This window comes from Pholcus phalangioides, unplaced genomic scaffold (genome assembly GCF_987345545.1).
Source record: "Pholcus phalangioides strain wild (caught in Gottingen) unplaced genomic scaffold, Ppha-v1.0 ptg000011l_1, whole genome shotgun sequence".
Lineage (NCBI taxonomy): Eukaryota > Metazoa > Arthropoda > Arachnida > Araneae > Pholcidae > Pholcus > Pholcus phalangioides.
This window is the reverse complement of record NW_028301604.1, coordinates 26,158,339-26,649,406: the sequence shown is the minus strand read 5'-3', so window position 1 is coordinate 26,649,406 and position 491,068 is coordinate 26,158,339. Positions and strand designations below refer to the sequence as shown.

Sequence of the window (491,068 nt, the reverse complement as noted above, 5' to 3'; positions counted from 1 at the left end):
TAAATTTTTAAATTTTAATTTCCACCGTATAAGCCGCATTTCCCACTTTTTGTCGGGATTTGAGTCCCTGAGTACGGGTTTGAGTCCCTTATAAACGGAATGAATGGTGGTTTTCAGCCCCCCCCCCTTTTCAATGTTTCCTTCATGTCGGCACCTTTGACTGGCCAAGGATGCCAGAAGTGTTTGAAACTTGTGGGTTCTTGTCTTGATCTTGAAGTAGGAAATTTTGGTTTCTGAATCATTTCTCTGGGTGCTCATACCCATTCCATAAAGTACCCTGGGCACCAACAGCATCTCTGTCTCTGACACCACTGCAAATGTCAATCGATTTTTGATATTTTTTTTTTTCAACTCTAAAGTAACAACTCTCGAGTGAAAAGAATGAAATCAGACTTTCAATTAGCCCATTGTATGTAACTTCGTGTACATGACACTCGAAATTAAAATTAATCGTTAAAGATAGGCTCACTGTAATTTGGGGAGTATCATACAAACCGAAATTTTTTCACATGATATTGAAATTTTATCACAGCAAAAATCAATTATTTAACATTTCAAATTTTTATAACCGAATTTTCAAATATAATTAAACTTTTATATGCAGTTAAATTTTTAAATGTAATTGATATTGTAATTTTAATTTCGATGACCTTTCTGCATTGACAAAAAATAATTATTTTCAGTTAACTGCGTGTACACTTTTGTTTTTATTTCACGTGTAAGACAAAAACCTACATAAAAGCTCGCGTGGAACATGTGCAGTGAAGAATCGACGGTTCGATGAATTGATTCTGCGCTGTAATATATAAATTGACGTCACGACGAATTGACACGGCGGCAAACTTGTACAGCTACGAATTGGAGCTGCGACAAATTTGTACCGCGACGAATTGACACTGCGACAAATTTGTACCGCGACGAATTGACACTGCGACAAACTTGTACCGCGACGAATTGGCACTGCGACGAATTTGTACCGCGACAAATTGAGGCGCGACGAGTTGAGCGCGACAAGTTGAGTGCGACAAATTGACCGGCTACGCAGCTCTGGACTATAGTATTGGGGAAAGAAATACAGAGAACTTGGATAATTCGAATTTTGGATAATTCCAACTTTTACGAACTACCCTTGAGTTTCTATCTAATTTAATTGTTAAAATTTCTTATTTAATTCGTTTTCTTTTTCAAATTTTTTGGATAATTCGAAGTTGGGGGAAAAATCATGATGTTTGTATGAGCAAATTCCGTTTGGGGAATTTCCACAAGAAGTCAGACTGATTTTATTGATCAAGTATTTGAACAACAAATTTCCATAAACGAAATAAGTTTGAAAATTCTGTTTGTCTCTACTTTTCTTCAATAATTTAATGCCCATTTCACCATTGTTCGACTGAAGTGCATCAAGTGATGAGAATGCGTAGAAGAGTGCTGGAGAATGCGCACTACTTAATCTAAATCTTTTGTCGTCATTAAAAATATGGAAGGTATCGGAAAGTTCAGATCGTAATACGTTAATGAAGTACATTTGCTTGATAGCATAAGGATGATAAGCAAACTTTGGAAAAAAAGTTTCGTAACGGATCATCACATGAACTGTTTTCGTAAATCAAGCTTTGAAGATGGTCAAGAAATCTTACAGTGATGCTGATTTCAGAACAGTGGGATAATGTATCAGCAAAAATCAATTATTGTACTTTGAAAATTATTAGAATTTGGGAAACAGTTGCGTAACTGACGATAAATATTTTAGTAATTGATAATTATTATCATATGTGAATGTTGAGGATGACATTGCAATTTGCAGTAATTTTCCTGATCCCGAATAGATTAATTGGATAATTCGAACTTTTTTTTTTTCGAGCTCGATTTCTTTTAATTCGGATTTTTTTCAAATTTTTTGGATAATCCGAAGGTGGGGGAAAAATTTTGATGTTTGTATGAGCAAATTATGTAAATATATTATCAAGCTTTGAAGATGGTTAAGAAATCTTAGTGATGCTGATTTCAGAACAGTGGGATAATGTATCAGCTAAAATCAATTATTGTACTTTGAAAATTATTAGAATTTGGGAAACAGTTGCGTATCTGACGATAAATATTTTAGTAATTGATAATTATTATCATATGTGAATGTTGAGGATGACATTGCAATTTTCAGTAATTTTCCTGATCCAGAATAGATTAATTGGTAATTCGAACTTTTTTTCCAGTGATTTTAGACTTCGAATTAACGAAGTTCGACTGTATTTTTAAAAGTACTTTTTTTTACGAGCCTGGACGAGCAATCAGAGCTCGATTTCTTTTAATTTACACTCAATTATTTTGCTTTTGCTAATTTGATAATTGCTTGTTACACCATGTTTCATTGAAAATTCAGTTGCAATTTAAAAATGTGACTCTAAAACAGAAGTAGAAGTTGAAAGAAAAAAGGTTTGAAGCATTTACTTCCAATTTTTCTTGCCGAAATCGACAATTAACGTTGACGGTACCTTTCAATTTATTGTTTGTTTGGGCTTATTGGTCTCTTTATCACTAGATTCATCTGGTAACCCCCTCCCCTGCTATCTCAACTGACTTTCTGGTGACGCCACCTCCGGTAGTTCTTAGCTCCATGGCTTTTACCGATGCGCACTTGATAATTTTGGCAATACTAGGATTATGAAAAATGTCAAAAAATTTCAATTTATTTTTAACATTTTTCATACTCCTTGTAAAATATTCACTGTAATTATTGTATTTCTGTAACTTAGTATATTTTTCTCATGTTTCTTTGAGATTATAATCTGAAGCTCTGTATATATTTTTTCTAATATTGCATTTTTAACATTCTTCATTGTCTTTTTTTCGTCCAACATGTTTTTGAAAAGACAGGCGTCGGGGAACAAGGGTTGGCATTTTTTAATGCAATTAGGCATAGCCACCCTTCAGAAACGCCTAGACTTTTCGAACCATGTATGGGGTTCCCCCTGATGACGACCCACTGCACAGGTTCTATTTCACTCTCATAAAATTCAATTTTTTTTTCTTTTTGTTAAAATAATTCTTTTTTTGTATACATATTTTTTTGAAAGAACAAGTGAGCAGCACTAGCGCTTTTGTCATTCAAAAGATACTTTTTCACTACCTCTTCATTTTTTATCTTTTCATTTCTCTTGTATTTTTATCCTACTATATATATATATATATATATATACATACAGAAAAATGTACAAAATGAACATTTCTTTTTGAAATTTTCATTGTTCTTATATATATATATATATATATACATACACACACACACACACACACACACACTGTCTGTTCACATTATAACTCATAAACAATATATAAAATTAGAAACGTTTTTCTCCCCAAAAGTTATTGTGTGTTTAATATTATTTATATTAAAGTGCCTTTTAGCGAGCTCCAATATCATCACTTTGTTGTGTTTATAAGGGGTGGTCAAGGCAGCCTTTAATTTCGAACACACTGTATGCGGGCGTCCTAATCATCAAGACATTTCTATTGGTACACACAAGAGAGTTCCAAATCGTTCACAATTTTCTCTGAAGATTTTTTTTTACTCACTTCTCGAATTACTGCTATTCTGTTCGGCTGATCTGTTAAAGAAGACAGCCTAATCGCACTTTTATTCTTGGAATAACATTCACTGTTCTTCAAGAAATTTTTAACCAGTGTCTTGGACATATTAATATTCTATCCTAATCTTCGAGAAATTAATCTACATTTTTTAAAAACGATGATTTTACCTTGTTCTATACGAGATAGCCTTTTGCCCCATCCCATCTTTATGAATCGAGCTCTGAAGAAAACAACCACGTCGAATTATTTGAGAAGATCCTAGAAATGATTTCTAGCCATGAAGTATATGCAAATAAGGAAAGTGTCGCGAGAAAAGAGAAGTGGCATTACTGCGTTGCACTTATAATGGAAGAAAAAATATTTACTGAAAAAGTATTGCTAAATTTTGAATGACTTTTTAAGATTTCCCACATCATATTCTTCGTCTCTAAGAAAAATTCTGACTGTTACTTTTCTTTAATCGCCTTCTTCTACCTGATCTTATAGTTTCTTTCCAACACTGTACTATACTAATGCTATTATTATACTTATGCAGTCATAATCGTTATCTCGGAGCTTTTGGCGGCTGTAGTTTCCGAGAAAATGTGCCAATAGAGGGTAGAGAAGCAGTTTCTTTAGGCAACCTCCGTTGTTTCGTCACCCAACAGTGCCAGTAATGATAATGTCTTTTCCTCTCCTGCACAGGGTACCGGAGCGCAGTGTGCTCAGTGCTATCCTCGTCACACGCAGGAGCCACGCGCCTACCGCTGCTCTCTATGCATGTCTTCCTTGCAACCGGCAAGTCGAAGCCGAACACCGGTGCCAGCTTATATCTTCTCATAGAGAAATCATAAAAAATTCAATCAATTCTAGATAAGTGCCCACGTGTCCTGGATATGATTTGAATGAGTCATCGTGAACAATGAATTGTTTTAAGGAGTTACTTAAAAGATATCGACCATGTACTTGAATAATTCGTTCAATAACGTCTTGATTTATTACAATGACGAGCAACGCTATTCGCAGCATCAGGCGCAAGAAATCTTCACTCTCCGAAGTCAAGATCGCTGTTCTTGGAGCTCCTGGAGTTGGCAAAAGCGGTAAGTGTTTGCTCTTCCCCCTTCGCATGCAAAAAATAACCGAATTCTCTTTTCCCCTCACCCATCAAGGGTTATTCAATATCATTTTCATGTTTATATTCTTCCTTAGCACAAGTATAACGTTTGTCCAAGTGAGGTTTTAGCCTCCTTTCTTGTATAGTATCTTAATTCGGCTACATTATACCGACACACTTTATCGTCGTATCTTCAAAGTATACTGTCGAATTCAATGGACAACCATCTAACATTAGGTTTGATTGAGGTATTTAATTGTAAAGTACTTTAACTTTACTTAATTACTCATTTATAAAGCTCATGTATGAAGCTTACCCTTTTATCGCGACATTGAAATACTTTGTTTTTTTTTCTGCTTTTCCATGATTTTCTATCCTGGACAGTTTTGGTTGAATGAGTTCTCTATATGATACTTCATGGTATGTTTGTATGAACTCTGACATAATGAAAATTTGGTTTTCTATGAAGTTCAATTCACCTGAACTGATAGAATCGACCTTATATTGAATCAATTTGTATGATACATGCAAAACTATTAAAAGATGGCTTTTGGAAAAATATATATAAAGGAGTACATTTCTGTATTTATATCTAACATAGTTGATTCGTCTAAAACACATAGAATCATGTACTTTCTATTCGTTTTAAATAAATATTCATTTGTTATTTTGAAATAATTCGTAACTAAGTGAGCCAGACTCATCAAATCATTCGACAGTTCTGATGTTTCAGAAACACGAGATACCTATGCAAATAAAGGCGACGAATTTCTGAAAAATGTTTACAATTGTTTAGCAGTTTTTAGGTTTAAAGCAGCGATTAGTAACAACAGAGACCTTGATAATTTTTTTAAACTGAAAATTAATTCCGATGTTTGAATTACACGAGTTTCTACCATAAGCGGAGATAGACTTGGAAGTCTAGGGGGCACGATGATGGTGTCAATTCATATGTACGTATAGACATTAGATCTGTCGACTCCACCTTTGACGCTGGGGAGGGGCAATGCCATTAAGCCCCCCCCCCCCCATATCACCGCCTATGGTTTCTACAGTATATCACCACCGATTACCAAGGCAATTACAATACCAATGCAATTACAAGAACAATTACGATACTTTTAACGTGATTAAGTTTTTTATGGGATTGTATACTACAGTGATCCCCAAGCATTTTAATCCATGAGTCACTAATGTTCACGGAGCACAATTTTACGACTTTAGATTATACTAAAGTTGTCCCCGATCCTCCTCGTTTCCAAGGAGCACAATTTGGGAACCACTGTTTTAATAATTGCAATTGAAAATGACTTTATTTTTTGACTTTTTCTTAAGTTTTCGTTTATTGTGGATCCTCGTTCAAACGCGCCTCTCTGGAATTATGCTATAAGGTAGTATCAAGCGTAAAAGTTTTTGAAAAGGAAAATGTTTCGAAAGAATGACTTCATGAAATTACGACCATAGGCGGCGGTAGACTTGAAAGTCTGAGGGGGGGGGGGCACGATGATGATGATGATGTCAGTTCATATATATACACATATACATTAGATCAGACGACTCCACCTTTGACGCTGGGAGAACAATGTCCCTTCATATCTCCGCCTATGATTACGACTCTATAAATTTACGATTCTTGACTATAATATTACGTACATACAGTATTAGCATAATTATGCTTGCGTATTATGTAAGACATCTTTCTTTCAAATAATTTGGTGAAATAGAATAATAAAAATCTTACAACCAATCCTTTTAATTTTCAACACAACATTTCACGAAATGCGCTATGATTATACTAACCAACTACAGAAATCCGAAGATGATATCACACTCTCCGCTACTGTTCAGCGCACACGGACTCTAAGGGAAGAGGATTCGTTGGCTTTGTAGTCTAGGACGCGCACCCGGCAAGTGAGAGGACGTGGGTTCGATTCCCCGTAAGGCCAGTTGAATTTTGTTTCCTGGATCTATCTCCGCATCAACCAGCTGTCGAAACCTTTGTAATTACAGAAATATTCATCTATTTAAAGATGTTAATTTTTTTTGTCGATGAGACTTGAAAAATACTCATTAGTTCTCGTTAATAATTGTTTTTTCGTGATTTTTCCCGAAAACTCTTAATTTGTGATTATATTCTGTCAAGTCCTGGAATGCTTTACCGGCTTCAGCTATGGTAAGGAACAGATCTGTAGTTATCGTTTTTCTCCCCCATCTTCCCATAGGCAGAGATACACTTGGAAGTCGGGGGGAGGGGGCGCGATGATGATGATGATGTGAATTCATATATGCATATATACATTAGATCAGTCAACTTCATCTTTGACGCTGGGGGGAAGGTAATGCCCCCCCCCGTATCTCCACCCATGCATCTTCCTTTGTCTCAACTTTACAATTACAGTACCACCGACAATCAACATTTGAAAAGAAGGAATGTCCAAATCCTATTTTTTCTCACCGTCGCTAGATTAGAACTTCCTCATGGTCTCACTGACGGCTAGGAGTACCTAGGAGGAGACGGCAGGAATATTTTTAACAACGTTGATGTGTGTACTATTCAAAATAAGTTTCAACGTTTAGTTTTATATACTACTGTTATTATTTTTATCTCCCTATCTTCACACGTATTACTGGCTTGAAATGCTTCGTTTGCCAGACAAATACACCCCCCACGGCGTACAAACCAGCTTTTCCGAAATAGTTTGCAATTGTGATGATACCATTTTACAGAGCCACCCTTAGGGGTGTGCGACAGGTGCGGCCCGCAGTTACGGTAATAATAATTTCTTTAAGAAATTCTGAATTTTCGTCCATTCGGGAATTCTGAGTTTTCATCACACACACACACATCTGGAAATATATATTTTTTTCTAGAAAGAAATAATTCTGTAATAGTTTTTTTAAAAATAAATTCCGAATTTTCATTAATTCTGTAATTATTTCTTCAATTTCTCCTGAATTCTCGTTAATATTCTGGAATTATTTCTTTCATTTATTCTGAATATTCATGAGTTAGAATTATTTCTGTCAATTATTTTTCTGATTTCCGGTTCATCGATTCTGAATTTTCATTTATTTTCAGACAATTTCTTTCATTAGGTCCTAATTTTAATTTGTTTTGGAATTGTTTCTTTCACCAATAAAAAATTTTCTTCAGTTAGATATTTTTCACTAATTTTTTTAAACTTACATTTAATTGTGTCTTTATTCTTTTAACATGGATAATTTTCAGCATTCCTGTATGTTTTGTAATAATGTATGAATTTTTGGATGCCGATTCTCTTCCATCCCATAGAATACATAATAGGGGCTAATGGGCTCTGAAATTATTAAGACCCCTCTGGCCCCACCATTATTTTCCCCACGTCTGGTAAGGGTGGCCCTGTCATTTTATGCAATGAAACGCATGGCATTTAATAAGTTGAGCGTAAGATTACGTGTGGTAAAATTAGAGCTTTATTATTTTTTTTACCTGACCATTGAATCAAATCTATAATGGTTGTTTCTGAGGTCGTGGTTAAAGGAAGCATTCATCAATTACTATAATTCACGAACATTTATTCGATCAAAAAAACACGTGTGTAACAGATCATCGTCACATCGTATGATCATGTGATCATTCCGTCTTCGAGAAAAGCAAGATATATATAAACAGAAAAATAATATAACGTCATCCATAGGCGTGTGCAGAATTTTCTCAGTACGCAGAAGGGGGGGGGGTTCAATTGTTTTTTTCTCAAGGGGGGGGGTTACGTTTTTTTCTGCAGAATAACACTATAATCTCGGCTTGGGGGTGGGGGTTAGAACCCCAAACCCCCCCCCCTTTTGCGTACGCCAATGACGTCATCTGACGAGTTCAAATTAGTTACATGCGCTTGTGCGCTCTCAATACCAACAGTTTCATCACCTCAACTCGTTCCATTGAATGAAACAGTAAAGTTGAGACAGATGATATCTCTCAAGGATGATCTACGCCAAACATCTTCAATCCGTTGCTCGCGAGCACCACGATGTTCTTCTGAAGCACTCTCAGTGCTCGAAGCTCGTGTCCGATTTCGTGCTCGCGAGCACTTGATCAACGTTCCAATTAAACACTGCACACGTTGCATTCAAGGATTGAAATCATCCTGATTTCATGCAATCATATGTCAAACTTGCCGTAAGGGTGCTCTTCTGATGATGAGTACAGGCAGTGCTCGTGACTAGAAAAAGGTTGAAGACCTCTGATCTACGCTCTTCGAATCAAGAATAGGGGAAGACCGCTGTACCTTCTCGGACAGTTGTACCTACGGAAATTTCATTTTAGAATTCGAAAACACGTGGGAATGTGGGGTGATGGTTCCTAGCTGATGTAAACTAATGATAGGCAGTTGCTCACGAAAAGATGGCTCGTGGAAGACTCGAGGTACGTAATAAATACGATATTTTTTTTTTTTTTTTGAAGGTCAAAGTAAAAAGAAATCATTCATCTTTATTTTTTTTTCTCTCCGTCTAATTTTTTTGATTATTTGTCACAGTCGTGGTTCATTATCGAGGTTTTGATGATTTATTTTTGATTTTAAAGTAATCGAAATGCTAGCGTGCCTCTGTTGCTATTTCCCTTTAGAGAACAAAATAGCTTACATTGTATCTTTGGACACCGGGAAACAAGCCATCGAACAAGCCTTTTTTGGATAAAATAGCTAAAACAGCTGAAAAGAGTCGCGTCGCTCAAAAGACAAGAACGTAGCAAAAAAGAAACAATCGGTGACAAAAAAGTCTCCTTAGTTCCTCGGGACACTCGGGACAACTCCGATGAAGTAATTTTGTCATCGGGATCCTCAGGTTACGATTTATTACGAATGGACGAGGAAATGGAGGAAGGAAGCTTGGAAAAACAGTTCATAGGCATATAAAATAAAATACAGTATAGTATAAAAACTTCACTTTTTATATCATATTCTCCCCGCAGGTAAATCCAGTTGTCTGTAAATTTCTTCTAACAATTTTGAATTTTTAAAAATGCAATATTTTAAATTTGAGAAAATATGACTTTATTCACAAAGGTTTGGTGCATTTTATAGGTGAAAATATTTTTCCCACACACAGCGGCTGAGAAAAATTGAAATGTGAATTTTGCCGGTAGGTACAACGGACTCCCCTACAATTATCCAGAAATAGTAAAACTTTTTGCTTATCTTTGGCCATTATTTTCTCGAACTCGCTATGCCTTTGATTGCGCGGGAGAGCTTTCCTATTTCTAAAGCGTTCAGTTTTTTTTTTCGATTTTTCTTAATAAATACTGTGTTGTAATATTTCTGTTAGATCCACGTTCGGTCCAATTTGAGCTGCCCGTGTTTGTTATGTTTCTTTGTTTTACTGTACACAGCGCATCATTTACGCTGCTAGACTCCCCACAAACATTTTTGTTAACTAACCCAGCCTATTTCTTCTGGAATGGTCGATCTATTCATTAGAAGGATTTAATTCACCATGCCTTTTCCCGAAAAACTATTCCAATGATATTGATGTTCGGGAGGTATGATTCCTTTTACAAATGTAGAATGGAAAAACAGAAATCAAAACGTTTGTGAAGGGAGCATATTTCGTCTTTTATGAAGAGATTTTCAAGCTATCAGTTGAAGTCTCAAAGTAGGATTAGTTTCTTTTATGGGTTAAGGCAACACTTCGGTGTATCTTTTATTCACACACACACGCGAATACACTTAACAAATTTTGACCACGTGTATGCTATATCAAAAACGAGAAACTTATAACAACTCATCGAATGGAATGAACGTGGACAACAAAAAACTTCTCAAAAAAATAATTAATCTATTTAATCTCAGTAACTATTTAAACAATGGCTTCAATAATAATATGTATTCCGTAACTGTTCCTAGATTTAAAAAGAGCATTTGACTTCGTTGATCTGGAAATATTAACAAGTAAGCTATTTTCAATAGGAGTCAGAGGAAACATGCTTAAATGGTTTGAGTCATTCTATAATAAAAGACAACAAGCAGTTGTGATTCAGAAAGAAATTAGTTCCTTTCGAGAGGTGAAGAAAGGAGTACCTCAAGGATCTGTACTGGGCCCAATACTATTTTTAATATATATAAATGATTTATGCAATCTGAAATTAAATGGAAAGTTGATAACCTTTGCCGATGACACAGTGCTTTACGTAGAAGATACAAATACATTAGATTTAATAAAAAAAGTAGAAGATGACCTAACGAATATTAACATGTGGCTAATAAAACATAACTAAAACTTAACATACAAAAAACAAAATACATCTATATGAAAACAAGAAACATGAATATCAATGAAAGCATACACCTAAAAATACATAATCATTGTCGCTGCCAAGATAATGGTGATTGCTATTGCCAAGAAATAGAAAAAGTTCATGAGTACAAGTATCTGGGTATAACAATACAACATGACCTTAAATGGAACTCGCACTGTGATTCTGTAATAAAAAAAATCATAAAATATGCAATAATCATATATAAAATGAAAAACTTAATCGATGAAAATTTTTTGAAAGACTTATTTTATGCATGGATTTATTCAATCATTAAATATGCAATTTGTGTTTGGGGGGGAGCATACTACGACAATATCCGGAAATTAGATAGCATGTATGATAGAATAAGATCGCAAATAATAACAGATATTACGAAAATACAGTGTCACACTATATCTCTAAGACAAAACTACATATATAGAATGATAAAATTTTCACAATTAATGAAAAATATTTAACAAAAAATCGAAATAGAACCACAGGTAGATACAATAGAGTATATCAGGTACAGAAACCCAATAAAAAACACTGTATAAAAAGAGCTTTTCCTACATAGCCCCTAAAGTTTTAAACTTATTTTATACTGAAAATCAAATTAGCAATAGAAAAACATAAATCATATAGTATTTGACTTCGTTAAAAATAATGATTATGAAATGATTTTGACAAATACGCTATAATCAGATATAAAAATAGTTTTGTGAGCTGCGTACGAAAAAAGAGAAAGAAATTGTAAAATGATGAACGGATGTATGTGATTGTTATTGCGCATATAAGTATATATAGATACATGTACAGGGTGATCAGCGAATAAGCCCTTATTTCAAAATTAAATATCTCTACAACAAAGATCAATAGAATTATGCGGTAAACGGTACGTTTATTAGCAAAACTGTAAGAATGTTGTACAGAAATTTCGAAAATTTAGTTTTTTTTAAAATTTTTTAAAATTTAAAAAGAAACAAAAAAAAAACTGGAGATTTTGGGATTCCGAAAATCCTCATTTGTGTGAAGAGAAACCACTGCATTCGCCTAAAGTTACTGCATGGGCTGCGGTATTTTAAAAATTTACGATTAAAAATTAATGACATCAATTTCTCAATGTGCAAACATAGGGAATATTAATTTTTATTAACTCAAGTCAAATACAAATACAACGCCACAACAGGCAAAATGCCCAACGAGGTGGCTGAGATATAAGTGCTGTTTTATCTGGTTAGTCTGTTGCCAAGTAATTATGCATTAATGAAAACTGGACGGATCGTATGATCCCTTGGGTAATATGTGTTTTGTTGATCATTTTTGATAATTTTTGTCGCACCACGGTCATTTTCTGCACGCGAGGGCTAATTAGACCGGGACCTACAATTTATTGCCGATTAACGGCAGGCTTGTTTTTTATACTCAACGAGAGGTTGGTGCGCTAACCCCTCGATGGGGGACTCCCTGCGGTAGCAGTGTTTTGTATTTGTCTTTTTGTGTTAATTAAATTTCAAAATTTAAGAATTTCTTATCGTCGTTTAGTTTGCTGATTGGTTTCTATATCTAATCAAAGCAGATAATGTATTGAGACTTCTAAGACTGTGAACCAGCAACTATTGAAAAGTAAAACTAGGAACTCTTTAAAGGTTTTTAACCGATATTGTGTGTATACGTTTCCTATTTATTAACATGGCCTGCAGCATCCCAAATTATTTCAATGCGCTTTTCCTACCTTACAAGAACAATGATCTGGGCATTAGAAAAAAAAATTCTAAAAAGCCATATAGCCAGATTTCAAGCAATTCAGATCCTTTTATTTGAGACTCGCACTTTTCTGCGAAATCAGCAGACCCAGCAACTCACGTAGGTGTTATCTTTAAAATGTTCATAACCGGCTCAATGCCTCTCTTCGTATCTGTCAACTTAAAGTTTATGGTTTTTGCTTCGATAATACGCATGAAAAACTAGTTCAGCGACGCGTTTTTACAATGTGCGAAAATTGCACGGATTTGATATTTGGAAATGATGTCCAAAGATTTGAGTCAAAGTAAACATGTCAAATCACTGAAATTGTGCTTAGCATAGATGAAGTATTTTAAAGTTGAAAATTATAGGGATGAATCATGACCGAAGTCAAACGTTTAATAAATGTCAAAGTCATGTAACTGAGAGACTTATAAATGGGGTCTTACTGAGTCGCGGATTGCGCACAAGTGGAACTTGAAAACATTTACGTACACAACGGAGCTCCTCTAGGCCTTTCTTCTTTTTTCCTCCCACCCTTTCTTTCTTTTATTTCTTTCCTACAGTTATAAAGCAAAAAGTTTTTTGGAGGTAGTTTGTCATCCAAGGAGATATCAGATTTTCATGATGAATGTAAATCTCACCGCATTGAAATTAATAATGCACTTTTTTCTCAACACAAAAAAATCAAGTGTCCTTAAAAAGCACCAGTGCAGTGGAACTTCGGTTAACGAGCAATTCGCACGAGCAAAAGTTTTGCGCTTTGTTTATTTATTGCCACGTTATCACAACTGAGCTGATGGTTTTTCGTTTTCGCCCACACACGTATTGTGGAATAGAGTAATATTCTCCCCTACAGTCTCCGGTCAGGGTGCCTCACTCGAAAAATGAACACCTGTACGAGCGTGACTGTTTACGATATGAAACTAGATGTCGCTTTGTAAGTTTTTTTTACAAATTCTGCTCGGCCAGGAGTTGACCGTAGCCGAACTAATGGACCCGACCTCCCCTCTCCCCCAGTGCATGCAACAGCAAGAGTTTATGAATTAGATCTCGTCTGAGGAAGAGGAGAGAGAGAGAGGTAAAAAGTCCCTCACTTCAATTGAGATTAGAGAGATGCATAAAATGTGTGTGTGGGAATCTGTACAAAATTTTGTAGAAAAGAACTAATCAAATAAAGCAATAGCAGTGTGCGAGCAATGAATCTTTCCAACGAAAATGCAATTTCTCCACTTACGAGAAATCCTAAAACGGAGACAAAAGCAATTGCCATTGGATAGGTTCCTTTTACAAAAACTTTGTTGAAAGAAAGTTAATTTGTAAACATTATCGTATTGCATGTGTTAATTTATGGCGTTATTAAATTATAAATATTTCATAGTGTTGTTTATTACATTATTAATGTGTTGTACTATTGAATGAATGTCGTTTTTGTTAGTCATTTTTATGTGAATGGATTATTATCAGTTTCCATTATTTCTGATGGGGAAGTTTGATTCGAATAGCAAGTGATTCGGATAACGATCACGTTAGCGGAACGAATTGAGCTCGTTAACCGAAGTTACACTGTAATCAAATAAAAATAAAATTTCAAGCATAAAAAAAATATTTTTTAAACTTAGAATAATGATACACTAGTGTAGAAAATACCAAAATAAAAACATTGGAAGAATTTTTTTCTTTAATTTTCAGATTTTTTTTTAGTTTTTAAATACCACTCACCTTCTTCTATCTTTTTTGGGTGAAAGTTACCCCTCCAACAATCTTTTACTTTTCTACAGCATGAAGTATGTCTGTGAGCAAAAAGAAGTGCATTCATTAAATAGGTGGTAAATATCATTATGGCTATTTAATTGGTTGTAAAACTTACAAGGTTTATCAGGGTAAAATTTATGCAATATGATTTTGTTCGAGTAGAGTATAAAAGGATAAAGAGGCGTCGCCTATATATATATAACCATATTCCTACGAACCGCCAGGGGGGATTTAAGAGAGGGTATGATTGCAAGAATAGTGCAAATATTCAAAATTATCGGCAAAGTGGAATGATGTTGAAGCGGACAGATGGGATCTGTCTTCTTGAAGAGAGATATCAATACAGGGTGATCTAAAATTCGACCAACAAGCTCAGAGGGTTTGTTGACCTCAGACAGACATCAAGAGGAACAAAAATTGCAATGAAACATGGTGTCGCAAACCACGTTGAGAGGGTGAAAATCGCGAAAAACGCATGCAGGTTCCGACGTCACGCTGGAACGACAAAAATACAATAATAACTACAAAAGATTTATTTGATTAATTATTACAAGAGTTGGTGGAAGTGGCAGTCGCTGACGTCATCGCACAGTCTACAACGACGTAAAAACGATTCCCGGACGCGCCGCTCGAAGATACCAGGTATGCTTTTATACAGACGATACTCCTGTAGCAGTTAGTTGTCTGTTTCAATGAGTATCGTGAGACTCACGATACATTCATTAAATACTTTAAATTTCAATTAAAAAATCAAATTACATTTTTAATTGAATTTAATTCTTTTTAAAACCCTTTTGAAAACCTGGATTTCAGGTTTTTTAAATAATCAGCAACGACATCGACTTGCAGAATTAGAAACCAGCGTGCACTACGTTCGTACCCTAATTCAGAAGGGTGGAAAAAGAAGAAAGTAATTGAACTGTCGGCAGTCCAGTTAACTCTAAAAAATGGTAAGACTACTCTATCCTAATAAAATGTATGAAGAAGAAACTTGAATCGCGATATATCACGAAGACAGAAATTGAAGTAAAAGCTACTACTGAAACACCGAAATATGAATTTTCTCTCATAGCGAACCAGCCTTTCATCGAACCCAAGTTGATTTCACCCCGGAAGGGTATATGTAACGCGAGTTAAATGAGTTTATTAGTTCTTAAAACGCGTTGATGATGAATTTCATAAAAAAATTATTTCAACTTTTTTTTCTGCAAAAAAGATATCATAATTAAGTTTAATGCTTCACTTTTCCACCTTACCGATGAAGATAATAACATAATATACACAGTTATATAAACTGTTATACACAATATAACAGTTTATTCTCATAAAAATAACGTCTGTTTTTGATTTTGTAGCATATAAAATGCTAAAAACATGCAGTTGGGTCGGCAGTATCGCAGGCTAGCTATTGTGACTAGTATCGATGACTAAATTCGAAAACGTTTATAATTTTTCTGGATTTTTATTCTGATCGAAAGAGAGATTTCACCTAATCGCTGGCCATATTGACGGGATACAAAAAACATCTTATATCTTCATCATCCTCGTGCGATAAAGACATCCTGTACTCGCTTACGTTCCTGGTTTTCACGTACTTCAGTTTTTGCGGAGGAGGAGACAACAGACTTTAGACATGCTTGCAAACGCAGTAATAATAATGATGATGACAGAAAGAGAAGGTCACATGGCATGGGAGTAAAAATAATAAAAGAAGAGTTTTTCTATTCTGGTTCCTCCTCGCTTTTGACGCTAGAGCTGTCATTCGTGGTTGCCTTACCAGACAACAACGTTTTCTACGACACCCAATTAACCTGTCCAGTGTTTCTAACGTAATATTACGTCGGGAGTTGAATGGAAGAACTAGAAACACCATTCCTTCGCTGCTATTGTTACGCCGCGTGTGTGCGCCTAAGTGCCCTTTCACACGGAGCGGATGCGGGTCCGGAAGAAGTTTTAACAATTGGTATATACGGAGCCTCTTTTAGACGATGCGGCATGCCCATAGACTTAAGATATAAATAGACCGCGCACGCTATTCATAAAACTTGTCGAACGTGAAGAAAAGATGAGCAGTATTGTCGGGGAAAGAACAGGTTCTGCGCTATTACATTTGGCGCGTTTTCGCAGAAGCTAGGATGTTGCTGTAACGAAATTTGACTCAATTCGATCAAGTTGATGAAAACTTTCCTTCATTTTTTCAATGAATTTCACTCATTTTTATGTGAAATATTTAGGGAGTATCAGATTTGAAAAAATAAATTCTATAAAATAAACAAATATTGGAAAACGGAATTTTTTTATTTTCCATTAAGGGATAATTCTTAATAATTTCTTAACACATGGGTTTTTAAATTTTAATTGAATATATAATATTTGAAGGAAGTGAATATAAACAGTATAAATTTCATGAAATAAATTTTTTTGGCACAGTTTTTAATAGCTTTCTAAATATCTATACACACACAGGAAACAAAATATTGTATACAACAAATATATAATGTTTATGTTACTGTAAATTTGATAAATCCGTAGTGCGCGTTATCTTCAGAAATTATGCATAATAGTTGGTAAATATATGCATAATTACCAATATTTTTAGTAAGTTTGATGAATTTCGTAGCATTTATCACTTTTTACGAATGAATCGAATAATTCTCAAAATGAAGTTAGTAAGTTTAATGAATATGGAAAAAATCCATGCTGAAATATCACTTTATTTCAACAACTTAGTTCTGTCCGTATGAGATGCGTGCACTACACATATTTCGCCATAAAAATTAAATTAATAATAAATGCGAAGATAGAGAGAGATTTTTTTTCATCGGCTTAGTTCATGTTGGCTTTTGCTGTATTTATCAGCATATGCAAACATAACCGTTACGAAGAGGGGTAAAAATACTATTATTTTTAGAGGTTGTTATGCATTTTTATGCAAAACTGCAATTGTCTAGAGGGGGGGGGGGAGTTTTCCTCACATTCTATTTAAATAGAATATTTTTCATAAATTTCTCCATCTGAAAAGCATATTTTCTTCCAAGTTGAGCAAAACTCGAATGAACTCACTAGCTCGCCAAATCTCGCCAAATCTTGCGGAGACGTATATTTCAGTTAAAACTTCATAAAACTCACAATTTCAATCATTTATTGCCAAAAATTCTATTAAAACATTTAATAATGATTCATGCCATTTGAATTTTACCAAAACTTGGAACTTTAATTGAATTAAATCCAAAATGGAGTCGTTAGAAACTGAGATTACGTCAGAAATCCATTGCATCGTCAATTTAATATTCCAATTTTTAATTTATAAGAAGGGGAATAAGCAAAAAAGTATTCCTTTGTGAAAGGATAATGTTCCTCCTTTCCTAAACCGTTCAGAACATCCGAAAGCTGCACACGTGGTGACCATTCTAATGAAAAATAAGACAGCACTTGGAGATCGTCATACGAACAGCCATAAGGAAAGCATTGCCAGCGAGATTCCCTGACCAGCCTTTCGACCGGAATCACGTGACTCCGGATCTTTGCTTCACATTGTAACCCCTCGCGCGCACTCTATAGTATTATTACTCTGTGGGCATGCCCCCGCACCTTCGAAGTGTTCATGCGGGTCCGGATGTCGTCCGCATGTGTCAAAACCCAAGTGCGGGCTCCGCATCCGCACATACAAGTTTTGTACATTAGGTTATACGGAGCTATTCACACGCAGCGGGTCCGGGTGGAATTCGCCCGCATCTTTGTCTACTTTTAAAAAGTGATTTTGCATGGAATTTTTTTAATTATACTGTATTTCCCGTAAATACCCTTAAAAACATCATATGAACGTCCCTGTTCATCAATATGATGTACCCACATACGTCTATCCTTCCGTTTCCTTCTGAGATAAAGGAGATATAGCAACTGTACATTTTGTCCATACTTTACAATTTTATACAATAAAACCTGCCAACAACGGCCACTGACACGGAAAATGTAGCCGATACATTTTCATGTAGCGGCTTTCACGTAACGGAATTTGGGAATGAAATTTTATTTCTGAAAGAAAAAAAAAACACTATAAAATTTGCGATCAATGTAACACAGCGGTTCTCAACCGGTGCTCCGTGGAGCCCTCGGGGCTCCGTATGCACTTCTCAGGGACTCCGCGGCCACTCGAGGGAAATAAAATAAATTAGCAAATATTTGATAAGTAAAGAAAAAAAAGAGGCTTACAGTGTTCCACCATAAAGACTATTCACAAACAGGGCTCCGCCATAGAAATTATAGACCGAAAAGGGCTCCGCGAGTCAAAAAAGGTTGAACCACTGATATAACACATAAAATGATAAGCCGTTCTGTAATTCATTACGATAATTATATAATTGACTAAATACTTTAATAACTTTGAAATACAATTTTAATTTTTTCCTTTTAAATTTTTAATACTTAAAACTATTTAAAAAATATAAATATATATTATTTTTTTAATTTTAACCCATTTTTGACTGACATAGCATTTGCGCAACGCTTTGTTTAAAATTTTTTTCAATTAAATTTTTATTCACATTTTTGTATAAAATTAACATTTTTGGAAATTGAAAGGTTCAATGAGTGCTATAGTATTTTTTAAATTTGTTTGCAAAAAAATTTAAAATTTTATGAATTTTTTCAAAAATAAAATTTTCGGAAATTTTACCCGAATTTTTGATCTGGAATTTTTTCTAACCAGGACCATTAACGGAAATAAATTTTTTAAAAATAGAAAAAATATTTTTTCTTAAATTTTTTTGTCACATGATACATCAGGTTTCCTAATACAATAACCGCTAGCTATTTTAATTAAATTAAGTTAATTTATATAAATTAAAAAGTTTATTAGTTGTAAATTTACATTAATTACAAAGAAAACCATGCTAAATTAACATACATTTTTTTTAAACTTCTCAAATATGTTATTTAAGTAACCAGTTATCATATATATAATAGAATTTTGCAATTTAGTCATGAATTTGAGGAGCGATACAAAAATGGGTAAATCTTAATTTTTTAACTTTTAAAATTAAATACTTTTATTAAACAGCATTATCCACTTACGGTGTTCACTGGATGAAAACAAAACCAGCCTTTAAGAATGCGGGCGAAACGCCCGCAAATATGTGATCGTGTGAAAGGGCATGCGGTTTTTAGACATGGTTTTTGACACATGGCAGTTTTTTTACGGTTTAAAGTTTAAACTGTCACGTCCAAAACCTCAAATATTGCTTTTCAATATAAAAATTCCCATTAGAAATGCACACGTTAATTGCATGTAATGTTTAAAAGTGACTGTTATGCAAAGAATAAATATTTAATATGATTCTAAAATAATTTTCTACTCTCTACAGAATTATTTTGGACAAAATATGTTTTTTTTCTTATAAAGTATACAATTTGAATAAAGCATAGCATAAACACTGAAGGGAAAACTATGGAATGATTTGACATTGTCTGATTCAAGATGGTTCTTGACCTTCCAAAATTTCTTCGACTGCTTATATATATGTGCTTTGATATAAAACACCTGCTGTACTCTCTTTACAACAGATATAAGTGTTTAAAAAAGTTTATTACATCATATATGTGTGTAATGTTTGTGTGATTTCTGTTTATTACTAAATTTTCTAGATAATCACTGAGATACTCTTATTGTGAATAACATTGAAATATATCTAGCAATCAAAATACTAAATTGTAGAACTAAAATGTCATTTAATTTGGCAATGCTAGCTTGTACATGAAGCTTAAGAAACTCCTGTAACTTATCCTTAGTCAAACTTAGATATTCTTACTTCTGCACTATGATATGGTGTGTTTACTAGCATTTATAATGCAATGGTTTTCCAATATTTTTTTTTTTTGAAGCTGTATTTAATTTTAAATGTGCAAAGCAAATGCTTTGGGTATCAAGTCCTGTCGGCTCTGCTTTGGTTGAAAATAATCTTTAAAACTCTGTGAATTTATACACCCTGAGCTATAAGAAATTTTTAGATGAAAATAAATGGTTAGTGTATTAACAGATTCTGTGTGAGAATTTTTACTGGAATAAAATTTTGGGCAGATCAGAAAATTTAAAATATCAAAATATTCTCAGTAATTATATAATTCTGAATGTAAAACCCTTTAATCTACATAAAAGTAAGTTTTTTTATTTAGCATATCTATCAGGTTAAAAAACTATTTGACAACATTGACAATAAGTTTTTTACTGTTTTAATACTGATTTAGTTTATGAAATCTAAAACCTAATTCTGTGATGCCCTTATCATACCTATTTTGAATAAGCAGCTCTATCCCACTTAGCGAATTGAACACAGGTAATCAGTAGCTTAGATAAAATGAACCACAAAATTATATTTTATATGTTCTAAAGTCTTATGTTGAAAAATTTAAAATTGCAAATTATAATTAATATTTTGTTTTAATTATTGCAATAAATTAATGTTCAAAAATAAAACATTGTAATATACAAAAGGTTTTTCATCATTTTATATACCTATTGTGTTCAAAACATTATCAAAAAGCATTCATTTAGGTTTTTGACAGTTTAAACCTGTTTTTGACACTTGTCATGTCAAAAACCCAACCCTGCTTGAAGCATCAAGAATAATCAATGCACATGTCCGATTGCATGCTCGCGAGCACTTGATCAACGTTTCGATTGAACACCCTGTAAAAATTGCATTCAATGATTATAATTAATGATTAGGTATATGTATGTCAAAGTTACCGTAATGTGTGCTCTTCGTTTGATGATGGGTATAGCCAGTGCTCGCCATTCGGAAAAGTTTGAAGACCCCCTGATCTATGACAATGATTATCCAAATAAATAGAGAGGCCTACGTTATACAAAAATACTCTCGCTAAAATACCCCTCCCACCTTGGCACTGAGAACTTTTATTCCATTACGGAGTGAAATACTATGCATTAGGGGCCGTTCAAGTATTACGTCATCATCGAGGGGGGGAGGGGTTTCCGATTTGCTGACTTTTGATGACAAGGGGGGAGGGGGGTTTGGATAATGCTTACGTCATCAACCACCCTTCATGTAAATATGAGTTAGGATTCAGAAGGGCAGAGCTGATGACGAAATTTTGCTAACAAAGGGGGGGAGGGGGTCAGCGTTTTGCTGACTTTTGCTGACAAGGGGGAGGAGGGGGTCAAAAATGGCTAAAAATTTGCTTACGTAATACTTGAACGGCCCCTTAAAGCTCTATTCCACGGTACCAAAAATAAAGTGCGAAAGCGGGGAATGATCGTTATGGGAAGTTTTTCCTTATAAGAAACTAGAGAAAACTTCGTATCGGTGAAAGGGGTCCCGCGTTCGATCTATGCCGCAACGCATAGCGCAAGAATTTGAAAGCTTTTATCAAAACTAATTGATCAAAATGAATCTACACTTTTCAATTAAAAAAATCGCTTAAATGGTACATAAATATTCAGCTTTCGAAGGTAAATACCAACATCAGGTCTTTATTACAAGTCCCTACTGAGAGCATATTATTCTTGTCTTTGATTTATGCGTACTTATAAAAAACTGATGTCTCATGCCACTTTCAAAGCTCGGCAGAAAACTATAAATTCACCAAATATTTACTCATAGACGTCCCCCAGTCTCCGTGTGCTGTATCTATACATCGTCTATTGTTGTGTTATCTTAAACCATCTATTGTTATTTATCTTCACACAAATAACATCATGAAACCCAGTTTGGAATCTGAGAAAGATTAACACATTACAATACCCTGCAACCTCGAATGGTTAATTGCACTTATTGCCGCAAATCCAACAGAAACATATTGTTCCGAATAATGTCCCTCACAAGCACTCGGGTTGGTAAAGCACCAAGCAATTCGAAGGACAACACAGATTTATTTTATAGAACAGCTATTTACCTATATCCACAAGCAGTGATTTGACGAAACACGATAAACAGAGAGCGACTCCGCTCTCATACAAGAGATCTCGTTTTCTCAAGAGAACTCATAGCTTTGTCCTGGCAGCGCCACTATGCAGGAAACTTCAAGAAAGTTATTACCTACCATATTCTCGTGAGATATTTGCACTTCTATCAGCGTTATGACATCGCCGAATCATCGGAGCTGTCTCCAGACTTGCCAAGTTTGTTGCTAATTTGGCGAGATTCACAGAGAAATTCAATAATGGCTGGTTACAAAAGAAAAATTACATAATAAATGATAAATATAAGGACTATTTAAATAATTTTCATAACATTTCCTCCTTCTTTAGAATTGTTCGTCCCGAGTAATTAAGTCCTCAAATCGGTGGGCCGCATTTGGCCACTCATTATGGTAAGCAGCTAGCTTGTTGAAGTGGACCACCTTGTACTTCAATGATGGTGTCCTTTGAATTCAAACTACGACATCATTTATTTTCTTCACAACTCGCTATGTTCCTTCCCATTACGTCTGGAGTTTCGGGCATGGTCCTTTCCGGCGCTTCGGGTTCCAGAGCCAGACGAGATCTTCTTCTTTGAAGTCGTGAGACGTGGTGATCGTAGTGTTCATCTTTTCGGAGCCGATGTTGATCCGGTCTCTGGAAATTCGATGCACATCCTCGAGGCTCTCCTGGAGTCCCTCGACGTATTCTTCCGGTGGAAAAGAAGTATCTGGTGGTCACCCGAACAGCAGGTCACCAAGCAGCCGAAGATCTCGTCCGATGAACATTTGTGCTAGTGAAAATCGGGTACTCTCGTGGGTGGTTCCCGGCAACGGTCCCAGCATGTCCAGGGTGATTCTCTCGAATAGCGCTCCAACGTTGTGGTGTTTAAAGCGGGCCCGGGTGCGCATCAGAGTTCTGTTGCGAGCGGCGCAGGCGTCGCAATTCTGGCACCACTCTTTCACATTGGTCCTGGACTTATCCCAATAGAATCGTTCACGGACGTTCTGAAGAGTCTTGGTTATGCTGAAATGTGTACCGGTCGCGCTTCCGTGCAATTCGTTCAAAACTTCTTTCACACGGCGTCTTGGTAGAATGAGTTGCTATCGCAACGTTTTTCCATCCTCCGACTCCCATTTGCGGTACAGCACGCCATCTCCCATCTCCAGGGAGTCCCATAGCACCCAGTATCTTTTGATCGTCGGACTGGAAGAGGTCTTGCCACGTTGGTTTATTTCCGGCGGATTCCTTCAAGTCATCGGTTGTATGTTAGAATCTTCTAGCTGTGCCTTTCGGGTGTTGTCGCTCCAAAAATCGTCGGCGCTTGAGATGTTATCTGTCCCACTATAGGGTTCACCGGTTCGTAATTCTCTTCTGCTTTGAGGCAGTGGCGACAGTTCTATGAACACGGTCTTCTCGTCAGGGCGTAGGAATTTCCACGCGCTGTTTCTACACGAGGCTGGATCTTCCTCTTCACGCCATCGAGGATGAACTCTTTCTTCGCTTCCGGAATGGTTTACGGAAAATTCACCGCCGGAAAATTCACCGACAACAATTCACCGCCATGCAATTCACCACTAGGAAAATTCACCGACCAACAATTCACCGCCATGCAATTCACCGCTAGGAAAATTCACCGACCAACAATTCACCGATATGCAATTCACCGACGACAGTTCGATGCGAGTCAGTTAGCGAGGGAATGAGTTACTGAGTGAGTGAGTGACCCAGTGAGTGACTGAGTGACCGAGTGAGTAAGTGATTCAGTGAGTAAGTCAGTCCGTGAGTGAGTGAGCGAGCTGCTAAGTGAGTGAGCGATCTAGTGAGTGAGTGATCTATTGAGTGAGTAAGTGCCATATCCTAAAGATATGGCGGAAAGTTCAAATAATGACTTTATTAGAAGAAATTCAGATGATACGGATTCGGGTTGCTGTATTTTTTAAATATATGACATCCATATTTATTGTGGGCATCTTTTTCTCAGCCACCTCGCTGGGCATTTTGCCTGTTGTGGCCTTGTATTTGTATAAATTACAAATTGCTGTTGCCCAATACAAGATAGTATATTCAACTGAATTCCATTAACTCTGTTTTACTCAGAAACTTCTAATGAAATGTGAAAAGGGATAATAACAGAATTAAAAGATAATAAAGTACGTGGATACGCGATAAATCAACCCCCTAAAAATCATCTCCTGTTATCACTTCGATGTTATAAAAAACATCGCTGATCATCAGTAACCAATGGATTTTTTTTATGCTGAACTAGCTGTTACCCGCGATTTCACGTGATGAACTTTCAGGAATCCCGCCTTAGTGCGTATCTAGTATATGTACTCTATATTTACTATATACGTATATATATACTTCCTATGCAACGGAAATTAGTGACGATTTTTTTATTACGGGAGTCGGTGACGTTTTTTGAGTGATGGAAATCTGTTACGTTTTTGTGTTACGGAAGTCGGTTACGATTTTGGGGTCAAGTTTTCATTTAACTCTTGCATATATCGGGACCCATTTGACACATCGGGACCAAGTAATGTGCATGTACCCCGAGTTTCCCACATCCTACAGCAGGTCCCCTAAGCTGAAATAGATGGCGGGCCCCCAAACCAGCTTTTTCACGGGCCCCTCTGTGCTTAATTTATAGTGTGAAAATATCAAAAAGCGATAAGAAACGTTCCGGCCCCTGTCAGCCCTGCCCTCGTGGGGGTCATGCCGAGAGGTATGTATACGTAAAATATACATATATCACCAGTGCTCCCAACATACAGGGTCGGGGTACCCGGGGGATTGCACATATACCTTCATGGGGAAGTTGAAAGTTTTCATTTCCAGGGGTCCTTGCGATAGTGGAAGCCCAAGGTATATCCAGTCTGGGACCCCATAAAATTTGCGAATTCGGTCAAGGGTAATTGCGTGAGGGGGGGGGGCTGGATTTTATTCGTTGGTAAAATGAATATTTGCAGTGGCCCTCACAGGGGGATGCCCGATTGGCTTCCGAGTCAGGGGTCACGTTTCATTTTGGGGGCACTGGATGACTCATTCTTTTCTGTCGTTTAACATTGTAGAATTTTCAACAGCGGAAGCCCGAGATAAATCCGGTGTCTGGGTGCCCCACTAAATATCTGCGTATTGGGTCCCCGTTACTGGATGTGGGCCCTGGATTTTATTCGTTTTAAAATTGATAAAAATTAAAAATTTTCGTGGCCACTCACACGGGGTATGTCCGACAAGCCTTCAGGTCGGGGCCCCTTGGGAAAAGTTGACAGGTTTCATTTCGGGTGTCCTTGGATGAATCTCATTGATTTTTGTTGTTTAACATTGTAAAATTTGCAACACATCGGTAGCCCGAGATAAACCCAGTCAGGGCCCCCACTACAAATCAACGAATTGGAGTTTGGGGACCCCCATGGGGAAGTTTTCTGGGGTACTTGATGAATCACATTTGTTTTTTGTTGCTTTATTATTATAAAATTCGCTTCTTCTGTAAGCTGGTGCTTTCACGTGTCCCTTTCCATAGCACGCTGATGAAGTGGAACGAAATAAACAAGATATGTTATGAAGAGAAAAGGGCGGGGGGGTTGGCCGCCAAAGGTGGTAGGGGGGCAGAGCCCCCTAGTACTGTATATACAATAACATGTCCTGACCGATTCATCATCACCGAGCCAAAACCGCTGAAGCTGTAAATATCAAATTTTGTGAATAGTTTTTTTTCACGACGTAAAGACTCACTACTCACTAAGAAATGGTTTTTCCATATTCGACAACCTAAGGGCGTCATAAGAGGGGAGGGGGGGGGGGGTCAACGTTGAAATCATGCCGAGCCGAAACAGCTGAAGCTATAAATATGATATTAGATCAATATTGTAATATAGACTCATTGAGAAGGGATTTTTCCAAATTCAACCCCCTAAGGGAGATTTCAAAAGTTATATGGAGCAATCAGCACTGAGCCGAAGTCGCTTAAGCCATAATTATGAAATTTAGTTAGTATTATATTTTATAATGTACATACACACTAAGACAGGATTTCTGAAAGTTCATCACCCATGGGGGTTATGAGGTGAGAGTAATTTTGAGATTGCAAAATCCACGCGAGCGAAGCCGCGGATAACAACTGGTAATAAAATATAATGCTTAGTAAATTTTATATTTATGGCTTCAGGGATTTCGGCTCAGTGATGATTACTCCATATAACCTTTGAACCACCCCCCCCTTTTATTAGGGGGGTTGAATTTTGACATTTGACTTACAGTCTTAGACTTAAAACGAACATTCGATTATGTTGATTTAAATATTCTAACAAATAAAAACACTTCTCAGCAGGCATATGAGGTAATGTACTATATTGGTTTAGAACATATTACTACAATAGGAAACAAGCTGCCATAATAAATGGTAAAATCAGCACATTTGAAATATAATGAAAGGAGTCCCACAAGGATCGGCCCTTGGGTCATAATTATTTATAGTTTATATTAATGATTTATGTAAAATTAAGTAGAACGGTAAAATAATTTCATTCGCAGATGACACAAGCCTATATGTTGAAGACGGGGGTGGATTTTGAGCTCGCTGTTGGTAGGGGTGATTTTACAAATCTTTAAAAGTCTAGTCTAAGCATCGGTGACCACATGTCCTGCATTTTGTCTCGTATTTTCCGTGACAGTCCGGTTTTTCTGTTTTTTCTTCTCCATCCAGACTTTTTGAAAAATGTCACGGTTTTACTCGTTTATAGTCGAAGTTTTCTTGAATTTGTTGTTTAATTTTTTGTTGCAATATTACCATATAGAAGTTCCGAAAATTTCATAAAATATCGCATTTCGTTTGAGAGGAAATCTAAGGAGGACATCTACATCCAGCAGTGGATTGAAATTGGTTGCTGATGATGCCACACCTATTAAAACCAGTATTTTAAATACAGTTAAACTCGGTTATAACGACATCGAAGATTTCGCGGGATTTCGGCGTTATAACCGAGTCTGGCTGTATTTCTTTCACTTTTAGAATATTGTTCTAGAGCTCTTTTAGTTATTTTCTAACATTTACCGGTGATTATGTACGATCCTCACCTCATATTAGTTCACTACGACGCAGTTCGTTTTGTAGAGGCCATATAATTATGTCCTACTACTGATGCTGGAAAACAAATTAATGAAATAAAGTGAATATAAAGATAAGTTTAATTTTCTCAATCAGCAAAACTGTTAAAAGAAAGCCATAGCCTCATATTGTTTAAAATTATATGCGTGAGTTCAAAAATCGTATGAAATTATCTCGTTTTAAACATCCAATTCTTGGACATAAAACCTCTTGGGTGACAAATAACATTTTCGAAAACTGAAACTCACGGAACCACAGCTTCAAAAAACGATATAAAAAATGGCATTCTTTTTGGGCAATGTTAGAGGAGTATTTTAGAAGGATAATTTTCACACAGTTTTCATTACATGCATATTTAATTGGTAATTTTCAATCAAAACCTACAACATTTAATTAGTAATATCTGACATAATTTTCATTCAAAACATACAGTATTTATTTAACAATTTTCGACATGATTTTCTTCCTTACATACACTGCTCAAAACAATTAGGGGAGCAAGCAAAAAAGTGAAGAAAACCGTGCGAGACAGCCACGTATTGGCATACAATGGATAGTACACGCGTATCAATGCGCAATACAGAAAAAAGACGTAAAAAAATTTGGAATTAAGCTTTAATTCTTTGAAAATATGGAAAAAACATGAAAAGATGATTTAGGGCAACAATTTGGTTACATGTAAACGATAAAAAAAAGTACTGTTTAGACATGATGCATGAGTTTTAATAGGGCGTGTGGTCTCCTCGAACAGCTAAGACTGCTGCACACCTTTTTGCCATGGATGCGATGAGGTATCGATCAGACTTTGGGGAATACTGTTCCACTCCTCAAGAAGTGCAATCTGCAGGTCTCGGACAATAACAGGCGGCCTTGGTCGCGCAGCAATGCGTCGTCCGAGCATGTCCCAAACATGCTCGATTGGATTCAGGTCAGGAGCGCACGCTGGCCATTCCATACGCTGTATTGTTTCAGCTTCAAGCATGTTCTCCACCAGACGAGCTCTATGCGGTCGGGCATTATCATCCTGGAAAACAAAGGAATCTCCAATAGCTCCAGCGTAAGGGATGTCATGAGGTCGCAGTATCTCGTCTGCATACCTTCGGGCCGTCAAAGTGCCATTCGGAATGATATGCAGGTCCGTACGTCCGCCTATGCTGATTCCACCCCATACCATCCAACCAGCTCGTCTGTATTGTGACCTTTCACGAACGAATGCGGGGTTATTTCGAGTGCCCCTGTCCCTCCATACCAGAACACGTCAGGTGTCACACTCCAGACTGAATCGGGACTCGTCTGTAAACAGCACTTGGCTCCAATCGTGTTGCTCCCAATCTCGATGTTCAGCAGCCCATCTTCTTCGGGCCGCACGGTGGCGTGGGGTCAATGGAATGCAGACCATTGGCCTACGTGCATAGAGCCCTTCCTCACGAAGCCGATTACGTACTGTTTGGCTGGACACCCTTCGTCCTGTTGCCAAGAGCAACCGTCTCTGCAGCTGCGTAGCATTCTCTGTTCTGTTTCGACGGGCTGTTAACTGTATATACCGGTCATGAGGCGCGTGGCCGACCTTGCCCTGGTCGACGTCTAACATTTCCTGTTTCTTGGAATCGATTCCACAGCCTTGCAACAACACTTCTGGCGACTCCAACAGCGTCCACGACACTACGTTGTGTTTGCCCGGATTCCAGTCTGCCTATAACACGCCATGCCATGGATTCCGGTGAATCACGTTGTTGAGACATCCTCAAGTCACCTTGTCTCAAAAAAAAAATACTGCGCAATCGAATTTCACAGTTACGGCAGTAAAACAGACGTTTCTGCAACATCCCGATTTCTGCCGTTATCTCCTTTTTCTGGTTTTTGACGTCATGAACTTTGATTTGCATATGAAGTTTTCTTCTTCCGTTTCCTGCTAGGCTTTAAATTTTGGATGATTCATTTTATGTTACTTATCGGTATACATCTTTGCGTAATTTTGTTAAAACCATGTGCTCCCCTAATTGTTTTGTGCAGTGTATTTATAGTTAAAGGGGTCCAATCTACTAATCTAGAAAAACAGATAACACGCAAATGTAAGAAAAAACGGGAGAAAAATATTCATTTCTCACAAATATTGATATCATAATTAAAATGATACATTATGAGCTATACCTCTCAAATAGTCTTTAATGTCACATCCTTGATGATACTTATCAACTAAATTCTTTAATTCTCTTCTGCGTAGAGTCCCGGTATTTCTTTCTCCTAATGTGATGGTTTTGTCCATTTACAATTTGCTCCATCCGAACTTCATTCAAACTCTGTTCTCTTTTTATGGCACCGATGAACTTCCGTATATCTGGGTGGTGAGCAGATAATTGCTGTTGGAACGCTCGATGCCACCCTTCTATAGAATTGTTGGTATTAGGGAAATCGTTACGCGTTCCTTGAAAGCAGTTCCGAATGTCGATGTCAAAGCGCGGCTGACGACAACCACCACGACGAAGAGGACGCCCGATCCAAGTGTCTTCAAATCTACACTTCATCATAAATACGTTTTCGGAACAATCGGATTTTTTACTCATTTGTGACACTACTAGGTTAAAAACTAACTAACTAACCAATTCACTCACTCCCTCACTCACTTACTGACCATTCACTCATTCCCTCACTCACTTACTGACCATTCACTCATTCTCTCACTAACCAATTCACTCACTCCCTCACTCACTAACCAATTTACTCGCTCGCTCAATCACTGACTCGATCAATCACTTACTCACTCGGTCACTCAGTCACTACTGGATCACTCACTCACCCGCTCAATCACTTACTCACTCGGTCACTCAGTCACTCACTCACTCACTCGGTCACTCAATCACTTACTTACTCGGTCACTCAGTCACTCAATCACTTACTTACTCGGTCACTCAGTCACTCACTGGGTCACTCACTCACTCGGTCACTCAATCACTGACTCGGTCACTGGATCAATCACTCGGTCACTCAGTCACTCACTGGGTCACTCACTCACTCGGTCACTCAATCACTGACTCGGTCACTGGATCAATCACTCGGTCACTCAATCACTTACTCACTCGGTCACTCAATCACTGACTCGGTCACTCAATCACTTACTTACTCGGTCACTCAGTCACTCACTGGGTCACTCAATCACTTACTTACTCGGTCACTGTGTCACTCACTGGGTCACTCGGTCACTCAATCACTTACTTACTCGGTCACTCAGTCATTCACTCACTCGGTCACTCAATCACTGACTCGGTCACTGGATCAATCACTCGGTCACTCAGTCACTCACTGGGTCACTCACTCACTCGGTCACTCAATCACTGACTCACTCGGTCACTCAGTCACTCACTGGGTCACTCACTCACTCACTCGGTCACTCAATCACTGACTCGGTCACTGGATCAATCACTCGGTCACTCAATCACTTACTCATTCAGTCACTCAATCACTTACTCACTCGGTCACTCAGTCACTCACTGGGTCACTCACTCACTCGCATTGAACTGTTGTCGGTGAATTGCTAGTCGGTGAATTTTCCTAGCGGTGAATTGCATGGCGGTGAATTGTCGGTCGGTGAATTTTCCTAGCGGTGAATTGCATGGCGGTGAATTGTCGGTCGGTGAATTTTCCTAGCGGTGAATTGCATGGCGGTGAATTGTTGGTCGGTGAATTTTCCGGCGGTGAATTGCTGGCGGTGAATTTTCCGGACACGTTCCGGAATAGCCTGCTAAATGCTAATGCTAAGTGGTGACGGTAGCGCAATTGCATCTGACTCCGTATGAATGAGACGTAGTTGTAGATACATTATCTTTAATTATGATGCTATATAGAAGATATTATTTACATGGTATATATATTAAGAGAGAGAAAGACGACGTTGGTGCATCTCGTATGAGAGCTGCAGCTGAACTGATGTTCTCACACGCATGGCCCTTCGGACCCTCCGAAGGGGCATCCGGTCACGTAATCATCTCATGTTTCAGTACAGAATGTACTGAGATTCTTTCACGTGACCAGAGCGTGCTTGTTAAGAGAGAGCCAATGTACAAAGTAAAGTAATAATAATAATACATATAAGAATATATATTGAGGCTCTACAGTACCCCCTCCCCAGTGTCAATGTTGGACACGATAAAAATCTGTGAACCGGACTCGACGTCCAGATCGTGTGGTCACTGGTGGTTTCGATTTCGTGGTCTGACGTAGAGTCGTTAGTTTGCGTTTTTGCCACCAGCGGCGTTGTATCTTCCGAGAGGGAGAATGCTGGTTTTAAGCGGTCGATGGAAACCGAAACTGTTTTGCCATTGATGTCAAGTTTGAACACTTTTTTTTCATTTTTGTGAATGACAAGAAAGGGACCATCATATGGTCTCTGGAGGGGTCGACGGACACTATCACGACGTAGTAATACGCGAGTAGCATTCATCAGTTCTGGATACACAAATGTAGCACGTTTTCCATCATGTTTTGTTAGCGTTGGACGGAGCTGCTGCATGTGGCCCCGTAACTTATTTACGTAGTCACAAGGGTCAATGTTGACATTCGTTGAGTCGAAAAATTGGCCGGGAAGACGCAAGGGTGCACCAAACACGAGTTCGGCTGGCGTACACTGCAGGTCGGCTTTTAGAGCGGCTCGGTAGCCCAGAAGTATAGTTAGTAATACTTCGGTCCAACGTTCGGTGTTATGGCATTTAATGGCCGTTTTTAGTGGTCGATGAAATTCCTCAATCAAACCATTCGCTTGAGGATGGAAAGCGGTAGTTCTAGCTCGTTCGGTGCCTAGAAGTTGTAGGAGAGAGTGGAAAAGGTGGGACTCAAATTGTCGACCTTGATCAGTTGTTATAACTGATGGAGCACCATAACGGGATACCCAACAGTTATAAAAGGCTTCCGCTACAGTTGGAGCTGTGATGTCTTTTATTGGTTGTGCGTCTGGCCAGCGGGAAAAACGATCGATTATGGTCAAACAGTAAGAATAACCATTTGATTAATTAACAAATTATTCTCCCACTTGTATAGTAATGTTTACGGTATTTAGAAAGCCGACAAGGGTCACCCCACTATAAAAAAAAGTAAATGAAAAATACCAGAAACACTCTTTCTCCCCCCTAAATTGGGTTCGTTGCTTGGGAGCCTTGTCCAGCTATGCAGATTTTCATCCCGTGCTGATGTTTATCTGCCTTGATAATTACTTAAAAAACAGGATGTTGTTATATCAGGACTATAAACTGAAGAGCCAAAAAAACTGGTACAGGCATGCGTATGCAAATAAAGAGATATAGAACCAACCAGAGTACGGCGCTGCGGTCGGCAACGCCTATATAACACAACAAGTGTCTGGCTAAGTTGTTAGATCGGTTACTGCTGCTACAATGGCAGGTTATCGTGATTTAAGTGAGTTTGAACGTGGTGTTATAGTCAGCGCACGAGAGATGGGACATAGCATCTCCGAGGTAGCGATGAAATAGAAATTTTCACGTACGACCATTTCACGAGTGTACCGTGAATATCGGGAATTCGGCAAAAAATTAAATCTACGACATCACTGCGGCCGGAAAAAGATCATGCAAGAACGGGACCAACGACGACTGACGAGAATCATTAAACGTGCAACCCTTCCGCAAGTTGCTGCAGATTTCAATGCTGGGCCATCAACAAGTGTCAGCGTGCGAACCATTCAACGAAACATCATCGATATGGGCTTTCGGAGCCGAAGGCCCACTAGTGTACCCTTGATGACTCATAACACCAAACATGGCCCCCGCTCTGTCCCTTGAGGGATATAAGCGGATTACCTTGTGGCTGGGCCATGCTGGAAGAATTCTCCTGACATCCGGGCCCGGCGAACATCCCTCGACTCGCAAGCCACCGGGTCCGTCCCGCCGGGACCCCACTCCATCCCAAGCAGCCACACTCCGGGAACCTCCCGGAAACCTCCGATGCTCAAGAAGGTCAAGCGCAGGTGGACCGCCCGCCAGATCTCCGAACCAGGAAAAACATTTCGACGGCCCTCGGCTCCACTAGTCCACGAAAGAACACCCCCGTCCGCCACTCATCGCCCAAAGGAGCAACAGAACGGAACCAAACGTCCGTCCCCCTCCATGTAGCCCGTGCCCATCCATGCCACCACCGCACTCCGTCCCCACCAATCCATCCGCAGATAGACCCGTGGGATCTCGGTTGCCAATCACTCGCTTCAGCTCCCTTGCCACCTGAAAGAAAACATACATACATGGCACATGCAAGCACTGAACAGAAATGACAGCAAGTGCTTAACATCAAGTGGAAATTGTCAGGAAAGCACATGACAAACATCGCAGTTCTGTTAAATGAGCGGGACAGAAGCAAAAAAAAAAAAAAAAAATTACAGTGATATGGTGAAAAATATTCTCATGAAACATCACAGTCCATCCGATGAATATCTAGGATTACAAAACAGTGGGAATTCGAGAGACTAGACACAAAATAGTCTCACAAAACATCACAGTCCAAAATGCATTCCAGAACAAAACCAGCGTTGTGGTAATTTATAGTTCACCACAGTAGATCGACACTTACAAATATATATATGGATACATGTGAGTAAATGCAAATACATAGAAAAGATTACAAAGATACATGAATATGTGAAAAAATATAAAAAAGGCAACGGAAATCTGAAGAACATCATTGTCCTAATTTCACTAAGAGTTGACAATGTGAATTCATGTGAAATCTCGTTGTTCGATGAAAGAATGAAAAGTTTATGGCTCGTAATCGGAGTCTGAGCAAGAATACCCTTGATGACTGCACGACACAAAGCTTTACGCCTCGCCTGGGCCCGACAACACCGACATTGGACTGTTGAGGACTGGAAACACGTTGCCTGGTCTGACGAGTCTCGGTTCCAATTGCTTCGAGCTGATGGACGTGTACGGGTATGGAGACAACCTCATGAATCCATGGACCCTACATGTCAACAGGGGACTTCAAGCTGGTGGAGGGTCTGTGATGGTATGGGGCGTGTGCAGTTGGCGTGATATGGGACCCCTGATACGTCTAGATACGACTCTGACAGGTGACAGGTACGTAAGCATCCTGTTTGATCACCTGCACCCATTCATGTCCATTGTGCATTCCGACGGACTTGGACAATTTCAGCAGGACAATGCGACACCCCACACGTCCAGAATTGCTACAAAGTGGCTCCAGGAACACTCTTCTGACTTTAGACACTTCCGCTGGCCACCTAAATCCCCAGACATGAACATTATTGAACATATCTGGGATGCCTTGCAACGTGCTGTTCAGAAGAGATCTCCACCCCCTCTTACTCCTACGGATTTATGGACAGCCCTGCAGGATTCATGGTGTCAATTACCTCCAGCACTACTTCAGACATTAGTCGAGTCCATGTCACGTCGTGTTGCGGTACTTCTGCGGTCTCGCGGGGGCCCTACACGATATTAGGCAGGTGTACAAGTTTTTTTGGCTCTTCAGTGTATAAGCCCCATTTACATGTGCAATAAAATATCCCGGGCAGTTACCCGTAACAGGGATTTTCGCTACAACCCGTTTACATGGCGTTTAGTTTATGCCGGTATTTCCCTTCTTCTTTCCGAAAGTCGTCACTGGTTACGTGGGTTGAACGGAAGTGGTTGGTTCAAGATGTCTGATGAAGGAGCTTACAGTAGTTTTCGCGGCACAAAGGATTATGGGAGAGGAAGTCGGAGTCACCCACCATTATTCCGCAATAAAGATGGGACTCTTTTGACGGATCTTCGTCCCTCCTTTTTTCCCCATGAGGAAAAAAAGTTGCCATGCAGGTAATAATTACCAAAGTGACCCCCCCCCCCAATCTTGCACATGTGAACGGGGCTTTACTGTATAGCCCTTGAGAATATTCCTGTTTTCTTCACATTTTTGGCCCCTACTTACAATTCGAAATATCCTGTCATTATGATACGGAAGGGAAAGTAAAATTAATCGAAGAAATCACAAAGGGCAGTAATCATAATCTGCTATGCTGCCTGCTTTTACAGTCGTATTAGTGAAATATGTTTATAGCGGTCAAAATGACAGCTACCTTCGTTCTGGGTAGAACTTCATTTTACCACTAAACTAAGAAACCTAGAATATTCATACTTTAGAAATTTAAGAGCATTAATAAGATGAAAAAAGTGATGAAGTTTCAAGTACCTGAGATAAACTGTTCGGATTAAAGTGCATGTCAAAGTAGATTTGCGGTCAAAATGACCGCTTCCGTCTGTGTATGGAAAATTCACCGACAGCAATTCACCGCTAGGAAAATTCACCACTAGGAAAATTCACCGCTAGGAAAATTCACCGCCACGAAAATTCACCGACAACAGTTCGATGCGAGTCAGTTATCGTAGTAGTGAACGATTGAGTTACTGAGTCAGTAAGAGAGGAGTGAGCGACTGACCTACTGAGTATGTGAGTAGGTGACCTAGTAATTGAATGAGTGAGTGAGTGAACTAATGAGTATGTGAGTAAGTGACCTAGTAATTGAATAAGTGAGTGAGTGACCTAGTGAGTGTGAGTGAGTGACCTAGTGAGTATGTGAGTGAGTGACCCAGTGAGTATGTGAGTGAGTGAGTGACCCAGTGAGTATGTGAGTGAGTGAGTGACCTAGTGAGTATGTGAGTGAGTGAGTGAGTGACCTAGTGAGTATGTGAGTGAGTGACCTAGTGAGTATGTGAGTGAGTGAGTGACCCAGTGAGTATGTGAGTGAGTGACCTAGTGAGTATGTGAGTGACCTAGTGAGTATGTGAGAGTATGTTGAGTGAGTGAGTGACCTAGTGAGTATGTGAGAGTATGTTGAGTGAGTGAGTGACCTAGTGAGTATGTTAGTGAGTGACCTAGTGAGTATGTGAGTGAGTGACCTAGTGAGTATGTGAGTGAGTGGCCTAGTGAGAGTATGTGAGTGACCCAGTGAATATGTGAATGAGTGACCTAGTGAGTATGTGAGTGAGTGGCCTAGTGTGAGTAGGTGAGTGAGTGACCTAGTGAGAGTATGTGAGTGACCCAGTGAATATGTGAATGAGTGAGTGACCTAGTGAGTATGTGAGTGACCTAGTGAGTATGTGAGTGAGTGACCTAGTGAGTATGTGAGTGAGTGACCTAGTGAGTATATGAGTGAGTGAGTGACCTAGTGAGAGTGTCCCAAATGATTAAAAAAATCTGATTGTTCTATGTTATATTTTATATATTACAATATCGACCTAATGACATATTTATAGCTTCAGCGGTTTCGACTCGACATGATTCCAACATATGACCCCCTCCAATATTAAACCCCCCTTAGGAGTCGAATATGGAAAAACCTTTCATTGTCAGTTCACGTCGTGAAGCAAAACTATTCACAAAATTTGATATCAGCGGTTTTGGCTGATATCAAATTTTTTAAAATATCTTTTACCAAACTTTTATAGAGTAATTCAGGCTTAAGGTCGCCATCAGGTTTTCATAAAAGTTTATTCATAAAACTTTAAAAATGCAACAAACAAGGTAATTGGTTGCATATGCTGGAATGTCACCAATAGACTTGTCGATTAAATTTTTCAAGTTTCTAAATTAACTATTATGAAACTTTTATAAAACTTCCAATGCAAGCAATAAGTGCATCGATTACATTCGAGCGAATGTAATTAAATAATAAATAAATGTATGTAGTAAAAAAATATTAATAACTATTCACGGCGCTTGGTATGAATGAGCACTTCGTATCAGGTGCCGCTGTGGTGGTCGAGTGGTTATAGTGACGGACTCGCGATGCGAGGATCCGGATTCGAACCCCACAGTGGTGATCGGCTGAAGTTGGTTTTCTGTGGTTCCCAACTTCAAGCTGCAAATGCGAGCCGATCTCCCCGTTAAAAGGTCTCGCCACAGACAGCAACAGTCCTACAACGATAAATCATTCAATCATAACACTTCACTCATAGTTAGAAAAACTAGTGGCAGATGGTAGCACTACACATAACAAGCATTACAGAGAAACAACAAAACTTCACGTCAGGTTTCACTACACGTACACGCACATTCCCGCATGTACCGATTCGTTGGGGGGTTCCGCGGGGGGGGGGGGGGTGGGCGGGGTGCATGTGTGGTGTAGCATTCATTCAAACCGAGCACAACTCCGGTCTATCGCCATAGGCAATTTACTACCGATTGAGTTGTGCCGGAAGTGCGTGGTGTAGCAGTAGTAGGTAGGGTCTCCAAAAAAATGGCTCGGAGATCCATGATGCTCTTAAGTCAGCCACCCGTTGGGCAATTTGCCTGTTGTGGCGTTGTATTTGTATTTGATTGAATAATTAGATTATTTATATTTACTAAAAATAGTTATGTTGAGAAGACATGGCAAAAGTAAGCGCGAATTTTTTTTTCTAAAACGTGGCTACGTTGCAAAATCTCTGTCAAGGTCACAGACAACGATATAAAACTACACTCAGTTGCAAGATAAGGTGCAAGATAAGTTGCTATTTCTAATCTTTTGCACTCCGAAAACATCAACTGGAATGCAATACTACTAAAGCTACTGTATTTCAAGTGTTTCAAAGTTTACTATGGTCAAGGTACAACAGTTTCCCCTATAGTGTAAAAAAGTAAAATCAAAATAACATGGGGTTCCAGCCGGGGGGGGATAGCGCCTACAGTGGTGCCTATTCTCCTAAATGACTTTTGATCTCCAAAAACATTTGATAAAAACATAAATCGATTTTTTAAATTTTTTTACTTTCATTGACTAAAATAATGAGCGAGAAAATCATCGCTTATATACGAGCCTTCTGTAGTTTCACAGTAATTGGGCTTGTACTACTCATTTGAGAGAATAAAAAGTGGAGGTTTTCATTATACAATTTTTGAAAATTGATCCCAAGCTCTTCATCTGAAAGCATGTTCAGAGCAGCCCCTGTTCCGCTCGTTCTGTTGTGAAGGGCCACCAAGAGATTAAGGCCCTGCACATAGTGTGGCGACCAACAGGTACGGGAGTGCATAAGAGAGACTAGCGAAGAAAAAACAATTGTACCGTTTTGTTCTACACCGCACATATTTGAGAAGCGAGACAAAGAAGAGGCTACTGAACGAAATGTGGAAGTTCAACAAACATTCTGCGGGGGAATCATCATCACACCCTTGCATTTCAGAACCCATCCAATCATTTTCTTTGTCCTCCCTCTCCTCCTCCTTTACTATGTGCGGACATCTCTTTCTCCACCCCTATACATTTTTTTCTTACTGGTTGCAATTCTTGAATCTCTTAGCCCTTCGCTCCACTATGAGCGCAGCCTAATAGTGCATGCACTCATAATGGAGCGAAGAGGTACGAGCTACAAAAATTGCAACCAGTAAGAAAAAAATGCGTGGCACGGAGGCGTAACCGGTTAATTTGTCGCACTCAACTCGTCGCGGTACAAGTTTGTCGCAGTGTCAATTCATTGCGGTACAAATTTGTCGCAGCTCCAATTCGTAGCTGTACAAGTTTGCCGACTTGTCAATTCGTCGTGACGTCAATTTATATATTACAGCGCAGAATCAATTCGTCGAACCGTCGATTCTTCACCGTACATGTTCCACGCGAGCTTGTATGTAGGTTTTTGTCTTACACGTAAAATAAAAAACATGAACAAAAGTGTACACGCAGTTAACGGAAAGGTCATCGAAATTAAAATCACAATATCAATTACATTTAAAAATTTAACTGCATATAAAAATTTAATTATATTTGAAAATTCAGTTTCTATAAAAATTTGAAATGTTAAATAATTGATTTTTGCTGCGATAAAATTTCAATATCATGTGGAAAAATTTCGGTTTGTATGATATTCCCCAAATTACAGTGAGCCTATCTTTAACGGTAAATTTCTGTCTGCCCCATGGGCTCGAGAGTTCCCCCCCCCTCCGAGAGTCACCAACATTTACCATTACAGTATCTCCATAAGGACTTGAAATATTTAATTAATTAATAATTCAATTAAATTAATATTTATTTTTCACCGTATAAGCCGCACTTCCCGCTTTTGTTGGGATTTATATTTTTCACAGCGAAGGTAGTTGGGAGCAGATCAAGGGTAGAAATGTACAGTGCTTATGAATGACGATTCGATGAAATTTCATATTGCCCACAGGATGAGCAGCGACAAAAAGACCATGTAATCACCAATAAGAAAGACGACTATGGGTCAGTCGCATAGATATAATATAACCACTGATCTTATGTTTATGGTCAGTCGCATATCTTTGGCTGGCTTGTTTGAATATTTTCACATAGTTTTCATTAGCGTCTAAGTTTTTGGTACAAGGTTGGTGTGCTTGGTCTACATTTTTCTGTTGGCAAAAACGTGCAATATTGCAAAACTGAACGTGGAAATGATATGTTGGTTTGTGTGTGTGTTTAAAAGTTTTCCTCCCATAATTCATGTTCCGAAATTAGAAAAACTTTTAATGCAATTGAATGAATTAGCCTATAACTAATTTTCTTTATTTGAGTTTTTGTTGTATGTTGTATAAAATAAAGATACAGATTATACGGATGACAAAAAATAATGTAGTACTTTTTAAATTAAATTGTTTGAATTCAATTTAAATTGCGATAAATTGAAATCTTGTCCTACGTATCGTTAAGAAAAGAAATTTATGGTAGTTTAAAATAGCATCACTCATTATTCTATTAATCATCATCAAGCTTTTTATTGTGATATTCAAGTGTTTAAATAAAATGTGTGTTACTCAAAGGCACTGAAAATAAATGTTTAAATATTGTGGAGTGTTTATATGTACGATATGAATTTTTTTAAAATTAAAATTATCCTGATAAATGTAGACTATAATCAGAGGCGGATTTATAGCTTTGCCACCTGTGGGCTATTCAAACCTTGCCTCCCTTCTCCCTTTCTAGTTCATGTTCTTAATCACCAATTACTCAATTTTGGTTACGCCTTTTCACTTGAACTTGTCATCTAGGGATAAAGCCCGCATACCCCCTCCCCACTCAGGAAATATACCTCTTTGAATGTAATCCTTTATTGTCTGTTAATGTTAATTCACTTGTGTTGTAAGAAGAAATTTTTACTGATCGTTGACTGGAGCCGTATGAGTGTCATGTACATGAAGTTACATACAATGGGCTAATGAAAAGTCTGATTTCGATTGGCATTTGCAGTGGTGTCAGAGACAGGGATGCTGTGGGTGCTCACGGTACTTTATGGAATGGGTATGAGCATCCAGAGAAATGTGTGATTCAGAAATAAAAATTTCCTACTTCAAGACAAGAACCCACAAGTTCCAAACACTTCCGGCATCCTTGGCCAGTCAAAGGTGCCGACATGAAGGAAACATTGAGGAAGGAGGGGGGGGCTGAAAATCGCCATTCATTCCATATACACTATGTCCATAAATTGAGGATAATGCCAGCTCCGGAAAATAAAGGTTCAGAAACAAAACAAACGTTACTCATTCATGAAGCCCATTTATTAAACAAAAGATAAAGAACAAAAACGATGGTGTATGTATGATACCATTCATAAAAACTATGATTTTTTCCCCCTGGAGCAATTGTAAAAAATATCTCCTTTACAAAAACTTACTATTACATGGTTGGTATGATGGTTAATACATTGTATGTCTCCCATGCGATGAAATACAGTCCGTACAACGCCTAGGCATGCTGAGTATCAAATTATCGATCTGATCTTGGGGAAGATCACTCCACTCAGCCAGGGCCATCTTAAGAATATCATGGGCCCCCGGGCCAAGTGGTTTTTCGGAGGCCCTATCTGGTAAATCCTAGAAAATTTCAACTGGACTGCATTTTTGTGAGGCCCCTCTTCTCTTGAGGCCCCCGGGCCGTGCCCGGGTGGGCCCATGCGTTAAGACGGCACTCCACTCAGCAAGCAATGCTCTCCGAAGTTCCGGTACACATGTAGGAGGTGATTGACGGGCTGCAACTCGTCGGCCAAGCATGTCCCACACATGCTCTATCGGATTCAAGTCAGGTGAGAATGCTGGCCATTCCATACGGGTTATATCCTCAGATTCAAGGCATTCGTTTACGATGTTTGCTCGGTGAGGACGGGCGTTGTCATCCATAAACACAAATTCTGCGCCCATGGCACCCCTAAACAAACGTACATGTTGTTCCAGAATGATGTCCCGATAAATTTGGGCTTTCATGGTTCCGGTTTGAACATGCAGATCTGTTCTGGAACCCAATATAATTCCACCCCAAACGAGCAATGCTGCACCACCGTAACGGTGTCGTTCAATGATGTTGTCTTGGTGGTAACGGGTACCTGGCGTTCTCCATATGAAAGTCCGACGTGAATCAGACTGCAAGCTAAACCTGGACTCGTCGGAAAACATCACGCAAGCCCACTGTGACGATGTCCACATTGCATGTTCTCTACTCCACGCTAATCGCTGCCGACAGTGAGTTGCCGTGAGTGGAACACATCTGACAGGCGTGCGAGCATATAGACCAATATCTCCCAAACGTCTGTACACGGTTTGCCTTGAAACTGTGGTACCCGTGGCTGCAGATAGCTGACGAGACAGGTCGGATGCTGTGCTCCGTCTGCTTCTTTTGGTAGTTACTGCCAATTACCGGTCTTCATTCGGCGTTGTAACTCGGAGGCGACCTGTGCTGTAACGTCTACTGATATATCCGTTATCTTGGAATCGTTGCCAAAGCCTAGAGATGACACTTTGGGAAATTCCAAGTTCCTCAGATACTTCCATTTGAGTACGCCCACATTCCAGGTGGCCGATAATTCTACCACGTAAAAAATGATCCATATGCGTCCCCTGTGTCATAACTATTCGCTTATGGCACTGAGCGCCTTACAGAACTCTTGTGAACAATTTTACTTCTTTGCCACCATTCCTTATATACCCCCCTCTTACACTCTCGTCATTGTGACGTACTATCGGCATCATCTGGTGGCTTCCTGAAATTAGCATATCATTCTTATAGATGTGTGTGATAATTCTACAGGTGAAATTTTTACTTTAGATTTCGATTTTAGTGCGATTCTGAATTATCCTTAATTTATGGACATGAGTGTGTATAAGTGACTCAAACCCGTACTTAGGAGGTGAAATGGCGCATTACATTGTATATTCATGAGTTATTGGAGGGGGGCTCAAATGGCAGCAGCCCCCAGTTTCTGGCGCTTATGATCAGAGTGTTTGAATATTATTTCGGCGTGATAATACAAAATGATTTGAAATGTACATTGCATTGCAAAAAAAAAAAAAAAAAATTTGAAAAAGAGACTTTTCGCAGCTGTTACACATAAAACTTAGATACATTGTCGAGAAAAATTTCCTTAAAGATATATTCTCTTCATAGATACATTTAATAGTGAATTACGGAAATCGTGCTGGGGAGGGGGCCACATTGATCGCAATTTATTGTTTTGATGTGCACCCCCAACGCCCCTCGCTGCAAGAAATGGAAATCCCTACACAAAGCGGGAAGCGCGGCCTATACGATGGAAACTAAATTTTCAAAATTTACTTGATCCCAATTTATTATCTTGGTGTGCTCCCCACCGCACCTCACTGCGAGAAATGAAAATCCCGGCAGAAATGCGGCTTATATTGTGAAAATTTAAATTTTAGAAATTTATTGGATCCCAATTTATTATCTTGGTGTACGTTCCAATGTCTCTCGATGACTTCAATGAATACTTTCCTTCATTTGTTAAAAATTAAAACAGAGATGGGAAGAAGGAACATTTCCAAATAAATGAGAAAAAAAATTAGTTCCATTTTTTACGAGTAAAGCAACTATCTTATTTATAAGATCACAACAAACATGAATTTTAAAGCAATTTAAATTTGTCGCGACGAAATGACTTTGCTACAACTTTGTACAGCGACGAAATGAGCCTGCGAAAAATTTGTACCGCTACGAAATGAGCGTGCGACAAATTTGTACCGCGACGAGTTTGTAGCACGACGAATTGACGCTGCGACAAATTGAACGCGACAAGTTGAGCGCGACGAATTTGCCTAGACCAGGGTGGAGGAAGAGATGTCCGCATATAGTAAAAGAGGAGGATAGGGAAAATGGCCGAAGGGGTTCTGAAATGTAAGGGTGTGGTGATGATCCCTCCGTAGAAGAGGTAAAGAAAAAAAAAGGGAGACCATTCAGCAGATAGCGAAAATCATCAGATCGAGGTGAAAACAAACATGTTTGTTCAACTCTCGTAACTTGTTGTGTGGTCTCTTTCCCTCCTTCGCCTCGCTTCTCGAGTATGTGCGGTGTAGAACAAAACAATTATTTTCGTCGCTAGTCTATAATGCACTCCCATACCCTTTGGCTGCCTCACTATGTACACATCCCAAGGCTCCTTCTGAAGAAATTAGGTGCTGGAAAACCTATTGTGGAAAGACCACTGAACCTGTGAAGTAATGGCTAGGATTCAAGCTCCAAGAGGTATCACCTTTTCTTTGGCGTTTTTGCTTTTGGGAGGGATGATTGCACCCCTTCTGGATCCGCGCATGAGCTGAGACAGACATCTTTAGCTGCGAATAAAGCCTAGGAAGATATCTCCAGCTACAAATGAAGCAAATGCGGACATCAGCAGTGAATGAAACAGAGGCAGAAATCTTCAGCCTAGGATGAAGTTGAGGCATATATCTCCAGCTGTGAATGAAATCGAGTAGATGTCTTCAGCTTCAAATGGAGCAGAGGCAGACAACGTTTGGTCCGTTGAATCGTCCCGTATTTTACGGTGCAGATAAATTTTTCCCTCATTTTTTGGCTCTTGGGAGAAGCGCCCATGCACCCTATGCCCTTCCCCTCCCCCGATACGCGTATGATGCAGAGCCGTCTGCATCAAAGGGTTTTTTCTGAGAATCTCCTCCACCTGTTTAGAAATGCTTGCCTAACTGTGTTTACTCTAGAAAATTTTAACAGGATCTCATCTTCATAAAGCCCCTTTTGCACTTGAGGCCCCCCCGGAACAGGCCTAGATGTGCCCATGAATCATATGGGAAGTTTAAAAGTAGCGGAAGATATGTACGTACATACTTGTAGAATAGAACGCACATTCATACATTCGATCCATTTACAACGCACATTCATACATTTGATCCATTTACAACGCACATTCATACATTAGATCCATTTACAACGCACATTCATACATTAGATCCATTTACATAAGCAGTAGGCAAAATGATTTATATTAATATACAAAGAATATACAAATTATATACACACACATATATATATATATACACACATATGCTCCGATTCTACCTTGGATCAGCGACTTACATTACACAAATCAAATCCCTCAGCGTTCAAATAAATTTCTAAATCTTACTACATCTGACAGGAAGAAAAAACATTTTTCATAATTAGTTTCGTATTGCTTAAGAAATTCTCATTGTTAGTGATAGGGCAGTCAAGTCAAAATATTTTAATCTGTAATAGTTGTAAGATCGACAATGAAGGAAGATATGTTCCCAAGTTTCTAGAGCATTTTCATTGCAAAATGTACAAGGCATTGATGGAAAAATAGCCAGTGTATTACACCGATGTAGATCCCGTCCAATCCCAGCCGTAACTGAGCATAAATTCTCTTATATTTTAAGTTTTTATTGGATAATAAATATTTATCAACACCGAAATCTTGTTTAAGGGATTTATACTGGGGAAAACTAGTTTGGTTCAAAATATATGAATAATCATGTTGCATACTTTGGTCGCAAGATATCTGAATTATTTGTGGGATATATTTTTGTCAAGTATAGAGGGGTTCTGGGTCTCCTTTATAAAATTCATTCCACATTCATAAAAAATGTTCCAGATTGATATTGTCCAATTACGTTTGTTATCATTGGATATTTTCGCCCGTTTAAGCAAATGTACTAGACATATTTTCGGTAGTCTGCCTGATGTCATTTTCAAAATTCGTATTAGGAAATGAAGTAAAAGGTTTTTTAAAAAGGACTATCATTCTTGGTAAACCAAGCTCTGATCGTAGAATGGACGGACTTAGAATCCCCTTTCCCTCGGGAGGTGTAAGAGTTTTCTTGTAAAAATATTTAAAATTACGTCAAAGTCGTTTTATATATTCAGTGGTCCAAATCGGAGTGCCATATGAAAGAGCAGAAGTCACAAGAGATGAAAATAACTTAAGAGCTACATTAATTGATGTACATTTAGTTTGAGTGAGAACTGGCCAAATCGCAGAAATAGCATTTTTAGCCTTTGAAATAAATATTTGTTTGGCCAATGAGAATTTTCCGAATTAAGAAAACGGTATTCCCAAATAAGTATAGGATGACACCACTTGGATGGGTGTTCCCGGAAGTTCCATTTTTCGGTTTTTAAGCTTTCCACCCCTTCGAAACACCATAACCTTCGTTTATTAATATTTACCTCTAACCTATATTTTGAACAAAATTGTTCAAGGATTTTAATTTTCTTTTGTAGGTCTAACACACTTTCGGATGCGATAACAGTATCATCTGCATAAAAGACACAGTGGACTGCTGTTTCTTGTCTGATGCATAGGGGTTAGGTATCGGATTTATTCAAGGACTCAATTAAGTCATTCAAATATAAACTGAATAAGTTAGGAGAAAGAATTTCACCCTGTAGAATTCCACGGGTTACTGGTATTTCATTAGTTAGGCCAAAATTTGATCTTACTTGCACTGTAGCTTTAGTATACATATTCTTAATAATCTTGATGAAGTGTTCACTGATGCCTAATCTTCTGAGAACAGTCCAAGGAATTGTGCGATCGATTGAGTCAAAGGCCGTCCTGAAGTCAATGAATAGTGTATATAAGCGGCTGGGTTTAGATAGTTTCTCTGAATTAAATTATTGAGAGTAAAAATATGATCGTCGCAACTGTATCCCGTTCGAAATCCTGCCTGTTCCTCAGGAATTGCAGTTCTGTCAATCAGCCAAGTATTTAATCTGGTATTTAAAATAGATGTGAAAAGTTTAAGGACTATAGAAGTCAAAGAGATTCTCTTTCTCTCAACGAAAATTCTCTTGCTTTGCAGGATCACCCTTCTTGTATATAGGGTATACAAAAATCACTTCCATCCATTTTTCGGGAACATCACCACAATGAAAAATATCATTGAAGATTTTCAGCAAGATCTCCCTTGGTTTCCGTGTCAGGTGCCGCAAAAATTCATTCAATACTAGGTCATTCCCATGAGCTTTCCCATTTTTTGTTTTATCTATTGCATTACATAATTCAATATAGAAATCAATTCAGGATTTAAATGAGATGAAATGTCAAGGTTTATATCCTGTTCATCATTGGAATTTTGCGAGAAAACGTTCGTAGTGCAATTGCCAGTTTTCTAATGAGACACTATTTAGAGTGAAACTACTTTTTTTGTTTCTAAATCTATTGACAACCTCCCAATAAACAACAGTGTTTTTTGTGTGGCAAAGAGTGGAGCTGACACTGTTCAAAGATTCCTGTTTTTTTTCTTCAAACATATTTTTTTATACCTATTTCGGTGCCTTCTGAAATTTTCCAAGTTGATTTCAATGAAATTTGTTCTAAGTATTTTCAAGTATACAAAGAATCCAGATCTAAGTGTCAAACACTCCCTGTCAAACCAATAATGAGAGGAGGATCTAGAGTTAGAGTTACGATTACCGTTCCCCAAACGTATAATCATCCCAGCTTTTTCTGCTGCGGTAATTAAGAGGTCTCCAAAACGGTTTGCATCAATATCAGAGAATCCTGTGATTCAAACAAAAAATTCAACTCGGACTGGAAAATTTCTCTCTTTACCTGATTCTTTCCACACACATTTTTTAAAGGGGGTATTTGGTTTAATCGATTTACTATATATATTTGCTGTATGAAATATGAATTTCGTTATTATCAGCATACGTACATACTTGTACTGCTTCAGAAAAAAAAAAGTGTCCACGAAATGTTGATTCTACTCTTTTTAGATATGATCGAAGTGTTCAAAATTTTCAATGGGATGGATAGGATGGACCATGAACTTTTAGTACACCGCCAATGGACTGCTTTTACAAGGGGACACCAGTATCGATTGGTGAGGGACAATGCAAGGCTATGGTGTCGCGGGGAATTTTTCTCTAATAGGGTTATTAATAAATGGAATAGCTTACCCCCGGAGGTAGTAAGTTGTAACACAATTGACACGTTTAAAAAGAAATACGATAAACATGTTGGGGTAAATCGAGAAGCTATCCATTCTTAGAATAAGACAACCATAAGTATTCTTTATGGGCGTTGTATAATATTTTATCATGCGTATATATTGTTTATAATTTGTGTTAATTGCATTTTTAATTGGGTTGCTATATTTTTGAAATACTGTATATGACATCCATATTTTTATGGGCATCTTTTTCTCAGCCACCTCGTTGGGCATTTTCTACAAGATCAGTGTTTTTCAATTAGCACTTATCCGAGAGCTTACGAAAAACCAAGAACTCCCTACCCCAGGGGTTCTCAAACTGTACACCGCCAACCTTTGTGGAGGGCACCACGGAGCGGGGACCCGAAAAAAGTTTTTCGAAGAGATTCTTTGTTAAACTGCCCTGGGGAGCCGCGGATAAGTATTGATTAGGGTAAGGGACGCCGCTGATGGAAAAAGTTTGAGAACCTCTGCCCTATTCTGTACCATTCATCGCCTGATATATTTTCATTCTTCTCCGATTTGTTATCAACACGCCCCATGAATTTATTTCATTAAAAATAAATATACGTATACTGTGCACAATGTGCCTGCCTAAGTTTTTCAGCTTCAAGCAGAGAGAGAACTCTCCTTCAAACAGTTTCTCCAAAGGAAGCCAGCAAGGTAGCCCAGCAAACATAAAAATTATTTCAATCGATTCATGCACCTGCTGCTTTCACTTCAATTCGGAAGATGGACAGTGTGGCATTTCAAACATGTAATATGCCTCAGACATACTTAAATACATTATGGACACATACGACAATTTCCGACTAACATCAATTCGTTTAAAATTCCTAAGCAATGGATCCCAAACATTTTAGGATTCATGGCACCCTTTGCTTGTGTGTCTGCAATCTAGTAGCATGTGATAGCCACTGTGCGATCGTGTAGGCATCATGATGTACTCATGACGCGATGATCCAGGTTTGAACCCTACCAGCGTCGCAGTGATGGTTGACTGCAGTGAGTTTTCATTCGGTTTTCCAACTTCAGGGTACGAATGCTAAAAATGGTCTTTCGTTTGAAAATTTTTCCCGCAGAGAGCAGGCAGGCTTTCAACGCGGAATTCACATAACACGAAACTTCTGGCATCTGCCAGTTTTACTTCTAATATGGAAAACAGGTGGCAAAACTTTTCTCTAACACAAAACATGCATAACTATGACATCATAGATACGTTAAGGTCACGCATAATGTAAGAAAGAGCTTTCCGGCTTGCACCAATTTGTTAGAAATTCTATAGAGAAATGTTTTGGAAGCACATGTGGGACTGAGTAGTAGTAGTGCATTTGTGATATGATGAAAGTGATTGGATGGAAGCATGAAGATTTTTATGTACTTTCATATCTTGGATTAATTTTGGAGAGAGAGAATATATTTTTTCTTTTTATTTTATTCTCCTATACCATTTTTAATATTTTTATCTAAATTTTTTCCATCACCTTTTTGGGAGATTTCCCAGCTGTGTTTTCGGTGTCTGTATTTGTATAAGTATACAAAACATAAAATACAATTTGCATTTTTTAATTTATTAAAAAATTAAAATAGATTAATCAATTGAAAAATAATTTAAGCTAAAAAATAACATCAACTGAAAACAAAAATAAATTTAATTTGTTTTTTTAAATTGAAAAATTTAAAGCTCTTTATACTAATGCATAATTTTAAGTTTGCGCCTAAAGGAGGAACAAAAAATGGCACCTTTCCGAATTTTGCTTCCCTACAGACCCAAACCTGGTTACGCCACTGGTTCCAGGGTGAAAACCTTGTCAGTTTCTACTCTGCCCTGTGGGAGTCATGACGTCAACCGATGGCCACTTGAGACAGTCATTGGTCAGCTATCCACATACAATGCAGTGCAATGAGGGAGAAAGATATATTATGTGAAGCAGGAGAACAAACTTGTGGTTTTCTGTTTTTCTCACGCATCGGTTGCGTTTGTCTGAAACAAAAGCATTCATGCCTAAGGGTGTGAACATAGTGCGTCCGTATTTCCATAACACCAAACATGGCCCCCGCTCTGTCCCTTGCGGGATATAAGCGGATTACCTTGCGGCTGGGCCATGCTGGAAGAACTGTCCTGACATCCGGGCCCGGCGAACATCCCCCGACTCGCAAGCCGCCGGGACCCCACTCCATCCCAAGCAGCCACACTCCGAGTACAGGTGGACCGCCCGCCAGATCTCCGACCCAGCAAAAACATTCCGAGGCACTCGGCTCCCCTAGTCCACGAGAGAACACCCCCGTCCGCCACTCATCGCTCAAAGGAGCAACAGAACGGAACCAAACGTCCGTCCCCCTCCGGCAGCCCGCGCCCGTCCATGCCAACACCGCACTCCGTCCCCACCAATCCATCCGCAGATGGACCCGTGGGATCTCGGTTGCCAATCACTCGCTTCAGCTCCCTTGCCACCTGAAAGAAAACATGCATACATGGCACATGGAAGCACTGAACAGAAATGACAGCAAGTGCTTAACATCAAGTGGAAATTGTCAGGAAAGAACATGACAAACATCGCAGTTCTGTTAAATGAGCGGGACAGAAGAGAAAAAAAAATAATATATATATATATATATATACAGTGATATGGTGAAAAATATTTCCATGAAACATCACAGTCCATCCGATGAATATCCAGGATTACAGAGCAGTGGGAATTCGAGAGACTAGACACGAAATAGTCTCACAAAACATCACAGTCCAAAATGCATTCCAGAACAAAACCAGCGTTGTGGTAATTCATGGTTCACTACAGTAGATCGTAGAGCTTACAAATATATATATGGATACATGTGAGTAAATGCAAATACATAGAAACGTCCGTATTTCCGATTATGTAAACCCGCGTCGTCTCCGATTGGTTAAAACCCCGAATTTCAACTTTTTTTTAGCCAGAAATTCGGGTTTTTAGCCAATCGGAGACGATGCGGGTTTCCAGAATCGAAAATACGGACGCACTATGTTCACACCATAACGCCATTCGGCCAAAGCAAAACGAATGCATGGCAAAAGTTTTCAATATCTCGGGCATTTACACCTATTAGTGTTTAAATGCTTTTGGAAGAGGGGGGGGGGGCTTTCTGATAATCATTGATAGTAAAAGAGTTGAAGGTTTAAAAAAAAAGGAATTTTTTTTGAAGTTCTGAATGTTTTCATCTCGAAGTTTTATATAATATTTCCTCTGAAATCCCCGGATAAACTTAAAACAATGTCGGAATAGGCATTTAAGGCAGGAAAATCCCTAAAAAGGCACTTTTACAACAAAAAAAAAAATCCCTAAAATAGGCAAGAAAGGAATTTATGGCATTTTGTCTGAATTTCAGAGGTCTAGTACGAACACAGTGCAGGTTGGTTTCCGATTCTGAAAGTCGGTGGCATTACGGATTGGTTAAAAAAACCGACACCATGGTTCAATCATTCTCACGCTAAAAATCAAGTTTTAAAAAAACACATAAGTGGCTACCAAAAATTCCACGGAGAATACTACTTTTTATGTATGAAATAATTTAATTTGATTACTAATAAAATCGCTGATACATTATGCGTTGAAAATCAACCTGTGAAGAAAGTTTTTGAAACTATTATTATAGAGGAATTGGGGGGGGATTATGAAATACCATTTTTTACTTTCTTTTTATTATTCCAATTTAAAAGATGATAGAAACCTGAAACTTGTATTTTTATAAAATTTGGCTTGTTGTCGTTGTATTGACAAATGTATGGTATTTAATAATAAATATCATATGTTCGAGGTAAAAAGATATTTATAAAAAATGATATTGGAGGGGAAAGGGATAATATATTGTGGGGGGGGGGGTTAAAATGAGGAAAAACAACTAAAATTCATCAAAAACAAGATTTAACAGCTAGAGCCACACTCCTGTCAAACCTGGCCTAATACTCCTTCCCAAATACTTGCTTTCAATGTTTGCTTTCCCTTGCTGCTATGAAGTACCAGCGTCATAGGCTGGCTACACACTTTAAGACCAGTCGAGGCCAAGGCTCTGTCCCTTAGGGGTTATAAGCCTTTTACCCCGAGGGGTAACCCCCTCGGACCATTGTGGCAACATACTGGTCCAACCTGGCCCAATCTTCCTTGGCGAATATTTGCTTCCAGAACAGTTCAATACGCCCATCACATGTTGTGATTATTGGCGTTCTTCTACCAATGTATGGCTAGACGGATTGGAAGATCGGAAAGGAAGGCGGCTCCTTTGACTTGGGGGGGGGGGGGGGGTTAAGGTCCTAGACCAGTGATTTCCTAACGTGGGCGTTAACACCCCATGGGGGGTGATGGAATGTTCCAGGGGGGGGGGCGGTAGAAGCTACAAGTATAACATAGGATTCTATGGGTTAGATTGCGTTGGGGGGCGATGGGACAAAAAAGGTTGGGAAACTATGTCCTAGACCAGTGGTTTTCAACCGGGGGCCCCCTAGGATATTCCAGGGGGCCACGGATGAAAATCTCGCAAAAGGGGAGCCACGGCTACTGATGCTGGGGCCACGAAGAAGTTTGTGAAATTAAATTTTTTTAGTCACTCTGACTAAAAAAATTTAATTTCAAACAAAATGTGCATAGAATATCTTTTTCGCAATTTTTCCTCTATTCAAGTAACATTAACATGAGGAAGGAAATAGAAAAAGTGGTTCATGTAATCTCGGTGGTTTTACGACTTGGGGGTGACAGTAGGCCCTGACACAAACTATAGAAGAGGTTTAAGCAAAATGGAGTAACTGTAAAGACAGCAAATTGTGTGTTCGAAGACTTTTCAAAGAGGGCTGCCATAAAGAAAGCAGACAAAGATTTGTTGACCATTCATTAACATTCTTTTGAGTACTGGTAGTAAATGTAATCCAAGAAGTAGATGGGTGAAAAATGAAAGCTTGTAAAAAAAGAAACCCCATCGTTTTCGTGCAATTACAGACGGATAGCCATCTAGTTTAGCACAAAGCCATCTTCAGTCGGCACTGAGTGGTCTGATGGGGAATACATATATATTCATAAAAATCGAATAAATAATGATTGTGTGTGCTCTGGGGTATTTTTTTATGAATTTTGAGGGGGGTGCCAATCCATTTCCTCTGCTGAATAAAATCGAATTCAGTTGTAACGAACTCCAAGAGACCAAATCATACATGAGGAAAAATACCCGCGAAATCTCATTTTTTAAAACTACATTGCTGTATAACTTAAGAAACTGTAATTGCATAAAATTACTGTTGTTTCAGCCGCAAGTGTTCAAATGCCATTTCATTCAATTTAACAGGAAAAACGTAATTTTAAACATATTTAAGACAGTCTTAACGTCATTTGTTTTGCTGATTGGTTTCTATAAGCAATCCAAGCAGATAATATATTGGGACTTCCTCTAAGATTGACACCACATCTTTAATGTTTTTTTAATCGATGCTGTAATGATTCCTATTAACTGCCCTACTAAAGCCTGCTGCTGACCTATACTACTGGCCGGCAACATCCCAAATAATTTCAATACAATTTTCCTATTCTGCAAGAACAATGTTGTGGACATAAGAAAAAAAATTCTAAAAGGGCGTATGGCCACATTTAAAGCAATTTAAATCCGTTTATTTGAGACTCACTGCGTCTGCTGATTTCTCAGAAAAGTGCAATAAATTCTCACGTAAGTCTTCACTTTGACATGTCCATAACCGGCTCAATGCGTCTCTTTGTATCTGTCAACCTAAAATTTATTATTTTTTAGTGTTGATAATACACATGCAAAACCAATTCAGCGACGCGTTTTCACAATCTGCAAAAACTGCGTGGATTTGACAATTGGAAATGATGTCTAAATGACAAAGATTTGGAGTTCTAATCAAATGATCTCGCACGTTGCTTCGTTCGCCTGGCATTATGACATTATGAACAAAAAAGCCACTTGAAGGTAGCTTGTCACATCCAACGAAATATCAGATTTTCACCGCATCGAAATTGAAGTCAACAAACTGATAATTTTCTTATTTGAAAACCTGATCATTTATATTTTCCGATGGGTTTGAAATCCTGATAACGAATCATTATTATGTTCACATGAACAGTTTTGTCACTGCGTACATAATTTCTCTGGAATGAATGGTTCAAGCAAAAATTAAAAAATTTTCACACGTATTTCAGTTCATTTTTTTAAATTCATAGTATGGCTACAACATGAACCTATATCCTTGATACATGTATTATTGTTGAAAACGATGTGAAAGGTTGAACTTTTCAATTGTGATTCATTTGTGAACCTATTCCCTCATTACTACTTTTATCCGCATGAAGAGAATACAATTAATAAAACTGCTTGCTACTACTTTTTGCGATTTTTATCATTATAAGAATGCGTATTTTGGAAGCTACAACTGACATTTCGCAATGAAATCATAATCATTTACACAAAAAAAAAAAAAAACCTAATTGGAAATAATACAAATTTCATCCAGTACAGTAACTTGATGACATTGTGCCGTCTTCAAGCGCAGAGTTTACATTGATTGAAAATAATTTATTCTATTTTTATATTGTATTCTATTATGTTTATTTTGCTTTTTCGTTATTTTCATAAACTAAAAATTAATCAAATTAAATTCAATCATATTTATACTTCAGACAATATTTGAATAACTATCTTCTAATGGGAAAACGGGGGGGGGGGGTAAAAATTATTCATGTTCGCAGGAGGGGGGCGGCACAGGAATGAGAAATGGTTGAAAGGGGGCCATGGACAAAAAAAGGTTGAGAATCACTGCCCTAGACGTTCTCTTCGATCAGTCTTCCAATACAGTACCTTCCAGCCCCCAACATTTAACGATCATTGTCTATGGTGGAGCAGCCACACTACTCGCCTATGACCAACCTTGGAAAGTATTGGGCTAGGCTGGACACGAGTTTGGCCTTAGCTTAAGACAACGAAAAATAAAAATTTCATTGTTTGTTTTAATAGCTAATGATCGGGGTTGTGTCATAGTCTATTTACAAGTCAGATGCAATCTGCATTCTCTGCTTTAGAGTAGTGAAGATGGGCCCACATAAAGAACGAGACAATCATTATTCCCGACTACTCTTCTTTTATTTCCCAAAACTTTCCGTCTGGAAGAGCTATTCTAGCCTTAGGCCGGTATTACACTATAAAACTTTTGTTAAGATTATTTTATAAAACTTGAAAAATGATTGGTTGCGTTCGAGCAAATGTCACCAATAAACTTATTGGTTGCATTTTTCAAGTTTTATAAAATAACTTTCTTAAAATTTTTACAGTGTAATTCCGGCCTTTTAGGCTGGGATAAGGCCGGTATTACACTGTAAAAGTTTGATAAAATCCCTTTTATAAAACTCAAAAAATCCAACCAATAAAGCCCATAGGTTACATTCGAGCAAATGCAACCGATGCCCTTATTGGTTGCATTTTTCAAGTTTTATCAATGAACTTTTATGAAACTTTTATAGTGTAATCCCAGCCTTACACTATGAAAGTCCTTTTATAAAACTTGAAAAATACAACCAATAAGCGCATCGGTTACGGAATGTAATGGATGCGTTTATTGGTTATTTGTTTCAAATCTTGTAAAAGTGCTTGTATAAAACTTGAGAAAAAACAGCAAATAAGCTGATCGGTTACATTTGAGCCAATGCAACCGATCAGTTTAGTGGTTGTATTTTTCAAGTTTTATAAAAGCACTTTTACAATGTAATCCCGGCCTAAATGGAAAGTATCGTCAGCTGGAAAATGAGCGCAGCACAGTAAAATACAACTTTTGTGATGTGTATATTGGGCTTAGTTTCAAATTATTAGGTAATTTTCCAATATGTAATAATCACTTTTGAAAACTGCACAAATTTCTGGAAGTAGAAAAACAAATCTTCTTCTGTAACAGACCTGATGCTGGTGACAACTGACGACACTGATTGTATACACTAGGCGGCTATACCTGAAGGCTGAAAAAAAACCGATATTCCATAATCCCACACTTGCTATATTCTAATTTCCACCTAAAATGTCGTTTCGTTTAGACATTTTTTGTATAAAAATTTTATTACATTTTATAAGTATTTTGGTAATTTTTTATTCCTTTTATATATAGCTCTTACCGTGCGCTTTCTAACAAAGCGGTACATTGGAGAATACGATCATCAAACAGGTGAGAATTTTTTTTTGTCTACTGACATTTTTTTTATTCCTGAATGTCATACTGCCTTAGGGCAGTATTTCTCAAACTTTTGCTTCTCTGATTTCATCGTCTTTTACCCGCGGCTTTTCAAAATAATCCAGAACAGAGGTTTTCAACGTTTTACTTCGAGTAGAACGCTTGATTACGAGACTGTTCCCACGGAACCAAAAAAATTGTGAATAGGTGTCATTCAAGTATTACGTCAGCATCGATGGGGGAGGGGGGGGTTTCGGATTTAATGACTTTTGATGACGGGAGGGGGGGGGGTTTGACTGATGCTTACGTCATCAACCAGAGTTTATAAAAGTCTATATATATAAAATCGATTTTCTGTCTCTGTGTTCTATACACGAATCTATAATTTTCGATCGTCGTCAAATTTTGCACATATACCAAATGGGACCCGACTTGAACGATAAGCTTCTTTAAAAGTTCATCAGAGCTGGACAAATGCTCCAAATAGGCAAAAAAACTGTCGGGCAACAATGGTTTCTAAGCCTCAACAATCACTTTCGGAATGTTTACTTTGGTTACCGTGGTTTTATATTGGGTGGTTGTATTTTGGTTATATATTTGACGTCCATGTTTTTTTATGGCATCCGTTTTCAGTCTTGGCAATTTGCCTGTTGTGGCCTTTGTATTTATAATCCGTTAAAATTTACGAGGGTGGGGGGGTTATTGATATATAATGTTTTAATATACATTTTTAGTTTTCTACATACTAAGACTGTTAATTAACACTGGTGAGTTTTCTACACAATTAAAATTTGTTAATTATTTTTGTATACAAGAAAAATATTTTTTTGGCTCAAATGAATTTTTTCCTATGTCTACACTTTTTCATTTATGATCATGATTTTGTGAATGATTCTAAAGCACGATCAGCCATAGGATCCACTTGCCCCACTGATCGTACCATGGCCAACTTAAAATAAATTAGGAAGTTTCGTTGACTTATCCAACGTAAATACTTAGTTGAATTTGCACTGAGGGAAAAAAGCGGTTCCACTCTAACCCTAGTATACCTTATTAGATTTTATCACAATAACGACATGGGGGGACGGATATTTGTGAAGCTCTACTATTCCCGTTTGCGGACAAAATTTTCAAGCTCGTGGGTATACCTTATCGAGAGGTCTGACGGTGGCCTGTATTGATTTTTGTAATGATTGTCATTGTTGGAGAGTCAACACTTTGTTTTAATAAAAAATATTTTTTCGGAGCCCGGTGCGGCTGCACATTCTGGCCACACATATCCGCACCGTGCCAGGACCATAGCTCGGGCGTCGGTTGGCCGTGACTCGGCTTGTCCAATAACGTCTAGAGCAGAAGCTCTAGAAGGTGTTGGCTCGTTCCCCTTCAGACCACGCCTTTTCGCGTCTTGCCCGTGTCGCTGCCGTATGCTGGCTGTTAGCTTAACGAAGCTGTGTCGTCTGCTTCAAGATTTTAACGCAGCCGCTTCGGTGTAATCAAAATTTTCAGTAAATTAGAAATTGCGATTCGGCTATAATAGCCCTAGAGTAAATTAATAATAATTAATAATTATTCTAAATATTTCTGTAAATAATCTATATATGTATAAATTTTTTGTCTGTGTATGCGCGGATATGTCTCAATAGAATATATATAGAATATTTCTCAATAGAAATTTTTATCTTGGATTGATCTGGCCAGATTTTTTTGTATGTGACAAACCTGCAAAAACGATAGGATCTTTAAATGCAGATGAAAATAAAAAGACGGCCATTTGCTCAGTTTGACTACACATATATTCTTATTTAAAATTTGGAGAGAGAAGATCACTTCCGGAGTGATAAAAGAGGAGAGGAAAAAAGTCAGAAATTGAAACAATCTGTTTGGGAGAGCGGTACTCTTTCTTACGTACCACTCGTTTTTATTCAGAGTCAACGGTCATCATAAATATAATCATCTGTCGGGGCAGATTGTGTCAAATTCCAATAACACCTCGGAGGCGTGTATCTCAGCCCAGTAGGAGCATACTGTATGAAACAGCACGCATATCTTACTGTATGTATGTGTGCGTGCGCGCGTGGAATCTTCTAAACCAAAAATTGGTTTCTCTGCAGATGGCAAATAGATATAAAATCAATAATAACTGTTGGTGTTTAGTCTGTCGGGGCTTGATTCAATGATAAAACCTCGCCAGTATTCTATAAAATTTGAAGCACTCATTGTCAAAGTCCCAGTCACTGAAACACGTATGTCGGATGTTTAGCACAAGGGTGTTCAACTTTTTGGGAAGTGCGGGCCACTTCATTGTTTCGGAAATATGTCGCGGACTTCTTGAGTTATCCGGAAATGTGCCTCGAGCCTACAAAATTATCTATAAAAATGCGACTGCCGCTTAAGTGATCTGCGAGCGTGCCGCGGGCCACTCGAGAGATCTGAAAATGTGCCGCCAACCACTCAATAGGCCTCGCTGCAAATGTACCACGATCTACTTCAGTGAACTGGAGGTGTGCCGCTAGTCGCTCAAGTGATTTCGAAATGTGCTTGAGACCACTTTACTGGTTTTTTTTGTCGTGGGCCACATTCGGCCCACAGTACATGGGTTGAGCATTTATGGCTCAACATGCTGCATGAGCTGATGTAAGTACCAACTGTAAAATGTCTCCTATATTTTCATATAAGAAAAAAATTTTTTGAACCATTCTCTATTTAGTATATGTTCAATGGCATTTTGCCTGTTGTGGCCTTGTATTTGTATGTGTTTGTATTTGTAAACCAAAATAATGATTCATTTGTAGAGCATTGGAAATTAAACACAATTAGTTTTCCAAGTTTACATTAGTATTTTAACAAAAATCTCCCCGGTAAAATTTTTTTATATGCTATGAAACATAATTTTAAACTTTCTTTTCCCATCAAAGTTGTGAAAATGTTCTTCCATATGTTTTCTTTATATTCTACCAGGGCCGCAGATGGGGCCAGGTACGTCTCAACCATTTCGGGGCACAAAAAATGTTTAGGACACCCCTCATATATTTTGTGGAGAAGGGGAATCCGCATACAGAATATACACGAGCGCTGAGAAATATCATACATAAAAAAAAATTAAACGCACAATTAAATGTTAATTAACACAAAAATTGATGGAGATAATTTCCAACTAATGTGAGAAACCGTCCCCGAACTAATGAAAAATTTCGAATCGATGGATTAAAAATAATTGGAAGAAATAATTCCAGTACCAATGAAAATTCAGAATTAAAGAAATAATTTCGGAATTGATTAAACTTTAGAATTAACGGAAGAAATAATTGCAGAATTATTGAAAATTCAAAATTAATACAAATACAAATACAATGCCACAACAGACGAAATGCCCAACGAGGTGGCTGAACTAAGCACAACCTCGTTGATCAAGAAATAAATGGAACTAATAATTTCGACACTAATGAGAATTGAGAAACGAAATAAAATATAAGTGAGCTTTTATAACAAATATATATACATTGGCTTACGCAAAGGGGGGGGGGAGGTTTGGGGTTCTAACCCCCACTCTAGCCGAGATTATAGTGTTATTTTGCAGGAAAAAATGTAACACAAAGGAACCACCCTTTGTGTGGTATCCAAGTGATTCGTTTTCTGTCTCTTCTTGTGATGCCTAACATACATCTTTCCATGCTCCTTTGCGTTGTCTGTAGCCTTTGTATCGTCTTGCTTATGAGTGTCCATGTTTCAGCTCCATAAGTCAGTGCTGGTAGCACACACTGGTTAAAACTTTTCTTTTCAGGCATAATGGCATGTGACTCTTCCGAATTACAGTTTTTGCCAAAAGTGCTCCATCCAATCCTGATCCTTCTGTTTATTTCATTAATGATTCCGTTGTCCATGGTAATTTCTTGTCTCAGGTATACATAGCGTTCTACTTCTTCTATCTCTGTGTTGTTGGGCAAGATTGTCCTCTTCACCGCAAAGGGGTTGAACATAACTTTAGACTTTTGCAGATTCATTTTCAGGCCCACCTGAATACTTGCCTTCGCCAATTCTTGTATCATTTCTTCTAGTTCGTCTGAGTTACTGCTGATAACAACAATGTCGTCTGCAAAACGCAAATGGTTGAGAAAGTCCCCATTTATTTTAATTCCTTTCTCTTATCCCAATACAGTTTTCTGAATACTTCTAAAACAGCGGTAAAGAGTTTTGGTGAGATAGTACCACCCTGTCTGACTCCTTTTCCGAGTTTAATCTTTGTTTTTCCTTTATCCAAACGAATCGTTGCAATTGCTTTGTCATATATTTTCTTGATATTGTGTGATTTAAGCCTTCTCTACCCCAATTACATCTAGAGCTTTAACAGCAGTTGTGAAGACAGAGTCAAACGCTTTCTCACAATCAATGAAGGCTATACACAATGATATAATTCGTACTCCTTGTGTCTCTATAAGTTCCCTGATTGTTTGGATGTGATCCATTGTACTGAATCCATTTCGGAATCTTGCTTGTTCTTCGTCCAGTTTAGATTCAAGCCTATATGTCAGCACTTTGTTGAATATATAATGTTATAAATTACTGATAGGAGACTGATTGGTGTCGATAGTTCTCGATATCCTCTTTTTCACCCTTTTTGTAAAGAAGAACCAGCATTGCGTTATTCCAATCTTCAGGCACATTCGATTTTATGAGATAATTTGTGAACAAGACAGCTAGCATACTGGCAAATTCTTCTCCTGCTTCTTTAATAATGTCTATTGAAATCCTATCTTCACCTGGGCATTTCCCTTTTTTCATACATCTTATAGCCTTGTAGACTTCCTCTTTCAGCACAGGTGCTACTTGTACAAATTTGGCTCCATTTTCTTTTCTTCCTGCTCCCTTTCCTTTGTTCCGATCCTGTTCTTCATGTTTGTATAGAGTATTATAAAATTCCTCAACAATACTAATGATTTCATTTTCATCTTTCCTTTTTAGTGCAAAAATTTCCTTTCTCCCAACACAGTTTTCGTTTTGCTGACTTTAAGCTCTTATTATCTTCCAATGCTTTCTTTACAATATTGCAATTAAACTTCCTGACATCTTCTGTAATCCGCTTTCGTACTGTCTTACAAAGTTCTGCATATTCCACTTTTGATTTAGGGCCATTCTTCTTAATCTGAAATTCTCTCCAGTCTTTCATAAGTTTCTTTGTTTCTTCTGGTTTTTTTTCACCGGTTTGATTTCTTTCTCTCCAGTGACTTCTTTTAGGATAGTGGTTAAAGTTTTGTTCAGCGTGGTGACATCTTGTTCATCCTCAGTGGTGTTATATAGCAAATCAAATCGGTTCTTTAACTCTAACTGGAATTTATATGGATGTTCTTGAAGCTTTACCATATTTTGATGACAGTTTTTCTATTTTTAAGTTTCGCTCTTCTCATTCTAGTGTTAAGCCTCATTCTACATCTAACTAGTCGATGAACACTTCCTGTATTGAATTCGTTAAGAACACTGCAGTCTTGGATCATATGCTTCTTGTTAGATAGGATGTAGTCGATCTCACTGGTTGTTCCAGTTGGGCTTCTCCAGGTCCACATTTTTGGGGGTTTCTTCTTAAAAAATGAATTCATGATGCATAACTGTTCGCTCTCTGCAAATTCGACGAGTCGGTTTCCTTTGTCATTTCGTTCACCGTAACCATGACTTCCACCTGAGCTTTCACCATTTCTTCTCTCTCCAATTCTGGCATTGAAGTCACCCATTACTATTTTGATATGGTGGTTTCCTTTACTATGCAGCTCGTCTAATTCTTCATAAAAGTCTTTTACTTCTTCCTCAGAATAGCTTGTTGTTGGTGCGTAGACTTGTATAATCTGTATCCGGTATCTGCTTGATATTTGCATAACCAGCTTTGCAACTCTATCAGATGTACAATCTAACTCAACGATGTGATTTTTCCAGTTTTTATGAATGAGAAATTCTACTCCACTGGTTCTTCCATTATCTGTTCCTCTGTAGTCCACTGCTATGTCCACTGACAAGTTCAATTTTCCCCTCTCCTTTTCTTCTTATTTCACAGATGCCTAAGATGTCCCAATTTATTCTTTCCAGTTCTTCTTCCAACTCCTGCAAACGATTTCTGAAGAAAGAGATCGTCCGTTATACGTGGCCAAGGTCATCTTATGGCAGCCTGGTCCAACCCAGAGATTCTTAGCACCCTGTCTTCATGTCTTGCTGGTTGCTGCTGTAACCAGGGACAATCAGACTGCTGGAGACTGAGGGCCTTAGTTTACTGACAGAGTTCATACTTCTTTTTAGAGGGTTTTTGGCCGTAATCTTCCACGCTAGTCAGTGCGGGTTGGAGGAAGCCCATCCGCGTCCGTTCACCACGTGTTAAACATGGCTACTTACAGGCTGCACCACGGGAAGGTGCGGATTGGACTTTAAGCCTCTACTCCTAGTCGATTTCTTCAAGTCCTCATAATGAAGCAATTAAAGGGTCTTCTTCTAGTTAACAAGTAAAGACTATTCAGCAGCCTACACATATGTATACATATAAATATATATATACACATATGTATACATATAAATATATATATACACATATGTATACATATAAATATATATATACACATATGTATAGATATAAATATATATATACACATATGTATAGATATAAATATATATATATACACGTAAATTAGATATTATGAAAAGGCGAAAATTGAAAAATTGGAAAAAGTAGGAAAAATTGAAAAAATTATGGATCAGTGAGGAGGTCGTTCTCAAGGGGGAACCCCCCCACATTGCTCCAAACTGCAAAAATGTTTCTAATGATGGTAAGCCTAAGAGGCATAAAATTACCATCAGTTCCCCCGACATTTTTGCGATAAACAAGCTTTGGAAGTCAAATATGAGAATATAGAATTATAACCAGAAAACATGAAAATCATATGAGTAGCACAATATAAAAAGATATTTACACAAAGTGTGTTTAAAAATTGAAAAATGAGAAAATATAATTGAAGAGTGAAGAAAACATACCAAGAGTTCCACATCTTAAAACATGCCGCCTGAATTAGCAATTAGGAAAACGTGGGAGAAGTTTAAAACCTATAAAAGAAGACGGAAAATCGTTGCCACTCAAGATATTTAAAAATTCAGAATATGCTTTTAAAAATTCTTAGCATTATTACAGGTTTTTTTTAATTCTTGAAAGTTGTCCAAAAAATATATTTTTCAAAATTCTAATACTAATATTAGAATTGAAATTTGACAGAAAATTAACTTTAAATTTAAATTCTTTTCTTTTATCAAAAATACCAATATAGGCTATGTTATTAGACAAGCAAATTTTAAGATCCAGGTTTATGTTTTCTTCACTCTTCAATTATATTTTCTCATTTTTCAATTTTTAAACACACTTTGTGTAAATATCTTTTTATATTGTGCTACTCATATGATTTTCATGTTTTCTGGTTATAATTCTATATTCTCATATTTGACTTCCAAAGCTTGTTTATCGCAAAAATGTCGGGGAAACTGATGGTAATTTTATGCCTATTAGACTTACCATCATTGAAATTTGCAGTTTTTTGCAGTTTGGAGCAATGTGGGGGGTTCCCCCTTGAGAACGACCTCCTCACTGATCCATAATTTTTTCAATTTTTCCTACTTTTTCCAATTTTTCAATTTTCGCCTTTTCATAATATCTAATTTATAATTTCGAGTTATGTGTATAAAGCAGCCTTTTTTGGCGCTATACTCTGACTTTTGAAGTTTTTGATTGAAATCTAGTTTTTGTCAGCTGCTCTTTTCATGCATGCTATATATACACATATGTATACATATAAATATATATATACACATATACAATACACACACACATACGCTCTCTCCCCCGAGACCGCACCGTCACCGTAAAAATATAAACTAAACTAATCGCTGACAGTGCGGACTCGTTGCGGTGACAGTTCGCGGCCATGGTGCGGAGATGTGTGAACGGCTGCATTGCTAAGTATTGTGCAATTCTTATACCGAGCGATGACCTACACTTGGATGACACACGTGTCAGGCACGGTGTGGATATGTGTCCAGACCTTAAGGGCTGCTCTGCTTCAGCTATCCAGAAATAAACTGGAACAATTTCTTGATCCTGACAGAGATGGGAAGGAGTATATTCATTCATTCAAACAGAGCACAACTCCGGTCTATCACCCTAGGCAATTTACTACCGATTGAGTTGTGATGGAAGTGTGAGTGTCCCCCCACTCCAAATATCCTGGGTACACCAGACCTCGAAAACTATTATATACAATATAACATCACACATAACACAGAAAGCTCCCTCTCAACATTTGGATAGCCTGGCCCAGTCGTCAAAGTTCAGCAGTCTCGCTAGCAGTTGCCTAATTGGCGATGTTATCAGTGCACTGTTTCCCATAAGGCGCGGCTTTTACCCTCCTTCGAGTTACGTTCGCAGCTCGTGTGGGCAGTTGAGTGGTAGGCTTCCAAGTGAGCCCCAGTGTTCGGTTGAGCCCTTGCTGTCTTGCCATTGTTGCCAGTCGGCGTTGAGGCCAGCCAATGGGTCTTTTGGGTGGTGGGAAGGAGTACACAGAGATGATGATTTTTGGAAGGAAAGATCAGGTGCTTCTACGGCATTGTTTCTCAAAGTGTGCATCGCTGCTCCTAGGGGCCTCGCCAACCCTTTTCAGGGGTGAAACGGTGAGTTGGAGATATTGACTTTTGTGCTTTGATGTGGTTCTTTTAAAAGTGAAAATATCTACTCAATTATTCTGGGAAGCTACAGATGAACCATGAATTTGGTAAGGGAGGCGTGGGTGACAAAATATTGAGAACCCGTACTCTACGGGTATATCATCTCTATATGTATTTTTGCCATATGGTGGCCAATGTTGTTCACGAGCTATCAACGTGTCAGACTGTTCATTACATGGTTCCGTTCAGCATAGATATGTTCGAAGGAAGGGCATTGATACTGCTTCCATAGCGTATTGATAAGTGCGCTCACCTGGATCGCGAGGGGATGGTGCACCGTCCACTACCACGTATCGAAAAATCGAGGGGGATGTGTATTTTTCTTTCTATAAAGATCAATATCTCAAATGAAAATATAAAGGCCACAACAGGTAAAATGTCCAATGAGGGGGCTGAGAAAAGATATATTTAACATCCATATATCTAAAACACTGCAACCCAATATAAACCTTTTTTTTTACAATGCACGTTTCATTTTTGAGGATAACGATATTTTTCAAAAATACGTATATTTTCAACAATTTGTATGGTCACTAATTAAGGTAGGAAGAGAGCATACTATGAGAGAGCATACATGAACAGGATTTAACTATTTTAATTTGCAATTTTTTTTACATATTTTTTTGTGACATTATAAAAATTAAATTATTGTGCGTGTATATGTGTGTAAATGATTACTTTATATGATAACAGAATGCTATGAAGGTTGCTTTGGCATAAATAGAAAATTAATATTATAAATTATTTTTGACCTTCTGGAAGGGCGAGCAGTCCCTTGAAAGTCACAAAGTAGGTGTATGTGCATGTCCATTTTTGTTTAGCTTTGTTTATTTTTTGGTCATTTTTGTCTTGTCATATGTCTTTCTTTTGTATTTTGTTACGTGTTCTGTCCAAAAAAAAAAAAAAAGAGCAATTATCACGAAAAAAAAACTAATAGTCATTAGTAAAATGCAATACTCATGGTAATATATACAATACCATGGTATAAAATACAGTAAAATACATACCAATACAGTATATAAAAAATACATATAGCCCCATATAAATAAAATTATGGTTGTCTTATCTAAGTATGGATAGCTTTCTCGATTCATCCCATTTTATAAGCATCGTATTTCTTTTTAACCCTTTGCGGTCCAGAAGTTTTTTTTGACACTTCATTGGTACAGTTCGTACTTTACAGTACCTCCCTCACAATGAGGAAGGTCCCTAAATGTTTGTCTTTTTTAGGTTTTTGTATAACCTATGAGTTCTGTTAAAAAGCTGAATTCACAGGAGCCTCCCTATTATCGTAAGAGGCCGTTGTCACAATAAAATACCGTGGCTTCTTGATGCGGTCCTATGTCGAGGTAGACAGCATAGGACCACAAAAGGTTAACTTTATACTGTATTCAGTTTCCTATATATTGTACGAGAGGGAGTTGATTAACTTTTTCCCGATAATTTCCTTTTTCAAGGAAATTTTATTCCTTGTTTCTCTCTGAATCTACAGGCTGTCCCCAATTTTTTTGCACAGCGGATTTCTCTGTAACCGTTGACTTTCGAAACATACTTTCAATTACAAAAAGTTTTCAAATGACGTGCAGTTACTTAAAATCTCAATTTGTTTGAGGGGTCACGTACATGAAAAAATAAAGAAATTAACTTTTTGTACAGTCCCCGTATGCCCCGAAACCCAGTTAGAAAGTTGTTGCCCTATCTATTCTGAGGCCAACAAAAAAAATGTCTACGTTTCTAAGTGCAATATTCACTGATATTAAAATTCGAAGAACTGGGTAAATTTGGGGGTAAAAGTGTTAAATGCTGGTAAAACGGGTTTTTCGCATTTAGAGCTTTTTTTTCCCCCCCCAAATTTCCTTAATTTTTCGAATTAAAATATCTCAGTGAATATTGCACTTGGAAACGTGGATTTTTTCTTTGTGTTGGCCTCAGAAGAGACAGGGCAACAACTTTCTAACTGGGTTTTGGGGCACACGAGGACTATAAAAAGTCAATTTCTTTATTTTTTCATGTATACGACCCCTCAAACAAATTTTGAGATTTTAAATAACTGTACGTCATTTGAAAACTTTTTGCAATTGAAAGTATGTTTCGAAAGCAAGGTTACAGAGATATCCACTGTGCAGAAAAATTGGGACAGCCTGTGTATGCGATCCACTGTACTATATCCACTTCGAAAACCTACTTGCTCTTTTGGTTGACTTGCGTCTACTTTTGAAAAGAACAACAGCTTTGCGATACTGCAGTCTTCTGGCACATCTGATTTTGTGAGACAATTTGCATACAAAGCACCTAGCACATTGGCACAACTTCTTTTTCCTTAAAAATTGCAATTAAATATCCATCTTCAACTGGATATTCCCTTTTTCATGCATTTTATAGCATCGTAAACTTATTTCAACATAGGAGCTATTTGCATAACTTCTGTTTCAGTATTCATTACAGAAGTCCGTCTCTTTTTCATCTCCTCCTCTGTTCGGACCCTTTTCTTGACGTTTGTACAGATTATTATAAAGTATTATTATATAAAATATAATACCAATAATTTCAATTTTGCCCACCACATCCACGTTTTATCGTCTTCCAGCTATTCAGTCATCACGAGATGATGGAAGCACATCGCCTGAAACGTAAAAATCTGCGCAGCTCCTGCCCACGCACCGGAAAATATGAATTAACATTCAACAGAAGTCTTTCCTTACTCGTTGGCAAATGAATGAATAAATTCATTGCGCAAAAATCTAAACCTTAAACGTGTGATGATTTCGCCAGGTCCTTGTTGATGAACACCATGGCTGAAATATGGTGGCTAAAAGGAACTGGACGCAGTTCGAACATCTTTTTGCAAAATCTCGGAACGAAATCTGATCGAGAGAATTTTGGCTAGTCTTTGAAGAAATCGCTGGAAAACGTAGAGTAGTACCATAGATAATCTCGGCTGGAGTGGAACTTATGTTCTCCTTGAAGCTGGAACTGATACCGAGCATTACCACTGGTAGGACGTCTATCCATCGTTCGATAGCATGGTACATTATGGCAGCTTTGAGTTGTTGATGGAATTTTTCAACAGCGCCGTTGGATGGTACACTGTCGGTTGAATGCGGTTAACACCAAGCAGTCGTGCTAGGGACGTGCAGAGTGCGGATTCGAACTGGGTTCCGCGGCCAGTGGTAAGCACTTCAGGAACACTAAAGCGTGTAATCCAGCTGGCGAAGAAGGCAGCAGCAACAGTCTCAGCGGTTTGGTCAGGAAATGGTATGGCTTCAGGCCAGCGAAAAAATCTGTCATAACGGTTGTCTTTTGATGGAGGAAGGGGGCCAACTATATCCAGATGGATATGTGAGAATCTGGCTGAAGGTAAACCAGACTCTCCTATGGGAGATCTAGTATGCCTTCTGACCTTAGAGCGTTGGCAATGAATATATGTCCTGTACCATTTTTTGAAGTCCTTGGCGAGAGACTTCCAAACGAATCGTTTTGATATAATTTCCACTGTTGCCTTGGCACCTGGATGGGATAAACTATGAAATAGAATCAAATACTTGTCTTTGAAATGTTTTAGGAACGTAGGGTCGCACATTTTCAGTCGACACGTCACAGTAGTTTGACATCGGAATTAGCGAAAGTCATCGGCCTAAGCTCGAGACCGGTACCGAATCGATAATCGATTCTAAATCGGTGTCCCCAGCCTGCGTGCGAGCCATCTCACTAAAATCAATTATAGTAGGAACTTCAATTTCGGCTATGTGCGAAAGAGCATCAGTGACCGAATTTTGTTCGCCTGACACGTGTTTTATATCAGTCGAAATTTAACTGATGTAATTGAGATGTTTTATTTGCGAGCATTTTTCGCGTACACACTGTACCTTTTCTCAGTTCTTGAGTTTACGTGAAAAAAAATCCAAGTGGTTGGACTTCTTTTTCACCATTTGATCAAAATCGCTCCCAAGGACGTATCCGATGCCCCAACTGTAAGCGTCAAGGGTGCATCTAATGCTGGGTGCGCCAAAAGGGCACAATAGGTTATCAATTTTTCGCACAAAGCAAATGAATTTTTTGTTTCCTCTGTCCAACTAATCGGTTTTAGATCTTTTTGTGTTTCCCTTTCACAAGTTCTTGTAAATTTGCCTGGGCACATGAGCAGCGCCTTTCAAAAATCTGTGGTAAAAATTTGTCAAAGCGAGAAATAATCTCTGCTCATTCACAGTTTGAGGCAAAGGATAATCAAGTAATACTTCAGCTGTATAGGGAATGGGGGAAATCCCTACACCAGTGCCAGTTACGCCCAAAAATTGATTTTATGTTCACCGAAAACACATTTTTCAGGATTAATGACTAAGTCATGATCGCTCAATCATTGAAAAAGTTAGATCACTTTTTTGTGACTTTCCTCGTCAGCGGATACGACAAGCAAATCGTCTAAGTACTCATGGACAAGATCTAAATCGGATAGAATGCTGTCGATAAATCGCTGGAATGTCTGAGCAGCATTTCGCAGCTCAAAGGGCATTCGAATGTACTCGAAAAGTCCGTGAGATGTGATCATTGCTGTTTTTGGAATATCTTTTGGTTCGACAAGAATTCGGTGATAGGCCTTTACGAGGTTTATCTTAGAAAGAATTAATTTTCGAGCAAGACCAAATGAGAAATCTTGAATATGCGGTAAGGGATAACGATCGGGTACAGTTATGGCATTCAACCTACGATAATCCCCACAAATCCGCCACTCACCATTCTTTTTGGGAACGAGATGAATTGGGCTCGCCCATGAACTTTTTGACTGACGAACGATGCCCTGCTTAATTTAGATGTCAAACTCCTTTTTCACCGCTAAAAGTTTTTCAGGCGAAAGTCGCCGAGCCTTAGCAAAAACGGGAGGACCACTCATCTTGATATGGTGAGTGACACAATGGGATTTGGGATCAAAATTGAGAATAGATGTTGTTAATTGGGGAAATTCTCCTAGCAGTTTGTGGTATGGCGATGTTCCGGAAATCATGGCGAGTCCTAAACTCGGTCCTGGATATTTTAGACCAGTGGTAATCAAGGTAGTTAATTTGTCAATAAGACATTTGATTTTGATGTCTACCAAAAGTCCAAATTTTTCCAGAAAATCCGCTCTCAATATAGGATGCGAGACATCTGCCACAATAAATGCAAATGAAAATTTGCTACGTAAGCCTAGATCTAACTCATTGTTTAATGCCGTAAGTGAGGATTTTTGATTTGTTGACGGCAAAAAGACACGATTGATGCGGCTCATTTAATTTTTGTGTAAGCCTTCGGATAGCAACTAATAGCTGCACCAGTTCGTTAGAAATTCCATAGAGGAATGTGTACGAGGTGTATGTACGGTGAAGTAGTAACTAATAGCTGCACCACTGTAAACGAGGAAACGTCAGCCAGAATTTTTGTCCCAAATAAAAAGGCGACTTTGCCCCTGAAATTGACCTGCCGTCGCCACTAACAGGGGGGTTAGTCAATTTTCCGAATATTGACATGGTTGTGCGCATTTATTGGCTTTCTGACAAAATTTTTTGTGGTACCAACATAAATATCCCTTTTTTAAACGATCGTTAAATTTTTTTTTGTTCTGTAAAGTTGATCGGTTGCGATCACTTCGATTATCTCAACTGTGAGAACGAGTTCGAGAGAGTCTTTCGACTTGTTTAGTCAAATTTTCGATTTGTCTCTGCAGTGATTCGAGAGTCGTGCTTGGTGGGCCTACACTGGATACAAATGAGTGTGAAGGAGAAGCCTCTACAGTTTTATCAGCTACAACAGCTAATGATTTTAGAGGGTCGTGGCGCACAGAGAAAATATGTTGTACATTTACCGATAGCCGTTGTTTCCAAAGTGTGGCGGAAAGCCTCATCGGAAACTTGATTCCCCGACAAATTTTGCATTTCGTTCGAGAGCTGAGGAATTTTATCACCGAGCTGTAGCTTTTGAAATAGCAATTTCAATCTCGCAGATTTAGATTGTGCGAAACTCAAAACTCGATCTTTAAGAGTCAAGTAACAATTTTTAGTGGGAAGAAAGCGAACGAGATTGCTCACGTATGAAAGTACTTTTGCATCTAAAACTGATACCACACAGTGAAATTTTGTCAGATCGGCAGTAATTCCTGCTGTGATAAATTGGCTTTCAAGTTGCAAAAACATAAGTCAGGATATGAATCCCAGAAAGGTAACGCGAAAAGCGACGCGAGCAATCCCGGGTTCTCCAACCGTGGTGTCTGAATTTTCTGGCATTTTTGCAAAATCAAGGTTGTTTTTTTTGAATTTACTAAAAATTTTGAATTCAGAATTTGCGATTGTATACAAGTTTAACTACGGTACATAATTTCAGTGAGACGACCAGTGAACAAGACCAAAAACCGCAATCCACAATGAACCAAGACCGGCACGTGTCTCGAGAAAAGACCAAAAACTTTTACCGACTAAAAGTGTCACTGTCCTTCTGCAACACTCAGCAACGTTGACGTCGGACACAAGCGCTTTAGAACTGGTTGACTTGGAGCAGCGATGAAAAGCAGTCGAACGGGCTTTCTGTAGTTACCATCACAATTTGCGAGTCCAGTTTGACCATTTGAAAGTCCGGTTAATCATTTGTGAGTTTGGGTCTACCATTTTGTACCACCATGGATTTGGCCTCAAGAAACTGTTATTCAGAATCGTATGTTGATAACAATTATTAATTTACTCATCTTTCTCCATAATTGCAACTAGTCCAGATCTCTTTTTATTAAAACGTAACTTCAAAACAAACTGGTTAACATGTTAAAAATTATATAACTTAAAACGGATAACGGGATACATAATGTACAAAGCTGAATACGAAGAGCGAGTCGTCAACCGCATCTTTATGCAATACTAGCGGTAACGTCATATTGGCGGCATAACATAACGTGCGATGAGTTAGAGCAACATAGAATTGTCACAGCGACACCTACAAATATATAAATTACCTAATTATTTGTTTTTCTTCTCTATTTCAGAAAACCGTTACAAAAACGAAGTTATGGTTGATAATGAACCGGTCATTTTTGAAATCATTGACACCTGCCCAAGAGTAAGTATGTCGAATAACAAGATTGAGCAGTATAAATAAACGCAGTAACATACTGTATAGAGCAATACAGTATGATTCAAATTGTTTGTGCATAGGACAATCCTTGCAACCGTTTGACTTTGAAAGTATACTTAAAAGAAACTCTAGAGAATACATTAAAAAGAAAAAAATAACAGTCCCCGTGTACCAAAACTTCCCATTAGTGAAATGTAGATCATGCTCCGAAAAGTCATTACCGAAAAATTCCATATTTTTAAATACAAGTTTTATGAAGATACTGTATTGGACTTGAATATTAAATATCTGCATTTTTTCAGCATTTATCGTCAATGATTGAGGGTGCAGTTCGCAAATTTACGAAAACTTAAATTGTACTCAAAGTGTAAATTATGTAAACAATTTAATTGTAATTGTGACTCTAGAAACGTGAAATAGTTTCTCTTCACTAATTTTAATAATAAATAATTTGGTGCACACGCAAATTTTCCAAAAAACACATTTTCCAATTTTTCAATTTACAAATACTTTGAATTTTTTTGCGTCTAACTGTTCAAGTTTTTGTTCTACCAGTACTAAAAATATTTTTTAAATATTTTAATATAAACTGCTGGCAAGCATTACACATGCTAATGTTTTTCACTAAAATTCGTTTCTCTCAAAACGAAAAAGTTTTTTTTAGATAAGGAACATTTTTTCGAACATCACTCATTCGAATGTGTTGAGACTTTGTGTCTCTCTCAACACTATGGTATTACATACTTTAATATGATTTTTATTAAAATTATTTTAAAAAATTTTATGGCACAAAATATGGGTAAATTTTGGTGATTTTTGAAAAATTTGCATGTTGTGGAGTTAAAATTCGATAAAAAAAAAAATAGCCAACAACTAAAATCCTAAAAGCTCATCTTAAAGTATATAACACCATAGCGTTGGGAGACAAAGGTTCAAGACATTTGAATGAGTGGTGTTCGAAAAAATGTTCCTTATCTAACAAAAAACTTAGTTTTGAGAAAAACGAATTTTAGTGAAAAACATTAGCATGTGTAATACCTGCCAGCAGTTTATATTAAAATATTTAAAAAATATTTTTAGTACAGGTAAAACAAAAACTTGGATGCAGTTATAGACGCAGAAAATTTCATAGCATTTAAAAAGTGAAAAATTGGAAAATGAGTTTTTTGGCTCTTTGAGAGGGGCGAGACAATTACAATACGTCGCGCGCACGTGTGTGTGTGCGTGTGTTTTTTTTATTTCATTTCTTGGTCCTGAAAAGGTTGAATAATTATTTTATTATAATTTTGTTTTTGTTCGAGAGGGATGAAAGTACCTGAAGCAGTAAGTGATGAAAAGCATTCATACACAATAAAATATGAATAAAATAACTAATAAGTTGATTTCATTCCATTTGTGTAGTCCCTAAAAATGAGTTTTTGAGCCAATGAAAACTCGCTAATACTGCGATAAGTTGCCGAAACATAGTAATTTTCCATCTTTAATATCTCAATAAATATTGCATTTAAAAATATGGAGATTTTTTGCCAATAACTTTTTGAAGCATGATTTCACTAATTGGAAGTTCTGGCACTCACGGACACAAAGTTTATTATTTTTACTTTTTTAATGTATTCACAACCCCTCAAAAAAATTACTACAGTTATGTCATTTTAAAACTTTTATAATTGAAATTATACTTCTAATATCAATGGTTGCAGAAATAGTCCTATGGACAAACAATTTAAATTACCCTGTATAATAACACTAAGCACTTCTACCGATTAATATAAAATTTAATACCAGCCAAGCTCTCGAAGTGAGTGAAGGTAATTACATTTATTGGTGTCTAGAAAAACTCTAAAGAATGGAATAATTCTTTTGATACCTTCGGTGATGGAAAAAAAGTGTAAGAATATGTCTTTCTGGGCATGTTAGTCTTTATATGCCATAGCTGAACATTTATATTTCTTTTCCCAATTTTCCAAAGTATTCATAACATGGCATTACTGTCAAAACTGGATTTACAGAGAATTCATTTAATTTAATAATATATAACATGTCTATATTTTTTTTGCTCGAGTTTACTTTTCCACAATACGAGGTTTGTTTCCAAAAAGTATCCGACCGTGCATGAACCAATAAAAATAGAGAGACGTGTTTGATGCACGCATGTAAGCAATTCTGGTGCCCATGATTAAATTTTTTTCCTGTCTGCAGAAGCGGCGACGAGTGAGGAAGTGCAAGTGCGCGCTATCGCATTTTCGTTTTTGGCAAAATAGCAGGAAAAACTTGAACAAGGCTACTACATTAAATTTTGTGTGAAGCTTAGTAATTCCCGAATGGAAACAATCCACAAGATTCAAAAGATCTTCGGAGATGAAGTAGGCGGGCGCGGTAGCCCGGTCGATAAGATGCTCGCCTAAAGTACCAAAAGATGTTTAGAGGTGTCGCGAGTTCGATACCCAGTTCGTCCTTGTCAGAAAACTTTCCTGACACAGGGGTACAACAAAAAACGGCAACTTGACCGCAGCAAAAATTGCTACCGCAGGGACTCCCCCATCGAGGGGTTAGCGCACCAACCTCTCGATGAGTATGAAAAACAAGCTTGCCGTTCGGAATCGGCAATAAATTGTAGGTCCCGGTCTGATTAGCCCTCGTGTGCAGAAAATGACCGTCGTGCGACAAAAATGATCAAGTGATGAAGTAGGCACCACAACGATAAAGGAGTGGCACAACCACGTCAAAGATTGCCTCACATCAATGGAGAGGAAAACACGTTCTGGTAGGCCTTCAGCATCCAGAAATGAGATCGTTGTCCAAGCGAGGACTGGTGATGCAGGATCATCGACATGGACGGAGATACGGGAGCTATGCCCCCCCAGCGTCAAAGGCGGAGTCGACTGATCTAATGTGTAAATGTATAAATGAATTAACGTCAACATCATCGTGCCCCCCCCCCCCAGCAATAGTGACCGTGCCCCCCCATACTTCCAAGTCTATGCCGCCTATGATCATTGAATCACGATCAAAGAACTTGCAGACGAGGTAAGTATTAGGCTTTTAAAGAGGCGAGATATCTCGTCAATGCCGCTCAAAAAGTTAACACGATTGAAGAGAAATCAGCATTGGATCCGTCATTCTATTTTGACTGACGATTTGGTCTTTAGGAGATGTAATGTGAAAGTCAAGCTGACCGTCTTCTTTGACTGCAGTTGCGTGGTTCATCACGAATACGCAACACACTGTACAACCATTATCCGGGAGTACTACCAAGAGATTCTGTGTCGCAATTAGCAACTCCATCAATCATAATTAATGCAATAGCGTTGTTCAAGTTTTTCGTACCATTTTGTTAAAAATGAAAAAGTTCGACGACGCTCACTTACACTTTCTCTTTCATCGGTGGTTTGCCGGCGACTGGCAGCTTCTACAGACGAAAAAAAATTCAAGTATGTGCACTAGGATTGGCCTTAGCTGAACTAAACTCGGGCATATAGAAATTTAACGGATGGTAGGATTGAGCCTTGGCTATGCACGTTGATTGTGCTGCTATGTTTAAAAAATATGTGATAATAAAAATAAGCACTAACAAAATCGAAATTATTTTACCTTCAAAACCCGGAATAATTTGAGACTGGAAGGATTTAACTTGACAAAGAGGAAAATATAAAATGTTTTCACCCGTGTACATGGTTGTGTGAATACTTTTTAGTGGTGTATCTGTTGAATCTTTAAATACTTCAAGAAACCTGTTGCAGTAATTCTGCGTTGACATTTCTTTCCAGTCTGAAAAAGATTTCCCAAAAGATGAAATTTTACAGTGGGCGGATGGATTCATGTTGGTTTATTCAATCATAGATCGAAATAGTTTCACTTACGTGAAAGAAGTTCGCAAGATGATTCAGAACTCAAGACCATCGTCTCCTGGGGGCGGTGGAACTCAAGGAGCTTCTCCTGCTCCTTGCCCTGTCGTCGTCGTCGCAAATAAAGCCGATCTTATACATTTACGTCAAGTCACCACAGAAGAAGGTAGGTAATTCTCGCTACAGCTGTATTGCATCGTACAAAATAGTAATTGTCACAAAATAGTCATGATTAAAGTGACTATTACGTACGCTCCAGAGAGTTTTCTACACAATATTTCCACTGGGTAAGATTAACCATTGGAATACAATTGCGCGAAATGTAATTAAGTAGTTCAAATTTCGAACACTGCTTGTGTGTCTAATTCTTTTAACATCCCTCCCTTCTCTTTCATTGAAAAATGATGAAAATTTTGAAAAACTATTGGTCGTCTCGAAAGTTCTGGGTGTCTTTCTTGTAAGTATGAGCGAAGGCGGGAAAAAAAGGTTCAAGACTACTTTTTGTTAGAGGAAAAGTGAATCATTAGTGAATCAAAAAAAAAAATAAATAAATAAAAATAAAAATCATTACTTTCTTTATTTTTCTTTCAACTTCAAGTGACTTTTCACGTATTTTGAAAAGTTTTTCCTTTTGTTTAATTTAGCTGGTTTGAAGGCAGAAAACTAATCCACTGTTTTTGACAGCAAACAACATAAACAATTTTCAATTTTAGGAAAAACTATTTTTGGAGAATTTTAGGTTTCCTGCGATATCCGCTTTTATGGCATCGTGATCTGCTGCAACAGGTCATTCACAGGACCGTCTTGGGAGCATCATGGGGTCCCCGGGCAATGTGTTTTTTCCGGGGGGCGCTCCACCTGGCTACAAATTTTTCCTTATCAATTTGCATGGCTTGAAACTCAACTTCCAATCAGCGATATTGATTGAGCATCCTGTTCAAATATTCAAAATGCACCGATTATGGTAACAGTGAGATTGTATTTTCTCAGTAGATTTCTAACTCCTCCTTCCCCCAAATTATCATGAAATGTTTAGTTTCATATTGCAAAAAAAGCAACTTCCACCTTTAACAAAAACACTCAAACATTTTCAGACGATTTAATAACATTTATTTGCCGATCAACCAAATAACTTAAGACCCATGATTCTCAACGTGGCGTCCACGTCTTACAGGATTGCTCCAAGGTGTTTTGATTTTTCCTTATATTTGCCTTTTTCGTTGGTGATATATTTTTCTGAGAAATTATTTTATATCTAGGCATTTATTTGTATGTTTTTCACACAATATCAGTTCAAATTATTATTTTCAACAGTGTCATAGCGTTATTCACAAGTGCATTGTGTGTTTCCGGTTCTGTAGCAAATCAACTTCTCTGCTAATGGACGATTTACCAGCTCATCGAGTCACCACATGAGCAGACCATTCACGAACTGTGGTGTAGATTTTGCTATCCCTATCGAATAAAGCTTCATAAAGGTCGAGGATCCAAATTTGCGAAGGGATACATTGCTCTCTTTTCATATGCTTGACAATTAAGGCTGTACACCTCGAATTTGTGAGTGATCTCTCATCGGATTCATTAATTGCAGCCTTGAAGAGATTAAATGCTCGACGTTGCTTGCCAATGAATATATACCGTGATAATGCAACAAACTTCGTTGGTGCACGGTTTAAGCTCGATGAGCTAACGTTGTTTGTGAATGAAATAGACAACAATCAAGAAATCTCATATTTCCTGAACCAATGTTCCATTCGGTGGCACGTGATACCACCTTCCTCTCCTCATTTTGGAGGGCATTGGGAGGTCGGAATTAAATCGGTTAAGTTTCATTTAAAAAGAGTTGTTGGAAATTCACGCTTGACATTTGAAGAGCTATCTACTCTAGTTTGTCAAATGGAAGGGATACTCAATTCTAGACCATTGGTGGCTCACAACGACGAAAACACAGACTCGGTGCAAGTATTGACACCTTCTGATTTTTTGACTGGCGATGTTCTGTGCTCAGTTCCAGAAAAAGTCGACGATGTCAAGCATCCGTCAACGAGATGGCAACTTGTCCGGAATCTGAAGAACAGTTCCTGGAAACGATGGCACATTGAATATCTCCATTCTCTGCAACAAAGGCATAAAATGAAAGAACACCTGTTACAACCTGTCTGTAGGTGATGTGGTACTTAAGGAGAGCAACCTTCTACCATCAACTTGGCCGATTGCTAAAATTGTGAGAACGCATCCCGGAACTGATGGACTTGTTTGTGTAGTCACGGTGAAGACTTATGAAGACTTGCAGGGGCCTTTACAAGCGGACTATCACCAAGATCATCAAGCTTCCCTTGTGACTCTAATGTATAGCAATCAATAGTAATTAATTAGGACAGGAGTATGTTTATAATTCGGTAACGCGCCACCAGATGGTGTTGTTCTTTATTAAAAATATTTCCCCTCATGCGGATGTATGGACCTCGGCCCTTTGTGTGTCCAAGATAGTGTTGAGGTTACCGCTGTCTCAAAGCATGACAGCTCAGTGTGTTCTGATTAATTCGGAGTTCATTAAAGTTTTGTTTTTCGTTTAAACCCGGAATTCTTTATTTTCGCAGACGCGAACAGAAGAACATCAGAACAACATTCGTTTCATTTTGTTTCTCCGGCTGCCTTGGCTCAACGCGGAGTGAAAAATTGCATCTCTGCCCCCCCCCCTACCGGGACTCGAACCCGGGTCCCTCGGATGATGACCGAGTGCTCTACCAGCAATTTCTTGGTGATCTTTTTTCTGAGTACTTCAACTGTCCTGTCGTTCTTTTACTTTTCTCTTTCATGGATATGCTCTTTGGAAGTTTTAGGCCATACATGATCAACCCGTGACCCGCGAGCCAAATGTGGCTCTTGAAAACATCTGATAGGTCAAATCGAACAATGTTATTTTAAGAAAAAATTATGGCGAGCCTCAGTGGCCGCAAAAGTCAACGAATGCGAATACAATTCGAGATATAGGTGTTTCTCAAAGTATGCGCTCTAGAATGGAGAGACAAAAACCTAGCTTCCGCGATTACTGTTAGTAATCGCGGTTTTTTCGAAGTTTCGAAAAATTCGAACAGCGATGCTCATTTTTTTATGCATTGTAAAGTGATCGACGCAGTAAAAAACTAAATGGCGTTGGAACCAGTGTTATTCGAAAAAATAATATTGAAGAGTGATTTCACTCTTCTCAAAAATTTTGAGGGGTATTTTCGTAAAAAAGAGGGGTATTTTTTTTTTTTTTTATGAGAAACAAAAATAACTCTACTTAAAAAAAAAATTACTCAAAATTTGAAGGAGTGTTTGCATTCCTCAATGGAATTTGTAAGAATAAAGTAGAATTTTGATGAGCATTGGCGAGCACTGGTTGGAACGATACCTGTAGCACCATGGCCGCAACTAGGATTTTGGCCAACCGGGGCAAACATGATTTTGCCGCACCCGCAACTTTAAAATTCGGTAATTTAATACCTGTGTTCTTTGTTCCCACCTAAAACTGCCGCCCTCTAACTCTAAATATTGCCACCCGGTGCAGCAGCACCTCCCCTGGCCCCTCTAGTTCCGGCTCTGTATAGCACCATAAACATGAACAATTTTACATGTAACACCATAAGCGCTTGATGCAGACAAAGAAACCTACCGAAGCGACCAATGCAGATCACATTTCTGCAGCTGGAAGCGCATCAAACCAGCAGCTCTTAGAGATAGGCCTCTGCACTGTGTGCCATAAACGTCATTCGGACTACCTAGAATGTTTGCCATATTTTGAAACACAGCATACTATTTCGTTTCTTATTTTGGCGTAGAATCTTCCTGATTAGCTCACAAATGCCGCATAGTGATTGGATGTGGGGGAATAGAAATCGCCAATTCTGAGCCCGATCATTTCTTTTCCTTACAATAATGATACTGGCACGAGCAGGGAATTTTTTCCCTGAATATTCTGATGGAAAATGGACTACTTACTGACGTCACAAGCAGAGTGCGGAGGCCTTCTATTTCTAGGAGGTGCTGATCAACCCCCTGACGAGATCTATATTGTGTATATCCTGCATCGGCATTTATGGGGTTACAAGTACCGTTCCAACGCTATTCCTTTTCCCTGCGCAGATCACTTAGCAATGCATGAAAATGAGTGTGTTGCTATTTGAATTTTTAGAAGTTTTGTTGCTGTAACAGAACCTCTAGGTTCGTTTTTCTCTACTCATTCTGAAGCGCCCAGAGGCGGATTTAATGGTTGACGCCCGGGCCTCGACTGCTAAAGGGCTCTGAAAAACCCAAAATTTTCACTTTTTTTCTAATTTAAAAGGGGGCTCAATATTTTCTCCTGCATCCGGGGCCTCAACTGAATTTAATCCTTCTCTGCAAGCACCACACCCTAAAAGCTTTTCCTGGAATTTCATTTGCATTCGTTCATTTTTACGGCTGCTAGGGGCTCGTATGTCTGAAAAATTATTTTATGACCACCCTGTATGTCTTGTCTATACTAAATATTTATTGTGGGACTGAATGAATGAACGCCAGAACTTTGCCACTGGACTTATCCCGTTGCCGAGATCTCTTCCAGCCCAGCTTCGTGGCAGAGTCTAGAACACTGTGTCAAAAAAAAACAACATACAAAAATTTTACAACATATTTTCCCCGGACAACTGGGTACTATCGCGATTAGCAAATTTTGTGGTGATTACAGACGAGATGCGATTGGGAGTTGGAGAAAAGTTTCGGGGTTTCGTTAAGATGGATGAATGTACACATATTAGGATGGAGGTATATTTTATAAAAGTAATTGAGCCCCCCCCCCCATGCCATCTCATCTGTTATCTTACACTTGCCATATTATGTACACAGGATACAAAAAGAAAAAGAAATGAGAATCTTATTGTGAAATAAAAAAAAAATATATATATATATCCATCGGAGCGAGTCTCCTCTCTCGCTTAACACCTTATTGGTGAGCAAATGGGTTTGATAACTTGCGGACTAGAAGCCAGCATCAGTTTTATTGGGTTGAGTTCACTCGCTCGGTGGATTTGATGAAAATATACAAAATAAAAGTACTGTGTGGGGGAATAATATACAATTAGGGATCACCCGTGCCATCTCGCTTAGCACCTTATTCGGTGAGCAACATGAATACGACAATATGAGTACGCACGTGTGTTGTGGACATGAAATGCATGAAGAACTTGAATAGAGGAAAGAGAAATACACATATACACACATTTATATACATATATAACTGCCAGGTCGAGTCGTCTCACCCTAACCCTATTTTGGTGAGCAATGTGGGCTTGGTTTAAATGGGGGATTGTCTGGAGAGAGCCTTAGCTAAGGATCGGCTTCGGTCTTGGTGTTTTGGTTGACTCACTCTGGCTGGTTATATTTATATATAAAAAAAAATGAATATATATATAAAATATAAACTACATGTAATGGGGGTTATTATGAAAACCATTCGTGTCCTCCCGCCTAGCACCCTAATTAGAATAGCGGAATGAAGGACACTTGTGGTTATCACATTTACATCATTGTAACGGGAATGTCATAAAAATTCTTGTTCGGGTCCCGTTAGTACATGTAATGGTTATGTATTAGTAGCGGCAGTCATGTGGATATGATATATATTTTTGTTGTTGTTTTTATCCATTTCTGTTCCCCCCCCCCTTATGTTTTCGTAACATTATTTTATAAATCTGGTGGACAGATTTTTTTGATTTTCGTTGGCGTGTATATATCTGACAAGGCTTGTAATCCTTGCTGCTGTGTTTTTGTTTTTGATAATTTGAGTGAACCATTGTTTTCTATTGTTTTTGATAATTTGAGTGAACCATTGTTTTGAGTGAACCAATACACGTACTATTGTGTTTCTATTTGTTGGATCTAGAAGTGCTTGAAGGGAGGAGCGGCTATCAGTTATTATTAAAACTCGTTCTTCTGCTTCCGTTGCGTATTGTGCAGCTGCTTCTATCGCTAACAATTCTGCTTGAAAGTTACTATTGTTTTTATCTAGAGCCGCTTGCCACGTTTGCTTTTCTGTATTGTTTGTGTATACAATTGTATATAAGCTGTTTGTTTATAGGCTGCCCCAACGCCTTCATCGGATTTGGAGCCATCTGTGTATATGTGGGTGTTTGCTAGTTTTATATCGTGGCCGTCAATCGAAATTTGATTGGGGATAGTTGAGCAGGAGGAGTGGTTATGCCAGCCATGCTCCCTTGCGTCAAAGTTATTGGGGTCAAAGTCTAGAAGTTCTGGTTGAATGTTTTCCTAAACCTAACTGCGTTTGTGTAGACTGCTTCCATGTGGGGCTTTAGGTGTGGGCAGTTGCCTGTGATCACCTGGAGTCCGAGCGTGGCTGTTGTGTCATAGGCTCCGGTTATTGTTAAAAGAAATTTCCTCTGTTTTATTGTGGGATTGGATGAAATGAGGTAAGCTTATTAGAAAACTCGATCCGCTCCGGAAGTTATACTACTTAATCCGATAATTGGGTGCAGCGAGGTAAACCTACTCAGCACCAGAGGATGCTAAAAGATGCAGCATGCATCATAACTCAAAATTAGTCACTAGACTAATTAAAGCTAAAGCTCAAAATTTGGGAACAAAAATGTCATTAAGACATGGGATTTATTACACCAATTGATCAATTAACAAAAATAGGCTTGTAATTCATTCACATGGCCTAAAAAACTTCAATTAACAATTAATTACAATTTATATTATACGATACATTTTTTTTAAAATTTAAGTTACAAATTTAAAATTATTTACAAATAAAAATGTACAATTATTTTCATATTATTTATTTACGTTGAAATACTTTCACCCCTAATTTAAACAATGCCCTTTTAGCGAGTACCTTCACAGAATACCTTAATTTGAAACTACAGTATATACACAATTCACAATCAGCTTTAAAAACATTAATCAAGCTACGTTAAATTATTTTGATATCTTAACCTAAGGGGATTTTAGGGTCAATATTCATAGTTTTATGCTTGACATTACTTTCCCACTTTCTTCTGCATCACCTTACAGTTATTATCTGTTTGCACAGGTGATTTTTTGCAGATTCAAGTTCTGTTGAGATGGTGACAGTGAAATGAGGTAAAAAAATGTCTTCCACCACTCAAATGGCAGTGAAATGAGGTGAAATTGTTCAGTTGTTCATCTAACAGTGATGAATACACGCTTCAGGTATAGAAGCGTGTCGGTCTGGTCTTCTTTCGCTAGCCCTGAAGCGTCGCAAAACCTATCGAAACGCTTCTTCCACTTCAGCATGGGCAGAGATAGACTTCAAAAATTGAAGGGAGGGCCATTATGAGGATGTCAAATTTATACACATTAGATCAGTTATTCCCTTCCCCCGTATCTCTGCTCTGCCCATCCGTTTCAGCCGGTTGGTGTTGCAAATGGAAAGGTCCTGGACACGGCACTCGGAATGTTAACGAAATTCGCTAAGCCCTAACCACGAACAGTCACACGACACTATGTAACAAAGTAAAAATCTAGTCCCAGTTCGTCGAACGAAAGAAACGAAGTCAAAACTTACGCGATGATGTTCGAAAACTGGATGGGTGGATTTTCTCGCATACCGCGCTGCTATCATGCTTCATTTGTTCTCTAACCATATCATATGTTGGCCTATAATATTTAAAGCCAACAAGAACTATAACAAATATTTTTATTAACATAAAACAACCCCCCTTCCCCCCCAGCGTTCGTCTCGCACTATTTTGTTCAAAAACCCAACGTTTTTGAACCTTCTCTGCTGCGGTTACCGTCTTGGCTGGCTGACTGAAAGATCAGAATTATTTCAAGGAGTGCCGAGTGTATTGGTCCCTTTCAGTCCCTGGATGAAGAGAGAAAATTGTGTGTCTATATAGAGGTGAATAGAGTGTGTGGGTGTAGGTGTGAGTATATGAGGAAAGAAAAAAAATTAACTGAAAAATGTATAGGATTTTCTGAATGTTATGCTGAAACGAATCTTTGAAAAGAAAAGCGACTTGTCAAAACCCACGTCCCCCTTGCATACCGGACAAGCGCACTAACCACTACACCAGAGGCACACTTTTAACATCCTTATAACACGCATGATTAGCTTGAAGCGCTGAGGGGAGACATTGCAGCCTCCCTCAACTACAACAATTTCCACCGAGCTGGCTATAGTATTAAGTATTAACATATTGCATGCGGGCTATTGGACTTCCGCGTGTAGTGGGCGTTTTTTCGTGAATTTCGCAGGAGTTTGGCCATTCAGTAAAATCGCAATAAATTGACAACTACTTCGTTTTTCTCAACGAAACTTTTTTTATTTTACACTTAAATATATGCTCTACGTACTTTTGCGGGATATTTTAAACTTGTCGATATTTTGATAATATCTGTTTGATTCCGTGACTAAATATGTAAAAAAAGTCGTCACCTATAAATAACTGCTGCATCAACTGTGGATTCAGGAACATTAGTCATATCAATTATCCCAGGACGACCCAAAAATTCTTCAAGGACTGGAGGATTGTCAATTGATGACCATTCATCTGCTTCTTCATCATAACTTGTTTCAGAACCGCTATAATAGTTCTCCGAGTGAACACTCGAGAACGTGGAATAATGTCATCATCGTCGCTTTCTTCGTTATCTTGACTTTCGGAATTACTATCATACGAAAAATCCGATAATGCATCAGCATATATTTCTTGATCACTATTTTCGTCACAATAGCTCATTTTATCATTGTTGTAATCAATAATAGAAAAAACAAGCTTCAAATTTACAAAACACGACTTGTACGTTCTGAAGCTGTTATACCAAGTAACTCGACAAACTAAACTTCTAGAAAGAAACAATGGAAATCGTTGCAACACAAACACCATACACACTTACAATGCCCATCGTATTTATACGATACCCGCTCTCCAGCACAAATCTACTAAATACGTACTTTGATGTGACCCGCGCTCTAGTGACAGACTGCTAAAAACGTAAAAGCACGTTTCCCGCATGCAATGTGTTAAGAGATGGGTTTCCCCCCCCCCCATCATCTCTTAAATGAAATTTAAGTTTATGAAAGAGAATTTTGTGTGTGGTAACAATGTACCTTTTCAAGTTAGTGCATTTATGCCTAAGTCGGCAATTCGGGACAAGAGAATCATAAGTAAACTAAAAGTTTACTTAATTCATCTACTGGGGGGGGAGGGGGGGTATTTCGAAACCTCGAAAGAGAATGCCGGGATGGAAATGTTTATTACGTGTTATAGTTTAGCGGTCAAGAAATAAATTTCAATTCCGAAAACTTGGAAATTTTCGTCATGTCCAGTTGACGTAACCCCATTAGCTGAGAGAGAGAGGTTCCATTTCAGCATTGGTTGAAACAGTGGTCAGGTCGTCCGGATGAAGAAATGCGGTTACCGTCTTATATCTCCATCCATTCGTCTATATATTCTATTCTGGTTCTGGTATATATTCTAGAAACCTTGTCTCCATCTACATTGCTAACAAATTCGGAGGTTCGCTGAACGTATTTGTGTCTTTCATTTACTGTCTTTTTGTGGTGAAACCCTAAATGGCATTGCCACTATCAAAATCGAAGAAATGTTGAAGAAAAACACAGAAATTTACCAAAAAAACTTTCAAAAAAGGTTTCAATGATTAGGAGCCATTTTTTTGTTTTGAGGTGCCATGGGAATGGTCTCCATTGGCCCGAATATTAAGACGCTAATGATCTTTATCATTATTTGACATTTACACTGTAGTATTAAATTGGAAAATTTACAATATTGTGTGAACACACACGCGCGAGTTACTTTGGCCGATTTTTATAAAACTTTGTTTAATCTTATGCTATGAAAATAACAAACATAATAAATACCGAGATTTAAGGTAATATTTAGATAGCCCTCAAACCTTTCTCTAAAGACTTAACAAATCCACTTTCTATAATATTTTTATGAAATTTATTTATTTTTATTTTGGGAAAAAGTAGCCCGTGTTTATGGTGCGCTTTCTTTGTGGCCCTGTTAACATTAGAAAAAATCCCCCATTGGCCCGAACATTGGAAAAAATCACTGAAGTGGCCCACGACCGGTTACAAATCCATTAAGAGTATACCGCAGGGCCGTCATTTCAACTTTTCCCGGGGGGGGGGGCAAAGAACATGTACTCAATGTATGTATATATATATATATATATTTGTATGTATATATATACAATTTTTTTAGTGTATTTTCAAAAGTCGGGGGGGGGGGGCAACGGCCCGAAAATGACGGACCTGGTGTACCGCACTCATCAAAATGTTCAGCATTCCTGCTTTAGACCAAATAAAGAGCTTTTTAGTCTTCCTCCACGCGAATAGGAGTTCAGTTTTTGAATAATAAGAATTATACAGGGTGGACGAGAAGTCCTGGACATATTTTAAAAATTAATAAGAAATCTACCAATTGCCATAAAATAAAGATGTGGTTTGCACTAAAATACTTTTATTTTAATTTATCAAAAAAAATGAAAAGTTCAAATTTCACTCCCGTGTCGCTGTGAAACGAAAAACTCGACGTAACACATGAAATGCAACAAAAACAGTGCATAATTAATGTTTATGACAATTTGCGCGTGACTTAAAACTATCACATTTCAATATGAGCGCCCTTCTTAGCTCGTTCTACATCTAAACGGGTGAAAGGGCGCTCATGTTGAGAAATATGGTAGTTATATCTAAACGCAAATTGTCATAAACATTAATCGTGCACTGTTTATGTTGCACTTTATGTGTTATGTCGAGTTTTTCGCTTTAGAGCGCCACCTGTAAGTGAAATTTGAGCTTTTTTTTTATTATAAAATAAGAAAGAAAACTAGAACGTGATAAGTGTTTTAGTGCAAACTGCACCTTTTTATGTCAATTGATTGATTTATTATTAATTTTTAAAAGTGTGTAAAGGACTTCTCCACCCTGTACGTCATAAGGGGGAGGGGAAATCAGGATTTTGCAGTTACATAAGTGAGGCCATGAAAAGGTTGGGAACCACTGCTTTAGATCCTTGTTATGAGGGACCCGGTCCGCGAGGTGACTCGACACAAAATTCTCACCTACGCGAGACATCTTTCGGCGCCCCTCCAGTGAATAAGCTGCATCAGAAAAATTATACAGAAAACTCAAAAGAGTTTTTGAGGTATCATATTTGTATGCGATGCCTCACTCAATACATAATACAGTGATACTAACGAAGAGATAATTCGTTCCCGAATCCCATTCGTTAGCCGAAACATGATTTTCCATAGGTTTCTATGAAAAATTGTTTAATTCATTCCAGTTATGGACTAAAATTTCAAAATAACTTTCATGAAGCATTAAGAAGCACTATTAAAAAATAGAATCTGACCGAAAGCTGGCAACTTCACAATTGGATGAAGGGAGAATTCAAAAGAAGATGACAACTAACAATTAACATCTTTTTATGTTGAACTATGTACGCTATGCTGTCGGGTTAGACTGCAAAAGTCAGCGAGTAGGTGTGCTATGTGATATAAGTCAACTCATTTCTCTCTCACACACACTTGCCAGATGGAAGAGATAATGAGTGACTGGAGACCGTTCAGTTTGGTATTAATAGTCTTAATATATGCACTGAAACCATTCGAGTCTTTTTTTTCCCAAGCATTTTCTCTTAGCTTAATCATTCATCTTACATGAAATGGCTCAAAACTTATCTGAAAGAGTAATTCGGAGGTGGAAATAAAAATTAATCTGGCTCTAGTGACAGTTACTCACTGGATTCATTTTGATTGGCACGAAAATTTAGCTCACGACGCGGCTGTTTTATGTTAGCGCATGCATCCTTATCAACTGAAATTTTCGTTAGCCGAAAGATGACATAGGCAATTTAATCGTTAAAGCTCTTACCCTGTGCTTATTCTCCCACTTCTTCATAAACCGTGATCTATTATTATCGTTATCTATTATTTGTGTAACTAGCAAGATGCAATATTTGACAATTGTCGATGGAGCCTGAGCCATGCACGGTTTGGAAAAAGAAAACAAAAAAAGAAAAAGCTGGATGGCAATGCTCCAAAAACGACAGTTTTCTCTGTAAATTATTCCATCCAGTACATTCATAGTTTAAATTTTACAGGCAAACATTTTTTCAATTATTTTCTCCTCTTATCCTTGATTAGGTACCCCTGCCTGTCCTCCGAGTGCATGCTTTGCTCCGGGCTCCTTCAAGTCTTATAGTCGCGGTCGGTACTCACAACAACTTTCAACCGATTTATTTCATTTATATATTTTTTTTATTCCGGTTCCAGGAACAACTCTTGCCAAAGATGGAGATGCTGCTTTTCTAGAAGTTACTGCATCTGAACACGTAAGCCAAGTTGCCGAGGCATTCCACGAACTTTGCCGTGAAGTGCATGCATTTAGACGACGCTCCAAACAGTCTCTATTGGATCGCATGTTGGGGGGGAGTAGCAAGAGTGGCAACAAGACTGAAACTAATAAAAAATGATAACTTGAAAGCTCATGTTGTGTAAACTGATGATGTCTGTGACAAAACACCCTTGATCATACTCACCAGTTGCTCGCGATGAACGTTGTTTTTTCATGTGTCGTGTCGTTAAAGATGACGGATGTTGATATATCTACTGACATTTTTTCCAACTTATTGGCATCTTTAAACCTCATTGTTTACTTTAAAATTTGGATAAATAAGATTTTATGAGGGTTAACACTTAAAAAAACGAATTTTGCCGCCTTGAAGATTCTTCTGGTTCGTGCCAATTTCAGTTTTCACAATCAACGTTAAATATTTGTACTGAAACGAATTGGGAACGCACATGAATCATATTTTTACCTGAACAATTTTTTTTGTATAGTTGAACCTACAGCAATATAAAGTTTCAAATACTTTTCATGCAAATATTGAATTAAATGAAAAAATTAACGAAAACTTGTGTGAAGTAAAATTATACGAAAAGGAAAACAAAATAACGAGCAAAAACTAATTTTCTAAATATAAAAATAGAATATTCGATGTGAAAGTTCTCCCTGCATCGATATATTTTTCAACACTCGCTTTATACTGATCATTTGTACTCACACGAGAATGAGCTAGAAGAATGAAAAAATTTCAACGGCATAAGTTACGTTCAGAAGGAGGCCTATATACACGTGTCAAAAATTACGGTTTGAAAGGCAAATTTAAACGAAGAAAATGCACCGAATAAAAATTACCAGCTGGAAGCGTATACAGTTGCACAATGATGGAAAGAATTGATACCGAACGAATTTAGTGAAAATTCTCATATTTCGTACAAACATGAAGCAAACAATTATAACATTACAGAAAAATTTGAAAATGAGGAAAAAAAATATATTTAATATCAAGTGCACAAGTACTCTTCTCATTTAATTGAGAAGTGTTGAACACACTAGTACTCGTGAAGCATTGTTAGGATGATTGCTTTTCCCTCATGAATTACTTCTGAGATTCAAGCAAGGAGATATATCTGGTAAGTGTATGCATGTGCTCTGTTTGAATAATTTCAGTTTTAAGAAATATTTTGACTAGCGCAGTTGAACATTGTCTTTGAGAAAGGTTATTTAATAACCAATTAAATTAAAGTTGCCTTTTGCCGTTTGAACAACATTGGAAAGTTCGGCTTTCGACTTGTCAGAAGTCTCGTTCACTTGCTGTTACAGACGAGACACTACTCTAAGGTGAATGTGCGAACCCTCTTCAAGAATACATCTTTTGAGCTTCAAAACAACGTATAGCTCTTCCGCATATTAAACCAGTATCACATGCATGTGAAAAGCAGAACGTTAGTTACAAATCCCAAAAGCTTCTTGCATTCACTGATAACAAAAACGACCAGATTGCGTTTGGCTAGATTATCAAGGTAAGGCGAGCACAAGACGGAAAAATCAGGGTAGTTAAAGGACTGCCATTACCGTACTAATTAAAATCAAGGCAAATGACAGAACAAAGATAGATCCTTTGATGCATTTTTTGAAGGCCCGTTGATCGATCTGTATGTTTGGAGAATAAGTTTTGTGGGTGTCAAAAATCTCATGTACATTTTAAATTATGAGATTTTTTTCAAATAAATAATAATTTGAACATACTGAGTAGCACGTTTTTTTATTGGTTTAGGGAAAACAATTAGCATTCAATTCTGTGGTGGAAAGATTTCGGGCAGTTTGGCCTTCATGAATGAGCGATAAGACTGGACGTTTTGCTCGCCCGAGCATGGCCAACGAGTATCTTCGGGAGAGATAGCGATCAAATGATACCACACGGGATGTAGCAATTTTTGTACTTCTATTAGAGCTGGAAACGAACGCCGTTGACTGAAAAAATGTGCATCATTATGAAAATCTCAATTCTCTCTGAATATTAGAGAGAGAAAAATGTATTCGTGAACAAAATCTGTTTATCGCTGAATAAAAATCTTTATGGCCGTAGACGAATGTATGTTCTGCCATGGTTGATTTTTCTGTCCTCCCCAGTCTACAGCTTCTCTTATGTGTTCTCAAATTCCAGCCGCCAAGCGATTTTTCCGTGATTCTGATGTATACCTGTTCGTACGTACGGTGTACACTGTAACCACCGGCTGTCTCCCCAGTCCTTGGTCGATCTGAAACAATCACCTATTTTCTTAGTCGGCTGTAAATTGTTTTTATTAAAAATTTCTTGATCTTGTTCGTAACATCCAAAACATGCAAGGCCATAGCGAGGGAAGAGGGACCTCACGTCCAGTTTTCTCTCCTCATCCTTAAAAATGTGATGAAATTAACTTGGAAAACTATTGTTCTGTCACTTCAGTCGTTGTCATCCCCGAAATAGCAGTTGCCTTTCCCGAAAAAATATTTTGGTTACTGCCTTGATCTTACATTATGTAATACTTCGAACGATTGTGTTACAATGTTCTCTGTAAGAATGGCCAAGAGAAAAACTTTTATATCGAGAGTTCCACTTTATTATATCTATTCGATATACGAAATGAAACTTTATGCGTTTAATGTATTATCTATACGCAGCACGTTATCAGGATTTTCTCAAAAAAAGGGAGATTCATCTTTTTTTTTCTTCCCAAGACGGGTTCTCCTTTCGTGCATACGCCAGCGCATATAAGGTGCTAAACAAAAGTTTAAGAACAACCGAAAAATTACCATATCTCAAAAACCTGTTGATAAATACATGAACATTTTAGAGTGATAACTACAACTAAAATTAAAAATTTTCCAGTGAAAATAATTTTGAGTGCTGCACTGCTCCAGAAAAAAAAGTGTTTAAATTATAGAAAAGGTCAAAACCTGAAAAAACGTAAAAGGACACGCATGCGTGTTTTCTGACGTCGGGGAAAGAAATTTACGTATTAGGCCAGATTACACAGTAAAAGTTTTCTAAAAGTTCTTTTATAAAATTTAAAAAATTCAAGCAGTAAGATTATCGGTTGCATTTTTTCGAATGTAACCTATGATCTTTACTGGCTGGATTTTTCAAGTTTTATAAAAGGGATTTAATCAAACTTTTATAGTGTAATCCCGTCCTCAGGCTTTCTGGATCACGTGATATTTCCCTCTTTCTCTGAAGGGTTTGAGGCACATACAAACCGTATCCAAGGTAACCAACATGGTGACTTCCTCACCCTCTCATGAAAAAAAAAAAAAATCTAAATTAAAGAAATGTAGAAATGAATTGATTTTTTTTCTTTGTGATGGGCACTGAACCTTTCCAAAATTTTTCTTTGAAGTTAAAGGTTATCGATCTGTCTGTTGTTTTGCTTTAAAAAATGTTTCAATTAAATCTACGAAATTTCTTCAATGTAATTTATGAGCCATTATTATTTTTTTAAAATCTTGAAATATATGAATTGAGACAGTTGAATATTAAAAGACAATACGGAGATGTTGATTTTCGCTTTCATATTGAAGAAAATATAAATAAAAAATTGAAATCGATGTGTTATTGCATAAATATTCAACTCAAAAGTAGGTCCGGCTAATTATTTTATATTTAATTTTCTAAACTTTATATATCTATGCGAATGAAATCGGGTCTGTCTTGAAAGTGTGAAGATGTCAAAGGCCCCCAAAGCAGAATGTTTTGCATTGTTCTGCAACGAGTCCTCAGCTGACTGAAATTGTTCTGTGGTAGAAATTCGTTTAGAGCGTTTTCCATGCAAAAAAAAACAAAGTTCTTTCCTAAAATTCTTTCTGAAATTGGAAATTGTTCTGCAGTAGCACTGATTGTTTTGCGACGTACGTCGCAGATTTCGGCATATTCTACTTCGGGGTCAAAGGCAATACATCTATTAGAAATTGAAAGGGGAGAAATCCTTGCTCTCAGAGAAAATGGAATGTCTGGTCACATGAAATGGCGAAAAGAATCAAAAGATTGAAGACTGTTGGTTACAGTTTCATAAATTGGCCCGAGAAATATGGACCGAAAGCTTGCATTTCAGAAGAAATACAACTTGCCTTGTACAAGTCGAACAGTGCATGATGTGTTAAAAAACAATCCGGATGTCCAGTATGCAAAAATGAAGTGCAAACCTCTTCTTATAAAACAGCATAGACAAGAGTGAGTTCAATTCACCAAAAAGCATGTATCTTTTGGTGCCAAGTGAAATGTTGTTTTCTGTGATTCAATTTAGATCAATTTGTTTCAACAGGAAAATGCTTCTGCGCATGTTTCAAAGTCACAGTCTTCGTTTGAAGTCAATTCGGTGGAACTCGTTGCTGGCCAGCCAGAAGTTCTGATTTGAATCCTGTAGAGAAGCTGTGGGACATTGTGGCATGACAGAAGTATATAGAAATGGTACGTAGTACGAAAATAAACATGACTTTATGGCAGCAATCAAATAGGCTTGGAAAAAGGTTCCACAGCAAGTTATGACTTATCTCGATCAAGGAGAGAGAGAGACATCCAAAATAATAAAGATTAGTACGAACAAGGGAGATTTTCGTGGTTATTAAAATGGTTTTGTGCGTAGTTTTCCAGTGTCCTTATACTTTTTCCAGGTTTTGACCTTTACTATAAATTCAACAATTTTTTTCTGGTACTTGTAATAATCACTGAAATTTTTGTGTATTTACATCAATAGGTTTTCGAGATAGGGTCATTTTTCGGTTGTTCTTAAAGTTTTTTCCAGCACCTTACGTCTAACAAATCATTGTGAAAATTGTACGGAATTATGATCACAGTTTCATTTCCCCGAAAAAGGTAACAGTGCTCGCTTTTCTTGAGAAGAAAATATCCCTTTTTCATATATAAAATTGTATCAAAAATTATAAAATTAAATATAAAATTTTCAAAACATTATTTCAGTGGTCATTGGATAGGAATTGCTTCGATTTGGAAGGAAATGTATTGTGATCGTAAAAAAAAAAAATGCATAGATCGTTGCCATAGTAACCTTCCCTACATTGTGCACCTGTATTATACAAATGAACAAAAACTTTTGGTTCATTAAATTATTCAAGTTCACCCCAAGAAAAAAAAAACCAATTATAATATATATATATATAATACACACACACACAGGGTGTCCTGTAAGGGCTATAATACGGCCTTTGTCTCATCAACCGTCCGTGGTAGAAGTATGATTCCAATATAAAAAATGCTCAACAGGCGTTCAAAAATTTTCCTGTACCAGTTTTGAGAATGAAAATAGTGTGTAAATTTTCATACGGCTTGCCTGTGCTGTAACTTCTAATTAGGAAGTTGTTGCCCTGTCTCTCCTGATGCCAACAAAAAAACATTCCATGTTTCCCAGTGCAATATTCAGAGATATTCGAATTTGAAAAACGGAGGAAATTCGGGGAAGAACAGCGTTAAATGCGGTTAATGGCGTAAAAACCGTTTTACCCGCATTTTAATGCTGTTTTTTCCCAAATTTCCTTCGTTTTTGAAATCGAATGTCTCTGTGAATATTACACTTGGAAACATACAATTTTTTGTTGGCATCAGAAGAGACAGGGCAACAACTTTCCAATTCGGTTTTTGAGCGCACGGGGACCGTATGAAAATTTAGATTTTTTTATTATTTTGTTACACACTATATCTTCACTCTCAAAACTGGTACAGAGTAATTTTTGAACGGCTGTTGGCCATTTTTAAGACTGGAATCATACCTCTGCAACGGACGGTTGATGAGATAAAGGCCGTGCTAGTACTTACAGGTCATCTGTACATTGTTGAAAAATTAAAAATGTGGATGAATTAAATATGGAGTTCACGCTTGTCACTAATATTCATTTAAAAAAATAGGTCAAAAACAAATTAACACGATGCTAGGTGGGTGAGATGAAACTTTAGCAAGCGTTTCGATTTGTCAATAAATTAATAAATATAATTTATACTTGCCAAATGACTTGTCATATAATCTCATTTTTTTTCATTTATGAAGTTACTAGATATAGAAGAATCGAATCTTGACATATCTGTATAAGCAAAAGATGATAAAAAATGTGCTTATATCATAATTATATCAGGGGTGGAATTTTATAAGGCCGATTAATAAATGCTTGTAAGATAAATCGGTGTTTGTACCGAGTCTGAATTGTTTAAAGCATTTTTTCCATATTTTATGGTTTTTTTTATAAAATTTTTCTAAAAAATCATTACGAAACGTTATTACTGACATTTATCCCGGATGACGAAAAACCACTATTTCTATAAATGATTTATAAAATTTGATGTAGAGAAAAGTGCGCCTGAGAACACTCGCACACTAATCAAAAATCTATCTACAGTAAAACTTCGATTAACCGTCACCGTCCGGACCAGGGCAGTGACGGATAACAGACATATCTTGATACATATGTGTACAGTAACGTGATTTCACTGAGGACTTGGAACGATAATGAAAATAAAATCCTTTAAAAGTGAATAATACTTACATATTGTATTTAATTTTATACACACGCACAAAACGATCAATATAAACAGTGGCGACATTGAAAATAGCGTCCTTTATGTTGTATCTTTTCCAAAATTCTTTGACAGTCATGGCATCATCAGATGAAAGCAAGCCTTCAATAAAATCTTTTCTGGAGCGTTGCTTCATATTTTCAATTATGTTCTGGTCCATAGGCTGTATAAGTGGAGCTGTATTCGCTGGGAGAAAGAGGCATGATGATGGTGATCATCACTTTTGAGTTCACAGAGGGGTATGTCGGGGCATTGTTCATTAACAGCAGTGCTTCCTGCGGCAACTTCTTTTTGGCAATATGAGCTCTAACTTGAGGCACGAAAACTTTGTGGAATCATTCTGAAATTGTTTGGTCCATCCAAGCATTTTTTTGGGCATAATAGTTCGTAGGCAATGCGTTCATGTTTAAATATTTGATAGGACGTGGTTTTTTGATTTACCAATTACAAGCAGGGGTAACCTATGATTGTCTGTGGCATTAGACCATAGCAGTGATCCCATCTTTTTGGACTTTAAAATCTTGGGTTGTTTTTTCCGTATTTTTTTAGACGATGACGGATAACAAACTGACGGTTGAACGAGTGACGGTTAATCGAAGTTTTACTGCATTTCTGTCTTTGATTTCTTCAATGAAGCATATGTTACAAAACTTCAACATCGCAATGTCTACATGAATCATACGACTTAACTTTATACGATTTTGTTCTCTGTTCGGCCTGGAATTCACATGCTACTAAGTATCACGAAAGCACGCTTTTTTCCGACAAATCTCACCTAGTGGCATAGTATTAGTTAGAACATGTATAAGCCTACGAAAAGAGCTAGTTTTGCGGGTGTTGTTTCTTTTTTCTTTTTTAAGCACGTAGGCTATAAGTTGAGTGACAATGGCTCGAATGTCGACTGTACATAAAAATTGCTTCAATGATTTTGTTCATTGTTTTTTGTTTTTTTTTTGGAGAAACCTAGTATGTACCAATACTTTTGTGCTGGGCTACTTTTCTCCTTTTGAATCACGGTCCATGGCTGGATGGACAAGATCTAAAAATATGATTTTCCTCATTTGTTCAAAAGAAATTTGAGGTCCAAACAGTCTCCCCCCCCCCGAAAACCATCCAGAATTTTATGTCACACATCAAGTATGGAGTGTGGCACATACACAAAACATAAGTATGTTCATAACAAGTACGCTTCAGGCTGAGCTAGGGCTTAGCAAAAGCATGCGGAAAATAGCACGCTACCTAGCAGCATCTAAACATGCTTTTTTTTCATAGCATGTGTATTCCAGTCCGTTTTTCATAAAGCCGAGGCCACACTCGTGTCCAGCCTGGCCCAATACATTCCAAGGTTTGTCATGATTAGTATGACCGCTTCGCAACTGGCAATTACCGTCAAATGTTGGAGGCCGGAAGGTATTGGAAAACTGGTTGGAGAGAACGACCAGAACCTTCCAGCGGCTGGAATCCAGCCCTCCCCACACCCCGAGTCGAAGGAGCCGCCTTCTTTCCCGATCTTCCAATCCGTCTGACCACACATTGGTCGAAGAACGCCAACAGTCACAACATGCGTTGGCGTTCTGGAAGCAAATATTGGTTGGCTAAGGAACATTGGGTCAGGCTGTAGCCTGCCTGGTCCAATCTTCCGTTGATGAATATTTGCTTCCAGAATACTTTCCCAGGCCAACGCGTGTTGTGACTGTTGGCATTCTTCGACCAATGTGCGGCCAGACGGATTGGAAGATCGGGAAGGAAGGTGTCTCCTGTGGAACAGGGCTGCAACTAGGGGGAAGCAGACGGGTCTGGTGCCCTGGGTGGCGGACCAGAGAGGGCTCAAATTTTACCCGTCAGCCGCTCCTTCAACATTACAAGGGGTCACCAAATTGTGTGCTTGTTCCGGCTGACCAAGCATCTATATAGCGGCCCTGGGCTGGAAGGTCCTGGTCGTTGTCTTCGATTTTTTTAATACCTTCCAACCTCCAACATTTGACGAACATTGCCAATGGTGGAGCGGCCACACTACCTGCTCATGACCAACCTTAGAACGTATTGGGCCAAGCTGAACGCGAGTGTAACGTTGGTTGTAGTGAGCAAGTTTTTTTTTGCTCTTCCAACACCTATGATGGTTGAAGTTATCGTGTAAGAGAAGTGTGTGTGTACATATTTATATAGTATACAACCTTTTTCTGTGTCGTTGCCTTTTATGTTGTGTTTGTTTTAAGAAGAATACAATTGACATGATTGCATATTATAAGATTCCATTATCATCTTCGTTTAAGTACCCTCGATATTATCAATTAAGTATCCTCGTGTTTTTTCTGCAATATTATTTAGATTATATGTCAGGGCTGATCCGATTAATCTAGCAATATTTTTAATCGTGGTTGAAAATTTTAGTTGAGTCAATCAACTCGATAAATCCGATTAGTTGGATTATGTTTTTTCATTAAAAACTTGCAAATTAACTTGGTTTATTTCACAAAACCGATTAGATTTTTTTTTAATTATGCTCCTATACACAAAAAATGAAATAAACATGCCCCCCAAGGGTGGGGCTGACAGGTCTTCAGTTCGAAGACCCGGGACAATTCCGGGTTCAATCATTTTTTGTTTTCCCACAATATAAATTCACTATAGATGGACCCACCAAAGATCTCAGCATAGGGGTCGTGCTACCGGAGGGGGGGGGAAGCATGGAAGTAAGTGATTGTAGTCTTAAAGAAGCGGAACATTATGCATTCGCAAAATTAATGTTAAAATAACGAAATCTCGATTTAAAAGCTATATTAAAGTTCGATTTTTTTTCCAAGAAACTCTTGACAAAATGAGCATTTCCATTGAAATGGCCGAGTAACGTGAGAAAAATAATTTGTCCTGTAAAGAATAGGAAAAAATTGTGATAATATTTTTTAGAATAAAATCAGTCTGAAAAATAAACTGATTATATATACACTGAAGAGCCAAAAAAACTGGTACACCTGCCTAATATCGTGTAGGGCCCCCGTGAGCACGCAGAAGTGCCGCAACACGACATGGCATGGACTCGAAATATCTGAAGTAGTGCTGGAGGTAATTGACACCATGAATCCTGCGGGGCTGTCCATAAATCCGTAGGAGTAAGAGGGGGTGGAGATCTCTTCTGAACAGCACGTTGCAAGGCATCCCAGATATGTTCAATAATGTTTATGTCTGGGGATTTAGGTGGCCAGTGGAAGTGCCTAAAGTCAGAAGAGTGTTCCTGGAGCCACTTTGTAGCAATTCTGGACGTGTGGGATGCCGCATTGTCCCACTGAAATTGTCCAAGTCCGTCGGAATGCACAATGGACATGAATGGGTGCAGGTGATCAGACAGGATGCTTACGTACCTGTCAGAGTCGTATATAGACATATCAGGGGTCCCATATCACGCCAACTACACACGCCCCATACCATCACAGAGCCTCCAGCTTGAACGGTCCCCTGTTTACATGTAGGGTCCATGGATTCATGAGGTGGTCTCCATACCAGTACTCGTCCATCAGCTCGAATCAATTGGAACCGAGACTCGCCAGACCAGGCAACGTGTTACCAGTCCTCAACAGTCCAATGTCGGTGTTGTCGGGCCCACGCGAGGCGTAAAGCTTTGTGTCGTGCAGTCATCAAGGGTACACGAGTGGGCCTTCGGCTCCGAAAGCCCATATCGATGATGTTTTGTTGAATGGTTCGCATGCTGACACTTGTTGATGGCCCAGCATTGAAATCTGCAGCAATTTGCGGAAGGGTTGCACGTCTGTCACGTTTAATGATTCTCGTCAGTCGTCGTTGGTCCCGTTCTTGCATGATCTTTTTCCGGCCGCAGCGATGTCGTAGATTTAATTTTTTACCGGATTCCCGATATTCACGGTACACTCGTGAAATGGTCGTACGTGAAAATCCAAATTTCATCGCTACCTCAGAGATGCTATGTCCCATCTCTCGTGCGCCGACTATAACACCACGTTCAAACTCACTTAAATCTCGATAACCTGCCATTGTAGCAGCAGTAACCGATCTAACATCTATGCCAGACACTTGTTGTGTTATATAGGCGTTGCCGACCGCAGCGCCGTACTCTGATTGGTTCCATATCTCTTTATTTGCATACGCATTCCTGTACCAGTTTTTTTGGCTCTTCAGTTTATATGAAGCATTTAACGTTTGGCTGAAAAAAGGCAAAATATGCACGAAACAATGAAAACACTTGATGCTTTTCCCATGCACTAGTATATTCTCCCCCAGTTCTCCCGAGTTGAGATTATGGTGTTTTTCACTCCCCTCGAGAAGAAATATCAAACCACACTTGAGAAAATTCTGCTTACGCTCCTATTTCCTTGTATCAACTACTCTACTTCCACACAGATAATAAATTCAACAATGAGAAACCATAATTTTTATCATAATTACTGGTTTTTATTGCTCTTATTGGGTTGCTGTATTTTTGATATAGTTTAGATATGTATTCGACATCCATATTTTTTATGGGAATCTTTTTTAGCCACCTCGTTGGGCAATTTGTCTGTTGTGGCCTTTGTATTTGTATAAATAATTAGTGATGAGTCAGCGAATAGGGTCAGGGAGCAATTTCAGCAAAGATGACGCTTTAACAAGTGCATGTGATTAGAGTATCTGCACCCCTTTTTATTTTATTAGTCAGCAAAATCAGAGCGGCCAATCAAATTCTCACGTTTATACGTATCTTTCAATTCTATTGTTAGTCTTGTTATGAATATATTTGTACTCTTCGATGAGAGTTTTGGAATACAATATTGTTTCATTGTTCCCACTGTGCAATTGATCAGCAATGATGCTAAGCACTTAATGGTTGGTCTACGCGAATTGAAGGGCAAACGAAACTTTCAAAGAAAATACCTTGAAACATCACCTTCTACAGCTTGCATAGTTACCACTGCTCAGGTCTAAAGCATTTTATCATACTGCTGTCACCATTCTGGTCTTTCTATCAACTGTCAAAAACTGGAAATGAGATTCATCCAACTGAGCTACTCTCGATCAATCGTCGTCTATGCCATAGACCACATGGTACAATGTTGGTGATAAAAAAAACCTGATCGTTTTTAGCAGTTACGGATAGTATTCGAAGGAGCTTGTTCTGAGGCAACCTTGAAATCCCTAGCGGAGCATAGACGCCAGAATAGAGGTACTGAGGCTACTTGAGCTTCCTCCCCAATGAACTCTGGGGGGGGGGGCAAATCTTCCCCCATAATTATTGAGTATACAATGCAACTCACCCCTCCTGCGTACGGGGTTGAGTCCCGTATATATGGGACGAGTGGCAACTTTCAGTCCCCCCTCAATGTTCTCTTAATGCCGGCGCCTTTGTAGTAGACACATTGTCCTTCATTAATGTACAATCCGGGTTGCCGCTCCTAATAATATAATAATAACAAATCAAATGAAAATTACTCTAGAAAAATATAAAATAATAAATCAAAGACTTTTTTAAAGAAATAATTATCGTGGGCCGTGTCGCGAACATATTAAATTTACATTAGATCATGCTCATTGAATTTATTCTGATTCTTGCGTTCTGCCGCATTTAAATTTTAAATGTTTATTCGCTTCAAAAATATTTCAAAAACATTAATTAATTTCTATCGAATCATTTTAAACAATGTATTTCATATTAAAAGAAATTATACTCTTAAGCCACTCTATATGAAATTATAGTAAAAGTTCACAAACACATGACCAAAAGATATTGCCAAAAGCCACTCAAATTGAAAAAAAAACAAAAACGCAACACTCGCCCACCATCATCCTTTGCTCTTGGAGCAACCCGTGGCAGAAAAAATTGGCGTGTATATGCTACATTATATTAATTTTTAAACTAAATTTCAAAGATTCAGTCCGGCTGAGGAGAGAGCCGGATCTCCCTACCTACCCTAAAAGTTCCCGCCATGAAGTGTGTGACAAACCTAGAAAACGAGCACTTTGATAGAGATGCGATTTTCTAACTGATCAATAGAGATTATTTGTTACTTCTGGAATTTAATCAAAACGTGGGACAGAAAATAGAACGGTTATAATGTGACTCAGGCCTACTGAAAAATACGGTATATGAACTTCGAAAGGCTTTCGCTGAAGATCAGAAGTAAAGGCAGGCCTCTCAGCCAAAAGAGGGTGAAGAAAAAAGAAATGTTCAATTCTACGATTGACTAGCTGTTACCCACGACTTCGCTAGCTTGGATTTGGTAATGAGAAAATCCGCGATGATTTTCCCATGTAACATTTGAACGTTTCATGACCCCTCTTGGGGGTTGATTTTTCAGAAATCCTGTCTTAGTAGGTATCTAAATTATAAAATATAATACCGATCAAGTTTCATATTTATAGCTTCAGCGGTTTCGGCTCGGCCTTGATTTTGCCCCATATAACCTTTGAACCGCCTTATAACCCCCTTGAAGGTTGGAATTTTCGAATAGTTCCTTTTTAGTGAGTCTGTATATCATAAAATGAAACTACTGACCAAATTTCATATTTGTAGCTCCAGTGGTTTCGGCTCAGGGGGATTTCTCTATGTAACTTTGAACCCCCCCCCCCCCCACTCCCTTATGCTCCTCTTAGAAGAGGAATTTCAAATAACCCCTTCTTTGTTAGTCTTTATGTCAGGAAATAAAACTACTTCCCAAATTTCATATTTATAACGTCAGCGGTTTCAGCTAGGCGTGATTTCTTTATGTAACCTTTAAACTTCCTTAAGGATCGAAATTTCGGAAACCCCCTTGTTAGTGAGTCATTATATGTAATAAAATAAAACTACTGACCTAATTTCACATTTATAGTTTTAGCAGTTTCGGCTCGGCGATGATGAATCAGTCAGTCAGTCAGGACATGTAATTTCATACACAAGGCGTTCATAATTAAAAGCCCCTATTTTAAAGTAGCCTACTGGCGAACCCAGTCATCAAAAAATTGTGAAATTTTGTGGAGGACTTCATGAAGTGATGGAAATTTGTTTCTAGGGAATAAGTTGCACATGTCTCCACCAGAGAGCGTTTTATTAAGAAAGGACACATTTAGGCAAACCTTTACAATTTTACCAATTGTTCAACACTTTTACAATTGTTATTGCAACAAAACATGTTCCACGTGATGGCCATCATTTTCAGATACCACGTGAAATCGCAAGATGGCATGTTCCACACCTGACCGAAGTGTATGCGGGGAAATGTTCAGCACGTGGCGTGAAATGCTGCCTTTAAGGTCAGGTAAAGTTCTTGGATTGTCATGACTTACCAGATGTTTCAAATGCCCCAAAGCCGAAAATCGTATGGATTAAGGTCCGGGGAGGCCATAGATTAGGGAAGTGCCGGCTGATGACACGTTCTTCGTGTTTTGAGAACATTTTTAACACACACTGCAATGTGTGGAGGAGCTCCGTCTTGCATAAAGATCGTGTCTGCAAGGCAGTGACGTGCTTGCAGAGCCGGAGCAATTTCGTTCTGTAACAAAAATGCATATCGCTTCCCAGTGATCGAACATGCCACTGGACCCGTAGAACGCAACTCCTCGTAGAAGTAGGAACCGAGAATAAATGATGCAGTAAATCCACATCATACCGTCACTTTTGGTGAATGCAACGGAACCTCTAAGATAGCATGCGGATTTTCTGGTTCTCAAATTCGGCAGTTGTGAGTACTGAATGCACCATCCAAGTGAAAATGCACTTCGTCTGTCCAGAGGATATTCCAAGGCCATTCTGAATCGACCTCAACGCGAGCTAGAAACTGCAGTGAGAACTGGAGCCGAGAGTCATAATCATGTGGAAGCAATCGCTGCACAAGTGAAAGTTTGTACGGATAATATCGGAGGATATTCCGCATGATCTTATGGACAGTTGAACGTGTCCTATCCAACGCCTGTGCTACCACGAGAATTTGAAGCTCTGTCCTCTTCTACCTGAAACGAAACCTCCTGTACTGCGTCTATAGAAACGGGTTTTTTTCCTCTTCCAGGACGAACAGCCAACGATCCTGTGGTTTCAAATTTCATTATCATACTCCGAAGTTTTTTAACATTCATTGGACCTTTCCGAATCCTCTTCCAAGTCCGATATTTCCGTAGAGCAGTTACTGCGGAATTGCTGTTTTGGTAAAACAATTTGACCAAGAAAACGCGATCTTGTAAACTTATCGTCATTGTGAGCAGCAAACACATTGAGAGATAAGATCTCCGCGAATGTTTCTGGGTTTTATAACATCTGCTGCGTGGCATTACATAAATTTACATTTTTACTGCAGTTATTCAAAGTGAAACGCCCTCTGGTGGTGACATGTGCAACTAATTTTTTTCCCCCGAAACAAATTTCCATCACTTCACGAAGTCCTCCACAAAATTTCTGATGACTGAATGAATGAACGCCAGGGTCTCTGCCACCGGACTTATCCCGTTGCCGAGATCTCTTCCAGCCCAGCTTCGTGGCAGAGTCTGGAACAAAGTGAGTGCACCCACCTAACAGTCTGAGTGTGTAGCTAGTGTTGTGTATGATATTTCAGTGCTGCCATCTATACTTCAAATTGTGAGTGAAGTGTAAAATTTCTGATGACTGGTTTCGCCTGTAGGCTACTTTAAAATAGTGTCTTTTTAATTATGGACGCCCTGTACATAGATTAAAAGATTAAGAGTCCTTTTGGAAAATGCTATCACGACATTTGGTTCAGAATAGCTTAGAATGTACAATAACAGTGAATGCGGGGAAAGCGATGATACTGACGTCACACTTTGTACACTATTGGCCGATGATAGGTCTACCTGGGATTTCCAGCGACTGTATATAAGCTGTTCCCTTTCATCCAAGTACTGTATTGCGTAAGCATCAAAGGTGGGGAGGGTGGTTTTTTCTTTGCTCATTTTTGGTGACGGCTAGGAGTTTGAATGTTGATAACGTTATATATATATACACAAAACACACACATACATATATAAACATTACATAAATAACAAATATAACATAAATAACAAATATATATATATATATATATATATATATATTACAAGAATTATATAAAATAATAAATATTCTTTTATCCTTACATTTTCCAACACAACAAAAGAAAGTTCATTTCAGTCATATAGCACGGTAATTTTTTGCAAAAAACTGACCGGAAGTGGCCCTTTACTATAGAGTATAGACAAATTAAAATTGCTGTACGTCAAAAAGTAGTTGTTCGGAGCATTTTATTTAATTCTGCTGACAAGGGAAAGAGGTAAAAAAATGTGTAAAATTTTGTTCACGTATAATACTTAAATGGTCTTTTCGCTGTTAAATCCCATTCATGGCATGGCATAATAGATTTTGTCAGCAAAAATCGTTAGTTAATTTTGTCAGTTAACCGTTTTGGAAATACTAGCAGTTATGCTGGCAACCCCTGTATTTATTTTTCTATCAAAATCACGCATCTTTCTCATTTTACCAGCTAATCGCAATTCCAAAAAAAACACACCTTTCACAAGCATTATATTCAGTTTATTCATATCTCAAATTTCTTACGTCAATGAAATTTACGTAATGATTATGTAGCTGATTAGGGTCTATTCAAGTATTACGTCAGCGTCGATGTGGGGGGGGGTTCGGGTTTGCTGAATTCTGATGACATATGGGGGAGTTTGAATGATGCTTACGTTATCAACTACCCTTTATAAAAATATGAAGTATTCTTAATAGCATCTTACTCGGTGTGCCAAAAACGAGGAAAAAGCTTTCCCTATTTTGTGGGCACCTGAACTAACATTCTCTTTATTCATAAGTCCTCTATAGAGCCACTTTGGTAATCTCTAAATGTTCCGCGGATTCTTCAAGTGATCTGTAAATGTGTCCGGGACGCTCAAATGCTCTAGAAATGTGTCGTGACTTGAGTGCTCTAGAAATGTGTCGTGACTTGAGTGCTCTTGAACCGTGCTCGGGCAATTTAAATGCTCTGAGACTGTGCCACGCATCACTCAAGTTATCCGTAATTATGCCGCGGATCACCTAAGTAATCTGGGAATGTGCAGCGGGTAACCTGAGTGATGTGCAGAATTGCACTGGGGCAGCTTGAGGGCTCTAAAACTGGATCACATGCCACTTAAGGAATCTTCAAATGTGCCACGGTTCGCTTGAGTGTTATGTAACTGTGTCGCGGGCCACTCAAGTGATCTGTTAATGAGCTCTGGGTGACTTGAGTGATCTGTGAACGTTCCACCGGCCTACTTGAGTGATCTGAAAATGTGTCACGGGTCGCTTTAATGCTTCGGATGTGCCGCTTAGTTCATTTCTACTAAATTAACTTTGAGGTGGCAGGTCACATCCGATAACCTCACGGGGCATATTTAGCCCGCGGTAATGGGTTTAGCATATATGGCTTAGAGGGTTGGTCGCAATAAATTTCTTAAAGAGACATTTTGAGTCCTTAGCCTTGAAATTGACGTATAAAGCCGGGTTTTCCTAGGAGTCGAATTTATGCGCCATGTGTATGCGTGAAAACGCTGATTGGTTAAAAACCTGAAATTCAAGTTTTTTGACCAATCAGCGTTTTAACGTTGCTTATGGCGCAGAAACTACTCCTAGGAAAACCCGGCTTAAGAAATTTGTCATAAAGGTATTTTCTTACAAAATTTAAATTTTTAAAAAAATATTTTTTGCATCAAAAAGTGAATTTTTGATCATCTGAGAGGGGGAATTCCACCCCCCCCCCCCCATCGCTTACGTATGATCCCAATATGCGTTAGGAGGTGGAGGTCAGAGTTTTGCTGAGAAGTTGGGGAGGGGCTAAATGGGGGTTCGAAAATGGCTAAAAATCTGCTGACGTAATACTTGAACGGCCCCTTACGTTCAGTTAGCTTTATTCAATTTTTTATGGGAATTCCTTATAATTTTCATGTTGAGATTATATTATATATATATATCGGTAGTGAAAATATATGTTGTGTAAAATACGAATGTTCGAAGAAAAAAATAGAAGTACTATGCACACTTATGCAAAAACTGAAAAATTGAGAAGGTTCTCTTCCGACTTTAATTTCAAACACGCAAGCAGTTTATAAGACAATCAATATAAAATTTTATGGTTAATCTCTCGTGATGGGAACAATTTCTAAGAAAATTGAGTCATTATTTCAAAGCATTTTTTTTATTTAACTCATAAACTTTTTTTTTCATTCGGAAGAGCATCTCATTTGCAGAAAGTAAATAAAAAATATATAATGAAAGTTTTTCACAAGGCATTGTGAGAAAAAAATGAAATGTCACAGTTTGAATTTTTCTTACCATGTTGTACATTGATTAATTTCAGTGATTATACGGGTGAAGAGCTTCAGGATGATCGGTGTGAACCGACAAATGATTTCTTGTATACTACTTTTCAGTGCCAAAAATCTTCTAAAAAAACTTTGTGGTCTTTATACACGTGCGTAAATGTTTGATTATATGTGCATCTCGCAAAAAATTGTTGCAAGATATAATAAATAATTATTGTCAGTGCCATACATGTTGAACTGGTTCGACTGAATTTTTGTTTCTGCCCATGCATGCTCGAGTGTGACTCGGAAAGTTTTAAAAGCGTTTTCCTACTGTGTTCAGGAACTAAAAAATGCAAATTTTTTTCTAAAACTATTGTTTGTGAACTTGACATTTTGTGTGGGTATATATTACTAGCATTTCACTTAGTTTCTTATAAATAGTTGTGAAAAAAAGAAGTTTTTTTTTTTCTGTGAGGGAGAAGCTCCGTACGAGAAAAAAAAGCAAGCATTAAGACGTAAATAGGATATGTAGTTATAAAAGAGAGAAATCTTGTCCTCTACCTTTAAAATTTTCTTACTCATATCTACTTTCTCATCGTTTCGGAGATTTATTTGTTCAATTAGATTCAGTTGTTTCTAACCGATACTGCAGTATATAAAACTTACTACTCTGATTTCACAGTAGTGCAGTAGGAAATAAACAGTGTTTGATTTAAGCGATGTTTCAGTCTCTGAAACGTTACGGTTAACAAATTACTTTGAGCATTAGACTTTGTGACTTACCTTTATACTAATTTTATGAAAGTGTTATATATATAGTTTAGACTGGCATTGCACTATAACAGTTTGATAAAAGTTCTGCATAAAACTTTAAAAAAAAACAATCAATAAGCATATCGTGTAACCAATAGGCCTATTGGTTGTTCTTTTCAAGATTTGTAAAAAGATCTTTTATCAAATTTAGCATAAGAGGGTTGTCATATCGGGGAATTTAAGCGCGGTAGCCCAGATTGTTAAGATGCTCGCCTAAGGTACCAAAGGATGTTTAGAGGTGTCGCGAGTTCGATACCCGGTTCGTCCTTGTCAAAACTTTCCTTGACACAGGGGTACAACAAAAACGGCGACATGACCGCAGAAAAAATTGCTACCGTAGGGAGTCAGTCCCGCATCGAGGGTAGCGCACCAACCTCTCGATGAATATAAAAAAAACAAGCCTGCCATTCGGAATCGGCAATAAATTGTTGGTCCCGGTCTAATTAGCCCTCGTGTGCAGAAAATGACCGTGGTGCGACAAAAAAAAAAATGATCAAAATATCAGAGGATTTCAGTTACCCGGGTATCGATTGGGAAAACCTATCGGCTAGAGGTAAATATGAAAAAGACTTTCTTAAGTTGGTGCTTGATAATTTTTTGTATCAGCAGGTATCAAAAGCCACTAGGAGTGTACTTCAATTTTGGATTTAGTTCTCACTATTTCCGAGGATCTTGAACATGTTTCGGTGGGGGATGAGTTTTTTACTATAGTCTGTTTCAGGTTAACTTTGCAGTGAAGAGAAAGGTAGAGAGTGTATTTTCCTTCGCCGCAAAATATGGTTCTCATATATCGGAGGTTTACGATGATCCTTTATACAGAATATTTCAATTTTTTTCTATGATTTTGAAAAAAAATACTGAAAAAATATCGTTTTGAACCGATGTTTATTTGTTTGAAATTTTTAAATTATAAAAAATATTGGTTACCATTATCAAGCATCCATAGCAACGGCAACAACATTCTCTGGCGAGATATCCTAGAAATTTTCCTCGCCAATATCATTGTCGTGTTTTTTTTGTTACACAATTATATACTGTATATATATTTTCATATCGTTATTCGGTTGAATTTTCCATAACGATACAATTTTTAATTCAGTTTTACATGAGGTTATAGGCTTACATAAACACGAATATTCAATCAGTTTTATTTTCTCCCGAAAATAGACTTCAGTGAGTTTAGATAGATTACAGGAAGTGTTTCCTCTTCCACGAGAATGCCGATACTATTGTGAGAGGCTGTTTATGGGTGCAGACGTTTTGGTTTTAGGTCCTCCTTTTCCTTAATTATTTATTTTTTGCCATGTTTATGGGATAGTTTTAGTTTCCGATGTCGTATCTTCCACTCACACAAACGGACGCCATCTTCCACCCACCTGTTTCTCCAGATGCCCCTTGCCTTTAGTGTCTCTTCAGATAAAATAAGTGGGAAGGGGGTCCACAGAGAGTAGTTTAAGCTTTCATCTTTTATGTGACAGTTGTATCTTTATTTTCACCAGAGATAGCCACGCTAAAGTTCTCTGCTCTTCCATTCCTGAATACTACATTTTTGGTTTTTGAATACTCGCTGTAAACAAAACTCGATAAGAATCATCCGTAATAACCACGAGCAGCACATCAACCAAAGCGTATTAAAGAGCGTATCAAAGCGTATTATTGATACGCTTTGACATCAACCGTAACAAAAGACTAAAACTGTCGTGAAAGCGAGTGTCATCGACGTATACCGTTCGGGGGAAGGGGGATGAGCGATGGAAATTTCGGCAAGAAAAGTGAGTAAAAAAATTCTAAACTTTTCCGTATCATTATTATTATTTGGTGTTATTCCTGCATTTACACGTGAAAACAGAGTTAAGCTGCTTCTTCTTAATTTTTTTTTAATTGGCTTCAAAAATTTTATTTAACATTAATTTTTTCCATATAAATTGAAGAAAAAATTAAAAATCCCCAAGTTTTTGAGAGCTATGGTTAATATACAGTATTTTAAAATTATATGTTGCTTTCATATTATTTTGTTCGGAATTTTTTTTATAAATTAATTTCAGCTGAGAGGGAAGGGAAATATTGCAGAAAAATATTACTATGTTTTTTGAAATTTTTAGTGTTACTTACGGCACATCAATGAAGAGTAATAGTGGCACGCTGTGTGGATATAAGATAATTATTTTTTCTAAATTTTAAAACACTTTTCAATCAAAAAACAAACGATTTCAAAAACCTCACTTTAATTTCTGAAAGTATGGCAGTGGTTTTGTTTAATTCTATAATTATTACTAATTTAACTGTGCAATTACGTTACACGTAAAAAAAGATTTTTCTCAGTGAGATTGGCGAGAATCGGCCATACCTTACCGAGGCCGCGCATCGATACATTGGTTAAGAGGCTTCGTTCCCATAGCAACGAGTGATGCGGTTCCCTCGTAGCTCCCTCTTCACTGCAAAGTTAACCCGAACAAAGTTAACCCTGAAACGAACTATAGTGATCGTTGTATCGTTAGTTTTCTCAGTAACTTTTCTTCGGGTAAAGCTGGTAACAGAAGAATAGTTCCGTGTTTTCGAAGACATAACTTTGATCTTTTAAGAGACGGGAAAGACCGGTTGCAATAAGTTGATGTGGTAAGTCAATGGAAAGAATTTAAGGCAAAACCATCCTATGTGTTTTGCATGATGTCATACCCTTTGTTCGTAAAAAGCGCGTTTTTTCTCGCCCCCTTTTCTGGAGTAGTTTCTCCCTACAGCACAATGCATGAACGAGGTTGCTTTAAAATTGGCGCTTAGCATTCGCGAAAGACGATATGTTGGTTGGCGCCAACATATTACCTGGCTACGTTTAACAATATATTTTTTACTTTTACTTCGATTTCACGATCGCAGTTGGTGTAGTGGTTAACGTAAGTGACTCTAGCATCGAAAGTTGTGGGTTTAATTCCTACTCAGATCATCTGCCACCTTTTTTTTTCCTCCCTTCCACCTTCATTTCTTGATCTCTAATTTTTATAGCATGAAAAATAAAAAAAATGGAACCCGGGCCCTGTCAGCCCTGCCCAAGTGGGAGCCATGGTTTCTAGTTGTGGTGAAAACAGAGTTGATATCTTCTGTCCGGGAGCAGGGCCCCCTTTAACGGCCAGAGGAGCGAAGCGACGTCCGAGCGCAGCCGTTTGCGGTCCGTAGTAAGCCGCCTACAGGCGTATTTACTAATAAAGTAATCGGAAACGTTTTTTTGCGTTGCGGTATTATATCATTATTATGATCATTATGTTATATTACTATTAAATTATACATTATAGTAATATTGTCGCGTGAGCAGACTAAATACACGCATGTCCATAAATTGAGGATAATGCCAGCTCCGGCAAATAAAGGTTCAGAAAAAAAAACAAATGTTACTTATCCATAAAGCCCATTTATTAAACCAAAGATAAAGAACAAAAACGATGGTGTATGTATGATACCATTCATAAAAACTACGATTTTTGCTCCCTGGAGCAATTGTAAAAAATATCTCCTTTACAAAAACTTACTATTACATGGTTGGTATGATGGTTAATACATTGTATGTCTCCCATACGATGAAATACAGTCCGTGCAACGCCTAGCCATGCTGAGTATCAAATTATCGATCTGATCTTGGGGAAGATCACTCCACTCAACCAGGGCCGTCTTAAGAATATCATGGGCCCCGGGCCAAGTGGTTTTTCGGAGGCCCTATCTGGTAAATCCTAGAAAATTTCAACTGGATTGCATTTTTGTGAGGCCCCTCTTCTCTTGAGGCCCCCGGGCCATGCCCGGGTGGGCCCATGCGTTAAGACGGCACTCCACTCAGCAAGCAATGCTCTCCGAAGTTCCGGTACACATGTAGGAGGTGGTTGACGGGCTGCAACTCGTCGGCCAAGCATGTCCCACACATGCTCTATCGGATTCAAGTCAGATGAGAATGCTGGCCATTCCATACGGGTTATATCCTCAGATTCAAGGCATTCGTTTACGATGTTTGCTCGGTGAGGACGGGCGTTGTCATCCATAAACACAAATTCTGCGCCCATGGCACCCCTAAACAAACGTACATGTTGTTCCAGAATGATGTCCCGATAAATTTGGGCTTTCATGGTTCCGGTTTGAACATGCAGATCTGTTCTGGAACCCAATATAATTCCACCCCAAACGAGCAATGCTGCACCACCTTAACGGTGTCGTTCAATGATGTTGTCTTGGTGGTAACGGGTACCTGGCGTTCTCCATATGAAAGTCCGACGTGAATCAGACTGCAAGCTAAACCTGGACTCGTCGGAAAACATCACGCAAGCCCACTGTGACGATGTCCACATTGCATGTTCTCTACTCCAAGCTAATCGCTGCCGACAGTGAGTTGCCGTGAGTGGAACACATCTGACAGGCCAGCGAGCATATAGACCAATATCTCCCAAACGTCTGTACACGGTTTGCCTGAAACTGTGGTACCCGTGGCTGCAGATAGCTGACGAGACAGGTCGGATGCTGTGCTCCGTCTGCTTCTTTTGGCAGTTACTGCCAATTACCGGTCTTCATTCGGCGTTGTAACTCGGGGGCGACCTGTGCTGTAACGTCTACTGATTTATCCGTTATCTTGGAATCGTTGCCAAAGCCTAGAGATGACACTTTGGGAAATTCCAAGTTCCTCAGATACTTCCATTTGAGTGCGCCCACATTCCAGGCGGCTGATAATTCTACCACGTAAAAAATGATCCATATGCGTCCCCTGTGTCATAACTATTCGCTTATGGCACTGAGCGTCTTACAGAACTCTTGTGAACAATTTTACTTCTTTGCCACCATTCCTTATATACCCCCCTCTTACACTCTCGTCATTGTGACGTACTATCGGCATCATCTGGTGGCTTCCTGAAATTTGCATATCATTCTTGTAGATGTGTGTGATAATTCTACAGGTGAAATTTTTACTTTAGATTTCGATTTCCGTGTGATTCCGAATTATCCTTAATTTATAGACATGAGTGTAAAAGCGAAATCGTTAATTGGTCATATCATTTTACCTATCTAATTTTATTTTAAGGGATGACAGCATAATGCCATCTGGGCGACAAACCTTCAAGCGATAAGCTAGTTATTGAGGTAACCTTTGCTGAACATAATGCAAAGGATTCTAGGACTTTTTTCATTGAGAACAATAAGCATTGCGCTGTGGGGAGATTTTAGTCTGGTTCATGGAAAAATTGCGTAGCATTTAAAGAGCATAAAAATGGAGTGATATACATATATACGGGGTGATTATAAAAAAACTATCCCGACATATGGGCCCCTAACTATCATACCATTCACAGAAACTGAATGAAATTTTGGCATAAGGTATTTTGAGGTATGCGCTCAAGAATGATATGGAAAACAACAGTGTCACTCTAACAGGTACGGTTACAGTGAGAAAATTTGGAAAATATCAAATAGCAACACCAAGTTTTTTGTATTGGAATGCGATCTCCATACTGAAAAACACTAAATAGCGTTGGAATGGCACCTGTAGCACGAAAATCCCCGGAGCTAGGCAAGGAAAAAGTAAAAAGGACTTTGCCGTGCACCAGAGCATTAATGTTCGTTTCATTCGTCGCACCGTTTCTTCGGCTGAGATCCCAGCCTGATTAGTCCTCCACAAGGAAAATTTGTGAAACACAATAAAATGCTTTATTTTATGCTGCTTCTCTGTCCTTATTGGTTGTCCTCACTTTTAGCCTATCTACCGCCGGTGATTTTCATGCTACAGTTGCCGTTCGAACGCTATTTAGGGTTTTTCACAATGGAGATCACATTCCAATACAAAAAACTTGGTGTTGCCATTTGATATTTTCGAAATTTTCTCACTGTAACCGTAACTGTTAGAGTGACACTGTTGTTTTCCATATCATTCTTGAGCGCATACATAAAAATACCTTATTCCAAAATTTCATTCAGTTTCTGTGAATGGTATGATAGTTAGGGGCCCATATGTCGGGATAGTTTTTTTATAATCACCCTGTATATATAATCACCTTCTTCTCAATGCCCTTCTTTTTTTCAGTAAATGCCTGGTCACCTGTTTCATTTTTATACTCTTTAAATGCTACGCAATTTTTCCATGAACCATATATCTACTCTATAATATAAAATCACAAACTCGAAAAGGGCCTGTTGCTAAGCAACCGAGTGACGGAAGTGGGTGAAGTTTTTGAGTGACGGTAATCTGTTACGTTTTTGTGTTACGGAAGTCGGTTACGATTTTGGGTCAAGTATTCATTTAACTCTAGCACATATTGGGACCCATTTGACCCATCGGGACCATGTTATGTGCATGTACCGAGAGGCACCCATATCCTACAGCAGGGCCCTTAGGCTGGAATTTAGATGGCGAGCCCCCAAACCAGCTTTTCAGGGCCCCTTTGTAGTTAATTTATAGTGTGAAAAATCAAAAAGTGATAAGAATCGTTCTGGTCCTGTCAGCCCTGCCCTTGTTGCCCTTGGGGGGGGGGGTCATGCCGAGAGGTATGTATATGTATAATATACATATGACAACAGTGCTCCCAACACACAGGGTCGGGGTACCCGGGGGGGATTGTACGTATACCTTCATGGGAAAGTTAAAAGTTTTCATTTCCAGGGGCCCTTGATGGATCTCATTGTTTTCTTGCTGCTTTAACGTTGAAAAATTTGCGATAGCGGAAGCACAAGATATATCCAGTCTGGGGGCTCCAAAAAAATTTGCGAATTCGGTCACGGGTAGTTGCGTGGGTGGTCCTGGATTTTATTCGTTGGTAAAACGAATACAAATGAAAATTTTTCATGCCATTCGCACCGGGGGATAACCGATAAGCTTCCAAGTCTGGGCTCCATGTTTACAGGTTTCATTTTGGGGGCCCTGGATGGATCTCATTCTTTTCTGTTGTAGAATTTGCAACAGCGGATGCCCGAGATAAAGCCAGTCTGGGGCCCCACTAAAAGTATGCGAATACAACGGACAACTGATTGGGGGCCCTAGCTTTTATTCATTGGTAAAACGAATACAAATGAAAATTTTTCATGGCACTCGCAGTGGGGGATGACCGACAAGCTTCCAAGTCGGGGGCCCTATGTTTACAGGTTTCATTTTGGGGCTCTGGAGGAATCTGATTCTTTTTGTTTTTTAACATTATACAATTTGCAACAGCGGAAGACCGAGATAAATCCAGTCTGGATTTCCCACTAAAAATCTGCGTATTGTGTTCCCGCTACTAGATGTGGGGCCCTAGATTTTATTCGTTGCAAAATTGAAAAAAATGAAAAATTTTCGTGGCCCCTTACAGAGGTGTGTCCGACAAGCTTCCGGGTCAGTGCTCCATGGGAATGTTGATAGGTTCTAATTCGGGGCCCCTGGATGTATCTCATTGATTTTTGTTGTTTAACATTGTAAAATTTGTAACACATCGGTAGCCCGAGATATATCCAGTGTGGGCCCCACTAAAATTCAGCGAATTGAATCTGGGGCCCCAGCCAGTTTCTGGGGGTGCTTGATGATTCTCATTTGTTTTTTGTTGCTTTATCATTATTTTTATTAAAATTCGCTTCTTCAGTAAGCTGGTGCTTTCACACGTCTCTTTCCATAGCACGCTGATGAAGTGGTACGAAATAAACAAGATATGTTGTGAAGAGAAGTGGGGGGGGGGGGGTTGGCCGCCAAAGGCGGCAGGTTGGCAGAGCCCCCCCTCCTAGTATATATATATATAGCAAGAATTATAAAAGAGCAACTGACAGAAACCAGATTTATTTGAAAAATTTCAAAAGTTAGAGTACAGCGCCAAAAAGGCAGCTTTATACACATAACTCGAAATTATAAGATTAGAGCTAAAATGAGGAGACATAAAATAAAAATAAATTAGAAGAGATTGAAAAATTGGAAAAATATGGATCAATGAGGAGGTCGTTCTCAAGGGGGAACTCCCCAACATTGCTCCAAACTGATGGAGGAACTGATGGTAAACTTTTGCCTATTAGGCCTACCATCATTAGAAACATTTTTGCAGTTTGGAGCAATGTGGGGGGGTGGGGTTACCCCTTGAGAACAACCTCCTTATTGATCCATATTTTTCCATATATATATACACACACACAGATAGATAGATAGATAGATAGAGAGAGAGTGTAAGAAGAAAGTTGAATCAAAACGTTGGCAGATAATATTGGTGCTGACCCAAAATTATTTTTCAAGCAAGTCAACAATGGATGTAAGGGGACAGTTCGCCACTCTCGATAAAAGGATCTAGGGGTAGAGTGCCATGTAGACATATATGGTGCTTTCGATGACTTTTTCGCGTCGGTTTTTAATAGGGAAGATGATATCCAAAGTATGGGTGTGTCATGGGGTGATAAAATCCTCAACGATATTCAAGTGGAAGATGTGAAGTCATAAAACTTCTAAAGAAATGTATGTGCAAGCCAAGCACCACAGGACCAGATGATATTTTTTGCAGGGAATGTGCTAATGAATTGTTGTGAAATGCAATCGTTTCAAGAAAGATGAATAAAATCCGAGGTTCCCTCTATTTGAATGGCTAGAATTTAATCCTTTAAGCGACACAGTAGAAACCACTAAACCTCCTTCAAAATGACATATCTTTTTTAAGTAGGATTCCTTCTCCGATTTTCAGCAGGTGCAAACAAAGGGTACAGGGAAAAGTGTTCCATTGAGAAATCAACTTTACAAAAATTTGTGTTTGCCAATGCTGCAATAAGAGATCTTTAATTAGGCGAAATATCTCATTAATGCCGCTTGAAAAATAATAATAATAACAACCCCAATACGCGTTCGTATTAACTCTTTGGGGCTAGGTGGGTTATAAAAACTGTCCCACCTTTTGCTTAGTTTTTTATGCATGATGGGATATATTTTAACCCACCTCGAAAAGTTACTCATAGTCATACAGTTTAATATTTTATTAAGGTTTTTCATTCAGTTGGCAATACTATGCTGTAAAAAAGGAAGTTTGAAATGTTATTTTTTTCCTTATTTTGAGTAATGTTTTATGTTAAATAATCGAAATGAATGTTTTTTTCCATTTTTTTATAATAAAAAGTTTTTTGTGCAACTAGAGTTTTTTTTTTAAATCGTGTGCCTCAAAGAGTTAATGTATGTCATTTGAAAAAAAAAAAATTGCGTATGGCGACCTCTGTTTTCAATGAAAAAAAAAACGAAAATTACAACAGATAAACAATGTAATTTCATAGTCGAGTCGTTTGCTTCATTTAACAATCCAATCAGCATCAAGGAATTCTGTCACCTACCGCCGCCAAGCGAACATCGCCAGCTGAACTACGGATCGCTTAATCCACGGACGGTGATCGAGAGAGAATACCAAACTTCGTTTGAACCCCAACTAGGGTTTAGAGTAGACGATCCATGGTTTGATCCACTGCACTGTGAATACCGCCCTTAAAGAGCTAACTTGGATTACTCGTTGCGTTTCATATGTAAATTTAGGCATAAAGCTGTAATAGTTGTAACTCATATATAATTCATATACGGGGTGGTAACTATCGACCGCCCAATACGTGATTCTAATAATAAAAATGCATTGAAGTAATTTTACTTTCTGTGAAAAACAAATATGGAAAAGTGCTTTAAGTTTTGTGATTTGACCCATAATTAATGAGTTATAGCTCTTTAAAAATAGATGCCTAAGGCTGGTATTACACTATAAAACTTTGATAAAAATTCTTGTATAAAACTTGAAAAATGTAACCAATAAACACATCTGTTACATTCGAGCGAACTTAACTGATCCGCCTATTGGTTGCATTTTTCAAGTTTTATAAACGAACTTTTATAAAACTTTTATAGTGTAATCCCGGCCTAAGGCCGGAATTATACCGTAAAAGTGCTTTTATAAAACTTGAAAATACAACTAATAAGCTGATCGATTACATTCGAGAAAATTCGACCGATCAGTTTATTGGTTGTATTTTTCAAGTTGTACAAAAGCACTTTCACAAAACTTTTATAATGTAATCCCGGCCTTAGGCCGGTATTACACTATAAAAGTTTGATAAAATCCCTTTTATAAAACTTGAAAAATCAAACCAATAAGGTTATTGGTTACATTCTAGAAAATTCAACCGGTGACCTTATTGGCTGCATTTTTCAAGTTTTGTAAAATGACTTTTACCAAACTTTTATGTGTGTAATCCCGGTTTAACACTGTAAAATTTTGATAAAAGTTCTTTTATCAAACTCGAAAAATGCAACCAATAAGAGCATCGGTTACATTCGAGCAAATGCAACCGGTGATCTCACTGGTGTAATTTTTCAAATTTTATAAAAGATATTTTATCAATTTTTTATAGTGTTAGGCCGGTATTACACTATAAAAGTTTTCTAAAAGTCCTTTTATGATACTTGAAAAATTCAATCAATAAGATTATCGGTTGCATTTGCTCGAATGCAACCTATGAGCTAAAGGTCAGGTTTTTTACTCCCAGACCACGTAGTGGGGAATGCCGGTTAGTTAATGATAATCACAACAGTATTGACGGGGAATTACCCACCTCTGACTTGGATGGCTTCTCGATTGACACTAAATTACCAGGCAAATTAAAATGTGTGTTAATAAATGCCAGGAGCTTGGGTAATAAAAAAGATTTTTTAGAAACTATGATAGTTGTGGAGGGCTTGGATCTTATAGCCATTACAGAATCTTGGGCAAACGATGGGGATGAATCTTTCTTACACATCTCAGGATACGATACTTTTTTGAGAAATAGATCTGATAGGAAAGGGGGTGGAGTGTTAATATACGTGAAATCCTGTTTGAAGGCTAGAGAGTGTAACGTGCAGAGAAGTGATATTGAAACTATATATGGGTTGAGCTTGAAAACGAAAGGCGTCATAAACTTATTGTTGGGGTTTGTTACAATCCACCGAATAAGGATCAAAACTACATCGCCAAATTGCATGATGAAATTTCCTACATGTGTAAGCGAAAGAGGGTTCTCATACTAGGGGATTTCAATTACCCAGGTATTGATTGGGAGAACCTTTCATCTGGAAATCAGTATGAAAGAGACTTTCTAAAGTTGGTGCTCGAAAATTTTTTGTATCAGCATGTATCAGAAGCCACTAGGGGTACTGCTATTTTGGATTGATTTAGTTCTTACTAGTTCTGAGGATCTAGTTGAACATGTTTCGGTGGGGGAAGAGTTTTCTTCCAGTGATCATCGTATCGTCAGATTTCACTGTAACTTTTCTATGATTGACCGGAAAGGCACCGGAAGAAGTTTTAACAATTGGAATATACTGCGCCTTTCAGACGAGCCGAAAAATCTCCGCACCTAGGAAATTTTCACGCGGGTCCGGACGTCGTCCGCATATGTCAAAACCTAATTGCGGGCTCCGCATCCGCACATAGAAGTTTTGACAATAGGTTTATTCGGAGCTATTCAGACGATGCGGATGCGGAGCGAATTCGTCCGCATCTTTGGCTACTTTTTGAAGGTGATTTTTCACGGAATTTTTTTAATTATTTATATAAATAAATAAATACCCTTAAAAACACCATATGACGGTCCCTGTTCATCAAATATGATGTACCCACATACGTCTATCCCTCCGTTTCCTTCTGAGATGGAGATATAGCAACTTCAACTGCCTTTTGTCCATATTTCACAATTTTATACAATAAAACCTGCCAACAACGGCCACTGACGGGACCAAAATTATAAACCGTTCTGTTCATTACGAATATTTAATTGACTACATACTTTAATAACTTTTAAATTTAATTTAAAATTTCTAATTTTTTTCTTTTTTAATTTTTTAAATTATTTAAAAATATAAATATCTGAAATATTATTTTAAATATTTGTTATTTTTTTAAATTTTTTAACTGTTAATTTTTTTAAACTTTAAAAAAAATGTTTTTATTAAACAACGTTATCCACGTACGGTGTTCACTCAGGGCCGGATTAAGACGTTTGAAGACCCTAGCACTTGAATATTTTTGGTGGTTCCCCCGATACCTACAAGTTTATTTTACTCGATATTCAGTCTATAAACTGAAAAAATGAAATTTTATATTTCAGAAGTGAGACTAATCTAAGGATGGGATTTCACTCTAAAAGGTTTATGAAAGTTATTTTATAAAACTTGAAAAATGTAACCAATAAACACATCTGTTACATTCGAGAGAACTTAACTGATCCGCCTATTGGTTGCATTTTTCAAGTTTTATAAACGAACTTTTATAGTGTAATCCCGGCCTAAGACAGAATTGTGATGTGAATATTTCTAAGCACGGACATTTTGAAAGTCTCTACCCCTCCCCTTTTTTACTACTTGCAAATTATTTGATATCTCCTGAATTTTTTTTTCTTTTTTTTGGAACATCGAAAGTTTAGGATGTTTTTGGATTTGATTTTTCGAACATTGGATGTTTTTGGAATTTTTCTTCCATATTTTTCCGAAAAGACGAATTTTTTTTTTCAAAATATTTTGAAAATATTTGAAGACATTTTCTCCCATCGACTACTTGTGAGGATCGGAATGAAGACATCTTTATTCCCATATTCTATGTGGCTCTAGATTAAACCACCAAACAATGCCTCTAGGCTACCTATGGCCACTGAATCAGGGGTGAAGGAGAAAAATAATTACAAAAATCGCGAAAAAACAGTTTATATGCACGAATTTCGAACTAAAATGCGGGCGATTCGTCCGCATCTTCAGCGCTCGTTTGAAAGGGTATGCGGACCCGCGTCCGCATCCGCTCCGTGTGAAAGGGGCCTAACGAGAAAAATTTCTTGTGTTTTCGATTCCGGTAATCGGTGACGATCGGACCAATTGGAATGGAAGAACGCTCCGTTCATTTCGATAGCATGTTACCGCTTTACGCAAACCGGATGTGAAAAGATTCCGCGCATGTCGAACTAGTATTGGAACCAGATTGTGAGCGATAGAAGATACTGATTTATTGATTAAAAATAAAATTATATTTGTCAATTCTTTCTTTTGAAAACTCAAACTTGGTATTCGCGTAAATTCTAAAATATTGAGAGAATCGTTCACATCAGTTAGCAGTTGCGAGGAAAGATGACGATATTCACCACATGGGTTTTTTTGGTTAAGGAGAACTTAAAATATTTTTTATAGTAAAATAATTACACTAGGCCTATATATTTGGTTTTTCCAAAGGCGGTACAATACCAACCCTACAGTTGACATGCATCAATTGTGATTTAAAGGGATTTTCAATCCTCCAAATCCAACAGATTGATTATTAATTATAAATATTATTAACTAGCTGTTACCAGTGGCTTCGCTCGCGTGGATTTGGATATCAGAAAATTGTTCGACGATGATTCCCACCAATAACATTTGAATCCCTCATGACCCCCTTAGGGGTTGCATTTCCAGAAATCCCGTCTTGGCGAGTCTCTATATTACAAATAAAAATACAACGCCACAACAGGCAAAATGCCCAACGAGGTGACTGAGAAAAAGATGCCTATAAAAATAATAATAATATAATGCAGAACGAATTTCATGTTTATAGCTTCAACGATTTCGGCTCAGCGATGATTTAACTTTTGAGCCCCTGTGACCATTTTAGGGGCCGAAATCCGAGAACCCCCTTCTTAGTCTTTCCGTCATGAAATAAAACTACTGACCAAAAATTTCATAAATACTCCAGCATACTTTCATAAATTTCTTTAGCCGTTTTGGCTCGGCGATGATGAATCAGTCAGTGAGTCAATTAGTCAAAAGGACATGTTATTATATATACATATATTAATGAATAAAAAAAAGTGATTATATTAACTTTATTATTATTTATTTAACTGAACCCCTTCCCGAGGCGAGTTTACTGGGCCCCAGAGTAGATGGGAGGAAATAATAAATTCGAGATCTCTCTCCCCCTCCCTCCTTCATACTTTATGACACAAGTGGCCAAGAACTGAACCGCGTGCCCCCGACAAGGTAAAATTATCAAATTAAAATTAATGATTTACAAGGTGTTAAATCAAATTTGTAATCATTATTCGAGCTATTCTCGTCAGCGGAAAACTACTTATATTCATTATTGTTAGCGACGAAAATAAATGATATAAAATTGGAAAAAAATTCCATCAAAATAAGTAAAACAAAGTTCTTTTGAAAAACTGAGTATGTTCGAAGTCGAAAGAAAAAGTTTTTTCAGCATCATTAATCATACGTAAATTGTTTTTTCAAGTTTTTTTCTTCTCTCTCGTTTAGATTTAATCAAAAATAACAATTTTTCTAATAAACGAGTTATAATTCATGAATCGGTTAGGAACACTGGCGTTATGGCCCCCACAAGGGTGGGACTGACAGTGCTCCGACTTGGGGGCCCGAGACGATTCGAGGGCCGTGTTGCTAGATGTGGGGACCATGACTGTCCTACTGAGGGAGAGGGAATAGGGTTTTCTTCCGGTAAAAAAACGAAAAATGAATCACCCCGAGAAAAGCCTGTGTATGCATGACTATGTTTAGGAAGTCAAAAAGCAGAAAAGTGAAAGGGTATCGTCAAAATGCCCAAAATCCGAAAACTAAAGAAAGTCCTAACAGTAAAAAGCAGAAAAATGCAAATGTCATGAACACCCGGATCCTGGTTATCACCATACTCATTTTCAAACACACAAATTGCCCATTAAACTTGACACGGGCAATTTGCTTTCCTATTTTTTCTGCCACCTTGTTTGGCAAATTGCCTATTTTGCGAAAATAATTGAAAAAAAATTGGAACAAATGCTTCATTTGTGAGAGAAATTCAAACTATGAATAGATTTGGAGGAATAATTTGCTGAAGAAACTAATTTTTGATGCATTACATGTAGCTAGCAACAACCAAATAAACAATGAAGGTCTGGACACACATATCCGCACCGTGCCAGGACCGTAGCTCGGGCGTCAGTTGGCCGTGGCTCGGCTCCTCACCGAGCCGACCACACCTTTCCGTGTGTTGCCCGTGTCGCTGCCGTATGCTGACTACGAAGCTGTGTCGATTGCTTCAAGTCTTTAACGCAGCCGGTTCGGTGTAATCAAAATGTTCAGTAAATTAATTAACAAGAGTGATTTGGATATAATAACCCTAGCGTAAATTAACAATAATTAATTGTTCTAAACATTTCTGTAAATAATCTACACATGTATATAAATTTTTTATCTGTCTGTTTATGTGTGTGTGCATGTGTTTTTATAGAAATTTTAATTTTGTTTTTATATTGGATTGATCTCCGATAGATTTTTTGTATGTGACAAACCCGCAAAAAAAGGACAGGATCTTTAAATGCAGCTGAAAATAAAAAGACGGCCATTTGCTTAGTTTGACTATATGCATTCTTTTTTATAGTTTGGAGAGAGGAGTTTATTTACGGAGTGATAAAAGGGGAGAGAGAAAAAAAAAGTCATATAGAAATTAAAACAATCTGTGGGGGAGAGGGGTACTCTCTTCCTCACCTACACACTCGTTTTTTTTTTATTTTGGAGGCAACGGCCATCATAAATATAATCATCTGTAGGGGCAGGTGTTGTCAAATTTCGATAACACCTCGGAGAAGTGTATCTCAGCTCAGTAGGAGCATGTTGTACGAAAGAGCGAGCATATCTTTTACTCTGTGTGTGTGTGTGTTCGCTGAATCTTCTAAACTGAAAATTGGCTCCTCTGCAGATGGCAAATGGATATTAAAATCAATAACAATTGGGGTGTTTAGTTTGCCGGGGCTTGATTCAATGATAAAGCATCACCAGTATTCGATAGTAATTTAAAGCACTCATTGCCAATGTCTCAGTCGCTGAAACACCTTTGTCAGATATTTAGCACAAAGGTGCTCGACTTTTTGGAAGGTGTGGGCCACTTCATTGTTTTGAAATATTTCGCGGGCTTCTTAAGTTATCCAGAAATGAGTCTCGATCCTCCAAAATTATCTAAAAAGAAGTGGCACGTGCCGCTTAAGTGATCTGTAAGCGTGCCGCGGACCACTCGAGAGATCTGGAAATGTGCCACTAACCACTCAAATAGGATAATCTGCAAATGTATCACGATCCACTTAAGTGAACTGGAGGTGTGCCGCTAGTCGCTCAAGTGATTTTGAAATGTGCTTGAGACCACTTGGGAGCCTTGTTTTGTTTTTTGTTGTCACGGGCCACATCAAATGCTTCCGAGGGCCGCATTTGGAGCACAGGACATGGGTTAAGCATTTATGGCTTAACATTGAGTACCAAATTTAAAATGTCTCCTATATTTTCCCATAAGAAAAAACCCAAATATTTTCGAACCGTTTTCTATTTATATATATAATTTATGTTAAAGCCAAAACAATGATTCATTTATAGAGCATCGGAAATTAAACCCAGTTAGTTTTTCAAGTTTACATTATTATTTTAACAAAAATCTCCCCGGCAAAATTTCGTTATATGCTATGTGAAACATAATTTTAAACTTTGTTTTCCCATCAAAGTTGTGAAAATGTTTATCCATATGTTTTCTACATATTACGCTAGTACCACAGAAGCGGGGCCAGGTGCGTCTAAACAATTTCGGGGCACGAAAAATGTTTAGGACACCCCCCCCCCCTCTCTTTAACAAGATTTCATATATTTTGTGGGAAGAGGGAATCGGCATACTGAATATACACGAACGCTAAGAAATACCCCCATACAAAAAAAAATAATAACTACACAAATGTGAATTAACACAAAAATTAATGGAGCTAATTTTAAACTAATGTGAGAAACCGTTTCCGAAATTAAGGAAAACTTCGATGGAAGTTTCGAACTTCGAAATTAAGGAAAATCGATGGATTAAAAATAATTGAAAGAAATTATTTCAGTACCAATGAAAATTCAGAATTAATAAAAGAAATAATTTCGGAATAGATTAAAATTTAGAATTAACGGAAGAAATAATTTCGGAATAGATTAAAATTTAGAATTAACGGAAGAAATAATTTCGGAATAGATTAAAATTTAGAATTAACGGAAGAAATAATTTCGGAATAGATTAAAATTTAGAATTAACGGAAGAAATAATTCCAGAACTATTGAAAATTCATAATTAATAAAAGTAATAATGCAGAAATTGATTAAAATCAAGAAATAAATGGAATTAATAATTCAGCAATTGATGAAAATTGAGAAGCGACATAAAATAAATGAGCTCTCTCCTCTTTTATAAAAAAAATCTGCGCTCTCTCTCTCTCCCGAGACCGCACCGTCACCGTAAAAATATAAAATAAACTAGTTGGTGACGGTGCGGACGCGGTGCGGTGACGGTGCTCGGCTACGGTGCGGATATGTGTGAACGGCTGCATTGCTTAGCAAAGAATTATTCTTTGACCGTGTGATGACCTACACTCGGCCGACGCACGTGTCGGGCACGGTGCGGATATGTGTGTCCAGACCTGAATATGTTTTTAAAGATGAAACGGAATAACAATACCCGCAGTGTAAAAGCAAAATCGAAACTTTTTTTTTCCTTTACATCAGCTTTTTTCCCTCCCGCCTGTTTGACGAGTAAAAAAAATATATACAGTATAAAGTGCAGCAGCGGAAAACCGGCTCGCACTATGAGCACCCTCCCGGCACGAGTAAACTACGCCCACTACCTGGATCGGAAACACGGACGTAGTATGTTCACACCCTTACGTGTGTGTTGCACGTTCAAATTTAAGCGATTGTTCTTACGATATTTTCAGATTGCAGTTCTTTAGTTCATCCGTGAGGATTAAAAAACTACTGCCCCAAAGCTCTGAAATTTTGCAGAACTGTTCACTTGTCATGCGTATTAGTAAAATCAACCTTAGATTTAGAAGTTAACCCATGGGAAGTATTTTTTTAAGAAAACGCTGTGTGTGTGTGAATTCAGATTTTTGAAATTTAAACAAATTCTAACAAATGATCAGATATCGAAGTTCCACGTGTTAGTAAACACGTCGTATAAATATTCCCACAAAATTTCAATTTTTTTTCCAAAAAGAAATTTATTCACTTTCACTTATACAAGATGAGAAAAATATATATATGCACAACATATTACAGACTGAAGTAATTTTTGATACACTGAGTTACATATAAGTTAAGACAAAGAGTTATAGACAAAGGGTAACTTGTTTACCTGTACTGACAACATACAATGAAGCTGAAACTAAAAGTCACTAGTGAAATTAGTATTGCTATGTTGAATGCGAAAAAAAAGAAAGAAAAAGACATGTATGAAAAAAATATACATATATGTGAACGGCAAATCAAGAAAATACATGTACTGAGTATAAAAAATAGAGGTGGCGGACAGATATTTATTTGTAAAAAGAAATTAAGCAAATCGCTGCGGTGAAACACAATCAAAATGTATAAATTCATGCTTGGGTATTAAAATAAGTTTCAATATTTGATATGTTAGAGCAATGTATTGTTGAAGTCGTCGTTTAAAAGCAAGAAACGGTGTTATATTTTGCAGTTCAATAGGTAAAGTGTTATAAATTTTAGGAGCAATGCAAAAAAAATGTTTGCAAAAAATATTTTTTCTATGCGAGGGAATCTCAAAGACCACATGAGGTCGTCTCAAGGAAACATTCATTTTGGGTGGGCAAAGATTTTTGTTTTTGTGCAGAAAAATTATTGCTTTATAGAAGACAAGTTATCGTAGGTTTAGAGAATATATTTATTATATAAAGAAATGTCATTTGAAGTTGAGTACCCCAAAAACTTGAGACATTTGAATTGAATATAGTTATAATTGGTAATAATTAGTATTATAATCGCAGCCCATGTAAGTAGACCACATTGTAATGATGAATGAACCCAGGCATAATAAACAGAGCGCAAGAAAGTGTGATGAATAATTCTTCGCAAATGATAAAACTTATACAAGGAAAAGAAAATTTCGAGAGAATTCAACATGAGAGAGAGAGAGAGAGAGATATATTTCCATTTCAAATTAGAATCAACGTAGATATCGAGGTGAGATATTTACATGAGACCTCTCCTAGACATTGACAATTACAAGCGTGAAGTAAACAACCTGTTGCATGAGATTTGAGAACAAGATTTGAGTTGGGACTTTCCCTGAGGCAAAAGTGCATAAATTTCGTTTTGCCGAGGTTTTACCTCATATCGTTCTGAGCAAACCCATCGTTAATAATTAGAAGATCTTGCTCAATTTGAGATATCAATGTAAATTGAACGTCACATGAATAAAGAATTACAGAGTCATCGGCGTATGTGATAATTTTACCGAAAAGTTTTAAATTCTTTTGGTGGAGTAGTTTTTTTTTCAATCTTTCAATCGTGGTGTGACAAAAATGATCAAATGATCAATCTTCACTGATGAGATCAAAAACTGTAATTTGATAAAATCGCGTTCAAGGTTTTTTCTTGTTTATGTTTTATTTACATTTTATAATTCATTAATTTTTTTTTTTTTTATTTTGAAAAAAAAATTAATCCCCGATTGACTCGAAATTTTTTGTATTTGATTTTCAATTGCATGAAATATTTAGATCAGGTTTGAAAAATCCACTTCAGGGATCGTGACATCCCTTGAATGAATAAATTATCACAAACAATTTTGAGATGAGATTTTTTTTTCTCCCAGTTCCAGTTCAGAAGTTTTGGAAGATTTACACACATGTTGCATCAATTTTTTACAGTAATTCTGCAACACAATTAACTTGATTAACACAATAACCTTGCTGAATGAAATCGATCACAGTTACAGATTGTCATGATGAACTTTAACAAATGCAGTTCAAAATTTTTACGGCATATTCTTTATGTTATGGGTTGTGTGTATGAAAAACCATATTTAAAAAAGCAAACAGTAAAGAGGTGGTTTTCATTTTGAAAATTGAGAGCTGAGGGGGAAAGGGCATGATTTTTCGGAAAAAAAAATTAGAAACGAAGTATAAGAGCATCTCACAAACACACACAAAGGGGCAGCAAAATACGCAGTGCCTAGAGCGGCGAGAGCCTGAAGTTCATCTCTGCTAAAATATGCCCGGGGCAACAGCCCATTATAAATACGCCTCAAAATGAAAATTTACCTGAAAAAATGACGAAAATCTGCGCGAATCATGCAGGCTGGAATAAATTTCGAAGACGTTCCAAAATATTATAATAAGCTTAAGTAAATTTATTAATATTCCAGCGCGATCAAAATCAATTGCAGTCCCAAGAAAATTTAAAACTCTTCGCTGCTACATTTATAAATCGGTATGAAAATGTGACTCGATGAATAATCAATAAAAAAAATCTGAAACCACTATATGTCAATTTATAAAATAATTAGTTCGATTAAAAATTTCTGACTGTGTGTGTGTGAGAACCGTTGTTATTATTTTACTGTTTCTACTTGTCACCACGTCAATTTCTCATTTATACATCCTTCATTGAAGCTCTTTACGCGCAACGGTTGCGATGAAATTTGAAAAATTGATTAAAAAAGATTACATGTTGATCAATGAAACACGGTAATCCGATTAAAACGACAGCGTAAAGAAGCAATCGTGCAGTAAATACGTATGCACTGTATGCACCTTCCTTCAAAAAATTTGACTTAACCCGTCGTGTGTCACAAATCCTATCAATTTTTTAAACGAAATGCATTTGAGGTTTCTCTGAACAGAAAGTAGCCAAAAAAGGAAGATACGATTACATTAATGCGCGGTAATAAGGAAGGGAAAAGAGATGTCTAAAAAAAATAGATTTTTTTTCGTGTGTATGGATTCAAAACCGGTGTGTAAAGGTAAATACGTATATAACAACAGCAGGATTAAGATGACACAACAATAGACGATGTATAGATATAGTACACGGAGACTGGGGGATGTGTAAATATTTGTTGAATGTATAATTTCCTGCAGAGCTTGAAAGTGGCATGAAACATCAGTTTTTTGTAAGCACGCATAAATAAAAGATAAGAATAATAATATTGTATTATATAATATATATAATATTATAATAAAGAGAGAGATATAAGAATAAATAAGCAAGTTTTTTTTCACACAACAACAACCCTGGAAAGCTCACTGGACTGCACCGAAACGTGTTCTTCGATACATCAAGTCGACTGTTTCCATGAAAATGATGTATGAAGCTGATCACTCTGAGCTTTCTGCATATGCTGATGCAGATTGGGGAAATTGTTTGGACACCAGAAGGTCCATATCTGGATATGCATTCATGATGTCAGGAGGAGCTGTCACCTGGATGTCAAAACAGCAACACTCCGTAGCTCTCAGTTCGACCGAAGCTGAATATATGTCTCCAAGTTCAGCAGCTCAGGAATGTGCCTGGTTGAGAGGAATAATGTGCGAGCTGAAATTGAAAGGACATCAGAAATCCACTGTGATTTATTGTGACAATCAATCTGCAATAAAATCTGCCGAGAACCCAAAATTCCGTGCTCGCACTAGACACATTGATGTAAGGTAGTGGTTCTCAACCTTTTTTGACTCGCGTAGCCCTTTTGAGTAAAAAAATTCTATGGCGGAGCCCCGTAGGCCAATTTTTTAATTATTCATCAAAGTTACTGATTCATTTTTCCTATTTCCATATATTTATAATTATTTTTTAAATTTTACTGTTTTTTTCTATTTTCCTCGAGCGGCTGCGGAGCCCCTCGAGAGTGCATAAGGAGCCCCAAGGGTTCCGCGGAGCACCGGTTGAGAACCGCTGATGTAAGGCATCATCATATTAGATCCAAGATCAGAGAAGGGGACATACTACTTGAATATGTCCAGAGCATGGGCGGAGATACGGGGATACTTATTGACCCCCCCCACCCAGAGTCAAACGTGGAGTCGACTGATCTAATGTATATATATATAGATGAATTGACATCATCATCATCGTGCCCCCCCCAGCAATAATGACCTTGCTTCCCCCCCCCCCAGACTTCCAAACCTCCAAGTCAATCTCCGCCTATGGTCCAGAGTCAAGATATGATTCCAGACACTTATGAAAGGACTGCCAAGACCAGCTCATCAAAAGCTTTGCTTTTGGGACTTGTCACCTGTGATTTCCACTAAGATAATTCAGACAGACTGAAAATTAAAGGGGGGTGTTAGCGTAAATAACAATAGTGAAATATGTTAGTGTACATAATGTCTGATAGATGGCAGCACTTGTAACGCATGTTATTATACCCTGATCGGTGTACTGTTTTTGTTTATGCCATGGAGGCAGTGATGCTAACTCGTGGGAAAAATTGGCCAAAATTTGCTCAAGTGGAAAATTTCTTATTATTTGTGGGAAATTTTGAGAGTTCCTCAAACAAAAGAATTTTTGCAAAAAATAAAGAAATTAATGCAGTACAATAAACTTTCCTATTGTAAAATACTTGATTACGTATTTTCCCCGCTAGGTGGCAGCACATTTTCCTGAATGCGTGGGAAAAATTTAGTCAAAAGGGAAATTTTTGAGGGGAATTTCGCTGGAAGAGGTTACCTCAGTGGGTATTATCTAGTGGAGATGGCAACGCGGCAAAGATCAAATGATTCCGGGTTGCCTTTTCCTGGCATTTATCGCGTTTTCCATTCAGCACAAACATTGCAAGTGCCTCAAAGCCGCTTGTAAGTTAATGCTGTAATTAAGTAACTCTTAATGCAGCTTTGCAAGTGCCTAATGCTTTTCTATGAGAATTTTCTGAACTTCGGTGGCATCTCTTAAATTTCGAATTGATTTTAAATGCCAAGTAATGTTGCAGACAGACTATATTATCAAGAAGATCTGATTTGAAAATTTTTAGTATCTAATGCAATTTAGCGGGAGAAAAAACGATTTCCTCGAAGCGCTATATGTGTGTATAAGAATGGATAATATTGTGGTTTCTTCTCCATTTCTATGAATATTTCATGCTTTGGAATCGTATTATACTCAACTACAGATAGGACAGTATGCACAGCATCATGTGGCCCCCGCAAATTTGTTCTGAGGCCAGGGCCTGACATATAGGCCCCCCAGGAAAATCTAAATTTTTGGGACTCCTGTGATTAAGGTCTAATATGTATCGTCAGTCAATGAATAGATGCTGTTCACATTTTGGGGCCCAAAAAACATGGGGTCCCATGACCTGCACAAGGGTAGGGCTCCAGCTTTGGGACGATTCTCATTTTTTTTTTCTCCTCGATATAAATTCACTAATAAGAGGGGGTCTGTGAAAAGGTTGGTCTGGGGGCCCCTGCTCTAGGATGTGGGAGGTCATGGGGCCCACACCTGAGTAGAAGTACCAGCTCTTACCAATTTACATACTTCTGAAAATCACAATACTATATCTTATTAGCAGAGGTGCTATATCAGGGCCATCATATTAACAGCTATTAGAAGCATCTTGGGGTCACTCCATGAAAGTGATTTTTCTGGAGACCCACCTCGCTGTAACTAACTTTTTTTAAATTTATCATATTACTTGCACTCGAAAAATACAACCAAGTCTCATTATCACAGGAGCAGGGCCGCCTTTACTACACGCGGGGCCCAGTGCAAAAAAAAAAATTTTGGAGCTAAGTGCATCTCAACAATTTTGGGGCATCAAACATGTTTAAGACGCCCTTTGCCCCAATTTTATATATTTTGTGGGGATAATTTTTCCAATGCCAATGAAAATTCAGAATAAACGAAAGAAATAATTCCAAGATTTATTAAAGAAATACTTCCAGAATTGATAAAAATTTAGAGTTAATGGAAGAAAAAAAATCTAGAATTGATAAAAATTCCAAATTAATGGAAGGAATAATACCAGAATTAACGAAAATTCAAAACCAATGGGAAAAATACTTCCAAAAGTGATGAAAGAAACAATTCCAGAATTGATAAAAAATTCAGTACTACTGGGGGAGGAATTCCTTAATTCAAGAAAATTAAGAATTAACGGAATTGATACTTCCGCAATTGATGAAAATTAAGAATTAATGCAAGAAATAATTTAAGACTTGGTGAAAGCCCCCAATAATTTACCGTAAGTGTGGGGCCCAGTGCAACCGCACCTGTCGCACACCTCTAAGGGCGGATCTGCATAGAAGACCTTCTTTGCACTTGAGGCTCCGAACTATGCTTTAAAATGGCCATCAGCATGGCTCCCACTTTCTGCAGCAGCCCCCCCCCCCAGGCTTGAGTCTTTGGTGGTCCACAGGCCAAACCTTTCACTGGCCTCTCTGTAGTAAATTTATAGCATGAAAAATAATCGTTCCGGGGCCCCTGGGCTGGAGCCTTCAGCTCTGCCCTTGTGGGGGCCATGACCCTCATTCCTGTACATCCGAGACCGTAGGGGCATCGGACCAGAGGGGCGCAAATTTTCTTTTTAAAATCTTTTTCAACACATTACAAAGAGTTGTGCCGAAATGCTTCCTTGCTCCGATTGACCAAGCATCTAGTTTCGGTCCCGGAAATAGGCATTGCTCTGTCTGGCCTATTCGTGAAAGAAAGCCCTAACTACATTCATAATGCTTACATGTGCTTTACAAGGGGAAGGCCGATATTGCCACATCCCTGAGAACCCCCCTGATGAATCTATAAATTTTTAAACAATTATAATCATTATTATAATTAAATGATTATCATGAATTCTCCTAATTATCATTATTTTCATCATTTATGAATAATTCATGCATTTTATAAATCAGTGCATTATTCATAAGTAATGAAAATTCATTTTTATGAAGATTTAATTGCTGAAAGAAATTGATCAGAACTGAAAGAAATAAAATATATAAAAGAGAAATAAAAAATATTATATATACAATATATACAGTCAAACCTCGTTAATGAGTCACTCTTGGGAGAGCAAAAATATGATTATTTATTATATATTGATTTACAAATACAAATACAACGCCACAACAGGCAAACTGCCCAATGAGGTGGCTGACTTAAGAACATCATGGATCCCCGAGCCATTTTTTGGAGGCCCTACCTACTACTGCTACACCACACATACACCCCCCCCCCTCCGCGGAACCCCCAACGAATAGGTACATGCGGGAATGTGCGTGTAGTGAAACCTGACGTGAAGTTTTTTGTTTCTCTGTAATGCTTGTTATGTGTAGCGCTGCCATCTGCCACCAGTTTTTCTAACTATGAGTGAAGTGTTATGATTGAATGATTTATCGTTGTAGGACTGTTGCTCTCTGTGGCGAGACTTTTTAACGGGGAGATCGGCTCGCATTTGCGCCTTGAAGTTGGGAACCACAGGAAACCAACTTCGGCCGACCACCACTGTGGGGTTCGAACCCGGATCCTCGCATCGCGAGTCCGTCACTATAACCACTCGACCACCACAGCGGCATTGGTTATGCAATGCGATTTCATAACAGACTCTCCCATTTCAAATGACATCTGACTCAAATTTGATTTCACCTTTGTTCAAATAGTACGGACAACTTCACTGGTCTGATTCCAGTATAATAGCAAAAGATGCTTAAAAAAATAATAATCATACATCCATTGGCATTTTTGTGCGAAAAATTCATGTTGTATTCAAGCCTTGGTTCATAATTGCTCATTGTGGTATTTTCTGCGGAGTGTTTGGCGATTGCCAAAGCTGCGTCTAAATTTATTTCCAAAAAAACTGATTATGTGATCCTGACAGATAGTAATTCTCCCATCTCAGCACTGTCTACAATTAATCTTAAATCTCACTGCCATTTTAACCAGTTTTTGTGCATTGGCACATGTCTCTTATAAAGCCAAGTCTATATCAATTTTCTGGTCACCAGGGCACAAAAACATTTTATACAATGAAATCGCTAATCAACTAGTATGTTCAGCAGCTAATAACCCTGTCACTTCTACAGAATATGAATATGTGGAAGATGTTCTGAATTTGCTCCAAATCAAATGAAAACTTCATTTTCACCAGTTCATTAGGGATCAATTAAATTATACCTTCAGGCTGATTGTTTCTTCAAATCGATTGAAAAGTTTTCGCATCATTTTTCAAGACGCAAATATGAGACATTATTCTACCGGTTGTTAGCTAACAGAGCCCCAACCAAAAGTTATCTATTCAGAATAAACCAGGAACATTCGGCTAATTGTGATTTTTGCAGTTCTGCAGATACAAATGATCACTTCATGTTTGTATGTTGCAAGTGGGACATTCAGAGAAAGTGATTATTTAAAAATATTGGTATCTCAAATATTCAAGATTATAACTGGATCTCTATCTTGAAAATTTTGCCAAAATTATTAATTGATGAATTTGAATTATATCTGTCAGCTTGTAATAGATTTTGAATTCCTATTTTTCATTGTTGTGTTTTATTTATTTATTTATTTTTGCTTAATATCTGATGCAGAAATTTTGTGAGAATTTTTATAGTATATTTATATGCATATTATCCTGTTCAAATTATTACATGATTTTTATTTTTGGATACTAGTTGTATAAATTTTTATTTAATTTTGTTAAAACTGTTTTTTTTTTTGCCTTTTCATGTTCGCTTAGATTTTGTAACATAATTTTTTATTTTCGTTTTCATAATATCTATTATTGTTTTCCTTCCTTTTTTCTTTGTATGATTTTTTTTTATTTATTCAAGTTCTTTGCATTGTGCTTTATTATAAAATGCCTGTGATTTATCAATTGTCCTAAAGCCCTCAGCAGGTATAGAGGACATTAATCATTCAAGTCAAGTCAATAACAATTTGGATGGATCATTTGAATGAGTTCATGAACAGACGTATTGTTATTTGCTCTCCGTGATTGGATTCATTTTGTTTTGTGAATTAATATTTTGGTTCTAACAATTGTGAAGTTGAATAATATAGATTAAGGACAAGCCTAGTGTAGTGTGACTAACATTAGTGTTACCTGAGTTTGGCGAGTTTTCATTGAGCAACGTCGGAAGGGGTTTCCCGTGGCCATGTTTTTTTAACATCATACTGCTATTGTATATTTGACTTCAAGTCTTCTTTATTTAATTATATGGTGACTTAAATTGAAACCACCATATCTTTGACGATAATGGTGGTAAGTTTAATGAATACTCAAGACGAAAAGGGTGATACAAGCCAAGGCAATAATATTCCTATATGGTCATCTAATTATCCGTATCAGGAAATAATAGATTTTTTAACCGACATCAACACTAAGAGCATCATGGGGGCCCCTGGGCCAAGTGATTTTTCTCAGGCTCTACCTGGCAAATTTTTGAAAAATTCAAGTACTTCTCATTTTTCTGAGGCCCCGGGCCGTGCCAGGTGGGCCCATGCATTAAGAGAGCACTGGCTTCACCGTCAAATATCATGGAATTAGCAAAATCCCAACATCAAGACCTAATGATCTTAGAAGGAACTTTTCTAATGTGATTAACAATGCAAACCTCTTATTATTTTGGATCTGTTGATATATCCTTATTACTAATTATGTGTGTAAGTGTAAGTAATTATAACCAGAATATTCAATTGAAGACAGAGACACATATTTAATAGAGATGTAAACACTTAAAGGAAGAGACAACATCTGTTGCTGTTCAAACTTGAGCAGCCATGTTTTCTGTTCTGTTGCCAAAACTCTGAAACTAAATACTTGACTAATAATGAGTTGCCAGATACCAAAAACAGAAATAAATAAATTGTTTGTCCATCAACATAATATTCTAACACTTTCCCTTGTTAATAAAACAAACAACTCCGTTGCAATACAAGTCCTATTTTAGCGGATAGTGTCACTAATCTTGGCTTGTGCAATGGCTTTGTCATCATATCGGCCAACTGATACTCTGTAGAGATCTTTTGTACTCCAATCTCTCCTTCCATCACTTTTTCACGAATGAAGAAATGTTTAATGCTTGGCGCTTCACAATATGCACCTGCTGATTTCTTTGGGGCTTGCTTCGCAGTCGCTTGTTCGGAATTATGAGACGACATTTAGAATTAGATTTAATTTCTTCAAGTATAAAGCATGCGAGCTACATACATGTGCGACTTGTTACCATGATGTTTTTGAACGTAACTGTTGCCATCTTACAAAACAGTAATAATGAGAATAAACGATAAAAAGGAAGAAAACAAAAATAAAACGATCCCCGATCGTCCATACTCCCGCCCCAGAAAGGTGACAGTCAATAATCGACTGGCAAACGACATAGATGATTCACGGAACGTTTGTATAAACCATTCACAGTCTTGATTTCCACAACTCTGACCTTTCCGTCGTCACCTGGAAAGACTTGGGTCACTCGAGCCAAGTGCCACTTGAGGGGAGGTGTGTCTTCCTTCAAGATAACGAGATCGCCGACTGCTATATTTGACGTTTCATGTTTCCACTTCATCCTTGGTTGAAGACTGGTCAAATATTCCCTGGACCATCGATTCCAGAAATCCTTTTGCAATTTTTGTATCTTGGCCCATTTGGCTTGTAGACTTCCCGATGCTTCACCATCACCTTCGGGTACAGCAGTCATTGGAGTACCGATGAGAAAATGTCCAGGAGTCAAAGCTTGCAGCTCGTTTGGATCTTGGCCGAGTTGAGTTAGGGGTCTTGAATTCATGCAAGCTTCAATCTGGACAGTCAGAGTAGTTAATTGCTCATAAGTGAGAGCAGTTCCCTTGCACGTTTTCAACAGATGACGCTTTAAACATTTGATGTTGGATTCCCACAGTCCACCAAAGTGAGGTGATAACGGAGGAATGAAGTGCCAATTGATTTTTTCTTCAGAGATAACTTTCTGTACATCTTGAGATTTACAGAAATCGAACTGCACCTTTAAATAATTGGCAGCACCCTTGAAGTTGGTTGCATTGTCCGAATACATATCTGTGGGTTTCCCTCTTCTGGATATGAATCTTCTAAATGCTGCAAGGAAAGCTGCAGTACTTAGCTCTGACACTATTTCAATGTGAATTGCCTTTGTTGTGAAGCATACAAACAACGCTAAGTATGACTTGAGTCGAACCTTCGACCAGGGCCGTCTTAAGAGCATCACGGGCCCCCGGGCCAAGTGATTTTTCTGAGGCCCTACCTGGCAAATTCTCGAAAAATTCAACTACTTCTCATTTTTCTGAGGCCCCTATTCTCTTGAGGCCCCCGGGCCGTGCCCGGGTGGGCCCATGCGTTAAGACGGCACTGCCTTCGACCTCTTCAATATCGGCTTCGTTGTAATCGGTCCGGCAAAGTCTACACCAGTTCTTTGGAACGGTCTGCAGGGCAAGACTCTGTGTGCAGGTAAATTACCCAACATTGACGTCTCAGGTCGTGCCTTGAATCTGTAACAGGTTACGCACCTGTTGAGTATTTTTCTTACAGTGCTTCTACCCGACGTAATCCAGAATTGCTGTCGAATCATTGAGAGAACCAGTTCAGCTCCAGCATGAAGGTATTTGAGATGGAAATGTTCCACTATCAGGGATGTCAGATGATGATTTTTAGGCAGGAGCAATGGATGCTAGGCACTTGTACTAAGATCTGAATGTTTCAATCTACCACCCACTCGTATCAAACCCCTTGAATCGATGAATGGACTTAGTGACAAGAATTTGTTTGTGGGTGGAAGGGGATTTCTCTTATCAAGAAAACTGTGTTCGTCCTTGAACTCTGAGTTCTGCACGATCCGAACTAATGCTAGAGTAGCATCATTTAATTCAGCAGCACTTAGTGTACCAACGATTTTGTTCTTGGATTTACAGTTGTGGATGAATCGAAGACTCCAAGCAGCAACACGTTGAAGTTTAACAAACGATGAATACTTGCTGATCAAACTCCATTCTTCCACGATTTCGTGAGATTGGGTTGCATTCACCGACTTCTTTAATTCCGATTCATCCTCCATCAACTGGTCTGAAGGGTCGGAATTGGATGGTATCACCAAGCCACTTTCACTTAACCAATCTGGCCCTCTCCACCACAAGAAATTTTCTCTCAGCTGTGACGGTGGTAACCCCCTGGAGGCACAATCAGCTGGGTTCTCCTTGTCGGGAACGTGATGCCATTGATTTGGATCACTTGATACGTGAATCTGTTTCACTCGGTTTGCGACGAATGCCCTCCACCTAGTGGGATCGGATTTTATCCAATGAAGTACAACCTTCGAGTCAGCCCACAGAATTATGTTGTTGATTTTCAAATTCAAAGCTCCATTCACTCGTTCGGATAGTTTAGCCAGCAACACTGCTCCACACAGTTCCAGACGTGGTATGGTTGTAGATTTCAATGGGGCAACCTTTGTCTTTGCACATATCAAGGCTACATTCACTGCATCATCTGTAAACTCAGTGCGAAGGTAACAAACTGCAGAATATGCCTTACATGATGCATCACAAAATCCATGAATATCCATACTCCTGACAGTCCTTGTACTCCCCATAAGAAATCTGGGAACAGAAATGTCCTTCAGGAGAGAAAACTCCTTACTAATTTTTCTCCATCCGACAAGACATGAGGCGTCAAAGGGTTCATCCCAACCCCTATGATCCTTCCACAGACCTTGCATCAGAATTTTTAGGATCACGGTGGTCGGACTCAAAAAACCCAGAGGATCATAAACCTTAGCAATCTGGGATAGGAGCCGTCTTTTTGTCTGGATTTCTGTGGAAGTTTCATCAACCTGAACACTGAAGGTATCCACACATGTATTCCATAGAATTCCCAGAATTTTTGTGAACGGAGTTTTTCCGAATTGAACCAGATTTGTAGAACCTTGAAGTTCCGGGGGAAGGTCATTCATAACCGCCTTGATGTTAGAGTTCCACTTCCTCAATTGGAAGCCTCCCCTTTGCATGAGTTTTATCATTTTGTTCATCAACATCCTTGCTTCACTGATGGTTGCAGCACCGGTCAGCAAATCGTCGACGTAGAAATCCTTCGATGCAATCCTTGAAACATCTGGGAATTGTTGCTCTTCATCTTGAATCAGCTGCTGAATTGTTCGAATGGCCAAGAACGGAGCACAGGTTGTACCATAAGTAATTGTAGTCAGTCTATAGTCCTTCAACTCCTCACTTGGATCGTTTCTCCACACTATGCGTTGAAACTCGGAGTGATTCCTCTGAACGAGAATCTGTCGAAACATCTTTTCTATGTCGGCGGTGAGTGCAACAGCATGCGATCTGAATCGTATAAGAACATCAAAGATATCTTCCTGGAGTCTCGGACCAGAATGCAGAATTTGATTTAGTGAGATACCTGATGACGTCTTGTACAAGGCATCGTACACCACCCTCAGTTTAGTCGTGCTGCTCTGCTCTCTCAGGACACCATGATGCGGCATATAGAAATGCTCAGTGCAATGAGTACTCACGCTTGATTCTGGAATGAGCTCCATATGACCCAGTTCTTGGTACTCGTTCATGAAGTCCACGTATTTCTTTTTGAGTTCGGGTTGGCTTGACAAACGTCTCTCCAGTGTCTTGAATCGTTTGACTGCTATGGATCTAGATTCTCCCAACTCAGCAGTTGTAGATTTGAATGGCAGACTCACTACATACCATCCCGAATCACTTCTCTTGACATCTGTAGAGTAAATTTCCTGGCACATCATTTCATCGGACAATTCTTCTCTTTCGGCGGGAATCGCTTCCAGTTCCCAGAACCGGTTGAGAATCTCGTCCACACTGGCACTACAACACTGAGTCTGAGTGCAGCTAATTTCGAGTCCTTGCCGTGTCCCCTTAGCTGGCACCCTTCCAGTCAGTATCCATCCCAGTTTTGTCCTCACTGCAAGTGGAGCTCCAGGCATTGAGAGTCGTTCTGGCTCCAGAATATCGAAGAAAACATCTGCACCTAGAATTATATCGATCGGCCTCGACTTGTAGAATTCAGGATCGGCTAGTTGAATGTCACTGAATATTCCCTCAGGAACGGATATCTCGAAGTTGGGGATTTTTGAAGACAGTTTTTCGACAACTAATGCTCTTGTTGTATGGATTTGACCCTTGCCGCAACTTGCGATGAACTTCAGATTCACTTGTGCTGTTGAAACGTCACATATTTCATCACTGACCCCTAGAATCGAATGCTTAGATTTTTTGAGTATCATTCCTACTTTCTTGCAACAGTCCTTGGTTATGAGAGATGTTTGGGAACCACTATCCAGGAGTGCTCAACATTTTACATAATCACCCCGGCACCCGTGAACATTTATGAGTGCTGTAGACAACAGTACTTGACTTGATTTTGCTTTGGAAACATTGAAAGTGCTCGACACGGCTGCTTCTTCACTCGTAGGTGTTACGACAGGAGGCTGTACCTTGAATTCATGCAAGAGAGTATGGTGCTTTCCTTTACAACACTGGCAGCGGGTTGTAAACAAACATTTTGCAGCTGAGTGATTATTCCTCAAGCAATTGAAGCATAGCTTACTTGACTTCACGAAAATCCACCTGTCGTTGAATGCAGGGGCGTAGCCAGAAATTTCGTTCGGGGGGGGGGGGACCAAAGTGACAGAACAATGGATTTGGCCATCTTTTTCCCTTTTTTCGGTCATTTTCTCACATTTCGGGGGGGGGGGACCAGACCCCCAAGTCCCCCCCCCCCCGGCTACGCCCTTGGTTGAATGTCATGGATTTAAATTTGCTACAATCACTGAGATTATGATCTTGTTTACACACTATACACAACACATTAGCTTGTTTACGAGTAGTACAGGAAAAAGCAAGTCTAGAATTGCCTTTCGACTCTTCCCTTGGTCTGGGACCATCTTGGACAGACTTTAGACACCTGGCCTGTTTTTCAAGGAAAGCTATGAATTCATCATACTCGGGATAATCTTGACCTTGACTTAGTTCCCACTGCTTGATTAGATTATCATCCAATTTTTGTTTTAGAAAGTACACCAACAGTACATTAGAGAGACCACTTACTTCAAGTCCCAAGCACTGTAGATTTCGTATTGCCTCGTTCGCCGTGTCCAGCAGTTCCAAGATGTTTCTTGAATTCACGATTTTCACTTGTTTCAGCTGGAAGATCTTGGCGCACTGTGCATACGCGAGTTCACGCTTGTTGTCATATCTCGACTTCAAAGAATTCCACGCTTGAGAATAACTCGCACTCGTAATCGCAAATCCTGACACTAATCTCGCCGCTTCACCTTTCAGGGCCGCCTTCAGATACTGGAACTTCTGGACATCTGATAAATTCGGGTTGTTGCCTATAGAACCCTCGAAGATTTCCTTGAAGCTCAGCCAACCTCCGAACTCGCCCTTGAACTCCAGTAACTCGAACGTTGGCAGCTTGAGATTATTGTCCTTCGACTGAGATTTTTCACTGGGCTGGCTGAAACTATCTTCAGCCATAGACACCGAACTTGTCATCTCGCGAATTTTTCGTCTCAGCTCTACGTAGCCGTCATACTCCACTTCACCGAGTGATTCATTCGATATCGCGGTAGCACCTCTCTAGATTCTGATTCAAGTTTTTTAGCTCGCGCTTGAATTCCCGTAACAAATACACGTCATTGGATTCTAAAATGGCTGACACCTCTTCCTCCGCCGTTCGAATTTCCTTCGTCCAGAGCTTGAATTCTGAGAGCATATCACTAGATTTTGATTTCGGTATATTGGAGAACGATTTAATTCGAACAGAAACGCCACGGAAAAGATTTGAGTTCACTCACCGATAACACTCGCTTATTTTGGTTGACTAAGTTTCCTTTCCTATCACCCAGCTGTCCGGCTTCCAAATCAAAACAAGTACACACGAAGAGCCTCCGGCTTCTCGACGGACCATTTTTCATGGCGCTTCACAATATGCACCTGCTGATTTCTTCGGGGCTTGCTTCGCAGTCGCTTGTTCGGAATTATGAGACGACATTTAGAATTAGATTTAATTTCTTCAAATATAAAGCATGCGAGCTACATACATGTGCGACTTGTTACCACGATGTTTTTGAACGTAACTGTTGCCATCTTACAAAACAGTAATAATGAGAATAAACGATAAAAAGGAAGAAAACAAAAATAAAACTATCCCTGATCGTCCAATGCTAATGTGCTTTGTGTGGCGATGGAATTCTGGATTTTGTGAGAGTCTTATAGCTGCGTTATTATCAATTTGGATCACTGGAACTTTTTTTAAGTTGTACAACTGCTTTGTACATCCTTTGCAACCAAATTGCTTCTTCACAGCATTCATTTGCTGCAACAATTTCTGCTTCAGTGGTTGATGTTGCTACCATAGATTGTCGTTGACTTAGCCATGAGATAGCTCCACTAGCATACAAGATCACCACTCCTGTAGTTGAGCGACCAGTCTTTTCACATCCTCCAAAGTCAGCATCACTATAACATTCCAACACTCTAGGATTGCAGTTATATCTGTAGATAATGCCTTTACTTGCGGAACTTGCAATGTATCTGAGAACATGTTTGGCTTTCACCCAATCTTCTTTTGAAGGATTCTCTAGCTTGCGTGATAAAACTCCTACACTGTGTGCTAGGTCAGGTCTGGTGCCTACCATAAGATACATGATAGCTCAGACTACTTCTCTGTGAGGAAACGATTCATTTGCTTGTGATTCAAGACCATTTTCCTCTGACGGCACTATCAAAATAGGTGTATGAGCTGGTCTACAATTTTCCATACCAAATTTCTTCAGCACTTTCTTTGCATATGCTTGTTGGCTAATTTTGATGTTTCCATTGGAAAACTTTTCAATTTCCAATCCTAAGAAGTATGTTGCTGGTTTACTGGCAACTTTAAATTTTATTTTCAACTGTTTAATGAAATCTTCCACTTCTTGCTGATCAGTTGCTGCGACTAGGCCCTAATCAACATATAACGCTACGAGTAATTTTCTGTTGTTATAATCTCTGATGTACAAACAAAGATCAGCTTCACTTGCTTTGAATCCTAGTTTCAACAAAAAATCTCCAAAACAGTTGTTCCAGCAGCGAGGAGCTTGCTTAAGACCGTGAAAACTGCGCTTGAGTCTACACACATTACTTGTCCCATCATTATAACCTTCAGGTTGTTGCATATAGATAGTTTCTTCTAGATCACCATATAAAAATGCTGTTGAGACATCAAATTGAGTCAAATGCAATTTCTCAATTGCTGCAATGCTGATTATCGAGCGTATTGTTCCTAACTTGGATACCGGACTGAAGGTTTGATTGTAATCAATACCATGACGTTGGCTGAATCCTTGTAATCAAAGTCTCGCTTTATACTTGTCAATACTACCATCTGGATTCTTCTTGATACGATACACCCACTTACAAGGTATAGCTTTTGATCCTTTAGGTAATGGCTGTAGAATCCATGTACAATTTTCTCTTAAGGAATTCATTTCAGAGTCCATGGCTTTCTTTCAAAATGTACTGTCTGTACAATTGACTGCATCTTGATAAGTTTCTGGTTCATCAGCCATGAAGACATCTCCCAACATAATGTAGTCTTCAAACCTTTCAGGCTTTTTCAACTCATTTCTGTTCCTGAGCTGTCTGATGTTTGTTTCAGCCTCTTCATTTTCATCTTCTGAGCTACAGCTATCTTTCTCTGATTCATCATCATGGGTATACTTTCCCTCATTTGAAAGTTCTTCATTTTGATCATTTCTTTCAATTGGAAGTGTCACTGTATTTTCAATCTGTAAGGGCTTCTCTTGAAATAACACATCACGACAGCAAATTACTGTCTGCCTTTCTTTGATATAGATGCGATACCTTTCATCTCCATCGTATCCGATAAGATAACCCTTTGTTACTTTCTTATCCATCTTCTTTCTCCTTTGATTTGGGATATGAGCATAACAGACTGACCCAATGATACGCATATGCCTTATTCGAGGCTTCTTTTTCATCCATAGCTCAAACGGACTTACATTGTGAACCGAAGATTTTCCAGTCCTGTTCAGAATATAAGCTGAAGTATTGATAAACTCGGCCCATAGGAAAGCCAGGAAGCTCATTTCTTTGTTGGAGTACTTGAGAGTTCTTGCCATCTCAACAGGAGTTCTGTTCTCTTGTTCGCTACTTCCATTTTATTCAGGAGTATATGGTGCAGTCAATCTGTGAATAATTCCATTTTTCTTGAGAATTCTTTGGACTACTTGGTTGTCGAACTCTCCACCATTGTCACTCAATACTTGTTCAACTTTATGCCCCAAGTTTTTTGGCACGAGCTAAAAAGTCTTCTAGTGTACTTACAGCTTCTGATTTCTGCTTTAAGAAGGAAACATAGTGGAACTTGGTATACTGGTCCTTGAAAACAGCAAAGTATCGATACTTTCTACAAGATACATCAAATGGTCCACATATATCTGTAGAGATAAGTTTTCCTGGTTTTGTGGCTTTCTCTCTAGTGCCGAACTTCAAACAATGAGCCTTGCCATAGATACAAGCTTCACATTACTGTTTATCAATGTTGACCTTGATATTGAGTTTTTTTTCCATTAATGGCTTCACATGCTGTTTATCTTGATGTCCCCATCTTTCATGGTAAAACTGAAGAAGAGAATCATACTTGCTCACCATATTTACTTCGACTGGGGTTTCTGGTAGCAGCACTTTAATTTCAGCTCTGAAAAGACCACCACTGATATCTCGTGATCCACTAAGGACTGCTTTGCCATTAATTTTCAGATAACATTTTCTAGATGTTGATTCAAATACACTGTTCTGGTTTCTGTCTTGTGTTGCTAATACTGAAAACATATTCTTGCTAATATCAGGAACGTACCAGACATCTTGTAAATTTTTAAATTGTTTTCTACCATTTACTATGGCCATTATTTTTATTGTACCTTTCCTTACAGCTGGTAGTACTTTTCCATTTGCTACAGTTATACCCATACGGATATTCGAATTTTTCAAAGTCTACAAAGAAATTACTACTCTTGGTAACATGTTTAGATGCACCATTATCTATATACCAATCATCACAATTCACTTCTGCAGCGAAAACATCTTCATCTACAGCCAAAAGAGTCGTACTGACAGCAGCAGCAGTACCACCACCCTTACTCTGATATCTTGTGGAACGACTTGAACTGGGTTTTGGTGGTTTACCATCAGCAATCCATTTACAGCAGTTCTTAACCCAATGTCCTTTCAGATGACAGTAATTACACATACTATTTTTCTTACTTGAAGATGTGCTTTCTTCTCTTTTCTGATGATTCTGGGTATTCTGTTTGAAACTTGCAACTAGTGCTTCGTGACCTAATTCACTTTCATTGATGTCTGTCCTTAATTCCCGCTCATGAGAACATAGCTGTGTCGTTAAATCATCAACAGTTCTTTTTTCTTCACTTAGTAACAACCAACTTGATTTAAAGGCACGATAGCTTTGAGGAAGAGCATCGAGTATCTTGCATATCAGCAGCATATGGGAAAGCTTGGTTTCTTGTTTACTTTCTAAACCTTTGTTAAGCTCATTCCTCAGATTCTTCAATTTGGATAAGTTTGCTGCCATATCCTCAGTTGATGACCACTTAAACCGGAAGAATTCTAAACAAATGTTGTACAGTTGATTTTCAGATGTGGCTTCAAATAGCTTGTGTAGCTATAGCCATACATCTCTAGCACAGTCAAATCTCATTACTTTCTGTAATGTGTCCTCTGTCATTGAATTTGTTAAAACAATCATAGCACAGTTATTTGCTTTATTATAACTCCTTCAAGTCAATCTTGTATTGACTTACAATAGTTTCTGATGATCCATCCAATGGCTTCTCTGGCAGTTGCATTTTCCCATTCACTATATCTAAGGCCTCATCATAGAAACTAAATGCAAATTTTATCCTATATTTCCACAGTGTCCAGTCTCCTTTGCCACTCAATGGCTTGACTTGAATCTTGCCAGCTTCCATCCTTAGGAATTTCACTTGTAGGCTTCTTGACTGGAGTTAGGCTTAGGAACCCATTGTTTACTCACACACACAGCAGAGTCAGCATGAAGAGACTCCATAACCTCTTGTTATTTTGGATCTGTTGATATATCCTTATTACTAATGATGTGTGTGAGTGTAAGTAATTATAACCAGAATATTCAATTGAAGACAGAGACACATATTTAATAGAGATTTAAACACTTAAAGGGAGAGACAACATCTGTTGCTGTTCAAACTTGAGCAGCCATGTTTTCTGTTCTGTTGCCAAAACTCTGAAACTAAATATTTGACTAATAATGAGTTGCCAGATACCAAAAACAGAAATAAATAAATAAATTGTTTGTCCATTAACATAATATTCTAACAAAACCAAATTACAGGAACCAGGGTGGCAAAAAGCGGTGATCTTTTTGTCACATCTAATTCTGCAATAGTGACCAAGGATCTCCTTAACATCAAAAGTATCCTCAACATTCCAGTTGAAAATTCACTTTTAACTGATACAGTCTTCTCAAAATATATTGTGAGGAATATTCCAGTTGAAATTCCATTAAATGAAATTGCTAATGAGTTGATTCTAAATGGTTTTACCCTTTGAATATCCGCCGCATTCTGCAAACTTAAACTTTGTGGCCTATAGATCTGATACCAAAGATTTGTAGCTTCCTAATAACTTCCATATGTAACAAATGTTCCAGCTTCTTTCACAAATCAAAATTCTGCCCGGTTAAGTCTCAAGTCTGCTTATTTTGTGGTGACAACCATATTGCCAAAGACAATGATAATCAAAAGAAGTGCATAAATTGTTCATCACCAGACCATCTTCCAACTGATAGAAATTGTCCGAAATACATCCAAGAACAAAAAATTCTCAATTACAAATCTGAACATAATGCACCTATTCATGTAGGGAGGAGGCTCTGTAAGCCAAATGAGATGTCATATGCAACTAAAGTACAAGCTTCGTCTCAAAACATAGATCTATCCAATATCAAAAAGATATCCAATTTCTTGTTTCAAAAGAACTAGCAGAAATAACAGATTCAATAATGCTAGAAATTAAACAACCTGTTGCTAAAATAATTACACAATCATTGAAAGAAATTGTACCAGAAATCATTTCCTACATATCTAATCAGCTTCAGCCCATGTTGAGAGATCTTATTAATTCCTGAAGAAAAAGACCAGCTTCATTGGATGATCAACTGAGAGAAGCAATTTGCTTCAATAGGAGAATTTCTGGAGATGCTAAAGAAAAAGACTCAACCTTTTGCCTTCTGGTATATTTGATTTTATGCCACATTTATTCATTATCAAACAAATTTACAAATACACTCACTTATAAGATTTACCTAAATATTTGATTTGAATAATGACCAACATCCATCAAATACTTAAATGGAATTGCAGAAGCATCAAAAACAAGAAATACCACATTTTTCGTTTCATCAATGTTTTTGATATCATGTTTCCAAGAAACCTTTTTATCTGATGAAGAATTATATTATTTACCTACTTTTCAAGTATATATAATATATATACAGATGTGATAGACTCTATAGTGGTAGAGGAGGTGTGTTAAATGGCTATCATCAGAAATATGTTTCCATCAAACATCCTGTTCAAATATAACATCTGGTGTTGAAGCTCTTATTATCAAAATTTATTTGCAGAATTTTCATTTCACCATTGTAAACTTATATATAGCAGCAAGGCCATAGCGGGAGAGGGGGGCGAAATGTGAGAAAATGACCAAAAAAAGAGAAAAAGGTGGCCAAATCTACTGTTCTATCACTTTGTTTCTTCCCCGCTGAACGAAATTTTTGGCTACAGGACTTTATAGCAGATACTTCAAGTATTATTAACGTCATGAATGTGCTTTTTGATCAAATATCTCTATTTTTTGTTATTTTGGGTGATTTTAATAGCTCACATCCTGCATGGGGCTCATCCAGAACTGATAATGCTGGTCGTCAGCTTTGTAATTAGTATCTTCTATTGGGCTAATTCAACCACTTGCTCCAGCTCATTACTCTTCACAATCTTCTAACTCAATTGATTTAAGTTTTTGTAGCACTGATTTAATTGGAAATATTACTTGGTCATTTGGCAACTCTGTATGACAGTGACCATATTCCAATAACATTAGAATTAAAAACTCAAGCAAGATCTACATCCAGTGGCGTCGGAGCCGGGGGTGCTGTGGGTGCTCGAGCACCCACGAAAATTTGTAAAACAGGTCCGAGCACCCACAGAATTGATTCAGAAATCGAAATTTCCTATATGGAACTCAAGACGAGCACCCACAGGTTCGAAACACTTCCGACGCCCCTGTCTACATCCCGTATTCATAAATATACTAATTGGAGAACATTTAATGACAGTTTGAATAACTGATGAAAATATTCCTTACTTTAACTTTGTTCAAAATAAACACATGGAAGCTCAGAGATCTTCAAATCGTCATTATTTCAAATACAATGACCACTTTGATTCTAATCTACATATGCTTCCAATAGCACAGAAAAGATCATTTCAAAAATATGGCGATGTCCATGTCAAGTATGCTGGATTAATTATAAGAAAAACTCAGCTATTTTTAAAAAAAAACTGAACAATCAAAGAAATAAATCATTTGAAGATCAACTCTCTAAACATGCTACCTATCCGAAAATTTGTACTATTTTAAGAAGACAAAGTTATTCACTCCAAAGTATATGAAGATGATAATTTGTTATTCAATCATAACAATACAATCATCAGTGATCCTCTTAGAAAAAAATTGAACTCTTAAAGCAAACCCTTATCAAACCTTATATCCATAAAGACTTTGATTTTTTTTGTGGTCCTTGTCAAAACTTTGCCATAGATATGAATTTTCCAATACAAATTTCTGAATTGAAGACAGCAATTATTAAATCGCCACATACAACTCCTGGTCCTGATTCAATTAACAGCAAGGCCTATTCATTAATTTCAGATGGTCATCTAAAATTCCTCAATTCTGAACTTATGTGATTTGGTCATCGGGCACCATTCCTTTGGATTGAAAGAAGGGAAAGATCATCTTTCTTCTAAAGCCCAACAAGACACCTACCTGCCCTTCATCATATCGACCACTTGCTTTCACAAACACAATTATGAAGATTTTTGAACACATCATTTTATCACGATTGAACTGGATATCATTGAAGTATAAGCTGTTTCTTTCAAATAAATATGCTTTTAATTCTAAATCTGGGACACAAAATTTATTAAATGATTTAAAAAGTGCAATATCGTCAATACTTTCAAATCTAAAGAGATTGAAATTTTAGTTTCTCTAGACATAAAGAGTGCATACGATTCTTTAATACATTCTGCTCTTATCTACTAAACTTCAATCCACAGGTTTTGGTGGTGAATTTATTGCTTAGTTGAAAATTTTCTTATCTGAAAGGGAATGATATATTAGTTGGAGAGATCACAAATCAAATCTAATAAATTTTGACAGGGCCTTCCTCAAGGATCAGTTTTATCACCATGGCCTCCACATCCTGAAGCGGGACCCCAGGCTTTGATCTTTTGCGGGCCCCGGTTAGACTTTCCACGGGCCCTTTCTGTAGTTAATTTAGAGCATGAAAAAGCAAAAAATGATGAGAACTGTCCCGGGCCCCAGGACTAGAGCCCTGTCAGCCCCCCCCCCCCTTGTGGGGGCCATGACCATGGCTTTTAAATTTATATATGAATGATATGTTTGTTCAACTACCAAGTTTTATCCATCTGTTTGTTTATGCAGATGACATACAATTATGGTGTATGGTGTAGTAATAAAGACATTCAAATCTTAGAAAATAATATCAACAATGCATTGTTGAAGATTACTAATTGGTTACGAAAATGGAGCTTTACTGTGTCAGTTGAAAAATGTTCATGTAGTATATTTACAAAGAAAAATGTTATTGGTACTTGTAATCTATCCATTAATAGGAACCCTCTGTCATTAGTACAAAACATCAAGATTTTAGGTGTTATCTTTGACTAGAAATATGGAATCCTCAGGTTGATCACATTCTAAAAAAGGGCATGAAAACATTAAACATAATTCGAATCATTGCTGGTTGTCTTAGAGGAGTCCTAGGTAGTAAACTCCTTGCTAGTGCATCAAATATCATTTGCAGTTTTTTCAATTATAGTGCTTTACTTTGGCACAACTGTTCACAATGAAATTTAAACAGATGTGCAGTATTGTATTGTCTAGTTCTCAGAATTGCATCCGGATTACCCATTTCAACTCCAATCCCATTATTATTAAGTATTTGTGGCAAACCTCCTTTTGAATTAATGATTATGAAATCTGTATCAAGACAAATTATTAAAGCCAGAGCATCAATGTACAACACCAGCGTCAAATTCATTAGTGCTAACTCAAATGAATAATATAGCTGTAACTTCTTCTCTACCCATGTTTAGTTCTTCAGTCATAAATTTCATCCAGGACAATCATCTGCTAATACCAGTTCAACCTATTAGTTTTTGCTAATCCACCCTGAATCATCTCCAAGATATCCTGTACAACTGATGAACTGCCATTCTAGGTTACGACAAATCCAAACTTGGTCAATCCTTTATTTCAACAATACGAACAATTACATAGGTCTAACTCAATTATTTCTACTGATACATCCAAATCAATTCATACAACAATAGGAGTTTTTGTAATAAAAATATGAAAACTTTCCAGGCTACAGTACATGACTCTTCTTCTGTTTTTACAGCTAAGTGTCTTGCTATTGCTATTTCAAAATTTATATCTGAAAAACATCACTATGTAATATTATCAGACAGCAAATCAGCAATCTCTGCATTAGCCTCTGTAAATCCAAAATCACATTTGGTTATTTTTACTATATATCTCTCTTTAATAGATGCTTCTAGTTGGGCAGAATTTATTTCAGTTGTCTGGTCACAAGAATATTTCCTATAATGAAATTGCAGATAAATTGGCTCGACTTGCTATTAATAATGCAAACCCTACTTTCCCTGATTTTTCATATATTGAAGATGTGCTGAATTTACTGAAGAAGTCTTGGACATCCACATTGATCGATATTTCAAATATCAGTTTCTGCATCCACTTACATCGCGTTTTTTAAATACTATGAATAAATATTCACCTTACTTTACAAAGGGAAAACGTGAAACATTATTTTATAGATTATTGTCAAACAAAGCCCCAACTAATGGTTATCTGTGCAGAGTAAAGACTCTGCTAAATGTGACTACTGTGATGATCAAGAATCTAATGATCACTTCTTTTTTATATGCAAACATTGGAATAAATTTTGCATTACTTTTTTCCAAAATATTGGTATAAGAAATAATCAGAATTGTAATTGGAGATCTATGTGTTTATTGTTCCTCTTTATCTACTCATATCTTGCAAACATTTTTGAAATTCTTGTATATATTTGTATATAATACATTTGTCTTTTGGAATTATTTTTTCCTGCATATATTGTGATTTTTGTTACATGGATAATTCGGTTCAATCATGCAAGTATAAATGTTTTTCTGGTATGTAGCTGTTTGTCTTGTTACATATTTGTTTTGATTCGAGAAAATTTCTTGTGCTGTATATACTGTGAATATGACTTAATATTTGTACAATTTTTTAAAAGTCTTTGCCCCTGTGTGGGTTTAGTGTGTGTGGTACTATATGAATGTGTATAGTTATATACATATATGATAGTAAATATCTTACTCATATACATTTTTATATCTTCCAATTGTATGGTATTTTTTTATATATTCTGATGCATCAAATTCTATCTTATTCTAAAAAACTAACAATCTAACTGTGTATGTCCCCCCCCCCCTCATCCTAAATCCCTATGTTGGTACAAAACTATGTAAAACAAGTCAAGTCAAATAATAATGTTACACCTTGTCCTCGGAACTAGTGAGAACTAAATCTAAAATAGCAGTACCCCTAGTAGCTTCTGCTAAAAATATCTGCCTACCAATTCGCATGCTAACTTTCGCAAACTGTGAACACATCTAATTGTTATGAAGTCCTCGTTCTGTGTCCGGTCGAGACCCCATGCATCAAGAGTATAAGTCAAGTTCTACAGAATAAGGACATGAAGTTAAAAATGTACAAACCTTTATGAGTAATTAGCAGATCAACTGCATGGCTTCGGAGTATAGTTATGAGAGCTGACTTTAAGGTATAACTATAATATTCGAAACAGTAGATTATATAAGCAACATAATTATTTATTTACAATATTAACAAGGGTAAAATGAAACAGGATTTGGACGAGAGCAGGGACGGATGCAAAGATGCGACCGGCAAATGTAAACAGCAAAAACTCTCTAGCCAGATGGTGATTTTGGAATTTTGTGATGTTGCCACAAAGAGAAAATTATAATTTTATAAGTGCTGGGAAGACCCCACATTACTCCCCCTCTAGTGAATATGAGAGAGAGAGATACGTAATGAGAAGGTGGTTTGATGGGTCTTCCTGAACGAGTCTGTCATCGTTAAAGTTTCAATTTATCAGTCTCGCCCAAAGTCTTCACTGTCGTGTTAAAATAAACCTTTTTTTTTAATATGAAGAGGTTGTGAAGGCTCCGGATGAAATGCTTGATTGTCATTATGATTTCTAATGACTTGAGATAAGTTGAGGTTCTTGGTGAAGCAGGGTTTCAACCGGTTTGTGGAGATGTTTCCACGAAGGGAAAATTACAATTTTATAAGTGCTGAAAAGACACCACAAGAAAAGATACAATGAATGGGGAGTGAATGAGCAATGATGAATTAAGGTTCATCATCTCATCGTTAATTTGTATGGGGTAGTTTCGATGCCCCTCTTGCGTATAAGCAGCACCAGTAAAATAATCCCAAAAACTTGCAGCTGTGTTCCCAGCCTGATGAAATACATAAAAAAATCACTGTTTTCTCTGGGAATCATTCGATACAGTGTACTCGTATAGTTTAAAATTTTGCATAACTTTTTTTAAAATAATTTTTTACAATGTTTTATTTTTATTTTTCTCTTTTACCCCTGATTCAGAGTGCTCCATGCGTCTGCATAGGTTACACAGCCTAGAGCCACCTTTTTGTGGTTTGACCTAGATCCTCTAGATTCTAGGTACTGAATGGCTGTGGTTCACCAACAATAACCCGTGAGTACTGTAATATTGGACATATTATGATTCAGTGGTGGCTTTTGAAGGTTGTTTATGAAATCCTAACAAGCAGTCGATGGGAGAAAATATCTTGAAATGTTTTCAAAAGATTAAAAAAAAAATTCTTAGGTCTGTCTTTTTGAAAAATATGAAAGAAAAATTCTAAAGATGCTCAAACAAAAAAAAAAAACTCCACAGGAGATATTATCAATGACTTTGCAAGTAGAAAAAAAGGGGGCAGGGAAAGGATTTCAATGCCCATGCTTAAAAATATTCACATCATAATTCTGTCTTAGATTAATGAAATTTTAATTTATAGGTTCAATCAGGGCCATTATTTCAACTTTTTCCAGGGGGGAGGGACCACATGTACTCACAGTGTATATATGTAAATATATATATATATACCATTTTTAGGGTATTTTCAAAAGCCGGGGGGGGGGGGGCAACGGCCCCGCCTAAATGACGGGCCTGGGTTCAATATCGAGTAAAATATACTTGTAGGGGGGGGGCACCAAAACCATTCAAGTGCTTAGGGCCTTCAAACGTCTTAATCTGGCCCTGATTCAGTGAATTATAACAAACCCCTACAAAAAGTCTATGATGCCTTTTGTTTTCAAGCTCAACTCTCATATAGTTTCAATATCACTTCTCTGCACATTACACTCTCTAGCTTCCAAACAAGATTCCACGTATATCAAGATCCCACCTCCTTTCCTATCAGATTTATTTCTTAAAAACATATTATATCCTGAGATGTGTAAGAAAGATTCATCCCCATCATTTACCCAAGTTTCTGTAATGACCATAAGATCCAGGCCCTCCACAGCTATCATAGTTTCTAAAAAATCTTTCTTATTACCTAAGCTCCTGGCATTTATTAGCACACATTTTAATTTGCCCTGTAATTTAGTGTCAATCGAGAAGCCATCCAAGTGAGAGGTAGGTAATGCCCCGTTTGGAGCAACTCCCTATTGCTTTGATTCCCAACTACCCCACATTAGCATTACATCATCTGTGAATTCACTAACAATCCAATTGGTACCATGATCAAGTTTATTGATAAAAAGTTATCAGCTTGATCACCCTCTTTAAATAATGGAATTACTTTTGCGATTTTTAGTTGATCTGGAAAATTTCCACTTTCAATGATCAAATTTATTAGATACAAAAGAAAAATTTGATATTTTCTCTCACAATATGTTCAGCAATCCTATTTAAGTTGGTCTGGAACATTGCCACCATGATTCAAAGCTGTAGCGCTCGCTTGTGACGTAACTGTCAGGGGGCGATTGAATTGATGGTGCGAAGTGAAAACATTTTTTCCCTATTTGTTATTTAAAAGATCTTGGACCATTCTGAAATTTTGGCTGGTATGAATTCGCTAATTTTTGAACCATCACTTTTAATCAGGTTTTCCCTCCATTCGCTTGATCTTCACGCAAAATAACAGCAGGAAATATACAGCAAATCATCATAAATTATCCCAAAAGTAATTTTTCAACCTAAGGCATTGAAAAAAAATCCAGCTCAAATGCACTATATTTCAAGATTTTAATTCTTTTGAAGCAATAAATAAAAGAAGGATTTGTTTTTCTATTAATCAAATGATTGATTTTTTTCTAAAATAATTAATTTAAATGAAGGAATTTTGCAAAAAAAAGTGATTCAAAAGAATGATTAAAAATAGATCTAATGATTTGTATGGATGTTTTTTCCCCCCCAAAAAAACAAGTGATTTGAATGAATGATTTCTTCAGGAAAAAAAACTGATTTATACAAAGGAATTAAAAGAATATAATAAAACAAGCAAATCAAATGAATGTTCACTTCTAAAAAAATGTATAAGGGTTTAAATGAAGGAATTCAGAAAAAAAATCAAGCAATTTAAATTGACTTACCATGTTTTTCAAAACCATTATTAATCTTTCAGTTTCATTATTTCAATGATGGAACATGACAATAAGTGATATGAGTTACTTAACCCGGCCTGGTCTATATTTTGCCATACAGGGTTTTATAAGTGATATATATCTCTATTAAATTATCTCATAAACTTGTATGCAATGCATTTTTTCAATTTAATCTCACTTTTCTCTTCCACATTACTCTTTAATTGATCAAAAATATTATTTCTGAAATGGAGAAGAAAAAATTAATTGCATCATTAAAATGCAACCATTATAATTCATTTTTTTCTCTATATTTAAAAACTACAAGGAAAAAGTCAAAATGGACAAAATTTTATCAGAAAAAATCTTGTATTCATACAGGTTATCATTGGATTGAGACTATCAAACACAAAATTTACCTGAAACTATCAGGAAATAGAAAAATAATTTGGTAGCAGGCTTAATTTCCGATATTTTCAAAATGTGTATGGATTCTGATACGCAGAATTTTCTCGGGAGGGGGGGGGGGGGGTTCAGATTTTTTTCTCTTCTGAGGGGGTACTTTTTTTCCTGCAAAATAACACTATAATCTTGGCTCAAGAGGGGGGGGGGGTAGAACCCCAAAACTCCCCCTTTGTGTATGCCAATGCTCAGAGCAAATATATAGGTTACATGAAAAGAAAAACCTAAATGCAAAATATACTATACAAATATGTGAAACAAAGAATCCAGCTAATACAAGGAAAATAAACTTTTCTAAAGCTTGATCAATTTTCTTTTTTGTGGCTTCAAAAATTGCAAGAAGACAAAACAACAAGTGACAATTTAGAATACATAAATCGAATCACACTTTCACATAGGAAATAATATAAACTCTGTTATTCGCTCAACAATTATTCATTCACATACAAATTATCAATAATACAGCACAAATTAATACAATAATACCATAATAAATAATTAACATCATAAATAAAACATGCGCATAATAAAGAAACACAGATGGGGGTGAAAACATCAATTTTTTCTATAATGTACTTAATTTTCTTTTGTTTTGGAATCATGGAATGGAATCATTTTTGTTCTTACAGTAATTCTTCATCAAAACATTTGTTGATGCTCTGATTATCAGGGTCATAATTTTCTAAGACGAGTGATTTTCGTAGGTGTCTACAAAACATCTTTTCCCTCAAGAACCCTCAAAGTAAGTTGAGTGGCTGTTTGTCTCTGGTTTTTCTCTCCCAAAAAATACTCTTCAAAGTCAGAAACTAATTTTTTGATGATGATATAATTGTGGATAATTGTTTCTATCATATCTATTGTAGGGTATTTCAGGCCACTCCTGTCAAAATCACTAATCAGCTTGAATCTCTCATCAATGGCCAGCTGCCTATCAACTGTTAAGTTGCTTCTACAAAAACTTCACACTTTAGTTTTTGTGAAGCACAGAGTGGACACAATAACCTGCAAGAAATGTTATGATGGGCAAGTCATCTTCAGCTTTCTTAACATCTATGTCTGTGACCACAAGCTCTGAGAAATTTTGATTGAGAACAACATTTTCATCATCTTCCAATATGTCACTGCTTAGTTCGTTAACCAAGAAATCTCCTTTAGATTTTGATGAAATTTTAAATTTAAGAACACATTGCAGGTTCTAAATTTTTTTCTACTTTAAGAACTTGCCTAATAGATATGTGATAATGACTGCCAGCCATTCGCCTATACAAGCTGAATCTGTACTCTAATTTGTCAGTTTGTATTTTTCCTGGCAATAGGTATGCCATTCCAAGTTCAGATATGGCATATCTTGTATCTTGTCAACTCTATGATGCAGTTAGTGAAAATAAAGAGAGCTGAATGTGTTTCTCTCGTTAGCCTACCAGTATCAATATCTATGTTTTTCCATTTGTTCAACCAATTGATGAAATTGCAGAGAAATATTAGCTTATCATTTTCATCAATTGTGAGAGGATGGCAAAAGTAATCTCTCAACAGCAGCCCCTTTCCAGGAGATTTCAAATTCATTATGGAAAACCAAATATTCTGATGTTCCAAAATAGTTTAAAATATTGTTTTCTTCACCTAGACTAAATAGGCTCTTACTCACAGATGTGTTAAACAGTTGCAGTGCAAGCCTAACATTTTGTTTTTCAAGGCCATAAGCCTTCTGTGTTAGCGTATAGCCATGCTTAACAAGTTTCCCAGACTCAACTTCATATAACTTTTTAGTTGATTGCAAAGAAGCTGTTAAAATAGAATCAGAAGATAAATCAAAACTTGGGAAATACATCCCTTGCTCACCATTTGTTTGACTAACCGAATTATTTCTGACACTTTTAATTGAATTAAGTGTCAAAACAGTAAAACGAGGGTCTGTTCTAATCACAGGGATGAGGATATACATAATCTGCTAGAGGATTATTAAAACCTTTGACAGTTTTGATTGATACTATTGTTGTCACTGACGATTACGACAACTTTATAGTTCCATTCTTCCAATTTTACAATAATTTTCTTCACAATTTGAAACATGAAGTCAGATGTAATTTTCTTCAATGGTAATATATAAACAACATCTTTGAATTTCGAAAACAAACTTTGTAACATGAATATGTGAGCACTGTTAGCGAAATCTTGGTTATTGTGCGCAAAACCAACAATATTTCCACCTTTTAAATTGTAACAAATACAACAAAATACAAATACAACGCCACAACAGGCAAATTGCCCAACGAGGTGGCTGACTTAAGAACATCATGGATCCCCGAGCCATTTTTTGGAGGCCCTACCTACTACTGCTACACCACACATGCACCCCCACCACTCGGAACCCCCAACGAATCGGTACATGCGGGAATGTGCGTGTACGTGTAGTGAAACCTGACGTGAAGTTTTTTTTTGTTTCTCTGTAATGCTTGTTATGTGTAGTGCTGCCATCTGCCACTAGTTTTCAAACTATGAGTGAAGTGTTATGATTAAATGATTTATCGTTGTAGGACTGTTACTCTCTGTGGCGAGACTTCCTCATTCCTCCATTCATTTCAAAGGTTCAGAACAAATTTTTAGTCTTGCACATCATCAAATGTACTTCCTCATTCATGTCTGAATGGAATTCTTCATGATAGTTGTCCCCAGAAGTATGTGTAATTGTTATACTTTGCTATTTATTTGTAAAAAGTTATCACAGTTTGTCATATTAACATTTAATGTTTAGAAAAAGGTTTTTGAAAAAAGTTATATAAAAAATGAAATCATAAAAAAATCTTTTGAAAATAAAAAAATATACTGCTTTGAAATGTTTACCTGATGTGTCACAAAGAGATATTTAAAGAAATAAAAATTCTATCCGTTAGTCTAAAATTTATTGATTTGTACCATTGCTCTAAATCTAATACTCACTCTATAAGCTCTTAAGGCTTAACTCACGGGTCGATCATGTCAGCATTTATTGATAGCAAAACTGTTTGTGGCATATCAGTACTGTATCAACTTTGGTAGCATTTGTGAAGAAAAGGGTAAAACAGCAGTATTTTAATTAGCTGCTTACAGTCCCATTATAACCTCCAAGATTATTTGTCTTTACCTCTAAAAACAATCACAAATTTTTTTCTCATTTGATGCAAAGTGACCATTGGTGTGAACTGACAATTTCACTTTCAGTGGTCAGGTGCAGTCACCATATTGCAGACTATTTTGTGCTTGGTGATCAAGGACAACTAAAATTTGCATTATATTCCACTTGTGGATGCAAATGGGTTAAAGTCAGAAAAAAATCTGGAAAAAGAGGAAAATTTAGCTGTGATAGTGGCACCTTCCAAAATTTATAAGGAACATAAAAATCAATATTTTAAGATTTTCAATCAAACAATGTCAGTAAAATTTGTGCCTCCTCCATTGTATCAAAACAAACTTATAACTATAAACCCCCCATAACATTTGAATAAAAATTTGCTTAGATATCTGTGATTGGATATCATAGATAAATCTGAATGTCCTTTAGGTTTTAGGACATTTTTTTTGGTATTTTAGAATATTTTTTCACTTTTGGAATTTTTTCAAAATAAAAAATAAGCTAGAATTTAAAAAAAATCCTTTATAGATGACAAACAAAGTTTAGAATCAATTCCAGGTAAATTTTATTTTTGCTACAATTTATGTACTAAAACTGAGTTTTTAAAATTTTTGTTCTTATCAAATCAACTTAAGCCAACTTATGGGATCCTATTTTATATCCAGGCTTCTACCGCCTCCCTGGACCATTCCATTGTCTCTAGGGGATGATATTGCCCAGTTTCCTATGCTAAAATAACCAAGTTAATCCATAGAATCCATAGAATTTTAATTTTTTTAGACACTCTTTGTATAACACCCTGCAGAGCTCAATACACACACAAAAAAATATTTATTTAAGATTTTTTTTCAATTAACTTTTGATCAAAATCAATTCTTTGAATCCTGATAAACTTCCTGTTAAAATGTTTGAATCATTAGATAGCTTTTGGTATAAAATGAGAGAGAGAAAAAATTATAACAATTTTATGTACGTGTGGGAGAGAATGGAAAAGTATTGCTGGTAACTAACATAATAGAGAGAAACAAGACTTTTGTGATATGATGATTGTAACACCGCCAATGCTCATTATAACGACCCTCATTTTCCCACAAAATATGGACATTATATTGGGAGGTCATTATATTAAAAGTTTGAAATGAAAAATTAGCTTCTTAAAAGAATTCCACATTTTATTTGGACTTAAAATGTTATTCATTTTGTTATAATAATAATAATTTATTTGCTTATGGGGCCAGACCCATGCAAGGATGGCATACAAAAAATAAAATATACAAGTAATAAATTACAAATCATTAGAATACCAGTCGTAGAACATAGAACATGCACACACATACACTTCAATTTAAAAAATTCAGGAACTTCACAATATCATTAAAAAAAAACAAACAGTTTTTCAATTTGATATTCAGAGAGGTGTGAAATTTTAAAAATTAGGTTTTGTCTGGTTGGATTGCGAAAAATACACGATTTTAACAAGACAGCTCTCTGCAAATTAAACAATGGGCATTCAAAAATAATATGAAATACGTCAAAGGAATGACTAAAGTTATAGTTACAGTTAGGGCAATTCTTGCCAGGACTAAGTATGACAAATCCACTTGGAACACATAAAAAACCGCTATCTGTCCTAATTTGAAAAATCAAGCATTTCCAGGATATGGGGATATTAAAAAATAGATAATTTTCTGGTGTAATACTGAAAAATGTTTCATTGTAGTGAGCGTATCTAGTTGATCTCGAAATTGATGAAAGATCGTTTTGAATTGTTAGGTCTATGTATCTTGTAATAATGGTAGGAAAATATTTCCTGAGCGCCGCAGGTGCGACCTGCAGATCCCAAACGAATGGAAGTCCAATTGTATATAACAAATTCAAAATATCAAAAGCCCAGTTGCGGCCATTATGCAGTGGAGGGCGTTTTAAAAGGGCATTGTAACAGATCTTGGGGAGTCGGTTATCTGGGAGCATTAAAATTTTGTACCAGAAAAAGAGGGTATTTTTTAGAAGAGAAATTTATATTTTGGACGTCTGGTTGATTCAAGTCTGAGAATATAGCCGGGACAATATCTGGACGTTGCGAATAATTTACGGAGAAACAAATCTTGCACTTTTTCAATGTATGACCAGTGATCCAGTGACCAGATTGGCGCAGCATAATTTATAACAGACCTTGACAAAGAATCAAATAGTCTTAATGCCACAGGAACAGATGAGTTGTGTGACTTGCCGAGTATCTGAATAACTCCACCTGCAGCCACCTTAGCTTTGGCCACAACGCGATTAGTATTTCTCCGGAAAGAACCCGAGCATGAAAAAATAACACCTAAATAGTTATATTCGTTCACAATTTCTAAATTTTCACCTTCCCACATAAAATGGTCTCCACCAGCCAGTTTGCCGCCCTTTCTAAAAATCATTATTTTAGTTTTGTTCAAATTCGCTCGTAACTTTAGTTTCCCAAAGTACCGAGCAAGTAAGTTAATTTTTTTCTGAAGAGATGCAGCATTTTTTGCCAATAATACAATATCATCCGCGTAAAGTAGGCTGTGTAGTTCATTCTTATGGTCAATTGAAAGACCTGAAACTTCGGAACTAAAGATATTATCAAGGTCTGCTATGTATAAGGCAAAAATGAGTGGGGAGCACGGATCCCCCTGCAAAACACCGTTAGTTATGGCTATTGAGCTTGTAAGACCTTTACTTGATCTTATCTTAGCTTTAGCATTGCCAATGAGACCGCAGAAGATGGTCAAAAAGTTGGAGCTCACACCAAGTGAATAGAGTTTACTCCACAATAATGAGCGGTCCAAGGAGTCGAATGCCTGAGATAGATCAACAAAACATGCGTAGAGTTTACCCTTTTTCTGACGTGTGTGCAACTGGATAAGGGAGTTTAAAGTGAAGACATGGTCAAGGCACCCCCTGCCCCTCCGAAATGCACATTGGTTTTCCGGCAAAACACTGCTGCGATCGGACCAAAGCTCCAGTCTCTTGGCCAATATCGACGAGAAAATATGTTCCATAGAGTTTAAAAGAGAGACAGGTCTGTAGTTATGGGGGAGGTTTCTATCACCTTTTTTGAAAATGGGACTTACAATTACCTCGCTCCATACTGTCGGACATACACCAGTAGACACAATATTATTAAAAAGACATACGATTTTTTCTAAAATAATTTCCGGAGAATTTATGATGAATTCATTGAGTATTCCGTCACTTCCAGGCGACTTCTTTAATTTTAAATAGCCCACTACTAATTTCATCTCTACGATTGATATATCTGAGTCTAGAAATGGATCATTTCGGTTCATTGAGAGTGAGAGTCGAGTGATTGAGGTTGTTTCTTTTGAAAAAACTGATTCAAAGTGGTTGAACCATTTATCTACCGTGATATCGGCACCAGGGGCTCTTTTTTTCCGAAAGACATTTATAGAATCCCAAAAGTCCTTGACATTAGAGAAAGATATTTTATCCCTCAAGTTTTGGAAAAAAGCGGTTTTCTTAAGTTTACAAATATTGTTATAGTATTTTTTAGCCCTAGAAAGAGCCTGAAAGTTCTGGCTCTGGCGGAAATTGTGAGTTTCTTTCCGAAGTGCATACTTAGCAGGACACAATCTTTATGAAACCACTTTGCTCTCCGGAAATTGAGCGATCGACTCTTTTTGACAATTAAATCACACTTCAATGCAACGTCATTGAAAATTTTTACCAGATTATTGTACAAGTGATTACCCGAGCTATCAAGTTGAGACAGGTTAATCCAGTCCGAGCTCAGATAAGATTTGAATTGAGGTGCCCTCTCAGGGGCCCAACGATATTTTTTGGATTTTGTTATAATGTTGCAATGAAAATGTATTAGAAAATAATAATGAAATTTTAATAATCATTGCCTGGATGTTGATGACATTCATGTTATTATTATTATTTTTTTTTTTTGCATTTATCAATACTTTTTCACTTTTAAGGCATTTTTCCAGGTTTTAGGACATTTTTTGGTATTTTAGGATATTTTTTCACTTTTGAAATTTTTTTCAAATTAAAAGCTAGGCTAGAATTTTTTTTAAACAAAAAAAAAATATTTTATAGATGACAAACGTTTAGAATCAATTCCAGGTAAATTTAATGTATAGTGAAAATTCCAAGAGCTGGCCTTACTTAACCAAACGATAAATGAAAGTAAATTCAAGAAATTCTGATCCTATATGGGATGTCGAGAGTGAGGAATTTTCATTATATAAATACCATCTTAACGCATGGGCCCACCAGGGCACAGCCCTGGGGCTTCAAGAGAAGAGAGGCCTCCAAAAAACGAGAAGTAGTTGAATTTTTTGAGAATTTTACAGGTAGGGCCTCAGAAAAATCACTTGGCCTGGGGGCCCATGATGTTCTTAAGATGACTGTGGGTATAGTGAGTGCATGTACTACAGAGCTACAGAGAGATCTTTAAAATATTGAAATTCATGTTGAATGATTTTGATCCATAAAAATGCTGCATGTAGTAAGATTTCATAAGTTTTATTTTGCCTTTTATTGAAGAACTAATGACGTACATGAGATAAATCTTCAGCATCCTGGTTTCCACCATTCAGTCCATGCAGAAAAGTATGGAGCTTATTGATACTATCAATAAAGTCAATGTGCTAAAAGGGGGTAGGCCAATTACCTATCATAAAATTCGAAATAATGGGGGAAAAGCAGACATTACCTGCAGAATTTTTTTTGGATGAAAATTTTTGACAGGAACATCTAAAACTTTTGAAATTGAAGAAAAATTAATACTGTGAGTAGAGTGTTATGTATGTATGTATGTGTGTGTGTGTGTGTGTATATATATATATATTTATACAAATAAACTTCTCTCAACATCAACAGATGCTATTGGCTATACAACATTTATTATATATATATATCATCTGTTGATGTTGAGAGAAGTTTTCAGTGCCAAAGCCCAACTTCATTGTCTGTATATTATTTCTTTATTTGAAGAAAAGTGATTGATTATGAATACATATTGCAGAGCTGGAACTAGAGGAAGGGTGAGGGGGTTGTTGTCCAGTCAACCATTATAAAATCAGTGAATTTTGTTTGGGGGGGGGGGCCTGCCTATTGGATGACATGCCCTTATGTCACAGCCTGAAACTTTCATACTCTTCAATCTGGATTCAGAGAAATCCAGATCTAGAGAAATGGGAAGATCAGTCATGCAAAAGTGACACACAGGTTTTTATTAGGCATTCCATTGAGTTTCTTGCCATAATACAAAGAAAAATTCTTCGGTAGATCAAGTAGATTATACTAAATTCTCCATGCCAAAGGTTAATTTCAAGCACACTTTAGGATGGATTTTACTAATTCCTGTGCAAAAAAAAAAAATAAGGGTGGGCATCGCTGAATTTGGATGTTGTAGTGAATTGAACCTTGTATTTTGATTGAACTTTGTTGATCGTTATATTGCATAAAATGCATAAAAAATAACATGGGGTGAGATGAATAGGAGAACATTTGGAACCTACTTTGCCAGTCATTATAATGGAACTGTGACAATAACACATGGTCGTTATAGGATGCGGTTGTTGTTATTATTTTTATTTTTGGGTCACACAACACTCTGCTGCTTTCTTTATTTTTCTAAATAGTGTGTTTAATTATTCTCTTTAGTTTGATTTTGTAACCAGATTTTTAGAAGAACTGCCATTGTTGGTTTTGCGAGATAAAGTGTTTTTTATTGTTCTCAATTTTTTTTAATTTTCATTGTGTATTTTCAATCAACTTAAACTTTTATCTCTCTCTCATTTCATTTTCATTGTACTTTTGCCAGGTTTGTGATCATTGTTTCTTTGTCTGTAATCAATTTCTTCACCTACATGCTCGTATGGGAGGGAATATCTGGCTCTTTGTTTACTGGCCATTTTGGTGTTTTCCTGCTTCTTTGATATGATTTCGTGGGTTTTTTGGGCATAAGTGTTAGCAAACAGTGTATACTTTTTCCGGGTATTCTCATTAATTTTTGTTTTAGTCTTAGTGAATAGATAGTTAGCGAATACTAATAAGTATAAATTGTATTTGGTATCTTAATACTTTTTAGGGGTGTGTTGTGTTGTTTATATATATACATATGCACAATTTTCTCAGGGGGGGGGGGGTTTCAATTTTTTTTTCTTTTCGGGGGGTTTACATTTTTTCTTGCAAAATAACACTTTAATCTTGGCTTGAGGGTGGTTAGAACCCCAACCCCTCCCTTTGCATACGCCAATGAATATATATATTTCTTCTTCACGAGTTAGCGTTGCGCATTTTATTTTACTTAATTTTTTCGTACAATCTTTTATGTGTATTTTGCATTGCAATGTATTTTACATTATTTTAATTTCCTGCCAACATTTCTTATTCTATTTTTTGTGTTAGTATCTAGTTTTCTGCAATAGTGTTAGTATGCCTCAACCTCGATTAGTGTTGTGTAGAGCTTGTGATGGAAGGTTTCCCTGATCTGGGGGGGGGGGGGTAGTAGCAGATAGTTTCAAATGTAAGTTGTGTTTGGATAGAGCAAGGTTGAAACTCATGAGGTCCAAGCATTATGGGAGAGAGTTAGGGTTTGAGAGGGCTCAGTTATGACAGAGCCACCTGGGAATGAAGAAGCAATCTACACGAACAACGACAGTTTAGAGGGTGAGTAGGTGGACTTGGATGAGGTTGGGGATAGTGATAGGGGTTTAATCGTCTGTGATTCTATGGTTAGGAAACAGGGTGTGTACGGATTTTGGGGTTTTGAGCGCCGTTGTCTTCCTGGGCAGAGGCGTAGCCAGGTTTTTGTCAGTAGGGGAGCAAAATTGTGAAAGGCGCCATTTTTTGTTTGTGCTTAAGGCGCAAACTTAAAATTATGCATTAGTGGAAAGAACTTTGAATTTCCCAATTTATAAAAATCAAATTTATTTTGTTTTCAGTTGATGTTATTTTTCAAATTAAATTAATTATCTTTCAATTGATTAATGTATTTTAATTTTTTAATTAATTTAAAAAAATGTGAATTCTATTTTATGTTTTGTGTATTTATACAAATGCAAACACAAAAAACAACTGGGAAGTCACCCTAACAGGTAGTTGGAAAAAAATTTATATTAAAATATAAAAACACACCAGCCATAACTTTTTCCAGGGAATAATTTCTCCGATTCGGCACACAGCTGTATATGCATAATTATGAAACAAACAGTGATTCATAGAAAAGGGAAACTACACCATGAAAAAAAAGACAATGTTTCTGAAAAAGTCACATTTTAACATAAAACTATGCACTATCACCGTATAATATAGTACAATATATTGCCGTACAAATATAGAAGACTAACTTCCTCTCCCATTTTCTACATATCAGAGTGCTATTCACCCAAGAGTATATATTTTTTATTTACCCAACTTTAAGAAAAACTCTTCCAGAACCCCCTTTTGCGCCCCAAAATCTTGGGTTTTTTACGGCTCAAAAGCTCATATCTGTTTTCCAACTTTTTTCTTAGTCTTTGACACTGCCCTATACACAAGCTAGTAGCTCTTGCCAAGGCACCTGCAGATAACGTGGCATTTCTAGGCATTATGAATATGAATCTAGCCAAGTCCCCCCCCCCATACATAAAGTGGGCGGAGATACGGGGGGCAACCCCCCTCCCCCCAGCGTCAAAGGTGGAGTCATCAGTCGACGCACTAATGTATATATTACAAGAGGAATTGACATCATCATCGTGCTTCCCTCCCCCCACTTCCAAGTCTATCTCCGCTATGCCTCAAGCTCTACATAAGGAGCCCAAAGAGAAGGCGATACTTCTTGGAGCTTGAATCCTAGCCATTACTTCATAGGTTCAGTGGTCTGTCCACAATAGGTTCCCGTGCTTAATTTCTTCAAAAAGCGCCTTAGTCAAAGCTCTTGGTGGCCCTTCAGAATAGAATGAACATTTCGTGCACGCCATATCCTCATACCTATGAAAGGTATTTCAAGGAGCTCTACCGAGAACGACCAATAGCAATAGAAAAAGTTAGAGCTAGAAGCGGGCAAGATTCTGCCCTTTAATAAAGGTGGGGGAACTGAGGCTGATCTGAACATGCTTGCAGATGAAGAGCTTGAGAGCAATTGTCAAAAATGGTAATGAAAACCTGCCCTTTCTTTTTTTCCTTCTTCTCTTAAGGGTTAGTACAAACCCAATCACTGTGAAACTGTAAGTGGCGCAAATATAAATGTAGATTTTATTCCTTACTCATCACATTATAGTCAATGAAGGTAGAAAATGAAAAAAATCAATATTTTTCAAGTTTTTCTAAAGATCAAAAGTCATTTAGAGAAATAGGCGCCAATGTAGGCAAAATTTCGATTGGGGGAGCAATCGCTCCCTCTCCCCCTGGCTACACCACTGTTCCTCGGGAAGATTAGCAAAGGTTGAGACGATTTTCATCATCGACAGTTCCATGGGAGGGTAATCCAGTGGGTGGGAATGAATCAGGTAGGAGCGAATATTAGTGAGTCTCTGTAAGAGTTATTATTATCCACATGGGGGTTCAGATGAGATGTGGCAGTGATTCCAGTACTACTAAGGGTATAGGAATAGGATCCACCAATTCAATTTAAGCCTAAAGGACATTTGCTCCTCACTTGGTGTGTCACATTCTTGGAGCTTCCCACATTTACCGACAGGTGGCTTGGTTGGGATGGGATTCATCTGAATAGGAGGGGGTCTGGGAGGTTTACGATAGGCTTAGGTCAGGTTTTTTACTCCCAGACCATGTAGACGGGAATACATGTTAGTTATTGTTAATACTAACATTATGGAGACAGGAATTACAGATGGCTTCTCAATTGACACTATCACAGGGCAAATTGAAATGTGTGTTAGTAAATGCCAGGAACTAGGGTAATAAGAAAGATTTTTTAGAAACTATGATAGCTGTGGAGGGCCTGGATCTTATAGCCATTACAGAATCTTGATCATTTGATCATTTTTGTCACACCACAGTCATTTTCTGCACACGAGGGCTAATTAGACCGGGACCTACAATTTATTGCCGATTCCGAACGGCAGGCTTGTTTTTTATACTCGTCGAGGGGTTGGTGCGCTAACCCCTCGATGGGGGACTCCCTGCGGTAGCAATTTTTGCTGCGGTCAAGTCGCCGTTTTTTGTTGTACCCCTGTGTCAGGAAAGTTTTCTGACAAGGACGAACTGGGTATCGAACTCGCGACACCTCTAAACATCCTTTGGTACTTTAGGCGAGCATCTTATCGACCGGGCTACCGCGCCCTTACAGAATCTTGGAGAAACGATGGGGATGAATCTCTTTCTTACACATCTCAGGATATGATGCTTCTTAAAGAAATAGCAGGGGCGGCTTGTGAAGGAAGCGCATAGGCACGCCCCCCTGAAAATTATGTCACTAATTTAATTCTTTAAATGTGTGTGTGTGGATTTGATACCAACTTAATACCATAAAAGTTCTTTTTTTTTTAATTTTTAAATGAATTTAGTAAATTAGAAAAGAAAAATTTTCGGAAGCATTGATAAAAAAGTTCCTTAAAATACAGGTCATATGATCAAGGTTTGGGAGCACTTTCCATGGAGAGAGCTCTGTATACTTCTTTCCTCTTTGGCAGCTTTCCATCACACTGTATGAGATACCCTTTGGTAGTATAAAAACCAGAGGAGGAAGAAAGGGGGATGGTTAGTACAGGTTATTATGCTCATTTTAATATATTTGAATTTAAAAAATTTAATTTATAATTTAATAAATTAAATAAATTTTAAAATTTTATAATTTATATTTTATAACTTTATCATGAGAGGCTTCTGTCCATACCTTTTTTGTAGGATCCAGTTTTTGTGAAAATTTCTCTTATTTTTGTGAAAAAGATCATTAATTTTGTGAAAAATAAGTAATTTTGCAGGAAGCGAAGCAATTTAGTTAATCTACACAAAAGAAATGAAACTCTAAATTTAAGATTTTATTAATTTTTATTTTGTGAGGTACATTTTTCAGGTCCAGAATTTTATGAAGGGTCCGTTTTTTCGATCCGGAATTTTGTGAAGGCTTCCGTAAATAAGCCCAAATTTTGGCTGGGTGCAAACCTCTGATATTGGAAGAAGTGTATGAATTTTCACAATTTGCAAAAACCATTGCAAGTGGCAACTGATAAACTTAAATGATGATTTTCAATGTTGTTAAAGATATTGCTCAAGCTCACTGCGCAAACTATTTATGTAAATGTTGCGTTGATAGAGCATTTTTATTTTTCCACTGCATAGATATGCAGATAATATAAAAAATAATTTGATAAACAAAAATAAAAGTTTTCAATGCAGTGCAATACTTTACTAATTGTAAATAGTACATGTACTCAGGGCCGGAACTAGAGGGTGGCAGAGAGGGCAATTGCCCTGGGCAGAAAAATTTAGGGGGGGACGGCAAGCAGCAGCATCTTAAGGCATGGCCCCACCCGGGCACCTCAAGTGAAGAGGGGCCTTACAAGAACTCTTGAGGCATTTACATGAGAATGGGATTGGGGGCAACTTGCTTAATTGGATAGAATCATGGTTAAGAGATGGGTCACATCGAGTTATGATGAAAAGGAATTCTGTGTTTTGACAGGCGTCACAAGTGGAGTCCCTCAAGGAAGTGTCCTTGGTCCCACACTTTTTCACGTTTTATATGAACTCAATCAGGGTATCGATGGGATTGCTAGCAAATTCATAAATGATGTGAAGTTAACGAGAGTAGTAAGGAATCAAAGCAATAGGGAGGTTGCTCCAGACCAACTTAAACAGGATTGGAGCATGGGCAAATGAATTGAGCATGACATTTAGCATTGACAAGTGCATGGTCACTCATTTTGATTGAAACAACCCATGTTTCTCTTATGAGTTGAATGGTGTCACTATTCCAGATGCAACTAGGATCACCGATTTGGGAATTCTCATTGATGAGAGGCAAAGGGTTTCTGAACATTGTTCAGCGGTGGTCAAAAAGCGAATAGAATGCTCAATTTTATTTTCAAAAAGGTCTCTTTACATTCTTCTAAAGTCATTCTTCCATTTTTTCGAGGTTTAATTTGTCCTGGACTGGAGTATGCTATAACAGTTTGGAGACCATACCTGCAGAGGGACATAGACTTGGTTGAAGGGGTGCAGAGAAGAGCTATGCATAATCTTATTGGCACACAGGGCTTGAGTTATGAAGAGAGACTTCATTTTTTGATTATGTTTACATTGGATCAACACAGGTGTCAGGGAGGTATGATTGAAGTGTTCAGAATTTTCAATGGAATGGATAGGATGGACCATGAATTATTACTGCACTTTCAATCTACTGCTTTTACAAGGAGACACCAGTATCGATTGGTAAGGGGCAATTGGATGCCTTCTATATAAAAGGAACCAAGCGCCATTAAATCAAAACTGAGAAAAAGCTATTTAAAGTTATCTTTGATTCAGTTCTCTTCAGTTTGGTAGTTGGTTCAAGTGCACATGGATGGCATCACAGCCTATATGTTCCTTGGCTCTATTTAGATAAAAAATTCTACCTCTTTCAATAGTTCAGATGTCGGTGTGTCTGAAATGTTAAAAATAGCACTTGGTTCCTTTTATATAAAAGCCGTCCAATTCTAGGTTATGGTGTCGCAGGGTGTTTTTCTCTAATTGTTAATAAATGGAATAGCTTACCTCCGGGGGTAGCAAATTCTGACACAATTAAAAAGAAATACGATAAACTTGTTGGGGTAAATCGAGAAGCTATCCATACATAGAACAAGACAACCATAAGTATTTTTTATGGGCATTGTATAATATTTTATCATGCATATATATATTGTTTTTAGTTTTTGTAATTGCATTTTTGAAACATGACAACCATATTTGTTATGAGCATATTTTTCTCAGCCACCTCAATGGGCATTTTGCCTATGTAAACGAGCACCTTTGTTGAATGGGTGCAAATAAAGGAAAAGCCTCACCATCCAAAGAAATACCATTATTTTCTGTTGTACAGAGTGTAAACAAGACAAATAATATACACAAAAAATTATTTTCTGATAAAAATTTCTGTTGTAGTGTTAAAAGTTAACTCTCCTACTGCATCTCTATATCCACCTGTTGATAATAATTTTGTACAGCTATGTGCTGGTCAAACAACTCTTTGTGGGACTATAGAAGTTCAACCTGATCAAAAAGGAGTTGTTAGATTACATATAGAAAGTCCAGATAATTCTAATCAAGGTTCTGACCTGTCATCAGTATCTGACATTGCACAAACACTAGAATGCGCATCCAAAAACAATATAAAAACAAATGCTTAGTGTAGGATGCCTTGAATAAAGCATATGCCTATCATTGGGTCAGTCTGTTATGCTCATATCCCAACTCAAAGAAGGAAGATGGATAAGAAAGGAGATGAAAGATATTGCATCTACATCAAAGAAAGGCAGACAGTAATTTGCTGTCGAGATGTGGTCAGGGCCGTCTTAAGAACATCATAGCCCCCCCCTCTTCTCTCGAGGCTCCCAGGCCATTCCTGGGTGGGCCCATGCGTTAAGACGGCACTGGATGTGGTATTTCAAAAGAAGCCCTTACAGACTGAAAATACAATCACACTACCAATTGAAAGAAATGATTGATATGAAGAACTTTCAAATGATGGAAAATATATCCATGGTGAAGAATAGGGAAAATAGCTGTAGCTCAGTAAAGATGGAAATAAAGATGAGGAGGCTGAAACAAATGGCAGACAGCTCAGAAACAGAAACAAGTTGAAAAAAGCCTGAAAGGTTTGAAGACTACATTATGTTGGCAGATGTCTTCATGGCTGATGCAAATGAACCAGAAACTTACCAAGATGAAATCAATTGTGCAGACAGTATATTTTGGAAGAAAGCCATGGACTATCTGAAATGAATTCCTTAAGAGAAAATCATACATGGATTCTACAGCCATTACCTAAAAGATCGAAAGCTATACCTTGTAAGTGGGTGTATCATGTCAAGAAGAATCCAGATGGTAGTATTGACAAGTGTGAAGCAAGACTTGTAATCAAAGGATTCAGTCAATATCAAACCTTCAGTCCAATAACCAAGATAGGAGGGTGTATGCAACACTGATTATTGAGCAATACGCTCAATAATCAGTGTTGCAGCAAGTGAGAAATTGCATTTGATTCAATTTGATGTCTCTACAGCATTTTTATATTGTGATCTAGAAGAAACCATCTATATGCAACAACCTGAAGGTTATAATGATGGGACAAAAAAAAAAAAACAGTGTGTGTAGACTTGAACAGCCTTTATGTTCTTAAGCAAGCTCCTTGCTGGTGGAACAAGTGCTTTGGAGACTTTTTGTTGAAACTAGGATTCAAAGAAAGTGAAGCTGATCCTTGTTTGTACATCAGAGATCATAACAGAAAATTACTCTTAGCGTTATATGTTGATTAGGGCCTAGTCACAGCAACTGATCAGCAAGAAGTCTGTCTTAAAAAGTTTAAATTATGGAAACATCATAATAATAGGTGTTATGAATATAGATTTACTGACAAATAATCCCGATGTACTTGATTATCAAAACAATCTATTTCAGGTTGGATTTCAATCCTTAATAAATGAACCAACCAGAGTTAAAGATACCTCGACTTGTATCGATCATATTTTTATAAAAAATCAAAATCATAGAATATCATTTTCCTCTGGAATATATATCAACGATTTAACCGATCACTATCCCGTTCTTTTAAAATTATATTATGACAGAATTCCAATTTCCAAATCTAATGAAAATCCCCCTCTAAAATTATTAGATAATAAAAAACTTTCAACTTATTTTAACAATTATAAATACCTCTGGTTGAATAATATCGACTTAAATTTACAATATCAGTATTTTACATCCACTCTGAACTCTATTAACAATAACTTTAAGTTTGTAACATATCGAAACAACAAATTAAAAAAAAATTGGATGACGTCTGAAATCTATGCCCTGATCAAGAGAAAAGAAAAATTATATATCAGATTAAGGAAACATCCTCATGATTTATTATTTAAAACTGCTTATAATTGTGTAGCTAGGGAACTGAAATTGAAAATCATAAACACTAAAAATGAATATTATAGAAAACAATTTATTAAATGTAATTCAAACCATCAGAAATGGAAATTCATTAATAATACCATCAATCATAAAAACCAAAATACAATTTTTCCAATTTTTTCTAACAGCTTGGAACTTGCAAATCAATTCAACGCCCATTTTAAAGATATCAATAATGGTAATCTAGCTTTTAACAACACTAATAAATTCAAAAATTATTTATATCCAACTGTAAGTTCTTTTGTTTTGTTTGATGTAGATAATACTGAGTCCTAAATAATCTAAACAGCTTCTACAAGAATTTTACACCAGACTACGATGGTAACAGTATATATCTTATTAAAGAATTTGCACGAAATAATGTCGAATTTCTAACAAAATTTATTAATACTTCTTTTTATTCAGCCACATTTCCTGATTCCTTAAAACGAGCAACCATCACTCCGATCTATAAATCTGGAGAGAAAAATTTCCTTTTTAATTACAGACCTATATCGATTCTCCCAATTTTTTCTAGAGTTATAGAAAAAATTTTATCATCTAGAATTTATAAATTCCTTAACCTAACAAATTTCTTTGCTGTAAATCAATATGGTTACATAAAAGGACGTGGTACCGAAAACGCTCTATTAAACTTCTCTAAATTTGTTTATAACAGTATTGACAGCTGTAAATTTACCCTGGCCATATTTTTAGACATCTCAAAAGCTTATGACAATATAAATCACTCAATTCTCATTGAGAAACTCAGTTCTGCTGGAATCAGAGGTAATACATTGAACTGGTTCACTTCATATCTAACCAATCGTAAACAAAGAGTTAAAATTAAAAACACACTAAGTGACTATATCACTATACAGAGAGGAGTCCCCCAAGGATCAAATTTAGCCCCCTTACTTTTTATAATATTCATAAACGACTTATGTAAACTAAATATTCATGGTACTATGATTACTTACGCCGATGATTCAGTTCTTTTATATTCTTCCAACGATCTTAATACACTAACAACTAAAATAAATCAAGACCTGTGCTTAATCAGAAAGTGGTTCCTAGCCAATGATTTAACCTTAAATCTTTCAAAGACTAAAGTCATTCATTTCAACTTAATTTACTCTGAAATTGATTTTAATCTAAAATTCCATAGCCCAATATGTTTGATGAACCTCGACTGCTCCTGCCAAAAAATTCAGCAGGTACAAAATATCAAATATCTAGGACTTAATATTAATAGCAATTTAAAATGGAAACTTCATGCACTAGAAATAGCGAAAAAACTACGTTTTATTGTATATAAATTCTATTATCTGAAACAAAAGGTAACAGCAGAATTTCTGAAAGAAATTTACTATGCCTGGTTTTATTCAATTGTCAATTATGGTATCATCATCTGGGGTGGCGATTACAAGACAAATCTGCTGCCTATTTGTTCTATTCAAAACATGTTTTAAAACTATTTACAGTGCTCGTTCTCAAATCTCAATTTATAGAAATTTAAATCTACTCCCCATAAGACATAACGCCATCTACCGAATCATACTCTACATATATCGTAATAAATCAATATGCACTCAAAGAGAGTCCATATCATTGAGAAGACCAAACGAAATTTATCGCATACCCTCATTTAGAAAAGAAATATTTCGCAAACATTTTTACTACCTTGCTCCTAAACTATTTAATGCTTTACCGTTGGTAATGCAGAATATATCTAGGTTTGCATCATTTAAAAAATCACTTTTTGAATTTCTAATAGCAATAGACGATATAGATGTATATTTTCAATTCTAGAAGCGAATTATATTATTATCTATACGCCTGTAGTTGCCTCATATCAATTGTTGTTATATCAAATGTGAACTTGTATATCAGCATAATTATTACAAAAATTTATTTGAAAATTCATTTCATTATTTAACTATTTTTTTTTATTTTTTTTATTATAAGTTTTGTGTTATTTTTTTGTTTCTTTCGTCTTTATCTTTAATTAGTTGCTCTGTACAGGCTCAGGCCTCTTGACAACAAATATTGAGATTTCACTGTTTCATGTATTATTTAACTTTGGAAACAAATAAAAAAATATTTGGAGAAGTTGAAGATTTCATTAAACAGTTGAAAATGAAATTTAAAGTTGCTAGTAAATCAACAACATACTTCTTAGGATTGGAAGGTGATGGAAGGAGAGATTGCAGTACAAAAGTTCCCTACAGAGAATCAGTCAGTTGGCTAATATGATGATGAAGCCATTGAACAAGCCAAGATTAGTGACACTGTCCGCTAAAATAGGAGCTGTATTGTAATGAAATTGTTTGTTTTATTAACAAGGGAAAGTGTTATAAAATTATATCAATGGACAAACAATTGATTTATTTATTTCTGTTTTTGGTATCTGGCAACAGATTATTAGTCAAGTATTTAGATTTGGAGTTATGGCAACAGTAGAAAAAACATGGCTGCTTAAGTCTGAACAACAACAGATGTTGTCTCCCATTTTTAATGTTTAAATCTGTGTCTTGGTTTAATTGAATATTCTGGATATAATCATTTACACTCACACACATCATTAATAGGAAGGATATGTCAACAGATCCAAAATAACAAGATAAAACAGTCAAACCCTGCTATATTGAACCTGGTTCATATCAAATAGCATTTTTGGTCCTGTTCCATAAAATGTTCTCTTATTAGATCACATATAGCAAACCCCTGTCTCTTGAACAAGACTGTACTTTTAGTAGTCATTTAGTAGTCTGGTGCGAGAACAGTTTTGTGGCCCTCTTAAATATTATGAGATGTAATGAGGGTTAATTAGGCCCAGAGATGAACTCGTTTTTGTTCTTATACAGTGAAACCTGCACAAAACGGAATGACAATGGAACTAAACCGAAATAATATTCTGTTTTGTAGAAGAAAAATTTCCATTTTATAAAGGTGCAAATCAAAGCACTAATCATTGAACAGGCTATATTTTGATTCAGTTTAAAACAGGTTTCTATCTCACGCAGTGCCAGTCTTAGACAGATTTCACTGTGCATCCACTGAAATTCAATTTAGGGGGGGGGGGGTATGCTAAAAGTCCTGGAATTCGGATCCCCCCCCCCAGTTACGGCCATTCAAGTCTTATAGGGTGATGGGTTCAAAGAGACTCTTTTACCAAAGACTCAAAGCACTGGTAAGACTATGAACACCTTCATGGTAAAGGCTGACAGGGCTCTGGATACCTTAGGTATTATTCTTATATTTATCTAACATGTAAAACTATAAATTTGAAAAACATGAAAATCAATATAAGGATCCAGCTAAAAATCTTAGTGTAAGGGTCCTGTACAAAACCAAGTCTCATTCAAGGATGTGGGGGTGGGGGCGAAGATTCACTGCCATATGTGTGTCTGTTAATAAATCAACATATTTTTCATCAGTAGAATTTCAAGTTCCAGCTTTTTAAAGTAGTTATCATAAAATATTATATATAATAAATGCAATAAAATCCGGTTTTATGGTCCCTAATATTTTATGGCCTGGTGCGATTGCATCCTTTGCACCTGCCCAAGTTTGGTGTTGCCCTTAAAGTTTTTTTTTAACCCTTAGAGCTGCAATCCCGAGATATCTTGTCAAACTTCATCTGCTTTATTTCGGTCACTCTAAAATATCTTGAGTTCTTAACATGTTTTTATTTCCAATGTGGCAGTTATAGTGTGAATCAGGAAAATTTTAGAAAAACACTTAAAGGGTTAATGGAGTTTGACAGCAAATAACTGTGAGCATGAATAAAATATTATGAGTAAAACAGAATAAAAATATTACAAATTTGAGGGAAAAAAATACCTGCAATATCAACATTTTTTTTAGTACTGCACAGACTTACAGGACTTTGTCAATTATCCCTTAATCTTGCACCCCAGTAGGCCTATAGTAGGGGATGCACCAGATAACTACAAATCTACTGTATACTGATTGAAATAAACACACTTCATTTTGATTCTTTAATAATAAACTTAAAAAAAAAAAAGAGTTTTTTTTAAAAACATTGAATGCTCTTATTTATTCCTTTTTTTTTCATTTTATAACACATCTTGTTAATGATTTCTAATTTCTATTTTTTCCCCCATAACCTCTTTTCACTGCAGAGGTATACATATGTGAATCTCATTTTTAAGGGTTTTAATGATTCTTTTTTCAAGTTAAAATCTGTGGTACACGTATTTGTACTTAACTAAAATGGTCCTAATAAAAATATCAACCCAAATTTATTATAATTAATTCGGGTTGATATCTTTACTAGGACCATTTGAAATTAATTTTTTTTAATGGCATTAAGTTAGAGGTAACAGTGGTGTTGTTCTTGAATGTGGCTGGTGAGAAGGCTGTGGAGGTATTCAACAGGTTTGATCTGTTGGACAAGGAATTGTTGGACTGCGTTACGGAAAAGTTATTGGCCAGTTTGAAATTTTCACCACACTGAAGAAAAATGTGGTCATGGAAAGATTGTTTTAACAGACGCATCCAAGAAGAGGGTGAAGCATTTGATATGTTCATCACTGACTTAAAATGTTAGTTAAATTGTGTGAATTTCGTGATCAGTCTGATTCCATTGTAAGAGATCGTATTGTGCTGAGAACATCAGACAGGGGGGTTACATGCTGCAAGAGAATAACCCAGACTTGGGTCAAGCCATCGAATTGGGCAAAGCAGCTGAGCTTAGCAAACTGAGAACCCAAACTGTACAAGGCCATAACAATGGCATCAACATAATGCAGTGCAAAAAGGGTTAAAGCCAACATTGTCACTCCGTCTGCCAACTGTGATAAATGTAGATGGAAGAAGAGACCAGCTGAAGAGTGCTGAGGTATCTGATAATGAAGTTTATTTGTGTCAAAATTGTAACCCATGACATAAGAGCAAACAATGTCCAGTGTATGGGAAGAATGCTTCAGATGCAAGAACTTCAATCATTTCTCAAATGCATGCAAGTTCAGACAAGTCTAAGATGTAGCACTTAATGGAGATCTATCTGCAAACAAAGGGTTTGAAAATGATTTTTTTGTGAATTCCCTTACCTTAAAAAAAACTGTCAAGCATATTGACTCAGCTACTAATTTGGAAGAATGTTCAAAAACACTCATTCAATAGTTAAAGGTACTGTAGTGATGCTCAAAATCGATACTGGTTCTGAAGTGAAAATTCTCCCACTTTAGTGTCTTTAAATCATTTTGTAACGAATATATTTTTCCAGTATGGACATTTTTACTAACTCTCTGTAGTCTTATATCCCATAATGTCTTTTGTTTGTTTATACGTTGTTAAAAGAAGGTGAGAAGAGAAAATCTATCTTTTCCAAGAGAGGAGTGTGTGAGTTGGAATGTGACTTCCGTTCTGGAAGGTTGTGTGTTTTGAGTGTGCTTTGAAATAAAGGTTTCTTCTTAAGTTCTGTAGTTTCACACATTTATTGGAAACCCCTCCAATATCAAGTGTCTAGGAATATTCAGTCAACTCACGGAAAAGAGACGCACCTCAGACACGACATCCCTTATAAAACTGGCGCCCAACATCATGGCTCGAACTCAAGGCAGTACGAACAACACCCCCTATACATAAGAAAGCCTCCACACTGTTGACGTCACAACTAGTGACGTGGCCAGGTGGAGGCTGAAGAAAGACAAAGCAGTGAACGATCAACCATGTTTGCACGTGTTTTTTATTCGTTATCGTCTGTGTTTTTAAGTTTGTTAGACAACGTTTTAAAATTTATTTTTGTGTTATATTCTGTTTTAATTTTTATTAATCATGCTTTGTGGATGCCAAGAGACAGAGAGGCTTCTCTTATTTTAATGTACTGAAGAATAAGATCGATCATCAAAGGCTTTCTTCTAGAATCAAGAAAGGACATCAGTGCCGAAAGTTTTCGAGTAAGTATCTTTATTGAATTTATTTTTATCATTAGCAGTGAAAATTATGACATTATTTACAATGAATAAAATAAAAGAATTTATATCTATGTTTTAAGTAGTTGAAATATTGTGGGATTTTATATAATTTTCGGAATAGGACTATACAGTATATTTGTGTGTAAATTTTGCTTAAATCTATACGGGCAAAAGTACATTCACATGTGGCATAAAATAATTATTTGTTTTAAAATACAGTGAGACCTTGATATAACGATAATCTGTGAACCATATTATCAACACACAAAAATGTTGACGATATTTGAAAGCTAACTTAATGTTGAGTGTTTTTGTCATTCAAAACTGGGTAAGTTTTCATTTCAAGTCAGTAATATAAATTATCTCAATTATTTTAAAATGTATGGTAAATGTAGAAGAATCTACACAGAGAAAAATTTCTATCACCTGTTTGCAAACTGTTATCAAATAAATAAGAAAATAATTTACACTATCAAATAATAGGACAAGGCTGGGCAAATTTCAAAAAAAAGCTAGACACCCCCAACAATTATTTAGTTGCTAAAAAAAATTTTACCCGAAGAATAAGGTCCAAAATATTTTTATTTTTATTTTTTCAGGACATAGTTACCTTCTTTCATGTTGGCAGGTATACTGCTATAGATTCCAAAATTTTATGCTGCACTCAACCTGCAATTCAGTAACTACACAAAAAAGTTTAGGTGCCAATACCAATTTTTTAGTTACAATGATGACCTGGTGCCTGGGATTTGTCCAGCCCTGTAATAGAATATCATAGACTGTTTGGTACACTCTTATTTCTAGTCTGTTTTTATCTAAATAAAATTGATGGCATTTCATGATTAATGTGAAAAATATATACAAATATAAAAACCTTAATGAAATGCTTTCATGAGAATATCAAACTAAAAAAACTAGGCAAGTTTACATTCCCATTTTTCATTCACATACATGATCTCGAAGGTAATTTGAAATGCGCTTTAAATGTAAAAGAATCTGATAGTGACAGTCTTAATCACTTATTCAATGTATGTGAGGATATTTCGAATGAATTGCTAGTTTATGTTGAAGACAAACAAAAACAATAGCTTTTGTAAAAGAGCAAATCCATTTGATTAAATATACTTGAACTCTATGTAGCTGTTCTACATATTTTATAATTTTGTGTGTGTTCACTTCTCTTCACTCAATATGTTCCTATGCATACAGATATTTATTAGTAGTTAACTTGCAATTCCTCATGCACAAATTATTCGAACAATAATTTAGTGATAATATCGTCAATCCTAGTGCAGAGCAATCTGATGACCAATCACTACTGTATGTAGAAGTTTATTACTTGAATGAATCAGACAAAAAGTGAAGCTTCTAATGAGTGAAATTAATCTCAAACCATTCCTTGATTTTAAATGGGGGGGGGGGGGTGCTACGAGAGTATCACATATTTTGAACTGTGTCTGAAATAACTGAATTAACCAGAAAAATTGCACAATTGCTTTATACAAATACAACGCCACAACAGGCAAATTGCCCAACGAGGTGGCTGACTTAAGAACATCATGGATCCCCGAGCCCTACCTACTACTGCTACACCACACATACACCCCACCCATTATATTATACATATTTTGAGTAGGGGGCATTGAAGAATCCCAAATGTGTGAAGTACAAAAGCCTGGATAACCATTTCTCTCTAAATCTCAATGTGTTTCAGTTGTAACATTGAGAAAATTGTATGATGAATCAAGCAACACAATTAAATATTGCCATACACTAACTTCCATACATTAAATGGGAATTTTTATAAGTTTTATTACTTTCTGTGCGAAAATTATTCCTAATGTGATGTTTGTGGCAATTCTCTACAAATTTTATCAATTTTTTTGAATAAATATAAAAATTTTCATAATTTGAAGTTGTGTGTTGTTGTTTTCTTTGCTTCCTTGTTTTATTTTGAAGTTATCTTAAACTGTAAGAGCTGTAGAAAAAGTGATGTTTATATTTCATCTTATACTGATTTATATTAATTTTTGTCTTGCTCTGCAAATAATTATTTTTAATTTATTTTTAAATATTTTTCTGAACAGAATATATAAGAAGAGGGTAAGATATATTGCAAAATTTTTTCATGATTAAGGATTAATAAGGTAGTAAGTTGGAATTAAGAGCAAATACTTTTTTAATTAAAAAAAAAATTGGTGCAAGCAATCGATTTCATAGTTTGTTTATATAATGAACTTCAGAAATCTGTAAAAGAAAATTTATTCAGTTGGCTTGAAAGGCAAGATATTATGAAGGAAGAAAAACGATCGTCCCCGCGATCAGCCTCCACTCCGTGACGTCACGACTCCTGTGTGGGCTTTCTTATCTATAGGGGGTGTTAGTACGAAGCGGACATTCGATCTCAACTTTGAGGTTCCTGATAGTGTCTAGAATCGAAATGGCGTACCTGGCCAAAGGTAAGAAACGTGATTTGATCCTACTCGCTCTAGAACTAGGAGAGGAAGTTCCGAATGATTCACGTGTAGTAGATCTGAGCATATAATAACAAAGTCCTCCGGTTATGAGGAAGAATTCGTGAAAGCCCTGCTGGCTACTATTATCGGAGAAAGAGAGGGAGAAGAAGAACGAGCTAGAATAGCTGAAAAAAGAGAAAGAGGAAAATCGCTCTATATAATCGCCGAAGAGAAAGAACGAGCTAGAACCGACGAAGAGAAAGAATGAATCGCCCTAGAACGTTCTTTTGAACTTGAAAAAATGCGGTTGCAGCTTGAGTTTCAACGAATCTCGCAACCGGCATCCGTCGCTCTCATCGATCAGCTCAAGTTCGACGTGAAGAGGTTGATCCCGAATTTCAATCCGAGTGAAGATGATATGTCGTTATTCCTAAAGTTGTTTGAAAGACAGCTAAAATTCTTGAAAGTAGAGGTGAACTGCGTTGCGTATCTGCTGGAAGTTTTGCCGAATGAAGTCGCACTAAACTCATTGCTCGAGAACTTAAAGATAAGGCCCATGATTACGACCACATCCGGGAGGTTCTCTTACGCCGTTTCAAGCTGAGTGCGGAAAGGTTCTGGCAGCTCTTCTCTACTCACAGAAAAGCACCTGGAAGGATTATTACTTTGAGATCCAAAGTTACTTCGAAATCTGGCTGCCCGAACTGAACATTGGAAACTTTGACGAGTTGAAAGATCTGATGATTTCGTATCAGATGAAGAAGAGGATCCCACCTGAAGTCAAAGAATATTTTCTGGATGTTTGGAGTGAGTGGATTACCCCTGAAGATATCGTCGAGAAGCTTGATGCTTATGATAATCTTCGAAACAAAAAGAGCGAGATCCAATGTGAGAGGAAGAAGTTGCAGTCCAAGCAACATGAAATCTCTGGGTCTCCAGTGTGACGAAGAGACGCATTCTAATCAACATGTGAATCCGGAATCGGAAGACGCAGGACGTCATCCTGTTTTAAGATACTATGATTGTCGGGAACCTGGTGTTACCAAGTCCCGATGCCGAACGTGTAATCCTCCTATGGACGGACCCAGTGTCAACGCTTTGGACTTATACAGTTTATCAACCCATCCTAATACGGAATCGGAAGATGCTAGAAGCAGTCATGTCCTAAGATGTTACGGGTGCGGAGAACCTGGTGTCGTCAAGTTCCAATGTCGAATATGCAATCCTGCCATGAATACTCCAGAAGTTAGTGTCGACGCCTTAGACTTTTACAGTTTCTCAACCGAGAGACGTCAAAGAAATGCTATCGAAATCATGATCTGTCATAAGCGTGGAGCAGTGTGCTGACACAGGTGCCACACATCCGGTGGCAGGGGAGAAACTGTACCATCTCCTACCAGTACATGGTTTGCCCTTTTCCCGCAAGACTATTGTTATGAGACTAGCCGATATATATGCTCGTAGAGCCGAAGTCCTAACTACGACGGTAGACATCACCGTGCAAGCTAAAGTGGTTCCCGCCGAGTTGATGGTGCTTCCACACGCCAGAGAAGACCAAACCCTTCTCGGTACCGAGTTTCTCAGAGATGCTGGAATCGTCCTGGATGCACAGCAAGGAAAGTGGAACTTCTCTGAAGCTCCTGAGAAGTGGCATCCGTTAGTCGAAAGCCCATCTGAAACTATCTAAAATCTCCTGACACTACCTGCTGAGTCATCATCGTGCCGAATTCGTGAAGATGAAGGTATACCTACCTTACTTCTCAGCAAAGAGAACTTGATTCCTTCCCGGCTTAGTTCAAGGGATGTTTCAAGCCGGGGGAGGCTCGTCACCTTTCATCGAGCAGCGAGAATTTTATTGCTTCTCAGAAGAATCCCATAGATGCTCCAACTCAGGGGGAGGAAGACCTTTCCTCGAGCACCAGATCAACATGAGTGGTGATGACAGGGTATACCGCTGTAGAGGTGGCCCTGGAGAAGGCTACGAAAAGTGTCGTGTATCAAATTCTCGCTCGACCTTGTGAGGAAGGCATGCTTGCTATAACTGCGGTCAACGTGGACATATTGCCCGACGATGTATGGATCAGATAGTGTGTTACCAGTGTAGAAATGGCGGTCATATTGCCTGTAACTGTCCCAGCAGCCACGCTGATAAGCTATCCCGCTCGATTCGTAAAGGAGCGAAGCGGTGTGAGCTGTTGAACTTCATCGTAGTGGAGAAGAATTTACGGACTTTCTGAGAGTCCCAACGTGGGAATGATGTTTTAGATAAGATCATCGAAAATGTTGAATCTACTCAGGAAACTGAAGATTACGCAAACGGGAGAAAACAAGAATTTGTTTTGGATCCAGTGGAGCAATGCCGATTCAAAAGGGAGTTAACTCCATTACGAGATGCTGAGACCACAACCGTAGTTACCCGGATCCCAAAAGAGCGGTGTTCTACAAAAGTGCTTCCGAACCCTAGTGGGAGTCCTGAGAACCGGTGTGATTCAAGGACTGAACTTCGACCTGACAAGAGTGTCGACAGTTGCCCGGAGCTTCCCGTTGTGTCCGTCAGGAACTATCCCCTAAAGGAAAGATGGCTCTTACCGGCTCCTCACCGAGACGTCGTCGGAGCCAGAGGGGAAGATTATAACGAATCTATTTTTCCAGTATAGACATTTTAACTCTGTGGCTTATATCACGTAATGTGTTTTTTGTTTGTTTATACGTTGTTAAAAGAAGGCTAGAAGAGAAAATCTATCTTCCAAGAGAGGACAGCGAGAGTTGGAATGTGACTTCCATTCTGGAAGGTTGTGTGTTTCGACTGTAGTTTGAAATAAAGGCTTCTTTAAGTTCCGTAGATTCGCGCATTTATTGGAAACCCCTCCAATATCAAGTGTCTATAGTTCGTTTCAGGTTAACTTTGCAGTGGAGAGAAAGGTAGAGAGTGTACTCCTTCGCCGCAAAATAAAGTTCCCATAAATCGGAGTTTTATGATGATCATTTATACAGAATATTTCAATTTTTTTAATGATTTTGTGAAAAAAAAAAGGAAAAATATCGTTTTGAACCGATGTTTCCTCGTTTGAAATTTTTAAATGAGAAAAAATATTGGTTACCATTATCCAAAAATCTATAGCAACCACAACGACATTTTCGCGGTATCCTAGAAATCGTCCATACCTTATAGAGGCCGCGCATCGATACATTGGTTAAGAGGCTTTTGTTGCCATAGCAACGAGTGATGAGGTTCCCTCGTAGCTTCCTCTTCACTGCAAAGTTAACCTGAAACGGACTATAGGAATATTCCGTCACCTCACGGGAAAGAGACTTTCCTCCGACACGACGTCCCTTATAATTTCATATTAGTTCAGATAAAAAATTGTAACATTATTTTGGAAGCTTTTGGGTGATTGAAGTTTAAGCCTTTAGGCTCTATTGCTTTGAGTTGCATATACAGGGTGTTCTGTTAATGGACGGACAAACTCAAAGGGTTGTTAGTAGCCATCAAGAGAAACAAAATTTGCAATGAAACATGGTGTCGCAAACCACATTGAGAGGGTGAAAATCGCGAAAAACGAATGCGGGTTTCGACGTCACGCTGGAACAACAAAAAGTACAATAATGACTACAAAAAGATTTATTCGATTAATTATTGCAAGAGTTGTTGGAAGTGGCGGCTGCTGACGTCATTGCACAGTCTACACGAAGTAAAAACGATTCCCGGATGCGCTCGAAGATACCAGGTATGCTTTTGATGTCTGCCGCAGCGACGACAATCCGCCCTGTGAGATCCTCCGTAGGCGTCGCATAAACGAGTGATTTAAGGTGACCCCATAGGAAAAAGTCACACAGATTGAGATCCGGTGAAGTGGAGGCCGAGCAACGGGTCCCACGCGTTTAGTCTAACTACTACACGTGCTTACTACCACAATAGTGCTAATTTACGTCATCCGCAGCTCGTGATCCTACTACAGCGCATGCGGTTCACGATGCTGCTTACGTCAGATATGTTAAGTCAGCGGTTCTCAACCTTTTTGAACTCGCGGAGCCCTGTTTTACTCGAAGAGCCATTTTTTGCATATAATTTTTATGGTGGAACCTTGTAGGCCTCTTTTTTTTTTATTTATCTGCCAAAGTTACTGATTTGTTTTATTTTCCTCTAGTCACCGCGGAGCCCCTGGGAAGTGTAGACGGAGCACCGGTTGAGAAACGCTGTGTTAAGTAAACCCACGAACGCATTCAGCGATCAACTGACATCCACCTTTCGTCTCCTCTGGACTCAGAGCCTGCATGTGTTTTTCGCGATTCTCACCCTTTCAACGTGGTTTGCGGCCCATTGCAATTTTTGTTCCTCTTAATATCTACTAACAACCCTCTGAGTTTGTCGGTCCAATTATCAGAGCACCCTGTATAGTGGTAAGCCTTACAAAATTGAATTTCTGATTGTGTCAAATGAGCGTGCACGACGGCCAGAGAAGATCGCCATTTGTCGCTTATAGCGAGGCGTAACAGGAGTGCTACAGCTTCTCAGCTCTCTCGTGACTTGTATGCAGCCACAGGAACCCGTGTATCAAGGGTGGTTGTTTCCAAAAGACTTCATGAGAGAGGGTTGTTTGCAAGAAGACCTGCTGTTTGCGTCCCGCTCACTTCTACGGACAGGAGAATCCGTTTATTATGGTGCAGAGAGCATAGAGATTGGAGTATGGATCAATGGGCGACCGTTCTCTTCACAGATGAGTCCCGGTTCAGCCTAAGCACCGATTCTCGCCGTACGTTCATATGGAGAGAACCAGGGACCCGCTACCTACCCTCCAATGTCCGCGAAATCGACCATTATGGCGGAGGATGTTTAATGGTGTGGGCAGGTATCATGTTGGATGGCTGCACACCTCTCCATGTCTTTGAAAGAGGCACCGTGACTGGTGTGAGGAATATGGATGAGGTGTTGGAGCCCTATGTTCGCCTTTTCAGGGGTGCAGTTGGCCCTGAGTTAATTTTAATGGACGATAACGCGAGGCCACATAGAGCTCTTCTGCTCGACGATTTTCTAGAGAGTGAGGATATTCGCCGGATGGATTGGCCAGCCAGATCTCCAGACCTTAACCCTATAGAGCAACCTATAGACGCTCTGGGTAGGGCAATTGCAACTCGCAACCCCCCTCCGGGAACCATCCAGGGAATGAAAACAGCGTTGTTGAACGAGTGGGACCAATTGCCACAGGAAATGATAAACTGCCTTATTTCAAGTATGAAATCAGGCTGCGAGACCTGTATATCTGTAAGAGGGAACCATACCCCCTATTAACCCATTTTTTTGTTTATTCTGCAACCGCTGTTTCATACCTTCTGACTCCAACGAGTGTTACGCACGATCATGCGTGTGTATTACAATTATTGAATGGTTATTTGTTTTATATTGTATCAATGTATGTACATATCAAATTTCATTAAAATCGGTAGAGTAGTTCTAGAGATAATCGACCAAGTCTGCTAATTCTCTTAATTTCTTACACCAGTGTATTACGATTTGAGGCACAGTGGAAAACATTTGAATACACCAGCGGTTCTCAACCTTTTTTGATTCGCGGAGCCCTTTTTGGTATATAATTTCTAAGGGGCGGATCCCGTGGGCCTATTTTTTATTTATTCATCAAAGTTACCGATTTATTTTTATTATTCAAAAATATTTATAATTTTTTTTTCAAATTTACCAGGTTTTTTATGTTCTTCGAGTGGCCGTGGAGCCCTTGGAAGTTTGCACGGAGCCCAAAGGGATCCGCGGAGCACCGGTTGAGAACCACTGGGAATCACAAAGGGCACTACGAACCTAAAAAAAAGTTCGGGAACTAGTGATTTTATGACCATGTTTTAGGAAAGGGAAAGATAACATCTGAAAAAGAAATGCGAGATTTTCCAAGCGCAGATTGCGTGGTCTTTTGTTGCCATTAAAAGGAGATGTAGAACAATTGGAAGTTACGATTAGCTGAGCTTTTCATGACGATAGATCGAACTCCCTTTTCAGAACAGTTTGCTCTGTACAAGTGGAGAAATCGAAAAAAAAGAAGGAGTTTTGTTTCTTTCAAAAGTGGAGGAGGTTGATAATCATCGATTTAGAACAAATACTATTGGAAGGTGGACACAGCTATGTCTGTTGAGTCAGAAGATAGGAATGAAAACGATTGTTATTTCCCCGTTTTTTATGAGTTTTCAAGTGGGGTTGGACCATTGATTGCTGTTCAAATCTAAAAAAATAATAGTGTATATATACGTATTGCGAGAGACCGTTGACACTTCAAATTCGTAAATGGGGGATGGGAGAGGGTTGATAGCACTTTCGGGGGATATTTTGGTGACAGCCCTGCTTTGGAGTGGTCGGTCAGTCAATGAAAGATGCAGGAAGGCCGTAATCACAAATGAGTGTCTAGATTGCTTGACAAGATATGCCAACCGACTTTCAAGAAGGGCCAAAAACCTCAATAGATTCGATCGAAATGAAAATCTGGTGATCCTAGTGAAATTTTTGATTTTAATTTTTGTTGTATTAGTTTTCTATAAGTTGTAAGAATTTTAATCATCGTTAAAGAAAGTCATTTTGAAAAAAAAAAAGGTTAGCCATTTCTTTCTGTTTTTCTCTGTCCTCAGTGTGAATCTTGAATAAGAATTGAAGAAAACCTACCGAATTTTCCTGTTCATAATCCACAGATGCAAACTTCGCTAGTTTGAGAAAAAAGGCAGTTGTTTAACAGTTTTCTGGAGAAAATGCCAATTTCTGTACTGGTATCCAGTGTTATCCAACAATATAATTTTGAAGGACAATTTCATTCCTCTTCAAAATTTCAAGGGGTATTTTTTTTATCAGTGAGAAATAACTTCTGCAAATTTTAGGTACTAATTTTTTTTAATGGAGTATTTTCACTCCTTAACGAAATTTGAAGGAGTAAAATTCAATTTTGATGCATGAAGCATGCATCTAGATGGGTATTGGCGAACACTGCTGGCATCTATCCCATCTATAAATATTTAAAAAATATATGTTTTTGTGAATAAATTTTTAACATAATTATAACTAATCTCAAACCTGTCTCAGAAAAAAAAGCTGTAGATAAGACGTGGTGGTTTATCCACACTCTCTCTCTCTAAAGCCGCTTCAAAGTTAAAACTCTTCATGCAGTCCTCTCTCATTTCCGAGGTTTTGTTTTTATTTTTCAACGTGATTTTTTTAAACGTATAATCCAATGATTATACGCAGCAGAATAGGTAGGTTGATTGGGACTTCCACCGAAATAAGTAAATAAAGTAGTACCTCACATATATCCAAAACAAAGGGGAGTGGGGAGTAGGCTAATCCATTCCGAATAAGAGAATTTCAGATATGTAACTTCGCATATTTGAAATGAGGTTTTTTGAAGCTGATGAAATATAGAATTAAATGTATGTTATGGTAAATGTGTTGAGTCGGTAAAGCTTATTGGTAAACCACCAATCGTCTCGATAAGTTTGATAAATTTCGCAACACACATTTATTACTTTTTCCAGCGATTGTGCAGAATACTTTTAGACCCTGTATGCACAAACGTGCAGTTTCCTTTTTTTCACTGTAGATATTTTTTTTAACCTCGGGAAGTTCAACCCAAACTTCAAGAATCGTACGTTATCGTTGAAATTAAAGCCGAATTCTCTGAGGTTAAAAAAATAATCAACAGAGGGAAAAAAACAACCCCTTCCCCAAGGCCTTAGAGTGCTTTTTTGGGGCAGACTTTCCTTGAAATGGTTATGCTCATAAACAGGAGGAGTTATAAATGCCCCCCATTCGGCTCGAGGCCCGGGCTGACAAGGCTCCAGCCCTGGAGCCCGGGACAAATACCATTATTTTTTTGTTTTTTCATGCTATAAATTTACCATAGAAGGGCCCATGAAAAGCCTGGCTTGGGAGCCCGCCAAAGATCCCAGCCTAGGGGTCTTGCCCCAGGATGTGGGGTCATCGTCCGGGGCACCTCCCAAATTGTCCCAGCCTAGTTATGGGCCTGCCACTTTCGGTTCTTAGTATTGGGTCTGAAAGGGAAAATTTCAAATGAAGTTCATAAGTTTTGTAAATATGAAAGAGAAATCATACTGAAATATCACTTTAATTTAACCACTTTTATTATTATCAGTTTAGTCTGTACTGATGCGTGCACTACACGTATTTTACCATAAAAATTCAATTAAAGTAAGTGTGAAGAAGATAGATCTTTTTGTAATGGGTACCTTGCGTAAATGTGATGTTTTTAGTTTTTTAAAAAAATGTTAAATCTCTTAATTAAATCAAACAAGTTGGTTTTTATGCTTATTTACAAGTTAAATAGCAGTAATCCCATTCTAGGAAAAAGCTTTTCCGACTTCGTCCCTTTATATCCAACCAGGAGGGCGGGGAGGCCGATCACCCTACCAATAACCTGATAATATGAGAGAACGAATCTGTATTTTACGGGATAGTAATGACTAGTAAGAATCGCCTCCTCCGACACATCATGCTTGATCCGCACCTGGGGGAGGGGCACCGACTACTGTTTTTGCACAGGGTGTCACTAGATCTAAGACCGCCCCTGGTTGTAAAAGATGCTACTCCATTCGTTAGACCGCCACATAGAATACCATTAAGTTTAAGACCTAAACTGGGATCTAAATTAAATTAATTGGCAAACCAAGGTATTATTGCTAAAGTGAATCACCCTTCTGATTGAGTTAGCAATATTGTCATAGTATTGCCAATGGGTCAATAAGAAGAATCTGTCTTGATCCTCAGGATCTGAACGCAGCAATCAAAAGGGAACATGGATTAATTCCTACCATTGAAGAGCTTTTACCACAGCTGTGTAATGCGTCAGTTTTTTCGGTATTAGATCTAACATATGTGTTTTTCCAAATATCACTAGATGAGGATAGCAGTGACCCCTGTACTTTCAACACACCAATGAGATGTTACAAATTTCTACGACTTCCTGTGGGAATTTCATGTGCTCCTGAAACTTTTCAAAAACGTAATCAAGAAAATTTTGGGGATGTAAACCAGGTGTTATATTATATTTTGATGATCTCCTTATAGCAGCAAATTCTTTGAAAGAACATGAAATCCTAGTAAGGTAATCGGAAGAGCTAAAACTCTTAACATCAAGTTCAATAAGCATACAATTCAATAGAATTTCCGAGGTTAGGCACTTGGGTGATTTATTCAGTGCTTCAGGCATGCAACCTGACCCTGATAGAGTTAAAGCTATAAATGAGCTAAAAGAACCTAAAAACAAACTGGAATTGCAACGTGTTTTGGAATATTGAAGAAGAATGTTTGAGAAGGTTTGTTCCCAATTTTTCAAATAAAGCTACAATTTTGAGACAACTATTGAAGCAAAGTATAGAATGGCAACGGTTAGAGGTGCACTCTAAAACATTTAAGGAATTAAAAGATCTCATTTCTAATGCTCTTGTGTTGGGAATATTTGACAGTACTAAGCCTATCGCTATAGAAGAAGATAGTTCTAAAGATGTGTTAGGTTGTTGCTTGTTACAAAATGGGCAACCAATAGCTTTCTTGTTTCGGAGTCTAACAAATACTGAAAACAAATTATGCTCGGAAATCAAAAATTTTCATGCCGATTCAAGAGCTTTAGGTGACTCACTGACAGCATTTATTGCATCATCTGCTGTCAGCTGTTGTCTAGAGAAATTTTTAGGTTATATTGTGATTTATACGAAATTTTTCAAGTGCGTGTAAACCTCTCCTGGTGCAGACAGTGTGTGTTTCGTGGACACTAGGTAATTTAATATTTCTATGTAGAAGTTTCTTAAATAAGATAAGAAATGCCTACTTGAATTGTAAAAATACTGCATTTTGGCAGAAATATGACGCATAAACAAAGAAATGGAAATTCAGGTGGTGACTTTGTGCTACCTGTTTATTCAGGGTTTTTGTCTTTTTTTCACTAGTTTATTATTGTCCCAGAAATGGTTCGCAAGTATATGTGGAAGCTGGGTAGTCGACCCTACCACAATTGCTCAAATGACACTTGAAGAGGCTCTTAGTGTGATAAGAAACAAATAGATCCTCACCATTTTTTATCATATTGGGGAGGTGTGTATAAGGGCCATGAAGGAAGTTGGCAAATTTTACTCATGGTCTGACGCAGCTGACGAAACTTGGTATCTGAGGTGCCGAATCATAATGAAAGTCAAGAAATCTTGACTTATCAGCAGGGACAGCAAGTGGATTCGAAGAAACGAATGTTATATTTATTGTGTTATTTTTAAGAGCCTTATATTTTCGAGTTTTAAGTCTTCTTTATTTTTGTTAATGTTTCAGGGAATTAAAATTTTCCGAAAAAAGTAAAAATAAATGCTTTCTTTACTTAAAAATGTCAATAAACTGATTTTTTAGGTTTCAGAGATTATTTTATTTAAACATTCAAAAATGACCTAATTTTGGGCAGAAATAATTTTTCCAAAGAGTTCTAAGTAAAGTTAACAACCGGAATTCAATAAAAATTGGTAACAGGCGAGAAAAAGTGATGGCACATAGTCGCCAAGGCCGTCTTCAGAGCATTATGGGTCACCGGGCCTAGGGATTTTTCTGAGGCCCTACCTGGCATTTTTTCGATAATTTCAATCAGATCTCATTTTTGTGAGGCCTCTTCTCTTGAGGCCCCCGGACGTGCCTGGGTCGACCCATGCGTTAAGACGGCACTGATAGTCGCCATCCCCCATGTGCCACGCGGAAAAAATTCCCTGTAATCATAATTTTTTTTAAAACCAGAAATCGAAAGCTGAGATGTAAGGATACCTTTAGTAAAATCCCCCGCAGTCTAGGCAAAGCATAAGGGAAGAAGATACCAAGGAAAAACCTCAAAAAGTGGCACAAAGTCACTGCAGTTTACGGTACTTTAACACGAGCTTTTCGGATTTTAATTGATGGTTATTTTTTTATTGAATTTTAACTTTAAAAACATGCAACTTTTTCAAAAATCACCAAAATTTACCCATATTTTGTGCTATAAGGTTTTTAAAATTATTTTAATAAAAAAAATCCTCGTGTTAAAGTATGTAACACGTAGGCAGTTAAAGTTGCTATATCTCCTTTATCTCAGAAGGAAACGGATGAATATGCGGGTGCATCCTTTTGATGAACAGGGACCTTCATATGGTGTTTTTAAAGGTATTTATGGCAAATATATAAACAAAAAAAGTTCATGCAAAATCATCTTTAAAAGTAGCCAAAGATGCGGGAGAGTTCGACCCGGTCCCGCGTCGTGTGAATAGCTCCATATAACCTAATGTACAAAACCTGTATGTGCGGATGCGGACCCGCACGAACACTTCCAAGTTGCGGGTGCATTCTGCATCGTCTGAAAGGCTCTGTTTATGCACCAATAGTTAAAACTTCTTCCGGACCATCATGCGCATTCACTCCGTGTGAAAGGGCCCTAAGGCCTTCTTTCCGTAACCTCACTATGAGAAGTTTAGTAGAAATCGGAACGTCTTTCTTTGTGTCCATTTTCAACTTATAACTAACCAAAACCTGCTTGCTAGCAGGTATTTATAGTAGTAGCACATGCGCAATAGAAAATTTTATGTTAATTTTGCCCCCAGCGTCAACCAATAAGAAATATCCACAAATATTCATATATTTTGAAAGTTGTTTTAGCCTCTCCAGATTATTCTAATTTTGAGAATGATTATAACATTTTTTTAAATATCCTATATTGGTTTTGAGTAAAAGTGTGAATAATATATGATATTTCCAAGTCTTCAGAGCACGGCTATTTTTTTTTTTCATTCATTTACACTTTATTTTGCAAGATGTCATTTATTTTAAAACATGAAACATACATTTTTCACTATATTCTAATTTTTTGAATTGGAGTTGTACTTGTATGTGATAGCGGGCCGGTCTTAGACCACGTGACACCCTATACAAAACCAGCAGTCAGTGCTCGGTTCAAGTTGTGGATCCAGGCTGATGTGTAGGAGGGGGTGATTTATTGTTTATTGCTAGTCACTAACTGTCTCGTAAAATGCAGGACAAATTCATTCTCCTGTATTATTGGCCCTTGGGGGGAGCGGTCTTGTTTAGCTAGGAGCTGATTGATCAGTGGCTAAATTCCCAAAAGGGAAATTTTTCGGCCTGTCCATCGTCACGTGACCTTAACACATAGTTTCCAAAACTTCTTGTTACATCGTCCCCTTCTTCAGAAATTTTTCCTCTCTCATCGCCCCCCTACTCAAGCCAACCCATAGAATCCTATGTTATACCTGTAATTTCCATCGCCCTCAAGGGAGCGATATTTCCCACTTTGGGAAACACCACCCTAACAATTGCCTTTTAACAATCGCATCGTGGTTGCATTCGGAGCTCGATTCTTAAGGCGCTTATGAATCGATTCTTACGTATGGATGATTGGTTATTAAGAATTAGAAGGTGGTAAACCCCCATGAGTGGTAAACGAAAAAAAATAAAAAGAGTTCAAGCGTGTGTTCAACTTTTCAAACTTGTTTCTGTGCCTCCTATTATTTGGCACCCGGTGCAATTGCACAGGTCACACTGCCCTAAGACCACCACTGCGTGATAGAATGAATGTGAAAGTAAAAACTAAACCTAGAAGGTTTTTCGAACCCCGTTTTGTAACCTAAATATTATCCATAGTCATCCAGCCATTTAACTATCTTCACTAATTTGATTTCAAAAGTTAAAGAACGTTCTCGTTTGAAACTCTTACCATTTTAAGCAAAACGCGTTTAAAAGGAAAGCGCGCTGTCCATGCGAGAAGTATTTCGAGAATGACTTCTCTTTCAAAAAAGAAAAATATTTTTTCTCCTCTTGCTCGTTTCCTCTTTTTTGTTCTAAAATAATAACGATTGCGTTCTCTAAAGAAAGTCTGTCGGAGATGAAAAAGAGAATGTATCGTAAGTCTAGGATATTCATCGCAAGTGAGCTCATACATATGTTGGCGTATTGTTAATCGGTAACCACGGTAACAGTCGGTTTGTTTACGTCCGAAGTTCGGCTAAACGTTAACGTGTAATAAGAGGCTCGTTTTGTTGGCAAATGTCTCAAGTGTCATGATGGTGGAAGGACGAGAAGACGGTTCGCGTTGGTCTCGAGCTTTATGCGGGTAAGTCAGCACAAATTTTTCATTAAACTTCGTGAAGGCGAATCAAGTTTATTTTCATGCTAGTAATGAAACACTTTTTAGAAAACATTTTATCTTACATCAAAGATTTTGCATCGCTATGTCTTTCTGTGAGGGAAGAGTGTAAAAACTACTAATAAATTTTAATTGCTGTACATTTATCCATCGTTAATGCCGGTTACATAGATTCATTAATAATTCATTAATTGATAATGTTTTGTCGATATTTTAACCAAATCTTCATTATGCCACCTTATTTCATACCATTTCGCACGTGTTTTTATTGAACAAATGAGCACCATAGTTCAGATTTATACAATGACGTAAGTTTGTGCTCCGACCTATAAGATATATATTATGGTAAATGTGGTGAATCCAGGTTATTCATAATTACCGACAATTTTGGTAAGGTTGATAAATATTGCGAATTTTTTTTTTAATCACATTTTATCTGAGTTCTACACGTTATTTGGATACTTTTTATAATTGCAAGTATGCCTCTAAGATGAACGGTTCGCCAGTAAAATGTAGAGTGTGCTGTTAGGTACGCACCCTGTGCACTGTGACTCGAACTTTTTTGTTGTTGCCTTGTTCAATTCACTAAATACAAACATAGTAAACATGGAGTAACTCGTACCGACTTAAAATATTCAATATTAAATGTAGTTGATAATGTATAAAAACAGTTTGAAATTGAAATGTGGAGTTTTAAGCGGTGATAATTTTTTTGACTAGCAAAAGTGTGATGAATTTTTTATTCACGCAATGATTTTAACCAATGACGAAGTTCATTTTATCTCACTCTGGTCATCCGGACGACTAAGCTGGTCGTCCACTGGAAGCTACTGCGAGTGATAATAGTAAGTCGAGTGTTGGATAGAGAGAATGGCAGGAGGGGTTCTGAAATGTAAGGGTGTGATGGGACATATCAGCAGATAGCGAAAATCAGCAGGTGAAAACAAACCGGATTGTTCAAGTCGCGCACCTCGTTGAGTGGCCTCTTTGGCCGAACGCATATTGAGGCGACCACAAGGTACGGAAGTGCATAATAGACTAACGAAGAAAAAAAAAACAATTGTATTGTTTTGTTCTACACCTCACATACTCCAGCAGCGAGACAAAGAACAGAAAGAGGCCACTCAACGAGATGCGTGACTTGAACAATCCGGTTTGTTTTCACCTGCTGATTGGTCCGTTTCTCCCTTTTTCCCTTTCCCTCTTTTGTGGAGGGATAATCATCATCACACCCTTGCATTTCAGAAACCCTCTGGCCATTTTCTCTATCCTCCTCCTTTTGTACTATGTGTGGACATCTCTTCCTCCACCCCATGCATTTTTTTCTTCCTAGTCGCTATTCTTGGAATTCGTATCTCTTCACTTCACTATAACCGCAGCTTTTCTCTTCTTTGTCTCGCTCCCCGAGTATGTGCGGCAATACAATTGTTTACGTCGCTAGTCCGTACTATGCATTTTGTACCTCGTGGTGACCTCTCTATGTGTTGGGCCTAAGACTACTAGAGCGGTCTTGTGCGTATACAAGACTTGTTTTTTCTCAGTACCTTCCAGTGGACGACCGGTCTCATCTACTTACATAGGTGACTACAATTAGGATCTGTTCCGAAAGTAAGGACAAATAAAATTATTTCAAATTGGGATTTTTTAATCAACACACTGGTTGAAATGGAAACTGATGTGATAAGAACTGAATATAGAAGAACTGAATGAACTGAACTGAATGAACTGAACTGAATGAACTGAACTGAATGAACTGAACTGAATGAACTGAACTGAATGAACTGAACTGAACTGAATGAACTGAACTGAATGAACTGAACTGAATGAACTGAACTGAATAGCGATTGATTCGCCGGTTCCGCAGCACTTATTTTTAGGCCGTTCTACCGGTCTTATTAGCTGGCTACCTATAGAGGTGGCCCATGGAGTTATAATAGTATATCTTTAGTCTATGAGGTGGCCTATGGTGTGTGGGGCAGTGTGTGTGATGTGTACATAATGTATGTGTAAAGAAAAACGTCAAATCCGGGAAAAATAAGAGACATGTTTAGGCAGGGCCGTCTTAAGAGCATCATGGGCCCCCGGGCCAAGTGGTTTTTCTGAGGCCCTACCTGATAAATTATAGAAAATTTCAACAGAATCTCATTTTTGTGAGGCCCCTCTTCTCTTGAGGCCCGAGTGGGTCTATGCGTTAAGATGGCACTGTGTTTAGGGAGTTTGCATACATGAGAACATTCAAAAATTAAAGCACTAGGGTGAAATTTTTCAAGTCTAATGGAATAGTTCTTACATTGTGATTTTCTGTATGAAGAAAAAGCACTGCTCGATCTTTTAAGGCCGTACCAATATAACAATATTAAAAAAATGCATTGTAACTTATCTGGAATATGAAGTTAAGCGTTTTCTCTCAGATTAATAACTTATGCAGCTATAAATCAAGCGAGCGTTTAGCATCAGCTGTGAAATGCTGTATATAATATTATAGAAAACATTATTTGATGAGAATAACACTATGCAAAGACAGATTTTACATAATTCTCACTTATGATCACTAAAAATCATCACTCAGTGAATTGAAAGCAAGTTCAGTGAATTGAAAAACGACAACAATGAGTCGTTTTAACGGAAACCCATGGCACGCTAATTCTGAGTAATTTAATCAATTTATTCAAATTTTTCAAATATGCACGAATTATTATTTCATAATACCAAATTTATTTAATTTCAACATGGTAATTTACGTCTTTTTCTACCATGTTTTAATTCAAAATTTATCACTCGTTCCTATGGACTAGAACACAAGAAAATAATTTGATTTTTCCTATTGTTTATTAAGCGGAATAATTGATTATCGATTGATTGTAGTTTATCAGTCATATGGTGCATTGAAGGATTAAAAAAAACTCAAAATTATTAATAATTTTAAACTTTTGAAAAGGGGAATATTTTATTTGTCAGTTGAACGTTTTTCGTAATGGAATATTTAAAAATGTTACAAATTTCATCACAAGGTTTGTAGATGTACATTATGTTCCAAGGAGTTTTCGAGGCAAAAGAGAAAGCGTGATAAAGATAGAGATACAGACGGCATAACCATGCTCTCTCAGTAACAGAGAAAAATTACAATTCTGAACCGATCAGTCACCCATGAGATATGATGTCATGAACCTTCGGGCACTAAAACGTAAAATGTTGCATATGTGTATTAATAAAAATTCTCAATAATTTGGAGGCTCTTATTCCACTTCACACGGTACGAGACCCGTTGTACCCTTCTCCGTACTTTTTGTTACGATGCCACTGTCTACAAGTGGCAACCCTTGTCACAATAGCCGAAATTACTGTTCAAAAGCGGCCATAAGTAAAATTCAAACAAATTGCATTATCAACATTCGTAATTTTCCAGTGTAACAAGCAAAAGAAGAGGGATACATAAAGATATCTATATAAACCTAAGTAATCAATTATTTCAGCTTTTTTTTCCACTTTGATGGGCAGATTGACAATAAAATAGGATTAAACAAGAGAATTCATGATAAATTTTATAAAGCTTATTTAGTTCTACCATTTTCAATATTTTATAATGAGTGAATACCTAAGTAATGTTGTGTGACAACGTACCCCATGGTCTGTGACAACTTGTCCCGTATATGGGGTTGGATTGGACAAGAAATTTTTAAAAAATTATACTTCATAGAAAGAGCGATTTTTTTGTATCCGCAAAAGCTCTAGTACACGCCGAATGTTCAAACTTGATGTAGATGCATTAAATATTTGGATTGGTTTGAATTACATACCGAAATTAACTGAAATGTAAAAAGTGTGACAACCTTCCTCCCGCAATCTCCCCTACGTATTTTGCATAGCTGAGCATTTCGTGTATAATAAGTATAGAGATAAATAGTTGTCTCCGAATTATTGTCAAGCTCTACATTCTACACTACCTTGTTCAGGCTCTGAACAAACCAAGTGCTAATTTATCAATACAATTAAAAAAAAACAAAGCTTGCAACTTTATTAAAATTTTTTCCAATAGTAACTAAATACGTTTTCGACTTATTTCTGTTAAAGTCCTTATTTGATATTTTAAATTAAAATTAAGAAAAAAGCAATACAAAAAAAGTCTTGCCTTCTTTTAGATTGCAAAAAATAATGTCAGATTTAATAAAGTGACACTGTATATACAGGATGCATAGGCAACAGGGCATATGATATTTTACTGATGAATCGTTGATTCTAGAGGCATACTTCCAATTATAAAAGGTATCCAAACAACGTGAACAATTCAGATACGTCATTCACGTTGCAAGTTGTCTTGTATAGTTGTTAAAATATAGATGTGAACATTTTATACAGACGCCCTGTGATCAAAAACTCAATTAGAAAGTTGTTGCCTTGTCTCTCCTGATGACAACTAAAAAATTTTCGTGCTTCTAATCAGCGTTAAATGCAGGCTAAATGGTTTATCCGTATTTTTAAAGCTGTTTTCTCCCAACTTTCTTTCATTTTTTGAATTCGAATATTTCATTGCACTTAGAAGCATGGAAATTTTTTAGTTGGCATCGGTGGAGAGAGGGCGACAACTTGGTAATTAGATTTTTGAGCACAGGGTGTTCATATAAAAAGTTAACATACTTATTTTAATAACTATAAAACAACTTGCAATATGAATGACATATCTGAGTACTTCACGTTATTTGGATACTTTTTCTCATCTATGCCTCTAGGACCAACGGTTCGCTAGTAAAATATCATACGCCCGTAACCTATGCACCCTGTATATACATATGTTTTGAAAGCTTATAATGATGCAATACACCACACAGGGCCGTCATTTCAACTTTTTCCGGGAGGGGGGGGGGTGGCAAAGCACATGTACTCAATGCGTATATATATATATATATACCATTTTTAGTGTATTTTCAAAAGCCAGGGGGGCAACAGCACCCCCTAAATGACGGGCCTGGCAACACAAGCTTATGACAAATTGGATAAACATACAAAAAAATAATTACACGCTTGTTTTCGTGAAACTTAAAATTTCTGACACTTCAAAAGTGCTAAATTTCATCTTTTAACTACTCAGATACTATGGTAGGCGTTGAAATATCCTGCTAACCACACTCAAAGGTCTAAATTAATTCTTTTTTTGGTTGATTTGTATTGATGACGCTGCTTAAGGCCCATATTGGTTGGTCTTAGCATGAAGTTGGGGGTGGGAGGGAGTCACAAATATTCCTAAAAAACAGGTAGTGATAATCAGCATAAAATTATTTCTTTTCAGCAGAGACAGTGGAATGGCACATTTTCTCGGTCGTTTAACATTATGGGGGGGGCGGGTTTTAATCTATATATATAAAATAACATGTCCTGACTAATTCATCATCGCCGAGCAGAAACCGCTGAAGGTATGTATATGAAATTTGGTCAGTATTTTTATTTTATGACGTAAAGACTAACTAAGACGGGGTTTTTCGAAATTCGACCCATAAGGGGGTTCGAAGGTTACATAGAGAAATCATTTTTATCCGAAACAACTGAAGCTACAAACATGAAATTTAGTTAGAAGTTTTATTTTATGATATAAAGACTAACTAAGGAGGGACTTTTCAAATTTCAACCTCTAAGGGGATTATAAGGTGGTTCAAAGCGCAATCATGGTCGAGCCAAAACCACTGAATCAATAAATATGAAATTTGGTCACTATTACATTTGATAATGTAGATACCCACTAAGACGGAATTTCTGAAAATTCAATTATGAGACGTTCAAATTTTATATGGAGGAATCATCGCCGAGTAATTTTCAGATTACTATATACACGTGAGCAAAGTCGTGGGTAACAGCTAGTTTAGAATATTTGTGGTCCATATATTGTTTGTAATTACATTTTTAGTTGGGTTGCTGTATTTTTGAAATATATGACATCCATATTTATTATGGGTATCTTTTTCTCAGCCACCTCGTTGGGCATTTTGCCTGTTGTGGCCTTGTATTTGTATCTGTTGTCCTGTCTTTTTGCAATATATATATGCCCAGCCCATTTCCATTTCAAACGTTTAATTCTTTCCATGATATCATACACGGTTGTTTGGCTTCTCATCCAAAGCTTTCTGTCTCTATTTGTGATGTTTGACATACATCTTTCTATGCCTCTGAAACTGAAAATATATTCGTATAAATAGGGTGTCATTGGATATGTCAGAATATAAGTTCGTAAGAGCACGTACTCTAGTGAATTTTGGATTATAAAAATCAAACTTGAAGAGATGACGTGCCGAAAATTTCACGAAGCATAAGCTTATTAAATCAGAAATAAAGGTATGAGAAAGTAAAAAGGTAACTATATACAGGGTGATTATAAAAAAACTATCCCGACATATGGGCCCCTAACTATCATACCATTCACAGAAACTGAATGAAATTTTGGCATAAGGTATTGTGATGTATGCGCTCAAGAATGATATGGAAAACAACAGTGTCACTCTAACAGTTACGGTTACAGTGAGAACATTTCGAAAATATCAAATGGCAACACCAAGTTTTTTGTATTGGAATGTGATCTCCATTGTGAAAAACCCTAAATAGCGTTCGAACGGCAACTGTAGCATGAAAATCACCGGCGGTAGATAGGCTAAAAGTGAGGACAACCAATAAGGACAGAGAAGCAGCATAAAATAAAGCATTTTATTGTGTTTCACAAATTTTCCACATGACCTTGTGGAGGACTAATCAGGCTGGGATGTCAGCCGAAGAAACGGTGTGACGAATGAAACGAACATTAATGCTCTGGTGCACGGCAAAGTCCTTTTTACTTTTTCCTTGCCTAGCTCCGGGGATTTTCGTACTACAGGTGCCATTCCAACGCTATTTAGTGCTTTTCAGTATGGAGATCGCATTAAATACAAAAAACTTGGTGTTGCCATTTGATATTTTCGAAATTTTCTCACTGTAACCGTAACTGTTAGAGTGACACTGTTGTTTTCCATATCATTCTTGAGCGCATACATCAAAATACCTTATGCCAAAATTTCATTCAGTTTCTGTGAATGGTATGATAGTTAGGGGCCCATATGTCGGGATAGTTTTTTATAATCACCCCGTATATATATATAAAAACACATGATTTTCAAATTTTCTAAAAAACAAAAATGGCGAATATGTATTTTCCCCGTCTGCCGGGTAAGAGTACTACGCAACCGAAGATTTCAAAGTAGTCGCAAACGAATGTTTTCGTAACTTCGGAACTAAAGCATTTTATGCCACCATTTCTTACATTTTCCACACTGAATCCAATCTTCATCGTAGGGTTGTTCACAGGCCAGGCTGGTGGATTTATCATTGCATGTCAAACTTGTTGAAAGAATTGGGTTTTCGATGGAGTTCTGAAAGTTTTTTCTTGTGATTTCAGGGCTTTTTTAATGCAACTACTAGAATTTTCTTCATACAGTCGACGTTCGTTACAACGAACTCCATCGTCCCGTCGAAACGGGATAATAGTAATATTCATATCGGAAGGAAAATTTACAGGGTGCATAGGAAAGTCCCTTTATTCTAGAACAACGTTTCTCAATCTAAGATCCACGACGATGGTATGAGTGGTTCGACTCGATAATTTAATTCTCACTAAATGAAAAATTATTTAACCATTGTAATTGATATTAGTAATATTCATATGGGTTCAATTAAAATATACCTTCACACTTAGGTTCACTATACATCATCGAGAAAAATGCAGGAACTTGCAATCGTAAATATAGGATATCACTAAATTTTATCATGCTATTTATTTATAGAGAGAGAAACGATGCCACTCTCCGCTTTTCATACGAAGTACGAAAGCCTGGATAACCAAGCGGAGATCGAGATGTTGTTCGGAAAGAAAATTCACATTCCTCTGTGGGGAATCGAACCACCAATCTCTCACTAGAGATCCACCAATCTCTCAGTGAGAGATTGGTGGTTCGATTCCCCACAGAAGAATGTGAATTTTTTTCCGAACAACATCTCAATCTCCGCTTGGTTATCCAGGCTTTCGTACTTCGTATGCTATTTATTGCCTTAAATGCAATTTTATAATTACTTCTAAAATCACTGAAGGGTGTGTAAATAAAGGGCAGAGTAAACAAATGTGTTTAGAGAAGAAAATATTCAAATGATCAGATTACTGTATGTGTGTGTGTGTGTGTGTGTGTGTATATCTATATATATTTCATTGAAAAAATACGGTAAACTAGGATCTTATATAAGTTAATATACGGAACATAACCAATTGTCATTAAAAAATGTTGCCAGAAGTAGGGAAAATCACTAATTTTTATTAAAATTTCTGAAAAACTGCAGAAAAAGTGGTGAACCTGACAAATATGTGAAATGAATATTTATATTTTTCGATATAATTATCATAATAAACTGGAGAGCCAAAAAAACTGGTACAGGCATGCGTATGCAAATAAAGAGATATGGAACCAGTCAGAGTACGGCGCTGCGGTCGGCAACGCCTATATAACACAACAAGTGTCTGGCATAGTTTTTAGATCGGTTACTGCTGCTACAATGGCAGGTTATCGAGATTTAAGTGAGTTTGAACGTGGTGTTATAGTCGGCGCACGAGTGATGGGACATAGCATCTCCGAGGTAGCGATGAAATTTGGATTTTCACGTACGACCATTTCACGAGTGTACCGTGAATATCGGGAATCCGGTAAAAAATTAAATCTACGACATCGCTGCGGCCGGAAAAAGATCATGCAAGAACGGGACTGACGAGAATCATTAAACGTGACAGACGTGCATTCCTTCCGCAAATTGCTGCAGATTTCAATGCTGGACCATCAACAAGTGTCAGCGTGCGAACCATTCAACGAAACATCATCGATATGGACTTTCGGAGTCGAAGGCCCACTCGTGTACCCTTGATGACTGCACGACACAAAGCTCCCATGCTCCATATCTCCGCCCATGAAAACCGCCTAAAAAACGCCGGATTATCGAGAGTCTACCGTATTATGAAAACGCTGCGTATTCACGACTTTAGTAAATGTTACGAATTCAAAAAAAAGTATCGTTGAGAAAACGAGACATGTATAAAAAAAATTGGAACAAAAAATTACAGGAATGTCAAGTAATAAGGGACCCAAGTGGTCCGTAAACTAGTTTCAGACATTTTACTGTTCCTTGGGTTCCGAAAGGTAAAGAAACGCTGTCGTAGAATAACTCGTGAACCGTTGATTCTAGAAGCATACTTCCAGTTGCGAAAAGTATTCAAATAACGGGTAAACCTCAGATACGTCATTTATATTGTAAGGGGTTGTACAGTTATTAAAACAAAAAATTTAACCTTTTATTTGGTCACCCTGTCCTAAAAACCCAATTAGAGAGTTGAGATTATATGTTTTAAGTGCAATATTTTTTCGGTTAGATATTTGAATTTGAATATCGCTGTAAATGAAGGAATGAACCGCATAAACTAATGAACAAGATAATTGTACGCTTCATATGCTGTGCTTTCTCTTATATTTTCAGCGATTTGGAATTCAAATATCTCAACGGATATTGCACTTGGAATATTTTTTGTTGGTCTCAGGAGAAACAGGGCAACAACTTTGTAACTGGGGTTTTTAGAACAGAGTGACCAAATATCAAAAGTTAATTTTTTTATTTTAATTTCTTCACACCTGGCCCAAAACTGTCAATTTTTTTTTTGATTCATTTGTGTTTATTGTATGCCAAAATGATCTTTAAAAAGAAAAAATAATTAATCATTTAATTAATTTGGGTTGATATCTTTACTTGTACCATTTGAGTCAGGTAGTAACTTGGTAAAAGAATAATTAAAAATAGGGCTGGTCCAATTAATAGTGAGATTGTTAATCTCAGTTAAAAATTTCAGTCGAGTTAATTAACTAGATCAATTAAATTAAAATTTGATTAAAAGTTTTATTTAAAGTTCATTATTTATTTTGATTTACAATACAATACAAATACAACGCCACAACAGGCAAATTGCCCAACGAGGTGGCTGACTTAAGAACATCATGGATCCCCGAACCCTTTTTTACCCTACCTACGAGCCCTACCTACTACTGCTACACCACACATGCACCCCGCCCACAACCCCCGCGGAACCCCCAACGAATCGGTACGCGCGGGAATGTGCGTGTACGTGTAGTGAAACCTGACGCGAAGTTTTTTTTTGTTTCTCTGTAATGCTTGTTATGTGTAGTGCTGCCATCTGCCACCAGTTTTTCAAACTATGAGTGAAGTATTATGATTGAATGATTTTTCGTTGTAGGACTGTTGCTCTCTGTGGCGAGACTTTTTAACGGGGAGATCGGCTCGCATTCGCGCCTTGAAGTTGGGAACCACAGAAAACCAACTTCAGCCGACCACCACTGTGGGGTTCGAACCCGGATCCTCGCATCGCGAGTCCGTCACTATAACCACTCGACCACCACAGCGGCGCCACATTTGTTTGGTGAAACCGATTATACGTCTTAAAATAATATTTCAAGATGCTGTATTATATTATTTTTCAATTATAAACAGTGACAAATTGTATTCTATTTCAGATAAGTGACCACATTTAAAAACATTTTCATCAATATTTTGATCAAAGTTTTCGACATGGTCATTGATCATTTTTGTCACACCACGGTCATTTTCTACACACGAGGGTAAATTAGACCGGATCCTACAATTTATTGCCGATTCCGAACGGCAGCTTTCGACATTTGTTTTTTGATATACTCACCGAGAGGTTAGTGCGTTAATTACTCGGTGAGGCAGTCCTTGAGGCAGCAATCTTTTTCTGTGGTCATGTTGAAATTCGACATGGGGAACATCCCAGTCGATGAAACGAAACCTGGTGATTATTTCAGTTTAAATTGGGTTTGATGGAAGTTTAAGAGAACAAAACCAAAATTTGTTGTTTCCTCTGAGAACAGCAGTTTACCTATTCGAGAAAAATCCTCCCCCTCCCCCCCCTGCTCAGCATCATTTGGGAGCAGTTTCATTGGGAGCAAAAGTAACAGCAGTATAATGATCAAAAGTAGCTATAAAATTAGAGACTGACCTAAAATTCCTGAAATGACTGATTTTATAGAAAAAACGACGTGAACTTAGGCCAGGATTATACTGTAAAAGTACTTTTATAAAACTTGAAAAAATGCCACCAATAAGATTATTGGTTACATTCTAGAAAATGAAACCGATGATATTATTCGTAGCATTTTTCAAGTTTTATAAAATGACTTTTATCAAACTTTTAAAGTGTAATCCCAGCCTAAGTGAAGAAATCCTAGGAACTGTGTGTGTGTGTGTATGTGTGACAAAAATGTTTAACGTTAATTCAAGCGTGCAGCCTCAATTTCTTAATTTATTCCCGTATGTGTTTATATCTAGGTGAATAGGTGAGTGAAATGAATCAAATATATTTTTGTAGCACCAATTAATAAAAAAGTTATCTAATAAGTTTGTTTTAAAGTAATATCATTTGAAAATATTCGACTAAAATTCGATTAATCGATTCAAATTTTTTTTGATTAACCAGTTCAAAATTACAATCGATTCCCAGCCCTAATTAAACACCATTTAAAATCATGTTAAAAATGAGGTACATATATGTGTACTTTTGGAGCGAAGAGGTTAATAACTATACAACTACTTCTTGGAATATGAATGACATATCTGAGGTCTATATATATACACAGGGTGATTCAGAGAAAATGTGGTAAAAACTTTAACAGGTGATAGTACACACCAATACAAACAATTGTTATCAAAGAATGCATGATCTAACACAGGGCCATCTTAAGAATATCATGGGCCCCCGGGTCAAGTGATTTTTCTACTTACCCTGTTGTAACAGCAAAAATATTGCGTGCATACTCTTACCCACCTCTCCCCCTACATGTAAGAAATAACTGACTTTTATCCGCATATTTTACTTCTAGAGTTTTTCGTCGTAAAATGATTTCACTACGCTCAGAGCCAGGAGTGTGCGATAGGTTCGGTAGCACGGGCCCCGCATTTAGGGTAATAATAATTTCTTTCATAGATTTTGGATGTTCATCTATTCTGGAATTATGCATTTTCATCTAGAAAAAAATAATTCTGGAATTGTTTCTCTAATAAATTCTGAAATTTCATCAGTCCTGGAATTATTTCTTTCATATATTCTGAATTTTAATGGGTGCTGGGGAATCATCTCTGCCAATTGTTTTTCTTATTTTCGATTCATCGATTTTGAATGTTGATTAGTTCTTGGACAATTTCTTTCAACAGATCATAATGTAATTGGTTTTGGAATTATTTCTTTCATCAATTTAAAATTTTCCTCAGCTCAAAACTTTAATTTTTTGTTAATATAAATTTAATTGGGTTTAATTTTTTTTGATTTTTATAGGAAAATTTCTACATTCCTGTACATTTTGTAATAATGTAAGTGACTTTTCGTACGCCGATTCTTCTCTCCTACAGAACACAGTATATAAAATCGGGCATAAGGGGCCCCAAAATTATTAAGATCCGCCTTTGGACCCGCTATTATTTACGCACTGGGACCTGCGTCTGCTAATACTGGCCCTGGTTACGCTACAGTGTCGACGGTATGGTATCCGAACCTGAAGACATATAAACACCAGTTAGACATATGCCAGATGTATCCGTGCTATAATTTTTTACTTCTTGAAATACATAGTGTAAAAGGGTTTTACAGTATTACAAAAGCGTCGCAGAGGTTTTGTAAAAAAAAAGCTTAAAACTTACTAATATCAGTAAAGTATCATTGAGTTTGTTTCAACGAAATATTTTCATAGACATAAAAAAATTCTGCAATTTTTCACACATTTCTTGAGATAAGAAAACAACCCAAATTCTCATAACACCAACTATTCGGAAATGCAGCAGGTTCGGTCAAATTTACAAGACGTATTCACGTAAAAATAAATCCGCTATCGATTGGAGATAATACGAGTTTCCCGAATTTTTTAAAATTGATTTTATGTTAATCAGCTACACAAAGTAGACGATCAATTTCAAAACACCATCGTAGGTAAATCTAATCAATTTAGGTAAATCTGAAATGATCAATTAAAGAACGAAGTATATATACTCTTCGACTAGATATTATGAAAATATGAATTTGGTTTCCAAAAAAATTATTTTCAGAAACTTCTATAATAGTTTATTTTTCCGTATTGAACTTATGAATCATCGTTTCCCAAGAGATATTTGGATCACTATTTCTCAAAATCGGCTGTGTTTTTCTTATGATCGAGAGAAGAAAAAGAACGCGGAGAGTAGTCAGGAAAATATAGCTACACGTAGACCCCATATTCTAAAATAAGATTCTTCCTTTGAAATGGTTCCAACTCCCAATGACATAAACAATTTGAGGGTCGTCGCCGAAGAAATACTCAGAAAATACTTAAGATGATAGATTTTTTTGATGAACAGATTAGAGCTAACTTGTGTATTTTATTTATTTATTTTTCATGTGAATACGTCTTTTAAATCGGTTACCTGACCAAACCGGCTGCGTTCCTGAAAAATTGGAGTAGAAAGAGACGAACAGGTTATTTTCTATTCAAATCAACGAATATTCCGGTTACATGCTAAGCATCTGCAAAGCCTGCTTTGCAAAAATTAATTTGTTTTATGTCCAGTTCCCCAATAGATCTCGATCCCCATATTAGTCCGGCAGCAAAATAGGGATTTTTCGTCGAATCCTGTTTTGAACTAATAAGTTTTTTTTATTGTTGGTATTTGATGTTTAGGGTATCTAGATTCATAAAATAGCGAGTGTATATTCTTGGACAACTCTCAGAATTCAAGATGGTGGCCATCGCTAAATTAAATATTTAGGTTCTATGAAAGTTTGCATTTATCTTTTCATAAGCATGTTTTCCTCTTATATTTATTGCTAATTTTAGTTGAAATTATCCGAACAGATCTGAAAGTAAATATTTTTGTACGTAAAAAAATTTAACTTAGTGAAGGTGATCATTTTGAATGTATATTTTTACTAAATTTTAAGAAATTTTGTTATTTTTATATCTCGTAACAGATAAATTTGTTTAATTATTTTTTAAACGTACATTAACACAAGTATTCGATTTAATAAAATATATAATTAGTAGTATCACATAAAAGGTACATTCACAAGTAAAGTAAGGTAGTTTAGTTACATTTTCAATGATATGTCACTAAATGAAGACGAACGTTTGTTAATCGAAACCTAAATCAATTCCATTTGCTCATCTTGTAGTTGGTTATTTTTTATTTAAACAGCCGTTATGCGCACAAATGCAAAACACTAGACAGGATAAGTCTGTGTTCAAGCAACCACATCTTTTGTACTACATAGTATGGATTGGATTTTTGATTTTTTTTTGGCGCAAGGACCATCTAGGTCAAGCTGCGCCAGACCTACTACATAGTGCTTTTGTTTCACTATCACAGGAGCATTTAATTAACCTCAAGACATCACTTGGACAAATTCAGAAACACTGTTGTTTTGGTAGTAGCCAAATTGTTTAAAATCTATGGCGGGAAGTGTATCCAAAACATTTTTCCAGATGATGGTTTGAAGGTGTTCTCTTTTTAAATTCTACAGAAAAGCTTCATTAGTGGGTGGCAGACACAGAATCTTGGAAGTTGCGAAGAGCTATTTCTTCCCATTTTAGTGGAAAAAGCTCTAACTAGTGTTTCTGAAAGTGTCAAACATTTCGGATGACTGCAGTAGATGGTAATAAAAATTAATGATTGCTTGTTCACATCTATAGTGCTTGCTTTTTCATCGTCCACCAATGAAAGGCAACGACTCATTTTCAATACTTTTACTCTTTTGCCTTTCCCTTCTGTACCAAAAAAGCAAGCTGTGGTATCACATCCACTCAGAGCATGTCCGGCCAAGATATCTTGTATGATGTCAGTGTGTTTTTGGACAAAGAATTTAATGTCAATCAACGACCTTTCCTCGGATAGGCGATTCCATGTACATCGGGATGGTTATACCTTCCTTTAAATAATGTTAGAGAAGCAACAAAAAACATCAGTGTCTGATGCAGGTCGTACAAGGACTGCCAGAACAGCAGGTGTGGAAGACGAGATTTTGGAGATGGTGGCAGATCAGCCAACTACAAGCGCACGATCTGTGGGCCGTAGCCTTGGCGTGCCACAATCCATGACATAGCGGGTGTTGAAGGGTGAGAGGTTGCACCCATATAATTTTCAACGAGTGCAAGCATTGAATGAAGAAGATTATGCTCGTCATATAGACTTCGCCCGCTGGCTCCTACAGTAGAGTGCAGCACGCCCAGATTTTGCGGTAACTGTTCTTTTCTCCGATGAATGCACTTTCGCACGAGATGGTGCATTTAATACCCGCAATAAACATGTCTGGGCGTCTGTAAATCCACATGCGCATCAGCGACGCTTCTCCATCAATGTTTGGGCAGCAATCATCGGCGACGCTCTAATAGGACCGCATCTTCTGCCGGAATGCCTTGACGAGGGCAAATACCGGACGTTTCTGCAAGAGTGGTTCCAGCACGATGAAGCCCCAGCCCATTTTGGGCGAGAGGTTCGACACTATCTGAACATCACTTTTCCAAACCGATGGATCGGGCGAGGTAGCCCTGTAGCTTGGCCACCACGATCGCCCGATCTGTCGTGTCTAGATTTCTTTTTGTGGGGACAGCTGAAGAGTCTGGTGAATGAGACTCCTCTTGACTGTGAAGAGGACCTAATCGCAACACTTTCGGCTGCTGCTGGGGAGAGGTTCGCGATATGCCTGGAATATTCCAGAACGTTCGTCAATCCCTCCTTCGCCGCTGTTCTTCTTGCATCACCGTTGTCGGTCACTCTTTTGAGAAATTATTGTAAATTATTCATTAAAATTGCTTTTTTAACGTATATGTTATTCTTGTGTTTTCTCCTCGTATCCTCGGTTTTACTATGGTGCGCCTTGTAGCACGCTTGTATTTCATTTTAGACCATGCATTCATTTTTTGATGAAAATTGTTTGCTTTTGTTTGTACTAGCACCTCTTAAAGTTTTTCCGATCTTTTCTGAATCACTCTGTATTTGTAAGTTGTAATAAGTGGAACTCAGGTTTCAGTGGATCTATGTAATTTTGAAGCTGATGTTAAAAACTGATGACAAAGTCCTTCTCGGTCTTTGTTATCTGTTGCAATTCGTGTTTTCGTCTCTTCTTTGTGCTTGTGTTGTTCACCTTTCTGCTGGCATTCCTCTTCACTAATGTTCACAAGATATTTTTCCAGCCAAGTGTAAATATGTAAGCTTAATGCCCATGTCTTCAGAGTTTCTGTCTTCAAAATTATTCTGATAATACCTTTAAGACCATGGCCAAAGCGCCTAAATAGAGTTTCAATCCACATGTCACTCCGGATTCCATTCCAGAAGCCAGGTATTTGTCCATAACGTGATCACCACTCAGAAAGTTTATCACACTGACAGGAATTTTTGCTATTGCGCTTAAATAAAACAGACCATATCGTGCATAGTTTTGATGACTGATTACTTGCTGCAAAAAAGTAGGGCAACACTTTACGAACAACTTGGGGCTAATTTCTTTCTCATTCTGCTTTTACGTATAACATCATGAGGAAGACAGGTTTTAATAGACAATCAACCCACAGCTTGCATGTTTTGTTCTTTGTGGCTATAGTTTCTAGAAGCGATATAGGATCATTGCTATTGTTTGGCTGGTGAACATCAGATACACTCCGCAAGACTTCTGCAACCATCCTTAAAGCTCTCATATTTTGAGGAAACTCTTTCCGCCTCTCAGCATCTTCGGGACTCCAGGAAACACCCCAGACATCAATTCTAATAAGCCACTGTCAGCCATTAAAAAACCAACAGTACCAATGAATCCAGAGCCGGGCTTTGGAATTTCGCGGCCCGGTGCAAAAACATTTTTGCGGCCCCTCCAAAAAAAACTTTATGCAGTCACTCTCCAGCTTATAAGTTTTTCGACTTCCGAACATAAATCTTGAAGGGAAAAAATTGTTCAGAAAGAACTCATTTTTCATTATTTCAGGAATGCGTTGATAGTTGAGATCGAATCAAACACGATGTATTGAGATGGAGTTGCATTTAAATTAATTTGATAACATTTATAAATGGTTAATAGTAATTGGCGTGGTCCACACCTGCTTAACACTTCATGGTGGCTCGAATCATATTGAACAGACATACATTTCTGATATACTTATATAATGTTTCATCATCTTTATCAAATACAGGGTGATCAGCGAATAAGCCCTTATTTCAAAATTAAATATCTCTACAACAAAGATCAATAGAATTATGCGGTAAACGGTACGTTTATTAGCAAAACTGTAAGAATGTTGTACAGAAATTTCGAAAATTTAGTTTTTTTTAATTTTTTAAAATTAAAAAAAAAAAAAACTGGAGATTTTGGGGTTCCGAAAATCCTCATTTATGTGAAGAGAAACCACTGCATTCGCCTAAAGTTACTGCATGGGCTGCGGTATGCGCCATGTGTGCTGACAAATTGTTCCAAAATTGTAACGTAACGTTCAGTAGTAATCGTTTCTCGCACGAAGAAGGGGCCGATAATGCCTCTGGCGCATACCGCAGCCCATGCAGTAACTTTAGGCGAATGCAGTGGTTTCTCTTCACACAAATGAGGATTTTCGGAACCCCAAAATCTCCAGTTTTGTTTCTTTTTTTTAAATTTTAAAAAATTAAAAAAAAACTAAATTTTCGAAATTTCTGTACAACATTCTTACAGTTTTGCTAATAAACGTACCGTTTGCCGCATAATTCTATTGATCTTTGTTGTAGAGATATTTAATTTTGAAATAAGGGCTTATTCGCTGATCACCCTGTATCTGTTGCAATTCGATAACTTTGATCATTTTTCGAATCTTTTATTGCTGTTTTTGTTTAATTAATGTAAATAATAGAAGTAAAGGAATCAAATACTGGATTCCCAAAAATAAAAAAACATTCTGAAACATGTTAGAACTGCATTTGAAAATGTAGATTAATTTAAAATTACTACAGTATATTCCGCTTATAACGTTCCCACTTAGAAAGTTTTCTCGCTTAGTACGGCTTGTTTTCGTAATCCTAACTTTTACTGACACCTATCGAAACTTCCCGTTTAAAGCGTTTTCCCGCCTACGACGCTTTTCATGACGAGTTTTTGGAAAACTCTATTAGTGGGATTCACTATGTATGAACTTTCCAATGTTATTACTTGTTTAAAACAAAGAGTTTCTTGCCAGAAATAAAATCCAAGATTGTAATTTCAATATTTGAATATTCAAAAAGACGCCCTGGTATAGGTTGTCGAATATTAGCAACACTAGGTGCATTCAGCCTAAACCTCAGATATAATTTATTTAATACACAGTTTTCAAACACATTTTCTTATCAGAGAATGAACTGCCCGTGCTGCAAGCAACGTAGCCTACATCCTAAATTTTTGGACCTTTGTGCTCTTAAATGTTTTTATGCCTGATGTCATATGTCATGAAACAGAATATCTCTAATGTCGGTACTGTACTAAATGGGTAATTAGATTGAGAAAAAAAGTCGGAAAGAGATGTCTCACCTTTTTTTTTTCAGAAGTTCAGTAGTAAAAATTGTCAAAATTTAGAATTCATGCATTGTATATCCGTCTTCTGGAATTTCGAAGAAGTGGTCAAGCCTCCCAGGGAAACATCATGACAGTTCAGAGGTTCCCAGGAAGGCATGCAATTAACACTCCGAAGGACAGTCGAAGTTACTTCGCTCCGGGACAGTCGTCATCTAGAGATGTCCATGCCACAGGCTACTAGGGCTAGTGGAAGCACCGCGGGATGAAACTATAAACATTAACTTGTGCGAGAAAAAATTACTAGATTTCTTTAAAGGTGTTCCTTTTCATTTGATGCCCTAAGTATGTTTTTTTTTTCTTGGTTAATGTAGGCCTGTTATTTCTTTAATGGCAGAAAGAAAGGCTGACTTTTTTCAGAGGTAAAGAATGTGACCACCTGCACACACTCTTTTCCTGTTTGAAATAAGCTAATGCTATACCTAATAACACTAAAAATGATATTATAGGGGCTTCAAACCGAAAGCCTCCTTTCACAATCAATAATAGTTTAATGAGAGAAAAATTAAATTTCAATCGAAAATTTCAAAACATCTGCTGAGAAAGAAAAGGGTTTCTTTTGGAAGAATTGCGGCCCCTGAAATTTTGCGGCCCGGTGCGACCGCACCTTTCGCACCCCCCCCCCCCAAGTCCGGCCCTGAATGAATCTCATCAACAAGTGCATACCTCCAAGACGTAAGACAATGTTGGCAAACTTTTCCGGGAATGCCCAAGTGATAAGGAATGCAACTCTATAAAACTGTTGGTCGCATGTAAATATGGGAAAAATCCTGATCTGCTAGCTCAGTAAGTCGTTCAGCTTCTACTAATGATGTCATCATTGTATCTAGATGAGAAGGAATCATGTCGATCGGAGTTTGATATTTTGCAGAGTTTGCTGGTTTCATCTCAAATTCTTTTTTTCAACATGTAGGGGAACCCGGGGCAGAACGGGGTACCGGGGCGGAATGAAGTTCCACGTTTTTCGGTGGCAAGGGGGTGCTACCAGTGAGTGGCAATAGGTAGATCTAGACCCACATGTTACTGCGCAACTACGGCAGCCATGTTAGTTTGATTTTCTTGAGCGTTGGTACGTGAGGTTTCCGTTGTGTGATTTATCGCTCCTGTATTGTAACTTCTGATGATTTTGTAACCAAGGTAAGGTATACATACTTGATTACATTATAAATGTAGTTAGTACATGCTTGAAGTACGTTTAATTGTCTTTAGTTTCGTGTAGTTAAACGTTTGTTTACGTATCTTTCACGAGTGACCTTACCTCCCTAACCTGAATCGTGTCCCTGAGGCGGAATGGGGAAGTACCCATTCCAGCAAACTGTAACCTGTCTTCCACCACATGGTGGTCAAATGCACACACTCTGTTGCTATGTCTGTTCCCCAGTGTTGCTATGTCTACCAGCACATTGCTCTCACAGACTTCAGTCACTTGATGTTTCTTTTATGAAGCCTTTAAGTCTTCATTACAGAGATGCGCTTCAAAAATTGCTGCGAAGCAACACAGGGGAAGTCGCAACTCTCTTTCAAATTTCAACGCTCTTCGGATCAGCTTTTATCCAAAGCGCAACAATGAAAATTACTATTAATGGTTTTCAAGCTACAGGACTATTGACAACTGACCAATCCATATTCACCGACACCAATTTTCTCCCAGCAGACACAACTGACATCGGATTTGGTAGGCCTTCAAGTGAAGAGGTGATCATATCTGGAGCTGAACAATTGGAATTGCCTTCGTCTAGCACACCAGTTAAAAAAGATATGCCTTTGAGGTTGGATGATAAAGCTGACGAGGTTTCAGACAACTCTAATGATGACACGCCAGCGAAAAAGGTCCGATTTAATGAGGCTAGTTGTGCCACTCCTGGGTGCTGTTGGATGACAACTGATAACAGGGTCTCTTCATTTCATGTTTCACCTGAAATTCTAATGCTTATTCCAAAAGTTAAAGAGAGCGCGAAAAGGACGCATCGGAAGAGGGGGAAGATCGCTGTCTTAACAGATTCCCCCATGCAGAAAAGGGTTTTAGAAGCCGCTATTAAGGAAAAAGAGGAAAAAAAAACTTTGCCAAACAAGAAAGAGCAAGGATAAAACTATTTAAGAAAGAGAATAAAATTGAGAATTGAAAAAACAAAGGAAATTGCCTAAAGATAGGAAAAAATAATGGAAAAAACCGAAAACTAGCGAGAGTGATTCTGAGGATTGTTCTGACTGTGAATGTTTATATTACGGTGAATTTCACTCAAAGTCAGTTGAAGGTTGAGTCACTTGTTCCATGTGCAAAAAACGGGCACACAATTCCTGTGCGGGAATAGACAGTGAAGATGATGAGGCTGTCGTGGTGTGTGCATTTTGCGAATAGGCTTAAGAAACGGACACAATCAATGAAAACTGTAGTTAAACCTTTATAGTCAGTTAAAAATAATTTTCTTGCATTTCCACTAGTTTTATATATTTTTATAATTACTTGTCCTTACCACCCCGTTCTGCCCCGGGCATGGGGCAAATGACACAACTTTCTATTTTTGAAAAAAAATATATTGTTCTTTTGTTTTCTTACAATATCATTGCATTTTTGCGATTATTAAATTATAATGTATCCATAGAAAAATTTGCAGCTCTCTTGATTAACCTTTTCGTATTTTTAAACCATATTTTCAACTTGGTACCCCGGGTTCCCCTAAGTGTATTATATCCATTATACTCTGGGCATTGTATACATAGAAAAACAAGATTTATGGCAGGCCATGTTAAGGTCTTTATTTGGCGTCGATCTTCGAAGTTCTTCGTATTTTCTGTCGTCATATATCTATCTCATTGCATGAAATAATATTTTGAATTCGCTGTTCACCTTGCTTCGATAAGTTTTCCAGTTTTTCCCTACAATGATATTTCCATTTAAAAAAAACAGTCTGATTTCTCCATACTTCTTATTTTTTGCTATTACAATATTCGAAACTGTAAAGATTATGAAAATAATTTAAAGTCAAAGACATTGATTGGGGCAGGGAATTCGGCAATATGAATCTAATTGTACAGAAAGACATACCAAAACATCCTTACAGCATGGCTGCACAGACAATACTGGAAGTTGACATTCATATGGAAAGTAAATAGTAGAAAATAACCAGTAAAATGTTGTTGCAAGTCTGTAATTCAGTTGAATATATAATATATAAACTTAAACAAAAAACACGCTACAACAGGCAAAAAAAAAAATTCTGGCTGATAAGATCACGAACTTAACACTTATGATATTTAACACTTACTAGTTCCAATATGGCGGAATACGCCATCTTGAATATTTCGAGTTGCCCAAGGGTACCAAAGAGGTACCCGACATTTCCCGATTCCTTATACCTAGAACAAGCAATTTCAATAATAAAAAACTTCCAAAAACAAAACCAGGTTTTGCTCGTCAGCAATAGTAATTTCCTGGGCATTCTGCTGATGGTAACGAGTTTCCTGCTCTCTCTACAGTAGCTGGTGTGCAGAAGCACTGTTGACGCTGAAGCGCAATTCATCAGAGAACATGACTCTGAACCATTGTTGCTGATCATAACGAATACAATCATTATACCAACGTAATTTTTCTCGATGATGAAAGGTTCTCGTAGCGGAATGAATTTTACTGGCTTCCGTGTGCATATAAGCCAATATTATTTAATTGCCTATTTAATTGAAGAGAAATGGTTCTCATACATACACGAGTGCCAGTAGCGTTAGCAAAGTCTGCGGATACCTGGCCAAGAGTAGAATTTCTATTTCTTTTCACCACTAGGCTCACATATCTATCCTATTGAGCTGTGGTGATCCTGCCAAGGCATCTCTCTAGAATGCTTTCGTAGCACTTCTACCTTCAGTTTTCTTTTCGGAACTCGAAATGGAGTTGAAAGGCAAATGAAAATTTTTACGGCATCTTATTTATGGTGTGAGTGTGTATGAAACAATACTCAAAACCATATTTAGAGAACATGCAGTAAAGAGGTGGCAACCACCCCCTTATAAATATGCAGCCGAATGATTGAATTTTCATTCGGCTGCATTTCTTCATTTCTGCATTCTTGTAATTCTTCATTTTTTTCAAATGAAGTTCTGCGCGAATCATGTAGACTGAAATAAATTTTGAAGTCGTTAAAAAATCTTTCTTGTAAAAAGGTAAAAAATAAAAGTTTATTAACATTTTAGCGAGCGAAAATCAATTTCAGTCGAAAGGAAATGAAAAATCTTTATTGAAACATGTAAAATTTGGTATGAAAATGTGAGTCGATGACAGCTAAGAAAAAATCAGTAGAAAAAATCCGTAACTATTAATTTGATAAAAGTATCTGATTGAATAGTTTTTGCTATCATTTTACTGTTCCAACCAGCCACCTTCATATATAAAGGTACCATTTTTACATTCTTTATTGAGGCTTATCACGCGTAACAGTTTCGATGAAATTTTAGAATAACTCAAAAAATATTGCCTTGTTTTATTGATCAACTTTAATCTGCTTAAAACGACAGCGTAAAAAAACGATCGCGCAGTAAACACTGTGCAGTGTATGCACATTCCCTCAAAAAAAAAAAAAAAAAAAAAATGACTTGACAGTGAAGGAGAACATTGCCACATTTTGGCAAAACAATAATGATTTTGGGAAAACAATTTTTCCAATAGATCTCGTTTGGTTAACGCATTACAAATCTGGTGATAAATTTGCCAGTATGGCGGGGCGAATGTAACACGCAGTAACAAGGTTAACATCTCTCTACAGGAAGAGGAAAAACTGCCAATCATGAAAAAAAAATAACTGTCTTATCTTCAAACAGGATTGGATATATATTTCAGTCAATTTTCAAAAATACTGCTACCCTCTGCAGAGGAAAAATTTTACTTTTGTTGGTTGTTTGACACATAACTGACCGTTAGAAAAATGACACGTCACCAAGGCCGGTTCTAGACATTTTTCACGTGTAAGCGAATATTATTTTGGTGATAAAAAAAATCACCCCTGCCCTTCAGTTGGCGCCATCTGCGACCGAGTAGTTCACAGGATTCAAGATCCGGCCCTACACACAAAATTTCAAAACGTTATAACTCATTAAATATTCGCCTGATCCTAAAACGAAAAACACTTATTATTTTCACAAGGAATCACGTGTGTAATTATTGGGCTTTCGATAGTCGAGAATAGGTAACAAGACGTAGGCCTATGGCATTTTACTAGTGAATCATTGATCCTATAGAGGTGTATTTCCAATTAAAAACGTAAATAACGTGTAGATGTACTCAGATATGCCATTCATGTTGCAAGGGGTTGTATAGTTATTAAAATGAAAAAAATTAACTTTGTATACGAATACCCCGTCCTAAAAATTCCAATTAGAAAGTTGTTGCTCGGTCTCCTGAGGCCAACAAAAAAAAATTCCCCATTTCTTCACTGAGATATCAGAATTCGAAAAACGAAATAAAATTGGGGAAAAAACAACATTAAATGCGAAAAAAACGTTTTGCCCGCATTTAATGCTGTTTTTTCCCAACTTTCCTCCATTTTTCGAATTCGAATATCTCAGTGAATATGGGCATGCTCACTATGCCCCTCTCCCGTATCCCCGTCCATGTGTACCGTAGAACCTGGTAAATTGACCACCTGTACAATCTGGCCACCTGGATAAACTGCCCACCTAGTTTTGATAAATACAATTTAAGACTTCAATATGTGCATTCTGTATATTTCCTGTCAAGTGACCAGAAAATTTTTTGAGGGTCAATTTAGACAGATTCTTCTGTATATATCGAAGTTTCTGTTATTTCAGTTATTTTATTGTGTCCTAAGACGCGTTGCTAGGTCATTTGAGCGATGGATGAAAAATTACTTGAATGGCCCATGCTCATTAGAAGGTTGAGCATCCCTGAGTTACATAGTTTCGCCTGTTTACATTTTTTTTCTTTTTGCGAAATCTTGTAAAATTTGCGTTGGGTAAGCTTAGTTCTATCAAAGATTCTCCATTTGACTATGGAACCTCGTTGTAATAAGTCTCGATACATTGTGGAATTGGATATTAAATGGGTACCATCTAGAACACCATTATTTTATGTGAAGTCCATTTTTTTTACAAAACATTTCCCCCAACACCCGCAGTATAACGGGGCTCCACTGTATTTGTTTCTATAGTAGAGAAGAGAAAGAGATCTCAATTCTTTCATCACTATTTTTTCTAATTTTGCCCAAATTAGACTAGGCTAATTATATTTATAGTATTGTATTTCGCTTATTGCATTCTTTTGTTTCAGATCAGAATGGACGGGCCCACCTGGTATGGTGGCCGAAGAATCAGTAAAAGTGAATTCAGATATGCGCCAAAAAAGGCTGGACAGACAGGTTTGTAGGGGAAAAAATGCAGTTAATTAAAAAATCTGCTCATTGAATGTACTGTTCATTAATTACTACATAGGAAATACGTGAAAACACTTGGAAGCAATCATCAAGTGGAGGAATTCAATATTACCCTTATTACTTTATAAAGGGCTAAAAAAATCTCTTGAATAAAGTTTTAGCTTAATATAAAAAAAAAACTGATGCCAAATTTTTTTTTATTAAATTATAAATGTGAAAATTCACTAAAATTCATCCTTGTGGTTAGAACGAAAAATGGTTGGTTGTAGATACTAAATAACTATAATAAGAGTGCATACTCTCATTAAGGATATCAAGATTTTGAAGTTTTATATATATAAAGTCGGGCAATATTCTGTCTTTTCCGGAAAAACAAGAAGTGCCCAAGAAGAAAGAAATAATTTTTATTCCGGTGAGAAACAATTTTCTGGTGTTAAGTACCTCATTTTGGGTCAGAGTTTTTTTTAATAATATCCAATATGAATAGGGTTTATTATGCATGAAATGTTCGGTGTATGCTGTTCTTTTATATCTCTAGAGAACTCAATATTTCTCTTTATGAATATTTCATTATGTGACAATACTCATAAATGCGATTACACAGCGATGATAATCGAAACGTTTCTTAAGCCTAAGTACGGAATGTTTCACGAAGAGTGGACGAATGGAATACGAAGTCTACGGTGGATTCTAAAATTAGAGAAAAACATGAGGAAATAACAGCAAAAAAGGGAAATGTCAACTTTGATACAATAGTTTCACTCCTGTAAAATAATTAATACATGAATTATGAAAATTAAAATTTTTATACTGCTCAAATAAAAAACAAACTCACAAAAAAAAAGTTGGCACCATTTTCCATCGTACCAAAAAACATACTGTGATATTTAAATGAAAATTCTTCGAGACATCGATGACTTCAATTCTCAATTTTTGATGTTTTTTACGAGCTAAAATGACCAAGCATCAAAAATAATATAGAGATAGTCGCAAAAAAAATGACGAAAACAAAGGATTTCAACTTTCGATATATCGTGAATTTTCTTTCGAATATTATGGGGTAAATTTTTTTCAGTATACAAATACAAGGTCACAACAGGCAAAATGCCCAACGAGGTGGCTGAGAAAAAGATGCCCATAACAAGTATATTTTATCATGTATATATACAGGGTGATTATAAAAAAACTATCCCGACATATGGGCCCCTAACTATCATACCATTCACAGAAACTGAATGAAATTTTGGCATAAGGTATTTTGATGCATGCGCTCAAGAATGATATGGAAAACAACAGTGTCACTCTAACAGTTACGGTTACAGTGAGAAAATTTCGAAAATATCAAATGGCAACACCAAGTTTTTTGTATTGGAATGTGATCTCCATTGTGAAAAACCCTAAATAGCGTTCGAACAGCAACTGTAGCATGAAAATTGTAATAAATATACTTAGCCATTTAAAAAGGCTAAAACCTAAAGATGTTATTTTGCTATCATATAGTGGCAACGGTGCTTTTGTAAACACAGTACAACGTTTTTGTGTCTCCAGCAAGTAAGCTATTCCTGCATTTTCACGCCAGTGCTTAGGTTATGTATCTCCACATTTAAAGTAATAAATAATCAGTTATATTAATGTTAAACCAGTTCTGGAAACATTATTTATAATAATGGCGACGAGGAAGTGTTCCTGTAAAGGTAAATAAATCGAACCTTGTACGCGCTGAAAAAGAAACTGATTGCGCTACAATGTCGAAAGTAGGCTTAGTTGGTCAGTTGTCGATTTACGATGATGCCAATGAAGATTTTGACTTGTACATCGAACGGCTCGAGCAGTATTTGCTAGCTAATGAAGTGGAAGATGAAAAACGCGTGCCAGTGTTGATCTCCGTGCTCGGTGCAAAAACATATAAATTGCTTCGTAACTTGCTAACACCGCGTCTACCCAAGGACTGTGAGTATGAAGAGCTGGTCAAATTGCTTCAAGAACATTTTCGTCCTGCACCCATTACCATCGCTGAAAGATTCAAGTTTCACCTACGAAATCAAAAGGAGGGTGAAAGCATCACCGAGTATTTGGTGGAATTAAAACGGCTTGCATCAACGTGCGTTTTTGGCGATTTTTTGAACGAGGCTTTTCGGGATAGATTCGTTTGCGGTATTCGCTGCGAGGCAACTCAAAAACGTCTACTGGCAAGAAAAAATTTGAAACTTGCAGATGCCATTGACATAGCTGTAGCAATGGAACTCGCTGAAGAAGGCTCTAGTAATATCAAGGTTACAGCGGCTGGACTCTCATCGAATGTAAACAAAGTGGGAAAATCGACTTTTCATCAAAATAAGCCAAGATGGAGTAAAGGTATTCACGAAAACAAATCAAGTTCTCAGAAATGCTATCGATGTGGTGCGTAACACACACTGCCGAAAAGTGTAAATACAAAAATGCTAGGTGCCACGCCTGCAATAAAATTGGACATATTTCTCCAGTATGCAAGTCAAAGCAGAAAAATTTCTCTGCTAAAATGGTATCTACTGCAGATAAATTGGACACTGAAGAGTATAATTTATTTTCAGTGAATTCAATTAATAAATTGAATAAAGAATCCCGTTTCTTGGTTAACGTACAGATCTGTGGTAAACAATTGGAAATGGAGTTAGATACTGCGGCAGATGTAGCCATTATTTCCGAGTGTTGGCTGAAGAAACATTTACCTCATATTGTTCGCAAGTTTACGAATGTATTTCTTAAAGATTACAATCAAAATCCTATCGATGTTTCCGGGGAGGTGATTGTAGATGTCACTTATGAAAACCAGACCTCCAAGTCCCGTGCTGTAATTGTTAAAGGCGATCGACCAGCATTGTTTGGAAGAGACTGGATAAAATGTTTCAAGTTGAATTGGCCTAAAATATTTTCTATATACAAGGTAAATGAATCTGGTGATCCTGCCAAGAGACTGACTGATAAATATTACAAGCTTTTCGAGGAAAGTTGTGAACCAATTAGACGTATCAAGGCAACATTGAAAATCAGGGAGGATGTTCAACCAGTTTTTTGCAAATCACGTCCTGTGCCTTATTCGTTGAAGGTGAAAGTTGCCGAAGAAATTCACAAATCCGTACAACGTGGAGTTTGGAAATTTGTGGAGCATTCCAGAGTTGGGCAACATCTCTTGTGATCGTGCCGAAAAAGAATGGTGATGTTCGACTCTGTGGTGATTTCAAGGTCACTGTGAACAAGTATCTTGATCAAAATCAGTATCCACTGCCTACACAGCAGGATTTGTTTTCGATTCTCAACGGTGGAAAGTATTTTGCAAAGTCGGATTTGAGTCATGCTTATCAACAAATCGAACTTGATCAACGCTCTCAAGAATGTCTTACTCTAAACACTCACTTAGGTTTAGTACGTCCATCGCGATTGTTGTATGGCATAAATAGTGCGTCGGCAATTTTTCAATCATCAATTGAAAAGATCCTTCAGGGTTTGCAATCAGTGATATGTTTTCAAGATGATATTTTGATTTCTGGTGATACAATTGATGCACATTTGAAAACATTAGAGAAGGTATTTCAACGATTTTCTGATTATAATGTCAAACATAATTTGTCAAAATGTAGTGTTTTGCAAGAAAGTGTAGAATTTCTTGGCCATATAATTGACAGTCAAGGTATTCATCCTACTGATGAAAAGATTAGATGCATTAAGCAAATGAAAGCTCCCACTAATGTCACTGAACTCAAGTCATTTTTAGGTCTTTTGAACTATTATTCAAAGTTCATTAAAAATTCTGCTATGCTATTGGGTCCTCTATATGAATTGCTTCATAAGGACACACCATGGAAATGGTCGTCTCAATGTGAAGAAACTTTTCAAAAATGTAAAAACATTCTATCATCAGATGCAGTACTTGTCCATTATGATGAAACATTGCCATTACGAGTATCTTGTGATGCTTCTCCATTTGGTTTAGAAGCTGTTTTATCACATGTCATATATAATAAGGAACGTCCCATAGCGTATGCCTCTAGAACGTTAACTAAAGCTGAACAAAATTATTCTCAAATTGAAAAAGAGGCAGGAGCAATCATTTTTGCTATAAAAAAATTTCAGCAGTATTTGTTTGGTAAACCTTTTGTATTGGTAACTTACCATCGCCCTTTAATAAGCATTTTTGCACCAGACAAAGGTATCCCTGTAATTGCGGCAGCTAAGCTGCAGAGGTGGGCTTTGTTGTTATCTTCATTCAAGTATTCTATTGAGTACAAAAAGAGTTCTGATCATGCTAATGCTGATGGATTAACTCGTGCTCCAGTAGAATCTGAGACGGATGCACAATCTGATGTATTTAAGATTTCATATTGTGAGGATTTGCCGATAACTAGTTCAGATATTGCCAAGGCAACTCGCAATGACCCACTTTTGGGAATGGCCTTGAAGTATGTTCAGAATGGTTGGCCTGAAAGACTCGATAATGAGGCTTTAAAACCATTTTTCATTCGAAGGGATCAGTTGTCCGTGGACTGTGGTTGTCTTCTATGGGGAATGCGTGTGATTATTCCACGAAAATTTAGAACACGTTTATTAGATTTACTGCATGATACACATTCTGGAATTTCCAAGATGAAAGCTATTGCGAGAAGTCATATTTGGTGGCCACAATTGGACAAACAAATCGAAAATCTTGTTCTGCATGTCCGAAAGTAAACAAAGCTTTGCCAGGAACCCCCACTTCAACCGTGGGTATGGTCCAAATTTTCATGGGATAGAGTGCATATTGACTTTGCTCAAAAAGATCAAAAGAATTATCTTTTGGTTGTTGATAGCCACTCTAAATGGTTGGAGGTGATACAAATGCCTTCTATTACTTCTTTCAGTACCATTGATGCTTTGCAACAGTTATTTTCTCGATACGGTTTACCGTCAGAGTTGGTTTCTGACAATGGTCCTCAATTGGTTTTAGAGGAATTCAGATCCTTTTTAAAATCTAATGCAGTTATTCATACTCTGATACCAACATATCATCCTCAATCTAATGGACTCGCAGAAAGGTCAGTACAGACTTTCAAGCATGCATTGTCAAAAATGCAAAATGATCCAAGTGATCATAGATCATTGAGTAAGAAAATTTCTCAATTCCTGATGACATATCGTTCTATACCTCATTATACAACTGGTGTATCACCCGCTGAATTGTTTTTGTCTAGACAACTCAGAACACCATTATCTCTTGTACATCCCAGTGTTCAAGCAAGAGTAAAAAAACAACAAGATTCACAGAAAATGTATTATGACCGTAGTCATAATGCAAAAAGGTATTTTCACCCTGGTCAGAAAGTTTTTGTTCGATCCAGTAAGAATCATCAGTGGAGTCGGGGAACTTTGGTGGAACCCAAGGCAAGCAAGACATGGATTGTTAACATCGCTAGTGAGAAATATCTTGCTCACATTGATCAGTTACGCCCTGATCATGCTTATTTCACAAATTTTCCTTGTGGAGGACTAATCAGGCTGGGATCTCAGCCGAAGAAACGGTGCGACGAATGAAACGAACATTAATGCTCTGGTGCACGGCAAAGTCCTTTTTACTTTTTCCTTGCCTAGCTCCGGGGATTTTCGTGCTACAGGTGCCATTCCAACGCTATTTAGTGTTTTTCAGTATGGAGATCGCATTCCCATACAAAAAACCTGGTGTTGCCATTTGATATTTTCGAAATTTTCTCACTGTAACCGTAACTGTTAGAGTGACACTGTTGTTTTCCATATCATTCTTGAGCGCATACCTCAAAATACCTTATGCCAAAATTTCATTCAGTTTCTGTGAATGGTATGATAGTTAGGGGCCCATATGTCGGGATAGTTTTTTTATAATCACCCCGTATATATATATATATGCATGATAAAATATTATACAATGCCCATAAAATGTATTTATGGTTGTCTTATTCTAAGTATGGATAGCTTCTCGATTTACCCCAACATGTTTATCGTATTTCTTTTTAAACGTGTCAATTGTGTTAGAATTTATTACGCCCGGGGGTAAGCTATTCCATTTATTAACAACCCTAGTAGAGAAAAATTCCCTGCGACACCATAACCTAGAATTATTCCTTACCAATCGATACTGGTGTTCCCTTGTAAAGAGAGTCGATTGACGGTGTAGTAATAATTCATGGTCCATCTTATCCATCCCGGTGAAAATTTTCAGCACTTCGATCATATCTCCCCGACACCTGCGTTCATCGAATGTAAACATATTCAGAAAAGTTCCACTTCATAACTCAAACCCCGTGTGCCAATAAGGACACGCGTAACTCTTCTCTGCACCTTTTCAACCAAGTCTATGTCCCTCTGTAGGTATGGTATCCAAAACCTTGCAGCATACTCCAGTCCAGCACAAACCAAGTCTCGGAAAAACGGAAAAATTACTTTCGAAGAACGCGAAGAGACGTTTTTGAAAATGAAATCGAGCATTCTGTTCGCTTTTTTGACCACCGCTGAACAATATTCAGAAAACCTAAACCGCTTGTCAATGAGAATTCCCAAATCGATCACCCTAGTTGCATCCGGGATAGTGACACCATTGTACTCGTAAGAGAATCGTGGATTGTTCGAACCATAAAGAGCGACCATCCACTCGTCAACGCTAAACTTCATGCTCCATTCATTTGGCCATGTTCCAATCCTGTTTAAGTGGATATGGAGCAACTCCCTATCGCTTTGATTTCCGACTACTCCCATCAGCTTCCCGTCAGCTGTGAATTTGCTAATAATTCCATCGATACCCTGATCAAGTTTATCGATTAAAAGTGAAAAAGTATGGGGTCCAGGACACTTCCAGGAACTCCGCTAGTGCCGCTTGTCCAATCAGAGAATTCCCCGTTCACCATAACCCGTTGCAATCTATCTCTCAACCACGATTCAATCTAATTCAGCAGCTGCCCCCAATCCCAATCTCGTGTAAACGCTGCAAGAGTTCACCATGTTGAATCCGATCGAATACCTTCTAGAAATCAAGGTAAACAACATCTACATTCTTGCTATTATCCAAAGTCTTCGTCACGTGGTCATAGAAGCAAAGGAGGTTAGTTACACATGTTTTCCCCTTCCTGAACCCATGCTGATTATCCGACAATACACTATTCTCGTCTAGCCACACCACCAATTGCTTTTTGATAATAATTTTATCGCGCACCTTGTCACCACCTGCATTCTGGAACAATCCTCGAAACCAGATCTCTCCATAACTGCCATAAGCAGCTCTTACTCTCTCAAGCTCTTGTCTACGTTGTAGACTCTAAGCTGGAGGTCAAACTTCTTCACTTCCTCCACCGTGAATATGTCTTTCAACTATTCATCTTCGCGGAAGTCGGTCAGTAACTTTCTGGCCCCCTCCCTACTAATAGTGTCAACGATAAACGCACCTCGCTTGGTCTGCCAATGGTCTTTAACTCGTATTTTGGCTTTCGCTGGGTCAAAGTTTGACCACTTCCAAAGGAAAAATGCAGGTTAATTTATTTTAAATTATTGTATTTTTACTTATTTTATATTGGTTCAATTATTTCCAAAATTACACAGCAGGGATTCCCTTTCAAATCTCTGCTTGCATTAACAAACAAAAAAAGAGGGTGAAACAGTCTTTCATGGATTTATGCTATAAATGCCACTCCCGTAGTCAGTGAAATCTTAACGAATGGCCCAAATCAAACAAGCCCTTCATTAATAAATATGCAATAAATTATATTTTCCTCGCGATTTTGTCTTTCATTAAAATAATAAAAAGGAGACCCAAAAAATGCTCGAGAACGAGAATGTAAAAAAAGGCCTGGGAGACTGAGTTCGAGTGTGATCACTCGAAATATATGAAGTTGCATGCAGTCAGATCATCATCCAAATCAGCTTATAATTGCGTTCGAAGAGAGGTACAGTAATTCCATGTAGAAATTGACGCTTGCGGTGTAGTTTATCGGTCGTATAAATCGTCAGAGGGAAAATGGCAGTCATATTCACGGTATGGGGAGCGGTAGCCCAGCTCGATAAGGTACTCGCCTAAAGTACCAAAAGGATGTTTTGAGGTGTCGCGAGTTCGATACCCGGTTCATCCTTGTCAGAAAACTTTCCCTACACGGGTACAACAGAAACGGCAACATGACCGCAGAAAAAATTGCTACCGCAGGGAGTCCCCCATCGAGAGGTTGCTCGATGAGTATAAAAATAAGCCTGCCGTTCGGAATCGGCAATAAATTGCAGGTCCCGGTCTAATTAGCCCTCGTGCGCAGAAAATGACCGTGGTGCAACAAAAATGATCAAATATTCACGGTATGAGCCAGCCAAAAATTATTATATCGATCAGTGGGATATATATAAGTGTTTCAGAAGAGTACGAAAGTAAATTTCATTGAAGACATAACGTAAATTAATTTTTCTATGGACATTGTAAAAATAAAGTACAGGAAGATAAAGTAGAAGGAACGTAAATTCCCTAGTCGATCTTTGATGGGTGATAAAGTAATTTAGTGGTTTGACAGTTCAGTTTGGTTGCTGACTTACAAACTTGACTCCGGACTAAAGAACCGTGGTCTTCTAGAAGAGCTATTATTATACGACTTTATTAACATCGGGGCCATAACTAGGCTGGGGCAACAGGGGCCCCGAGCCATATGGGAGCCTCACAAAATATGTACACTTATTTTGCATAAGATTTCTCTTATTTAATTGCCCCCCAAGAAAATGTCTTCCCTGGGGCCCTATTAACATCGGCTATTGTTTATAACAACCAATAACCAACCTGCTGTCTTCGTATGAACATAAACTTCACAACATAATGAAATGGGAATTCAGAATTTTTTTTTGTATAGAAAGTATTTTTGTTGAGAAACAACGAAATTTTCAATGAACGGAAATATCAGTGTTCTAATAAAGTTTTCGTTATGTAGTGTCGCTATTGTAGATAATATTAGGTCAAAACTTTTCTTTATTATATTAGACACGTTGTTTCTCTGAAAATAAATGCGTTTAAACGTAACTCTGTAACTGAGGTAGTAATACCAAGATCACTTTCATTCATAATATAGCAGGACAACCTTTAGCGAATCAAATGGCTCCGGCAGAATCCTTTAGAACACGAACGAGGCGTAGTCAAGGGAAGCGGGAGGAAATTATTGAACGTGTATCTCACCAGCAATCTGCCACTACTGAATAATAAAGTTACACCACTACCATATCAATCAGTTTTCAGATTACAGATAGTAACATACTTTTATGCTATTTTGAACATCGAGTTCGTCGTGGCAAAGACAATTCAAGGACATTATTTGATAGGCTCAAAAACAGGTTGATTTTATTTTACTACTTCACAAAATTAAAATGAGGTATTATAATTGTGAAATCAATAGTATATAAATAATTACATATGTACTGTACATTTGTATTTGTATAGAACACATGAAATATGTCATATCATTGTGTTTCGTAACATAAAACATAAAGCAATGATTTAGTTTTATAATTAGAATTTTTTTTTTGAAAATGAGTATCACAGGGATCACATTTTTCACATGATAATAAACTGAGCAATGAACGCACTATATTTTTAGCTTGTGTTCTAAGTTTTGAGCATTAATTAATGGAGTGGAATGAAAGTTATCGCTGTATGAGGGGATTTTTTTTGCTCGAAATTAACATATATATAGACCGTTATTCCATCTGGAAAGGTAATTGAAAAAACAATGAACACATTAGCAATATAATTGTTGTTCCAATTATAGAACTCAAGATTGAGGCTTTTTAATTTTTTTTTAAAATCCGTTCAAATTTATGGGACAGCTTTCATGTTTGATATCAAGTTACGTAATGATTAACACCTTTGCTTTTTTTTCCGCCAAGAGAAAAAAGTTTTCCCTCATTTAATATATATATCCTTTCCTGAGTGTGTGAACTATTTTTCTCTGAATCGAATTGGATGTACCGTATATATTAATAAATTGGGAAAATAGATAATGCGTGTATAGGCGTTATTTTTCACTGATGGTAGGTAGAAAGAAATGCTGTTGGGGAGATTTATTACCGATAGATGGAGCAGGGGACAAACATTCTTTTTAATAAAATTTATGATATCCTATATTTCATAATTTATGACTCAAAGCAATACCTGATTAAATGATTCAATACTTTATTAATTTTTTCTTATTAATTTACTGCGGCCAGATTATTTATATATGTATTTCTTTTTTAGGGATCTCTTTTGTACCATATACTACAAAAACTTACTCTCTACGCTTATAAATTTTTAAATCTCTCATCGAATCTTCTTAGAAAAAAGTTACTTTTCTAAAAAACCACCGTTGTTTAGCGGGACAAGTTTTTAGTTTGACTACCACATGTCACTCCCACAACTGTGCACGATTGCCACTTAATCACAATGATGGTGATTTTACCCTTTATTAGATCATATCGGAATAGGTTGTACTTGGAAATACATGTTTGGTATTACACGCATGTGTTTTCTTTAGCATTAATCAAGTTAATCAATCAATCAAGCGTGTAATCCAGCTACGTAACGTTGAAATGGATGGATTTATAAAATTTGTAAAACATTATTTGTAAAACCCATGGCTGGGACGAGTCTTTATCTAGGGAAATAAACTTTTGATCTTGCATCTTCCATCATGGAATTCACCTTATCAGGAGGGGATCCCTACCAAGTTTACTTGCATTCAAAAATGAATCTCTTGAGGTCAGTAGGTTTTTCTCCGAGAGGCTATTTTAAGACGCCAAATTCTGAATTAAATCTACCATTCATAGTTTAAGTATGTTGGTATCCTCCAACACACCTCTCAGGAACAAACGAAAACATCCTCATACAAGGTGATTCAAAACTCTTGGTATATAAATTTTAAGGGGGAGATGGAACACACCCGAACAAACATGTTTCACCATGGGGGTTGAATGAGAACAGTTGATGTGCAAATAGTATAATAAGACACATTAGTGACACATCAACAACGCAAATTAAGACGATGAGAAGAAGTCAAAAGAAGAGATAACGTGGTCGGTGGAAAACCATACAATGGGCCCACCGTGTCCAATCCATGGGAGCAAAAATGTAGTTTTTATATCATACTAGCCAAAATACCCAGCGCTTCCCGACTTTTCTTCAATTGCTGGGAGGATTGAAAAAGTAACTAACCATTATAAAGAAATAAACTGTTACACTGGCAGCATAAAAAAGAGCCAAACCTTGTAAAGGCATGTGTATGTCAGGAACGCATTGTTTGGGTACCACGGTAACCAAAGTAAACATTCCGAAAGTGACTGTTGGGGCCCAGGAACCATTATTGCCCTACGGTTTTTCGCCCATTTCGGGCATTTGTCCAGCTCTGACGAACTTTTAAAGTAACCTACGGTTCAATCCCGGTCCTGTTTGGTATATATATGCAAAATTTGGCAACGATCGGTCTAAAATTGTAGATTTGTATAAAGGACAAACATACGTACATACTTTCACATTTATATATAAGAATCTCATGATGGTGAAAACGACTCTGCTTCATTATGTTGGAACATCGTGTGCCCTAAGATGGTTGAAGCAAATATTGAAGCAAATGAATCGAGAAAAATATGGTACTTGCTTGCGGTGAAGTGAACACAAGCGTCCTCTACCGCCTCTGCTGTTCTGGTTCGACTAGACATTCTCTCAAAGTAGTAGTTTCTTTAACATCTTAAAGCTTGAATCAAGAGTTTTGAATTACCCTTTATTATACGGTATACGGCATTCTTTCAAATAATCAGTCAGCAAAAGAAAATGAAACCTTGAAAATACTTTTATAACACTTTGGTATTGTGTTATCACTATAAAACTGTGAACTGATTAAGTAATGCATTAAATTTAGTGATTAAAAGAAATTCTTTCGATGTAGCAATAAGAACTTTGTATGAGTAAACAAAAAAGTAAAAGCTTGCCATTTTAATTGAATTAGGAACAAAAATATTGTAAGGTTTCATAAATTTAAAACATGCATCGATTAATCTGTCATAAAATTAAATATTATAATCAGGGGAAATTGTTTCCAAAAATCGGCCTATCCTCGATGAAACGGTTAACTTATTCAACTTCGTGGAATTTTCGTCTCCCGTCTTTGGCTGTTTCTCGGAACGTCACGTGATGTTTCCAATTTTCTCCTTTGGTCTTGGCTTTAGCCTCTGATGATCAGTTGTTCTCGGCGTTCCGAACGACGATCAACCTCATCCGGGTTTCTCCTTTTCCCGAGAATTATAGACCAGAGAGAAGAAGTTGCTTTTGAAATACCACGTGCAATCATCGCTTTCGAAGGTTGGGGAAAAATTCTTCTCAGATCCGGAATTTTTCTAATTTGCTAATGTGACTATGATGCCGTTAATGCTGATTTTGATGGTAAGTCAAATCAATGTAATTTTTGTTTTTATTTGTCTCTACTTTGGTATTACAATTTTTCTGGTTTAGCGAATAAAACAATGGACAAAAAATAAGAGAGTTTGTTTTCTCCATTTTCAAAAGTAGAATTATGATTCAATAAACTTGGCGGACGTGAAGTTAAGGATACGGACAGCTAATCTTTAGCCAAAAGAATCAGTTGTGGAACATGAAAGGAGAATGGCTTTTTTTGTATAAGATATACAGTGTATATAAAAGTGACTTGCTTTCAAATTTCGGCTAATAATGAAGAGGATCAATTCTAAAGCGTGTCGATCACCCCGTAAAATAGATGCTTAAAGATTGTAAATAATGAAAAATATTTAAAAAAAAAAAAAGCATCTTCCTCAAAGATTCTGTTGGTTCTGGAATTTTTCAAAATCATTGATAAATAATGAAAGGAAATTAGTAGCATATCATTATACAAAGGGAAACAGAATACAAAATACTTAATAAAAAGATAACAGTGACGAATTAAACTGGTTGTTTGTAGTGGTAAAAACGGAAATATCTATTTGTGATTGTCTCCCATGAGCGCTGTGGGGTAGAGTTAACTCTAATAACTTCATAAGTTTCATGTTATTCAATTTCTGATAATTGATAACTGAAAAATTGATATATAATTGATATTGACATATATAATTGATATTGACATATAATTGATATTGACATATATAATTGATATTGAAAAATTTTATTTGATGTACTCTATGTTCCTATATGAACAATGCTTAACTTTGGTAAATGAAAGTTATTTTTTTAACCGAAAGGAATGGAGTAAATTTTTGAATCCATTCTTGTGTCTATATTGCAGGGAATATATCACGATAAATTAAGCAATACTTCGGATCATCGCTTTTGGTCAATAATATTGAGGATCATGACAATCTAATACGAGTGAGCGAATGGAAAAAAAAAATTGAATTTTTCACTTGAGCTCCGGATATTCGAACTCTAATCTAAATATAATTTCTAGGCTTAATAATTGGTTTTGCTTCTCGTTCATAGTTCAGATAAGGAAAATAAAAATGAAGATAGCTCCAATTGGAAATAAAATATTTATTCCCTAAATTATGTCAACTCATATAACTCGAATCCTTCCAAAAAAATATTGTTGTGCTGTGCATTTTTAAAGGGTAACGTTCTATAATATGTTATACTATAATACAAAATATGTTAATTGAGAAGGCTGGGCATGATTTTTAATTTAAAAAAAAACAATCCAAAAATATAATAATTTGCTGGATGCATCTAGCTTTTATAGTGAAATGAATTTGTAAACACTTCTGCTAGTAAAGACAAGTGATGTGACAAATAAAGTCACTCGAATGTGTGTGCTGCTTTAGAAATTCGTAAGGAAAGTTAAAGGTCAATAGCTTCAAGGAGACTTTTATATATCCCTTAAATATTATCATTAGCTTAGAAGTGGTGACAGTTATAAGTAGAGCCCGGATTATATGCTCTGCAAATATGCACTTAAAATGCCAAAATATACACTTAAAAATGCCAAAATATACACTTAAAAATGTCTAAATAGGTATTAAACCCAAAATAAGCACTAAAACATCATGAAAAAGTTGAAAATTATCAAAAATGAGAAAATATGCATTTCAAAAATCATCAGGCAAAAAAAGCAGATATTCTTTAAAATTAATATTTTCTATTTCTTAGTGCATATTCATTTACATAAAATATCCCCACACACATATACCCGCATAAGCAAAAAACTTCTACATATTTTTTATTTAGGCATTTTTAATTTCTAGTTTGTTGTAGCTGCTCAGTAACGGAATACCAGTCACAAAAGAATTTCAACACTATTTCTAAAAAATTGAACGCTTTTGACATACAGTATTTCTAGAAATAGCCTTAAAAATAGAACACTTGATATTTGGAAAGTATACGAACACCTCTATTAATTCACTAAATTCCACCTGCGGCAGAAAAACCGATGTTATGAAAATACAGCGAAACCCTCCCCGATCTTAACGGAGACCCCCCTCAAATGCTGTCACCCTTCTTTTACGGCCAAATAATATTTTCCCTTTTGTATATATAATAGAAGTATTCATTTCAAATCCCTGATCAACGGCCACCCTTGTTTTACGAACGAATTTTTTTATCCCGCCGGTGAACGCAAAAGAGAGGTTTTATTAGCAATATTTATTTGTTAGATCATAAAAAAGTGTGTGTGATTACGCTTAAATAAACTTTCAAAAATATGCACTTATTCTGAAAATTATTCGATTTTATGCATTTATGTGCACTAATGCTAGAAAAGGCCAAAATATGCCAATGCATATGCACATATGCATATAATCCGGGCTTTAGTTATAAGAAAGCAAGCTATCAAACAGACGATTTGATTTTTTGAACGATAGTCTTACTTACACATACCTAGGTGTAGCTCACTTTTCACTTAAGTTAAAAAATGATTATTTTAATTGAATCTGGAAATTTTTCATGCACATTTAAAGTTGCAAAAATGAAGAATTTCAACTGTGATATCTCGAGTGACGCAGTTGGTGGTCGGCTAAAGTTGGTTTTGTTTTCTGTCGTTCCCAACTTCGAGGTGCGAATGCGAGCCGATCTCTTCGTATAAAAGTCTCGCTACAGAAAACAACATGCTTAAAACGGTGCATATATTCAACCATCAGACTTCACTCACAATTCGAAGTAGGTACGACAGTACTAAAACTCACTCACTTTACTAGATACATGTTCAAACTGTTAGGTACACATGCATACACTTCCGGCATAACTCAACCGGTAGTAAATTGCCCATGACGAAAGACCGGAGTTGTGCTGAGTTTGAATGAATGCTGATATCTCCACGAATTTTTCTTCAAATGTTACGAGGCGAATTTCTTTCTGGTACAATGAAAAACAGTTCAAATTACAGAAACTGACGTTTTTCGATTGGAGAACGTATAAAAATTAGATAATACATTTTTATATAATTTGAGAGAGCAAATTCAACTGCCCTCGCGGGGAATTGAACCCACGTATTCTCACTTGACGGGTGAACGCCCTAGATCACTAGACTACAAAGCCAACGAATATCTACTGATAAGTCACCATCAAGTGGCAGTGTCAGAACTGTGAGCTTTGGCCTGAGTTAGGTCCGACGGTTCCAGTACGGTCCGGTTCAGTGCACACGAGCTCCAAGGAAAGATTGATATTCGTTGCCTCTGTAGGCTAGGGCATAGGGCACTCACCCGGCAAGTGAGATGACGTGGGTTCGATTCCCCGCAAGGGCCGTTGACTTTGCTCTCTATCCCAAAAATTCATCTTCGCATCAGCCAGCTGTTATAAACCTTACTATGGAAAGTGTTTTGAAACCGGAGAGTGGTATTGTTATTTGGGTGATTATCAGATGGTGTGAGTATATAGAGCAGTGTTATCCGAAAATATAATTTTGAAGAGTAATTTCACTCCTCACCAAAATTTCTAGGGGTATTTTTTTGTCAGTGAGTCTAAATACCCATTGGAAAAAAAATTACCCAAAACTTCAAGGAGTATTTTCATTCCTCAATGAAACTTGGGGGAGGGGAGTAAAATTTAATTTCTATGCGTGAATCATGCATCTAGATACATATTGGCGAACACTGATATAGAGGGTCTTTTTATACAAAATTTTCACTGTCTTTATTGTCAGTGTTATTCAAATTATCATTTTACTATCATAACTCAATTTCCGTCTTTCTGCTGATCATGTTGTATATTTTACTTTTAATTTTTAAATCAATCGTACAATTTTTACTTCTTTTGGACACTCTTCGTGAAATACCCCTACAGAATATATTAAGACGAACCGTTTTGATGTACATATAATCGAAGTAGAAGTAATATTTTCGTATTTTCAACATGATATACGTTTCATTACTAGTGCATTTCGGCATTCATTCCTTCAAGGCTTCTGAAACCTGATGTGTTTTGGAAAATACTTCCAAATTCTTCTTCCGGGAGTCTAGCTGAATTCTAATGAAAGAGTTTTACGATGGGAAAGCTTCTGTTCATTGGGGAGGTTGCTATGGCCACGGAAAAATACCACCAAAAATACATTTAGTCGTAGAAAAAAAAAACGAAAGAGAATGAGACAGGATATTATATAAAAAGTTTTGGCTCACAGTTGGCAATGCTTGTTTATTCAAGCTAATCTTTGAAACCAACAAAATCAACGGAAGAATTAAAAAAAAAAAAGATTTAATTACTAAAACTGTTTTATTCACCATGAATTATAACCACAACATTGATTCGTTCGCTTTCTTGTCTGAGAGGGGAAAAAATTGGAACCGATATCGAGAGAGAGAGAGAGAAGCCACTTCATTTCTTATTGTGTTTCGATCTAAATTATGTATTGTGACTTGGGGAATACAGTTTTTATCAAATTTAGATTCTGATTCTTGATTTATTTCACTACCGCTATACATAATTCCTAGACTCTATGGTACTGTGGGCCAGAGCCATATTAAGAGAATCCTGGTCTACCGGGCAAAGTAAGTTTCCTGAGGTCCCTACCTGGCGAGACATGTTTTCTATCGGAAATTTTAACCAGATCTCATTTTCATGAGGCCCCCTGGCCGTGTCCGGGTGGGCCCATGCGTTAAGACGGCATTGCTGTGGGCATTTGCAACTCTTGCTATTAATATTGTTTAAACTAGTTCGCACTCGATATTTCGAAATATTGTGTGCCTTCACAATGTGAATTTTTTGAATGTTATTCAAACAAAATATAGTGGAACTTCAGTTTACGAGTGATTCGCAAGACGAGTGAAAATTTTTAACAAATTTTGACTCTATGAACGAGCGATGATTCACATTACGAGCACAAATTTTACGCTTTGTTTAGATAATTAGTTTGGTGTGATCCCAACTGAACCGATGGGTGTCTACTTTGGCCCACACACGTACTGAGAAAATAGTGGGTAATGGTAATCTTATATGACGTAGGCCTATCTTATACCCGTATGACAAACGGATGAAAGTCTAGTCTTCGAGAGTTTTGGAAAAACAATTTCCACATCGTGCACTGCCTCGAGATCATCAATAAAGCATGGGATGAGGGGTCGCTAAGGGAACTCTCAATTTTGCTTGGAGTAAACTGTGCGCTGATTGCACTATTCAACTAGACTTTCAGGGCGTTAGCTCATGAAGAGAGGCCACTAGTTGTCAAAGAGATTGTGTTTTTGAGAAAGACCGTGGGAATGGAGGTGAATAGCGACAAGATTCAAGAGTTACTTGAGGAACATGGCCAGGAGTTGACTACAGAAGAACTGATGGATGTCAATTGCGTGCGATAGAAAGAATTTATGGACGGAATCTGGTCTGAGGAGGAGAAAGAGAGGAAATTAGGAGAGGAATCACTCACTTCAAATGAGATTAGAAAGATATATATAAAAAATATGGAAAGCCATGCAAATGTTCTAGAAAACATCACCCAAATAAAGTTGAAAGACGACGAATCTGTCCAACGACAATGCAGTTTCCCATTTCTACGAAATCGTCAATGAATGAATGAACATGAGGACTCTGCCACCAGACTTATCCCGTTGCCGAGAACCCTTCCAGACCAGATTTGTGGCAGAGTCTGGAACAAAGTATGTGTACCTAACAGTCTGAGTGCGTATATAGTGTTGTGTCTAATTTTTCAGTGCTGCCATTTGTATTTCAAATTGTGAGTGAAATGTAATAATTGAATATTTGTACCATTGTAGGCCTGTTGCAGTCTATGGCGTGACATTTCAATTGGGAGATCGGCTTGCATTCGCGCCTTGAAGTTGGAAACCACCGAAAATCAACTTTAGCTGATCACCTCGCAATCCCCAAAAGGAGGAGGCAAAACAAATGTCGTTACATAGGTTCCTTTTTTAAAGTTAAGATTGCTGTGAGCTAGCAGGTAACAGTGAGTCCGCGAGTCGTGCTAAAGAATAGCCCGCCTCTCTCTTGTGTTTTAGAGAAAGTTAATTTGTCAACATTATTGTTAGAGACCGGAAGTTCAGACAAAATGCCATAAATGCCCTTTTTTAATTTCGATGTTTTTTGTAAAAATAGATAACTGATCGGTGACTGTCCCAAGAGTTGTCCCAGTGTCCATCAGTTGACGTCATAGCTCCGACAGGGTGGGGTAGTATCTGACAGAGTTTTAGCCATGGGACACCAATGTTATTTTTCTTTTTTACACTACGAATTTGTATATTTTATTTGCACAGCAAATAACCTGGCCAGATATTTTAGATATGTAAAAACCATTCCGGCAAAATTGGGGAGTTTTTTTAACTCGATACAGCCTCACTGAATATCAAGATTAATATTTGAGAATTTTCAGGAAAAATATTATTTTTCTCAAAATTCATAATAACGACATAATATGTTGTCATATATGTGTTTTTTAATTACATAATAATATACACATATAAGTGTTTTTTAAATAATTCCACATGGAAAGGTTATAATTTTCATATAATTATCTTGCAATTTCAGCTAGCATTTATATTTTGCAGATAATTTCATATTAAGTATTCGATTAAATCGAACTCCGACCTAAGAAAGCACTCGAGTGCTTCTCAAGTTATTAGCCCAAAATGCTCTCAGAAACGTTCTGTTTTAGCCAGTGTCGGAGTGTTCCCCCGATGATAGACATTGATCAAGCCCTGACATTGGCTTTGATAATTTGAATTTTCATATTCTGCAAAAAATTCATTGCTTCAAAATTTTGCTTTCAAATTTTATATCTTGTCATCATGATATAGAATTTGCTTTCAGCTTTTTCATATTTGCCATCATTTTTAATTTATAATTTTTATTTCAACTCCCTTAAAATAAATATTTAATACAATGTTATATACTACGCTATATATTTCAGCTTCCTATGGCACTGATATTGGTAAGTTTCGACAACAAAAGTAATTTTGCAACCTTTTGGTAAATTTTCTCTCCCCCCCCCCTCTCTCTCACACACACGCACACAATGTATGTTTCAAAAAATTAATTAATTTTTATCGAAACTCACCAATACCAGCGCCATAGGCAGCTGCAATATACAGTGTAGTGTATAAACATTGTAAAAATTCGTTGTTTATACATGAAAAATTTAAAATAAGATTGATGATGAGAAAAACTGGAATTTGAAAGCATTTATATGAAAATTGAGAAAACATTATATATATGATTTAAAAATTCAAAAATATGAAGTTATTCGAAAATTTCAAAAATGAAGTTAATCGAAAATTTCGAAAATGAAATGAATCGAAGCCAATGTCTCGGGCTGTCATCGGGGGCAACACCCTGACATTGGCTTAAAACAGAACGTTTCTGAGATCATCTTGAACCTCGAAAAGCCTAAATAGATGCTCGATCCCCCGACGTTCTCTGCTATTGTACCATTGAATTCAATAATTATAGAAAAATCCAAAGAAAAAAATATAGCCAAAAATTCTTGTCCAGACAAATATTACAAGCAATGGTTGCAGTCTAAAAAAAGAAATACAAAAATCCAAATAAAAGTAGATGCAGAAGGTGAAATTACATACCATGTGATTATTCCTAGTTGTGGTGGTCAGATTTGAAGTGAACAGTTATTGGTGTGAGAGGGAAGTAAGACCAAGGTGTATGGAGGAAAATTGTTGCCCATTAAGATTTTTTGGAGATCAATTAATGCATTTTGAAAGTCCTCGGCATTATTACAGATATGTTTGATGCGAGATAGTTGAGAAAATACAATATTTTTGCTGATATTAGAATTGTGATTAGTTAAAAAATTGACTTTGAAATTACTCTCTTTTTTTTTTTGTAGTGGATACCAGTTGAAAATAAACATTGCTAACAATTGGTCTTAAGTCAAGGAAATCAGCTTGATTACTATCGTGATTAGTTTTTTTAAGATATAATGTGCTAGGATAAACTTGTTGACTGATTTCGTAAAAGTTGTTGTAGTTGAAGATTATTAAATTGTCAATGTATCTAAAACCTGTAATATTAAGAGAAATTAAATTTTTATTTTCAAAGTAATGTAAGAAAATATTTGCAAAAGCACTTGAAAAGCTAGAACCCATAGGAATCCCTGTGTGGTTTGTTTATATAAACTAATACCATTAAATAAACAGTTTTCAAATATACAGAATTTTGCAAGATTCATCCATTCGTTTTTTTACATTTTTATGCATTGTTTATAGTTATTGTAGAGAAAAAAGCAGGTGATTATAATCTCATTATGTGGAATGTTAGTGAATAGATTTTTCTAAAGTCTCAATGGATTTAATATTATCGGTTTTGTGTGAGAAGTTCCAAAACTTTGACAGTATTATTAATGATGAAGATAGATTTGCTGTTGTCAATTCCTTTGAGAATTCAATGTAGCAAATTGAAGAACTTTAAACCAATTTTATGATTGTAGCTATTTGTATTGCATGTCACAAATCTGAATTTAATTGGATTTTCGTGAAATTTGGCAGGCAAATAGATATGGAAATTAAAGATTATGATTTGCAACTTTTAAATTTTTTATATTTGACAAGTTTTTTTCATAGATTTCTTTGATAGGTCTGTCAATTTTAATATTGGTGTTGTTAAGAGAACACTCGTTGATTAGTTAGTTACTCTTTATAAAACACTTCGCAAATAACAGAAAAATTATTTGCAGCTTTATCCACAACCGAAATTATAAACTTTTTTCTTTGAGTTTCTTATCCTCAATGAAATTATTATATGAAATTTTGGGATTCTCTTGAAAAATATCTTTATATCTTTGAGTATGTGAAATTTCCATTCATGAAGTCTTCCATAGGCCGTACATATTTTCGGGATATTTTGGAGATGAATTGATTAATTTCATTAGAGATTGTATTGTAAATTCGAATTTTCGAAATTTTGTTAATCTGAATTTTGTTGTCAAGACTCGTGATGTTACGAAGATAATCAGATTCAACGATAGATTTGAACTCCTGTAATAATATGTTTATATTCTTTGACAATTATTACTTCGTTACAAAAACGATGTTTTTTTCTATCTCATTAAGATTTTTACTGAAGAAGTTATAATTGCAAACTGTACTTTTAATAGGTTTTGTGAATTTATATGTTATTTTAGGTGTGCATGTTTTATTCAGAGGAAAAATATCTTTATGTTTATGTAAAAAGGAAGGCAATTTCAATTTGTCAAAATTTTATCGAGGGAAGAAACAACACAGTATTCAGTATCCTGTTTAATTGGAGTATTAAACAGTTTATCAAAATTATCACTTTTCAGTTTGTATTTGATCAAGTCATGTATGATTAATTTATTCAATTCATTATTGAATTTGTATTATTATAACTTATTCTTAACAAACCAAATTATTTGTTTATATTTCAGAAAAAAGATTTTTTTACGAATGACATTGATGAAATCAAGATTATAGGTGTTGTAATTTATCTCGTCAAACATGGTTTCAATATTGATTTTATGTTGTTTTCTTTATCCTTTTGCCTCTACATCCTCTTTTAATGCATACGCTAATTAGAGTATTGTAGGTTTTGTAGACACAGGTTTTCCCAAGATCTGGAAAATTCTGTCCATTGATTTTACGAATGTTTTATGTTCACATATATGAAGATTTTCTTTATCTAGTATACAGTTATCATTTTTTTCTGGCTTTTTTTCTTTTGAGTTTTCTATAATTATTGAATTCAATGGTACAATAGCAGAACGACTGGGGATCGAGCATCTATTTAGGCTTTTCGGGGCTCAAGATACTCTCAGAAACATTCTGTTTTAAGCCAATGTCGGGGTTCTGCCTCCCCCCCCCCCCCCCGATGAGAGCCCGAGACATTGGCCTCGATTCATTTCATTTTTGAATTTTCCAATCTTCATATTTGATGCTTTCAATTTTCATATTATGCTTTCAAATTTCAGGTTTTCTCATCATCAATCTTATTTTCAACTTTTCATACATAAACAAAGTGCTGTTAATTGTTAATACCTGCAGTAGCCCTATTCATACTTTCTCTGTAAAATGTAAAAAGTACAGTTTTGTATGTGTTTGAAACACATACAAAAGGTACAATGAAAAGAAATGAAAATCATTCTCGATTAATTTATAACTTTATATAATATATATATAATACACTGAAGAGCCAAAAAAACTGGTACACCTGCCTAATATCGTGTAGGGCCCCCGCGAGCCCGCAGAAGTGCCGCAACACGACGTGGCATGGACTCGTCTGAAGTAGTGCTGGAGGTAATTGACACCATGAATCCTGCGGGGCTGTCCATAAATCCGTAGGAGTAAGAGGGGGTGGAGATCTCTTCTGAACAGCACGTTGCAAGGCATCCCAGATATGTTCAATAATGTTCATGTCTGGGGATTTAGGTGGCCAGCGGAAGTGTCTAAAGTCAGAAGAGTGTTCCTGGAGCCACTTTCTGGACGTGTGGGGTGTCGCATTGTCCTGCTGAAATTGTCCGTCGGAATGCACAATGGACATGAATGGGTGCAGGTGATCAGACAGGATGCTTACGTACCTGTCACCTGTCAGAGTCGTATCTAGACGTATCAGGGGTCCCATATCACGCCAACTGCACACGCCCCATACCATCACAGAGCCTCCATCAGCTTGAACAGTCCCCCGTTGACATGTAGGGTCCATGGATTCATGAGGTTGTCTCCATACCCGTACACGTCCATCAGCTCGAAGTAATTGGAACCGATACTCGTCAGACCAGGCAACGTGTTTCTAGTCCTCAACAGTCCAATGTCGGTGTTGTCGGGCCCAGGCGAGGCGTAAAGCTTTGTGTCGTGCAGTCATCAAGGGTACACGAGTGGGCCTTCGGCTCCGAAAGTCCATATCGATGATGTTTCGTTGAATGGTTCGCACGCTGATATTTGTTGATGGCCCAGCATTGAAATCTGCAGCAATTTGCGGAAGGAATGCACGTCTGTCACGTTTAATGATTCTCGTCAGTCCCGTTCTTGCATGATCTTTTTCCGGCCGCAGCGATGTCGTAGATTTAATTTTTTACCGGATTCCCGATATTCACGGTACACTCGTGAAATGGTCGTACGTGAAAATCCAAATTTCATCGCTACCTCGGAGATGCTATGTCCCATCTCTCGGGTACCGACTATAACACCATGTTCAAACTCACTTAAATCTCGATAACCTGCCATTGTAGCAGCAGTAACCGATCTAACAACTATGCCAGGCACTTGTTGTGTTATATAGGCGTTGCCGACCGCAGCGCCGTACTCTGACTGGTTCCATATCTCTTTATTTGCATACGCATGCCTGTACCAGTTTTTTTGGCTCTTCTGTTTATAACTATAACTTTATAACTAACTCATACATTATATAACTTTATCATATGTTAACTTTCAAGCCACAAAACAAGCAAATAATAAAGGAAATAATAATAAAAGCTCAGCTGAACGACGTGTTTGTAAGGAGTGGCTCGAGTAATTTCTCGGGAATTTTAAGGATATGAAGATAAAGGAACGATTTCAGGAAATAAATTCTTTTATTCGACCGCGGCCTAAATGCGTCTTCGAAAAAAGTCGGCAACACCCAAATAAATCGATTTCAGCCAGTTTTGTCGTAGGGAGAATGGATCTCTCTATGCTGGGAACTACTCCAATGGCACACTTTTTTATACAGTGTCTGTTGCTTCGTTAATTAATGATGACCTGCTGTGATTTCGAGCAGACAGAGGAAGGTAGAAGGGCAACAATTTTCAATCAATTTCGGAGCAACACGTCTCTGAGGTGAATCATTTTGTTTAAAAACGGAACAAGAAAAACCAGCAATGAAAGAGCAAAAGATTTTTTCCCATCTGCAAATTCTTCCCTATTTTACGTCATTTTATATAAGCACTCGTTGGAACTTGACTGGAGAGAGTAAAAGTATTTTTTGTATCCAATTCCATTGTGCCGTATTCATTCGATCATTATAATTGAGCCGACATTTGAATAAATAATTTTCTTTGGTGAGTAGTTCTTATCTGGATCAAGACCAAATATTTTTCAGGTTTTAAGGAATAATTATTATATGAAGAGCTTTATATATTTTAAGTTAAAAAATACAGTATCTTTATCAAATCAAAAATTATACTTGGATCTTTTTAAACTTGACCATACCGACACATTGTAACCAAATGGCATATTTGAAACCACACGTCGAAAACCAGTTTCTAGACAATTGTTATTGGAGCATGCACAAAATTTCAAAATTGTGTAAATCAGTTTCGAATAAGAAAAGTACTTCTAATATGAAGTGTGATTAACATTATAGCAACAGTACTTTATATGTACAATTATTATAAAATTAGGACTGAATATAAAGAGCAAGTATTCTAAAAAAGAGGCGCTTCGGCACCTTAGAGTGCACGACACCCCTTGTTAGAGGAGTCACAAGATATTTCAGGGTAAAATAATTATATCAAGGGTATGTAGTAACAGTAGAAGTGGCGTCGGAGTGATAAAACTAATAAGTTATTAAGATTGATCTTATTTACTTAAGCTCTAAGTGAAATCTCTTTAAAAGGCCACAGAGAGAGTTCAGTGAAGTCGTGGCCGTCTGCAGAGGCAACCGCCGTAGATCCGTTGACTGAATTCACCATGATTAGGATAAGACAGGAAAAATTGAGCATTTTGAACAGGGCAGACATGAAAAAAACCGGATTTACGTTTTACGTTGTTTCTGTAACAGCTGGTCTCTTAATGTAGCAAGGGCGATGAAAATAATAGCATTCAAAATCAAATAGCTCGGCTAATAATTTTATTTAAAAGCATGAAACTTTTTCTGCTAGTCGTTATTAGCAGAGCGAAAAAGTTTTAAATGAAAGTTTCAGTGTAGGAAGAGCATATGAAAAATTAAATTTCGTACGTTAATATCTATACAGCACTTTGATAAATAACTGACATATTTGAAACCGACACACACGTCATTTGTATACCTTTATCATAATTGAAAGTGCGTCTCTAAAATTATTAGTTCAAAACTTGAAGGGGTATATAAGGACTACAATCTACTTTACTTTTTTGCTTGAAATCCGAGCCCCGAAAGTTCAAGTTTTCGGATAATCCAAGGCAGTGAAAATTTTCGAATTTCCTTCTTGAGACCCTCTTTCTCTTCCTCTCCAAAAACCCAACTCTTCTTTATCTTTTTTCCAAAAATACTAATACGTACGTATTTTCTTTTTTTTATTCGCGACCTTTTCACATTCTTCTTTTTTTTTAAATTTATTTTAATTTTAAACTTCTCGTATGGTATCGTAAGATCTAACTACTCTGTATTGTTTGTAATCGCCGTGAGGTACTACGTCCACTTATAGATACCGCAAATGTGATCCAAATAACAAGCGCTCTTCATGACGGTGCAAAGGCGCACAACACACTGAAAATTTAAAAAAAAAAACCCACTAATGCTTTGAATGGGAGCAGCAATTTTTTTACTGACAATTAAACGAATACTAATCACATTTACAAATCCTTTATTTACTTATACTGTACAACTATTTATTGGATGGAATCTTTAGTATTGTGGTATTACTATGCTTGGTTGTTACATACACGTACCATACGCTACTTTTTCCCTTACTCAATTAAAATATGTGTAGCCGATCTCTCTATAATTATTCCATCAAACCTCATTACAATATTCTCAATCAAAACGGAATCAATAAAACTGAAACAAAGTGATGTCGGAATTCAACTTCAGCCCCATCAAGAGGGATTTGGAGCCAGAGTCGTCCTAACAGCATCATTACCTAACCCAACCCCCGCAACGTGATGATCTGAGGCCACTTACCTAGTTGGAAATACCAGCCTACCAATTTACATTACATAATTTTCGAAATAATAGTATCAGATCTCATTATCGTGGAGGCCTTTATGTAAGGCTGTCTTAACAGCATCAGAACCCCTCGGACAAAGTGATTTTTCTGGGCTAAAAATGCCTGCTACCCACTTAACATATTAACTGTCGAAAATTTGACCAGATCTCATGTTCATGAGTGACTTTTCTGCACTTGGGGGCCCCCCAGGCCATATCCGGGTGGTCCCATGCATTAAAACGGCACTGTCTCTATGTAGCTGAGACCCCTGGGTCGTGCCCGGGTTTTCCCACTCGTCAAGACGACTCTTTTTATAGTAATAGGCAACTTACAAAAATTATATCATCATATGAAACATGTTTCTTACACAAAAAAAAAAAAAAAGTTTCGTACGTTACGTTATAGATAACTGTGACTGGTCATATTCATGGCACAAAATATAGCTCATCCATGAAAAAGATTTTTCTTTTCTAACAATGTGCCATTTTTTTTGTCTTGTATATTGTATTTTTTATTATTAAAGGGGAAAAAATTCAATTTTGAATCTAGAGATTAGAAACATACCAATCGTGATGACTCATGTTATTCTTTGTTGGCGTTCTACCAAAAATTGTTTCGAGAAATGTATCGATGCCAGCAAAAGGTGCTAAAATAAGCGTGGTGAAAAATGATCATTTCTCCTTACGACAACTCATTCCGAAAACTCATAAACGGCTAATGATTGGTTTCATACGGCCGATCATTGTTTAATTTTGTGTTTCAATAAGTAGTTTTCAATTTGTTTCATTAAACCCCCCCCCCCCATCACAGTTACAATAATTCAACTGAGCTCATTACATAAGTATGAGTATGTTCCTGTTTGACTTAATTTAAATTGTTATAAAAGCTCACATTAAGTAATCCTCCTCGCAATCAGTTTACAGCATTATTGATACTCCTGCAAATTTGTTTCCAATCTCATAATATGAAATTTTATTCATTCTATTTTCCAAAAACGTAACTTTTCTCGAGCATTGAAAGTTTTTCTCTTCTCATTAACAACAAAGACATTGTATAAAAAACACCATTAAAATTAATTAATGTTTTAGCCAACACATATAAGTTTCTGAGTAACAACTTCTTAAACTCGAAGAACTTCTTTTTACACTCCGAAGAAAGTTTAATGAAAAAGTAAAACTTCTTTGAGGAGCACGAAGAAATAATAATATTAAAAAAAAAATGCCGCCATATTCTTTTTTGCACAATTGCTTCAACAGAAAAACCTAAAATTTCCTAATCTGGAAAAAAGGAAGAAAACCCTCAATGAAACGAATGACAACGTTGAAAAAAAAAAAGTTATAAATAGGAAGGCATTGTTTAAAAATTGGCTTTTCAAATTGATTTTATTTTTTTTCTACTTCGAAAGTTACATCCATTAAAAGTTCGGCTCTTGATATTTGTTGTTGCGTCCTCGCGGTGATTATGTTAAAATTTCCTTTAATTTATTCAGGAAACGGCATCTCCTTAGCCTTAAAATCTGCATCTGGAACATCTTTGTGTTGCTGAAGGAATTTATTTACGAGTAATCGATCTGACATGTTGAAGAAAAATGCTTCTAGAAAAAATTTAATACATGTAAATGATTTATTTCATGTTATGAATTCTCTCAGGTGCCAGGGTGGGCCCATACGTTAAGACGGCACTGGTGCGAAGGATAAAGCTTTGTTGGTGAAGTTGTTTTACGTGAACCAGGAATCAGCGCTTTGCGTGAATTCCGAGTTCAGAAGAATGTGAGGACTGGAAAAGAGCCTTTAACAGCGACAGGCCTCATGAAGCTTATTCAGCGGTTTGAGGAAACTGGAACGCTGGAGGAACGTGTAAGAGAGAGCTGGACAACCATGTTTAAGGAAGGCACGTTCACCGCGTGTTGCAGCCGAAATGGAAGCGTTAGCATCATAATCAGATGCAGGGACCAGCAGTGCTCGTGAAGCTGCCAGACGCTTGGGCTTACCACCATACTCGATACGCAATATTCTTCACGGAATCCTTGATCTGTACCCATACAGATTGCAGTCGTGCCATGAACTTTTACCAGTGGATACCGTACAGAGGTAAGCATTTGCGAGGTTGGCTTTCTCCGAAATCGAACAGAATCCCACCTGGTTCTTTAACATCTTGTGGGCAGATGAAGCTCATTTTTCGCTTCAATGGCGACGCTAATACCCATAACTGTCACATCTGGGCGACGTCTAATCCACGTGAGTACACGCAGAAACCATTGCATTCTCCAAAAGTGACAGTGTGATGTGGGTTCACAGGTTCATTCATCATAGGACCCTTTTTCTTTGAAACGCAGTGCCCAGTAAATGGGTGAAAAACGGCTACGGTGAATGTGCAGCGTTATTTAACGCTTCTGCACGAGAAGGTCGTGCCATGTTTGCGTACAAGAGATGCGCTTTCTACCGTCACGTTTATGCAAGATGGAGCAACTAGTCACACTGCTACTCCGGTCAAGGCATTTCTGATACAGACGTTCGGGACAAAATAATTAGCAGGCATTGCAGGTTCCTATGGCCTCCTCGGTTTCCAGATTTGACACCGCAGACTGGTTATGGGGATATTTGAAATTGCGGGTGTATCGATCCTGTCCATCCAATCTATCGGAACTGAAAGATGCGATCCGCCGAGAGGTGTCATGTATACATCCGGACCTGCTGCACTCTGCCGTTGCTGGATTTGTGACTCGCCTGCAATGTGTTATCCCCTGTGGTCGTGGTCATGTGGAACACATATTGCTGTAATAAACAATTTGGAGGCATTCTGTTCGTTATTTGTGTATCTTTTCTTCGACTTGTGTACGTCAGCGCCACCTATCAGCTGTTTTTGAGTTTTTTCCTGCCTTAAAAAATTCTCGTGCCCTAGCGATGCTAACCCTGCAAACTGTTTTTTATTTGTTATTTTTCCGGTTTTTATGAATTTTTAAAGTTTCTACGGACTTTTTGCGCATCCTGTATATGCTCACATAGTTCTTGTCCTGGTCGGCACATTAAACATATCATTAGTGTCATCATCAAATCATTAAAAAATACATTGCAAAGTTTCGAATTAAAGTTTATTTACATCTAATTTATGCATTTCGAAACATGCGTAAGAAAACTAATGGTGAAAATTCCAATTTCAACATTATGTAATTTATAACTATGCATAGGCCATTCAAAATATTTTATTGGTGGAGCCGATTGAAAATTTAAAGCGTCCTTTGTATTTTGAGAATATAACCTCACAATCTAGCCTACACCAAGAGTACCAAGCTTTTTTCTCCCCGCAATATTTTTAAGACCACAAATGCATGGGCCACTTTCTAAATTTTAGTTTGTACATTAGATCCCATGTTAAAAAACACAAATACATTGAATGAAAAATATATTTCTTTTCGCATTTTAATATGGTACTGCTATGATTTCACTTTTCTGAATGAGTTAAAAAAATAATATCTATTAACGAGAGATGCTTCATTATAATTTGAGAGTCCGAGAATATAGAGTTGAATGAGTTGAATAACTTGGAATTATGAAGTTATTACTAGATAGTAACTAGAGTATCTCTAGTTATTACTAGAACCAGTAAGTTCAGGCAAAATGCCATAAATGCTTTTTTTTGCCTATTTTCTTTTTTTTGGTAAAAATGCCTTTTTTGAAATTTTTGTGCCATATAAATGCCATATAAAAACATAGTTTTAAGTTTATTAGTGAATCTCAGAGGTCATAATCTGTAAAACTTGGATTTTTTTTGGCATCGAGAACTTCAAAAGAATTGATGTTTTTAAAATTTTCCAACACTCATTATTAATTATCATCAGAAAGCACCCCCTTCCAGCCCCATTTAGACGCAACCAAGTGATGTGAGAAATTGGTGTTGGCATGCATTAACTTTCCTTTGACCGGATGGTGTTAGACGTGAATGATTTTGATTCAGATGAACGCAGCACGTGTGAGAAAAGCAGAGGAAAATTAGAAATTTGTATCTCCAGAGACTTCACATACTATATCTCGCTCAGACATTGGACTACGTTGTATGTGTATAGCGAACCGATGATTGTCCCAAGAAATCTTGAATTGACGTCATGGCTTACACAAGGTGGGGTAAGAGCAGACAGGGCTCGGGGGCCCATGTTGTTTTGAATTTCATTTTTGCACCATAAATGCACTGCAAACAACCATGGGTATTTAATAAACATATATATTTAGTATTCGATTAAATTGACAAGAGTCACCCTCGAGGGTGCGTGACAGATGCGGCCACACAGGGTCCCGCGCTTGAAGGAATCCTGCATACCTGGCAATATAAAAAACATTTTTTTTCTTTTTACAAAAATAGAACAAGATAGCCATATTTCAACTATAGAAATGATACTGATTATTCCAAATAAAACAATAGACGGATTAAGTGCAACTGATTTTTCAGCTACTTTTCGGAACAGAAGTCAAGGCGAGTGAGCCCATGATGACGCAACCTAAGGCTGCGCTCATAGTGGAGCGAAGACGTGCCAGTTACAAGAATTGTGACTAGGAAGGAAAAAATGCATAGGGATGGAGAGATGTGTGTCCGCACATAGTAAAAGAGGAGGAGAGTAGAGAAAATGGCCGGAGGTGTTCTGAAATGGGGGGGGGGGGTGATGATGATCCCTCCGCAGAAGAGAGAAAGGAAAAAACGGAGAAACGACCAGTCAGTAGATAGCGAAAATCAGCAGATCGAGGTGAAAACAAACATGTTTGTTCAAATCGCGCATCTCGTTGAGTTGATGAGTCCCAGCCAGAGTTGATGAGTCCCGGGACGTCGTTGACGTGTCTCTGTCGTCTGTGACGAACTCACTTCATACGAGAAGAAGGTACATGAAGGAATTCCGGTCTGGCTGCGAGGCGGCAACCAGGAGGAGTGGTGCCGAGGCACACTACTGAATCTTCAGTACATTGTGACGGTAGAGATATGGTCCGGCATAACAACCCTAAGGGACGGAACGTCTCCCGAACCGGCACCAATTAGAACAAATATGTTGAATAAATGTGATGACTTCCAGCACACTGCGGTATTTGAAGGGAATCTTTCCCAACCATCCATCGTCACAACGGCAAATCATGATGTGGGATCGGCAGCTCTGAAAAATTTGCATATTTTTATGATAGACACTACTTATTTGCATAACCATACAGAATAAAATATTATTGCACAATGAGATATGGAATCTGGCAACAACACAAAACGTAAACATTGGAGACCTGGCCAGGGTCTACAATATTGGGGGGCCTATTACCTATACAATGAAAAATCTCATGACGTTATTGACCGTAAAAGTGGTCCATGGCCCACCAACGGCGCGGAGGTAAATATTGCACTCATGTAGTATATAATTACATTTACAAACATTTTTTTTAAATTAAATTTATATTGCACAATTATATTATCACATTTTATCTGAGGTCGACGCCGACTCTCCGCGGGACCCCCTTATTATATTATCAGTGATTTGCGAGCCCCTTATGTTACATGTGCACGGCCTAATAGTTTCAATTATTTTAGGGAAAAATCTTCAAGTATGGGCTCATACTTGCTCATGCTTGGCTAAAAAAGATGAAAGAGTTGAAATAGCAGTGGATACATTAATTTTTTAACTAAAAATATTTTCACGCTCGTCGTCAATTGATAGTTTCTCGGAGGGTTCTGAAAATAAACGATGACACTTTGCCGCATGAAACACGCTTTTATCAAATTTACCATTTGTTATTTTACACTACATTTTTTCAAATGCTGATAATGTTCAGATCACGTATCCATTTCACTTCGTGAGAAGAAAGCATGCGCTTGTTGGAAAGCCCATAATATTTTCGCGATACCGTGTTCCTCAAATACTGGAAAAGAGTGGTTTATCTAGAATCACTCTACCTAATCCACACATTCTATCAAAACTGCACATGCACCTCGTCTATATTCCTCTACGGAATTTCTAACGAATTGGCATGTGTCGGAATGTGCGTGTATGTGTTGTAAACCTAACGTGAAGTTTGTTTCTATGGAATGCTTGTTATGTGTTTCTTACCAAGTGCTGCCATCTGTCTTTGGAAACAGACAAATCGGCTGGTTGTTTTTTGTTTGCGTTATACTTTAATTTTTTTTTCACAAATGTTGTTATCGAGGATCACTGAAAACATTCAAATGATCGATATCAAGTGATATTTAGTAAGAGAAAGTTTGCAAGTAAAAACGAAATAATGCTTACATTAAATTTTTCCCCGAGATTTGATGAAAATAATAAAAATTGAACATTTACAAAATTGCTTTTATTCACTTAAAATCATGGTATTATGAAATACTCAATGTAAAATAATTTAATGTTCCCTGCTTTGGTTTCTCCGCTTAAATTTTCAACGTAGTTAACGTCTCGGTTATCTTCTACCATTCTGTCTTTCACGAGAATCTTACACTAGATCAGCAGAAGCTTTCTCCGAAGCTGCTTTTGAGCTGGTATTATTAGTTATGGAAGATCGACGCTATCCAGACATTGCGAAGTCATATCACTCATGCGCTCCAGACATTATCACATTTGCTACCTATTCTCTCCATAACTGTTCCATTTCATATTTGTTTCAAGGGTTTTCGAAATTTCAACTGCTCTTAGTTTTATTTGAAAAAATTATGCACTTAAAATGCTTTACACTTTAGGATGCTTCACACGAGGTTTTGTAGAATATGCTGTCGTTCATGTTTTCAACATCATATTCTGTGTGCAATTCTTTACCTCTCACGCTGCTCAAAGCTCGTCCACACAACGGTTACTTTGGTTCTTCGGGGAACAATAAATAAATACACCTGGCGTTTGCCTTTCTTCGCTTTTCTTTCCTGCCCATACACAAACTGGCTGTGACAACATCGTCGTAGCCTTTCACCATACAAGACCTCAGAAGCGTAACGGGAGTCTCTTTTATGTACCGACCGCGTTTGGATTTTTATAAGTAGTCGTTAAGTTGCTTGCCTGGTAACCTGCCATTCTCTTTACATTTTACGGAAGCTAAAAGAAGCTGTAAGAAAAGCAAACATGAAGCTCAAGCTATCTGAACGTAGTTTATAAAACAGAAAGAACCCTAGGACGTAGAAGATAAACAGCGTTCGAACCAGCCAATTAAATCCATTCTCAGAGTTTCTAGCTAGATTATAGTTCCCAAACATTTTTTCAACGCCCCCTTTTCTTCAGAAATTTTTTTCTCTAATCACCCCCAACTGAAACGAAACCATAGGATCCTATGTTATACCCGTAGCTTCTATCGCCCCTCGGGGCTAGGGCGATATTGCCCACTTTGGGAAACACTGAGCTTTTTACGTTTAGGAATAACTCGGATTGTGTAACGCTCATTTCCCGACATGCCAAAAAATACGAGTTTTTCCGGCATAATCTACCTCGTTTATGTGGGAAATAAATATAGTGTTTTACTCTGCTGACGACTTGATAATATTTGACGTTCCTTTCCCTTAGAAAGCCATCGTACCTTACAGTGTAAAGATGATAATTTCACTTCACTATTATTACCGGTCTCATTCTGAATGAGTTACGGAATTATCAATGAATCAGTGGGCCTGACTTTATTAATTTAGTGCACCATCGGATCAAAAACGCAAGATATGTTAAAAAAAAACTTCAGTTAACAAAGAGTTTATTAATAAATGCAATGTAGTGTATTTGAGAAAAAAATTACCTTTCCAAACAATATTCAAATGGAACCATCCTTTAGTTTCGTCAATGATAGACAGCAAAGCGAATATGTTTCTGTTGCTCAAAGGCATTATTTTATTGTGTTGTGTATTTCTTCTTTAGTTAACTCATTCATGCGCAGGCTCAATATATAATTTTACCACCATTTTTAAATTTCATATTTTTGGTGAACAAACGAATGTATGAATGATTGCTCTTTCCCCCCCCCCACTTTCTAAATGACTGAAACACCCATACTGGGTGTAATTTTTAATATACTTAAATAATCAATAATAATGTGTGTGCTTGAGAGAGAGAGAGAGAGAGAGAGAGAGAGAGAGAGAGAGAGAGTGTTTAGACATCAGTAAATATCTCCAAATATTAGCAAACTAAATATAAAATGTGATACTGTAATAAACTGAAAATAAAAGAAAATATAAAAATCCAATATTAGCAAAAACACCTTTTTATCAAAAATAATCAGTCTACTATTCGATAAGGAGAAGGTGTGCATACAGGGTGTTTTGTTAATAGACCGATAAACTCAGAGGGTTGTTAGTCAAGAGGAAAAAAAATTGCAATGGGGCATGGTGTCGCAAACCACGTTGAGAGGGTGAAAATCGCGATAAACGCATGCAGGTTTCGACGTCACGCTGAAACGACCAAAAGTACAATAATAACTACCAAAAGATTTATTTGATTAATTATTACAAGAGTTGTTGGAAGTAGCCACCGCTGACGTCATTGCACAGTCTACAACGACGTAAAAACGATTCCCGGACGCGCTCGAAGATACCAGGTATGCTTTTGATGTCTGCCGCAGCGACGATAATCCACGCTATGAGATCCTCCGGTCTGTTCACAGGCGTCGCATAAATGAGTGATTTAAGGTGACCTCATAGGAAAAGGTCACGCGGATTGAGATCCGGTGAACGTGGAGGCCATGCAACGAGTCCCGCGCGTCCAATACACCTGCTTGTGTACGTAACATCGCGCACCTCACGGGAAAAATGTGCAGGGGCACCATCATGCATGAACCACATGCCTCGCTGTATTGAGGCCGGCACACTTTGCAGCAATTCCGGGAGGACGTGTTACAGAAAAACAATGTACGTTGCTCCATTCAGGCTTTCGTGCAGCAAGTATGGCCCCAAGAGATAATTACCGTGGATTTCTGCCCACACGCTGACACTAAACCTCTGTTGAGATTAGATTACCTCGACACACTGGTATGGGGTTTATCCATCGCCCACATGTGTGCATTATGTGTGTTGACAATGCCTTCTCTCGTAAAGCTGGCTTCATCAGTAAATAAAACAGTGGCGGGAAATTGAGGATTAGAATGTGTGGTGACGTCAAGCATCCAGCGCTATCGGGGATAGTCGTACTGTTCACGACGGGTATAGTTGTCTTCGGTTAGGAATTGTACCTTCTGGATGTGGAAGGGATAGGCCTACATCTTTTCACTATGCAGGACATTCCAGACCGCCGTGTGCTGAACATCGAGTCCAGCTGCAACTGCTCATGTACTTGTCAACGGGGAATCGGCAAACCGTTGCAGCACGGTTTCTTCCATTTGATGAATGCGTACATTGCGCGGTCTCCCTGCATTACGCCGTGCTGGGTGGAAGGTCCCCGTCTCCCGTAGTAGTCGATCGATCGTGGAGAAGGTAGTATGGTGCGGACAACGCCTCATCGGATATTGCTGTTGGTACATCCGCTGTGCTAAGCGGCCATTGCCATCTGCTCTACCGTAAATCAGATGCATATCAGCGTATTCCTCGATCGAGTGGTCAGCTATCACGATACTCATTGAAACAGACAACTAACTAACTGCTACACGTGCTTACTACCGCAATAGCGCTAATTTACGTCGCCCGCAGCGCGTGATTCTACCCCAGCGCATGCGTTTCGCGACGCTTCTTACGTCAGATATGGTGAGTGAACCCCCGTACGCATTCAACGATCAACTGACATCATCCTTTCGTCTCCCCTGGACTCAGAGCCTGCATGCGTTTTCACGATTTTCACCCTCTCAACGTAGTTTGCGACACCATGTTCCATTGCAATTTTTGTTCCTCTTGATGCCTACTAACCCTCTAAGTTTGTCGGTCCATTAACAGACACCCCGTATAACGTGTTAAGAAGCTCGAGTCAGTTCAATCAAGTCTATAAATGTGTTATTCTCACATTTCAGAGGCAACTAGTAGAACAGAAACAGAAGCAAAAACGTCAAATTCCAGGAATGGTCCATGCATCAGACAACCGGCCTCACAGTTCAAAAGCTTGGAGGAAAGAAGAATCAAAACCACTCATGACTGGAATCAATATACAGAAGAATAACCAAAGCGTAGTTTTGTGTAAGTTATTCATAATATTCAAATTTATGAAGATGAACAAAAAATAACTCCTTGCATATCACTCTAAATAGAATGTTCATATGTCGTTTGTGAGACATGAACAGTGCACCGCAAAAGTTTAGACACTAATGAAATTCGCTCTTAAATTAAAAAAAAAAACATTTCACTGAATAGAATAATAAAGACTCAGATATTCTCTCTCTGAAAATATTATTCTGACATTTGAATGTCAAAAATACCGCTGTAATTCATAAGAAAAATAAGTTTTTGTGAAGAGAGTAAAATTCATGTTTGCAAAAGTTTAGACACATTAAATAATTCACGTAATTGGTCACCGAAATATGCAAACTCGCCACTAATAATGTCACCGCTGTTCCACGCTATAGCATCAGTTATTTGAGATGCCGCGAGCTATAGCGAGCAGTTCTGAAAAAGTAAACACAATATGGAAGTTGAAATCTTAAGGGTAGACAGTTCTTTTACAACGTTCTAAAATGTCTATCTACCGAGTATTGTGTAGAGGTTGTAACTATCGACCGCCAAATAATTACATACGTGATTCCTTGTGAAAAACTAATAAAAAAAGTGTTTTTTCCCGTTCCGGCGAATATTAAGGGAGTTATAACTTTCTAAATTAATTGTGTTGTGACGTATCATTTTTCTACGGCTAAGAACATAGTGGGGCAGCGAGCAAAGCAACTAATGAAAAGGAAGAGAAGCTAGATGAGAATATAGCCATGAGCAAGGAACGTGGCACACATAGTGGGGCAGTTTGATACAGCAGAGATTATCGAGCAAAACCTCTCAAATGGCTTGGTATTTTTAATTAAAGAATGCTCCACATCTTTAAAATTTGCGAAAATTTCATAATTATAGAAAGCAATGCTCAGACACCAATTTAGAAAAATAATGTGGTGAATATCACTATTTTTAAGGCTAACTATACGGAAATACTCCACTCAAATTTTGGTCGCTTTAACCCCTACATCTTTTTTCCCGCGGCATTTCTTGCAAAAACAATTATATTTGCTACTAAATTTATGTGTAAAAAATTGAGCAAAATACCAAGTTTATCAAAGCCTCCCGCCGTTTAAATTTGTATTACCACCATAGCGCATGGGTGGAGGTGGAAAATCCGCTCCCCCTTCCCGTTCAAATAGCTTTTGTTTTTGTATGAATATTCTTCGGTTTCATTTTTTTACACAAGAAACGTAATTATTGACACACAAAAATCCAGCATAACAAACATTCGGTTCACTTCCAGTGTGAAAATATTAACCGTACACAGAAAATTAATAAACAAATAAAGGTTGCTAATTTTTCCACAGAAGCAAACATACATGATGCTTTTTTCAATTAACTATTCAAATGCATTTTCCCACACACGATGCGTGATAAATTAGCGTAAAACTCAAAATATAAATCATTTTCTGTTTTGTTAAGCACGTGCGCATGAAGTACGTCGATATCTTAACATCTACGATTTTGGTGGTACTTTTGGTCTCACTACGGTTTTTTATAGCGAAAACAAGTCCTCCGACGGCCATCTTAAAACCACAAACAAGCGAGCAGAGTCATTACCTCCTAGAGATACATCTCTTGGAGGTAATGACAGAGCAGCGAAATCAAAATATCTTGATTCCGTTGTTTTTGTCGTTTGTCGCGAAGCTCCCACCCTGCTGCGGTGAGCACCATAATACGCAGTCGCATTGGAATCCATGTGTTTCATTTTGCTGCTCCGATCTCCTCCCCTCGTTGCTTTGCTCGCCTCTTTACTATGTTTTCAGCCTAATGGTAAGTTACGCGCCAAACACCCAACGAAAGCTAATTTTTCCACCAGCAGCGGGTTGCCACTTTTTGAAAATGAACAGAAATATTCAATCCCGATGGAAGCCAAGTTCGGTCGTTTTCTTTCGCGATTGGTGATTTTTCCCTCAATGTAGTGTGATATTATAACCTTGTTATTACGTGTAGCTTACGTGTTAGCTTCGTCCTCTATATTGGCAAATTTATCACCTGATTTGTAAAGCGTTAGACAAATGACATCTTGAATTTTTTTTTAAACAAAATCAATACTTTTTGCCAAAATGTGGTAATTTGCTCTCCTTAACTGTTTAGTGAAAACTTCGGAGGGTAGGTGCATACAGTGCATAGTGTTTACTGCGTGATCATTTTTTATGCTGTCGTTTTGATCAGATTACATGCTGGTCAATAAACCAGGGCAATATTTTTTTTGAGTTATTTTAAAATTTCATCGAAACTATTAAGCGTAAAAAGCTTCAATGAAGGATTTAAAAATGGTAGCTTGACGATAGTCTGCATGATTCGCGCAGACCTTAGTAATTTTTTCGGATCAAGTTTTATTTTGGGGCGTATTTATAAGGAGGTGGTTGCCCCGGACCCCTCTTAACAGAGACAAAATTCAAGCTGTCGTCGCCCTAGATACTACGAATTTTGCCGCCCCTTTGAGAGAGATGCTCTCATATTTCATTTAATGTTTTCCGAAAAATCATGCCTCCTCTCCACACCACATTTCAATTTTCAAAAAAACAAACGAAAAAAAAAAAAATGAAAGCCATCTCTTTATTGTTTGTTCTTCTAAATATGGTTTTGAGTAGTGACCTACTGTTTCATACGCACAATTCATAACATAAATGAGATGCCGTAAAAATTTTGAACTCTAATTGTTAGACTTCGTGACAATTTGTAAATGATCGATTTTATTCACAACATGGTCATTGTGTTAATCAAGTGAATTGTGTTGCAGAATTATAATCAAAAGCTGCGATGCAACATTTAAATTTTACAAGATAGAAATATAGAAAAAATATATTTGAATTGGAACTGGAAAAAAACATCTTCTCACAAAAAATTGTTAGTGATACTTTATTCATTCAAGGGGTGTCACGAACCCTGGAGTCGATTTTTCAAACATGACATTAAAAAAAGTATTTCATTCAATTGAAAATAAAATGCAAAAACTTTTGTGTCAAAATCGTTTTTGAAAAAATAAAATTAAAAATTAATGAATTACAATGCAAACGTGAACAAGAAAAAACACATTGAATGCTAATTTCTCAAATTGCAGTTTTTGAGCCATCCGTAAGATTAAAAAAAAACTACTACAAAAAATTCTAAAATTTTATAGAAATATTTATACGTCATGTGTTCGTAAAACCTCGAACTTCAATGTCTGATCATTCGTCAGAATTTTATGAATGTTAACGTTTGAAATAGTTTTTTTTAATGTCACGGATGAACTCAGAAATTGCAATTTTAGAAAATCGCAATAATCAACAACCGCGTAAAAATTTAAAAAGTGCGCACACACACGATAAGAGAAGGGGAAAAACTGGTTTGCTTTCTCGATTTTTTAGGGTTTCATCATTGTTCAGTTTAAAAAAACGCAAGTTGTACGTTTGGTGAATTTGACAGGATTTTGAAGTGACGTCATCAATTTTTAAAGCGTTATAATTCATTAACATGGGTCAAATCAAAAAACTGAAAACACTTCTTATCAGTTTTTCACAAGAAATCACGTGTTTAATTATTGGGCGGTCGATTGTTACTACCCTGTACAATGCCCAACACCGATCAGGAAGGCCACGCGTTGCGGATAAAAGAAATGACATACGAATCCAAAGACTGGCATCTACACGAAGGATGACTACTGCGCGGCAATAGTGCGTTTGCACTCTCAGTGAGAATGCATACAATTTCGAAAAATTATTTAAAAAAACCAGCGATATCATTTACTGATTCAATAAAAAATGCTTTCATTGTTCGTTGATGAACTTTTAAATTCAGTTTCGCCCAAAACTCCGCCTTTCGTGACGTCTTGCTAGCTTATTTGCTCGCAGTAACCAGTCACCGGCGTGCTAATGCTTCCTGTGTTACTAGTAGGGATTATACTAAGAGAGTAGGGATTGTAATTACGCCTCCCGGTCCAGTGTGCCAAACAAGCAGCAGCTATAGTGAATATGAACAAAAACTATTTATTCTTACGCTTCTCCAGAGTAAAACAAGACGAGCTGAGGCGCTTCAAACAAATAAGAACACAGCGAAAACTACAGCCAAATCGCTTGATCACTTCTGTTCCAGTGAAAGAGAGCACAAACCGATATCGTGGTATCAGAGGAGCGAAAAATTCCAACTTGAGCAAAAACATGAAAGTGAAAGGTCGGTCAGTTTTTAGCAATTGACCATGTAGGTTTTTATTCCCGGAACATGCTAAATGTTTACTTGTCATGTGATGTTACATGACCATTTTTTTTGTTGCACCACGGTCATTTTCTGCACACGAGGGCTAATTAGACCGGGACCTACAATTTATTGCCGATTCCAAACGGCAGGCTTGTTATGTCACCGTTTTTGTTGTACCCCCTGTGTCAGGAAAGTTTTCTGACAAGGACGAATCGGGTATCGAACTCGCGCCTTTGGTACTTTAGGCGAGTATCTTATCGACCTGGGCTACCACGCCCCCAATGTTACATGACCAGCACTGATTGAACATTCAGAGCAATTGCGTTACTGGGGATCTTAAAATTTTCGTTGAACTCACCCACATATAATGGTGGTCACTCGTGGGAAATTTCCCTTGCGCTTTTCTTTCCACGTTAAACAAAAGAATAATTGGAAGAAAAAAAATGCAGTTCAATGTCAATGCCTTTCTCGAGATCTTCTTTCGAGAAGGATCGGCAAAGATGTTCCCCTTCATGTGATTCAAATCACCAGAGTCCCTCTCAGACGTGGTCGGAAGCAAAAAAGGTGACAACAGGACATTAAATAAGGTGCAAAAACTTCAATTACTTGATGTTTTCACTCCAACTCCAATAGTTTGTAAAATGATCATTTCTATACATTGAATCGATGTAATTATTGTGGATTACAAAAATGCGTCGCTATAATTGTTTTTCATTGCATATTGTCACCTCAAAAGCTCTAAAGTTTGTTGACAGAGATGCGATATCAGGCCGCAACCAGATGTTTGGTCAGACGGGGCAGGCTCGTATTTAGGCGTCCCTTCTAAGGAGGGAGCAGTAAAAGTGGGAAATTTGCGCCCCCTCTTGTCCGGCACCCGAGTCACCTGAACTCCCGGGTTCTTCCCTAGTTGCGGCCCTGCCTAGAATAGTTTAAAAGAAACACTGATTTCGGTTTTTTTCTGTTATAGACAACTTCTAAAGAGCCGGACTTGATGCGATTTGGAAAACAAAAAAAAAAAAACCTTTTTCAAAAAGCGAAAAGTCTGGATTTAAGCAACGGTAATGTGATGCGAATAAATATAATTTATAATATATGATTTTGAAAAATTTAATGTTGTGGGTACTTTTTCTCAAAAGAATTATTATTATACAACAAACAATTTTGTGACATTTTTTTTTGAGGTCTATGGAGAGGAGTGGGGTCATTTTCAAAGAAGTTTTAATTTTCACGATTTTCACCGTTATACGACGTTTTGACGTGGCCACTTGAACGTCGTGTAAACGAGGTTCTATTTGTGGTAACGAATCCGTAGAATGGGAGACATATAACCTCAAGCAAGTTAGCTTTTCCTTTTTCTCTGCAATCTTAAGATTGCTATTTAGGATTTGCTATTCAGAAAAGCGATAAGAATCCGACACGATGAAGCTCAATTGGTGCTCCCAAGGAACCGAATCTTTGAAGGAAGACCCTCATAAAATCCGCATGTATGTCTTTTTTCCGGGAATACCAATTCTCAGGAAGTCTTCTTGACTTGTCTGAAGGACTTATGTGTGAGAATAGGAAGAAAGAAAGGTGCCAACATGAATATTGTTTGTGTCCTACTGGTCGATTATCCTAATATGTTTTCTGAATTTTTTTAGAGTACACATTCTCAACAAAAATAAAAATAAAAAATTACTTCAGGTGAAACAGTAACAAGAAAATTTTTGAAGCTACCAGGGTTCCGGGATTTTTGGGGTTCCGTCCCTTTTGATTCCGTGCAACCCCCAAAAAGCTCTCACGGAATTCCGTGGAACACCGGTTGGAAAACCCTGGCATATAGGATACTGCTTACTGTTCCAGTAACAGTGGAACTGCGGAAAGAAGCTTTTCACGCTTAAAATTAATAAAATCTTATTTAAGATCTGCAATTAGTCAAGAAAAACTGCCATCTGCCATATTTAGCGACATTATCAGTCGAAACAGCCATAGCGGATAAAATAAATGTTGACGATGTAATAGAGGACTTCGCTGGTTTGAAAGCAAGAAAAATCCATTTTTTATAAGGTGAGTCGATTCTGACAATTACGCTGTGAAGTTTTGTTGAAAATAAGCATAATATTAGTTCGTAAATTATTTTAATTAAAATTAAAAAATTAAAAATATATTTAATTTTTTTTTTCTTCGCTGCTTTTTACATACTCATGTATGAACATTTTTACATAAATTTTCTAATACTGAATAAGATATTGTTCTTTGGAGGGGGGAACTCACAACATCTAATTTTTCTCTGTAGGCTCGATTGACAAAAAAATTTTGTGGTGCTCGCAGGGCCCCGTGATTATTTTTGCACCGGGCCCCGCATCTGGTAAGGGCGGCCGTGGGCATAGGGACGGATTTTTCTTCTTGATTTTGGAAACCCAACGTGATGACGTTCTGTAATGATGTTTGGGGCTTCATGAACGCTTTGAAGTTGAAATACGAGCCACAGGAATAAAGACTTTTCATAAATGCCTAAACATATAGTATTGGTAACGTAATGCCTTCTGTCCCAGTTGCCTATGCGAATATGACTGAAGAGCCATACGATATTTTGAGGCATATGCTTGAATTAGTGAAATACCATAAGCGAAAATGGAAAATATGCGGTGATTTGAAAGCAGTTTTCATGATATTGGGTATGCAGCAAGACTACACCAAATATGGATTTTTTTTGAGTAGGTGGGATAGCTGCTACATAAATTCCTATTCAAAAAGAAAGATTTAATTTCGACGTGAATAGGAAGTGGGAGAAAAAAATATACACCATGAAAAATTGGTAGCCAGAGAGTGATGATATCCTGCTGCCCCCCCCCCCTTCACATCAAGCTAGGTATTATAAAACAGTTTTTCAAGACCATGAATCCACATCTGGAAAGGGGTTTATATACCTTTAAAAACGTTTTCACGTCTTTCGGCAGCAAAAGTAAAGGAAGGAGTGTTTATGGGTCTTTAAATTAAATAACTTTAGAAAGACACAGATTTTTTAAACAATGCAAAAAGAGAAAAATGCATAGATTTTTTTCAAGAATTAAACAAAACTTTCTAGGAAAGAAAAGAGCTAACAACCGTGAAGTATTGGTTCAGCAGCTGATAAATGTGTATAAGGATTTAGGTTGTAACATGCCCCTAAAAGTGCATTTCCTAGATTTACATCTGCATTATTTTCTCGAGAACTGCAGTGGTGTTGCAGTAAAAAATGAGCATTTGAACTCTTGGGAAAAACATAAATTTGTTGATATTTTCTGTCAGTAAAAATAAGTTTTTTTGACATGAATACGTCTTTTAAATCATCTGACGATACTGGGTGCATTCGCAGAAAGTTGCGTGACGAAATTCTTTGAAGGTTCATTATCTCAGGAAGTATTCAGAATACATCAGTGTTTTTGATGTCTACTGGTAGGTCTTCTTAAGACAAATCTAATGAGATATCACTCTAGTTTTAATACCTCTTCCGAACTGGGCACCAGACCCGTGGCCCGCTTTCGTAAGTAAATTTATTTACGCTATAACTCGGGAGGTTCGCAACGCAAATAGAAGCCAAAAGTGTCGTCTGATATACATTTTTGAGGACACATCCAATATGGTACCACTCTTTTAAATATATTTTCCGGTCTCGGCACCAGGCACGCAGCTCACATTCTTAAGGAAATTGTTTTACACAATAACTCGGGAAATTTGCAATGCAAATAGACGACAATGGCACCGTCTGTTAGCTATTCCAAAGATATATCTGATGATGCCCATTTCTTTAAGTCAGTACCTTCCACGCAATTCACTGCACGAAGAATGTATTCACGTCAAAACTTGAGGCCGTGTCTATGACACAGCCTACCCCAATTTTTTTTCCCCATAAAATATATAATATAATTTCATAGTTCAATATTTGCTTTTTGTTTTACTTTATTTGGAATGTTCCGATACAATTTTAAAAGTGATTAAAATAGTGATTATTGCATATTTTGTTTATATAAATACATATAGTGCGGAAAAAAAGCAAAAAAAAAATCCGAAATTGCCTATCACTTGAAAGCTATGCCCGACAGAAAAAAAAATTAGATTTGAATTCAGGAAGCAGATTTCCATAAGAATCACGACTGTTACTTTTGGAAAAACAAATTTCATTTTTATTTGTAGAACAGTGTTATTTGTCTGTTCGGGTTGATTTGATTCCTTTAGAATCGTTGCACTAAATATGATGAAATACGTAATTTTTCCATTTTTTCAATAAATTTTATGTTAGGTTACGATGGACCTTTGCAATATTCTATGGTATCTAGTGGCCCCGATGCGATGCCAGCAATCGAGGTGAAACCGAGTGTTACCCAAGTTAGTGAAGGTGGTCAAATCGAATCTCTTGAATCTCCTTTATCCGGAGGTAAGAAAAAAAAGAAAGGGTACAATTTTTCGAATTCATTTTTGCATCTTTAAAAACATTAGAATGAAAGGATTAGAAATGAATCGTTTACACCAGGCATCTTCAACCCGTTGCTCGCGAGCACCACGGTGCTCCCTGAGGCATCCAGAGTGCTCGATACTTGTGTTCGATTTCGTGCTCGCGAGCACTTGGTCAACGTTGCAATTAAATACCTTGTACAAATTGCATTCAAGGATTTAAAATCCATCGTGATTTCATGCATTCGTATGTCAACCTTGCCATAAGGGTGCTCTTCTTTTGATGATGGGTACAAGCAGTGCTCGCGACTTGAAACAGGTTTAAGACCTCTTACACACTAAAACATGGATTTAAAAAAAGGCAACTCTGAATTTCATTCAGGTCATTTTTATGTTTCTACACACTTGATCAGTCAAATGTTCTCACAGTTGTTTGATTTTCTTCGTAAAAGCGTCAAAAATGCAACCGATACCGTTTCGCTATAAGAAGAAAATATGCAAGTGAATTTATAGTCACGCTTTTAAGTCTCTTGATGCGTAACCATTTTCTTTCCACCATAAAATATATGCTTAATTGAAGTAAATGCAGTCTTGCTAGAGCCTACGCATTAGAAGTGGGAGTGGCGATGACAAAGAAATCGTAGAGATTTACCCATGCCGGGTCTTAAAGGCCAGAAATCTATTTCTTTTTTAAATTAATTTATAAATGAGTTCCGAGATAAATACGAATGTTAGATTCTTGTATCAAATGATTTGTTCGGAATTAAATGAAGAAAGTGTGAAGCAGTGAATTGAAAATAATATTTTTTGAGATACTCAAGTTTTTTTGGTTTTAAAAAAGAAGTTGCTAAAAGAATGGACACCTATTCGATATACTTTGTAGACTTCTCTTGACTGAAACGGCTGCTTTCGGTCCCAAAGAGCAGATAAAGCACTTGAATTTCATTTGTATGAATAACCTTTGAACATACAATGATGAAGTTTGGTAAACAAATTATCTGGTTCTCAAATAAACGTATGCCAAGGTCCATGAGGACCTTGATTACTGCATATTTATAGCCTGGGCGATGGAGTTTCGTGTAGGTAGCAATTCGTATAATTAGGTTACACGTCCATTTTTTGGGTAGGAGGATCCGCGCTTCACCTCTCAAATGTTTTTGACAATAGTATGTAATTTTTTCGGAAGTTAGGTTTAAAAAATATACGAAACATAATTTATTCAAAGCTATTTTTATGTCGAGTGTGTGTGCCGATTTCGGATCACAACGCAACCCTTAAAATCTTTTGTAGGAGTGGATAAAAACACGGCTTTTACTCAAAATTGTTTTTCCTCTGCTCGTCTTTTTATGGAATTTAATTTAATATAAAATTAAATTCTTAGAGGAAGGACGACAACTTGCCATGATAATGAATTATTTTTACTGCTGATTTCCTAATTTTCTTTTGCTATCCACGGCTCCCTTGTCTCAGATGACATTCTGACCGCTGCTCCCCAGAATATAACACGGTAGATCTTGGTTGATTGGAACTTCGTTAATTCGAATTTTGGATAATTCGAGCTCTTACGAACTCCCCTTGAGTTTCATATCAAATTTAATGTTAAAATTTCTTCTTTAATTCGAACATTTTGTCGAAAATTCGAAGTTGGAGGAAAAAAATTATGATCATTTTTGTTGCACCACGGCCATTTTCTGCACACGAGAGCGAATTAGACCGGGACTTACAATTTACTGCCAATTCCGAACGGCAGCCTATATTATACTCACCGAGAGGATGGTGCGCTAACCCCTCGGTGTGGGACTCCCTGCTGTAATAATCTTTTTCTGTGGTCATGTCGCCGTTTCTGTTGTACCCCTGTGTCAGGAAACTTTCTGACAAGGACGAATCGGGTATCAAACTCGCGACACCTCCTTTGGTACTTCAGGCGAGTATCTTATCAACCAGAGCTACCGCCCCGAAAAAAATTATGATTTTGGTGTGAGCAAATTTAGTTTGGAAAAGCTCTACAAGCCAGACTGCTCTTCTCGATCAAGAGTTGTCAAACAACAAATTTTTGAAGACTAATAAAAGTGCAAATTCTGGTTTTCCTCTACTCTTTTTTTTTGATAATTTAATGCCCATTTCAGCTGGAGTGCTTCGAGACTGTGTGGCACTTAATACCAATTATGCTTTTTAATCTATAGATTAAGGTGTAGCATTCAATACCTGAATTTTTTTATCATTCTCAAGAGTATGGAAAGTACCGGAAAGTTCGGTAGTATTGAAAAGTATTGTAGTGAGTAAATGTATAAAGTGAGTAGTATAGTAAAAATATATTTACTTGATAGGATAAGAACGATGAGCATAATTTAGGAAAGAGTGTCATAATGGATTTGATCATGAACTGTTTTTGTAAATCAGGCTTTAAACATGGTCAAGAAATTCTGCAGTGATGCTGATTTCAGAACAGTGGAATAATGTAGCACAGCAAAGATAAAAAATTATTACTATTATAAATTATTACAATTTTGGAACCAATGTTTCGTAACCAATGATAAAATTTTAATAATTGATAATTATTATACCCTATATGAATGTTGATGATTAAGTTCTATTTGTAGTAATTTTACAGATCCAGGATAGATTAATTAGAATTAAATAATTCGAACTTTTTTCCAGTGACTGGACTTCGAATTAACAAAGTTCGACTGTTTGCACCCTATATATAGTACTATATATACACCCTATATATAGTACCCTAATAAAACCCTAATAGCACCCTATATATAGTACTATATACCAGTGTGTGTATATACAGGGTGGTAACTATCGGTCGCCCAATAATTACACACGTGATTCCTTGTAAAAAAACTAGTATAGAAAAAGGTTTTCCGTTTTAGGATCCGACAAATATTTAATGAGTTATGATGCTTTGTATTTTTGTGACGTGTTATTTCTAACGGTCACTTACGTGCCAAACAACCAACGAAAGTAAATTTTTTCGCCAGAAGCTGGTTGCCACTTCTTGAAAATGAACTGAAATATTCATTCTCATTAGAAGCCAAGTTTGACCTTCTTTCACGATTGGCGCTTTTTCTCTCCATGTAGTGTGATAGTATAACCTTGTCAACAGTGTAATTATGTGTTAGTTTCATCCACTATATTGACAAATTTATCATCTGATTTGTAAAGTGTTAGACAAATGAGATCTACTTGAAACTTTTTTTTAACCAAATCAACACTTTTTTGCCAAAATGAGGCAATTTGTTCTCTCACTAGCGAGTCAAATTTTTGAGGGAAAGTGCATACAGTGCGTTGTGTTTACTACGCGATCGTTTTTATACACTCTTGTTTTAATCAGATTACATCAATGAAACAGGTACTTGTGAACTGGGAAACTTAGGAAACTGAAACAGGTTTTTGGGTTATTCTAAAATTTCATCGAAACAGTCACGTGTAAAAAACTTTAACGAAGATTGTAAAAATGGTAGCGTGATGAAGGTGACTTGAAAAAACAGTAAAATAATAACAACGAAGGTTTTTAACAACTGGCTATTGCGAAAAGATGAATTTTGGAAAGAAAAAATTCAACTGCCTTTGAGGGGAATCGAACCCACGTCAATTCACTTTCCGGGTGAACGCACTAGACTACAAAGGCAACGAATCTCTCAATCTTTCCTTGGAGCTCGTGTACATTGAACGGACCGTACATGGCCACCGGACCAGACTCAGGCCAGGCTCTCAACTACTGACGCTGTCACCAGATGGCGAGTTACGCACGATTCGATCAGAAACTTTCGAACTAGTCATTTTATGAATTCACATATTCAAAATAATTAGTGGTTTCGGATATTTTCTATTGATTATTCATCGAGTCTCATTTTCATACCGTTTCAGCATGTTACAATGAAGATTTTTCATTTCCTTTTGACTGCAATTGATTTTTATCGTGCTAAAATATTAATAAATTTTGACTGTACCTTTTTACAAGAAAGATGTGGACTACTTTGAAATTTATTCCAGCATGCATGGTTCGCGCAGAATTTGGTCATTTTTTCAGATGAAGGTATATTTTGGAGCGTATTTATTGGATTGGATTTTGATTTTTGAGGCACAAGGACCAACTAGGACAAACTGCGCCAAAACAAATGACCCATTAAAAATAATTGTTCTTGTCATGTAGGAAAGGAGGTGTATTTAACAGAGACCGACTTCAGGATGTCACCGCCTTATAGGCACTACTAATTTTGTAGCTCCTTTACTTTTCAATGAATTTCGTTTCTTAATTTTTTCCCGCAAATCATGCTTACCACCCCCTCCAGCTCCAATTTTCGAAATGAAAGCCATATCTTTACTGATTGTTGTTCCAAATATTGTTTTGGGTATAGGGTCCTGCTATTTCATACATACTTTCCTAAGATGAATGAGATGCCTTAAAAATTTCACACTGTAATTGTTAAACTTGTGAGAATTTGTAACTGTGATCGAGCGCGATTTCATTCATTATGCTTGTTGTGTCACTCAGTTAATTGTGTTGCAAAATTACAATCAACAGCTGTGATGCAACATGTAAATCTTCCAAAACTTCTGAATCGGAACTGGAAAAAAAATCTCATCTCAAAATTGTTGGAGACAATTTAGTCATTTAAAGGATGTCCCTGAAGTCGATATTTCAAACATGACTAAAAAATATCTCATTCGAATAGTGAAAATCAAATGCAAAAAATTCGTGTTAATCGGGTTGATTTGTTTTTTTCCCGCAAATAAAAATTAAAATTTATGAATTATAGTGTAAACGTGAACAAGAAAAAACGCTTTGAACGCGATTTTCATAAATTGCAGGTTTTTTCTAGCTCATCCGTTTAAGATATGAAAAAACCTATTACACCAAAAATTTTGAAATTTTGTGGAAATATTTATACGGCATGTTTTAGTAAAATTAACGTCGAATTTCGATATCTGATCATCCGTTAGAATTTTATGAATTTTCAAGTTTGAAAAAATGTATAAATTTAAAAAATCTGAGAATTCAATATTTGTTTTAAAAAATACTTGGGTTGGTTAACTTCTAAATCTGAGGTTCATTTTACTAACACATGGGGAGTAACACATTTAAGCAAAATTTCAGAATTTTTTTGGGCGGCAGTAGTTTTTCTTTTTAATTTACGGATGAACTCAAAAACTCTGCAATCTTTAAAATCGTAATCTAACCGCGTAAAAATTTGAAAAATGCACACACACACACATACACCAAAAGAAGGGAAAAAAAACTGGTTTACTTTCTCAATTCTTAGGGTTATATTATTGTTCAGTTTAAAAAAAAATGCGAAGTTACACGTTTGGTGTACGTTTGGTGAATTTGGTAGGATTCTGAAGTGACGTCATCAATTTTTAAAGCGTTATAACTCATTAATTATGGGTCAAATCAAAAAACTGAAACACTTTCCCGTATCAGTTTTTCACAAACAATTGGGCGGTCGATAGTTACCACCCTCCTAACAACAAACTACATCAAAGCATTGAATAGGCACGCATCAAACAGCTCGACACTACGCCCTCGTCATAGGTTGGCGACGCACACTTGTGACCACCGCTGAACAATGTTCAGAAAACCTAAGATGCTCGTTAATGAGAATTCACAAATCGGTGACCCTAGTTGCATCCGGGATAGGGACACCATTCAGCTCGTAAGAGAACCGTGGGTTGTTCGAACGAAAATGAGCGACCATGCACTTATCAACGCTAAACGTCATGCTCCATTCATTTGCCCATGCTGCAATCCTGTTTAGGTTGGTCTGGAGCGACTCCCTGTCGCTTTGATTCCCGATTACCGCCATTACTTCACATCATCTGCGAATTTGCTAGCAATCCTATCGATACCCTGATCGAGTTTATTGATAAAAAGTGAAAAAAGTATGGTGCCAAGGACACTTCCTTGAGGAACTCTACTTGTGACGGCCGTCCAACCAGAGAATTCCCCGTTCACTATAACTCGTTGCGACCTATCACTTAACCACGATTCTATCCAATTCAGCAAGTTGCCCCCAATTCCAATCTCGTGTAAACGCTTCAAGAGTTTACCACGTTGGACTCGATCGAATGCCTTCTAGAAATCAAGGTAAACAACATCTACATTTTTTCTCTTGCTCAAAGCCTTAGTGACGTGATCATAGAAGCAAAGGAGGTTAGTTACACATGACTTCCCCTACCTGAACCCATGCTGATTATCCGACAATACATTGTTCTCGTCTATCCACTTCACCAATTTTGATAATTTCCAAAATTTTCGAGAGGGAGCTCGTCAAACTCACTGGACCATAATTGGACACAGCTTCTTTACTACCCTTTTAAATATCAGAACAACATTAGCAAGCTTCCAATCACTTGGGACGATACCCTCAACAACATTACTCCTGCAAATCTGCGCAACTGGTCCCAACTTTTCATTAGCACATTCCCTGAGGACCCTAGGATAGATATCATCTGGTCCTGGTGCTTTGCTCGCACATACATTTTTTAGAAGATTTAGGACCTCCACAACTTCCACTTAAATATCGTTGAGGATTTTATTACTCCGTACATTTAATATAGTATTCTCTATTAAAAACAGACGCGAAAAAGTCATTGAAAGCACTACATATACCTACATTGCTCTCTACCCTAGACCCTCCTATCGAGAGGGGGCCAACTGTCCCCTTACATCCATTATTGACGAATCTAAAAAATGATTTTGGGTCAGAGCCAATGTTATCTGCTAGTCTAGATTCAACTTCCTTTTTATTATCCCTTATCAATTTCTTCAATGCCCTTCTTTTTTTTTTATCAGCAAACAATAGCAGGTCACCTCGTCCACTTTTATACTCTCTGAATGCTCTTTTCTTTTCAAGATAAAGGTTACGCACGCTATCCGTGAACCATAGGAGGCACGATGTACAAACACGCTTTTTTCGAACAAAGGGTATGACGTCGTGCAAAACAGAGGACAGCTTCGTACTAAATTCTTCCTATTGACATACTACCCGACTGATTTCAACCGGTCTCTTTGGGAACTTCCGCTGACCTTTCTCTCAAAACATCAAAGTTAGTTCTTCGAAAGCACAAGGAACCAGTGTTTCGTTACCAACCTTACCCGAAGAAAAGATACATCGAAAACTGACGACACGATGATCACTGGAATAAAACTCGTCCCTTAGCGAAACATGTGCAACAAGATCCTCGGAACTAGTGAGAACTAAATCCAAAATAGCAGTACCCCTAGTGGCTTCCGATACATGCCGATACAAAATTTATCGAGCACCAACTTAAGAGTCTCTTTCATATTGATCTCTAGCTGAAAGGTTATCCCAATCGATACCCGGTAATTGAAATCCCCTAATATAACAACCCTTTCATGCTTACATATGTAGGAAATTCCATCATGAAGTTTGGCGATGTAGTTAGGATCCCTTTTTGGTGGTTTGTAACAAACCGCTACAATAAGTTTATGACGCCTTTCGTTTTCAAGCTCAACCCATATATAGTTTCAATATCACTTCTCTGCACGTTACATTCTCTAGCCTTCAAACATGATTTCACGCATATCAACACTCCACCCCCTTTCCTATCCGATCTATTTCTCAAAAGAATTGTCGTATCCTTAGATATGTAAGAAAGATTCATCCCCAAAGTTTGCCCAAAAATATGTAATGGTTACAATATCCAGGCCCTCCACAGCTATCAGTTTCTAAAAAAATCTTTCTTATTGCCCAAGCTTCTGGTATTTATTAGCACACATTTTAATTTTCCCTGTGATTTAGTGTCAATCGAGAAGACATCCAAGTCAGAGGTGGGTAATTCCCCGTCTATACTACTATTACTAGCATTAACTAACTCGCATTACCGTCTACGTGGTATGGGAGTAAAAAACCTGACCTAAGCCTATGACTACAGCCTTATGCCTATGCATAAGATAATTCATTCAGGGATCTATTTCATGTTACCCATATTATCACGATGTTGTTCATGCTGTAAAACTATGTATGTTGCCTGGTATTACGGTATCTATAGAATGTGCCATCAGAAACTCTGGAAAGTTCAAAATAAATGAACCAATATACAGCGTATATTTAATATTTTTCCGAATATATTCCGAGTGTTTTTCTCACATATAATTTTTTACAGACATAGGGACGAAGCTTGAAAAGCTGAATATTTCTTCAAATGTCAACTTCGACGACAGTGATGAAGAGGTCATAGATGTTTCTCCAGCAAATTCTTTTTCATCTTCAGAAGGAGCAGTTCCAATTCAAAATGGACTAAATCACCATAAACGATCTGACTCCAATAATACAAACGGCGGTGATATCGAAATAATTTCGGAAAACCAAGAAGTAATTCAATCAAAAAACAACGGGCCTCTACCGGTAAGACAAAAACGTGTTGCCTACGAATTATTTGACTTGGTCAACTGTTTTTTTATTCTTATTCGTCGAGTTAACAAGTTTGTCAAACAAGAAAGTTCTGTTTCTGAATAAAGCGCCCCCCCCCCCATATCTACAGAAACCGATCTTTAAAAAAGTAAGAAAATTATGTCAAGAAAGAAAAATAAAACACACACACACGCACTTTTAGAGTTTTAGTTCTTTAATTCTTTTTTCTTTTTGGTTTCCTCTCCGTAATATCTAATCTCTGTGTATGTGCGTGTGTGTAGCATTAATTCAAATAAAATATTTTTTTAATTATTTCAGAAACCATGTTATACACTATACAATAGCACTTTTGTTAGCTAAGGGCTATTCAAGTATTACGTAAGCACCAATGGGGGAAGGGGGAGTTTCGCCTTTGCTTACTTCTGATAATAAGGGGTGGGAGAGGGTTTTGAATGTTGATTATGTAACCATTTTTGTGTGTGAAAATATGAAATATTTTATTCTAATCAGAAAATAAATTTATCATCAGCGGCTGAAGACACATCTTCCTTCATTTCCAAGAACATTTAAGACAACTGATTACGTACGTGGCACTTTTTTTTAAACACTGATTTTCACAAAACAAGAAGGGTTTGAATCAAAATACTGTATGAAATAAGGAAATCCAGTAAAATTTCTAAAATATCTCTAAAACTTTTTGAGATATTTTAAATTATGTCCAATTTCGAATTGTCTCATTTTCAGTACTTACGCCAGACATTATACATTGAAAACTACATAATTTATTTGAAGTTTTGATACTGTATGTTTCTAACTGTTATCTGTGCAATGAATTAAAAGTTTTAAGATACATAAAATATTTTCTGAGATATGGCAGTTTTCGTGAAACAATACGTGAATTTTCACAAAAAATGCATTTTTTTAAATTCAAACAGCTGTAAAAGATTAAATTCTGGACATATCCTAGTCAGTCAAGATCCTAGTTCATTGAACAGCTAATGCTATTTGAAAGGCTGTCGCAAAATTTCATGAGAATATCTTTCATAGTTTTGAAAAATTTGGTTTCGCGTGAAATAAAGTAATGAAAAAATGAATCTTCAAGAAACGCGTTTGAAAATTCTTGCAGATGACTTAAATCAGCCGTAACTGTTGTTACTTATTGCATACACAAGAATAAAATAGTTTTGGATTCTGCGTAAAACATTCTTCCAAATGCATTTATAAAACCATTTTCGACAGTTTTCGAAAAAATCGTCATTTGAACGTAGTCAGTTGCCTTAATACCCCATAGAACCAAAGACATGCAGAATTTAGGGTTTCCAAATTCCCGACATTTTGAAGCCTTCGGGAATCGGAAAGGCGAAATCGTATTTCCCGCGAGAATTCTCTCTCAGAAGTTCTCGAATTCACTTATTTGCAGTGAAACCCCGTTTGCACGATTCTCTCCATTTATACGACCTTTTCTTTCTTCCTCGATTAAATTAAATTTACTCAGCATGTGGAATTTTATTTTCTAATTTTTAGACAGCTATCAAATGACGCACATTTAACCCCCCTTTTCAGTTTTATTTTAAGCCTTACAGCGGCAATCCCGATATATCTCGTCAAACTTGATCAGCTTTATTTCGGTCACCCCGAAATATCTCGGGTTCTTTACACGCTTTTATTTCCAACGTGGCAGTTATAATGTGGATCAGGAAAATTTTAAAAACCACTGAAAGGATTAATCATCCCCAATTCAGACTGAGAAAAGGAAAAGTCTTACCTTTTTTTTGTACAGTTTGAATTCTAATTTGCTTATGCAGTACTATGATAGCTTCATTACAATTATGTTAATCAAATGCTTAGACATCCCTATTCATCACTACTGATAAAAATAATAATTCACATCCACTAACACAGAACAAACATTCGAAAATTTCTGTAGATTTCGTTTTAGAATCTTCAAGCGCCAATTTTCATCTTCCATCATATTCACTCTTGGGCCACTTAGCTTCTCCTCAAAGGCATTGGCTTGTCGTTGGTGATGTCCCGATTCGTCCTTTCCCAATTCATCCTTAGGTCAAAATAGTCCCATTTCATCCAACCTCTTCTTTCCTCCCCCTTCCCTGGATTAACTGTCAATCAAAATAAAACCCCCGTGGTTTTACACTGAAAAAAAGGCGAGTGATTTATGTACCAGCAAAATGTCTGAAACAATTCATATTTTACCATATTACACAGGAAAATGTCCCGTATTTTTAATGATATCCCCGTGTTTTTTGGTCGTTCTCACTTTTTTGTACGCTTTTCCAGGTTTTTTTTTTTTTTGTCAACGAAGCATATTCGAATTGGCAATCTACTGAAATTACAAATGAAGATAATTTTCATCATTTGTAAATTATATTATGATAATTACGTATAGATATTCATTTAAACATTTGTCATGTTCTAAGTTTTTTTCCCTGAACTACATTACGATTTCCAATAAATTCTTCATTACCCTCTAATTGGTAATTTATGAGCAATAACTGGTGATTTTGCCGTCTTATGACCACGTTTTTTGTGAAAATATTGCCGATATTCCGCTATATTTAAGCTCCAAATTTCCCGTATTTTTCTGAATGAAATATGCTTTATATGGTGAAATAAATTCTACTGAAATATATCTATTAAATTTTCTTCTTACTGCAATTTGTAGCATTTTTTACTTGTCTGTCCTTCAGGTATTTCAGCAATAATTAGCGAATTCGTCGTAAATTGCAGTTTTTGCTACAATTATGTCGCGTATTACGGATCGCAATTTCGCGTATTTTTGTCGTTGAGAAATAGCTTACCCTTTGAACGAAAAGGTGTAATTTTCTATTTTAAATTATAAGGGGTATTACTGTACTTATATCAATTACAAAAATTCAGTCATTTTTCGTTCCGTTACAGTTAAATTATCACATCTGCCTTCGGATCAGCAGTGCCATAGGTTGAGAAACGCTGCACTCTTTGTATAGAAACGAATTCTATTGTAGTGAAAATAACATTGACACCATTAGAATAAAACCATTTTTTGTTTCGGGCTTCTTAAAAAAAACTTAAAATTTGTGGGATGGAAAAAATATATATCTAAATGTGTCACGGTTGGTTGAGTTCTTTCGTATCCAAATACAGTCACTGCTTTTGTTTTATATAAAGCTTGCTTTTATTTTTATTCCTTTTTTTTTGTAAAAATGCTTGAAAACGAGTGGCAAACGTACGTCGATGCGCATCGCATAACATAATTAACCCTCTATGATGGTCCCGTGTACATTTGAATATACATGGCAGATATATAATCAAAAAACACATTATATACTAAATGAATTACAAAATAAACATCTTTTTTTTCAATCAAAACTTATTTAACTCTCTATGATTCACCCGATGAAAACGTATTGAAAAACTTTTGTTACAAAAACGGATGTAAAATGGTGCTATTAGCATACTTTTCATCAAAATACTGCACCAACATCAGGGCCTGACAAATCGGGGAAAAAAAAGTTCAGGCGTCAGACTAATTCCTCTTCGCACAGGGTTAATTAAGAGAAAACTATACAGTTTGCATTAATTTCAAACCTATGACACAGTGGTCCGCAGGCATGTATGGTAATTCAACTCTAACGGACCGAAAAATTACTGAATTGTTGTAATTGATATGTATAAGTACAGTAATAGCATTATGATTTTAAAATAGAAAATTGGACATTTCCGTTCTAAGGGTAAGCATATCTCAACAAGAAAAATACGGGAAATTGTCATCCGTAATACGATACATAATTGTAGTAAAAACTGCAATTTGCTAATTATTGCTGAAATACCTGAAGGACAGACAAGTAAAAAATGCTGCAAATTGCAGTAAGAAGAAAATTTAATAGATATATTTCAATAGAATTTATTTCACCATATAAAACAGGGTGTATATTTTATTGTACACCCAACATATTTCATTCAGAAAAATACGGGAAATTCGGAGCTTAAATATAGTAGAATACGGAATGTCGGCAATATTTTCACAAAAAGCGTGGTCATAAGACGGCAAAATCACCAGTTATTGCTCATAAACTATCAATTAGAAGGTAATGAAGAATTTATTGGAAATCGTAATGTAGTTCAGGGAAAAAAACTTAGAACATGAAAAATGTTTAAATGAATATCTATACGTAATTATCATAATATAATTTACAAATGATGAAAATTATCTTCATTTGTAATTTCAGTAGATTGCCAATTCGAATATGCTTCGTTGACAAAAAAAAACCTGGAAAAGCGTATAAAAAAGTGAGAACGACCAAAAAACACGGGGATATCACTAAAAATACGGGACATTCCCCTGTGTAATATGGTAAAATATGAAATTTTTCAGGCATTTTGCTGGTGAAATTCACTCGCCTTTCTTTTCAGTGTGATTCGGGTGTTCAATGCCACGGGATGTTTTATCTTGATTGACAGTAATAAAGGTGAGGGAGAGGGGAAAGAGATTGGATGAAAGGGGACTATTTTGGCCTAAGGATGAATCGATAAAGGAAGAAACGGTACCTAGACCTTGTCTTTTCTGGCAATCCAAAGTCTTGATAAATAATGGCAATTTCGTGATTTGCGACCATTAAATACCATTGCCTAACTTCGTTAAAATGTGTGGCCGTCACCAAAATAGCCCGCTCAAAGACAAACACCTTCTCCCTTCCCCTTCTCTTTACAAACGTTTGAGATTTGTAGCTTCTCTCAACTGCACAAAGTAATTTTATTTTTCTTCCACTTGTATATCGCATTTTTTTTGCACTTGAAGTCATTCAGATTGAAACGCTGATCGTGATCACCCCACTTATATGTAAAAATAAAGCAACCCCCCCCCCCGCACCGTGTTCGGACCGGATACGAAAGAGCGTCCATCTTTGGATATTTCATCCTGTTCCAATCTTTGTCTATGACATCTTAAAAAATAGTGGGTGGGTTGTAAACTACTACTACTAAACCACACATGCACCTCGTCTATATTCCTCTGCGGAACCTCTAACGAATTGGTACATGCGGGAATGTGCGTGTAGTGAAACCTGAAGCGTGAAATTTGTTTCTGTGTAATGCTTGTTATGTGTAGTGCTGCCATCTGCCATCAGTTTTCCCAACTATGAGTGAAGTGTAATGATTGAATAATTTATCGTTGTAGGCCTGTTGCTCTCTGTGGCGAGACTTTTTAATGGGGAGATCGGCTCGCATTTGCGCCTCGAAGTGGGTCGTAAACGACAAAAAGGAAAGAGATCCACATGCACAAATTTGGCAACAAAAAGCCATAAAAGCCCATGTATAGGATAAAGCCAAGCCCCCAACCCGATGTTTTTCCTCCTTTATTTCTTTCTCAAGCAATGCTATGCTAATATAGGACATTGATTAAATTTCAACAAATATTCCCATAGATTGGAATGTGGGTGGCCGCTGTGGTGGTCGAGTGGTTATAGTGCGGACTCGTGATGCGAGGATCCGGGTTCGAACCCCACAGTGGTGGTCGGCTGAAGTTGGTTTTCTGTGGTTCCCAACTTCAAGGCGCAAATGCGAGCCGATCTCCCGTTAAAAAGTCTCGCCACAGAGAGCAACAGTCCTACAACGGTAAATCATTCAACCATAACACTTCACTCATAGTTAGAAAAACTGGGGGCAGATGACAGCACTACACATAACAAGCATTACACAGAAACAAACACTTTACGTCAGGTTGCACTACACGCACACGCACATTCCCGCATGTACCGATTCGTTGGGGGGTTCCGCGGGGGGGGGTGCATTTGGGGTGTAGCAGTAGTAGGTAGGGCCTCCAAAAAATGGCTCGGGGATCCATGATGTTCTTAAGTCAGCCACCTCGTTGGGCAATTTGCCTGTTGTGGCGTCGTATTTGTATTTGTATATTAATTTTTAATTTTTTTTTATACTTCATTTTAGGTGTTACTGTGTCAGAATAGTAATTTTTCGGATTTCTCGGGATTTCGGTAACAGGAAATCGCAAAAAATTACCAAGTACGGGAATTCCTTTCCGCCCAGAAACCCTAATGTAGATTATCAATAATTTTCTTTTAACTGTTTAACTGAGCTCACTCGTACTCAGATCAATTTTTAACCATATTGATACGCTTCTTAAAACATCATCAGTACCTTACTTACTTAAGATATGAAGCATCAATATTCTTGGACCAGAGGAAGTGTTTATGATCTCCGGATCAAATGCCTTCAACCTTAGACACAGCCGGGCCACATTTAACATTTTAATGGAGTCCACAAGCCAATATGCTATACTAAACATAAGTTTTCAAAGTGCTCGGCAGGACACGTAAAGACCTTTGTTCTACATCAAGGGGATTTTGAAAGCACTATAGCGGCTCTTCTGAGCGTTCAAAATGTATTATCAATGAGGAATCGGAAAAATTAAAGTGAGTGGTAATGCGAGAAAAATGTCTGCATGTAATTAATAACTTCCTCGTGCATGTACGGAGATGCAGTGCAGTGAACCAGACTTGCCAGGTCTATTCCCCTAGAGGTGACCTAGGGTGCTTCTAATCAGCGGGAGAACGAACGAGGGCCCAGGGTCTTAGTAGGCAGGACCTACCTTTGTGGGGCACAGGGTAAATCTTCCAAATAAACTCTTGAGTTACTAGCTTTTGAAAACATTTTTGATTTACATAAAGTAATTAAAACAACATTTAAAAAGGCATTTTTTCTTCAAAATTTAATCTTTATCATGCGGCACGGGGACCCCATGTTATCCTGCGTACTCCTCTGGGGAGCAGCCGAAGCATCCTTCGTCGAGACCAGTATCAGCTGAGCGTTTGGCCCAGCTTACTTAGTTTTGCTGAAAATTGGGGGGGGGGGGGTCGGAGGAGGAGGAGTTTCGGGGCTTCATCTACTTTTGCTGGCAATGGGGAAGGGGGTCAATAGCCAAAATTCTGCTTACGTAATGCTTGAGCGGCTCCTTTCGATAGTTCTATGTAATATTGTAATTGTAACAGTATCATTTAATTTATCAATCAGAGAATTTTTGATATTCTGATGTGTGTGTGTGTATGATTTACAGTTGCAACAGAAAAATGCATTTTGATTTGTGTGTTTCAATAATGATAAAATATGTAATTATAGCGTCGACAAGAACTGCCTGATGAACCATCATTAGACACACCACAGATGGGTAGCCTTGAACTCGACGACAGCCTTGGTAAACTGGAAACTTACATAGAAGACTTGGCATCTTTTGCAACTGAGCCTTGTCCTCAAAGCATAACCGTTCGTTGCAGAATAACGCGAGACAGAAAAGGAGTAGACAGAGGAATGTTTCCAACTTACTTCCTGCACCTAGAAAAGCAAGACGGAAGAAAGGTGCATTGTATGATATTTTGACTGAACGAAACCTTTTTGTCTGGTTTGGCCATCGTGTTGATAAATTTTAGTTTAGTGAACGGATACTCTTTCACACGATACCGAAAAACGTCACACGCACGAAAAGGTTTTGTCTTTCAAATGTGATGGTTCCAAAAACTTTGTGTTTCATTCACATAACATTGATTTAAATCAAATCTTAAAAATGAAAATTTCATCGATTGATTAACACAAATAGAAACTCTCCACAAAATGCATGCATGAAAAAAAAATAACGCGCATAATGCTATTGCTCTAAAGCAGTGTTTCCCAAAGTGGGCAATATCGCCCCCTGGTGGGCGATGGAATGGTCCAATGGGGCGATAGAACCTACTGATTTAACATAGGATCCTATGGGTTTACGTGAGTCGGGGGGCGATGAGGGGAAAAATTTCTGATGAAGGGGGCGATGGGACAAAAGGTTTGGGAGACTATGCTCTAAAGCAAGGTTTCTCAACCACCGTCCCACGACCCAGTACCGACCCTGACATCAGTCAAACCGGATCACGAGTCGTTCATTGTTTCATTTTTACCCATTTATTTTCTATTACTCGCATGTATGGCCATGTATTCCAATCACGGAAAAGAGATTAACCGCTCCGCGGGCGTACAAACGTTGAGAACCACTGCTCTAAAGCAGTGTTTCCTAAACTTTTTTTTGCCCGTGGCCCCCTTGAATCACATTTTTTCTCGTGGGCCCTTGTCTTACCCAGGGCTCCCCCCCCCCCTCAAGGTATGAACCCCTTTCACATATCGAATTGATTTTTGAGCAAATTGATGTTGAAGAAAAATTTCATGAGTAAGGTTGACCCCTGATTCAGTGAGGGTTTTCGTGGGGAGGGGTTCTATGCAATACCGTCTCACCATGGGCCTTCGGGCAAAAAAAGATGTTTGGAGCCCCTTACTGTAGCTGGAAACAACAGCTTACGTATTCACTTCCTCTCGCAAATCATGGTACCAGATCTCATCATACAGGACCCACTATTAACATCCGGCTCAGGACCATGCCTGGATGGGCCATGTGTTAAGATGACCTTGGTTCTATACCCCTTTCATTTCAGACCCTGGAGCCACAAATGTGTGGGCTGCCTTTAATTTTTCTCTGTAGAATTTTTTCTTTTTACATCAGTGAGTCAAGTCCTGACTTAAAAAGGGGGGGGGGCTCTCGAGCCCATGGGGCCCCACTGTAATTTGGGGAATATACTAACCGACATTTTTCCACATGATATTGAAATTTTATCACAGCAAAAATCAATTATTTAGCATTTCAAATTTTTATAACTGAATTTTCAAACATAATTAAATTTTTATATGCAGTTAAATTTTTAAGTGTAATTGATATGGTAATTACAATAATGAAATATTAATATATCAATTGAAATTGTAATTTCGATGACCTTTCCGCAATGACAAAACATTATTATTTTCAGTAAACTGCGTTTACACTTTTGTTCACGTTTCTTATTTCACGTATAAGACAAAAACCTACATACAAGCTCGCGTGCAACATGTACAGTGAAGAATCGACGGTTTGATGTTGTGATAAATTGACGTCACAACGAATTGACACGGCGACAAACTTGTATCGCGACAAGTTGAGTGCGACCGGCAACGTTCCTGAATGTTCTGAATTCCATACGCTAGAGATTTGAGGCCTGCATTACAGCTCGTGAAAGGCACTTGAAACACCTTCTTTCACCTGGCACTTTTGTTTGATGTACATTTATTATTAAAATGCATATTCACTTACGTGGTGGCCTTTCATTTCTGGTGTGTGCTACTGCGTCAGGAAAGCATTCCCGTCTTTGCATTGCTATGTAATTCAGATTTGTCTTCAAGTCCCCTACTCCTCCCAGAAGTATGTACACGCGGTAGTGAATTACCCTGTAGGCCTATGCATTCCAATGAATCGTGCAATTGAATGAAAAGAAAATTATGAATGAGAAATATTACACGTGTTATGATATGAAAAGTTCAAAATATATTTCGTCAGGTTTTAGACTTCACACATCACCTTTTATCTAAAATCGATTTTTTTTTTCATCCTTTAAAAAAACTTGTACTTTTCAACACGGCTTCTCATCTGCTTCAATCTGTTGTCCGACTTCCTTTTTAATAACTGATCCTCTTATTAACACGTAGGACACATTAGGTACTACATTAGGTAGACTCAATTTCTGAAGCATCAAGTGTAGGAGACAGCATGCTTACGAGTATTTTAGCAAATAAGAAAATATATTTTGCTGAGAGCACCAGATGGCGTATTTCCATCACTTAATTAAACGCAGAACATCATGTAACGATCTGGTAGTTTCCACCGAACCGTATGATTCGATAATGAAATTTTCTAGCCCCGGAAGCATCCACCACGAAACTATTCTGCGGGAAAGATTGATTTCATCAAAATTTGTTAACCCTTGCTCTGAACAAATACAAAGTGTGTTTATGGTTGTTTTTATTTTATTTTTGACGAAGGTATAAAACAATTTTTTATAAAATAATCTATGAAAGCTTCTCAAATTATTTTTGTATTTTGTAAAAAGAGAAAAAATAGTTGATAAGGTTTTCGCGGTCATAAACAATTTTCATCAAGAGAAAAAATGTAATACAGAGCAAGTGCGTATCTATTTTGTTCAAGGTTTTCCGCTTTTTCAAAAAAAGCTTGTCTCCATACCTGTTTCCAATCTCCGTAGCTAAAAAACAATAATTGTTAAGATTGGAATTTTGCAATAATTCGAGAGAGAGAGAGAGAAGTGGTATTTAATAACCATAAAAATTTATGCGGTGCAATCTTCAAGTCCTTTGATCATTGACAAAAACATACAATTTTTATCTTAATATTCCGCCGATAAAATAAAAGGAACTGTAAATATTTTATGGAAGTTAATAAAAGATTACTTTCTTACATTCAGAGGCGCCGACATGAAAATAGCGTTTGGGAGCGGGGGTGAACGTTGCCAGTCATCCTGTATTGCACACGGGACTTAAGTACGTACGCAGGAAGAGGAGGTTGTTGCATTGCATATTTATTAATTTCGGGGAAGCTCTGCTACACCCCAGAAAAATTTATTGGGGGGTAGCTCTAATAGTCGTGTCCCCAGGTACTGGTACCTATGCTTACATATAAGTTTATCTTTTTCAATTATAACCCAACCCATTTCACCCAACGTACCACCTAATCATTTTCCTTTACACATTTCTAAGCCGAAAAATGTTCAGTGGTCATTCGAACTGTATTCAAGTGACAGTGAAATTACGGCATTCATTCGAATCGATTTACCGTTCACTTTATTCTTCAGATGTGAAAATGCGTATTGTTGCTTAATATTTTCACTGCTTTTAATGGGCATCGGCATAAACGTCCGATTTTTAAGGGAAACAAATGCAACTTAGATTCGATTGAATACGGTATTTACGTTACAGTATAATTACTACGTAGTTTATTTACCGATTTTACAGACAGTACGACCAAGGACGCTAGTAGTTTCAATCTCAAAGGAAGATAAAAAACACACACCCTCCACATTTCACGTCTAGTTAGCTTTTTAGAGGGCATTCATATAAGTACTTGGTTCTCGTTCAAATAAGTTATTGAAATATTATTGGATGTGACTTTTCGGGGGGAACAGAACTCTTTCCCTAATTGTTTGCATTTGATGTACCGTTGCCATTTCTCTCCCGTCGAAGATATTCAAATTAAACAATTATCAAAATAAAAAAATCGCGAATATTTAACGTCTTTTTTTTATTCCAGCTTTGACTTTTCTTTTTGGTTTCAGATTTTTCTGCTGGCAGCTCGCAAACGAAAAAAGAGCGCAACCTCAAATTACTTGGTTTCCATTGATCCAACAGATCTTTCAAGAACAGGTGATGCTTTTGTTGGAAAACTAAGGTGAATAGTCTTTATTTATTTTCGAGTAATAACGTATTTTACATAAAAAAGAATTATAGCTCTATTTTTATTGAAATTGATTTAAGGTCTAATCTCCTTGGTACGGCATTTACCGTATATGATTCTGGATGCAATCCAAGAAAGAAAAGTGGAGTATCCCAAAAAGAGTCCGTTTCTACCAGATCCGAGATAGCTGCAGTTATATACGTGAGTATTTTTAGTTTGAATTCGAGCAGAGAGGGGGAAATTATTTCAGAAAAATAACTCCAAGTACTTGCGTTTACAAATAGCACAAAAATATATTAATTATAATTCTCATTCTTTTAAAAGAAAAGGTGGAAAATCAATACACAACCGAAATGATCTTAGCCTATGTTAAAAATTATGCTTTGTGAAGCCAGCAATATGATGAGGCTCAAATAACTTGCACAATAAACCGTCGTATGCTCATTCAATTTATGCCAGATAGCAAGATAAATCGTATATAAATAATGGAGCTTGCTTCTGTTTTCAGTGTCTTATTATGAGTCTTTTCGTGCGCAGTTTCTGAAATACGAACACTATAGTTGAGTCATTTTGTGATTTTTCTTCAACTTTCCCAAATATTTCTGCAAAACTATTGTTGATTACAATTACCTCAAACTAAAAACATAAAAATTCTAAAATTCGAAAAATATCACTTATACTGACACGCTGGATTGAACATTTTTCAATGATAATGAAGTAATTGTATTCATATGTACAAAGAAAATCATTAACGTAAAACTAAGAAAAAAGAACGGCGTCGGGAATTTAAAAAAATTTTCTCTCGAGTACATTTGTCATTTATTTCACAATGTTTCGGAAGCTTACATTTTACTTTGAAGTGCGATCTAGTCAAATTCATTCTGTCGCATACGGTGTACATTTATGCCAATGTAAATACGTATGCTCTAATTGTCGATTTTGTATTGATGACTTGTAGTTTCTCACCTAAATGTTAGATGCCACACAATCTAATCAAATTTATTACCAAATCTCGTATCCCTTCTCTGTGTGTGTGTGTGAGAAGCAAAAAAAAAAAAAATCTTTTTACTTTTTTTGTATTGGTACTGTTTTTTTCACGAATATTTTTTTCAAATTGTGCATTTTTCATGAATGCCTAGGAAACTACGTTCAACCTTTATGTCGCCAGACAGACCTTTTTCTCGCGTGTCGTATCTTCTTTTCTCTTTATGTGCCACAAATTTCCTGCAGATGTAAATATCGTTCGCACTGATTTTGCATTTCGATTTTGACAACGTTTTCTTCTCGTGTTAATGCACACTTGTCAAGATCGTGTATTTCGTATAAACGTCTTGCATTTCTCTATTGTGTCGCAATATTTCCCTGCGTGTTATTTTGTTTCTCTTTTCTGAGTCTACTTATACCACATTCTGAATTCACGATTGGATATTTTTACCGCTGCCTATCTTTCGTCGAGGAACATTTGCCTGGCATTTTAGAAGGTTACCGATACCCACATATTCCGATTTTATTCGCTTACAACCTTCGGTATTTTCACCAATAAGTCATTTTTATCTTACTCTCTGATATCGGGTCTTTTTTTCCCCTTCCTTAAAGCTCGTGTGATGTTTTTTCGTTTGCATTGCTCACTGGTATTTTTTTCTTGTTGTTCCTTTAGGAAACGAATGTTCTCGGGTTCAAAGGCCCACGTAAGATGACTGTTATTCTTCCAGCTTTGGATACCGACAACAAAAGAGTGCCAATCAAAACAGAAGCAGTGAGTTATAAAAATTACTTTTTTTTTGTTCAGTCAACCACATTCTGATTGTAATATTTAATTTTGGGCAATATATGATGACAAACCCAAAAAGAGGCCAAAGATGCAATAATGAGGACTCGGTTACCCTTTTTTTTGTACATAAAGTGTTATTTTGATAATAATCGTATGATACTGTATTAGGAAATATCGCAACTTGAAATGATATATAGCAATTGAAAAATAATCCAAAATAAGAACTCAAACCACGAATACTATGATCTATGAAAATAGCAGCCATTTTTATATAACACTTGCCCGATTTACATAATTTTTGTCTAGCGAATCACAACTGACACAGCTCTTGTGTATTATCACTTTTTCACATAACTTCACTCACTGAAATTTACAAGTATCCTTACTATTTGTGAATTAAAATGCCGTGCTAAACTTTTGGAAAGCAGCGTATATCCCAGATCAATTTTATTAGAGAAATAATAAAAGAACCCTTTTTTGACGATTTTTTACGTAAGTAACTGATTTAATTTTGTGTTATATAATTTGCTATTATATTTATATTGTTGGTTTCAAATAGCTAGTATTTGAGCCTTATAGAGGAGTCACATGCAATTCATGAAACATCTCTTTAAACTCTTGGCATTGCTTTTAATAATGGTGATACTGACTGAAATATTTGCTGTGTAACAACCAAGTATGCAAATTGTAACAAAACTTTCTTATGTTCAAAACGGCAGGATCAAGAAGGACTTCTTAACAAATGGAAAACTAAAACGATGGATAATATCGTGGAACTTCACAATAAAACGCCAATATGGAATGATGGTAATTATTTTCCTCAAAGACGCCACAATTACTTGTGATGCAAAGTAAAGTGTTTATAACTACACCCTTTTTTATGGCAAAAACAAAAGTTCCCCGACTAAAAATCTTGGGTCCAGTTCCAATGAAAAGGACTTGCTTAACTGACGTAAACCAATGACCAAGCCACTTCGGTGTAGAAATTCGGAAATTGGTAATTTTAACTTATCCACGAAGCAAGATAGATGAACAATATTAATAACAAAGTTTTTTTTACAATGACTAACAAGTTGCTACGTTGCAATTAAGGAAGCAGAAATTTTTGACTATAAATTTAGATAATTGAAGCAATCGAATCACTCGCACACTGATTAAATGCATCCTATTCTCACGACTCCAACTGTTCCTTATTGTGTTGTTCCACATCCTGCCATGAAGCTGGACTGGAAGAGATCTCGGCAACCGGATAAGTCTGGTGGCAGAGTTCTGGCGTTCATTCATTCATTGTCGTTTGTTCATTTCTTGGTGTCAATTTCTCGTAATTTTATAATGTTGTACAACTTCGTAATTGATGTTTTATTCTATCTTGCTCCGTTGCTATGTTAGATTTACTATATCTTAAATTTTGCCACTTGGATAGCTGCAGTTGTCTTCAGTTTGTCGAATATGTCCACTTTACTGGAGATAGGCCCAACGTATTTAGTTAGAGTATCTTTATTCAGCAAAAAAGGAATGTACGAGTGTATAGACATCATTTTACACCCTGTTTAGTAGTAACTCTCAAACCAAAACTATGAATCTTGGATAGGGTGGCCAGGTTTCCAGGAAAATCAGGATAGTCTCGGCATTTTGCAAATGAATGCACTGTCTCGAAAAAGGGCTTTCGGGAAGCCTCTTTGTCTTGGTTTAAAATTCAGGTATTGACGAAATCGAATTATTTTTCAATTTTTTAACTGGCAGAACTGTTTTATCATGAAATTTCACGCACGCACTACTGAACTTATATTTTTTCGCTTTATTTGATCATTTTGATCATTTTTGTCGCACCACGGTCATTTTCTGCACACGAGGGCTAATTAGACCGGGACCTACAATTTATTGCCGATTCCGAACGGCAGGCTTGTTTTTTATACTCGTCGAGAGGTTGGTGCGCTAACCCCTCGATGGGGGAACTCCCTGCGGTAGCAATTTTTTGCTGCGGTCAAGTCGCCGTTTTTTTGTTGTACCCCTGTGTCAGGAAAGTTTTCTGGCTAGGACGAACCGGGTATCGAACTCGCGACACCTCTAAACATCCTTTGGTACTTTAGGCGAGTATCTTATCGACCTGGGCTACCGCGCCCTTTTTCGCTTTAAATTCAGTGGACCTTTTCACCAACATAGCCGCAAGTTTGGATGAAATGCGTATAAAGACTGGCCAACCTCGTACCCAAACTTAGGGCCAGAGGAGGATTTGTGGCTTTACTGCCTGCGGGCTATTCAAATTAGAACGGGTGAAAGGCGGTACAATTTGCAGATCCGGAAATTTCACCCCCGATGTTTAATCCCGACATTTCACCTGCTCCGAATGTGTAAGTGACCGAGCCGAGTGAGTGACTGTGCGAATGACCAAGTGATTGGGTGAGTGGACATATGGATAGGTGAGTGACCGTATGAGTGAGTGGGTGAGTAACTGTATGAGTGACCGTATGAATAAGTGAGTGTGAGTAACTGTATGGGTAAGCGAATAATCATATGAGTGATCAAGTGAGCAGCTGAGTGTGTGAGTAACCGTATGAGTAGCCAAGTGGGTGACTGTATGAGTACGGGTGAGTGACTGTATCAGTGAGTGACCATACGAGTTACTGTATTTAGTGGCCAAGTGCCTGACCATATTAGTCTGGAATGCATTTTGGACTGTGATGTTTGTGAGACTATTTTGTGTCTAGTCTCTCGAATTCCCACTGCTCTGTAATCCTGGATATTCATCGGATGGACTGTGATGTTTCATGGGAATATTTTTCACCATATCACTGTATATATTTTTTTTTTTCTCTTCTGTCCCGCTCATTTAACAGAACTGCGATGTTTGTCATGTTCTTTCCTGACAATTTCCACTTGATGTTAAGCACTTGCTGTCATTTCTGTTCAGTGCTTCCATGTGCCAATATATGCATGTTTTCTTTCAGGTGGCAAAGGAGCTGAAGCGAGTGATTGGCAACCGAGATCCCACGGGTCCATCTGCGGATGGATTGGTAGGGATGGAGTGCGGTGTTGGCATGGACGGGCACGGGCTGCCGGAGGGGACGGACGTTTGGTTCCGTTCTGTTGCTTCTTTGAGCGATGAGTGGCGGACGGGGGTGTTATCTCCTGGACTAGGGGAGCCGAGTGCCTCGGAATGTTTTTGCTGGGTCGGAGATCTGGCGGGCGGTCCACCTGTACTCCTTCTTGACCATCGGAGGTTTCCGGGAGCTTCCCGGAGTGTGGCTGCTTGGAATGGAGAGTTCTTCCAGCATGGCCCAGCCGCAAGGTAATCCGCTTATATCCCGCAAGGGACAAAGCGGGGGCCATGTTTGGTGTTATGACCATATTAGTGATCAAGTTAGTGACCATACGAGTTACTGTGTTTAGTGACCAAGTGCCTGACCATATTAGTGATCAAGTTAGTGACCATACGAATTACTGTGTTTAGTGACCAAGTGCCTGACCATATGAGTGAACAAGACCGTGATCAAGGGAGTGACCATATCACTGATCAAATTGGTGACCGTACGAGTGACCACACTCAATTGGTCTCTCATACGGTCACCCACCCACTCACTTATTCGCTCATAAAGTCACTCACCCGTCCACTCATTCGATCTCTTACTCATTCACTTGGTCACTTATATGGCCACTCAGCCACTCACTTGGTCACTTATATGGTCACTCAGCCACTCACTTGGTCACTCATACAGTCACTTACTTGGTACAACTCAACCACTCACTTCGTCACTCACACGGCAGGCGAAACGACGGGGTCGAAATGCCTGAGGCGAAATGTCCCGGGGACGAAACGGGCCAGGGCGAAATGTCAGGCGAAATTTCCGTAAATCTCTAATTTAATATTCTTGACCACCAATTACCAAAATTTGCAACCCTTCTGAACTTGCCATTCTGGGTTTCCTGCTTAGCCCTCTCCCCCTGTAAATACGCCTCTGCTCAGGGCTGTAACCAGATGCTGGGAAGTGTGAAAATAATCTCAGGTTTCGGACGGACAATTTTAGTTATTGTATTTATTCAAAATATTCAAAACTTCATGCCATTCACGTAATTGCTGTAATATTTCTATTGAATTGCAATTTCACTGAACTGAACGAACAGTACAAAGCTAACACCTCCTATAGATCAGGTCTTATTTATAGTGGATACTGCTAACAGGAAATTTTAGTCATTGCCGTGCTCACTGTAATGCCCTTTAACCCTTTAAGTGGTTTTTAAATTTTTTTCTGATCCACATTATAACTGACACATTGGAAATCACTAAACCTTCTATAAATTGTTACTTATTTTCAAGAAGAGTTTTTTTTCCGATTGTGTGCTGATAAATGCTCCCCCTCCAATACAAAATGATAATAATAAAAAGGGAAGAGGAAAAAAAGACCTATCGTTTTTTTTGTTATTTTATGCTGTACATCTGCGCCATAAGTGGCACGTCACGGAATTAGGAGTGGCACGCGAACGCTTTTCAAAAATTAATGAAATTCTGTTCCATTTTTCAATAGAAGAAATTCTCTCCAACTTTTAAGCAATCCTTTTCTTATGAATGATAGTCTTATCGGCTCTTGAAATAATAATCATGTGATGAGATGAGCGCGTTCCTGTTCGGTTTCTCATCTTCGGGCATAGTTGGTGGACGTCCCATGTGTACGAGATGCAGGAACGTCAGCATGGGGGAGACATGCATTGCATAATAGAATTACATATTAATGTATCCATGAATTATTGCGCGGGGGGGGGGGGGTCGCTAAGCACTCTTACAAAGTTTATTGAGGAGGGAGCACAAGCACCCTGAGTCCTCAGATTCCGGTGCCTATGCCCAACGTGATGCAGGTGAGATGAACTACCAAATCTGCAATGCAATAATTGAATTTATGACTCAAAAATAAAAACAATTTAAAACTCAAAAGAGTGAGGAACCCAAAACAGCCAAATAATATTTTGCAGGAACGGAGAGAATGGCAGTGTCCCGTGAAAACAGGACGCATGGGCTGCGCAATAAAATTCGTAGAGTAGCACGTGCATCGAAAATGAAAATAATCTTTATTGTGACATGGTTTGAAGAAAGGTTAGCCACCCTTGCTGTACCAACACATTCTATAGCAGAAAGCCTCCGCGCGAAGCTAGTGACGTCACTGAAGTCGTACATTTCCTCTATAGTCATTGGATGTACTGCAAAAATAGGTAAAGATTTCGCATACGTCGGACTGCTATATCCAATGGCTACAGGTGAAATGGATGACTTCATGACGACTTCGCGCGGAGGCTTTCTGGTATAGAAGGCATTGGCTGCACCATTCTACCTCGATAGGAAAATAAAAACATCGTCTCTTTTCCCTTCTGTTATCAGACTTTGAACAAAAGCTGACTTCACTTCACATAGCTGACGGGGGGTGAAAGCAAAACAGTTATCGTGAGAAAAACCATACAACGGTATTACGATTTTGGTTCGAGTTTTCATTCAACTCCTGATTATTGTCAGGGAACCGTTTGACCCATCGGGACCAAGTTATGTGTATGTACCAAAACCATATACAGGGTGGAGGGGGCGGGGGAGGGGGGGACTGCCCCGGGTGGCCAAATTTAGGGGAGGCAATTTTAGGTGGAAACAAAGAAAACTATAATAAAATGGTCGAATTTTAAAGTTGTGGGGGTGGAAAAAATCCTAGTTACGGTCCTGCAGGGTGGATACTATCGACCACCCAATACAAATACCACAGCAAGAAAAATGCCCAACGAAATTACGCCAATAAAAAATATGGATATCAAACATAACGAAAATACAGCAATTCAATATAAAATCATATACAATATGCAAAAATATACACAAAAGCATATATAATATGCTGCTCATAAAAAAAAAATCTTGATATAAAAATAGAAAATAAACATAAAAAAAGTATGGATAGCTTCTCGATTTATCCCACTATAGCTATCAAACGTATTTTCAAACATATTGTGTTAGAATTCACGACCCCCGGAGGTAAGCTATTCCATTTGTTAAAGAAAAATTCCCTGCAACACCACAATCTAGAATTGTCCCTTACCAATCGATACTGGTGCTTCCTTGTAAAAGCAGTTTATTGACGGCATATTAATAATTAATGGTCCATCCTATCCATTCCGTTGAAAATTTTGAACACTTCGACCATATCTCCCCAACACCCGCGTTCATCCAATGTTAACATATTCAAAAAATGAAGTCTTTCTTCAGAATCGAAGACAACCGAAAGGTTAATAGTTTGAATTCCGCCCGTAACGCTATTTTTCTTCCCTCTTTCTTACATCTTCAGTTTTTTGAATGATTATTGATTGATTTATTTTTTTTTCCACTCAAAGCTGTTGAATGTCCTGACATCCCCAGAGAGGGGTGCGGGGTCATGATGCGCTTGCTGCGGAGGGGATAGCGGATCACAGCTAGCCGCCTCACACGTTTTACTACTTTTCGCATAATAAAATGAAAGTATTTGATATTTTGTGGAATTACTGGAATTATTTTTCAAACACAAACAAAAAGGGGGAACGGTGGACCAGGTCGATAAGATACTCGCCTAAAGTACCAAAGGATGTTTATAGGTGTCGCGAGTTCGATACCCAGTTCGTCCTTGCCAGAAAACTTTTCTGACGCGGGGGTACAACAGAAACGACGACATGACCACAGGAAAAGATTGTTACCTACCGCAAGGAGTCCCACATCGATGGGTTAGCGCATCAACCTCTCGGTGAGTAAAACAACAAGTCTGCCGTTCAGAATTGGCAATAAATTGTAGGTCCCGGTCTAATAAGCCCTCATGTGCAGAAAATGACCGTGGTGCGACAAAAATGATCAAATGATCGCAAATAAAAAAGAATTTTTCACAAACGCAACGCCATTGCGAGCATAAAATATCATAATCCGAATCTGTCCGTGGTTCCCTCCACTCCTTGAATAAGCATCGTTTTCTTTCCGTGTGTACGGAGGAAAATGCAAAGAATCATCGGAAGTTGTGAAGAGAGGGCAAAAATAGCGCTACGGGTGGATTTGGACCATGAATCTTTCGGTTGCCTTCCATTCAGCGTCCTACCAACTGCTCTAACAGTTAAACACGCTAACGTAAGTAAGAATAAAAATCAGATGTTGATAAAAATCTTGTCATTCTTTTTCCTTTTGCTTCACCAGAATGATCAAACCGAGGCAGGAAAAAAAATCACCCATCCTAAATTAAACGATTTTGTGTTCATTCATAAATACATTGGACATTCTTTCACACATGTTCGAGATGATCTTATTTTGTATTTTCCAAGAAATTTTTGTCCACAAAAATTATTGTCATGTGTTTACTATTCATTTTACAGAAACGCAATCATACGTACTGAATTTTCACGGAAGAGTTACTCAAGCATCCGTTAAGAATTTTCAAATAGTGCACACGAATGATGGCAAGTAGATTCTGTTTTATAATACAATAAAGTAATTACTTTCTCATGTGCAATTGAAATTGATCATGAAATTTTTTTGTTTTTATTGCATAATGCAACAAGATGATAATAAAATTGTCGCGCCGTGATAAACGCGATCATATTAAATTTAAATATATCGACATTGCTCAAAAACGTACTCAAAATAATAGTTGTGCAACATAAAGTTTATTCTTAAATTTTCATATTATATATTTTTATGTGTCAACATCATTATCTCGCTCACCCTCAAAGACAATATATAAAAAGAAAATATTAATCACTCACCAGACACCACCTGGAGCGATGACCTTTTACGCCATTTACCGAGGCATCCCTCTTGACGGCACCTCACATTTATTTCCCTCATGATCTCACTCCACGCACTAAGCGCATTTTAGCGCTTTGAGAAATTAAAAGCGCATCATCAGACCAGACCAGACTCAAAATTTTACGATGGTGACTGGCCCTTAAAGCGGGCCATTAGCCAACAAACAGGCTGGGGCCCCTTGGGGACCCCCGGTGAAGAGAAGGACAAGTGATTAATGTATGTGAAGTTGTGTAAGTGCATGTATGAGGAAGGAAGGTTTGGGAATGAATCCTCTTTTTCAAAAATCAATGGTCAATGAAATGGTCTGGCGATTAATTAAAGTTTAACGACGGTAAATTAGCTTCGCTTGTGAAGAAGCCCGGTCGGGCAACGCTTTGATGTTGACCTCGGCGTCTCTCATTAGTTGAGACGCTTACTCGATTCCCTATTGGCTGGAACCTGCAAATACATTTTTTATACACAAAAAATATATTAGTGGCAAGAGAGTGGGAAAAAAAGAGATAGTGTTAATACGATTATTTTTCAAAGTCGAGAAAAGATAGGATAATCGATGAAGAGGGAGTTTAAACACACGATTTCTTTTTTCTTTTTTTTTTTGACACAAAATGTTTTCTAAGTTTTTTTGAAGAATGGTGTTTTTTTTTTTTTTTTTGACAGAAAGAAAGATGGGGAAAGGAAAAAGAAAAAGAGAGTATACTTTCCGATTAATATGAAAAATTTTTCGAAATAATTTCCGAAAAATAAAGGGGTTTCAGAGAAATTCGACTTGGAGGCCTAGTCTTTTTCAAGAATATTTCCTGCTTCGGCAATAAACTTTTCGAAGACAGCTTGCCTCTCTTTTTTGGTTTTTACTTTGAGAATGTCCTCGAAGCACAGTTTCGCATACTCGAAAACATAGTAAGTCGAGTTTGGGCAGTTATCTATCTCGGAGTCAGAGGAAAAATCCGATGGTTCAGCTCGGCTGATGGTGCCGTCGGTGGTTCGGCATGTTTCGTCTGCTTAACGGCGACTGGGCTGCTCCCGGTAACTGGCTTCTGGATTTTTTCAAAGTTTTTGCGGAAGTCCGTAGAACGATTTAGCGATTTGAAGTCCGTAGATTGGGTATTCGTTGCGCGATTGGACGTTTGTGTCTCGCTGGACTTTTGGCGACTGTTTGGGAAATTTCTGTGGGAGATGTGCAAATTTTTTGCCGTGGTGCCGAATTTTGAGGATGGGAGCACGAGAATTTGTTCAGGTTAAGTTGAACACTTCTCGACATCATGGTGATGGCACCGTTCCCGTTTTTTTCCATCCGTGTTTTCGGGCTGGCTACGAAATTGTTTTTCGGTTAGTTCGGTGGGATTTTTTCGGCTTTCATCTTTTTTAGCTCGTCTGTGTAGGCACTGCACTTTTTGTAGCTGGCTGGGTGACCGCTAGATTTGCAGTTGACACAGGACGGTGTATCGATTCCAAAGACTTTTAAGCACGGCTGTCCCGTATGCTTTTCAGTGCATTTAATGCATCTTTCCTCGAAAGTGAAGAGAGCCGATCGGTGAGACCAACGTTGGCATCGGGTGCAACGGACCGGCGAAGGGCGACTGGGAAACCGACGGAATGGTAAGAAATTCACTGAAATGAATTTGAGAGAGGAGATATCGGAAATTCGGCGGGACGGTTGGTCACGCGGAAGTGTGATTTTCCAGAGTGGAAGTTTCCTCCGTCGAGCCGATCTTTTTTCAGAAGACATCTGGGACATGCTTAGGACGTTGAAACCAAGTTTTTTAAGTTCAGCCTCGATGTCTGAAGTGGGCGTTTTGCTGCCAAGGCCTTTTAGCACAACACTAAAGGTGTCTCGGCTGCCACTTGAGATGCGGGAAATTTCGATGTTTTGGTTGCGAAGAAAGTTTAGTGCACTGTTAAGATCCGTCTTGCTCTGGAATAAAATTTTGCAAAGTTCACTTTCAAGCTTGACTTGAAAATTATTGGTGCAGATTTCTCGCAGGGGGTCAGCGATTTCGAACCAGCGGTCATCCGACGAGATGTAGACGTCAAGGCTAGTCGTGTTTTCCTCCGGCGGCTTGGATCTGTCAATCATCACTGTGGGCGTGATGTCTTTAGCGGGGACGCATTTTGATTGGTCCTCAGTGGCCGTCTTTTCGGATGGGGCCTGGCTTGCCGCTTGGGATTGTGGGATAGCTTGTGCTGTCGAATTAACGGTCGACGAAGGTGACCGTTAGAATAAATTCTGGTTCTCCGGAAATGTCACTGGAAACGAGATTTTTCCGGGACACGTTCGATTTTCCTGGAACGGTACTTGGTTGTGGGACTTCGGTTGTAGTTTCGAAGTCTGCGCAAGTGCTTTTCGGTTTTAGGCTTGCTTCAGCTGGTGTGAAGTCTAGCTTGTTGATACCAAGTTTTTCCAGGTTTTTCCGGATTTCTAGCTTTTTCATTTTCGCGAGTCCAGGGTACTCGTCATAGAAGCATGGGCTGGGGAAGTTGATCAAATATTTGATGCCACCTTCTGTGAGAAATTGAAGTCGTTTAATTTCCTTGGGTTCCGATGCTTCTGTGATTTTCCCGAAGTCCAGGAAGGCATTTTGGAAGGTGAGACCTTTGTTCCACGCTTTGAAAGATGTGCTGTCTGCTTGCAAGAGGCAGTTGAAGTCGTCTTTAATGCCCTCGAAGAAATCTTTCATGGACTGTACATGTTCCGCTGTGGTCTTTTGGATACGAAAATTCTCGGTGAGTCGGTGCCGGCCGGAGTTGTTCGGTTTTGCTATCACATTGTGAAAAACGCACACAGGGATATTTTCAATATCGTTTGAGAGAGCCATATCGGTGTTGAGTTAAGCTAGAAGGGGGAGAAATTAAATGCTATTGAGGCCCGGCTGAGTACGGGCTGTGAGCTAAGGGGTGATTTAGCTTGTAGAGCAAAAAATTGCATGACCGTCACCTTCGGTGGCCGTGACGATTGATGAGCAAAAAGCGCATCGTAGAACGTAGAACGTGGGGATTTATGGCAGTACCTGTTTTTTTAAACACTAGCTGCCCTCATTACAGGCTCGCTTTCAACATCAACAGGCACAAATCAGAGAATTGCTTTAGTTTCAGTTTTCTTTGTTCGGATGAACAACTAATTTGATTGGCTAATAAGGTGCTTTTGCACTCATCCCATATTAAGAAACCAAAGAATGGAAAGGAAAAGGTGTTTTGGATTCCAACTGGTAAAATCCAGATTGTGGCGATAGCAATGATTCATTAAATGAAACGTCGCATCTTTTCTAATGCCAGAGATATTTGGAAAAACAAGTATGTTATGGCATGACGACTTCTATGTCATGATTATGCTTTCATATATTGGCGTCAATGTTGTTGATGGATCCCAGCAAGTTATATCTAATATAAATTAAATGAATGCGCTGCGATTCTCAGCGTGGGAAAGAATGTAGGAGGATGTTAACTTTTTAAATTAATATTTGAAATGGGATTTTAGATTTTCAGAATGAATACTTTAAGGGGGAAATTGCGATCATGACAATATACATCAATCCCGCTTATAACATTTTCCCGCTAAGTACGACTTATTTTCGTGGTCTCAACTCAAATTATATACTTTATAATTCTCATTAAGATTCCCCGTTTAAAGCGTTTTTCCGCTTACAATATTTTTTTATAACGGTTTATGAAAAACGTTATAAGCGGGATCCATTGTAATAATGTATGAAAGTATGTAAACAGAATAGAACTTTAAATCCTTTTTTTTGTTAATATCAGTGAGTTTCCATTAACTGAATTAGAAATTACGTTGAAATTCAGAGGTGCTCATAACTTATTTTTTGATTTTTACTTACATATTCTTATGGCACATCATATAAAGACTTGACAAATATAGAAGTTTTGAATTTAAAAAGAATCAGCATTATTTAAATTTTAATCATAAAATACACTGAAGAGGCCGTGCAAAACTGATACGACAATCTCATGCAATTTGAACGTCACCTTTGTCAATGGTTGCATCTGGCAGTGCATTGTAGAATTGATATTCATCTGGTAATACTAGTAAAGGTTTCGTGTTGATAATATTTCGATAATAGTGATGAAAAATAGTTTTACGCAGTATTGTAAAGTTCTTAAAAATTGTTAAATTTCGTGTATCACATTGAAACTTATTTTTGCATCAAATAACTTATTTTAACTAAAATTTAATAGAATATGTATTCAAATTAGGATAACAAAACTTTACTGTTACCGAGATAAAAAGAAATATGTTTTAATCAGTCGATTAACGTTAATTGTTTTGCACTGACAGCGGGAAAGTTACCGTAGAAGAGTTTTTTACATGGAGAAATTCGTTTTTCGCATATTAAATTCGTATAGCATTGGGAACTTTCATGTTTTATGCAATTTAATTTTTGTCATGCGTTGTCCTACTATAGCGGCTTTTTTAATTGGGTTATAGAAACCTTTTTAATTATTAGTTTAAATAAAATCATTCCAATTAGCTTTAGTAAATATCTATGACCGGAAAGTTTATACATTTATATCCATCACTGAAAAAAATTCCTGAGTAGAGTTTCACAGTCGTTAAATGGTGGTAGGATGTATTTACGTTGCCATGTATATGCTATATGTATATCAAGCTTAATAAGTAATTAAATTTGATTTCATTTCAGCGGAATACGTAGTCATGCAGTTTGGTCGTGTATCGGATGATGTGTTTACTATGGACTACAGTTACCCTATGTGTGCCCTCCAAGCTTTTGCTATTGCTCTCTCGAGTCTTGATAGTAAACTAGCTTGTGAGTGAAGAATGTGTCTAGTCAAAAAAGTTTATGTATAATACAAAATATAATGGAGTGAAGAAATCCGAGACTAAAATGAGAGAAGAAACAGTGTTCATATGTCCATATGATTATACATATGACTACCCAGAAAAATGACAAAGATGCTATTAGTTTCATTGGTCATTCCAATTTGAAGACGGTGTAAAGAGTAGCACAATATGGTGGAGAGAAACATTCCAATTGTGTAACATTGTAATGAGTTGTTAGCATCTTGATGTAAACTAGAATGAGTCTGAATGATATATATATATATATATACATCTCTTTTTCCCCTAGTGATGATAATGTTTGTGTTATAGAAAAATATTGTAACAGATCAATTATAAAATCTATTGATGTGTATAAGTTTTCTGCTATATTTTTTCGTATTTTTAAATATGTGTTAATCCTTTATGCGGTTTTTAAAGTTTCACTGATTTGCATTATAACTGCCACAGTGGAAATCACTAAACCCTCTGTAAAATGGCATACATATTTTTCCGATTTTGTTCAGGTGATAATGCTTTCCTCTCCGAATCCGAGAGTAATAAACCGCGGAAGAGAAATACTCTAGATTTTTATTATTATTTATACTATACGCATATTCCTATACTATCCCGAAGAGAAAAAAAACAGAATATTTCGAACACCTTCTCTATTTTTATATTATCAAAATAAGAACAAAATCTGATTCCACTATCTGGCAGTTTGATTTGACAGGCTGTGAGGGGAAGGGGTAGATAACATCTTTAAAAGTTAAAAAAGAACGCAGTATCTGGGCTCGTCTTTGCCGAAATAAGAGGGTTTTAAGGAGGCACGATATCTCATAATTTCGGAAATACAAAGCTTCAAGTTAGGCGAGGTATCTCGTCAGTGCCGCTGAGAGGGTTGAAGGTGATGTGATCAAATTACCCAAAAGCATCTATATTGGAAACTATAGGGACACAAATACACGGTATGTCTTTCTGATTCTATGTGAAATTATGTGTGAGTGACACACGTATGAATAGTAAAAAAAACGTAAGCATGAATTCTCATACATTTAACCCTGGAATATTATCCATCCTATAGACGTACATTTAAACTATATGCTTAATGGAAAGTTCATGCTTTAGGGATGACATTTATACGGCATATTATTAAAATAACATCTATAAGGACCGGTAATATAAGAGCGTCTATGTGTCGTTGTTACGATAAAAGCCCGAAAAACGCTTGTAAACGTATACATTTCGGACTTTTAACAAGCACTTCGCGGTAAAAGCTGACATTTAACAACTTTCATGAAAATAAGTAAAAAATGCGAATTTTCTCATTTTCATAAATTTGAAAGCTTGTTATTTCCGTATTTTCACGTAATTTTGGCTTTGCCGACTTTTTCATAAAAATGTGAAAATACGGGAATGTCCCAGGAAATACCGGACGTATGGTCGCCCTACTCATGCCTTCCAGAGTTCCGCTGCAAAAATCTCCCAAACAAAACTCAAGTCTATCCATTGAAGATTGACACATTCCAGGAGGGAAAGAAATTAAAAAAGCAGCATCTAGCTGAGCGTGTGTAGGGGGCCTTAACAGTGCCGGATTCAGATTTTTGGAGGCTCTGAGCACTTGAATGGTTTTGGTGTCCCCTCCCCTGGTCCTTACAAGTATATTTTACTCGATATTGAACCTATAAATAAATATAAATAAATGAAATTTTATATTTCCGAAGTAGTTAATCTAAGGAAGAATTATAGTGTGAATATTTCTAAGCATGGTATTGAAAAGAGGACTTCCCCCCCCCCCCTGAAAGAAAATTCAAGTTCCCTTGCGGGGACCCACGTCCTCTCACTTGCCGATCGAGCGTACTACACCACAAAGCGAACGAACCCTCTTTGCTTAGAGCTTGTGTGTGCTGAATGGGGCCGTACATGGACAGCCAGACCTACCTCAGGCTAAAGCTCACTATTTCTGACATTGCCACCAGATGGCAATTTATCCAAAAATGATGTCACTTTCTGCTACGAAAATTTTGACAGCGGTCCATGTTAGGTCTGGTTGTCATGTATGGCCCCGTTCAGCGCACACGAGCTGCGAGGAAAGAGGATTCGTTGGCTTTGTAGTCTAGTGTGCTCACCCGGCAAGTGAGAGGAAGTGGGTTCAATGCCCCACAAGGCCAGGGCCGCAACTAGATACTTTGTCATCCGGGGCAAGCCGGCATTTCGGCACCCCTTGTAATGTAGAAGCAGCAGTTAAAGGGTGAATTCGGCACCCCTTTCTTGTTCAGCGCCTGAGGCACCAGATCCGCCTGCTTCCCCCCCCCCTCCCAGTTGTGGCCTTGCGCAAGGCCAGTTGAATTTTCTTTCCTGGATTTATCTTCGCATCAGCCAGCTGTCGAAACCATCGTAATCTTCGATAATAACTCTTCGATTTTCTTTGGAATATCTTTGGAAGTTTCTGGAATGTTTCTTTCATATTTTCCAAAAAGACATACCTCAGATTAAAATTTTTTTTAAAGATATTTTATAAGCACCAACTTCTTGTTTGGATTTCATGAACGGCTTCTAAAGCAACCACTGAATTTTAGCATGGCCCATATTACTCAGATGTACCTTATACTTGGTGAACCACGGTCATTTGGGTACCTTTTATTTGATACATTTTTGAGTTGCAATATACATTTATTAGAATTTCTTTTACTTCTACAGTGAATGAAACTAAGGCTACGTTTCCGCCCTGGACCGGTTCGCTCCTCCTTAGAGATCGACCTGGAGGCCACGGGTTCCCCCGAAGCCACCATATCGACATCGGGCTTAGTGCGGACGCCCGATCTACATAGCACTACTGGGGTTAGAACTCCCAACTCTTCAAGCCATCCGCCAGGTCAGGCTCCCAAAGTAGCTGGGTTACACGAACACGCCACGGTTCGCAGCGGATAAAATTAGGGCTGGGATCATACTATAAAAGTTTTTGTTTAAATATTTTTTTCAAAACGGAAAAAAAAAACCAATAACCCCGATACGCTACTAGTTTTAAGAACTTTTCAAAAACGTAATAGTGTCATTCCGGCCTATGGCCTCTTTACACCTATATTCTAGGAGTGCTAGATCAAACTAAAAAGGGTATAGGCTGCGTAGCCTATGCAATTTAGGAAAAAAAAAGGTTCTATGCAAAATTTCAAACTATGAGCGTACTGGACTGAATGAGTCTCAGAGAACACCATAATTTTTGACGCATTTCTTTGGGCTGGGAACACGGCAGCGAGTTTTCGGGGTTAGTTTACTGGTGTGGGTTATATACCAGAGGAGCGCTGAAACACAGTCTCGCACGAGTAATAATAATTAAAGATAAGATAACGCTCTTGAATTCATCATCATCCATTCATTCATTGCATCACCCCTGAAACCATGTAACTGATAATTCCCCATTCACAAAGATTTACAGTTCCCGTCGTCATCTATTGCTCTTAATGCGTGCGTCTCTTGGACACAGTCCGCAGCAATTAAGCGCTCTCAACCACGACCACCTAGATAACCTAGGTTATCTAGGTGGTCGTGTCTCAACACGGCCCTCATGGCAATTAGATCTATTTACAATTTGTGACAGTATGCAAATCGGTAGGCAGGTATTTTTATCTAGGGGGGGGGGGGGCTCAGAAAAATCAGTTTACCCAAGGGCCTTATGATGCTGTTAAGAGAGCCCAAGCTTACTTCATGAAAATGGCACGAATTCTGATTTCAAAAAACTCAGCATTAACGGGAACTCTAGTTTGTAATATTAATTTTTCTGCATTAGTGCGATAATTTTAATGACGATCTTCAGCTATACAATCAATCGAAAATTCTATGATTTTTTGCCGTCTGCTGGAAAACAATTGTACAAAAAAAAACCCTATTTTATTAACTTTTTGTGGTGCCCCTTTTTTCCTGATGCCCTAAGCACGTGCTTATTTCGCTCAATGGTTAATACGACCCTGGGCCTTTAGCTGCAAAATAACACTTTTTAAATGCTACATCATGGAAGATGTGGGGGACAAAAGAATTAGTTTGTCTCCAGCTTCTCGAAACTGCACAAGAATTGTAAGGTTCACCACAATCGTTTGAGCTGAAAGAGAGGAGGGGGCAGGAGCGGTTTAAGTGAGGGTGCAAGAGGTGCTGTGCACCCGGGCGGTAGGTTGTAAGGGACGGCCGCTCAGACACAAAAAACTTCAAAAATTTCCAACAGTAAAAATTCACGTGACATCACGCTTTTGAGGCATACGCTGACAACAGAGTTGTTGAGCAAGCTCGTGGAAAAAGACGGCCTGGGACGGTATACACTATCTACCAATAAGTATTTGGACACCTATGCAAATGACGATATCTGCGGTCCTGAGATATGTCACGCCCTCCGCCGGTATATATCGTGTAGGAAACAACATCGGCATTAGTCGCATGCAAGATGCCGCGCAGTTCGGAGCTCTCTGATTTCGAGAAAGGTATAATTATCGGGTATCACAAAAATGACCGATCCTTAAGGGACATATCTAGCGAGATGAAGTACCCAAAATCGACAGTGGCCTATGTGATTAAGAAGTGAAAGGTGAGCTGTGATTGTCGGAATTTGCCCCGAGTCGGCAAACCAACGAAACTGGGAGATAGAGACCGACGGGTGCTGTCCAGAGAAATTCGGAAGAACCGCACCCAACCGATGGCCCTCATCCGCGAGCAGTTTCAACAGGCATCCGGGAGTATTGTTTCAATGAATACCATCCGTAAGGAAGCACATTTGATTGGTTTTCATGGACGTGCTGCTGCCCATAAGCCTTTGATCACAAAGTCCAACCGCGTTGCTCGGTTAATGTGGTGCAAAGCACATCAAAATTGGACCGTAGATCAGTGGAAACGGGTTCTTTGGAGCGACGAATCAAGGTTCACCCTCTACCGTTCGGATGGCAGGGTCTGGGTCTGGCGTCTGCCTGGAGAACGTTTCCTGCCAGAATGCATTGTGCCAACAGTCAAGTTCGGCGGAGGTGGAATTATGGTCTGGGGGTGTTTCTCCTGGTATGGACTGGGACCCTTGGTCCCCATTCATGGTGAGCTCAACGCCGATGCCTACTGCACTATTTTGGATGACAATGTGCTTCCTACCTTGTGGCAGTTTTACGGGGTGGACCCCTGTTACTTCCAGGACGACAATGTCAGCTGTCATACTGCGAGGTTAACCAAGGCTTGGTATGGTGCCAATGGGGTTCATCGAATGGACTGGCCTGCCCAGAGCCCAGACCTGAACCCTATCGAGAACCTCTGGGACGAGTTGGATCGCCGAATTAAGGGGTGCCCTACCTGTCCAAAATCGGTGAAGGAACTGACATGTCTTCTCCAAGCCGAGTGGAAGAAAATACCATTATCCGTCACACAAGGACTTGTGGAAAGTATGCCCCGGAGGGTTCACGCTGTAATTGCCTCTCGTGGAGGTTCTACCAACTATTGATTTTGAATAAAGTTAGTTTTTCTTTTCTATCACAGGTGTCCAAATACTTATTGGTAGATAGTGTATACATTTATACGTATATATATAATATCAGAAACAAAAATATAATTTATCACAAGAGCAAGGGTGCATTTTGGTGCTCATATATATATAAGATCTTTGGCGATTTCGAAAAACATTAGCTAGCAAAATTACTATAAATTGAATTCAATGAATTTTCCAAGACAATCGTAATCAATCAGAATTTGTAAATTACAGTTATTACGATTGATATCATATATAACTGCATAATAACATATTTTTTCCCAAATTTGTAAACGAGTTCATGATTTTAGGTAATTCATGAACAATTAAAAATGATTAATTAATTAACTAATTAATTATTAAAATTAATAATTAAAATTAATAATTAAAATTAATAATTAATTATTGAAATTAATAATTAATTAGTTAATTGATTATTATCTTCATTACCATCAGAATAGTTGTGATTAATAAATGACAAACTTTTTCAAATTTATAAAAATTTGAAAATTCTCAATTTTACTAATTTTAACGAATTTGAGACTAATTAGTTAATCAATTATGATCTTAATTAACATCAGGATATTTGCGATTAATAAATGACAAGCTTTCGAATTTATAAAAAATAGAAAAATCGAAATTTTAGTAATTTTCACGAATTTGAATTAATCAATTGCGCTTTAATTAACATCAGTGTCGTTGCGATTAATAAATGACAAGCTTTTAAATTTATGAAAATGAAAAAATTTGCATTTTACTCATTTTCATGAAAGTTGGTAAATGCCAGCGTTTACCGAAGTGCTTGGTAAAAGTCCGAAATGTATACGTTTATAAGCGTTTTTCGTCGGGTTTTTACCAACTCGACTTCGTAAAACCCAGGTTTTACCAACCTTCGGGCTTTTACCGTAACATATATACCCAAGAATATTGTTTTGAATTTGTGTTTGTGATTGAAAAAGCTTTTTGCATTTGCTTACAAGGGCTTTAGGACCGCTTCAAAATAAAATTGACGCAATATATGTGAATACATGTAAATGCTAAATTTTTACATTATGGTAGAAATTACGCAAACAATTATATGATCGGGATAGGGAAAGAAAAAAAGTGAAATTCTAAATAAAATAGAAAACAAAATATGAATTTTCAAAAAAACAAGAATTACAAATCACTTTGTCCATACAAATTCATCTCACATTTGAAAGGGAAAAGGTTTAAATACGATGTACATTAAGAGAAAGAGATTTTATCGGCATTTTCATCTTGTGCTTAAACTTTTGAGACGGACTATACTGACCAAAATAATAATTGAAAAAAATCGAAAATGCAGAAGTGGAAATTTTAACTGTCTCTACATTTTAAACAGTCTGTTTATTTTGGGAACAATTTTTTTAATCGATTGTAAGAAATGAAGATAATTGCGCTCGCGCGCTTTTTCATTTGTAGGTGGCAGCACTGAACTCAAACAAGTTCAAATAAATTTCAATAAATTCGTAATTTCGTTCGTAATTTTTTCTATTATCATCACAGAGACAAAGAGATTTTTTTTAAAAATCGTATTCGGATGTTACGGCATTTTTACTAGAACTGGAACTAAACGCTTTCTTATCATTCATACTCGCTAGAACTAGAGTAAATTTAGGGGGGGGGGCGGGAAAAACTAATTTTCATGAGCTACGTGTGTGTGAATTATGTTATATAATTCATGTAGTTTAAATCATTATAGCCTAAATCATTACAATTTATGAAAAATTTAAATCAAACAATAAATAGTCATACGAAGTTTATTTTAGAGTTACTGGACGTCATAGGCGGAGATAGACTTGGAAGTCTGGTGGTTCACGGTCATTATTCCTGGTGGGGGGGGGCACGATGATGATGATGTCAATTCAAATATACATATATACATTAGATTAGTCGACTTCACCTTTGACCCTGGGAGGCAATACCCCCACACCCTCCCCGTATCTCCGCCCATGCCGGACGTACTCCTTTAGAAGGACATGTCCTCATTTCAAGTATCCTCACGTTTTAGAAAATTCACCCTTTTTTCAAACGCTCAAATACGATTCATCACATCTCTCTAACATATTTTGATAACAATGACAATGCTATCAGAATTTTAATCAAAGAAAAAGATCCTAATGTGACACTAGAATTGTCGTATTTGCGAGGGATGTTCAGAATTCTCTGGCAATCTCTCGCTAGTGAAGTTTTCATAGAGACGAAGTATGCAAATTGTCATCTGAATCTCTATACTGTTTCATTAAAAATAGATTTCTACCCCTATCATATCACTCTTCAGGAAAGAAGACATCCGCACTAACTAGAATTAATCAGAAGCACATGGGCGGAGATTGAAGTCAGCGTCAAAGTTGAAGCCGACTGATCTAATGTATTTACGTACATATGAATTGCCATCATCATCATTCCCCCACCAATCATTGTGCCCCTCCAGATTATCAAGTCCATCTCCGCCTATGCAGAAGCACCTACTGAAAAGATCGAAGTAAAAAGTATTAATTAAATTCATTCATTTAGCTTAAATTTACGAGATTGAATTAAAAAATTAAAATAAACAAATAAATAAAAGAAGTTGGAATTCAATTCATTCAAAAAATTATTTTTCTCCTGAAAAAAAAAATAGGTTTATTTATTTCTACCTTTTTGAAGAAAATCCCCACAACTAAGGGGGAGCAGGTGGGTTTGGTGCCGGACCAGAGAGAGCGCGAATTTCAACCTTTAACCTCTCTTTCAACATTACAAGGGGCACCAAAATGCGTGCTCGTCCCGGCTGACCAAGCATCTAGTTGCAGCCCTGCCTAATTTACCCATGTCAAATTCAACTCACCATAAGTATTTATAATATGGCTAAACGTGAGCAATTTAGTTGCTAAACTTTTACACTGTGCACTGTATTCCCTTTCATCTTCAAAACAATATTCATTGTTTATTTGATTGCGTTCCCAGCCACATGTAATGAACCAAAAATTAGTTTCTTCTGCAAATTATTTCATCAAATCTATTCATAGTTTAAATTCTCTCACAAATGAAACATTTGTTCCACCCTTTTTTCAATTATTATTTTGGCAAAATAGGCAATTTGTCAAACAGGTGGCAGAAAAAATAGGAAAACAAATTGCCCATGTGTCAAATTTTATGAGTAATTTGTGTGTTTGAAAATGAGTATGGTGATGACCAGGAGAGATCCGGGTGTTGATGGAATTTGCATTTATACGCTTGTTTTCACTGCAAGGGCGTTTTTTTAGTTTTTGAGCATTTTTTTGGCATTTTCACGATATTTTTTCACTTTTCAAATTTTTTGACAATGGAAAAGATTGAGAAAATTATATTGCTAAATTTAATGCTAGGTGGTGACGGTAGCGCAATTGACTCCGTATGAATGAGACGTAGTTGTAGATACATTATCTTTAATTATGATGCTATATAGAAGATATTATTTACAGGTTACATATATTAAGAGAAAGAAAGACGACGTTGGTGCATCTCGTGTGAGAGCTGGAGCTGAACTGATGTTCTCACACACATGGCCCTTCGGACCCTCCGAAGGGGCATCCGGTCACGTGATCATCTCGTGTTTCAGTACAGAATGTACTGAGATTCTTTCACGTGACCAGAGCATGCTTGTTAAGAGAGAGCCAATGTACAAAGTAATAATAATAATACATATAAGAATATATATTGAGGCTCTACAGTACCCCCTCCCCAGTGTCAATGTTGGACACGATAGGGCGCGGTAGCCCGGTCGATAAGATGCTCGCCTAAAGTACCAAAGGATGTTTAGAGGTGTCGCGAGTTCGATACCCGGTTCGTCCTTGTCAGAAAACTTTCCTGACAGGGGTACAACAAAAACGGCGACTTGACCGCAGCAAAAAATTGCTACCGCAGGGGGGCCCCCATCGAGGGGTTAGCGTACCAACCTCTCGATGAGTATAAGAAACAAGCCTGCCGTTCGGAATCGGCAATAAATTGTAGGTCCCGGTCTAATTAGCCCTCGTGTGCAGAAAATGACCGTGGTGCGACAAAAATGATCAATGATCAAATGATTGGACACGATAAAAATCCGTGAACCGGACTCGACGTCTAGATCGTGTGGTCACTGGTGGCTTCGATTTCGTGGTCGAGTTCTCTGACGTAGAGTCGTTAGTTTGCGTTTTCGCCACCAGTGGCGTTGTATCTTCCAAGAAGTAGAATGCTGTTTTTAAGCGGTCGATGGAAACCGAAACTGTTTTGCCATTGATGTCAAGTTTGAACACTTTTTCATTTTTGTCAATGACAATAAAGGGACCATCATATGGTCTCTGGAGGGGACGACGGACACTATCACGACGTAGTAATACGCGAGTAGCATTCATCAGTTCTGGATACACAAATGTAGCACGTTTTCCATGATGTTTTGTTATCGTTGGACGGAGCTGCTGCATGTGGCCCCGTAACTTATTTACGTAGTCACAAGGGTCAATGTTGACATTCGTTGAGTCGAAAAATTGGCCGGGAAGACGCAAGGGTGCACCAAACACGAGTTAGGCTGGCGTACACTGCAGGTCGGCTTTTAGAGCGGCTCGGTAGCCCAGAAGTATAGTTGGTAATACTTCGGTCCAACGTTCGGTGTTATGGCATTTAATGGCCGTTTTTAGTGGTCGATGAAATTCCTCAATCAAACCATTCGCTTGAGGATGGAAAGCGGTAGTTCTAGCTCGTTCGGTGCCTAGAAGTTGTAGGAGAGAGCGGAAAAGGTGGGACTCAAATTGTCGACCTTGATCAGTTGTTATAACTGATGGAGCACCATAACGGGATACCCAACAGTTATAAAAGGCTTCCGCTACAGTTGGAGCTGTGATGTCTTTTATCGGTTGTGCTTCTGGCCAGCGGGAAAAACGATCGATCATGGTCAAACAGTAAGAATAACCATTTGATGGAGTTAATGGACCCACTATGTCCAGAAGAATGTGGTCAAATCTTGCAGATGGCATAGGAAATTCTTTCAAAGGAGATTTGACATGTCTGTGAATTTTACTTTTTTGACAAGCCATGCAAATTTTTGCCCATTTTGTTATTTCCTTATTGATACCAGGCCAAACAAAGCGAGAACGGATTTGGTGGATCGTTCTTCTGATGCCTGGGTGCGCTAAGTTATGAACATGATCAAACACCGTTTTCCTATACTGCACAGGAATGTAAGGATGCGCACTTCCAGTGGAGATATCACAAATTAAATCTATGTCAGATTCGGGAAGTTTCATTTTTTTCAATTGTAAGCCAAAATTTGAATCACCCATCAATTTTGATAATTCATCATCTGTTGCTTGAGCTTCAGCGATTTCATTGTAATTAATTGGGCTTGGCATTGAAATAGCACATATGCGGGACATTATATCGGCTGCTATGTTTTCTGAGCCAGGAATATGACAAATATCACTCGTGAATTGGGAAATGAAATCCAAATGTCTGGTTTGGCGACGCGAGCATTTGTCATGCTTCTGCCGAAAAGCATAGACCAAAGGTTTTTGATCTGTAAATAGAGTGAACTGACGTGCTTCGAGCATGTGTCGAAAATATTTGATAGAAGAATATGCAGCCAATAGTTCTCTGTCATATGCGCTATAGCGTGTTTCCGCTGGAGTGAGTCTGCGAGAGAAAAATCCTAGCGGTTGCAAAGAATTGTCCACTACCTGGTGTAATGCACCACCAATTGAAAAATCAGATGCATCAACATGAAGTGCAAGTTTTGCAGATGTGGAAGGATGAGCTAATAGAGTGACATTAGCTAGTTGCTCTTTGCATTGATTGAATGCTGCGAGTGCAGAATCGGTCCATTCAATTTTACGATTATCTTTTTTACGGCGTGAGCCCTTTAGAAAATCGTGTAAGAGTATTTGCGACTCAGCAGCGTGTTTTATGAACCTTCTATAAAAATTTATTAGACCAAGAAATTTTCTCAACTGAGAAATTGTGTCAGGTCTCTTGAAATCTAATATTGCTTGCACTTTGCTAGGTAATGGTTTAATGCCAAGAGGAGTGATTAAATGACCTAAAAATTCCAAATTATCTACACCTAATACACATTTAGAAATATTAAGTTTCAAGCCATACTTGTGTAAACGCTCAAATATTTGCCTCAGGTGATTTTCGTGCTCTTCAACAGATGATGAATATACGAGGATATCATCTAAATATGCATAACAGAAAGATAAACCTCTTAACACCTCGTGCATAAAACGCATAAATGTTTGAGGCGCATTTACTAAACCAAAACAAAGCCTAGTATATTCGAACAGACCCCATGGTGTTGTCACCGCTGTTTTAGGAATATCAGGTTCAAAAATAGGGATCTGATGATACGCTTTGAAAATATCTAATTTTGAAAAAATTGACTTACCATGAAGTGCATTACTGAAATCACTTAGGTATGGGATGGGATAGGAATCGAATTCTGTGACAGAATTTAATTTTCGATAATCTCTCACTGGTCGTACAGATGTTTCCGACTTCGGAACAATATGCAATGGTGAAGACCATGAACTTTTTGAAGGACGAATTATTCCTTGTTGTAACAAAAAATCGAATTCCGTCTTCACCTTCTCAAAGTGTTGAGGGTGAAGCCGTCTCGGTCGAGAACATATTGGAGGACCTTTAGTCACTATGTGGTGAACTGTGTCGTGTGATGCAGGTTCGCCTATTAAGCACGGATTTGTGATGTCTGGGAATTCAGAAAGAATTTTCTCGTACTGAGATGGGCCCACTGTGGAAATTGAGAGATGAGCCGTTTGATGCACTGATCCCAGTGAATGAAGTGATGTGCTAGAGCTAATGAGACGACGCTTTTTCAAATCTACCATGAGATTGAAATTGCGCAGAAAATCTGCTCCGATGATAGGGCACGAAACCTTGGCGACGACGAATGTCCATGGAAAATTTTGTCGCAAACCCAGATCTAGAACAATATTTTTGGTACCGTAGGCCGGTATTGACGTCTGGTTTGCTGCGTAGAGACGAAATGTAGAGCAGGGAGTTGTGGAAGCAATCGCTGACGGCGGAACGACACTAATTTCACTGCCCGTGTCAACGAGATATTTTATTCCCGTTTTACGATCATGGATGAACAACCTGCTGGTCTCTGAGCTCATGTTCGCCATGCCAGCTATGACGGAGCTCCTTCGTTTTTTGGTGCGCTGAAGTTCATGGCCCCCACATGCTAGTGCCGGGCCCGCAGGCCAGGATTTTTCGCGGGCCCCCTACCCCCCCCCCCCGAAAAATTTTGTGTACCTCCCTTGAGAAAAGATTATGATGTATTTTTTCAGTAAAAAAAAAAAAAAAAAAAAAACCCTTTCGGGAAGAAAAAAATGTTGAATGCCCTTCCCCCCCCCCCCATGAGAAAATCCTGCGTACGATACGGCATTTGTATATACAGCAAAACATCGCTACAACGATAATCGATAATAAATACATCTACAATGATATTTTTTTTAAATCTTGTTTGGAATTGCCTGGCTTAATGTTAAACTCTCAGTACAACGACATCATCTACTATGATAAACGCCTCTATAACCCGATATTTTTAGGAGAATTTTGAAATCGCTACAACAATATTTTTTATATTTTGTTCAAAATCGTTTCGAATTTAATTTTAACTTCACCACTTGTTCCCTTTCTTTTGAAGACGTCTGATGACATCAATATTTTGCACTAAATGATCACCGAAAGCTAACGTTATTTGTATTCCTGCACTATGTGAACGACACAAAAGCATATGCGGTAAACTTCTGTACAGGGACATCTAAGTGAATTTTATAAATAAACTAATCAATTACAATTTTTTGCAACGAATAAATACATAAAAGCGTATTTTCCGATAATATTAACAATGCCGATATAGAAAAAATTACAATAGCATAAATTTGATCACACGTGAGGATAATGTTACCTCTTCAATCCCTCTACCACAATAATTTTTTTTTGGTCCGTAGAATACTGTTATATCGAGGTTTCACTGTATATTTAAACTAAATAATAAAATATAATTGTGTGTGTGATAAATATTATCACATTTCGAGATATGATTATGGGATTTGTATATAATTTTACGCAATACAATAGAGCTCCCCTATGAGCCAGTTAAAAGAACGAATTGGTTAGGCGATATGGTTTTCCCATAGAAACTTGTGATTGCCATTTTCACGAGGGTGGGGGGTTACGTTCTTTTTTCCTGCAATAATTTTATAATAATTTTCCCTATAATCTCGGCTCGGGGGGGGGGGAAGGTTAGAATCCTAAACCCCCCTTTGCATACGCTAATGGTGATCGTGATCCATGGTCGGCAGGGACGCAACTGGGGGGGGGGGACAAGAAGGTATCTTGCCCAGGACAGAAGAGTGAGTAAAATTCACCTTTTATAGCCTCTTCTTTAAAATTACGGGGGGGGGGGATGTCAAAATATGTGCTTACCTCAGCTGATCAAGCATTTAGTTGCGGCCCTGATATCTAGTGTTCAATGTCAGTCTCTCGATTAACGATAATACCTCTATTATGGTATTTTTCTTCGTCCGCAGAATATCGTTATATCGAGATATCACTGCAGTTTTATCATGCATAATACTAGCTACAATACCCGGCGCTGCCCGTGTTTTCTTCATTTATTGGGAGGATTGGAAAAGTGACAAACCATTACAAAGGAATAAATACATAATACTGGCAGGATTAAAGAAGTGACAAGCCATTGTAAAGGCACGTGTAAAACGCATTACTAGGGAACCACGGTAACCAAAGTAAACATTCCGAAAGTGATTGTTGAGGCCCAGAAACCATTGTTGCCCGACGATTTTTCGTCCATTTCGGGTATCTGCCCTTCTCTGACGAACTTTTAAAGTAGCCTATAGTTCAATCCGGGCCCTGTTTGGTATATATCCAAATTTTGGCGACGATCGATCTAAAATTGTGGATTTGTATTGAGAACATACACACAGACAGAAAATCAATTATATATAGCACAGTATCAAATTTATCTTTAGTTTCTCTCAGATAAGATATCCACCATATCTCTATAGTTTCGTTGTTCACCAAGCAAGCAAGTATACTCATACTACACCAAATGAAACTACTGTAGAATCTCTACACATGACGAACCAGTTTGAAACGTGTTTTACACAAAACAAAATTTCTATCCAAACGTTTAACTTCAATTTAGAACATCAAAGATTATTCCTATAACGCACGGGTTCTCAAACTGTGCGCCTCCAACCTTTGTCATCGTGTGAGGTTTTCGAAAATATTCTTTGTTAAACAGCTCTGGAGAGCCGGTGGAGCTCGCAGATAAGCATTGAATAGGGGAAAAGGGCGCCTTGCTCTAACATGAAGTTATTCCATGCGATGATTTTTTTGATAAAACGAAGCGATTCCGTTATGCCAGGCGATTCACTACAGGCGTGCAAAAAGAATAAATAAATTTAGTGAATTAAAGAGTTAAAGTAATAATACTGAAAACTGTTTTCATTGGCCTTGGTTGAAGCACCGGTCTGAAAAATTGTGTGTGAGAACTGAAATAAATCAAATATTTATGTTCACTTCATCTATTCAACTAAGCAACTTTACAATTCTGTTAGAGTCGTTTATACGACGTTCAAGAGGCCGAGTCAAAATGTTTCATAAAACGTTTTATGTATAAATACAAATACAACGCCACAACAGGCAAATTGCCCAACGAGGTGGCTGACTTAAGAACATCATGGATCCCCGAGAAATTTTTTGGAGGCCCTACCTACTACTACTACACCATACATGCACCCCGCCCACACCCCTCCCCCCGCGGAACCCCCCCAACGAATCGGTACATGCGGGAATGTGCGTGTACGTGTAGTGAAACCTGACGTGAAGTTTTGTTGTTTCTCTGTAATGCTTGTTATGTGTAGTGCTGCCATCTGCCACTAGTTTTTCTGACTATGAGTGAAGTGTTATGATTGAATGATTTATCGTTGTAGGACTGTTGCTCTCTGTGGCGAGACTTTTTAACGGGGAGATCGGCTCGCATTTGCGCCTTGAAGTTGGGAACCACAGAAAACCAACTTCAGCCGACCACCACTGTGGGGTTCGAACCCGGATCCTCGCATCGCGAGTCCGTCACTATAACCACTCGACCACCACAGCGGCCATAAGTCGAAGTGAATATAACAGCCTTTTTAAAAAATTATCCCCCCCCCCATACATATAAAATGTTATAAAATTTTATGCGTTTAGTTGAATTCCAATTCTGTTCTAAAAAAATATTTCATACTTGAGAGGAAATTAAATCACATTTCAAATCATTTAAAGAAATAAAATTTGGCACAACATCACCTTTGGGACACGACATTGAGTACAAAATTGCAACAAAATCTTCTCGACCTGCTAAAATTTCCCCATCTTGGACTTTTTTTTTGGCAGTAGATGATTTTCAATCAGGAGCTTGCTCTTTGGTTGTTTCTCTACTTTATAATCGTTTCAAAAAGTTGAAACGAACATATTCAACTGGTTTGCAACTTTTTCCGGGGGGGGGCAAAATTCTTCCAGGGGGGAAAACACGTGTACTCAATGTATGTATATATATATTTGTATATATATACCATTTTTAGCGTATTTTCAAAAGCCGGGGAGGGGGCCGTTGCCCCCCCCCAAACGACAGACCTGTTTGCAAGATGAACTTTCGTTATCAATTTAAAATTCTTGTTGAATTCTTCCAGTTTTTTAGAGAGAGCGTTTTTTGTTTTTCCGACATTACGAACGACGAATTTGACACAGTCAGCAAGCAGTGCCGTCTGAAGGGCCGCATGGACCCACCCGAGCACGGCCCGGGGGCCTCAAAATAAGAGGGGGCGGGGCCTCAAAAAAATGGGAAGTAATTGAAATTTTCGAGAATTCTCGAGGTTGGGCCTCAGAAAAATCAATTGGCCCGGAGACCCATGATGGTCTTAAGACGGCCCTGTCAGCAAGCAAAGCACCACATCGAAAGAAAGTTCTACAGGAAATGATCGAAAGAACTTGCTGTGCATGTGTACCTATTTTCGGCAGACCTGTACCCCCCATACGCTTACAGTAGACTTTCTCACCCTGTCGGGATAACGTTGAAAACATAGGGAGAGAAAAAATTCTGAAAGGTCATATGGCCGTCAAAACAATTGAAACCCATTTCTTCGGGACTCTCCACATCTGCGTATTCTCAGAAAGAGGCAATAAATAAATCACCTAAGTGTCCACTCTAAATGGTCATCAGCCATCTCACTGGCAATTTTCGTATACGTCAGCAATCACCCTAAAATTTATGTCTTTTGCGGTGACAATATGCTAGAACTGTTGCAGCAACGCTTTTTCACTGCATACAAAAATTTTGTGCGCATTTGATGGATATAAATTACGTTTTTCTTTTTTCAAAAGTTCCCGAGTTTTAGTCGAAGTGAAAACGTCGAATAATTGAGGTTTTACGTTAAATAAATGAATGAAATATTTTAACATTAAAACGTATTTGTTGTATTGTTGTTTAAAATGTATTGTTACCAATTGCTACCCAAGTTAAACGTGGTATAAACATGAAAGTTGTATAACTGAGTGACGTATGAACGAGGTTACTCTGTAATTTGAGATATGCCCTATTAAAAATAATCGTTTTTAAACTTTATGAAACACAATTCAACAAACATCGCAACTGGCCTCGATGCAGGGCCAAACTCTTCGGACATAGATTTATTATAGTTAACTGTTGATGCTCAAAATAAAAATTTAACAAAAATTCAAATTTTTAGCTTTGCTTACCGTTCTTTTGGGCTAGAACCGTAGGATTCATCCACGTGGGAAAAAAACCAATCCTTTATGTACGCAAACTCGTTCAACTATTTTACTAAAAGATTTCGAACAACTGTATTTTTGCAGACGCGAACCGTAAATATTTTTCTGTGTCACAATATGTCTGTGAATAGAAGTTTTGAGGGGAGATGTGTCCTCAAGACAGTACAGCGAATAAAAAAGGCCGATGCGGAATGTAGCCTTTTTTTTCAGAAGCAAGGAAAAAACCCCTTGATTTGTTCGGACTGGGAGAGGGAGGGGGTTACTAGAGGGACCGTGAGCGAATTCACGTGATTCAGTACTCACGTCATTACAGCCATTTCGTACAATACTTTTTGCGGGAAAACGCTTCAAACGAGAAATCTCGATGAGTATCAGTAATGGCAGTTGGCACCGGAGAGTCGCAAAATAAGTCGCACTAAGGAGGAAAACGTTATATGCGGGATCCACTGTATTTTGTACAAAAGCTTGCAACAAAGCTGTCTCACTATCATAACCCGCCCACGAGAGTGGGATTGGCGGAGCTTCAGGCCTGGGGCCTGGACCATTCTTGTCATTTTTGTCTTTTTTCCCCACTATTAGTTCACTTTATAGAGGGGGTCCGCTGAAGAGCGCAGCCTACGGGGCCCCCTGTTCCAGGATGTTGGGGGAGGGGAGGTTCATGTGCTTTATCGGCACCTAGAGGCAATTTCACTGTGGAATACGACGTCTGTTTACTCCAATTTTCATTCTATCGAGACATTATGGCCTTCTACGAACTGAAACAGCAGGGGTCGCGCGGTAGCCCTGTAGGTCCCTACACACGCTGGACGACTAGATAAGGATTATTCTAGTGGCTATAGCCAATACCTTCTAGAGCAGAAGGTATCTCTCTGTAGAAGGTATTGCTATAGCCCTGAGGACACACAAAATGCTGGTGTCCTTGACGTCTCAGTAGCCATGACCATCACAATGTCTTTTCTTCCTTCCTAGGAGAAGGACTGCCATGAGAGCCGGGGGGGGGGGCCTTGTAGAATGTTCTTTTTTTCGTTTCCGGGTTTTTTTTTCTTTTTTTTTCGTTTACTTGTACATGTGTATAGTTTAAAAAAATTTCAATGAGATCTAAGGTACGTAGTTCAAGATATCCGTTCATACGAGTACAAATTGATATGATTGATATTAAAGAGTCCTGTCTATTTTCCTATGGGATATATCTGAAAGAAATAAAATCAAAAAGATCTTTCCACGGGCCCCCCTGATTCCCGGGCCCCAGGGCTGGAGCCCTGTCAGCCCCCCCCCCCCCCCCCATGCTGAAGTTGCACAGTGTAGTACAGCGCCGAGCATTTTTACCGAAACGATGATGGTAGTAGCACATTCCGGAGGAATTTTTCCTGTTTCTGGAACTCGAATGCCTCTTGAAGAAGTTGTTTCGCCCGTGATGTGGTGAACGTCCACGTTGTTGAGAGGAAAGTTCATTCAGTTTTTTGGTGAGCATTGCGATTTGTGCACGCAAGTCATCTTGATCCGGCGGTGGAGAAACAGCACAAACGGATGTATTTTGGCTTATTTCCGCGATTTTGTCAGCCAGTTCCGCGAGTTTATCCAGTCCATCACTCGATATTGAGAGGACAGTTTGGATTTGAGTGGGAAGACGTTGCAGCCACAATGTCTTTAAGAAATAATCGGTTAGTCGAGATCCCGAGAGTTGGCGCATTTTTCGTAGCAGCTGTGATGGTTTATCATCTCCGAGTTGAATTTCTGTGAGCAACTTCTTGATTTTGGCAGATTCATTTTCGGCAAACTCCTGTATCAGCCGGTCCGAAAGAGCCTGGAATTTCCCGGTCTCAGGAGGATTGACGACAATATCGACAACCGCATGTAATGTTTCTGAGTCGATATTAGCGACGAGAGCGGCGAATTTGGTATCATCACTTGTAATGCGGCTGAGGAGGAAAGCTTGCTCGCATTGCCTCACCCAGAGAGAAACGTTTGTCTTCCAAAATGGGGGAAGGCGGAGAGCGACAATGGAAACTTGGGGAACGGTATTGTCCCCTTCTGCTGCCATAATCCTGTTGCTTGAGAGAGAAGAGAACCAAGAGGTCAAGCGGAAGTGACCTTATGAGGGAGGATGCTCCGTGGTCCACTGTTGCTAGGAGAAAAATCCTCGGCTGCTGCTCTCACCGTAATGGCGTCTTTTGAAGAATATTCAGAAGGCATCATTATTTGCGTTTAAACGTCTGTGGTCACCAATGCTGAATTTAATGCTAAGTGGTGACGGTAGAGCAATTGCATCTGACTCCATATGAATGAGACGTAGTTGTAGATACATTATCTTCAATTATGATGCTATATAGAAGATATTATTTACATGGTATGTATATTAAGAGAGAGAAAGACGACGTTGGTTATATATTCTAGAAACCTTGGTTGGTGCATCTCGTGTGAGAGCTGGAGCTGAACTGATGTTCTCACACACATGGCCCTTCGGACCCTCCGAAGGGGCATCCGGTCACGTGATCATCTCGTGTTTCAGTACAGAATGTACTGAGATTCTTTCACGTGACCAGAGCGTGCTTGTTAAGAGAGAGCCAATGTGCAAAGTATAATAATAATAATAATACATATAAGAATATATATTGAGGCTCTACAATATGAATACTGATTGTGTGTGTGTGTGCATTGAGCACTAATTAAAAAATGCTTGAATTTCTTGGAAAATAAAATAAAAGATGCTTTTTGGCTGTTCCTAACTGTAGGTATGCATACACAGGATTTCCTCGGGGGGGGGGGGGTTCGTTTTTTATTGAAAAAAATCATATTCCCTCTCCCCCACTGTGCCAATCATGGCCCCACATCTAGCAACAGGGTCCTCCGATCAGATTCTTTCGTGGGGGGTCTCAATACTGAATTTATTATCAAAAAACTAAAAATGATAAGAGTAGTCTCAGGCCCCAAGTCGGAGCACTGTCAGCTCCAACCTTGTGGGGGGGGGGGGCATAACGCCACTGTTTCTTAACCGATTCAAGAATTATAACTCATTTATTAGAAAAATTGTTATTTTTTATGAAATCTAAACGAGGAAAAAAAAACTTGAGAAAAAATTTACATATGATTTTGTGTGTGTGTGTGATGCTGTCTAAACTTTTCCTTCCAACATTTGAACATAACCGGTTTCTCAAGAGAATTTTTTTTTTTTTCTCCAATTTTTAGGGCATATTTTTAATCAGTTTTCAAGATATCCAGGCCTTAGTAATAACATAGTAAATTATTTTCGTCACAAACTTTACAATAATTAATGTAAGTGGTTTTCCGCTGTTGGAACGAGACTAGCTCGAATAATGATCACAAATTACATTTAACACCTTGTAACAAACAAAATTAAGATTTTTTCTATAAGCAAATTCTTTTATTTAAAATTCAAAGTAAATAATAATTTTTTACTAAAACTGTACAATGCCTGGATTCAATCTCAAATAAATTATGGCCTCATAGCATGGGGAGGAGACTATCACCAACATTAATGAAGTTTTACGAATGCAAAATAAATTTATCAAAATGCTATCTAATTTTAATATAAGTATAACTTTGACTAACTACACTAACCTTTAATATCTTATCCATCAGACATTTGTATTTCTATGAAATCTGCATTGCCGTTCATAGAAATCGATTTCGGTGCAATAGACGTAATGTTATCAATCCCAGAAGACCAAATCAAATTTTAGTAATTCCTAAACCGAATATTTTATGCATACGTCAATTTTATGCAACCGTTATATTTTATGCAAAAACTTCATTTACTTAACTCCGAAACAATACAATAGACCAGCGTTTCTTAACCTTTTCTTCCCCATGGCCCCTTTGAAGCATATTTTTTTCTCGTGGCTCCCCGTCTTACCCAGAGTCTTCGACCGTCATCTAGAAGCAAGATCCTTTACACGTATTGAATTGATTTTTTCAGTGAATTTATACTGAACGAAAATTTTGCAAATAAGATTGGCCTCCAGACCACTGGCCTAGAATTTATTGGGCTCCCCACTAATCCGAGTTCTATTCAGGACAGTCTCAACATCATGGGCCCCCTAGGCAAAGCGATGCTTAGCCGGAAAGAAACAACCTACATATTTCCTACTTATTTTCAAAATTTATTCTACTATACAAAATATCATAAGGTGGGGTCACTTATGGACATGAGATCTGCGGGCATGACCCCTCACAAGAGTGGTACTGACAGAGCTGCAGCCCGGGCCTGATATGGTTTTCATAATTTTTTGTTTTTCGCACTATAATTTAATATAGAGGAGGGGGGTGTGAAAAATATAGCCGGGAGCCTGCGAAAATCCCATCCTCTAGGGACCCTGCTACAAAATGTAGGCGGTGAAGTCCGGGTGGGTCCATGCCCTAAGACGGCCCTGGTTTTGTTGGATTCTGTAAGTGCATAGTCACACTAATATAAAAACATTATTTCTTCACACCTTAATTTTTCTTCTCAGCTCTCTGCAGCCCTCCAAACCACCTGTTATGGCCCCCTTGAAGTATCCCAGTACTACACTAGGGGCCATATGGCTCCCGGTTGAGAACCACTGCAATAGTTGGGCATTTTGCCTGTTGTGGCATTGTATTTGTATTTGTATTATAACTAATTAGAAGTGAGATAAATGCATCAATACGTGCGTACGGCTAAACAACATGCTGATGTATGATATTTTTATTTGTATTTGTGTGTGTATGCTTTATTTTTGATTTTTAAATGACATTGAAAATGTTTATATCGCAAAACTGATTTTCGACTGGAATATATAGTGTGATGTATTATAATAAAGATGGGGGAAAAAAATATACATGTACAGTCGAACCCCGTGGTAACGTCACCATCTGTCCTAAAGAATTTTGGTAGTATAACGAGTTTGTGTGTGTGTGTGGTGTTATATCAAGCTTGACGTTATATCGGATCATGGTCGGAATAATGTTTCGCAGAGGCTTCATTACATCAATTCACACGTTTATTATGAACTACTGTATCTCAGTGTCTTATTAACGATACTCCAAAAAGAAAACCTATTTTATACGCATTCAGAGAAATTGAATTTTCTGGGTGTTATATGCCGAAACTAATATTTGGAAAGAAAAGTGATTTGTCTCCTTGCACACCGGGCAAGTGCACTAACCAATATACCAGAGACAAACTTTTCAATTCCTTATAACACGCATTAGTAGCGTGAAGCGCTGAGTGAAGACAGCAGCATCCCTTAACTACAGAAATTTTCGTCCCAGTTGGCATTTTTGTATTAAGAGATGTTATTTTTTCGGCCCGAAATATATACCATCTGTTATACGCATTCAATTTTAAGATGAGAAAATTCGTAAAATTTTAAAAACTACATTTCTTGATATACAACTTGAGAGATACATGCACACTTACCTCTGAAATTATTTTAATTCTGCATAAGTTTAGCAATGCATTTAAGTACAAAAAAAAAAACTAAGGAAAACAATGGCGGAATTTTTTTAAGTTCGTATTGGTAACACAAATTTCCCGTTTCTCAGATATTGCAAGAACACCTTTCGACATAATTTGAATGGAGCAAATCAAGGGAGTCGATTGTATTCGAAATGTAATAACCAGCGAATAAAAACATGCACTGTTGAAAAACTTTTGGCAACCTTGAAAAAACTTGTGTAATATGCTAATTTTTAGTACACTTTCCCCTATCGATAAATCTGTTTCGTTGAATACGTTGGTTGTTTTGGTTCCTACACGCATTCAGGTATTGAATGTGCGAAGAACCCCTGACTACAGCATTCTTTATTCTTCAAGTCATTTTCTCTTGCTCTAAACTATTGTTATGTTGACTGATAATAACAGTGGAATGAAAAAACGATTTAATCCTCAACACTTTTCAGAAAAAAAAAAATGATGGGAGAAAAAAAATGTGTGTGTGTGTGGAAATTCTCTTGGAAAAATGACACATACACTTTGTATACATCCAAACAACAGTTGGCGGTATAACGGATTGGCACTATATAATGGGTTTTTACATTATAATCCCTATATGTGGAAGATTTGTTCAATGAAAATTTGTGGCGGTAAGCGGGGTTGGCGCTACAACGGGAGCGATATAACGGAGTTCGATTGTATATATACTTAAAAAGTAATTATTTGAAGAAAAAATGAATACAAAAAAAGATGGAATTTTTAACCGTTTAAGTAAATATTTTTGAATGAACAAGTGAGCACAGCACTAGTGCTTTTGTCATTTGAAAAGCTATTTTTGCTATTTCTTCATTTTATATATCTTCGTATCTCTTGGTTTTTTTGTGTTCCTCTCTCTTTATATATATATACATATATATAATTAAAATTTAGCAAATTATACCAATTTTAAATTTACCAGAGTACCAAATTTGAGTTTTCAAAAGGAAATTGACAAATATCAATCTATGTTAATCACTAAATCAGTATCTGCAATCGCTCACAATCTACATAATTCAAGTAGTTATCTCTCTCTGCAGTTATAAAATCATTAAACTAGTTTGACACGCGCGGAACCTATAACACAAGCTATGCAAATGAACGGAGCGTTTCTTCATTCCGATTGGTACCGATTGTCGGAATCGGAAACCACAAGAAACTTTTTCCGTTAATCACCCGAAACCTATAAGGTAAAAAAAAAAGTTGAAATTCGGGCTTTTAACCAATCGGAAACTACGCGGGTTTTCCTAGAACCGGAAACACGCGTGCACTTTGCGCATACCCTAAAGCCGGGTTTTTCTAGGAGTAGAATTTCTTCACCGTGTGCAACGTGAAAATGCCTATTGGTTTTTTTAACCAATCAAAGTTTTCACGCTGCTAATGCTGTAGAAACATGCTCCTAGGAAACCTCGGCTTTAGGGTACAAAGAGCACGCGTGTTTCCGATTCTGGAAATAAGCGTCGTCTCTGATTGATTAAAAACCTGAATTTCGACTTTTTTATGTTTCAGGGCTTGGAAGATTAACAGGAAAAAAATTTCTTCGGGTTTTCGATTTCGGCAATCGGACTAATCCAAATGGGAAAACGCTCCGTTCATTTGCATAGGGTGTCGTTGCTTTGCATGAGCCGGCTGTGAGACACTCTTTTCAGACGTTACGGATTCGTCCGTACGGAGACATTCCATCAGTGGCGTGAGCAATTTGGTGGTAGCTTTCATATGATAAAACGGACGAGTGATTGTACGGTGAAGTCGCCATGGTACTGCCGTCCGCTGCCACTACAACACACGGCTGCAGTGCCGTTTCCAAGAACACAGTGGCCTACGTGAATGAATGCATGCTTTCGCACGCTACGGATATTCAGCCGTACGAAGCTTCCCTCAGGGGTTTTTTTATGAAAAGTTTTCCTACATTTTTTTTTACTTTATTACATTGAGTTCGTAGTTCAATTTGTTTTCTCTCTATATTTTACTTTTAAAATTAGCAAGAATGGTTATTGATAGTGAAATTCTTATTACATTAAAAAAAGTATACAGTCGGCCCCCCGTATTCGCGGTTTCCGTATTCGCGTTTTTTTTCTTTTATTGGAATTTTTCTTTAAAATACTCAGCAATCGTCGTTCACGTGTTTTGTTTACAAAATTTGAGTTATGCTTGTTTAGGATGGCTCATTCTTCTAGTGCTACTGATAATGCTTTGAAAAGGTGAATAAAAGTGAAAACTTGACAGGAAAAATTTGATATATTGACTGCTTGGCGAAGTCAATACCTTCTGTGGTCCGCCATTACGGAATCAACGAATGTTCGGTGAGATATATCAAGAAAATGGAATCTGAAATTCGTTCCGACGTAGCTGTAGCTGCACCTGTGGCACTCAAAACTTTGCAGCGCCTATGGGATCCATGTGTTTCACGTACAGAAATGCTGTTTTTTGTGGGTACAAGACTGACACAAAAAGGTATTTCAATTGATTGCAATATTATAACAGAAAATGCGAAAAATTTTACTCTTCCATAAGAAAAGGGCTGGTGAAACGTCTATTTCATCAGAATCTTATGCAAGTAAAGGTTGCTTCATAGGTTTAAGAAACGATTCGGATTGCGCAATGTAAAAAGCACTGGCGATCAAACCTCTGCCGACCAGGAGGCAGCTAGAAAATTTCGAAAGACTTTGTAGAAAATTATTGAAGGGAAATGTTATGCACCTCACCTGGTGTTTAACGCTGACGAAACTACACTATTTTGGAAGAAAATGCCGCAAAAACGTTGAGCAAGAGGAAGAAAGCGAGCTCCTGGTTTTAAGGTTGGAAATCAGCAATAGATTATTTTCATAACATAAATCCCTCTATTTTACGTTCTTCACGTGTAGAAAAATTAGTAGAGGAAGCCTTGTCAACATACCCCAACATACTTAATGATATGAAGAAGACACGGCAAACAGAAAAGTCTCAACATTCTTTCAGAAAACATCGCCAACAATCGCTGCACCCTCTTTTACATTCCCTTCTACCTCTGCGTCACCCTCTTTTACATTCCCTTCTACCTCTGCGTCACCCTGCTCTTTCTCATGATATTCAATAAACGAGATATACAATAAAACCTATAAACCTATGGTTTCTGTTATTCGCGGATTTCCGTATTCGCAGTCACTCCCGGAACGTAACCCCCGCGAATACGGGGGGCCGACTGTATATACATATACAATACAATAATACAAATACATATATATATATTAAGTATATATATGTATATATAAAAATTTAGTTTACTAACTTTGTTACAAATATATATAACTATTTGTAAACAAAGTTAATAAACTAACTTTGTGAACATACATATATATATATGTATGTTCACAAATAATAAACAAATAACCATTCAATAATTGTAATACACACGCATGATCGTGCGTAACACTCGTTGGAGTCGGAAGGTGTGAAACAGCGGTTGCAGAATAAACAAAAAAATGGGTTAATAGGGGGTATGGTCCACTCTTACAGATATACAGGTCTCACAGCGTGATTTCATACTTGAAATAAGGCAGTTTATCATTTCCTGTGGCAATTGGTCCCACCCATTCAGCAACGCTGTTTTCATTCCCTGGATGGTTTTCGGGGGGGGGGGGTTGCGAGTTGCAATTGCCCTTCCCAGAGCGTCCCAGACATGCTCTATAGGGTTAAGGTCTGGAGATCTGGCTGGCCAATCCATCCGGCGAATATCCTCACTCTCTAGAAAATCGTCGAGCAGAAGAGCTCTATGTGGCCTCGCGTTATCGTCCATTAAAATGAACTCAGGGCCAACTGCACCCCTGAAAAGGCGAACATAGGGCTCCAAGACCTCATCCCTATACCTCACACCAGTCACAGTGCCTCTTTCAAGGACATGGAGAGGTGTGCGGCCTTCCAACATGATGCCTGCCCACACCATTAAACCTCCTCCGCCATAACGGTCGATTTCGCGGACATTGGAGGGTAGGTAGCGGGTCCCTGGTTCTCTCCATATGAACGTACGGCGAGAATCGGTGCTTAGGCTGAACCGGGACTCATCAGTGAAGAGAACAGTCGCCCATTGAACCATACTCCAATCTCTATGCTCTCTGCACCATGATAAACGGATTCTCCTGTCCGTAGAAGTGAGCGGGACGCAAACAGCAGGTCTTCTTGCAAACAACCCTCTCTCATGAAGTCTTTCGGAAACAGTCACCCTTGATATACGGGTTCCTGTGGCTGCATACAAGTCACGAGAGAGCTGAGAAGCTGTAGCACTCCTGTTACGCCTCGCTATAATCGACAAATGGCGATCTTCTCTGGCCGTCGTGGCTCTTGGACGACCTTGCCCAGGCTTTCTCTCGATGGATCCGGTATCCTGGAACTGTTTCCATAAGTTCCACACGACGCTGGGCGTTAAATTGAACTCTCTACAAATCTGGACTTAAGATTGGCCTGCTTCTAGCCTCCCCACAATTCGCCACCTCATTCCATCATCTAAACGTTGGTGGTTACTCATTTTTACTGTTACAATTTGAAATTAACCGATTGCTGCAAAATAACACCAAGAAATTCGCCGAGGTGTGCTAGCGAACGAAATGAGTCTTAACTTACGCGCGCTTATAAAGCCTGTTTCTCTACTGGCTCCGCCTACACACACGTGTACGCTCACGTATTTGGCGTACAAGATTTGCATTTTTGTCTAGAAGCATTGGTTTTACATTCAGTTCAGTTATTTTCATGAAATTCGATAAAATATGCAAATTCTCTTAATTTATTTCACCAGTGTATATAGTGATCTATTGATTAACATAAAATGATATTTATAAATTTCCTTTTGAATTTCAAATTTGATAATTTAGTGAATTTGAAATTGGTAATTTGGTAAATTTGAAAATATTGAAAGAATCCTTCAACATCAGTTAGCAGTTATGAGAAAAGACGACGATATTAACCACAAGTTTATTGGTTAAGGAGAACTTAATCAAAATACTGTGATATAATTATAAACACTTATAAAATCATTATACTATATTTGGTACTTCCAAAAGGCAGTAAAAACCCATCAGAGGTAAATACCATACCAACCCTACAGTTTACATGCATCCATTTTATGATCTGAAGGATTTTCAATATTCCAGATCCATCCAACAGGTTGATAAAAATATTACTAACAACAAATGCGCGAACGACGCAATTTTTGTGACTTCACAGCGGCAGCTTCTAATTGGCTGCGCTGTTATAACGCAATTTCTTTTGTTTTGAATAAATTTTTATTCAATTACATTGATGTCGGGTTATTTTATCATGCGTGCAAGCTGTTTTTAATGCATTTTAAATTATTTGACATAATTTATATTATATTGGCATATTTATAATTTTTATTATTATAAATTTTCGAAAATTCGTGAATCTAGGTATGTCAAACCTAGAAGTTTCACTTCTATCACGCGAGATTCTCACGCAGATTTTTTTTCTAATTTTTGATCGGCTTGGGGGGGGGGGGCACGGGCACCTTGTGCCCCCCCCCTTCCGCGTTAGCCTCCGCTTTCATTATTGTTGGTGACGAAAATAATTTGCTGTGTTATCACCATGCTACCTTTCCAAACACACAAATTGCTCATAAAGCTGGGCGCATGGGCAATGTTTGTTAATATTTTTTCTGCCACCTCGTTTGACAAATTGCCAATTTTTCCAAAATAATAATCGAAGAAAAATTGGAAGATGTCATTTGTGAAATTCAAACTATGAATAGATTTGATGGAATTAATTAGCAAACACAAATTAAACTTCTAAACTAATTTTTGATATATTACATCTGGCTGGGAACGCAACCAGATAAATAATGAATATGTTTATGAAGGATGAAAATGCCCACTGTGTAAAATTCAATTCTTTTCGATGTTATATTTTTTCTTTCGATATAATTCTTTGTCATAGCTCTGACATACACTGCATTGCAATACTCATAAATTTCTAAGCAACAGTACCAGATTGTTGCAAAGTATTTTCACTCCTCCAGGAGATCCTATACGCTAAAAATAGAAGCGATCACTCTTGTGTTTGAGTTAGAGCAGAATCTTAACAAGTGGGCGTCGTCGACTACAGACGGAAATCTCTTGTGCATCGTCAAGGATAACACCATAGCAATCGCCTTAAGAAGAGAACAAAATTGTTCGGCAGAATGTTGTTAAGCGTCGAGGATTGAATAAGGTATACACGATGAATAATAAATTCATAGAGATTCAGATATCTGTGGTAGAATTTTTATTTTGTTTTGGGAGATTATTTTATGCGAAAGTATATGACGAAATTTCTCATGTATACATACTTACTGAATACATTTCTAAAAATTAATATTTATTGTTCATGTTCGAAATGCTTATTTTCTGAGCAATTTCTTGAAATTGGAGAAAGAGAAGTACTGTACTCTTTTTCTCTCAGCGCGGGAGTAAGAATGCTGGTGCTTTTCTGTCATGTTTGTGGCTGCATTCTTAACAAGATCTCACCAGTATGCATACCAAAAGAATTTCAAATATTCAAAATAATCAAATCGAACAGATGTCAACTAATCATAATTTACTTAATGTTAATTTAATTTATAATTTCAATTATATACATTTAAGCTTTTTTAGGTTTTATTAAAATTTAGTTTACTTTTATTTTATTTTTAAAACATTTCACGGTTCACAAAAAACCTTTCACGGGCCGAATTAATACTTGAATGAATTTTCTTAATTTTTTTCTGTTATTTCCCCTTTTGATCCTTTAGTTTAGAGATATCAACCGTAAAATTCATGAAAGAAAAATTCCTGTATGTTTTGTGGACTTGCCCATTCCCATAGAAACAACATTAAAATTAAAAACAAAAAATTAAATTATTTTCTTCTTTAAAAATAGGTGATTTAAAAAAATCTAAATTTATGGCATGTAAGCGCTGAAATGAATGAAATTTTTGTTTGTAAATTAAGTTTGAAGTCTCACACGTTCAAGATAAAAAAATCAAGTACTTTCATGTAAGAAAAATAATTTTTTTCTAATTAATAAAATCGATGTCCCCAATATAGAATATTGACTATTGATTTCAGATTGCGAAATTCGTGCATCAAGAATAAAATGTCGGAAGTGATAAAATTTCATAAAATGGTTTAAATCTATGTTTATGAACAGTGAAGTTTAGCGAAAAAGAAATAAAAAATATTTTTGAATAAGTATTAGGCCGGAAGCCGGGATTACACTAGAAAAAGTTGATAAAAGATCTTTTGCAAAACTTGAAAAAAACAACCAATAAGCGCATCGGTTACATTCGCTCAAACGTAACCAATGCTTTTATTGGTTACATTTTTAAAGTTTTATAAAAGAACTTTTATCAAACTTTTATATTGTAATACTGGTCTTGTGCAAGGTGCGTTAGAAATTAAACCGGTGTTACACTATAAAAGTTTGATAAAAGATATTTTACAAAAATGCAACCAATAAGCCTATTGGTTGAAGCCTATTGAGTTCAATGTTAAAATTTCTACCAGTTCAAGACACTTTCTCGATATGTGTTTTCACAAACCTTTTAAAACTGAAACACAATATGTAGATGCAATACGCGTCCGGATCTAGCACCATGTGATTTCTGGCTGTTTCCGATGTTGAAGGAGACTGTTTTTCTCCGTGAATTAGTTATTTCAGCTTGTGGAGGGTTGACTGAGATAGCTTCCAGAAAAAACTTTCTCTACGTGCTTTGAAAAGTGTATTGAACAATAGGACGATTGCATATCATCTGAGAGAAGATACTTTGAAAAATAATAAATTATTTTTTGCTGTACCAATATTTTTTGACTTTTTATGATTTTACACTTATAAAAAAGCACCTGTCATAAATGTTTAAATGTTTTATAATAATTTAACAGTAGAAATGAAGCAAAATATTAGTTTATTATATTGGTTAATACTTTGTTTGTTATCCGGAAGAAAATTGTTTGCACTTCATAATTTTTATATATATATATCAATGTATTATGAATTAGTTCGTCAATAACAACAAATTTTGAGCAAACATATTTCGTAGACAAAATATTTGTCATTTTGGAATAGACAAAATGGTGCAGTTTAAAAACTATTTACTTTTGTCAAATGATTTTCTTGTCATCTTTATGCTTAGATTAGCATGTAGAAATTAACACGACCGACACTCATTTCATCAGATTATAGCCGCCAAACTAAACACAAAAGCTTGAGAGGCTATTTCAAAAACTAAAGCTGATGAGGAGAATGAAGATACGTGTTCGAACTTTTGAAGAGCAATTTCGTAGATTATGTGACATATAGTGGTATACATAATATTTGCAGCGTCCAGGAAGTTGGAATATAAAAAGTGAGAAAATGAGATTAACGTTATAACAGAGATTTTAGTGAACTTTTAGGGTGTTATACATTCTTTATAAACAATGAAATATCCATGGCCCCAGCCTTGGGGGCCCGGGACGATTTTTACCTTTTTTGTTTTTTCACGCTGTAAATTCATCATAAAGGGGGCCCGTGAAAATCTGATCGGGGGCCCGCATAAAATCCTGGCCTGGGGGCCCAGCTCCAGGATGTGGGGGCGATGGAAATATCTATTACGGTCGTGTCTTTATGCACATTCAATAAGTTGATGAGATTGGGGAAATTCAGAGTACAAAGAAAGGGTAGGCGAAAGGTTCAATATCGTTCAAGACAACAGGACCAAGCTTTACAAGTGTGTTATTGCTACAGTGTTTGGTGTTACATCTTAGTGACTCAAGGAAAAAAAATTGAACGAAATGAACCCTTATCATTTGAATCTGAGGTTCATTGATATAGATACTGTAGATGGATACGAACCGACATTGCTCTTGATCTTTATCTGAAAAGATGCAGCCCATTACAGATGATGCCAGAAAAAACCTAAACAAGTCTCAGAATCTCCAGAGAGCAGTGACCGACACTGAATCCAGAGACCTGTTCAGCCTACGTATAATATTGATGATAATATATGGGAAGTGCGTGGATTGTGGAATAGTCGGGTAATATGTAATACTGTGTTTTCTCCGCATTCAGGTATGACCACTAAATGAAACAGTGATAAACAACTTCAAAATTCCCCCGTGATACTACAGAGTCGGCGTCTTTCGGTTGTCACCGTCATCACGGCTTCTATGAGAGAAGATTTGTTTCAACTTCCAGAAATGCACTCAGGCAAGTTTTCTAAAGTGTTTATTATTTGCTGGAAATGTACTAAATAATTTGAAACTAACCACAAAAATGCACATTCATCACAAGTGTTGTATTGTATTTTGCTGTGCTCATGTTTTAGCTAGCGATTTTTTCCGCTCAGATGAAAAGTTATGTTTTCATAGATGGTGTATCGGGTAATATGGAATACTATAAGTATTATCTGAGTTGGGCTAGAATATCTCTTCCAAACAGAAAGTTTTGGAAGATAGAAGAGTTCTAGGAATCATTGTATGCCTTGCGTGTGTGTGTGTTCTCTGTGGGCCCTCTTGAATGTTTTGAAATCTCTGACTTTTGTAAACAGACTGTGACACCACTACATCTTCACCTCAAAAAAAAAGATGAAATTTTCATTTTTTTACTGTCCTATATATATATATATATATATATATATATATATATATATAAATCTGGTTTTGGTCAATATTAGTTATTTTTCTTCATTTTGAACCCCTATTTCATATTACCCTCCAGATATCAGTTTTTATAAACACCATTTATCTCGGATATGGTATTTATTTTCGAATACCATACATTTATCATGTAACGACAAGAACCCAAATTTTATGAAAATATGACATTCAAGATTTTCCACGTGACATTTCCTAACATGACATTCAAGATTTTTCACATGGCATTTCCTAACATGACACTCAAGATTTTTCACATGACATTTCCTAACATGACACATGACACTCAAGATTTTTCACATGACATTTCCTCACATGACATATGACACTCAAGATTTTTCACATGACATTTCCTAACATGACACTCAAGATTTTTCACATGACATTTCCTAACATGACACATGACACTCAAGATTTTTCACATGACATTTCCTCACATGACACATGACACTCAAGATTTTTCACATGACATTTCCTAACATGACACTCAAGATTTTTCACATGGCATTTACTAACATGACACTCAAGATTTTTCACATGACATTTCCTAACATGGCACATGACACTCAAGATTTTTCACATGACATTTCCTCACATGACACATGACACTCAAGATTTTTCACATGACATTTCCTAACATGACACTCAAGATTTTTCACATGGCATTTCCTAACATGACACTCAAGATTTTTCACATGACATTTCCTCACATGACACATGACACTCAAGATTTTTCACATGACATTTCCTCACATGACACATGACACTCAAGATTTTTCACATGACATTTCCTCACATGACACATGACACTCAAGATTTTTCACATGACATTTCCTAACATGACACTCAAGATTTTTCACATGACATTTCCTAACATGACACTCAAGATTTTTCACATGACATTTCCTAACATGACACTCAAGATTTTTCACATGACATTTCCTAACATGACACATGACACTCAAGATTTTTCACATGACATTTCCTCACATGACACATGACACTCAAGATTTTTCACATGACATTTCCTAACATGACACTCAAGATTTTTCACATGGCATTTACTAACATGACACTCAAGATTTTTCACATGACATTTCCTAACATGGCACATGACACTCAAGATTTTTCACATGACATTTCCTCACATGACACATGACACTCAAGATTTTTCACATGACATTTCCTCACATGACACATGACACTCAAGATTTTTCACATGACATTTCCTAACATGACACTCAAGATTTTTCACATGACATTTCCTAACATGACACATGACACTCAAGATTTTTCACATGACATTTCCTCACATGACACATGACACTCAAGATTTTTCACATGACATTTCCTAACATGACACTCAAGATTTTTCACATGGCATTTACTAACATGACACTCAAGATTTTTCACATGACATTTCCTAACATGGCACATGACACTCAAGATTTTTCACATGACATTTCCTCACATGACACATGACACTCAAGATTTTTCACATGACATTTCCTCACATGACACATGACACTCAAGATTTTTCACATGACATTTCCTAACATGACACTCAAGATTTTTCACATGGCATTTACTAACATGACACTCAAGATTTTTCACATGACATTTCCTCACATGACACATGACACTCAAGATTTTTCACATGACATTTCCTCACATGACACATGACACTCAAGATTTTTCACATGGCATTTCCTAACATGACACTCAAGATTTTTCACATGACATTTCCTCACATGACACATGACACTCAAGATTTTTCACATGACATTTCCTAACATGACACTCAAGATTTTTCACATGGCATTTACTAACATGACACTCAAGATTTTTCACATGACATTTCCTAACATGGCACATGACACTCAAGATTTTTCACATGACATTTCCTCACATGACACATGACACTCAAGATTTTTCACATGACATTTCCTAACATGACACTCAAGATTTTTCACATGGCATTTCCTAACATGACACTCAAGATTTTTCACATGACATTTCCTCACATGACACATGACACTCAAGATTTTTCACATGACATTTCCTCACATGACACATGACACTCAAGATTTTTCACATGACATTTCCTCACATGACACATGACACTCAAGATTTTTCACATGACATTTCCTCACATGACACATGACACTCAAGATTTTTCACATGACATTTCCTCACATGACACATGACACTCAAGATTTTTCACATGACATTTCCTCACATGACACATGACACTCAAGATTTTTCACATGACATTTCCTCACATGACACATGACACTCAAGATTTTTCACATGACATTTCCTCACATGACACATGACACTCAAGATTTTTCACATGACATTTCCTCACATGACACATGACACTCAAGATTTTTCACATGACATTTCCTCACATGACACATGACACTCAAGATTTTTCACATGACATTTCCTAACATGACACTCAAGATTTTTCACATGACATTTCCTAACATGACACATGACACTCAAGATTTTTCACATGACATTTCCTCACATGACACATGACACTCAAGATTTTTCACATGACATTTCCTAACATGACACTCAAGATTTTTCACATGGCATTTACTAACATGACACTCAAGATTTTTCACATGACATTTCCTAACATGGCACATGACACTCAAGATTTTTCACATGACATTTCCTCACATGACACATGACACTCAAGATTTTTCACATGACATTTCCTCACATGACACATGACACTCAAGATTTTTCACATGACATTTCCTAACATGACACTCAAGATTTTTCACATGGCATTTACTAACATGACACTCAAGATTTTTCACATGACATTTCCTCACATGACACATGACACTCAAGATTTTTCACATGACATTTCCTCACATGACACATGACACTCAAGATTTTTCACATGACATTTCCTCACATGACACATGACACTCAAGATTTTTCACATGACATTTCCTCACATGACACATGACACTCAAGATTTTTCACATGACATTTCCTCACATGACACATGACACTCAAGATTTTTCACATGACATTTCCTCACATGACACATGACACTCAAGATTTTTCACATGACATTTCCTCACATGACACATGACACTCAAGATTTTTCACATGACATTTCCTAACATGACACTCAAGATTTTTCACATGACATTTCCTAACATGACACTCAAGATTTTTCACATGACATTTCGTAACATGACACTCAAGATTTTTCACATGACATTTCCTAACATGACACATGACACTCAAGATTTTTCACATGACATTTCCTCACATGACACATGACACTCAAGATTTTTCACATGACATTTCCTAACATGACACTCAAGATTTTTCACATGGCATTTACTAACATGACACTCAAGATTTTTCACATGACATTTCCTAACATGGCACATGACACTCAAGATTTTTCACATGGCATTTCCTCACATGACACATGACACTCAAGATTTTTCACATGACATTTCCTAACATGACACTCAAGATTTTTCACATGGCATTTACTAACATGACACTCAAGATTTTTCACATGACATTTCCTCACATGACTCATGACACTCAAGATTTTTCACATGACATTTCCTCACATGACACATGACACTCAAGATTTTTCACATGGCATTTCCTAACATGACACTCAAGATTTTTCACATGACATTTCCTAACATGACACATGACACTCAAGATTTTTCACATGACATTTCCTCACATGACACATGACACTCAAGATTTTTCACATGACATTTCCTCACATGACACATGACACTCAAGATTTTTCACATGACATTTCCTAACATGACACTCAAGATTTTTCACATGGCATTTACTAACATGACACTCAAGATTTTTCACATGACATTTCCTAACATGGCACATGACACTCAAGATTTTTCACATGACATTTCCTCACATGACACATGACACTCAAGATTTTTCACATGACATTTCCTAACATGACACTCAAGATTTTTCACATGGCATTTCCTAACATGACACTCAAGATTTTTCACATGACATTTCCTCACATGACACATGACACTCAAGATTTTTCACATGACATTTCCTCACATGACACATGACACTCAAGATTTTTCACATGACATTTCCTCACATGACACATGACACTCAAGATTTTTCACATGACATTTCCTCACATGACACATGACACTCAAGATTTTTCACATGACATTTCCTCACATGACACATGACACTCAAGATTTTTCACATGACATTTCCTCACATGACACATGACACTCAAGATTTTTCACATGACATTTCCTAACATGACATTCAAGATTTTCTACGAGACATTCAAAAAATCAGCAGGAAAGTATTGAAATGAATATACCAGGTGGGCATAAAATAACATGGTGTGCAGAGCACGTGAATAATAGATGAAACGTACAAAAAAAAAAAAAAAAAAAAAATGGCTGACGTACACAGTGGAACATGCGGTTCTCATTTCTAAACAAATTACTACCAATAGTTACCAACAGGAGAAATTGAGGACAAACAAGGCTGCCCTTATACAAAACAGAAGACAATAAAATTTATCGTCAATGCCCGGGTCAAAACTTTTTATGGTGTTCATTGCATTAAAAAAATATAACGATGTTCATTTAGAGCTTCCGGTATAGAACCCTCTCAGCCTCTCCATGTAAGAGCATGGCGGGCGACAAGGTCAGGAATTTAAAAGTGATTCCCCCCCCCCATATTAAATTTCTAGATTTCTATAGTGTTTTAGAGAAAACTAAATATAACACAATTCTTTCCAGACCTCTAGGCCAAACAAATGAACACAAATACAATACTTGCGTACGAACCTGATTCGTTGCGGTGATGGTACTCGGCCGTAATACGGGGATGTTGGAGCAGTCGTAATCACTTTTTATTTTATTATTCACTCATCGAGTGATGACTATATAGGTCTCGGATTTTTATGACAAAAAAATCTTGAAAATATGCAAGCATTTATGACATAAAAACATAAAAATACGACCTTATAATTTTCCCATTATTTCATCTTTTCTTTTAAGTTGTTGCTTCTTATCTCATCAAGTTAAATTACAAACAACAAAAAAATCATCAATTTACCTTTTTTAATTACAGTTTTCTCACCAAATTCAAATGATAAACATGCCTACCTTATGCACAATAACTGTTCTTTAGTAAGTTCTAGAATTGAACTGAATTTTATGAGATGCAGTTTCAGTCTAAAAAAACTGATAATTTTTAGTTTCTTATTAGAATTATTTGTGGAAACTACTTTTTAAAGGTTTTTTAAAAATTCGAAAAAATTTACCAGATTGAGCAATATTTTAAGAAAGCTTGACATAAAGCAGAGGCGTCTAGTTTCTGCAATCTCGTTGATTGTTTCTCAAGCTGAATTGCAACGTTGCTATACATTAAATCGGTTTTGTGCTGGAACTTTTTACATATTTTTTTAACAAAATACAGTAAAACCCCTCTTTTGCGGACATACGTAGGACAAAAAAAAATTGTCCGCAAAAGAGGGGTGACTGTATCAGAGGGGGGTTCTTAAATTGCATTATACAGTATTAACAATGACCGAAATGGTTATTTAGTTGAATATAAATGAAATTCTGACAATATGAGATGCGTTTAAAGTCATGAAAATACATAATTATCACATAGATACGTGATTGAAATTACAAAAGAAATATTATACAAAGTTTGCATACTGAATTTACATCTTTTGGAAAAACTGTTCAATCGATTTCTGGCGTGTTTTGCTGAATAGTCTAACTATAATTCCGAATGCGTATTTTAATATATTGGTATTGTTTGCGAGACTAAATCCATTGACTCTCCGTCATTTGTGTTTATAGTATTTAATCAATGAATTGAATTCATTTGCAAGATCATGAACTCCAATTTTACGTTTTTCACTTTATTCTAGACATCAAATTTTTCTCTTAATGATGGAGGGCGACGATTATACTAGAGATGGTCATATTACACAGCGTGGAATAATGTAAAATATATGAGCACAACACGTGATTTGAGATTCTAAACGAACATCAGTTGCCAAACTTTAAGCCGAAATTTCATTCAATTTCCGAGTACAACTCCTGTCTAACGTCATTGGTCAATTTACTATCGTTTTACCAGCTTTCAGAAGTAAGTGAGTTGTGCGTAGGGGTGTGTGTGCCACACCCGAGTGATACACCTAACCGTCTGGGTACGCATCTAGTGTTGTACGTGAAGTTAGTGCTGCCATCTGTATTTCGAATTCTGAATGAAGCGTAACGCTTGAATATTTTTACAGTTGCAGGCAGGGCCGCAACTGAGAGAGGGCGGGGTGTCGGTACACCGGATGCTGAATCAGGAAGGACACCAAGTTTGCTGTTTGTTCCTTTGAAATTATGAGGAGGGGCCCTAAAATGGGTACACGCTTCTGGTGACAGTGCCAATTTTTGTATTATTGGTTGCGACCCTGGGGGTGAACTATCTCTGCAGTCCTTAGTAACTACTAGTCCTAATGAACTACCGGTCGGAGGACTGAAGCTAAGGACCGCTTCAACTACTAGTAGTTAAGAGGTACTATGTACTACCAGTCCTTAAGGTCACGTGACGTGAAACAGTAGTTAGAGGGGGAGAAAATTTTTGGTTTCGAGAGTAACAGATCTCTAACCAATCGGGATGCCGTTTGAAGCCTACAACTACTACTAATTATTTAACAATCGTTTTTCCGCAGTGGGTTGTGGCAGCGATTTCATGTTTACAAGCAAACGTTGTAAACAAACTTTTTTTTCCGAGGGACTCGCCATACATTTTTTTGTCACCCGTGTTTTGCAATTTTTTTCACTCTAATATCGCTGGCTAGTTTAATTATTTTGTAAACGTATGAGGACGTACCATTTTTCATCTTGCGACTTTTTTTTAGAATAAGATTCAGTATATAATAATAGTCAAAGTATTTTTCTTGTCTGAGCTCATGGACCCCACTTTTGGATGCTTGAAGAAGCGAGTATATCGGACCCCAGCTGCATATAAGTGGGTCGCATACTGATGAAATCAAAATTTGAAAAAAAAAAATTCTTACAACAAAATATAAGATTTTAAATTAAGGTTACCGGCACTAGTTGAGCCTATGGCCGTAATGTGCCTTTTCGGGGCAGACTTTCCCTTTTTTTTTTGGGGGGGGGGCCCTCTTCTTGAAAGGGTTATTATGAAAAATAATTATAGATTTTTGGGCCCCCCCCCCCCCTATTCACCTCGGGAGCCCTACTTGAGGCCCCAGCTGAATACTGTTTTTAATATTGAGTGCCACTTTTTTTTAAAGACCAATTTGTTAAATGATTTTTTATTATCCATTTTTATTCCTTTTAAATTCATTGGAACAACGAATTGCAAATTCTTTCTGGAGCAACTAAAATAATAAATTATTGATAATTTATAATTAAAAGAATTAACTGCCTTGCTGCGTATTGTAGTTCTGTATTTTAAACTATGGGTTTCTCCTCAGTATTAAAAAATATTATCAGAACATGATTTTCTATGAATGAGCACTTACCTGTTAATGCAAGTGAATACTTCAATATTTAAAAGATATATACTTCTATATTAAAGATCTTTCATCAATTTATCCGTTTCATATTTAGCTTCCAACAAATAACTTCACCTGCTGATAACTTTCATTTGATCGTATATTTCATTTCAGTTGATTAGAAGATGAATGATTGATTGAAGTTAATTAATAGAAACATGAATTAAATAACAACTTGCACACATGATTTGTCATACAAAAACATTTTATTTCGAACATATGTTCATAGAAAGTTATCATAATCACAATTTATTTGCTGTACTTTTCTTAGAAATCGCACCTTTCAAGAATATAATTTTTTAAGATTCATAAATTTTCATCTGCATCTTCAAATGTTGATTTACCTGAAATTAGAAAGAGGAAGAAAAAAACACTTTTATTATGCTTATCAATCTTTAAATGTACTGTATATTTGATTTCAAATTATAAGTCTTTAGTTGCATAAGTAGAGGTAATTCGTGCACAATAGCACTTTGTCGACTCGCCACCATTTTATCACAGTAGGATCCAAAATGCATCAACTGTGTTTTACAAGGGAGGCCTGGCATTGCACACAGATGCACTTGTTCATGTCTAGATGTATTTACCTAGGGCTTCACAAATCTTAGGAGCCAACATTGCAAAAAAGAAAATCATACTGACACCTAAAATTTTTCTATGCAGATCACAAAATATTTGGAGTTTATGTCTGCATCTTCCAATATGTGAAGATCATCACTAAGTGCTGAAAAAGTTGAATATAATTTTTTTTTACTTTGGATTATTTCTCCTAAAAATATGCTCGGCTGCCAATAAATTTGGCCGGCGCCTAAAATGTTTTTCAATTTTTCGAGCCATGTTTCTACCCTAAAATTTTGGTCAGACAGATGAAGTGAAAAAACCTATTGGCACGCAGCTTACCTAATATTTTCACTTTACTTTCAGCTTCGCTCTAAAACACATCCTTAGCAACCTCTTGTGCATCGGGGAACCCTATTTAAATTAACATAGAAATTTTGCAGTGTTGTATGGTGTCGCTAGTTAAAAAGTATGATATTATTTGTCAATTATATTAATTGTTTTAATATTTCCATTCACAAAATTTGCTAATCAGTAAATATGATAACAACATTTTCAAAGAATTAATATTGCTTTTCAGTTAGCAAAGCTTCTAAAGGTTTTTTTTAATGTCCTCCCTCTCATTTATATTAGCCAAGACATGTTTTTCAACAGTATAAATGTTTTTACTTGCACTGGTCAAATTTTGAGTGGTACAGGTAGCCATTAAGAAATCTATCTTAATTTGCTCAATTCAATTATGTCAAAAAGAGTTGTTCTTTCAATAGTATCTGAAAAAATTATGATTATAAAGAAAATTACTCATAGCAAGATATTTCTCGAGAAAAACCAATATGGTATGGACTAAAAACAATGCCACCTTCCCCCCCCCCCTTGCTTATTTTGTTTTTGCACATATAAAATGTGTTGCTGAAATTACAATAATTTCAGACGGAAGTATGTTTCTGTTAAGTTTGATATTGAGAAATATTCAAGTGATTTTACAGTTTACAATTTTTATGAATTTTCTCAACTTAAAATTGAATGTATAAAATAGGTTATTTTATTCATCATGCAACGTAAATGAGACACTGAAATACATTTCTTAATAAACATGTGAATTTATGTAATACAGCCTCTCCGAAACGCTATTATGTCTGCGATCTGATATAACGCCAAAATTCTTTGGGTGGGATGGTGGCATTAAATCGGGGTTCGACTGTATTTGTTCCACTAGGGTTGTTGATACAAATGAAATCAGTGAAAATGATGCGACATAATATTAAAATTTATGTCATTAAATCATGCATGGAAATATTTTATTTTACATGAAAATAATAATGGGAACTGTTGCTCAAAGTCAAATACAAAGAATTAAAATTACCTTTGTTTGCTCTGGTAGAATTGTTTGGTAACCTTGAAAACCTTCACATAACTTCGTAGCTACTTACAGCCAAGTTCCTGGGAAACAAAATTTTTCAAGAGTTAGAAAAGTCTCACAAAAGTATATACAATATATATATATCAGCTGTTTACTAACAACATCGTTAAAAAATAAATGCTTAAAAAATAAGTTTAAATGTTAAAAGTTTCAGTTCCATAACATCTCAAAATGTTATATTTTAAAGTTCTTAAGTATTCGACATGGAAATTTTTTTTTTGTCTTTACCCATACACACAAAATCAAAAACAATTTTTGGCAAAAAATTAAATTTGAACACACAAACAGCAAGGCCATGACCCAAATACTGAAGTAGTAATATGTTTCAAACACTAATCTGCTTCCTTTCATTATAATGTATATACCTCAACACTAAAAACTGTGCCTGAAATTAAAACTTTGTTTTTTAGTCCCATTGTACGAATTTCATTTTTTATATCAACAAAGCAATATAATGATTCCTTATTAAATATTCTTCATCTCAGAGCGAGTTACAGAGTGCAATTTTTAAAGTAGTAGCACATGATTTTTTTCTGAAAATTTAACTTTCACCAAGTATTACAATATTGTTCATTTGAACAGTTCAAAATATCAAATCTATATTTTAATCCTTTACACTGAATTTAGTGCATGAGTTTTACAAAATTTAATATTTAATATTACTGCCAATTTTTACCATGCTTTATTTTCAATTTCACCATTACTCATCACAAAAAAATAATTACAATTTTTGTCATTTAGGTGCTATAATTTATTATCAATGAATTGTAGCTTATTAGTTACTTTGTGCATTGAAGGAGGTTGATCTAAAACACAAATTTTCAATTTCCTTATTTATAAGCGATTATTTATAGCATAGTCATCCAAGCACAATTTTTATTGTGCCAACAATATTCAAATTATTTATTTACACATGTGCTCAATTTATTTAGACATAATTTTTCATTAAAAAAAATTAATGTAGCAAAAAACATAGAATGTAAAATTTCAATCTGATATTATCGTAATTGAAGATTCGTGTTTCATTCGCCATGTAAATATTTTCAATACAACCCAAAATATACATGGGCTATTTGATATTTTTCAGCATTACCAAGTGGGATCCACTGCCCTATTGATTGCGTGACATTATGTCCATTTATATTTTTAAATAACGCATTTACCGAGCAAAAAAATATTAATAATATCTCCAACACTTCTCTTATATAGTTCGATAGCAATAAAATAATTCTTACCTCAGTAATGAACATGCTAGCACTTCGTCGTGGCTTCGATCGCCGATGTCAACATACACGCATACTACAGCAGGTTTTTGAGGATATAACGATGAATCACTTCAACTTTGATGACACCGAAGATATAATCCAAGTTTTATCTGTCATTATTATCGTAAAAAATTTTTTAATTCGAAAAAAAAGCCAGCATATTTCATCGCTAAATATCACAGCAAGAGCTCGCGGCCAGAGGCGAAATTTCCTCTTTTCCAAGATGGCAGCCGTGAACTACTTTTCTTGCTGCTTTAGGACTGGTGCTAGGCAGTCCTTAGCAGCGGTCCTAAGTAACTACTAAAAAAAAGTCCTTAGCTTAGAGATAGTACCGAAAAGTCGAACTACTGGCCAGCTAAGGACAAATCGGCGCTTAACTACTTTTTTTCGGCTAAGGACCACAGAGATAGTTCACTCCCTGGGGCTGTACTATCTCTTCATGCTTATCGGGAATCCGATCCGTATCCCCGCCGATTATGACAATATAAGCATGAAAGGGAAATTTCCGTACTAGCGGCATTCTCCCTCCGAAAACAAGCATCGTATTTCTCCGAATATTCGGATGACGATAAGGATAGGGGAGGCCCACTTCTTAAGCATCGGATGATCGTATTTTCTACTCGCGATGGCAAGTAGAAAATACGAAAAATTAAAAATTTATTTCTTGGACTTGGAAATTTATTACGATGACTTAAGTGGTGTTTTTCCTTGAAAGAAAACTATGCAATTTCGTCGGCTTTTTGCAATTGATTGGATGGATTCAATTAGAAATCCTAGTGTAGTATACAGTGGAACCTCGCTACAACGATGCTCGATATAACTATAATTCCCTCTACAGCTATATTTTTTCGAGATTTTTTTTTCACGGTATATTTCTCGATTATAATTATATTATCCTAAAATTATATACATATATATATATAATAAATGAAGCAAAGTGTAATAATCACCCACGTCCATCAAAATAGGCAATGGAAGACAATACATTATTATCCCAATGTGATTTCGGTAGTTCCTTATGAAGTACGGCTTAAAAAGAGCTTCAATAAATTAATTAGAATGCTGAAATATCTTTCTGAATAATATTTACACGCTGAAAAATATATTTTAATTATAGAAATAACTCTTCATATACTCTTATTTTCCATTCTCCCCCATTTGAAAAAAAATAAAAAAAAATATCTAGCTGATAGCCCCGCTAACACCTTCCGTTTTTAACGTTAAAGAATGTGAAAAAAAAAACAACAACAAATGTTCTGCACGTGCATTACATGGAGGAAAGAATTAGTAAAACTGAATTGCGTTGCCACCGTCGTTGAACAAAAAATTCAGTAAATGTATAGTAGTAGTTGTATACCCCAAGCTTAATTTTGATTGGTCAGTAATCGATCGGCCAAAGGGAAAAATCGCTTTTCCCTGTGTAGAAAGCGATTTCTTTGATTTTCCCTCTTTCACGTCGCGTGACGTTAAAGAGTGAGCCTACGAATAATTCCTTGGTATCGTTTTTCGGATTATTCTTAACGTCATGCTTATGAACCGATGCTTATAATTCGGATCGGATGAGAATAAGTATGAGCAGGTAGTACAGCCCCTGGTTGTAGGATCTGTTGTGAGACTTTGACGAGAAGATCGATTCACATTTGCGTCTGAAGCTAGAAAACGATATAAAACCAACTTTGGCCAACCATTATTGCCTCACTGATCGGTTCTCGGGATGCGAATTCCTCACGAGGACCTCAGAGTTTCCCTTCAGAAACATAGCAAGAGAATAAAGAAGTGGCTACTGCTACTAGGAATGCTATTTTTTTTCCAAAAATAACCAATAAGTCTATTGGTTACATTCGCTCGAATGTAACCGATACGCTTATGGATTGCATTTTTCAAGTTTCATAAAAGAACTTTTCTAAAACTTTTATAGCATAATGCCAGTTTAAGGCCGGGGGACTACACTATAAAAGTTTTATAAAAGGTCTTTAATAAAACTTGAAAAATGCAACCGATAAGCTTGTCGGTTGCATTTGCTTGAATGTAATTTTACTTTGTGAACAATTGTAAGGACTTGGCTTTTGCGCTTTCAAAAAAGAGACAGACTTGAATATTTTACCCCAAACGCAGATATCTTCCGATATTTTGGAAATAACTTGGTCGTTAGAGAGACTCTATCGTAAAAAAGATTCCCCGTTGCCATTTGAAATACCCTTTCTCCGTGTCAAGAATGCTAAGTAGGTTTAGGTTTCCTCTCGATACCTGCATTCTATTTCCGTAAATCACTTTTAAACGACATGAAAATCGCAAAACTTGGGAAAGTGGATCCTTTGGGATAACTTGATTCCAACTAGAATCATTCCTACAAATTTTATTATTTCAAAATATGGATTTCTTTTTATTATATGTCAGCCCACTCGTAGCCGTGAAACAATTGTGAAAGAAAAGAAATAGTAAGAAATTTACGTATTGGTTCATATTTGGTTGTAGTAATCGATGATTGTTAGCTGTAGTACGTCTCTTAGAATATTTACAAAAGATATATTGCAGTAGTGATTGCATTGTCAATTGATTATACGTAGTGTGAACCAGTAAATTTCTGGACTTTGTGGAGATTCAAGGCGCGAATCCGATCTCCCCGTTAAAAAGTCTCGCCACAAAGAGAGCAACAGGTCTATATAACGCCACAAATATTCAGTCATTGCACTTACTTCACTCATAGTTCGAAATATAGATAGCCGATGGCTGCACTATAAAAAACATTACACAAAAACAAAAAAAGACTTCACGCTAGGTTCACACCACAGCTTTTAAAAACAAAACAGCACTTTTCAAAAACTAAAGAAATTCTATTCCATTTTTGAATCAAAGAAATTCTAAAAGAAATTCTCTCCAACTTTTAAACAATCCTTTTCTTATGAATGATGGTCTCGTAGGCTGCCAAACCTATATTTAGTAAGGTAGGCACTCACTCTTAAGCCGGGTTTTCCTAGGAGCAGGTTTTTCTGCGCCGCGTGAACCGAGTAGGACCATTTCGCGTCGGCAGAAACGCGCAACCTAATCACGTTACGCGTTTGTGTTTTTCTAGCGTGGCGCATCAGCTCAGGGCGTCTATATACATGTAGTATATGGTCCTGGCATCAGCTATTCTATTATTTGCATGCTCCGGTTTGAAGGGAAGGGAAAGAAAACACAACAAAAATGACAGGAAGAGCAGTTAGCCAATTATGCCCGAAGTAAAGCGTTGGCTCGAGGCGTATTGCGGTCTGTAGGAGAACAGTCATACTACTTTTCTTATTGGTGAGTGGACGGTGTGTCACGCTGGGTGATTCACGTTGCACAAGGCGTTAAAAATCTGCTGCTCCTCGGAAAACTCAGCTTTAAGATAATAATTATGAGATGACTTTTTGTATCCAATGCGTTTCTGTTCGGTTTTTCATCTTTGGGCATAGTTGTTAAATGTCCAATGTGTACTAGATTCAGGATCCTCCACATGGGGGACATACATTTTATAATACAATTTACATTGTGTATCCATGAATTCTTCGGTGGGGAGCGAAGCACTATCATCACATTTATTGGGGAGGGAGTGGGGGTCCAAGCATCCTCAGTACTCAGATTCCAGTGTCTATGGTGTAGGTAAAGTGAACATCTACCAATATACGTACATATTCAATCTGCATTACGATAACGGAATTTATGACTCAAAAGAAAAAAACCATTTAGAATGTTCGTGTCCCGTAAAAACGGGATGCATAGTCTACGGGTTAAAATACGTATACTAGCACGCGCATCGAAAATAATCTTTATTATAGCCCGGCTTAGAGAAAGGTTAGGCCACCTTGCTCTATAGCGCCATGCAGATATTTTGAAAAGAGTAGTTTATCACTATTCCACTTGGTAGCTATACCTGGAGACGGAGAAAACCCGGTATTCCGTATTACTCGACCACTCCATAATCTCCGTATTTCCTATGGCCCTCCTCACACGGGGAAACTAAAGTTCGGCAACTGATAAGAGAAACCGTCTCCCGAAGACCAGTACGTATATCGCTCTAGACGCCCTCACACGAGGAAATTAGCGTCTTGGCGACGAAATATCGAACGCGACTCGGTCACTTGGCGACTGACATGCTAGTCGCCGCCAACTTTTGTTGAAGAAACTAGAGAAACTGCCTTGGCATTCCTTCATATTTTCGTCATGCGAGTTTGGACTCATATTGAAAAACAATCCAGAGTATATATATAATAAATTATCAGTTGAAAGGATATAATGAAATTTCTTCAGAATTTCAGTTCACAGGTAAATACACGATTTCTTTATTTAAATTGATATTATTTTGAAATTTAATGAAATCAGGGGCGTCGGAATTGTTTCGAAACTGGGTGTGTGTGCTCGTCTTTAGTTTTATATCGGAAAGTTTAATTTCTTAATCAATTCTGGGGTGCTCGGATCCATGCCACAAATTACCGTGGGTGCTTGAGCTTGCACCCCTGGCTCTGACGCCACTGAATGAAATGGTAAACCAGGACTGTCATTTCAACTTTTTTCGGGGGGGGGGGCAAAGAACATATACTCACTGTATGTACGCATATATACTATTTATAGTGTATTTTTGAAAGCCGGGGGGCAATAGCCCCCGATCCCCTAGATGACGGGTCCGTGGTAAACACATGGGCCCACCCGGGCACTCCCCCGCGAGGGCGATTTCAAAAGAAGATGAAGCATCACAAAAATTATATCTGGTAAAAAATTTCAGGAATAACCAAATGAATTTGCCAAGTAGGATCTCAGAAAAAAAAATACATGGCTGGGAGCCCCCATGTTGCTCTTAAGACGGCCCTGGATAAGAACCTGCAGAAAATTTCAAAATACTGTCTACTTTTACATGTACCTAAACAAGCACGTGTTCCATAGGGATGGTCCCTGATTTTCCCCCTTGCTTGGAATGTCTGTAATCTAGGTCACGTACGTGCACATCTGTGTGTGGGAGTATTCGGGGATAATCATTCCCTGAAACATAAACAACAATTCATGTGTTTTTTGTCTCTAGTTTTGCCTATAGTTTATTTTTTGCCTCTGGGAACCAGTTTTCGTCGTTTCATCTCATCAAACTACTTCAAATTCTGCGTGACAATATTTTAACTAATAAACAATAAAAATATATTAAATCCAACATATATAGGTACTGAAAGGCACATTTATAGAGGGAAAAACAGACGATTTTTTTTCCAAATGAAATGAAATTATACTAAAAAATTATCTAATTTTTACCATTTTATTGTCATTTCAAAATGATATCAATTTAAATAATGAAATTTTGTATTTACCTGTGAGCTGAAATTCTGTAGTAATTTAACTTTTATAATATATAGAAACTATTTTACTTATTTATTTGTTTCGATTTTTCCTAACCCGGTTAACAAGATAGTACCGGAAGATAAGAAGGAAAACTAATAGACTGTGCTGTTTTTACTCAGTTTCCCGGGCTTTGAATATTTTTTTAGTAGCGCCGTGTGAGGGAGAACGGGCAACTCGACTCGTTCTAGTCAACTCAACTCTCAAGTTGAAGCAACTCGAGCTCGATTTTAGTTTCCCCGTGTGAGGAGGGCCTATACGTATAAGGCGCTCGATTGTACTTCATTCAAATTGAAAAAATTCTAACTGAAAAATGTGAATTAACAAAATTTGTCTTTATTCGTGTAACTCTATTCTAATCGGTAGAGATCCTACCTTTAAAACATTAAAGTTACGAGTAAAATTTGAGTATAACAATAGACCAATGACCGCATGTATAAAATGTAGCAATAATAATTGTATTATTAGTCTTTGAGTAAGACGGAAAAACAGATGTAACAGACTACAACAGACAAAAGGCAATACCTTCTAGAGCAGAAAGCCTTCGCCCGCGATATTTTCGATGCTGTGACGTCATCACGTTCCGGCCTGTTTTTCCCCCTTCGGTAGCTGTTTGTCACTGATCGCCATATTGACAGCCGTTAGCACGCACGTGCGCGCAGTTTTTTAATGATAAATTTATATATAATGATAAAGTCCTTTAAAAAGAATAGTTAAAAAAAACAATAGCTAATCCGGCCACCAGCGAGTTTCGGTGAAGGAAATGAAGGCCTATATCTGTGCAGCTGCATATAAAATCACACAGGTGAGTTCATTTATTATGATTTTTTATATGATTTTATTTATTCATTTTTTATTACTATTACATGAAATGTATTGATGAATATTCTGTAATATTATTATAACAAACATGGTTAATCTCTCATAATCCCAATTTTCAAAAACTCAGTGCTATACATTGGGATAGGGCTTTATTAAGTTAATTAATAATATTGGTGCTGTGCTATTTGAATCATTTTTTAATGTTATCCTTCAACGTAAGAAATTTTTAATTAATAAACAGTTGGAGGGAATTTAGAATAATTACAGAAAATATATTGCGCAGTGTGCCCTTATTGGCACACAGGGCTTGAGTTATGAAGAAAGACTTCATTTTTTGAATATGTTTACATTGGATGAACGCAGGTGTCGAGGAGATATGATCGAAGTGTTCAAAATTTTCAATGGGATGGATAGGATGGACCATGAACTTTTAGTACACCGCCAATCGACTGCTTTTACAAGGGGACACCAGTATCGATTGGTGAGGGACAATGCAAGGTTATGGTGTCGCAGGGAATTTTTCTATTGTTAATAAATGGAATAGCTTACCCCCGGAGGTAGTAAATTGTAACACAATTGACACGTTTAAAAAGAAATACGATAAACATGTTGGGGTAAATCGAGAAGCTATCCATTCTTAGAATAAGACAACCATAAGTAATCTTTATGGGCATCGTATAATATTTTATCATGTGTATATATTGTTTGTAATTTGTGTTAATTGCATTTTTAATTGGGTTGCTGTATTTTTGAAACATATGACAACCATATTTTTATGGGCATCTTTTTATCAGCCACCTCGTTGGGCATTTTGCCTGTTGTGGCGTTGTATTTGTATATTTGTATATTTGTATATTTGTATATTTCATGCCCCCCTCTCCCCTCACAGCCTGGAGCCGGGCTTCTATGATATAATTTTTAGTGGATCCCACTCTAATTTCTCATTGTAGCCTTCGATGGAATTTCAAATAATTAAATGAAAGGAAATATTTTATTTCATGCCCCTTCCTGAAACTTGGTAAGACCTGCTAGGGTCAAAGTAATGAAAATCCCAATTTTTTTTAATGTTATAATTTCAACTCAATACATTCACAAATTTTGAAAACTTCAAAAGTCTAATGATGCTTTTATTTCTTGTCAATAGGTGTGTATGACTTGGACAGTATCATGGGATCATGTGAATTTGCTGAACACCCAAGAAGAGCGAGAACTGGAGCTTGCATTGATTATAACTACCAACCAAACAACCGTCTTGAATGATGTCTTCCATGGGACTTGCCTCGTGCCATATTGCGCCCAACCAAGTCAAGATGTGTGTGTGTGTGTGTAGGGGCATAAACAGTGCATGTTTTTTGTGAAACTTTTTGATTAGATATAATTAACAATATAAAGTATCACGCGTTGAAATACAGTGAGCTGAAGAGTGTTTCGCCGCATCCAAATATCTAATGAGAGCTTTTTGGTAGACTATTTGTGCTTATAAAATTTGTCACTACAGGTGCATTCTTATCCCCAAATATGAATGACCTCAATGTTCCTGCATATTTTGAAAGTGCAGTTGAACCCCGTTATAGTGCCAACCCCGCTTGCCGCCAGAAATTTTCTGTGAGCACATCTTCTATATTGGGATTATAATGTAAAAAACGTGGAGGGATTATAATGTTATGTAGAACTAAAATAGTTTCAAAGGTAAGTGTAAAATATGTGTCTCTTAAGTTTTATATCAAGAAATATTCAAGTAATATTGTATAGTTTTTAAAATTTCATGAATTTTCTCTTCTTAAAATTGAATGAGTGTTGAAATATTTATAGAATAACACTAATAAGGTAAAGATACAGTGTTTCATTATAAACGTGTGAATTTATGTAATGAAGCCCCTCTGAAACACTATTCCAACCATTAACCGATATAACGCCAAAATTCTTTGGGACTGGTGGTGGCGTTATAACTGGGCTCGACTGTATTATATTAAAGAAATGTCAATTTATTTTTCCATATAAATTAACAAATTTCTCAGACTATTAGAAACACCAAAAGGCAATATTTCAACTATACATAAATTCTTCACATAAAACAACTTAAAATATTCAAGTGATTATTATATTGCTGATACCAACGTGGGAGTAGTGTATAATCATAGAGTATTAAATAGAATTTTTCCCCATGTCTATAAATTTGGTCAGATACATATTTTGCCTGTCTTGAACATATATGGCTCGTTGCTCTTTATAATGTAATTCTCAAAATTGATCTACGTTTGGATGTTATTGGCTTTTTTGTTGTAGCCATCGCAACTGATAATTGCATTAATAACAAAATAGTGGGTTTGTCCATTAGTCCCCTTATAAATTTCCATATTCATCCTCGCCCTTCAACATACATGCCAGACCATTTTTTTCCCCTGATAGTGCATCTGATTAAAAATATCAGAAAAGCTGGCTGTGTTAAAAAAATGGTGTTTTTTCCCCAAATAAAAAGAATTTCGTCCCGCCTATAAATTTCTTGAGGTTCATGTTTTGCCTTTCTTGAACATCGTTGCTTCATAATATAATTCTCAAAATTAATCTACATTTATCAATGATTGCTACAGGTGGTGATTTTTTCAAAATAGACTCGCAATGCGTTATGACAAACAACTTTGGGTTCTTTAGAAATTACAAAATACTATGTTGATGAATTTGGTTTTCCATGTTTTAACTGGAAAATATATACAAATACTTATTCAAAAGCCAGGTTTGGGAAATATAGACAGGTACTAACAATATTTCTTTGATGTAAGTTTTAGAATGTGGGAGGAGGTAATTCTGTGGATTTTTTCTAACGTATTTCTAAAGAACCTTCGCATAAAAATGCACTTTTAAAGAAAAATTATAGTAAAAAAATGTTATGGAAAAAGGAAGCTGGTGACATTTTAAAAAAAAACATTATTTTTGAAATAGATTTTTACTACTTGAATCACATCTTAGCATAGAATTCGTGCATCTGTGTATGAATGAGAATCGTGCAATCATCCATATCCAATCCATAGTGGAGGAGCAAAGCATCGTATATTTATTTCATGAAAAGTTAGTTCCTTTTACATATTTTTTTATAAATGACTGAAAATACAGGGTGATTATACAAAAACTATCCCGACATATGGGCCCCTAACTATCATACCATTCACAGAAACTGAATGAAATTTTGGCGTAAGGTATTTTGAGGTATGCGCTCAAGAATGATATGGAAAACAACAGTGTCACTCTAACAGTTACGGTTACAGTGAGAAAATTTCGAAAATATCAAATGGCAACACCAAGTTTTTTGTATTGGAATGTGATCTCCATTGTGAAAAACCCTAAATAGCGTTCGAACGGCAACTGTAGCATGAAAATCACCGGCGGTAGATAGGCTAAAAGTGAGGACAACCAATAAGGACAGAGAAGCAGCATAAAATAAAGCATTTTATTGTGTTTCACAAATTTTCCTTGTGGAGGACTAATCAGGCTGGGATCTCAGCCGAAGAAACGGTGTGACGAATGAAACGAACATTAATGCTCTGGTGCACGGCAAAGTCCTTTTTACTTTTTCCTTGCCTAGCTCCGGGGATTTTCGTACTACAGGTGCCATTCCAACGCTATTTAGTGTTTTTCAGTATGGAGATCGCATTAAATACAAAAAACTTGGTGTTGCCATTTGATATTTTCGAAATTTTCTCACTGTAACCGTAACTGTTAGAGTGACACTGTTGTTTTCCATATTCTTGAGCGCATACCTCAAAATACCTTATGCCAAAATTTCATTCAGTTTCTGTGAATGGTGTGATAGTTAGGGGCCCATATGTCGGGATAGTTTTTTATAATCACCCCGTATATATTGCATGTGTGATGAAAAATAAAGGATATTATATAGTTGGATTGATCTCAATTTTCTTTTGGTTATTCAATGGATATTTTTTTGGTTAAAATCAACAGAAATGAAGTTCTGAAAAATTAATGCTCTTGGGGAAGTTTTGAGGTCAAAGGGTAATTTTTCAAATATTGTCAAGTTTTTATTGAAACTCTGGCCCTAATTGATACTTGAAAATAATGAGTTATAACTATTAACTTGTCTATTCGAGTGCTCAAGTCTACTAATTTGGCCTCTTTTTCTATAACATTGAGAAACAATATAGCAACGTGGGTCAAATATATAAACACATCGGCGTTAGTGTGTGGTGCTGCTGGAAAACTATCTTGCAGGGAAAATTGGTTTCGTAGGACGGATCTCGATGACGTCACGAATCTCGGGGTCAGGCTTTCTGCTCTAGAAGGTATTGCAAAAGGTCAGCCAAGTGACGGAATAACATTGAAACAAAAATAAATCATCCGTGATAAATATGGTTGCTATATTTCATCCTTTCATCAAGAAACCTGGGGCCGTGATACGTAATTAGGAAGTAGAATCAAACGTAAAAAACGTTGCAAAATTGGTTTTGTTTCTATTGCTTTCAGAAACGCTTTTGCATTCAATCTGATAATTCTATATTTTTGCAAGGATTCATTCATTTAGGGTGGTTAATACATACTTTATTTAATAATAACAAATACGCAAAAAATTTGCAATGTAGGAGTAAAAGTTAATTTTGTAGTCAAAGAAATTACGCTTTGATTTTCTTTCCGTAACCAAATATATATCGATTGTTTCGAAGGAAAATATGATTTAAATTATTGTTTATTGTTTAGCTGTCGTTTAGGTAAACACACATCGTAAACACCCCAGTCAGCTTGTTTAACTTCTGAAAAATTAAGTAAAGAACCTTTTCAAAAGCTAATTTTCTAGAAATCATCTTTCCCTGGTGTATTAAGAAATGACGTCTTTCCGAAATTAACTTTAAACAGTGATACACACTTCGACGGGAAAATACTGTACACAGATTTTTCTCATTAGCAATTTTACACATGCTTCGAAAGTCATTTGAAGTTATGACAAGCCCGATGAGTGATAATTGACAGAATTATTTTAAAAACGCAGAAACATTCTGTATGAAAACGTCTATTTTTAAATTATACGTTACAGAAATTTGAGTCATTAAAAAATTATACATCGAAGAATATTGTGAAGTTGGTATCTAATTTCATTTGTAAACATTTCTAATACAGTCGAGCTGGATATAACGAGCACAAAAACGTGAAAAATATTCGCTATACCAGATATTCGTAATAACGGATACACGAAAATACTGTATTTTGATGAGAGGAATCCACTCGAATATACGTTTTTTAACTCATGGTCCGTAAAGAGTGGACAGGAGGTCTGCTGATGGACTTGAAAATTTAATTAAAAATGAAAATTATGTGTATTCAATTATGTCACAAATAATAACGATATTCACATAGGTTTGAAAATTTTAGACCCATATACTGCAAGTCAGTGGTTCTCGAGGTATGTGTTGCGGCTCATAAGGACTTTGCCAACCCTTGTTAGAGGTGATCTATCAATATTGATTATGTGCCATAAAACAGTAATATTTATTTATTCACAAAAACCTCTCATAACAGACCATTAAGAACAATACCAAACACCATCTAAGTGTCCCAAACGACACCTCGCGGCAATTTCTCGATCTAACCTCAAAATGTTAACAGCAATCAAACCTTCTTCCTACTTAATAAATAGCTGAAGAAACGCAGAAACTATTAATGCCAGGCTCACTACTCTGAACGGCTGAACGTAAACGTATTTTACGTACCTGTTATCCAAATCAGTACCAATTTACTAACAAAAGTTCCGAAAAAAACTGATTTTCACACACTACTCTCACAGTAACACAGCCAGAGAAAGGCGCTCGCCCGCTCAATGAGTTTACGGCGGACGCCACAGACTAAACACTAATCAGACCGCTCTAGATTTAAACAGTGACCGAGAACAACGGTGTTCGGAATTCCCCGATGTTCGGTATAACTCCGCTCTTCCCTAATAACTAATGAAATTTTGTATCGATTTCATTGAATGGCATAACATAATGAGTTGTTGTGGTGCTCCTAATGAATAAGTTCATCATAATTATTCGTCTCTGAAAAACGTTTACACATATATGATCCACATTTCTCAGTAACTCTCATTCTGTAACACATTTTCAGTAATCATAATTCTCAGTTCTTCAAGTTATGGTGGAATCGAAAACCAACGTGTGACGCCAAGGTTGTGTATGGTGATGGGGGATTGTCTATATTCGGCCTACCCCCAATGTCAATGGTATGGCCATAAATTTTCGTGAATGGTGGATCACGACCATCTACCCCCTTTACCCTCTATGCTCCTGTATGACGTGGTGTGGAAAAGAAGCTGCGATGATTTACGAGACAAGAAAAGAGAAACTACTACTCCTTAAAATAACTTTCTTGTATAATTGGAGAGCTGTGGTCGCAACTGATTTGTGCGTAGATAGGATATCAAAAAAGCAAAAATTGTTTATTTATTTACTATTCCTCTAAAATACTTGAAAACACGCGTTGTGGGCCCACCTTGCACTCGGAAACAAAATTGGTAATCATTGGCTAGTCAAGACCAGACACATCCGCAATAATTCCATCGCTCGCATCAATAGCTAAATAAGAAAGAATTACAGTATTACAAATTATATTCAAATGGTTGTTTTTAAGCAAACTATTTTGTCACTGATTAACATTTCTGGAATTCAGAAACCATGATGAGGAAGACGAGAGCTGAGTACTCGGTAGTTCGCACCAACTAGCAACAGAAATAGATATACCACTCCATTAATTAATGCTTAATCCATTAATTAATACACTTAAAACACAAGCTAAAAACATAGTGTGTTCAGTCTATACAGGATGTCCTGTAAGTGCTAATGTGACCTTTATCTCCTCAAAGGTCCATCGTTGAGGTATAGTTTCAATTAAAAAATGCTCAAAAGGCGTTCAAAAATTACCCTGTATCAGTTTTGAGAATGAAAATACATTGTGTAACAAAATAAAAAAATATATTTTTTACGGTCCTCTGTCTTCTAATTTCCAATTGCCCTGTCTCTCCTGAGGCTAACAAAAAAAATTCAAAGTTTCTAAATTTGCTGAGAGATTCGAATTCAAAAATCGGAGAAAAGTTGGAGGAAAAACAGCATAAATGAGAGAAAGGAGCGTTGTCCATTAACTTTTGGTGTTCTTTCATAACTTTTCTCCAATTCTTGAATTCAATTTTTTTGTTCGCCTCAGGAGATACAGGGTAACAACTTTCTAATTGGAAGTTAGTGTACGGGGGACGGTATAGAAATTTTTATTTCTTATTTTGCAACACACTATGCTTTCACTCTCAAAACTGGTACAGGGTAATTTTTGAACGCCTTTTGAGCATTTTTTAAATTGGAATCATACCTTTACGACAGACGGTGACAAAGGTGACATTAGCACTTACAGGACACCCGTGCATTCATAGCTAAGTTCACTACTGCAATGTCAGACGGTGGTCGTCAGACTCATTATGTATGTTATCGAAGGGCAATCCCAATTAGGAGCACACGCAGTATAGATCTTTGGAGGGAGCACAAAAAACTTCAAATAGCATTAAAATCAACAGGTTAATAAACAGGAAATCGATTATAATAACATATAAAGGTGTTTTACGAAATTGTAATTTTTTTTGCAAAAATAAATTTTTGATCATCTCGATGGGGATGAGGGGGCACAGGAGGCTCGCTCCTCGCGACGTACACCTCTGCTTCCAATATGCGTTAAGGGGTCCGAACCACAAGGGGAGAGGGGGTCAGTGTTTTGCTGACAAGGGGGGGGGGTCAAAAATGACTAAAAAAACTGCTGACGTAATACTTGAATAGCTTCTTATAAGGAAAGAGTCCCAAGGTGTCATCCTTGGAAAATTCTGAAAAAAATTAAGTACATTTCATCTCACCCAGAAACACAAAAATTAGCGGCGGAATGCAATAATTACAAGTAGAAATTATTAGTACGCAAAAATTATTAAAAGTGGCAACAATTGGCTAATCATCGCTTCTCGCACTTCTTGGTGATATCCATTAAAAAAAATTTCTTTTCTCACTTTCTTTGCACCCCTTTTCTCTCTCTCTCTCTCTCTCTCTAGCTGTCCTTTTTTCCTTCCCCATGTTTTTTCTTTATGTTTCTGTGCTGTACCCGATCAATACCATCTGTAGCAGAAGGCTTCTGCGCGAAGCTCGTGACGTCACTGAAGAAGGTCATCTCACCTACAGCCATTGGGCATAGCAGGCCGACGCATGCGCCATCTTTATCTTTTTTTTGTAGTATATCCAATAGCTATATGTGTGACGTCACGAGCTTCGCGTGCAGGTCTTCCGCTATAGATGGTGTTGACCTGATAATGTGTTGTTTGAATGACATCACTCTAGGGGGTTGTGGGATTTTTAAATTCATTCTTGGCCTCTATTGGCGGTAAAAATATTAATATATTTATACCTTTTTTTTGAGGGACTCATAATAATTCCGCCGGTTTTTTTTATATTTTTGTGCACATTTAAATGAATAGAATCAGTGGTTATTTTTTAAAAAGTTTTTGAAGCCGTCGTCTTGGGACCCTTTCCTTCTTAGCAGAGATGCTCTGGCGCTGGACCACAGGGGGCGTAAGTTTCCCTTTAACCTCCCCCCTTCAACTTCAACATTAAAGGGGGCGTCAAATTGAGTGCTCGCATCAACCGACCAAGCATTTAGTTGCGGCCTTGGCCATAGGCACTACTAATTTTACCGCTCTTTGAGATGCTCTTATATTTCGTTTCTTCATTTTTCTACCGAAAAATCATGCCGTACCCCCCCCCCACCCCCCTCAGTTCTCAATTTTCAGAATGAAAGTTATTTCTTTACTGCTTGTCTTTTTAAATATGGTTTTGAGTATTGTTCCATACACACAGTGTTATAACATAAATGAGATGCCGTAAAAAATTTAAAGTGTAATTGTTCGACTTCATCATGGAAATTTGTAACTGTGATCGATTTCGTTCAACAAGCTTATTCTGTTAATCAAGCTAATTGTGTTGCAGAATTGCAGTCAAAAGCTGTGACGCAACATGTAAATCTTCCAGAACTTCTGAATTGGAACTGGAAAAAAAAAATCTCATCTCAAAATTGTTGGAGATACTTTATGCATTTAAAGGGTGTCACGACCCCTGAAGTCAAACATGACTTTAAAAAATATTTCATTCAATTGAAAATGAAATTGAAAAATTTCGTGTCAATCGGGTAAATTCTTTTTTTTTAAAATAAAATGAAGTATTAATGAATTATAGCGTAAATGTGAACCAGATTATTCTTGTTATGTTATGTAATATCATATTATATAATATTCTTATCTGTTAATTATTCTTTTTCAAGATTGATTATTATCTGCTTTAGTACAGATCGGACGCACTTTTTTGTGCTCCGAGTACGATCTCTTCGTCCCATTGTTCGAGGATTAGCTGCTGTGCTTCCGGGGAGATGGGATCTGGTACCGGCACGTGTGTTTGACAGAAAAGTTAAGTGGTCTTATATTTTTTCTCTATTTCACTTTTTTTTTTGTATTTCATTTATGGGTTTTTTAACAAACGCAGCATTTAATTTTTAGAGCTTTTGTTTCTGCGGTTTATTATAATTAGCGTTTATTAAGGGTTAATTTGTGAGTTTAGTGTTTGCATTTCTTACTTTTTAATTATTTGCGTATTTTCTTTGTAATTTTGCTATGTTTTTTTCCGTCGTTTCTTGGTGTATATTCAAATTTTTTGGCACGAGTTCGTACAGTAGGGAATATTGGTTCTTTGTTTTCGGCTATTTTGGTGTTTTTTCCACTTTTTTGATACACATTGATTGGGTGTTTTGAGCGTTAGTGTTAGCACATGGAGTAGAATTTTTTTAATTTTTTCCGGGTATTTTAAGCAATTTTTGTTGTTATTCTTAGGGTCTAATTTTTGTAGTGTTATTAATAAGATAGCTAGTTAAGTTATCTAGTTGGCTGATACTACATAATAACTATAGTTGTATTTTGTATTTTAATAGGCATTTTGTATTTTAATTTTTGGGCGTCTGTTCTTATTTTATATATATATTTCATCTTCGTAAACCAGTGTTGAGCATTTTATTTTTCTTCATTTTCTCATATAATCTGTTACGTGCATTTTGTATTGCAATGGCTTTTAGGTTATTGGGATTTTCTGTTTGAGTTTCTGATTATCCTATTTTTAAGTGTAGTTGTTTATTATCCAGTTTTTAGCACTAGTGTTGGTAGCCTCGACCTCGATTAGTGTTGTGTAGGGCTTGCGATGGGAGGTTTCCCTAGTATAGGGGGATAGTAGCTGATAATTTTAAGTGTAAGGATTGTTTGAAGAAAACGAAGTTGTAACTCGAGGTCAAAGCATTACAAGAGAGAGTTAAGGTTTTGCAGGGCCCTGGTATAACAGAGCCACCTGTCGTCGAAGAAGCAATCTCCAAGAACAATGCAGTCAACTGAACAATGAGGTAGAGGATTATAGTGATAGGGGTTTAGTTATCTGGGATTCTATGGTTCAGGAACAAGGTGTGTAGGGATTTTCGGGGTTTCAAGTGCTGTCGTCTTCCTGGGGAGGGGGGGGGGAAGAGATTATCTACGTTTGAGACGTTTTTCTTAGACGAAAGCTTCCTGGACGGTTAATCATGTGAGTCGGAAAGAATCTGGAAGGAGCGAATGTTAGTGAGTCTCTGTCGGAGTATAGTCCTCCTACCACGAGATGAGATTTGACTACGGCACGTCATGTCACGTCAAACGATTCTATTTTATCCTAGAAGGACATGCCAATCGTGTAAGCTCAGTCACTGATGAACTTTCCTCGATGTGCAATCGTTTTACCAAAAAAAAATTGAATAAAATCATCCGACGTGACGTGACATGACGCAGCGAAAATTCATCTCGTGGTCGGAGGACTATACCTGGACTTACTATTATCCACTCAAGAGAGGGGTTCAGATGTGGCAGTGATTCCAGTACTGCCAAGGGGTGGTAGGGGGCATAGGCGTAGGATCCACCACTTTTACTTAGGCCTGAAGGACATTTGCTTCTCATTGGAGATACGTTCTTGGAGCTTTTCACATTCACCGATGGGTGTCGTCGTTGAGATAGGAGTCACATAAATAGGTGAAGGGTCCGGGAGGTTTACGACAGGCTTAGGTCAGGTTTTTTACTTCCAGACCACGTAGACGGGAATGGGGGCTAGTTAATGATATTAATAACAGTATTGACGGGATGGCTTTGACTCAGATAGCTTCTCGATTGACACTAAATCACGGGGCAAATTAAAATGTGTTCTAATAAATGTCAAAAGGTTGGGTAATAAGAAAGATATATTAGAATCTATGATAGCTGTGGAAGGCCTAGATCTTATAGCCATTACAGAATCTTGGGCAAACGGTGGGAATCATTCTTATATAACTCAGGTTACGATACTTCTTTAAGAAATGGATCTGACAGGAAAAACGGTGGAGACTGGATATACGTGAAATCATGTTTGAAGGCTTGAGAGTGTAACGTGAAGAAAAGTGATATTGAAACTATATAGGTTGAGGGATACAGACAGCTTTTAGTCAGTCTTATATTTTTCTAGGAAATATATTTTCTGGATTTTACGCCAGTGTGAATTCGGAAAGAAAAGTCATCTGGTCTCCACCCGGATTCGAACCCAGGTCCTCTTGCAAACCAGGCAAGCATGCTACCATCTACACCACTACTTTACTTTACCGCGCCCTAACTACGGATATATATCGCCATACAGTAATTTCCAACTAGTGGAGTTAGGCGGGAAATGAAGGAACCATCTACCAAGGGTCACCCCAACCTCTGTAGGGAAAGAACTTGTTGCTGATGTTCTTTTCCCGGATTCGAACCAGTGGATCTTGACGATAACCTTCATAGCGAAAAATGAGCATCTTACCACTGCGCCACTCGGGTGCCATCTACGCCACTGGAGACACGACCTTGCCTTCCTTATTTCATGCACTGTAGCGTGAGGCGCTGCAATAGTGACGTGGTAGACTCTCTTAACTTCAGCAAATGGCTCCAGGTGGGGCGGTAGAGATAGAGATAGACGGCTTTCTTTCCTGGATATATAGGTTGGGGGCTATTTGCTGAAGTTAAGAGAAACTACGAATGCCTCTACTTCAGTGCCTCACGCCAGAGCACGTGAAATAAAGACGTCAGGGTCATGTCTCCATTGGTGTAGATCAGCGGTTCTCAATGTGAACTCCCCAGGGACTCCGCGGCAGCTCGAGAAAAATTAAAAAAAAAACCCCAGTAACTTCGGAAAAAATAATTATAACATTTTTGAATAATAATAATAATAAATCAGTAACTTTCATGAAAGAATAAAAAATAGGCTCCTCCATAGAAATTATATACCAGAAAGGGCTCCGCGAGTCAAAAAAGGTTGGGAACCGCTGGTATAGATAATAACATGCTTGCCCGGTTTGCAAGAGGGCCTAGGTACGAGTCCCGGCAGAGACCAGATGAATTTTCTTTCTGAGTTCACCTCGGCATAAAATCCAAAAAATATCTGTTTCCTTGATATATGGGTTGAGCTTGAAACAAATGGCGTAATAAGCTGAATGTAGGGGTTTGTTATAATCCATCGAATAGGGATCCAAACTGCATCGCCAAACTTCACGATGAAATTTTCAACATGTGTAAGCATAAAAATGTTGTCATTGGGGATTTCAATTACCGATTGGGTATCGATTAGGAGAACCTTTCAGCTAGAGATCAATATCAAAGAGACTTTCTTAAATTGGTGCTAGATAATTTTTTGTTTCAGCAGGTATCAGAAGCCACTAGGGGTACTGCTATTTTGGATATAGTTCTCACCAGTTCTGAGGATCTTGTTGAACATGTTTCGGTAGAAGACGAGTTTTCTTCATCGTGTCGTTAGTTTTCTTTGTAACTTTTCTTCAGGTAAGGTTGATAACAAAAGAATGGTTCCTTGTTTTCGAAGAACCAACTTTGACATTTTGAGAGAAAGGATAGCGGGAGTTTTCAAAGAGACCGGTTGGAATCAGTCCGAGTGATAAGTCAGTGGGAAGAATTTAGAAGGAAGCTGTCCTCTGTTTTGAACGATGTCATACCCTTTGTTTCAAAAAAGTGCGTTTGTACATCACGTCCACACTGGTGCACGGATAGAGTGCGTAATCTTTAGAGTATAGAAGTGGACGACGTGACCTTTCATCGTTTACTGATAAAAAAAGGGCGTTGAAGAAAAGGATAAGTGATAGAAAAACCCTGCCTCCCATTAGAAGGGTCTAGGGTAGAGAATAATGCAAGCATGTGTAGTGCATTGAATGATTTTTCCACGTCAGTTTTAATAGAGAAAACGATATTCAATGTACGGGTGTTACATGGGGTGATAAAAGCCTCAACGATATTAAAGTGGAAGATTAGTGGATCCTAAATCTTCTAAAAAATGTATGCGCTAGCAAAGCACCCGGACCAGGTGATATCTATCCTAGGTTCTCGAGGAATGTGCTAATGAATTGTTAGGGCCAGTCACACAGATTTGCAGGGTGTTGCTGAGGGTATCGTTCCAAAGGATTGGAAGCTTGCTAATGTGTGGTTCCGATATTTTAAAAGGGTAGTAGAGAAGCTCTGTCCAGTGAGTTTGTCTAGCTACCTCTCGGAAATTTTGGAAACTATTATCATAAAGCATTCGGTGAAGTGAATAAACGAGAATAATGTTTTGTCGGAAAATCAGCATGGGTGCAGGAAGAGGAAGCCATGTTTAACTAACCTCCTTTGCTTCTATGATCACGTGACTAAGGCTTTAGGTAAGAGCAAAAATGTAGATGTTGTTTACCTTGATTTCCAGAAGGCATTCGATCGGGTCCAACATGGAACTCTTGAAGCGTTTGCATGGGATTGGGATTGGGTTGCTGAATTGGATAGAATCGTGGTTAAGAGATAGGTCTCAACGGATTATGGTGAACGGGGAATTCTCTGGTTGAACAGGTGTCACAAGTGGAATTCCTCAAGGAAGTGTTCTCGGCTCCATACTTTTTTCACTTTTTGTCGATAAACTCGATCAGGGTATTGCTAATGGAGGTAATCGGGAATCAAAGCGATAGGGAGTTGATGCAGACCAACTTAAACAGGATTGCAGCATGGACAAATGAATGGAGCATGACGTTTAGCGTTGATAAGTGCATGGTTGCTCATTTTGGTTCGAACAACCCACGGTTCTCTTACGAGTTTAATGGTGTCACTATACCGGATGCAACTAGGCTCACCGATTTGGGAATTCAACCTCCTTCCTTCACGTGATTATAGAAGGAAAGGTCCTTCTATAATCACGTGACTAAGGATTTGGGTAAGGGAGAAAATGTAGATATTGTTTACCTTGATTTCTAGAAGGCATTCGATCGGGACCAACATGGTAAACCCTGAGGAGTTTTTACACAAGATTTGGATTGGGGGCAACTTGCTGAATTGCATAGAATCGTGGTTAAGAGATAGGCCACAACGAGATATGGTGAACGGGGAATTCTCTGATTGCACGAGCGTCACAAGTGGAGTCCCTCAAGGAAGTGTCCTGGTCCCCATACGTCTTCGCTCTTTATCGATAAACTCGATCAGGGTATCAATTAGAGGATTGTTAGTGAATTCGCAGATGACGTGAAGCTAATGGGGATAGTCGGGAATCAAAGCGATAGGGAGTTGCTCCAAACAAACTTAAACAGGATTGCACCATGGGAAAATAAATGGAGCATGACGTTTAGCATTGCCACTCATGCCTGCTAACCCGGCTAACCTGCCGCCCGGGTGCAAAACCACATGTGCCGTCCACTTGAAAGTCTGGGGGAGGGTACGGTCATTATTGCTGGTGGAGGGGAGGCGCGATGATGATGATGATGATGATGATGTCAATTCATATATACTCATATACATTAGATCAGCTAACTCCACTTTTGACGCTGGGGATGGGGGCGTATCTCCACCCATGGCCGCCCCTAAAGGTGACCCTGGTAGGAAGCTGACAGGGCTCTAGTCTAGAGGAACTCGAGATAAATTTGATTTTTTTCTGAAGAAAGTCGCACACCATTGTTCAGCGTGCAAAATGTCCGTGACCATACGTTCTTCTTTTTAAAAAAAAAAATTTCTGCTTTTGATCCAGCACTGTTTTATCGCTTTCAATAATGCCAGATAACTTCATCCTCAAAACGGCACTTATATGATGAGCCATCATCACTTACACTTATCCTTTAAAGATGATGTACACCGAAGTTGATTAATAAATTTATTTCAAGGTATTTTTGATGTTCTAAGGACCGGACAAGTGAAAAGCTGAATTTTTTTTGGTCTTCATTTGACCGATCTAGAAAAAATATTAATTGAGGGAACCAAAATGCACACTTGCATTGTAGTAGAATACAGGGGCGGCTCTTGGGCCAAGTAATAGGAAGAAGAGCAAAATATAAGTCCCGCATGAGTAGAGATTCTGTCTCGAGTCGCCCTTGATAGATTACATTCTTGTTTCTGGTATAACGATCCCAGGCCCTGAAGTTTTTTCAATATCTCCGTTGTCGAGGTATTGCGCAAAAGCGTGGTGTCATGTGAATTTTTACTGTCTGAAATTTTTAAAAATTATAGAGTCTAACAAAATCTACGCTGCTGCCCCTTACAACCTGCCGCTCGGGTGCACCCACCTCTTGCACCCTTGCTTAAACCACCCCAGGCTCAAACAACCCACGTTTCTCTTACGAGTTGCATGATGTCACTATACCAGATGCAACTATGGTCACCGATTTGGGAATTCTCATTCACGGAGGCTTAGGTTTTCTGCACATTGTTTAGCGGTAGTCAAAAAAGCGAATAGAAAGTTCGGTTTCATTGTCAAAAAGGTTTTTTCACGTTCTCCTGAAGTCATTCTTCCGCTTTTCCGAGGCTTGGTTCGTCCTGGACTGGAGTATGCTGAAAGATTTTGGAGACCATACATTTTGGAGACCTGCATTGGGACATAGACTTGGTTGAAGGGGTGCAGAGAAGAGGTAGCGTGTCCTTGTCGGCACACGGGGCTTGAGCTATGAAGAGAGACTTCGTTTTCTGAATATGTTTACATTGGAAGAACGCAGAGTTGTCGGGGGATATGATTGAAGTGTTCAAAATTTCCAACGGTATGGATAGGATGGACCATGAATTGTTGATACGCCGTGAATCAACTGCTTCGACAAGGGGACACCAGTATCGATTGGTATTGGGTACTTAGTAATTCTAGGTTGTGGTGTTTTTCTCTAATAGGGTTGTGAATAAATGGAATAGCTTACTGCCGGGGGAAGCAAATTCTAACACAATTGACACGTTTAAACAGAAATGCGATAAACATGTTAATCGAAAAGCTATCCATACTTAGATAAAACAACCATAAATACTTTTTATGTGGACAATGTATTATATTTTATCGTGTATATATAGTTTTTATAATTGCATTTTTTTAATTAGGTGTTTTTTTTTTTTTCAAACCGAGCACAACTCAGGTCTATTGCCATAGGCAATTTACTACCTAGTGAGTTGTGCCGGAAGTATAAGTGCGTGTACCTAATAGTCTGAGTGCGTATCTAGTGTTGTGTGTGATTTTTCAGTGCTGCCATCTATATCTCAGAAATGAAGTGAGTGATGTGTAGTGACTGAATGTTTGTAGGTCTGCTGCTCTCTGTGGCGAGACTTTTTAACGGGGAGATCGGCTCGCATTTGCGCCTCGAAGTTGGGAACTACAGAAAACCAACTTCAGCCAACCACCTTTTAATTAGGTTGCTATATTTTAGAAATTTATGACATCCATATTTGTTATGAGTATCTTTTTCCTCATCCACCTTGTTGGGCATTTTGCCTGTTGTGGCTTCGTATTAGTATTTGTAAAAAAATCATACATTTACGTTCTAGATAATAAAAAGAATGCAGTTAAATTTCGGGAACAACTCATAGCAATTGAAATAAATTAGTTATTGAATTTTTTTTTAGTATAATTTTTGTTTACTTAACATATTTGATTCAAAAATAATCCGTTTTTTTCGTTTTTTTTTTGTTTTTTTTTTGTACAAGTAGTGTGGAAGCCGTCGGAAATGAATGTTCTGAAATCATGTAAGTTTTTGGAAAATGTCTTGAATGGATGTTCTGTAAAGACAGCTACATCCACAATTTGAAAATTTGGAAGTCCATTTTTTTTCATGGGATCTTATAACTGCGGTTTGTGTTCGAAATTCCTATTTAGTCCGATTTTTTAAAAAAAAATTTGAGAGTAGATGGAAATAGGCAGTATTTTATTGCCACATTGTTTTTATATATCCAGCATCACCTTTAGAAATGATATCAAGTTTTTCTTCAACTCTTTCAGTGGCAATCCAGAAATATCTCGTCAAACTTGATCTGCTTTATTTCTGTCACCCCGAGATATTTCCTCTTCTAAAAACGCAATGAAGCTGTTTTTACAATAAAACATGTTTTCAGCAGTCAGCTCTTGTTCAACGGTAGTTAAGAAGAAGAAGAGAGAGAAATATACGCTCAGTACAAATGATACAGAAAGATTTTTTCCTCCCAAAAAAAGTATTTCTCTTCCAAGAAAGTCACAACACATGGAAGGTTGTTTTGTATCATAGTCAGGGAAATAAAAGCGATGGGTGGAGTAAATTTTCTTGGTGGGGGGAAAAATCAGTTATCTTCTCGTAATAGACGCGTGTCCGGGTGGAATTCGTCCGCATCTTTGGCTACTTTTAAATATGATTTTGCATGGAATTTTTTTAATTATTTTGCCATAAATACCCTTAGAAACACCATATGAAGGTCCCTGTTCATCAAATATGATGTACCCATATACGTTTGTCCTTCCGTTTCCTTCTGAAATGGAGATATAGCAACTTTAACTGCCTTTTGTCCCTACTTTACAATTTTATACAATAAATCCTGCCAACAACGGCCACTGACGGGACCAAAATTATAAGCTGTTCTGTAATTCATTACGAATACAATTGACTAAATACTTTAATAATTTTTAAATTTAATTTAAAAAATTTAATTTTTTTAATTTTTTAAGTTTTTAACCTTTTAATTTCTTTAAACTTTTAAAACTAAATACTTTTATTGAACAACGTTATCCACGTACGGCGTTCACTCAGGGCCGGATTAAGACGTTTGAAGGCTCTAAGCACTTGAATAGTTTTGGTGTCCTCCTACCCTCAATACCTACATATATATTTTACACGATATTGAGTCTATAAACTAAAAATAAAAGTGAAATTTTATATCTCAGAAGTAACTAATCTAAGGATAGGATTTCACTCTAAAAGGTTTATGGAAATTATTTTATTAAGACTTGAAAAAAGCAACCAATACATTTATCGGTTACATTCGAGCAAATGCAACCGATCAGCTTATTGGTTGCATTTGTAAAAGAATTATTATAAAAATTTTATAGTGTAATCCGGGCTTACGACAGAATTGTGATGTGAATGTTTCTAAGCACAGACATTTTGAAAGTTTCCACCCCTCCCCTTTTTTCTACTTGCAAAGTCTTTGGTATCCACTGAATTTTTTTTTGGAACACCATTGGATGTTTTTGGAATTTTTCTTTCATATTTTCATAAAGACAGATCTTTTTTTTCAAAATTTTTTAAGATATTTTCTCCCATCGACTACTTGTGAGGATCGAACTGAAGGCATCTTTATACCCATACTCTATGGGCTCTATATTAAACCATCAAAGAATGCCTCTAGGCTGCCTATCTGCCTAACTCTCTGAATCAGGGATGAAGGAGAAAAATAATTACAAAAATTGCAAAAAAAAAAATGTTTTAATGCACAAATTTCAAACTAAAGATGTGGAAGGGCATGCGATACGCTTCGTGTGAAAGGGGCCTAAAATACGTGGCTATTTGTGAAGGTTTCGCAATTTCAAATGTGGCAGTTTTAATATGGGTTAGGAAAATTTTAAAAACTGCTTAAAGGGTTAATCGAAAACTATTTCCTTTCGAGAATTTTGAAACAGAAGAAATATGAAATATTCCTAAAGGCCCGTTTATATGCGCGTTATGTGACTAAGTAGTTAACTAAATTTGAAGTTGTCAAGTATTTTGAAATGTATGCAGACGATAAGGGTTGTTTACACGGGTTTAGTTGGTAAGTGATTACGTTATTTAGTAATTTAGTGGTTAAGTAGAATAGAGTCTGATCTATTTTTTTCGATTAAATAGGCTTGATGTGCATGCGCTAGTGGGCGTGGTCTCGAATTATCCAATGCGCATTTACTAAATCACTTAAATGTGTGGACACTTCTTTGAGCACTTAACAACTCACAATTTAGTTAACTACTAAATCACTTAACGCGTGTAAACGGGTCTTAACACGAGAGAGAAGCACTCGCTCTTACCACAGATTTTATTTCTTTTTCATATATGTACGGTATTGGTTAAAATTTCTTTTCACAAGCCATAGAACAACAAGCCTTCTTTCTTTCCTAGCAGTTCAGCAAGTTAATTCTCTAAAACCAATTTTATGGGATTGTTTTCGTAATGTTCTGTACTCTCATTGATTTTCAGAAACTTGTTTCTCAATTCATTATAACGGGTTTTTCATATATCGGAATTCACAATAAATTCTCTTCCTATGTAAACTTATTTAAGGAAACTTTTTGCGTTACAACGAGATTTTCGCTATAACATTATTGGTTAAAACGGTATTCGGCAGTAGTTTCCCCTCTTCAATCTCAGAATAGAAGTATAGTGAGCTGTGAGTGTATAACTTGAACTTAATAAAAAAAAAAGTCAAATGTGTCCTATAAACAAATGAGTTCGATTAAATAACTACACTGCTAAAAAAAAGAAATCAAGTTGCCAAGGAAATGTTAATATTTGTGGGGTATATTGGAGCTGCTGATTTGAACTGGTATTTGATTTGTTGAATTGGGGCTCTAGTTTTTGAGATAATGTTCGCTCCCAACATTTTAACGTAGTCTGCAGCCACTAAGTTTTGCGTGGAGTTTAAGTGTTGAGAATTTTAGCGTTAATTTTTTATTTATTTCCCTATTTTATTTATTATATTATTATATTAGCTGTTACCCGTGCCTTCGCTCGCGTGGATTGCCTAATCTGAAAATTCTCCCTAATGACCTTTTTAGGGATTGAATTTTGGAAAATCCCTTCTAACGCCAGGATTGCACTATAAAAGTTTTATATAAGTTCTTTTATAAAACTTGAAAATGCAATCGATAAGCCTATTGGTTGCATTCGCTCGGATTTATTAAGCTTATTGATTGTTTTTTTCAAGTTTTGTGAAAGATATTTTACCAGACTCGCATCGCGATGACCTGGGTTCGAACCCCACCGGTGCCACAGTGGTGATCGGCTGAAGTTGGTTTGCTGTGGTTCTCGACTTCAGGCGCGAATGCGAGCCGATCCAACACCATCTATAGCAGAAAAATCTCTGCGTAAAACTCGTGACGTCACGGAAGAAGTCCATTTCACCTTTAGTCATTGGATATATTGCGAAAAAGGTAAAGTTATCGCATGCGTCGGCCTGCTATATCCAATGGTTACGGGTGAAATGGACTTCTTCATTGACGTCCAAGCTTTGCGTGAAGGCCTCCTGCTATAGATGGTGTTGGCCGATCTCCCCGTTAGAGCAACAGGCTTATAACCGTACAAGTATTCAATCATTACACTTCACTTACAATTTGAAATATAGATGACAGCACTGAAAAATCAGACGCAACACTAGATACGCACTCAGACTGTTAGGTACACACACTTTGTTCCAGACTCTGCCACGAAGTTGGACTGGAAGAGAACTCATCAACGAGATAAATCCGGTGGCATATTCCTGGCATTTATTCAGGACATATTATCTTATATACTGTATATAGATTTATATCATCATCAGACATTCAGAGGTCTCATGTGTCTAAAGTTTATTATTGATTTACATTTTGTATAGTTTTCATGTGATTTGTATGCTGCTAATGTATCTGAAATCTGGCGTCCCATATTTTACGGGATAGACCAATTTTTTCATATATATATTTTGGATCTCCGTCCTTCCCTCCAGATCCACACCTGCACGGAGTCAAACATGAATATTATTTCTATTAAAGTAAATGAGTACTGAAAAATTAAAATTAAATTCGTAAAGTTTGAGAGAGAGAGACATTTTCACTGTATTCATTTTTATGAGTTCGCTGGAGTCCACTCCTTTTGAAATACCTCCACTCCGTTTTTCCAAGCGGGACAATTAAAACTTTTTGTAAGATGGCCTACTGCACACGTCATGGCCGGGCTGTTGTCAGCCACACGAATGAATACAAATAGGAGAATAACACAACTCAGAGAAGTATGAGTAGGCCATATAACGGTGCTATCACATGAATACAAAGAGAGGCTGTGTGACATGAAGTCATATCTTAGCGTCCTGTTTAGTCACCATCATCTTTCGCTTGGTGTGACTTTGTGGTATTGAGAGAGACGGCTAATTCAATCTACTGCTTGGATGGTATGTCCAAAATTGCAAGTTCGGACATACCATCGATCATCGATTATATTTTTCTACGTAAGGGACAAAATAATTCCCTTCACAGCATTTGACGAGGCTGAAATTGAAACTTCTTCTTCACGTTGAAGATATCGTTAGCACGCGTAGATTTTAAAGAAGAAGATTGAATGTGGTGGGTTGAGTGTCAGAAAATGTGTTACGTAAAAAGTTTGTCCATAAGTTACGTGCAGCGAGCCTTAATGTGTTTGCAACTCTATATTGCAGGTGGTTTTAAGAAACATTCGCCTCTCCTCAGTTTCGTGCGCTATCGGATTATATAAATGAAACTGGCTCTCGAATTATTTAGCGCCATCAGTTGAAATGACACGCATCTTGACGAGTCGGCAGTCACGCTTACAACACTGAATGTCACCGAATGCCCGATTCCAAGCATATCTTATGTCATACTAGAAACGACCCTTTAGTAGTGACACGTGTGAATATCCTCGCTTGATTCGTCAACAACCGTAAAGAATCGATCTCACAGACTAAACACAGCTGCTACTCGATGAAAAACGAGATGCTTTCTTTTCCTTTTCTTGTTTTCTAATAAACGTTCTTGGCTAATTATCATCTCGTGGTTCTTTTGATTTACTCCTAACATATTTTTCAGCAAGGGATGTATGAAGTTTCATCACGTTTCTAACGGAAAAAGAAGGCAGAAAAACCGAAGGCAGTAAAAACTTCCGAGTTGGAAAGAAAAGCGCTTCCTGCAATGTTTCAGATTAAAAGGTGCTAACTTTGGCTCCCATTCGAGTAGTAGTTTTTTCACGCTGATATTTCGACGTACTATTTAGTCTATATGAATTAATTTACCCATATTTCGCTTAGATATTAGGTATTTGGAATTTCAGAGATATTATCCGATAAGTTTTGTTCTGCCAGTGTCGCACGTGGTATTAGAAGCACGCGGCACTATAATTCATACGAACTGATAAAATAAAATGTTGCGATATTATTGCGTGGATTTTACATAAAAAATGAGGCGTAGATCACCGTTTTTTCCCTAGATATCCTGAAAGATTTCAGGATCTTTTGTATTTTTCCGGAATAAATTTATCTGAATTGTTTTTGATCTTATGAAAGAAAAGGTATACATTCATGATGCGTGCAATAGATAGCAAACATAATATTAATTAGAACGACAGGATCTCCTTGCTTTAGCAGTAGGGCTATACAGGGTTTCTTTGACCTGTATACGTAGTGAATGAAATACGCTATGTGAAAATCGATTACGCGTTGCGACGGAAAGCAGAATATGAAACTACACAATTCTTTGAAGAAAAATACGAGTAACATTTATATAGACATGTACATGCTCTCTAGATAAAAAGTATCTCTTCCACAACTCAATGAATTGACCCTACAGAAGACCTCTTTGGCATCAAAGACCAACGCCGCTATTACTGAAATGATCTGCTTGCGGGCGGAATCTTATCTAACTTCTGATTCAAAAGGATTGAGCCGCAGAACGTCTGCTCAAACTTCTGTTGCTGTCTTTCACACTTGTCACCGAGGATCATCAAGGGATAGGTTCATCTTTTCTCCGACACGAGGAAAAAGTCTCACCCAACGAGCAATGATTTTGTCATCAATTCAAACCATACAGAATTTTTACGTTTTATTTTACTTTTGAAACATGACAAAATTATTATTGATTATTGTCCCCGTTCGGAAATTAGAACAATATTTGAATCGAACAAGCGATGTGCATATTAGCCAAGTAAATCAACTTGTTATGTTTCAGCAATTAAGAATCCATAAGTTTTATCTAACATAAGTGGTATGACATTTCATCTGTATGTGCTCTTGACGCATGACTTTGTGATTGATGGCCGTGTCATTCTGTGTCCATGCAGATGACATCTGTCACTCACTATTTGTTACCGTACACCCAAGCAATAAGCAAACAAACTAAATAATGATCGATATCTGTGACTATATAAGCGAAGACATTGAATTGACTCTATAATAAGCTATTTCCACGCTAAGATAGAAATTAAAATTGAAATGTACTATCACACAAATTAATACAAACTAATATTTATACTGGCATAAAGTTGAACATAACCATGCAATAGCACAGCACAAGGGGAAATACATCATTTCAGTGGTTCTCAACATGGTGTATAGTATCTGGTGGCATATTACTGTATTGTCATACCATGCAGCAAAACAGGGCTGATGAGGCAAGAAAAGAAATATTGAGAGGGAATATTGGTTTCACAATGATTGAAGAACGCTAAAAAAAAAGGATATTTTTTCTGATTATTTCATAATTTTGCATAAATCATAAAAATTTAAAAAAAAAACGTGTTTACCACATAAAATTTGAATATTATTTTCTGCCGGTAGGATGGCGAAGGGGGACCATGGTCGAAAGAGAAAGCCACGGGAGGAAAATACACAGTCAAGTTACATTATTGTGACCACCTTCTATTTCTGACATCAACTGCGTGTAGCTAATAAATGAAAACACATATCAGTAGTTGTTGTAGCAGGTTAAACAAATTATTCATCGGATTTAAAAAAGTAAAGATTGTGCTTTTTATCATAATATATTAAAAAAACTGGGTAGTTTGTAAAATATTCGCATGCTTGGTGTCGTTTAAATGTTACTGCAATTAACAAAAAGTAAAGACAGGAGCATTAAATGCCGTTGATGAGAGAAGTGGACGTTTGCTAAGAGGGTGTGTGTGAGGCACCCGACACAATACAGTTGAGCAATTAATTCAATGTAAAAATGAATGACTGAGCTACAGGACCGTGGCGTGCCTTCTCGGGGCCCTCGGGCAGACTTTTTTTGCAGGCCCCCTTGAAAGGGTTACTATGCAAAATAAGTGTACATTTTCTGTGGGGACTCCCTTTGGCTCGAGGTCCTGGCCAGTGTCCCGGTTGCTCCAGTCTAGTTACGGGCCTGGAAAGCTACCAGACTTTTTTTTTAAAAAAACGCCTGCGTAGTGAATTCCTGCTGTGTATGGTGCTCTAAAGTAGATGAATAGTTACTGCACCCATGGTTATAGAGTTTGTTAAAAGCCCGTGCGTATAAGCATCCATGTATTTGTGATTCGCCGTAGGGAGGCGCTTTGGGAGAGAGTGGGGGGATCGACCTCTCCGGGGAGGGTCGGTCTTTTCTTCTCTCTCTCTTATTACAGCGCGCTCCTCAATAAGTCAAGTTTGGGTTCTCTGCTTGAGAGACACGCACGTACTTTACGGGGCCTCCGTTCGCCCATCGTAATGATTGATCCTAAGCTGTTTTCAAGCAATTAAATTGTTAATATTGTTACTCCATAGTGGTGCGAACTTATATGACTCGATCCTCTGTCTCTGGTGAGAACTAGTTAGCTATTGAAAACAAACATGCAGTCCACAAAAATACATTGGTCCGTCGGAGCACCGGAGGTAGAGGAAAGACGCCATTCAAACCACTATGGACCGTATCACCGTCCTAAATAAGAAAAGAGGGACTATCAAGGAGAAAATCTCGCGTCTTGAAGGACAGCTAACTGATGATGCTGAACTGATATGGACATCGTTCAAATTCGCAAACAAATTGAGCAGTGTCGCTGAAATCGCGGCTGATACCAGAAATCTAAGAAACGACTTCTTTGAAGTGCTCAAGGACGAGGAGGTAGAAAAAGAGGAAGAAGAACTCCTTTGTCTTGAGGACAGGATAGAAGGAATTAAGGTTCGACTAGATCAGTGTTTCCCAAAGTGGGCAATATCGCCTCCTGGTGGGCGATGGAAAGGCCCAGGGGGCGATAGAAGCTACGGGTATGACATATGATCCTATGGGTTCGCTTGAGTTGGGGGGCGATGAGAGAATATCATTGCTGAAGAAGGGGGCGATGGAACTAAAAGTTTGGGAAGCTATGGACTAGATAGACTTCTCTTAGATGAAGTGAGCGTAGGCTCAGAAACAGAATCATCAGGGAAGGTTCAAGGTAGGTGAGGGCTACAAATGAAACTCCCTGAGCTCCACACCCTTCTCCATAGGCAAAAAGTAAGCGACAATACTTCAAAAGGGAAAACAGAAAGTGAAAGAGGTCGGGAGGAGGAACAGGACAGCGGAGAGAAAAAGATGACCCCTTCAGCTGAGATATACCAACACCCTATAGATAAGATCTTATCTATAGGGGATGTTGGCTCGACCCTCCAAGTTCAACATCGGGGTGTTTTGTTTCGGATAGCTGCAAGCAAACGCTATTGTCCACGGTGGTGATAAGCATCATGGATGTCAACGGGGAAAAGAGACCCTGCAGAGCACTACTCGATTCTGCCTCACAATCGAATTTTATTACCACCTCATGTGCAAGATCGCTGGGACTGGAAGAAGAAAGAACACAAACCTCCGTGTCCGGGTTGAACGGAGCAACAAACATCATCAGCAGGAAAATACTAGTTACTCCCATTGCTAAAAGGAGATGGAGCTTCTCTTGGTTCCAAAGATCACTGGTTTAACTCCAATGAAGCCTCTCTACGTTGGCTCCCTCCGTCTTCCAAACCACATAAAGTATGCGCACGCCAATTTCCACTCTCCCGGCAAGGATTGTTGTATTGCTCGGAGCGGAGAACTTCTTCCAATGGCTAAGGGAGGGAAGAATAAATTTAAATTCCGGGCTGTTACTTCAAGAGACCGTTTTCGGCTGGATCGCCACTGGCAGAGTCCCACAAGATGGGAATCATATTTCTACGTGTCACTTACTCACAGAATCCTTAGAGGAAAACTTAAAGAAATTCTGGGAAATAGAAGAGGTAAATGACCTCTCCCCTTGCCTTAGTCCCGAAGCCATCCAATGCGAGGAAGACTTCTTGCATTTCTGCGCCCGCAACAGCGATGGTGGAAGCATTGTCAAGATGCCGCTGAAGGTAGACCAGCATCCACATCTTGGTCATTCAAAGATGACAATAGAGAGAAGTCTCGACTCCCTTTGGAGACGCTTGGAAAAAGTTCCAAATCTAAAAAGATTACAATCGGAGCCGATAGAACTACCCCAGTGTGCACAAATGAACTTGCGCAAGTGGTGTATGAATGTGAAAGACTTGATGCCGGCATCATCAAAACCCACTGCCCAGGTTTATCTAGTGCCAGATGGAGCCGCATCTACTGTGAAGACCTTGGGACTCTGTTGGAACACCACCGAGGACTACTTCTCATTCAAGGTAACCCCTAAATCTTCTCAGTACACAAAGCGAGCTGCATTATCAGGAATCGCTACTACAATTGACCCTCTTGGCCTTATCGGCCCGGTCGTTGCTAAGGGAAAAATATTCATGCAAAAACTATGGCTACTTAAACTTGATTGGAATGAGCATTTGCCTCACCCCCATGCTAGAGAGTGGCATAAATTCATTTCGGAGTTGCACGAAATAGAGACCTTTCGAATTTCCAGATTCGTTGGCAAAAATCCTGAAAATACGGTTGAGTTGCATGGGTTCGCAGATGCATCTCAAAACGCTTATGGCACAGCTGTTTACATCAGATGCATTTCTCGTTCAGGTGACATAACCGTCAGGCTGTTGTGTAGTACGTCTAGGGTTGCACCCCTGAAATCGCTTACAATACCAAGATTAGAGCTATGCGCAACACTGCTATTGTCCAAATTGATTCGTAAATCAACAGTAGCATTACGAACGTCCTTCGGAAGAGTTATGTTGTGGTCAGATTCCACTATTGCTTTGGCCTGGATCGGCACTTCCGCACACCAGCTGAAGACCTTCGTTGCGAATCGAGTGTCAAGCATACAGGAGCTGACCAAGGAATATCACTGGGGTCATGTCTCTTCGTCTCAGAATCCTGCAGATCTTGTATCTCGAGGCGCCAGCCCTAAAGAATTGCTTGATAATTCACTGTGTGGTGGAATGGACTCGAATTTTTGATGCAATACATTGATGTTCCTCTCCAAGATTGTGAAGACAGTGTTACAGATGCTTCGTACTTGAAGGAACTAAAACCGATTATGGGCACCACTCTGACCATTGTCAACAAGGAAAATTTGTTAGACAGTGACTAATTGGAATTACTTGTGTGCATATTGCAAACATTTTATTTACTCTATTATGTACTTCACATTGATTCGTATTTACCTTAAAATTGCACATGTCATATGCTTACATAATTTGAATTCATCTGCAACTTATGTCGTTTGTAAATCGTTAGTATGTAAAGTATGCAAATCGGTAGTATGTAAAGTATGCAAATCGGTAGTATGTAAAGTATGCAAATCGGTAGTATGTATAGTATGCATATCGAATGTTTAATATGATAAGCGTTAGTATGTTTAGTATGATAAAGCATTAGTTTGTTTAGTAGGATGAATTGTTAATATGTTGTACAGTTCAAGTTTAGAATAATGTGATACGTAATTTGAATATGTTGAAATATTGCAATATTGCAAGGCCGGGCGGCAGGGGCGTAGCCAGAAATTTCGTTCGGGGGGGGGACCAAAGTGACAGAACAATGGATTTGGCCATCTTTTTCCCTTTTTTCTGTCATTTTCTCACATTTCGGGGTCCCCCCCCCCCTCGCTACGCCCTTGCCGGGCGGAATGTTAAAGCCCGTGCGTATAAGCATACATGTATTTGTGATTCGCCGTAGGGAGGCGCTTTGTGAGAGAGTGGGGGGATCGACCTCTCCGGGGAGGGTCGGTCTTTTCTTCTCTCTCTCTTACAGCGCGCTCCTCAATAAGTCAAGTTTGGGTTCTCTGCTTGAGAGACACGCACGTACTTTACGGGGCCTCCGTTCGCCCATCGTAATGATTGATCCTAAGCTGTTTTCAAGCAATTAAATTGTTAATATTGTTACTCCATAGTGGTGCGAACTTATATGACTCGATCCTCTGTCTCTGGTGAGAACTAGTTAGCTATTGAAAACAAACATACAGTCCACAAAAGTACAGAGTTCTTTCAGTACATACGACACTCAATTTGCATGCTGGCATCAAAATTGGACCTCTACTGTTTAATATGGGGTTGCCTCCTTAGATGAGGCATATTATATGCTATGTAGAATTATACGCGATAGAAATATAGAGGTAAACAAGCTTCCAAATGACATGGCATCCACGAAAATGAGAAATAAAAGAACGAAAGAACAGTTGAAGTACTGAGGAGCCAGATATTGTTTAAAAAAATTCATAATATGTTCAGATTATGATTTTTTTAAACAAAATCTTAGATATTAAAAAAGAGTACATGAAGTTGTTTAAAAATATAATGAACAACTGAAATGTAAAAATATAAAATAATTTTATAATTGAAACACAAAAATACCAAAAATTTATTGCTAATACCTCACGCCCCAATAGTTCTCTTCGAGGGGCGTGTGATCTATGTTGGGAGCATAGGAACATAACATCCTGGTCTAGGTTCACTGATGCCTTTGGAAAGCTACTTTCAACCGTTGTGATCATCAATTCATTCTTGCAGATCATGTACGTCAATAAATGGGATGCATTTTGCCTGAGATTAATGGAATCTCCGGCACATAATGTGACCCTGAAATGTCTGAAAACAGTATAAAGAGCATGAAAGTGTAAGAGCATTGTCCAAGTGTTTTTCTGACCCCCCCCCCTCCCTCAACCCGATTCTCTAGACTTGAACCCGATCGAGCATATTTGCATATAGCGCATTTTTTTTGTAGATCTTTCGCCTCGTCTTTCCAGCAGCTATTGAATAGACTGCAGTCTGCTGGGATCTAGATAAATATAACAACTTTACAGCATCTTATTGTGTAATTTCCAGACCATCTCGCTGCGGTGCGAAAGCATATTAACACTTCTTATGCCAGTGAATTTTATATTCAATTGTAAAAGCATGTTATCCTTCTTGGCGTAACAAATGAACTGATGAGTGAATAACGCTAGCGAGGTTTCTTACAAAGATATCGATCCAAACGTTTTCTCGTTTATTATTTGAATAACTACTCTCACTAATACAACCCGTTACTATATTTAACGTTATTTTACGAACATGAAAATATGTAAATAGTGAGGTAGAATTAGTATATTTTTTGGAAAAGGAGCAAAAACTGTTTTATCCTCTATTTGAGCTTCTCCTTCAATTATGAAATGGATTTTTTTCGAAAACTCTGTACAATGTAGAGAAGTGAAAGATAATTACAAATTAACATTACAGTGGAACTTCGGTTCACGAACACAGTTCACGCACTCTCATTTTATCCGATCAAACTTCCCCATAGAAAATAACAGAAACTCGAATAATTCGTTCCACAACCTTTCCTTTCACGCAGCTAGGATTCTCCCCTCTTCTAACATATATTGCAGGTTGGATTTATTTTAAATTACTGAATTTTCACTTATTTTATAGTTCAGGCTCGAGTATTTGTGGAGTGATATAGAAGAGCAAGGGGTTCCAATCCTGGCTTGCATTAACACCCAACAAGATGGCGAGACAGTCTTTTATAGTACTTTTGCTACGAATACCACTCTTGTAGTCAGTGACATATTAACGAATGGGCCCAAATCAAACAAGGGCCTTTAAACTATTCAAAGGTTTAGTTAATACTTATATGCATACAATATAATTTTCAATTTGGTGTTTCCTCAAAATAATAAAAAAGCCTCGAAAAATACTTCAGCTTGGTCCCTTAACTGGTTAAGACGGTCTTGTCAGCCGTAAGATAAAGCAAACTGTCCAATGGGGTATTTGACTCAAAAACCTTGCCAAAATTATTTTTAAATTTTTAGTGAGCTATTTTGTGCTGAAATGTTTACTAATTTATCGTTGAAATTTAAAATCGCTGAAGTTAGAGGACGGGGGACCGTATAAAAATTATTTTTTAAATTTTACGACACACTATATTTTCACTCTTGAAACTGGTACAGAATGATTCCTGAACACATTTTCAGAATTTTTTTAACCAAAACCACAACTCTAAGCGAACGGTTGATTAAATTAAGACTTACAGGACACCCTGTACAAATTATACAGTTACCTTAATAATGAGGGAAATTCTTTAATTAAGAAGAAAAAAATCCATGTGATGTAAGAGAAGTTCGCGAAAATTGTTGAACTCTTCAACGTTATGAAGATCATTTTGTGCTCATTGGCTTATTGTTTTGCATTTATTATCACTCGTTATGATCATTTGTTTGTAAATATTAAATTGTTTTGATATATTTCCCCGCTTATATTTTTCACAATTTCTTTTGAATGTTGTACTCGTAATAGTTTGTGTGTTTTATTTTATCTTGCAAGTTCCGCGAATGTAATATGACTGAGGAGATGGGAGTACGTTCTTTTTTCGCTGTTTGTAAAATTGTATAACAAGGATGTTTCAATTTTTTTTATGTGTAGCTCTTTTGAATAATTTTAAGATAATACAGCTTTGAGAACATCGACAAAGATTCTATGGGCTTGAACTGTTTTTTGTTTTAAACTGCCTTGATGTGCATTGGTTTATTTCGTTGCTTATTTACGTGAATCTTTCAATGATTTTAAAGTTTCATTTTGTTTTCTGCTCGCAACCTCGTTCCCGTATATAGTAGAAGTTATTTTTAGGTTTTTTAATTTTCTGTATTATTTTGGAGCTGCTCCGTTTTCATTTTTTAGCGCTTTCGCTTGAAACTTTAAACGCTTTTTTGTCGCCCGATCTCGATCTGTTACTATATATGGTTAAAAGTGACTTGAAGTTACCAACCCTTATCAATTTCTTGACAATTTGAGGTTTTTTTTTAAAAATTACATTACCACTACTTTCATACTCTAGAATAGATCTACTTTTAATCAAAACTATTTTCAATTACGATAAAGTTTACTCAATTTTCTTTACTTGCTCTTTTCTGAAAAATGGCCAAATTAAACGGAAAATGTCATAAATAATGAAGCACCATATATATATATATATATAAAATTGATTTTCTGTCTGTCTGTGTGTGTGTGTGTGTATGTTCTCTATACAAATCTACAATTTTGGATCGATCGTCGCCAAATTTTGCATATATACCAAATGGGACCCGACTTGAACGATAGGCTACTTTAAAATTTCGTGAGAGCAGGGCAAATATACCCCAAACGGGCAAAAAACTGTCTGGCAACAATGGTTTATGGGCCTCAACAATCACTTTCGGAACGTTTGCTTTGGTTACCGTGGTTCCCTAGCAATGCGTTTCAGACGTGTTTTATGCCTTTACAATGGTTTGTCACTTCTCTAATCCTGTTACTATATAAATAATAATTTATGCCTTTATAATGCTCTGCCACATTTTCAATACTCTCAGTAATGAGGCTTTTTGAATAGACGTCATAATCATCATCACTTTGAGGGTCAGGAAAAGGGTGATCCTCATAGAAATCAGTGTTAAAATTGCCAATTTTACTGTAGAAATGTGAAAATGTGGTGGTGTTTTCTGTCACATCAATAATTTTGAAAATTGTATTTAATTCTCGATTTTTGAAATATTGAGTTCGCTTAGAGATGTACAAAGCCCAGGAGATTAAATATGAAGTAATTATCCGGACCTATATATATACTTTTGAGTTGGATGTCCAGGCAATAACATTAATTTCAACTTTTTATTTATATCTTATCAAGCATGAAAATTAAGTTCTCCGTATTGTCTTTTTATATTCAACTGCATAAATTGATATAGTTTAGGTTGTTTTAAAATCAATTATGGGTCGGTAAAGTACATTGAAGAAATTCCACAGCTTTAAGCATTTTTGGAAGCAGAAATAGATAACTTGAAGTTCGGGAGGGGGATCGAAATACCTAGCGCCCCTTAAAAAAAAGGAAAAAAAAATATTCGTTTCTATGTTTCTTTAAATCTAGATTTGTTTATTTCATGAAGTCGCCATAATGGTTAACTTAGACACGGTTTGCATGTCCCTCAAAGAAATAGGGAGATATCACGTGATCCAAACAGCCTCATTGAAGAAAACCCGGACAGCACTGGGTATTATAGCTAGTTATGAATATATTTGTCGCTGTGATATTGCATGATATTATAAAGTCCCTACCCAATCAACATTTTGACTTCCGACCAACCTAGGTAAAGTGAAGTAAAAATTGTTTCAAAATGCGAATAATTAATTTGACCGTAGTATTTTCTATATAGTTTATTTTCATTTCAAAAAAGAAGCGCACAAGTGCGCAGCAAATTTTTGCATTTATGATAGCAAAAAAAATGTTCTCTTCAAGTTGGCATAAAAAGTTTTGCCTGAAACATGCCGAAGTTATAACAAAATGTTTCGTGTTTAAAAAAAATTCGTGTTTAAAATTTGAGAACTTCCATCATCGTATTCAAAATTCAATAGATCAATTAAAAAGAATACTCGATAAATATAACGAGCATTGATACATTTATACATATCTGCTTAAGGTTCTAGGGTCATGAAGAACCTGATGCTTTGTCTTGAAAATCCCGAAAAAGAGGCTAGTAGTTGCGAGAACTGACAAGCACAATTTCGAATCATCGATTTTAGACCAATAGAACTAGTCAAAACATGCTTCGTTGTGTCCAAACCCCGATGGATAAGAACAAGACGAGATTTTCAAATAATGCTCTGGCTATTCAGTTATAAAAATAACTTTTTTTCATACTAAGGGCCATTTTGGAAAAATCAACTTTTGGCCAGTTTTGTTGTGCAAATACCCCACTATGCGTCGGCTTTTTACTTGGGATCCCATGACGCTGGGCAATGAACGCAAATCATCATATGCATATAGACTAGTGCTCTTTAGTCTACATGAGTCTGATGTACATACTACTCATGTTGCGAGAAATATCTCGTTCATCATTTCCAAATATATGTTTACAAAAATTTAAAAAATTTCCTCATCTTGCGAAACACTTGTAAATTGAATTACTTGTAATCCATGTTACTGTATTTGTAACAAAGAAAACATTTAAGCTTGAGTAAATTTGGAGGCCGAATAACATTATACAGGGTGTACTGTAAGTGCTAGCACGGCCTTTATCTCATCAAACGTCCATCGTAGAGGTATGATTCAAAGTTTAAAAATGATCAACAGACGTTCAAAAATTACCCTGTACCAGTTTTGAGAATGAAAATGCAGTGTGTAACAAAATGAAAAATCTATATTTTTATACGGTCTCCGTGTGCCCAGAACGATCAGAACGTTGTTGCCCTGTCTCTCCTGAGGCCAACAACAAAAAAAAAATTGTTTCTGAGTGCAATAATCACTGAGTTATTCGAATTCGGAAAACGGAGACAAATTTTGGGAAAGAACGGCGTTAAATGCGAAAAACCGTTTTACCTACATTTAACGCCGTTCTTTCCCAAATTTCCTCCATTTTTCGAATTTGGATATCTTTGTGAATATTGCACCAGAAACATGAAACATTTTTTTGTTGACATCAGGAGAGACAGGGCAACAACTTTCTAATGGGAAGTTAGAGCACAAGGGGGGACCGTATAAAAATTCATATTTTTTATTTTGCGACACACTGTATTTTTACTCTCAAAACTGGTACAGGGTAATTTTTGAACGTCTGTTGATCATTTTTAAACTTTGAATCATACCTCTACGACGGACGGTTGATTAGGTACAGGCGGTGGTCTTAGGGGTCATTCAAGTATTACGCCAGCATCGATGGTGGGGAGGGGGTTTCCGGTTTGCTGACTTTTGATGAAAAGGGGGAAGGGGTTTAGATGACGCTTACGTCATCAACCATCCTTTATGAAGGTATGAAATATTCTTAATGGCATCTTACTCGGTGCGCCAAAAACGAGAAAAAGCTTTCGATAGTTTGTGGGCACTTGAAGTAACACCCTCCCCCTATTGATAAGTGCCTTACAGAGCCACTTTAGTGATCTCTAAATGTTTCGCGGATCCAAGTAATCTGGAAATGTGTCTGGGCGTTTAGAGTTTATATATACTGTATATATACTATTTCACTCTCATAGAATTTCTGAAGGGTGGCTATGCCGATTGCATTAAAAATGCCAACCCTTGTACCCCGACGCTTTTAAACTAATTTTTTTAATTGAAATTTCGGAAGAAAATACCTTTATATGTTATTGTAATCAATTTCTGTTAATTTCAATGTCATTTGAAAGCTGTGAACTCAAAATTTATCTTTAATAAATTCATTGTGACCCACCCTCTAAGCCATATAATGATGAATCGCATAAAGACCCTTGGTCCGCGAACCAAATATGGCCCTGGGGGTTACCTGATATGGTCTGCCTTCCTCAAACCTAATTTTGTAAAAATGAACTAAGCGGCACATTTAAAGATCGCTTAAGTGTCCCGTAGTACAATTCCAGAGGATTTAAGTGGCCCGTGTCACATTTTCAGATCACTTAAATGACACGAGACACAGTTCCAGAACACCGAGTAAGATGCCATTAAAAATATTTCATATTTTCATAAAGGGTGGTTGATGACGAAGCATCATCCAAAACCCCCTCCCCTTGTCATCAAAAGTCAGCAAATTGAAAACCCCCTCCCCCCGTCGATGATGATGTAATACTTGAATGACTCCTAAGCATGTGCGTATCAATGAAATTTAATGCGGAAATGCGAGAAAAGAAGTTAAAATAAACTATTGAAAAATAATTTTATTTCTGAAATAAAATAAATCACTCACACTTTTTCAATGCCTTTTCAAAGATGTTACAGAACTCGATTCAAGAAAATTATTGGAAATTCAAAACCCTCCAATGTTTATTGAAAAGTATTTACTATATGAAGTACTTTCACGGTGCAATTGTAAAAAATATATACCTCAAAATGAAATTTTGTCATGTTGTAAAACGAAAAATTGTTCGAAATAAATAGTTTTAAGAGTAAAGATTCGACAAAGAAATGTTCTTTTCTACCGACCGTTCCAATACACAAATCGAGTTAGAGGGTTGGAATTTTTTAAATATTGAAGGAAAAAATAATACAAACCCGCTGTTTTTGTGAATTACTTTTTGAAAGAAAAAGTTGCAATATTTTGTGTATGTATGTATGCATTGCACCAGAAAAACGGCAGCAAAAGAGAAAATCAAATAGATGGGAATGAAAAATGCGGGAAGGTAAAAATGTGAGCCGAGCAACAAGTGAGAGAGTAGGAGGAGCAAAACTGTGACGTTGGGGGGAGTAAGTGGACGATTGCACGAAAGCAAAAAGATGCGTAGGCGTATATATACAGACGGAGATACAATTTGCCGGCCACTCTATGCTCAGCAGCAACTGTAAACTGCACCTGTTGTTACCTCTATCGTCAATTCCATTTATGGGGGGGAAAAATCATTTTTGATCATTCAATTAATACATATATTTCAAATCTTTAAGAAAGTGGCGCTTAAAAAAGAATGGTGGTTATATTACCAATTCTATTCAGCCTGTTCTGCGCAGCACAAGGTGAGAAAACTCTGTTTTTTCTTTTTCACTCTAATCAACGTTTCCTCCTCAATTTTAACTTTTCAACTTTTCAACAGGAGAACTTCGGGACAGTTCATTGAAACTGTCGTTGACCTCATATATTTAGGTCCTTCTAAAGAATTAAAAAGGGAATTTTTTGAGAATTTTATAAAACTTTCCTTTCAGCACTTATAACTTTGAAATATTATATTGATGCGAGTAGAGGGTTTTTTCCATAATGGTAAAATAATAAATCCATTCTTATATGTTCAACTGATATGGAGAATATAAGAAAAAACTTAAAAACTAACGCTTAATTCGTTTAATTGAACTGATGATGACGAGAAAAAGTTTATAAATTTAAACTTTCGCTTGATTAATGTTTCTGATTTATTTGTTAACACAAAAACTTTTCTTCTCAAAAATTAAAAGTTGATGCATTTCGTGAGTTTAGATTCTTGGTAAACATTTTCCTGAATAATTGGAGTAGGATATGATGTATATTATTCCCATTAAGAAGAATAAATTTTACTCGGGTATTTTCAATAAATGTGATAATATATATGTTAGTACATTTTTTCACGATACTGTATTCAGCGTATTTTCTTATATATGTATTTAAATTAACCCGTAGAGCAATAGATAAATTGATCAGAGTACTCGTATTTAACGTATTATTTCATCAATTCTTTAGAACGACAGAGTATCCTTACTCTTGATGACGTATTGATTATGGTGCGATGATGTTCATGTCTTAATATCGCGAAACGTTCGACAGCTCTTTCCTGATTCTCGTCTGTATATTTGTTTCATGTTAGATGAAAAAGTTTCGTATTTCATATTTCACAGGAAAGATCGAGTGAACGTTTCTATTTATTATTTGCTATCTCATTCTACTTTATAAAATATAAGCATAATAGAGTCATATACCATACAAGGTGTACACACTTACCGTTATCGGATAGCTAATTCGTAAACCTTTAGTCTTATCAGGCACGGATCTAGAAGTGGGGGGGGGGGGGTTTCTTCTCCCAAAAGCTGGATAATGTGAGAGAAATCGGTATGGGCCGTAAGCTACGAGGCGATCTTACGAACCTTAACAATAAATCACCCCCCCCCCCCTGGCACATCACCCTGGATCTGCACCTGAGTCTTAGAAGTAATGTAAAAACGTCAAAACACACCTTCATCTTTTTACGACCAAAAACCGACCGAGTTATAAAAATTGGATTTCCTGATTTTTAATCCTTTCCTTATCATAAAACAATTCATTTAAACCGAGCTGTATATCGGACTCTTTAAAAGTTTATTTTTAATTTTCAATGAGATTTTCTTGAAATTTAATTCATTAACATAAGGTTACATACATCAAGATTTGTTTTTTAAGAATTTCATTTTTGAAGTCAAAATTATTTGTCGCTGACTTGATGTTGCGTGTGACCCCCCATTTCTTAGCAAAAAGTATATTTCAACTTCAGTCACCTATGACTCTGTCAATTTTGGTTTTAAAAGAATGAAGTTTTTTTGTTCCTACAACTGTTTACTATACTACTTGACAAATGCGAAAGGAACAGTTATTTTTCATCATACCTAACGATAGACATCCTTCAAAGAAATGAAACTTGACACATTTTTAATAGACATCCTGAAGTATTTTTATAATGTAAAATGAAACAGTTATCGCACCACATGGCAAAAAAAGATAAGCAAAAAAGAAAAAGATGCTCCTTACAGCAATTGTAAACAGCTACGAAAAGTGTTCATTCTGTTGGAAATAAGGACAGATATGAGTTCGTCAGTATAAAGTGTGACCTACTCAGACATTGATGCACATTTGGCATCTGCTGTACATGCTGTCCATTAAATTGTTGAGGAGAGTTTGAGGGATTTTGTCCCATTCGTCCTTTAGGTCTGGCGAATATCAGGGCCGGAACTGGAGGGAGGGGGGGGGGCAATTGACCCTGGCAAAAAATTTTAGGGTAATTTTAGGGGGAAACAAAAAACACCATTATAAAATAATCTAATTTTAAATTGGTGGGGGTGTCAAAATTACGTTCGAGGTGGAAAAAATCAGTCACGGCCCTGCCAATATGCAGGACATACAGCCCAAGTGCACAGCGGAAAAGACGTTAATGACTCAGGAAAATTTCGGTGCAATACCGCTGTGATTTTACGATAACTCCATCAAAGATATGAAGCCGAGTTTTGCCATTGTGCTTGATACCTGAACCCAACATTACTCCTTGTCTATAGCGGTCAATTTCCTGGACATTCTGCTGATGGTAACACGTTCCCTGATCTCTCCCTATTAGCTGGTGTCCAGAATCACTGTTGATGCTAAAGCACCATTCGTCAGAGAGCATGACTCTGGACCTTTTTCTGTTGCTGATCCCAACGAATATATTCACTACACAAACGTGAATACAAGCCAACATAACGATACGAGTGGACCTGTTTATATAATTTTAATAAAGAAATTAGAATATTTAATCACAATTTAATCACAATTGTACATAAATGTATAAATGGTATACCATATATATATACTTCGTTTTCTTACCATTTCTTTTTTCAAAAAAAAACAAAAAAAAAACACGCATAAAATTATGAGTACATATGTGTAATATCTGCCATTTGAGTTTAAAAAATGCTTTGCACGTACGCAAAGCTATGCTTTGCTACGCTTAAGTTAAACCATTCGGGGGAAAAATAAATATGAAAACGTCTATCAAAAAGGATTTTTATCGGAAAATTTTAAAAAATATTTATCGTTGTGAAATTAACTAGAGAAAGAACGCATACCTTAAAGTAAAAATGTCTTTAGAGTTGATTAACAATTACTTTCATAAGAGAAAATAACGTATCAAACGATTTATTTTTCAATAATTGGTCTGAAATTATATCTTTAGTAGTTCAAGAAGGGTTACAAAAAAAAATTAATTGGGAGAAAAGATGCTGAAATAAAATGAAAACGAGTTCAGAAATAGTAATACCATTGCTTAATTCACTGGCATCCATGGAAATTAAGAAAATTTTGAAGCAGAAAATTTTCAAATATTTGTTTTAAAAAGTTCAGATTAAAAAATTCAAAAACATTTCCCATAAATTATATCGGTTCAATACATAGACTTAAGATATAAATAGACCGCGCACGCTATTCATAAAACTTGTCGAACGTGAAGAAAAGATGAGCAGTATTGTCGGGGAAAGAACAGGTTCTGCGCTATTACATTTGGCGCATTTTCGCAGAAGCTAGGATGTTGCTGTGACGAAATTTGACTCAATTCGATCAAGTTGATGAAAACTTTCCTTCATTTTTTCAATGAATTTCACTCATTTTTATGTGAAATATTTAGGGAGTATCAGATTTGAAAAAATAAATTCTATAAAATAAACAAATATTGGAAAACGGAATTTTTTTATTTTCCATTAAGGGATAATTCTTAATAATTTCTTAACACATGGGTTTTTAAATTTTAATTGAATATATAATATTTGAAGGAAGTGAATATAAACAGTATAAATTTCATGAAATAAATTTTTTTGGCACAGTTTTTAATAGCTTTCTAAATATCTATACACACACAGGAAACAAAATATTGTATACAACAAATATATAATGTTTATGTTACTGTAAATTTGATAAATCCGTAGTGTGCGTTATCTTCAGAAATTCTGCATAATAGTTGGTAAATATATGCATAATTACCAATATTTTTAGTAAGTTTGATGAATTTCGTAGCATTTATCACTTTTTACGAATGAATCGAATAATTCTCAAAATGAAGTTAGTAAGTTTAATGAATATGGAAAAAATCCATGCTGAAATATCACTTTATTTCAACAACTTAGTTCTGTCCGTATGAGATGCGTGCACTACACATATTTCGCCATAAAAATTACATTAATAATAAATGCGAAGATAGAGAGAGATTTTTTTTCATCGCCTTAGTTCATGTTGGCTTTTGCTGTATTTATCAGCATATGCAAACATAACCGTTACGAAGAGGGGTAAAAATACTATTATTTTTAGAGGTTGTTATGCATTTTTATGCAAAACTGCAATTGTCTAGAGGGTGCGTTTTCCTCACATTCTATTTAAATAAAATATTTTTCATAAATTTCTCCTTCTGAAAAGCATATTTTCTTCCAAGTTGAGCAAAACTCGAATGAACTCACTAGCTCGCCAAATCTCGCCAAATCTTGCGGAGACGTATATTTCAGTTAAAACTTCATAAAACTCACAATTTCAATCATTTATTGCCAAAAATTCTATTAAAACATTTAATAATGATTCATGACATTTGAATTTTACCAAAACTTGGAACTTTAATTGAATTAAATCCAAAATGGAGTCGTTAAAAACTGAGACTACGTCAGAAATCCACTGCATCGTCAATTTAATATTCCAATTTTTAATTTATAAGAAGAGGAATAAGCAAAAAAGTATTCCCTTGTGAAAGGATACTGGTCCCCCTTTCCTAAACCGCTCAGAACATCCGAAAGCTGCGCAAGTGTTGGCCATTCTAATCAAAAATAAGACAGCGCGTGTAGATCGTCATACGAGTAGCCATAAGGAAAGCATTGCCAGCGAGATTCCCTGACCAGCCTTTCGACCGGAGTCACGTGACTCCGGATCTTTGCTTCACATTGTAACCCCTCGCGCGCACTCTATAGTATTATTACTCTGTGGTTCAATAGGTACCGGGATTTGGAACACGATCAGTTGAACTGCAATAATGTTTATGCGGTAGGTTCTGGAGAGCCATGGATGCATAAATATTTGGAAGCAATTAATGCAATCACATTAACATATCATAATCGGGGTACTAGTCTATCTCAGTCCAACCTCGTCTGACCGGAATTTAAAATTCGTTCTTCAGCTGCAGAAAGTTACGGAGGAGAAGAAACGGTGTTCGAATTGGATTTTTTTTTTCCTTCCCTTCCCGTTGTCTAATTTAAGTTCATGAAAAGTACACGTACGGATATAATAGACAAAAATTATTATTAATAGAGTATTTATATAAATAGACAAATAGAGTATTTATATAAATAGACAAATAGAGTATTTATATAAATAGACAAATAGAGTATTTATATAAATAGACAAATAGAGTATTTATATAAATAGACAAATAGAGTATTTATATAAATAGACAAATAGAGTATTTATATAAATAGACAAATAGAGTATTGAAACTCAACGTGATTCAAAACTCAACGTACAAACTTTTAGGGGAGGTAGAAAACACGAAAACAAAACAGAATTACAAAAAAAAACAGAATCTCAATTTTTTTGTTTGCATAACTGTGGATGGTAAGAACTTTGAACACTTGCTGTGAAACTTAACGTGTGCACGTACTGTCCTCGTGTAAAGTATCGCTAAATAAACAGTTTTCCACCCATTATTGGCCTGTCATTTCTGCATTTTCGTTTGTCCTCCAGCTTGGGGTTTCCGGTCATACATTTTTATTTGATTCTATTTTGTTTTTGTGTTTTCTACCTTTCCTAAAAGTTTGTACGTTGAGTTTTGAATCACCCTGTATGTTACGGTCAATATGATAAATCCACTGATTATGTATAACTGAAGACCATTTTGGTAAGTTTGATAAATTTTGCGAATTTTTCACATTTACCGGTTATTATCTATAATTCCCAGCTGGCATTGACGAATATGATAAATCGTCAATGAATTATTTAAATTTACCGGGCATTTTGCTCAAACTGCAGTCTGGAATTGATGGATTCAATCGGACAAATCGTTTGAAAATGTTTATTGATGTGAAGGAAGCTAACATTACTAGACTGCTAATACGGTAGAACTTGGTTAATTCGAGAATTTTGAATAATTCGAACTTTTACGAACTCCCCTTGAGTTTTCTATCTAGTTTCTTGTTTAGTTCGAATGTTCTAGATAATTCCAAATTGAAGGATAAAAGCCATGATTTTTGTATGAGCAAATTTGGTTTGGAAAAATTCTACAAGAAACCTTTCCCCCCCCCCCCTCCCAGACTGCTGTTCTCAATCAAGTAGTTAAACAACGAATTTTTAAAGGCTAATAAGAGTTTGAAAATCTCTCTCTAATCTTTTTTTTTAATTTAATGCCCATTTTAACATTGTGCAGCTGGAGTGCATCAAAACTGTGTACCACTTAATACTGATTATGCTTTTCAACCTATATATCAAGGTCTAACATTTAAAATGTGAATCTTTTTGTCGTCATCAAAGTATGGAAAGTATCGGAAAGTGCAGATTGCGTGATAAGTTCAATAGCATAAGAATGGCAAGCAAAATTTGGGAAAAAGTTTCGTAACAAATCATGGACTGTTTCCGTAAATCAGACTTTGAACATGGCGAGAAATTCTGAAGTGATGCCGATTCCAGATTAGTGAAATAACGTAGTAGCTAAAACCATTTATTATAATTTGATTATTATTAAAATTTGAGAAACAGTTCCGTAACTGATGATAAAATTTTAATGATTGATAATTATTATCCCATGTGAATATCGGTGATTAAATTGCAATTTTTGTAGTCATTTTACTGATCCAAGATAGATTAATTGGATAATTTGAATTTTGGATAATGCTAACTTTTTCCAGTGACTGGACTTCGAATTAACCAAGTGTTCGACTGTAATTTATATATGTTTTTATTCTTATAACATTCATTTTCATTTAATTTAACTTTTATAACAAAATATGTGTAATGCATCTATTGCGTGCGGGCGAAACTGTTAAATGGTTGAATTCAGTTATTTAAATTGTTATTTAGATTGATTTCTTCGATTTTTATCATACTTACCAACTTCACTCTGGAATTATGCATAATTCCCGTAAAAGTGATGAATGCAAAAAAAATTATCAAAGTTAGCGAGATGATTGATTATTACGCATAATAACAGGCGATTATGGATAGTTATTAATTTATGACATTTACTAAACTGTGAAAGATGCTGAAATGCGCTAATAAAAACACCACAAATATCATATATTTATGCATTTATCACTTTTCCCGTGCAACGCCGGATATTTATACTAGATTAATATAAAAATTTTCGTGCACTGACATGTAAAACAAGAGAAAAAGGTTAGTCAGTGTTGGAAACTGCTGCAGTAATTTTCGTGAAACATCAATTGTTTATAGTATAAATTTCAACCATAATTATAATATAAATAATAATCGATGCCGGGTTTGGGCATCGATTATTATTTTTTAAAGACGTTTTCACGTAAAAGAATGTTTTTTAAAAGTAGTTGTCGGACTCGGTTCAAGTCCAATTTTGGGCTTCAGCCGCCGCATTCGGAATGTCAAGTGGGTGCAATGGGTTTAAGTCCGCCTCCATTGCAATGTTCCTTTCATCAGCAACGAAATCCACAGCCATACTTAATCCAGCCCAGTCAGATGCCACCAGAGTTGCCCGAGCGTGCTTGCGTTGCCTATATTCACGGTAGTACTGCGCGTTGGTTTTTGGTTCGAGCCCGGCGTTTTTGGCGTCATTCTCTTCCTAATTTCGTGTTCTGCGCATTCGTACATGATTTCTCTTATTTTGGTTGTACATATATCGCGACATTTTGAAAAAATATGGAAATGTTCACACTTTTTCAATTTACAGCCTTGCACCTTTTCAAGTGTTTAAGATACAAACTCAAATCTCAGAACGAGTTATAGCACATATACTCTCTTTTTTCAAAACAGCACTTATTTGTTCACTGGGATTAAATAAGTAGTTTCTGAGTTATAATCCCGTTGAGAGACAGACACGTGTCGAATTCAAAAACCGAAAAATCGTTGGTTCACTTTGCGCGTGCACAGTTCCTGACATCAGGCTGCCACAAATATCAAAATAGCAATAGCACAAATCTTCATCATTTCTTTCTAAAATGAGACCAAGATGGCAGTGCTATGTCTATTTTTGATGGAGTAATTGAAGTTAGAAATTAGTTCGACAAAAACTGTCGCTAATTTCACGCAATTGCCTCTCCACAAACTGGGATCGATTTCAAAGATGTTGTCACGTCAAAAATCACAAGCATTTTCTGCTAGAAAGACAAAAATACCATAATTTGTTTGCTTAGTTTTGATATTCATGTTGCTATCGCTTACGAGATAATCATCTTAATAAAAAATTCATAAAATCCGCAGTCAAAATTCCCGTTTCCTGATTTTTTTTCAGATGAAACTTTCTTCCAAGTATTAGGCTATAATATTGTCTTATACGTTTCTTGAAAGATAAAAGTTCTTGTTTCGATAAGTTAGTTAATATTTGAACAGACCACCAAAATATTTACAAGAAATTTTCACGTCCGAAACAAAATATAAATAGGAAGAGTACATGTTAAAATGATAAAAACCCTATAAAGTATTATTATTTAAAAAAAAACGAAAACTCGTTTCGTTATGCCTCTATTCGTAAGCTGATAATATTAATATTTGCTGTGGAATATTTTTTTTGGTGACAATTTGGTGATCAATATGTTTTTAAATTCTCACGTGATTTTTAGATAGTTCATCTAGACCATAGGTTTCCAACCTTTTTTCTCCCATTGCCCCCCAACGCAATCTAACCCATAGGATCCCATGTTATACTCGTAGCTTCTACCACCCCCCTGGAACATTCCATTGCCCACGTTGGGAATCACTGATCTAGACCTTCTCCAAAATACATACCCTTAAACATTTGGTAAGCAACAAAGAGGGTAAACAGTAATGCTGATTCCTATTTATCCTATGAATTCTATGAATAAAAGCTATATTTTTAGCGTTTGCTTACAATTTTTTTAAATCCAAATTTTCATCTAGAACTCTGACATTGACCACTTTTACCAAATAGCTATATCCGAATACATTAAACAATTTGCTATCCACGCTATGTTTAATAAAGTATAAAAATTGCAGATTTCAATAAAAAGGCATAATCATCCTCATCATCAACAACCATTTTATATCCTATGGGGGGCTGGATGTAGTTCTCTGAATTTTCCATTTTTTTCTGTTGGTTGCTTTTGCCATCCAGTGGACTCCATTCACCTTTCAGGCTCATCGAATAAGAAGGTTCTCATCTCTCCATCTTGATTAGGGACACCTTTTCGGACGTTGCCAGAACACCACAGGGGTACCAATTCAGAATACTTGTGGTCCATTTGTTGTCCTTCCTTCTTGCAATCAGTCCAGCCCATTTCTATTCTAGACGTTTGGTTCTTTCCATGATATCATATACTTTTGTTTGGCTCCTTATCCATGTGATTCGTTTTCTGTCTCTCAAAGAGACAGAATCAAAGAGACATACATAGTACCCAAAGTAGTCGATGTAATTAAACCCTATTTTTCGCCACACGCGAGCAGAGGATTTCTATATAATTTTCCACCCATGATATGAATTTTAGAATCAAAAACGCTCATACGCATAGTGTGTTTATTTGTTCGTGATAATTATAGTACTCCCCAGCTTCAGCTTTGATATTAATCTTGAAAAGAATTCACATTGTTATATGATAAAAATAGGATACAATATATTATCAACTAAAGAAATTTCTGCATGTATTTTTAAATAAATGATGAAATCACTTCAATCAAATCGATGCTTGTACCGTTCTTTGAAAATAAATAAATTTTGCTCGAATCCGGTGAATACGAATAATCATCGATTCATTTTGGTGAACTAATTTACTGCGAATTTATCACTATATTAAACCCCAATATGTGATAGAGTGTGATGCCTTCCTTCCTCGTATAGGTAAATATAATAAATTTTCAATGAATTACTTAGATTTACCGAATATCATGCTTAAATTTCAGTCTAAGAACATGAAATAACTTTTTGTTCTGCAAGTATGGGGATGCTTTAGATTTTCTGCCATAGATTATTTTGTTCCATAAAAAGATACAATGAAAACAACATTTACTTCCCTCTGCTCATTATGCTCAAAGAAATACAATATTCCTGTGGGATTTGCTACATGTTATACTAAAGGCTCTACAATAAGGGTTTGGCCGAAATACCATTGAGTGCTTCCGTAAGTTCCTGATTCTCATGATATGAAACCGATTGAGGATTTGTGGCAAGTTTTGAAAAAGAAAGAAGAAAAAAGATGAGTCAAACACTTATGCCTCTTACCAGTTCCTTGATATTCCTGGGCAAGTATTTCAGCCGAACTTTGCTAAAGTTATGGCTAAAGCATGCCAAGACGTGTTGCTGGTGTGTACTCAACTCAAGAAGAACCCTCAATATCGTAATTAAGCTTTAAATTCACATGCTCGTAACGTAAGTATTTGAAGTGTGGAATATTTATCACGTGAAAAAACCGGGAATTTCAAATACTATTCATATGTAGGGGAATCTTTCTTCGAATACTTCAGTAGTAAATTTCTTTTCGGTGTAATAAAGAGACACAAATTTAAAAAATTAAAATGTTCTTGGATTGAGAGAGAGAGAGAGAGAGTGTGTGTGTGTGTTTATTTATTTATTTATTTATTTATATTTATTTATTTATATTTATTTATTTATATTTATTTATATTTATTTATTTATATTTATTTATTTATATTTATTTATTTATATTTATTTATTTATATTTATTTATATTTATTTATTTATATTTATTTATATTTATTTATTTATTTATTTATAAACATTTTATGTAGATGGAACTATCAAAGCTAAATTTCTCCTTTTTTGCTGACGATTTGTTATTTTAATTTAATTTCAAAATGAACCTTAGAGTTTTTATTAATTTCTGTCAACCTCCGCAAAACTCCCTTTTTACCCACCAATTTGTAATGAGTTGATAAAAATTCTATAAAAATTAGTTTATTTCCTTTGGACAGTGATACTGCACATATTAAATAGCATTTTGTGTGTTATGTTTAATGTATGTGCGTCGATACTGGAGAATTTTTTTCGTTCAAATTGCGTATGATGTTAGTTTTGGTTCTATTTAACCCTTTAAGCGGCAGAGCAGGAATCACTAAACCCACTTCAAAATGTACTATCTTTTTTAATGAAGTATCCTTTCTTCCGATTTTCATTAAGTACAATCTAAGGGGTATAGGTGAAAGTGTTTATTGAGAAATCAACTTTAAAAAATCTTTGGGTTCGTCAATACTAAAAGTCAATACTTAAGGAGGTGAGATATCTTTTCAATATATATCACTTAAAGGGTTAAAACAATCAATAAAGAAAAATCGATAGCATTCGGAGCAGAGTTTCAAGTATACTTTCCTCGTTTTTTCTATTAGGATAATTCGTTGTTACGTTAATAATAAGTAGGTGGACGAGATTTCTCTGTATATTTCTCTTATATTCTCTGTCACCAGAAAAATATATGAAGCTTTAAGTGATAATTATTTTCAGTTGCAATAATATTCGCAGTATCGCAGTATTAGGATAAGTTGTAGAATCATCAATAAACAATAACGAATCTCATTAACAAATAACAATTCAAAATTTGAGTCATGAAAGTAATTTGTCTAAGGCCGGGATTACATTATCGTTTTCGTAACAACCCGGACGTAATATACCCCATGTATAGTTCTAAAATATGCATACAATATATAATGCAATAACATTACTAATTCTACTAAAAATGAATTTCCTAAAAACTTAAGGCACTCCTCATTAATACAAGTACACACCTATGTGTCGCGGCAAACGTTTTGGTATTCACTGCGCAAGAACATCATCAATAGTTACGCGAAACTTTTTATATCGAAAAAATTCGGTATATATATCTCCCAGTCTTAATATTCAATAGTTGTTTTTTTTATACTTTTACACACACACACTGTTAAGCCCAGTTAATCAAGGTTCTACTGTATAGTAGCAAAAGATTTATGAAAAATAATCAGCTATATACAGGGTGATTATAATTTAAGATTTGATTCCAAAACTATACAATAAGTACTGATCAGAATGACTTGAAAATTTGCATGAAATACTCCTGAAGCAATGGAAGTTTCTTTCGCAAAAGAAAAAAGTGCAAAATGTGCAAGTAGATGATGCTGTACTTGGCCAGCAGTATAAATCTATTTTGTGCAACCACATCATTCGGCACATCAGTGTGTGGATAGAACTTCTATCAAGATGCACATTGCAATACCAGCAAAGCAGCTGCTGAAGACCCATTTTGACAGGATGCACCTTAACCCTTGCAACTTCTGGCTGTGGGGGGTACCTCAAAATGTTATAAACAGTGGTCAGATTGCAAACTTTTGGTGAATTGCAATCTCCAGCACATCCCCTATATGTTAGAAGTTCCTTAGGAATATTAACGGGGGGGGGGGGGGGCCGTGTGTTTGGTTTAATAAAGCTGAATTGCAAGCACATCCACATTATGACCATGGCATACTCCGATTCTGTTGTCGAACAAGAATTTTTGTGCTTTCAACCTCTCATAGCCAGAACACGCGGTGGACAACATATTTAACATTTCTTAAGTAAGTTGTTATTTGTTCAATTACTTCGTTTTTTGTGATGTTTCCATGAATTATGAAATCGTGAAATGCTATAATTAAGGCATCATTCTGCCATGACTGGCTATCGTTTCCATTCTGCGAGCAAATTTCCCACATGTTGGATGATGTGTCATTAATTTTACATTTTTAAGTATTTTTTCCCCTTTATCAAATAAAATTGAATTTTTTCAGGAATATTCATGCCAATTTTCAAGTCATTCTGACAATTGTTCTTTTTTTACAGTGTTTTGAAATCAGAACCTTAGTTATAATCACCCTGTATATCGTAAATCATTGCTAATTAATCTACATTATTTATGCTTCATTAAATGCATTATATTCACCTAATTTTTATTACTTTTTGCAAAATAGCTTCCTAATTAAGTATACTGAAAGTAACTGGAGAAAAACCTTTATATATTATATGATTAATAATAACATTAAAAGAATTTTCAAACACACAATAATCCATTGAGTTAAGCCAAAAATTAATTAATTTTGAAAAGGTGGTTTTTGTTAAAATGTAATAAATATTTATTGATTAATTAACATGGGAATACTGTGTTAATTACATTAATAAACATTTTATTTTAGTTAATTATTGGAAGTTTGAATGATTTTTCAGAAATTTCATTGTTTTTAATGTTAATACCATTTAAAACAAAAAACCGGTTTAAACCAAAAAAACCCGGTTTTTTGGTTTTTTTAAAAAAAAACCGGTTTTTTTACTAACCCTGATTATAATGCAGTCTGCAGGGGCGGTCTTAGGGCAGTGCGACCGGTGCAATTGCACCGGGCGCCAAATGAGAAGAGGCGCGAAACGCGTCATAAATATACATTATTAGAATACGTATTTATAAATAAATAACTATAAAATATACATGAAAAACGACAAAGGTGAGAATTTTTTTTTCAAAAACAAAACAAAAAGGTTTGAGTGCATATAATATTACGGTTATTTTTCGAAAAGAAAATAATCAATGGGCAGTGTACCTATCTACGTACAGTACACACCGATTTTGGTCAGATAAAAATATACACTCTCTCTCTCAAGCTCTTTTCGTTTACCCCTGTAGGAGATTTTTTTTTGGGTGGGGGGGAGAGACGTAATTTCTTTCTCTTCTGTTGTGCAGTAAAAAATAAAAATAATGGGGGAATGTTCATTCATTCGGCCCTCGGTCACCAAATTTTTCTACTAACGAGAGCAAAAGTGTTTTCCTGTGTTGTGGGGAGTATTACGGGAATTTAAGGTGTCTTCTGATGTGGGGACGATTTTGAGCCAGAGGCCTTTCATACCTCTTTTTTCCCGACTTGTAGATTATTAAAGACGTAGAATCGAATCGCCAATACAATACAGTATTTCGAAAAAAAAAAATTTAAGAAAAAAAAAATGAATGAATTTTAAAACCTATGATTAGCTGACCATTTTAAATGTAGGGATCCTGCACTTGGGCCGCTTTCCTACCTGTCACACGAGGAGAAACAAAAATGTTCTCACACCAGAAAACCCATGCACTTTAGCTTCCCCGATCACTGACCAGCATAGACTTAAGATATAAATAGACCGCGCACGCTATTCATAAAACTTGTCGAACGTGAAGAAAAGATGAGCAGTATTGTCGGGGAAAGAACAGGTTCTGCGCTATTACATTTGGCGCGTTTTAGCAGAAGCTAGGATGTTGCTGTAACGAAATTTGACTCAATTCGATCAAGTTGATGAAAACTTTCCTTCATTTTTTCAATGAATTTCACTCATTTTTATGTGAAATATTTAGGGAGTATCAGATTTGAAAAAATAAATTCTATAAAATAAACAAATATTGGAAAACGGAACAACGTATATGTTGCAAAGCCTAATTCATTTATATTTTTAAATATTCTCTTCATTCACTTTGTCGCTTTTAATTTCGAAAATTTATTTATACTAGGGGTTATTAAAACAAAAATATATCTTTCCAGAACATTACAATTACTCTATATACTCATAATTAATGTGTAATTAATTATAATGCATCATATTATGTTATGTAATGTAACACATTCACACTCATACCATATTCAGTCATGAAATAATATTCAAACAATAAGAAAAAGTTTCATTTCTAACATTCCTGAAAAACCTTTTATAACCTCATCACAGAAAACTGTAAACACTTACATAATATTTCAGGATTAAAATAGATTTTACTCAAGAAAATTACAGAATCTCATCATCAATTTCTCTAAATTATAAGAATTAAAATTCCATGTAGAGTATATATGTAATAATTTAAAGTGTGTATATATATATAATATTTTAGGATATAATATTTCATATATATAATATAATATTTACACATGTCACACATATATATATATATATATATATATGTGACATATGTAATCTCTTCGCTCCAAAAGTATGCATATGTTAATCTTAATTTAAGGTATTAAATCGTTTTTAGAATGATTCTTTTTCAAGATAACATCTGAGGTACACAATATATGACTTCAGGTCTTAGTACAGATATTGACTCAAAAAATCAATTGAATAATTAATTTTCTTGTTTGAAGCGGCAATTTCACATACAACAAACATAAATTAATGAATAAAAAAATTTCTTTTCTGTAATAGTTTTATCTCAGGTGTGAAGAGGGGTAAAAATACTAATATTTTTAGAGGTTGTTATGCACTTTAATGCAAAACTGCAATTGTCTAGAGGGGGGGGGGGAGAGTTTTCCTCACATTCTATTTAAATAGAATATTTTTCATAAATTTCTCCTCCTGAAAAGCATATTTTCTTCCAAGTTGAGCAAAAGTCGAATGAACTCACTAGCTCGCCAAATCTCGCCAAATCTTGCGGAGACGTATATTTCAGTTAAAACTTCATAAAACTCACAATTTCAATCATTTATTGCCAAAAATTCTATTAAAACATTTAATAATGATTCTTGGAACTTTAATTGAATTAAATCCAAAATGGAGTCGTTAAAAACTGAGATTACGTCAGAAATCCATTGCATCGTCAATTTAATATTCCAATTTTTAATTTATAAGAAGGGGAATAAGCAAAAAAGTAGTCCCTTGTGAAAGGATACTAGTCCCCCTTTCCTAAACCGCTCAGAACATCCGAAAGCTGCGCAAGTGTTGGCCATTCTAATCAAAAATAAGACAGCGCGTGTAGATCGTCATACGAGTAGCCATAAGGAAAGCATTACCAACGAGATTCCCTGACCAGCCTTTCGACCGGAGTCACGTGACTCCGGATCTTTGCTTCACATTGTAACCCCTCGCGCGCACTCTATAGTATTATTACTCTGTGCTGACCAGTCTCCCGATTCGCCAGACTTTCCTATTAGTTCAACCAGGGGCAGCTCGGTGGCACTGGGTGTGCTCTAGAAAGGCGTCAAATCCGAAATGAAAGGGCAAAACAAAATTTGGAAAAATTATTTGTGCCCGCTGTAGGAGGGGCGCCAAGACTGAGGTAGACAGGGCAAAAAAAAGGTAGGGGAAATGATTTCTGCCCCCTCTAGCAGGAGCGCCAAATCCGGCGTAAAAGGGTGAAAGAAATTACAGAAAATTATTTCTGCTCGCTTTAGGAGGGTCGTTATATCCGAAGTGGACACGCAAAAAAGAATTAGGAAAACTTATTTGTGACCTCTCTAGGAGGGTTAAGTTCGAGGTGAAAAAACGGGAAAATGATTTCTGCCCGCTTTAGGAGGAGCGCCAAATCCAAGGTAAAAGGCCAAAAGAAATTCGACATGATATGTTATGACAAAATATCGCTGTTCCTTTGAACACATCAAAACGAAGCGATTGAAACAAAAGTTTTTTTTAATTGGGGAGGTAAGGGGCCCAAAAATAGGTCCCACTCGGGTAGAGATTTCGTCTCTAGCCGCCCCGGCTGAGTGCAACGCATGTGTGTTTGAAAAATTTTAACAAACACCGTACATATATACACAACTGAACATATTTTCGGAGTTTCATGGATCTTGTACCAGATGCCCGATGAGTAACGGTAAAGCCTCCTATGAGGCTCCTAGACAGTATCTCTGTCTAGGTAAGGTGTGGCCACAACGGAACTCAAAAAAGACATATTTTTCCTTTCAAGAAACTAATGAGGAACGTATGTTGGAAATTCAATTTGATTTTTTTTTCCAACCGACTTTCAAGAAGGGCCGAATACCTCAATATAAATTCGATCGAATGAAAATCTGGCGATTCTAGTGAAATTTTCGATTTTAATTTTTGTTGCATTATTTTCTATAAGATTTTTGTAAGAATTTTAATCATCTTAAAGAAAGTCATTCTGAAGGTAAGTCATTTCCTCGATGTTAATCTTGAATAAGAATTAAACAAAACCTATCGAATTTTGCTGCTTATAATCCCCAGATGCAAACTTCGCTAGTTTGAGGAAAAAAAGGCACCATATAGTCCGCAGGCAGTATACCGTATAACACACATGAGAAAATTTCATTTATCTATATAAAATCGCTCTCAAGGAGGTGGGGGTTATTTAACACGGTTTTGTAGAGAAAATGTCAATTTTTGTACTGGCATCTACCCAATCTATAAATATTTAAAAAATATATGTTTTTGTTAATAAATTTTTAACGTAATTATAACTAATGAAACCTCTCTCGGAAAAAAATAAAGCCGTAGAAGACGCAGTGGTTTATAGTTAAAGTTAAGACTCTTCTCATGCAACTTCGATCCACACTAAGAAACTCATTTCCGACGTTTTGTTTTTATATTTCAACGTAATTTTTTTAAACGTATAAATTTTTTAAACGGACTATACGGAGCAGAATAGGTAGATTAATTGGGACTTTCATGGAAATATGGAAATAAAATAGTGTGCATCACATATCCAAAACTATGGGAGGGGGGGGGGGGGGCAGCGGCAAATCCATTTCGTATAAGAGAAATTTCGGATATGTAACTTCGTATATTTGAAATGTGAGGTTTTTGAAGCTGATGAAATAAAGAATTAAATGTATGTTACGGTAAATGCGTTGAATCAGTAAAGCATATCGGTAATGCATAATCACCAATTGTCTCGGTAAGTTTGATAAATTTCGCAACATTTACCACTTTTATGATGCTCTTCAGAGGGCCCTCCCATTCCCCAGTGTCGTAGCGTGCTTTCTCGGAGGCAGTCTTTTCTTGGAGTATCCTTGAAATGGTTATGCCTATTATTATCCTAATTATGCTCAGAAAAAGCAAGAGTTACAAGCCCCCCCCCCTGCCCCCCATTCGGCTCGAGGCATCGCCCAAATTGCCTCAGAATAGTTACGGCCTTCCCAAGTTGCAGGGCCCTTCTGTTTCTTAGTACTGCGTCTGAAAGAGATAATTTCAAATGAAGTTCACGAGTTTTATAAATATGAAAGAAATCATACGGAAATATCACTTTTTAATTTGATCGCTTTTATTATCATCTTAGGCCGTACGTGATGCGGGCACTATACGAATTTTACCATAAAACTCAATTAAAGTAAGTATGAAGAAGATAGATCCTTGTGATGAGTATCCTGTATAAATGTGTGAGGTTTTGCTTTTTAATGTTTCTAAATTTCTTAATTAAATCAAACAAGTTGGGTTTTCATGCTTGTTTACAAATTAAATAGCAGTAATCCCATTCTAGAAGAAGCTTTTCCGACTTCTTCGTCCCTTAATATCCAACAATGAGGTGGGAGGATGGGGACGATCACCACACCAAGAGTCTGATAATATGGTAGAAGGAATCTAATGTAATGACTACCAAAAAATGCCTCCTCTGACACATCACTCTAGATTTCCGCCTGGAGAGGGGAGCGCTGACTACTGTTTTTGCACCGGGTGCCACTAGGTCTAAGACCGGCCCTGAATACAGTACATCTGTATGATGATAGCTTCACTCATATTTTTTGAAATTCCTCTTTCGTAGAGTGGTATTATTTTTTCACGTTGCTGGTTGTGAGAAAATCATTATAAATATGTAGGATCTAAATTTTAAAATTAAAAACAATAATAATAATTACCTAACATAGTCTTCTTTTACTTTTATGTTCGAGATCATTGCTTAATGGTAGATTCATCTTTAATATTTACAGCGATTTTTGTATTTATGCAAATTTGGCACAAATCACGTGGTATAATGGCGCTCAACTTTTGCAGGATTTGAATGTTTACGACTTCATGCTTTTGAAGCAAATTAGAAGTGAACTAGAGTGGTTTGCAGCCATATCGTAGTCTTTAACTGCTTGAGCAGTGCCAAATATCAGCGCATAGCCTCAAGAAGTGAAACTTCCATTTGGAGATGAAGTTTATTTTCGACGAGGTTCATATCCGGATTACAAGATGACCATTCTATAGCATGGATGGCGTTGCCGAAAAATCATTCAAAAGTGAAATTTGCAGTATGCATAGGAGCATTCTCTTTTTGGAACATGAAGAATGAACCCCAATACCTTCTACACGGAAGAAATTATTTTTTAAGTATAATATTTGTGTTATATAGATATAGATATATATCCAACAGTATTTTCGAATGATTTTTTATGAATACTTATATTCGTTTTTTCACCTCATCCGAATCGAGCCCTCATTTTAACTGATCCGCTTCCAGCCTGCGTTTTTTAGAAGTTTTCTTTACGTGTTATCCAGATCGCATCGATAATATTTGCTGCCATTTGGGTCCATCGAGATTAATATTTTTGTCATCACTGAATATAATTTTACGCCAATCACATTTCCAGACAATCACTTTTTGCCTGGATTTTAAGAACTTTTTTTGTGCTTTATGGATAAGTTTGTTGCCGGGCCGAAGTGGACAAGCTCGCATGCCCAGATTTTAACTCCTTAACCAGACCTTTTCGTTTCTGTGCTGGTATTTTTGATGGCCACCCAGGAAAATTTTTCTTTCCGTACGGCCTTCCAAGTCGCAAAAATCTGTTTACAGCATTGCAGGATTTCTCAACCCTTAGATGCTCAAACTGGGTCATTTTTGTCCGAGGAGATACCTTTTAAGCTAGAAGAGAAAAAAGACCGTGCATCTATATCTATATCTATATATATATTATACTAGCTTAATATATATATATATGTATAATAAGAGTTAAAAAATAAAAATCTACCAATTTTACTACCAGACTTGCCACTCCACTTAGGTGCTAATAGTTGGCCCTGCACAAGTAACAAAATATTGTTATTAGTCCCCATACTGATAGTTCAACTCTGATTCACTCCAAAAGCATGAAATTTCGAACAAACAACGCTTCAGTTCAACGTCACTATACAACACGAATTATTCCTAATTTTCATAAATACACGTACCATCGCTATAAATGATGAAGGTGAACCTACCATTTCGGAACGATGTCGAACATAAAGATAAAAGACTATTGGGCAATTATTTTTTTTAATTTAAAAATTTGCACCTTACATTTTTACAACAATATTTTCACAATTGGTAATGTGAAAAAATTTAAAGTATCACTTTGAGAAAGAGAAAATTCTAAAAGAGTATGACTAAATCTAAGGCTTCTGGAGTTTCCAGAAGCTCTAATTGAATATATCAGCTGGAAAAAAGCTGAATATTTTACAAACATTTCATTATATGTATGTTATGTGTCTCGCTCAAGGTATAAAACTTCGAGATTTGAAATTCTATAATTCTATCCAGAAACAAAAGGGACAATATGCTGAGTTCGATATATGATTCTGTTAATGTCAACCAGTCTCTCTCTCTCTTTTTTTTGCTCATGGCGGCCGATTCCCTTTTGTTTTCAAAATCTGATGCCAGCTATAAATAATCCGTGAGCAGATGAATTTTTGTTTCTTGTTAGATGTCTACATATTTTTAATTCACGCGCATAGGTAGGTGGAACAATATTTTTTTTTTCGGTTTTTCCTCCTAAAGCTGATAAAAGCCACAGCATTCAATTCTCGCTTATCTCGCCGCTTTCGCTGTTGTTTTTGGAGTCGTAAAAATGAGTGCTTATCAATAATTTCATCTTGCTTTGAAGTAAATTTCTATTTTCAGATTTCAGTTGGTTTTTTTTTAGCATGTTCGATAATTATCGCTGACAACTATGGTACACGATTTTTAGAATTATTCCCCAAGTTTCTCTTTCATGAAATAACGCAAATAAAAAGAAATATAATATATCTTGCTTAGAGAAACGTTGGGAATCCGAGTAGTTTCTGCTCATATTTATCTAGGTAACGTACAATTGAACACCGATTTCGCTGCTAGAGGAAAGGATGGGAGAAATTGAGAAAATACGTAATTATAGATGCTTAAAAATAAACAAATCATGCTTTAACTGGCTTTTCAAAAATCAAGATGTGAAACAGATATGTTAGGAAGAAGAATTTTATGCGTTAATGACACGAAAACCAACTTTGGATGACTACCATTTCAAGACGTGTCAAATGAAAGAGAGACCTTTTAAATTACTTTTAATCAAAAAGTAAATAAAACATGAAATCATTTGTGATGAAATTACATTACATGCTTTGAAAACGTGAAAGAATATTCTCATTATTCTCTAGTTTCAGTTTAAAGAAGTTTACTATAATTTTATGGTGGGTTCAATTAAAATATTTAAAAAACAAGTGAGATAGAGATTTCAAGAAAAAAAAATATTTCGAATTTCATATTTTCTAATTGTAAAGTTTTCTCAAGTATTCTGAAAAAAAATTATAAATCAATTCAATGAGTTTGGAGGAGTTTCAAGACCAAGAAATTTTATTTGAAATACATTGTTTCAAACAAAAAACGAAGCCAACTGAAAAATTATCCAACGTTCTACAATAGGTTTAAATTAGGTCTGGTAATTGATCAAAATGTTTAGAAGTTAATGGAGAAATTTAAATCGATTAATTGACTGATTAATCGATCTTTTAAGCGGTTGTGTTTTTACATCTATATGCTTGACATTCTTTCATAACAAATGTAGTATTTCATCAAAAAAAAAAAAAAAAAATGGGGGCTTACCAGGTTTTAATTCAAAGAATTTTTTTTTTAATTTTTACTCAATGTAGTATTGGTAACTATATTATTTTAAATGATGTATAATAATTTTTTTATTCATTCCACGCACCCATTTGGCAAATTGAACGTGTGCGCTGGAATTAATTCCCTTTGCTAAACTATCTGTTAAGTGTTACGGAACTTCTTCTCTCTCTTCAATTTCTTTCCCGGTTCAATTTTTTTTTTCTAGAAAATCAATTAATCAAGTTTACTAGCATCGGAATTAAAAGGCACGTGAAAACGCGAAAATATATTTACCAGCTGCTGCTCCTGCTGACCATACAACGAAAATGTACAATTACTGAACACATGCATCTGTTTAAGCGTCATATTTTAATAAATCGTTGCTTAGGCCGGGATTACACTATAAAAGTTTTATAAAAGTCCTTTTATAAGACATGAAAATTTCAACCAATAAGCTTATCGGTTGCATTTGCTCGGATGTAACCTATGAGCTTTATTGGTTGGATTTTTTAAAATTTTATAAGATATTTTATCAAACTCTTATAGTGTAATACCAGCCTTAGGCAGGGATTAAACTATAAAAGTTTTATCAAAGATCTCTTACAAAACCTGAAAAACAACCAACAAACCTATTCGATATATTCGCCCGAATGTAATTGATACGTTTATTGGTTACATTCGGTGCACTTTTACACTATAAAAGTTTTATAATAGTTCTTTTATAAAACTTGAAAAATGCAACCAATAAACTTACCGGTTGCATTTGAGCGAATGTAACCAATAGGCTTATTGCTGTGCTTTTTCAAACTTTATAAAAAAACTATTATAGTACTTTTATAGTGTAGAGCCGGACTTAGGCCGGGATTAAACTATAAAAGTTTTATGAAAGTTATTTTATAAACTGCAAACGTTTTTTATGAAAGTTATTTTATAAACTGCAAACGTTTTTTATGAAAGTTATTTTATAAACTGCAAACGTTTTTTATGAAAGTTATATTATAAAACTTGACAAATTCAACAAATAAACGTATCGATTACATTCGAGCAAATAGGCTTATGGTTGTTTTTCAAGTTTTGTAAAAGATCTTTTATAAAACTTGAAAAAGCACAACCAATAAGTTTATCTGTTACATTCGAGAAAATGCAACCGATAAGCTTATTGGTTGCATTTACCATATTTTATAAATGAATTTTTTATAACTTTTAAACGGTCTTGATTCTAGTCGCGGTGACTCACATTATTCATTTTAAGTTTGTTATTTGTGTACAAATAGAGTGGGTATGTATTAAACAAAAATATGTTTAATACATTCCGCTTTTTGTCCGTCAAATCAATAGATGTTTCAGTCTGTAATCAGTTGATTTTTTAAAACAGAATTTTCTACTAAAAACAGGGTGACATATAACCATGTTTTATACAAAAATTGCCACGTTTTTAAGACAAATAAATTCAATTGGTCGAATGGTCGACGCGTTTCGGCTCTTCAATGGAGAGCCGTCATCAGGACTTCGTGGTCAGAATTCACACGAATGAATCGTGGAAGAGTGATGTTTACGTCTGGTCGTCCGAAGAGTTCGCCTTTGTATTTGCTGCGCTATTTCGTCAGCTTGGACAGGCTTTATTAACCTCAGTCGTGACAAAACTTTCAACACTTTACAACAGATGGCTCCCCAATTCGCATCCAAAGACCACTCGGACGCAGCAAATACAAAGGCGAACTCTTCGGACGACCAGACGTAAACATCACTCTTCCACGATTCATTCGTGTGAATTCTGACCACGAAGTCCTGATGACGGCTCTCCATTGAAGAGCCGAAACGCGTCGACCATTCGACCAATTGAATTTATTTGTCTTAAAAACGTGGCAATTTTTGTATAAATTAAAACCAGGCAAAGTTACTCATTTTTTGTGATAATAACCATGTTTTATTGGGCGATATTAATTTTTTTCAAATTTTTCTGCCGTTTGGGAAAAAATTTTCATTTTGTTAAATTATTTTAAAAAACTAATTTGATATTTTCAAATTGTAATATCTCAACACAAATTTGTGCATTAATGAAATGTCCCATTTTTTATTAATATAGTTACCTAGCTAAAATTTTATGTAGAGTATTATAATTTAAAAGTTCTAATCAGTTTTTTAAATAAATGAAGGAAACTTCAATCAAAGTTTATTATTTTGGCCACTGGCCTTTAAAAATTGGTGACAAGAAAAAGAAGAAGAAAAAGATATTACATTAATATATGAAATACAAAGTGGAATAACTAAGGAAAAAAAAAGACAATATAAACATGAAATGGGGGGGGGGATAAAAACAAAACACATGAGAAATCGATTACAGTTAGGGGTTATTCACAAAGTTCTTAATTTCATTGCAGACACAATAAATTTATATGCATTAAAGCACGTAGTATAGTCGTTAAAATGTAAGATATTTTCGAGGTTGTGAGGGGAGTGAATCACCCCCCAAAAACAGTACTTCGTATTGCAGTATATTTATCGCAGGTTATAATGATGCATCTTCAGGATTCATCTAAATGAAGTAAAAAAAACTTTAAATGAGTAGTTAGTGGACTCGATCAATCCGATTGGAATTCCATTCAAATTTGTTAATGGAAGCTTGCAAATTTAAATGAAGTAAATTTGCAAGCTGTCATTAAAAAATTTGAATGGAATTCCAATCGGATTGATCGAGTTCACTAACCATTCATTTAAAGTTTTTAATCGTGATTAACAATCGATCGATTATTCAATCAATCAAACGAGCCCTAATCGAAAAATGTTTAGGAAAACTACTATACTTAGCCAATAGTTTTAAATCGTAAAAATTCAATACTGATTTGACATTTTTTATATTTAATACAGTAGATTCAATTTTACTTCAAGTTATTTCACTTAAAAACCATCTTGAGTACACAAGGTGTTCGTAAAAAATTGGAGGATACCATCAAGGTGAACAATATTTACGGTGGAATCTGTGGTTACAATTCACTAGTGTCAGAAAAGCGAAACTTGAAAACACGTCCAACAAGCACAAGTACTCACTTCATTTCTGCAATTCCGATGAAGCAGTTCTTCTCCAGAACTTAACAGTCAATCATTCGTCCAATTTTTAGAAATTCGCAAACGGTTCTCTGGCAGAGCAGAAAAAACGTTAGAAGTGAGGACTCGTGCTTGTTGTACGTGTTTCTAAAGGGCGCTACACACTACTCTGACGCTGCGTGGCCCCACGTCACGTCAGAGACGTTGTGAATTTCCATGAATCTGAATTCGCAACGTCTCTGACGTGACGTGGGCCCACGCAGCGTCAGAGTAGTGTGTAGTGGTCTTTAGATTCGCTTTTTGACACTGATTAGATTACGACCATAGGTTCCATCGTAAATATTGTTCATCTTGATATGGCATAGGTTTCACCGTAAATATTGTTCGTCTTAATATGGGGGTACTATCACCCCTCCAATTTTTTCTAAACAGTTTATGAACACCCTGTATGTAAAATAACATAGAGCATAGATTTAACGTATTCAATGTCCAAACTTAGTCATTCGAGGATGATGAAATCTTTATAGGTATTTTTGTAAATGACTATTACGGTTGCTTATATCATTTCTTATTTTTGGAGAGAGACATGAGAAAAACCACATTGTTTTTCTATTTTATAATTGAGAAAGACTAAAGAAAATAGCTGCCTTGATCTTTTTTTTTTTTTTTTTTTTTTTTGGGAAAAGCGTACTTTCGCCATCTACGTGCTCATATAATCAAGTCTTTTTCTTTTTATGAATAATTTAAAACCTATTCGTTGTCATGCGTGAGATGAAGAATGATGATAAATTTTTTTCACCTATTGATTGATCATATCAAATTGAATCTTTAAAAAAAATGTTTGCAATATAAAGTGAAACTGCTTTTTTGTGGACATCGGTGGGACAAATTAGTTCGATCGTAAAAAAACACTTCGATATAACAAAATAATGTAATAAAAAATAAATATATAATATACAGGATGTCCTGTAAGTCCTAATTCGGCCTTCATCTCATCAACCGTCCGTCGTAGAGGTATAGTTTCAATTTGAAAAATGCTCAAAACGCGTTTAGAAATTACCCTCTACTAGTTTTGAGAGTGAAAATACAGTGTATAACCATATAAAAAATCTAAATTTTATACGGTTCCCCTGTCTTCTAACATCCAATTAGAAAGTTGTTGCCCTGCCTCTTCTGTGGCCACAAAAAGTTCCATCTTTCTAAGTGCAATATTCGCCGAGATATTTGAATTAAAAAATTGGTTATATATAATTTGGGAAAGAGCATCCAAAATGAGAGAAAGAAGCGTTTTCCATTATTTAATGCTGTTCTTTCCCAACTTTTCTCTGCTTTTAAATTAAAAAATACCTCAGTGAATATTGCACTTAGAAACATGGAATTTTTTTTTTGTCCTCCGGAGAGACGGTAACAACTTCCTAATTGGAAGTTAGAGGAAGAAGGTGACCGTGTAAAAATTTAGATATTTCATTTTACGACACACTGTCTTCACTCTCGAAACTGGCACAAAGTGATTCGTGAACACAGTTTGAGAATTTTTTTAATTATAACCATACCGTTAGACGAACGGTTGATTAGTTAAAGGCCGAATTACAACCTACAGGACACCCTGTATATTTCGCCACAATGATATCAACGTAATTCTAATAAAATAAGTTATAGGGATTGTGTGTGAAACAAGCTTTTGTACAAATACGCAGTTTTATCCACAATGGAACATAAAAAAAACTTACCGTAGTTGCCCCATAAGTTTAATCGTTGAAGCAATAGACTTTTTTTACGCTGCAGCTTCGTATAAGCCGGAGGTTATTTTCATTCAAAAGAACTGATAAAACACTGACATTTAAATAAAATAATAACCAGGGCCCGGATGTTGATAACATTTGCATTTTTCGATATTTTTTTCCCTTTGATGGCATTTTTTGAGGTTTTAAGCCATTTTTAGTATATTTTTTCACCTTTGAAATTTTTTTCAAAGTAAAAAAGTAGGCTAAATTTTTTTTAACAAGAGAAAAACCTTACTTTAATCACTGAGCTTGTATCTTCCTTTATAGATCACAAACAAAGTTTACAATCAATTCCAGGTAAATTTAATATTCAGTAAAAATTCCAAGAGCTGGCCATGTTTAACCAAACAATAAACGAAAGTTAATTCAAGAAATTCTGATCCTATATGCGATGTTGAGAGAGAGGAATTTTCAAGAACTAGTGTAGTATAGTACTTGCATGTACTACAGAGAGAATTTTGAAGTCTGCAAATTCATGTTGAATGATTTTGATCCATAAGAATGCTGCATGCAGTAAGATTTCGTAAGTTTTATTTTGCCTTTTATTGAAGACTTAATGACGTACATGAGATCAATCTTCAAGCATTCTGGTTTCAGCCATTCAGTCCTTGTAGAAAAATATAGATCTTATTGATGCTATCGATAAAGTCAGTGTGCTAGAAGTGGAGTAGGCCAATTTGCTAGCATGAAATTCAAAAAAATAAAGGGAAAAAACAGACGACAGATTATTGAATGCAGAATTTTTTTTTGCCTTTATAGGAACGTCTAAAAGTTTTGAAATCGAAGAGACATTATACGTATAACATTATGAGTAGATCAGGTCCCTCCCCCCAAATATCCCCAATAGTATCTGTTGTTGAGAGAAGTTTATCTTGTCTTTCCACAAAAATTTCTATTATGTTTTGGATTTCCCAACCCATTCATAAATTATGAATTGTTTATTTGAAAAATTCCTTTAGCAATTTTTGATGAAATCTAATGTTGGGAATAAAATTGTGATTTTCAATACACATACTATAAGATTTTTTTTCTTTCACCCCCAGTCAATACAATGACTGGTTCAGTATCTAAAGAAATTTGGTTTGTTATTTCATAGCACTTTTGGGAGATTTTTCTTATAGTTTTTTGGGCCATTTTTATGGGCATTTTTCTGGATTTTTTAGGTCAACGACATCCGGGCTTTGCTAATAACTGTATTATAATAAAGAATGTCCGTACGAGGGTTCTAACCTAATGGAATGAATGATGAAAATAATGTCCGCGACGGTATATGAAAGTGACTGTTTAGCAGCGATTCAAAATAATTATTTTAAATAGGAGTTTCCCCGGAAAATTAATATTTTGCCGTCAAACAGGTGTGACAGCATCTGCTGGAGACTTCTAAGAGGGAGTTTCGCTACATTTATAAATGTACCAGTGCAACAAGATACTCATTGTATATAAGCCTAAACGTAATTTGAGTACACTATAAACAAAAATGACCTAGGTAATTCAGCCATACATATGCATTAACTCTGTACTGTACTCGTATATTTTCTTACTGCGCAAGTGCAGTTTGCAACTTTTTTGGCAATTGTTAAGAGAGCGTAGAAAGAATACATTTCCTTGGTTTAGATCAGTGATTCACAACGTGGGCGTTAACGCCCCCGGGAGTGATATGATGTTCCAGGAGGACGGTAGAAGCTACGGGTGTAACATATGGTCCTATGGGTTAGATTGCGTTGGGGGCGATGGAAGAAAAAAAACAGGGTGTCCAGTAAGTGCTAATGTGGCATTTATCTCATCAACCGTCCGTCGAAGAGGTATGATTCCAATTTTAAAAATGTTAAAAAATTACCCCGTACCAGTTTTGAGAGTGAAAATACAGTGTATCACAAGGTAAAGAAATCTAAATTTTTACACGGTCCCCTTCCCCTCTAATTCTCAATTAAAAAGTTGTTGCCCTATATCTCATGAGGTAAAGAGCAAAAAATTACATGTTTCTGAGTGCAATATTCACCGAGAATGGGGGGGGGGGGTGCATGTGTGGTGTAGCAGCAGTAGGTAGGGCCTCCAAAAAATGGCTCGGGGATCCATGATGTTCTAAAGTCAGCCACCTCGTTGGACAATTTGCCTGTTGTGGCGTTGTATTTGTATTTGTGTGTGTAGGCGGAGCCAGTAGAGAAACAGGCGTTATAAGCGCGCGTAAGTTAAGCCGCATTTCGTTCGCTAGCACACCTCGGCGAATTTCTTGGTGTTATTTTGCAGCAATCGGTTAATTTCAAATTGTAACAGTAAAAATGAGTAACCACCAACGTTTAGATGATGGAATGAGGTGGCGAATTGTGGGGAGGCTAGAAGCAGGCCAATCTCAAGTCCAGATTTGTAGAGAGTTCAATTTAACGCCCAGCGTCGTGTGGAACTTATAGAAACAGTTCCAGGATACCGGATCCATCGAGAGAAAGCCTGGGCAAGGTCGTCCAAGAGCCACGACTGCCAGAGAAGATCGCCATTTGTCGATTATAGCGAGGCGTAACAGGAGTGCTACAGCTTCTCAGCTCTCTCGTGACTTGTATGCAGCCACAGGAACCCGTGTATCAAGGGTGACTGTTTCCAAAAGACTTCATGAGAGAGGGTTGTTTGCAAGAAGACCTGCTGTTTGCATCCCGCTCACTTCTACGGACAGGAGAATCCGTTTATCATGGTGCAGAGAGCATAGAGATTGGAGTATGGATCAATGGGCGACTGTTCTCTTCACTGATGAGTCCCGGTTCAGCCTAAGCACCGATTCTCGCCGTACGTTCATATGGAGAGAACCAGGGACCCGCTACCTACCCTCCAATGTCCGCGAAATCGACCGTTATGGCGGAGGAGGTTTAATGGTGTGGGCAGGCATCATGTTGGAAGGCCGCACACCTCTCCATGTCTTTGAAAGAGGCACAGTGACTGGTGTGAGGTATAGGGATGAGGTCTTGGAGCCCTATGTTCGCCTTTTCAGGGGTGCAGTTGGCCCTGAGTTAATTTTAATGCACGATAACGCGAGGCCACATAGAGCTCTTCTGCTCGACGATTTTCTAGAGAGTGAGGATATTCGCCGGATGGATTGGCCAGCCAGATCTCCAGACCTTAACCCTATAGAGCAGCGGTTCTCAACCGGTGCTCCGCGGAGCCTTTGGGCACTTCCCAGTGGCTCCGCAGCAGCTCGAGGAAAGTAAAATAAATCAGTAAATTTGATTAATAAATAAATAAAAAGGTCTGAAGGATTCCACCGCACATAAGTTAAAAAGGGCTCCTCGAGATAAACTCGGGGCTCCGCCACAGAAATTATAGGTTGGAAAGGGCTCCGCGAGTCAGAATAGGTTGAGAACCGCTGCTATAGAGCATGTCTGGGACGCTCTGGGGAGGGCAATTGCAACTCGCAACTTCCCTCCGGGAACCATCCAGGGAATGAAAACAGCGTTGCTGAACGAGTGGGACCAATTGCCCCAGGAAATTATAAACTGCCTTATTTCAAGTATGAAATCAGGCTGCTAGACCTGTATATCTGTAAGAGGGGACCATACCCCCTATTAACCCATTTTTTTGTTTATTCTGCAACCGCTGTTTCATACCTTCCGACTCCAATAAGTGTTACGCACGATCATGCGTGTGTATTACAATTATTGAATGGTTATTTGTTTTGTATTGTATCAATGTATGTACATATCAAATTTCATTAAAATCGGTACAGTAGTTCTAGAGATAATCGACCAAGTCTGCAAATTCTCTTAATTTCTTACACCAGTGTATATCGAAAGTTGAGTGAAAAATATTAATAAAATCGTTGTAGTGGTTTCTAAATATTGTCAAAAATATCGTTATAGAGGGGTTTTGTCATGATAGATATCGTTGTATCGAGAGGAGTTCACTACTATAGGCAACCCCAAACAAGATTTGCAAAAGGTATCGTTGTAGAGGGATTTATCGTTATATCAATCATCGTTGTAGAAAGGTTTCACTGTTATATATATTTATACTTCTCAAATATATTCCGCTGGACTCCAATATCTAACAAATAGTCAATTCTCACATGCCCTATTAGGGTGGTCCCAGTAAACTTAAGTGCAGTATAATATTGCTCTTAGTGGGGTTGAATATTTACCGGAATAAATATTTACGACTCGGTACAATTCTTACTTGTTAAGAAATGAATTTTCGTTATGCTCCGTCAAAAATTTAATTTTATTTTGAAAAAAAAAAACCAATATTTTTAGGATACACTAACACACACACACACGTATCATGATACATCTGAAAATTCCATTTAAATTAGAAACATTTGAGGTTTTTTTTGGACATTTTCCATAAGTGTTTGTATTGGAATTTTTTCACGGTTAATCGAATCGATCATATATAAAGCTATTTTTGCAATAATTCAAAGAAGTATACACAAAGATATATAAAAAGCTAGAAGTAATATCCGATCCAACAGAGATTTTTGAGGTCATAGGGTGAAGGCCAATATCACAGCTGTTTTTTACTCGACTCTGGCAGGCAGCTGGTCGACATTGCTATGACCTTTGGGATAACCTCGGCGATCGAAAAAAAGCATCGTTGAAAAAAAACCATTTAATTCTATGTGTAGACTTCATTAAGAGATTACGGAAAGGACTGAAAAATCGCCCGAATATAGTAGTAGTCTGAACTCACCTTACCTCATTGACGCAGTGCAAATGCTACTTAGACCGGCATTACATTATGAAAGTTTTAGAAAGTTCGTTTGTGAAACATGAAAAATGCAACCAATAAGCGTATTATTATTACATTCACAAGAATGTAACTAATACTCTTATTGGTTGCATTTCACTTCTTCAAAGCTTCTTTCTGCACTTGCCACTGTTGTTGGAACAGTAAGCAGTATCCTATATGCTATAAAAGCATTTGGAAAAGGATTTTGGATCTTGTTCACGAGCTTTAACGCGAATCGAATATCATTTGTTAATAACTCGCGCGAAGCACTTTAACGTCGGAGGATTCTAAACGCAAAAATATACGTACTACCAGTCATTGTTGGTGGCTGAAATTCAGGGCTGAGGCTCCATTTCTTGTGAAATATCTCTCATCCACTTCTCTTTTCTCTTTATCAGAAGGCTGAATTGCGGTCTGCAGAAATTTTTCAAACACCACGTTGTGTGTTAAGATAGTGTTTTCGCTCTTCCTTTTTTGTAATCTTTTCACTACCACATTCGTATTTCCGAAATTTGCCACGCTCTCTTGATGACATTATAGCTAATAAGATAGCCCTAAGTTGAAAACTTGAATCTTACGATCACACTCACACACAGAACAGAAACGTAAAATCGCTCAGAAACTCTGTAAGTAGGGATTGAAATGTTGCACTGGATACACACGCAAAATGCCATTGCGTCTCGAAAACACTCAGAAACTTCACCTTAGCACAGTATTGCGTTTTGCGAAAGATGGCAGTTGGAACATTAAAAAAATTGTCATTTAGTCCCCCCCTGATGTCAACATCGTATAGAATAAATAAACCTCCACCACTTATAGGCAATTTTTTCTCTGTTGTTTCACCCTGGAAGGAGCTTCAATATGAAGAACTTGCTAATAGGCGACCGACGACATGACAGTTAGTGTATGTTGTACTTGTTATATGTATTTATGTCGGCAACGTGTGCTAAAAGGAATGTTCCTAGAAGTCATTTTCATTAGCTGTCTCCACCTGACTAGGGATACACTTCAACACCCTTTATTCATACAATGTTGAAAGATATAATACACACGCATATATACATATATTCCCATAAATAGATATTGTAGCAGGGATGTTTAGTGCATCCTTTCCAACCACTTCCCACATCCGCATTCAACAAATAACGATTCTTTTTTTTAATTTCTGTATATAATTAGTATGTGTGTGACAACGAATAATTTTCGCTTATATATATATATTCATTACATTATTTAGATTTTTCCTAACACTTTCTTTGTCAAAATGCAGCAACCTTGTTTTATTATTGAAAATTTTACAAAAATTAAAATTTTTTTGTTACCAGAAGCGCGGGGCCCGGTGCGGCCGCACCTGTCGTACACTACTAAGAGCGGCCCTGGTCATAGTGTCCCATGGTAAAAATTTAAAAATTTTAAATAAGAGATACAAGGCAACAACTTTCTAGTTGTATTTATGAGCACAGGATGTCCATATAAGAAGTTAATTCTTTATGTTAATAACCATACAACGCCTCTCAGTATGAATGACGTATCTGAAATGCCCACGTTATTTAAACTTCGTTATTTGTTGTACAAATTTTTTTACCTCAAATTTTATGTCAATTCCTCTTTTCTTTTAGTTCTGTACTACTCATTTTTTCACTCTCAACTACTTTATGGTCTTTCTGCCTGGGGTAGTGACTACATTACTAACCTATATCCTTTGGTCACTTTGCACAAAAGAGTAATTAGACTGATTACCAATGATTATTGTACTCCCTCACTACAACTTTTCCATTCTCCAAACATATTACCTCTTCGACATCTCTATTTCTTCAAATCATTAATTATTTTATATAAAAAACAACATTCTTTACCTTTGAACACCTTTCGTTCTTCTGCAAGAATCAAATCCACCTATTTACTCCCTAGAATCTATAAAACGATTGGTAAGAAACATTTTTCATATCTTATCCCTAAATTCTATAACTCTTTGCCTGATCAACTCCTTAACAATAATACTTCATTATAAGTTTTTAAAAAAAAATTAAAATGCTACCTGTTTTCAATAAATAATATTGAAGAGTTTTTTTAGGGTGAATTTCTCACCTATAACATCTTTCCCTTAAATGGAAGGAAAAAATGGAAAAAAAATTTTCCCCTTATTACATTTACATTACTTTACATTATTTTTTTTCAAATTAACTTCTTCCCTCTTACTTATTTTTCTTTTTCTTTGCAATCAAAATATTATCACCACATGCCTGCGGCCACCATGACCTTATCATGTTATATTGTGCTTAGTTTTTTTTTGTTTTGTTTTCTTTTTACTTTCTGTTCACTCATGTTCTGTCAATTATTTTTTATTTATTTATTTTTATGTTTATAAGTTTCATATCAAGTTGTAAATTGTGATTGCCAGTAAGGGCCATTTGGCTCTTTGGTAATTTTTTTTTCCTCTTTTTTTCTGTATTCCTCATTTCTGACTAATAAAGTATTGTATAAAGTATTATATAATTATTTCGATACCTTTTCTAATTAAAAGTATGCCTCTGGGATCAACGGTTCGCCAGTAAATTGCGATGTGTGATGTTAGCAATGCACTCTGTATATAAAATGATGGTATCGCGATAAATATCTGAAAGTCTCACTATAGTTTCGGATTTTTTTTTTTTTGAATTATTGTTTGATAAATTAATTTTCAAATGCTGACATTTTTTAATGACGAAACCCATTGCTTGTAATATAAAATCGAAGGTTCGATCGGTTCTATAATCTTGACAAATGATCTGGAATTTTATAAATTATTAAAAAATATATAATATTAAAAATTATTTAAAATATCCTTTGTTCACATTTTAGAAACAGAAGGAAAAAGACAGTGCATAAAACAATGTTTCGAAAAATTATGTAAACAGTCCTTATTAATCTTTTATTATTTTATTCCCCGCCTTTAAATTATTGTGCAAATAGTCATTATCTTTTGTAAAAATGAAATTAACGCATTTCTCTGTAAATCTCGTCAAATTGGAAACAAATTACGATAATTTGACGACGTCATGGTGCCAGAGAAAATTGTAGAAAGAAAAGGATCTTTCCAGAAGCTTCCCGACTTTATTTTGAACTACATAACTGAGAGCAGTTGAATTGCGAAAAGACAAATTCTTGTGTGCGTTAGTGAGAAGCCATGTGTCAGGGGCTCACTGTTTTAGCGTGTTTAGTCAAATCTCTGCTTGTGAATACGTGTACATAGCTGTTCCGTAAAAGAAATCTGTGTTTTCCTTCAAATTGGGGGGGGGGGGCTTCGTGCTTTGCCATCTCGAGCGCTTGTGCGAGACGTTATCCGGAACAATTTTCGTTGTCTGTCCTTTTGTCCAGTTCAAAAGGTTTCATTTTGAATGCATTATATTACTTAATTTGCATCAATTTAATTTTGAATTTCATTAAAATTCAAGTTAGTGAGATAATATACCCACAGATATGATAGATAAAGATAGAACGATGAAATATTTTTTAATTTTTTTGGTTTTAAATATGTAATTTTTCTTACGCGTGCATATATACTGGGGGGGGGGGCAACTTCTCTCTGTTCGAGGGCCAAAATAATGGTCCAACACAGTGTCACTGGTGCAGTCTGTGACACTGCGTTGGACCATTATAAACATAAACTCTGGTATATAAGCCGCACCCAGTTGATTGCTTTCTACGACATCGGAGGCCGCAAACATAATTAAACATACATATATATATGTATAATAACTAAACTCATTTAATTAAATACTAATTATAAATTATTATTAATGAATTATTAACTGAACTCTTCATTTTTGGAAACAAATATTTATATGTTCTCTCATAGACAGTGAAATCAGCGCAGAAGGAAACTGTAAATAGGAACTGCAGCGTAGATTACAATTTCTTACCAGACTACATTAAAATTTTTGCCCCTCATGCCCAGCCCTCAGGGCTGATGGTGGGATAACAGACGGACTAGTTAACAGCCTTGGGGAGTGTATTTAATGTACTTCAGTAAGTATGTATTAGTACATGAAAAATATATTGTCAAAATCAGGAAATTATGTGCACAAAAATTATTAGAGGTCTGAAAAATACTGAGAAGAAGCATTTCTGGGATAAATAAAGTTTAAGAGTTGGCAACTCTTGGCTCAGTCATATTAATTGACTAGAATATTTCCGGCTTCAGTGAGGAATTTGTCCAGGACTGTCTTTTTATCCTTCTTTGAGCAGCACTTCATAATATCCTTCAGGCAGGACTTTGCAAACTCATACATGTGATATATTGAGTTGGAGCTGGCCGCGGAATTGTCATCCGGCTGCGGGAAAAAGGACGGGCCCTCCCGTCATCATGATTGCACGTGTATTAGCACTTCAGTGGTAAACGTTTTATACAATACAATACAATACAAATACAACGCCACAACAGGCAAATTGCCCAACGAGGTGGCTGACTTAAGAACATCATGGATCCCCGAGCCATATTTATTTATTTATTTTTTTTGGAGACCCAACCTACTACTGCTACACCACACATGCACCCCGCCCACACACATTTTCTGCTTGTTGATGACTGGGTTGCTTCTGGCTAAGTCCTCACTAGCTGAATTTTTCCTGAGTTTTTCTTAAAGTCGAGAGATCTACTCCGCAAGTTTTTGATTTGACGAAAACAATCTGTATATTTTCATCACACAAACACAAAACCTCTTTAAATACAGAGATCACATCTTCAGAAACCTACTATCAGAGTTATGGAAGTAGCAGTAGCAGATTTTCGTGAGCAATCATCGGAGGTCAGGGATGACTTCAAAGAGCAAAATATCCCTCGAAAAAAAATTTTTTAACCATCGTTTTTCTATACAAATTCAAAACTAATGTGCTGTTGTCTATTGATAAAAATGTTCAGTCAAGTATTTAGCAGGAAAAAAAAGCTAACTAGAAAAGAGCATTGCACGAAATTCAGAAAAACAAATTTCAAAATATCAGATTTTTTTTCGTTTGATAAACTTTAAACGTTTTATGAAGTAACATTCTCCACTCTAGTTAGAGCATTAATATTGTTAATTTGTTGAAAGACGAATAAGTTTTCTTGAGAACTAAGAAATTGCAGTCAACAAAACTAAAAAATATGGGTGAGGCACATAAAAAACATTTGTCCAAGCTGCGAGCAACTGACAACATCAGCTCGAGGATTAAAAAACCCGACCAGAAAAATCTCAGGAAAAGATTAAGTTCACCACGTTTGAAAAATCGGTGAAAAGATCATGAACACCACATTTCTATTGCGAAGTTCTTGGGAAAAGTTTCGCAACCATGAAGAAAGCGAAGTAAAAAAAATCCCGCCATCTGTGTAAATTTTTCTTAGACCACACCTAAAGGATCTACTGACTTCGCTGAATCTAATGAGGTGCCAAGAAACTTGGAAAAAATCACGTCACCCCCAAAAATTTTTCCAAATCCAGAAATATTTCTTTTTCTACATTAACCGAAATTTCGTCATTCGAAACTAATGTAAAAAATATAATAGTTTTTGATCTTGCGGCCCGCGGGCTAGCTGTTGACCACCCCTGATATATACTATATAAATTTTGATGCATCACATGTACTGCATATGACGTGTCAAGAACAGAAGTTACCCGCTGATGAGAGGAAAAGACAAGAACGAGATACAGGATTGCAATCCATTTTCACTCCATTGTTGCACCAAGAAAATGGTGAAACCACATCCAACAATGATGCTAAAATTCACCCGAATAAGAAGCGTTAAAATTACTGGTAACAAAGTAAATCGGTTTGTATAGTCCCCAAATGAATTTCCGACCTTCCGTCACCGGATTAAAATAAATCTTTTAGCATTCGGGGTACCATGTTATCTTTTAATGCCGATTGATGGAAGGAAAAGAATAGAGATTTATATGTCCTCGCACACATACAGACAAGTGTATTTATGGTTAGCATATAAGTGTATATATCGTTCCTGAACAAGAATTCCACGTGACACATTGTTATTTTATCACATGGGCGGAGATGTGGGCCCCCCTCAGCATCAAAAAGGGAGTGGGCAGATTCAATGTATATGTGTGTATATGAATTGACATCATCATCATTGACCTTGCCCCCCCCCCCAGATTTCCAAGTCTATCTCCGACTATGTGTGTTTTATCACTTTTTTTTCTATTTCATTTTCTGATATACAAAAATCCCCCCACCCCTCCCCATTATTTTTGTGTTATCAAGTGGACGTTTTTTGGCCGTGATGTTAGCACAACAACATTTAGCTATGAAGTTTGGTATTCGAATCCCAATTTTATGGAACGTGAACGTCTTTGTCCAGCCATTCGGAATTGGCTGTGAATTGTTGGTTCTTATCTAATTGACTTATTGGTGTGCATAAAAAACACTGTGACAAACACGTGCAATAAACTGAAACACAAAATACCTTACAAATTCTTCAGTTCAAATTTCTTGTGACAGTAATACATATTATCTTGATAAATATATATTATATTTTTCTAAACTCCTCAATTTATCATCATACAAAAAAAATTATATGGAAACAGTTAAGCGCAGACCAAATTTTCTATAAATGGGCATGATTGTGTCATGATTTATTTCAAAAAGTATACGGTAAACGCCGGTAGTGTCTTGTCGGTAGACATTTTGAAACAAATTAAACGATACCCCTATTAATGAATGCCGATTCAAGTTTGTGCACCGGGTTAACCGTCTCGTATAGTAACGCTCCTTTCAGACGCTACGGATTCGTCCGTACGGAGACATTCCATTAGTAGCGTGAGCAATTGGATGGTAGCTTTCACATGATACGGACGAGTCGCCGTTGTGCCGCCGTCTGCTGCCACTGCAACACACGGCTGCCGTGCCTTTTCCAAGAACACAGTGGCCTAACGTGACTAAATACACGTGACTAAATATAACGTGCCTAACATACGTGACTAAACGCATGCCTTTATACGCTACGGACATTCAGCCGTGTGGAGTTACTCTGTAATAAAGCAGAAAGCAATTATCTCCGTACGGTAGATTCTCCGTACGGACGATTCCGTAGCGTGTGAAAGGAACGTAACGAGAGGCAAAAATCGTATTCGTGTTCAAACTTGCGGCCGTGTCGAGAACACACAGCCAACTTCTTTTTTTTCTTTATTCTTTCACAATTTCTTTTCCTATTTCTTGAGCTTCGGTCCATAGAGAAAGATTCGAAACCCTCGACTCTCAGAAATTATGCACAGATCTATTATTTATAATTAATATTAAAAAGAGCAAATACATGAAATTTCCCCCTACGACACGATCTTCCTGACCCTATTCAATTGATATACCATGCTCACCAAGGTAATCTCCCCACATGTTCATGTAGTTGTTTCGAAAATGTCAAAAGTATTAAACATCTTGGTCTCTACTGAGATAATAATTTAAAATGGAAATCACGCGTGAAGTATCACATGGTTTTCAAGTTTTTTGATCTTAATGGTCTCACGTTAACAAAGTATTCATCAGAAATTTGTATTTTACATGGTTTCAATCACATATAATCTTTGTGTATATGGTAGTGATTGCATAGTAATATTCGTCCTATAACTAACCTACAAAAAAAGTAATTCGATTAACATATAATGACTGTAACACCCCCGTCTGAAATTCTCTTTCGTAATGCTCACGTTTTAACAGTTCGCCAGCTATACTTGCTTGAAGCAGCAGTTACTCTGTTAAAAACACTACTATAATACATAATACATAAAAATTACAAAAAACAATACCATTTGCCCATTCGCACTACATTAAATCCGCCTAGACCAAATTATATTTATACCACATGCACGCAAAGATATTTTACAAAAACACTTTATATTTTTACTAAACACTTTACAAAAACAATTTCATAGCGCCAGGGTTTTTCAATTGAATATCATATGATATGTAAATCATTATTAAACCACCTCTATTACAAAAGAAATCCTAAAGAATATCTTAACACAATAAACGATATTGAAATTTATTTCCACATAGTACCGTAACTGCAAAACCCATTAATCTACTTTTTAATGTCTAGTTGCAGTACCACTCTGAAAGCCAGCCACACTATGTACATGTATATATATATATGTTACCGGCAAAGTATGAAATCCAGGCATTCTATAGAATGCCTAGGCATTGTATAGAATGCCTGGTCGTTTCAGGCAAAGTATGAAATACCGGTTTTATTCTATACTTTGCCTAGGCATTCTATAGAATGACTAGTCATTCTATAGAATGCCTAAACACAATCCAGGCAAAGTATGAAATATCTTCTTCCAACAAATCTCTTTAGGGGCGGTATAAAATATTACATAAAATTAAAATTTCATAGAATTTTCTTTTTTTCCCGGAAACGTTTCCCTTCGCTCTCGCGAAAAAGGATCTGTTGAGGGGCGGCGTAAAATATTACAATTTCTTCGAATTAAAATTTCGCAGAATTTTCGTCATTTTTTCCCGGAAACGTTTCCCTTCGCTCTCGCGAAAAAGGATCTGTTGAGGGGCGGTGTAAAATATTACAATTTCTTCAAATAAAAATTTCGCAGAATTTTCGTCATTTTTTCCCGGAAACGTTTCCCTTTCGCTCTCGTGAAAAAGGATCTGTTGAGGGGCGGCGTAAAATATTACAATTTCTTCGAATTAAAATTTCGCAGAATTTTCGTCATTTTTTCCCGGAAACGTTTCCCTTCGCTCTCGCGAAAAAGGATCTGTTGAGGGGCGGTGTAAAATATTACAATTTCTTCAAATTAAAATTTCGCAGAATTTTCGTCATTTTTTCCCGGAAACGTTTCCCTTTCGCTCTCGTGAAAAAGGATCTGTTGAGGGGCGGCGTAAAATATTACAATTTCTTCGAATTAAAATTTCGCAGAATTTTCGTCATTTTTTCCCGGGAACGTTTCCCTTTCGCTCTCGTGAAAAAGGATCTGTTGAGGGGCGGTGTAAAATATTACAATTTCCTCGAATTAAAATTTCGCAGAATTTTCGTCATTTTTTCCCGGAAACGTTTCCCTTTCGCTCTCGTGAAAAAGGATCTGTTGAGGGGCGGTGTAAAATATTACAATTTCTTCGAATTAAAATTTCGCAGAATTTTCGTCATTTTTTCCCGGAAACGTTTCCCTTTCGCTCTCGTGAAAAAGGATCTGTTGAGGGGCGGTGTAAAATATTACAATTTCTTCGAATTAAAATTTCGCAGAATTTTCGTCATTTTTTCCCGGAAACGTTTCCCTTCGCTCTCGCGAAAAAGGATCTGTTGAGGGGCGGTGTAAAATATTACAATTTCTTCAAATTAAAATTTCGCAGAATTTTCGTCATTTTTTCCCGGAAACGTTTCCCTTTCGCTCTCGTGAAAAAGGATCTGTTGAGGGGCGGCGTAAAATATTACAATTTCTTCGAATTAAAATTTCGCAGAATTTTCGTCATTTTTTCCCGGGAACGTTTCCCTTTCGCTCTCGTGAAAAAGGATCTGTTGAGGGGCGGTGTAAAATATTACAATTTCTTCGAATTAAAATTTCGCAGAATTTTCGTCATTTTTTCCCGGAAACGTTTCCCTTTCGCTCTCGTGAAAAAGGATCTGTTGAGGGGCGGTGTAAAATATTACAATTTCTTCGAATTAAAATTTCGCAGAATTTTCGTCATTTTTTCCCGGAAACGTTTCCCTTCGCTCTCGCGAAAAAGGATCTGTTGAGGGGCGGTGTAAAATATTACAATTTCTTCAAATTAAAATTTCGCAGAATTTTCGTCATTTTTTCCCGGAAACGTTTCCCTTTCGCTCTCGTGAAAAAGGATCTGTTGAGGGGCGGTGTAAAATATTACAATTTCTTCGAATTAAAATTTCGCAGAATTTTCGTCATTTTTTCCCGGAAACGTTTCCCTTTCGCTCTCGTGAAAAAGGATCTGTTGAGGGGCGGTGTAAAATATTACAATTTCTTCGAATTAAAATTTCGCAGAATTTTCGTCATTTTTTCCCGGAAACGTTTCCCTTCGCTCTCGCGAAAAAGGATCTGTTGAGGGGCGGTGTAAAATATTACAATTTCTTCAAATTAAAATTTCGCAGAATTTTCGTCATTTTTTCCCGGAAACGTTTCCCTTTCGCTCTCGTGAAAAAGGATCTGTTGAGGGGCGGCGTAAAATATTACAATTTCTTCGAATTAAAATTTCGCAGAATTTTCGTCATTTTTTCCCGGGAACGTTTCCCTTTCGCTCTCGTGAAAAAGGATCTGTTGAGGGGCGGTGTAAAATATTACAATTTCTTCGAATTAAAATTTCGCAGAATTTTCGTCATTTTTTCCCGGAAACGTTTCCCTTTCTCTCTCGTGAAAAAGGATCCATTGAGAGGCGGTGTCGTCAAATTAAAATTTCACACAGTTTTCAATTTCAAACGTTTTCCTTTAACTCTCTTGAGAAGGAATCCCTTGAGGGGCGATGTCGTCAAATTAAATTTTCTCACAGTTTTCTTCGATTTTTCCGGGATACCTTAACGTCTGGCTCTCTGGAGGAGGGATCTGTTTATAGGATCGGTATAAAATATTCAATTTATACGATTACAATTTAATATAATTTTTCCTAATTTTTTTCTGTAAACTTTTCCTTTGGCTTTCTTGACAAGGGATCTGTGGATGGACGATATAAAATGTCACATTTTCGTCAAATTAAAATTCATTCGTCAAAATAAATCACAACTGAATTTAAGCGTGTAATTTCTTTTTGGAATTTCAAATCGGATACGGACAACATTTTATCGCTTTCGGACGTTTTTCGTGGAATAACTTTTATACGTTACCGTAAACAAAACGGCATAAATCTGTAATTACGCATAATCACCGATCAAAACGGATGAAATTATTGTGCATAATAACCGGCGATTATGCACAATCACCAGATTTATCACAATTACTGTATTTTATACATGGCACCAACCTGCAAATGTTGTCAAATTTAGTGCTCAATGATAACAATTCTGAAAAGTGCCCCGCGACGTAAAATTTTTGGAACCAGTATTCTATCACTTTGGTCCCTCCCCACGAAATGAAAGTGATCCCCATTGGAATGAAATTTCTGGCTAGGGGCCTGATGAGACACATAACGTCAATTATTTCACCACTGACGTAAGCTCCCAAAGCTGAAGTAAATTGCTATCCAAAGAATTCTCGTAATTTTGGTAGATTGTAAAAACCGTGTCACTAAGTTTTATTGCACATTTAGGCTAACAAATTTCTTCGAGAAAAATACCGGAACTCAGGATTTCAAATACGGGTAAAATACGGAACATCGCCAATCATCGCCATAAATGACGACGAATGTAAGCAAAGTGGAAAACTTTTGCAGAAATCCCTTAAAAAACACCAATGGCAGGAAACAAACATTACTCTGAGAGAATTGCAGAGAACAAAACTGGATTCCACGAAGTACATTGTAAAATAACGAAATAAAACGTTTGAAGGGGCAAACAATTAAATCAACGTTTAGTATTTGCCGTCTTGCAGTGGAGTAGTTTGGGAGCTAGCGTTTTACTGTGGAAGTGTTGGTTCGAACCCTGATTCTCTCTGGCATGGATGTTTATCAACATTAACAAATTCCCTGGACAGATCATACAGGATCTCTTGAACATATTTGAGGATCACTTTATCAAGAAAGTAAAAAAACCATGACGTACGTGAGGTGAATATTCTTATTCATAGTTGTAATTATAGTGATATAATTTATGCGTCGAAAAATAATTTCAATAGTTGATTTTAATAAAGTATAAAACTATAAGCGTCTTTGCCGCTGTAGTGGTCGAGTGGTTATAGTGACGGACTCGCGATGCGAGGATCCCGGTTCGAACCCCACAGTGGTGGTCGGCTGAAGTTGGTTTTCTGTGGTTCCCAACTTCAAGGCGCAAATGCAAGCCGATCTCCCCGTTAAAAAGTCTCGCCACAGAGAGCGACAGTCCTACAACAATAAATCATTCAATCATAACACTTCACTCATAGTTAGAAAAACTGGTGGCAGATGGCAGCACTACACATAACAAGCATTAGAGAAACAAAAAACTTCACGTCAGGTTTCACTACACGTATTTCTGTTTTTTTGCTGTCCCGACCATCGAGGAGAAATAAAGTATTTTATTTCTCCTCTAAGGTCCCGACTTTTTTGCAGAAATGTCCTGAGTTTTCAAATATTTTCAACGAAGTTAACTTGACTTTTTATTCTTCAAATCAACGATTAAAATGATCTTTCCAGCTTAGAAATTACATCACGATAATGAGGCTTTTGGAATAGACATCATAATCATCATCATCATTGGCGTACTCAAAGGGAAAAAAGGTAAAACTCCCTCAGAAGGTAAAAAAATCTCAATTCCCCCTCGAGAAAATTCTGCGTACGCCTATGATCATCAGTATCACTTGGAAGGACAAGCACAGCATGTTTTTCCCATGGAAATCAATGTTAAAATTGCCGAATTTACCGTTGAAATGTGGAAATTTAGTAGGGTTTTCCGCCTCATCAATAATTTTAAAAATTGAACTGAATTCTCGATTTTAGAAAAATTGAGTTCGCTTAGAAATATAAAGCACAGAAAATTAAATATAAAATAATTATCCGGACCTACTTTTGAGTTAGATATTCATGCAATAACATTGATTTATATCTTCTCAAGCACAAAAATGAGAATTAATACAAATACAACGCCACAACAGGCAAATTGCCCAACGAGGTGGCTGACTTAAGACATCATGGATCCCCGAGCCCCTACCTAATACTGCTACACCCCCCCCCCCGCGGAACCCCCCAACGAATCGGTACATGCGGGAATGTGTGTGTACGTGTAGTGCAACCTGACGTAAAGTTTTGTTTCTGTGTAATGCTTGTTATGTGTAGTGCTGTCATCTGCCCCCAGTTTTACTAACTATGAGTGAAGTGTTGTGTTTGAATGATTTACCGTTGTAGGACTGTTGCTCTCTGTTGCGAGACTTTTTAACGGGGAGATCGGCTCGCATTTGCGCCTTGAAGTTGGGAACCACAGAAAACCAACTTCAGCCGACCACCACTGTGGGGTTCGAACCCGGATTCTCGCATCACGAGTCCGGCACTATAACCACTCGACCACCACAGCGGCATTATACTTCTGTATTGTTTTATAATATCCAATATCATCAATCTATATAGTTTAGGATGTTTTGAAATTAATTATGGGCCCATAAATTACACTGAAGAAATTCCGCAGCTTTAATCAAGAATTTTTTGAAGCAAAAGCAGGCAAATCGATAACTTGAGCTTCAAGAAAATTTTCGAAATATCTAGCACCCATCAAAAAGTAGAAAAAAAACCAATTCATTTCTACGTTTCTTTAATTTTGATTTATGTCTTTCATGAGTTGCGCAGGAAGTCGCCATATTGGTTACCATGTATGTCTCTCCAGAAAAAGGGAAATATCACGTGATTCAAAAAGCCTCATTAAGAGACTAAAAACAAGAATATTCATCTCACACATTTGTCATGTTTTTTTTTAATTCACTGCAATTTGAAGTGGCACTTTATTTCTCACGATTGGCGAATTTTCAGTGATTTTAGCACGAGTTAACGATTTCGTTTACTTTTGGCATCATTTAGCGATAATTGACATTGTTCCACATTTTCCCGTATTTCGAATCCCAATTTCACGTATTTTTCTCAAGCAAATATCGTCGACCTAACAATAAGCAATTCTTTACTTAGGATCTCTATCTCCCGTATTTCCACCGATAAAATATGGTAAACTTACGTATACCAATTTGTTTTCCGTGACCGACATACCACGGTCACTTACCCTCGATTAGATGAGTTAACGGGCGCTTTATACATTATATTTTTTGTTCATAAATCCGTAGAGGAAAATTTCGGTTCTTTCAAGACAAAATGATATCGCATAATCCGCATTTGCAAGTTCCATTTATCAATGATGAAATATTAACAGTAGAAAGACGGAACGGGTGTCTTTTTGACCCTGCACGCTGTTTAAGCTTCCATATCTCTGCTAAGAACAAACCGAACCACTTGGAATTTCTGGACTTTTCCTGAATTAGCACGTTCTTATTGTATACCAAAGCTTCCTTTCGTTATCTTTTTTAACAACGAAGCTACGAGCGGATATACCTAGAAAGACCGAAGGGGGGTCATAGTGACCCTTCCTTATATTCTAGCACATTATGCGGTAAATACTACTATCGTCGTCACAATTGATTTCTAAGTAGGCTATAATCCTTCTGAAAGTCTTTTTTGCGTTTGACCTTGTGTGTGACCTTTCTTTTCCTCTCATTCTTATCTGCAAGTGTCGTCAGCAGGTGTGTCATTTTTGGTTTTTGTCAAGCATTCTTGCCATATTATCCGTTAAATTGTTTATTCTGGGACGTAGAAAATTTGAGTGCATGTGATCTTTTCAAACAGTTAGTTTAGAACATAGTTTCCCAAACTTTTTGTTCCATCGCCCCCTTCTTCAGATAAATGTTTCCCTCATCACCCCCCCCCCCACTCAAGCGAACCCATATATCCTATGTTATACCTGTGGCTTCTATCGCTCCCTTGGTCCTTTCTATCGCCCACCAGGAGGCGATTGCCCACTTTGGGAAACATTGGTTTAGAATGACGAGAAAACGTATATTTACTGAAGAAATACTCCAGGAGATGCAAAGATTAGATGAGAGAAACTCTGGAAGCAGTTATGATGAAAGTGCAGAAGAGCATACATCTACCCTATGTCGAACTGTAGTGAAGAAAGTAGCGGTTCTGATGACGAATATTTAAATCAATATAAAATTATTTCTCGGGCGCGGTAGCCCAGGTCGATAAGATACTCGCCTAAAGTACCAAAGGATGTTTAGAGGTGTCGTGAGTTTGATACCCGGTTCGTCTTTGTCAGAAAACTTTCCTGGCACAGGGGTACAACAGACACTGCGACTTGACCGCATGAAGTCCCCCATTGAGGAGTTAGTGCACCAACCTCTCGATGAGCTTAGAAACAAGCTTGCCGTTCGGAATCGGCAATAAATTGTAGGTCCCGGTCTAATTAGCTCTCGTGTGCAGAAAATGACCGTGGTGTGACTCATTATAACTCGTTGAAGCCACAGAAACGATCTAAGAAACTGCAGCAGATGGGAGCATATGGAAAATCATAGAACCTTCCTCAACTTTAGGATGTCGAGGATCGCAAAATATATTGAGAGAAAATCAAGGCCCCACATTTTATGCGCTCAAAAAACATAAATGAAAGTGTTTTGGGTTCGTGACGCCTTATTTTCTGCGACAAAATGATTCGACATATACAGAAGCTGAAGCCCATCTTGGTCAGTTTCTTTGCTTGAACTGGATGCAACGATATCCATTATGTATGCAAGAGGTGCAAAAAACTTCCTACTGAATTCATTGTGGTCGTCCAGATTTGGGGTCCTCTATTTTTTCCCCAAGCAATGACAAGATATCGTTTCAAAGAAATTTTGAAATTCATGCGATTCGATCTGACCAATTTTCTCTTGCATGTTCACTATGGATTTCATTCATAGAATACAGTGCGACGTGCTAAAAACCAGGGCCCAATCTAACTGTGGACGAACAACTTCTACCCTCAAAAGCAAAGCGAAATGGATAAAAGCAAAAGCGAAAGGGAAACGTTTCCGGGAAAAAATGACGAAAATTCTGCGAAATTTTAATTTGAAGAAATTGTAATATTTTACACCGCCCCTCAACAGATCCTTTTTCACGAGAGCGAAAGGGAAACGTTTTCGGGAAAAAATGACGAAAATTCTGCGAAATTTTAATTTGAAGAAATTGTAATATTTTACACCGCCCCTCAACAGATCCTTTTTCGCGAGAGCGAAGGGAAACGTTTCCGGGAAAAAATGACGAAAATTCTGCGAAATTTTAATTCGAAGAAATTGTAATATTTTACGCCGCCCCTCAACAGATCCTTTTTCACGAGAGCGAAGGGAAACGTTTCCTGGAAAAAATGACGAAAATTCTGCGAAATTTTAATTCGAAGAAATTGTAATATTTTACGCCGCCCCTCAACAGATCCTTTTTCACGAGAGCGAAAGGGAAACGTTTCCGGGAAAAAATGACGAAAATTCTGCGAAATTTTAATTTGAAGAAATTGTAATATTTTACGCCGCCCCTCAACAGATCCTTTTTCACGAGAGCGAAAGGGAAACGTTTCCGGGAAAAAATGACGAAAATTCTGCGAAATTTTAATTTGAAGAAATTGTAATATTTTACACCGCCCCTCAACAGATCCTTTTTCACGAGAGCGAAGGGAAACGTTAACGGGAAAAAATGACGAAAATTCTGCGAAATTTTAATTCGAAGAAATTGTAATATTTTACGCCGCCCCTCAACAGATCCTTTTTCACGAGAGCGAAAGGGAAACGTTTCCGGGAAAAAATGACGAAAATTCTGCGAAATTTTAATTCGAAGAAATTGTAATATTTTACGCCGCCCCTCAACAGATCCTTTTTCACGAGAGCGAAAGGGAAACGTTTCCGGGAAAAAATGACGAAAATTCTGCGAAATTTTAATTCGAAGAAATTGTAATATTTTACGCCGCCCCTCAACAGATCCTTTTTCACGAGAGCGAAAGGGAAACGTTTCCGGGAAAAAATGACGAAAATTCTGCGAAATTTTAATTTGAAGAAATTGTAATATTTTACACCGCCCCTCAACAGATCCTTTTTCACGAGAGCGAAAGGGAAACGTTTCCGGGAAAAAATGACGAAAATTCTGCGAAATTTTAATTTGAAGAAATTGTAATATTTTACACCGCCCCTCAACAGATCCTTTTTCGCGAGAGCGAAGGGAAACGTTTCCGGGAAAAAATGACGAAAATTCTGCGAAATTTTAATTCGAAGAAATTGTAATATTTTATACCGTCCCTCAACAGATCCTTTTTCGCGAGAGCGAAGGGAAACGTTAACGGGAAAAAACGACGAAAATTCTGCGAAATTTTAATTCGAAGAAATTGTAATATTTTATACCGCCCCTCAACAGATCCTTTTTCACGAGAGCGAAAGGGAAACGTTTCCGGGAAAAAATGACGAAAATTCTGCGAAATTTTAATTTGAAGAAATTGTAATATTTTACACCGCCCCTCAACAGATCCTTTTTCACGAGAGCGAAAGGGAAACGTTTCCGGGAAAAAATGACGAAAATTCTGCGAAATTTTAATTCGAAGAAATTGTAATATTTTACACCGCCCCTCAACAGATCCTTTTTCACGAGAGCGAAAGGGAAACGTTCCCGGGAAAAAATGACGAAAATTCTGCGAAATTTTAATTCGAAGAAATTGTAATATTTTATACCGTCCCTCAACAGATCCTTTTTCGCGAGAGCGAAAGGGAAACGTTTCCGGGAAAAAATGACGAAAATTCTGCGAAATTTTAATTCGAAGAAATTGTAATATTTTATACCGCCCCTCAACAGATCCTTTTTCACGAGAGCGAAAGGGAAACGTTTCCGGGAAAAAATGACGAAAATTCTGCGAAATTTTAATTCGAAGAAATTGTAATATTTTATACCGCCCCTCAACAGATCCTTTTTCACGAGAGCGAAAGGGAAACGTTTCCGGGAAAAAATGACGAAAATTCTGCGAAATTTTAATTCGAAGAAATTGTAATATTTTATACCGCCCCTCAACAGATCCTTTTTCACGAGAGCGAAAGGGAAACGTTTCCGGGAAAAAAAGAAAATTCTATGACATTTTAATTTTATGTAATATTTTATACCGCCCCTAAAGAGATTTGTTGGAAGAAGATATTTCATACTTTGCCTGGATTGTGTTTAGGCATTCTATAGAATGACTAGTCATTCTATAGAATGCCTAGGCAAAGTATAGAATAAAACCGGTATTTCATACTTTGCCTGAAACGACCAGGCATTCTATACAATGCCTAGGCATTCTATAGAATGCCTGGATTTCATACTTTGCCGGTAACATATATATACGATTATACATTTCTTTTTTTCCTTCATCATAATAAACATATTGTATATATTTTACTAGTTTGTTTCATGATACTTTGTACTACTCGATTTCGTATTATGATTATTTGTGTGATTTGAATTTATATTTTCTTCCATCAAAAGCTTGTATCAGTTTTTGATTTTCTTATGATTCTAACCCCAGTATTGGCAGCCATTTGCTTCTTGGGTAATGATATTTTTGAGTATGTAATTGTGTTATTTAATAAAATAAAATTTAAATTGAAATTTTATTTTGGGTATCGATCGCTTTTATTTATTTTTCTACAGAAAACTGTCTTAACCTCTTTACGATCATGGACTTGATATTGCGTCCAAAGGCCAGTGGAACAAATTTAAACAAGTTCTCTGTGTTTTCTTTCCTCTCTTCACCATCGCGAACGTTCATAGTAACCCTATATTGAGATTGTTTTTTCTTTCCTCCTTTTCCTTCTATACTTCTGTTGATGATTTTTTCCCCCACACGTATATTGTATCTTTCTACTATGCATATGTAAGGCCGAAAGAGAACACGTAGGGTGAGGGTGAAAAGAGTTAATCACACAATAAGAAAGTCTCTAATCTACCTTATCTATTATACTTTTGCCTTTCCCCCTTCTTTTTTCTAACGTGCAGTTAGGTTAGGACGAGGTAATCAGATTTGTCACCGATTCTTCAAATAAAGATATTCCAAATCGGTTGCTAAACACCTGTACGTGAAGTGGTTAAATTCCTCATTTTCGTCATCACCGAAATCGCTTGCTTTGTCATACGCTCGATCAGTGGTAAAATCTTTGGTTCGTTTCTCCATAAAGAACCGGGAAAAAGATACCGTAAACGGGAGCTACTTTGCTCAACAATCAGGAAAAGAAGATCCTCTATATGGAGGATGTTTCTAAAAGAATAATAAACTTTTCTCATTTTCAACCTATAAATGACATTTTAGTAGTCCTTTTGTGACCATTTCATTTTTAGTAGTGAATATAAGCAGTCATCAAGTGAAAACGGAATTTTAACCATGAAATTTGCTCCAAAAAAGATTTCAGCATATACAAAAATGTCAGAAAATTGAGTTCACGATATTTTGAGAGATGCAAAAATTTAATTATTAGTTCACCTTCATAGCACTTAAGATATTTTCTTTCATCCGCTAATAAATATGAAAACTATGTTTTAGAGAATTCGAGCTACTCTTTGCATCGTAATGCAGCATAGTAATTCCATTCTTTTATTGAAGAGGCTTGTGTATAAAAAAAATAGTGAAACCCCGTTACAACAATACTCGATATAATGATGAATCTTTCTACAACGAGATTTTTCGAATCTTGTTTGGAATTGCTTATGGTACGATGTTTAACTCCTCTTGATACAACGATATCCTTTACTACGATAAATTCCTCTATAACGATATTGTTGTGGATATTTCGAAACAGCTACAGCGATATTTTTTATATTTCACTTAAAATCACCTTTTTATATTATGCCATGAAAAATTATATAATATCGTGAAAAATCACCATGTTTTTAAATTCATCACCAGTTTTTTGTTCTTTCGGGGGTTTTAAATAAATATATATATATATGTAGCAGGTATTTCGCACTACCTCCGAAAAAGTTTTCGTGAAGCTACTTTCTGTGCAATGCGGCAATGCGCAAAAGTGTCGTGTGGAAAACTAGTTTACAGGGTGAAACAACCGGCTGAATTTTACTCAAGTAATCAATTAGAACTTTTTGCTGCGAATAAATACTAATAAATGCATTTTACCGTGGTACTAACAACGATAATTTAGACGAGACGTCAATAACGGAATTAATATGGTGGCATCTAATGATAATACTACCTCTTGATGCAACGATTACAGATGTCCAGTCTTATCGATGTCCGGGAGCTAATTACTTAACCATTAGTCTTAGTTCCTATTATAAAATACGTTTCAGATGTTGTCATCTATCATCTTAATACAAAACTTAATATTTTCCATACAGTCTCTGTGTTCTATAAGTCATATCTGTTCAAATCTTCATACAATTTTACAACAAAAACTAGTCGAGTAATGGAACGGCAATGATTTATTATCACGATTAATTAATCAAATAGTTTGTGATTTTAGACATATTCTTTATCAGAAAATCCAGCTTTTCAGTCACGTTTTAAGGAACGTATAAAAAGATTTGCGTCTGGTAATCAATATAATTTTCTTACGATTTTATTCAATGACAAAACAAAAATAGTTGTTAGAGTGCTCCTGATGAGTAAATTGAGTCAGTAAAAACTATGTCTTAGAAATAATTCTATGAATTTCCCATTCCTTATCTTTAATTAATTATGACTCTATTAGTTTCTGTCGTAGAACTATGGGTATTCGTTTCTGAGTGGAGCTGTTTTTATTACATATACCTTAAAAGGCAAGGACCGTATAAAAATGTATATTTTGTAATTTTCTATGAAAAAAATGTTTTGATTTCTTTAGGTTGATGGATGAAAACACATTTGAAACATTTTTTTTTTTTTTTTTTGTAATTGGAAGTTTTCGCTAAGCCTGATAGTCAAGGAACTTCGTTATTGAGCAATGATAAGAGTGGACACGTGTTACGGTATAAGTGATAAACCAGTGAATATTCATAATCGCCAGTCGTTATGCCTAATCACAAGTTGTCTCAGTAAGTTTGATGAATTTCACCATGTTTATCACTTCTACTGGTGATTATACATGCATTCCGAATGAAGTTGGTAAGTTTGATAAATATAAAAAAAATTATCACCTTCATTTAACTACGTATCAGTTCTGCCTGATACGTGATACGTGCACTACACGTATTTCGCCATAAAAATGAAATCAAATGAAAATATTTATGAAGCGGATGGAAACGTAAAAACTTTTATCAGTCTCGTGATGTTAGATTTGCTCACCGTATCAATATAGGCGTACGCAGCATTTTCTCAACGGGGGAAGGGGTTTCATATTTTCTTTACTTGTGAAAGGGGAGTTTTTACGTTTTTTTCTGCAAAATAGCATTATAATCTCTTCTCCGGGGGGGGGGGGTCCCTTCTTTTGCGTATAACAAAACAAACATATACAAATAAAACCCACATTACCGATAGAACTCATCATCTTCGACTACTAAACTACTAAATCTCACACATGCACCTCATCTAGTCCATATTCCCCCTTTGGAGCCGTTACTGAATTGGTACATGTTGGAATGTGCGTGTTCGTGTTATGAACCTAACGTGAACTTTGTTTTTGTGTAATGCTCGTTATACTGTGCTGACATCTTACATCTCTTTTTCGAACTATGGGAAACTATGAGTGAAGTGCAATGATTGAATATTTGTACCGTTGTACCGCCCTTCATCATCCTAGACTGATGTTTATCCGCTGAATTTGAATAATTTAAGCATGATTTATCACACTGTACCTACCTAAAAGAGCTGGAGATTTTATATAGTTACCAGTGAATGTGATAAATTCTCGGTATATGAAAAATGATCAAACTTACCGAAATAGTCAGTGATTATTAAGCATGACTATCGTTTTTATCACTTTTTCCGTAACTCGTATACTGTATATGAATTGTGGTTTCGTAATTATAATCATATGTTTATCTACATGCATATGATATGACAGGCGCAGATCCAAAGGGACATCAGGAGAGCAATTTATAGAGAGTACAAAATTCACACTGGGTCGTCATACATCCCGTATTCTATGGAACAGGATGATTTATGGGAGATGGGTCAGTTGCACTCGAAGGTAGGTGTGGCTATCGAATTGCACTGCTTCACTCTTGTTATCTATGTCCGAATTTCACTGGACTCCCCCTCCTCTTCCCTGCTGATACCGCTTTTGATAGATAACTTTTTTCCCCTCTCCCTGCGGTGTATCGACAGTTCCGCACATGGGGAATTTGGGGGCGATTCCGCACAGTCCATTTCCGCACTTGGAAAAACAGAGGTCCTTGCTTGTCTTTCTTTTTCTGTTATTCTTCCTGTCTCTTCCTTCTTTTATTCCCTACCGTAAATGAACTGAAGTTATGAGGGGATTGTGTATGTGTGAGTGCTCATGAAATTCTGCCACTGAAATCATCTTTGACTCGCGCTTTTTCAACTAATTTCTCATAATTTTAAACATACGTGATATAGGTCACGTACTTCGTGGCCCGCAGATAAGTCTGGCAGAACGGCCATTAAAAATTGTGTCGTGGCACCAGCGAACCCAATCTTAATTCAGTTCAGTTCAGTTCATTCACTTTATTTTTTACCCTAAATTAGAACAACAGAAAAACTCTTTTTTCTGAGGCTTGCACGGTCGGTGCAGTAAAATATCTTTTACGACCTTTTCTTCTACGCAGTGTAGTACATGAAATTAATTCTTCAATAAATTCTTCCATAGGCAGAAGGGTGGAGGTGAATAATTCGCCCCCCCCCCGTGTTCACTATATGCCCAATCCCCTTTCCCGTTCGAAGACCCTGTATTCGCTTGCGGCAATATCCATAGCATGTTTTCAAATTTGACACATGGACACATTTCTCTTCAAATCGAGATGAGTTCTATTGTATGGAAGAAAACTTCAAACATTTCTAAATCTGTGTGAAACATTTACTATATTAATCCGTACATGTAACTCTGAAACTGAAAATTTCACTGATATTTCAGGGGTTTTGATTTGTTTGCAAAAGTTTTACAATAGACTCCGGCCAGTCCAGTAATCCGGCGTTTTTAGGCGTGGTTTCTTCGTGCACAGATGAGGAAATCCTATCACTGCATGTCTTTGCAAAAAATTTTATATTATTTAAATGAACTTTTTCAATTAATTTCCAGTATTCGGGCGATTTCGGTAATCCGGCATACTCCGGTTTGATATGTGTCGGATTAGCGAGAGTCTACTGTATTTCAATCCACAATATACAGGATATACAGGGAAAATCTGCAAAAATTCGAAATACATCCATTAACGAAACTTGAACGGTTCGATAGTCGAAGACTTGATGCCGCGAGCACCAAGGATCGAGAACTCTTGAGCTTCGGCGAGCACCATTACACTCGCATGCAAAAGATTGAAGATGTCTGCTCTACAGTCAGTGTCGTACTTTTGTCACCTTCATGTTTACTGTAGATTTATAGTATTTGCTAGTGACAAAGGCCGAAATAATCTTCAAAGCTTCAAGAACTTTTTCGGAGATGAGACTTTAAAAGTTGTAGTAATCAGTTCTATCAGTTGTATACGATTCATGCAGAAATAAGTAGGAATGATGAAGTCACAATAGTGCCTATAGTTTTTGCTTTGTTTGAAAAAAAACTGAGGATACTTATGCAAAGCTATTTGCAGTTCTAAAAGAAGCCAGATGGGGGGGGGGGATCCTCAGTCAGTGACGGTAGATTTTGAAATTGCCTCAATAAAGGCTCTAGATAGACTCTTCCCATTAATCAAAATTTTCGGATGCAGTTTCCATTAAAATAATGTCTATGGCGGCACGTATAGTCCTTAGGGTTGGTAAATGATTACAAGAGCAAAGATGAAGTAAGATTTAATGTGCGTATGTGTGCAGCATTGGCACGTCTACCATTAGAAGATGTAGATGACGGGCGGCTATCCATCCAGGAAAACTCTCCTCAACACCCGAAATTGCAAGAATTTTATGACTACTTTGTAAAAGAGTGGTTCGAAAATTCGGTGTTGAAAATCAATATTTAGAATTGTAATAAAAGAAAACACAGAACAAACAACGCCTTAGAAGGATGGCATAACAGATTCAATTCCATTATGGGTAAACCAAATCCATAGGCGGAGATAGACTTGGAAGTCTCCCAAGTCTATCTCTCTCTCCGGGGGGCACGGTCATTATTGCTGGGGGGGGGGCACGATGATGATGATGTGGTGTCAATTCATATATACATATATCCATTAGTCGACTCCACCTTTGACGCTGGGGGGAAATGCCCCCCACGCCCCCCCCCCGTAATTCCGCCCATTACCAAATCCAAAGATCAGAATGCTGATCCTGGATATGGAAGAGGAATCTAAATACAGTGACTTCTACATGAGTCGAGCAGAGGTAGATTTAAAGGGCAAAAAAGGATGCGCAATGTACGCTAAACTGGGCAGACGTATTTAACACATTCTGCTTTATTATGAAAGCACGAAGGATAAAAAAAAGTGCGTGGCTTACATCGCAAAATTGAAGTAAATTTTTGCAACAGAATTTTAGTATGTGTTTCAATATATATAACCGGGAAATAAAAAATATTGAAGGAAAAAATGATTACAATACTTCATAGCTAATTAGATTTTATTATCCATGTTTGGATCCTAATGGAATAGCTTACCCCCGGAGGTAGTAAATTGTAACACAATTGACACGTTTAAAAAGAAATACGATAAACATGTTGGGGTAAATCGAGAAGCTATCCATTCTTAGAATAAGACAACCATAAGTATTCTTTATGGGCATTGTATAATATTTTATCATGTGTATATATTGTTTGTAATTTGTGTTAATTGCATTTTTAATTGGGTTGCTGTATTTTTGAAACATATGACAACCATATTTTTATGGGCATCTTTTTATCAGCCACCTCGTTGGGCATTTTGCCTGTTGTGGCGTTGTATTTGTATTTGTATTTGTATGTTTCTCTTCTTCAACCGAAATATTCGTTATGTTTTTTCATTATAGCACCGAATTATTTTCGAATTAATGAACGAAATATATTGCAGGCAAATTTACGGTTATTATTTAATCATTATTTCTTATTTGGAGCTCTGTTTTTTTTTCCTGCATCATGTAAATGTGCTTTTGAAAAAATTTAAAGCAACGTTTTTTTCAGACAAGAAAGTAAAAATTTTGCATTTCACATTATTTTCTATTATAATATTTATGTTAAGCATTCAAATTCATGTTACACGCTAAATCAATAAGTGTGATAAATTTTAGGACGTAACCTTCAGACGATTTATTCCAGAGGAAATAGGTGGAGCGACAAAACTATTCATTTGAAGGAAAAAAAATGGTTTAAATATTTTGTAAACAATGTGAGATGACTCTTTTATCAGCATAAATATTCATATTTCAAATCGGTAAATTATTAGTTTATTTTATGAGTTAATCCTGATGTGCTAAAATGTGCATTCAACATGGCTGATGTCCAGTTGGACGACAAGCTATTTTAGGAAGATTTGTTTTTCATGTGACCTCGCTCACTCTCTCTCTCTCCTGCCAACGACTGACGCATCGTGTGGGCTGGATCAAACAAAGCTTAATATTTAACACGCACGTGTACAACGTATTGTATCTAATATTCCTACGCCGGTTAAGGTAAAAGTGTAAATTTCGGTAATTATATACAAAGGCCACTGCAGGCAAATTTGCCTGAAGAGGTGGCTGAAAAAATTATTCCCATAAAAAATATGAATGTCAAATATAACGACGAAATACCCAATATAAAAGCATACATATATCACCAAAACAATTTAATAATATATAATACACTGCCCATAAAAAGAATATGGTTGTCTTATCTAAATATGAATAGCGCTTCTTGATATTATTTTTTATATTTAAATGACATATTACTGTGTCTATCGTACTTCTTTTTAAACGTATCAATTGCGTTAGGAGAGTCACAAACTCCCTGTGACTCTCCTCCAGGAGAACGCGAAGAGACCTTTTTGTAAATGAAAATTTTCATTTATTATGCATAACCATTTTGGTAAGTTTAATAAATTCTGTTCATGTAACAAGAATTCATCACATTTATCGGTGATTATGTATATCTCCCAGTTCGTAAGGTCGTATTGGTAAATACAATAAATCGTCAATGAATTGCTTGAATTTACCAAAAATTATGCATTCGATCAGTAATGTTGGTTTTATTTGTACATAATTATGTGTATGAAGAAAATCTTTCGACACTTATCTTAATTTAACTTTCATGGCAAAATACGTGTCGTAAACTAATAAGCAGGTTAAATGAAGACAACAGAAGTGATATTTTTTTTACATTCATCAAATATACAGACTTCAATTAGGAATTGTGGATAATTGCCGGTGAAAGTGATTACTAGTTAGTGTAGTTAGACTAAACACATTAAAATTCATTGAATTCATCGAGGCAATCAGTGATTATGCATAATCACAACTTTAGCAACTTTCCCGTAACATTTACGGGTAAAAAATAGTTTGGAGTGAAATATTCCAAAAAAATTCGACATTCTCTCTCTCTCTCTCTCTCTCTCGAGTGATAAAAAAAAATAGTAGAAGTAAATTACCAATGTAATGTGGATACAACCCCTATACAACTCCTACTCACTTCAAGAAGGCAATAAAAGAAAGTAGGGGGTAGAAAGAAAAAAAAAGATATTTTTAAGAAGGGGCCTGAATTGTGCGAAAATGTGTCTAAAATCTCCCCTATGCGGAAATGCACCGTGCGGATCTGCCGCCAAACAACAGAGTTAGAATAATATCTTTATGCACCAAACCCTCCCTACATTATTTTTCCTTCACACTTCATCTATGCTTAGGACAGGCAGTGACATATAGTCATTGGCGTGAAAATTTATACTTTTGTAATTAACTAAATTAATTATCCAAAATTAGTCGTTATAAAAATTAAAACAAAATATCCCCCCCCCATTGCAAAATTAATTTATTGGAAAAAATGCACGCGGGTATCATTCATAAAAAATGAAATTTTGAAATTGAAATTCTTTCTTTGAAAAGACTACCTGCATATTATCATCTACATTCAAGTGATTTGTGGTTACTGTTTTCACAAGCAAAACTGATGAAACCCCCATTTCGCCAATGAGTAGCGACTAGTAGAAGTGTTTTCAAAGCTGTGTTCCCTAGCTTTGGAAACGATTCCAACTGAGCACATTCTAAATAAGAGTTTTGTGAAATTTGTTTAAATACGTGCACTGGCTCGCATTTGAGTAAAAAAATTTTTTTATTAAATTAACATCATTTTATGATAAGTTAAGAAAGAAATGTAGCTGAATTCGCTAACAGAAAAGGGAACTTTGAAAAAACATCTGAAAAATATAAATAGCGGCGTATTTAACGATGACGTGCCGGGCGCACCCACTGGACCCCGACTATTGAAGGACAATGCAAAACCTAAACTATACACTTTTTCCTAATTTAAGGGTCCAATACAGTATTTTCTTCTGCGCCCGGAGCCTCAACCGACTTCAATCCTCCTCTCCATATAAGTGCGTGCGTGTGTGTTTTCTAAATCCTTTCAAATTACATACTGTATGTAAATAAATTGGGACATTCAAATTTCGCGCTACACATTTCTGAGAGCGAAAGGTAAAAAAATGAAGTGTCAAAATATGATAGGTATGATTCGTCTTTTTGAAACAAAAAAATTTAATATTTTTGTACAATGTCGATTTTCAGGAATATGATAAGCCCATCGTGTTACATTTTTATTCTATATCTCGCACTTCCCAAAAGGCACCTTTTTTTACATGTTAACTGGTGGGGATTTCGCCCCACTAGCCTTTCTATTTGCCCCACCAGTGAAGATAAAAAATGACCACTGGTGGGGCAAAGCCCTTTTCTTGTTTTCCTGAGGCAGCTTCAACTTCAAACCCTACCAATATGAAGGGAGTCAAAGAAAAAACTCACACAAAAAAATTTCGCAATTTGCGAGGCCGATATTTTAGGATGATCTTTTTTTTTTAAGAAGGAGAAGGAAAGTTCAACTGAAAAGATGAGTTTTCCAGGGACCGACTGGAATAGGTCTTTTGCTCTCATAAAAAGTCAGACAAAGAACAGATGGAGGATGGGCAGGGTGAAGGATATGACCATTGATTGATACGATTTAGTTATATAACCCTGGGAGTAGAAAGGAAAGTTACCGGGTTTTCATCAGATGCCGGGGTTAAAACATTCTATTCTAGAGTTATATAGATAGATAAACACCAGTGTAGTAGCACAAAACCATTCAAATTCGGACATTGGGCGGTCTCCAGACCAGATCCGTCTGGCCGCAGATCCGCACGGTGCATTTCCGCATAGGGGAGATTTTATACACATTTCCGCACAATCAAGCCCCTTCCCAAGTATCTTCTTTTTTTTTCTTTCTAACCCCTACTTTCTTTTATTGCTTTCCTGAAGTGGATAGGAGTTGTATAGGGGCTGTATCCACATTACATTGGTGTAATTTACTTCAACTATTTTTTTTATTACTCGAGAATGTCGAATTTTTTTGGAATATTTCACTCCAAACTATTTTTTACCCATAAATGTTACGGGAAGTTGCTAAAGTTGTGATTATGCATAATCACTGATCGCCTCGGTAAATTCAATGAATTTTAATGTGTTTATCATTTCACCGGAGATTATCCATAATTCCTAATTGAAGTCTGTATATTTGATAAATGTAAAAAAAATTATCACTTCTCTTGTTTTCATTTAACCTGTTTATTAGTTTGCGATACGTCCACGACACGTATTTTTCTATAAAAATTAAATTAAAATAAGTGTTGACAGGTTTTCTTCCCACACATAATTATGTACAAATAAAATCGGCATTACCGATGGAATGCATAATTTTTGGTAAATTCAATTAATTCGTTGACGATTTATTGTATTTACCAATACGACCTTACGAACTGGGGAATATAATAGTCACCGATTATTATATTCACTATAATCACTTATGATTATTATACGAATACTAGGGGAGCAAAGCCCCCCTGACACCTACGGCGTCCAAACCCCAACCCCCCAACTCCTCGTCACATCTTCTTTAATTATAAAGCAAAATATTCCTCAGGCACTGGAAATGCCTGCGAAATAGTTATTCATTGCCAGTTTCCCATTCTGATTTCGATAAACAATGCACTGCCATCATAAATACAACAGAATACTCGATGCACCGCAATACATACGTGATACACCACGATAGGCAACACAGCACAATAAGTAATGCACCACAATATGCAATGCACCACCATATCAGCAGTACAGCAAATTAAGTAGTGATTCACTATATATACGGTGTATCACAACACGCAAAGCACCACTATCGGCAATAAAGCACAATACTCAATCCACCACTATATGCAGTGCACCACAATGCAGCACAAAAGCGATGTACCACCATCAGCAATGCAGCAATAAGCAATGCACCAACATCAGCAATACTGCAAAATAAGTAGTGTACCATGATAAGGAATGTACCGCAATACGCGATGCATCGCAATAGGCAAAGTACCATAATATGTACCACAATACACCGTAAGCACTGCATTACAATAAGCAATACAGCACAATATGCAATGCACCACAGTACGCAATGTATCGCATTGAACAAAACACAATAATACGCAATGCACCACAATACGCAATAAGCACTGTGTTGCAATAAGCAATACAGCACGCGATGCACTACAATATGGAATGCACCACTATTTGCAGTACGCCACAATAAGCAATACACCCCAATATGCAATAAGCACTCATTAAAATAAGCAATACAGCACGCGATGCACTACAATACCCAATGCATTACAATCAGTAATGCACCACCATTTCCAGTGCACCACAATAAGCAATACAGTATAATATGCAATTCACCACAATACGCAAACGCGATGTATCGCATCAAGCAAAGCAGAATAATACGCAATGCACTCCAATACGCAATAAGAACTGCATTACAATAAGCAATACAGCACGTTATGCGCTACAGTACGTAATGCATAACAGTACAAATCAACAATCAGCAAAATCAGCAATGCACTGCAATCAGCGAAACATCGCAATAAGCAATTTACCACAATACGCAATACAGACTGCATCGGACTGCATTATGATAAGCAATACAGCATGCGATGCACTAAAATCAGCATTGTATTGGCAGTGCACCACAATAAGTAATACAGCACAATAGCAATACCCACTGCACCACAATAAGCAATACAGCACAATAGCAATAACCACTGCATTAGATTAAGCAATACAGCACAATAGCAATAACCACTGCATTAGATTAAGCAATACAGCACAATAGCAATAACCACTGCATTAGATTAAGCAATACAGCACAATAGCAATAACCACTGCATTAGATTAAGCAATACAGCACAATAGCAATAACCACTGCATTAGATTAAGCAATACAGCACAATAGCAATAACCACTGCATTAGATTAAGCAATACAGCAAAATACGCAATGTATTACAATAAGCAATACAACACAATACACAATGTACCACAATACGGAATAAGCACTGCATTATACTAATAAGCAATACAGCATGCAATGCATAACAATACGCAATGCACCGCAATCAGCAATGCACCATATTGCAGTGCACCACAATACGCAATGCAACACAATCAGCAATGCACCATATTGCAGTGCACCACAATACGCAATGCAACACAATCAGCGATGCACCACAATACGTAATGTACCATACAATGCGCATACTGCATTGATGCATAACAATACGCAATGCACACCATAATAAGCAATACAGCTCAATACGCAATAAAGCACTATACATCGCAATAAGCACCACAATACACAATAAGCAAGCGATACACTATAATCAGCAATGCACAACTATTTGCAGTACACCACAATAAGCAATACAGCCCAATACGCAATGCGCCACAATAAGCAATACAGCCCAATACGCAATGCGCCACAATAAGCAATACAGCCCAATACGCAATGCGCCACAATAAGCAATACAGCCCAATACGCAATGCGCCACAATAAGCAATACAGACCAATACGCAATGCGCCACAATAAGCAATACAGCCCAATACGCAATGCGCCACAATAAGCAATACAGCCCAATACGCAATGCGCCACAATAAGCAATACAGCCCAATACGCAATGCGCCACAATACGCAATAAGCACTGCATTGCAATGAGAAATACAGTACGCGATACACTATAATGCATAACAATTGGTAACGCACTCAGCAATGCACCACAATAAGCAATACAGCACGCGATGAACCACAATACATATAACTATATGCAATACAGTACAATACGCGATGCATCACATAAGCAAAGCACCATTATAAGCAATGCATTAGAATAAGCAATGCGTTAGAATAAGCAATGCGTTAGAATAAGCAATACAGCACGCGATGCATTACAATACGCAATGTACCACTATTTACAGTGCCCCGCAATACAGCATAAAACGTAATGCACCACAATACGCGATGTATCACAATAAGCGAAGCACCATAATATACGCAAAAAGTACTGTATTACGGTAAGCAATATATCACGAGATGCGCTGCAATGCGTGTAGAAAAATGCGTAGTAATGTGTGTAATCAGTAATATTGTACACCACAAATAAGCAATGCAGCATAGTATGTGATGCATCGCAATAAGCAAAGCACTATAAAAAGCACTATAGTATGCAATGCACCACAATACGCACTAAACGCGGCATCACAATGAGCAATACAGCACGCGATGCACTACAATATGCAATGCACCGCAATCAGTAATGCACCATTATTTTTTCAGTGCCACAATAAGCAATGCAGCACAATGCGCAATGAGAAGCAAGTATTCATCCTCGACTCAAAATGAAACCTGTCAATTTCCCCATAAAGAGATCTGTCCAATGCCCCGCCCTGGGTACCCGGACCCTGTGTGTTGGGAGCACTGGTGATGTATACATACCTCTGGGTACATGCACAAAACTCGATCCTTACAAGGTCAAGCGGTTCCCGATGTCCTCAAGAGTTAAATGAAAACTCGACCCAAAATCGTAACCGACTTCCGTAACACAAAAACGTCACCTATTTCCGTAACAAAATCGTCACTAATTTCGGTTGCTTAGAAAGAGGCCCTTTTCGAGTTTGTGATTTTATATTATAGAGTAGATATTGCATAGTACTCAAACTGTTCTGTCATCTCATTTCTCCTCGTTTTTAGTTTCATTCTGCAAAGCCTCTAGCTCCTCATTTGGTTTGCATAATCCGTACCTGTCAAACGGTGTAATACAGCTCATTATAGAAGGTGAGTATGGCATCTTTTTTTTTCTAACCCTAATATTTTAAAGAAAACTTTTTCATATATTCATTTCAAAATCATTGATGAAGAATATGAAACTATTTCATTGTTAGCGTTTATGTGAAAACACTCATATATTTTGTTGTTTTCTTTTCTTTTCTAAACTCGATATTGGCGCACCTTAAATCAGCGTGTTTATGGGTTGTCGATTTTTCTATTGAAAAAAAATGTGCGAAAAAAATCGCTGTAGGTTTGATTGTAATTATTACCAAAAGACAAGTTTTTCTCACTAATTTTGGCCCAAATTAACTCGGCCATCAAATTAATTCAGCCCCCACTATTATTTATTTGTATGCAAAACTGTACCCCGCTTTCTGCGGTTATCGCTCGTTTCACCTATCACGTGGGTGTGGTAGCTCAGGTCAGTAAGATATTCGCTTAAAGTACCAAAGGATGTTTAGAGGTGTCGCGAGTTCATCTTTGTCAGAAACTTTCCTGACACGGAGTACAACAGAAACGGTAACATGACCACAGCAAAAGATTGCTACCGCAGGGAGTCCCTCATCGAGCCAACTCCTCGGTGAGTATAAAAAAGTCTGCCGTTCGGAATCGGCAATAAATTGTAGGTCCTGGTCTAATTAGCCCTCGTGTACAGAAAATGACCGTGGTGCGACAAAAATGACCAATCACGTAACTTTGAGCTGTCTCTGTATTTCTCATGTGAAATACAAAAAAAAAATGGTGACTACACGAAAACTAAAATAATTATTCGAATTTTTCTCCCAGAATACATAAATTGCACTAGTTAGAATAACTCTGTTATTATAACTTCTTTTTTAACAAACAATACACCTATTTAATAACCTAAAAATTAATCATCAACAGTGTTTTTCAGTTTAATTCATCTAATATCTTTTCTGATCGACCATAACTGACAAGAAAATTGTAAACCGTGGAATGTCTGAGTGCATGTGATTGATCCCCCCCGCCCCAAAAAAAAGGGCATTGTGATGGTGAATTGTTACATATACATTTGCATGGAGAAGTTAAAAAAAGTTCCCAGGAAGTTAAAAAAATCTGATAATTTAATAAATATTAAAAATGTCTTGAATAATTGTAAAGTGCTTGACCAACTCAACATTAGTATAATAAATGATAGGGGACTAATTTCTTTTGGTTTATACACTCATTGCCATAAAAATTTGCGCACCCAGAAGAAGTCATCAAAATGAAACGAAATTTTACACATGTAAGTACTACGTTGATATAAGTAAGTGATTAGAAAATCCAAGAAAAAGGATCATTTATTGCAGAAAAAAGTACAGATGAACAGAAGTTTTAGTACTCTGTTGGACCCCCTCTAGCGCGAATGCACGATGCGATACGAGCGGGCATTGAGGCATAAAAGTTCCGTATGATGCCCTGAGACATCTCGTTCCACAGTTGCTGTAAATGCGCCTCTAGTTCGACCAACCTCGTAGGGTGTCCAACTTGCCGTCCCAAATGATCCCAGATATGCTCGATTGGTGACAAATCTGGGGATAGAGCAGGCCAGGAAAGGGTGGTAATGTGGCGGAGGCAGTCTTGTGACATCCTTGCTGTGTGTGGCCTAGCATTGTCTTGTTGAAAAATGGCTCCTGGGAGCCCTGCCATGAGTGGCAACACATGTGGCTGAAGGATGCTATGGACGTACCGCTGGGCTGTCATTGTGCCATGGATCAATATTAGGGGTGACCGTGTATCGTAAGCAATGGCACCCCATACCATGACACCAGCTGTGGGAGCGGTGTGTCGCTGTAAAGCGAAGGCAGGATTGAAGCGTTCACCACGGGGCCTCCACACACGAACACGATTGTCATCACTGCTCAAGTTGAATCTCGATTCGTCGCTGAAGACGACCTGGTTCCATTCCGTTGCAGTCCAATCCCGTCGTGCTCGACACCACTCCAAACGGAGGCGTTGGTGGGTGGGTGTCATCGGCAGCACACGTAATGGGCGCCGCGATACCAGATGTCCTTCAGCCAGACGCCTTGCGATGGTTCGAGAAGACACAGGGGCCTGTAGTGAAGCTGCTGCCTGTGTCTGGATAGCGGCCAATGAGGCAGTTGGCTCTACGCGTGCGTTTCGGATGATGTGACGGTCTTCTCGACGACTGGTCTGTCGAGGGCGTCCTGAACCTGGTCGCCGTGTAAATGACGTCTCTTCTGTCCACTGGTCCCAACACCTCCTCACAGTAAAATCAGAACGGCCTAGTTGACGAGCTACTCGCCGAGCTGACCACCCAGCTTCCATCACCCCGATGATTCTTCCCCTATCGAACTCTGACAACTGCTCATATGGTCTTCGACGGCGGCGTAACGGCATGTCTACCTCAGCATTTCCTTTGCAAACGATTAAATACACTCCAGCAAGCTCTGCTTACCTGTTTTATACTCTAAGGAGAACGAAGTTCAACGCCCTCTAGTGGCATTACGCAATGCGCAATCACGTTGCATTTCTAATCATTTGCATATCTGCCCGACATGTACCTTCAGGCCAACTTTCGTTTCGATCCCACAATTATTTCTTGGTGCGCAAATTTTTATGGCAATGAGTGTATTTCTACTATAATTTTCTTTTATGACATCATCTTTTGGCATCTTTATATCGCAAATTTTAGTTTTTTTTCCAGAAATGAAACTACCACAGCGAATAACGGCCACCTCCGTATAGCGGCCATATTTTCACTGTCCCATTTTAGTAACCGTTGTTGGGAGGTTATACTGTACTTATATACCAGTTAGTGAAAAAAATTAATCCATGATACCACGGGAACCAACACTTTACACGGGTAGTAAGAATGTGACAAAACAGTGAATTGGTAATAAAAATTGCAGAAGTTACCGATTGCACATAACATACCATTACCTTCTGCAAACGGCTATCAAGCTTTCACATTTCGAGTTTCTTGATCAGATACCCATTTTAATTTAATGCCCCCCATGTATGCACAGTATGTCATTATTTGGTATTTTTCTTTTGATTTTTTTAACGTGCTTTTTTTTTTATTTTTTCCCCGCAATGAAAGTGCAACCAGCCTTTTGTGGATGTAAATAAATAAAGTAAAAATAAAATAAAATAAATTATCGGGAAAACTAATGGCTTTAATTACAAGCCACTAGCGGATAGTTGTTTGCTGAATCTCAAGATGGCACATTCTCACTCCAAGTGGCATAATCTCACCCATTTCACGGTACGTTGTCTGGCATCGAAAATGCCACATCATGAAGAAATTCATGGAAATTAGATAAAATTTGGAACCAGAATGATATATTCCGGGTATGTGATCTTTATTTTGGCAGAATCAGTTGGATGAATGGGCAATGGCTAAAATTGGAAATTACATAATTGTCAATAGAGCCTGGGCAACACCATCTATAGCAAAAAGCCTCCGCGAAGCTCGTGACGTCACTGAAGAAGGTCACCTCACCTAAGACGCCTTCATATACGTGTATTAAGGAGTTCTAACCTCACCTATAGCCATCGGATACACTACAAAAAAGGGTGAAAATGGCGCATGCGTCGGCCTGCTGTATCCAATGACTACAGGTGAGATGACCTTCTTCAGTGACGACACGAGTTTCGTGCGGAGGCTTTCTGCTATAATTAGTGTAGTTTTGGCCTGGGCCCGGTTGGAAAAAAAAAGAAAGAAGGTATCGGTGGATATTAGGGATAAGTTCTGGTTGTGGTGTCGCGAAAAGTTTTCTCTTACAAGCTTGTAAGTACATGAAACAGCATATCTTCTGTTGTAAATTCTACCGGAATAGACATGTTGAAAAAGAGAAATATGATATTTAAGTAGTAACCCTTATATAAGTCATATAAGCCATATTTAGATGGCTACCATATTTTTATGAACACTTTTGTTTAGTTTTTTGTTTATTTGTTTTGTTTCTTAAATTTATGAAACTATAAGTATAAAAGTCATTCATATTTGTTTTGGGGGTTTTTTTTTTCAGTCACCGCGTTGGACAATTTACTGTGTGACCTTTGCGTTTGTATTTGTATTGTGATATCAATGAGATTCCGCGGTTTAGTCTCGTTTTGCACAGGAAAGAGTATTATTCGACATCCAATTATGCTCTCTCGATTGAAAAGAGTTGTAGGGATAGCGCTGATCAGTGAAATGTCTGGACATCTTACAGAGACTGCCGATGTTTGCTGTACATGAGCTACATTACCTTGTTAAAAACAGTTTTAGTCACGATCCATAGAAAGGGCTTTGTGACAAATCGCCAACGTGCAAATGTGCTGTCATTGCACCATATACTCCTGACGGAAGTGACTTTTTATTGATAACGATCAACCATAATTGAATCAAACCAGACTGCCACGTTTACAAAACTGCATAGAATTCAACAGCAACGCTAAGAGATAAGCTCTATTTCCGTCTCATTTCCATAATCTATTTTATTGACAATCAAGAAAAACTTGTTTTTCATGTTTAATTTTTATAATCTCATCGTCGATGATCAAAGTGAAGTTTTTCGCTCAATTTACTTTGGCTGTGGACTGTGACCTCTCCGACAGATAGATCTGTATCGAATGCTTTTGAAACTTGAATACAATTTTACGATATGCATTCTTTCTGAATGTAGTAATGAAAACAATAAATAATAATGCTTTTACAATAAATTAGCTTGTTTGTGGCACCTTTGAAAGGAACTTGTATTTTTTTATGTAGCGTATACGGAAGAAATTCTTAGAGAGATGTCTTCTCGTCGTGACTTGCATCTTAATCACGCTCAATCATTACTTTTACGGCAGCGAATGCGTGGACTATATGACCATATCAAGCACCATCCGGCTCTGCATCAGAGATATCTATGGGTAGGGAAAGGTCGACCTGATATCGATCCGGATTTGATTCATCCAGTGCACGAAACTAAAAAGGTACACATTTATGCTCTTCTCGTAAACTCTACCGTAATTTTTTTTTTTTGTTATACATTCAATTTACTGAAAAACCTATGTAGCATTTTTACATGCTGAAAACACCAGTTCTCGTCCGATCACCGAAGTTAAGCAGCATCGGGCGTGGTTAGTACTTGGGAGGGGGAACACCGCGTGATGTTTTAGCATCACTTCTTTTTTCTCTCCGAGACCGTCCATCCCAAGATGGTCTCTCTGGGCGGTCAGCGGTTTTGTCTGTCTGTCTGTAGCATTTTTAAAATATGACTTCTGTTATGTTTTTGATCCGTCTTCGGGATTTTTTTGCGAAACACGAACACCAGTAAAGGTCTGGACACACATATCCGCACCGTGCCAGGACCGTAGCTCGGGCGTCAGTTGGCCGTGGCTCGGCTCGTTCCTCTTCAGACCACACCTTTCCGTGTGTTGCCCGTGTCGCTGCCGTATGCTGACTACGAAGCTGTGTCGATTGCTTCAAGTCTTTAACGCAGCCAGTTCGGTGTAATCAAAATGTTCAGTAAATTAATTAACAAGAGCGACTTGGATATAATAACCCTAGCGTAAATTAACAATAATTAATTGTTCTAAACATTTCTGTAAATAATCTACACATGTATATAAATTTTTTATCTGTCTGTTTATGTGTGTGTGCATGTGTTTTTTATAGAAACTTTAATTTTGTTTTTATTTTCGATTGATCTCCGATAGATTTTTTGTATGTGACAAACCCGCAAAAAAGGATAGAATCTTTAAATGCAGCTGAAAATAAAAAGACGGCCATTTGCTTAGTTTGACTATATGCATTCTTTTTTATAGTTTGGACCAAGGAGATTATTTACCAAGTGATAAAAATGGAGAGAGAAAAAAAAAAGTCATATAGAAATTAAAACAATCTGTGGGGGAGAGCGCTACTCTCTTCCTCACCTACACACTCGTTTTTTTTTATTCAGAGTTAACGGCCATCATAAATATAATCATCTGTAGGGGCAGGTGGTGTCAAATTCCGATATCATCTCGGAGAAGTGTATCTCAGCTCAGTAGGAGCATATTGTACGAAAGAGCGAGCATATCTTTTACTCTGTGTGTGTGTGTGTTCGCGGAATCTTCTAAACTGAAAATTGGCTCCTCTGCAGATGGCAAATGGATAAAATCAATAACAATTGGGGTGTTTAGTTTGCCGGGGCTTGATTCAATGATAAAGCATCACCAGTATTCGATAGTAATTTAAAGCACTCATTGCCAATGTCTCAGTCGCTGAAACACCTTTGTCAGATATTTAGTACAAAGGTGCTCGACTTTTTGGAAGGTGTGGGCCACTTCATTGTTTTGAAATATTTCGCGGGCTTCTTAAGTTATCCAGAAATGAGTCTCGATCCTCCAAAATTATCTAAAAAGAAGTGGCACGTGTCGCTTAAGTGATCTGCCAGCGTGCCGCGGGCCACTCGAGAGATCTGGAAATGTGCCACTAACCACTCAAATAGGATAATCTGCAAATGTATCACGATCCACTTACGTGAACTGTAGGTGTGCCATTAGTCGCTCAAGTGATTTTGAAATGTGCTTGAGACCACTTGGGAGCCTTGTTTTGTTTTTTGTTGTCACGGGCAACATCAAATGCTTCCGAGGGCCGCATTTGGAGCACAGGACATGGTTTAAGCATTTATGGCTTAACATGTTGCATCTCATGTGAGTACCAAATTTAAAATGTCTCCTATATTTTCCCATAAGAAAAACCCCAAAAATTTTCGAACCGTTTTCTATTTATATATATAATTTATGTTAAAACCAAAACAATGATTCATTTATAGAGCATCGGAAATTAAACCCAGCTACTTTTCCAAGTTTACATTATTATTTTAACAAAAATCCCCCCGGCAAAATTTCGTTATGTGCAATGAAACATAATTTTAAACTTTGTTTTCCAATCAAAGTTGTGAAAATGTTTATCCATATGTTTTCTACATATTACGCTAGTGCCACAGAACCGGGGCCAGGTGCGTCTAAACAATTTCGGGGCACGAAAAATGTTTAGGACACCCCCTCTCTTCAACAAGATTTCATATATTTTGTGGGAAGAGGGAATCGGCATACTGAATATACACGAACGCTAAGAAATACCCCCCCCCCCATACAAAAAAATAATAATAATTACACAAATGTGAATTAACACAAAAATTAAGGAAAACTTTAGAATCGATGGATTAAAAATAATTGAAAGAAATTATTTCAGTACCAATGAAAATTCAGAATTAATGAAAGAAATAATTTCGGAATAGATTAAGATTTAGAATTAACGGAAGAAATAATTCCAGAACTATTGAAAATTCATAATTAATAAAAGTAATAATGCAGAAATTGATTAAAATCAAGAAATAAATGGAATTAATAATTCAGCAATTGATGAAAATTGAGAAGCGACATAAAATAAATGAGCTCTCTCCTCTTTTATAAAAAAAATCTGCGCTCTCTCTCTCTCCCGAGACCGCACCGTCACCGTAAAAATATAAAATAAACTAGTTGGTGACGGTGCGGACGCGGTACGGTGCGGATATGTGTGAACGGCTGCATTGCTTAGCAAAGAATTATTCTTTGACCGTGTGATGACCTACACTCGGCCGACGCACGTGTCGGGCACGGTGCGGATATGTGTGTCCAGACCTTTAGGCTGATACCTCATGAGCGTTAACTGCACGTACGTCATTTTCAGCGTACGCCGACGGGATGAAGAATAAACTGGAGTTGTCAGACGATCGCGGACGACAAAAATCGCTCAACACTTCACGGATGGGAGGTTTCTCTATTATGTAATCGGTTGACTCATCTGACACCTGGTGTGCGTTCTGTCAACTTTGCGGCATCTGGCATTTTTCTTAGCAATCCTAATTCGTTTTCTTCGAATGGGATTGCTTATTTTTTTCAGTAATTTTCTCTGTTGATAGTTCGAAGTTCCCGTGTTTTATCACCGTCGAAAAATGAACTTCAATCTAAGAAAATAAGCTTTGCGTGTTTCTAGTTTTCAAAGAAATTGATCATTTTTGTAAAATTTAATTCAATGTGTTTCTTGTACAATTATTCCAGATGAGACCAGGTTTACCGATTTAGAAATTCTTTTTGATAAATTGCTTAAGTTTTCTGAATGTTGTTCTTCAGTTATCAAAAAAGCAAACAAAAATGTTGGGTTTCATACATGAAAAGCTCTCTTCACGTTCTTCTCAAGTTATTCTCCACTTTTCCATTGCTCAGTTTGTCCTGGTATAGAGTGTGTCATCTAGTTTTGGCCACACATACAGAAGGATATATACTTGATAAAGGGGGTGCAAAGAGCTGGGCCACTTCGATACTAATTGGTGTGCAAGACTTCAGCTATGGAGTCAAACTTAATTCCGTGAATGTGTTTTCATAGGAACAGCGTTGGTGTCGGGGAGATATGATCGAAGAATTTAAGATTTTCCATGGAATTTTTGGGATGGACCCCAATTATTGATACACCGTTAATCAAGCTTCGACAAGAACATACCATAACTGTGTGGGTGGCTGCTGTTTTGTCCTATGCACGTCGTGTTTGACTCGCGTTCCGAGAGGTGGTCGATTGAGGCTGTTTTTTTTTGTTTGTTTGTTTGTTTGTTTGTTTTTTGTGGTTCTCCAACTTTGGAGCATGAATACGAGTCTTTCCCAATTCAAAAAAAGTCTGTCCACAGACAGCGATCAGGCCAACATAATTTAAAATTCACGCACAAAAAAGTTCGGAACACACACATCACCGCAAAGTGCTTGATCCGCGAGGGAGCCAAGTGTCGGCCATTGCTCGGTGAATGAATTGTATAATGCAAAGCAATGTAGATTTTCAAACATCACCGCATCATGGCCGAGCGAAGTCACCGCAACGATTCGGAATCGTTCGTGAATATTTATTTCATATTTTAACGGGGTTCTTGGCAAGCAGTAAAAATAAAGCTTGTTTATTTATTTCATATACGTAGTTCAAGATGGTGAACGTGGAAAAACTGATCGAAGAGATTCCAAGTTTGCGATCCTTTATTGTCATCAATCCCATGAAAAATATAGAACGTAACAGAAAAAGGGCCGTTCAAGTATTACGTAAGCAAAATTTTAGCCATTTTTGACACCCTCCCCCCCTTGTCAGAAAAAGTAAGCAAAACTCTAACTAACCCTCCCCCCCCCCTCTGTCAGCAAAACTTCGTCATCACTGCCCCCTACCTCCTAACGCATATTGGTGGGATCAGAAACGTACGCGGGAGGGGGCATAGGGGTCTCGTGCCCCCCCCCCCCCCAGACGAAAAAAAAATCATTTTTTGATGCAAAAAAAGTATTTAAAAAAATTAAAATTTCGAAAGAAAATACCTTTATATGTTATTATAATCGATTTCTGTTAATTTCAATGCTATTTGAAGGGTAAGAACTCATTTCGCCTGAACTATTTTAAATGGAAATTGTAGCCCCGTTCACATGTGCGAATATTGCAATAGCATTTGGAAGTTCTAGCACTCGACAATTTTTTTCCCTTGAAAATTAAAGAAATGGGGACCAGTCATTGGTGAAAATTGTGGCTAAGTTTTGTGAAAAAAGTGGGCTCTAAACCCGCTTTTCCAAGGAACCAAGCGCCATTTTAATTTATCTTCGATTCAGTTATCTCTTTAGTTTGGTAGTTGGTTTAAGTGCACACAGATGGCATCACAACCTATACGTCACTTGGTTCTATTTAGATAAAATCTCAACTCTTTTCAATAGTTCAGACAAGGGCGTAGCCAGGGGGGGGGGACTTGGGGGTCTGCCCCCCCCCGAAATGTGAGAAAATGACCGAAAAAAAGGGAAAAAGATGGCCAAATCTATTGTTCTGTCACTTTGGTTTCCCCCCCCCCGAAATGAAAGTGGTCCCCCCCCCCGAACGAAATTTCTGGCTACGCCCCTGAGTTCAGATGTCGGTATGTCTTAAAAATGGTGCCTGATTTTTTTTTTTATATATATATAAAAATTATGGGCATCTTTTTATCAGCCAACTCGTTGGGCATTTTGCTTGTTGTGGCGTTGTATTTGTATTTGTATAAAATTTCTCTTTAAAAAATTCATTGCGACCCACCCTTTAAGTCATATATGGTAAACCCTTGACCCGCTTACCAAATGTGGCCCTGAAGTTTATCTGATGTGGCTTGCCCCCCCCCCCCAAACCTAATTTTGTAAAAATGAAATAAGCGGCACATTAACTTAAATGACCAGTGGCAAAATTCCAGAGCATTTAAGTGGCCCGTGGCACATTTTCAGATCACTGAGGTAGGTCTCAAAAATCACTTTCACATTCAAAGATAACCTAAGTAACCCGCGACACAGTTACAGAACACTTAAACGATCTGTGGCACATTTAGAGATCCCTTGAGTGACATGCATGTGGCACAGTTTTAGAGCACTTAAGCGGCCCCCAGTGCGGTTCTACATATCTCTCAAGTTACCCCGGAACATTCCCAGATTACTTAAGTGATCCGTGGCTTAATTAAGAATCACTTGAGTGATGCGTGGCACAGTTCCAGAGCACTTAAGCGGCCCGGTAACATTTCCAGAGCACTTAAGCGGCCCGGGAACATTTCCAGAGCACTTAAGCGGCCCGGGAACATTTCCAGAGCACTTGAAGGATCCGTGAAACATTTAGAGATCATTAAAGTAGCTCTGTAGGGCAGGGTTTTCCAACGTGAAAGCTCGCGTGGAAAACTTGATAACGACGAGGCTATTCCGTGGAACCCTTAACAAATTTTGAATATTTCTTCAATATACAGGGTGTCTTAAAAGTCCGCATTCGCTCTGCTAAACAAGAATCCTCACTTGCAGTAGATAAAAGTGTCAAAAAATATATATATTTGTGAGTTACACATAGTGTGACCATATGGTCCATATTTTACGGGGCAGAATTATTTTTCATAATATTCAGTTATTTCATCGTTTTAATAAAAATGTTAATTTTGTCAAGCTTTCTAAAAAAACTCACTCTGAAATTTTTAAATCGTGAATTCGTTATTTTAACATGAGCTATGGATCAATGGAAATGTCCGTTTTCGTTTTTTTTTTCATATGGTCATCCTAGTTATTCACATAGCTTTAGAATAATGAAAAAACATGCTCATTTAATCTTTTTTCCTCCTCCACATTCATTTTTCTCATTTTCAATAAACTACACTGGTGTAAGAAATTAAGAGAATTTGCTGACTTGGTCGATTATCTCTAGAACTACTGTACCGATTTTAATTAAATTTGATATGTACATCCATTGATACAATACAAAACAAATAACCATTCAATAATTGTAATACACGCGCATGATCGTGCGTAACACTCGTTGGAGTCGGAAGGTATGAAACAGCGGTTTGCAGAATAAACAAAAAAATGGGTTAATAGGGGGTATGGTCCCCTCTTACAGATATACAGGTCTCGCAGCCTGATTTCATACTTGAAATAAGGAATTTTATAATTTCCTGGGGCAATTGGTTCCACTCGTTCAGCAACGCTGTTTTCATTCCCTGGATGGTTCCCGGAGGGGGGTTTGCGAGTTGCAATTGCCCTACCCAGAGCGTCCCAGACATGCTCTATAGGGTTAAGGTCTGGAGATCTGGCTGGCCAATCCATCCGGCGAATATCCTCACTCTCTAGAAAATCGTCGAGCAGAAGAGCTCTATGTGGCCTCGCGGACATTGGAGGGTAGGTAGTGTTTCCCTGGTTCTCTCCATATGAACGTACGGCGAGAATCGGTGCTTAGGCTGAACCGGGACTCATCAGTGACGAGAACGGTCGCCCATTGAACCATACTCCAATCTCTATGCTCTCTGCACCATGATAAACGGATTCTCCTGTCCGTAGAAGTGAGCGGGACGCAAACAGCAGGTCTTCTTGCAAACAACCCTCTCTCATGAAGTCTTTTGGAAACAGTCACCCTTGATATACGGGTTCCTGTGGCTGCATACAAGTCACGAGAGAGCTGAGAAGCTGTAGCACTCCTGTTACGCCTCGCTATAATCGACAAATGGCGATCTTCTCTGGCCGTCGTGGCTCTTGGACGACCTTGCCCAGGCTTTCTCTCGATGGATCCGGTATCCTGGAACTGTTTCCATAAGTTCCACACGACGCTGGGCGTTAAATTGAACTCTCTACAAATCTGGACTTAAGATTGGCCTGCTTCTAGCCTCCCCACAATTCGCCACCTCATTCCATCATCTAAACGTTGGTGGTTACTCATTTTTACTGTTACAATTTGAAATTAACCGATTGCTGCAAAATAACACCAAGAAATTCGCCGAGGTGTGCTAGCGAACGAAATGAGTCTTAACTTACGCGCGCTTATAAAGCCTGTTTCTCTACTGGCTCCGCCTACACACACGTGTACGCTCACGTATTTGGCGTACAAGATTTGCATTTTTGTCTAGAAGCATTGGTTTTACATTCAGTTCAGTTCTTTTCATGAAATTCGATAAAATATGCAAATTCTCTTAATTTATTTCACCAGTGTAATTAGACCGTTACTTATACAGTTCACAGCCGATCCCGAACGGCTTTTTTGTTTCGCACCGAGAGGGGTTTGAATGCCAAACGTTTGGTGTGCACACTTTCTTCAATAGCAATGTGCTGTTTGATCATCATGGCGCTGTTTTCGCAATATTTCCTTGTATCAGAAAAAGCACTATGAAGGACAAAAGAGGGTATTGAACACATGACATCTCTGAGCATCTTGTGGCACAGTTCACGAGTATCTTATCGACCTAGGCTACCATATTTCATTGCTATGTAATTAGTATTTCACAAATACCCACGGTTTTTTAATCTTGACAACTAGTACACAATATCACTGATTTCTCGTTTACGTATTCACATTAAAATTCACGAAATGCAAGAAACTGTCAAAAGAACAAGAAACTAGTAAAAAAAATAGATGTGAAATCAAGTCCGAACTGGGGTGGGGGCGACTGCCCAGGGCGCCAAACTTTAGGGGGGCGGCAAATATCAGTGAAGAACAAAAATACTGTTATAAAATCATCGGAATTTAAGTGGAGAGGGTGACAAAATCATGTTTGCCCCTCCTCATAAAAATCGTAGTCACTACCTTGGATGAAATTGTCGTTAACGATAAATAATATTGATAACAAAATACAGAACAAGAGGAAAAAATTACTACTCACTGTACTTGGTCATGGGTTGAGTGTGAATTTCGGCATACACAATTCTCATCCGAAATGTGGAACGAGTGGTCAAAGTAAGTGAAAAGGTGAATATAACCCCCCCCCCCCCGGTCCAGGGTGCCAAACCAGCACCAGCTATAGTGAATATGAACAAAAACTATTTATTCTTAAGCTTCAACAGAGTAAAACAAGACGAGCTAAGGCTTCAAAAAATAAGAACACAACGAAACTACAGCCAAATCGATGGATCACTTCCCTTGTGATGAAAGAGAGCACAAACTGATATCGTGGCCTCAGAGGAGCGAAAAATTCCAACTTGAGCAAAAACACGAAAGTGAAACGACGGTCAGTTTTTAGCAATTGACCGTGTTCCTGGAGCATGCTAAATGTTTGCTTGTCATGGGATGTTACATGACCAACACTGATTAGAGATTGAGAGCGATGATGTGTTATTACTAGGGTGGGAATATTGACTTTTTTGGTGAATTCACCCACATACAATGATGGTCACTCGTGGGAAATTTCCCTTACGCTTTTCTTTCAACATTAAACAAAAGAATAATTGGAAGAAAAAAAACGCAGGTCACAATGTCAACGCCTTTTCTCGAGACCTTCTTTCGAGAATGATCATTTCTATACATTGAATCGATGTAATTATTGTGGATTACAAACATGTATCACTATAATTGTTTTTCATTGCATATTGTCACCTCAAAAGCCTAAACTTTGATGATCGACTAATTGATTGATTGTTGACAGAGGTACGGTATCAGAGGCCGCAACTAGATGCTTGGTCAGCCGGGGTAAACACGCATTAAGAAGGCCCCCTTTTAATGTTGGGGAGAAGTTAAAGAGTGAAATTTTCGGTCTGTGGTCTGGCGCCCAGGTCACCAGAACTCCCAAGTTCCTCTCTGGTTATAGCCCTACTCAGAATAGTTTAAAAAAAACACCCCTTTAAAGCACTGAATAGGTAATCAGCAATGTCGACAGCTTACCGCGATGCCCTTGACAAAGGTTGGCGATGCCCCTGAGAGACTTTGAGAAACACTGATATCCAGTATTTCGGTTCTTCTTTTTTAGACAACTTTTAGAGAGTTGGACTCGACGTCCAACTATTATCTGCTTTGCTCAGATACGGAAAACAAAACAAAACAAAAACTTTTTCAAAAAGTGAAAAGTTACGTTTTTTTTGTTTCTTCAGAAGAACACAATATAAGAATACTCAGGATTTAAGGAACGGTGATGAAATGCAAATTAGTTTTTAAATTGAAACCATTGAATTTTTGTGATATTTTCTGTGAGGTCTATGGGATGGGGGGGGGGGGTCATTTTCAAGAAGTTTCAATCGTACGATTTTCACCCTTATAAGACGTTTTGACGTGGCCTCTTGAACGTTATGTAAACGAGGTTCCATTTGTGGTAACGAATTTGTAGCATGGAAGAATCTGGTGGGGGCACAGAATGCAAAGGAACAATTTTATACTTCCGAATCTTTGAAGGAAGACCCTCATAAAAATCCTCATGTAGGTCTTGAGAGTTTTGGGAATACTAATTCCCAGGAAGTCATCTTGACTGTTGTTGTCTGAAGGACTTGGTGTGCGAGAATAGGAGAAAGAAAGAAAAGAGCCAACAAGAATATTGTTTGTCTTCTACTGGTCGATTATCCAATATTTTCTCTGAATTATTTTAGAGTACCCGTTCTCAACAGAAATAAAAATTAATAATTGCTTCAGGTGAAACAGTAACAAGAAAATTTTTCAAGCTACCAGGATTCCGGGATTTTTGGGGTTCCATCCCTTTTGATTCCGCGGAACCCCAAAAAAGCTCTCGTGGAACCCAAGGGTTCCGCAGAACACCGGTTGGAAAACCCTGCTGTAGGGGACTTATCAATGGGTAGAATTCAGGTGCCCAATAACTATCGAAAGGTTTTTTCCGTTTTTGGCGCTCCGAATAAGATGCCATTGATTACGTAAGCATCATCCAAACCCTCCCCCCCCCTTGTCATCAAAAGTCAGCAAATCGAAACTCCACCCCCCCCCCCCCATCGATGCTGACGTAATACTTGAATGACCCCAAAAATAGCAGAACAGACAAAAATGCTTTTCTATATACCGTTCTTTAACTTTTGGAAGCAAATTTTTAGTCTGAAATACTGTGTTTTACAGTATGTAACAAAACTGCACATGGGGGGGGGGGGTTATTAAAATACAATGAGAGGTAACCTTGAATACGTTTGACCACAGCACGAATGAACTATTTTGATTTAAACATGAGACGGATAGCAACGGCGTGGCATTTTACTTTATTTTTCATCGTATATATTAGGTAGGAGGCATTTCAAACTGTTACATATGAAAACGGTACACTAGTAAAAACATTTCCATTTATGAAACCGGTAAAATATTATTCCATTAAGCATTTGTGATGCATTATCATGCATTTCATACATTCTATTTATGCTTCCGGTACACAGTATACGATGTGCGCTCCCGATTGGCGCTTTGGTAACATGCTCGTCTACCACAGTGAAAATTGCTGTCAGGTGCCATGATCGAACCGGGGGGAAAAATATACAGGGTGGGCAAAAAGTCCGTAGAAACTTTAAAAATAAATAAAACCCAGAAAAATAACCGAAATAAAAAACGGCTTGCACGGTTAGCATCGCTAAAAAGGTCACAGGAATTTTTTTGAGACAGGGAAAAATAACTGAAAACAGCCGCTAGATGGCGCTGGTACGAGCGACTTCGGTGGAAATATACAAATGAGACGGTTATAAGTACTTGCGCGCTCCTAATCCACAGCCAGTTCACCGTCGTAAACCATGTATGTGAACAAGGATGTTGAGTGCGAAAGATAAAGCTTTGTTGGTGAAGTTGTTTTATGTGAACCAGGAATCAGCGACCATTGCCTTGCGTAAATTCCGAGTTCAGAAGAATGTGAGGACTGGAAAAGGGCCTTTAACAGCGACAGGCCTCATAAAGCTTGTTTAACGGTTTAAGGAAACTGGAACGCTGGAGGAACGTGTAAGAGAGAGCAGGACAACCATGTTTAAGGAAGGCACGTTCGCAGCGTGTTGCAGCCGAAATGGAAGCGTTAGCGTCCGAATCAGCTGCATGGACCAGCAGTGCTCGTGAAGCTTCCAGACGCTTGGGCTTATCACCATCCTCGATACGGAATATTCTTCATGGAATCGTTGATCTGTACCCATACAGATTCCAGTCATGCCATGAACCAGTGGATACAATACAGAGGGAAGCATTTGCGAGATGGGCTTTCTCCAAAATCGGACAGAATCCCACCTGGTTCTTTAACATCTTATGGACAGATGAAGCTCATGTTTCGCTTCATGACGACGTTAATACCCGTAACTGTCGCATCTGGGCGACGTCTAACCCACGTCAGTACACGCAGAAATCATTGCATTCCCCAAAAGTGACAGTGTTGTGTGGGTTCACAAGTTCGTTCATCATAGGACCCTTCTTCTTTGAAACGCAGTGTCCAGTAAATGGACAGAAAACGGCCATGGTGTTAATAACGTTACCACGCAGCGTTATTAAGGCCCCTTTCACACGGAGAAAGGGTTCCCTTTCACGCGGACGAATCGCCCGCATCTTTAGTTTGAAATTCACGAATAAAAACTATTTTTTCGCAATTTTCGTAATTATTTTTCTCCTTCAACCTTGATTCAGTGCCCATAGGCAGCCTAGAGCCATTCTTTGGTGGTTTAATCTAGAACCCCATAGAATATGGGAATAAAGATGTCTTCATTCCGATCCTCACAAGTAGTCGATGGGAGAAAATGTCTTCAAATATTTTCAAAAGATTTTGAAAAAAAAATCTGTCTTTTCGGAAAAATATGGAAGAAAAATTCTTCAAAATCATCCAATGTTCGAAAAATCCAATCCAAAAACATCCAAAACATTCCATGTTCCAAAAAAAAAAAAAATTCAGGAGATATCAAAGAATTTGCCAGTAGAAAAAAACTGGAGGGGTGGAGACTTTCAAAATGTCTGTGCTTAGAAATATTCACATCACAATTCTGTCTTAGGCCGGGATTACACTATAAAAGTTTTATAAAAGTTCGTTTACAAAACTTTAAAAATGCAACCACTAGGCGGATTAGTTAAGTTCGCTCGAATGTAACACATGTGTTTATTGGTTACATTTTTCAAGTTTTATAAAAGAATTTTTATTAAAGTTTTTTAGTGTAATACCAGCCTTAGGCCGGCATTACACTATAAAAGTTTTGTAAAAGTCTTTGATAAAACGTGAAAAATTCAACCAATAGGATTACCGGTTGCATTTGCTTGAATGCAACCGATGCGCCTATTGGTTGAATTTTTCAGCTTTTATAAAAGTTATTTTATAAAACTTTATAGTATAATCCCGGCATTAAGTTCGGATTACACTATAAAAATTTTATAATAATTCTTTTAAAAAAAGCAACTAATAAATTTATTAGTTGCTTTTTTCAAGTTTTATAAAATAACTTTCATAAACCTTTTATAGTGAAATCCCATCCTTGGATTAGTCATTTCTGAAATATAAAATTTCATTTTTTTCAGTTTATAGACTGAATATCGAGTAAAATATACATTGTAGGTATCGGGGGAACCACCAAAAATATTCAAGTGCTTATGGCCTTCAAACGTCTTAATCCGGCCCTGAGTGAACGCCGTACGTGGATAACGTTGTTTAATAAAAGTATTTTTTTTAAAGTTTAAAAAATTAAAATATTAAAAATTTAAAAAAATAATAAATATTTAAAATAATATTTCAGATATTTATATTTTTAAATAATTTTAAAAAGAAAAAAATTAAATTTTTTTTATTAAATTTAAAAGTTATTAAAGTATGTAGTCAATTAAATATTCGTAATGAACAGAACGGCTTATAATTTTGGTCCCGTCAGCGGCCGTTGTTGGCAGGTTTTATTGTATAAAATTGTGAAATATGGACAAAAGGCAGTTAAAGTTGCTATATCTCCATCTCAGAAGGAAACGGAGGGATAGACGTATGTGGGTACATCATATTTGATGAACAGGGACCGTCATATGGTGTTTTTAAGGGTATTTATGGCAAATAATTAAAAAAATTTCGTGAAAAATCACCTTCAAAAAGTAGCCAAAGATGCGGACGAATTCGCTCCGCATCCGCATCGTGTGAATAGCTCCGAATAAACCTATTGTCAAAACTTCTATGCGCGGATGCGGAGCCCGCACTTAGGTTTTGACATATGCGGACGACGTCCGGACCCGCATGAACATTTCCTAGGTGCGGAGATTTTTCGGCTCGTCTGAAAGGCTCAGTATATTCCAATTGTTGAAACTTCTTCCGGACCCGCATCCGCTCCGTGTGAAAGGCCTCTTAGCGCTTCTGCGCGAGAAGGTCGTGCCAACTTTGCGTGAAAGAGATGCGCTTTCTACCGTCATGTTTATGCACGGTAGAGCAACTACTCACACTGCTACTCCGGTTAATGCATTCCTGATACAGACGTTCGGGGAAGACAAAATCAGGCGTTCCAGGCTTAAAATCAGGCCTCCTCGGTCTCTAGATTTGACACCGGCAAACTTCTGGTTATGGGGATATTTGAAATTCCGGGTGTATCGATCCGTCCATCCAATCTGTTGGAACTGAAAGATGCGATCCGCCGAGAGGTGTCATGTATACATCCGGACCTGCGGCACTCTGCCGTTGCTGGATTTGTGACTCCGGTGCAATGTGTTATCCCCTGTGGTGGTGGTCATGTGGAACACATACTGCTGTAATAAACGATTTGTATGCATTCTTTTCGTTATTTGCGTATCTTTTCTTTGACTTGTGTACGTCAGCGCCACCAATCGGCTGTTTTTTTTAGTTTTTTTTTCCTGTGTTAAAAAAAATTCCCGTGACCTAGTGATGCTAACCCTGCAAACCGTTTTTATTTCGGTTATTTTCCCGGTTTTTGTGAATTTTTAAAGTTTCTACGCGCGGACTTTTTGCCCACCCTGTAGATAACAAGATATTTTTCTTAACGAGCTTCAGGCGACCACTGATAGATGGCGCCTTCATTTCCAGCTCAACTCGTTAATGGCAGTAAATTGCAATATAGCAATATGGCTGGAGTTTGTGTTTGGTGACGTAGTATATGATGTGTAGCGAGCTGCTTGGAATGATATTCCCGGTTTGAACTTTTTAAGCGGTTTTAAAAAATGTATTGATCCGCATTATAACCGGCTTAGTGGAGAGAAATCACTAAACCCTCGGTAAAATGCCATATCTTTTCAAGAAGACTTTTCTCGCTTTTATTTGTGCAGGTGATAGTGCTTTCCTTAACTCCAAGAATAATAAAAGAAAAAAGCCCAAAGAAGAGAAATACTCTAGTTTTTTTTCTATTATTTGTACTGTACGCATATTCCTACACTGTCCCAAAGACAAGGGCAAAAAAGTTGTGTGTTTCAAACACCGTCTCTCTCTCTCTCTCTCTCTCTTGTTACCAAAACGTAAACAATAGCTGACTCCGCTCACTGGTTGTTTATCAACGAGTTGGGAGATGGAAAACATGTTCTTGGTGAGAAGGAAACTTGAAGAGAGAATCTAAGACGCGTTATTACCGAAATAAGAAGGTTTCAAGGTGATATGTCTCGTAATTTTCGAAATACAAAGCATGAAGTTAGGCAAAATGCCTCGTAATTGCCGCCGATAGGGTTAACTCAATGATGCCATGTTTAAATACCCTTAGAATTGACGGCCAATAAAATTAATAATACTTTTAAAAATTATATAAAATCAACCAATGAAGATTTAATTCTGAAAATTTGCATGCATCATACTCTGAAAGCATAAACTCTTAAAGCTGTGTGACGTCATATGATTTAGGCAAAGCGCAAATTGAGCCGCGTGCTGCATTAGCAACACGACGCAGGGGCAGCATTTTGCGGCCAACGGAAATCAAAAGGATAGCGCAAATTGAGACACGAGGTGACACTATGCTAATCGCGTTTACGCGCGCACTCGTAGGCGCTGCTGTTGAGTCGCAGAATTTCGTGTCGCACGTGCAAGATTCTTTGTATTCGGTAGGGGTTTTAGAAAATTAAACAATAATTTTGATGGAGTTCGCATTCTCTTATGAAATATTGTTTAATACATATCAATGTTATTTATATAAACACGGTATTATCAATTATTTCTTTAATTAATTCCTGAATTATTTCATTTCTTTCTGAATTTTTATTAAATATTATTGTTCTTTCATTAGTTTTGACTTTTCATTAGCTCTAAATTTTAATTCCTTAAGGAGCTATTAAATTCGGAATTCATTATGAGATTCATTAATTTCTGAATTTTCATTGATACACCGAATTTCACTAATTGTGTGATTGTTTAAAAATTCTGAATTTTGATTAACTTTTATCCATCCAGAATTTTCATTAATTTTTGGAGAAAAAAAATCCACTTTTATATTTTTAATCAGCCTATGAATTAATTTTCATTAAATTTCTGAATTTGGCTTTAATTCCGGATATTCATTTATTATGATATTTCATCGATCGATGGAGGAATTATTTTTCATCAAATCTGAATTTTAATTATTAATTTCACTAATTCTGGTGTTTCATTAATCTAGTTATTTTTTATTAAATGAGTTTTCAGTTTTGGAATTATTTATTAATTATTTTTAAATTGTTATCAATCCTTTCAGTTGTTTTGACTTTTCACAAATTCCAATTTTTCATTCATTATGCGATTATTTTACATTAATTTCGTAATTTTCATTCATTCCAATTTCCATTAATTATATAATGATGTATAATAATCTTTATTTAATTTTATTGTGTGATTCATTCTAAATTTTTAACTTTCGTAAATTCTAAAATTTCATCAAATTTTATCCAGTCTAAAAAAATTTGCGTTACGTTTTATACCTCTTCAATTTCAGTTAATTTTCAATAGTTTTTAATTATTCACTAATTTCGAATTGTCATCAATCCTGATTTTTTATTACCTCTTTGTGTTCACGATTTTATAAACGGTATTTTAATAGATATTTTTTAGCATTCCCGTACTTTGAATTTTAATTAATGTTATGTCTTCATTTTAATGCCAACTTTAAAATGACCGATATGTAATATCTAGGCTCCAGGAGCCTCCCAAATGCCAAGGTTCCGGGGCCCCACGAAATCGTTTCATTCCGCTCGTCCACTCGCGTCTATAGTCCACGAATGAACTGTGTTTCAATATGCGCATCACCTCGCTACACGTGGGGCATGTTGACGTCATCGCGCTCGGGTGTCGCCCACTCGCGAACACTGCACGCGACTCAATTTGCGCTTAGCCTTATAGCCACAAAATCGCGCGACTATGTCTCAGGACGTATTGGTTCCAATGGGTCAATCGGCAGTATGATCGAAGTCCAGTCATCCTTCTCGGACCTCGGGGAAGCAATAATTTATCGCTTTCAATACAAAGCCGTAGAATAATGACGGAACGGGAGATTTTTCTTCCCCACCAAGCGTGGTTTGGTGGGGTAACCACTAAAGTATGGTTTTTCTTGACGCCGGCTGCGGCTGCTGATAGCATTTTGCAGGGGTTTTTTTGTCCAACAAAGACTTTTCATATCTTTCAGATTAATTATCTGACTCAGCGTGGGGACCCAGTCACAGTGGGAAGGCTGCTTTAAAAGTCGCCGTGTGCAAAGGGGCAAATTTTGAGTTGGGAGATTCTACACTGAAGAGCCAAAAAACCTGGTACAGCTGCCTAATATCGTGTAGGGCCCCCGCGAGCCCGCAGAAGTGCCGCAACACGACGTGGCATGGACTCGACTAATGTCTGAAGTAGTGCTGGAGGTAATTGACACCATGAATCGTGCAGGGCTGTCCATAAATCCGTAGGAGTAAGAGGGGGTGGAGATCTCTTCTGAACAGCACGTTGCAAGGCATCCCAGATATGTTCAATAATGTTCATGTCTGGGGATTTAGGTGGCCAGCGGCTCCAAATTTCATCGCTACCTCGTAGATGCTATGTCCCATCTCTCGTGCGCCGACTATAACACCACGTTCAAACTCACTTAAATCTCGATAACCTGCCATTGTAGCAGCAGTAACCGATCTAACAACTATGCCAGATACTTGTTGTGTTATATAGGCGTTGCCGACCGCAGCGCAGTACTCTGATTGGTTCCATATCTCTTTATTTGCATACGCATGCCTGAACCAGTTTTTTTGGCTTTTCAGTTTATATGCGCACACATAGAAAGGGATAAATGTGCTGTTCTGTATGGATTGTTTACGAGGGGGTGCATTTTTCCGCCCTCGCTGTATTCATTCTCCGAAATGCGTGTTATCTCGAAATGTAGACTATAAACACAAAGTTAAATCAAGCAGATGGTCGTCTTGTTATGCAATACAATATACAAATATAAACATAAATTACACATAGACAACGACACAAGATACACACATATATTACATGCACTATAAGAATACAAATACAACGCCACAACAGGCAAAATGCCCAACGAGGTGGCTGAGAAAAAGATGTCCATACAAATATGGATGTCATATATTTCAAAAATACAGCAACCCAATTAAAAATAAAAGTTATAAACAATATATACACATGATAAAATATTATACAATGCCCATAAAAAATACTTATGGTTGTCTTATTCTAAGTATGGATAGCTTCTCGATTTACCCCAACATGATTATCGTATTTCTTTTTAAACGTGTCAATTGTGTTACAATTAACTACCTCCGAGGGTAAGGTATTCCATTTATTAACAACACCATTAGAGAAAAATTCCCTGCAACACCATAACCTCGTATTGTCCCTTACCAATCGAGGACAGAGCGGGGGGCCATGTTTGGTGTTTGCATAACTCAAGCCCCATGTGCCAGTAAAGCCCCGTTCACATGTGCAAGATTGGGGGTCGCTTTGGTGGTAATTACCGGCATGACAACTTTTTTCCCCTCGTAGGGAAGAAAAAGGTGGGAGAGCAGCTAATCAAAAAAGCCCATCTTTCTTGGGGTGGATTGGTGGTCGACACCGACCTTCTTTCCCATAATCCTTTGCCCCGCGAAAACTGCTATAAGCTCCTTCGTCAACCATCTTGAATCAATCACTTCCGTTCAACCTACATAACCAGTGACGTCTTCCGGAAAGCACAGGGGAATTACCGGCATAAACTTATTGTCATGCGAACGGTCTTTAACGAAAATCCCCGTAACCGGGAACTTCCCGGGATGTTTTATTGTACGTGTGAACGGGGCTTAAGGATACGCGTAGCTCTTCTCTGCACCCCTTCAACCAAGTCTATGTCTCTATGTAGGTATGGTCTCCAAAACCTTACTGCATACTCCAGTCCCGGACGAACTAAGCCTCGAAAAAGCGGAAGAATTACTTTAGGAGAACGCGAAGAGACCTTTTTGAAAATGAGACCAAGCATTCTATTCGATTTTTTGACCACCGATGAACAATGTTCAGAAAACCTAAGCCGCTCGTCAATGAGAATTCCCAAATCGGTGACCCTAGTTGCATCCGGTAAAGTGACACCATTCAACTCGTAAGAGAACCGTGGGTTGTTCGAACTAAAATGAGCAACTATGCACTTATCAACGCTAAACGTCATGCTCCATTCATTTGCCCATGTTGCAATCCTGTTTAAGTTGGTCTGCATCAACTCCCTATAGCTTTGATTCCCGATTACCCCCATTAGCTTCACGTCATCTGCGAATTTGCTAACAATCCCATCGATACCCGAAAATTATGGGGAGCCAAGAACACTTCCTTGAGGAACTCCACTTGTGACGCCTGTTCAACCAGAGAATTCCCCGTTCACCATAACCCATTGAGACCTATCTCTTAACCACGATTCTATTCAATTCAGCAAGTTGCCCCCAATGCCATGCAAACGCTTCAAGAGTTCACCATGTTGGACCCGATCGAATGCCTTCTGGAAATCAAGGTAAACAATATCTACATTTTTGCTCTTACCTAAAGCCTTAGTCACGTGATCATAGAAGCAAAGGAGGTTAGTTACACATGACATCCTCTTCCTGAACCCATGCTGATTTTCCGACAATGCATTATTCTCGTCTATCCACTTCACAAACTGCTTTTGATGATAATTTCCAAAATTTTCGAGAGGGAGCTCGTCAAACTCACTGGACGATAATTGGACACAGCTTCTCTACTACCCGTCTTAAATATTGGAACAACATTAGCAAATTTCCAATCCCTTGGAACGATACCCTCAGCAACACTGCTTGTATATATCTGTGCGACTGGCCCCAACAATTCATTAGCACATTCCCTGAGGACCCTGGGATAGATATCATCTGGTCCTGTTGCCTTGCTTTCACATACATTTTTTAGAAGATTCAGGACCTCCACGTTTTCCACCTGAATATCGTTGAGGATTTTATTACCCCATGCAACACTCGTATATTGAATATCATTATCTCCATTAAAAACCGACACGAAAAACTCATTGAAAGCACCGCACATGCCTACATTGCTCTCTAACCTAGAGTCTCCTATCGAGAGGGGACCAACTGTACCCTTACATCCATTATTGACGTATCGAAAAAATGACTTTGGGTCAGAGTCAACCCTAGATTCAACTTTTTTTTTACTATCCCTTATCGCTTTCTTCAACACTCTTCTTTTATCAGTGAACAATGATAGGTTACCTCGTTCACCTTTATACTCTCTGAATGCTCTTTTCTTTTCAAGATAAAGGTTACGCACGCTATCCGTGAACCATAGAGGGTGCGATGTACAAACACGCTTTTTTCGAACAAAGGGTATGACGTCGTGCAAAACAGAGGACAGCTTCGTACTAAATTCTTCCCATTGACTTACCACCCCTACTGATTTCAACCGGTCTTTGAAAACTTCCGCTAACCTTCCTCTCAAATCATCAAAGTTAGTTCTCCGAAAACAAGGAACCAGTCTTTTGTTATCAACCTTACCCGAGGAAAAGTTACAGTGAAATCTGACGATACGATGATCACTGGAAGATGTTCAACAAGATCCCCAGAACTAGTAAGAACTAAATCCAAAATAGCAGTACCGCTAGTGGATTCTGATACATGCTGATACAAAAAATTTTCGAGCACCAACTTAAGAAAGTCTCTTTCATACTGATGTTTAGATGAAAGGTTCTCCCTATCAATGCAATACCTGGGTAATTGAAATTCCCCTAGTATGAGAACCCTCTTACTCTTAAACATGTAGGAAATTTCATCATGCAATTTGGCGATGTAGTTTGGATCCCTATTCTCGGTGGATTGTAACAAACCCCAACAATAAGTTTATGACGTCTTTTGCGTTTTCAAGCTCAACCCATATACAGTTTCAATATCACTTCTCTGCACGTTACACTCTCTAGCCTTCAAACATGATTTCACGTATATCCACACTCCACCCCCTTTCCTATCCGATCTATTTCTCAAAAAAGTATCGTATCCTGAGATGTGTAAGAAAGATTCATCCCCATCGTTTGCCCAAGATTCAGTAATGGCTATAAGATCCAGGCCCTCCACAACCATCATAGTTTCTAAAAAATCTTTCTTATTACCCAAGCTCCTGGCATTAATTAGCACACATTTTAATTTTCCCGGTGATTTAGTGTCGATCGAGAAGCCATCCAAATCAGAGGTGGGTAATTCCCCGTCAGTACTGTTATGACTATCACTAGCTAACCCACATTCCAGACTACGTGGCCTGGGAGTAAAAAACCTAACCTAAGACTATCGTAAACCTCCCAGAAACCCCTCTTATTTAGATGGATTCCATCCGAACGAAGCCACCTATCGGTAAATGCGGGAACCTCCAAGAACGTGACCCCAAGTGAGGAGCAAATGTCCTTCAGGCCTATATTGAATTGGTGGATCCTACTCTTATACCCCCTACTACCCCTTGGCAGCACTGGAATCACTGCCACATCTGAACCAACACCTACTAGAGAGTTTTCAGTGTGTTTTCTAGCGTGTGTTGTCTGAACCCCCCTCCCTAGCGGATAATAGTAAATCCCGGTACTCTGACAGAGACTCACTAATATTCGCTCCTACCTGATTCATTCCCACTCACAGAATCACCCGCAAGGGCAACTTTCGGCGATGAAAAACGTCTTGAACATTGCCAACTATGTAGCTCCAAGCGATGATAAGATCCTTCCGTCAGGCCTATATGATTTTTATTCATTTTTTTCCCTTCACAAACAGCTCTTTTATGTATTAGATGTATTTTACTATATTTATATATTTTTGACATGTTACACAATAACTGATTTCAAATCACTGCATTTATATCTGTGTTTTTGATCATATTAAAGATATTATATTCTGTTTTTCTATTACTACACTGGTGAAATAAATTAAGAGAATTTGCATATTTTATCGAATTTCATGAAAAGAACTGAACTGAATGTAAAACCACTGCCTCTAGACAAAAATGCAAATCTTGTACGTCAAATACGTAAGCGTACACGTGTGTGTAGGCGGAGCCAGTAGAGAAACAGGCTTTATAAGCGCGCGTAAGTTAAGACACATTTCGTTCGCTAGCACACCTCGGCGAATTTCTTGGTGTTATTTTGCAGCAATCGGTTAATTTCAAATTGTAACAGTAAAAATGAGTAACCACCAACGTTTAGATGATGGAATGAGGTGGCGAATTGTGGGGAGGCTAGAAGCAGGCCAATCTCAAGTCCAGATTTGTAGAGTTCAATTTAACGCCCAGCGTCGTGTGTAACTTATAGAAACAGTTCCAGGATACCGGATCCATCGAGAGAAAGCCTGGGCAAGGTCGTCCAAGAGCCACGACTGCCAGAGAAGATCGCCATTGTCGATTATAGCGAGGCGTAACAGGAGTGCTACAGCTTCTCAGCTCTCTCGTGACTTGTATGCAGCCACAGGAACCCGTGTATCAAGGGTGACTGTTTCCAAAAGACTTCATGAGAGAGGGTTGTTTGCAAGAAGACCTGCTGTTTGCGTCCCGCTCACTTCTACGGACAGGAGAATCCGTTTATCATGGTGCAGAGAGCATAGAGATTGGAGTATGGATCAATGGGCGACTGTTCTCTTCACTGATGAGTCCCGGTTCAGCCTAAGCACCGATTCTCGCCGTACGTTCATATTGAGAGAACCAGGGACCCACTACCTACCCTCCAATGTCCGCGAAATCGACCGTTATGGCGGAGGAGGTTTAATGGTGTGGGCAGGCATCATGTTGGATGGCCGCACACCTCTCCATGTCTTTGAAAGAGGCACTGTGACTGGTGTGAGGTATAGGGATGAGGTCTTGGAACCCTATGCTCGCCTTTTCAGGGGTGCAGTTGGCCCTGAGTTAATTTTAATGCACGATAACGCGAGGCCACATAGAGCTCTTCTGCTCGACGATTTTCTAGAGAGTGAGGATATTCGCCGGATGGATTGGCCAGCCAGATCTCCAGACCTTAACCCTGCAGAGCAACCTATAGACGCTCTGGGGAGGGCAATTGCAACTCGCAACGCCCCTCCGGGAACCATCCAGTGAATGAAAACAGCGTTGCTGAACGAGTGGGACCAATTGCCACAGGAAATGATAAACAGCCTTATTTCAAGTATGAAATCACGCTGCGAGACCTGCGTATCTGTAAGAGGGGACCATACCCCCTATTAACCCATTTTTTTGTTTATTCTGCAACCGCTGTTTCACACCTTCCGACTCCAACGAGTGTAAGGGTACGTCCATAGTGAACCGCTTCTCGCTACTCGCTTTATCGCGGCTGAAAAAAGATCGTGAAAACTCATTGGGGCGGCCATAGTGCGCCCACCTACCTGCTTTTACCGGCTCAAACTGCTTTTACCCGCTTTAACCAGAATGAATTATTTCTTTTTCTCGCTTGACCGGCTCACCGCTTGCAGTTTTAAACGGATACTTTCCTCTAAGTGTTCGTTTTATAATGGAATAGTAAATCGACGGAGTTTTTGTAACGATCAATTATCGTTATTACTAATCGTTGATTAATTATGACATAATAAAAGCGAAATCGTTAATCATTAAGTAATTAAAGAAAATTACCAATTATAGTGAATCCAATTGGAGTTTTTATGACGATTAATTATTGTTAATACTAATCGTTAACTAGATGACATAATAAAAGCAATATGGTTGGTTAATCATTAATTAAGGTTTATTAACGATTATACTGAACCCAACGGAGTTTTTGTGATGGATAATTGTTGCTAATACTAATCGTTAATTAGTTATGACATAATAATAAGCGAAATCGTTAATTAATCGTTAATTAATTAAGGATCATTAATTATCATACTAAATCCAACGGAGTTTTTATGACGCCTAATTATTGTTAATACTAATCGTTAATTAGTTGACGTAATGAAAACGATATCGTTAATTAATCAAAATACCGTTGGATTTCGTTTTATCGTTACTAATTATCGATCATGATTTAGTTTTATCGTTAATAAACTAATTAACGATAAAACTAAATCAAACGGATTTTGCGGCCAGTTCAGTTTTATCGTTATTAGTTGATTAGTTAATTATCGATCATGATTTAGTTTTATCATTAATATAAACTAATTAACGATAAAACTAAATCAAACGGAATTTTGTAACGATTAATTTTCGTTTTTCTAATCGAAAATTTGTTGTGGCACTAAAAGCGAAATCGCTGATTTATCATCAATTAATTCATTTACTATAATTAGCGATTACACTAAACCCATTGCAACTTCAAGGCGATACCTATTAATTTCCTGTACATTCGTCATTCTTTCATGTTTAATTTTATAATAAATATTTTTTGTTGTCAACAAAAACACACAATAGATCCCCACGTGATAGCTCCATGATGCCAACTGCCCATACAGGCAGACGCTCCCGCGAGCGGTGCACTATAACCACCACCGGCTAGAATCGCGCGGGATCATCTCGCCTTCTACAACTGCCGCGGTTAAGCAATAAAGCGAGAAGCGGGAAGCGGTGCACTATGGACGTACCCTTACGCACGATCATGCGCGTGTATTACAATTATTGAATGGTTATTTGTTTTGTATTGTATCTATGTATGTACATATCAAATTTCATTAAAATCGGTACAGTAGTTCTAGAGATAATCGACCAAGTCTGCAAATTCTCTTAATTTCTTACACCAGTGTGTATATATATATTAGTGTAAATGAAGTGCATTATTTTTGTAGCGATGTAACAAAAACGTTTTGAAATAATGTTTTATTACTTTTAGGCACTTGATAAATATTTCTATATCTATTCGAGGTTCTATTTTCATTTTTTACTAACCATTCTTCATTTCTGATGATGAATTTAAAAATTCTGTACATGTAGTTCTGTCTGTGTCAATATTGGGGCACTGTATCTTTTTGTTATCTATTGGAACATTTATTTTCTTAATTTATTGTAAAGATTGTCTAAATTGCGTATGTTTTCATAATATTCTCCTCCCCAGACACATATTCCGTAATTTATATTTGAGTAAACCCATGCATAGAAAGTATCTTTTAAGAAGTTATTATCAACTATGTATTTAAGTTTATAAAGAACGCCTGAATACATTCTGAGTTTTTTTAGCATTTTTTCACTATGTATGTTCCATTTTAGGTTATCTTGTATAACTATTCCCAAATATTCATAGTTAAACACTCTGCCTATTTCTTCACAATCACATTCTAATACAGTTTGAGATTGGCAGTGGGTATGCAACTTTACGTGGATTTCCGTACTTTCATTTATATTTCTTGTTTTCGTGCACATGAATATTTAGTTTTTTGTGTATTTATTTTTAATTGATGTTTAACTAGCCAATGATTTATTTTTGATAGATCCTTTTCTGTTTTTTTAGTCAGACTGTCTATTTCTGTATCCTCAACATATAAAACTGCGTCATCTGCAAAAGATATGTTACCATTGAGATTTAATTTGCTTAATTCACTTATGTAAATTAAAAAAGGTATCGGCCCTAAAACCGACCCCTGTGGGACTCCTTTTTCCCGAAATTCGCTAATTTCTTTCTCTGTTATGACAGCTTGTCGTCTATTGTAGAGGTAAGATTTAAACCATTCTAAGATATTTCCTCTTATACCGGCTGAATAAAGTTTCTCTGTTAAGACATTTAGATCCACATAATCAAATTTTCGTTTTAGGTCAAAAAGTACTATATATTGAATATTTTTATTTTTATTTATTAAGAATTCATTAAACCCGTTAATTTTAGAATTGAAATTTCGGTATTTTTGTTTTTCTGAAATCCATATCGATTGGTTGCGAAGAATTTTTGATGATTTAAGAAATTGATCAGTTGGTATTCACACATTTTTCTAAAATTTTTGAAAAAATCGGTAGAATTCAGATAGGTCTATAGTTGTTTGTATCGTTAGAATCTCCTGTTTTGTAAATAGGATGTACGACGGAAGTTTTTAGTTCAGAATAAAATACTCCATTTGTTATTGAGGGATCCACAAAATCCTTTAACACACTCATGTGGTAGTGGGAAATTATTTTCATCATTTTCGGCGGAATTCGATCATGTGTATGTATGTAACCACTTGCTTAATTTTCTTTAATTTCTGCCACAATTTGTCTCAGTATATGACTTTCAGTTTCAAGGTAGAGCATGGAATTTGTAGATGTGTTTGTAGGGCCTTCTTGTTCTATACAAGTACAAAAATCTGCATTTTCCTCATCATTATTTATATTTCTTTGAATAAATTCATGATTGAATTTATCTGCAAGTTCTGTTGGATTTTGAAAAAAAAAGCTGGTATATATATAAAGCCTTTTTTTTATCTTTATTTTTAATACATTTTTTCTAATAATTTATCATTGTTTTCGCAAGCTTTAAGGCTCTTATGGAAGTATTCTTGTTTTACCCTTTTTTATGTATATTTTTAAATTTTTGTTATATATATATATATAACTTTTGTACTCATTTTCATATAAAATCATGTGTGGATTTTTTGTTTTTTGTATAATTTTTCTTTGTGGTTTATTCTGTCAAGTATTTGTTTAGTTATCCATTGTTTTTTTTTTCTTAGGGTATTTTTTTTGTAGATTTAGTCCAGAGATTCGTATTCATGTTAAAATACGGAAGAGATTAGTAGTATGTTAAGGTGCATTTAAGATTTTATACCACCCCGAGCAGATCTCTCATAATAAAATAAGCTGTGCGATTTTTATAATATTCTAATGCGAGCGCTGTTATTCCTAAATCACTATTTATAAATTTGCTGATTTTTTTCCCCATGAGCCTACCACGTCGAAAACTTGAAGGACTAACAGAGCTCAGTCAAAGCTTAAGGCCGTTGCACACGTTCAGGTTTACTTAAAATGTATGCCTGTACAGGAATATCTGTGCAGGCAAACCTGAACGTGCGTAAAGGCTATCCGGCGTAGATCTAAAACTGATATTTTTTTTACCTGAACGGATTGGTTTCTTCATTCGACGCACCTATAAAGACATAGTAGCTGTACAGGTAAACTTGAATAGTCTGGATGCGCCAAGCTGTTCAGGTATGCCTGTACACGTACACCCGCGAAAGTGCACCTAAACGTGCGTGGCGGGCTTAATAGGCAGCGTATGGCAAAAAGCAGAAAAGTTTGGTCTGTAGGGTGACGAGCCGGAGAAACAGCCACAACTAATGGCTGTGGTATGAACCTGTCACGGTGCGGTAATGAGTGTCCCGACTTCAATATGTATAGGCCAATTTGTTGTTTCCGTATTCCTGATACAGGATCAGCACTTCTCAAACCTATAGCCGGCATTTCTAGAACAATCATGTTTACGTTAGGTGCATAACACATACACAGTATTTTCCAGCATCACAGAGTTAAATAATATATAGAGCGCGCAAGGGATTACAATGTGAAGCAAAGATCGGAGTCACGTGACTCCGGTAAAAAGGCTGGTCAGGGAATCTCGCTGGCAATGCTTTCCTTATGGCTATTCGTATGACGATCTACACGTGCTGTCTTATTTTTGATTAGAATGGTCAACACTTGCGCAGCTTCCAGGTGTTCTGAACGGTTTAGGAAAGGGGGACCAGTATCCTTTCACAAGGGAATACTTTTTTGCTTATTACCCTTCTTATAAATTAAAAATTGGAAAATTAAATTGACGATTCAATAGATTTCTGACGCAGTCTCAGTTTTTAATGATCCCATTTTGGATTTAATTCAATTAAAGTTCCAAGTTTTGGTAAAATTCAAATGTCATGAGCCATTATTAAATGTTTTAATAGAATTTTTGGCGATAAATGCTTGAAGTAATGAGTTTTATTAACTTTTAACTGAAATATGCGTCTCCGCAAGATTTGGCGAGCTAGTGAGTTTATTCGAGTTTCGCTCAACTTGAAGATAATATGCTTTTCAGAATGAGGAATTTATGGCAAATATTTTATTTAAATAGAATGTAATGAAAACTCACCCTCTAGACAATGGCGGTTTTGCATAAAAATGTATAACTACCTCTAAAAATAGTATTTTTACCTCTCTTCACGCCTGAGATAAAACTACAGTATTACAGAAAAGAAATTTTTTTATTGATTAATTTGTGTTTGTTGTATGTGAAATTGCCCTCAAACAAGAAAATCTATTAATTGATTGATTAATTAATTTTCAGACAATATCTTTATTAGGATTGTCTGAGTTAATATCTGAAGTCACTATGTGTACCTCAGATGTTAACTTGAAGAAAGAATCATTCTAAAAACTACTTAATACCTAAAAAAAAATGAAAATTCACATATGTATACTTCTGGAGCGAAGAGGTTACACATATGTCACATGTAACATACATTTACGTACTCTAAATTATTACATATATACGCTACACGAAATTTCATTTCTTATAATTTAGAAAAGTACTGACGATGAGGTATTGCAATTTTCTTGAAAAATTCATTTTATTCCTGAAATATTACGTAAGTGTTTACATTTTGGTGTGATAAGGTTATGAAAAGTTTTTCAGGAATGTTTGGAAATGAAACTTACTTATTGCTTGAATATTTCATGACTGAATATGGTATGAGTGTGAATGTGTTACATTACATAACATAATATGATGCATTATATACTCAAAATAAATGTATGATTAGAGTAATTTTAATGTTCTTGGAAGATAATTTTTACGTTTTAATAATACAAATACAAATACAAATACAACGCCACAACAGGCAAAATGCCCAACGAGGCGGCTGATAAAGCCCCTCGTTAAAAGCGCCTAGTTAAAATAAATTTTCGAAATTAAAAGTAGCAAAGTGAATGAGAAGAGAATATTTAAAAATATAAATGAAATAGGCTGTATATATATAAGAGATAGGTTATATATATAATAAGATTTAAAAACTCAAAAGTCTTAAGTTATTAGGAATTATCCCTTTTGGAAAATAAAAAAAATTTCGTTTTCCAATATTTGTTTATATTATATAGAATTGATTTTTTTTTCAAATCCCACATTCCCTAAATATTTTACAAAAGAATGAATGAAATTCATTGAACAAATGAAGGAAAGTTTTCATCAACTTGATCGAGTCAAATTTCGTTACAACAACATCCTAGCATTAACACGAAATCACCAGGTTCTGCGAAAACGAGCCAAATGTAATAGCGCAGAACCTGTTCTTTCCCCGACAATACTGCTCATCTTTTCTTCACGTTCGACAAGTTTTATGAATAGTGTGCGCTGTCTATTATATCTTTAGTCTATGTCCAGCATGCATCAATTTATTAGAAATTCCTCAGAGAAATGTTTATTAGGTGCGTGTGTGCGGTATAGTACTAGCTTCATTAGTTGGTATGGGGTAATTTCCGGTTGCGGTATCAAAGGTTCCTAACATTGAGGTGAATGAATGGAATAGCTCTTACTTTTTTTGTCCTAAATACCACCGCAGTAGAAATGTTCAGAAAAGAAATATGATATTCACATATTGCGAAAAATCGAGAAGCTTCCCATGCTTAGATGACGACAAACTATATTTTCATGGGCAGTGTGTTTTCTTTTTCCACAAGTTTTTCTCTCTCTCTCTTTCTTGATTTGTTCATTATTATAGGTATTCATTCGTTTTAGCGAGCTGCATTTTGGTATCATGCACATTTATATTTTTTGTGGGAATTTTTTTTCAATAATTTTTTGTTTATTTCTTTGTTTCTTCAGTCACCTCTATGGGCAATTTACCTGTTGTGGCCTTGGAATTTATTTGTATGAGAAATTGATCACGCCACGCCATCATTCTGATAGATGACATTAACCTAAGTCAGAAGAATTCAAATTTTTAATTGAGATTAGTTGCAATACCAGTATTTTACAAACACTGTACTGAAATGGGTACAAAATCTCTATAAAAATACGCTAAAAATCCTACGCGTATTCTACGGCCGGGTTCACACTGGCGCGATAAGGCAAACGATGCAGCATGTGCATGATACAACGCTTTCCGTACCGCGCCAGTACGAACCCGGCCTACGCGTTTACCTACTACACTGTCGTCGACTTCGACTTTTATTACATGTACTTTGGTGACTGATATGCCGTGATCATCTCTTGCCTGCCACAGATTATTAGACCGACAGCTTTTGCCAAGAATTCTGAACTGCTGAAGGGTGATATTCACCGACAGGGTTTATACCTTCGTCACAATTTTTGGATAGGAAATCGACACGGATTTGTTACAACTTGAGATATTCATACCTTAGCTGGGATTCATATCCAAAATGTTAGCAGAAGCATTGTGAACTCGGCCTGTGGAACAGAAACATTTGTGTGCCTCGACGACGATGAATACGGTAATAGAGATTGCTTCAATCACTACAAAGGGCCGGTCTAAGCATTTTTCATTTAAATTTTCTTTTTATTTCATCTAGCTCTATCTATCTATATTTTTTTAATCTAGAAAATAACCCTTAAGACTGCCATTTCGACTGAAAATATATATTTTTGACAAATTCAGTTGCAGACAAAGGGAAGCTCCAAGCGTAAAAGGTATCTGGATGGTGAAGAACGTAGCGAGACCACAGAAGTAATCTCACGATCACGTTCTACATCCCAGAGAAGGCAAAGTTCAGCTGCTCGTTTTCCGGCAGAAGAAATATGCAAGACTAGACGTGAATGGGAACAAGTGAATAAAACGTATGATCTCTATGAAAACCAAGTTGAGGTTATTCAAGATACGGTTCAGCAGTATGTCTTCACTTACAGATGTCTGACTGAAGCTGGACCTTGCATTGGAATTTCACATAGGTGAGTAATCAGTGGTATATACTGAAATTCACGAAAGTTAAACCAGAGTTTCTTGCAATATTAACTCAAATGCCAATGAATAAAAACTTGCGATTTTTTAGGTATGAAAGTGAATGTACTGAGAGGTACGGATGGATGTACATGTACTACCGAAGATTAGACGATCCTGACCAGATACCACAATGGGGTTTCGTTTCAGCTGCTCATCACTGCGCTTGTAAAATCACCCCGAAAATTTTGCCTGATTTGTTGTGATTTTAGCGTGACGTTGTCTACAATATCAAATGCTTAGAACTGATTGCCATAAACTTTTGAGTCAATATCTTGGCAGATGAAAATTTGAATCACGTTATCAGCTTTCGATGAAGTGTGTATGAGATACGGGTTTACTCGATTCTAATTTCGAGAATGTTTGATTACCTTATTTACTGTATTATACAGCTTCACATTACTCATAATTTGTAGAATTTTGTCCTCGATCAATCCAAGTCATGCTCTAATCATGGAGACAAAAATTCTGACCGTAAACTTATTCGCCGATTCATTTATAGGTTTCAAACAAAGGTGTCAAACATTAAATAATAAATTGTGAAAGTTGAATACCGTGATTCATTTTGACTCCTACTCAATTTAAATTATTAAGCGTGCATGTTGATTTCGCTATCACAAGAACGCAAATTATGCACAACAACGTACTCTGTAAATTTGTGTGAGAGGTGTATAAATCAAGTTATGTCGGTGTCTTACTGTTTTTTATGATATTATTTAGGTTTTGGTACTTTATTTTTTATTTTAAACTTGAAAAATCTCAATATCTTTTTTGAAACTCAAATATCTTAGTGAATGAAGTACAATCAACAACGTTAGGCGCGTTCAAGTCTTCATTATGTACCTGCGGAGTTTTTCCGAACCGTCGTTTACATTTTTAAATTTGAGGAACAGATTTATAACATACTCAATAATTCAGTAACAATACAGGGCGCATACGTTAGGGGGTGATAGAACAACTATAATAGACAAACACAAATCACGATCCAACGCGTGCTCGGAACTCAAGTGATTAAGCGCTAGAGCAGTGGATACCGATTGAGACCAATTGCATAGTTATAAAAGTTAACGCTAAATGTTAAGAAAAATACAAAATAAATTACTTTAAAAACAGAGTTTTAATCAAATTAAAAAATTAAGTAGGCTGCAGTAGAAGTATTGTAATAATTTTTTATATTATTAGTCGCATGAAAAATACTAGAATGCGGATTTTTCAAGAAAACAGATGGGGAAAAACATTTCCACAACTTTGAAGGCTAAAATTTAAAATTATGTTTCATTGAATTACATTTCATTCCATGTAACAAAATTGGGCTGGGTAGATTTTTGTTAAAATAATAATGGAATAATGGGTAAACTGGAAAAAAACTGAGTGTATTTAATTTAAATGAAGCACTATTTTGGTTTAAACATGCATTATACATAGGAAATGGTTCAAATATTTTTTTTTTATCGCGCATAAAAATATAGGAGACATTTTGAAGTTTGTACTTACATCGGAACACGCAACATGCAACGCTATATCCGACATTGGTGACTGGGATTTTTAAATAATTATCAAATGCTGGAGAAGGGTTTTAATATTGAGTAAAAGTTCCATAGCTTTCACATCAGCTTAGAAAGGGCATTAAACACCTCGAATGATTTTATTTTCGTCATTATTCATCATGTGTAGAGGGGTGAATTGTGGGTTAGAAGATTTTTTAACGTACACACACAGAGTGGGATATGCTGTTTCGTATGTTATTGTGTAGAAGGAGCAGTATAGTCCCATTGTGTGAGGTCTTATCGGAATTTGACACCACCTGCCCGACAGGTGAGGGCTGTTGTTTTCCCTTCTTTTTTTTAATTTATAATCGAGTGCGTATGTGAGGAAGAGAGACTACTCCCCCACACACATTTTTTACTTTCTGATAGTGTAGACCATCGGTTCTCAACCTTTTTTGACTCGCGCGGAGCCCTTTTAAGTAAAAAAACTCTATGCCAGAGCCCCGTAGGCCAATTTTTTAATTATTCATCAAAGTTATTGATTCATTTTTACTATTTAAAAATATTTATAATTATTTTTTTTAATTTTACTGTTTTTTTATTTTCCTTGAGCGGCCGCGGAGCACCGGTTGAGAACCGCTGGTGTAGGCAGTGATTCCCAGCTGGTGTGTTGCAGTACCGTGGAGTGCAGGGACGGCTCGAGCTTACCTGGCACCCGGGTGCTAAGCCTCATATTAAGACGCGTGTATAAAGGGATTCTACCTCATATGCCGCCCCTAACGGTGACCCTGGCCAACACCCACTAGAAAACAAACTCTCTAGTAGGTGTTGCCCTGGCAGGAGGCTGACAGGGATTCAGTGAAAGATAAACCTGACTTTTTTTCAGAAGAAAGCCAAAGCCGCACATCATTATTTGCCGTGCAAAATGTGCGTGACCATGCGTCCCGCTTTTGAAGTAGAAATTTGTTTTTTGATCCAGATTTATTTTACCATTCTGAATAATGTCAGATAACTTAATCCTTGAAACAGCACTTATTTTTGTGAGTCATCATCACTTATCCATTAAAGATGATTTATAACGAGATTATTTTTTTCAAAGGTGTTTCGCTAGTACTCCAGGGACCGGGCAAATGAGAAGCCGAATTTTTCCTTTGCTTTCATTCGACTATTGTGGAACAAATTCTAGGTGAGGGCATGACCCTCCCCATCCTAGAGCAGGGTCCCTAGGCTGGGATCTTTTTCGGGCCTCACAGTCAGACTTCTCACTGGCCTTTCTATAGTTAACTTATAGCGTGAAAAAGCCAAAAAATTATGAGAATTGTCCCGGGCCCTGTCAGCCCCGCCGTTGGAGCCGATCGGTGAGGGAAACCAAAATGCACACTCGCCCCTTGTGATAGAGTACAGTGATAGCTCTTGGCCTCGAGCCATTGCGGCCGCACTGGGCGCCGCTCAAGAGGGATGCTAAAACCGAGGTGAATGGGTAAAAAAAAAGTTCCATTGGCCGAAAAAAAAATCAAAGAAAATATTTTCTGTCTGTGTGCTCTGAAGGGGGCGCAAAATCCGAGATGAAAGGGCGAAAAATTTTTTTTGTTAGGAATTGTTTGGATAAGTTGTGAGGGAGGGATATCTCCCACAAGGGTATGGCTGACAGGGCTTCAGCTTGGGGGGCCTGGGAATAATTCCGTATAATTTTTCTTTTTTTCACACTTTATAAATTAACTGTAGAAGGGCCTCATGGAATATCTGGCTTGGGTCCCGTGAAAGATTCCAGCCCAGATTCCTGGGCTGGAATCCATCCTGACGCAGGATGTAGGGCTATGGGGGGGGGGCAATAGGCAGGAGGCGCAAAAGTCCAGCACGGGTACAGATTTTGTCTCGAGAAACCCCGATAGCCTGCATTCTTATTTCTGGTAATACGGTCAGAGGCCCAGAGGCCCTGTATATTTTCTCAACGTTTCCGTTGTCGAGGTATGACTCAAACGCGTAATGTCATATGAATTTTTACTGTATTACATTTTGGGGTCTTAACTAAAGACTACACTGCCGCCCCTTACAACCTGCCGCTTGGGTACGCCGCACCCCTTGCACTCTCGCTTAAGCCGCCCCTGGTGCAGCGTCTTGAGATCGTACAGGTGTGCAACGAGAAATCTCGAGGAAAAAAATTATGCCACGCACTTGAAGTGTGCCACCGTAGTGCTTCGAGATCGGAGTCTAATTCGAAAATTCGGCTCGCTCTCATTTCAAAGGCACCGCGAATGTAAAAGTTTAGAAAATTTCGTTGTACTATAGAATTTACAAAATTAAAATATCTAATATATTTATTTCCATCGTTCGCAACATTAATTGAAATTAATAAAACCATATTATGATTCGAGTCTTATATCCAAGCAATTTAACATATGCGTATCATGAGTAAATTCTACATATAACAATAATTAATATATCTTTGGAACTAATTTCCGCCGCTGTGGTGGTCGAGTGGTTATAGTGATGGACTCGCGATGCGAAGATCCGGGTTCGAACCTCACAGTGGTGGTCGGCTGAAGTTGGTTTTCTGTGGTTCCCAACTTCAAGGCGCAAATGCGAGCCGATCTCCCCGTTAAAAAGTCTCGCCACAGAGAGCAAGTCCTACAATGATAAATCATTCAATCATAACACTTCACTCATAGTTTGAAAAACTGGTGGCAGATGGCAGCACTACACATAACAAGCATTACAGGGAAACAAAAAAACTTCACGTCAGGTTTCACTACACGTACACGCACATTCCCGCATGTACCGATTCGCTGGGGGTTCCGCGGGGGGGGGGGTGCATGTGTGGTGTAGCAGTAGTAGGTAGGGCCTCCAAAAAATGGCTCGGGGATCCATGATGTTCTTAAGTCAGCCACCTCGTTGGGCAATTTGCCTGTTGTGGCGTTGTATTTGTATATACAATTAATTTATTTACATAGAAACAATAGGAAACAAAAAATTATTTGACAGCAGATGGGACGGACAGTAATTATTTTATTTTGAATTAACTTCATTATGCAGGAACATCGAAAAAAGTCTTTTTAAAAGTTGGGGGGGGGGGGGGTTCGCAATCCACAGGGGAAATCGCGCTTTAAAAGATTTTGTAATCACTGCTAAGCCCAACGTTTCTCAACGTATGGTCCACGACGATATTACAAGTGGTCCGCAGACACACTTGATAATTTTAATTCTAATTGAATGAAAAATTATTCAATTGTTAATAGAGTAATACTACACTCATGTCCATAAATTAAGGATAATTCAGAATCACACGGAAATCGAAATCTAAAGTAAAAATTTCACCCGTAGAATTGTCACAGAATTATGCAAGAATGATATGCAAATTTCAGGAAGCCACCAGATGATGCCGATAGTACGTCACAATGACGAGAGTGTAAGAGGGGGGTAATTAAGGAATGGTGGCAAAGAAGTAAAATTGTTCACAAGAGTTCTGTAAGGCGCTCAGTGCCATAAGCGAATAGTTATGACACAGAGGACGCATGTGGATGATTTTTTACGTGGTAGAATTATCGGCCGCCTGGAATGTGGGCGTACTCAGATCGAAGTATCCGAGGAACTTGGAATTTCCCAAAGTGTCATCTCTAGGCTTTGGCAACGATTCCAAGATAACGGAAATGTCAGTAGACGTTACAGTACAGGTCGCCCCCGAGTTACAACGCCGAATGAAGACCGGTATTTGGCAGTAACTGCCGAAAGAAGCAGACGGAGCACAGCATCCGACCTGTCTCGTCAGCTATCTGCAGCCACGGGTACCACAGTTTCAAGGCAAACCGTGTACAGACGTTTGGGAGATATTGGTCTATATGCTCGCAGGCCTGTCAGGTGTGTTCCGCTCACGGCAACTCACTGTCGGCAGCGATTAGCCTGGAGTCAGTGCCGTCTTAAGGCATGGGCCCACCCGGGCACGGCCCGGGGCCTCACGTGAAGAGGGGGCCTCACAAAAATGGGTTCTGATAGAAATTTTCAAAAATTTGTTTGGTAGGGCCTCAGAAAAATCAATTGGCCCGGGGACCCATGATACTCTTAAGACGGCCCTGCCTGGAGTAGAGATTTCCGACGAGTCCAGGTTTAGCTTGCAGTCTGATTCACGTTGGACTTTCATATGGAGAACGCCAGGTACTCGTTACCACCAAGACAACATCATTGAACGACACCGTTACGGTGGTGCAGCATTGCTCGTTTGAGGTGGAATTATACTGGGTTCTAGAACAGATCTGCATGTTCAAACTGGAACCATGAAAGCCCAAATTTATCGGGACATCATTCTGGAACAACATGTACGTTTGTTTAGGGGTGCCATGGGCGCAGAATTTGTGTTTATGGATGACAACGCCCGTCCTCACCGAGCAAACATCGTAAACGAATGCCTTGAATCTGAGGATATAACCCGTATGGAATGGCCAGCATTCTCACCTGACTTGAATCCGATAGAGCATGTGTGGGACATGCTTGGCCGACGAGTTGCAGCCCGTCAACCACCTCCTACATGTGTACCGGAACTTCGGAGAGCATTGCTTGCTGAGTGGAGTGATCTTCCCCAAGATCAGATCGATAATTTGATACTCGGCATGCCTAGGCGTTGTACGGACTGTATTTCATCGCATGGGAGACGTACAATGTATTAACCATCATACCAACCATGTAATAGTAAGTTTTTGTAAAGGAGATATTTTTTACAATTGCTCCAGGGAGCAAAAATCGTAGTTTTTATGAATGGTATCATACATACACCATCATTTTTGTTCTTTATCTTTTGTTTAATAAATGGGCTTTATGAATAAGTAACGTTTGTTTTGTTTCTGAACCTTTATTTGCCGGAGCTGGCATTATCCTTAATTTATGGATATGAGTGTATTACTGAGATACGATTTAAAAATCATCCGAAATTCTTTATTAAACATGTGTGTTAGCCATAAAATTTTAAAGGAATATTACAGCTCTCTCCTCAGGCCATGAATTTCACGACCTCTCCCCCTCCCATAGTAAATTTGTTGCGTTTTGAAAAACGCCTTTTTTTCCTGAGCCTTTCAGCTTGAAATATTGTTCTTTCCGAAAACTGTTCGTATTTTTTCCAGGTTGCTCGCTCACAACAGTTTTCATAAGACAGTGCCGTTTCCACTCATGGGCTCACACTGACACGGCCTGGGGGCTTCAAGTGCAGAGGGACATGAAAATAAGATCTGGTTGAAATTAGTAAGAAAGAAAAAATTAATAAAAAAAATTTGTGAGCATGTCAAATGGAAGACACGCATTTATAATCAGGTAAAAGGGGCCTCGGAAAAATCACTTTACCCGTAGGGCCCATGATGTAATGCGTTTACAACAGCCGTGTTCTGACAATGACGCAGAATTCGAAAAATTATTATAAAGCCGGGTTTTCCTAGGATTAGAATTTCAGCGCCGGGTGCAGCGTGAAAACGCTGATTGGTTGAAAACCTGAAATTCAGGTTTTTTTTATCAATCGGCTTTTCACGCTGCATGAACCCACGACCTGCTTCTAGGAAAAGCCGGCTTAAGCTTTATAAGATTCAGATATAGCGATGGCAACCAACACATATCCCCACTTCTCTTTAAGGAGGTTACCATATATAGTTATATATATGTAACTATCGGATATAGTACATACGGCGTCCATGATCAAAAGACCCTATTTTAAAGTAAGTAGCCTACAGTCGAAACCAATCATCAGAAAAGTGTGAAATTTTGTGGAGAACTTCATGAAATGATGGAAATTTGTTTCAGGGGAAAAAAAATTAGTTGCATATGTCGCCATCAGAGGGCGTTTCACTTTGAATACCTGTAGTAAACGTGTAAATTTACGTGATGTCACGCAGCAGCTATTATAAAACCCTAGAAACATTCGCGGAGATCTTGTTTCCCAATTTATTTGCTGCTCCCAATGACAATAAATTTACGAGATCACGCTTTCTTGGTCAAATTGTTTTACCAAACCAGCAATTCTGCAGTAACTGCTCTACGGAAATATCGGACTTGGTAGAGGATTCGAAAAGATCCAATGAATGCTAAAAACTGCCGGAGTATGTATACGCAATTTGAAACACAGGATCGTTGGCTATTCGTCCTAGAAGAGGAAGAAAACCCGTTTCTATACTCGCAGTACAGGAGGTTTCGCTTCAGGTGGAAGAGGACAGAGCTTCAAATTCTCGTGGTAGCTTAGCACCAGTGTCAGACGTGTAGCACAGGCGTTGGATAGGCCACGTTCAACTGTCCATAAGATCATGCGAAGTATTATCCGTACAAACTTTCACTTGTACAGCGGTTGCTTCCACATGATTATGACGCTCGAGACTCTGGTTCTCACTGCAGTTTCTAGCTCGCGTTGAGGTCGATTCAGAATGGCCTTGAAATATCCTCTGGACAGACGAAGCGCATTTTCACTTGGATGATGCAGTGAATACTCACAACTGCCAAATTTGAGAACCAGAAAATCCGCACGCTATCTTAGAGGTTCCGTTGCATTCCCCAAAAGTGACGGTATGGTATGGCTTTACTGCATGATTTATTCTCCACAGGTCCAGTGACATGTTCGATCACCGGGAAGCGATATGCATTGCTGCTACAGAACGAAATTCTTCCGGCTTTACAAGCACGTCACTGTCTTGTAGACACAATCTTTATGCAAGACGGAGCTCCTCCACACATTACAGTGTGTGTTAAGAATGTTCTTAAAACATATTTTACAGAAAAACGTGTCATCAGCCGGCACTTTCCTAATCTATGGCCTCCCCGGGTCTTAATCCATGCGATTTTTGGTTTTTGTGGCGTTTGAAACGTCTGGTAAGTCGTGACAATCCAAGAACTTTACCTGACCCTAAAGGCAGCATTTCACGCTACGTGCTGAACATTTCCCCGCACACACTTGGGTCAGTTGTGGGACATGCCAGCTTGTGATTTCACATGGTATCTGAAAATGATGGCCATCACGTGGAACATGTTTTGTTGCAGTAACAATTGTAAAAGTGTTAAACAATTGTTAAAATTTTTTAACACTTTTACAATAAATTATATTCCTAAACGTTTGCCTAAATGTGTCATTTCTTAATAAAATGCCTTCTGGTGGCGACATGTGCAACTAATTTCTTCCCCCCCCCCGAAACAAATTTCCATCTGTATACGAACGACGAACGCGCCGTTATATACGGAGAACGCAAAGGTTTCAATTATAACGAAAAACGTTTATTAATGAGATGAAGCAAGGTACGACTGACTCGAGCCGATGCAGAAGAACATCTGCCTCAAAAGGCGGGAAAATAATATAGATAATAATTTTGTAAGCGGTGCCATCTAGTGGGGATACAGAGAAAAATAATAATATGAAATACTACAGCTGCATATACACAAACACCATCACTTCATGAAGTACTCCACAAAATTTCATAATTTTCTGATGACTGTTTTCGCCTGTAGGCTACTTTAAAATAGGGTCTTTTAATTATACACGCCCTGTATATATAATATATATATATACTATATCCGATTTAAAATATTTGTGCTCATACAGGGTGTTTCATGAAGGACCCCTAACTTTGAAAATAAATAACTCGGAAACGGTGATAGATAGAAGCATGAAACCAGTGGTATGTTTATTAAAAAAAACCGTAAGAATCTGATACAGAAAATCTCAAAATTTTAGTTACAAATTGCGCCGATAGATGGCACCACAGGCGGCATTACCATAAGTAAGCTGTACATAGTGGGTAATGCAAGCAGACTTCTTTGCATTCACATCAATAGCGATTCAAAATGTGCACCTTTCACACAACACACATGTCGCAAACGAAGAATGAAATTGTCAGTGACACTGTAGTGTGTCACCGGAAATCGACACACAAGCTTGACAAATTTAATATTTAATATTTTAATATTTTACACTTTATGACTATTTAACATATTTTAATGTTTTACACTTTATGACTATTTAACATATTTTAATGTTTTACACTTTATGACTATTTAACATATTTTAATGTTTTACACTTTATGACTATTTAACATATTTTAATGTTTTACACTTTATGACTATTTAACATATTTTAATGTTTTACACTTTATGACTATTTAACATATTTTAATGTTTTACACTTTATAACTATTTGCGCCCCCCCCCCCCAGGCTTGAGTCCTTGGTGAAGCCCTGTCAGCCCCACCATTGTTGAGGTCATGGGTGTTAGATGTGGAGTTTCAGATGAACGCGGCCCTTGTTAGAAAAGCAGAGGAAAGTTACATTTTTGCTTCTCCACATGCTTCACACTATGTCTCGTTTAGGCATTGCCACTTGAAACTCCTAATGCTGCCACTTGAAACTCCTAATGCATCGTGTGACCATACGTCCCGTATTTCCCGGGACAGTCCCGGTATTTTCTGTTTTTTTGGCTGTCCCGACTTTTTCGCGAAAGTGTCCCGGTTTTTCCCGTATTTTGCACGAAGCCTACTTGAATTTTTATTCTTTATTGAAGTCAAAGATTGAAATTATTTTCAACTAAATTATATTATGATATTATGATATTAATTATATTATATTATGATATTATGATATTAATTATATTATATTATGATATTATGATATTAATTATATTATATTATGATATTATAAAATTATATTATGATAACTGCAACTATAAATGAGTATATGAATCTCCCACATTTGTCTTAGTGAAAATTTTTTTTCGTGGAATTCATTTTAATCCACTGCAATTAGCAGTAATGCTGCATTTCCCGCCATTGTGATTTCTCCGTTATTTTAACAATATTTGGCGACTTTGTTCGGTTTTGGCGATAATTGGCGATGTCCCGTATTTGGAATCCCAATGTCCCGTATTTCTCTCGAGGAAATATGGTCAGCCTACTAATGCAACTTTGCCGATGACTGTCCCAAGAGGTCATCAGTTGACGTCATGATTTACCCAAGGCAGGGTAGGAGCATGTTGTTTTGATTTTGTTTTTTTACGCCATAAATGCACTGCAAACAACCATGGCTATTTATTTTACATACATATTTTTCGGTATTCGATTAAATCGACGAGAGTTGCCCTCACGGGTGTGCGACAGATGCGACCACACAGGGTCTCGTGCTTGGATCTCACATTTACATGTGTTTCACAAACAGCTTTCAGTTCCGATGATAAGTTTTACACCCAAACAGACGGTCTAGCAATGAGTAATCCCCTCTCCCCTATTTTGTGTGATACATATACAAGGTGGTAACTATCGATCACCCAATAATTACACACGTGATTCCTTGTGGGAAAACTAATATGGAAAAGTGTTTTCCGTTTTTGGATCGGACCAATATTAAGTGAGTTATA

General features: G+C 37.2%; 6 protein-coding genes and 3 pseudogenes across 14 annotated transcripts; 5 read left to right on the top strand and 4 right to left on the bottom strand.

Moving 5' to 3' along the window:
• The first annotated feature begins 4,265 nt into the window (after positions 1-4,265).
• On the top strand, positions 4,266-105,959 carry LOC149080285 (ras-related and estrogen-regulated growth inhibitor). Of its 3 annotated transcripts, XR_016193559.1 has the most exons (6): positions 4,266-4,664; positions 55,782-55,838; positions 71,584-71,657; positions 75,440-75,683; positions 87,830-89,032; positions 89,677-105,959. XR_016193559.1 is itself a non-coding variant. In XM_089239415.1 (5 exons), the coding sequence occupies exons 1-5, from the start codon at positions 4,568-4,570 to the stop codon at positions 88,027-88,029; spliced, it is 672 nt and encodes a 223-aa protein (XP_089095541.1). In that variant the 5' UTR covers positions 4,266-4,567; the 3' UTR covers positions 88,030-105,959. The 3 variants fall into 3 exon arrangements, 2 of the variants coding, with proteins under 2 accessions (XP_089095541.1, XP_089095542.1); XM_089239415.1 differs by having other exon boundaries at positions 87,830-105,959; XM_089239416.1 differs by lacking the exon at positions 55,782-55,838 and having other exon boundaries at positions 4,273-4,664; positions 87,830-105,959.
• Positions 88,950-296,988, top strand: ktub (Tub domain-containing protein ktub). 7 transcript variants are annotated; one of them, XM_089239410.1, is made up of 12 exons: positions 88,950-89,032; positions 217,512-217,599; positions 253,784-253,946; positions 262,411-262,545; positions 270,702-270,943; positions 278,078-278,314; positions 282,133-282,245; positions 282,332-282,452; positions 283,909-284,007; positions 284,742-284,829; positions 291,376-291,459; positions 296,461-296,988. In XM_089239410.1, the coding sequence occupies exons 2-12, from the start codon at positions 217,537-217,539 to the stop codon at positions 296,592-296,594; spliced, it is 1,479 nt and encodes a 492-aa protein (XP_089095536.1). In that variant the 5' UTR covers positions 88,950-89,032; positions 217,512-217,536; the 3' UTR covers positions 296,595-296,988. The 7 variants fall into 7 exon arrangements, with proteins under 7 accessions (XP_089095536.1, XP_089095537.1, XP_089095533.1 ...); XM_089239411.1 differs by lacking the exon at positions 88,950-89,032 and adding an exon at positions 176,813-176,948; XM_089239407.1 differs by lacking the exon at positions 88,950-89,032 and adding an exon at positions 192,349-192,549 and having other exon boundaries at positions 296,461-296,987.
• On the top strand, positions 127,616-127,963 carry LOC149080284 (uncharacterized; annotated as a pseudogene).
• Positions 134,593-135,285, bottom strand: LOC149080283 (uncharacterized). Its single transcript, XM_089238633.1, has one exon. It carries the CDS (start codon positions 135,283-135,285, stop codon positions 134,593-134,595), a length of 693 nt encoding a protein of 230 aa, XP_089094759.1.
• On the bottom strand, positions 135,916-139,777 carry LOC149080282 (uncharacterized). Its single transcript, XM_089238631.1, has 2 exons — positions 139,135-139,777; positions 135,916-138,470 (listed from the first exon to the last, which is right to left on the bottom strand). The coding sequence occupies exons 1-2, from the start codon at positions 139,775-139,777 to the stop codon at positions 135,916-135,918; spliced, it is 3,198 nt and encodes a 1,065-aa protein (XP_089094757.1).
• On the bottom strand, positions 140,512-140,931 carry LOC149080281 (uncharacterized; annotated as a pseudogene).
• A 2,251-nt stretch (positions 296,989-299,239) lies between the features above and the next one.
• LOC149080279 (signal recognition particle RNA) lies at positions 299,240-299,522 on the bottom strand (annotated as a pseudogene).
• A 72,516-nt stretch (positions 299,523-372,038) lies between these two features.
• On the top strand, positions 372,039-373,403 carry LOC149080278 (uncharacterized). Its single transcript, XM_089238629.1, has one exon. It carries the CDS (start codon positions 372,039-372,041, stop codon positions 373,401-373,403), a length of 1,365 nt encoding a protein of 454 aa, XP_089094755.1.
• An 8,265-nt stretch (positions 373,404-381,668) lies between these two features.
• On the top strand, positions 381,669-480,916 carry LOC149080277 (uncharacterized). The gene is made up of 5 exons (XM_089239406.1): positions 381,669-381,861; positions 444,733-444,816; positions 449,534-449,742; positions 479,885-480,174; positions 480,276-480,916. Exons 1-5 carry the CDS (start codon positions 381,813-381,815, stop codon positions 480,427-480,429), a joined length of 786 nt encoding a protein of 261 aa, XP_089095532.1. The 5' UTR covers positions 381,669-381,812; the 3' UTR covers positions 480,430-480,916.
• Positions 480,917-491,068: the final 10,152 nt, after the last annotated feature.

Coding starts and splice junctions, on each gene's coding strand:
- LOC149080285 (XM_089239415.1), top strand. CDS start 4,568: ATGACGAGCAACGCTATTCGCAGCATCAGGCGCAAGAAATCTTCACTC. Junction 4,665..55,781: donor TCCTGGAGTTGGCAAAAGCG/GTAAGTGTTTGC, acceptor TTTTATATATAG/CTCTTACCGTGCGCTTTCTA. Junction 71,658..75,439: donor TCATTGACACCTGCCCAAGA/GTAAGTATGTCG, acceptor ATTTCTTTCCAG/TCTGAAAAAGATTTCCCAAA.
- LOC149080283 (XM_089238633.1), bottom strand. CDS start 135,285: ATGTATTCGGACAATGCAACCAACTTCAAGGGTGCTGCCAATTATTTA.
- LOC149080282 (XM_089238631.1), bottom strand. CDS start 139,777: ATGACAAGTTCGGTGTCTATGGCTGAAGATAGTTTCAGCCAGCCCAGT. Junction 138,471..139,134: donor ACCAAGGGAAGAGTCGAAAG/GCAATTCTAGAC, acceptor ATTCGATTCTAG/GGGTCAGTGATGAAATATGT.
- ktub (XM_089239407.1), top strand. CDS start 192,497: ATGATGGTGGAAGGACGAGAAGACGGTTCGCGTTGGTCTCGAGCTTTA. Junction 278,315..282,132: donor AAAAGCAAGACGGAAGAAAG/GTGCATTGTATG, acceptor TTTTGGTTTCAG/ATTTTTCTGCTGGCAGCTCG. Junction 291,460..296,460: donor AATAGTGCACACGAATGATG/GCAAGTAGATTC, acceptor ATTTCATTTCAG/CGGAATACGTAGTCATGCAG.
- LOC149080278 (XM_089238629.1), top strand. CDS start 372,039: ATGCGCACGCCAATTTCCACTCTCCCGGCAAGGATTGTTGTATTGCTC.
- LOC149080277 (XM_089239406.1), top strand. CDS start 381,813: ATGGTGGTTATATTACCAATTCTATTCAGCCTGTTCTGCGCAGCACAA. Junction 444,817..449,533: donor AATACAGCTCATTATAGAAG/GTGAGTATGGCA, acceptor TTTTTTATGTAG/CGTATACGGAAGAAATTCTT. Junction 480,175..480,275: donor TGCATTGGAATTTCACATAG/GTGAGTAATCAG, acceptor GCGATTTTTTAG/GTATGAAAGTGAATGTACTG.